This window comes from Sporothrix brasiliensis (assembly GCF_000820605.1).
Source record: "Sporothrix brasiliensis 5110 chromosome Unknown Cont21, whole genome shotgun sequence".
NCBI classification, from domain to species: Eukaryota; Fungi; Ascomycota; class Sordariomycetes; order Ophiostomatales; family Ophiostomataceae; genus Sporothrix; species Sporothrix brasiliensis.
The window spans coordinates 1,641,842-2,141,519 of NW_024467140.1; the positions used below are offsets into that span (position 1 = coordinate 1,641,842).

At 55.5% G+C, this 499,678-nt stretch overlaps 137 protein-coding genes across 137 annotated transcripts; 58 read left to right on the forward strand and 79 right to left on the reverse strand.

Moving 5' to 3' along the window:
* Nucleotides 1-3,556: 3,556 nt before the first annotated feature.
* SPBR_04821 (siderophore iron transporter) lies at nt 3,557-5,466 on the forward strand (the record flags this gene model as incomplete). The annotated part of the gene is made up of 2 exons (XM_040763098.1): nt 3,557-3,784; nt 3,889-5,466. 2 exons carry the CDS (start codon nt 3,557-3,559, stop codon nt 5,464-5,466), a joined length of 1,806 nt encoding a protein of 601 aa, XP_040615507.1.
* Nucleotides 5,467-13,195: 7,729 nt separating this feature from the next.
* Nucleotides 13,196-13,813, forward strand: SPBR_05327 (uncharacterized protein; the record flags this gene model as incomplete). Its single annotated transcript, XM_040763604.1, has 1 exon — nt 13,196-13,813. One exon carries the CDS (start codon nt 13,196-13,198, stop codon nt 13,811-13,813), a length of 618 nt encoding a protein of 205 aa, XP_040615508.1.
* Nucleotides 13,814-15,083: 1,270 nt separating this feature from the next.
* On the forward strand, nt 15,084-17,023 carry SPBR_04809 (ubiquitin carboxyl-terminal hydrolase 14; the record flags this gene model as incomplete). The annotated part of the gene is made up of 2 exons (XM_040763086.1): nt 15,084-15,138; nt 15,207-17,023. The coding sequence occupies 2 exons, from the start codon at nt 15,084-15,086 to the stop codon at nt 17,021-17,023; spliced, it is 1,872 nt and encodes a 623-aa protein (XP_040615509.1).
* A 2,445-nt stretch (nt 17,024-19,468) lies between these two features.
* Nucleotides 19,469-23,100, forward strand: SPBR_04583 (uncharacterized protein; the record flags this gene model as incomplete). Its single annotated transcript, XM_040762860.1, has 5 exons — nt 19,469-19,564; nt 19,709-19,787; nt 19,898-22,480; nt 22,556-22,846; nt 22,910-23,100. 5 exons carry the CDS (start codon nt 19,469-19,471, stop codon nt 23,098-23,100), a joined length of 3,240 nt encoding a protein of 1,079 aa, XP_040615510.1.
* A 1,232-nt stretch (nt 23,101-24,332) lies between these two features.
* Nucleotides 24,333-25,137, reverse strand: SPBR_05253 (uncharacterized protein; the record flags this gene model as incomplete). Its single annotated transcript, XM_040763530.1, has 4 exons — nt 24,333-24,341; nt 24,411-24,455; nt 24,526-24,978; nt 25,063-25,137. The coding sequence occupies 4 exons, from the start codon at nt 25,135-25,137 to the stop codon at nt 24,333-24,335; spliced, it is 582 nt and encodes a 193-aa protein (XP_040615511.1).
* Nucleotides 25,138-26,038: 901 nt separating this feature from the next.
* SPBR_04562 (5-oxoprolinase (ATP-hydrolyzing)) lies at nt 26,039-30,158 on the reverse strand (the record flags this gene model as incomplete). Its single annotated transcript, XM_040762839.1, has 3 exons — nt 26,039-27,504; nt 27,574-29,115; nt 29,171-30,158. The coding sequence occupies 3 exons, from the start codon at nt 30,156-30,158 to the stop codon at nt 26,039-26,041; spliced, it is 3,996 nt and encodes a 1,331-aa protein (XP_040615512.1).
* Nucleotides 30,159-31,452: 1,294 nt separating this feature from the next.
* SPBR_05080 (uracil-5-carboxylate decarboxylase) lies at nt 31,453-32,622 on the reverse strand (the record flags this gene model as incomplete). Its single annotated transcript, XM_040763357.1, has 1 exon — nt 31,453-32,622. One exon carries the CDS (start codon nt 32,620-32,622, stop codon nt 31,453-31,455), a length of 1,170 nt encoding a protein of 389 aa, XP_040615513.1.
* Nucleotides 32,623-33,639: 1,017 nt separating this feature from the next.
* On the forward strand, nt 33,640-34,971 carry SPBR_05012 (uncharacterized protein; the record flags this gene model as incomplete). Its single annotated transcript, XM_040763289.1, has 1 exon — nt 33,640-34,971. One exon carries the CDS (start codon nt 33,640-33,642, stop codon nt 34,969-34,971), a length of 1,332 nt encoding a protein of 443 aa, XP_040615514.1.
* A 313-nt stretch (nt 34,972-35,284) lies between these two features.
* SPBR_04947 (MFS transporter, ACS family, pantothenate transporter) lies at nt 35,285-36,822 on the reverse strand (the record flags this gene model as incomplete). Its single annotated transcript, XM_040763224.1, has 2 exons — nt 35,285-36,625; nt 36,703-36,822. The coding sequence occupies 2 exons, from the start codon at nt 36,820-36,822 to the stop codon at nt 35,285-35,287; spliced, it is 1,461 nt and encodes a 486-aa protein (XP_040615515.1).
* Nucleotides 36,823-38,596: 1,774 nt separating this feature from the next.
* SPBR_04825 (uncharacterized protein) lies at nt 38,597-40,486 on the forward strand (the record flags this gene model as incomplete). The annotated part of the gene is made up of 1 exon (XM_040763102.1): nt 38,597-40,486. One exon carries the CDS (start codon nt 38,597-38,599, stop codon nt 40,484-40,486), a length of 1,890 nt encoding a protein of 629 aa, XP_040615516.1.
* Nucleotides 40,487-41,073: 587 nt separating this feature from the next.
* Nucleotides 41,074-42,464, forward strand: SPBR_04995 (uncharacterized protein; the record flags this gene model as incomplete). Its single annotated transcript, XM_040763272.1, has 2 exons — nt 41,074-41,219; nt 41,294-42,464. The coding sequence occupies 2 exons, from the start codon at nt 41,074-41,076 to the stop codon at nt 42,462-42,464; spliced, it is 1,317 nt and encodes a 438-aa protein (XP_040615517.1).
* Nucleotides 42,465-42,602: 138 nt separating this feature from the next.
* On the reverse strand, nt 42,603-44,073 carry SPBR_04973 (uncharacterized protein; the record flags this gene model as incomplete). The annotated part of the gene is made up of 3 exons (XM_040763250.1): nt 42,603-42,680; nt 42,767-43,501; nt 43,552-44,073. The coding sequence occupies 3 exons, from the start codon at nt 44,071-44,073 to the stop codon at nt 42,603-42,605; spliced, it is 1,335 nt and encodes a 444-aa protein (XP_040615518.1).
* Nucleotides 44,074-44,811: 738 nt separating this feature from the next.
* On the reverse strand, nt 44,812-46,225 carry SPBR_04989 (uncharacterized protein; the record flags this gene model as incomplete). Its single annotated transcript, XM_040763266.1, has 2 exons — nt 44,812-46,120; nt 46,209-46,225. The coding sequence occupies 2 exons, from the start codon at nt 46,223-46,225 to the stop codon at nt 44,812-44,814; spliced, it is 1,326 nt and encodes a 441-aa protein (XP_040615519.1).
* A 381-nt stretch (nt 46,226-46,606) lies between these two features.
* Nucleotides 46,607-48,222, reverse strand: SPBR_04925 (uncharacterized protein; the record flags this gene model as incomplete). The annotated part of the gene is made up of 4 exons (XM_040763202.1): nt 46,607-46,967; nt 47,040-47,667; nt 47,724-47,901; nt 47,959-48,222. 4 exons carry the CDS (start codon nt 48,220-48,222, stop codon nt 46,607-46,609), a joined length of 1,431 nt encoding a protein of 476 aa, XP_040615520.1.
* Nucleotides 48,223-48,821: 599 nt separating this feature from the next.
* On the reverse strand, nt 48,822-49,954 carry SPBR_05107 (uncharacterized protein; the record flags this gene model as incomplete). Its single annotated transcript, XM_040763384.1, has 3 exons — nt 48,822-49,052; nt 49,087-49,459; nt 49,548-49,954. The coding sequence occupies 3 exons, from the start codon at nt 49,952-49,954 to the stop codon at nt 48,822-48,824; spliced, it is 1,011 nt and encodes a 336-aa protein (XP_040615521.1).
* Nucleotides 49,955-50,432: 478 nt separating this feature from the next.
* On the reverse strand, nt 50,433-50,758 carry SPBR_05422 (uncharacterized protein; the record flags this gene model as incomplete). The annotated part of the gene is made up of 2 exons (XM_040763698.1): nt 50,433-50,717; nt 50,750-50,758. The coding sequence occupies 2 exons, from the start codon at nt 50,756-50,758 to the stop codon at nt 50,433-50,435; spliced, it is 294 nt and encodes a 97-aa protein (XP_040615522.1).
* Nucleotides 50,759-51,945: 1,187 nt separating this feature from the next.
* SPBR_04909 (amidase) lies at nt 51,946-53,598 on the forward strand (the record flags this gene model as incomplete). Its single annotated transcript, XM_040763186.1, has 1 exon — nt 51,946-53,598. The coding sequence occupies one exon, from the start codon at nt 51,946-51,948 to the stop codon at nt 53,596-53,598; it is 1,653 nt and encodes a 550-aa protein (XP_040615523.1).
* A 302-nt stretch (nt 53,599-53,900) lies between these two features.
* On the reverse strand, nt 53,901-54,803 carry SPBR_05212 (alcohol dehydrogenase (NADP+); the record flags this gene model as incomplete). The annotated part of the gene is made up of 1 exon (XM_040763489.1): nt 53,901-54,803. One exon carries the CDS (start codon nt 54,801-54,803, stop codon nt 53,901-53,903), a length of 903 nt encoding a protein of 300 aa, XP_040615524.1.
* A 620-nt stretch (nt 54,804-55,423) lies between these two features.
* Nucleotides 55,424-56,335, reverse strand: SPBR_05205 (uncharacterized protein; the record flags this gene model as incomplete). The annotated part of the gene is made up of 1 exon (XM_040763482.1): nt 55,424-56,335. One exon carries the CDS (start codon nt 56,333-56,335, stop codon nt 55,424-55,426), a length of 912 nt encoding a protein of 303 aa, XP_040615525.1.
* A 997-nt stretch (nt 56,336-57,332) lies between these two features.
* On the forward strand, nt 57,333-58,337 carry SPBR_05160 (uncharacterized protein; the record flags this gene model as incomplete). The annotated part of the gene is made up of 1 exon (XM_040763437.1): nt 57,333-58,337. The coding sequence occupies one exon, from the start codon at nt 57,333-57,335 to the stop codon at nt 58,335-58,337; it is 1,005 nt and encodes a 334-aa protein (XP_040615526.1).
* Nucleotides 58,338-58,910: 573 nt separating this feature from the next.
* On the reverse strand, nt 58,911-60,042 carry SPBR_05108 (uncharacterized protein; the record flags this gene model as incomplete). Its single annotated transcript, XM_040763385.1, has 3 exons — nt 58,911-59,129; nt 59,323-59,799; nt 59,875-60,042. 3 exons carry the CDS (start codon nt 60,040-60,042, stop codon nt 58,911-58,913), a joined length of 864 nt encoding a protein of 287 aa, XP_040615527.1.
* A 1,123-nt stretch (nt 60,043-61,165) lies between these two features.
* SPBR_05151 (NAD dependent epimerase dehydratase family protein) lies at nt 61,166-62,191 on the reverse strand (the record flags this gene model as incomplete). The annotated part of the gene is made up of 1 exon (XM_040763428.1): nt 61,166-62,191. One exon carries the CDS (start codon nt 62,189-62,191, stop codon nt 61,166-61,168), a length of 1,026 nt encoding a protein of 341 aa, XP_040615528.1.
* Nucleotides 62,192-65,385: 3,194 nt separating this feature from the next.
* SPBR_05121 (uncharacterized protein) lies at nt 65,386-66,481 on the reverse strand (the record flags this gene model as incomplete). Its single annotated transcript, XM_040763398.1, has 2 exons — nt 65,386-65,483; nt 65,587-66,481. The coding sequence occupies 2 exons, from the start codon at nt 66,479-66,481 to the stop codon at nt 65,386-65,388; spliced, it is 993 nt and encodes a 330-aa protein (XP_040615529.1).
* Nucleotides 66,482-68,475: 1,994 nt separating this feature from the next.
* SPBR_05282 (uncharacterized protein) lies at nt 68,476-69,218 on the reverse strand (the record flags this gene model as incomplete). Its single annotated transcript, XM_040763559.1, has 2 exons — nt 68,476-68,771; nt 69,092-69,218. 2 exons carry the CDS (start codon nt 69,216-69,218, stop codon nt 68,476-68,478), a joined length of 423 nt encoding a protein of 140 aa, XP_040615530.1.
* Nucleotides 69,219-70,531: 1,313 nt separating this feature from the next.
* On the reverse strand, nt 70,532-71,282 carry SPBR_05277 (uncharacterized protein; the record flags this gene model as incomplete). Its single annotated transcript, XM_040763554.1, has 2 exons — nt 70,532-70,611; nt 70,700-71,282. 2 exons carry the CDS (start codon nt 71,280-71,282, stop codon nt 70,532-70,534), a joined length of 663 nt encoding a protein of 220 aa, XP_040615531.1.
* A 1,731-nt stretch (nt 71,283-73,013) lies between these two features.
* Nucleotides 73,014-76,457, reverse strand: SPBR_04595 (c6 zinc finger domain containing protein; the record flags this gene model as incomplete). The annotated part of the gene is made up of 1 exon (XM_040762872.1): nt 73,014-76,457. The coding sequence occupies one exon, from the start codon at nt 76,455-76,457 to the stop codon at nt 73,014-73,016; it is 3,444 nt and encodes a 1,147-aa protein (XP_040615532.1).
* Nucleotides 76,458-78,035: 1,578 nt separating this feature from the next.
* SPBR_05408 (uncharacterized protein) lies at nt 78,036-78,430 on the reverse strand (the record flags this gene model as incomplete). Its single annotated transcript, XM_040763685.1, has 2 exons — nt 78,036-78,143; nt 78,242-78,430. 2 exons carry the CDS (start codon nt 78,428-78,430, stop codon nt 78,036-78,038), a joined length of 297 nt encoding a protein of 98 aa, XP_040615533.1.
* A 675-nt stretch (nt 78,431-79,105) lies between these two features.
* Nucleotides 79,106-79,480, reverse strand: SPBR_05411 (uncharacterized protein; the record flags this gene model as incomplete). The annotated part of the gene is made up of 1 exon (XM_040763688.1): nt 79,106-79,480. One exon carries the CDS (start codon nt 79,478-79,480, stop codon nt 79,106-79,108), a length of 375 nt encoding a protein of 124 aa, XP_040615534.1.
* A 4,351-nt stretch (nt 79,481-83,831) lies between these two features.
* SPBR_04608 (uncharacterized protein) lies at nt 83,832-87,091 on the forward strand (the record flags this gene model as incomplete). Its single annotated transcript, XM_040762885.1, has 2 exons — nt 83,832-84,068; nt 84,434-87,091. 2 exons carry the CDS (start codon nt 83,832-83,834, stop codon nt 87,089-87,091), a joined length of 2,895 nt encoding a protein of 964 aa, XP_040615535.1.
* Nucleotides 87,092-87,968: 877 nt separating this feature from the next.
* SPBR_05343 (uncharacterized protein) lies at nt 87,969-88,553 on the forward strand (the record flags this gene model as incomplete). The annotated part of the gene is made up of 1 exon (XM_040763620.1): nt 87,969-88,553. One exon carries the CDS (start codon nt 87,969-87,971, stop codon nt 88,551-88,553), a length of 585 nt encoding a protein of 194 aa, XP_040615536.1.
* A 782-nt stretch (nt 88,554-89,335) lies between these two features.
* On the forward strand, nt 89,336-91,895 carry SPBR_04688 (ubiquitin carboxyl-terminal hydrolase 5/13; the record flags this gene model as incomplete). Its single annotated transcript, XM_040762965.1, has 3 exons — nt 89,336-89,363; nt 89,504-89,520; nt 89,601-91,895. The coding sequence occupies 3 exons, from the start codon at nt 89,336-89,338 to the stop codon at nt 91,893-91,895; spliced, it is 2,340 nt and encodes a 779-aa protein (XP_040615537.1).
* Nucleotides 91,896-92,325: 430 nt separating this feature from the next.
* SPBR_05191 (mitotic spindle assembly checkpoint protein MAD2) lies at nt 92,326-93,265 on the reverse strand (the record flags this gene model as incomplete). The annotated part of the gene is made up of 4 exons (XM_040763468.1): nt 92,326-92,858; nt 92,938-93,005; nt 93,082-93,107; nt 93,179-93,265. 4 exons carry the CDS (start codon nt 93,263-93,265, stop codon nt 92,326-92,328), a joined length of 714 nt encoding a protein of 237 aa, XP_040615538.1.
* A 1,172-nt stretch (nt 93,266-94,437) lies between these two features.
* Nucleotides 94,438-97,859, forward strand: SPBR_04597 (cytochrome P450; the record flags this gene model as incomplete). Its single annotated transcript, XM_040762874.1, has 2 exons — nt 94,438-95,236; nt 95,302-97,859. The coding sequence occupies 2 exons, from the start codon at nt 94,438-94,440 to the stop codon at nt 97,857-97,859; spliced, it is 3,357 nt and encodes a 1,118-aa protein (XP_040615539.1).
* Nucleotides 97,860-98,315: 456 nt separating this feature from the next.
* On the reverse strand, nt 98,316-99,578 carry SPBR_08932 (uncharacterized protein; the record flags this gene model as incomplete). The annotated part of the gene is made up of 3 exons (XM_040767058.1): nt 98,316-98,369; nt 98,441-98,948; nt 99,019-99,578. The coding sequence occupies 3 exons, from the start codon at nt 99,576-99,578 to the stop codon at nt 98,316-98,318; spliced, it is 1,122 nt and encodes a 373-aa protein (XP_040615540.1).
* A 1,150-nt stretch (nt 99,579-100,728) lies between these two features.
* Nucleotides 100,729-102,433, reverse strand: SPBR_04890 (dhhc zinc finger membrane protein; the record flags this gene model as incomplete). The annotated part of the gene is made up of 3 exons (XM_040763167.1): nt 100,729-101,489; nt 101,558-102,196; nt 102,271-102,433. The coding sequence occupies 3 exons, from the start codon at nt 102,431-102,433 to the stop codon at nt 100,729-100,731; spliced, it is 1,563 nt and encodes a 520-aa protein (XP_040615541.1).
* A 2,702-nt stretch (nt 102,434-105,135) lies between these two features.
* Nucleotides 105,136-106,082, forward strand: SPBR_08942 (uncharacterized protein; the record flags this gene model as incomplete). The annotated part of the gene is made up of 2 exons (XM_040767068.1): nt 105,136-105,192; nt 105,891-106,082. The coding sequence occupies 2 exons, from the start codon at nt 105,136-105,138 to the stop codon at nt 106,080-106,082; spliced, it is 249 nt and encodes an 82-aa protein (XP_040615542.1).
* A 172-nt stretch (nt 106,083-106,254) lies between these two features.
* SPBR_05171 (phosphoglycerate mutase) lies at nt 106,255-107,226 on the forward strand (the record flags this gene model as incomplete). Its single annotated transcript, XM_040763448.1, has 3 exons — nt 106,255-106,433; nt 106,527-107,069; nt 107,142-107,226. The coding sequence occupies 3 exons, from the start codon at nt 106,255-106,257 to the stop codon at nt 107,224-107,226; spliced, it is 807 nt and encodes a 268-aa protein (XP_040615543.1).
* An 18,849-nt stretch (nt 107,227-126,075) lies between these two features.
* SPBR_04855 (c6 zinc finger domain containing protein) lies at nt 126,076-127,870 on the forward strand (the record flags this gene model as incomplete). The annotated part of the gene is made up of 3 exons (XM_040763132.1): nt 126,076-126,750; nt 126,829-127,565; nt 127,660-127,870. 3 exons carry the CDS (start codon nt 126,076-126,078, stop codon nt 127,868-127,870), a joined length of 1,623 nt encoding a protein of 540 aa, XP_040615544.1.
* A 12,408-nt stretch (nt 127,871-140,278) lies between these two features.
* On the reverse strand, nt 140,279-140,506 carry SPBR_05442 (uncharacterized protein; the record flags this gene model as incomplete). The annotated part of the gene is made up of 1 exon (XM_040763717.1): nt 140,279-140,506. The coding sequence occupies one exon, from the start codon at nt 140,504-140,506 to the stop codon at nt 140,279-140,281; it is 228 nt and encodes a 75-aa protein (XP_040615545.1).
* Nucleotides 140,507-140,797: 291 nt separating this feature from the next.
* SPBR_05023 (transcription factor) lies at nt 140,798-142,092 on the reverse strand (the record flags this gene model as incomplete). The annotated part of the gene is made up of 4 exons (XM_040763300.1): nt 140,798-141,510; nt 141,592-141,649; nt 141,750-141,806; nt 141,919-142,092. The coding sequence occupies 4 exons, from the start codon at nt 142,090-142,092 to the stop codon at nt 140,798-140,800; spliced, it is 1,002 nt and encodes a 333-aa protein (XP_040615546.1).
* A 3,972-nt stretch (nt 142,093-146,064) lies between these two features.
* On the reverse strand, nt 146,065-148,851 carry SPBR_04663 (sister chromatid cohesion protein; the record flags this gene model as incomplete). Its single annotated transcript, XM_040762940.1, has 1 exon — nt 146,065-148,851. The coding sequence occupies one exon, from the start codon at nt 148,849-148,851 to the stop codon at nt 146,065-146,067; it is 2,787 nt and encodes a 928-aa protein (XP_040615547.1).
* A 652-nt stretch (nt 148,852-149,503) lies between these two features.
* SPBR_04634 (c6 zinc finger domain containing protein) lies at nt 149,504-152,521 on the reverse strand (the record flags this gene model as incomplete). The annotated part of the gene is made up of 1 exon (XM_040762911.1): nt 149,504-152,521. One exon carries the CDS (start codon nt 152,519-152,521, stop codon nt 149,504-149,506), a length of 3,018 nt encoding a protein of 1,005 aa, XP_040615548.1.
* A 1,931-nt stretch (nt 152,522-154,452) lies between these two features.
* Nucleotides 154,453-156,088, forward strand: SPBR_04914 (uncharacterized protein; the record flags this gene model as incomplete). The annotated part of the gene is made up of 3 exons (XM_040763191.1): nt 154,453-154,596; nt 154,663-154,746; nt 154,823-156,088. The coding sequence occupies 3 exons, from the start codon at nt 154,453-154,455 to the stop codon at nt 156,086-156,088; spliced, it is 1,494 nt and encodes a 497-aa protein (XP_040615549.1).
* A 338-nt stretch (nt 156,089-156,426) lies between these two features.
* Nucleotides 156,427-158,090, reverse strand: SPBR_04903 (benzoate 4-monooxygenase cytochrome P450; the record flags this gene model as incomplete). Its single annotated transcript, XM_040763180.1, has 3 exons — nt 156,427-157,634; nt 157,688-157,862; nt 157,929-158,090. The coding sequence occupies 3 exons, from the start codon at nt 158,088-158,090 to the stop codon at nt 156,427-156,429; spliced, it is 1,545 nt and encodes a 514-aa protein (XP_040615550.1).
* Nucleotides 158,091-161,687: 3,597 nt separating this feature from the next.
* On the forward strand, nt 161,688-162,821 carry SPBR_05105 (uncharacterized protein; the record flags this gene model as incomplete). The annotated part of the gene is made up of 1 exon (XM_040763382.1): nt 161,688-162,821. The coding sequence occupies one exon, from the start codon at nt 161,688-161,690 to the stop codon at nt 162,819-162,821; it is 1,134 nt and encodes a 377-aa protein (XP_040615551.1).
* Nucleotides 162,822-164,654: 1,833 nt separating this feature from the next.
* Nucleotides 164,655-164,897, reverse strand: SPBR_05439 (uncharacterized protein; the record flags this gene model as incomplete). Its single annotated transcript, XM_040763714.1, has 1 exon — nt 164,655-164,897. The coding sequence occupies one exon, from the start codon at nt 164,895-164,897 to the stop codon at nt 164,655-164,657; it is 243 nt and encodes an 80-aa protein (XP_040615552.1).
* A 1,069-nt stretch (nt 164,898-165,966) lies between these two features.
* Nucleotides 165,967-166,833, reverse strand: SPBR_05232 (uncharacterized protein; the record flags this gene model as incomplete). The annotated part of the gene is made up of 1 exon (XM_040763509.1): nt 165,967-166,833. The coding sequence occupies one exon, from the start codon at nt 166,831-166,833 to the stop codon at nt 165,967-165,969; it is 867 nt and encodes a 288-aa protein (XP_040615553.1).
* Nucleotides 166,834-168,286: 1,453 nt separating this feature from the next.
* SPBR_05254 (short chain dehydrogenase/reductase family oxidoreductase) lies at nt 168,287-169,087 on the forward strand (the record flags this gene model as incomplete). The annotated part of the gene is made up of 1 exon (XM_040763531.1): nt 168,287-169,087. One exon carries the CDS (start codon nt 168,287-168,289, stop codon nt 169,085-169,087), a length of 801 nt encoding a protein of 266 aa, XP_040615554.1.
* Nucleotides 169,088-169,324: 237 nt separating this feature from the next.
* On the reverse strand, nt 169,325-170,368 carry SPBR_05143 (alcohol dehydrogenase; the record flags this gene model as incomplete). Its single annotated transcript, XM_040763420.1, has 1 exon — nt 169,325-170,368. One exon carries the CDS (start codon nt 170,366-170,368, stop codon nt 169,325-169,327), a length of 1,044 nt encoding a protein of 347 aa, XP_040615555.1.
* Nucleotides 170,369-172,616: 2,248 nt separating this feature from the next.
* On the forward strand, nt 172,617-174,125 carry SPBR_04960 (aldehyde dehydrogenase (NAD+); the record flags this gene model as incomplete). Its single annotated transcript, XM_040763237.1, has 1 exon — nt 172,617-174,125. One exon carries the CDS (start codon nt 172,617-172,619, stop codon nt 174,123-174,125), a length of 1,509 nt encoding a protein of 502 aa, XP_040615556.1.
* Nucleotides 174,126-176,407: 2,282 nt separating this feature from the next.
* SPBR_04813 (cyclohexanone monooxygenase) lies at nt 176,408-178,338 on the forward strand (the record flags this gene model as incomplete). The annotated part of the gene is made up of 3 exons (XM_040763090.1): nt 176,408-176,640; nt 176,705-177,103; nt 177,180-178,338. The coding sequence occupies 3 exons, from the start codon at nt 176,408-176,410 to the stop codon at nt 178,336-178,338; spliced, it is 1,791 nt and encodes a 596-aa protein (XP_040615557.1).
* Nucleotides 178,339-180,310: 1,972 nt separating this feature from the next.
* SPBR_04790 (uncharacterized protein) lies at nt 180,311-182,326 on the forward strand (the record flags this gene model as incomplete). The annotated part of the gene is made up of 1 exon (XM_040763067.1): nt 180,311-182,326. One exon carries the CDS (start codon nt 180,311-180,313, stop codon nt 182,324-182,326), a length of 2,016 nt encoding a protein of 671 aa, XP_040615558.1.
* A 558-nt stretch (nt 182,327-182,884) lies between these two features.
* SPBR_05163 (inositol oxygenase) lies at nt 182,885-183,883 on the reverse strand (the record flags this gene model as incomplete). Its single annotated transcript, XM_040763440.1, has 1 exon — nt 182,885-183,883. The coding sequence occupies one exon, from the start codon at nt 183,881-183,883 to the stop codon at nt 182,885-182,887; it is 999 nt and encodes a 332-aa protein (XP_040615559.1).
* A 1,624-nt stretch (nt 183,884-185,507) lies between these two features.
* SPBR_04656 (uncharacterized protein) lies at nt 185,508-188,344 on the reverse strand (the record flags this gene model as incomplete). Its single annotated transcript, XM_040762933.1, has 7 exons — nt 185,508-185,653; nt 185,729-186,379; nt 186,456-186,717; nt 186,790-187,137; nt 187,192-187,460; nt 188,129-188,157; nt 188,289-188,344. 7 exons carry the CDS (start codon nt 188,342-188,344, stop codon nt 185,508-185,510), a joined length of 1,761 nt encoding a protein of 586 aa, XP_040615560.1.
* Nucleotides 188,345-191,415: 3,071 nt separating this feature from the next.
* Nucleotides 191,416-193,188, forward strand: SPBR_04862 (uncharacterized protein; the record flags this gene model as incomplete). Its single annotated transcript, XM_040763139.1, has 1 exon — nt 191,416-193,188. The coding sequence occupies one exon, from the start codon at nt 191,416-191,418 to the stop codon at nt 193,186-193,188; it is 1,773 nt and encodes a 590-aa protein (XP_040615561.1).
* A 2,147-nt stretch (nt 193,189-195,335) lies between these two features.
* SPBR_04789 (beta,beta-carotene 9\,10\-dioxygenase) lies at nt 195,336-197,359 on the reverse strand (the record flags this gene model as incomplete). Its single annotated transcript, XM_040763066.1, has 2 exons — nt 195,336-197,150; nt 197,204-197,359. The coding sequence occupies 2 exons, from the start codon at nt 197,357-197,359 to the stop codon at nt 195,336-195,338; spliced, it is 1,971 nt and encodes a 656-aa protein (XP_040615562.1).
* Nucleotides 197,360-199,747: 2,388 nt separating this feature from the next.
* On the reverse strand, nt 199,748-201,959 carry SPBR_04747 (MFS transporter; the record flags this gene model as incomplete). The annotated part of the gene is made up of 5 exons (XM_040763024.1): nt 199,748-201,054; nt 201,139-201,162; nt 201,231-201,405; nt 201,503-201,560; nt 201,622-201,959. The coding sequence occupies 5 exons, from the start codon at nt 201,957-201,959 to the stop codon at nt 199,748-199,750; spliced, it is 1,902 nt and encodes a 633-aa protein (XP_040615563.1).
* Nucleotides 201,960-203,118: 1,159 nt separating this feature from the next.
* On the reverse strand, nt 203,119-205,965 carry SPBR_04655 (uncharacterized protein; the record flags this gene model as incomplete). The annotated part of the gene is made up of 1 exon (XM_040762932.1): nt 203,119-205,965. One exon carries the CDS (start codon nt 205,963-205,965, stop codon nt 203,119-203,121), a length of 2,847 nt encoding a protein of 948 aa, XP_040615564.1.
* A 1,359-nt stretch (nt 205,966-207,324) lies between these two features.
* On the reverse strand, nt 207,325-210,486 carry SPBR_04624 (dolichyl-phosphate-mannose-protein mannosyltransferase; the record flags this gene model as incomplete). The annotated part of the gene is made up of 3 exons (XM_040762901.1): nt 207,325-209,786; nt 209,849-210,138; nt 210,236-210,486. 3 exons carry the CDS (start codon nt 210,484-210,486, stop codon nt 207,325-207,327), a joined length of 3,003 nt encoding a protein of 1,000 aa, XP_040615565.1.
* A 2,517-nt stretch (nt 210,487-213,003) lies between these two features.
* Nucleotides 213,004-216,048, reverse strand: SPBR_04632 (serine/threonineeeee-protein kinase; the record flags this gene model as incomplete). The annotated part of the gene is made up of 2 exons (XM_040762909.1): nt 213,004-215,523; nt 215,665-216,048. 2 exons carry the CDS (start codon nt 216,046-216,048, stop codon nt 213,004-213,006), a joined length of 2,904 nt encoding a protein of 967 aa, XP_040615566.1.
* Nucleotides 216,049-231,043: 14,995 nt separating this feature from the next.
* Nucleotides 231,044-232,575, reverse strand: SPBR_04950 (IMP-specific 5'-nucleotidase 1; the record flags this gene model as incomplete). Its single annotated transcript, XM_040763227.1, has 3 exons — nt 231,044-232,398; nt 232,452-232,487; nt 232,551-232,575. The coding sequence occupies 3 exons, from the start codon at nt 232,573-232,575 to the stop codon at nt 231,044-231,046; spliced, it is 1,416 nt and encodes a 471-aa protein (XP_040615567.1).
* Nucleotides 232,576-233,390: 815 nt separating this feature from the next.
* Nucleotides 233,391-235,122, reverse strand: SPBR_04880 (ubx domain containing protein; the record flags this gene model as incomplete). The annotated part of the gene is made up of 2 exons (XM_040763157.1): nt 233,391-234,911; nt 234,970-235,122. 2 exons carry the CDS (start codon nt 235,120-235,122, stop codon nt 233,391-233,393), a joined length of 1,674 nt encoding a protein of 557 aa, XP_040615568.1.
* Nucleotides 235,123-236,676: 1,554 nt separating this feature from the next.
* On the reverse strand, nt 236,677-237,283 carry SPBR_05330 (uncharacterized protein; the record flags this gene model as incomplete). The annotated part of the gene is made up of 2 exons (XM_040763607.1): nt 236,677-236,788; nt 237,138-237,283. 2 exons carry the CDS (start codon nt 237,281-237,283, stop codon nt 236,677-236,679), a joined length of 258 nt encoding a protein of 85 aa, XP_040615569.1.
* A 639-nt stretch (nt 237,284-237,922) lies between these two features.
* Nucleotides 237,923-240,561, forward strand: SPBR_04680 (uncharacterized protein; the record flags this gene model as incomplete). The annotated part of the gene is made up of 5 exons (XM_040762957.1): nt 237,923-237,942; nt 238,032-238,168; nt 238,248-239,089; nt 239,153-239,275; nt 239,386-240,561. 5 exons carry the CDS (start codon nt 237,923-237,925, stop codon nt 240,559-240,561), a joined length of 2,298 nt encoding a protein of 765 aa, XP_040615570.1.
* A 1,474-nt stretch (nt 240,562-242,035) lies between these two features.
* Nucleotides 242,036-242,822, reverse strand: SPBR_05258 (uncharacterized protein; the record flags this gene model as incomplete). Its single annotated transcript, XM_040763535.1, has 3 exons — nt 242,036-242,250; nt 242,325-242,396; nt 242,465-242,822. 3 exons carry the CDS (start codon nt 242,820-242,822, stop codon nt 242,036-242,038), a joined length of 645 nt encoding a protein of 214 aa, XP_040615571.1.
* An 809-nt stretch (nt 242,823-243,631) lies between these two features.
* SPBR_04935 (uncharacterized protein) lies at nt 243,632-245,214 on the forward strand (the record flags this gene model as incomplete). The annotated part of the gene is made up of 2 exons (XM_040763212.1): nt 243,632-243,729; nt 243,819-245,214. 2 exons carry the CDS (start codon nt 243,632-243,634, stop codon nt 245,212-245,214), a joined length of 1,494 nt encoding a protein of 497 aa, XP_040615572.1.
* A 406-nt stretch (nt 245,215-245,620) lies between these two features.
* On the reverse strand, nt 245,621-247,373 carry SPBR_04870 (2-methylcitrate dehydratase; the record flags this gene model as incomplete). The annotated part of the gene is made up of 2 exons (XM_040763147.1): nt 245,621-247,030; nt 247,104-247,373. The coding sequence occupies 2 exons, from the start codon at nt 247,371-247,373 to the stop codon at nt 245,621-245,623; spliced, it is 1,680 nt and encodes a 559-aa protein (XP_040615573.1).
* Nucleotides 247,374-248,835: 1,462 nt separating this feature from the next.
* SPBR_04959 (uncharacterized protein) lies at nt 248,836-250,347 on the forward strand (the record flags this gene model as incomplete). The annotated part of the gene is made up of 1 exon (XM_040763236.1): nt 248,836-250,347. The coding sequence occupies one exon, from the start codon at nt 248,836-248,838 to the stop codon at nt 250,345-250,347; it is 1,512 nt and encodes a 503-aa protein (XP_040615574.1).
* Nucleotides 250,348-250,571: 224 nt separating this feature from the next.
* SPBR_04661 (ribonuclease p complex subunit) lies at nt 250,572-253,400 on the reverse strand (the record flags this gene model as incomplete). The annotated part of the gene is made up of 1 exon (XM_040762938.1): nt 250,572-253,400. The coding sequence occupies one exon, from the start codon at nt 253,398-253,400 to the stop codon at nt 250,572-250,574; it is 2,829 nt and encodes a 942-aa protein (XP_040615575.1).
* Nucleotides 253,401-254,772: 1,372 nt separating this feature from the next.
* Nucleotides 254,773-255,180, forward strand: SPBR_05403 (uncharacterized protein; the record flags this gene model as incomplete). Its single annotated transcript, XM_040763680.1, has 1 exon — nt 254,773-255,180. The coding sequence occupies one exon, from the start codon at nt 254,773-254,775 to the stop codon at nt 255,178-255,180; it is 408 nt and encodes a 135-aa protein (XP_040615576.1).
* Nucleotides 255,181-255,898: 718 nt separating this feature from the next.
* On the forward strand, nt 255,899-257,059 carry SPBR_05086 (uncharacterized protein; the record flags this gene model as incomplete). The annotated part of the gene is made up of 1 exon (XM_040763363.1): nt 255,899-257,059. The coding sequence occupies one exon, from the start codon at nt 255,899-255,901 to the stop codon at nt 257,057-257,059; it is 1,161 nt and encodes a 386-aa protein (XP_040615577.1).
* Nucleotides 257,060-257,348: 289 nt separating this feature from the next.
* SPBR_05138 (uncharacterized protein) lies at nt 257,349-258,407 on the reverse strand (the record flags this gene model as incomplete). Its single annotated transcript, XM_040763415.1, has 2 exons — nt 257,349-258,094; nt 258,170-258,407. The coding sequence occupies 2 exons, from the start codon at nt 258,405-258,407 to the stop codon at nt 257,349-257,351; spliced, it is 984 nt and encodes a 327-aa protein (XP_040615578.1).
* Nucleotides 258,408-259,991: 1,584 nt separating this feature from the next.
* SPBR_04992 (uncharacterized protein) lies at nt 259,992-261,394 on the forward strand (the record flags this gene model as incomplete). The annotated part of the gene is made up of 2 exons (XM_040763269.1): nt 259,992-260,804; nt 261,023-261,394. 2 exons carry the CDS (start codon nt 259,992-259,994, stop codon nt 261,392-261,394), a joined length of 1,185 nt encoding a protein of 394 aa, XP_040615579.1.
* A 770-nt stretch (nt 261,395-262,164) lies between these two features.
* On the reverse strand, nt 262,165-265,126 carry SPBR_04642 (urea transport protein; the record flags this gene model as incomplete). The annotated part of the gene is made up of 4 exons (XM_040762919.1): nt 262,165-263,300; nt 263,371-263,715; nt 264,908-264,990; nt 265,065-265,126. The coding sequence occupies 4 exons, from the start codon at nt 265,124-265,126 to the stop codon at nt 262,165-262,167; spliced, it is 1,626 nt and encodes a 541-aa protein (XP_040615580.1).
* Nucleotides 265,127-269,786: 4,660 nt separating this feature from the next.
* SPBR_05429 (uncharacterized protein) lies at nt 269,787-270,084 on the forward strand (the record flags this gene model as incomplete). Its single annotated transcript, XM_040763705.1, has 2 exons — nt 269,787-269,929; nt 269,991-270,084. The coding sequence occupies 2 exons, from the start codon at nt 269,787-269,789 to the stop codon at nt 270,082-270,084; spliced, it is 237 nt and encodes a 78-aa protein (XP_040615581.1).
* A 1,365-nt stretch (nt 270,085-271,449) lies between these two features.
* On the reverse strand, nt 271,450-274,151 carry SPBR_04672 (uncharacterized protein; the record flags this gene model as incomplete). The annotated part of the gene is made up of 6 exons (XM_040762949.1): nt 271,450-271,586; nt 271,650-271,779; nt 271,876-272,021; nt 272,404-272,420; nt 273,233-273,546; nt 273,621-274,151. The coding sequence occupies 6 exons, from the start codon at nt 274,149-274,151 to the stop codon at nt 271,450-271,452; spliced, it is 1,275 nt and encodes a 424-aa protein (XP_040615582.1).
* Nucleotides 274,152-277,635: 3,484 nt separating this feature from the next.
* Nucleotides 277,636-279,520, forward strand: SPBR_04830 (uncharacterized protein; the record flags this gene model as incomplete). Its single annotated transcript, XM_040763107.1, has 3 exons — nt 277,636-277,802; nt 277,877-279,302; nt 279,383-279,520. 3 exons carry the CDS (start codon nt 277,636-277,638, stop codon nt 279,518-279,520), a joined length of 1,731 nt encoding a protein of 576 aa, XP_040615583.1.
* A 287-nt stretch (nt 279,521-279,807) lies between these two features.
* Nucleotides 279,808-280,660, reverse strand: SPBR_05236 (uncharacterized protein; the record flags this gene model as incomplete). Its single annotated transcript, XM_040763513.1, has 2 exons — nt 279,808-279,883; nt 280,287-280,660. 2 exons carry the CDS (start codon nt 280,658-280,660, stop codon nt 279,808-279,810), a joined length of 450 nt encoding a protein of 149 aa, XP_040615584.1.
* A 1,220-nt stretch (nt 280,661-281,880) lies between these two features.
* On the reverse strand, nt 281,881-282,873 carry SPBR_05165 (uncharacterized protein; the record flags this gene model as incomplete). The annotated part of the gene is made up of 1 exon (XM_040763442.1): nt 281,881-282,873. One exon carries the CDS (start codon nt 282,871-282,873, stop codon nt 281,881-281,883), a length of 993 nt encoding a protein of 330 aa, XP_040615585.1.
* A 7,557-nt stretch (nt 282,874-290,430) lies between these two features.
* SPBR_04594 (uncharacterized protein) lies at nt 290,431-293,883 on the reverse strand (the record flags this gene model as incomplete). Its single annotated transcript, XM_040762871.1, has 3 exons — nt 290,431-292,956; nt 293,033-293,692; nt 293,722-293,883. 3 exons carry the CDS (start codon nt 293,881-293,883, stop codon nt 290,431-290,433), a joined length of 3,348 nt encoding a protein of 1,115 aa, XP_040615586.1.
* A 698-nt stretch (nt 293,884-294,581) lies between these two features.
* Nucleotides 294,582-295,604, reverse strand: SPBR_05153 (short chain dehydrogenase reductase; the record flags this gene model as incomplete). The annotated part of the gene is made up of 3 exons (XM_040763430.1): nt 294,582-295,217; nt 295,303-295,458; nt 295,563-295,604. 3 exons carry the CDS (start codon nt 295,602-295,604, stop codon nt 294,582-294,584), a joined length of 834 nt encoding a protein of 277 aa, XP_040615587.1.
* Nucleotides 295,605-297,055: 1,451 nt separating this feature from the next.
* SPBR_04702 (uncharacterized protein) lies at nt 297,056-299,545 on the forward strand (the record flags this gene model as incomplete). Its single annotated transcript, XM_040762979.1, has 4 exons — nt 297,056-297,113; nt 297,276-297,554; nt 298,212-298,768; nt 298,877-299,545. The coding sequence occupies 4 exons, from the start codon at nt 297,056-297,058 to the stop codon at nt 299,543-299,545; spliced, it is 1,563 nt and encodes a 520-aa protein (XP_040615588.1).
* A 906-nt stretch (nt 299,546-300,451) lies between these two features.
* SPBR_04616 (uncharacterized protein) lies at nt 300,452-303,674 on the forward strand (the record flags this gene model as incomplete). Its single annotated transcript, XM_040762893.1, has 9 exons — nt 300,452-301,001; nt 301,076-301,178; nt 301,233-301,347; nt 301,403-302,703; nt 302,774-302,877; nt 302,935-303,043; nt 303,109-303,196; nt 303,263-303,519; nt 303,584-303,674. 9 exons carry the CDS (start codon nt 300,452-300,454, stop codon nt 303,672-303,674), a joined length of 2,718 nt encoding a protein of 905 aa, XP_040615589.1.
* A 572-nt stretch (nt 303,675-304,246) lies between these two features.
* Nucleotides 304,247-306,220, forward strand: SPBR_04796 (ATP-dependent RNA helicase DBP3; the record flags this gene model as incomplete). The annotated part of the gene is made up of 1 exon (XM_040763073.1): nt 304,247-306,220. One exon carries the CDS (start codon nt 304,247-304,249, stop codon nt 306,218-306,220), a length of 1,974 nt encoding a protein of 657 aa, XP_040615590.1.
* Nucleotides 306,221-306,577: 357 nt separating this feature from the next.
* SPBR_08924 (oligosaccharidyl-lipid flippase family) lies at nt 306,578-308,333 on the reverse strand (the record flags this gene model as incomplete). Its single annotated transcript, XM_040767050.1, has 2 exons — nt 306,578-307,959; nt 308,033-308,333. The coding sequence occupies 2 exons, from the start codon at nt 308,331-308,333 to the stop codon at nt 306,578-306,580; spliced, it is 1,683 nt and encodes a 560-aa protein (XP_040615591.1).
* An 855-nt stretch (nt 308,334-309,188) lies between these two features.
* Nucleotides 309,189-311,446, reverse strand: SPBR_04737 (uncharacterized protein; the record flags this gene model as incomplete). The annotated part of the gene is made up of 8 exons (XM_040763014.1): nt 309,189-309,308; nt 309,385-309,774; nt 309,864-310,341; nt 310,458-310,521; nt 310,764-310,845; nt 310,913-311,092; nt 311,203-311,273; nt 311,341-311,446. The coding sequence occupies 8 exons, from the start codon at nt 311,444-311,446 to the stop codon at nt 309,189-309,191; spliced, it is 1,491 nt and encodes a 496-aa protein (XP_040615592.1).
* Nucleotides 311,447-312,016: 570 nt separating this feature from the next.
* SPBR_04970 (fumarylacetoacetase) lies at nt 312,017-313,498 on the forward strand (the record flags this gene model as incomplete). The annotated part of the gene is made up of 3 exons (XM_040763247.1): nt 312,017-312,454; nt 312,529-312,982; nt 313,101-313,498. The coding sequence occupies 3 exons, from the start codon at nt 312,017-312,019 to the stop codon at nt 313,496-313,498; spliced, it is 1,290 nt and encodes a 429-aa protein (XP_040615593.1).
* Nucleotides 313,499-314,004: 506 nt separating this feature from the next.
* SPBR_05340 (cupin domain protein) lies at nt 314,005-314,592 on the forward strand (the record flags this gene model as incomplete). The annotated part of the gene is made up of 1 exon (XM_040763617.1): nt 314,005-314,592. One exon carries the CDS (start codon nt 314,005-314,007, stop codon nt 314,590-314,592), a length of 588 nt encoding a protein of 195 aa, XP_040615594.1.
* A 259-nt stretch (nt 314,593-314,851) lies between these two features.
* On the reverse strand, nt 314,852-316,105 carry SPBR_05040 (uncharacterized protein; the record flags this gene model as incomplete). Its single annotated transcript, XM_040763317.1, has 2 exons — nt 314,852-315,203; nt 315,270-316,105. The coding sequence occupies 2 exons, from the start codon at nt 316,103-316,105 to the stop codon at nt 314,852-314,854; spliced, it is 1,188 nt and encodes a 395-aa protein (XP_040615595.1).
* Nucleotides 316,106-316,152: 47 nt separating this feature from the next.
* On the reverse strand, nt 316,153-317,119 carry SPBR_05175 (uncharacterized protein; the record flags this gene model as incomplete). Its single annotated transcript, XM_040763452.1, has 3 exons — nt 316,153-316,493; nt 316,560-316,771; nt 316,815-317,119. 3 exons carry the CDS (start codon nt 317,117-317,119, stop codon nt 316,153-316,155), a joined length of 858 nt encoding a protein of 285 aa, XP_040615596.1.
* Nucleotides 317,120-317,975: 856 nt separating this feature from the next.
* On the forward strand, nt 317,976-319,466 carry SPBR_04967 (uncharacterized protein; the record flags this gene model as incomplete). The annotated part of the gene is made up of 1 exon (XM_040763244.1): nt 317,976-319,466. One exon carries the CDS (start codon nt 317,976-317,978, stop codon nt 319,464-319,466), a length of 1,491 nt encoding a protein of 496 aa, XP_040615597.1.
* A 432-nt stretch (nt 319,467-319,898) lies between these two features.
* SPBR_05438 (uncharacterized protein) lies at nt 319,899-320,159 on the reverse strand (the record flags this gene model as incomplete). Its single annotated transcript, XM_040763713.1, has 1 exon — nt 319,899-320,159. One exon carries the CDS (start codon nt 320,157-320,159, stop codon nt 319,899-319,901), a length of 261 nt encoding a protein of 86 aa, XP_040615598.1.
* Nucleotides 320,160-321,364: 1,205 nt separating this feature from the next.
* Nucleotides 321,365-322,465, forward strand: SPBR_05119 (uncharacterized protein; the record flags this gene model as incomplete). The annotated part of the gene is made up of 1 exon (XM_040763396.1): nt 321,365-322,465. One exon carries the CDS (start codon nt 321,365-321,367, stop codon nt 322,463-322,465), a length of 1,101 nt encoding a protein of 366 aa, XP_040615599.1.
* Nucleotides 322,466-323,623: 1,158 nt separating this feature from the next.
* Nucleotides 323,624-324,682, forward strand: SPBR_05139 (uncharacterized protein; the record flags this gene model as incomplete). The annotated part of the gene is made up of 1 exon (XM_040763416.1): nt 323,624-324,682. One exon carries the CDS (start codon nt 323,624-323,626, stop codon nt 324,680-324,682), a length of 1,059 nt encoding a protein of 352 aa, XP_040615600.1.
* Nucleotides 324,683-324,770: 88 nt separating this feature from the next.
* SPBR_04901 (diphthamide biosynthesis protein 2) lies at nt 324,771-326,450 on the reverse strand (the record flags this gene model as incomplete). The annotated part of the gene is made up of 1 exon (XM_040763178.1): nt 324,771-326,450. The coding sequence occupies one exon, from the start codon at nt 326,448-326,450 to the stop codon at nt 324,771-324,773; it is 1,680 nt and encodes a 559-aa protein (XP_040615601.1).
* A 527-nt stretch (nt 326,451-326,977) lies between these two features.
* On the reverse strand, nt 326,978-329,104 carry SPBR_04759 (major facilitator superfamily transporter monocarboxylate; the record flags this gene model as incomplete). The annotated part of the gene is made up of 1 exon (XM_040763036.1): nt 326,978-329,104. The coding sequence occupies one exon, from the start codon at nt 329,102-329,104 to the stop codon at nt 326,978-326,980; it is 2,127 nt and encodes a 708-aa protein (XP_040615602.1).
* Nucleotides 329,105-330,662: 1,558 nt separating this feature from the next.
* SPBR_05359 (complex 1 protein (LYR family) protein) lies at nt 330,663-331,209 on the reverse strand (the record flags this gene model as incomplete). The annotated part of the gene is made up of 4 exons (XM_040763636.1): nt 330,663-330,716; nt 330,799-330,855; nt 330,927-331,091; nt 331,162-331,209. The coding sequence occupies 4 exons, from the start codon at nt 331,207-331,209 to the stop codon at nt 330,663-330,665; spliced, it is 324 nt and encodes a 107-aa protein (XP_040615603.1).
* A 1,112-nt stretch (nt 331,210-332,321) lies between these two features.
* On the forward strand, nt 332,322-333,002 carry SPBR_05306 (uncharacterized protein; the record flags this gene model as incomplete). The annotated part of the gene is made up of 3 exons (XM_040763583.1): nt 332,322-332,368; nt 332,482-332,539; nt 332,616-333,002. The coding sequence occupies 3 exons, from the start codon at nt 332,322-332,324 to the stop codon at nt 333,000-333,002; spliced, it is 492 nt and encodes a 163-aa protein (XP_040615604.1).
* Nucleotides 333,003-333,272: 270 nt separating this feature from the next.
* On the reverse strand, nt 333,273-334,460 carry SPBR_05070 (uncharacterized protein; the record flags this gene model as incomplete). The annotated part of the gene is made up of 2 exons (XM_040763347.1): nt 333,273-333,887; nt 333,942-334,460. The coding sequence occupies 2 exons, from the start codon at nt 334,458-334,460 to the stop codon at nt 333,273-333,275; spliced, it is 1,134 nt and encodes a 377-aa protein (XP_040615605.1).
* A 1,454-nt stretch (nt 334,461-335,914) lies between these two features.
* On the forward strand, nt 335,915-337,369 carry SPBR_04978 (translation initiation factor 3 subunit M; the record flags this gene model as incomplete). Its single annotated transcript, XM_040763255.1, has 2 exons — nt 335,915-336,495; nt 336,577-337,369. 2 exons carry the CDS (start codon nt 335,915-335,917, stop codon nt 337,367-337,369), a joined length of 1,374 nt encoding a protein of 457 aa, XP_040615606.1.
* Nucleotides 337,370-338,047: 678 nt separating this feature from the next.
* SPBR_05112 (UMP-CMP kinase) lies at nt 338,048-339,175 on the reverse strand (the record flags this gene model as incomplete). Its single annotated transcript, XM_040763389.1, has 2 exons — nt 338,048-338,709; nt 338,818-339,175. The coding sequence occupies 2 exons, from the start codon at nt 339,173-339,175 to the stop codon at nt 338,048-338,050; spliced, it is 1,020 nt and encodes a 339-aa protein (XP_040615607.1).
* Nucleotides 339,176-340,498: 1,323 nt separating this feature from the next.
* SPBR_04916 (uncharacterized protein) lies at nt 340,499-342,132 on the reverse strand (the record flags this gene model as incomplete). The annotated part of the gene is made up of 2 exons (XM_040763193.1): nt 340,499-341,644; nt 341,740-342,132. The coding sequence occupies 2 exons, from the start codon at nt 342,130-342,132 to the stop codon at nt 340,499-340,501; spliced, it is 1,539 nt and encodes a 512-aa protein (XP_040615608.1).
* A 4,217-nt stretch (nt 342,133-346,349) lies between these two features.
* SPBR_04924 (translation initiation factor 2 subunit 3) lies at nt 346,350-347,966 on the forward strand (the record flags this gene model as incomplete). Its single annotated transcript, XM_040763201.1, has 2 exons — nt 346,350-347,869; nt 347,936-347,966. The coding sequence occupies 2 exons, from the start codon at nt 346,350-346,352 to the stop codon at nt 347,964-347,966; spliced, it is 1,551 nt and encodes a 516-aa protein (XP_040615609.1).
* Nucleotides 347,967-348,358: 392 nt separating this feature from the next.
* Nucleotides 348,359-350,182, reverse strand: SPBR_04846 (uncharacterized protein; the record flags this gene model as incomplete). The annotated part of the gene is made up of 3 exons (XM_040763123.1): nt 348,359-349,332; nt 349,601-350,005; nt 350,110-350,182. The coding sequence occupies 3 exons, from the start codon at nt 350,180-350,182 to the stop codon at nt 348,359-348,361; spliced, it is 1,452 nt and encodes a 483-aa protein (XP_040615610.1).
* An 898-nt stretch (nt 350,183-351,080) lies between these two features.
* Nucleotides 351,081-353,293, forward strand: SPBR_04746 (nuclear pore complex protein Nup62; the record flags this gene model as incomplete). The annotated part of the gene is made up of 2 exons (XM_040763023.1): nt 351,081-353,039; nt 353,105-353,293. 2 exons carry the CDS (start codon nt 351,081-351,083, stop codon nt 353,291-353,293), a joined length of 2,148 nt encoding a protein of 715 aa, XP_040615611.1.
* A 610-nt stretch (nt 353,294-353,903) lies between these two features.
* SPBR_05389 (mitochondrial ATPase inhibitor) lies at nt 353,904-354,348 on the reverse strand (the record flags this gene model as incomplete). Its single annotated transcript, XM_040763666.1, has 3 exons — nt 353,904-353,943; nt 354,018-354,149; nt 354,230-354,348. 3 exons carry the CDS (start codon nt 354,346-354,348, stop codon nt 353,904-353,906), a joined length of 291 nt encoding a protein of 96 aa, XP_040615612.1.
* Nucleotides 354,349-358,378: 4,030 nt separating this feature from the next.
* Nucleotides 358,379-359,538, forward strand: SPBR_05088 (tyrosine 3-monooxygenase/tryptophan 5-monooxygenase activation protein; the record flags this gene model as incomplete). Its single annotated transcript, XM_040763365.1, has 4 exons — nt 358,379-358,439; nt 358,617-359,165; nt 359,254-359,324; nt 359,416-359,538. The coding sequence occupies 4 exons, from the start codon at nt 358,379-358,381 to the stop codon at nt 359,536-359,538; spliced, it is 804 nt and encodes a 267-aa protein (XP_040615613.1).
* Nucleotides 359,539-360,413: 875 nt separating this feature from the next.
* Nucleotides 360,414-361,046, reverse strand: SPBR_05323 (uncharacterized protein; the record flags this gene model as incomplete). The annotated part of the gene is made up of 1 exon (XM_040763600.1): nt 360,414-361,046. One exon carries the CDS (start codon nt 361,044-361,046, stop codon nt 360,414-360,416), a length of 633 nt encoding a protein of 210 aa, XP_040615614.1.
* A 489-nt stretch (nt 361,047-361,535) lies between these two features.
* On the reverse strand, nt 361,536-364,551 carry SPBR_04635 (arsenite resistance protein Ars2; the record flags this gene model as incomplete). Its single annotated transcript, XM_040762912.1, has 3 exons — nt 361,536-362,147; nt 362,216-364,356; nt 364,446-364,551. 3 exons carry the CDS (start codon nt 364,549-364,551, stop codon nt 361,536-361,538), a joined length of 2,859 nt encoding a protein of 952 aa, XP_040615615.1.
* Nucleotides 364,552-365,820: 1,269 nt separating this feature from the next.
* SPBR_05322 (benzodiazapine receptor) lies at nt 365,821-366,460 on the forward strand (the record flags this gene model as incomplete). Its single annotated transcript, XM_040763599.1, has 2 exons — nt 365,821-365,932; nt 366,006-366,460. 2 exons carry the CDS (start codon nt 365,821-365,823, stop codon nt 366,458-366,460), a joined length of 567 nt encoding a protein of 188 aa, XP_040615616.1.
* Nucleotides 366,461-366,862: 402 nt separating this feature from the next.
* Nucleotides 366,863-367,999, reverse strand: SPBR_05102 (mitochondrial ornithine carrier protein; the record flags this gene model as incomplete). The annotated part of the gene is made up of 2 exons (XM_040763379.1): nt 366,863-367,798; nt 367,871-367,999. 2 exons carry the CDS (start codon nt 367,997-367,999, stop codon nt 366,863-366,865), a joined length of 1,065 nt encoding a protein of 354 aa, XP_040615617.1.
* Nucleotides 368,000-369,585: 1,586 nt separating this feature from the next.
* On the reverse strand, nt 369,586-371,110 carry SPBR_04954 (uncharacterized protein; the record flags this gene model as incomplete). The annotated part of the gene is made up of 2 exons (XM_040763231.1): nt 369,586-370,332; nt 370,406-371,110. 2 exons carry the CDS (start codon nt 371,108-371,110, stop codon nt 369,586-369,588), a joined length of 1,452 nt encoding a protein of 483 aa, XP_040615618.1.
* Nucleotides 371,111-372,653: 1,543 nt separating this feature from the next.
* SPBR_04779 (ATP-dependent RNA helicase DDX23/PRP28) lies at nt 372,654-374,705 on the reverse strand (the record flags this gene model as incomplete). The annotated part of the gene is made up of 1 exon (XM_040763056.1): nt 372,654-374,705. The coding sequence occupies one exon, from the start codon at nt 374,703-374,705 to the stop codon at nt 372,654-372,656; it is 2,052 nt and encodes a 683-aa protein (XP_040615619.1).
* Nucleotides 374,706-375,065: 360 nt separating this feature from the next.
* SPBR_05344 (60S ribosomal protein) lies at nt 375,066-375,642 on the forward strand (the record flags this gene model as incomplete). Its single annotated transcript, XM_040763621.1, has 2 exons — nt 375,066-375,512; nt 375,607-375,642. 2 exons carry the CDS (start codon nt 375,066-375,068, stop codon nt 375,640-375,642), a joined length of 483 nt encoding a protein of 160 aa, XP_040615620.1.
* Nucleotides 375,643-375,979: 337 nt separating this feature from the next.
* On the reverse strand, nt 375,980-377,926 carry SPBR_04805 (T-complex protein 1 subunit delta; the record flags this gene model as incomplete). Its single annotated transcript, XM_040763082.1, has 4 exons — nt 375,980-376,872; nt 376,958-377,617; nt 377,722-377,773; nt 377,876-377,926. 4 exons carry the CDS (start codon nt 377,924-377,926, stop codon nt 375,980-375,982), a joined length of 1,656 nt encoding a protein of 551 aa, XP_040615621.1.
* A 675-nt stretch (nt 377,927-378,601) lies between these two features.
* On the forward strand, nt 378,602-380,086 carry SPBR_04969 (26S proteasome regulatory subunit T1; the record flags this gene model as incomplete). The annotated part of the gene is made up of 3 exons (XM_040763246.1): nt 378,602-378,604; nt 378,676-378,767; nt 378,862-380,086. 3 exons carry the CDS (start codon nt 378,602-378,604, stop codon nt 380,084-380,086), a joined length of 1,320 nt encoding a protein of 439 aa, XP_040615622.1.
* A 718-nt stretch (nt 380,087-380,804) lies between these two features.
* SPBR_05298 (uncharacterized protein) lies at nt 380,805-381,500 on the reverse strand (the record flags this gene model as incomplete). Its single annotated transcript, XM_040763575.1, has 1 exon — nt 380,805-381,500. One exon carries the CDS (start codon nt 381,498-381,500, stop codon nt 380,805-380,807), a length of 696 nt encoding a protein of 231 aa, XP_040615623.1.
* A 1,768-nt stretch (nt 381,501-383,268) lies between these two features.
* SPBR_05230 (pre-mRNA branch site protein p14) lies at nt 383,269-384,137 on the forward strand (the record flags this gene model as incomplete). Its single annotated transcript, XM_040763507.1, has 4 exons — nt 383,269-383,312; nt 383,388-383,444; nt 383,516-383,666; nt 383,769-384,137. 4 exons carry the CDS (start codon nt 383,269-383,271, stop codon nt 384,135-384,137), a joined length of 621 nt encoding a protein of 206 aa, XP_040615624.1.
* Nucleotides 384,138-385,302: 1,165 nt separating this feature from the next.
* On the reverse strand, nt 385,303-389,362 carry SPBR_04566 (pH response protein; the record flags this gene model as incomplete). The annotated part of the gene is made up of 2 exons (XM_040762843.1): nt 385,303-388,377; nt 388,523-389,362. The coding sequence occupies 2 exons, from the start codon at nt 389,360-389,362 to the stop codon at nt 385,303-385,305; spliced, it is 3,915 nt and encodes a 1,304-aa protein (XP_040615625.1).
* Nucleotides 389,363-391,629: 2,267 nt separating this feature from the next.
* Nucleotides 391,630-393,985, reverse strand: SPBR_04715 (cell division control protein 6; the record flags this gene model as incomplete). Its single annotated transcript, XM_040762992.1, has 2 exons — nt 391,630-393,875; nt 393,937-393,985. The coding sequence occupies 2 exons, from the start codon at nt 393,983-393,985 to the stop codon at nt 391,630-391,632; spliced, it is 2,295 nt and encodes a 764-aa protein (XP_040615626.1).
* Nucleotides 393,986-394,978: 993 nt separating this feature from the next.
* On the forward strand, nt 394,979-397,656 carry SPBR_04676 (molybdenum cofactor sulfurtransferase; the record flags this gene model as incomplete). The annotated part of the gene is made up of 2 exons (XM_040762953.1): nt 394,979-395,051; nt 395,105-397,656. The coding sequence occupies 2 exons, from the start codon at nt 394,979-394,981 to the stop codon at nt 397,654-397,656; spliced, it is 2,625 nt and encodes an 874-aa protein (XP_040615627.1).
* A 616-nt stretch (nt 397,657-398,272) lies between these two features.
* On the forward strand, nt 398,273-400,228 carry SPBR_04803 (uncharacterized protein; the record flags this gene model as incomplete). Its single annotated transcript, XM_040763080.1, has 2 exons — nt 398,273-398,870; nt 398,946-400,228. 2 exons carry the CDS (start codon nt 398,273-398,275, stop codon nt 400,226-400,228), a joined length of 1,881 nt encoding a protein of 626 aa, XP_040615628.1.
* A 484-nt stretch (nt 400,229-400,712) lies between these two features.
* Nucleotides 400,713-404,542, reverse strand: SPBR_04577 (telomerase reverse transcriptase; the record flags this gene model as incomplete). Its single annotated transcript, XM_040762854.1, has 6 exons — nt 400,713-400,990; nt 401,069-401,137; nt 401,200-402,541; nt 402,622-403,205; nt 403,447-403,960; nt 404,021-404,542. The coding sequence occupies 6 exons, from the start codon at nt 404,540-404,542 to the stop codon at nt 400,713-400,715; spliced, it is 3,309 nt and encodes a 1,102-aa protein (XP_040615629.1).
* Nucleotides 404,543-408,547: 4,005 nt separating this feature from the next.
* Nucleotides 408,548-416,392, forward strand: SPBR_04532 (Rho guanyl nucleotide exchange; the record flags this gene model as incomplete). Its single annotated transcript, XM_040762809.1, has 4 exons — nt 408,548-410,320; nt 410,401-410,820; nt 410,888-416,188; nt 416,276-416,392. 4 exons carry the CDS (start codon nt 408,548-408,550, stop codon nt 416,390-416,392), a joined length of 7,611 nt encoding a protein of 2,536 aa, XP_040615630.1.
* A 3,525-nt stretch (nt 416,393-419,917) lies between these two features.
* Nucleotides 419,918-420,142, reverse strand: SPBR_05444 (uncharacterized protein; the record flags this gene model as incomplete). Its single annotated transcript, XM_040763719.1, has 1 exon — nt 419,918-420,142. One exon carries the CDS (start codon nt 420,140-420,142, stop codon nt 419,918-419,920), a length of 225 nt encoding a protein of 74 aa, XP_040615631.1.
* Nucleotides 420,143-424,639: 4,497 nt separating this feature from the next.
* SPBR_04854 (uncharacterized protein) lies at nt 424,640-426,436 on the forward strand (the record flags this gene model as incomplete). Its single annotated transcript, XM_040763131.1, has 3 exons — nt 424,640-424,983; nt 425,534-426,100; nt 426,169-426,436. The coding sequence occupies 3 exons, from the start codon at nt 424,640-424,642 to the stop codon at nt 426,434-426,436; spliced, it is 1,179 nt and encodes a 392-aa protein (XP_040615632.1).
* Nucleotides 426,437-430,856: 4,420 nt separating this feature from the next.
* Nucleotides 430,857-431,406, forward strand: SPBR_05358 (uncharacterized protein; the record flags this gene model as incomplete). The annotated part of the gene is made up of 2 exons (XM_040763635.1): nt 430,857-431,056; nt 431,145-431,406. The coding sequence occupies 2 exons, from the start codon at nt 430,857-430,859 to the stop codon at nt 431,404-431,406; spliced, it is 462 nt and encodes a 153-aa protein (XP_040615633.1).
* A 1,314-nt stretch (nt 431,407-432,720) lies between these two features.
* SPBR_08933 (uncharacterized protein) lies at nt 432,721-433,962 on the forward strand (the record flags this gene model as incomplete). Its single annotated transcript, XM_040767059.1, has 1 exon — nt 432,721-433,962. The coding sequence occupies one exon, from the start codon at nt 432,721-432,723 to the stop codon at nt 433,960-433,962; it is 1,242 nt and encodes a 413-aa protein (XP_040615634.1).
* Nucleotides 433,963-434,130: 168 nt separating this feature from the next.
* Nucleotides 434,131-435,338, reverse strand: SPBR_05062 (uroporphyrinogen decarboxylase; the record flags this gene model as incomplete). The annotated part of the gene is made up of 2 exons (XM_040763339.1): nt 434,131-435,191; nt 435,284-435,338. 2 exons carry the CDS (start codon nt 435,336-435,338, stop codon nt 434,131-434,133), a joined length of 1,116 nt encoding a protein of 371 aa, XP_040615635.1.
* An 819-nt stretch (nt 435,339-436,157) lies between these two features.
* Nucleotides 436,158-438,866, forward strand: SPBR_04671 (uncharacterized protein; the record flags this gene model as incomplete). Its single annotated transcript, XM_040762948.1, has 1 exon — nt 436,158-438,866. The coding sequence occupies one exon, from the start codon at nt 436,158-436,160 to the stop codon at nt 438,864-438,866; it is 2,709 nt and encodes a 902-aa protein (XP_040615636.1).
* Nucleotides 438,867-442,472: 3,606 nt separating this feature from the next.
* On the forward strand, nt 442,473-445,708 carry SPBR_04611 (uncharacterized protein; the record flags this gene model as incomplete). Its single annotated transcript, XM_040762888.1, has 3 exons — nt 442,473-443,204; nt 443,263-443,868; nt 443,942-445,708. The coding sequence occupies 3 exons, from the start codon at nt 442,473-442,475 to the stop codon at nt 445,706-445,708; spliced, it is 3,105 nt and encodes a 1,034-aa protein (XP_040615637.1).
* Nucleotides 445,709-446,521: 813 nt separating this feature from the next.
* Nucleotides 446,522-467,655, reverse strand: SPBR_04529 (uncharacterized protein; the record flags this gene model as incomplete). Its single annotated transcript, XM_040762806.1, has 4 exons — nt 446,522-448,126; nt 448,265-455,242; nt 455,326-467,138; nt 467,166-467,655. The coding sequence occupies 4 exons, from the start codon at nt 467,653-467,655 to the stop codon at nt 446,522-446,524; spliced, it is 20,886 nt and encodes a 6,961-aa protein (XP_040615638.1).
* A 2,875-nt stretch (nt 467,656-470,530) lies between these two features.
* SPBR_04745 (chromatin-associated protein) lies at nt 470,531-472,748 on the reverse strand (the record flags this gene model as incomplete). Its single annotated transcript, XM_040763022.1, has 6 exons — nt 470,531-471,480; nt 471,836-472,072; nt 472,137-472,191; nt 472,262-472,459; nt 472,524-472,557; nt 472,630-472,748. The coding sequence occupies 6 exons, from the start codon at nt 472,746-472,748 to the stop codon at nt 470,531-470,533; spliced, it is 1,593 nt and encodes a 530-aa protein (XP_040615639.1).
* A 5,074-nt stretch (nt 472,749-477,822) lies between these two features.
* Nucleotides 477,823-479,520, forward strand: SPBR_08925 (uncharacterized protein; the record flags this gene model as incomplete). Its single annotated transcript, XM_040767051.1, has 3 exons — nt 477,823-477,999; nt 478,416-478,435; nt 479,337-479,520. The coding sequence occupies 3 exons, from the start codon at nt 477,823-477,825 to the stop codon at nt 479,518-479,520; spliced, it is 381 nt and encodes a 126-aa protein (XP_040615640.1).
* A 931-nt stretch (nt 479,521-480,451) lies between these two features.
* SPBR_04564 (uncharacterized protein) lies at nt 480,452-484,522 on the reverse strand (the record flags this gene model as incomplete). Its single annotated transcript, XM_040762841.1, has 1 exon — nt 480,452-484,522. One exon carries the CDS (start codon nt 484,520-484,522, stop codon nt 480,452-480,454), a length of 4,071 nt encoding a protein of 1,356 aa, XP_040615641.1.
* A 7,226-nt stretch (nt 484,523-491,748) lies between these two features.
* SPBR_04651 (condensin complex subunit 2) lies at nt 491,749-494,654 on the reverse strand (the record flags this gene model as incomplete). The annotated part of the gene is made up of 2 exons (XM_040762928.1): nt 491,749-494,488; nt 494,551-494,654. The coding sequence occupies 2 exons, from the start codon at nt 494,652-494,654 to the stop codon at nt 491,749-491,751; spliced, it is 2,844 nt and encodes a 947-aa protein (XP_040615642.1).
* A 964-nt stretch (nt 494,655-495,618) lies between these two features.
* SPBR_04601 (uncharacterized protein) lies at nt 495,619-498,983 on the forward strand (the record flags this gene model as incomplete). Its single annotated transcript, XM_040762878.1, has 2 exons — nt 495,619-497,301; nt 497,808-498,983. The coding sequence occupies 2 exons, from the start codon at nt 495,619-495,621 to the stop codon at nt 498,981-498,983; spliced, it is 2,859 nt and encodes a 952-aa protein (XP_040615643.1).
* Between the last annotated feature and the right edge of the window lie 695 nt (nt 498,984-499,678).

Here is a 499,678-nt window from a genome sequence, read left to right on the forward strand (position 1 = left end):
TGCAAAACAGTGATTGCAAGTCGTTTTCCATAATTTCGTACCATGTCTGCCTCTGCCAAGTGCCCAGCAAAAATAAGGCGACGGGAGACGGAGTGCCGCGGTAACGGACGGATTGGCGGACGGGCGGACGGACAGGGCACGAGACAAGCAACTCTTGGATGCTGTACGGCGTGTCTCGGGAATTGCTTGATTTGTCTTGGACGGGTGAAGCCAAGCCTGATATTCAACGACATCGAGAGCCATGATCGACAGAATAGGCAAGAAAAAGAACAGGAAAAAGCACTCACCACAGACCGTACCGTATCCACAGCCGTGAACGGCTGTTGCTTGCTAGAGGTTCTTGTTTTCCGCACCTTCAAACCTCACATCGTCAAGAGGAGAAACTGGGGCCGGTGGAGGGCCAAGACAAACGGCTCGCGGGACACAAACGACGGGTTGTTGATGTCCGGGGAAAGGTTCGTCAACGAGCTAGTTAATGCTCCTTCCCCGTATTCCGCCTAGTAGCCTGTGGCTCTTGTCGTCAGTAGTCTGGAGATATCTGGAGTCTGGAAACAAAAGAGTCAGTAGTACGGACTTCCCGAGACTTGTCCATATATTCCCGTGGTGCGTATGGTTTTTCAGTCAGAACCCAGTCCATCTAGAATATAATCGGAGTACTCCGTATTTACTACGTCTTTACGTCCCGTGGAACGTTCAATGTCAATATCTCTTCGCATCCAGCCACTTGGATGCGGTGACAACGAGTGCATCATCTCACCGCGTCTGCTTTATGTCTCGCCTCCCTTGTTCGTCCTCGTGCCACAAGCATGTTCCCAGCCCATGGACACGGGAACCCACGTCCTTGTCCGCGCACACATTCGAGATGCAGCAGTTCCTTGTCTACCACGTTTTTTGAGCCGACAGATGTTTCCCCTTTTTCATTCCAAGACAACCGCCGCTCCCTCGCGCTAGTTGTGCAAGGAGCATGAAGAGGATGCAAAACCGAGCCGTATGTTTCCTCTCCGTTGGTGAGACGGCGTTGGTAGACAAATTGGACTCGTGGGACTTTCGGGGCGTGTGCAAGAAGGAACCTGCAGGCATACTGTGCAAGAGTCGGGGCACAGCATATGCATAACGCATGTAGTCATCTTGAATGTGATTCTTGGGAAGCGGGTGTTCGTACCCCCTCAGTTATCTTGACCAATGCGGCGTCCACCTTGTGACCAAGATTGCCGTGTTGACAAAGGCTGATTCACAGGTAACGGGTAGAACATCGCCGAGTCTTGCGTCCGTCATCGCAACCTCGACTCTGATACTTAACGCCAGTGTAGCTTAACTCCCGGACATATTCAAGACTGTGACGCTCACTTTTTGCGACAGCGGTCATGCTCGATAACGAAAACGGCCCAATACGACTTACGAATTATTACACTGGAGAATACCACTCTGGGGGTCTGGGGTCTTGCCGGAACTGCCCATACCTTTTCGCGTTGGGTGTTGTGTTTTCCACCACCTACCCACGCCGCTCTTGTTCGACGTTGCAGTGCATTCTCCAATGTTCGCCCGGTCTTTCGACACCAGGTGGAACAACAGGAAACAAACCATCTGACACCCGATTGGCGTTGTCATCACAGCCATAAGCGGCCTTGCCTTTGCCCCCACCAGGAAAGAGACGAAACTGTTACCCTTTTCTACTCGCATGTCGTTTACAGCACATGTGAATAACGTGCTCTTGAATATGCCACCTTTTGCCTGCCGTGCAGTGCCTCCCGCGTAATACGGAACTTTGTCGGGCAGGCAATGGCTGCAGGCGCAAAATACCGGCCCACCACAGAATTGCCATCCAAAGGATCTTCTCCAACACCCCCGAAACAGGCACCTCGATGAGGCAAGGAGTCGACAACACTGCCGTTGCGCGTCTCTTCGGGCTAACCTGCGAAGGAGCGACTGATGCACTAGTGATTCAGCGATTCGGCCTCTGGGGACCCTATTTCCTCGTTTCTGTGAAATTTGGATGTCCGGCCGCCTGTCAGTGAGTTGACTCGTTCACTAAGATTCAGTGACTGGTAGGCACTGGCCGCTGTGAAACGCCCCTGACGATGAACTTAACGGCCGCTTTTCTCGGCCGTGCAAAAGACGGAGAATGCTTTTCCTCCCCACAAACGCCTGAAAACAAGAGTCAAACCGAGCGTGGTGGCCCCGGATTTAACTAGTTTTAGGGGACGGCGGCACAGAGGGAAACGGGACGAGGAGCCAAGAGACGCGGGACGAGGCCTAACACACATTTGAAGAGTCAGTGGAAGTGGACATCCGTGCGAAGAAACCGGCCCCGACGGCCCCAGAGCAGCCCTAGAAGACCCTAAAGAAGCCCTAAAGCTCAGCAGTGTCCAGTCCAGTGTCTATATATATAGGCGACCGGATATAGATAAGAGGAGACAAATGTCCTGTAAGAAACCAACAGCACGCAAGAAAACAAGTCATGGGGATTGGTTTGGCAATGCTGCAGACCCAGGTGCTGTGAAGTGATACGTATGAAGATACATCGTATATTAGGAGGTCCTCTAGCAGCACAATGGGTGGCGTATTTCTTCCTGGACAGAGCCGTCAAGCTGCCGATGAACTGCCTGGATAGGAATAGGAAGGAATAAAACTGTGATAGGGGTGGCCACGGGTGTCGATGCATACCAAATCCAGAAAGAGCAACGGGATAGCACTAAAGAGGTGACGCGCTAGAGGGAGAAGGAGGGGACGCTAGAGCGACGGAAAAGACCTGCAAGGGTAGCGTTGCAGCGCCGGAGGGATAAAAGTGGAGGAGGCTCGAATGGGGTGCGAGGGGCGCTTTCGAGGCAAGAGCTAGCAAGAGGAACCCACGACCCCAAGCTCCCCTTTTTCACGCCCTCTCCGTCCCAGCTTCACCTCTGCTTTCGTTTCGCTATTTCGCTTTGCCCACGCCTGTCCCAAAGAAAGCAACCCCCAACCACAGACATTGTTGTGAGATTGGGATTACGGGATTACAGGCTGGTCCCCTGTCCGACACAGCTGCTGGAGTGTCCCCCCATGTCGCCACGAATCCACGTCCCGTCCACGTTTTTCGCGCTGGCGAGGTTTCGGCGACGGGCGACGAAAGAAGCAAAAGAACTTCGGCCAAAGAGGAACCGGGCTCGCTGAGCGGATCAATGGCCAGGCCCTGGGTGTGTCGTCCATAGCTTCGTTGACTCGGTCCTGTCTGCATATAAGACGAGGCTGATCTTTCTTCTTTTTGGATCGACATCCCTCCTTCGATTTTCGTGTTGGATTTTTCTCTCTCGTTTCTTCTTCCGTTCTTCGTTGCTCTGTTCTTTTCTTCTTTTCACTTTCTCGGCGAAACTGTGAGAGCCAGACGACCTCCAGCTTGGAAAGAGATCCCGGAAGGCCCCATTCAGGATAAGAATAAGACTCTTACTTCGAAAAGATCTTCTTCTCCCTTCCCTCTTTTTTCACCTTCCACTCTTTTGATCTTTTTTTATTTCTCGTCGTCCGACCTCTTTTAATTCGTCTTTTTCTTCTTTTCCTTCCCTGTTGTCCTCAAGCCACCATCATGAGCGACAGCGCCACCGGCGAGGCCGCCCTCGAGCATGGCGAGAAGCAGGAGTTCCACCAGGTCAACAACAACCTCAACACCGACAGCGACACCGAAGCCGTGACCGCCCGGGGCGTCGAGGCCGACAACATCCCCTCGGGCTACTGGTACTCGTACCGCTTCCTCGGAACGTTTTCAAGTATCGTGCTGCTGGCCGCCTCGCTCTTTGTGAACTTTAACCTTCCTGTGCGTGTCGTCTTCCTCGTTCTGTTTTGTTTGTCACGCAGGCCCGACTTGCCGTGCGTCCCCGGCATATTGCCCTTGTGAATTCGAGACCTCTAACCAACCAGGCCTCCGCCATCACCGTCATCAACGAAGATCTCGGCTCCTCGCCTTCGTACATCTGGATCACCGATGCCTCGACCGTCGTGACCTGCATTGGTCTGCTCATCGTCGGCCGTCTCAGTGACATTGTCGGCCGTCGGTACTTCCTCATCGGTGGCCAGGTCTTTGGCGTCGTTGGCTCGGCCATCTGCGCCAAGGCCACGTCCATCAACATGCTCATTGCCGGCGCCACCATCTACGGCGTGGCCACGACGACTCAGCTCACCTTCCCCTTTATCGTCCACGAGATCGTGCCCAACAAGCACAGGGGCATTGCCCAGGCCATCATCACCGCCCTGGTGACCCCCTTCGCCGGCTTCGGCGCCATCATCGCCCGTGAGCTCATCGAGTACAGCTCCTTCGGCTGGCGCTGGTGCTACATGATCAACGTCATCTTCAACGCCGTGACCCTCGTCCTGCTCCTCCTCTGCTACTTCCCGCCCAACCTGAACCAGCTGCACACCAAGTGGACGTGGAAGGACGAGCTCAAAAAGCTCGACTACGGCGGCATCCTCATCTTCACGGCCATGTCCGTCCTGATTCTCGTCGCTCTGAACTGGGGCGGCAGCACGTACCCCTGGACCGACGCGCACGTCCTCGCCCCCCTGATCATCGGCTGCGTGCTCGCGCCCGTCTTCGCGCTGTACGAGACCTACGTGCCGCTGACGCAGCCTATCCTGCCTGTCAAGCTGCTGAAGAACCGCGCCTACGTCGCCATTGTCATTGTCGCCTGCATTGGCCAGATGGCCTACTTTGCCCTCGCCATCCTGTGGCCCGAACAGATCTCGAACCTCTACACCACCGACAACATCACCATTGGCTGGATGTCCCTGACCTCGGGCCTGTCCCTGATTGTCGGCGAGGTCATCTTCGGCGTCCTCATGAAGCCCCTGGGCCACACGCGCATCCAGCTCATCATCTCGACGTGCACGCTCTTTGTGTTCCTGGCCGCGCTCGGCGGCACCACGCACAAGAACCAGAACTACGCCATCGTCTTCACCACCATGGCCGGCTTCTTCTCGGGCTGGCTCGACATTGTCACGTCCGTCGCCAACGGTCTGGTCAACGAGCCCGGCGACCTGGGTCTCGCCAACGGCTTCCTCGGCTCCATGAAGCAGCTCGTCGGCACCATTGCCGTCTCCATCTACGTCTCCATTCTGTCCAACCGCTTCGCCGTCAACTTCCCCAAGGACGTCAGCGAGGCCGCCCTCAACGCCGGCCTGCCCGAGTCTTCTTTGGCCGCCACGTTCGCTGCCCTCACCAACGGCACCGCGGCCGCGCTCGACGCCGTGCCGGGCATGACCCCGGCCATCGAGGCCGCCGTCGCCCAGGGCACCAAGACCGCCTGGGCCTCGACCTTCACCACCGTCTACTACTCTTCGCTGGCGTTCACCGGTGTCGCCGTCATTGCCGCCTGCTTCAGCTCCGACATTGACAAGTACATGACCAGCTACGTGTCGCGCCGTATTGCCGGCACCCAGGCCATGGACGTGCCCGCCGAGCTGACCTTTAAGAACGGCCACCTGACGGACGACGACAACTAAAGCGAAAAATCGAATTTCGGTTGGGGGTTTTCTGCTGACGTTTCACCTTGATTTATTGAGACGAACCAAAAATTGTTTTGATTTGTTATACCATTGCTATTGTTTGGCCACCACACAGCGCTGTCTATTTAATTTTTGGTCATCTTCTATTTTTTGAGAGAGCTGACATCTTTCCCTATTTCGACCAGTATATATATCATTTTGCAGAATCATTTTTCTCGAAACCTTCTTTTTTCTTGTTGAGTAAGGTTTTTATGTCTATCAAATTCGTTCAAAAGAAGTAAAACGAAAGAGACGGCCGCAGTACCTAGCCTTTAATGTCTTGTTTCCCTTCTTTTCACGGCATATAAAATTCTCCAACTATGAGATGACGGTCCTTTTTTGCGCCTTGGTGACGGACGACTCTGCTCCGGTATTGGTGCGAGAAGAAAAGGCTTCCAGGCAGACCGAGGGAAAGGAGCTACCTTCAACACCCCCGATAAGGAAAGGCACTACAACAGGATCGCGCAGAACTGGGGCCAGATGGCGATTGGGAAAAGTGGCGATAATGGAAGAGACGTAAGAAACTGAGGTCAAAACCAGAGACGAAGCACACTGGGACATGGCGACAATCGACTGTTCCGTGATCGACAAACAACGCCTGCGATGAGAAACGCTTGGCACTTTCGGGGATTGTCCGGGAGCAGTCATCTTCTCACTTGGTTTCCCTCATGTCCTCTTGAGAGCCCATTACACAATCTTCCAATCTACAACCCCCGTTTTTGGTCTCCTCACTTCGTCGCCTTTTTGTGCTGCCGTCTTCCGAATGTGCCATGCGCTGCGATAGCAACTTATGTGCCTCCCAAGTGGAGGGAGCACGCACGGGATGAAAAGTCTTACCTGCAGCAATGGCGCCGTTTTTGTAAGATACACCTGGACGTTGTACGACGGTGAGAAACCAGGCGATCGTCGCCCGGCACACCACACGTTCCTCAGTTATCCAGGCAGCCACCCCTGGGCCCCTGTTCTCGGGCCGATGACTTGTGTTTCTCAAAAGTATCGGTACTTTGGCTGCCAACGAGTAGGCCGACATACAGTGACGGCGGTGCGAGTTGCGTCTCGGAAAATGCCGAGTACGTGAGCGAAAGAAAGGATGAGAGAAACGGCGACAAACAATTCCCCGAAACATGCAACCTCCTGTAGACACGTAATTCGTATAACGGACATTTATGCCAGGCTTTAGTCCGGTCAAAGACAAGCATGTTTCACCATGTCAGCTGTCTCGAAACAAGGCATTAAAGCTCAGATCGTCGCTTCCGAAGCACAGTCAGTTGATCAAGATACATCCCAAATGGTGGCCTTCCAAGGGTGAGTTTGTTCCACAGCTCAGTGATCGCTGGCCACGTTTTGATACATATTTCTGCCGTCCCTCATTTGTGCATTATTTGCGTTTCGTCTGTTTTTTCGTGCAGATGAAACTCACCGGTCACTGTCCTGACCGGTCGAACCGGTCAGCAAAAACCGCGTGGTGAAGAGGGAAGGACAAGGCCACCACCTAGGCCATCAACCAAAACAGAGACTCGATGTGTTTTGTTGACCGGTCCTGCAAGGGTGCTCATCACATACAGAGGACTCTGTACAAAGTATGTGTGCCAGCTGTGGTTGCATGCAGCGTGCAGCGAGCAGATTCCAGCCTGCACCTCCCGCAGGATACATCCGAGCACAGACACGCTCCCACTCCAAGCGTACCGAGCCGTACACGTCCACTTTCCTGAGAGACGATACCGGACGCATCGTCGCATCATTGGTGCAAAGCATGACAGAGAAGAAAAGGCTACATTGCCTGTCCGCGAATGGTACTTCGTTCGTGCTCCCTTGGTCATTTGCAGCCTGCAGCCCATACACCCTCGTTGCGGATCACATCCGCTGAGGTGTCCCGTCTGCATTCAGAAAGATGCACTGCATCCCAAGCCCCAAGTTGCAACTAGTAATGCAACCTCGCTGAAGGAAGGGCATCAGACATAAATCGTACATGCAAACTCCATGGCGAGTATCCTCATCTCATGCGGACGGTCATCTCGCTCACCTAGCACTCAGAAGCCACAGGCTCCAAGCCATCTATTCTGCACCTTGTTGTTTCGGTCGCCATGCATATGAAGAGGTGCATCAAGCCCAACAACCTTTTGCCGCCTGCCACTGTCTCGGAGGTGGCTCGAGAGACTTGTGATACCACCACCACCGCCACCAAATCGTAAATTTTTATTATTCGCAGCTCCAACACTCACGGCGCATGTTTTGCGACATTTCATAATGCCATGTGCAGTGGCCTTTTCTCACGATAATTCCACGTTGTCAATCTTCTCTCTCTCTCTCTCTTTATATTTTTATATTACTTTCTCTTTGTCTAATCAGCTCATTTCTCTCTTCGAAATCTGGGGCCGGTCTGTCGCTAAATTTCCTTGACCTTTTCTTTAGCCATAAGCGTGCCACTAACACAGCGAAGCTCGGCTGAGCGGAGTCGTCCTTTTCCCGTCCGAGATCTGACCCAGCGGGAGGGCCAGGCCAAAAATGGACCCCATAACTTTGTTTTGTACGCCCCGAAATGCGGCCCCGCCAATAGCTTCATCTTGGTTCTTGGCTCCCATTTCCACAAACGTTCGTCTCCGGAAAAACGACAGGGTATTCGTCACTGGCTTGCTGACCAAGGAACATAAGCCGGAGAATAAATGCAGAAACACACATGAAATAATATTGAAAATGCAAAATTGAAAATCAATAAAATCAACACGACCCTGAGCAAGGGCTTTCTTGTCTCACTTGCGGAAGTGTGCACGGCGGACGATGGCCAGAAGAAGGCGCCCGAGGATCCGTGCAAAGTAAATACCCCCGCTTCGTTCAGCTGTTGTCCTCATCAGATATCTCGGCGGCGGCTGGGTAGGAAGAGAACGGGGCGCCTTATGTGCCATCATTTTATTCCCTGTTCATGAAATCCAATGGACGCCTGAGAAGTGGCCACATCCTTGTCCGTGACCACTTTTGGATGGCATTTCTCGGCAATACCAGTGTCCCAGGTGCGTGGATGGGGAGGGTAATATCACCCGCCATTTTTGGAGCTCTGATGTGATGGACTCTGTGTCGTATTTCTTGGAATGTGACGGGTTTCTGCTTATTTTGGTGGGATCGTCGATGCTCCCTCGACCGTTCCTAAAGTATTACATGGTACTTGCAAGTATGCCGCACTCTGGTAGGAGGTTGCTGATACTTTTTTTTGTTCTCATGCTCCACGAAGACGGTAAGACATTTTGCTTCACGAGAAGGCTGGAAGGCTGGCTAGGGCCCACATTAACGCACAGAACCATGTTCTGTTTCTGGCCCCATGACTGAGCTAAAATAGAGCGCGGAACGAGCGGACACCAAAGTAACGCCCCGCATCCCTTGCTTTACTTTTTTGGGCTTACTTTTGTTCCATTCCTACAGCGTACATACTCCGTGCTTTGCAATATTCCAGGGTCAAGCATACTCTGTGCAAATCAGAGAAACGAGATAAAGTCAATTCCCACCGCATTCTTCTACTTTTCAGCCTCAACTGTCCCCGTACTATGATCCCTGCATTTGCGTGCATTTGCTTCCGGAGAAAGGGCAAACCACTGGTCATGGCACAGGCTAGAAACAAAGGGCGAGATAAGAAAAGAAAGCACAAAATGTACATTTGTGTTACGTACGACGTAAGATATTAACCTGGTACGCAATTTCAGTGGAAATAATCGTTGGTTTGGAATATGCAGCCATAGGACGCCTATGCTTTCTTTTTCTGGTGGCTCGTCACACCTGGCCAATGGGAGACCATAGACACAACCAAACCAAAGGACCGTTGCTGGAACATGTCCCTGCAACTATGGTGCCATGCTCAACAAAAAGAGGGAGAGATATGGTCGAGGCTCTCGAGCGTGTTGCCAGACGATACATCGTAAAAGGAAAGCAAGAAAAATGAGAGAACGCAGCAAAGAAGCATGTGGTCGTGACAGTATCCTGCTGAGTTTCATATGCATTCTGAAGCTTGGTCGGGGGCTATTTCACGTTCACACACGGTAAAGGTTTTTACACCTCAGCTGCCTCTCCCCTCCGCCCCTATATTCGCGCGAGTTATGCCCAGGCGCTCAAAAGGCGTACTGAGAATGTTCTTGCTTGTTTATGCATGTTTCAGTGGTTCCAATATCTGTGGTAGTGAAGCGGGATTTAAATGTTGCTGCAGTCGGTTTTCAAGTGTATTTAACATGATTTCAATGTGGCTGCTTTTCCAGCAATGGGCATCCTCTACACCGTACATTAGTCCCTTACGCAGGGATAGCACTTCGCTCTTACAATTATCTTTCCACCTCGTAAAGTGTCGCATATCACCAGAGATCGTCTACTTGCATGTCCATGCGTCATGGACGACTTCTAAACTCCGTAAGCATCGGAGCTGCTCGTGGCCCTTTTGCCTCTTTTGTCCTTTCTGTGGCCCTGTTCACCGAGATGCACAGCAAGTCCACTGTATGTACATCCACACCGCATATGCATCAGACCTTTCGTGCGCCACCGCCTTCACTTCCAGCTCGCTTCTAGCTCGTGTCTCTCTGCGTGAGAAATGTACCGCATGGCTGATGTTCCTCCCTTTTATTCCACGTGCAGACAACAACGTCCTCCTTGGTCACAATAGCATGGCAGTGGATGTTGTTCAATGCCCCGCGGGAGCCAATGTCGGACAAATCCATGCTCACTCATGCCATCAACAAGCCGATGGTAGCGCCCAGATGATGTGCGTTTAACATATGAAAACGTTGTATTACCTAGGATACCACCTAAATACAACCGCTGACACGTCGTACATTAAGCAGTCCTTTCTATTCCTGACATCTCACAGGCGTTCATCCCACATAGTACAGGGTAGGACAACATACTTGCCAGGGACGGACCTCGCATCAACAGGATTGTAACTAGCCCCTAGACGTGGAAAGATGTAGCAACAGCTTCAGGACTTCGAAATCTCCCTGGCCGTGTGGAGACCGATCGGAGTGAAAATGGGGGAGATCGAGCTCGAGGATGAAAGAGAGCAGCTGAAGGGGTGAAGGCTGTATTTTTTGCGGGTCGTTTAAGTGGGTCGATGTGGGTTCCAACAACAAGGACATCGTTGTGCGCTTCAGCTCTCGGAGACAACACCGTACGACAAGCATGGAACACACTCTCTTCTCCAAACATGTATCCGCAGCCCTCGAAATATAGACAACTGCTCTTCGTTCTGCGTCGTGGCAGCACCAGAGAAATTCAGAGACGTGCAAAAATGGCCTCTCAATGTCTTACAATAAGGAGGAGACAGAAAATGCGACAGGAAAGGAACGAGTGGCCATCACAGCCCCAACAATTCCGACGGAAGGAGCTAACTAGGGCCAAGGTAAGGGGCATCTGGAGACACAAAAAAGGAAGCATATGCAAGAGGAGGCACATGGTGACGTCTTGCAGTCAGCCACGCATTTTTCTGCCTCTTTTGTGTATTTTCGCCGCCTCCTGGACCAGCTCCTCGTCCAGCCCCTGGCGGTTTGTCTGTTGTATTACATATTGCTGCTCCGTAAACGTCTTTGTACCTTCGTCTACGGCTATGGTCGTCAGCTTGCATCGCACTTGCCTCAACATCTCGTATGTCGTACTCCGTAGTTGTACATTCCGTAGTTGTACATTCCTCGTGCCTTCCTTCCTTGCTTCGTATGTGCACACACCTTCTCTTTGCATCTCCTTTGGACAACAAACTCTCCCTCACATTCTCTCCTTCGTCTTTTCTTGCCTCATTTTATATTTTCTTGCCCCCTTACCCTCCTCTGCCTCCTCTTCGACATCAAGTATTTTGTTTCTCCCTTACCTCACTCGTTCGACCCGTATAATAGGAGTCTCGCTCCTCGCCTCCCTGGCTGTTCCTCATTCCTGAATTCCAATTATCCACCTTTCTTCCATTTCCATTCTCCGTTCTCCATCACCCATCTTCCCCAACCTTGTGCCCTACAGAATACTTTCGGTCAGATCTTCTCACTTTCAACATTCGCGAGCTACCTTTAGTTCCCACCGCGATCTACGCGCCAGTCGCTTCGTCCCGCTTCTTGTTTCCGACTCTCTGCACTGCGCACTGCTCGGCCTTGTCCGCCTAGATCTGGTCTACCCATATAACTGTATCTGTCCCATCCCTCCAATGGGCCACTTCGCTTCCCCCTTGATCAACCCCCGGTTTGTGTTTGTGTACCTTTGCATTACGGCAACCGTTTCCATACTCACGAAACTCATTGTCGGACCTATCGTTGCCGTCTACATCTTCATCCATCTCTTTATATCCTTCGTCCGCCTCTGCACGCCCGATATCTCTTGGACTCGTAGCCATACGGTTTCTGAGTGGGTATGATGTCCAAGTCTCCTCATCGTTCCCAACCGGGCGCACACTTCACATCGCCTATTGAGTATGCTGCATTCACTGTCATGATATGTTGAATGTTTATACCATGAGCAAAAGCTGATACGACGCTCTTACAGTCTTACCAACGTTCAACGTCCCTCGCAACTTAAAGGCAGGACGATGGAATGCCGAACAGGCTCCCAACCGCTTTCGGTCGAGGATACGTATCTCTTGAGCCCTCAAATGAGCTCCCAGTCAAGCCCGTCATATCAGCTCTCGCAGGAGCAGGCCGACTATCAACCGAGTTACCACCTTCCGCCGACACAGTTTGCACAGCAGCAGCAGCAGCAGCAGCAGCAGCAGTATTACGACCACCTGCAACCTCAGACAATATACCCCGAGCACATTCAGCCTCAACAAATGTATTTGCAGGCTCCGGTGCCCCAGAATCCACTGCCTTCACATATCACGCAGTATCTGCCCCAAAACCAACACCAGGTCTATCCGCAACCCTATTCGCAGGAATGTACTCCTCTTCCCTTGAATCCCGACCTCCCTTCTCAAGACATGCGCTCCTCTTGTCCACCGCTCCAAACAGACCTTCCAAGCCAGCCAGGCCTAGACGATCCCGTCCAACTACCAGAAACGGAAGAAAAATGTCAAAAGACCAAATGTCGGCAACTTAGGCTTCATATTCGGCTCCTGGAAGTACAGCTCCGGCGACTAGAAAAGCAGAACACTCACCATGAACCACCGGTCCCCCTGTCAGGCCAGCAACAAACCCAGGCCCAAAAACCTCAGCACCACGACAGCAGCTCGAGCGATATCAGCACGGACGATGAAGACGACTCAGAGCAACTCAGACTAGGCATGCAGAGAGAACTCCAAGAGCACACAGCGCATATGCAGATCCAAAATCCAACACCTATCGTCTCGCCGCTGCCTACCGCAATTTCTCAGCCAGTCCTTTCGAATGTACCCACGCCGACGACCTGTGCTCCACAGCAAACGTTTGACACGCAGTATTCCTGTCAGATGTCCACACAGGCACCAGCACCGACGCATATCCCTATGGAAGCACCGGCTGCAGTACCTCCGCAAGCTTCTGGGCAGATGCCGCCAACAGCGACAGGTGCTCATATGCGAGCGTCTTCACAGTTGTCTACACAGGCTTTCACACCAGCGAATTCACCAGTACCGCCTCCGGGCCCAGTGCAAGCAAACGCGCAACAATCGCAGCGGGGACCCACGATATTGTCCACGCGTTGTTGTGTGAAAACGTGCACCGCAACGCACGTTCCTTTGTCAGACGTTTTGACAGTGGACGCAAGCGGCATGCCCATTCAAGATATCGAGGCTTTTGACTTTACGACTGTTATCTTTGAGAAATACGACAGCTTGTTCGACCGATTGGGTGTTATTGACAGGGAGATGGCAAAGCTGGGTCACCTCCTGAAAGAACGGGTTCCCATCTTCGAGCGAAAATCAAACAACACGCAGGGCCAGAGCAATAATCAGACGGCATCTGCGGCGACGTCTTCTGCACAAATTTCGCCATGGCCAGCAAGTGGTCCCGCCATGGCAACATCCATGGAGATGCCACCGCCGCCCCTGCCATCGCCAAGTCAACAGGGAGCCGCGCCGCCTGCGACCGCCGCGGACGAGCGGGTAGGGCAACTCTTCAAAAAAGCGAGGGACACGTACCTGCGCAACGTGGAGATTATGGACGCAAAAACACGCAGCAGTGCTAAGATGATGGAAGAAGACGAGGATGGGCAGGAGGAGACGACAAACTCGTATGCGTACAGGAGTTCCTTTTTGGAAATAGAGAGACGGCGCCTTGTAAAGTTCTGGACGGAGAGAATTGAGCTTCTGGATAAGCTCACCGACGTTGAGAAGGAATTGGCAGATGCGAGAGACAATGGGCTGATGCCCTGGGCGAAGGCTTCTTGATTGTACAGGCGTCACGCATGGGAGTAGGTTGGTGACAAACTGTATCGGGCGGTAATTTGTAGAGGCGCTTGGGAAACCAGGGTTCAGGTAGATATCAACGAGCGTACGGATGCGGGGACAAGGATGCCAAGAAAGGGTATGGGATGTTTGCTATTTTGATTCACTTTGTAATGTTTGTGATGTTATTTTATTTTGTGTTGTACTCTATGAAGTGACAGCAGTTTTGAAGCAATTATTTGCCACTCTGTAATAAAAACATCAATATTCAAAAAGAAAGAAGCCAAGGAGAATGAGATCCACAAAGCACCCATAAACTCAATTCATGATTCTATTGGTATTGTTGTTGACTTGGATCGTTGCCGGCCACTGTGTTGATATTAAGTGTAGAGTGCTGCTGTGGAAGGCCTTGCCATACCTACACCGTCGATACTTATGATCTAGTGCACGGTTCTAGTAAAATCAAGTACTCCTTGTCTGAGTTCCTCCAAGTCTCGTAACGGCTTCTTTATGGTCACGAGCATACGTTTGCGATGTGTACTTAGTCTCAGTGCATACTCAATGCATTGTGATTTGCTTCTCACATCCAAACACGCTCTCATGCATCACCTGTTCTTTTTGTTCAACAGACCAGTGGGACGCCGTAGCTTGGCGATAAGTATGCCTGATAAGGTGGTGGCGACGTGCCAATATCGGTGGATGTAGCCCCTCAGCAGGCGTGCCTCCCCGCCAAACAGGACCTAGTGTGGGTCTCTGATGGTAGGCCCAGCAGCCTGTTCACGTTTTTACTTGCGCCATCACCGCGGCTGCCTCTGGCTCGCTTGGATTGGAAAGCTCTCACCGCACAGCGCATTCCACGGCATTCGATCGAATCGATGTATTGCGACCACAACGCCGTTTGCCTTTTGTCGTTTGCTTGTGCCTTGAACCTTTCTCACGACGACCCCTGCCAATTGCCCAGTTGGCCCCTCGGTAAGCCCTCTCTGTGATTGGCCCCACGGCCTGTTGCATAATGACGAAAAACTGACTGTTTTGCCCTTCGTGGCGTTTCCCAGAACATTCCGCACTTGACTGCCTGTTATTCGCCGGCTCACAATTGTTGAGTCCTGCCATACCCACAGCTCGACTTTCCCAACACACTCTTCCGTTTCGCGGTGTAGACCTGCCTTCGACCTGTGCCTCTCACCAGACACCGTCCAAGTTCGCGGTCGACTTCAACCTTCCCTGCAACGTCCTCCCACACAAGCAACCGCACCTCTCCACAACACACACGATGGCCAGCATGGATGTTGACTCGGCGGCTGACGCCGCCAAAACCACCGTTCCCGGTATGCACGGCTCGGTTGCTGTCCCTCTTGTCTGTTCTCTTCTCGCTTGCTAACCTAGTCGTTTGTAGTCGTCGTTCGGCACCAAGGCAAGAAGTACGAAGTCGACGTGGACGTCTCCGAACCCGGCGCCATCTTCAAATACCAAGTGTTCAGCCTGACGGGTGTCCAGCCCGAGAACCAGAAGATCCTTATCAAGGGCAAGCAGGTCAAGGACGACACGGAGATGTCGTCACTCGGCCTCAAGCCGGCGCAGGCCATCATGGTCCTGGGCCAGCCGGGCGCCGCGCCTGTGCGCTTCGAGGCGCCCAAGGAGAAGCCCCGCTTCGTGGAGGACATTGACGGCAACGACGCGGCCCTCCACGACAACACGCCCGGCGGCCTGACCAACCTCGGCAACACCTGCTACCTCAACGCGTCCCTGCAGGCGATGCGCTCGATCCCCGAGCTGCAGGACTCGCTGGTCAACCGCTTCCAGGGCGATGCCACCAACACCTCCCCGACGCTGGCCCGCCAGCTGCGCGAAGTGTACTCCCGCATGTCCGCCTCGCACGCCTCCTACGTGCCGCAGTTCTTCCTCAACACGCTGCGCACGCTGAACCCCCGCTTCGCCGAGCGCTCGCGGACCGGCCAAGGCTATGCGCAGCAGGATGCCGAGGAGGCCTGGACGTTTATCATGGACAACCTGCGGCGGACGCTGTTTGTCAAGGACGAAGCCAAGGCGCTTCCACCGGCAAAGGAGGGCGAGGCTGCGGCAGCGACGAGCTTGGCGACGACTGTGGAGTCGGTGCCGGAGGACGGCCAGAGCGCCGGCGCCGGCGCCAGCGCCAGCAGCTCTGTGAGCACGGTCAAGCGGTACCTGGCGGGCGAGGTGGAGAAGACGCTTGTCTGCGACGACCCCGCCGGCCGCACGGAGGCCGAGTCGGCGCCCACGACCGAGACGTTCCTGACGCTGCCCTGCCACATTAGCATCTCCATCAACCACCTGCGCGACGGCCTGCTCGCGGGCCTGACGGAGAAGATTGAGAAGCACTCGGAGCTGCTCGGCCGCGACGCGACGTACACGTCGACGATGAAGATTGCGCGGCTGCCCAAGTACCTGACCGTGCACTTTGTGCGCTTCTACTGGAAGCGCGACATCCAGAAGAAGGCCAAGATCATGCGCAAGGTCACGTTCCCGCACGAGCTCGACGTCTCCGAGATGTGCACCGACGCGCTGCGCGCCAAGCTGGTGCCCGTGCGCGAGAAGGTGCGCGACGTCCGCAAGGAGCTGGAGGAGATTGACCGCACCAACAAGAAGCGGAAGCGCCGCCTGTCGATGGAAAAGAAGGCAGAGGCGGCCGCGGCCCGGTTTGGCGCCGCGCCAGGCGCCAGCAGCAGCAGCAGCGACGACAAGAACAAGGACAAGAAGAATGACAAGAAGAATGACAAGGATGACAAGAAGGAGGGTGCCGAGGGCGAGGCCGAGGATGTCGAGTACAAGACGGACGCACAAATCGACGGGGAGAAGCGGGCGTCGCTGGAGAAAGCCAAGGAGGAGCTGTACCAGCTGGTGCGCCCGCGGCTCGAGGAGGACCGCTACGCCAACCACACGGGCCTGTACGAGCTGCGCGCGGTCGTGACCCACCAGGGCGCGGGTGCCGACAGCGGCCACTACACGGCCTTTGTCAAGAAGGGCTCGATTGTGAACCCCAAGACGGGCCACAAGTCCGAGGAGGACGGCAACTGGTGGTGGTTCAACGACGACAACGTGACCGAGGTGGGCAGCGAGCGCATCGACCAGCTGGCCGGCGGCGGCGAGTCGCACTCGGCGCTGATTTTGCTGTACGGCTCGGTGCCGCTCCCGCTGCCCGAGAGCCGGGTGACGGAGCAGTTCTTTACGTCCTGAGGAGAATGTATCAAGATTGCGGCGGCGGGGGGATCGACGCGCCCTTTAAGAGCATGATAGCAACGGGCTGACGGCAGGCGCATGAATGAGACCTAGACAGGACCATGAACGGCGTAATCTTAGGAAGCATTCAAGTGAAAATACACGGGCTGTGTTACTGTGTTCGCGAACCCGTCTTTCTGTGCGCGCCGTCTCAATACCATGTTGAAGCACGTTGGCTGTGTCTTATGCATCATGCTCCAGATATCGGATAAAGACGCAAACACATGCCGTATCAACGCATGGTGCATGCATCATAACAAGCAGCGCATGTCAGCCTTGCCGTTGACGGGTGCTCTCACCATATACTTTTAGCCAAGTTTCGTAATCCATGACGACGCAGGCAAACGCAACCGCTTTCTCGGGACCGGAACGTACATCTCAGGCCCGGTATTGCCCCGTGTTCCCGCAGCACGTGGCATTTAGCATGTCGGGAACGGAAATATGCTTGGAACACGTTCTGGCCCGTGGGGGTGCACCTGTCGTTGAGTTTGGAGGCTTTCCCGTATTTGAAATGCAAAGTAATGATGTTTTCCAAAAATAAAAAAAAATTAAAAAAATTAAAAATTAAAAAAAAATAAAGATAATTTATCTTCAGGTATTTGCCGATTTTCCTTTTCTTTTTCTGTCTCTCTTCTTCTAGCTCATTTCTTCTTATCTCTTATTATTTCCATCGCACTATAGTAGCAACATAACATTGACAAAACGTTCTGCACAAGTTTCACAACTCTGCAAAGCCCTGCCATAGCCAAAAAGGCGGGAATCGATCTGCGAGCAGCTTCCGCGTGGTGCACTGCCGCCGACGGTGAGAAAGGCGCGACAGGTAATTGACTCTGCATGGATCAGAACACTGACAGAGGAAGCGCACAGGGAGTGAAACGTAACGTAGAAACGTGGGAAGAAAACGTGTTGCGCACGGAGAACAGCCAGCACAGATGTTGAACATCAACTTGGCCTGCACGTGACACATATTGCACGACACAAATCTCCACAGTCTCACTCGGAGAACACGAATAGTGTCGCCTTTCCTGTTCCCTTTCAATCATTTCGAGACAGATTGGCAATCAACATGCAACAGGGCCCTTTTTCTCAGCTCTGCATCTCAAAATAGGCCCCTAAGACCCTGGTTGCTTCCAAACAATACGTTGCCGTGGGTTTCCAACTCTTGGTGCCAGAATTCCCATAAGTATGCACGCACCGCCACAACGCCACACACCAATGGACCACACCTAATCTACGTTCTCCACGCTTGCCCAGCCTGTCCCGCAGGGCTTCACCGATCCCACTAGCCAACACGACGCAGGCCCCTGGAACCCCTCTCTCACATAGCAAGGACAGCCCCTTACTCGAGCATCTCTGCCCCGCCATTCCATATTGCTGCTGGAGTCTCACTGGACAGCAGCTGCTTGCCAGTCGTAACATGTCGCTGCCTCGTCCTGGTGGGCTGGTCCACCGCCTTCCCGATGCTCGCCTGTTTCCAATGAGCTGCGTTGGGCTGGCAAAATTTTTGCTGGCGCAAGTCCTATTTTTTCAGAGCAATTAAATTTAAAGCAAAATAAACTCGGAAAATCAATCAGCAGCTAAGATTTTCATTGCTGCTTCCCCAGGTGGTCACGTCCACCTGAGGCAGGCACGACCGCCATCGCCATAACGACACTGCACGGGAAAGAGCGACTAAGAAGATATATTTCAAGTAAAAAATAGATACAAAAGGGGCATCTGTTTCTGTCCTAAACAATCCAATCCATTTTACGTCAACTTTTGCATCAAGAATCGCATGCCATCCGCATAGAACAACAAGGGAGCCAAGACCGTGCACGCCGTCACCTCAGCAAATAGCGGTGCGTTGTGCAATTAAGACAGCGGCCAGGCCCCCCTAGAGCAAGTCCCCCACCTCCCAGCAAGGCAAACCAGCAACGACCCGCCCCAGTATTTTCACCGAATGGCTCTCCCCTAAAAAACACTGAAGCGACCACAAACAAAAAAACGCCAGGAAAACAAAAGGGTCCAACCTCGCAGCCCTCACCACGCCTGCACTCGTCGCTTGCCTGTCTCGAGTGCGTTTCCCAGTCCTCTGTCGGAGCCAGTCGAGCATTCGGTCTCCAGTCCGTGGCCCTCTGTGATTGCGACCTACAGTCGGCCCTTCTATCGACCTCGTCCTTTTGCTCTCCCTCCCGTTCGCACGCCGCCTCGACGACGCATTGGCCTCTCTATCGTACCGCTCCCGTGAGCGTCTATTCCGTTCCTTCTAACCCGTCCATACCGGGTCTCCTGTCGGCGGTCCGGCTCGCAGCTGTTTCGCACCCCTCCGTCGGCCCATTGTCCCTTCGACAACCACCTGCGCGCCCGCCGCCCTCGAGCCAACCTCCCACCAGCACGTCGCAACGCGCGACACAGCCCGCCGACATGTCGTTGGACGTTGAAAGCATCAAGAGCTGGATTGTCGCAACGCTCGACGCCGATGGCAATGTCCGCCAGTCGGCCGAGGCTCAGCTAAAGCAGGTATGTTGGCACCGGCTCCGCCATTCTGGGCTGCCCTTCGAGTTGCTTTGGTAGTGCTGCTTTGGCACCTCTGCCTTGGCATCTCGGCGGCACAAGCCCGGCTTCACTCCTCCATTCGCTGACGTTGTTCTCGTCACACTCTAGGCCGAGGCCATTGAAGGTTTCACCGGTGTCCTTCTCACCATCCTCGAAACCGAGCAAAGCCAGAATGTTCAGCTCTCTGGTACGCCTATTCCAAAAGCCCCTTCTCCCTGACTGACAAGTGCTGCACAATCGCATGCGACTCTGGACTGGTCTTGGCTTCTAACACCTGCTCTTTCCGCCCCAAAATAGCTGCCATCTACGTCAAGAACCGCGTGAACCGCGCATGGACCTTTGTCGACGTCTACCCCGACGAACGCCTCCTGACCGAAGACGAAAAGACCCAGGTCCGCAACCGCCTTCTGCCCATCTTGGGCTCCGCATCCGGCATCGTGCGCCAGCAGCTCGTGCCCCTCCTCCAGCGAATCCTGCACTGGGACTACCCAGCAAAATGGCCGACCTACATGGAGTACACAATGCAGCTGCTGTCGACCAACAACGCACAGGGCGTCCTGGCCGGCATCCAGTGCTTGCTGTCCGTGTGCAGGACATACCGCTTCAAGGCATCCGGCGGCACCAGCCGCGACGAGCTTACCAACATTGTTGAAGCTGCCTTTCCCCACCTTCTCAGTCTCTGCCAGCAGCTGCTCGAGCTCGACAGCGAGGAAGCCGGCGAGATGCTGCACTATGCCCTCAAGATCTACAAGCAGGCCGCGTGGCTCGACCTCCCACAGCGCCTCAAGACCGACAACCTCGCCTGGTGCACCGTCTTCTTGCGCACCGTCTCCAAAGACCCACCCGCCTGCTCGCTGGCCGAGGACCCGGCCGACCGCGAGAAGCACCACTGGTGGAAGGCCAAGAAGTGGGCCTACTTCAACCTCAACCGCCTGTTCATGCGCCACGGCAACACCTACTCGCTCTCTGCCGACGTCCGCGACCAGGTCGCCTTTGCCAACGAGTTTACCGCCAACGTCGCCCCCGAGATCCTCAAGGTCTACCTGCAGCAGATTGAGAAGTGGGTGGCCCGCCAGATCTGGCTCAGCCGTGTCTGTCTGTCGTACACCGTTGTCTTTCTTGAGGAGTGCATCCGGCCCAAGGAGATGTGGCCGCATCTGCAGCCGCACCTGCCCAACCTGCTCACCCACCTGCTCTTCCCCCTGCTGTGCCTGTCCGAGGAGGACATCTCCACCTTCACCGACGAGCCGGACGAGTACCTGCACCGCAAGCTCAACTTTTACGAAGAGGTGTCCTCGCCCGACGTCTCGGCCACCAACTTCCTGGTGTGCTTGACCAAGACCCGCCGCAAGCAGGTGTTTGAGATTCTCCAGTTTGTCAATAACATTGTCAACACGTACGAGCAGGCCACGCCCGAGGAGAAGAACTACGTGGCCAAGGACGGTGCCCTGCGTCTTATTGGCACCCTCGCCCCGATCCTGCTCGGCAAAAAGAGCCCCATCGCCGAGCAGGTCGAGATGTTCCTCGTGCGCTACGTCCTGCCCGACTTCTCCAGCGACAAGGGCATCCTGCGCGCCCGCGCCTGCGACACCATTGAGAAGTTCGAGGCCCTCGACTGGCGCGAGCCCGCCAACCTGTTCACTGTCTACCAGAGAATCATCGACTGCATGTCCGACAGCGAGCTGCCCGTGCGGATAACCGCAGCCCTGGCCCTGCAGCCCCTGATCCGCCACGACGCCATCCGCGACCACATGCGCGCCAACATCCCCACCATCATGAGCCAGCTGCTGAAGCTCGCCAACGAGGCCGATGTCGATGCGCTGGCAAACGTCATGGAGGACTTTGTCGAGGTGTTCTCCAAGGAGCTGACCCCCTTCGCCGTCGCTCTCAGCGAGCAGCTGCGCGAGACGTACTTGCGCATCATCCGCGAGCTGCTCGACCGCGCTAGCCGCCTGGACGACGATGCCGAGGCCAACGAGATTGTCGACGACAAGAGCATCACGGCCCTCGGTGTGCTGCAGACCATTGGCACCCTGATCCTCACCCTCGAGAACATGCCCGACGTGCTGCACCACATCGAGAGCGTCATCATGCCCGTCATCCGCGTCACGCTGCAGAACCGCCTCTACGATTTGTTCAACGAGGTCTTTGAGATTGTTGATAGCTGCACTTTCTCCGCCAAGAGCATTTCGCCCGTCATGTGGGAGGCCTTTGATCTGTTCCACGTCACCTTCAACGGCGGCGCCGAGCTCTACCTCGAGGACATGCTGCCCGCCCTCGACAACTTTGTCCAGTTTGGTGCCGAGCACCTGCGCCAGAACCGCCCGCGCATCGACGCCCTCTTCTCCATGGTCGAGGTGCTCTTTGCCGATCCCAAGGTGGGCGGCTCCGACCGTGTGTGCGCCTGCCGCCTGGCCGAGGCCATGATGGTCAGCCTGCCCGGTGCCATTGACGATGTGGTGTCGCGCTTCATCCGCCTCGCCCTTGCCGGCCTGTCAGGCGGCACCGTCGGCCCCGACGGCTCGGTTGTGCCCAGCGAGGCGTTCTTGGCGACGGGTGCCGCCACCTCCGTGCACCAGGTCAGCCCGCGCTCGTACCGCGTGCACCTGATGGAGATGATCATCAGCGCCATCTACTACAGCCCCGTGCTCGCGCTGGCGGAGCTCGAGGCCATTGGCTGGACAAACCGCTTCTTCACCATGTGGTTCGGCAACATGGACGTCTTCAGCCGCGTGCACGACAAGAAGCTGTGCATTTCGGCCATCGTGGCGCTGCTCTCGCTGCCGCCCAGCAGCATCCCTGCGAGCGTATCTGTTGGCTGGCCGCGCCTGCTCAAGGGTGTCGTTGCCATGTTCCGGACGCTGCCCAGCGCCATTAAGAGTGAGTCCACCCCGCGCTTCACTCCAACATGACATACGATGTGATTTGATTGGCTAACCTTTTTTCCCCCTGTAGATCGTGAGGAGGCACTCCAGGAGGACTTCCAGTTTGCCGGCGGTGGCGGCGACGACGAGTGGGACGACGCCGACGAGGGCTGGGTCGAGGAGGACGGCCCCGCGGACCCCACGGCCGAGACCAAGGACGAGAACACGGCGTACATTGAGTTCCTCAGCGAGGAGGCCCAGAAGATTGAGCGCCTTCGCAGCCACAACGACTCCACCGACGAGCTCGGCGAGGAGAGCTTGCTGCTCGAGTCGTCCCTCGACAAGATTGAGCCTTATCAGCTCTTCCGCAGCGCCATCACACGTATGTTTGCATCACCTACGCTTTTGTTTGGCATCTTTTTGGACGCCTGTGCTAATTAATCAGAACTCGAACGTGACCAGCCGGAGTTCTATCAGGGTCTTGTCGGCCACCTTTCGGCCGACGAGCGGACTGTCATGGAGTCTGTCTACGTCCAGGCCGACCGGGAAGCACAGGCTGCCCAGCTGCTGTTTAACGAGCAGCAGAAGCTACTTGCAGAGAACGGCGCCTCGACCGCCTCCGCCCCGCCGAGCTAGTCGAAAGCTTGTCCTCTGCGCATTCCTCACGCCTCCATTCCATCTCAACCCCCCCTGCCTCTCTCACCAACGGCCGAGCCAAGACCTTCGAACGGCAATGGTGGGCACAAAATGAACCACGTAAATATACCTGAGCATTGGACACTGGGACACTGTATATTCTGCATTGAAGTGTCCGGCCTTTTTTGTGCCCCCTTTTTGACGCGAAATGAAACAAAAAACCAAAAAAAGATACTGCACAGGAAACAAAGAAGGATAAAGGCAACAGCAAATCCCTGATTTGCCGTTTTTATTCTTTGATTCTCGCCACGTTCCCTATATTTTTTTCGAAAAAAGGGACGAAAAATAAGAGATATACTTCATACTCCCGTCATCAACCCACACCTTCTTCCCCGTTGTGTTGTCCGTCGAGTCTTGGCTTTTGGCATACCAGGTTTGCATATTGTTTTCTGTTGTTCACTGTTGGTTATTGGTGCTTTTACCTTTTTTGGTTTCTGCTGCCTTGTTGCATATTTTACTCCCCGTCGGTCACTTCACCATCCCTTGTTCTTTTTTTGTTGCTACCATCCTTCTTGCATATCCCATCCACCCTCCATATAGTATCTTTGTTTGTCATCCACACCAACCTCTACATATATATATCCATTCTTATATAGCAAGTAAGAAGAAAGAACCAGAGAATAGGGGCCAGGAAAGAGAAAAGTGACGGAAACCAGGAAAATCAAGCAAAACAAACGAAAAAAACCACAATACAATCCTCTTCTGAAAAAGATCAACTGCTTACAGCCGGCTGTTTGACGGTGCATTTTGACTGCATTGTACTGTACGTCGTAGCATAGGAGAAGTTGAAAATCCCGAGATAAAATTGTGTTGTATATACAGCTTTTTTGGTTGGTCGTATCCGCCCATCCCACCTCGTCAGTGATACGAAAGCAACGTAAGGGTATGGAGTGACATGACAACGACTAGACTTTTTGGAATTGGAGCATTGGTTTCTTTTTTCTTTCTTTTTTTTTAGCTGACAAGGCTAGAACGGAACATTGTATTTTGGAAAAGTATGAAGATAGGTAAAAGCAGGCGGAAGTCGATGCACGCGTGGTGCGGCCAAAGAAGCGTTCTATCGGTAAGCGGGAGAACGGGAGAGAGGATGAAGGTGGCGTGGAAAGCCAGGGACGGCCGCGGCTTGCCCCTGACGCTGGGCAGACGAAGAGGGCCGCAAGAAAACAAATCGTTTAATCGAACTGGACAGACAAGGGTAAGTAAGTGGCCGTACTCCATGCGTGGGCCTGTCGTGAAGAGGAAGTACGTACTGGTGTCAGGAACGACTCGGCGACGAAGCGCGCACGCGCGTTTAACTGCCACGGTCAGTCAGTAGGCGGTCCATGCAGGGATAGAAGACGAAGACAAAACGACAGGGCCACGCACAAAGAGCTTCATCTCGGAAATCTCCTTGTCGACCTCCTCCATAAACTGGATGATAAAGTCCACGAGCTTGTGCTTGAGCATCTGCTCGGTGTGGAAGTTGGTGACGAGGAACGAGATGTTGTAGCCGTCGACGGCCTTGCGCCGCAGGATAAAAAAGGACTCGGCGCGCTGCGTCAGGAAGCGCGTAAACTTGTGCACCAGGATGTGCTCAATCTCGTCGGCCTGCTTGATCTTGATGCTGACGCGCACGCTGTTGACGCTGGCCTCGATGAGCACGCGCTCGTTCTCGTTGCGCGACACGACGAGCGGCGTCAGCAGGACCTCGGGCGACGAGCCGGCCTCGATCTCGGGCACGTTGTGGCGCTCGGCGGTCTGCGAGGCAAAGTCGCCGAGGCAGAGGGCGACCGTCAGGCTGCTGCGGACGGCCTGCAGGTAGGGTCGGAGGGATTGGGACTGCGGGGGGAGGCGCGGGGACGGCCGCCTGTGTTAGTGGCCAAGCTTTCGCACAGTAAGAGACATGCGTAGTGCAGGACGGACGGGGCCGCCGAGGGACAGAATGCGTCTGGGAAGCGCCGATCGATGCCGGAGCGTCGTCGTCGTCGGCAACTTCATGTCGCGCGGGCCATCATCGCCTATTGTCACTCACCATTGTGTCGGAGGTTCAGAAACGTCGATCAGTGTTTGTAATGTAAGGAGAAGAGGGAGACGCGCGTAGAAGAGCGCGCGGCTGGGCGCTGTCCGGTCCTTTGGAGTCGGTGGTCGGGTGCGAGATGTTGCGCCGCTGGTGACGTCGTCGCTGGACAAAGAGGGGAGAGAATGCGAGGGAGCAATTGGCGGGGATCGTTGCGGGCAATAGCTACCGGGTGCTGTCCCGCAGAACCGCTCGAGAAACTGTCGTCGCCCTGTATGTCTGGGAAGCCCGTGGGTCAAGGACAGGACGGCGTCTCGTGATGCTTCGTCGTGGGAATTTTCTGGTCGTTGGAATCCCGTGTGTCCCGCGCAAGTGCGAATCTCGGGGCATTCAATGAGGCAGTCGTTCTCTGGGGCAGCTTGTGGAGGGGGCAGGCGCGGGCGGTTGCTCCAAGCCACATTCGCGCAGCAGAGTGCCCCGCTGTTGTCGAGGCTCCACTTGCGAATGACCTAACACGTGACATGATTTAGACGACGACATTGCGTTACATTCTGGAAAGTACATCACTTTTGGTACAATTTATGTGCCTGAACATGTACCATCTACTCATCGCCATCTGTCAACGACTCTCTTTTCATGGGGACAAGGGGAACATAGATGAACATCCACGAATTGCCGACACATACGACGACATCTACTGTGAAGAAAACTGACAATGTTAGCAGACACATGTTGTAGTTGCTCGCCATAAACTCTGTTCTTCTTCATAAGGTCAAGTAAGTCGACCATTTATTTATCTCGGCAACTGTGGAATAAGCAGAACAGAAAACCATTTCCTGGCACCCCAAAATAAAAAACAGAAGCCCCCCCAGTCCACCTGCTCTAGTTGCTGTTCTGCATCGACTGGAAGGCCGCCACACTGCCCGTGCCGCGCACAAACGGCGCACCACCACCGGAGACCACGCTGATACTGCCGTTGCTGTACCCGGCACCACCCGGGTCTGCAGCGTCGGCCGCATGGCCCCAGCCGCCGCCGCCGGGCGTCAAGATCACCATGCGGTCGCCCACTGCCGCCTGGATCGAGTTCTTGGGGCCCAGGTTGATGACACGGTCCTCGCCGTTGGGCATCTTCTTGATAAAGAGGTTGACGCCGACGGCGCCGGGCTGGCCGCCGCGCATGCCGTAGGGCGGGTGCACGCGGCGGTCCGAGAGGATGGCGGCCGACAGCGGCTGGCGGAACTCAATGTCGCGGACACAGCCCTCGCCGCCGCGGAAGGCGCCGGCGCCGCCACTGCCCTGGCGCAGGCTGAACTCGCGCAACAGGCAGGGGTAGCGGCGCTCAAAGATCTCGGCATCGGTGATGCGGGTGTTGGTCATGTGCACGTGCACGCCGTCGGTGCCGTGCCAGCCGGGACCCGCGCCGGCGCCGCCGGCAATGGTCTCGTAGTATCCGTAGCCGGGCGTGTACGTGCCGGTGTCGGCGTCGAGGCGGGAGCTCTTGCCGAACGTCAGGTTGTTGAGGCAGCCCTGGCTGGCCGCGCAGACGTCGAAGCAGCGCAGGATGACGTCGGTGACGCGCTGCGAGGTGACGCAGTTACCGCCGACGACCGCGGCCTCGGCGCTGGGCGACAAGATGGTGCGCGGGGGCATGATGACGTTGATGGGGGTCAGGCAGCCCTGGTTGAGCGGGATGTCCTCCTTGACCAGGCAGCGGAGCACGTAGATGATGGCCGAGTAGGTGACGGAGGTCGGGGCGTTGGTGCTGCCGTAGACCTCGGGGCCGGTGCCGGTAAAGTCAAAGTCGGCGGTGCCGGCGTCGCCGTCAATGGTGATCTTGAGCTTGATGGGGCTGCCGTCGTCCATGAACTCGGTGGCCGCCATGGGCCGGCCGCCGAAGCGCGTGAACGTCTCCTTGAGCAGCCGGCGGACGGCAATCTCGGCGTTGTCCTGGATGGCGCGCATGTAGAACAGCACCGTCTCCAAGCCGTACTCCTTGACGAGCTGCCCGATGAGGTGGATGCCCTTTTGGTTGGCGCCCGTCTGGGCGCGCAGATCCGCGAGGTTGTCGAACAGGTTGCGCGCGCCGCTGCAGCCGGGGTACTGGGCAGGGCGCACCAGCAGGTGCTCGCGCATGGCCGCTTCGTTGAAAGCGCCGCCCTCGACGAGCTTGACGGACTCAATGGCGGCGCCCTCCTGCCACAGCTCCGTGGAGTTGGGCGGCAGCGAGCCGGCCGAGATGCCACCAATGTCGGCGTGGTGGCCGCGCGAGGCAACGTAAAAGACAATCTTGCCGTTCTCGAAGAATGGCGTGATGACCGTAATGTCGGGCAAGTGCGTACCGCCGCAGACTAATCTATTAGTCGAACGACAAAATAAACAGTGGTGACTGAGGAAGGGGGTGGGGACAGGAAACCTACTTGGGTGGTTCGACACGAGGACGTCGCCCTCCTTGAGCTTGCCCTTCCAGTGCTCGTGCTGCCACAGCACGGCATACTGCATGCTGCCGAGATGCACGGGGACGTGCGGCGCGTTGGCGACGAGCTTGCCGTCCTCGGAGAAGAGGGCGCACGAAAAGTCGAGGCGCTCCTTGATGTTGGTGCTGACGCTGGTCTTCTGCAGCGTGCGGCCCATCTGCTCGGCGATGCCCATGAAGCGGTGGCCGAACACGGACAGCTGCACAGGGTCCAGGACGGGGCCACCGGCGCCAGCCGGGCCCTGCTGACGCGAGCCGGCGACGTCAATGTCCACGACGACGTGCTCGGCCAGAGCGGTCACCACTGCGTTGGGCGCAACGACAATGGTCTGCGTGTTGTCGATGATCATGGCCGGACCGGCGACCTGCTCGCCCTCCCGGAGGGAGGTCAAGAGATACACGGGGGTCTGCTGCCAGCCGAGGCCGCCCTCAAAGTAGACCGGCTTGGCCATCTGGACGGCCGAGGCCGACGCGGGTCTGCGCGCGACGCGCTCCATCTCCTGGGCGGCGACGGTGGCGCTCGCGCCGGCGCTGCTCTTGCCGACGGCGCGGATGCGCACGTCGCCGACAAAGACGTCGCGCGGCATGGTGAAGCCAAACTCCTGGCGGTGGCGCTCGATGAACGTGTCGGCAAAGGCCCAGTCGTCGTCGTCGTCGTCGGCGCCGGCCGCCTGGGGGATCATGATGAGCGTGTCGGAGCCCTCGTAGTGCATGTGCAGGAACAGCTCGTACTGGGCGCGGGTGTCGTTGACGGCGAGGCCCTGGTCGAACAGCTCGGCCTCGGCCTTGACGCGCAGCTCGGCCGCCGTGGCCTTGATCTGCGGCAGGTTGTCCTCGCTGAACACACAGGCCAGCGGCGCCTGCACGTCGGCGACAATGTCGGCGAGGGCCATGCCGTAGGCAGACAGGATGGAGCTGAAGCGGTGCAGCACGACGCGGCGGATGCCCAGGGCCGCGGCAATCGAGCAGGCGTGCTGGCCGCCGGCACCGCCAAAGACGGCCAGGTCGTGGTGGGCGGCGTCGTGGCCGCGGGCCTCCGTGAGCGTGCGGATGGGACGGCACATGCTCTCGTTGGCGACGCGCAGGAAGCCCAGGGCGACCTCCTCGGCCGTCAGCTTCGCAGTGCCCACGGGCAGGCCGCTGTTGACCTCGGCCTTCATCTCCTCGAAGAGGGTTCGCGTGACCTCGACGTCCAGCGGCTGGTCCTCGTTCTTGCCAAAGATCTTGGGGAAGTACTCGGGGACCAGGCGGCCCAGGAACAGGTTGGCGTCGGTCACGGTGAGGGGGCCGCCTTTGCGGTAGCAGGCAGGACCTGGGTGGGCACCAGCGCTCTCGGGGCCGACCTTGAAGAGGCCGTTGGACCAGAAGAGACGCGAGCCCCCGCCGGCGGCGACGGTGTTGATGTCGAGCTGGGGCGTTTGGAGAGCGATGCCGGCTGTGGTGGTCTCGAAGATGTGTTCGTACGAGCCAGCATACCGAGACACGTCTACATATGGTATTAGTATGTGTGAGGGAAAAACAAATGTCAGAAACAGACTCACCAGTCGACGTGCCGCCCATGTCGAAACCGATGATGGGCTTGGCCGACCTGGGGTCGTAGGACGTCTGCGCATAGCCGACGACGCCGCCGGCCGGACCGGAGAGAATGGCACGCAGGCCGGAGAACTTGCGGAAGCTGACGAGGCCGCCGTCGCTCTGCATAACGTCACAGCGGGTGGTGGAGGCGTCCTCGAGCTCGCCGACAAAGCCGCGGCGGAAGTTGTCGAGGTACGTCTTGATGAGCGGCGTCAGGTAGGCGTCGGCCGTGGCCGACTGGCCGCGCGGCACCATCTTGATCATGGGCTGCAGCAGCGAGCTGACGGACACGCTCATGCCCATGTCCTCGGCGATGCGGGCGACGGCCAGCTCGTGGTCCGGGAAGGTGTAGCTGTGCATGAAGCAGACACTGAGGCTGCGGAAGCCGTCGTCGTACAGCCCCTGGATGACGGTGCGCACGGCGGCGAGGTCGGGCTTGGTCATGACGCGGACGACTTCTTTGGACAGGCCGATGACGAGGGCCGGGTCGCTGGCCGGGTCGATGATCGTCTTCTCGGGGTCCTCGGTGAAGCCCTCGAGGGTGACGCGCTCGTCGATCTCGACGACCTTCTCGTAGAGGACGCCGGGCTTGGCGACGGTGAGGTCAAAGATGTCTGGGCGGGCCTGGTTGCCAATGACCAGCAGGTCGCGGAAGCCCTTGGTGATGAGCAACGCCGAGCGCTCGCCCTTGCGCTCGAGCAGGGCGTTGGTGGCGACGGTCGTGCCCATGCGGATGCTGGCGACGGCCGAGACGTCGATGGGCTGGCCGCGGGGCACGGGCTGGCCGAGGGCCTGCTCCAGGACGCGGCGGATGCCTTCTGTGGGCGCATCGGGATAGTTCTGGGGGTCGACGGACAGCAGCTTGATCACGATGTCGTCGGGACGGCCGGGCACGATTGCGTGAACGTCGGTGAACGTGCCACCACGGTCGATGGCAATCTGGATGCCTTTCATGATGGGAGGAGGAGGAAGAGTGGAATGGAGACAACGAGGGAGAATATAACACAAGAGAAGAGAAAGTCAGGACAAGGGGATAGGGTATCAAAAAGAGAATAATGTATGAAGTATGGGCAGCGGGGAAGCAGAATTCACCAAGATGTTGTCCTCAATGTGTAATATGTAAAATGTGTCCTGCATTTCCTGATTCGGCCGACTTGGATACAGTCTCTGGCTTCGTCTGCTGTGTTGTCTGTATTAATACAAACTGACAGTTGTCACCAACGGGAATCTCACACACAAACAAAGCTCCCCTCATGATGCACAGTACGACGCCCACAGAGACACCCTCCCCGCCGTCGACGTCCGATGGCAGCCCGTCGGCGAGGGTTCCCGAGCCCACTTTTCCGCGAGCTCTCCAAGCACAGGATCGAGCTGGTCGAGGAGGTTGGTGCTGCCATCACGTAATGGGGGACCTCTGAGGTCTTGGTGTCCTCGGATCTAACGATATAGCCTACGCGTATTTGGCGGCCAATCGCGTGGAAATGTTGGCCGGCCATGTCATCTTGATCGGGTGCACCTAGCCGTAGCCGCACGGCAACTTCCAAAGCCCGCGATGACACCTGTCGTGGTTGTTGTTCTCGACTCTCGTGGGACATGTTGGCGTGCTTTTGGATTGTTCTTGGTGGGCTTTGTTGGCAGATTGGCGGACCGATACTTCTAGTGCCATAAGTTGGTGGACTGCTGTGTAAGTCGCGGGAAGCAGCTAACCCGCGGCCGGATCACCAGACATTAGTGTGCCTTTCTTATTTTCTCTGATCTGACAGGTAAGTTAGTTGATTTTCTCCACAGCTGATGATTGTTTCTCCAACTCCCTCACTTGCTCAGTTTCTCTCCACGGCCTGCATGCTGCCATCCGACGAGGCATCTGGATCGACTAAGACGGCACCAGGTTGCTGTTTGACAGCTTCGGTTGGAGCATCGCCACGACAATACGCGTGATGGAGGTGTCGGTGCTCGTGGACTGAAAATGTTGTTGGAGTGAGGTTTCTGTGAGGATGACGTGGGACAGAGACAGCAGTGAAATAGTGGTCACTCAGGGGCACTTATGCGCCGCACGGCAAGAACGACAAGTCAACAACAACACAACATCACGTGTGTTTTCTCATCCGAGTCACGGAAGCAACGAGATAGCTTTATGACGTTAAACGGCAGGCATCTGCACACCGCAACACACGATACGGTAAATACACCATTGACTCTCTTTCTAAATGCACCCAGGTATCTTCCTACGCCGTCACCACTGCGTACACTACCGCAACTTGAGGACACGCACTGCATTCTCGCCCATCACCAGATCGTATCTGTCGTTGCCGTCGGCGTCTTTGGCTGCGGCCGCGTCGCCCTCGGGAAACACACCGCGCGCGGCGTCCCGGTTCAGCGTCATGGCCGGGAAGGTCTGGGCGTGGATGTCGAGCGGCGCGAAAAAGGGGTGGTCGGTGCCAAACATGACGCGGTCGACGCCGCTCGCCTCGACGGCCGCGCGCAGGCCGATCTTGTCGAAGACGACGCCGTCGAGGTAGATGTTGGTGCGCAGCGCGTGCCACAGCGTCGTGCGGCCCGCCGCCAGCTTGCCCGCGGCCGCCCACGCCTGGTCGTGCTCGATGCAGGCCTCGACGCGGCCGGCCAGAAAGGGCAGGCAGCCGCCGCTGTGGGCGACAATCACCTGGAGCGCGGGCACGGCGTCAAAGGCGCCCGACAGAAACAGGAGCGTCAGCGCGATGGTGGTCTCCATGGTGAAGCCGAGCGCCAGCGGCAGAACCTGGCCGTAGTCGCCGCCGCGGCTGCCCCACACAGGGCCCGGGAGGCCGTAGTTGGGGTGCAGGAAGATGGGCAAGCTCGCGTCGGCCAAGGCACGGTACACCGGAATCAACGTGGGGTCGTCGAGGCCGTCGCCCAGGCCGCCCGTGCCCATGACGACGCCGCGGGCCTGCGGGAGGGTGCCGAGGCGGGCAATCTCGCCGAGGATGGCAGACTCGCCGCCGCTCAGAGGGAGCGCGCCGAAAAAGAAGAGGCGGTCGGCGTGCGGCAAGCAGATCGCATTGGTGGCGTCGTTGATCTCGACGGCGACGGCGGCGGCCGTGTCGGCAGGCAAAAAGTCCAGCCAGGGATTCCCCAGAGACAGGACGGAAATGTCGATCTGGTGGTGGTCCATGAACGCGAGCTTCTCGTCGACGTCATAGTAATGCGGGTGCAAGATGCGGCCTGGCGGAACCTTGGACGCGGCTGCGGCATCGACGGCGTCGGCGCCCGTCTTGCTGGTGTTTTGCGGCGGCCGGTTACACAGACAGAGCTCGTTGGTGGGCGGAAAGGGCCGCACGTAGGGAATTTCGGAGCGCTTCTTGAGCATGTCGATGTATGCCGTCGGGTAGAGATGGGTGTGGACGTCGACGACCAGCTTGCGACCAGCACGAGCGGCCATTTTGAGGCTGTGTTGTGTTTGTGTTTGGCGAGAGGTGGGTAAGCGAGAGGTGGGCAAAGGAGTACCGTTAACGAGGCACGAGTTGGTGAGCTGGCAAGTCGAGTCTGGATGAGTTTGATACGTCGGATTGAGATTTGTTTTGTTGAACTTTGCTTGAATTCAAACGCGGAGAACGGCTGTCATGAGATCCGACTTATGGACTCCGACTTTCGAGCGGTTGAAGGTCGCAATGACGCAAGGATGGAAAGCGTTCGCAACAGAAGCAGATTCAAGAGACGAATAACACAATGACAGAAGCACAAAGACAACAGTGCGACCCTGCAGATATCGAAGGAGTTTCCCGCCGTGTTAGTTCTGCGGCATGTAAACAAGCGAGAGAAGCGGCTTGTCTGCAGCCCGGATCCACCACCACCACAGACAACTGCGACGTGCTTGCGTCTTCCGCCGATGAGTGTTACAGTTTACTTTCTGTGAATTGTCTCTTGACGTCGGGCCGAGTACTGGCCGCTCCGTTGCCGTGGGACCATGCGCATCCACAAACGCACATCCACGACAGTCCGTTTCGCATCCGCGCATCCAGCCTCCTGGCATCTGGTCGCCTCGTCTTGGAAATGAGCTGCTGAGCAAGGATATGCTGTCTTATATGAATACGTAGAGGACCGGCCAGTCTCCGAGATCACGACAGTTTGACGGCAGCAACGCGGCCACAACGAGACACGGAAGCCACCGACCCTGGATCCCTCAATTAGCAAACAAAGCATCAGAAACATAAACAACATCTTCCCGCTTTGCCGACCAGAGCTTGCGATGTCTCATTCCTGTCTTTCCTCAATCTCTGGATCTCTTCGTTCCATCTTTACCTCGTCTTCGACATCCAAAAAGTCAAAAGAATCAAACCCGTCCACGCAGCCCGCACCGTCAGCACAGAAAACTCATCCTCAGCATCTCGCCAAATCTGCTTCTCCCTCTGCAATCGACAAGCATTCCATCAACACAGCCGCCAACAGCTCGTCCAAGATGCCGCACTCGGTCTCGTCCAACGAGGATGACGCAGCTGCTGGTACTCCGTCCGCGCCGCCCTTCCACATCGCCATCATCGGCGCCGGCATTGGCGGTCTGACCTTTGCCATTGGCTGCCGCAAGAAGAATGTCTCGTACACGCTCTACGAGGCCGCGGCCAAGTACAGCACCGTCGGCGCCGGTGTCGGGCTCGGCCCCAACGCGCTCAACGCGCTGCACATGATCGACCCCCAGCTGCGCGCCATGTACAGCGACATCTCGTCGGGCAACCTGACGCCCAACAAGGACCACGTCATGATGGACGCGCTGTACGCCGAGCCCAACTTTGGCGAGGACCGCGGCTGGGTGCCGGCGCCCTTTGGCGCGTCGTCGTACGACCGCACGAGCGCCCACCGCGTGGACCTGCTCAACATCCTGACGAGCATGATCCCGCCCGAGACGGTGCGGTTCAACAAGCGGGTCAAGGCGATCGACCAGGGCGCCCCGGGGAGCAAGGTCACGGTCGTCTTTGAGGACGGCGACGTTGTCCAGGCCGACGCCGTCGTGGGCAGCGACGGCGCCAAGGGCCCGACACGCGGCTTCGTGCTGGGCGACCGCTGGCCCGACGCGGTCAAGGCCACGTACAGCGGCAAGTACGTCTACCGCGCCATCGTCCCCATGGCCGACGCCCTGCAGATCCTGGGCCACCACGCCGGCGACGCCGAGTCCTTTCTGGGCAAGGACGTCAACTTCATCACGTTCCCCATCTCGCGCGGCGCCTTCTGCAACCTGGTCGCCTTCAAGTTTACGCGCGGGCAGCCCTGGACGCACGACCAGTGGACCAAGCGCGTCACCAAGGAGCAGATGGTGGCCGATTTCGGCGTCAGCGGCGGCGGTGTCGACCCGCGCCTCGTCCGGCTGCTCGACTGGGCCGAGCCGCTGCAGTGGTCGCTGCACCACCACATGACCACGCCCAGCTACTGCAACGACCGCGTTTGTCTGCTGGGCGACGCGGCCCACGCCACGACGCCGCACCAGGCCGCGGGCGCCGGCCAGTGCGTCGAGGACGCGCTCGTGCTGTCGCACATCCTGGGCCAGCTCACGAGCGCGGCCGGCCTGGCCCGGGCGTTTGCGGTGTACGACGGCCTCCGCCGCCCCCGCGCCCAGAAGGTCGTGCGCACGAGCCAGGAGGCCGGCGAGCTGTACTCGTTCAACCACGCCGAGTGCGGCGACGACATGGACAAGATCGTCGCCAACTTCCGCCGGCGCTTCCTGTGGATCTGGGAGCACGATCTGCACGCCGACCTGGCCGCGGCGGACGAGCAGCTGAAGGCCGCATTGAGTCAATGAGTAGGTTTCGTATGTGTTGGACGATGGGAAGCCGAGAGGGAGTACGCTTCGGCGTGTGGTACATTGCTATTATTTGCTTACCATTTACATTGGGTGCATTCTATGTGCCTGCGAAGAGGTCGTCTAACCACCGCGGGCATCAACACATCTACTCACGCCGCTCGCTCCTCGCCAGACCATTATTGGATACGCCCGCGCTGAACAATTCAGAATAAATTAATGTACCAAGAGGTACGCAGAAATATACAACAAATTACATTATACACAGTACACATGATCGATCCAGACATCCTCGTCTCGTGTGCCGCCCGCTTTACAGAGCCGCCTTCTCGTTCATGTCGAGGCTCTTGGTGCGGTCGACGTCCTCGTCCACGGCCGCCTCGGTGAGGCGCCTCTTGTCGAGGCGGGCCACGACCCAGATGAGGCCGGTGACCCAGGCAATCAAGGCAATAGACACGGCAATCATGGCCCACATGCCGCGGTTGAACCAGGGCGCGTACGACGCGCCGTAAAAGATGATGCTCCACCAGGCGTTGACGGCGTTGTTGCCCAGGTTCATGCCGGCCAGCACGATGCCGCGGAAGAGCGCGTCCTCGTAGCGCATGGCGTCGTTGCACCAGGCGAAGAAGGTGGCCTGGCAGGCGTAGACGCTGCCGGCCCAGTAGTAGGCGGCAAACGTCACGGCCGACGAGTGCGACGAGAGCGGGTGGCGCGCGGCCACGAGGATCATGATGGAGGTGGCGATGCCCGTGAGGCCGATCCAGTAGCCGACGAGGTAGCGCTTGCCGCCCAGGATGTCGGTGAGCGTGGCCCAGAAGAGCGTCGAGGCGATGCCGACGGCGGGCACGCCCGACGGGTAGTTGTTGAGCTGCGACACGGTGTACTTGACGTAGGGGTGGCTCTTCATGTACAGCGACAGCAGGCCGTTGCTGCTAAAGGACTCGACCTCGCCGGCAATCGTCCACAGGCCGACAAAGCCCCACCAGTACGACGACGTCAGCACGCGCCGCGCAATCGTGAGCACCGTCTTGACCGACTTGGGCTGCGCCTCGTGCGCCTGCTCTTCGAGCGGCACGCGCTCGCGCGCCAGCCGGCGCTCGGCGTCCGTCAGGTAGAACGCGGTGGTGTTGTGCGGCGTGTCGGGGAACAGGAAGATGCCGTAGAGGGCGACGGGCACGGTCAGCAGGCCGTCAATGATAAACAGCCAGCGCCAGCCGGCGAGGCCGTGGCGGCCGTTGAGCGACTTGTAGATGCCCGTCTGGATGAAGCCGCCGATCAGGGTGCCGGCCAGGCCCGACGACGTGAAGATGCCGCTGCGCTTGCCGAGCTCGCGCTCCGTGTACCAGGCGCCGAGGATGTAGTGGGTGCCGACAAAGGTGGAGGCCTCGCAGATGCCCTGGAAGAAGCGAATGGCCATGATGGCCTGCGGCTTGTGCGCGGAGGCCGTGACCATGGTGAGGCCGCCCCAGAGCAGCATCATGGTGGGGAAGTAGAAGCGCGGCTTGATGTGGTGCAGCGCGACGTTGGAGGGCACCTGGCCAATGACGTAGCCGACGGTGAAGCAGGTGTTGATCTCGTTGAGCTGGTTGCCCACGAAACCAAGGTCCTCCTTCATGCCCGAGACGTAGGCATTGGTGAGGTTGGAGCGATCGAGCTGGCGGCGTTAGAAGCGGCCCACGATCGCAGAAGCATGGAACAGCAGAGCATCGCATCGGGACGGCTACCACTCACATAGTTGATAAAGTAGCTGAGACAGCAAAAGGTGAGGATGAAAAAGTCAATCTTCTGCACCAGCATGCGCTCGCCGGGCCGGTAGCTGTTGGAGAAGTACTCGCGAATCCTGGAAGCCATGATGGATGGCGTGCGTCAATGGCACTTGGAAAGAAGCTGAAGACGGGGGATGGAGATGGGATGAAACAGGGCTGGACAAGACACAAAATAAATAAAAAATAAAAAGACACGACCACGATGACGAGGCGCGACGATCACATCTTATGTCCCAGGACGCACAGGACAAGGCTCGAGCGATCTCCTCGCAGCTGCCGTGGCCCGGTTGGAGTTCCTTTGTCGGAAGATGGTGCCTCGTGCGTGAGGGGGCGCCTTGGCCACGGAGACGAGGAGAGATAGAAGGACGAGATGAGGCGGTCCGATGATAGCTTGCTTGGGGTCGGCGCTGTGATGTTCAGTTTTCTTTCTCAAAACGGAAAGGAAACAAAGATACCGCGACGGGGTTACAAGCAACGGAACGCGACCTGACGAACCGGGAACCCAATAGACAGGAAGCCCAAACGAAAGTGGTCCAACAAGGAGAGGGGAAACGAGGCGTGAAATGTGACTGACATGGATTTTGGGATTTTCTGGGGTTTTGGCGCCAAAGTACAGAATAGTGCGCTTTTGTTTTCATTTGCTGGGGGAGATTGGAGAAGGCCCCAGTGGCCGGCAACGGCGAATGGCAGCGCCCGATAGCTGTAATCTAGGCAAAGCGGCCAACTGACAAAAGAGTGACCGCCGATGTGGGCAGAAACTGGAATAAAGAAGCCAAAAGATATGGCTAAGCTCCTAGGCTCCTAGGCTAGGGTTGTAGCGGGTCTGGGCAGCATGGCTCTGTCCACGCGTGCGGGTGGCTAGTCTGGCTGGCTGGGCTCCACACGCACCAAAAGAGAGAGGTGCTCTTTCGCTCTTTCTCGGTCGTGTCCTTGCTAGACTTTTCGCGTACGAGGGAAGGAGGAGACGTTGATTCCCTTCCCTTTCGAGCCAAGTCGCGCGAGGCAGGCACATCGCCGGTGGGTCATCTCCAAGGGAAGCTGCGACAGGGAGCGGGCTCTAGTAGAGAAGAAGGCCAAATGCGGGGACGCCCGGCTTTTGTTGGTCTGCGAAGATACGACATCCGCCGGAGGGGAGTGTGTTTGTGTGTGTGCGACTGCAACATTGTTTGCGACCAAAGAAGTCAGACAGGTCCGCGGAACAAAAGCGTTGAGTGTGTGGGGAGGGCGAGGGCATGTTGCTCAAGACAAGACCCATGGACCCCGGCTTATCGGCGACTCTTTTTCTTTTTCTCTGTTGGGCGTAAGCAGAGTGTCACCAGCGCGCCTTCCCGCTCCCCAACCCCTGGGTCCTTCCTGCCTCCACGGTGGCGACCTGTCTGTCTTTCTTCCATCGCGCCTTCCCCGTTCTTTCTTTGTGCAACGGCTTGGCAGGTGCGGCAATATCATGTCTGCGCGGCCGAGATAGGCGGGTGCGAACTTGTGGAGATAGCGACAAGTCGGCGCTCATGACTGGACTCTGACCCCAAACAGAAACGGAGGAAACAGAAACATTGCACACGCCGTTTGGACACTCTTGAGTCAATCCCGCTCCATTACGGCTGCGGCCACACGATATTCTGGCGTTTGCAGCCCAGGCGACACGAGGCAAACTCCTGCACTACTGACCCCAGGCCCATTCTTTTCTTCCAAGTCAGCTTCTGGATTCCCACCTGTCCACGGACGTGCCCACCCATCGTTTCGACGCTTTCATTTCGCCATTTGGTGACATATTCCCCGGCTATCGTTGCCGGGCGCATTCCCGCTCGGTATTCCCATTCCCAATATCCATCCCAATATCCATCCGCATTAGGCAAGGAATCATGCCGGCCAAGCAGAGGACGTCCAGTGTCTCGACCATCCCCGGCGAGCCACCACGTCCGCGGGGCAAACCGCGTGGCCGTCGCCGTGATCGCGACTGCGTGACCTGCAAGACTCGCGGCCTCAAGTGCGACCTCAATCGCCCACAATGTCTGCCCTGCGTGCAGGCAGGGCTGGCCTGTGGCGGCTACCCGATGCGTGTCGTGTGGCTGGAGGAGCGGCAGCGGCCGACGTCCGCGGCGTCGTCCAACAAAGTGACCAAGCCGTCACGGGCATCGACATTGACGGCGCCGTCGACGCCGACACCGAAGTCGACATTACCGGCCGCAGCACGGGCAAGCAAATTGACGATTGCAGCACCAGCACCACCACCAGAACCAGCACCAACGTCAGCACCTCCCATCTCCTCCTCGCCAACCTTCAGTCTCCCCACCGCACAGCCCTCCTCGCCACAACCCAACAACATGCTCCCCATGTCGCCGGCATCGTCGACCATGTCTGCCGTCTCGTCACTGCTCATCGAAAAGACGTGGAGCGAGACCGACCAGAACAGTCTCATCATGCGCCTGGCCGCATTGTGCAACCACGTCCTGACAACAGCAGCACATGCCCTGGCTACAGGGTCCGCCGACGAGAATGTCAATGCCAACACGCACCACCATGCACACGCACGTCACGCATCCCACAGCGACGGCCAGGCCAGCATACCACATGCAGAACCGGCAACTGCCGCCGCAACAGCCTTACCCTCCACGACCATTGCCGCCTCCGCCGCATCAGCCTCAGCCTCGTCTTCCTCCTACCACACGTCTTCTCTTGCGCGGGGAACCAACCACTACCTTTCCTTACCCGAAACCACGGGCCTGCTGTCCGATCTGTGCGTCTTTATCCAGGCACGCCTCGAGGGCCGCAGCCCGGCCCCGCGCCAGCAGCCGCTCGATTCCCTGGAGATGGTCAAGTACCGCCTCGCCGCCCTCGCCCACATCAACCGTGCCATTGCCGCCGCCAACCCCTTTGCCTTTCTGGGCATTGCTACCTTTGCCGTCTTTGAGGTCTGTGACGACACGGCCTTTGGCGAGTGGCAACGCCACTTGTATGGCGCACGCCACCTGCTGGACTACCACCACTGCCGGACCCTGGCCGACCTGCACCGGCTGGCAGCCATGGTCCCGGGCCTGATGGACATTTTGGCGCGCCTGGTGTGGTTTGACGTCAGCGGTGCCGTGGTGCAGAGGGCCGTGGGTGGGCCTGTGGAGGCCGTGACCAACAGGGAGGCAGACGACGGTGTTTTGTGTCCCACGCGGCCTGGACTCATATTTGACGACTGGCACCGCCAAGTGCTCTTGGACGACGAGTTCTTTGCGACCGTTGGCGTCCCGGCCGACGCCTGCGCGCTGTATGTTGATGTCGCCAAAGGCCGTCTGGTCCGCCGCCCTGTCCAAGCGTGTCTGCGCGCTGCCGAGCAGATCCTGCGCGTGGCCGCCGACCCTGGTCTCAGCGAATGGGACCTCTCTGCCAATGTGAGCCGGTGCGCCGCCGCACTGGCTGCGCTCAGCCAGGCCCAGGCCGCACACAGAGAGATGGGGCACGAGGACGACGATGCCATGGCCGAAGACGTGTCGACGTGGGAGTCGACCACCACCGCTGCTGTTGACAAGCTGTGCGCGTCGCTTGCGGCCACACCGGCATCGTCTCGTTTCTACATTCACCTGGCTGCCGGTGCGTACGTGGGCGGCATGCAGGTGCGAACACGTGCGCACTGTGCCGTCATCAAGCAGTACTGGCTCAACTGCAACGTGTGTGGCATCTCGCGCTACCCCGGTGGCCTGGCGCTATGCGAAGATCACTGGCGCCGGATCGGGCTGCTCTGTGAGGAGGATGACGAGACATGACTAAAAAAAAAAAGGAGGATCACATCTGAACACTCGGTCTCGTACGGAACGTATGGTCTACGACGTACGAGTACGAGAGGCAAACGGGTTCACGGCGGCCGGTACCGGCCAGGATAAAATTGTTGGCGTTCTGTTTTGACTTTTGGCATGTTTTATGTTGTCATGTCGTTTCTTACGTTTTGGTTGAGCGTGATCTGGGCGTTCAATGGTTATGGTGTATTGGGATTTCGTTGCCAGCTCCACATGTTTCGTTTCCTTTTCGGTAATCTTTCTGATCACTTAATGGATGATTGTTTCTCTTTTGGATATCAGCCCAATACACAACACGAAGCCTCACCGGGAATTTCTTTTTATGGACGCGCATCTGTGCCGTTCCTACTCCATCCTGCTGTAGTTGATGAGCTCCTTGTGTTCCCTGTGCCCGCTGCCCAGGATAGCGGGGAATTGAGAATACTACAACGTCTCCCAATCGGCAACCTGTCCCCTTCTTTCTTCTCACCATTCCCTTTTTCTGTCGCATTTCTTCGTTCTTGTCGCTGCTTCTTCTCCAAGCAGACGCACACGAGCGACTCAAACGAGATTGAATGATGAAGCTGGCGCGACGTGTTGGCGAGTTCCCTCTTCCGTCGTTTTCTTTTCTGCTCCTGGTTCTGCTGCGATGGGGCCCGGCACCGGCGTTGGGCTACGCCGCCTTCGGACCGGATGACCAGTACCCGATCATACGACCCCCCGAGTATGGATCTTCTTGTGCATCTGTTGTCTTTGATATACGTGATCTGATGATTGACCTGGCCCCGTCTGCCACAGAACGCGATACCCGCCGACCGCAACACGCATGAGATGCGGGCTTCGCAAACCTACAGACTACCCTGTTGGCCTCTACCTGGGCCCGTCACGACTGTTTGTTCATCTACTCTTCACGTCATCGCAGCTCATTTCGAGATCACCGCAGAAACTGTATACTGACAGTCACAGGACCGCGTCGTATTACAATGAGGATGACCAAGCCGTCGAGACCTTGGCCTCCGTCCCGGCCTGCCCGGCATGGCGCAACTACACAGAGGACGTGGTCCGGGACCGCGGACGATGGGGCTGGGACTGCGAAGCCGACATGGCCTGTTCCAATGCCGCCGAGACAATGTTCGCCGACGCCATGGCCGCCATCATGGACGCTTCCGAGTCTGCCCTTGGCCATGCTCCCATCATCGGCTACGTCGTTCTGCCGCACAACACAACTGAGTTGACGGGCCTGTTTGACACGGTGCTGCACCACGACTTTCCCTGCTACCAGTGGGCGCGCCGCGGCGACTACGTTGAGTATGATATTATCAGGCCCGCCGAGGCGGTGCAGTATACCTACCACGATCAGATGCCCTGGGGGCAAAGTGACGACACCGGCGAGGAGGACGCCTTCGTCCTGCTGGCCAACTTGGAGCCCGGCTTTCTCGAGCTGGCCGGTGTCTGTCCCGTGGACGTAGATGTCTGCAGAACGAGCGAACTGGCCGCGCGTGCCTGGCCCGCGCTCGGCGAGGATGCCCTTTGGCCGCCGGCCACGTGGAGCAACACGACCTCCGACGACCGGGCGTCGCCCAGCGCGCGCTTTGGCCAGGCGGTACGACGTCTCGCTGATGCCGTCGCGGCCTACGTGACAGCGGCGGCCACCGAACCTGAATGCAGTGGCCACGTCCGTGGCGTCGTTGTCGCCGGTGCGGCGTCCGAGCAGGCCATGGCGGCCTTGCGGATCGCGCTGCACGACGTATTGCCGTACACCAACGACACACCGTTTTACGACACGGTCGATCCGGCGTCCGTCTTTAGCCTGGGCGCCGCCGTCCTCGGACGCAATACGCAGCTTGCGGACGAACACGCGGACTGTGACTGTATGGTGGACGAGGCGCTGCGGCGGCCGCACGGCTCTCCATCGGACGACGCGTTTCCATGCAACAGAACGATGGCGCATCTGGACGACATATACTAGACGATCTCACCAAGTAGATCAAATATATTTTGATTCCATGGTTACTCGACTGCGCCACATATCGTATCAGCAGGAACTCGAGCTGGCTGCCTCTTATCTCCCGCAGAAAGTCAATTTGACTGCACCGCGTTCCATGCTTCACAGCCTCGCTTCGAACCTGCCCCGTCCTTGGGCATCGCCAGCGTCGCGGATGGCCTTTGCCAGAGCAGAGTCAACCTGGGTACAGGAGTCAGTGAACGCGTGGGTGATAAGTGGGTATATGGGGCATGTGAGCTCGCGATCCCCCCCTGGCCGAGACTCACCTCGTAGTGGTAGATCCAGTTGTTCTTTGGGTTCCAGACAGATTCAATGCGTGCCCGGATCTCGCCATTTGGCGGCAAGTTTTGCGCGGCTACGATCTGTTCGGCCGTCCCGTAGCCGTCAAGAATGCGGTAGAGGTCGGCGTAGTGCGCTGACCGCACCCGGTCGTACAGAGACAACGCCGCGCCCAGCTTGGCGCGCGTGTCCCGGCCAGACGGATCGCCCGCACCAAACGCCCACGCCAAGGCGCCGGCGAGCGTGAACGCATCCTCGAGAGCAAACCCGGCCCCTGCGCCAAATGCACCCGACAACGGGTGGGACGCGTCGCCCACCAGGGCCACGCTGCTCCGGGCCACGACTGTCTCGAGGCGCGGGCCGGCAAAAAAGTCGTACTGCTGCACGCTCGTGACGAGCTGCAAGAGCTGCTGGACCGGGGCACAGAACTCGGCGTACTTGGCGACGAACGCGGCCACGGATGCGTCGCGGCCCCAGCTGGCGCGATAGCGTTGGTCGTCGCCTTCCGGGTCTTTGCCCTCAACGATGCGGCAGGTGATTTCAAAGGTATCCCCGCCGAGTGGGCACGTGTACACCCACTTGCTGTCGGTGCCGTGCCAGAAGATCACCTCGGGCAGCATGCCGTTGATGTCCAGGGCATCGGAGGTGCGGACGAGCGAGCGATAGGCCGTGGCGCCTGTGTAGCTTATGCGGTGTTCCGGAAAGGCAAAATCGCGGACGGGCTGGATGTAGAAATTTTGATTAGCTGTGGTTCAGGGTCATCAACACTTACGGGTGGCTCTCTCACAGATCGTAGACCGTCCGCCCCGATGAGCAGGTCCACCTCATCGGTCCAGCCGTTGTCAAAGGACAGCACAATTCGGTGCGAGGGAAGCTCCTTGATGGCCACCAGCTTGTGGCCGACACGCACGTGGCTCTGGTCCACCTCTTTCAGCAGCGCCTGTTGCAGAAGCGCACGATGGGCCCGGCAGGGCTGGTGATGCGGCGCTGTCGTTGTTGTCCCCTTCGTCTCGGCCGCGAGCACGAGGTCGCCGGTGCGGCCGTCGCGGTGTTGCGTGATGTGCCCGTTGGCCGGCCGGAAGATGTCTGACGTGCGCAGGTGCTTTGCGGCGCCGAGGTGCTCCAGCATGCGCCATGTGTTCCGCTGAATGGTGAGGCCGCTGCTGTATTCGCTGATGACGTTCTTCTTCTCGTACAGGTGCCAGTCGACGAACGGAAGCCGTGCGAGCTCAATGACGACGCCGAGGCCGGCCGGACCCCCGCCGATGACGGCCACCTTGATTTGAGGCGCCATTGCTGGCAGAGAGAGTGGGCTGTCAGGGTGCCACAGGTGGGTGCTGTTGATGACAGGTCGGCGATGGTATGAGCACACAGACAGCCGCTGGACTTCCTCGTTCATTTATTTCTCGTTTTGTAACTGGTAGATTTCTATGGGTGAGCTATCATGTCCCGCCCCCTTCTATGTTTACAAAATCACGGTAAAAGTTTCATAAAAAGAAACAATAAATAAAATGAATTAAAGCAGCCGCCGATATGACAAAGTATTACATAGCAATCGAAAGCCGACGACGGATTTTTCTTGCATACTGCTCTCGGTATGTCGACATTTAAGCTAGTGATTGCATGTGCATGAGGTGTTGCTTTCGGAACGGTGTGGTTGCTGCACCGCAGTGATAAGACGGGACAGGACGTAATTACTTACACGAGATGATGCCGGCCGGATATAGCGCCTAGGCGACCGGGAACGGGAGGCAGCAGCCGCTAGGGAAGTCAAACCCCACGTGCGAGACGCTGTAATTGTGAGAGACCCACTGTAGCAGGCATTTTCACGCCATGAAGTTATCATGAGTTTTGCATTTGGTAGAAATGGGCAAGGTCGGATGGCGAGACATTGCTCTGACATGAGTACCACGCGCAACAAGATGATATTGGATGAATGTTGTATTTTAATATGAAACCAGAGGAGGATGGTTCCCGAAAAAAACTATGAGTACGGGTAGCTCCTTACAACGGACTAGTTGGAACTGGAGCGTCAGCTATCCAAGTGCCGCATGATGGCATTTTGCACCTCGAGTTCGACATCGTGCTCCGTGAGCCAATTGCTAGAGGGATTGCGCTCCACATAGCGCCGCATCCACTCCTGTTCGTCGGCCGCCGCCGCCGAGACGTACCGCCCATCGCGGCCGTCCAGTTCCATTTGCTCCTCGACGCGGAGCAGAAACGGAAGACGGGCCTGCTCGAAAATGCGCAGCGCCTTGGCGATGTCGTACCTGTGCGCGCTCTGGCCCGTCGAAGCAGGCTGTTCGTCCGCAGCGGCCGATCGGCTGGCCGACAGCGCGCGGTACAGGGCCCAGCAGTCCCCAAATCCCATGGCCGCGCCCGCGCCGTATGCGCCGGCCGTCGGGTGTGCTGCGTCGCCGACAAACGCGATGCGGTCCGCTTGGGCCAGCTGCTGCAACCACGGGCCGGAGTCGAGCGGATATGCGTCCATGCCGTCGACCACAGCGAGGACCCGGCCGATGAGGGGGTCCCAGTCCGCGTACAGCCCGCGCAGCCGGGCCACGCCCGCCGCTCCAATCGGGTGCTCCCAGCGCAGGCCCGTCCGGTCCATGTACTCTGGCGTCTCGTCCCGGATGATCACGACGCCGTACATGCCCAGGCCCAGCGCCGAGAGAAAGACGACCTCCCCGTCTCGGCGCCATGCCGAGGAGTCGTCGTGCAGGCCTGCGATGCCCGCGACGCGCGCGGCTGGAAATATCGTTCTGTACGCCACGGCACCCTCAAAGGACACGCGGTGGTCCGGCCAGAACTGGCGTCGAATGGGCGAGTACAGACCATCGGCCGCCACGACAATGTCAAAGTCCCGGGACGTTGGCGTCGTGCCGCCGTCGGGGTTCGCGAACAGCAGCCGCACGGGGCCCCGGGCGCCGTCTTTGTCTATGTCATTCGGCGCCAGCTCCACGCCGACAACAGGCTGCCCGTACTGGATGGCGCCCGTTGGTACGTGCGACAGGAGCAGCTTCAGCAGCGGCTCTCTGTGGGTGCGCGCCTGCACGTAGTCGTCCTTGAGATGGTCGGACGAGTAGTTGCGGAGCAGCACCGCGCCTGTCCGCCAGTGCCGTGTCACATAGACGGCCCGGTCGGGCGGTCGATAGGCAATGGCACTGATTTCGGCCGGGGGGATCAGCTTGGTCAGCACCTTGAGCCCGGTGACCGTGAGACTGATCCACGCACCGGCCTCTCGCGCGCTCGGGGCTTTCTCAAAGGCTACCACCTCAGCATCCGGCAGCCGCGAGAGCGCCAGCACCGCGGCACTGCCGACCAAGCCTGCGCCCACGATTCTGCCGGGACGATTAGGACATGGACGCGAAGCAAACGAACAAACGAAACAAACGAAACAAACGAAAACAAGGATAAGAAGCAACATACCCGATGCGTAGTGGCATAATGAAGTTGACGAGCCAGTGTCAAGTCGCAGGTGCAGCAGATCTCCACATACTGGTATTTTTAAACTTTGCCAACCGGCCATTATCGGCCTAATATGCAACACAAAAACCCCTTGGACGTGCACCTGTGCCGCTCTGGTTGCGGCTTTTTCTGGGCCCCAATTATTAGCCTTGTTTATGATCCACAGTCTATGGTAGACTATCTACTTTTGCACATCGATCTTGCATCATATAATTCTCCAAGATTAGTAAACAGAAAATAAATGAGCAAAGCAATACTTCCTTATTTCCTCTGCCAACTTCGCATCTGTTCTTCTCTCCTGCCCCGTGCTATTTCCTGTGCGACTGGCAAGGCATGAACATCTTTATTTATCCTCTCGTCTAAGCCTCCGTAGCTTTCTCACTGACTACGACCGCTTCTTGCGCGCCATCGTTGCTGGAGCCATCCTCGAGCGATGCGTTGCTCCCACCGGCAGCGTCTTGGCCAATCGCTGTCAAGTCCGCGCCGTGGGACGTCTCCGTGACTTTTGTAAAGGCAACCCACGACAAACCGGGCAGCGAGAGAAAGAAGAGGGCCAGGTTGATGGCGCAGGCCCCGTCGTAGTTGAAGTCCATGGCCGACACGACAAAACCAAACGTGGACCCGACGGAGCCCAAGGAGTTGATGATGCCGGTAAGAAGGGCAGACTCGTTGACATTGTTTGTCAAGCTGCCCGTGAGCCAGTACATGTAGACTGTGCATCTATGCAAAGGAAGAGGGTCAGCGACGAAACATCCCGATAGGCGGAAAGCAGCCGATGCAGAGCACACATACAGAGGATCGGAGATGCCCCAGAGGAGAAACAGGAAGCATGGCAGGCCGTAGTGTGCTTCGACCCAGTCCAGCGTCGGTGGGTTTGTCATATAGTGATGCTGGACTGCTTGACCGATGATCCACGACGTGCCCGAGGTGACGGACACGACAAAAAAGCCGATGCGTGCGCGCGTTGTGCGGTGGAAGCGGGTCCAGTCGAGCAGCTGGCCGAACGACAGCGCCGCGATCAGGCCGCCGAGGTAGAACAGCATGGAGTTGAGCGCCCGCGTGCGCACCGTGAAGTAGGCAAAGTTGAACTGCCACTGGTACGAGAGGAACCACTGCGAATACATCATAAATGGCATCAGGCCCAGCACCGTGGGCGTTTTGACTAGCGTCCACAGGATGCGAAAGGTCCTGGCCAGCGTCGGCGCCTTTCGGAGGACCACCGGGAGATTGTCACGGCGCTGGACACGGTGCGCCGGCGAGACATTGAGGGCAAACGGAAAGCCGAGACACATGATGGTCATCAGCGCAACATACGTCGCCTCGCTGATGGACCCACGGTACGCCTTTTCTGCGTTGAGGGCCAGGCTGATGATGCCGCCGATCGACGCGCCCAGGTTCTGAAAGGAGAACTTTAAGGAGGCTGGCGCATCGTTAGACAGCGTCCATGGACTGGAATACACACGAGCATGCTCTTACCAGCGAGGCCCTTTCTGTTCTCCTCGGGGTAGCCCATGATGATCGACCCGCTGGCCACCCACAAGAAGCACGCGGACAGGCCGCAGGTCACGGCGCCAAAGAGCAGCAGCCAGGACTCTCCATAGTGGTCGACGACATAAAAGCCCGCCGCGTACGGGGCGTATCCGAAGGTGCCAATCTGACAGCATGGAATTAGTATGTAGTTCTCAAACGTAGGCAACCGCGCGCTACTCACAAACAGCGTCCACTTGGGCGTCAGATAGTTGCAGAATATGCCGACAAACGGCGACACGACGGCAAGAATGCCAAAGGCAATGGCATTGGCGGCGTTCGACGTGCCGGCGCTGGCACCACCACCGGCACCCATGCCGTTCAGCGCACCAAAGATGCCTGGGCACGTAAAGGCTGTGCAGGCCACCATGACGACGGAAAACAGAGGCGACCGATACCACGACCGCCGACGTTGCTGCCGATGCAGCTCGTGTTGGACGTCAGACATGGCGACGGTATTTATTGTCACGCCTCGTGGGACTCGTCAAAAAGTTGCGGGTGCAAAAGTTAAAAAAAAAAAAAAAAAAAAAAAAGAAAACCCCAAAACAATTGCTTTATCTCGTGTAAAATGATGATAGAAGGTCCTGTCAAATAAGCAGCGAGGTGGGCAGACGAGATAAATAACGGAGCGAGGATACAGCAATGGATCACGCCTAAAGGTTTACCATGGGCCATGTTTTCATAGTAGGGATTCTTCTGGTAATGGCCTATATTTCCGGTCTCTTCTTTTTCTTTCGTTTTGTTGTTTCAAAAAAAAAAAAAATCTTGAGGAAATAAAAATAAAACCCGTAAGTGGAGTACTACCAATGCGCAATTATACCGAAATCAAACGCAATATGCACCTAGTACGATCAACACTGACCAGCTAAGCAGAACAGGGTGCTTGAGATGCCATGGTGTTGCGAATGACGACGCATGGGAACGGTGTCCTTGTTTCGTAAGGAAAATAAATAAAATAATTAGACGTAAATATGCGGATACACAATGAGCACGCACCTGCCGGCATATGCCAAGCAGTCCACCATGTGCCCTGGTGCCGATTCCGAGTCAGTGCTCCTCGAGACATTCAAGTAACATCATCCGCGTGAGATATGAGACAATGCTGCTGCCAGCCGGCCCGGCCTGGGATGCGACGCCCCACTCGCCTCTCCACGTGGTGCTGTTGGCTCTGGGGTAGAGTGCCCGACTGCCCTGGCTTATCACCTTGCCCCTGGTTTGTCCATCAGTTGTTTTCCACCGCAGCCGTTTCCGCGACCCTCTCTCTTCGAGCTCGTTCTTCTTGCCGATTTTTGCTCGAATAATGCACACACACGCTACAGCACACCAGAGCTGCGCCCACGAGTATAATCGGTACTCCGATGAACAAAAAGTTCAGTCCCGCGCTCCGACCGGGGCTGCTGTGCTCGCCGTCGCTGCAAACGAGAGGCGGAACGGACGCGCCGGGGACCCATGTCGCGAGCTCGGCGGAACACGTCAGGATGTCTGGTGGCGTCGGTGACAGCGTACGGCGGTCGGCCGCGTTCCACGCAATGTGGTACGGGCTGTGGACGCGGACCGAGGCCGGAGCCGAAAAGCTGTACTGGTCTTTCAGGGTCTCGATTGTGACGCCCATCTGCTGCACACACATGTTGGATGCGACATTGGCCAGGCTGACAGTAAAGGGCATGTCGTTGAGCCGGTAGTCACTATTCGGTTGTTTATGATGAGTTGGCCAGATCGTATGCAAAAATAGGGCAGTAAGAAAGGGAACTGTTGTGTTCAGGGACGTCCTACCTTGCACAGCAGTACGCCGTATTGACCGTACTGTACGACGCGTACGTGACTGTGGTGCTCGTGGATCGCTGCGTTTCGGTAAAGGCGGCTACATTGTACGCCGTCCAGCCGCTCGGGCACACGGCGGGGCTGAAGAAGAAGCGGCTCTCAGGGACGACCGCACCCCAGCCGGCCGGCTGGCAGTCGGCGAAACGAAGGTTCGTTGGGTCCGACACGGTGATTCCGATTGTCGTAACCGTGTAGTTGTTCCACACGAAGCTCGACACGATGCTGGTTGTGGAGAACAAACTGTCGCAGTCGGGTGGTGCGACAAAGGGTGTTGTGAGGGAGAGGAGTGACGTGGCTGCACCCGTGGCCAAGGCCGTGGTAGTGGCCGCTGTCGTTGATGCCGGGAGAGGGGGGGACATGATGTGTTTACCATGGAACAGATGTGCACTTGATGCAGTGAGAGCGGAGCTGTTCGGGCAAGGCGCGATCAACAGGGCGTCGTGCGTTGTGAGTCCATAGTCTGTGGGATCGATGAATGTTCATGTCAGTGGCACGTTCTTCTCATTCCTTAGTTGTAGATGCCGTCCACCTGCATGCAAAGACGTCGTTTGATTGTTTTTAGCCGCCCCTAGCAGGTTGTGCGACAATCGCTACTATGGTTTCCTCTTGCCCGCATAATCTTTTTTTTGGCAAAAGCTGGGCTATGAACACCGGGTAAGATGCCATGATTCGACCAACAGACCAGGTCTGCTATATACAAGGGCTTGGTCTGCGGCACAAGCTCGCGTCAGGTGTACCCGTTATTCTGCAATTATGTGTTGCATGTTCAGAGTGAGTCGCCGTACTATCAGCCAACGCCGAATTCGCGGTGTCGAACGAGCTGGCCGGCGACCCCGACTATAAGTGCTCCGGCGCAGCCGCTTCGGACGACCTGACCGAGTGCGACGAGTCGCGAGCCGTCGTAATGGAGGGCTGCCGGAACGTGCATAATAACCCGACACCGACGAGAACGCTGCCGTCGAAATTGACCACCTCAGGGGCATCACCCGCGGTGGCCTGCCCGAAAATGGATTGGACATGCTCTGCGCAATACAGCGGCAGTGCACGCCCGACGCCCAGGCCACGGGCGACCCTGGCCTTGATCGCGTCGCTGTGCAGTCCTCGAACCCGCAGCTGGACTCTCTACTGGGACGGCGTCGATGCCGTGACCAGACGCTCGTCATCGGCCTCAACCTCTATAGGCGGAACGCAGGGCCGCGTTGGCGAAGGCCTTTTGGCGAAGGCCTTTTTTCGTTTCAGTCCGAACGAGACAAGAGGAGACCGGATGATTTGGAGCACAAGGTCCCGTCTGAAGCATTCTGTCCGTCACAGACGATGACGGAGAGCAGAACGTACTACGAAGGGACAGGCGCACCTCTCTCTGGTGATTGACTCGGATGGGAACCCCGTAGGCAGCACTCCCGCAGCCTCCGTATGGCCCACAACACCGCAACGAGCCACATGGCGACATCAAACCAGATAGCCAGCGCATTGCGGGGGACTTGTATGGCGTACTCCTTGTTCTGGAGCGAGGGGACAGACTGGGGCGAGATATGGAGATGATATTGGACCAGCGAATCAGATGGTCCTCCGTTCTGCGCAGGGGCTCATGGCTATTTTACCACGTCTACGACTGGAGCAAAAGAGACGATGCAAAAACGACAGGCGAGCCACGGTCAGCGACCCTACGATGTATGTCAAGCATATCCACAGCATCCCACGATCTGAACGAGTCCACTATACCCACATTTGTCTGATGCATTCTTCTTACGACATCGTTCAGGCTACTCCGCAGATGCCAACACGGCCACGGTCATCTTCATCAAATCCCCACGATTCCCACCACGAGCCACGCTAACGAGACGAGCGTTATCAGCAGACAATTAGTTGGTGGCGAGGCTAAGACGCAGACTGGCGACTCCACGAGTAGACTGGGAAACGGTCCAACTATCGCTTCAAAGAGGGGAACGGCACACGACTCGCCACTAGCCCGGTTTAGGAAGGGAATCTACGAAGCAGCAACACGACGGCCCGACGTCACAGCGATACCCGGAACATATCACCAGGACACAGACGAAAAGGCGAGCGACGCGAGGGACCCTCTCGGCAGCTGATCGATGGCGAGAGAGACTCTTTTGAATGTCTCCCCTTGAGTGTTTATCTTGGACGTTGGAGCATTTTGTTGGCTGCGAGAAACTCATCTTGAATTTCCTCTTTGTCTTTTATCTTTCCATCCTCTTGTTTGTTCACACCCTCGTTTTTATCCTCATGGTGTGATCCGACTCGACTCTCTCCGGTCTCATCCACCCTTTTCTGTTTACACATATATCACCCAATCAAGACATCACACATACACACACACACACACAACATGACACAAGGAAAGTCATGGGAGGCGCTGGCCGCCCAGAAGCGTGAGCAGCTGGCGGCATCGCTGCCCAAGCAGTGGCTGGTGCCGGACGAGCTGCTGCCGCCGGCGGACCAGGACGACATCACGGGCTGGCCGGCGGCGTCAGGGTGGTTCACGCCCGAGGAGCTGCGCATCACCGAGTCGACGGCGTCGGAGCTGCTGCCGCAGCTGGCGTCGGGCGCGCTGACGAGCGTGGCGGTGACGCAGGCGTTTTGCAAGCGCGCCGTGGCCGCGCAGCAGCTGCTCAACTGCCTGGCGGAGACGTGCTTCGACCGCGCGCTGGCGGCGGCGGCGGCGCGCGACGCGCACCTGGCGCGCACGGGGCAGCCGGTGGGCCCGCTGCACGGGCTGCCGGTGTCGCTCAAGGACAACATCAACGTCAAGGGCCTGGACTCGACGGTGGGCTTCGCGTCGCACGTGGGCGACCCGGCGGCCGAGGACGCGGCGCTCGTGGCCGTGCTCGAGGCGGCCGGCGCCGTGCCCTACGTCAAGACCAACGTGCCGACGGCCATGATGATTGCCGAGACGGTCAACAACGTCTTTGGCCGCACCATCAACCCGCTGCACCGCGGCGTCACGCCCGGCGGCTCCTCCGGCGGCGAGTCGGCGCTCATCACCTTTGGCGGCAGCTGCCTGGGCGTCGGCTCCGACATTGGCGGCTCGCTGCGCATCCCCGCCGCCTGCACGGGCCTCTTCACGCTGCGCGCGTCCGGCGGCCGCTTCCCCGTGCGCAACTGCCGCTCCGGCATGCCCGGCCAGGAGGCCGTCATGTCCGTCAACGGCCCGCTGGCGCGCACGCTCGACGACATCGAGGCGTACACGCGCGCCGTGCTCGGCGGCCGGCCCTGGCTGCTCGACAGCAAGTGCCTGCCCATCCCCTGGCGCGCCGCGGCCGCCGTCGACGTGCCCAAGACGCTGACCATTGGCGTGCTGTGGCACGACGGCGTCGTGCGGCCCACGCCGCCCGTCGCGCGCGCCCTGAAGCTGGCCGTTGCGCGCCTGGCCGCCGCCGGCCACACGCTGGTCGACTGGGACCCCGTGGACCAGGCCGAGGGCGCGCGGCTGCTGTCGCGCATGTTTGTCGCCGACGGCGGCAAGACCATCCAGTACGAGCTGGACCGCACGGGCGAGCCGCTGCGGCCCGAGATGGCCATGTACGGCGCCGCCACGGAGCTGGGCACCGCCGACATGTGGAAGCTGCACATGGAGCGTACCGCGTACCAGGGCAGGTACCTCGACCGCTGGAACGCGGCCGGCCTCGACGCCATCCTGTGCCCGACCATCCCGTTCAACACGGTCAAGCACGGCGCCTTTGAGCACGTCGGCTACACCGGCGTCTACAACGTGCTCGACTACGCCTGCATGTCCTTCCCCACCGGCCTGCTCGTCGACAAGGTCATTGACCAGCCCGTGGACCCGTCGAGCGCGGCGTACGCGCCGCTCAGCGAGGCGGACCAGAAGGTCGCCGCGGGCTACGACGCCGACACGATGCACGGCTTGCCCATCAGCCTGCAGCTGGTGGCGCGGCGGCTGGAGGAGGAGAAGGTCATTGGCATGTGCCGCCGCGTGCTGGCCGCCATCGCGGAGCCGACTGTCAACGGCGTGCACGCATAGCGGTTGAGGGGTTGAGGCGTGTGTCGTTGCACGTCTGTCACTCGGCCGCCATTGCATCGGTGCGGACTTTGGTTGTGTATATAGAGGAGGTCATGACGTAGATTCGAATGCAAGCACGACGTACATAGTAGACATTGTGCATGTATACCGTTTTGGTGACTTGTCTTATGAGACACGGTCCAAAGTGAAATGATTGCAGATTATATTTAACACCATATTGCGGTATCCTGCGGCACTATTTCTTTCTAAATTTTTGATCGTTTTACATTTGGACTTGACATCTTACGCCCCCCACACATAGCCTACTTCTGCTTGCCGTCCAAATCCGCAAAGTACGTGTATCCCGCATCCGAGTCGTCGTTGAAGCGCTTCTTGCGGTCCAGCCGGTCAATCTCCTGGATGTCCTCGGGGTGCAGCCGGAAGTCGCCGCCGAGGTTCTGCTTGATGCGTTCGGCCGTCTTGGACTTGGGGATCACGACGTGGCCGTGGCCAATGCCCCAGGCCAGCGCCGTCTGCGCGCTCGTCTTGTCGTACTTGGCGCCGATGCGCTTGAGCGTCGGGTCGTCGAGCAGGCGCTCGGCGTGCGCCCCGTACGTGTCGTTCTGGTTGCCAAACGGCGAGTACTGCGTGATGGTGATGCCGAGGCCGCGGTTGTAGATGGCAAAGTCGGTCTGCTGCAGCCACGGGTGCATCTCCATCTGGTGCACGGCGGGCACGACGGCCGTGTGGGCCAGCAGGCGGTCGAGCTCGGCGCGGCTGAAGTTGCAGACGCCAATGGCGCGCGTCTTGCCCTGCGGACCAACCAATTTCTCCATGGCATGGTACGTGTCGACAAAGTCGACGTCGCCCGTCTGCGTCTTGGCCCCGGGCAGCTGGGCCGCCGGCCAGTGCATGAGGTACAGATCCACATAGTCCAGCTGCAGCTTCTTGAGCGACGCGTCCAGGGCCGGCTCGACGTCCGCGGGCTTCATGTCGGCGCGCCACAGCTTCGTCGTGATGAACAGCTCCTCGCGCGGCACCTTGCTGCGCTGGATCGCACGCCCCACGGCCTCCTCGGTGCCGTAGATGGCGGCCGTGTCAATGTGGCGGTAGCCCTCCTGGAGCGCGGTCAAGACGGCCTCCTCCTGCGCGTCCTTGTCGTTCCACGTGCCCAAGCCGAGGGCCGGGATCTTGGCGCCGGTGTTGAGAGTGAAGACGGAATGCATGGTGTAGTGCGCGGTGGAATGGGAGCGGCAGTTGTTGTGGAAATGAATATAGTGCAGTGTTTAACGAATTCGAGGTTTTGTTACTTGATTGAGACAGAAGACTCAATTGAGGGACAGCAGATCGTTCTCATATATCTTGCCATATCGATGATGTCAGTCGTTTCGTATTTTCTCTGACAGCTCTAGAGCTTCCACCCGTCCAAACCGTTGTAAGTGAGTCCAGTAAATTGTGGTCCCTTTGTCTTAGCTTAGCATCGACGACGTAATCGACGGAGCGATTGGACAAACATCGCCTCCGGAAGTACCTCGATGCCAAATGCGCTAGCATCGGTCTCTAGCCGATCAGTGCATATACCAGGATGTAATCGCACTGGGCCTCCCTACGTATGAATCGTCTCCCTGTCACGGACAATACATCCCTAAACATGTCTATCAAAGCACACAACGGAGCTTAGCAATCACCAATCAACTGTGACCACAGGGACTATCCCCCGCCAAGCCCGGTAATTAGGCCCCGGTCCTGCAGCCACCTCCGGCGCCAATGCCGGGAATCGGAGGTTTCCACACGCTTTTCGGTCGCGCATTAATATAGCAGTTATGTGTACATGGTCCGCTGCCCATTATGCAGGCCCTCCGTCGTCTGCATAACCTTTCCGATACGACTCCAACTGGAGTTCGCGGTAATAGTCTCTCAACTCTGCGTCTTCCCGCTCCTGTTCGCGCCGGTTCCATTCAATCATGTATTCATTGTACTCGTCTTCATTGTCAAACTCGAGCATGTCATCCGGGGTGGACCAGATCTGCTTGGGCGGCTCGCTCTTTGTGATGTCAACCACCCATCCACGGCTGCTCAGTTGTCCTACGATGGAGTCCCTGTGCGTCTGCCAGCGATCTTTGGTAGGGTCGTTCGATTCGACTCTCGGGTCGTCGTCCCCTGAATACTCTGCCTCGTCCTCGGTGTCGTCATCTGAGTCGCAGCCGATCAGGTGTAGGTGGACTGTGACTTTGCTCAGGGACGACAACTCCTTAAGCTGTGTGTGGATGAGATCCAGACCCTGCGTGACGAGGCGCGTATCAGGGGAGAACAAATTGCTGAGCCCAAAGTCCAGCGATAGCCCGAGTGTGGTGATGCCGGGGCATGCACGTTGTAGGAAGTATATCTCATCGAGGTGCAGTATCTCTTCATAACGCCAGGAGTGGTCTGGCTGTCTGTGGCTTATTCGCATATAATTGGGGAAGTCAACGACGACGTGACGAAGCAGATGAGCTTGATTCCCAACCTGCTCAACAAACGTGACGAGACAGTTCACAAACCGATAGTGATTGTCGGAATAGAGAAGCGAGATGGCTTCACTGTGTATGCGCTTGTTGGCACGGAGGACGGTAGGGTCGAGGTGGATTCTTTCGTCTGTGCACACCCGGTCCCCTTTGACACGGTTGGATGCATCATGGAAAGTTATTGTCCCGCGGTGAACGAGCAGTTCTGAGTAGATCTGAAGCCTGATCTCGACGGGGAGATGAAAGAAATCCATTATTTCGAAGTGGGAATGACAGTGGCATGGGTAGAAAGTCGCGTAATAATCACCGACGTCTACCAGGGCTGAGTAAACGGGTTTTGAGGACGTCAAGCAGCCGAAGAAAAATGGATCCCTGTACTTATATGGCCCTCAACGTATATGGCCCGGCAGCCCTTCGCAAACGCTGCATGTGGGCAGCGTCCTGGTAAAGGTTGCATCCATAAGCTTGAAGAGCGCCACGACATTTTTTAGAACATCCAATGAAAACGCGACACGCACATTATATTGTTGGGCATCAAGTATATTAAATTGTGAGCCATTGTGCCCGGGGAGTCAAACCTAACGTCTCTGGAACCTTGTAACCAACAAGTGTTTGCAGTAGTATCGGGAAGCAAGAGAAGACACCTTTGTTAGTGGGTCCTCCGGCAGGCTGAAGTTCCAAGACGGACAAAAAGCCAGCACAACGGAAAGGTCGAGTTGTCATGTTTCGGTCAAGTGCGGTGAAAACTAACATGGCGATGATGAAGATGGCGATGGTTATGACGAAAAAGCACCTGAACTTCCTCTAAATCTGTAAAACGAAAGAAAAGAGATGAGAGGGAAAACGGTTGACTAATGACAAAGCATGTCGAAGAAATACATTGGATTCATTTTCTTCTTCTTTCTAGCTATCCCGGTCTTCACTGCATTTCTTTGCAGACGTACGGTGTGCGTCTAACAAGGTAATAGACGTCGTCTCCATGTCTTGAGCCTTCAGACTTGTTAGAGCGTAATTACGGCGCATTTATTGTGCAAGAGGTGCGAGACACTGTGCCCGTAAAGTGAATAACAAATTATCTCCGGAGCGGAATCGGTCGACTTTTATCCCCGATGTTGACGTACACCGTATAAAAGTATATAAACCGAGACAGGTCGACGATGCAAACAATTTCAACATTTGATTTAATAAGCTCAGCATTATTACTTTTTTCGTTGCGTTTTCATTGATTCGTCACTCATCACTTTTGGAAAAATGCTCTTCACACAGCACGCAGGCATTGGCGCGGCCGCCACGATCCCGGTGCCGGATGCTCAGCCGATTGTGGTCTACAGCCCTCTCATTCTCAAGACACCCAACCGCCGTGTCGACCTGCAGCTGCGTGTCACTGCGCCGGCTTCTGTGGAGAAGACCAACAATGGCAAAGGGCTTCCCATCCTCCTTTTGTCTCACGGCCACGGCCGCAGCGACTGGCTGTCGTCGCAGCAGGGCTACGCGCCGCTTGTCGAGTTTTATGCCGGCCACGGCTTTGTGGTGCTGCAGCCGACGCACCTCAGCTCCAGGGCTCTCGGCCTGGAGCTGAACGGCGACTCCATCCGCGAGCTGTTTCTCGAGTCGCGCGTCCAGGACATGTCGACCCTGCTGGACCGGCTCGACGAGATCGAGGATGCGGTGCCTTTTCTGCAGCGCGGCCAGCTCGACCGAGCACGCGTCGCCGTGGCCGGTCACTCGCTCGGCGGCATCACGGCCAGCGTGCTCCTGGGCGCCGTCAACACAGACCCGCGCGACGGGCACGTGACAAACGCTGTGGACACGCGCATCAAGGCAGGCGCCATCATTGGCGGCCCAGGCAGTGCGGGCACGAACCTGTCGGACCTCTCGGACAACGGCAAGATCATGCTGCCGCTGTACGACCCGGAATTTTCCACGATGGCGACGCCCGCCCTCGTGGCGTGGGGCGACGAGGACGTCGGTCCGCACCTGACGGTGCGCGGCGCCGACTGGCACAACGATCCCTACATGCTGGCGCCGGCGCCCAAGGTGTCGCTCACAATCAAGGGCGGCAAGCACGGGTTCGGCGGCATCAGCGGGTGGGATGCAGGGGAGACGCAGGACGGCAGTCCCGAGCGGCTGGGCGCCGTGCAGCGTCTGACGTGGGCCTATCTGTGGAGCCAGCTGTACCCGGAGGACAGGGCCTGGGCAGAGGCGAGCGCGGCGCTGCAGGGGCTGGCGGATCTGGGCAGTGTTGAGAGCAAGTAGGCGAGCAGGCGATGATGGGAAGATTGGCACAAAATTAGGACAGTCCATACTAGCTGTGCATCCGATTAGTTGTTGTGGAATCTGGCTAGTTTGCATATATTCAAATCGTTGCCTATTTCTATACACGAACGTGTGGTGCCATACACCGGCATCGTACCTATTGTTCCGTAGTGTTTTGTGAACGATTGAGGATTTCAAGCAGCCGAGGAGAAATGGGTCTCTTGTCAAAAGTCATATAAATCGAACGTCGTATTTTATATTATATTTATAAAACATCATTATGGTGTTTGTGGACAGCCCAGCCAAAGACTTAGTCAGGCACGAATCCCTCCCACTAGTCATGGATCGTGTGCCCAGACAATTTTACCTATCAGCATCTAGTAGGTAGAATCTTCCTGGGGCAAAACATGACCTCCTTGAGCTCCTTGCCCTGGGCCGGCGTGGTGGCCTTGCCATTGGCCTATAACGCCGTCGTATCGGCAGCGTCGGCCATCTCCGTCGGCAGCTAAGTCGTCTTGTGGTCCACAATCGTGGCTCTGCGGCACCCGATGATGACTTCAGGGTCATCGCGTGTCAGTGTTGGGCCGTCATGGCATGCCAGCGTTGCCAAGTACGCGTTAGCACGACCATCCCGTGCGTCCGGCGCTCGTCGACGGTCAGCATGCTGACCACGAAGTAGGCCAGGTCGTGGAAGGCGGTGCCGATATGGGCAACCTGCCAGTCCAGGAAGAGGACCTCCTTGTCGTCCCCTCTGAGAGGTGTTGCCGCTGTGCGGGTCGCCGTAAGACATACCTGTATTTAAGAGAGTGGGCTATTGCTTCTCGAAAATCCTCTCTGCTCGGATTTTCCTTTTATATGACGCCTGGTGCCAGTACATCTGATATGGATTGGTGAGGTCGGAGAGATCAAGGAGCACGCTGCTTTCCCAGTTGCGTCTAAGGGGGGCGGGCGCCATGTGAAAGCCGGCAAGGTGAAAGAAATTCACCGTTTCCTGGACCTTGGCCAGTTCATTCTCTCCTGCTTTAACGTACTCGTAGACGATGGCTATGTGCTCTGTCTCATCGCTTCCGTAGTCCACTCTCCGTGTCAGTTTGCGCTCCACGTAAACGGGCGGCGGCCGTATCGGCCCAGGCAGGTCCCTAAGCATGCTGCCGCGGAGCGAGATCCAGCCATAACATTTACGCAGGCGAGGGACCGAGGTAATGGGCCGAAGCTCCATGTCGATCTCGGCCGCGTGCTTTATCAGCATGTCCGGGTTCTGGTGCATCTCCGTTGAGAAGGATCGAACGTTGTCGACAGCATCTACCCACTCCTGGGGGTTCGCGTACACCATAACCGGCTGTCCTACGACGCTGCCCTTGTCGATTGCTGCTTCCATCATTTGTAGCAGGGCAGCATTTCGGCATTCGCGTTCGAGGGCAAAAGCGCCTTCTCCAAAGTCGGGCCTTTTCCCGTCCCAAAACTATTTATGTTTAGTATTGAAGATTAAAAAAGCCCGAAATAAGAACAAGGAAACAAAGCGAGCTGTCGTACGTACCAGCTTTAATGCAAATGGGCCCTTGTCACCAAACTTTACTTTCCAACAGTAGCCGTCCCGCCCACCACCGAGGCGTTCAAGCCAGGAGATGCTGTCAATGTCAAACGGACATTTCCGGAGCTGCGGCTTCCCTAGATCGTCGAGGTCGCAACGAGGAAGACCCACCATGACCGCGTCGTTGAGGTAAGGCCATTTGAGAGCAGCATGCTTGAGTTTTCTTTCGACGATTGTCGCCATGTATGACGGGCAGCGAGTGAGATGTCCTTCGGGGTTTCGTTGAAGTTGACAGGAAGTCATTTAGCACCTTACCATGGTCATCTGTTAATGACGAAGACAACTGTGTCGGGTAATAGGACCAGAACAAAATGTTCGCGGTCTCCGCTGTGGCTGGACTTGGGTGGCTTGGAACACGTGGGTAGCCACCTTTTCCCAGGTGTGTTTTCGCCCCTAAATGGGCAGTGCAACTCGAATCCGTCACTATTAACCTATTAGAGCACAAATCGACCTCGTTCTTCCCATAAAAGCTTGTGGCATCCTGGCGAGTAGGGACAACAAGAACCTACGAGCGCAGAAGCGGCCGGCAGATCACTTTGAAGTTTCAGCGTAACAGAACAACTCAGAGTCAACTGAATGATTTGAATGAAAGGTATGCTGATGGAAAGTGGGAGCGGCCAGAGCTATGGCTACGTAGCGGGGTAAAAAGGTATCCCACCCCAAGGCAATTCCGTGATAAATCCTGACCTATCGATGGTGCGTGAAAACCAAGCCGTTAACTGACGATAGGTGGTGCTTAGATTGTTCGTTATGTTGCGATGCAGCCTTCCGTATCTCCCTCCGCAGTGAGATAAATTCCATCCAAAAGTTGATAAAAGAGTAGGATGAAAAAGAAAAGGGCGGAAAGTAAGACGAAATTCGAAATTCACTGCCACGGACAAAGCGTCGATGTCAGAAGGAGTATGGATCACACGATACATCACATGCTCTTCACATTAAAGCTAGCAACATTCTACAGACCACAATAATCATCACCAACCAGCCCGTATTCTATGTTCGACAGCAGATTATTACACAAGCGTGTATGTTCCTATTTGAGCACCTCTCCATAGACCAAATTCAGCATACACCATAAACAAATAAACAGCATCTGTGCTTTCACATAGAGCGAGCGGCATCCACTATTGTTTAACGTTTCTATTTTCTTTTCTTGCCATTTTCTATGAGTAGCGATCGAAATACATCATCTCTGCAGGGCCTCCCTTCTTTGTCGTGTTATCGTCCCACCGTCCCTCTCTTACGCCAGGTTCTGCTCGATGAGGACGCCCACGGTGTCGAGCGGGTCGTGGAACTTCACGCCAAAGTCCCGGGTCGCCCGCGTCGTGTCCGCTGTGGCTGGGTTCGAGAACGCTCCCGGGCCCGTCAGCTTCAGCGGGAACGACGGGTACTTTTCCTTGATATAGGCCGCAAGTTCCTCCCACGTCACCCGCGGCCCGAGGTCCACCACCTCCGTCACCGTATACCGGCCCTTGCCCTCCAGCCGCTCGCTGGGCACCGTAATCGCGGCCACGTGGGTGGCCGACACATCCCGCACGTCCACCAGCGCACTCGGCACGAACGGCTCCGGCGACTGCAGCGACCCCAGATAGAGCTTGTTCACGCCGTGCGGGGCATCCGTGGCCAGTTGCGAGCGGTCGTGGCCTATGACAAAGAACGGGTGAATCGTGACAATCTCGGGAATCTTCTCGCCGTTTTTGGCAGCGGCGTCCACGTAGTCCAGCGTCGCGCGGTGCGCCAAGATCTTGGAGATTTGGTACTTTGTGAATTCGGCGTTGCCGTCGTCCGGAATGGGCGCATCCAGATCAACCTGCAGCGACCGGTTGACGCCCTCCTTCGCCTCGTAGCCGGGGCGCGACAACCAGTCGAGCGGCAACAGGGCGACCGCCGACGAGGTAATGATGACGCGCTTCACAGTCTGCGCCGCTGTCGCGGCTTCAAGAAGGGCGACCGTGCTGTTGACGGCCGGGTTGATGTAGCCCTCGTGCAGGTCCAGGCCGGGCTGGGCCAGGGGGGACGCAACGTGCACAATGTAGTCGACGCCGCCCGACAGCGCTTTCTCCAGGGCCGCCTTGTTGCTGAGGTCGGGCACCACAAGGACCTCGAGGCGGTCGCCGGCGTCGGCGTGGCGCGCCTTGGTGAGTGCAACCTGCTCCTCTTTGCGAACAGTCACACGAACGCGGTAGCCCTTGGCAAGTGCATCATGGAGCACCTCGGCGCCGATAAAGCCGGTCGTGCCGGTAATGAGGACGAAAGGAGTCGACATGGTGGGAGGATGTGGACAATTTAAAGTAGCTGCTGGAAGTAGTTGCTAGTAGTCGGTCGTCCTGGGATATAGTTATAATTGCTTGAAGACTGTTAAAGCTATGAGAATGAGAGGGCCAGACACGAACAGCAACTCGTCAGCATCGAGGACCTGCTCGTCTCTATATACGTGGTCCATTCTTGCCGCGACGAGCACGCCTTGCAGCTTTTCTAATCAAGAACAACCACACCAAATCCAATTGCCTGATTGACAATCAAATTCCATCAGCCTCTCTACAAAGAGATTACGGAACGGAGACAACATAACGTGCTTAGCGTAATCGCTCAGGTAAGGCAAATGGACTGACGCAATAGCCTATTGGATGTGTATGTGGGCGCCGTGTAAGGGCGTTGCTGCCGCTTACCAAAGCGCGTCTTTGAAGCAAACGTACGAATGTATTAGTGAACAAATTGCGCATTCCGTTCCACCAACAGCAGAAGCTCGGCGAACCCCGCTTTTTTACATTTGTCAACCTCTCTCTCGACCAACCAGAGAACACACAGACTGACAAATTCATGGGTCACCTCCCTCGCTCTCTCGAAACTTTGCCCAAAAAGGCCACACAACAGGTGGAATGACGACAAGCTGCATCCGTCTCCGTTTCCAATTTGTCGTGCCATTGGACTACGGGGTTTCGTTTACAACGTGTTCTTTTCAAGACCTGCTGTAGGCAAACGATGCGTGACGTATTACGGCGTGCACATCCATTTTTTGTCAAAATGGAAGTAAGATCGGGATGAATCATTATGTTACACATAAATAAGAATTAAAATAAAATAAAGATGGAAGTAATGATTATCAAAAGACGGCCTTCCTTATTTCCTTATTCTAAAAAACTCCAGGAATTTTACCGTCGTGGCAGAAAACAACACCTACCGGCATACACCGGACCACAATCGGCGCTAGATAACGTGGGACCTTAGCACTCTCTTTGTCTTGGTCGTGCTCTACTCTATCTGCTGCCGCTTGAGATACTGTCGCCGTTGCTTTTGACCACTTGAATCTAAGGATGTAGCTGCCATATTTAGGCTCAATTTCCCCAGCCGCTACTTTTAACATATTGATAGCTGTGTAAGCCCACTCTTCCCCCTTCCTTTCAAAACGAATCGAAGGCCATCTACATCCCACCTAGAGACGGAGAGGGGTCAGAGAGTGAGCTTCCGACTACATTTTCCAATGTTACATACCGCTTTCGATTCTGCTATACTCTCGGCCGCCATATTCTCCACAACCCTGCAGCCTGAAGACCCTCTTCCTGCTGGAGACATCTGTAGAGTCCATGCAAGTCGCATTCTGTAAATCATAAAGACCTCACTACTTCCAAAGACAAAGCTAAGTCCTGCATTTTAATAAATGAAAAACTATTGCCATACTAGCTCCGCTCGCTGCTACCAGGTGCCAATTATTGTGACACGATTGGTCCCGTGTCTGTGTGCACCGCCGTATACGCTAGCTGCATGCTTGTTCTCGCTGCCCCGCAGATAGCCGCCCGCCGTGGGCTAGTGGCCCAAGCAGTGATGATCTAGACCCATCTGATGAAATCCGTCAAGACCTCCTCACAGCATGAATTCCGTGATTGCTGTAACGGTATATATTATGGCGTCATCACTTTTCATATGCATTTCGTCTTATTACCACTTGGAACCATCCACCAGCACTTCTGTCCGCTGCTTGTTGGGCCGCTCGTGCATAACCCGTCGTTGTATTTGTGTAAACGGCCAACACGGGCCACTCCTTTTTGGTTTAGGGCGACGAGAACTTACACATCGCCTTGCTCATTTCAGCGCAGCGAGGGCCATTGCCCCAAGCGAGGATGTTCGTACGCATCTACACCCTCCGTACAAGCGAGGATGTTCGTACGCATCTGCACCCTCCGTAAATGAGACGCTCATCGACTTCATCCATGGCATATTTCTGCAGATTCCCCTCGCTGCCCTCGAGCCAAGCGATGCAAACACGGGGCGATATGGTCGTCATTGTCCACTCCGTAGACGACATTGTCTACGCCCGCGATGGCCGTGTCAGTTACCAACCATGAGAAAGCGGGACACACTGTCTGGCGCCATTGTGATCCGGTATATGCCGGTAGGTGTTGCTTTCTGCCACGACGGCAAAGTTTGGTCTAGAACGCGTCTACAGGAGGATCGTACTTTGTTTAGAGCGCCCAGAGCTCCCGCTTGTACTTGTCCATGTGGCCTCACAGAATGAGGGCCACTCTCTTTCAATGAGCAATCGACGTGACTGGTAATCGACTCAAACTGTGGTGCCAAGTTCAGCAGAAGCTGGACTCCAATGGCCTAGACTCTCCAAGTCGTTCAGAGCAGTGCACGTGGGACCCAGACAGAAGCGCATAATAAGAGCGGTGCATTGAGACGGATTGAAGGTCGTTGTTCAACAAGGGATCGTGTCGAGGCAAGCTGAGTTGGATCATAGTGCTGTGGCTGACAATTTGTCCGCGAGCACTGGGCCGCTCTCCCCAGCCTCATCTTCATCGTCTGAATCTGTATTGGCAAACCATTCATGACCCCATATGTTTCTTTCGTCTTGTGACCATCCATTCGCGCGTAGCCAGGTGAAGATGTTCCGCGTTGCGTTTTCGGATATAACCTCCTTTGACTGATCTATCTCTTTGTGGGAAATGCATTTCTCAGAGACGCCAATGCTATGGTCTTTTTTACGGCTACGTCTTTGGTCTATTTCAAAACTCACCCAAGAGGGGGGAATTCTCAGATGCGCGCGAAACTGTAGCCAAGAGATCCATTTCCCCCTAAATCGCAGCCCAGCTTCATCCCGCGTCATCCAGTTGAAACCTTGGTAATGAAGCTTGTGGTGTCTGCACTTGGCGTGGGCCCGCACTTCAAGGTCGACATCTTCTAGCTTCGTTGCACCAAATGGTTTCCATTGTACCACGGGAAGTCGCGTGTGGCCATCTGACTGGCAAAGGAACAGTATACGGCACTCATCCGCGCGGGTGATATGTGTGGTGAGCGGGCCGCAAGTGGGCAACTGAAGGAATGTCTGCGTCGTCCCCGACCACACAGCAGAATGAAGGTCGATGGGAATTTGTCCTCGGCGGGCTTCTTTGAGCAATGTCCCTTGCAAACCGAGAACTGTCGCGCCCAGCCATAAAAGCGAGACTTTGGGCGACCGGTCCATCAGCATACGGCCCAGCACAAGGGGATCGTGCCGGGCGAGACGATCGATGGCAGCCATTTCTCCTTGAAGCCAAGCAGAAACCGCATTGCAGGTGACGCTGGGCTCATAAAAGACGCTGAGCAGCATGGGGCGCACTCCTCGTGTGTGGCAACTCAGCATGATGAGTTTATCCAGGTCATGATCTCGCAAATGCCAGTCACGGCCAAGAGCGCCAGGGGTTCCGGTGTCCTGTGCGGCCGTCTGTGCGCGTGCATTCGTGTTCTCGGGCAGGGAAACAGGCAGCCGTAAGGGTTGACTCCGGCCCATAAAAGGAAACAAGAGAACGGCGGCAAGTGCAGCGTGGCTTTGGGCAAAGATGTCATGGCGATCGCAGAACTTTCGAAGAAAACGCATGGCATCCACAGAGGATGGCCCCGACGGAGAGGGGCGACGCGTCGAAGTAGCGAGGTTAGCTGCCAGCACCAATCGCTGACCGCCCTTACGATGGACGGACCAGGGGGCCACAAACGCCTCGCCATCAAACGTCATAGTAGCACGCCAGCCGTGATCTTCTGCCAAAACGGCAGACCACCACCGGGCCTCGTCGGAACTCGTCTCTCCAATATCCACAACGATGGCACCGTTTTCAGCCGGGCTCTCTTCCGGGCTGTTCTTCGCAACCATCTCCTCGTTATATGTGAGTGTACAAGGCCCAGGCATCACCTCAGCCCACCGGGCAGAGAGAATGTAGGACCACGCCAAGGCAAGGACACCGATGAAATTTCGGCTACCATAAAACCATTGTTGGTGGAGGCCGGCCGTCGATTCTTCGGTAATCAATGTGACCATGCTCTTCGACGCTACTTCGATCCGTGCTGGCAGCTGGAAGGACGGCAAGCGACGCCGGCAGCGCGACGCTGATGTGCCCCATGTCGAGTAGCCAGAAGCGTAGAGCCGCTTCTCGTTGGCAATTTTCTCGCACTTTATGCTTAAGTTCCGCGGGAAGGAGGGTTGCGTTTGGAGCACGTCTCGAAGATCCACGAAAGGAGGACTAGTTTGCTTGACGGCAGAGGCATGTAGTGCGGACCATAAGCAAAAGGCTTGGTCATACGTCATGCGGAAGTGTTCCTGGGAGATTCGGACTGCATCGCCTAGTTTTGAGTTAGTGTGTGCCCGTGGCAGGAATATCGCCTCCTATAGTTGATTGTTGCATGGTTTGCTCCTCACCCCTCATTGTGATGTGTTTATTCCGCCCGAGTAAGAAAGTAAAGATGATATGGAATGTGGCTAGGAGCGTTGCCGGTCCCTTCCGCGCAGATAAAAGTAGGCCGCGTTTTTGGGGGGGGGGGTTGATGAAGGTGTTCCACCCAGAGGCACTTAGCCTAAAGGGCTCGTTTGTGCATTGGTAGAATGCAATAATCCACGAACAAAGGGAATGAATTGAGTCGATTTGTATTGTCTTTCTTGTTGGTCTTGCGTCTGTTGGTCTTGGAGTTCTTGCCAGCTCCTCTAGGGGCAAATTCTCTACTAGAAAAGGACCCATTAACCAGCCACAGCATTCTTAACCAATGGTGCCGCTAACTTTGATTGGCCCACATTTCCTTTGAGATCATGTGGCTCCAAGCACCACGCGAGGGCAACAGCCACAAACATTAATAAAGTCAAGCCACTTTCATAATATCCGACATTTGTTAGTAATGCTAGCCTGTCAAATTGGTGTCAAAGAGGTATATGGAATTCTCATAAGTCCATAAAGCTTCATCTAGTTTTATCCCTGGGTCCGCGAGTATTATAAGGCAAAAATATGACGAACCATCTAAAGAATAAGCTCCAAGATGCGTGTGTCGAGCTCTCGATTCGCGCTTGTACTCCGTGACGGCGGATGGCGGCGCAAAACGGTCTATGAGTACCGGAAAAAGGACGACCAGCGCCGCGAGCTTCTCGCGGCCTTCTTATATTCGACGGGCGGCGGCCCGCCGCGCGGGTCTGACCTGCTGGAGCCTGCGGTATCGAAATAGTGGAACGGCCGAGCGCGGGATCTACCTGTGTGGCGGGTCTCAGATCTACCTGACCCACAGCCACAAGGTGAAGCGCTCTGCCCTTTGCAACTTGCTCGTACAAGTGTAAACTCTCTGTAAAGGGGAGTGCTCGCCTTATGTCTTTCGCTTTCAACCCGATCCAAGCAGTCCGCCCTAGGCAACCTCGCGGCTAACGTCTATGATCAAGATGTGGACAGAGAGAGTCTGGGGCTAAGCTGTTTCGTTGCAAAACTTGCGGCGCTTTGTATCGGCTTGGCGGAAAAGTCTCCCACTCATGGGAAGGGAAATATTTAATGTATTATGAAGAAGACAATAGATTTCCACCACTACCATAGGTCTACCAGCCTTCGATAATCGATATATATGATCTTAGATCGCCAAGAATCTATCATCGTTCATCCAAAAAGATCATGCTATAGCAATTGCTCGAGTCAGTACATTGGCATCAAGCAAAAGTAGAGCCAAGTATGACTCACATCTTCGTATACTTCGTTGCCAACTGATGCGCCCGAATCTCGGCAAAATTTGCATGGGCCGCGCCTTTGGGACGGTAGATGATTACCGAATTCGAAGGTAGGATCAGGACAGCGCGGTCCCGGTTTCGGCTGATCTTGGCATCTTCTAAATAGGCGCTTTACAATTTTATGCTGCGGATTCCTTGCGCAGTCAACGTGGATAATTTCGGCTGTTGTGTACGTGCACATCGTGATGTTCGGGCATCGATGATGCCTGAAATGTTTCACGAAACTTTGGGAGCCGATGGCCCCGCGCCGAGGTTTTGTCAATTCCCGCGTTGTCACGTGTTATTAGTCACGTGTTCATATGATAAAAAGACGCTGGCTTATGGAACATATTCCTCCATTCCCCTCAATTTTACAAGCCCGTTTTCACAACGAAAACTACGACATAGCTTTTATTTCATCGGATTAACCTAACACAATGCCTGAAACCACAGAGCAACAAAGGATCTCTTTGGATTTGACTAAATTAATATTTCTTACTGCCGGAAAGTCGGGAATCGTGTACGGCATAGACGATGGAAGAGTTCTCAAGCAGTACTATGACCAGATGTCAAATGACATCCTTGTGGAGCGAGAAGTCTTTGCGCGCCTCGGATCGCACGCAAACATAGTTCAATACCTGGGGGCTACCGACGGTGGGCATGCGGTTCTGGAACGCGGAACACCACTTCAAGAATTCCGCAAGCGACGAGACCCGAACATTTCGCTGGATCAAAAGTTTCATTGGGTAAAGGACGCGGCTATGGGACTGCACCACCTCCACGAAAACCGCATCTTGCACGCAGATGTTGGATGCCATAACATGGTCGTCATACACAATCATGTAAAGCTCATTGACTTCGAAGGCTGTAGCATTGACGGAAGCGAAGCAACATCCTGCTACCAATGGTTCAGCTATCGAAAAACGGAGCCGGCTATCAGTGTCAAGACTGATATTTTTGCTTACGGTTGCGCTGTGTATGAGATAATGGCCGGACAGCATCCGTACCATGAGCTGGCAACAAAGGAGAATGGGACAGACCTTGTGCGGAGTCTATATGCCGACAACCAATTCCCCGACATTACGAATCTGCCATTCGGTAGCACCATCCACTCTTGCTGGACGGAGAAATTCAGCTGTATGAGTGAAGTCCTCGCGGCGCTTGAAGCAGATTATGCTAGCTTACTATTGTCGAGAACGACAATGATAAAGACGACTGCGATGCCGCGCACGCCCCCGACGCCCCCGACGCCCCCAACGCCGACGACGAGACGTTCAAGGGCGTTGACGGGCGTGATGGACGTGACGGGCATGGCGGGCGCCCAACCGGCTCAGCCGCCCAGTGGATGCCGCCGCGTATCCCGCGGGCGATCACGACAAAATACTTCATCCGCCTCCTCCAGGACGGCGTCTCCCCTACTTTCGAGCCGCGCCCGAGGAGCCCGATGGCAGCAAAATCCGTCCATCCAGACGTACACGGTCGGGGATGACCGCTACAACGAGCGGGGGGTGTGGGCCTTCTGTCAGAAGTCCTAGGGATAATGGTATGGGTTTTCAGTTGAGAGATGATCACGAAGCAACATAGACAAAACGTAGGTAGTAGGATGTGCAAAATCCAATCCTTGCCCTTCTCCAACAAGAGGTGGCGCGGCGGATAGGCTTTAATTATTACTGACGGCATGTGGCAATGACTTCTTGAATTGGTTCAACAATCAACATCATTACTGTCGGCAGAGAAACTACACTTACCACACGTCGCAACACCGCAACGAAAACTAAGCAGGCGGTGACGGCGAGCGGCAACGACAACGGCCTCGATTTCAACGACAGGCGGCCGCGCGAGGTGATTGGCCAAACAACGTCCCTCATGTAAGAATGGCGCTCCTCTCACAAGAATCATTCTTCCAAAAGTGGCCATTCCGTCCACTTCTACAACAGTAAAGAGGGAAAAAAAAACACGTAGTGGTGTGAAATGAATTGGCTAACCAGTTGCCCGAAGCTGACTTGGTACATTACATCGGCGCCTTCTCCCGGACACGTGGTTCGCAAAGCTTTCCAGTGCACAGAAAACCAGTTCCACAAGGGTTTGTCCAGGTTGGCATCACAGTCGTCCTACTGGGGAACCCGAGACGGAAGAAAGAAATGGCGGATGAAAATTATAGTTTCCTTTTACGTGAATTTGGCAATGATGGTTATGGTCAAAATTGCGTTCATCTAATCTCCTACGACTCCGGAAAAGCGATGACTTAGATTCACTTTTGCGGACAGTTGGGCGATTTTGCCAGAGATTTGGTTCAAAAAACAGGTATGTAGGAAGGCGGCCTTGGGATTACACCTCAGCTATCTTCAGGCTTCCACCGCCCGCGATTTGAATAGTTACGAAATTTCTAGGAGAGTGTCGGATGGTGGCACATCTTTAGCTAGGTGCACGTATACCGGACACCTTTATGTACCGGCCATTTAACATAATTTCCGCCTTCACTTTTCTTTTCTTTTTCTTCTCTTCTATCCGGTGGCGAGCCGTTCCCAAGGGGATGGGCACTTAATTTCTAGTACTATGCCAAAGAGTGATTAAGAGGATTCAAAAGCAATCTGCCTCTTATGTCCATGGCACTATTTATATCATCTAATTGATATCCGCAGCCCAGTTGTTGAACGTAATTGTCGCTGGGCCGCCAGTGAATGCTTCGCTTCCAATTTGGAAGACTGAAAGGCCACAGTTGTTAGCCGTCATTTCCTTCATAATACACTGGATCTCAATTGTTCAAGGTTAGAAGATGGAGGGAAGGCTCACTGATTAGGTTCTGCTTGCTTGCCGGGTAGTTCTGGCTGGTCTGGAGATAGTTGAAAAACTGCTTTACGTCGGCACTGAAGGTACGGACGGGGCTTGCGGCAACGAAGCTGTAGACCTGCATCTGACCGTTCATGCCGACCCACAAGTCCCATGACTTGCCGGCCACTGTGACCGTCCCAGTCGACTTGCCAATTGGGTAGATGCCACCGAGACGGGCAAGCCAGATCATAAGCTCATAGTCACCGCTGCTGCGATCATGGTTCGGATCTGCGGCCGTGAAAATATCGTAGGCGACATTCGCACGTAGATCCTCCGTAGTGTAGGTCCATGATACCGAAGTCTGCATGCTGCTGATAGCGCTGACGAGCTTCCCTTTCGGAGCAATTTTGCCACAGTAGGCGTAGCTCTTGACATTGTTAGGCGCGCCTTGCCACGTCCAGGTCGTGTGAAACGACACGCTGTTGCTAGAACTGCCATCCACGTAGGTGCACTGTTGGCCTGAGGTTGCCGCCGTGTCACCCCAGAGGTTGTTGAGGCATTCATAACCACTACCAGGCTCCTCGTTAGCGCTCGACCAAACCATACTCGCATCGTTCGCGGTTGGAGGATATAACGAATTTTCTTGGTTCCATACTTTCCAGACCAGTAGTCGTATTTTTTGCACAGATTTGTTGACTGCCGCGGTTGCAGTACAGCGGATGGCACCGCGGCGGCAAGCGGAATGAGCAAAGCTAGTGTCAACTTCATTTTTTCAGTCAGTTTTGAACTTGGAGTGTTGTGTCACTGTAAGAGAAGCGTGGCCTTGTGAACTTTTTACCTTGTGAGGGAAGTGATCGGGGTTATAAGTACTTTCTCTTACTGTCACATACACGATAACAGAGAGCTGGTCTAGGTCTTAGATCTTACCATAAACCTATACAACTTATCATTATACCAGGTAAGTCGTATAGTTTTGAAAAGGAATCGCTACAGAGTACAAACAGTTTCAACGTTTTCAGTTTAGTTCCCGTGACTGGACTGTTTGTTGTTAAGTTATGGTTAATTAGGATGTAAATGAGCTAACTTAACGGCGCATTGCAGACGATCTGAAAAGCTACTAGTAAGTGATTTCATATGTAAATGGTAATGAACGTGGTCGGCTTTGTCTACATTTAACGGCTATTCTACCTGGCCCGGTTGGTTAGAATGGAGCGTTCGCTCGCGGTTTATTTCGTGCCGTACCTGGGGTATTCACACCCGTCCCGTTACTCTTCTCAGAGATAGGCATGGCTTAATTAGACCTATGCCTCAACCCGCAACAGATCGCTCTTCTCAACCGAGAGAATGGCCGAGCCGAATTTCGAACAATATACTGGGCCATTACCACCGACCTAGGCCGAAACGCCAAGGCTGACCACTACGTTAATATAAGGATATACTGGCCTATTGGGACGAACACCTACACAGGTACAGTTGGAGGAGCGACGATGCCGTCGAACCGAATCTCAATACCGAACCACTAACTGACACCTCGAATAGACAACCAAAGTTGTAGCTAGGGCCCGTAAGTACTCCGCGAAGCCCAAAACGTAACCATAAACGGGCCGCATCAGCCTAGGGCCCCCCCGCCTCTGCCATATATATAAAAATTGGGCCTCCTTTACGTAGTCCACAAAGGCGGCAGAGGTGACCCCGGATTACATAATAATATAATGTGCCAAAACCGTGGAGAAGCCCCCAGGATGGCTGCAAACTCTGGAGGACTGAATTACCGGCCGAATATAGGCCGACCGGTGACCCGGCCCGTAGTGTGGTGGCTCAACGCGAGTCTAGACTATTGACATTGCGTCCGGCGATTACAGGGGAAGCCCTCGGTTACAAAACTTCACCGTAATTTCTTGCGCTACCCGCGGCCCCTCTCGTTGCAGGAATGCGATGACTCTTTGGTAGCCTGGCTAACGAGATGTCACGGCATTGCAATCTTTCTACGGTCCTGTCTTTTGTTCGAATTCGTCGTTCATCTCGGTCATAGTAATCGTAAGCCTTCAAAAGGCTTTCTTCTTTGCAAAACTGCTCCAGTATGAACAGTAAACGCGGACGGTCTTCCGTGTGATTCGCATTTGGTAAACACGGTAACCTCATGGCGACCTCAGCTAAGGCCGCTGAGGAACACTGCGGGAAGCCCGGTATATAGGAACACGCCCCCTACCTACACAGAACACCCAGAGAAAGTAACGACCAGTCGTTACCCCTTGTTTGATATAGAACCCTACACGAGCCTCTATTGCATCTTCACTTTTGGCAAATTTTCCTTCCAGTTCGTCTCCTTCTCGGCTCACCCCATCTGTCCGCCAAATGACCCGCCGCCGCCATTCAGCAGCGACCAGTACGTCGTGTCGACGCCTTGCATGACCCAGTCGTCACTTGACCCGGTCATGTCGGGAAAGGCCGCCACGCCGCCAAATCCATAGAGGCCGTCGCTACTGGTAGGCGCACCACCTCCCTCACCATTGGGAGCACTGGTGGTAGTGTCGCCATCGTCGCTCATCGGCATGGGGTCAAAGTCGACCAGCATATCGTTGAGATCGACTGAGCCTTGATGGCTCGTTTGCTGCTGCTGCTGCTGCTGCTGTTGCTGATGTGGCTGTTGCTGACTCGGTAGATGGCTACCCCAGTCGAGCACAGGATGGCCAGCGCTTGGTGAAGAAAGGAGATCGTACGAGATGGGCACAGTGATGGCGTCGGGGCTGAATGTCGGGGCGGAGGCAACACCAAGCGAGGCACTGGTCGTTTGAGGCTGCTCAGACAACTCGTGGTGGAGCTGCAATTGCTCTTGTTGCTGCTGGTATGGGGTCTGTGGTGGCTGTGGGTAGAACGGTGACATGGACGACGTGCCCGTGGTAACGTTGGTGTGGATGTTGACCGTGCCAAAGTAAGGAACGTTGAGACGGACTGAAGACGTCCCTGCCCCTGGTGTTCCTGTTGAGCCCGCCCCGGCAGCAGCCTCGGCACCGACACCGGTGTCACCGCTATGTGAACTGGTCGTGTTGTTCCGCATATTGCCGTCGTGGCCATAGTTGTTGCTCTCCTTTGTCGTTGGCGATGTCGAGGCGTCAAAGTTGTTTTGTAGGTGTTGTGATGACAGGGCATGGCCGTTGCTGCCGCCACCGGCACCTGCATCCGCATCTGCGGCGGCAACTTCCGACTCCGACTTTTTGGCTACCAAGTCGAGAATGGGCATCAACTGCTGGATCGTCGCAGCCGACTCCCGTGATAGCTTGTCGTTGTTGACTTTGCCGAGGCGCTCCATGGACTCGCGCACCTGCTCGACCATTGCCCGGTCCTGCCGAAGTTGGGTGTCAAAGGCATCCAAGACGTTGGGGTCGGAGTCGAGGGTGGGACGGGGTCCGAGGTAACCAATGATAAGCGTCATGGCGGCGATCAGGGAGGCGTAGTCGACTTGTCGGCAGGAAAAGGCCGTGTTGACGAGCCGGCGGAAGGTGACGAAGCGCTTGAGGACGGCGCGGCTGGACTGCAGGCAGGTGGCCTTGCTATAGGCCAGGCCGCCGCTGCAGCTGCGGCTCTCGTCCATCGCCTCGTTGCGTTGTGGCGAGATGCCCACGTCATTGGGGGTATTGCCCACATTGGTAGGGATGTTGCCCATGCCGTGACCCTCACACATGCTCGTGGCAGCCGAGCTGGAGGCCGCCATCATCTTGGCGGCGGTGGCTGCTGGGTGTTCGCCGCGCAGCATGTACGGCAGATGTAGCAAAATAAGAATGCAGTGGTGGTGGATCTGCAGGACAGCGCGCGACATCTCGTTGGCAATAAAGTCGGGCCGGGAGCTGGGGTCATAGGAGGGCACCTCCCACCAGGTAGGACCAAGGTTGCGCGAGGCGGCAGCCTGGAGTTCGGCGTCGATAGCTTGGGTCACGTCATACGACTTCTCGAGGGAGATCTTGCTGTGGTTCCGTTCGATGATGCGGCCGGCCACGATCATGTGCGCCTTTTCGAGCTTCTCGACGGGCGTGTCCATGTCTTCCTCCACAGAGTTTTTCTCGCCGGGCTGCTGGGATGGCGGATAAACGTCATCATCCTGGCAACCTGCCCGCAAGCCCAGCAGAAGCGAGACGTAGCGGTCGCACGCATTGATGCGGTACCACATGGCGGCCGGGGTGGGCCGCAGACGCGCGTCAGACGTCGGGTCACAGGATTTCAGCGCGCGCGTATTGCCGCGGTCCAAGCCCATCAGCTGGGCCAGACTCATGGCGCGGCGGTAGCTCAGCCAGGCCTTGCGCAGCTGGCCGGTATTGGACTGCTGCTCGCCGAGCAGAACGAGGCACTCGAGACCCTCGACGGACCCGATGAGCTCGTCGTTGGAGGTAACAGTGTGGGTGACGACGCCGGCTATGCGATTAATGACCGCGGACAAGGACTCTTTCATCTGCAGCTTGCCTTGCAGTGCGAAGCACGGGGCCATCTGTTGCATGCACAGGGTCAATTGAAGAAGCCGCCGCGCGATGGCCGTTGGGTGCAGGCTCATGGGCGGGATCTCGCGCAGTTTCGATGCCGGTTCGCAGCGGCCTGATGCAATATCGTGCTTTGAGTGGAAGAGAGACAAAAAGTTATGTTTCGGGGAGTAAGCCGCAATCGTGTTCATGTCTTCCTGTGACGGAAAAAGCGAAACCAACATCCTGCTGAGGTGCCGGTGGCGGCGCCATTCCTCGCTGACCGGGTCGTCTGACCGTGTAGAGAGCATCGACGCGGAGGGTGCTGTCGAATCTTTTGTAGCTGCTGTGCCTGTTGTACCTCCAGTGTCGGAGGTGGCTGAACCTGAGCTGTTTGCCGATCCACGCACATCTTGGCTGGAGCTGCCTGCTGCACTTCCCTGACCACCGTTCGGAGAGTTGCCGGTGACATCCATCGAGCCAGGGCTGTGGCCTGATCCAGCCAAAATCGCATCTGTCGAGGTACCGAGCACGGCTGAGACGGCTGCAGCAGTAGCGCGTGTGTGGAGATTGGAGGAGGAAGACGGGGTACCATGGTTGTTGGGACTTGATCCGCTGCCGCTGACACCGCCGCCGCTGTTGTTGGAAAGTGAATCCTGAATGCCGAGAAGTGCGGCGACGGGTGTGTCTTCGGCTGTGGACATCTCAAGGACGTCAAGTTTACCGTAGCCCTGCTTGCCGGCAGCAGTAGGGCAAACATGGGCGACGATGTCAGTCGGATCTTTGTATACTTTGCTAACTTGCTCATACGCTGTATCAATGTAGGCATCGCACTCATTGCAGTCGTTTTCGGCATTGAAGGTCAGGCCGATGCCATCGGCAACGGACGGAGAGCCAGATGTTGAGTGGCGGTGGCTCTGATGGTCCTGAGTGTGTTGGGTCGCCTGGCCGTGGCCGGCATGAGCTGCACTCTTGTCCGGTCCCATGTGCTGGTCTGCTTGATATTGATTCTGCTGCGGCGGGGGAGGAGGCCCCGCCATGACATGTGTCATGAGCTGCTCCATCATGGTCTCGAGTCTGTCGAGCCGTTGGGCCACCTTCTTCTCCGGCACCTGCTGTGGCGGCGACGGCGTTTCGTCGGAAAACTCTTGGCTGCGGCAAGCGGATCCACGCGCCCGGCAACCGATGCAGACAGCATCATCCGGCGACGAGAACTGGCAGCGGATCTTGCGGCGCCGGCACTCCCAGCAGCTGTGGGTTCCTTTCCGCACTTTGCGGCGCCGGGCGTCCAGGACCTGCGCCTGCGTCAGGCCCATGCCTGAGAGCGACATGGTCCCGGGTGAATGCGCAACCTGCGGTGGTAGTCTTTATTCGTTAATGTTCGGTGGCGTCAGCTTTCCGTGGGCCACGGCGTCAGTCGCTCAGCGAGCCGACGGCGGATGACTGCAGAAGTTGCGGTGCCTGGATTTTCATCCGTCGTTTGTGCTTCGGCGGACGAATGGGCTTTTCCGCAGTGAGACGGGTAACTGTAGGCGCTTAAAACAGTGCGATGTCCCTGTAACACGCCGGCCGGGTTTGTCGACTTGCTTTATTTGTATTTCGTGTAGTTGTCGTTTGTTTTCTGCAACCGTTTTTTTGTTGATTGACTCTGGAATGCTGCTGATGCAAAATCCCTCTGTCCTCCAGTACGATTTCTAGCTCTTTCCTTTCCTCTCCTTTTTTTCGATTGCGTTTCTCGAAAACAAAAATTCAGGAAGGCGGTCGGCATGCATACGAATAGGAAGGAGCAGCAGGGCCCCCTGCTAATACATCGACCTGTCTAGATTATTCAGCAGCCAGCTTTTGGCCTATTTTCGGCCGACCGCGGACGACGGACGGCCAAGCAAAGAAAGCGCCCAATACGTCCCCACAATTTACGCCAAGCACTCCGTAAGACTGCCTTGTAGGGCATGGACGTGAGCGTGTGGTCGCATACGAAGTACATCGTAGGTATTCTCGTGGTGGGGAAGCTGCGTATTATCGTGTTCTTCATATTTGACACGATTTCCATTGTCCAATACCTTTGACCTGTCATGATGAGTCCTTTGAGCCTCATGTCTTAGGAGATCAATACACTGCGATCGAATGTCAGCCAGCTCCAGCTTTTCGTTACTGCTACCAGCTATCATGGGCGTCTCTGGACAAGAGCATAATATGGAAGCGGCTCTGTAGTCGTCTTCGGCATCATCAAAATATGACAAATCGAAAGCCACCAGACAGGAACGTAGACCATGCTGTCGATCTAGTTCGTATTCCCCTTCACTTTATTTTTGCCTACGCTCTACGTTCCTGTGTGGTGTGCCCCGTTTACACTAGTCTTTACACGTAGCTTACCAATAATATCAACCCCGGTGAGATGCACCTCGGTACCAAGACAACGTACACGGCCCTTAGGGAGCACGTACTGCCATCGGTGACGGCCATGTCAATGGACACACTGTCGATCTTGGTATAGAGAGGGCAGCAATGATGGCCGCCGATTATCTACTTTCTATTTCGCCGGAGGGAAGAAAAGACATCCAGAATGTCCACATCCACAATTTCGATAGATGCCAGGCCAAGCATACACCGTGTGACCTTTGGGCTGTCGCAGCCGCTCGTTGGCGCGTTCCCACTCTTTGGTTGACGGCTCAACTTGGTTACTTGGACTTGGCTTCAACTGGCCGGTCTCGTGTAAAGGGAAGGCCGTTGCATCGCGAGCACATAGGCCTCACTTCGTCACACTTCCAGTCGCGCACACACATCTCGGCCGGAAACGCCTGGTGATATTTTTGTGCACTTGTTTTCTCAAAGGGTGTGACGCAGACGACAAGCATCAAGCCGCAAAAGGCCATCGCGACGATCTAGACGTTGAATGAACACCCAGGACGTCAGTACAGAGGCGCCTCGTCTAAATTTACAAGCGCCTCAGTTCCAAGCACACCATCACTGATAAGCAGGGCGACAAAGTGGCGCAGCCATGACAGGCAGTCCTTAATCTGCAGACGGTTCGACAACGTAATACTTCGGGTCAGTGGTGTCTACCTTTAGTGTACGGAGTAAGGCCGACGCCAAAACAAAACGACATGCAACGTACCTTTTCTGTCCCAGCCGTCTGTGGCCGCAGGCTCAGACCTGGCGCCGGCACCGTCGCGGCAAGCCGCTCCAGTCCGTCGCATGGCAGGTCGCTACCCGCCGCTCTGGGAGCCGCCGCTGTGCCGTCTCCATAATCATCGGGACGTATGGCGTCCACCATGACTCGCCCGCGTTCCTGCTCCGGGCCCATCGTGCCTTGTTATACCCTTAGTACCAAGGCAGCCAACCTGACTGCTGCCAGTCGATTATGGACAAGACACGAGGACAACCAGAGCCGACTCCTCGCTCGAGGCCTTCAAGTTTATCGCTGGCAATGCCTTCGTTCCCTCCCTTTTCTTCACTCCCGCTGACCGTATGGGTTTAACCACGCCGTGGGGTGATCATGATATTGCTCGGGCAGGCCGGCGTGGGTGAAGACGATGGGCACATCATCGAGTAGCTCGCCACGGTACGGGTGTGGCGACCGGTTCCGCCACTCGTCGTGCAGGGCAGGGCCATACGCATTGGTATGATATTCGTGGAACTCGGGGACGGAGGTGAACGGTCCCTCCTCCGGGGCGCAGGAATTGACAAATATCCAGTCAAGCAGAGACCCGCCGGCGGCATTAACCGTGGCTCTCAGCCCAGTTAGAATACCACATCGACTTGACTCGAGTGGGTGTGGCAATAACAAAAAACCAACAAATCAACGGTAGACTGGTGAATAGCGTCTGTGGGAGTCGCCTCTAGGCCTCCAGGTGTCAACAAATCCATGCAGCTGCTGGCAAATTTGGCCCTTTTCGTCCTCGGAGAGGTCGTCCCAGCAATCCTCTACCGTCTTCCCTTCGAGCAGCTCCATATAGATTAAGCACTACCTGCCGTCAAATTACCAGCCGTAGACTTTGGGGACAGGCACCGTTGCTGGGTATTTCTGTACGAGGAGTAGGCATTGGGCCTCTGCCTCCGACACAAGGTAATCGAACTTGACAAAGAGGCCGAGCGGTGGAAACCTCACGGGAGGCGGCCGGTTGAGGTTGAGGTTTTTGGAACGGGCGCCGTGCTGGCGGATGCACTCTTCTCGAACGACCGTAGAAGTTGGCAAAGCGAGTCGGCTGGCTGGTTGGTCATCGCCATCCTGCGTGAAGAAGACAGAGTGGGTGAGAATGACAATCTTGCCGCGCGGCACATCTTCGGGCAACGTGATATGCATGCCATCGCATGATGGTAGCCGGGAAGCAAGGTCGACAAGGCTGCGATCCATTCGTGGGGTTATGGAGAGGAGGATGATCTGGGGAGCAATTAAGACCCGGCGGCTCATCAAAATCGTCCTCTTTCAGGGGTGTTTGGATTTTAGCGTGTAATGCAGGCGGCCATATGGTTTCTAGCGTATCAACATTGGCGGTGACCTGTAATTGCCGTTCACAGCCAGAGAGCATCTGCGGCGGTTGTGTAAGTGCTTGCATTCCAGCTAGTAGCCCCATAACACACCTGTAATCAACGCACTATAATTGGCTACCCTGCCCCGCCTACAGCTCCATCGGCCGTTATCATCACCAACTCGAACCACCTTAACAGCAACTTGCCCCCGCATCTCGACAGCGCCCGCACTCATGTCGTCATACGTCTGCCGGGCGAGATACGCTGCTTTGTCTGCTTCGGCTACCGCCAACCCTAAATCGGCCCTGCTTCCAGCCAGTGAGCGTGCCCGTAATGATACACTACTTCTTTTCGTACGTCGAAACGCGATGAAGCTGCGTTCGGCCGCCTGTGTCCGGCCGTCCGCAGATGACGTTTTCGCCGGCTTCGTCAGTTTCGTCTACTGATCGATCGCCCTTGCCAAGTAAGATACATGGCATAGGATAGTATCCGCTGATAAATCTTGCATATTTCTTTACCTGGCGTCCCCCCGTTCCTCTCCCTTCCACCCTCGTACTTCTCCTCCCCACTCTTCATCCATCTGAAGCAATTCACCATTCCGCGACACACCCCGCCTCCAGAATAGACGCCAATCTACGGTACGTGTGCCGTTTCCGTCTCTCTCTGTTCAGGTCCCCCTGGGCTCTTCCTCTCTCTCTCCTTTTACGCTTTATTGCCCGACCGGCACGACTTCTGTCCTTGTTTCCTCCTTCATGACTTGTGCCGCCCCGTATTTCCAAAGAGCATCGAACTTGACGGTCCTCCATCGTATTTGTGCGGCTCCATTGTCTCGACGAACACTGGCACCGTCATTGGCTGCACGATCCTTGCTACTACAACCTCTCCTGCTGCGACGCCCGCCCATCTCCCCCATATCCACGACAGCACGCGCCATGGCCGAGTTCAAGCTGAAAGACGTCTCGTCGCTGGCCCTCAAGGTCGGCGAGAAGAAGGAGGTCGAGGTCGAGGGCATTGACGACGCCAAGGTCCTGCTCGTCAACGCCGCCGGCACCATCCAGGCCATTGGGCCCAAATGTACGCACTACGGCGCGCCCCTCGTCAAGGGCGTCCTGACGGCCAACGGCCGCATCACCTGCCCGTGGCACGGCGCCTGCTTCAATGCCAAGACGGGCATGTAGGAAGCGCCCCCGCCCTCGACTACCTGCCGACCTTCAAGGTCGCGGAGCGCGACGGCGCCGTCTACATTACGGGCGACAAGGAGACCATCAAGGCCGGCCGCCGCAAGCCCAAGTTCAAGGCCACCGTCGCCAAGGAGGACGCCAACAAGGTCGTGGTCGTGGGCGGCGGCTCGGGCGCCATTGGCACCGTGGAGGCCCTCCGCGAAAAGGGCTTTGCCGGCAGCATCACGGTCGTCACGAACGAGGGCTACCTGCCCATTGACCGCCCCAAGCTCTCCAAGGCGCTCATCGCCGACCCGGCCAAACTGCAGCTGCGCGACGCGGCCTGGTTCGAGACGGGCGGCGTGTCCATTGTGCAGGACGAGGTCACGAGCATCGACTTCGCGGGCAAAACGGTGCAGACCAAGGGCGGTGCCGCCCTGCCGTACAGCAAGCTGGTCCTGTCCACGGGCGGCACGGCGCGCCGGCTGCCCCTGCCCGGTTTCAAGGAGCTCGGCAACATTTTCACGCTGCGCAACGTGCACGACGTCCAGAAGATTACGGGCGTGCTGGGCGCCGGCGACGGCGCCAAGAAGAAGGTCGTCATTGTCGGCTCGTCGTTTATCGGCATGGAGGTGGCCAACGCCACGGCCAAGAACCACGACGTGACGGTGATTGGCATGGAAAAGGTGCCGCTGGAGCGCGTGCTAGGCCTCGAGGTCGGCGCCGCCGCCCAGAAGGGGCTCGAGAAGAACGGCGTCCAGTTTTATCTCTCGGCGTCCGTCGACAAGGCCGAGCCGTCGGCCGCCGACCCGGCCAAGGTCGGGGCCGTGTTCCTCAAGGACGGCACCAAGCTCGAGGCCGACCTGGTGATTTTGGGCATTGGCGTCGCCCCGGCCACCGAATACCTCCGCGACAACAGCGCGGTCCACCTCGAGGCGGACGGCTCCCTCAAGACGGACGAGACGTTTTCGGTGGCCGGCCTCCAGGACGTCTACGCCCTCGGCGACATTGCCACGTTCCCCTACCACGGCCCCGGCGGCGAGGGCAAGCCGGTCCGCATCGAGCACTGGAACGTCGCCCAGAAGGCCGGCCGCATCGCCGCCGAGCACATTGTCGACCCGACGCTGTCCGGCAGCAACAGGGGACCGGGCTCCTTTTTCACGCCCGTCTTCTGGTCGGCGCTGTCGGCGCAGCTGCGCTACTGCGGCAACACGGCCGCGTCCGGGTTCGACGAGATTGTGCTGCAGGGTAGCTTCGACTCCGGCTCGTGGGCCGCGTTTTACACCAAGGGCGAGACCATCGTCGCCGTGGCTACGATGGGCAAGGACCCCGTCATGGTGCAGAGTGCCGAGCTGATGAATGTCGGCAAGATGCCCACCAAGAGCCAGCTGGTGGCCGGTGTGGATGTGCTGACCTTGGGTCCCCCGTGAACGTGTGGGGGGCGATACTAGTTGAATTGTATTACTTTGTGAATGATCTTATCGTGCTCGATATCTCGCAGATGATACTTATGACACATGTTCGATGCATTCTGTGATTATTTCTCCTTGTAACAGAGGGCTATATATGACGTTCTGGCTAGCATGTCACCAGTCTCCCCGCCAAAAGTCAACGTCTATACAACCTCAAGGCTCGCCGAGCTCTGCAGCTTGCTTTCCCTTCGTCGACCGTTCATTGAGAAGTGCAACGACTTCGGTCAATACACAAACGAACCCAAATTGCGTGCCACATCACTCGTCAACAAAAGCGTGCTTTTACGTCATTACAGCCAACTCCGTGCATCTCGAACGCGTCGTCTGCCTTCACACCCTATTCTACTTTTGACAACAGAAAAAAGCCGGTGGCTGGTGGAGGGTGTGTGTTGGTTTGGCCAACTACGTCGGCCTCCAGTCGTCGTGCGTCCACAGCCAACCAGTCTCCTGATGAGTGGATGAGGAACCTGAGCGGGGCTCGAAAGTGCCTGACGCGTGCCGTGAACGCGGACAGTTCTTCAGCCAGGCCAAGACATGGAAAAACAGAACCCACAATGCTGGACTAACACTGAAAACACGTTAACACTCAGCGCATTTTTAGCGAGTGAGCGGCCATTATTCTTCACGCTGCCCTGAAAACGTTCTAGCGCGCATTGCAAGGTCTTTAATTACTGATTTCCATTTTGTACCTGCAGGTATCTCCACGGCCAACTGCGCCTAGACAGTACCATTCCAGTACTAGTACCCATCAATCTCCCATTGGGTCCGGGCGCCATACCCGTCGTGTCTTCGATTGCCCTGCAGAGAGCCGCGATCCGGGCCTCGCCTTCCTACTTCGTACTGTCGCGATACTCCCCTGTGCTGCCTGCCCACCTTCCCTCCCACCCCTCCAACGTCGCGACGCTTTTCCGGTCCTCTTTTCCCTCAAACATAAGAAAACGACACCCTTACAATCTTTTTTGTCCGCGACGTCAGTGTCGTATCTTTCGTTGCATCTCACTCGTTTTCGAAGCGGCATCCGGCTGGTCGCAACCGGCAGACGGCATTACCCGTGCGATCTTGCGCCGTGGCCTTGCGCGCTCTCCGACCCAGACTCGGCAACGGTTTTTCTTGAGAACCTCGACAGAAACGACGACTCCAAGCCGATTTACGCTCTTCTCCTCCTCGGTCTCCTACAGCTACGGACGCAAGGACTTTCCTGATCAGACGCTTCTCGGACAGACAAAACACACCATGTGCTGGTCATCGCGGGTGCTTCTCGTCACGATCGCGAACTGACGCCTTTCGTCTTCATTCTCGTCTTTTTCGGCTTCTTGTCACCTACTTTCTACTTTTTCGTCTTTCTTTTCGGCCGTCCCACGGTTGTCCTCTGTGCCTATCCCATATACGCCGCACCACGAAACGGACATTGGTTTGAGCCTTCGCGTCTCTCATCGAGCGCAAGCCCGTCCCCGTCCAATCTTTTCACATTCCAGAGCGCTCGCCAATCTTTATCTACATTTTCGTCGTCCCCCGATCCATTGCGCCTGTCCTTCGCGATTGGCTGCCCCAGTATGCGGAGCCCCAATTTCCAAACTGCATTCCAGCCCGTCTTCCGGCAGCTATGGCAGACATGACGAGCCCGCACCCGCGGCGAGACCCTGAGAGCACGGCTGCCGGCTCTGGCCCTGTGTCTCGGTCCGGGACTTCAACACCACTTTCTCGTACCACCCAACAAGGCGCCCCCGACGGTGCGTTGCAGTGCTGCTGTGGACAGATTGGCTGCGTCTATTTGCAGCACAACTGCACGGTGCTGGAGAGCGTCGAGAATGACGTCCGTACAGCCGCCAAACTCGGTCAGGTAAGGGCTTCTCATATTTCCCACCCACGCCTCTCTTCCTCGCGCTTCTTCGCACCTCTTCGCGCCTTTTGCCTTGTGTTATTTTACACATCTTGTTTGCCCGTGGAGTTAAGCGTCTCCATCGCCATTCCTTCCATGTGTCTTCTGCCCTCGTGCCCAAGTGAAGCCATGTTTTGTCCCTCGCTACCAGGTTGCTGGAAACATGATCCGATCTCGAACGCGACCCTACCTTTGTCCTTCTCTCCTCTCTTCCTTCCTGTCCCTGGTTTCACATTTATTCTTGGCCTTCACATTTGTATTTTCTGTATTCTCCAATACATCCCCCAATCATGCACTGCGCATAACCAGCTGCTAACATACGACAGTCGCTCCTCGAACGCCACGAAGCGTACATGGCCGATGCCGAACGCGACCGTGCCGAGCTGTTCAAACGCATTGGCCAGCTTGAGATGGACAAAAAGGAGCTCGAGGCCGAAAATGCAAAGAAGATTCAAGAGAACCGGGCCCTGCTCGACCAGCTCGAGACCCTGAACACGACGGCATCGGACTCGGACACCCACATCAAGATGCTCGAGGCCTCGCTGCAGTCGTCCCAGCAAATCATCCGCCGCCTGGAGGGCGCCGCCGAGCGCGCGGAGGACATGGAACGCCACTTGGCCGTCCTCGAGGCTGAGCAGGCCACGCTCCAGAACAACCTCATCACGTCCGAGTCCGAGGCCCGATCCGCCGTCCAGCGCTGGAAGCGCGCCGAACGGGGCATCGCTGACCTGCAGTATCAGCTCGACGTGATGGAAAAAGAGTCTCGTGAAGAACAGGCACGCCACAAGGAGGTCATGGGCCGCATGGAACGCCAGCGCGCTGTCGAAAAGGAGCTGAATACGGCCGCCGGTCGCCTCAAGGGTGCCGCCGCTACGAAATCCCTGCACGATGCCAAAAGCAGCAATGGCGGCAGTGCAGTCGTTTCCCACTTTGTGCGCGACCTGCTGCAGGACAATGCGAATCTTCAGCTCGGTATGGCCGAGCTGCGCGACATGCTCATGACGTCCAACGACGAGATCCAAGCACTGCGCGACCAGCTCATGTACCACCAGCCACTAGTAGAGCACGATGCGAGCGCCGCATCCACATTGCGTGCCGAGCTGGAGACGGATGTTCTGCCCCAAAGTCCAGAGCCGTACGACGCGGGCGACAGGGGCCGGCACGATCTTCGTGATCCCAACGACGCACTAGAAGCCATTGACGCGTCGATCACGATATCCACTCCGTCCACACCACAGCCGGGGCACCATCAGCCATCATTGTCGCAGGAATTCCACATTCACCATCATCACTACCACGTCAACAGCAAGAAGGTGGACATGAAGAAACCCAAGAAGAAGCGCACTGGCCTGACGCCGACCGTCTTCACGCCGCCGTCAGCTACCTTGTCTACGCCTTCCACCCCCCTCTACCGGCCGTCTCTGCCGTCTCTGTCGGCTCTGCCATACCAGCAGGACGCCTTGTCTGCCACACCAGGCTCGAGCCCACCGACACGCCACTCCCACCACCTCAGTAGAGATTCGATTTCGACGGCCATGTCCGGCCCATCCAATCGGTGGTCCGTGTTCTCCGACCAGCCGTCCGACTTCAGCATGTCTTCGGTACCCAGCTCGCCGCGTACTGACCCGCGCAACTCTGTATTTGATCGCATGCTACTGTCGAATGCATCGATGCCCGTGTCTCCGACAACAAGTGTGGATCCACTGTCTCCGACTTGGCGCTCGTCTAGTCGCATGCCCAGCCTTGACGAAAACCAGATGGCGTGCGGATTCCCTCAACCGCTCTCTTTCTCGTCGCCGGCTCCATCGGATCAGCCAGCGCAACCGCTACCTCAGCTACCTGAACCGATCATGGAAGACGAAGAATACGCTGTCTCTGCTGAGGACCATGACGTGGCTGCCGCAGTGCATGACGAAGCGCAGTCGGACACAGGTCACAGTATCGACGACGTGCCCGACTTTGCATCGCACGCAACTGGCACTGCCGACGAATCGGCCCCGTCGGAAGCAGAAGCGACGACGCCGAAGCCGACCCAGCCTTTGTCGTTCCCAAACGACGATGACGTGGTAGAACCCGTCGAGGACGAAGACGTCCACTTTGCGCTTCCCAGCCGGCATCACCGGCCACTGCATCGTGCCGTGTCCCACGAGTCCATCATCTCCTTGCAGGGCGGCCTCGATATCCACACCCTCAAGACACGACCGAGCCAGCTCACTCTTCGTCCGCTGGGCACGGCCATGGCCGACACGGGGCTCAGCTCCATCACGGCCCGTCCTGTGATCGCCCGCGCCGGCCCAGAAACGCTGAAGAGCAACAACATGCTACGAGGCAACCTTTCTCTCGGCGTTCCGGCATCCCGCACGTCTCGCGTTGTGTCCAGCCCGGTCACGGCAGCCACCACGTCTGCCAGCGCCTCGTTGTCGACCGTATCCCAGGCAGCTGCCACCCTCTCTGGCGCTCGTAAACTGGGCAAGTATGTCGGCTGGCGGCCATGGGGTGGCGGTGGCACAACCACGACGACGGCGGCATCCGCAGCGGCACCAGCCACCCAAGTGGCCACGCTCGCGACTACAGCCGCTGCTGTAGCCACGCCGGCGATTGCGACCACGACGACGGCGATGACAATCGCCCCGACAGGGTCCGAGCCCATGCCCGGTGCGTCACAGGCGGATTCGATCGTGTCAGGCACGGGTGCGCCGGAAACGACAAGATCCGCGACGCCCATCGCGACGGCAGTAGATGTTCCCGGAAGGAACAGCAGCAGAGGCCTTTCCAGCGCCAAGAGCACGGTCCACGCAAAGAGCGCCGCCACCAAGGCCATGCACGATCTCAGTGTGCTGCGCTCGCCCGGGATCAACCAGCCAGGCGCCATCCCGGGCTTCTTTGAATACTGGGCATCCCACCAGCGCCGTGGCGTGCCCAGCAACGTGCACGCGGATGTGGTCGATGAAGAGGCCTTGCGGGAAGGTCTGCTTGGGACATAGTCTGGTCGCATCTCTTGTTTTTTTTCATTTGTTTGATTTCATCATCTACTCTTTATCGGCGTTAGTTTCCGGGCTGCAATAGTTGGAGGAGCACAGACATTCCAATTTCCTTTGTCGAATTTCCCGTTGATCCTTACCTTCATATCATTTTTTCTTCTTTTCTCCTTTGTCGACACATCATATGCATCGTGTCAGAAACTCATTTTGCATTGGATATACCCACTACTTTTCCTACAAACATTTGTATCTTCGGTGCATCACCTGGGGAGTTGTATTTGTTTTTACGGCTTATCTGCGCTTTGTATTTTACGTTTTCTGCCATTCTGCTGGTCGGTGTTTTGACCATATATGTTTGTACCATATTCGATTGAAACAGCATATCTACAACATATCTACTATCACTCGATCCAACCACGTCTCCTATTGTGTACTATTTTCGGCAATGCACGCAAAACCTCCCGCGAAAGTCTTGTTTGGCCTCAACAAGGGCGGAAATGTCTGATTGTTTCAAAACGGGACTACACATCCGCACCAAAAGTGAGTTATCACAGACATGGTCTACAACACTGACATGAAGCTCTTCACAGTGCTATGTTCTTGTGACATCTCACCAGATACCTCCAAATACCGTTATGAAATTCAACAAGAAAGGCGGTGGGGACAACATGAAGCTGGAAACATGAAACAAACTTGCTCCGAGCATTTACACCAGTCACGGATGACAAGTACCTCCAGATTGTGTCTTTCTTTTTTATTCTCATGGTATACATATAAGAGACCGTGACGCCGTCTGGGTAGATGTTCGTTAGTCTGTCTTCAGCTTCTTCATTCCATCCTCCAGCAACCAAATATCTCAATCAATACCGACTTTGTGGCCATGCCTCCTTCTCCTCTTGCTCGGAATGCTACGTTCGTTGCAAATACGATTGCAAACAAACAGGACGAGCGTTTGAATGTCGCAGACGAGAAACGCCACGAGAACGTGATACCATCCAACCTTTTCCCCACCATCCAGCCCACGCCCACTTCGACCACACTGCCTTCGTCGTCACTCGTTTATTATCCAGAGCCGCCCGCCGGAGGCCTGCTGGGCTCCGGTCCAACCGACGGCCATACGGGCGTGGTCATTGGAGTCTCCTGCGGCCTTCTGGGCGTCTGTCTGATGGCGGTGGCCTACGGCTTCACCATGCACGTCCAGCGCATGAGAAAAATTCGTGCGCGCAACACGTCTCGGACCATCCACGACACCTTCCGGCTGCAGGCCATGGGTGCCCAGCATCACCATCGGCAACAGAACGTGCAAGAGGAACTGGCCCAGCAGCGCCAGCAGGAACGGCAAGCACCCACTGCGCCATCGTCGTTCTCGCAGTGGACGCCACAGAATACACAGGGGCAACCGCGCGAGAGCGTGGAGGAGCAGCTTGATGATGCTATGGAGATGGCCCGGCACTGGAAAACATAGTCAAGACGAGCTCGCACCACTCAAGGAAGGGGGTATAGCAAGACAAGGCTGGTAAAGGTGCCGGTGTAGATAGATACTCATATAATTTGCTATGGTAGAACAACAAAGGTCGACAAGTTTTCAGCCTACAACACGTATTGTTTACAAAATCAGTGGTGTCAACAGGCGTTTTGGCAAAAAAGGCACACAGGCGCAACCGACGATCTGACATCGTCAAGAGGACAACGACTTTGCCAGACATCACAGCGTGTTTAGGCGATGATGGCGATGGCTATGGTATCCAATGTTCATACTCACACGGCTTCGACGGTTGCCATCGGAGCTAGCCTGCGAGAATCGGCAATGCGCCCTTTTGTCGATGAAACAAATGACCAGCGCCGTGTAAGACATAGACGCCTTTGCCGGAGCTCATGGTTTTGCCCCTATTTGTTTCTTTTGCCGCTGTCGCCTGGTCTGCCTGTCCTGTTTTGCCCCCAGAGCCTTGGCTAGTGACGCAGGGCCAATGGTGGAGCGGGGCTCCATGCCAGGCAGCTACGGCGGGCTAGGCTGTTGTACCATTACGTCGGTGTAGCCTGCGGCTGAGGCCAATACCCCGCGAAAGCTTGCCTTCAGCAGCCACCAGCGCTGCGCATAAAGAGCTGTGGCATTTGTTTGCTTCATTTCTTCGGAGCATTTTCCCGGTTGTACTCTTTTCCCCTTCGCAAGCACTTGTTTTCACAACACAGTACCGCAGATTGACCACGAGACCGCTTCCAGATCACTTGCTGCACCTCATCGCAGCTATGGCGTGCCCTCATCTGGCCTCGATAAGTACGGCTTGCTTGCTTCGGTCCCCGAAGTAGAGAGACTAAAGACTGAAGCTCACATTACTAACACGTTCGCCGTTGCTCGTCGTCTAGGCCTTCGACCTCCTACACCCGCTCAGTCCGTCTACCGTGAGGATTGCACAGAATGCTTTGACTCGATTGTACGTCCAGCACCGAGAATTGTGTTGTCCGCCGGGCACCCACTAACGACTTGCTAACCACCGCCCTGGTCCTCGCACAGGATGACCCCGATGGCCTTGATGTCTGCCTGCAGTGCTTCAACGGCGGCTGCACGGGCGACCGGCACCATGCCAAGATGCACAACATTGTCTGGAAGCACCCCTTGGCGCTGAACATTCGCCGGACGCGCAAGGTGGTCGTGCGCGACGAGCCGCCCCCGAAGATGTCGAAGCTCGCCATCGCCGCCGAGACCGAAGACGACCGCTACGACACGGCCGTCGCCGTCAAGTGCTTCGAATGCGACGTGGCTCTGGACAAGACCGACCCGAAACTGGCGCCCGTTGTCGACGGAATCCTCAAGGCCAACACATTCTCGCGCAAGGAAGAAGTCAAGGCCTGGGAGCAGGAGCTGGTCTCGTGCGAGCACATCCGCTCTCTGCGGCAAGAGGCAGCGCGCACGATCGCATCGCAGGACCTCGGCCACTGCTCGCTGTGCGAGCTCAACGAGAATCTGTGGCTGTGCCTGCAGTGCGGCAACCTGGGCTGCGGCCGCGCGCAGTTCGGCGGCGTCGGCGGCAACTCGCACGGCCTGGCACACGCCACTGCGTCGGGCCACGGCGTGGCCGTCAAGCTGGGCTCGATCACGCCCGAGGGCCATGCCGACGTCTACTGCTACACGTGTGACGACGAGCGCATTGACGACAAGCTCGGCGACCACCTGGCCCACTGGGGCATCGTCCTGGCCGATCGCCAGAAGACAGAGAAGAGCCTGACGGAGATGCAGATTGATCAGAACCTGCGCTGGGAGTTTACGATGACGACCGAGGACGGCAAGGAGCTGCGGCCGCTGTTTGGCAAGGGCCTGACGGGCCTCAAGAACCTCGGCAACAGCTGCTACCTGGCCAGCATCCTGCAGTGCCTGTACGATCTGCCGTCGTTCCAGAAGCGCTATGGCGCCATCAACCAGGACATGGTTGGCATTCGCGATCCGGCCGACGACCTGGAAACACAGCTGCGCAAAGTGGGGGACGGTCTGTTGTCAGGCCGCTACTCGAAGCCGGACGCCGACGCGTCCGCCAGCACAGGCGACGATGCCGTCGTGCCGCACCAGAAGGGCCTGGAGCCGGCCATGCTCAAGCATCTGGTGGGCCGCGGCCACGAAGAGTTTTCGACCATGCGGCAGCAGGACGCGTTTGAGCTTCTGCAGCACCTGGTCAAGCTCATCACGCGGTCCAAACACCCGACGCCGGCCGACGATCCGACGGTGCCGTTCCGCTTCACGCTCGAGCAGCGCCTGCAGTGCCTCAGCTGCAAGAAGGTCCGGTACACCTCGAACGAGCAAGACAGCATCTTCATCGACGTGCCGCTGGAGAAGCTGCCGGCCGGCGACGGACCGGACGCAGCGGATGCCGAGTACAAGCCCGTCACTCTCAAGGACTGCCTCGACCGCTTCACGGGCGAAGAGACGGTCGAGCTGACGTGCGCAGCCTGCGGCAGCAAGGACGGGTACACCAAGCGGTCGCTCTTCAAGACGCTGCCCGACGTCTTTGTCGTCAACGCGCGCAAGATGACGCTGGTCAACTGGGTGCCCATCAAAGTCGACGTGCCCGTGCTTGTCGACGACGCGGCGTTCCCTCTTGACGGGTACTTGTCGCCGGGACAGCAACCGGGTGAGGAGCTCCTGCCCGAGGATGCCTCGACGGGGGGCGGCGCGCCCGCGTTTGTCGCCAATCCCGAGGCGGTCGCCCAGCTCGAGGGCATGGGCTTCCCCCTCGTGCGCTGCGAGAAGGCACTCTATGCGACAGGCAACAGTGACGCCAACGCGGCGATGGAGTGGCTGTTTGGCCACATGGAGGACCCGGACATTGACGAGCCTCTTGTGATTGACGCTGGTGCTGGTGGCGGTGGCGGTGGCGGTGGCGGCTCGGGTGGCGCAACAACGGCCGATCCCGAGAAGATGGAGATGCTCGGTGCCATGGGATTTGCCGAGCCGCAGGCCAAACAGGCGCTTCGCGAGACCGGCGGTGACGTTGAGCGGGCTGTTGAGTGGCTGTTCAGCCACCCCGAAGCCACGGGCGAGGACGACTCGGCCGCTGCAGAGGCCGCTAGCTCGTCCGCCGAGCGTCCCCCGGCGGGTACCAGCGAGACGCCCGCGAACTACCAGCTGCAGAGCATTGTGTGTCACAAGGGCACGAGCATCCATGCGGGCCATTACGTCGCGTTCATCCGCAAGAAGCTGGCGGAGGACAGCGACAAGGTGTCGTGGGTGCTCTTCAACGACGAAAAGGTGGTCGAGGTTGTGGACGTAGAGGAGATGAAGAAGTTTGCCTACATTTACTTTTTCAAGCGTGTGTAGATTGTTAGGCTTTGCATAGGAGTCAGGGGAGACATGGGAGACATGGTAGACCTATGATGCGGGCGTCATGGCATATTACGATTCAACGGAAAGCATACGATGGGGCGGGCGGTGCATCACAGGGATTGGCATGGAGCACGGAGTACGACGAGAAGCAGGGCAGCGTTTTTGAGGGCTGCTCTTGCAAGTAGGGTTGTGGCAAAACGTGCCCGATATATACTAGCCATACGAGATGTATGCAGATATGCAGATATGCAGACGAACGCAAGAAACCAGAATAGACAGTGTATTCCTTTAACGATTCAAACGCCGCGTGCCTTTTGTACTACAATGTAATGAAGAGATGCCACCCAAATCCCGTGATAATATCGCCCGCATAAAGAACACAAGAGCACTCCGTAGTCGTACAGCGTTTGCCGCATCGTCTCGCCTAATCCGCCAACCGGTAGCTCACGAGGGTGTCGACGCGGTGGCTGGATGTGCTGAAACCGCGCAGCTGCACACGCTCGCCATTGACAATCTCCTTGGCGTCGCTGTCGCCCCACTCCACGGGCACCTCGCTGTCGGCGTCGGCGTAGACGAGCACGTTGAACGTGCAGTCGCCGGCCAGCTGCGGCAAGAACGTCACGGACGCCGTGATCTGGCGGAAGATGGCCGCAATCTCGGCCTGGATCTCGGCCTCGGTCTTTTCCGGTGCGCTGTCCTGCGCTGTGCCGGCGTTCTCCTTGTTCGCGGACGGCACCACCGGTGCGGTCCCGTCGGCCTTCTCGGCCTTGTCCGCCTTGGACTTCTTCTTTTTGCCGCCGAAAATCTGGACGTCAAACTGCCATCGCTCGACATGCTCGCCCGTGTCCTTGTCGGTAATGACAAGCACCAGCTTGCTGATCTGGCCGCCGACCATCCAGCGGTCGAGCTGGCCCATGATCTTTTTAATGTATGCGCGGACCTGGTCGTCGGACGAGACTGCTTCTGTCAGCACCCCAAAGCCTACACCCAACACAAGAGTCCCCCTACAACTGCAAAACTACACAACGACACCTACCCAGCATGTTCAGTCCATATTTCTTGACGGCGGTAAAGTCTTCGGCCGGGTAGACGCCGCGCTGGAACCTGTCACGCGGGGATCAGTACAAACGTCGCAGGGCTAGGCTAGGGCGGTGTCGCGTGGCCGGTTCGGGGACCGTACAGGATGGAATGGATCGAGTATTGGAACTGTACGAGTGTCAGCGACTGTCTGGCGCCTTCTCCTCTCTGTCGCGACAAGCCGCTCCCGGCAAACGTACAAACTCAGACACCAGCTTCGCACTGCCTTTCAGGGACAGCTTGTGGACCTTGGACTTGTCCTTTTCCTTTTCTGCACTGGGCGCCATGGCGGGGGTGTATGTGTTCTGCGGCCGGCCGTCGGACGGAAGGTATCCTGTCAATCACACAGTCGTCGTCGTCGTCGTCGTTGGTGTCGCTGTCCACGCCGTAGTCGTGGCCGTCAAATCGTTTTCGTCGCTTGTCATTTGTTTACTTTGGTTGCTATGCTAGGTCGTGACGCGGGGTCAATTAATGACTCGCTTAGATACATTTGTGGTATGTGCATATTCTAGGCCCACTTTACTAACTGCAACCAAAAGATGCCAGCATAGTAACCTGCTTTGTTTTATTCCGCGACTTTGTCCCACTATTGTCGGCGACTCAAAGAATAAACCTCCGCGCACTGCTCTAATAACAAGGCAACTGCTCCACGATTCGGTTCGTATGGACATCGCATCGTTTTGGCACTGACAGCACCAAACGATAACGAGTAGAGCGAGATTCGGCCAGCGACGGGAAGAGTGGGTCTTGCCGATCCACTCCGCCAATTGCAACGGAACTTACAGTGTATGTCCAAATCGGGCTTCATTGAGCGACTGCGCCTTTACAAAGCCATCCCAAAAGCAGGTCCTCGTATGGTCTTGTACAACATACGTCGCAAAACACCGGACAGCCTAGGGCAGCGTTCCGTAACGACAGCAAAGCCAGCCATAAGGAGCGGCATTTATCGTAATTGGCGCCGCCTCTTAGTGCCTGATGAAGGAACTATTGGAATGCTCTAAAAATCGTGTCTAGAAAACGGCATTGACAAGCACCGATCGACCGATCCCAGCCCGCCATGGCCCCTCTCTTCCACCTCTCTGGTCCTCTCCAACAAGAAAGCAGAATTGGGCCGAGGCCCTCTGTCGTCAGTCTATAGAGAGTTGTCCCGGCTTACGACATACAAGCGCGGTCTTCTGTTCGAGTTGTCGCCGACTGTCACTCTTGGGACCGCTATGGATGTGAGGCAGAGCCGACCGTGCATTCGTCTTTTGCCCCGTAGAAGAATGGGATACAAGGCCGAGAATATATAAAAAGCGAGGGGATTCTCGACACCACGAGGGTAATGTGTGTCTGTTGTTCCCATCTCACGCATCAATCATTGACTTGAACATTCACGGCGTCGTTCCAGGAGAGAGCGACACAGCATTCAGCATCCAACATCACTCTTGATGGACAGCTTCACAGCCCTTCCCCCGCAATGACGGAACAAATTCCTGGCCCGGCAGGCTGGCCGTTCATTGGCAACCTGCTCGACGTCCAGGGCGAGGTGCCCATTCAAGCGATCGAGCACATCGCCGACATCTACGGGCCCATCATCAAGCTGTCCCTCGCCGGCAACGAGCGTCTGTTTGTGGGCGGCTTCGACATTTTCGACGAGCTCTGCGACGAGACGCGGTTCTACAAACTGCCGCCGCCCGCCCTCACGCAAAATGCGCGGCCCGGGGCCCGGGGCCTCTTTACGTCGCCGTCCGAGAAGGACGCCGACTGGGGCCAGGCACACCGCATCCTGATGCCGGCCTTTGGGCCGCTGGCCATCCAAAACATGTTTGACGAAATGTACGACATCGCCACGCAGATGGTCATGAAGTGGGCGCGCCTCGGCCCAGAGCCGCGGGTGCTGCTCACCGACGACTTTACGCGCCTGACGCTCGACACCATCGCCCTCTGCGCCATGGACTACCGCTTCAACTCGTTCTACTCGGACACCGTGCACCCGTACGTGCAGGCCATGACCAACACGCTGGCCGCCCGCAGCCAGTCCGGCCAGATCGGCCAGAAAATCAAAATGCTGCTGCTGCCGTCGTATGCCGCCTCGCTCAAGGCCGACGTCGCCTACATGGGCACGGTGGGCCGCGATCTGGTGCAGCACCGCCGCGACAACCCGACCGACAAGAAGGACCTGCTCAACAACATGGTCCACGGCAGAGACCCCAAAACGGGCGAGTCGATGCGGGACGAGCTGATTGCAGCAAATATGCAGACGTTTCTGGTGGCCGGTGGGTCGTTCCTTCCGCTGTCCTTTCCCCATTACGTTCTTAGTTCCTTCCTCTGACTGTCGCAGGACACGAAACGACGTCGGGCCTGCTCTCGTTCGCCTTCATGTACCTCCTCCTCAACCCAGCAACCTTCTTCGCCGCACAACAGGAGGTCGACCGCGTCCTCGGCACCCGCCGCATCGAGCCTCATGTCCTCAACGAGCTGCCCTACCTCAATGCCGTGCTGCGGGAGACGCTCCGTCTGTCGCCCACGGCACCCGGCTTTGCCCGTGGCGTGCGCCCGGAAAACAAGGAGGAGCACGTCACCGTCGCCGGCGGCAAATACGAGATCCCCCGGGGCGCCCCGGTGCTCTGTCTTCTGGGCAAAATCCAGCGCGACCCCAAGGTCTGGGGCGACGACGCCGGCCAGTTCCGCCCCGAGCGCATGCTCGACGAGAACTTTGCCAAGCTGCCCAAGAACGCGTGGAAGCCCTTTGGCACGGGTCTGCGGGCGTGCATTGGCCGTGCGTTTGCGTGGCAGGAGGCGCTGCTCGTGACGGCGCTGCTGCTACAAAACTTTACCATTTCGCTGGCCGACCCCAACTACCAGATGCAGGTCCAGCAGACGCTGACCATCAAGCCGAAGAACACCTACGTGCATGTCAAGCTGCGGCAGGGCATCGACGCAACGCAGCTGCTGCAGCGTCTCACAGGACGTCCAGCCACGCCGCCCAGATCCGTCAGCGGCGCGTCGTCGGCCCAAGCGACGAACGGCATCAACGGCACCAAAGACGGAGCGGCCACAGCCGACGGCCCGACGCTGGCCATCTTGTACGGCTCCAACACAGGCACCTGCCAGTCGCTTGCGCAGTCTCTTGCTGTCGAGGCCGGCCAGCGCGGCTACAGGGCAACGGTCCACGACCTCGACTCCGCCGTCGAGCATGTCCCCAAGGGCCCCAACACGACCGCTGTGATCATCACGGCCTCGTACGAGGGCCAGCCGCCGGACAATGCCGCCCGCTTCTTTGCGTGGCTGGAGCGTGTCGAGGCCAAGGATGCCTTGGACGGCTCCCGCTTTGCCGTCTTTGGCTGTGGCCACGTCGACTGGGCCTCGACCTACCAGCGGATCCCGACACGCATCGATGCGCTGCTGGAAGAAAATGGCGCCACACGGGTGGCCGCGCGCGGCGCGTCGGATGCCTCCCAGCGCGACATGTTTGGTGATTTTGCCAAATGGGCGGACAACGTGCTGTGGAAAGCCTTGCCCAGTGCCGAGGACGCAGCCACCGCCATGGGCGACAAAAAGGTCCACATCCCCACGATGGACATGGACGTCTCGACCGAGCAGCGCGAGACACACCTGCAGCAAAAGCTCTTCTGGGCCAAGGTCACGGCCGCCCGGAGCCTTACGGCACCCGGCCAGCCCGAGAAGCGCCATATTGAGTTTCAACTGCCATCCGACATGACCTACCAGACGGGCGACTACCTCGCCGTGCTGCCGCTCAACCCGGACGACGTCGTGCGCCGCGTGATCCAACGCTTCCGCCAGCCCTGGGACGCCGTCGTCACCATCAAACGCGGTGCGCCCACAACGCTACCAACAGACACGCCCGTTGCCCTGGCCGAGCTGCTGCGCGGATACGTCGAGCTGGCACTGCCGGCAACGCGCAGAGACATCGAGGTGCTGCTCGAGCTCGCCAAGCACGGCGAAGGTGTCGATGCCCGTAACGAGGCAGAAAGACTGGGCGCCCTGCTCAGCGACCCATCCGCCTTTGGCACCACTGTGATCGAGCACCGCACCAGTCTTCTGGACTTGCTCGAGCAGAACCCCAGCGTCGGCCTGCCGCTCGCCAGTTTCTTGGCCATGCTGCCGCCCCTGCGTGCCCGTCACTACTCGATTGCCTCGTCGCCGCTGGCGAGCCCAGACTCGTGTGCCCTCTGCTACAGCGTCATTGACGAGCCTACATGGGTGGCAGATGCCAACGGCCGTGGTGCGTCCCCAGACAAGGCGGCGACGCCCCCGCGCATGTTTCGCGGTGTCACTGGCGCCTACCTCAAGTCCTTGCAGCCCGGCGACCAGGCCCTCGTCGCCGTCCGCGCCACCAACCATGTCTTCCGCCTCCCTGCCGACCCGGAAACGACCCCTCTCCTCCTGTTCTGTGCCGGCTCCGGCTTCGCGCCCTTCCGCGGCTTCTTGCAGGAACGCGCGGTCCAGATCCGCGACGGCAACCGGTCTTTAGCGCCTGCTGTCCTCTTTGTTGGCTGCCGCCGCCCGGACGCCGACCGCCTCTACGCCGACGAGGTCGACGCCTGGGCCCGCGACGGCGTCGTCGACGTGCGCTACGCCTTCTCCCAGGCGCCCACGGACCCGCGCGCCGCCGGCTGCCGCTACGTGCCCGAACGCCTGCTGCACGACAAGGATATTGTCGTCGCCCAGTGGAAGGCCGGCGCCAAGGTGTACACCTGCGGCAGCGGCCAGGTGGCCAAGGACCTGGGCGCCGCGGCGCGCAAAATGATTGTGGAGCGGGCGCGCGAGGGGGTTGTGGCAGGCGAGGAGGGGGTGGTCGGGATGACGGAAGAAGACGCAGCGGCGTGGATGCAGCAGCGCCACAACGAGAGGTTTGTGACGGATGTCTTTACCTGAGCGGTGGCGACCGGAAGGACTCTGTAAGTCGGCGCGGATTTTCGGTGGTCGCTGTCGGTTTTGTTGTATTTATTCTTTTATTTTTATAAAAAAAAATGCAAATTGCAGAATTCTTGCTGAAGTAATTAAGACAGCAAGGAAAATGAAATTAATGAGAAAATAAACAAACCACCATCGTCAAAGCGTCACAGAAACGGACACTCAGTCATGTAAACCTGGAATCAGTATCGTCAGAAACTATCAAATTCGAAAACACCGCCTTAACAGCGCAGACACTAAGCCACGTCGTAGTCTATCATAGCTCTCAGTCATGGCCGGAAGGGCGCAGCCAAAATGCATCTAGTCGACGGGATATGGAGGATGAAAAGAAAGTAGCCTTCCAGTGAGGCGCAACTAAAAAGAACAAAAACAAAACATCCCTTACTCCACTAAAATGCAATCCCTGTCTGCGCTATCCTACACACTCATCGTAAAGTCGTGCTCAATGCTGGGTGTGACGCTGGCAATGAACTGTCGTGAAAGGTTAGACAATGATTCCAAGAGAAGGGGCACCGCATCAAACAGGGGTGCCGGTCTCTTACCTTTAAAAACACCACCAGGTATTGATCTACCCGGATAGCCACCTCGCCATCGTCTAGGTCGGCCTGCACCTCTTCCCACTCGTCCGATGAGCCGGCACCGCCCGACGGCGGTGCTGCATCCGACTTGCCGCTGCTTCCGCCGCTTCCGCCGCCACCAATGTCCAGGTTCTTTGTGCCGTCGACCAGGCCCTCGAGACCGGACACGTTCCCGCCGCGCTGCCCCGCCAGCTTCTCGCGCCGCCGCTTCAGGGCACCGTCGGCCCGGTCGAGCAGCACCTTCATGACGGGCGCGTGCTTGCACGGGTGGACGCTGGCCATCTTGGTGCTGTGGGCGAAGAAGGGGAAGTCCTCGAGCGTGACCGTCTTGTCCTTGTAGTCGCCGACAATGTCGTCCATCATGAGGTGCGGCGGCAGCGGCTGGCCGCTGGGGAGGTAGCCCGACAGGTAGAGGCGCGGTGTCCGGTAGTACGGCGAGTACATAATGTACATGGTGTACGAGCGGTTGCCGCTGGCCACATGTTAGCAGGAAAGCAGGGACGTTGTACGGACACGGGGGGGGGGGTACTTTGGCAACTCACTTCTTGGGATCGGTCGGCTCCGGGATGATGGCCTCGTCGTCTTCCTCCTCCATGTCGGGGATATCGTCGTCGTCGTCGTCGTCGTCAACCTCGTCGAGCTGGTCAGACGAGCCAGCCGCGGCCTGTGACGACTTGTTCCACGCGTCGTCCTTTGGTGCATCACCACCGGCCCTGCTGCTGGCACCGCCACCGCCACCGCCGCCGGTCCGCAGCCAGCCGTCCTCGTCATCGTCGCCGTTGCCCTTGCCACCGGCGCCGCTCCCCTCCACGACATCGTCGAACCCGCTGCCGGCCGCGCTCGCAAAGGTCTCGTCCAGCCGCCGGTGGCACGGCACGTTGCGCGTCACCAGAAACTGCTTGCCTGGCGGCAGGTGGGCCGAGCGGCGGCTGGCCGGTTCGGCATCGGCCCACGACCAGGTGGGGAACTTGTAGACGAGGTAGTCACCGGCGGCCACAAACTCTTCGGGGGTGATCTCGCCAGTGTTGCGGAACGTCGACGTGTGCTTGGCCGGCGTGTAGCGGTCGCGCAGCGTGTTGACGGTGGAGTAGAGGATGTTCATCGTGGCGGTTGTCGGGGCGGCGTTGTGTGGATGGTTCGGTTTGGCCGCTCGTTCGTCAGTTCAAATGTCTGCCTGTGATGAGCGAGTTGCCGCCGCTATCGATGTCGCCCTTCTGTTGGAAGACTCGACCACTTGGAAATACAGATCTCGCTTGTCAAGTCGTTGGTGCTGATAACGAGGATTACTTGCTATGATGGCGTCGAGTTTCTATTCAAACATGCGGAAAGGAGCACAGTTATGAAGCGTCAAAAGAACAAGAAGCACGCAAAAGGCAAAAGACCAGGTGGCGATGTGGTCAAATAGACATTGAATGGCGGAAGACGGAGAAGAATGGAGAGGAGCAGGAGACAGGCCGTGAATGACAACCCTCCAGGCAGACGGGGCGGTTTGTCGGCCTGACCAGGCTGCTGGTTTCAGAGCATTTCGCCCTCCAAAGAGGCGCGCGCACCCTGTCACATGGCGGGGTTCACGGGGCACGACTGGCTAAGCTCGCCCCTAATTGCCTTACAACCCCACCTAGGCAGAGGAAACGGTAGTGAGGGCAGCTCAGATGGACCCACGCACAGCTCTTATCGGACGCCACGTGATCCGGCCTGGCGCCTGGATAACGTCATAACGTCAACAAGGCGCGAAGCCCGATGGCTTCACTCAGTGCAGTCGTCGATCACAACAATGTTTCCATATTTGCCAAGGCTGTTCGGGTAAGTTTTCAAGTTGAATATATGTTTGTATAAAGGTCGTCACTCGTCTACTATATAAATGTTACGTAATGCCTACCTAATGCCCATGATGAATGCGCCGCGATGAAAACAATAAAAGAAAAATGATAATGAGAAACAACAGTAAAAGGATCACGATCGTACCAAGGCAGTCAAAGGCTGCCGCATTCCCTCCATGAAACACAAAACGCATTGGATCTTGATGGGTATTATCATCCCTCCCCTCCCCAACCGCAACCATTATGAAGTCCGGGAACCTTCAGCTCCCGGTGCAGGAATCAAAATGCCCGCTTGCTATTCCCAACAGATCGCACCGTCACAAAAAAAGAAGCAGAAAAGTTGGAGTAAAACAGCCCCGGAAAGCAAGGCCGTAAAGCAATGTCAACGAGAGACAGTCCCATGTAGGAAGCGATGTTGCTCGCTCGCTAGTATCACATCTGGTGCATCTCCTGGCACGGTGGCAAGTCGAGAGACCTGCAGTATTGCAGAAACTTTGGGTTGATCTTGTAGTAGCTGACCGTCGAGTCATGGTTGCAGCAGGGCGAGCGGCGGAACGGCAGCAGCCACCCGAGCGGGTTGGCGCCCATGACCGACACCCAGTTGCCGCGCCAGCCCAGGTCCCACACGTGCATGCCCTTGGGCACGGGCACAATGGCAAAAGAACGGAAGGCCAGCAGATCACGGGCGTCGAGAGCATCCCGGGCCTGGCGGCGCGCTGCACGGGCTTCGCGGTTGACCTTGAATGGGTTGGGCTCGTCGGTGGGTGCGGCAGCCGCCGGTTCAGTCGGGCCCGCCGTGTTGGGCATCGCCACACCGCCTGTTTGCGGGGAATGATACGTCAGGCCGTACCTGAGCAGCTCCGGGTCTTTGGGCAGAGGATACGTGACGACATTGTAGCGCCCGACGACCGGCGCCGAGCCCTGCCGGATACGGACCGCCATCATCTTGACCCGGTCCTTCAGTTGATGGCTTTCAACGGTCGTCAGGTTGCGCATCACAAAGTTAAAGCACGTGAAAAACATGCCAAACGAAAACAGGCCGAGCACGGCGGCCAAGGCCAGCGCGGCTATGGTGCGGCCGTCCGAGCCCAGGCCGCGTTTGTTTCGCTCCGACATGGCGGCTGCACAGGTGCCGACAGTCAGTGCGCAGAGAAGCGTCGCGTAGAACGTGAACTGGATGAAGAGTTTAAATGCTGCAGGCCAGGGTTAGCGGATTGGGATATGTCGAAGCGACGCAACACGCAAGAGGGCCGACACGTACTTGTCTCGGACACAATGCCGCCCACCCAGGGGCAGAAATGGTCCATTTTGAGGACGCAACGGCCGATTTCCGAGCAGTGGTGGGCGCGGTCCGGCTTCCACGTGCCGCAGGGACTGCACCAAATGGGGCGGCCGTCCGCAGTGCACTCAAACATATCTTTCGTATAGAACGTCTCGAGTCCGGGGCTGTCCGGATCAAGCCGGGGATCGTGGACGGCTGGTGCATTGGTGTCCTCATAATTCGAACCAATACCACCATTCCGATGCGTGTGGGCACGACCAGCCTCGATGTCAACGTTGTCATTGTCGCTGCCAAGAGCCGCCGTCTTGTTGGCCAGGCCGCTCCGCCTGCCGCCAGCGGCGCCCCGCTTGCCGCCGAAACTAGCACGGAGGTCGGCCCAAGCTGCAGCCATGTCGCCGCGGGCGCGTGGCCCTCCATACGAGGCCGACGCCGCTTTGGCTTTGATGTTGTGGTAGTTGCGTGCCGATTCGGGACCCAACGCAACGACGCCAGGGTCGGTCTGAATTGTCGTAAAGAGGCGGATGTAGGTGAGCACCATCAGTGCGGCAATGACGGAGTAGGTGACGACAAGGCCGATGGCGACGTCATGCTTTTCAAAAACGTTGTAGTATTGCTTCACTGCAAGGGAATTCGCTGGGTTAGTGAACGCCATCATTCGCATGCGTACAGGAGGCAGCTCGGAAGAAACGGACTGAGGACATAGTCGGCAACCGCGTAGAGCACATAGGCAACGCTGAGGGTGAGGAAACCCGGAATGATCAGAGCCATGACGCGCACGGTCGGGTTAATACTGTGGACATGGCCGGGGCGACTGGCGCGACCGGCGCGACCGGCGCCTCGGAGGGCCGGCGCCATTGTGCTCGGTGGGTTTTCGGTTGGCGAGTTTCTTGTCAATCGGATTGCTGACTGTCGCTTTGGGGACTTCGCGGGCACGCGCGGGAAAGAAGCCGCCGAAAAGTCGCCGGCAACTCGAGATAGGCCAGGAAAGGAGATAATCAAATACGAGAGATTGAGCAGACAACAGGTAGCAAAGGAGAATCAAGGAGGGCGTTCGACTGTCGACCGTTGCGATGCGCAGGCGAGGATCGCTTTCTGGGACCGAGGTGTAGCTATGCTGCGAGATCTGTCGCCGGTGTCTCGAGCGACAGCATCGTCGTCGTCAATGAGGACGAAAAGAAGAGGCAAGGTCGGACGCGTCGCTGCCCTCTTTTATCGAGATTTCGACGAGGGGGGTGGGTTGCGCCTGCCGACTCTGCGAAAAAGTAGGCCGCGATGGGAAATGAGAAGTGCAAACGGAATTTGCGAAAGCGAGGAAAGACGGGAAGGAGCAGGCGGTCTGGGCGGCTGCTTGACTGCGCGCGGCTGCCCAAGGAGCCAAGGTCTTCTCGTTTTCGTCACTGTGCGTCGCAAAAGCGGGTCACGCTGCCCCCAAGTTCGCTAGTTCCTGGTCTGGGCTTCAACCAAGAACACTCTGCAAAAGACCACGATGTGATCTTAACGCATATGAAATCTACGGGGAGCCTCTATGGGGAGCCTATCTGATACACTCAATATGCATTTGGATGTGTGAACGACCAAGTATTTGGGTTAAGACCAGAGGAGGACCACTTGCCATCTTAGACGCTGTCACGCGGCAAGGAATCCCGAGTCCTCGCTGCTCGAGTCGAGTTGCGACCTGGGGCTGAACCTCTCAGAAGTAATTACTCTGCAGTGTTTGGCATTGTGTAACAGTTAGGCAGGAAATGGGATGGAATGGGTGCCTCCGTGTCTGGCTTAAGACCTTATGGTTGGTTGTCCTTCGAGCTAATGCATGTAGTGTCCCGAGCAAAAAGCAAACAGAAAACACGAGTGTTTGCTGGGCATGAACGACATTCGCACGGTCACATAAATCAATTAGATTTTATTACAAGACGATTAAAAAGTAAGGAGAGAGCGCTACTTACAAAGCAAAGTTCGTCGCACCGAATTCGTCGCACCGGAAAGTGTAAGGGGGCATGTCGATCTGTTTGACAGTTGTAAACAAAGAGGCTTGACGGTGCATCGCGGCCCAGTCACCACGCTTTGCCACTCCCCAACATAGCCAAAGCACGATCGTGGGCATCGAAACTGGTCCATGAGGCTGATGAGTCTCATGGGGCTCAATTTTTAGTGAGTGAAGGTGCACTTTCGAGACAGGAATAATGAGTAGTCGCCTATCCAGCTGTCTGCATATTCGCCTCTGCTCTCGTTTCTTTCTCTTCTCACTCTTTCCGCCGCTTTGGAGCTTATTGCAGACCGCTTCTTTCGAGGAAGAAGAAGGCAAGAGAGAAGCCGAGCGAGACCAGGGAGCACGTCTTTTTTGTGCCTCTGAAATGTGCCATAGAACGGGTAGATGCATTTTTGGCCCTATTCTGAACTGCAGTCCTGCCCCTGCATAACTCGGGCAAGTAAATCGATAGGAGCAGCCTGCTTAGCACTATTTTCTCTTTTCGTGTTCAGTTATTTCAGCAAAGGCCGCGGAGGCCACCGCTTCTTTTCGGTACACGTGCTCAAAACGCTATGCAGGCCACGGAGGTTTGTGAAAAAAGTGATACATGACTACATGTCGCGGAGCACACGACAATATGGTTCGCAGAATGCATTGTACCTTGTTTGCCGGCTAGCGTGTAGGACAAGTTGTGCATATTTATTTCTATTGCGGTCTGCCAGACTCGACATATATCCTCAGGCAATGACACGCATAAAGAACGGCATGAGTGTCTGAGGCTCAAAAAGTGCAAATAAACTAGTGGATGGAGACGACGGGAACAATGCTAAAGTGGAAAATGTGAGTAAATGAAAAAACTTCAGCTTGCATTGGAGCCTTTGAGGGGAAAGAAGGAAAAGAATGGGTATTGTTTCCTTCGGCCTTGTCGTCTGTGCGCCCTCGGATACGTCACAAGGCGGTCGTCGACAAGGCGTCTTGAAGGCAACGAGAAGGCACTGGAAGGAAGCGGCCAAGTTGTGCCAGACGCCTCCGGCTCCGAAATTCTTCAGCCTCTTCACTTTTGCAGACCTTATTCAGCCTTGCTTTTCGCCTTGTAGGAACAGTGTAGATTTTCCTTTCAGTCCCCCCCCCCCGCCCCGGCATCATGACATGAAGAGCAGACTGAACGCCGAGAGCTTCTCTCCGCCTTGACAAGGCCACAAGAATTCGTCACAAGGCTTTGATGAGCGGCTTCGCCGGTCTATCCGTCTGGCACGAAGGCTCCTTCTGTGCCCTGTCGACGCGCCTTTCGACACAACGAGCACGGCCGCCATCACGACATGCTGGCCAGAAAGCATTTTGTGATTATTTCTGGTCTTTTGTTGTCATAATGCAAACCCACGTACCGGGTTCGCAAAACCTGTCCGTCGTATATAAAAGTGGTATGGACATATCTCCTCCCAAAGCCAAAACCGCCGTGATAGCCAGATATTAACAGCATCACCATTTCTTGCCTCCAATTTCGGTTTTAGGCACACTCGTCAGCCGTGCTACGATTACAAGCTCAAAACTACTCAACATCAAGCAAAAGTTGCCAACTACACTGAAAATCATGGCCGTCACGGAGCTTTTCGAACTGGTCTCGTTTGCCAACTTCGTGTGGAAATGCGTGAGTGATCCCATTTTGTTCCAATTTTATGACCTCCCATTTGTATTTTGAGACATTCATTTTGAGCTTCTAACACGTCTCCGCCCATCTCAAGCACCGCTGTTGCAAAACTTGCAACCTCGCAGCCACCAATTCCTCTTGTCCCGAGTGCAGCCATGTTTGTTGCAACCAGTGCGAGAAAGAGAAGGTGGCTTAACATGGTACAGCAGCATGTATCGTGACAGAATGTGTGGATCTGGGAAATATTGGGGCGAAATGAGGAGGTTGAGGTCGTCTCATTTTTGTGCTTTTTTATGGTGTTTTAAGTACTATAGTTTACATAGATGTCAGTGAAATTCATGCATTTAACACAGCCTCCCTGTGTCTATTTGTGCGCTTTTTTATATTGATATTTACCTCAAGAAGCAAATAATATTTTGAAATAAAATTCAACAAGCCAGTATTTATGTGGAAATGTTTAACATTACATGTGTTAATAAAACTGTCTTTTAAATACCGATTACAGTTCCAAGCATAATTCAGTTCTCCAAAATAGCACAAAATAGACACCGTACTCATTTGGCTCGCATTTATGTCGATGTCTGAGTTGTGATGAGATGTCGTCGTATGAAACTCACGTGATAGCCATGACCTCGTAGGTGTGGAGATGACGGCCCCGCTGTTGGGTACCTACTTCGCTGAAGCTACCCCTCTAAAAGCCCCGCTGGAACGTCACCAAAAAGGCCGCTCCGAGCTCCGGCATATGCACTGCGCGGAAGCGATACGAGGGTCCCAGTCAGCGAGGACGGCTCCAGTTGCTGCGATCGACAGAAACGTCACTTACAGCTCTCGCTAACGTCACGGTCCACAACAGTGGCACAACAGCGGCACAGCAGCACAGCAGCACCTGAGCTCGCGTTCTTATGTCCTGGCCGGCCCATTGACTCCTCAGACTCCTTCTTCATCAGCCTTGCTACCGCGCTCGTCGTTTCTTTCCAGGTTGTCTTGAAGCTTTCTCTTTCCTTTCCATGACCTGTCGCCTCTCACCGGCTCCGTTCGCCTCTTTTCTCCTCCTCTTCCGTCATGTCGGCACCGCGCCTCTTCATCATTCGCCATGGCGAGACCGAGTGGTCCCTCAACGGCCGCCATACAGGAACCAGCGATATTCCCTTGACGGCGAATGGTGAGAAGCGGATTCGCGCGACCGGCCATGCCATGGTCGGCCGCGATCGTCTGATTGTTCCCAAGACCCTGGCACACATGTAGGCTCATTTCCCCCCTTTGGCTGCGCTCTCATCTCTCCCCTCCCCCTTCGTCCTGCCTGCATTGCCCACTAACCACTTCCTTGCGGCCAGCTACGTCTCGCCCCGCAAGCGCGCACAGCGCACGTTTGAGCTCCTCAACTTGGGTCTGAACGAACCCCTGCCATGGCAGCAGCACGGCGACATCGACGAGGCGGACAGCAGCCGGGCGTGCAACGCGCGCGTGGAGGTGACGGAGGCGGTGCGCGAGTGGGACTATGGCGAGTACGAAGGCATCACGTCCAAGGAGATCCGGGCGCAGCGGGCGGCGCAGGGCATCGAGGGCCGGTGGGACATTTGGAAGGACGGATGCCCCGGTGGCGAGTCGCCGGACGACATTACGGCGCGGCTGGACCGGCTGATTGCCGAGATTCGGGAAAAGTACCATGTGCCTGCCCTCGACGCTAAGAACTCAAAGGACCTAAAGGACCCAAAAGACCCAACGATCGACAAGAAAGAGGCTTCCGCACCAAAAGGTGACGTCCTGATTGTGGCCCACGGACACATTCTGCGGGCGCTGGCCCTGCGATGGGCGGGCGCCGCACTACAAGATGGGCCGACGTTCCTGCTCGAGGCCGGCGGCGTTGGCACGTTGAGGTGAGTGTGGTTTCTGGGCGTGCTCCAGGAGACGTGCTTGGAGGACTCTTACTGAAAATGTGACCATTGCAGCTACGAGCACAACAGCATCGACGAGCCTGCGATTCTCCTTGGCGGCGCTTTCACGGTCGGCGATGACGAGCTGGAAAAGGCCTAGGGTGCCTTTTCAACGAACACAATGGAGAGCAGGATAGACGTCTGAAAATAGACAGAGTGGGAAGATGGCCATGAACACTGCTCGTCACCGGACACTACACGGAACATTGCACGATGGGGCGCTGTGGCCGAGCCTTGACGACCAGCTTATACAAGACTATAGAATGCACTCCTCGCGAGACTCAAACGCTTCGGACATACATACTAGATCCTGACCTGAGATGCTCGGTCGCTAACAAAGGGGACAGACCTTCAGGAAGGATGCATCTACTATTCCTGAGCTTATCTGATAGAGTGGACTACGTTGCGTCTCTGCTCCAGGCTGGCCTATATTCTTGCTGTTGGCACGACTTCGGGGGGACGAAGGTCGTCGCCGCATTGGTCCCACAGAGCGTATTGCTGTTACACAGCCTTACTCAGAAAGCGCACACATATGTTGGGACAGCAACGAGCTCAATATGTTCTATTGTGAGCCGATATCAAAGAGGGACCGTAGCCGAAGGCTGGTTTGCCGCTGCGTCTGTGTGGGCACGTCCTCGTTTGCGTCTTTGCGTACAAAATTAGACTCGACGTTCGTTTGCGCTTGACGTGGCTGCCGGCCAGGACTTTGTCGGTATTGGTGCCACGTCAACTTCGGCCAGCGTGCATCGTTTGTATGTTGCACAAGAGCACACACCATCAACAGCCCATTCGTCGAGACAGTCTCGCCAAGATCTGGTTCCGGTTTTTCTCGTGAGGTCTTCGTGGACGCTGTTGAAGTCGTTGAAACGGTTGGCAGCGGCACAAACGGCAGCTCGACGCCCCTGTTGGCGCCTAGCATGTCTGCGGATGCTTTTGTTTTGCTTGGCTCCGAATTCTTTGTACGACGCTCGCGTCCAACGAAACCTCGCATCCTCACATCCTTGAATCTTTCCCCTTTTGTCTTGCCTTTCTTTATTCTATTTTTGTTTCTCACCACTGGCCTCCACCGTCCTCCACTTTCTTTATGCGACGTCGTAAGGACGGCGAACGGAGCTGCGAGCCAGCCATGGTTTGAAGGATGCGATGTAGCATGCAACTTTGCAGCCTGACACTTCATTTGCAGCGCCTTTTTCTCCTTTCACTCGTTAATACCTCGTCGTTGCAACCGCTGGCCCCCAAATGTCCACCCCCGCCCAGTGCAGTGCCCTGTCCACTCTGACAGCGGGAGGCGGAGCATTACACGCCTCCTCAATAGTTTTATTCTTTTGACTGCTCGAGTGGGTGTCACCCCCATAAAAACGGCCCATCATGCCAATGGGCCAGGGACACGAGCCACCAGGCAAACCGAGCGCTGCAGTCATGTGCCCGCGTGTATTTTATGGGACGAGAAAGAAGAACGAGGTCGAGTCTCTTCAGTGGTACGGGGGCGCCTCTATGGAGTTATTACTCTGTGCTCTGTCGTACTCTGTCTAGCCGGGGGACAATCGTGGGATGGCGCTTGTATCGATGTAATCATTGGCAGGCTCCGTACAACGGGGACATGTTTTGAAGTATGTATCTCAATGTGTTTGCGCCTTCATTGGCTTCAACAGGGTCTTGTACGTATTGGCTTGGTCGCGTATTTTGGCTTCGTTGGGAGCTGTCACAGCAATACACCGACAACTCCCTTGAGAGAGCTACACTAGTCCTGCGCCTAGCTCCGTCGTTCAGTAGATCATCCGCCCGTAGCGCGCAGCCTTTGTCAGTCTCTCCTCATTTCTGGTCGACACCCCTGACTGGCCGGTCATCGAAAGAAGAAAGCAAACAACAGGGTCGTAGAAAGTACGTCGTATTTCCTGGGACATAATGGAGAGAAATTAGAACCAAATCAAGCGAGAGCGGCTACACCAGAACAAGCAAACGACAATCACAAAGAGAGGCATTTCTGCTACTGTTCTCCGTACCCTTCATAAAACAGTGACACTTCGTACACTTTGGCTTAGTTACCTGCTTTCCTTTCAAGGTATTCTTCCCCTGTTGGACAATCCGAAAAGGAAAACAGTAATGTCCACTGAAGAATCGGCGACGAAATAAGGGATGGGCAGAAGAAGGTATTGTGAAATGGAAGCAGAAACGGAGCGACATGACCAGAAATATCGGTGTGCATACAAAGTACTCTGTACCTCTGCTGCAGACCGCTCTCCCTTTATTCTTTTCTTTGTTTGTTTCACCAAAAATATGTCGAGGAAGAGGTACTGTTACATTGCCCTTTTGCATCCCAGGTCATTTTTTAGTCTCTGTGCTTTACAGTTTCGGTCCCGTGCCGGGCCGCATCCCAGAGTCTCAATCGAGGACGGGATATTTTAGCCCCTCTTAGCCTCTCGGTTGCAAATCTACAGAGCAGCGAGGGCAGGTCGTGGCAGCATGCTGTTGGCTGCGCTGGGCCCTCGTTCGTTTCCGTCCATTTTCTCGTCGTTCTTGTCTTTCTCCGAGGTAAGCAGAGCTGCTCGACTGCCAATGGCCATGGCTCTTTGTCGCTCTTTCTTTTCCATTTTCGATTACAGCCGCGGTTACGACGAAAAAGAAAACAAGCCTGACAGCTGAATCACTTTACTGAATGCGGTTACAACTGTCCGAGGAAAAAGAAAGGAGGCGGAAAGAAAAAAGAAAGAAGAAAGCAAAAGAAAAGGGAAATCCGTCGAAACTCTCAATTACTGGCTGTTTAATGCCTGGGATTCCCTCACCACCCCTGTCCTTCAGCTCTCTTCCGCAAAGCGTGTCTCGGGGTACATGCCCGCTTGTTGGCGCCGTATTCCGTACTTTGCTTGATACTGTAGACTGCACGCAGGCAGGCAGCTCACATGCAGGTAGCATGCAGAAAGCGTAGATGACAAGTCAAGTGCAGCCCATACGGCGTAAAGAGGGGCTTGCCTCGCCCTGCATGGCAAAACGGCAAAAAATGAAAAGTATGTCATAGCCAGGCGAATAGGGATGCAAAGGACCACTGACGGGGAGCTGCGTCCGAGGCCGTGTGGCAGACTCCAAGGAAGTACGTCGTACTCTGCAAGGAATTCGAAGAAAAACAAACAGTACGGAGTTGGTATGGCGTCCACAGAATATGACAGCTCCCAACGGGGGTCCATTTCGCTCATCAAGACTGCTGGCCGCTCCACTCTGGATAGCCTCATTTTCTGTATCCTTGTCGTGTCCACTCCAGGCCGTGGGGGACCGACAATTACTACCGAGTACGTCGTACAAGGTGCACTTGATGCCTCGTACAGAAAAGGAAAGAAAACAAAGGGCATGGTAGGGGATTATTTCACGGCGCAATGTAGGACTTTCTCCATGCGGATGTTTTGTGTTCTTTCGATATCCCATTGAAATGTTCTGCCAAACAAAGGAGACGAAGCGACTGTTTGCCACTCCGCAGCTTCTCCGTGCCGCTAAATCAGAAAAGGAAGCAAGAGCAGCTCAACGTGCAGCACAATTCATGCAGGCAAGTATGCAGGTCTAGGTCTGCAGGTCTGCAGGCCTGCAGGTCTGTACGCGAGCCTGCACGCGGGTCTGTGTGGGAGGGGGGCCTAAAAACCCTGCAAGGATTGTGATGGAAGACGACCGGAGGGAGTGACACGTATGTGATGAATATGCAGAGGAGCACATGGGGACGAATGAGGACGCTCGAGGGCGCCAAACGATGTGGCCGGTTGGCGGTCAGCGATGTCGAGATGCCCGGGAGGCGCGCCATGCAGCCTGCATGCACGATGCCTGTAGAATAACGGGCAAACACAAGACCGAGGAATATGAACCAACATTTGCGTTTGCGATGCAATCCAATGGCTGCTGGAGAAGGACCATGACAAGGCAAACATAAACATGATGGCCTGGTGCGACATGACCTGCAGCTGGCCAGCGTGTTTTTCATTTGTTTGACCAAGTTGAAAAACTTGACGAGTCGCAAGATGACCGCCTGCAGGCCGGTAAAGCTGGCAAAAGTCAATACGACATCGTCTGCAATGTAGGTTGTTTTCATACACTCCGACGTACACATGCAGAGCCACTTGGCCCAGGCAGCAATTCAGGAGAAATGCAAACGGCGATACGCGCTGGAGTGTCGCTGACGGCCGACTTGCATCAAACGGCCTGGTCACTGCCAGGCCTCGCGATGTGCCTTCCCGGGTATTTCTACGACCATAGTTAGCAGTCTCGTAATGAACAGCCATAAGATCGACAATATCTGGTGGCGCGGCCAGGCCATGTCAATAACCCCCCCCCCCCCCCGACACGACGCCTTGGTCGACTATGATAGCGCCAGCCAACACATATGACAAACGACTGCCACGCTACATTGCAGCCAAATCAACGAACAACGTAATTACGGGTAACTACGACGTACACAAAGTCTGCTTGCGCTCCACAGGCGCTTTGGGTTTTAGAAGCGGGCCGGCGCAGTAGGTCGTTCGCATCTTAGCTCCGTTTGTGTAAGTCGTCGGCCGGGCTTAGTTGCCTTGTGCTTACCAGGACATCATGAGCGCGAGATGCTGTAACGCTGAAACAGACTTCATCACACGGTCTTCTCCGATCATGCCATGGAGTTTTGTATTAATAGCTCGTAATATTGCAACCCCAATCCGGCAAGAGTTGAGTGCCGAAAGTATCAAGACAGCGCAACACTAAACAAGACCAGCGCACACTCCAATCAAGTCACCACAGCCCGGTCAAACATCTCCTGTAGCCGCCATTGAAAGCGCGTTCCCAACTGAATGTTGCCGTCTTGGCCTAGTTGCCACAGGAAGGGCAGTTGCCGCTCATCCATTCAGTCTCGTATCTGTCGCGCACTGAGGTGCAGTTCGAATTGCCGCAGTTTTCAAAGTCGTCCTTGTACACGATCTTGTCGCCGCAGTCGTACTTTACCTGGGTCCAGTGCTGGGTGCACATCTTGTGGGTAATTGTATTCGTTTTTTTGGATTTAGGTGTTTTCTTTGGTTCTCTGTACCTGTCAGCGTTGTCTCTGAACGAAGGTTGATTGGTGACTGGATTCTGTAGAAAATGGAGGCAGAGTAAGGGAGAGCAATAGCACGAATTTATACCCCGTATAAACTTTACCAAAAACCATTCGGATGTTTTCTGAGCATCATAACAGTGATAAAGTATGTTTGCACTGGTCTTATGGAAGAAATGTCCGATGGCTGTTTACGTGTATCACACCCTCGTCACCCATCATGATCTGAATAACAGAACGCGTTAGCCCGACACGTAACTTGCCACTAAATGGGGCATAGCAACTGTCATATATCATCTCATAGTTTGACGTGTTCTCTGCGCTTGTTTTCTCCTCGCGTCCCTCCTGTATCCTCCAAGGCTCTGTCGTTTGGTCACACTCCAATCGAAATGTTACCGGAGAGCAGTAGTGTGCCCAACGAAAATGCCGCCCAAGCTGACCTCGTGGCTAGAGCCATACACTCAGCCCACAAAGGATTGCCTTTGAATGACTGGGCCACTTTGGTCCTCACCGCTTGTTGACGATGATGGAATAAATGCGGCAGCTGGCATCGTCGGCAAAACGCTCGCAGCGATTTGCACGGTTGCAACCCCTATGCGAAGCAATCATAGACGGACAGAAGTCTCCATAGATGGCACATGAGCAAGACAGGTTGAAAGCTACTTTGCCAGCTGCCGGCGTGAGCCAGTGCATATTGGCAAAAGGCACTCCGCCACGGACTGATACTTGCTCATATGTGTGATAGTACACGCGTCTGAAGGTCCTGCCTTCTTGACCAATCATTCTGCTGCTCTCCAGGTTGTGTCTGTTGGGCGAGACATTAAAGAGGGACAGCCAGACGGCGTGGAAGAGGCGTAAACACAAAAAGATAAACGAGAGGACTTGCACACCCCCCCCCAATGCCTGCCCAACGTCGCCCGAAGCAGGCAATAATCGACGACCAGCGCGTCACGTGAGTGAAAGTTGATGCACCCCACTTCCCGTGATTTGGCGCCCCGTCGAGACGGCCGGCGGTCGAGCGGGCGGCTTTCCCCTTTTCGCGCTCGTTTGGTGGCCCCAGGGCGGTCGAGGGTGGTTCCCTGGGGCCTTTAGTGCCCTTCTAGCGCTATCCTGCTTCTGTGGTATTGGCAGGCTCTTGGAGGTTTGGGGGATGATCCCTGGCGGACCCCCCCGGCCGCCTGTAGCGCGTGGTCTTTTAGCGTCTTTTGAGCCCTGTCCGTTGCACTCCCAGACTCCTTATTGACTCCCAGACTCCCCTTCCTGGTGAACTCCTTCACGCTCTTCCAGGCGGCTAAACGTATCTTACCGCACGGGCACACCCTCCCTCCCTTCCACCCCCTAAAATTACACCGTCATCTGGAACACATTTAGCGCCCTTTTTGTCCGCCTCGACGTCTTGGCCTGGCAATTCTTACTCAGGACAAGCAATCCTACGAAAGACTCTTCGAAACCTTTCACAAGAAAAAGCGAACCACATTTCCTTGTCGAATCCTGAACCATGTCTCCTTGAACCTGGGAAATTTGATCTCTGCTTGCCCTTTCTCTTTTCGTCTCTTGCTTCCGTGGCCTCCACACTTTCCGCCTTCACCGCCCGCCATGTTTTGTTCACCTTTTATTCTCTGCTCTGTTTTTGAATCGAACCACCTTCTCACTGCTCCTCGCAAAATCGAAATTGGTTTGTGGAGAGGTGGCCTCGTATCCTGTTGTCTCATGCAAACCCAGTAGTCCCCCCTCCTGGTATGGGGACCTTACTGTGTACGGAGTACACGTACTGCCTCGCCCTCGCTTCCTCGTTTCGTCACTCGCCCAATTCCACAGTTATTCAATCCCGCCATCCTGGCAGTCTGACGTTCTGACACCCTTCCCGCCCTTGCCTTCGCCACGCCGTTTTCGGGCGCTGTGCGCGTCGTAGTCATCGTCGTAGGTGCATCTCACCAAAGTAACCAAAACCCATTCCGTCGCTTTGGCCTATGCCGCGTCCATCCGCTGGCTCATTCTTCCCCAGGCAGCATCGGCCGCATCCTTGCCCAAGTCACGCCCGTCGCTGCACAGTAAAGTCACCTGCTGGTTTTCTGTCCCCTAAACACACCACTCACATTGGGCGGTTTCGTTCCCGTCATCCATCGTTCCCACCCTCCATGCGCCGACGAAACCCTCACTTCCCGCCTTTTATTTGTTTAGCTTTCTTTGGCAGGGCTCTCATGGCCTTCTTATTCGTTAGAGTTCCAGCATCCACCACATTCAGAGCGGCTCCATGGCACACCTCGCCTTTCTGCAGTGGCCCCTCTTTCGCCTTTTGATTTTCTCTTCTGCATTTTTCTCTCGCCTCCTTGTTTTGCCATTGGCGTTTCTGCAAGAGCCAGCCGTTGCTGCAAGCGGTGTGATGAGCGGTCACACACATCTTTCCAACACTCGAGAGGAGGGTCGGCAATGTGAGACGGGGATGTCGCGGGCCGTCGTAAACTGGCCTGTTTGTGTCTGCTTGGTATTTGCCTCCGAGTCTGGGCCAACGATGGAAAATACGTAAAAGAAAGGATAAAGCGCGGTAGCGAGGATTTCGTTGCGGTCATCCTGACGAGCACGACGGCAACTGCTGGGCGCTTCACAACCTCTCGTCTCCATGGATTCTTTTGCTCCTCTTGCTTCTTTTCCCTTCTTCTCTCCCACCTTTCGGATCAGGTGCCGCACTGCACTGCAGACAGTCAGTTGTTTGTTCTCCCGCTTGTCCTTTCAGGGACAAACCCCTGGTCACTCTTGTTGTTCGCCATGCTCACCTCCTGGACTCTGGCCCGCTCTTCAGCTTGCCATGGGCACTCATGTGATCAAAAATGGCCCCGCTTGCAGGATACCCTAAAATACCCACCCTGACGGGACGGACCTTTTTTCTCCTTTTTTTTGTTTTCTGTTCTTGGTGTCACTCCCTGGGCCTCTTCGGTGCCCGGTACGGAAAGGATCGAAAAGGAATTCGAAAGCGATTGAAAACAAAAAGAAGATGACGGCACGAGCAAACATCGCTAACAGAAACCCGCCCGCATCGTGACCAGAACTGCGAAACTGGGGGAAAGTTCCCCTGCACGACCAACTTGACCAAATTTCTGCTGTTTTGTGCCAAAATGCATCTCGGAAGTCTTAAGAAATTTGTACTGGATGGGCGAGTCTATTTCTTTTTTTTGTTTTTCTCTTCGGTTGGCTGCATGCCCTTGTCGAGTTGGATTGGGCGTGCATACCTTTTTCTGCGTCACGTACGACGGCTCGCGCTTGGCCAGTCCTCTACTGGCCTTTGACAATTCTTCTCGCCCGACCGCCTACATGAAGGGTGCAATAATGCAAGGATACATCCCATATCACATTTTCCTTTGCTGTAGTCCTTCAGTCCTTTTTGTCTATGTTGTCGGACGCCCCCTTCGTGCCGCTTCTTGGTCCAAACTTTGCCTCTGATTTGTCGCCCTGGTATTTTTCTTTCTGGCCGCAGAAACAGAAATAGACGGCGGAGACCGCGTCCTTGGATGGAACACATAGCTGCGAAACGAAGGATGCCCGCATATGCAGACAACCTCATTGGGAACGCAGTAGGCGACCACACACATGTTGCATGCCATCATGGTTGAGCAGAGATATGTACTTTTGTGGACCTCACTATCTTCAGTCGGCATATCTCCCATCTCCCAAGTCGTAGTGACGAGCTAGGTGGACAGAAGGGTGGATGGCTATTCTGTATCGGCTCGTCTGGGTAGCGCCTTACCGGCAACGGGAGTCTGGCCGCAAATACGCCGCTGCTCCATACCATAGGGGTGACGGAGCAAAGACATATTCGCACGGTTCAATGTTGCCAGTGTGGGGGAAACGGGGTGTGTAATATGTCTCCTGCTCGCGCAGTTGCTTTCTGGGGGATGCTTGTTGTGTTGCTGCAGAGGCCTTGTCAGAAGCGTTGGCAGGTGGCACGGCATGATGTGGAACCTCGCAGTTCCGTTAGGCAGGCATCTTCGTTTCCAGTGCGTGTCCGCCACGGCGGTCTTAGAAAGCTAGATACGTTGTTGTCGAAACATTGAAGGGCGGGTGTCTGTCGAACCTGAGGACTTTATGTTCGATGCTGTTGTGGTGCACTATGGACATTGCGAGCTTCGCTGACCGGTTTGGGCTCATGGATCTTTGATAACCAGTAGCCCAGAGTCCGCGTTTGGTCTTCGGAGTACGCTATGGGCATTTACTTACTGGGCTCAGGCTTTCAGTTGCGAGCTTGGGGTGGCGTTGAGACAAAAGAAAAGCAGAGCCACGAAATATTAGTATGGCTCTGTACGAGATACTAGGGTGGACCTTGACCAAATTGCCCGCACAACTTTTCATGAAGAGAAAGGGAAATCGGCAAGGGTTCCGAGAAGCAGGAATGTTGTGGCCAGCCTCAGCACCTGTTGGTCGCGCCGTTGAAGGGAGGAGAGAACGACCTCTTCTGTACCGACAGCAAAATGTATCGACATATATTTCGGTAATGAGACCTACGGAGCGCCCTAGTAGAAGTCGAAAAGAGAAGACATATTATTTCGTACTTGCGCGCCTGTCGACGATCGAGTGAAATTTGGGGGCCATTTTGCACGGGGAGGGGGGGATTCGTGAAGAAACCCTTCTGGAGGATCGCTAACCGGTTCTGGGTTCTTGACGCGGAGGAGCTGTGCAAAACACAAGTAGCCCACGGCCCTGGCCGTCGCCTGGCCTGGCCCGCTGCCCGAGACCCACTGCCCCAGGGGAGTGAAGTCTGGGCAACGCTAAGATGTTCACATTAGTTGTGGAGCGCCCATCGGTTCTGTAAGCTCGGCCTGATTCTGCACCCAAATCTAGACAAGGAACATAGACGTCCAGCTTGGAAGAGAGTAGTGCATCGTGTATGACATTCACGAACCGGTCCTGTCCTTCGTGACCGTCACGCAGGAGTGGTGAACGAGTATTCTGATGACTGGCTCTCGTTCAGCAGGCACCGCCTGTCCGACTCCTCGAATTTGACAACAAACATATATTGCAGGGCGTAGGCGCGTCGTATTGCTCATCGTCGATTGAGAATGCTTGCAGGGAATATGCTGGCAGGTTGGTCGATCCAATCTCGTTTGCTGGGTGGTTTTGTTTCGGGGACGGGCGGGCTGGTCCTTTTGCCATTGGGGTCCACGGGAGGTTGAATTTCGACCAGGAAATCTTCGCTGACCCATAAACTTGGCAGTTTGCTGGCCATCACTCCAATATGCCCAATCTGCCTAAAGTAAGTAGAAGAATCAACAGGGAAATGCCATGACAGGATTTTGTCAAACAGGGGGAGAAGAAACTTCTTGGCTGTTGGGAAGGTGTAATAGGTATGGGTCGCAATTGCCCCGTTTGGAACACAAGAAGGAATTTTATCCCGAAACAAGAAAGAGTGGCCTGGAAACTTCGAAGTCGAGGAGGGATCGCACGCCCTGCTCCTTCCTCAAATGCTCCCAACAACGACTTGCATTTTACTCAATATTCATCCAGAATGTTCCAACCCAGTAGTGTGCCACTACCTAATTAGGAAGGGTTGATTAGAGGCTTTTCTTCGCTGTTTCTAAACACGACCAACGGCAACACACGAAATCGGCGGCAGGCCTCAAGGAAACACAGGGCGGGATACCCTTCCCGTAAGTTACGGATGGAACGCCCCTCGTTCCTTCCTCGGCAAAGTCCTTCACGGTCTCCTTTCTACCATGGCTTCTTCTGTGTACGCGCTTCCTCATTTCAGCGAGTTAATTCCTCGTTTACAGCATTGTTTCCCACTATTCTCGGCGTCTTGCCAGGTCCCCTGAAAGGCTGTAAACAGAAAACAACCCACTTGTTTCTGCCCCGGGCTGTAGAGTCTCTTCCATTCCTTCTTATTTTGGACGTGTTTCGCTCTTGCCATCCCGTGTGGACTTTGAAAACACGCTCTTGTAGCAATTGTAGTGCACAGCGTGCGTCGTGCTTTCCTCCGCTGAAGGTGCTGCCAACAGTGTCATTGAAAACGAAGGAGCAGGTGGCAAAAGTCAGCCCAAGTGGAAGGAACGAAGCAAGAAATGAAACGAAGGCAATGGCAAAGACGTCACCAACATTCGAAAAGGAGGCGCACGGGACCGAAAAGAACACGCCAACGACAGATGCCATCATGTCCCACCTTTGCCATCTCAAACACAAGCAACGGCAGCACGGTAGTGCCACTTACGGCCAAATGAGGAACGTGTGCGTGGCCAGCTCACTCTCCCGTCGTTGTCCCAAAGAAATGGCCTGACCTGCCCGGCCCGTCGTCCATCTCTTCGTGTCGAGCCGTCCGCTGTTTCGCGTTGAGCCCGCCCTGAAAATCCGAGCAAATAACAGCCAGGGACGTCAACCGGCGAGCACGAAACAAAACACAACACGCACACGCACAGGCACACCCACACACACGCGGGACCGCATGCATCTTTTAATGATAGGCTGCAAATGGCTAAAGAAGCACGCGCGGACAGGAGAGTGCGACAACCAAAATCAATCCAACTTGTTGCCTGCATATTGTGCGTGCATTTCTGCGAGTGACTTCACCGCAACGGGGGCGAAGACGACAGAACACACAGTAGAGAGAGCCAATACCTGTTAATATCGTGCCGCTGTATCTGCTCGGGCTTTCCAGGCACAATCAGCCATCACTTCCCTTGCGTCGCTGCCGCTGCAAACGTTTGCACGGCCTGCATATAGCAGAAACACTCGCTGGAGTGCCATCTTTTTGTTTGTTTAGGTCCAAACCCATGCGAATATGGCGTTGTTTGCCAACTTTCGGTTCAAGAACCAGGATGGCAAACGGGATTCGCCACAGCTCTCCACGCAATCTGCACTCGATTACCGCAATCACCAGGCCCGCGCCCATCCGCCTCTTCACCGCTCCCGCAATCTCTGCCGCAGGGGCAAAAAAGGGACGGCACGAGATTGCTGACCCATCCCGCGCATCTCTGTCCCTTTTGGGCGTCCTCCGTCGAAGAGAGCAAGGAACATCCGTGCGACAATGGCCAGGACATTGCAAAGCTTCCAACGTGTCTGCGCGCCGATTACTGCATGTCGGTGTCATGGCGACCGAGCCACAAGAGGAAAGCGACGTCAGGGAGGAGGCAAGAGTCAAGAAAATGGGCCCTCTGGGCAGGCAGAAGGCAGGGACAAGAGGATAAACTCTCCGATCTCCCGGCGCTGGTCCCTCTTTTCGTCTCTAGGGGCCCTGTTCGGCAGCCAATGGACTGGACTGGACGTCCCGTGCCGCAGGAGCCACGGACGACGGTTTTGTATCCTGCAGAAAACAAGACGGGAGAGGTTAGGCTTTGCAGCACAGGCCAGGCAAGGGCCATGTCCAACCTGCAACCAAGTGCGATGGCAACTAAGCCTGAACGAGCTCGCCCACGGGGACTCGACCAGCGGGCACTTGACTGTCCTCGCAGGCTTCGCCTTCCGCCCTGGATCGTGTGGTCCTGCCATCGTGCCCAGCGTTCCCGATTGAGACCGACCGCTCGGTCCCGGCAGATAGCCCGTCCTTTGGGCGCGCAGCCTCGCATTCTAACGTACATGCTCCCACCGCTTTGCTCGGTCTCCTTCTCGTTGGTGGGCTGACGGCTTGACTGTCACTCGGCCGTCGCAAACCGCTCCACGTCTGCAAGCAAGGGCGTTTTGATGGCCACTGGCCCCAATGTTGACGGCTTGGAGCAGGTTGTGAGCCTTGTCCCGTTCGGTCTGTTGCCGTTGTCATTCTCCCCTTCTTGCATCCTGTCATTGTGACTTTGCATCCACGCACCGATCCACCTTTGTACCTTGTCGTCTTCACGTATGGAACTTTCTGGGTCTCTACTTCAGCTCGCCAGGCATTATGGGTGGGCTATATACAATAAATAGAGAGCTACACCTGTTCACTGCTATGACTCCGTTCCTGCATTGGCCCGCTGTTTCCGGTGGGTTCCCGCGGTCCCAGCCGTCGCGACACAAAGAAACACAAGACATCAGAGCCCACTAAACAAAGAGAGACATGCCACGAAGCCACGAAACATTGGCGACACAGAAAGCGCACAAAGAGGGGGACGCCAAAAGGAAGACAACCCGAAACAGGTGGCCACAAACAACTCGCCGTCTTTGTCGCGTGGGTGACAAGCATAAACCGGACCAAGTACAAACTCTCGTTTGTCTCATTTATGACGGCATGCTGACCTGTCTAAACAAGAGGCCCAGCTTGGTGTTATTCATCCGCTGTGAGCACGAGGCACAACCACAATAGTTACGACCGTCAGCTGTTTTTGATCCTCTTTGCTGCGTAACATAAGCAAACGTCAATTGTACGTACGCGATTTCTGATTCTCCTTGACCCACCAAGGAACGACGGGATAGCGTAGAAGTGAGAAAAGAAGACCGGCTGCCCATCGAATCTGACCTACTGGGCAGGCTAAAAGTACGTGAGGATCTAGTCAAGTAAAATGCTTGGCGAAGAAAAGTGCCTGCGGCCCATCATGCGACCATATAAATCAATTGGGGACCTGCTCGCGCGCCGGCGTCCTTTTGGGTGCCGCCGTGGTGGGGGAAAATCTGGCAGACGGTGTGCGATGATCAGGCGGGATTAGGCGGCGGATTGGTGGATTGGGTGTCAGATGTGTGGACATCTGGGTGGGCGAGCGAGAGGAGGCATTTGGCGTCTCTGGCCTGTGACTGGTAGACAGGCAGGTTGCTGCGTGTCGCCGCCTGCCCACTCTTTTTCCGTGACCGGCGTTGTGTCCTCAGAGCAAACAAAGGGCGATTACGAAAGCTGGATGCCCAGCGACCTCTCACTCTTTGAAGCGTTGTGCTGTGTGGGACTGGAAGAATGGACGTTTGGGCTCGCACGGGCAACATACGGCAGAACTCTGGACGGACAATGGAGGTAGCAGAGACAGGGCGCGGACAAAAGTAACGCGAAGTATCGTCCGTCGCCGTTCGTGTCCGAGCAGTAATTACGGCGTTATGCAGCACAAACGGCTTCCTGCAGACAAAAAATGCAAACGGCAACCCCAGGACAGAGGAGGACGACAGAGGGGAGCAGACATATGTCTTTTACTACCCGGCTCTGTGCAGCGAGCGCACCCACACATGCCGGACTGAGACAGTGGCACAAAACTGCAAACGCAGCAATCATCGGCACCAGTGGACAGTATGAGCAGAGTCGCTGGCAAGATGCACGCATATTAGGGCCTAATCTGGCAAAAATATCTCACAATGCCGTCTCTGTGGGCTGTCATAGGGCGGAGGTTCCTCAGAAACACAACAAGGGCGTCTCACAGAACGGCGAGAGACCACGGTCCAGACTGGGCACCAATACAGGCAAACCTCCCCGTACTCGTTGGCTGTTTCTACGAATTACATGACGGGGCTTCTTCCTATTCGTACAAAAGCAGCAGCGCGGGTAGCCCTGGGCACTCCCGTCTCTTTCCCTCCACCTGGAGATGTATTCGTTCCCTCTGGTCCCTCCCTTCCATCCCTTCTGGACTCTGAGGCCTCGTGTCCTGTGTAAGCATGCTGACGCAAACTGTAAGATACGATGCCTCTCAGTAGCAAACCTCTGTGGCCCTGCATGGCGTCACCAGAAGGGGGGAGAAAGCAATGAAAAAAATACAAACCAAACAGATCAAAAGCCAATAACCCACAACATATGGTGCCGTTGGCTAATCATCTGCCGTGCACTGATGCACAACCAAACATCCCATTTGCGTTTCTCCTTGCCGTTCTGCGCAGCGGGCCTATCCTCTTCCCTTTTCCCCTTTGAGAAGTGTTTGCCAGAAAGTCAGCGTTCCTGGGTGTTGACCAGCTGTTTCCTTACTTTTTCAGGGAAATGGAGCGAGTTTGGCTGGGCTAGGCCTCATCTGGCAGTTAGGCCTACCCCAGGGGGGCGTGCCGCTCCTTTGTCCCACGCCCCCCCCCCCACCAGATCGCACCCCTGTGTCACTTATCCCCTTCTCTGGCCGGTTGTCGTCTGCGTCAGGCAGTCCTCTGTTTTCCCTCTCCATTCGTTCGCTGGTTTGCCCTCGCGCATCCGTTTCTGCTCGGTTCTGGAATAAACTGGCGAAGCATGTGTTTTCTATTTTGTTTCTTGATTTCCATGATGCTGTCAAGCAGAAACACGAGCAGAAAACATTGGCCACGGAGGGATCTCCGTTTGTAGACGTCGTGGCCTCTGGTGCTTTGCAAGCTTTCCAATTCACAAATTGGCCTTTTCTTCTGTTTGCCTTTTTCGAGCCCCCCCCCCCCTCCCCTTGCCTTACCCGAGGATTGCTCACTCCCAATTCTTTCTCGCCATATTCAGGCTTTTACACACTCTACTTCGTACCTTCGGTCCACGCCCACAGACACCCCACCCCATGCCCCCCTGTCACCCCGACTCTCCCTCGCTGCCGTTCCCAGTCTTGTGCTCGTCAATGATCCAGGGCCCAGCAAAAGCGCGCCGTAGCGACCCGTTTGTGCCAGCGGAATCCTTGGCGGTCGCCAGTGGGTGCAGAGGTGCAGAACAAGGAAAGAAAAAAAGCAAGACACCCACACCCATGCCGTCTTTGGGAGTGGGAGAAAACAAGACGAAAGACATGGGGAGGGTGACAGGTTCAAAAATCCTAATAAGAAGCCCCGGATCCCACCTCTCATCGATCAATTCCACTTCTTTCAACCTCTTGGTCTGTTTTGCCCTTCTGTTCGCTGACAACGCACATCTACTTTTTGGCTTGACGACGCCGCTGCGACGAAAGAACGAGGTCAGAAGACGACAAAGGCAACAAAGGTGCGTTTCCCGCCATGTGAGTTGTTGTGCTTTTGGTTTTGTGCGTTTTGCTGTTTTCGGTTTCTTCCGTGTCTCGCTTTCCTGTCTGCCATTCGCTCTTATCTCATCCCATTTGTGGCCTACATTCATCGACACGCAAAACACAGTCATGATCTTGATAGTGCACAAAGGTTCACGGCCTCTTTCATTCATTGCTTGCCCATCTGCCCATCTAATCACATTCGTTGTATCTGTTTCCCCCTCCCCCGTCCCATTCCGAGTTCTTTCACAACACTCGGTTTTCTTTGTCCTCTCTTGAACCCCACTTGTCGTCACTGCGAGACCCGTTACCACGAAGAAAGCCACCTCCAGATCAGTCCACAAGACCTCCAGGCCCAGCGCCCGAACGGACGACCAAGGGAAAACGCCAGGCTAGAATTAGCCGAGACCTACCCACCGGCTTGCGCGGGAGTGACGGGCAGCAGCGGCGAACGTCTTCTTTTCTTTATTATGTCTCGACGGCCTGCAGGCTAAGTACTGGGAACAGAAGGGATCGGATTGAGCACTAAAGTTAGTGGGAGGTGAAAGTAGCGGTAACCTCGGACGATGTGGCTTGGATAAGGGTAGCACAAGATGGTGTGCCCCAGATTTGGGAAGCTTGGACAGTCGAGGTACGGTCAAAACGGTAGCAACTGAGGCAGCGGCAGCAGCAGGTTACCTGCCATTGCGGCACCAGCAATCCGTCGTGGACAGCAGCGCACGGCACAGACCCCAGTTCGTGTGGCCTCAACGACATGGTGAGACGGCGAGTTTGCAGTGGAATTTGAAATTACCACAATTCTCGCCTATCCTACGGCGAGGCAGCTCAACGTGCATATGTCGCTTTGAAACAAGACATGGCAAAATACATTGTATGAACAAATGGCCTATCCCACCAACATGCTCGCACGCCATCGCCTTTCGCCACGGCCATGAACTATTTTGCTTTTGCCCCAGCTGATTCTCGACGGATTCTGCCGCCGTCGCCGGTCTGCTGTTGCCACTGGCCTTGTCAACCGCTGTGTGTTTTTGGCGAGGAGAGAATGCGATGGAAAGAGGAGAATAGAAAGCGGCGGAGGTGTACTGTTGTCGTCGACGCCCTCTGCGAAGACAGTCGAACGCAACCTCTCCGAGCTTGTCTTTTCGACTGAAACCGCCTTGCTTCCCATCGTACGGCACGAGACATGAACGGACCATTGCACAAAGGCGCGGTTGCACACCCGCCTGACACATGCTGGTCTGGCAGCTGTTGTCTCACCATGACATGGCTGTTGCAAGGTCCAGGGCAAGTGCCGCTGGGTACACAAAGGGACAGGAACGAGACTACACCACATGACACAACACGACAGACACAGCAGACACACGAGGCGACCAGTGCCGCTGCGAAAGGACCACGGCCCTACAAGCCAAAGCTCGTCGCCGGCCTTATTTTGTGGCCATGGAGCCTGGGCATTCCGGGCGATTAGGCCGCGTGAAAAGGGAGAACAAAGACGGACGACATCCCAGTCCCAAAAAAATAGTCAGCAACCAAGTGGGGGGGCAGAACAAAGAACAAGAAGGGCCAAGTGCCACCGTCTGCGGCTTCTGGCTTCGTTTCACTGTGGACTGCGGCTTGCGGGCAACGGCTGGCGGGCAGGCGGGCAGGCGGGCTGCGGCGTGCGGCGTGCGGCAGCAGACAGTAGGCCCTGTTGCAGCCCATCCTTACCCGCCCGCCCTGTCATGAGTTCCTTCCGTCCTCGACTAGGCGCACACGCCGTTTTTTTAGCAGTGTCCTTCACCACTACACATCGCCTGCGGAAGGCGCTACTGGCATTGGCCCTGCGCTGGCGTCCGCTGCACATCACGCACCACAAGGTACTTTGCCCAGTAGCGGCGGCGAGCCTGCGTTGGCTTGAGAGGCGATGCGCAGAATAGCGAAAGGAAAGGCGCGTGTGGACGCGGAGCGGTCCATGTACCTGGGGCCGCACCTAGTTCGCTGACCCTGAGTGTGCATGGGCCCGTACTGTATACTTTGTTACCACACTTTTACCCTTTACCCACCAAGCCAGCAAGCCAGCAAGCCAGCAAGCCAGCAAGCCAGCAAATCCCCCCAGTGCAGCCAAGCCGGGCCTGCCCTGTCATTTGGTCGCGCCTTCCCTCCCCTTGTCCCATTCCCCCTGTTCGCGCCCAGCCCAGCGCAACATAGGCAGTGCCCGCCGACCACCCTCCCATCGCTCCTGCCAACACTACCACACCACACCTTACCACCCATCACACATCATATGGCAGCCCGCTAAACCGCCCCTCCCCCTCGCTCACTAGCATGCTGGCGTAGCGCATACAGACGGTAAACGAGTCCTCTCTAGAACGAGCCGCATTATAATACAGCAGACCGCCCCCCGTCCTCTTTCCTGGGACCCCCTTTGCTCTCCTTCGCTCCTTCTCTCCTTCTCTCCTTCCCTCCCCGAACTCTCTTGTGGCCCTGACTCTCCCCTCACTCCTTCTCTTTTTTACCCTTTTCACCCCTCGCTCCTGCCTCAGCTTTCCCATCGTGCCTTCCTATTTCTCTTTTTTTTTTCTTTTGCTTTGAGCTGGACTATTTCTTCGCGTCTCTTCAAAACAAGGAACCTTTTTTATCTCATCTCCCGTTATTTTTGCGGTCTTCCCTTCTTCCCTGCCATCCACCCAACGGCATCTACCCGCCTCCCCATCTCTTCCGTATTGCTTCTTAGTCTTTTGTACAAGTCTTCTTTTTTTCGACGGTCCTCTGCGAGTGTGCTTTGTCCTGGCCTATCGTTACTAACATTCGACCCAACCGAGTCAGCTTTCAACGAGGAACAGTTTTGTTGCCACCCTCCTTTCACTTTTGACCGTTTGTTTTGTTCTCTCTCCCCTTGACCTTGTCATCACCTTTTTTTCTTCAATTCCGCCTACGTCGTTATCCTTACCGGGACATCACCTGTTGGACGTTGGGTCTCGGCCGCCTATTTACGAAGTACATCACCACCTTCTTCCTCTTCAGTCGTTCTCATAAGTCCTCTCCCTTTCACCTACATCTCGCCCCTTTGTGCTCCACTGCTTGGTTTGCCAAACTGGCGCCCATCACAGAGTTCCGGTCACACCAACACTATCCTCCCAATATGGCGGATGAGGGGCGGCCCAAGCCGGCCCAGAATCCCGCAGGTCGCGAGGTCGGCATCATCAAGTCCGAGGAGGAGGACGACGATCGTCACCACCGCCCACAGCCGCTCCAGCTCGGCGGCGACAATAATACCAGCAACAGCAACAGCAACAATGGCACCAACAACGGGAGCCAAAATGACAACAGAGGCGGCGGCGGCGGCGGCGGTAGTGGTAGCGCGGTAACTCTGCCATCGTTTAGGGAAGCTTATGGCACCTATGCCCGTTACGAACCTCCGCGCCCGCCGCACCATGACCCAGCCGGCCGTCCCATGCCAGGCCCGCCCCGGCCGTACGGCGAGGACCCGAACCAGCATCGCCTTCCTGGTCCCCCTGGACCCCCTGGCCTCCCGGGTCCACATGGCCCGCCCGGCCCTCCCGGGCCTCCCGGCCCTCCCAGTCAGCACGGCGGCCCCCCGGATCCTTACGCTTCTCGCATGCACCCGCACCCCGAGCAGGGATACCGCGACAGCTATCCCTACGGCGCCCCGTATCACCCGTACCAAGACCACCCTCCCCCTCCGCATGGCCAGTACTGGCCTCAGCAGCAAATGCCGCAGTACCAGAATGGTCCGCCTGAGACTGCGCCACGCCAGCGCACTTCTATTGCGTGCAAGTATTGCCGTAAACGCAAGGTTCGTGTTTTGCGTCTATTCTACTACTTTGTCTGGCACCTGTTCCGTATGACTTCTCTACTAACACTACGCAATCAGATTCGCTGCAGCGGCTATCAGAATACCCCTGATGGCAAATGCACGAACTGCAAGAAGACGGGCAACGACTGTGTGTTTCAGCCTGTCTCCTCGACAACCTCTACAGCCTTTGTACCAGTGTCTGCTATCCAGGGTGGCGTGCCTCCTGGCACCCCGCTGTACGGCGCTTTTGGCCAGCCACTTGGCCCCAATGGGGGACGTGGCCCCAACGGTCCTCCCGGCAGCGGCCCTCCTCCCAGTGCTGGCCCGATGAATGGGCCCGGAGGCCACCCTGGCTACGGCCCGACTTCTCCCGGCGCTGGTGGTTTCTACCAGCAGCAGCCTCATGGCCCCCCGCATATGGATCGTGGACCCCCGTATGGACCTCCGCACCCGTCGTCTCAAGCTCCTCCTCCGCCCGGTCGCCAGTTGCCGCTTCCGTACCCTCAGCACCAGCAGCCTGCCGGCTACCCCAGTGAAGACCCGCAGCGCGCTCGCAAGCGGACCCGCGAAGAAGAGGAAGCCGAATTCCCGAACCGTTTGCCGCCACCGCCTCCCTACGGCAACTACCCGCCCGCCAGTCACGAAATGGGCTACTATCGCGGACCAGAGGACGCCCGTCGTTCCCCGCCCTCGATGAATGGTTCTGCCTCTGGACCCGGCTCCGCTGTCTCCCCCTCGACTAGTGCTCCCCGTGGCTACGGGACGCCTGCACCTCCGGTACTTCCGCCACCCCCTATGTCCTCTGTGGGTACCGAGTACGCGATACCTGCAATTCCTACCGCATTTACGGTATAGACGAGCAGCGCAGTTGAGGACCTGATTTGCTAACATTTTTTTTTCAATTGGCAGCAGTACCAGCGCCCGTAGCAACGGTAGTGTTTCGGGTACCACCGCCACACCACCTACGGAACACCGTGGATCCAGATCGCCAAGTGGTGAAGCGGATGACAAGTCTAAATTTCCGGCGTCTGGCTACTACGCGTTCACTTTTCAAGCCAACAACGTGCGCGAGCCAAAGGCTGGCGGGGACATTGACAACTCCATGCTGAGGCGATTTTGAAGCGACTGCAGCCGGTCTAATTCGCTTGCTGAATCACGACTCGCCCATTTTCACTTCTACTTTGTTTCTTTTCGAAGCTCTTTTTTCTCTCTCTTTTTTTCCTACTTCACCCAAGAGGTTTTCCTTGATGTGCGACAGCGTCCAAGGAAGGTTAGGCTACTTTAGTGACCGGATTCTATCCCAGACTGGCTCCGGGTTGTGCAGCCGGCATTCGACAGTATTCAACCTTTTTTTTTCCGCTGTCGCACCTTTTGCCCCACCCTTTCTCCTTTCTCCCCCTTTCAACTCTTCTAGATGGCTTGCAGCGATGCTCGGCCCTGCCACGCGTTTGTTTCTCAAGTTTCTTTTTCGTTTCTTTCCTTTTGTCGGTTCGGGTTCGATAACCCTGGAAAAATAAGAAGTCTAGCCTCACGGCATTACGAAATGACTGCAATTGTCTCTTTGTCCCTTTTCTCTCTTACAATTATAGCATCAAAGCTACCCCCCGCAAACATGCCCTGTCACATTTGTTTCTTGCCTTGTTTCTACGCATCCCCCCCAAAATTATCATGTATTGTTTACCCTTCATGTCGCCTCATCATCCATTTCAATTATTTCATACTCGATGTTTAATTTGCTTTCATTCCAATTTTATTTTACTTATTTCGTTTGGTCTCGTTATTTATTCTACCTGGGTGCGTTGGCTGGAAGGGCTCTCGAAGGAAAGGAACTTGGGTGGCACTGCTACTGGCCACTATGGGATAGTGGTCAAGGAAGAAAGGGAAATTTTCAAAAATTCAAAACGGGCTTACATAGGGACACCCCGACAGTCGCGCGAGCGAACAGTTACGACCGTGTCCTCTATTTAGACTAATCTGAATTTACCATGTTCTGACCTCGATGCCTCCAGTTTCGCTTCTCGCATTGTGGTGTTCTATATTGTCCGGGCACCAAGAAGGCCAAAATCAACGGCCATACGCATGGTCACCGGCAGCCAACTATTTTCGTTCATAGGCCATTCTTTGTCTGGTCTCTCTCCCTCAAGGTGAAGTTTGTACCACGTGCGTGGTAGGGTACGAGAAATGTGAGGCTCTCGTCAGATGCCGGAGTAGAATCGAGTCGAATTTTCTTTTTTTTTCTTTCTTTTTTCCAAGGCACGCCAGAGTTCTGCCCGCCATGATCGAGTTGGTCCACTTTGTCGTTTGCACTTTGTTCACGGAGAGAAAGAAGGGGGGAAATGGGATCAAGGTTTCTTTGGGTTTTCGCTGCCCTTCATTTTGGATTGTCGGTTTTGTCTCCTTTCAAGAGAGAGGGGCCGTGCTTTTGGATTTTAGTGCGCCTAGTTCGTAGCGGCAAGGGGCGAGGCGACCTGCAGACGGGGTGCAATACGGAAAGGGAAGGGTTCGGAAGGGAAGTGGGACTGCCCTTGTAGACTTCTTGTGGGGCAACGAAGGGAGAGAGGGGCCCAGAAACCGCGCTGGTAATAAGCGCCAAATAGACTGCTAGCTCTTTTTTTTTTTTTTTTTTTTTGTGTGTGCTGGAGGGGGGAAACTACGACACCATTTGGTTTTAGGGCTGTTTAGTGCAGTTTCGTCTCTGATGTGATGTCCAGGAAAGAGCGCTCCGTGAGGTGGGAGGAACGAGGTAATAATTACAGTGCAATACGACAAACATATGCGTTGGTTGGCATGCCATTAAATAGGTCCAAAAACAAAGGGAAAGCCCAATAACAACCATTGGATGGGGTGATCCGGCGCAGAACAGAGGACGGGAAAAGTACTGCTGTAGAACTGTGTCACAACATCAGAAGAGAGGATATTGGCCGGGTGGCAAATGCCAGTCCTCGGGGATGGTTGGACGACCATTTTTGTTGTGAGTAGTAAGGGTGCCGTCAGCCGGACTTGCGCTGGGCTAGCCGAATGGCGAGAGGTAATACGTGATGAAACTCGGCTCAGCGCTCAGCGACGGCTCAGCGGCTGCTCCGCTGAGGCCGGACGTGTGATGAAGTTGGATTGACGATGCGATGGATGGTGTATATGTCGGCTTGATATTGGGACGACTGGGTAGGAGGGTACGTCAGTTGGGAAAATGGCAACTGGGTGAATAAGAAAAGATCGGTTTAGGTACGCATTAAATGCATGACAAGAAAAGATAAGAGCGATAGAGACACTTGAAGAGCATACTACCAATCAATCAATACGAGAAAGCCAAGTAAACGCAATGCTGTCAAAGAGGCGTCCGATATCTGTGAATCCGGTTAGCATCTGGCGACAGTCAGCCAAAGGGACGAGAGCCAGTGATATGTACGACATAGCGCTGCCTGCAAGTCATTCCCGCGCCGCTTCAGCGTGCTCCTTAGCCTGTGGCAGGATCGGAGATGTGCCGCTCGACTCCTGTCTGCCAAAGGGCGACTGTTTACAGCAAACATCTGATTTTTTTGGTCTGTTTTTTTTCTGTTGGCCATCGATTTTTTATTCTCCTTCCCATCCCCACCACCACATGTCGTCTTTCAAGTGATGGATCAGCATACAGGCAAATTCTGTTTTGGGCAACTCGCATGTGAGACACTCAAAGGGAAAAAGTGGCACGTTGTCTGACAGGCTTTGTCTTTCCCATGCCCGCTGGGCTGGCCCTTTTCGTTCGTGGCCATGAGCGGGTGGCTCACAACGCCTCTTGCGTGTCTGCGTGTCTACGTGTCTGCGTGTCTTGCATGCCTCGTTGTGTTGAGACAACGTCCTGTCCTTTTGTCGATGTGCCTGCATGAGTCTTCAGCCTATTCTGTACCCCTCTTCCCGTCCCGACGAAGGCGCCGCTTGTGCCATTATTTGCCACCCGTTCACAAACTACCCTTTAACGAGTTTGACTTTTTGCCCGGGTGACCTCACAAGAAGCCCACCCATTGACCAAACAGAAGCTGTGGAACAATCTTTCTCATCTCACCCGCATCCCCGGGGTTGTGATGAGAGTGACACATACGCGCTCGCACACACGCAATAAAAACTGGAAAAGCCGTTGCCCGAAACCCGTATGCGAGATCGCTCGCTATTTTTCAGTCCGCGCTCCGCCATGAAGCTCGAAGCAGTGGCAAGAATCAAAAAAAAAGAAAAAAAAAGAAAAAAAAAGAAAAAAAAAAGAAAAAGAAAAGAAAAAAAGACCAAATCGTACAGTCCACGCGGAATGGGGCGCATCTCTCCAAGCCTGTCCGTGGTAAGCACGACAGAGGACCAAAAAAGGCAGTTCGAGGTGAGAGATGCCGGCTACACGCGCTGATTGGCTGCCCACCAAGTTGGCTACGAGAAACCAACGAACCGCACCAATTGGCACCGAATGCTAGCCTCGGGGCCTCTTGGGGCCAACCAGGTGAGCCAGAGCCACCCTGAGAAAGATGCCCAGGTCCATAAAAACCAGGAAACAAAAAAGGGGGGACAGGGTCTTCTTCGAACGGAGTAGGAGGTCCTGTTCTCGGGGACGGCAAAAAGGGACAAAAAAAACTAAACGAAGAAGACAGGGATGAGGTCTAAGCGTGAGGAAAAAGAAAAAGAAAAAAGAAAGGTAAAAAGGTAAAAACTGCCGTTGTTTGGGGAAAGGAACGGAACACGAGCATGCATTGGTAGGAGGGTGTATGTATCAGAAAGCAGGGCAAAAGGATAACTGCCAGTCCAAGGTTTGGTGTGCAAGGGGAACTTGTACGACGGAACCAAGAGGTCGACGCCACATTATGGACCACAGGACCGTTCGATAAAGGCAAAAGGGCATTTCGAACAGGCCAGCGCATCAGACAAGAACGTCAACACCGCCGTACACTCCTTGAGGTGACTTCTTGCAATGTTCTGCCTTAGTGGGTGCCAGAATTGTGTTGGTCATTCGGAAGGATATCCCGTATGTCAATCCATGCTGGTTTTCCAACAGCACGCTCGGTTGTATGAGCGTAAAGGGATCCGCTTGGTGGACTCGACTCAAGAAAAACTGGAAGATGCCGTCGGCATTGTTGCCTGGACCTGGGTTCTCGTGTTTCGAGGAAATTTTCGAACAAAGAAAGACGGCCAGGATTCTGGATTATGGACGCTGGCAGGGATATGGCATGTTCGAAGGGTGCGCCAGGATGGAGTCTTCGTTGATGTGCATTCTGTACTCGTCCACCGTGACTACACTGAACGGACAGCATCGTTTCTTGGTCAGACTCCGCAGCTGCGCAGGCTGCATGCATCGTACATATGCATCGTACATACGACGTATATGTAAAAGGCAAACACGAATTCCTGCAGTCGACAATCGACATACTGTCGGCGGACATGCGCCATTTTGCGGCTACCCGCATGGAATTCGTGGCAAGCTCTCATGATCTCCTCACTTGTCCCCGCCGTATACTGTACGGAACGTTTTCTTCAAGTGAATTTAGATGGCCAGACCCTCGCCCACGCCGTATTTGTCCACTTTCATCGTTCGTCGGCCGCCCTGGCGTACGTTTGTGCGTTTGCGTGAACGCCAACGCTTCACCCGAACAGGTGTTGCGCTGGCCACAGGACCTCTTTCCACAGCGTGATGAGCAAGACTTATACTCCGTCGCGGAAACCAGATGCTTTTGTCAACGTTGGTACTGCTGCAGCAAGCCGAGCAAGGGGAGGGCGGAGAGACTTCAGTGCTCTTGGGAAGGGAGAATGTCTACCCCCTTTCCATTGTCGTTTGGCGGCCGTCATTCACAGTTTCCCAAAACGTCACGGCTCCCTGTCGGCTCCCCGCTTTGACAAAGCCTACTGACAATAGCCTGCCTTTCTTGCGCGGGTTCTCTTTGTTCTCGGGCGGCTGGTGCGGGTGCTAGTTTCGAAGCTTGTCACTCCGTGTCCTCCGTGCAGTGGCGCCCGAGCAGAAAAGGAAACGGCGCAAAGGGCACTAAAACAAGAACGAGCCGCAAAAGGACCACAGGGACAGGATGAAGCAAGAAAAAGCAGACTCCAGTAGACACTAGAAACAAAGAAACAAAGGACAGAGGGAGAAAACAACGCACCAAGTGGCTCCCGCCCAAAGGGACCCCAGGCCCGATTCCAAGGGTTGGTCCTCGCTCCCTCGCTCCGTCGCTCACTCTTTCTGTCCCTACGCCTAGCCCGCTGACCATGCCCGCTCGCCGCGCGCCGGAAGGACACCCGCAGCGGCCCTTGGGCGGGAGCTGCGCAGCGCCGAGCGGAAGCATCCCTCGACCAGTGTCACCGGACGGGAACTTGGTGGGACACTGGCGTATTGACGGAGCGGCGCGGCATGGATCATTACCCCTATTCACCTCTGGTGCCATTCAAGGTGAAAACGTTAAGCAAACTCGGCAAAATTTTGTTCCTCTCATAGGGGGCTGCCAACCCAAATATCCGAAAAGAACAACGGTTCAAAGGGCCAGCTTGATCAAGTCAAGTTTGTGCTCCGTCACCCGAGCCTGAGCGGTGGGCAGCGGTAACAGCACCTCCAAGCGATCCCTCCCACCGTCACAGAGACCACATAGCGCCGTCAGCGAGAGCGCATATGGGAAGAGTGAGGGCCCAAAGACTGTGCGAAGTCTGTTGGAAGCCACTGGCGTTTGGAGCTATGCTGAGCCGAGTTCACCGGCGTACAGTTCGGCGATCCGCTTGTGCTTGGTCTGTTCTCCGTTGTGGGCAGACCATTCTCGAGCCCTGTTCCCTGTCTGTATTTCCGTATTCCACCGTGCTCCGTAGCGGGTTGGAAAGAGAAAGAATCATTAGAAAATTGTGAGCGAACAAGGAAATAAGGGAGGAATGGGCAAACTCACTTAGGGGCTTGACAAAAATAGGGGCGTCTTCCAGTGAGATGAGGCAGTAGAAAAGTTCCTCTGCTCCGGATCCAGCACTGTGCATCTCGGCGGCCGCCCCAAGGGTGATTTCCACGCACAAGACGTCCCGATGCTCCCGTCATTCGTCCTCTTGTAGCACTCACATCTCTCTGCCAGCACATAGTTTTGCCAGTTACCCATGTTGTAGCCTCCACTGCTACTCTGTATTGAGGTAGGGTGCTCCCCGTGTCTGGTTTTCATGCTGAATTGGGTTGCTGCCGTGTCAAAAGCCTGCTATAGTTGCATCGAGTCGACAGTCTGTAAATTACCAGCTCATAATGCGGTGGGCGATAATCACGCGGCCAAGGCAAGTCACTGGAGGTGACAGTGACCGCCAATATTTGATCATCGCCCGCCCTGCACGGCAAGGCTTCAGCTGACGAAGGCACCTTCGATACCCTGCTGGTCACGGCAAGAAGATAAATGCCCCTTTGCTTGTCGCATCACAGGATGAGTGACCGTTTGACGAGACCTCGTCAAGCCTCTCTTCGGGCACCATGATCAACGGCGGCGTCGACTTGATCTGTCGAGGCCCTTCTGCTGTGATTCCCACACCCTCCCCCCATCATGACACATTTTATTTGTCGATAGTCACCTCGCTTGTCGATAGTCTCATCGCTTGTCGTGCACAAGCACCAACAGACAACCCGACCAAGCCTATCAGCTTCACTTCTCCTTCCCGCCTCTGCCAGCCAACTCGTTATCAGGCGAGACGCCGGTGCAACGTCCTCTTCCCTGTGTACATTAGTAGCTTCAGAGTAAACGGTCCATGTTGCAGTGCAGGGAAGATGGCAGTGCTGCATTGCAGGAAACCTGCACGGTCGAATTGGGTATGAAACGGGCGACTTGCATGCTCTGCGAGTCCTTTCCTGCCCTTTGCATCGAATCCCACCTAATCCAAATCCATTGTCTCCTGCCAGTGCAATGTGAACGTGCTTGCCTCGTCACTTACACGCCGTTGCTTGGCTAGACCGGACTTGTCTGCTTTGGACTTTGTCTGCAATGTAGTCGGCCAGGCGGTCAAGCCCTCACTGCTCTCCGTAAAAGTAACCCGTCGTTTTGGGGGTTTGTTTTCCTTCTGGCTCCCAAGGACATCGCTTTTCGTATCTCGTACCCTGTTCCCTGTCACCGCTCATTTTGATCCAACCGTCTGTAATTTGGCTCACCGTCGTAATTTAGCTCACCGTCCCTTGCCTCGCGATCCTGCATCTTCCTCTCAAAAGCGGCATTGTCCAGGTCACATGTTCGAAAACTCATGCGAGTAAGACCAACAGCCCTAGTGTCTGTGCGACGGGAAGGGGACCGTCCGCCGCGAGCAACTCTGTCATCCCTGAACCGTCTCTCCACTTGGTTTTCAGGTGGTCCATAAGGGATCTTTTCTCTTGCCGGAAAGATACGAGTCCAAGCCTCCATTGTGTGATGGGCAGGGGCGTGTAAAATAATCAAATTTCGACGGCGCGAATAGATATCCCAATTCGTATTCGTGGCGTACCATAGAAACGAAAGCTGCCAAAAACATCATTGACGAGGTAGGCATGGGACCTTGTCTACCCCATCGCAATTCCACCGAGAACCGCTGTCTGTGATGGGATGGAGCCTTAAGCGAGGCCTGGGCATTGGAGGTGACAGGTTCTTGTTCGCTGCAAGAACACCTGTCGATGTGTTAGTGGTCAACGACTGGGCTCATGCTAGCTTTCCGCTCACTTCCGCTCAGAGTGTGAAGGGCACCGGTTCTCAAGCAGACCACTACGTATTCGCAACATCATGCATATCAAATGCAGCCAGCGGCACCAGAATGGAAACCATAGGTGCTGGTTTTGTGAACTTACTGTACAACTCGCGTCCTTCCACACAAACTGCCCCGGTTTCTCAGTCTAGTACCTCTCACGCGTTGACCAACCCGCCAGGCGAATACAACATCACCAGACACCATGCCGAGTCTCCTTCCCCGCTAGGTGTCGAGACCGCCTGGTGACCTTGAAACAGTCATGTTGTATTGTACCCGGTTCGTTGTCTGAAATTGACTGCGAAGCATTCATGCATTCTTTGATTCTATGGCGGCCGGGTATTTACCGTCAGCGTCAGTTGATCGGATCGACGACACTGTTCGTTTATTGCCATCTGCCAGTCGCCATTTTAGAGCCGAAGGCCCCGATTAAGCGCTGCAGTCCGGTGCTTCATGTTTTCAATCCCGCCCGGCAAACCTAATATAGCTTGCCAAGCCCGTGGACAAAGTCGCCGTTAGAAGAGGCTCGGCCCTTTTTGTTAGTGGCCAGGGGACACTAAATCAAACTGACCTTCTAGAGCTTAAACGCGTCGAAAGGTTCGATGCCACACGTATCATGGCAAAAGTTTTCCCGGGGTATACCAGCACTGTTGTTAACGCACTTCGCTTAGTCCAGCAAGTTAGTATTGGTAAAGCTGTGCCTACCATGTCTAGTCGCGGCTGGCCAAGGGATCGATTTCAATTTGAAAACGACGTGAGCAACCCAAGTGGACCACGGTAAATTGACCAGCCCTAGGGCGTGGGAGAATCTGCCGTAAAACACAAAGTTAGCATATCGCAGACATCAACACAAACATTTTGCCGCGGTGAGTAGTATTGGGATACAAGACAAACCACATTGATTCCAATGTTAATAAAGCGCGTCGGGCAGTCTTTCGACACGGAAATCTCGAGTGGTCAGTCACAATGCTGGAGCCGCCTGCTCGTGTCAGCTTTTGGATCTTCTGCCCTCTTTATGCTGGTCGGCGTCGGGGAAACTGCCAATGCATAGACCTTCCTCTAAAGTAGACGGTACTTGCAAAACTTGTGGAGATGTATCTCGCAGTCAATATGAACAATTGTGCCGCAATTTGGTCATCGGATATGTATTAAGGGCTGTCACCCTGTAGGATCTCTAAGTCGCTGGCTGTCGGTGGTGGTTCTGTGGGACAGCCGGTAACGCAGACGTCCAAGAGGCTCACATCCGTTTCGGAGCCAATCGTCTTCGGTATTGCCGGATTGCGAAATCTCAGATCAAAAGAAAGGAGAAACCGCCAAGTGTGGAAAAGGGAGTGCGGAAACATCTGTAACGACTTTGATGCCAGGTTTGGAAAGAGCATCGACGTAAACAAATAACAGACGGACTGGGAAGGCGCGTTCGAGGGCCACAACAACTGGGGAAAGAGCAAACTTGTCCATATCTCGAAGAGGACCATACGACCCCATATGTATCTCTTGACGGAAGGTACGGCCACACGGCCGATCTCGCCTGAGCTGTGACCATACAAGCACAGCACCATCATGTGTCCCCAGGCACAATAATGCGCAAGCAGTACAGGCACCAAGCCACCGCATGAATGTCTTGAGTCTCCTGTTCCATGGAAGAGAAAGAAATTGGCAGACGACACGGACCCCTCCCGCACGAGTGTTGCCACCAAAGCAGTGTAGTGCTCTATCCTGAGATCATGTTCACCGTAGCCATAGTAGTGCAGGCCGTCCTCATGCATCCACGACGCTAGCTCCTTCTATACGGTTGGAAGAAAGGATAAACAGCGTCCGCATCCCTTTCATGTTCTTCTAGAAAGCTCTTGGTGACTCCATGGACATACTCATCTCATCGTATCGTCGCCGAGGAGAGCCAGTGCGAGCTGGTTGGTGCATCTTCAGAGCTGTGCTGGCTTCACAGTTGCATATGGGACCGATTGATACATGGCTTGAACTACAAGCAGTACAGCTGAACTGGATGGGCACATCATGGCACGAAAAGTGGTGCTTGGGCCTTGGGTAGAAGATAAGAGGAATTCGGTCATTTGCCCTGTTGTAGGATACTATGCAGTATAAAAGAGACAATAACCCAGAAACGAGCCGTAGACACGGACCAGATGAACGTGGGCCACAACGACATGTCCAAGACATGCAAAGACAAAACAACACATGTCCGGGCGTGAAACAGATCAATAACAGAGACAACAGAGGACCGCTAAATAACACGATGCCCATGAAGAAGATTTAAAACAAAAGCCTGCAAGCATCCAAAACTCCAGCACAACAATACGAAAGCATAAACAGAAAATCAAAATGCCAAACGAGAGACAATTACGTTGTCGTTTTGTACCTTTGCGCTATCTCCCTCCACTGCCATTGGTTTTTGCGTTGGTTGCGACTTGTCTGTTTGGGGTCGAGAGCAAATGACTGGATGAAGCAAATCAAGGGCAAGCCATAGAGTGCGTCAGGAAAGTCAAGCACTACCCGGGATGCGCCCGCCCGTCAGTCCTTGCGTCGGGTACACAGAACGGCTGGCATAGGCCAAACGTATGAGTTGGATGTGGGATGTTCTAAACACGCGGTGTTAGTATCCTGAGCGAAGACGGCGTACAACTTTTGACTACTGTTCCGTGGCGGCGAAGGCAATTCAAGACACAGTCGTAGGAGGTAGTTGTAGTCGCATACCTCGCCTTGCAATCCTAGGGTAGAGGTCCGGTAGAACCCCCCCCCCCCCACCCCTCACAGAAACACTGTTAAAGAAACCTGCAAAAAACATACCGTAATACAAGAAATGAGCATCGAAGTGCGGAGCCAGAACGCGCCAAGCAGAGGCAAGAAAGATAAAGAGGCAGAAGGTCACGTCACGGGGTATCAGCTGCAAAACTATAATGCACAAAGGTGCAGAAATGTTGCCCACTCCAGTCCAAAATTTTAGGGTTTTTTTTTTTTTTTTTTTTTTTTTTTTTTTTTGGTCGCTTTGCATTCGAAATCAAATCAAATAAAAGACCTTGTTGCGTAGGGCAGGCACGCATCGAGTGCGCCCAGTCGTATCGTAACCAATTCCAAAGCAAAAGGGTGGCTGCTCCCTGGGTTCGAACTGCGTAGAGTTCTGTCGGGCTGAACCCGAGATCATGCATAACGTTGACAGTGCGGGAAGTAAGCTTTGCAGACTGGTCGTCTGGCAGTCCCTGGAGCAAACGAAGTATGACGCGCAACAAGACAATGGGAGCACATGTGCATTGAATGGGTTCAGATAGAAGTACAGCTCTGTCGAAGAAATATGTCAGCATAAAGACAAGGTATGCAAGCAGCTGGGGAGGGGGGGCCTCGCTATCGATTCATACCATTTAAAACGACGAAGAGAGTAACGATTGCCACCGAGACCCTAACATGTTGACCAAAAATAAACAACCGTGAAAAAAATGGACAGGAGGTATGTGCCGGCATTAAATAGGGTTTTTTGAGAGAGGGTCCAGAGACGCTTCGTCTTCCCCGCAGTAAACAGTTGTGACTGCCAGACAGTTGAAAGCCTTCAAACAGATGATAATTAGACCAGGCTCGAAAATCTTCGCCACAGTCAGGTTCCTGGGCCATCCCGGACGGGCTTGTCCAATTTGTCCCATTCGTCGTTTCATTCAAGCACCTTCGAAATTGTTCGAGATGTTTCCAAATTGTCGCGGGTCCAGAAAGAAAATAGTCATTCCGCTATGCACGGCTGAGCACGAACGCAATATTCTGCGGTGTGTAAGAAAATCATTCACAGCCCAGTGTTTGATTCATTCGTCCGTTTCAAAAAGGGAACATGCTGTACAGATAATCAAAGCCCAGTCCATAGATCCATAAAGAGAAAATGAAATTATATGTTGCTTGTTGATCCAGGGTCCAGTGGGAATAGATGTCATCAGATGCACGCGTCCCCGAGTGGTCACTTCTTGATGTCCTCAAGAATATGGTTTCGAGATGTTACAAAGTCCAGGTTGATTGCTGAGACAGGAGCTGGAATGGGAAGAGGGACTTCCATTTGAAGATGTTTGACCACAAATGGTGCTGTCAAGCACAAGTCCGTTAAGTCGATTGGTACTTGAGCCAGCATGGCAATGGTCCAGAAAGGGTTGAAGCCGGGCCAAGGAGAGACAATGAGACCAAAGACTGTAGAGGAAAGACGAGACATGAAAAGACGGTAAGACGATACCCTTACAACCACTGCCTTCGGGTGAAGGCTGAGAAATTTGATTTGTCTTCAATCATGTAAGATTGAGCATTCTTGAGCAAAAATGAGTACACAGACTGAGAATCAGCATCGTGCAAGGTCCAGCTGTCAATAAACGCCAGTCCAAAAATGGTCCAGGGAGGAGTATGTAGGACAGGTGATCTCGTCGCATTGAAATGATCCGTGGCCAGAGGTGTCCAGATTAGAGTAGGGAAGTCCAAGTCCAGTGGTGTCGAGTGGTTTAGATAGATCGAAGGCGGTGCCAACGAGTCCAGAAAAGGAAAAAAAAAAAAAAAAAAGAAGAAAGAAAAAAGAAAAAAAAGGACAGAGCGTAAACAACAGAAAATGTAAACAAGTGACAAAGCCATGGCTTGGCCATGTAAGCGTTGCAAAATAAAACAGAGTCGTAGCGTGGCGTGAAGCAGGAACGAGAAGAATTGGTTTGAGGCAGACTCAAATGGGTCAAGGAACGAGAGAGCGACCAAAGTTGAGAGACGCAAGAAAAGCAGCAAACGAATCAGGAACTCTAGCAGAATCGTAACCAAATCAGGAGCGCCAGAGCGCCTCTACCAACCAAAAGGGAATCAAACGCCTTCCATGAGCAGAGGAAAAGAATGCGATATCGAGATCAGTCTTTTAGTTTTTGTTGCGGATGAAGTTCGAGTTGAGGGTGAGAGGAACCCAGGGCGTACGGTCATCTCCGGCCATATAGGTGGTGAGGGGCGGCACTGCCCGACTTTGGTGGGGGACCATTCCGGTTGGGAGGTGTGGCATCGCGCTCACGCTCGCGTTCACGTTCGCCGGGCCGTTCAGGGCGATCGCGGTGATCTGAGCGCTCGCTCGCGGCGCGTTGTTCCCGGCCATGGCGAGGAGCAGCTTGTTGTGGTCCACTATTGGTGATTGGAAATTGAGCCTGACTATTCGATGCAACGGATCCAGAGCGAGCAGGGGAAGAGGGATGGGGAGGCCGGGGAGGGAGGGTAGAGAGGGCGGGTTCTTCATACTGTTGGGCGTGGGGCGGCTGCGGTGACACATCATGAGCAGGGCTGTATCCAGTGTTTGCGTTGGGAGCTGAAGCTGTGCGTGAGTATGTAGACTGGAACCTTTTGCCTATTAAAGCAATACCACACAAACACCTGGTTCGGTTGAAAAGAATCACCTACCTCGTCCGTAGCCACCGTCGATAGGCTGGCCATACGCAGCGGCGTGACTTGCTGGTGGCGGCGGCGCCGAGTATCCGCCGTAGCCACCACCAGTGCCGGGTGCGCCGCTGCCGTACGAGCCGCGGCTGCTGTTGCCTTGGTTTCCGAACCCGCCAGGGCCACTGGGCGGGGAGTTGCGTCGTGCGGGGGCCAAGGGGGCATCCGTCATCTGCATGTCCATGGAGTAGGCATCCCGGTTGGACACTACGGCGTAGTGTGCGCCACTTGCGTAGCCGTCCTGGCCGTGTGGTTGCGGGTGGGCGGCGCCCCCGATAGGTCCGCCGTAGTTGCCGCCAATACCGCCAAGGCCGCCGACCTGAGGAGGCGGGCCACCGTATCTCGGATCCTGGGGAGATTGTTGCTGCGAAGGGTACTGTGTCTGGGGTGGTAGTCCGCCCTGCGCGTATGGAGCGTTGTTGTAACCGCCGTGTCCTCCAGGCGGGCCATAGGAGCCCGGGCCTGGTCCTCCTGGTCCAGAGGCGCTGTATCCTGGTGCCTCGCTGCCTGGATAGCGAGGGCCGCTGTCGTAGTTGCCGGCAGAGTTGCCGCCATAGGAAGACTGCAAGCCGCCGTACGGGGCGCCTCCGCCGTTACCACCTCCGACAGGAATATTGACGTTGCCGCCGCGCTGCGGGCCGTCTCTAATCTGGGAGTCCTGGTATTTGACTGAAGGGGAGTTAGGGTTATGTACGCGATCGTGGAGCCGGTCTCGATGAGAATAAGCTAGTGTACCTGCGCCAGACTGACTCTTCCGCCTCTCTGCGTCCCAGCGCGCAGAGTCGGTCTTGAGATCGGCGATCATAGCCTGTCGACGGAGGGGTTTGGTTAGACGATTGGGTGAAATGAGGGATGCGGAGCGTAAGCGCCGTTGGCAGGATGCACGTAGAGAGGGACGGAAGACGTACGGATGTCAAGTTACGATATGCGGTGATGAAGTAGCCCTGGATGACACGGCCACTATCCTATCGATGGGGAAGATATGGTCAGCATACTTGGATCCCATCACAGACACAGCATTTCCTGTGATGTTCAACCGCGAGTTCAGCGGTGAACGCCATGCACACGCCGACTCACATTTGTGTGTGTGCCCGGGCGGACAAGGGCATCGTTGCCCAAGTACCGACAGATGTCGGCCGTGATGACTTCACGGTCAATGCCGTCGCGGGGAACAAAATACTCGTTTTGCCGTGGTGGCGCATTGTTGCTCGGTGGGTAGCTTGCGCCGGCGCCTCGTCCGCGGTTTGCCATTTTTATTGTTGGGAGAAGATCACGATTCCAGAAAAGGCGAGAAACAGAAGCCAGAGCAAAGATCGCAAGAGGCGGTCCGAGAGAGGAAACGAAAAGCGAGGAGAAAAGTAACAATACAAATCGCCCAGATACAAGACAAAACAAAAGTAACGACAAACGACAAAAGGTGGAATACGATCTCGATAGAAGAAGCAAAACGGCTGCAAGACTTTAAATCGGAGGGGGGGAGGAAGCGAATTCGACGGAAAAGAAAGAAAGAAAAGGGAACAGGAATAGCGTAATGGGTAGGCCCGAACTGAAAGACAACCAGGCAGGGCAGCACGATTGGCGGGGGTGCGCGGTCGCAGGGGAAAATTTGGCAAGGAAACAAGGCGGGAAGAGGGTGGCCTGGGATTGGGCCTGATGCTGGTAAAATGAGGTGGCACCGGTGGGTCTCGTCTGGGCTCTTCGCAGGACGGAGCAAATAACAGCACGGCTGAGCAGTGTGTCGTTGCTTCTTGCTCGGTTCCCAGATAGAGTTTTAGTCGTTTCCGTGGTATATCGCAGCCAGCAAGGCGCAGTGAATGTGAATCAATCGGACGACGTCGTTACAGTTTCTGTCCGAATGGTAAGGAGATTGGATGTGCAAGGTATGATTGTTCTCGTGTCGTTAGGTGGACGCCACATCAACTAATTTTGTGCCAATTGCAATTGGCAGCCCGTGATCTGGGAAGATTGGGCAGTGATGCAGGCCCGTTCTAGTCAGGCCTTGACTTGCTTTTTGGCGACCTCTCCGTGGCGAAACAAGTCTTGTTTTTGGCCGCCTTCGGGGGTTGTCACTGCACAATCTCTCCAATAGAAACCGCTGGAAGCGCTGGACGCGCTGAAAGCAGAGCCTGCAGGTCGGGCCGCTTCAATGAGAGGTGATCCGTTTTCAAGATGTTGGGCGGGAAGGCTTGGACGATTTGATAGGATCGGGCACGCAGCAAGGGAATTCGCACGAAAAAGGGTGACCCAACGAGCAGCAAAACAAGCCCCTGGCAGCCAATGACGGTTGCAGGCCACGAAAACGCCAGCTCCGGAGGGCGTCGCGTGGGTGTTGCGTGGGACGCTCTGGTTGGTTGCGAGAACAGACAAAAGTGGACTGTAGAGTAATACGGAGACCTGCGAGAGGCCCAGCCAGTGGTTTTCCGATAAAGTTGCGGTGGTGGGACGGTCCAGGAGGAAGACATAAAGCTGGACGGTTGGACTGAAGTTGACTTGAGCTGCGACAAAAGAGCCAATATGTGGTGATAGTAAAAGGCAAAAAAGGGAGGGAAGCCAAAAAGGGGGATTGTTTACAACGTGGAGGGAGAAGGTGCAAAGCTCCTTTCTGGGTCGAAAGGAGCGATCGGTCGCAAGATGGGACGACGTCGCTTCCCAACGAGGGAGGACAAAGACACCGACGACGGAAAGAGGCAAAGAGGGAAAGCGCAAAGGCCAGTCTGCTGCCCCCTGTACTTGTAGAAGCTGCTACAGGGCCTAGTGGGGAAGGTAGCCTGGCCTTATGGGCCTGGTGCGTATGTGAAACGGCAGCCAAAAAGGCTGACCGAGCTAAAGTGGAAGGTAGCGATCCTTTGACAGTCGTGGCTATTCCAGCCGTACCATTGGCCAGAGCAGCAGGGATGGTGTGGCGGTGACACTGGCTACGAATTACAAAGAAAGTACGAATTACGAAGTAAAGCAGCATTTGAAAACAAGACAACATGCATTGTAAAGTACACTGCCACCAGTGCATAGAAGCACAAGCTGACCGACAGATCAAAGAGCACAACTCCAAGACACGCTGCCCCAAAAGGCTGGCTGCAGGTTGCACTGGGGCACACAGAAGAGGCGAAAAAAAGGACAGACGTGGCTCGCTTTTTCTTGTTTTTTTGTTGTTTTGTCACCGCTGACATCCTGCGGCGCCTGGGCGCCTATCAGACACCCCTGCTTTCCTATGGGCTGCCCAAGCTCTGCATTCAATCCAACTCAGTGCAGTGAAACAGGCAAGGAAGAGACGCACCGAAGAGGCGAGTAACGGACAGTGGGAGGCAGCGACGAGTCTAAATAGCTGTCTTGTGCATCCGATTTCAGCACAAAACAACGCATCTGACTCGAGTGCGGCAGTGTTTGTTTTATACGAACGGTTCTCGGTCTGGCCGCCCTGCTTTCCAAATCCGCCACAGTGATGTGTCTCTGTCCTGTTCGTCCAGTATTGCTACCTGCCAGCCGTTTTGGCGCAGGCGGCTCTTTCCACTTGCCGCTTCCTAGCTGCCTTCTGACAGCCGGTATCCACCAGAACGTGTGGCAAAAAGGAGCCCTACACGCCCACACGCCCTGACGCCCTATTGTGTTTGCTATCATCTTGGGCATGGGATGTAAACTATCTTACGAGTACGTCGGTCCAGTTTATACTGTCGGTGGAGCGTGCATGATGGGGCCTCGAAACGGGGTCCCAATAGGCCAAGACAAAATATCACATAGTCTTGGAATCCGAAGAGAGCGTGTCAGGTGTCCATCTGCACATCTCTCGAAACAATGGGCAGCCCGACGGGTCTCGTTTTCTGTCATGTCTGCCCGGTAGCATCCAAATTCGTTGGGTTGGGCCGCAAAGGTTGGGCCGCAAAACGATTGCAGTCAAGCAATGTAATAATATGCAGCCATTGACTAGCCGTTTACAGTATATTCATATTCACAGTGTAAATACTGTATTTACACAGTCATATTCAAACCCTTCTTCGTAGTTATGCCCCCCTTTTGTTCCCTTTTTATTCTTTGCTCTTTCCATTGATGAACAATACGAGCCTCCGGGCCGAGAGTTTTCGAGGTCGGTTGGCCCTCGCGCAAGTCGAGAGTCCCGACCGAACCATATTTGTCGAGGTCGGTATGCCTACATGCATTGTCTCCTCTTTGTTGACTCGGCATGCCGACAGTACTCATCCATACTTTTCGTTTGCTTTGGCATCGGCATGCCGGTCTCCTGCTTCTCATGGTCTCACGGATATCAGCGTTTTGACTAGGACGGCAAACAGAGATGGTTTGCCTTTCGTCCAAGTCGACGGGCCGAGTTATCTTGCTTGGCATGCCGAGAATTCGATTCGTATTGAAGTCGGCAAGCCGATAGTCTAGACTAATCTGGCAGTTGGCTTGCCGAGGTACCCTTTGCTGAAAGGTTTTGACTTGCAATGAAGGCTACAAGCCGATGTCTCGACGATTCTAGTAGTCGGCTTGCCGAGTTATGTTGCTTCTTTTGGGGCCAGCAAGCCGATTTTCATGACTCTTTTGGAAGTCGGCTTGCCGAGGTACGCCTACTTGTCGATGTCGGCTTGCCGAAAGGTTCGACTTTTGTAGAGGTCGGCCGGCAAGGAGACTGTCCTGGCTGTTCTGAAAGTCAACGTGCCACTCTATCCCTTTCTCATTGATATCGGCATGCCGACATTGGTCGTTTTCTTCATCTCGGCTTGCCGAGAAATTTGGTTGTTTTTCCTCGACGTCGGCATGCCGATACTCTCCAATTTGTCGTCGAGGTCGGCACGCCAGTGTCGTCTCTGTAGGTCGGCATGCCGACAAAACTAGAAATGTCGGGATCTGCAAAGTTGGACTCGGCTCAGAAAGGCAGATAAAGGAAAAGAAAAAGTCAACTCCAAAAGGGCCGGCCCGAGAGCTGGCACCAAATAGAGATACCAGGTGCCGACCAGTGCGTACATGTCCAGAGTACGTCGTACTGATGGCACCAATTGGTCACGACAAGGACGACGGTATGCATAGCTCACTGCATGCGTGCCTGACATGCAGTACTCTTCATATTTTGCACACCGCTCAATCGTTTTGTTTTCTTGCTGTGCATTTCCTTCTGCTTGTATTTGTGTCTGTCGACATGGACTTTGCCGACTTTGCCCGGCAGTTCTTCCGTTATCGTTCAGTTTCCACTTTCATGTTTGTCTGTTTTTCTCGTCTCCTTCGTCTCTTCCTTTATCCAGTCTCGAGATCCTTGGCAAAGTGCCAGTCTTGGTGCACCTGCAGGTCGTCTGGATGGTCCAATGCAGCTCCACAGCGCTGGCAGGTCAATGGTCTTGGGCTCGCATCCGACGCTGACGCTCCGTTTCTGTCGTCGCCGTTGTTGCCATTATTGCCGCCATTGTCCTTTTTGGTCGGCGATCGCGCTTGGTTTTGAAAAAAAGACGAGATGGAGTTGGCCGGAGTCGTCGGCGTCCCGCGTTTGACAGGTCCCCGCCGACGTGTGGCGGTTGTTGGTGCTGTTGTCGCTGCTGTTGTCGCTGCTCCCGCCGCTTGTGTCGTTGTCGTCGTCGCCGTCTCTCGTGCGTGCAGCGCGCGGGCGACGTGCCAGTCGTCATGCTCCTGCAGCAGGACGGCCGATGGAAACGACGTGCTGCACTGGCCGCATGCAAATGGGCCGCTGCTCGTGTCGTGTCCGTTTCCATGACCAGTTCTCGGCGCACCGTCGGTTTTGGGCTGGAAGAAAGTGGATACACTCGATGGTCCTGCGTCTGCGGCCGCGTTACTTCGTCGGGCGCTGCTGGACGACGTGGCTCGCGGCCGTTCGTCAATGTTGTTCGTACGCTCTGCTCTCCCTTGCTTTCCCTGCTTGCCTTGTTTGCCGTGTTTGTCACTCGCTGTGTACTGCCTCGCGTCCCCTGCTTTGGACAGCAGAGGCAGGGATGCCGTCTCTGCTGCGTCGCGTTCCGTCCGCCGTCGTTTGACCAGCGGCTCATCAAGGGCGTCAAGAGCATCAATGGCGTCGAGGTCCCGAAGATTGCTATCTACATCGTCTTTGTCTTGATCGTCTTTGTCTTGATCGTCTTTGTCTTGATCGTCTTTGTCTTGATCGTCTTCTTGATCGTCTTTGTCTTGATTGTCTTCTCCACCAGCACAATCATCGTTATGGCTCGCTGTTGTCCCGGGTGCGGCCGTTTTCTGGAAAAACGACTCGATGCTCTTGTTGTTCTTGACTGGCTCATCAAAGCCGTCCATGCTAATGGCAAGATGGGCACACGGCCACAGCTCGCCGGCGCGCTGCGCCTGCTCGAGCAGCTGCGTGCTGAGCCTGAGCATTTTCTCTTCGTCGAGGGGCGTGCCGTCGCGCGGGATCCGGGTCTGCCGCGAGCGCCAGTGGTGGCCATGTCTGGCGTCCCCGTAGTGCAGACGAATGGTCTGCGGAAGGCGTAGCCGCTGGACGTGCTGTTGGTGTGCAGTCGTATGGGTTGCGGGGGTAGGGGCAGGGGGAGGGGGAGGGCTGCCGCCGTGCCCACTTGGCTCGTCCTTTCCATCGCCGCCGCCAGCCCCCTGTGCGCTGACCGTCACGGCGGCCAGCAGCGCCAGGGACAGCTTCTCGTCCAGCAGGCGGCACTTGAGCTCGGCGGCGAAGACGCGCAGCCAGCGCAGGGCCTGGTCCATGGTCGTGAGCGGGGGTTGTAGCGACTTGGCCGAAATAATCGACTTGATGTCGGTGCGCGCCGAGACCTCGCTCGTGTCGATGCCGTGGACCATGCTGTGGATGTGAAACCCGGCCTCCTGGTCGTTGAGCTTGGCCTGCATCTGCGCGACGGAGAGCGTGCGCAGCTCGGCAATCGACTCGGTGTCAAAGGCAGCGACGACACGGGCGCCCATTTTGCCGCCGAGGCCGCGCAGCTTGGTGACGGACGTGAGCCCGTCCAGAAAGGCCGCGACGGCGCGGGGCCGCAGGACGGTCTGCTTGTCGGGCTTGTGCTGGCTGGAGCCGAGCTTGCTGAGCATCTTGTTGGAGGCAATGCCGGCCGAGCAGCGGAACTGCAGCTTGTCGTAGAGGGTCTGGCGCACGGCGCGGACAATGCGGGCGCCCTCGAGCATGACCACATCGTCCCAGTCGACGACCTCATCGTTGTGGTTGGTGCTGTCGCCGGCCTCGTCCGCGTCGTTGCCAACCTGGCCGTTTCTGTCCTTTCTGTCCTTTTTGTCCTTTTCGTCAATGACGTCGCTGCCCGTGGCCGCCCAGTCGAGATCGGCTTCGGTCACGGGCGGCAGAGGAAGCAGCGCGCCTGGCTGGTCATGGTGGTGTTTGCGGTAGTCGGCGAGCACGTCCGGATAGAGCCGGTGCACGAGCAGCTCGTGCACGTAGGACGACAGATCGACAAAGACCTCGTCGATACCAGCCTTTTCGAGCTTGCAGCCCTGGGCACCAGCACCGGCACCGGGCAGGCTCTCCTTGATGGTGGCCAGGATCTCGCGCGAGCGGATGCGGTAGGGCTCGAGCGAGACCTTGTGGTGGGCCATGTCTTTGTAGGCGTCGTCGTGGTACGCCCACTCGGTCAAGCCCTCTTTCCAGGTGGGCACATGCTGCAGGACGAGGTCCGGGCAGAGGCGCTTGGCCTCGGCGGCGCTGATCATGCGGCTGATGCCAAAGGCGCGGGCCGGGTAGTTGACGGCGATGATGCTGCGCCATTGCTGGACGACGAGCGGCGTGTCGTCGGCGGTGCCGAGGCGGCGCATCTCGCACTGCGCGTAGTAGGCGTCGAGGTCGATGTGGGCGATGACGCGAAGGGGGCAGGCCGGTGCGGCCGCGGCGAGGTCGGCGAGCTGGCGGTAGGTGAAGCGAGAGGTCTGCTTCGTGAGAGCTGTCCCTGCGGCAGTGTCGTTTCCGTTGTGGGAGGCCAGAGCGATGCGGTCACCATCGTGGACGTCAAGGCGAGAGGAGTCCACCGTCGCGTCGTCTGGACGAGGCGAGGCTGGCGTCTGCGCCGGCGACGGTCCGGGCGGAGACATGGGGAGTCGAGGGGGAGAGGCAATACATAGGTGATGCTGGTGCAGATGGGGTCAATGGCCAAAGAGCAGGAAGTTGTCTCAATGCATATGTCGAAAAGACGTGCTTTGAGGTTGGCGCTCTCTGGTGACGGTAGGCGCGTTACTGAGACCCTCCCCGCGTTTTTTAGGCGGGCTTTCAGTGGGGTTATACCGCGCCGTCCCGTGACACCTCTAAATGAAGACTTCCACTGGCATACGGACGAAGACATTGCGTCGCTTTCTCGTGGCATCTGCGACGTATTGTCGAATTGGATAAAGAAAGGTAAGTAGTATTTCGTCGAATTTATGCGAATTTAAAATCGTATTAGTTTTTTTTAAAAAAATATACATATATATATATATGTACAATCACTCAAAAAGCAATTTCTTTTCAATTGTCAGTTGTAATGGTTAGGAAATAGCATTGACAATCTTTAATCATTACAGCCAGATATAATGTCATCAAATTGGATACATATCTACATTCTCTCCCTCTATGCTACATAACCATATCCCGTTACAAGTGGCCCAATATCCAATTCTTGCCGCATCCCATTATTGATCAGTTCAAGAACTCTCAAGTCGCACTGAAGCCATAGAACGCCATAACACCGACACACGCAACATATATTGCTTACGCTCCCCAGGAGCGGGAGTCGACGCCCAATAACAAATCACTAATGCCCTCCCAGTGCATCTCGTGCCACAAGCCGGTCTCGGTCGCGGCATCGGCGGCCGCCTGGAAGGGTCCGTAGTCGTCCGTGGCGGCGCCGTCGAGCAGGGCTGTGGTGGCAGCCGTGGCAGCCGCTGTGCTCCCGTCGGCGTGCGAGAAGAACGTGGCGGTGCTGTCGGCGGCGGCGGGCAGGTCCAGGGGCATACCCATGGTGTCGAGCGTGTTGATGGTGTTGACCGTGTCCATGGTGTCGACGGCGTCCATGGCGTCCATGGCGTCCATGGGATGGTGGCGCGACGAGGTGGCAATCATCATCAACTGGCGACTGGCGTAGTCGGCGTCGCCAGCCAAGGACAGTGGTTGGGACAGGAGGGCGGACTGGGTGTAGCGCATGTTGTGGTTGGGGTTGTGGTTGTGGTTGTTGCTGCTGCTGTTGTTGTTGTTGCTGTTGATACGGCCACTGCGGCGGTTGTGGGAGCTGCTGTGGCGGTCAGTGTGCTGTGACCGCGTCGTTTGCCGTGGCCGATGCCGCGTGCTGCGTCGATTGTACGCTCTGTAATCGCTTTCGTGTTCGTCGTAGACGGGCCGCGGGACTTCTTCGACGTCATTGTCCGACGTGTTGCCGACGCCGCCGCTGTTGCTGTCAGGCGAGGGTGTCATAAGAGGAGGGTTCGGCAGTGCGTCGCCCGTGGCAGACTCGTCGGGGTGTCCCTGTTCCGTGGGAACACGGCCATCCCCGTTGGCGGAGCCCCTCTGTCTGGCAAAGTAGCTGGCCATGGCGTCGAGCTCACCCACAACGGTCAGCCAGCGGCGCATGGTGCCGGGGACGACGGGGTTAGCGAGGTGCTTGGCGGCGAGAGTCTTGCAGCGACCGAGCAGTTGGCGGAGGTCCGATGCCGTTGGTGGCGGTGTAGTCGAGGTAGTCGTCGATGCCGTCTCTTTTGTTTGACGCGCCGTCGGCTGGCTGCCCTCTGCCTCCTCACAAACAAACGCCAACACGACGATCAACACCGACGAATACAAATAGTACACATCCATCCAGGTCAGGGCATTGAAACAACCCACGGCATCGAGTTGCAGCAGCAAATCGCACGACAGGCGCCCTGCCTGTACACACACATCAGCCATGACACGGACGGGCTCGGCTAGCGGCACACGCTTGGATGCAGCGGCAAAGCGCGCCAGCAGGGCATGCCGCGACACGAGGGCGGAGACGTGGCTGTACTGGACGTGCAGAAGCAAGAGTGGCCGCTGGAAGGAGGGGGGCATGGCACCGATGAGGTCGGCCGAGAGGTGGCGCGGCAAGGTGGATTGCCAGCGGTCGAGGTCGTGCAGGAGGCCAGCCGCGGGCGACAAGGGGCCGAGTTGGACGCGAGGGTGGCGGTTCTTCTTGTCCCTCCCACAATCGGCACCCTCCGGCGGCAGGCTGCGGCAAGCCGCGCCCAGCAAGGTGACGAGGCGGTTGGACCACACGACATACTCGGGCGGGTTGTGGGCGCCCATGCCGAGGATGGTCTCGCGGGGCGCGCCAGCCAGCAAGTGTTTTGTGCAGTCAATGGCGCTGGGCCGGTCGTGGGACGAGACCTGCAGCTGCTCGAACGCATAGAGCGTCCACCAGACGCGCTTGCGCAGCTCGCGGGTGACGGGGGTGGCTGTGTTTGTGGCAGTGGCAGTGGGCGATGCCGCTGCTGCCGATGCATGCTCGGCCGGCTCGACGACGTCGTCGCGGTGCAGGCCAATGGCAAACCCGATACGCACAGCGGCGCCCGTCAGCGTCCAGCAAACGTCACGGGAGTTGTTGTTGTGCAGGTGGAGGGCGGTGAGCATGAGGGCCTGGACAGAGGCCATGCTGGAGGTGAACAAGACTTTGGGCAGGAGAGCTTGGGCCTGGTGCCACCAGCGGGTCTCCTGGAGGTAGTGCAGCTCGACGGTCGGGGATGGGGCTGCAGATGCCGATTCCGGCATGGCCTCTGGCATGGATGTGGCGACGGACGTGGGCGCCACCAGCCGCCAGGCAAGCATCAAAACGCACAACAGCGTACAGACCCAGGCCTGGTCGGTCTCGTGTGGATGGCGGGACCAGGCGCCCAGCTGCTCCAGAAAGGTGGCCTCGTGCAGGACGGGGAAATCGCTGTTGACGCGATCGAAAAAGGTGCGCACAAGCAGCTGCGTGACGGCCCAGCGTTCAGCGGGAGGATGGCCGGGCAGCAGGTCGGCGAGAGATTGTGGGAAGCACACCATGAGGGCATCGACACCAGGGTAGCTGCGATGACCCAAACTGGCGCGCCGGTTGTCGTCGGCCGGGTTGGGCCCGAAGAGCAGCATGCGGCCGGGTGTGCCGGCGCTGCTCGAGGGCGAGCCGGCGCTGCTCAGATGGTCGTCGCGGCCGATCCAGGTCTCGAGAGCATCGCGGAGGCGCACCTGGAAGAAGAAGGAGCTCGCCTGGCCGATGTACTGGCCCTGGCCCTGCAGGTCGAGCACGAGCATCTCGTTGTCCCGTTTGGCCTTGACGAGGATGGAAGAGGCAGCAGATGTGCAAGAGGGGTCGGCTACGGCGTCGTTGTCGGTGTCGTCGTCGGCGGGCGCCTGTCCACTCTCAGCACGCTGCGAGTGCGCGTTTATATTTGTGTTTGTGTTTGCGTGTGGACTGGTTAACGCCACCCCGGGAAAGAGAGGTACACCCAGACTGCGCGTCAGCTCCCTCAGGCCGTCCGTGCCGGTGAGGTCGGCGTCGGGCACAAAATGCTTGACGAGCCCCTCGAGCAGCACCAGCCGCTCGGTGTGGGCCTCGACGCTGCCGTACAGACGCTGCTTGCGCGGCTTGGTGACGAGACAGTTGTAGCCATACTTGGCGCAGTGGGCGCACTTGTCCTTCCCGGGCAGCATGCCGCACTTTTGTTTGCGCGACTTGCAGCGGTCACAGCTCTTTTCGGTGCGCTGCCGCAGCTCCTGTGGCACACGCCTGCTTTTTGGGGCCATGGCGGGGAGGGAAGGGGGACGGGGCTCCTGTCGAAGACAATGTTGGGAGAGGAGAAGAAGTGATGCTGTGCTGCTGAGATGCTTTGATGCTGTGATGCTGTGATGTCGTGATGTCCTGATGTCGGCGTCATCCACAATTTACACGTCACAGGTTCGTCCAAACGGGGTGGATACAGCTGGGAGCCGCAAAACCTGCCAAAGACTGCCGTCAGAGGGTCTCAGGGGGTCCCCCGGAATGACAAGCAGAGCGTGAGAGCAGCAAGTAGCAGACAAGGGAGAAGGGAGAGCAGTCAAGAAGGGTTCCTCAAACGACGGATCGTTTGTGAGTTTCCAGTGCCCAATATTTCGACCACTCGGACTTGACATTGTTCCCTATCTCTGGTCTGGGCCGGGATGGCATCTCGTGGCCAACATTGTGGCTGGAGGGTCCGTGGAGATGGAGTGAAGACGCATTGTCATGGTTGGTGGTTGTCGAGAGACAAAGGAGCGACGTTATGGTAGTTACAGAGTAATACTTGAAAGACAACAAAGAACGCCAAAGACCGGAAAGAGAAAATCTGGGGGCGGCAAGCATGCAACCCGCGATCCATCCCAGAGAGGGCAAGAACGAGTCTGGTACGTAGCGTGGGAATAACGATGGAAGCACCAGCGGTTGGTCGAGCCTGGGGCTGAAAGGCCAAGGACGGGCTAACAGGCGAAGTAGGAGGAGATGAGGCTAGCCTGCCTGCCAGGTTCCAGGGCCTTGTAGCTGTCTGACGGCACAACGAGCTTGCCAAAGCGCTGTCTGGCAGGTGAACTGTCTACTGTAAACCTGCTACAGCCCGAAGTTACAGTGGGAAGGCTGTTAGTAGCAGGCAAGTCCATGGCAGCAAAGTCGACGCAGCTTCGGGGCAGGAGCAAGGAGGAAGAACACAAAATAAGAGGAGAGCGAGAGAGAGAGAACGTGAAGATAATCAACTGGAACGACATGTAAATGGTCTCCACCAAAGACAATGTCCACAGTCACAGTCCGAGGACCTCGTTTGATTTTAGTCTCCGTTGCGTCGACGTCGATGTCCATGGCTTTATCTCTGCCTGCAGGCATCGTCTTTATTTTCTTTATTTTTATCTTTTCTTCGTCTTCGTCTTCTTTCAGATTTGTTCTTCATCCTTCCACCGTACCTTTTATCTCGTCCCACGTCTCCAGAGGCTTGCCGTCAAGGCATGCCAAAGCCGCCGGAAGCTTATCAGTGGAGGTTATGGTCGTCCATGCTACTTGGTAGTCGTCCCCGGACGATACTCCTCGCTCCTCATTGCGGTTTAAATGCAGACCGCCACCGTTGCGTCGTCCCAGTTTCCCATCTCCCCTCCCCGGCGCCAAGACGAGCGATAGCTATACAGCCAGACGGGCCAAGCTGGATTGGGTTTGTGGGGGGCTTCGAATGCGTTTGACTGTTATTGAGTCGTATTGTCGAGTCGCGTCGAGTCGAGTCATGTAAGTGGGCGTCTTGCATCCTCTTCTTGCACCCATGCATACCCCATAGTCTGTGCTTGTCTTCCTCCCTCGACGATGTTATGCATCTTCGGAACCGTGAGAAGCCTGCGGTATGAGCGCTACCCGGTCCGCTATCAGAGCTGCAGAGTGTACAGTACATGCTGGCCTGCCACGTACGGAGATACAGGATCTCTATCACTGTTGCCTCGTGATATCTGTCGGCTGTCATACAGTTGATGTGGCTGCGACCGCGGAACGGCGAGGATATAACATGGACATGCACTCCTGCCGTCCAATTTATTGGGTTGATGTGCGTCTGTTGTTCTGACGGCCATCAAGTGACTCTCTCTATTGATTGTTGTCGCTCCTCTTTCTTCTGTCATTTATCTTCTTTTGCTGTCTTGTGTTAACCCCCCTCCCCCCCCCCCTCTCCTCGTTTACCTCCACCCCAACCGCCATGGACACCAAACACGGCGTCGCTGTCGACGCGGTGGGCCGCCACCCGCCGTCGTCGGACAAGACAGACGGCCCGCCGCTCAAGTGCAACAAGCACGGCATCGCGCTCGTGCCCCAGCCGAGCGACGACCCCGAGGATCCTCTGGTAAGCACGCAATCCAATCGACAACGGCGAGGAACAAGATCAACATGCTGACGCCCCACGATGCAGAACTGGAGCTTTGCCAAAAAGCACGCCGCCATGTTCATCCTGGCCCTCGAGTCGCTGCTCGTCAAGTTCTCGGCCACATTGATTGTCAGTTGTCGGGCCACCCATCGTCCAGCTTCCCATTTGCACAACTCCCTTTCTCACTCTGCTGCATCTGCTGTAGGCCCCCGGCGCCCATTCGCTGGCCGCCCAGTTCCATACCGCCGCCTCCAAGGCCACCTACATCGGCTCGGCCCCGTCCATCCTCTACGCCATCGCCCCCTTCTTCTGGATCCCCCTGAGCCACCGCGTCGGCCGCCGTCCTGTGCTGCTCGCGAGCCAGGTCATTGCCCTCGTCGCCGCCATTGGCGTCGCCCGCAGCGGGTCGTACGCCCAGGCCCTGGGCTGCCGCATGGTCATGGGCTTCGGCGGCAGCGCCGGCCTGTGCATCGGCCCCGCCGCCATCTCGGACATGTTCTTTTTGCACGAAAAGGGCTCCCGCATGGGCGTCAATTCCATCCTGCTGGTCGTGGCGCCGTACGTCGGCGGCGTGGCCGGCGGCGCCATCCAGCAGAACCCCACGCTGGGCTGGCGCTGGTCCATGTACGTGTCGGCCATCACCTACGCCGTGCAGCTGACGGGCCAGTTTTGTCTGGTGCCCGAGACGATTTACGAGCGCGGCGGTCACCGCCACCACCCCCACAGCGTGGCGCGCCGTTTCGGGTTCCGCACGCCGACCAACCCGACGGGCGAGTCGTGGCTGCAGACGTTCCGCCGCCCCTACGCCATGTTCGTCTACCCGGCCGTCGTGGTCCCGTCGTTCTGGGTGTCGACGGCCGTCATGACCGAGGTCGCCAACACGGCCGGCTTCACCCTCAACTTCGGCATCACCAGCCGCTTCCACTTCACCACCGCCCAGGTCGGCTACTGCTTCCTCTCCGGCCTCATCGGCGCCTTTTCCGGCGAGCTGCTCGCCGGCCCCCTGTGCGACCTGCTGGTCAGGCGCGCGCTCAAAAAGGAACACGGCTGGCGCGCCGAGACGCTGCTGGTCCTCAGCGTCACCGGCCTCGTCACCATCGTCGCCGGCCTCCTGGTGTACGGCATCCAGCTGCAGGGCAGCGCCCCCGGCGACTGGGCGTCGCCCCTGGCCGGCATGATCCTCTTCGTCTTTGGCCAGGAAATCATCGTCACCGTCGTCATGACGTACATGACCGACTGCTACCCGGACCAGGCCGCCGAGGTCGCCATTGTCTTCCAGTTCTTTTTCAATCTCATGTGCTTCCACCCGCCCTTTTACACGCCCGGCTGGATCGCCTCGGCCGGCGCCCGCACGCCCTACATCGTCTACGCCGTCATCCCGCTGGCGCTGTTCCCGCTGCTGATGGGGCCCTTTATCTGGAAGGGGGAGCAGATCCGCAGCAAAGGGCCTCTCTTCCGGCTGTCCAAGTAGGTTGGAGTGGGTGGCGATGCGGTGGATGCATCGGTTCTATTGCCTCTATTATGGAACTTTGAATGTATTCCTCCTATTTACTACGCTTGAGCTTCTCAATCTGACTTTTTCATTGTTCTTCATTGTACATGTTTCACGTCATCTTGTTCAGATCCAGATCCAGGCCTTTTTGTGGCCGCCTGTTTTTGATATTCCTCCACCGCTGCTTCCACTTCCATTCTCCGTCTCCTCATGACCTTTTGTAATGACGCCGAGTGCTATGTCGTGGCCTGTCTTCGCATCGTCATTCTCCGCAGGTCCTCATGTCTCTCCCTCCCGTTCACACTCGCTCACGCGTCTCAGCGCTTCACCGGCGTCAGCTTGGTCCACAGGGGCGGCTTGTTCCACGTGTTGAAGGCCTTGACGTGCTTGAGGTCGCCCGCAATGTCCCAGATGTCGACGGCCGCGCTCTTGTCCGCGCGCTCGAGGTCAAAGTGCCACAGCAGGTTGGCCAGGATCAGGCGCAGCTCCAGGAACGTCAGGTGCCGGCCGATGCAGCCGCGCGGGCCCAGCGAGAAGGGCTGGCTGGCGTCCTTGTTCTCGTTGGCAAACGCCGGGTTGAACCAGCGCTCGGGGATGAACTCGTCGGGGCGCTGGAAGTTGCGCGGCGAGTGCGTGGCCGCCCACGAGTACACCGACACCGTCGTCCCGCCCGGCAGCATCTCGCCGGCCACGGTGTCGCCGCCCTCGGGCACCGTGCGGGTCAGCCCCGTGGGGATGGGCGGGAAGATGCGCAGGGCCTCGTCGATGCAGGCGTTCATGTACGCGCACTCCTGCAGGTCGGTAAAGTTCATCTTCTCGGCCGTCGGGAAGCGCGTGCGGATCTCGTCCGTCAGGCGCTTGTACGCGTGCGGCGTGCGCATCAGCCACATGGTCAGGCCCGCCAGCAGCGACGCCGTCGTCTCGGAGCCGGCGACGATAAACAGCGCGCTGTTGAGGATGATCTCGTCCTGGCGGACGCCGCCCTTCTCGTTGGCACGCAGAATGTAGTACAGGAAGTCGTGGTGCTCGCGGCGGAGGCCCTCCTCGATGCGCTTGAGGCACTTCTCCTTGCTGAGCTCCAGGTGCTCGAAGCGCTTGCGGCGCAGGTCGCTGGGAATCAGGCGCACGAGGAACGTCTGCACGAGACTGCCGGTGGTGGCCATGCGGCGGGTCGCCTGCTCAAAGGCGCCGGCCTTGATCGTCTGCGTGATGAGCGAGACCCAGGCGTGGAAGACGCCGTCGCGCAGGCAGCCGAAGGGCTCGCCAAAGGCCATGTCGCCGATAATGTCAAAGGTGGTGAAGTTGAACCAGTCGCACATGTTGATGCGCTCGCCCGACTTGCTGAACGGCGTGAGCTTTTCGATGAACAGGTCCACGTAGCCGCGTATGATGCTCTCCTGCTCGAGCAGCGCCTTTTGGCTGAAGGCGTGCGCGAGAGTGCGGCGCTGGCGGCTGTGGTTGGTGTCGTCGGCCATCGTGAGCGTCGTTGAGCCGGGGATGTCCTGGACGGAGCCGACATGGATGGCTATGTTGTTAGCGGGAACAAAATTAAAAGGGAAAGGGACACAGATGACGTACGATCCTTGTGGAACTGTGGGTGGCCTTGGCGATGGCCGTAGATGTCGCGCCAGGCCTCGGGTTCGATAAAGGACAGCTCGTTGGGCATCAGACGCAGGATCGGGCCATACTTGAGATGCAGCTGGTGCACGTCAAAAGGCCACCGGCCGCGGAAGAGACCATAGATGGAGTAGATCTGGGCTGGTCAGTCGAAGCTCTCCCGGTGTTTCCAGGTATCAAATCAAATGGGGAGACGACGCACAGGGGAAATCTTGGCCAGAAAGGGGCCGGGGAAACGCGACAGCGGGTGGAAAAAGAGGTTGTAGATGATGGTCCACAGCGTGTAGAGCGAGATGACGGCCACCAGACCCAGGCTGGCCACGCCCAGGTACTGCGGGATGAGCTCGAAAGGAATGGCACCCATGATGGGCTGTCGTTTGTGCGGATTCTGCTATGTCTGGTCGTCCTGCGTATGGCTGTGTGCTGTAAATATACGCCGAAGTTTGGTATCGTGATATTGGTGTTTCAACTGGTCGTGATAGTAAGCGCCCTCGACACTGGCCGAAGATGAAGGAAATGGGAGAGAAATAAAAAAGAAAAGAAAGCAAACAACTGTAAAAGACCCAAGACAGACGAGATAGAAACAGACAGATGACAGGCAGCCCCGTCTTTTATTCTTTTTATGTTCTCCTCTTCGGAACCCTGCGCACAATCGTGTCTTTATGTCCTTCTTACACGCCGACCTATGGTGGCCGTCTCCTTTTTCGGCCTGTATCTTTGCCTTCCCGGCTGACAAACATCCCATGGGGCCTGTTGCCCATCTTTAGCCCATATCTGACCATCTCGTTCCTTGGAGATACCTCACAGACAGTGCTAGGCGTGCCGGAGCTACTCAGTAAGGTTACCTGTCGTAACTCGTCGTGGCTTGTCCCTCTCTCGACGTCCCTTTCTCTCTCCACAGATGCAGTCGACAAAACTCCACTTACTCGTCTGCACACCCTCCAAAAGACATCGGGACAGTACGTTAGGTTGCGGACTAGCGGCCGGTGAGCGTCATAAAAGCGTCAACAAGAAACAAGACGAACATGAACTGTCAAGTTGGCCCAGAAAAAAGTGTCACAGCACCCCAAATATTGCCAGAAAGTGGAGGCTGGACCGCATAGCGTTCCATATCCCACTGCACAATTTGAGGTCAGGGGCACCACTGGCGCCCAGCACTTTGCCAAAACGCTGCGGGGCCGGTGCTGAGGAAACCAACCTCATTGGTAGATGGGAAATCGTTACCCTCGTCCCCCATCCACTGAATGTCATGTAAGTGCGCCCGCTTCTTCATACATCCTGCCAAACACAACGAACAACCAAAGGGGCGGTATTATTGAAAATCTCTGTGACCCTTTTTGGGTGTCAGGGTGTGAGATAAAATTACTTCCACCGCCTTGTTCCTTTTGTCGTTTTACTGTGTGCATTCAACGTGGCCCTCGGTCGATCTCTTGTATCTCATTTGTTGCATGAAGACGGCGTGCTTGGCCGTAAATGAACATCGTAATCCCCATCTAATTGGCAACCTGGACGGCCGGAGATGGTCTTGGACGGCTTTGGAGATCCGGAGAATCTATCTGCGAGGCTGTTGTCAACTCCATATTTTTTTGTCCCCGAGACCTTTTTTTGTTATCTCAGACACAAGTTCTTGCAGGGGTGTGAGTACATTTTCCACACATCTTGCTTTTGTATCAGGTCTCGATGTCTAGTATTTCATCTCGATGAGATACCTTCGGGACATCTGTTGCCTCATTTCGAACTTCTTGCTTTGTCTGCTGCAGAGGCAGAACATCACCGCGAGATGCTCTTCCGCTACTGATTCATTGTTCCCGTCTGACATGGGCTGAGATACTTATTTGTATGATTCTTCCTTCGACCAGTACCTTGCTGAGCAGGTCCTTGTTTGTTCTTGCTTGTACCTCGTTGTCCCACTGCGGTTGTCAGGCTGTCACCTGCAAACATTCGGCTTCTGTCAACTTTTCTTCTATCCCTCACTCTCTTTGTCTATTACACAAAGCAGTCAGCTTGATCTTTCGTCTGCACTCATCTAGTAGGTGATCCGTGAGGTTGCGCCCGGACGGAGGATAGGCAAGTCTTCAGCTGTGTCAAAGCATTTTGAATCGCTTAACTGGATAACGAGCTGTTAAAAATATGATGCTTTTGTACTAAAAAAAAGCAGATGAGGTCAGATAAAAACTCACCACCTATGAATTGCCCCAACTTGCGTGTTTGTTAGTCCGGTTTTTGTTTTCCGTGCTCTGCTCTAACGCTCCTTGAATTGGAGATTGCCGTCCGATTGACGGCGGCTGTGACTGTATTACATTGAACATACCGGGGGGAAGAACAAGCTCCGCTCAGTAAACAGGCAATTGCGCTGAACGGCGGACCCGGAAGGGAATGAGAAAGACGCCACGTCCGTTACAAGTAACGCGCTCTTCAAGGTGCGGCGACCCAGCCATTAGGAGCTATGTTCTAAATCGAACCAAGCCTGCGTCTATCATGGCCTCCAACGATGGATAGTCCGATTTTGCTCTTTTTATTCTGGCTTGATTCGTTTTGTGTATGTTTGGCAGTCGTTCGCTGCGGGCGGAGAATCTCTCGTCTGGCTCGTGGGGTTTCTCCGACCTGGCCAAGGATACTCCGGAATACTGGACAAAAGACACACAACAAGCACCCGTAACGGTGCAGCTAAGTCCCTTTACCCACTCCAAGCACTGCATTAGTGTCATCATTGGGGGGTGTGCTGACACTTATTTTGTAGTGAGGAGACACCGGAGGTTGAAGGATTGTCACCTAGGAGGCAGACCAGGTAAGATACAATCGAGACATACTTAACAATTTGGGAAAAAATGAAAGCGAGGGCTCCATTAACGCTTTCCGTGCGGTATCTGACACGGCAGTGTTCCGACCTTGCGAGCGGCCGTCCGAGACTCCGGTCGTGGCTGTTGATAGAGATATGGCTGAGAGGATGTGGCGGTGCTTGTACAAATGGTCTTGTCGCGTTTTTGGTTTTCCACCAACTTTTTCAACCTCTTCGACTGTTTTATTTTATTTTACTTTTCGAAACGTCGTCATTATTTGTCGGTAGATGCATGTGTAGAGCGTGGAAAAGTGAGGTTTGATCGTCGCACCAGAATTTGCCATGAAAGTTGTCCGCGTTCGAAATATGAAATCCTCTTGGGTCCAAGACATGAAACCGTTCGTGGCAAAATTGGTAACAACGGAAACATGTTCTTTGTGGATAGAAATACAAAGAGGAGCAGTGAGTACAACATACCTTACTCGCTCTTTACGATAACAGCCCTTCTATCTGTAGGAACAAACGCTCGGGTGCGGGCTCGTGCGCGGCAGAGGTGCGAGACAGAATGTCGAACATGCCCAGCCCCTCCGGCTGATCGTGACATGAGACGAGCATCAAAACTGGGGTCAAGTGGCAATAATCTGGAGGACACAATTAAACTTTGATGTTCTGTTCCCATCTGCCCTCGACGACTCTCTGCGTTGTTCATCTCCTCCCAACACCGAAACATGTAAGCTGGCGATGCGGCTTTCTTCCTTCCCATTTTACCTCGTTGTCGATCACCCGGGTAAACAAAAGGTTGTGTAGGAGATGTCGAGACCGTAGGAGCCCGTCGCCAGTGTCCATGTCGAAGTCGGGACGTGGGTTTTGTAGTTGACGACTCAAAAGCCCCCTGGGCGGAAGGCTGAATGGGAAAATGGAAAGTCTCCGACGAAGATGATATTCTCAGGACGATGCTGGGTACGGGGTGCTTCGAAAATGCAAATCTTGGGACTCAGCATACTCAAGCGATGTTCTGCTGTGGGCTGAATTTCTTTTGTTCGCCGCAAGTCCGTCATTATCAGTCCCTTTTCTTTTCACCTCAAGTCGACGTCGTTTTGCTGTGTATCGCTTTACACGAGAAACAATAAGCCATGCTTCAACAGTTACGGTCCTGACGAGAAACAGCAAACACGTACCAATATGAAGTCAATATCAAGGTCTCTGGCGACTTATCGCCTTCTATCCCTCCTCGTCCTGTCAGGCCTGGTGCCTGGCATCACTGCACAGTGTTTCAACCTCGATGGCTCATCAGTGACCGATCCGGGCGTCGTTCCGTGCCTTCAGAGCGGCGCGAACAGCAACAGCGCCAGCATGTGCTGCAATCTCGGTCGTCAACCAAGTCGAGTCAAAGAACGACAAGCCACCAATGGTGACGACAGCGCACTCACCGAAAATGCGTCCGGTCAACAGCAGCTTGAGTTCACCGGGCCCGACATCTGCCTCGCCAACGGTCTCTGCCAACTGCAACTCGCCGACGCGCAGACGGGCCGTGCGGTCACGCCTGCACTGTTCAGCCGGGATTCGTGCACGCAACCAGACTGGTCTGGAGGCTGTCTCCGCGATGTTTGCTCCTCGGTCACGGGCGACAACGCGGCCATAACCTCGTGCGGGGGCTCCAACCAGACGACGCAGTGGTGCTGTGGATCGGCTGGCTCGTCCACGACGGCCAACTGCTGTGCCAACTGGCCGAACCACCCCAATGCGGTTCAGGTGCCCGCATTGTTTGGGGCGTCTTCTTCCTCCTCACCGTCTTCAGGCGGCTCGGCCGACCTTCCACGTGTTGGCCAATCCGGGCCCTTTACCTCGGTGTCTGTTTCCGTCGGCTTTGGCGGCGTTGTGACCCTCGTGACAGTGACCGTTAATGGCGCAAGCCAGGGGCCCACGGGGTCGACGCTTGCACCATCGGCCACGACTGTCGGGTCCGTCGTCTCGCGGCCAGCAACAAACACGCCGGCGTCGACCCAGGCCACCGTATCGAGCAATCTGAGTTTGATTGGGACGGCTCTCGGTGCTGAAGCGTCAAGAACCGGCAGCAGCGATACGAGCGACAACGGCGAGGCTGCGCTTGTGACCGACGCCTCGGGGCTCAGCACGCAGGAAGTGGCGGGCATCGTGGCTGGACTCGTGGTCCTCGTTGTTATTCTCGTCAGCGTCGGATGTTTCATGGCCGAAAATATGTACAAGAAGCGGCAGCAGCGGTACCGAGCGCGCCAGCTGGACGCGGCGATGAAGCAATCTGCCTTTCCGCTAGCGAAGTCGAGGCCTTTGATGTAAAGGGGAGCATGCGCCGGATGGGACATTTATGAAAAGAAGAGAAAAAGAAAAGGCAAAAATACAGGGAGAGGGGACATAGGGAAATGAGACGAGACGCAGGCGTTGTGGTTTGTTTACATTATAGCGTGGCGTGGTACTGCGAAATCAGGAAATTAGGAAGGAACGACTGGACAATACCACGAGAGGGAAGGAGCGACGATGCCGCTTGGGGTTTTCGCAGCAAGTGCAGCCATTGTACTGCAAAGCTACATTTGTTTTCAAATTATGTTATTATAATATTCCGTGCTGCAGAACTCGTTTCTTGTATTTTATTCACTATTGCTCTTACATTTCTTTTTTTTTTTTTTTTTTTTTTTTTTTTTTTACTAAGCTCGCTCTTGAAAGCGACGAGGTATCGGGGCAGCAAATGGACGAAAAAAATACAAAATAAACCCCAACTTTTTAAAATGACAAACTGTTTTAGCAACGACACTTTCATGGCCAGGGCGCGCGCACGGTGCTGGAGCGGGGAGATCTCGAGACCCCAAGTGGACGCGAAGATGAAGATGTAGATGCACAAGCGATGTTGGCCTTTTGGGCGTTGAGTATGGTACTACGAGAGGTATTCGAAGCCAATAAAACAAATGTTTGTAAAAGAGTTGATTCAAGGCTCTTTGCTCTCGTAAAACACAGAAGGCTCGACGATTGTTGAGGTCCATACTCATTTAATGGAAAAACGACAGTAGTAGCCAGATACATCGTACACTTTAGAACATATTTATTTACATGTAAACAGCGTTGACTTTTTGAATATTTGATGAACAGGGAGAGTCGGGCCTGCATGACTCTTACCATAAGGAGACGGGCGCATAGAGTGGAGGCATAGAGAGAGACTACAAGCATTTTCAAAAGCCTATTCCAATAACCTGCAACTACTATGTTTTGAGTACGATGTAAATGTATTACTGACTGTATTACAGAATACAAGTCGAGCATAGAACAACATCATCGTTTAGAGCCGCTCATGACTATGACGTCATATCACGAGTTTTGCGCGGCTGCCCTGTAACGAGCCTTACCGTGCCACTCCACAGCGTGCTATGACCTGTATTTCTACCTAGCACCAATCGCACAGCTACCATCTTTTGGTAGCGTTAGGGGTGACCATAGAAGACAGGCGCCACTATTGTCCGCCCAACTCACATCACCAGAGCATCAATCACGAGAACATCTATAACGAGAGAAACGAGCGAGGAAACTGACTCGAACTTAGCAAAGTTTATTGACGAGAGCGAATAAAGTGTATCTGTCGATAAAACTGTATTTCTAGTTCTATATGCAAGTCGGCGGCACGCGCTCTGCAGCCTGGCCGTGACACATGCAGAATGTAACCCAAGCAAAAGAAGCAAAATGTAAAAAGCAAAAGCAAAAAGCAAAAAGGCGGTCAGCGCCTGCGTTTCGTATGCATGCGTATTCTCCCTGGCTTCCCGTGCCCAAATCGAAAAAGTCATATTGAAAAAAAAAAAGTAAAACTCTTTTTTGTGTGTTTCTGTAATTTCTCGGGTCGCTGGTTGCGCAGCCACGAGTGGCGGTGTGATGTGTTTCCGCGAGTTGTAGGGTATCGAGAATGTCGTGTTCCGCTGTGTCGTGATAATGATGAAGGAAATGAAAAAGATGTCCCAAATGCCGTATACGCCGTTGTCGTTATTCCATGTGCATGCGTTGGATGGTCAACGCTCGCGGTGATGTTCGCAAGGATGCCCGCGAGATGTCGTTGGCGATATAGTAGTAATAGTCCATCGTCTGTGAGCGACTCTCGCGTCGACGCTTCGCGTCTCTCGCGCGACTCGTCCTTTAGTCAAAGCCCATCGCGTACGACATCTTCTCTTCTCGCCGGCGCTTTGTTGCGCGATCGTTCGCGCCGTCCAGGTGTGCCTTGACGGTCAAGCACGCCGCGCACTTTTGTGCCTTGTTGTCCTTGCCGACGCGGCCGAGATCCATGGCGCCGCAGTACTTGTGGGGGACCATGTCGGTCCAGTTGGGAGGTGTCTGGGGGTTGGTGCCACCGCTCTGGCGGGCCTTGAAGCTGCGGGCCATTGCGAGGTGGTGAGGTCGTGTGGTGGTGAAGGTTGTAAGAAGGTGTCTGTCGTGACTCGATCGAGCGAGGTGGCTGAGATCGTAACAGTTGTTTGTTGGCAAGTGTAGTAGATGCAAGTTGAAGTCTTGTGGGATGTATGGAGAAGATGAAAAGAGTTGAGAGTGGATGATGTATTTATAGGGTGCTGGGGTTTTGTATTCGTGCTTTCTTGTTTTCATTCGCGTCAGAAAAGAAAGCGAAAGAATGAAAATCTCGGTTTTGGATTTTTTTAGGCTCGGACGCCAGAAAACAGGGCGGCGCAGTGCCCGTCTGACAAATATGGGGCTTGGATGCGGGACAGCGTGGCAGGGCCACGGGGAGTCACGAAAGGCTACAATCTGGGGTACATTTGGTGGGCTTTGTTCTTGGCGCTTTGTTTTTCTTTGCTTTTGGCTAGTGCCTGGGGTTTCCGAGACCTAACGGGCAGGCTGTGACGGTCCAATGGCAGTGACGCATCCGGCATCGGGGTACTCCGATTCGCTGAAATTTGTTCGCCTTGGAAGAAAGACGAAGAGAGGGAGAGGGCGGTGGCCTCGGCCACATTGGTTAGAACGAAAGCGTCTCGAGTGCCTTCGAGAAACGCCTTTGTTCCTCGGCGCCTCATTGGGCCTTGCATGTGGCTGAGGCGACGAAAACGAAGGAAACTGGAATAAGGCGGACTCGGCGGTTCCTCGCCTACGAAAAGGACTCGGCTGGTTATGTGATTACCAAAGCGGTTGTGCTGAGAGCCTGAGGACGATGGATTTCGAGATCGAGGACGCCAAAGTGACCCCTGTTACCCCGGATTTACAGGAGCCCACTTGGACAACTACGGGGGCCGCTTGAGGCAAACAATTCTGGTCTAGCGCACTGCGGCAGTGGGCCACGATGCTGGGGGTTCCTTACATCGTCGGTGTAAATGTGTTGAAATTCTATGTCTTTGCTTTCGTCGCACTCTATGTCCCCAAACAAATTCGACTCGGCCCGCTCGTCGCTTGTCCCTGACGTCCTTGGTCTTGATCGACGTCGCGTGCCACTCCTTCGTCTCCCTTACAACTCCTCCTTTCCACCAAACGAAGCCGCACCCGCGGCCTGCAACGTCTGCGCCTTGATGGTAAAGGTCATGTTGCGCTGGTTCTTGTCGCGGTCCGGCGCCGTGTGCTGCGTCGTCCACGCAATGACGCCGCCGTCCTTGGGCTTGGGGTTGTAGTGGTCGAGGTCGAGCAGCTGCTTCCGGCAGGCGTCGTCGCCCGCCGCCTCGGCCGCGACCCACAGCGGCAGGATGTCGTACAGCGCCCCGGGCGCAAAGACCACGATGCGCTTGGCGTCGAGCGGTCGCAGCACGGCCGCCTTGGCGGCCGTCTTGGGGGGCGCGACGGTCTTGGTGATCTTCGTCTGGCCCTCGGCGCGCTCAAACACGGCAAACAGGTTCTTGCGGCCCGCCAAGGCCTTGCCTTGCTCGTCGTCGTCTTCGTCGTCATTGTCGTCTCTGTCTTTGTCTCCGTCACCGCCTCCCTTCTCGTACCGCTCGCCTGCCTCGATCCATTCCCGCACAATGACCGGCACGTCGGCATAGTCCATCTGCAGCAGCGGGCGGTCGTACATGTGCGGGTCCAGTCCGTCCCAGCCGCCCGGGTAGGGCCGGCCGCTAAAAAACGTCTTGAGGGCGTCGCCGTAGTTCCACAGGCCCTTGGGCGGGTGCTCATAGAGGTCGTGCAGCAAAAATTCGCTGGCGCGAAACGACTTCTCTACGGTGCATGCAGCCGTCAGCTTGTTGGCGAGGCGGTGGTCGTGGAAGGGATCGGCCCAGACAAAGTTGTCGGTTTTGGTGACCTCGCCCTTGGGCGGCGGGTTGTGCGCGCCGAATGCAGCGACAGCAGCGGCCCAGGAGACGAAGGTGGCCACAGAGAACGTCATCGTGATGGGATGGGGATGTCGACGACAATGATTATGGGGATAATGGAGGGAAAAAGAACAGGCGAACTCGTCAATTGGTCAAGGGACGTCAATTGAGCGATGACATGAAGCCAGTCCGCGTTTTGATTTCGTCGCCTCGTCTACGCCGTGCTCGTTTCTTTTATTCATTTCGTCTCCCCTATTTCCTCTGCATTTGCTGTGCTGTCCTCATCGGAACGTCCCTCCGCGGTTCTGCTTTCCGCATTCGACGTTTTGTGTCCAGCCTTTGGTGCTGCCGCAGTCGCTGAGCGGATCTATATTAAAGAACCACTTTATGTGCCGACGAATCTCGACTCTTGCATAACTTACAGATCCACCAGAGCCGCATATTCAGTCTCATACGACCTACAATTATTGCCAGAAAGCTGTGTCACAGGATTTGTCACAAGATCTGTCACCTGATTCACTCTCAACCTTCTCTTCCCGTTTTCGTCCTTCCAGCCTTGTTGAATTCGAAGCTCTCTCACAATAGACAACCTGACCAAATCCGCTTCAATGTAGTCATCTCGTCTCTTGCCTTGCGCCCTCTGTCGTTCTGCCACCGGGGAGGCCATTCACGTATTGTTCAGAAACTCTGTATGACTCCGTAGTAGTAGAGATTTACAAACTGCACACGGCTTGCCTGGGCCAAGTGGGCATACAATCCCGGGAATTGCATTTTTACCGACCTTGGTCCGTACCTCGTAATGCAGTATCGTGTTAGCGCCTTGTCTGGGGCTCACCTCTTCACATCGGGTCAGCACTGCACTCCGCGAAATCACATCCGAAGAGGCTTGAAGCATGCGTGGGGAGTGTGGGTTGGAGAAACCACTAAAAGCAGACTACAGAGACTGTGGCACCTACCGAGGGCCTAACGTTGCCTAAGAGGCCTAAAGAGGAGCCTGGGGCACTTGGGCACTTGGGCACTGGCGGCACTTGCTCTCGCGCTTAAGAGTCAGGGACTCAGCTTCGTCCCTAACTGTCGAGCTCAGCCCGCCATCTCCGAGGCACTCGTGCTCTTCCCCACCTTAGCAGGATGGTCGGAGACGGAAAGAGGGGATGCGGACAGTGTTCAAGGTCGTTCCGTGCTTTCAGAGCTTTTCAGGCTTGGAGACAGGCACGATGGTACAGATCGGGCACAAAGACGGCCGAATGTGGATGACTGCTTCGTAGGGGCTGTGAACAGGCTGTATTTACACGGTGACGGCGTGCGCGGTTGGGGAACACTGAAAAAGGGGAACGAAGATGGGGATGGAGCTACAAGATGAACAAGTTGCTGGACTAGACAGATATGTTTGCGAAGGACTCGTAGAGTATTCTAGATCTCCAACTCGCCAGATACAGTCAGTAGCATCGCAACCTGCTTTGTCTCTTTTTTTTTTTTTTTTTTTTTCTCTTTGGTTTATCTTTTTCCATACAAACCCCAACCACCGCAATGGCCGGCCTCGTTCAGGGAACCGCCTTCATCACCGGTGCTGCGTCTGGTATCGGTCAATACACGGCCCTCGCGTTTGCCCGCTACGGCATCACCAACCTGGCGCTGGCCGACATCAACCTCGAGGCCTTGGAGACGACCAGCAAGCAGCTCCAGGCGCAGTTCCCCAAGGTCAACGTCCTCCGCCTGCAGGTCGACGTCCAGAGCGGCGAGCAGGTCAAGGCCACCGTGGCCGCCGTCGTCGCGCGGTTTGGCCGCCTCGACATTGCCGTCAACAACGCGGGCATTGGCGGCTCCGGCAAGCCGACCCACGAGGTCGACGAGGAGGAGTGGCGCCGGGTCATCAACATCGACCTGGACGGCGTGTGGCGCTGCCAGAAGGAGGAGCTGGCCGTGATGGTCAGCCAGGAGGACCGCGGCCCCCGCGACGGGCGCGGCCGCATCATCAACACGGCGTCCATGTACGGCATCGTGGCGCCCGGCAGTCGCATGGCGCAGACGGCGTACGCGGCGGCCAAGCACGGCGTGGTCGGCCTGACCAAGGGCGACGGCAACACGTACGGCCCGCACAACATCCGCGTCAACTGCATCTGCCCGGGCTACGTCGAGACGCCGCTGCTGCTGCGCACCATGAGCACCAACCCGGACTCGCCGCTGGGCATCGACATTGCGCGCACGCCGCTCAAGCGCATGTGCGCCATGGAGGAGATTGCTGATGCCATTGTGTTCCTGGCCTCGCGCATGAGCAGCTTCATGCAGGGCGCGGCGCTGATTTCGGATGGCGGCTTCACCACGCAGTAGACACCACTTGTTCACAGACGGAGGAGTGGTGGGAGACGGAGAAGACACGCAAACAAGTTTTGTGTGTATTTCATGAGAGGCCATGTTACAGTCAATGACGATATGAAAATAACAACATGATGATGAAAGAGCGGTTATCCAGTAGGATGTATAAATTCGCTTATAGCTATGAACAGATTCAGCACCGCTATGTACTTTGACACGTATTTTAGTAAGTAGTTGTCGTCTCCCGCGAGCCTACTCGAACACAACCGCCGTCCGCATGGTGTTGCGGCCCTCCATCATCTCCTGCACCATGCCCTCCAGCTTGTCCAGGCCGCCGCGCACGTCCACCACGGGGCGGATGTTGTGCTTGGCCGAGAACGCAATCGCCTTGGGGATCCGCTGCGGGATGCCCGTGCTGTCGGCCTTGATCTTGTACACGCCGAGCACCAGCTCCATCGCCGTCACCGCCAGCGGCTGGGGGGCAATGCCCACGACCATGAGCGTGCCGCCGATGCGCAGCACCTGGGGCGCGCTCGTAAACGCCGGCTGCACGTTGGTGTACACGGCCGCGTAGTGGGCGCCGCCGCGCGTCAGCGCCTTGATCTCGTCGATGTAGTGCGGGTTCGTGCGCGAGTTGAACGTGACCTCGGCGCCCTGCTTGCGCGTCTCCGCGAGGTTGGCGTCCGCGACGTCGATGCCGATGACGCGCAGGCCCATGGCCTTGGCGTACTGCGTGGCCAGCTGGCCCAGGCCGCCGCAGCCGACCACGGCCAGCCACTCGCCGGCCGCGGCCGCGCACGAGTCGACCGAGTTGAAGGCCGTGATGCCCGCGCAGAACATGGCCGACGCCGTGCGCAGGTCCCACGCCGCCTCGTCCAGCACAATGCCGTTGTGGTAGTCGACGACGGCGTACTCGGCGAAGAAGCCGTCCGCGTTGAAGCCCTGGATTCTGGCCGTGCCCAGCTGGCAGTGCGCGTTGTGCACCATGCAGCCCTCGCACTCGAAGCAGCAGTCGACAAAGTAGCCGAAGCCGACGGCGTCGCCCGTCTGGAAGCCCTTGCCCTCGGCCGACGGGTGGAACGACACAATGTGGCCGACGCCCTCGTGGCCAATCGTCACCGGATAGTCGCAGGCGGCGCGTTCCATGTTCATGAGGTCGCTGTGGCACAGCGACGCGCTCTTGATCTTGACCAGGAACTGGTTGGGGCCGGGCGTCGGCACCGGCACCTCGTTGACCACCACCTTGTTCAGCTTTGGGTCCCACTGGCCCGCCTGCATGGTCTTGGGAAGGGCCATTGTTAGAGATAGCGGGTGGTGAAGGCAGGGGGTGGGTATGTTGGATGTGAAGAAGGATGCAAGCGTAAGTATAACGAGAAGGAAAATATTGAGAACCTGTCTGACCCTTTGATGCCGGCGCGCTTGGAGGGGAAGCTATATAAAGGGTAGGAGACGACGAGGACGGAGACGTCTACCAGGCAGCATCACCTTCAAGGTCGGTTGACGTTCCCAAATACGCGAGTCAGCTATCTTAGCAGCTTGGGGTCTGGTCACTCTTTTCCCTAGTTGTGTTTTGCTTCGTCACCCCTCCTCCCGCACTCGTCTCCAAGGGGTATTTGGCTCTGCGTACCCGCAGCCGTGTAAACACGTCCCGGAGCCACTTGGAGTGTGGAGGAGAAACTGCTCTGGACAAACGTCCCAACGAGACTACCAGGTACTTAGCCCTGCGATACGTACAGCCCTCCTCTATACACCAAATAATCAGAGTGTTTCGGTACCTCTCCGCATTGTCGGATCCCCTATTCCTGTTCCTTGATCGCGGGGGTCGACTGTGGCAGGAGCAACTGCTCTTGGCTTGCACGCTTTACAGGAAGAGCGCGATGGGTCCGCGAACAGTATATGTCTGTCACAACTTGCTGTGTACTCCTTACGAGTCTATAGTTGGAGTACTTTCTCGTCACTATCATGTTTATTTTCTTATCTTGTCTTCTGTTAAAGTCACACGTTCTCCTTCACCAGTATCCCTTTCCAGTTTGCGAGTCAAGATGTCTTTGTTGGTCTCATTGGTGCCGTTCGCCTCAAACTTTCCAATCAACTAACTCTGTTTCGTCTGTCTCCGTATTTTCTGTGTCTGGAGTTGTAGGAATTATGTGGGTGCTGTACGAGTCATTGTTGCTCTTGCTTCTGGCTGTCACCATCGGTCAGCCCCTAATGTCTGGATGCGCACGAACACAATGAAGAAAGAATAATAAGGCGAGTGACAGTAGCTATGTGTCCTAGGCTGTATTCTGCGATAATGTCGTCACAATATGAGGCGGAATGTGTTTCGTCGTGTCGCTGTTGACAAAAACGACTTACAATCTCGAAATTGCCATTTTCGACCCCTACCCTCATCGTCTTGTGAACTACCCTTGACCCTTTTGCTTTACTGGACCGCCGTTTCGGACCTCCTCAAGTCAATTTACCAACAGATTTAGACAACCTTGTCTCTCGATTTCAACACTTGCCCGACAGTCATTCACTGCTGGTTGCTGATTACCCCGAACACTCGACACACTATTACGCCCCTACGATGGTGGCCCAACGGATATTGATTTCCACCTGGCCTGAATGATTCACTTTGTCCCCTTGTTTCCTCGTTCGTTTTCCGTGGTGGCCCTCTCCACTCACCCCTTTTTTCACGCTTTTCCACTCGCGTCCTTTGAATGGCACCTCATCCTCCATTCTCCAACTCCCTCGATTTTCCTTCTGGACACGTTCATTTACTCCCTTCTGGCGGCATCGTCCTTAACCAGGAGTTTTTGTAGTCCTTTGTGTCTGCTTCCCAGCTATAGAGACCGTTCCATGCTCCCCTCGTACACCTCCGCTCGTTTCCTCTCTGCTCTTCCTTTTCCGTGCCTTCCATGCCAACAGCATTACTGGCCTTGACCTTTATTCCCGACGTGAATGGGCACACGGTTCAATGGCAGGTTACTCCGTACATCGAACGCCGTGTCCAGGGCACGGCTAGCAGCAAACAAAAGCTCGCACCCTCACGTACTCCGTACACATGATGCATGTCCCAGGCACAAGGAACTGCTCCGTACTGGGCGTAAAGAACGTATTACGGCCATTGTTGCCCGTCCAGACCGCGCACCGTTCGTCCTTCACCTCACAGTCCTTCCAACGATGATGCAGTGCTCCCCCCTGGACTGCACCCTGTGCTAGGCTTGGGGGACACGATTACCGCCTCGTCTCGGTTAGCGTTTGGCGATTGCGGGCAGGTGTGAGAGACGGAATAAAATAAATAAATCTTCGGCGTTAACGACGCTTGCTCAGTATGAAGCTGTGTTGACGTACCTTTGTACTCAATTTGACCTTCTCTTCAGACTGCATTACAATTTCTTGCTTATCCTCTATTTTGTGTTCTTTGTTCATTATTATCTATTTATCTATTCTCCAACCTTTTTCACTTTTCTGTTTCCACAACCACGATACCCTTGTGTACTTATACACCCTCTACAACGTATACCCACCTCTCCTCAACAACCCCCCCTCCACACACAAAATGAGCCTCGGACCCAGCCTCAAGATCCCCACGGAGGTCAAGACCTTTGAGACCAAGTACGGCAAGAACAACCTGCCCAAGAAGCTGTTCATCAACAACGAGTACGTCGAGTCCAAAAACGCCAAGAAGCTCGAGCTCTACAACCCCAAGAACGGCGAGCTTGTGGCCAACGATGTCTCTCTGGCCGGCGAGGAGGACGTCGAGGCGGCCGTGGCCGCTGCCGAGGCTGCGTTCCCGGCCTGGCGCAAGGTGGCGCCCCGCGAGCGCCGCGACATGATGCTCAAGCTCGCGGACCTGCTCGAGGCCAACGGGCTGGCGCTGGCGGAGCTGACGCGGCTGACGCTGGGCGCGCCGTTTGGCGCGTTCGGGTCGTTTGAGATCAACCTGTGCGCCGAGGCGCTGCGCTACTTTGCGGGCTGGATCGACAAGTTTGCCGGCGAGACGTACCCGCAGGACGACGGGTTCCTCAAGATTGTGCGCAACGAGCCGCTGGGCGTGACGGCCGGCATCATCCCCTGGAACGGCCCCATTGGCAACGTCGGCATGAAGGCCGGCCCCGCCCTGGCCACGGGCAACTGCTTCATCCTCAAGCCCTCGGAGAAGACGCCGTTTGCGGCGCTCGCCCTCGGCGACATGATCCGCGCCGCCGGCTTCCCGCCCGGCGTCTTCCAGATCCTCACCGGCGACGGCGCGACGGGCGCGCTGCTGGCGTCGCACATGAAGGTGCGCAAGATTAGCTTCACGGGCTCGACCGCCACGGGCCGCAAGATCCAAGAGATGGCGGCCCGGTCGAACCTCAAGCGCGTGACCCTCGAGCTCGGCGGCAAGAGCCCGGCCGTCGTCTTTGACGACGCCAACCTCGACAACGCCATCACCTGGTGCGCCAACGGCATCACCGCCAACACGGGCCAGGTCTGCTTCGCGGCGTCGCGCGTCTACGTCCAGGCGGGCATCTACGACCAGTTTGTCGCCGGCTACAAGAAGGCCATGGAGGACAAGATGCGCGGCGTCGGCGACCCGGACGCCGAGCAGACCATCATCGGCCCCCTCGTCGACAAGCTCCAGTTCGACCGCGTCTCGGGCTTTTTGCAGCGCGGCAAGGCCCAGGGCACGCTGCTGGTCGGCGGCAGCGTCCTCGACGGCAAGGGCTACTACGTGCAGCCGACGGTGTTTGAGAACGTCGGCGACGACGCCGAGATTTTGCGCAGCGAGATCTTCGGCCCCGTCGCCGTGCTCAACAAGTTCACGACCGAGGAGGAGATTGTCGCCAAGGCCAACGACACCAACTACGGCCTGATGGCCGGCGTCTTTACGCAGGACATCAACCGCGCCATGCGCCTGTCGGCCGAGATCGACAGCGGCATGGTCGGCGTCAACTGCGTGTCCATGTGCTTCCTGAACGCGCCGTTTGGCGGCACCAAGGAGAGCGGCGTCGGCCGCGAGAACGCCATCAATGCCCTGCGCATGTTCACCGACACCAAGACGGTGTTTGTCAACCTGACTTACTAAGGCGGGTGCGGCCACCACAATCCCCTGAGACGAAATCCCCAGAGACAATAGGCAGCTGAAAGGCCTGTGTCCACTGTACATAGCTTCATGAAAAGACACGAAAATACGAATAAACAAATTGTTAGCCCTGGCCACTCTTACCGCGTGTATTGCAATGTCTTTCTTGCTTTTTTGATTGCTTCCCGTTTGCCACTGACTCGTCTTTCCGCTGCGATTCAGTTGCCAGACCTGGCTTGGTGTAGCAGCGTGCTGACGTGCAGGCAGCCTCTCCACAGCCCAGCCGCGTGGTGTCGTGCCTTCCCTGTGCCTCTGACACGGCGCGGTAATGAATCATTCCCGTATCAGCGACCCGCAAGTCCGTCGTCTGGACGGCTACGATGATATTGTCTGTCTGGCAAGAGCGACTCGTCAATTGTACGGAGGGAAACAGCTGGCCATATCTCAAAACAAAAGACCGCATTATGCCACTTCTCAAGGGCTCAACCGTTCACGTATCCGATATTCCAAAGTTCTCTTGGAGCTGCAGCTGTCCACTCACACTTGCCTTACGGCGGCAGAGCTTTCCCGGCACGTTCTTGTTGTGACCTGCTGCTTCCCACCTTTTTATTTTCATCGTTTCTCCCCCTTTCCTCCGCTGACCGCAATGCGACAATGCATTTTGTTCTCAGCATCCACTAACACCACTAATACCCACTAACACGTCCACAAACACCGCTAACTCCACAGCTCCACTACCCCCAGACGAAGCAACCACAACGACAAGTTAGCGCCAAACAGTCCCTGTCACGCATGGCCAACCAGCGTTGACAAAACGCCAATAGCGGAGTCGACTGCATGCAGCAACACCTCGCGAGCTCGCTTTCTTGGTTCCTCCACACTCGTCTTGTGCAAAGACGGCCGCATGAGCTCATGTCATGACTCGTCGATGGAATGTGCGAGTTTCGCACTCTCCTCTCACTGTTTGTGTATTCCAGCCCCTAACCCACAGCGCCCATTCCTCACCGTCGTGTCCAGCGCAGCCTGGAAAATTGCCCAGAGCCCATTATTTGTTCTTCTCGTTTGGTCCTTTATGATGGCCGAGAACTTCAAGACTTATGTATTCCGTACGCTCTCGTCTGTGGGACTGGCCCTTTCCCCTCCCCTCAGAGCTTGCCAGCTAGCCAGCTAACGAGGATGCCGCGCTTCTTCGGCTGGAGTCGTGGGGCAACCCAGCTTTCCTTGTCCTCAGAGGTTCATCTTCGCCGTCGTCACTGTTCCCATTCTTGGCTCTTGACTCGTCAGCCGGTTCAACTTGCTGCTCTGCACCGACATCCCGGTCTCCGTCCCCGAAAACCCCATAGTGCCTTCCAGCTACTGTCACGCTAGGCTCTTCTGTATGCAGCTCATTGTCCCTTGTGCCGTGATCTCCGTTGTGAACATTGCCTCTTCTTGTGCGTACGGGATTCAGCTCAGGCGACTCTAGGCTCCGAGACCTCTTGATCCCCAGCCTTTCGAGACCTCCAACATCTCTAATTACGTCGGAAATTTTGCTTGTTCTTGAAAGCTGGCAACCAGCACTAGCTGTCCCATCTTCTTTGTTTAAGACTGAGCTCATACTCCGACCCTGTCACGCTGTACCCATCTATCGACCCTGAAATCCTGTATGTTGATCAGTAAACGCCAACATCATCTGTAAAGTACCCTGATGCCATTCCCTGATGCCATTCCCCGATGCCATTCTCTCCACAACGACTGCGGAGAACAAAACAGCCGCATCAACGATCACCGCTGTGTGCTCCGAAGATGTGCTCCGAAGATGTGCTCCGAAGATGTGCTCCGAAGATCCCCTGGCGTACAACCCGAGTCGGCGGGGAGACAACGGCTGGGACATTCAACTGTTTGTTAAAGTAGAATCAAGTTTCCCAGACTAATCCAGCACGATACATGTGCTGCAAAAATTGAAGAAATAGGCATAGAACAGCCACACACAGAAAACTCTAGTGCCATATCGTTTCTTTTCATTCACGAGTTATGGTACATTTCCCCAACCAGAACAAGGGTCGGGTCTCGTAACCCGAGCTTTGCCCAAACCGGCCTGGTCATTGTGAGTGCGTTTGTCTCGAGTACAAAGTGCTTTACGTGCCCTCCCTGTTTTGTTTGTGAACAGTATTTATTTTCTTTTTCATCGATACCCTTTTTTATTTATTTTCTTTTTCTACAGATTCTCGTCCTACTTCTCTTCCTTGATCCATTGTCTTCCGCTTTTTCCTTCTCCTCACCCATCTCCCTCCCGCTCTCACACAATGGCCAGCAGCGTGACACCGGCCGGCAACTCGCCGCAGGCCCGCGATGCTGCCCGCCGTCTCGAGGCGCCCATCCACTCGGAGCGCCACATCCGTGTCATCTGCGTCGGTGCCGGTGCCTCGGGTCTGTTGTTTGCCTACAAGATGCGGAAGCATTTTACCAACTTCAGCCTGACCATCTACGAGAAGAACCCTGCCGTCGCCGGCACATGGTTTGAGAACCGATATCCTGGGTAGGTGTCTGCGGAGTCGAAGTAACATACCCGCAGTGGGACATGTCTATTAACGCCCAACCAGCTGCGCCTGCGATGTTCCCTCGCACAACTACACGTGGTCGTTTGAGCCCAAGCTCGACTGGCCGGCCGTCTACCCGCCCGCCAAGGACATCTTTGACTACTTTGAGGGCTTTGCCACCAAGTACGATCTGCGCCAGTACGTCAAGCTGCAGCACCAGGTGATTGGCGCGTACTGGGACACCCAGAAGGGCGGCTACGACGTCAAGATTAAGGACAACGCGAACGGCGTCGTGGTCAGCGACCACTGCGACATCCTCATCAATGCCTCCGGCATCCTCAACAACTGGCGCTGGCCCGCCATCCCCGGCCTGGACAAGTACAAGGGCACGCTGCTGCACACGGCCAACTGGGACCCCAACACCGTTCTGGACGGCAAGCACGTCGGCCTGATAGGTAATGGGTGAGTGTCATTGGCGTTCTACTCCTTTTTTTTTGTGTCACCACCGTTCGTCTCGCTAACATAACTCCCCCATCAGGTCCTCCGGCATTCAGGTCCTGCCTGCCATCCGCGAAAAGTGCAGCAAGGTCACCACCTTCATCCGCGAACCGACGTGGGTGTCGCCCGTCCAGGGCCTCGAGCAGCACATCTACTCGCCCGAGGAGCGCGCCGAGTTTGCCAACAAGCCGGGCGCGCTGCTCAAGTACCGCAAGGAGATTGAGACGGGCCTCAACGGCCAGTACGGCATCTTCCTCAAAAAGTCCAAGATCAACGAGGACACGCGCGCGTACATGATTGCGCAGATGAAGGAGAAGCTCAACAACGACGCTTTGGCCGAGAAGCTCATCCCCGACTGGTCGGTCGGCTGCCGGCGCCTGACGCCGGGCGTCAACTACCTCGAGTCGCTGACCAAGGCCAACGTCGAGGTCGTGTACGGCGAGATCCGCGCCGTCACCGAAAAGGGCTGCCTCTGCGACAACGGCCAGGAGTACCCGGTGGACGTGCTGATCTGCGCCACGGGCTTCGACACCTCGTTCCGCCCCCGCTTCCCCGTCATCACGCCGACGGGCGACAACTTGCAGGACACGTGGGCCGTGGACCCGGCGTCGTACTTTGGCGTCGCGGCCGCGGGCGTGCCCAACTACCTCGTGTTCCTGGGGCCCAACTGCCCCATTGGCAACGGTCCCGTGCTGTCGGCCATTGAGGCGCAGGCCGACTGGATGTGCCAGCTCATCGACCGCTTCCAGACGACCAACATGGCCACGTTTGCGCCCTCGGCGCAGTCCGTGCGCGACTTTGTCGAGTTCAAGGAGTACTACATGCGCCGCACCGTCTGGGCCGACCCCTGCCGCTCGTGGTACAAGCAGCGCCCCGACGGGCCCATCACGGCTCTCTGGCCCGGCAGCACCCTGCACTACATCGAGGCCGTCAAGGAGCTGCGCTTCGACGACTTTGACATTACCTATGCCGGCAACCGCTTCGCCTGGCTCGGCAACGGCTACTCGCAGACCGAGCTCGACGCCACCGCCGACTGGGCCTACTACATCCGCGAGGCGGACGACGGCGCGCCGCTGTCGACGGCCGGCAAGCGCAAGCTGCTGACCAAGAGCGGCACCATCCAGAGCCGCAACGCGGTGTCATGGAGCAGTGGCGGCGGCGAGGGCCAGAGCGACCGTCCGCGCGAGCTGCGTTTGTAAGCTGTGCCGGTGGAAACTGAGAGCAGTTGAAACTTGGGGGAATGCGAGAAGAGACCTACTCTGCATGCCATCCGTTGGCGAGTGTATTCCACAACTGTACATACTCTGCATTCGACGTTACTTGCCTATGACGTCTTTCTTTGCGTTTGTATATGCTTTCCTTGCGTTATTTCGTTGCATTATTAGTTGCTTGCTTTGTTCGTCTGGCTTCTTCCGTTTTCTCTTTGACCCTTTGCAACACGAGTTAGATTCACATCCTGTACATATTAGACACAAAGCACATTAACTTAACAAATGTCAAACAACGTCCAGTCCACTGACCTGTGATTGGTCACCGTCCACACTCTGACTTTGGGTCAACCCAAGGCCCAAGACCCGTCATAAATGGAGTCGAGTCGACGTGGTGCAATCCGAGTGGTGTTTTGTAGGAAGGCGGCAGCGCACAGAAAGCCCGCCCAAGCTGTCTCACGATCGTGCCTGATGCCAGGAAAGTTTGGTCCTCGCCACCGATGTGCTGTTTACTGAGTCAAAAGAGATCAGGTTGGGTTTGCAAAGAGACGGGACAGCGGGAGAGACGCGATTGGTAGCATAATGTGACAAGACAACCTGGCAGTGGAAAGTGGGCACTTTGTTTGTGTGCCTGCCCAATTTGGATCAGGCCCAGAGAGGAAGGGACGCACGCGCAACGAGAATCGCTCTTTCTCGACTGAGACAGCACTACGACAACATCGTTCGCTCCTTCTTCGTCCAGTCTATTTGACAACGCAACACAATTTTTGCCAGTTTCCAGGTACGGAGTATATTCTATAATTTCTGTACAGTGCGATAACATATACAATGCAGAGTACAAGGAGGACGAGTCTGGCTATTCTCGCACAATTTATTCTGTCAATAGTCCCAAACACAAAAGCAAGAGGCACAAAGCAGACCGCCTTACACACCTAACGCCAGACAATATCCTCTCTCCTCCAACCCATTCGCGGTGGGTCGACTCTGGACCTATCCTAATGGCCGAATTTGGCAGATTAGGCAAGAAAACACAAGTGCTGTGAGAGAGGGAAGGAGAGATGGAGGGAGTGTCGTCGTCGTGGGCCGGGAATGGCGAAGAGGGCTGCCACGTCGACCTCGACCCGTGGAGTCAACAAACGATCCAAGCCACCAATGCAATCGGGAAGACTCAGGAAGGACAGATGATTACAGCCATCGAGCATCAACAGACACTCTGGTACAGGCTGCAATCTGCGCTCTGAAACTAATCCTGCTGACTGTTCCGACTCCATCGCTAACCACCCTCCATTCGACCTCCCCCATCAGCCTGCTCGACACAATTAGGCTACCGGAACGGACCAGAAGGCCAAGGGATCCATTCAAGTCTCCATCGAGGCATTCGACCGTTGGGCACACCCGCTGTGGCCCAAGAGATGCCAACCAGGCGGCAAACACTGTTTGTCATCGTGCCTACAGCGACAAACATCTCGAGGACGACGAAACAGGGCGGACGAGTTGAGTCAATACGAGTGTGAGCTTGTTTTGTTGTCTCTCTTCGGCCAGCTTTATGACCGCACGTGTCGACCAGGTGGACAATGCAAAGAAACGAGACTCATACACAATTGTCGAGTGACCACTCGATCGATCATGCTGATTGGCCGGCTCTACCGTCTCATCAAGCAGCGACATCGCCGATGAAAAGAAACCACAGACTGAGACGCCTCACTTTCGTCCGTCACGCATCGAGTGGCATGACTCCTTACACTTTGGGCATCATAATTGCGCGTCCGATAATATAAAAGACCCTCCGCCCACAGTTGTCAGACGGCCGCTCTATTCATACAAAGGCAAACAAGTCAACATTCCTCATCAACATTGAGCAGACTCCGATCTGCTCTCTTTGCCCGTTTGCATCTCAGGCGGTTTCCTTTTCCTTTATTCACACAATTTACACACTGCATAGGGTCCCTTTCTACCCCCCATAATGGTTGCGGACATCGGACCCAATGCCGACCCGACAGACGTCGTCGACGGCCTCGTCGGCGCCATCAAGACCATCGCCGCCGACCCCAACTACAACCTGCTGGCCAACATCTTCAGCGAAGTGCTGCACCTGCGCGCCAAGAATGCCGAGCTCGTCAGCACCAACCGCAACGTCTTTGAGCAGTACTGGGACTTTCGGCGCGAGCTGGAGGACGGCCAGGCCCGCCTCGAGGCTGCCAAGTCGCTTGTCGAGGCCGACCTTGCCGGCAAAGCTCAGGAGCTGACACTCATGACCGAGGCGCGCGACAAGCTCGACACCACCCTCCAGACCACCGCCGCGGAGCTGGCCGACACCACAGGTGCCAAAGACCAACTCGAGGCCGACCTGGCTACGGCCAACACGGAACTCGACTCGCTCAAGACATTCAAAGCATCGCTTGAGAACGAGCTCAGCCAAGTAACGGCCAAACTCGAGGAGCAGAAACACCTGTCAGACGTGGCCGCCCAAGAAAATGCAGCGCTCCAAGTATCCCTTGCCCAACGCGAGACAGAACTCGAAAAGACAAAATCCGACCTCGGAGCCACCAATAGCAGCCTGCAGGAGCTCACCAAGGAGCGCGACAGCCTCAAGGAGAGCCTATGCCACACCGAGGCCGATCTTGTAGGCAAGACAGCGCGTCTGGCCGCGCTCGACAGCTACCGCGTCGTTCTCCGCAACCAGCCCGAAGACGTGTACGTCACCATCCTCGACACGATCTGGACACGCCTGTTCCACTTGGTCGAAGAGCACTTCCGCCAGGACCTCGAGGACAAGGTGCTCAGCGACCCCTCCTGCTGGAAGAACCTGCGCACCGCCGAAGCCCTCAAGGGCCCGACACAGGTCCCCTTGCCCCAGTCCAACTCGCCCGTCGCCAAGGCCATGCGCATCGCCGCTGTCCTGTCCATTCTCTCGCGCACCCTCCACAAGCACATCTTCCGCCCCGTTTACCTCATCGACGACGACGCCGAGCTGACGCGTGTGCTGCATGGCGTCGAGTTTCAGAGCCCGGAACGCGAAGAGCACATCCGCGCCACGCTGCTCGCCACGTTGCCGGACGTGCAGCGCCACAGCGCCAAGGCCCGCGTGCAGCACGTCGTCCGCGAGGTCTCTTGGGTCGTCCAGCACCTGCTCGGCGCCCTGCCGTACGACGCGTTCTGTAGCGGCCTCGGCAGCGCCTGCGCGCTCGCGTGCACCGAGTGGCAAAAGATTCAGACGGCGCGCATGAAGATTGAGCCGTACTTTGGCCCGCCGTACGACGAGTTCGACTGGCAGGCGCTGCCGCTGCCCGAGTTCGAGGGCCGCACGGGCTCACCGCAGACGGGGAGTGGTGCCAGCAGCGCGCGTGGTGGGTCGCCTGCGCAGGCCGAGGACACGCCCGTCGTTACGATCGAGAGCGACGAAGCGGCCGCGGTTGAGCTGGACGGCACGGCCGTCGGTGCCGATGCCGATACCACCACCGAGGGTAATGCCCCTGCTGGTGAGGGTGCACCACCGACGGCGGAAGACAAGGCCGAGGGTGAGCCTGCTGAGGGCAACACGGATGCCGGCGACAACGCCGACGCCGACGCCGCCGCCGATGACACCGCCGTTGCGAATTCCTCCGACAATGACACAGCCATTGCCGACGACGAAGACGACGACGACGACGAGATGGATCCGTCCGACATTCTACTGGTCGTCTGGCCCAGCATGGCCGTCGTCGAGAACGGCGACCACCAGCCCATCACCCAGGGACTGGTCGTCACCAAAGCCCAGGCCGCACTCGCTTTCCAGGAGGTCTACGCCGCTCGCAACACCGGCAACGGCGCGGGCCTCAACAGCAAGCGCGCCCGCACCATGTCCATCCCCTCGTCCATGCCTAAGCCGACCGTGGCCAACAGCCGTGACGCCCTATCTGCCGGCAACAGCCCGCTCCCCAAAAAGGCTTTTTTAGCCGTGGCCAGTGGTGGCGAGGAGGCCGTGTCGTCCGCTGGGTGAGCAGCATCCTATCGGCGTCTGCCTCTGCCTCTGCCTCTGCCTTTACGTGATCGCGGTCGCCACCACAGCGGACATGATTGCTGTCTGTCCTATCACTACATCTCTTTCTAGTTTTCCTTTGTGATCATCACTCGGTACCTGGTTTCCTTTGTTTCGGGTTATGTATGGGGCTGCCTTGGATATGGTGTGCATTGCCTGGTGTTCGTCTGTGGTTTGTCAAATTTCGATTTAAATTGTACTCATATTACCGTAGTTTAATGATATAATTATATGAGAATGCATTTGTCTGGAGAAATATTATGTTTCTTTCAAATAAAAAACGTTTTATTCTTCAAAAGTAAATAAACTCAACTGGGAAAATAATAATAAATCAAAAACAAAAAAAGCTATTGTTTGCGTATAAATCAATCAGAAGCAACTCTAGGCAATATATGAAACGCCATCTCATGCAGAACCATGCTCAACACAACCAGTGACATACTTTTTCCATCACAGCAGCAGTCTATTCCAATAGTTTCCTCCAGTTGTCATGCAATCCTACCTTCTCCAAGTTTCTGTCTACCACAGAATCACCTTTTGCGGGAAGAACTCGTCAATCAGCTCCAGGTAGTACGGCTTCAGGTCCTCGACGCTCGGCACGTCGTCGCTCTTGCTGTAGAGGTCGTACGGGTTGAACGCCTGGACCGCCTCCAGCATGGCGTGGTCCTTGGCGCACATGAGCTGGCGGTACGCGCCCTCCTTGTGCCACGGGTAGAAGGAGTGGTAGCGGATCATGGCCAGGCTCTCGGCCGGCAGCAGGCTCTGCTCCTTGACGACGTGGTACAGGTACTCGTCGTGGCCCCACGAGAGCATGACGTTGTCGAGGCCGCAGCCCGGCGAGTAGATGCCAAACTCGGTGCTGTAGACGGGGTGGGCGGCGTCCGGGTTGGCGGCAAACGAGTCCGCGTAGATGATGCGCTCGCGGTCAAAGGCGCAGCCCACGGGGAAGGTGTCGCCGACGACGTCCCACTGGCCCTCGGCGTCGTAAAAGTAGAGCAGCTTGCCGAGGTCGTGGATGAGGCCGGTGAGCTGCATCCAGCGGGGCTTGCCGTCGCGGCGGATGGCCTCGGCGCTCTGCAGCAGGTGCTGGATCTGGCTCAGCTCCGTGTCCGGGTCGGACGCGTCAATGAGCGTGTTGAGCTTCTCCATGGCCTCCCAGATGGTCATCGCCTCGCGCGTCCGCGAGGCGGCGTGGTAGCGGGCGCGTGCCTTGAGGTTGTAGGCGACGGTCTGCTTCTCGTGCTGCTCGCGGTAAAAGGCCTTGACGCGGTCGCAGGCGTCGTCGTACTGGCGGAACTGGGTCTTGTCCTTGTCCTGGTCAAACACGGACTCCTCGTTGTAGGCAGGTTTCTGGGTTGTGCTTGTGTTTGTCTTTGCCTTTGTGGCGGTGCGTTCGTCCTTCAACACGTTGACCTCGTCGATGGCATCGGAAATGTCCTCGAGGGCCCGGCCGGACTTGGCGGCGCTGACGAACGGGACGCTGACGTCCTTGTCGTCGTAGATGGCAGCGGGAGCCATTGTGCAATGTGTTTACAAAGATGAAGGGTATGGTTGGAAGGAAATAAGAACAACGTTGCCAAGGACGATCAAGAAGAGGATGAAGGACGAGGAAAGTAGAGGAGAGAAAGAGCGAAAAGGAACACTCTGGGAAAGAATAAATATCCCGGATTGGCCTTGCTCTGGTTGAGGGCTCTGTCCAATGCTGCACGAGAAGGGAGAAAAGGCAACGAAAGAAAGGCCACGTCCGCTTGAGAATCGTGCCACGGGCCGCAGGAAGGATACAAGACCGGTCTGAAAAAGGAAATATCTATGACAGAAGCGGGAGTACTGCAAAGGAGTTGAAGAAGGAACGGAAATAGACAAGGGATCTGGAATAAGAAAAGAGACAAGAAAATAGAAAGACGAGGGAGCAAAAGACAGGAAGCGGGAGAGAACATAGCAGACGTAAGAGATTCGAAATCAAGACGCGGGTTTCCGCAGTAAGAGAAGGGAAACGGACCCTGCAAGGGTAGGAAATTTCCTGTTATGGACACGACTAACACAGTCTTTTTGATTCTCTCTTTACTCATTCCTGGCTTGGTCAGACGGGGGGCGTGTGTGTACAACCCCAGAATGGTCATAGCTGCCGAACTGACCGCATTATGCGGATCAGCACCGGCACCAGAACCGGCCCGGAAGGACACCATTGGGGGGCGGACGACCGTGAAGAACGGTTGATGATTTCATGGGCCCCGGTTTTCACGCTGCTTCTTGTTTCGTTTTGCCGCTATTCTGGGCCGGCAAGTAAGCAAGTCCTGGACGAGAGTATTTCGCCTATTTCGTCCGAAACAGATGGTCTTGGGCGCAACTGCGAGCAAGAGAAGAAACAGTCAGATCCATACGGCCCACCATCGTTACAGGGTTAATGCTCACTTTGCCAAAGCTAAGGCACGTTTTTTCGTTTATGTTATTTTCTTTTCTTCTCATTATGGTCATCTGTAACGCAAAAGTGAATTTGGTAGAAGCCCCTTCGAAAAAGACGCTAAAGAGACCGCGGGAGATGACAGGGAAGAGAGGGGGGGGGCGTGCATGTTTTTGCCCTCGGTGATGACGTGCAACTTGGTGATCGGTCTTGACACGCGGCGGATTTCACCTGCTTTTCTGGTGGGCTGGCGTCCTTTTACGATAGTGCAAAGTTAGCTTCCGCTCGGGGCATCCTTTGGTGTCACTAGCAGGCCGGGCTCGGAATTTGCATCTGGAAGCGGACAGCGTACTGCAAAAATGTCCACTGGGACTTGATCCTCTCATGGAAAGAAGTAAAAATCCGCGACAGCGGGTCCGTTGGAGTCCCATTAAAGAATAAAAGAATAAGAAAATACTTCGTAAGAGCCACAAAACGCCAGCACCACGAGACCACAAAATCGACTCCATTTTGTGGTCTCCATATGTCAAAGTCCATTTCTATGTCGTATCCCGTTTCCGTTTCCTTTTCAGTTACCACTGACCCATGCTTTATCCCGTGTCTATTATCCCATCGAAACGACAGAATGCAGAAGCCCCTTAACGCCCCGTGCCAATTGTGTCTCGTGCTCGCCATTCCATAATCTATTGCCGTGTTTTCTTCCTTTGTTTTTGTTACTATAGTTTGTGTTTCACCGCTGGTTCAGGTCATTTGACTCGTGTCCCAGCCCCACGACCGCATCAGCTGCTGTTGGACAACTTCAGTCGGCCGGGCATGGTCTTTTTCTGTGCGTCGCAGCATGTCGAGAAGGGCTTCTTGGTCTCTTCGGTCATGGAAGCGGTCGCCGACTAAAAACATATCAGCAAGGTTAGCCGTGAGTAGGACGGATGTAGCGTCACAGAGAGGAGAAGGTAAGAACGTACAGGCTGTGATGGCCATGCAAGCTGTGAACATGCCGGGTGGCGTCCATTGGTTGCCTAGACCGATGCCACAGACTTCACGCACCAGCGCGCAAACACGGTCGTTAACGTTTTTGGCGGCCTCGAGGCGCTGACGGCCGATACGCGGAATCTTGGGGTCGAAGCTGACGAGGAACAGCTCGGCCAGGATGTGGTGCTGCAGGCCCGTGACGTGCCAGCTCGAGTGGTGCCAGATCTCGGGGAATGCATCGCCAGGCCCGCGCTCCTTGAAGTAGGTGGGTGTAAACGAGTCCGGCAGCCGCGCCGACCACTGCTTGTTCCAGCTGCTCAGCTCATCCCAGGAAAATCGCGGCGACAAGGTGGATACCGTCTCACCGAAGCAAAAGTTGAGCACATCGACGCAGTGGATCACCGCACGGTTGGCCCAGTCATGATCTTCAGCTGGACTAAGGCCACGTGCATTGTCGGCGAGAGACAGCACGAGCGGTGCCTTGACGGGCTGCTGGTTGATGGTCGCAGTATAAATCTCCTGGCGCAGCCCGACCCAGAAAGCAGCGGCACTGAGCGTGTTCGGCACTATTTTGTGGCCATGCCCGTGGACGAATGCGTGGATGCCTAGGAGATAGCCCTGAGAGTCAAAACCCGAATGTTTGACTTGTTAGGTTAGTAGAAGAACGGCAAACGGGACGGTACAGAGACTACGGTCCACACCAACGGAGGGTTGACATACACTCCATCTCCTCCCAAACGCGAAGGATGATTGTGGCAGCAAACAGATTCTCGTCGGCAGCTGTGTCCTCGTGGCTTAGCATAGGAATGAGGACATTGAGGCATTCCTGGTGGTAGCGGTCCGAGGCATAGCGGTCAAAGTTGCCGATATGGGCAAGGTGCTTGGAAGAGAGGGCCAGGATGGCGTTCAAGAGAACGGTGCACGTCGCTGCACGCTTGGGAACAATGGTGCCGAACTGCTGCGCCGGCTCACAAAGGTCGAGCTACAGAATGAGTCAGTGGCTGTCTCAGAGGTGACAGAAAGACAAACGCTGTTTTCTGACCCGTAAACATACCCAGATCGCTAGATTCTGTACGAAATGGCGAAGAAGAATAGCCTGCTGCTTGTCTTGCAGCGGAAATACAGACTTCTCCGTGTATATGTTGGGATGGGCCGCACGGTCCGCGGCTGTCAACGTCAGAGGCGGGTGGATCGGTGGCACTAACTCGTCATGTACAATAAACCGGTCCGTTGGAGACCGCGGTGAGCCACCACTCGCGGATCGACGGTGATGATGTGACACGTGTTGTGGAGAGGCCTGCGAAGTGGATTGTGCCGTGCTACGCATTTCTTGCCGTGCAGAAACAAAAGTGTACGTCTCGGTAGGGCCAAACGAGAGAGGGGGTGGCGGCTGTCGACTCTGCTGTGAAGTCTGTTGTGAAGTCTGCCGAGCAGCTTGTTGAGAAGCTGCTCTCACCCGCCGCAGCGATTGTCTACGTCCATTCGTCAGGGGAACACGAGGCCGTGACGAGGCGGTCGTTGAGCGTGTTGTGCTGCGAGACACCTCTTCCGGAGAGTCTGGGCTGTGTGATTCATCTGGCGGTGAGGGATTTTGCGTACATGCGGCAAGTCGAGTGGCTTGCGGCCGCCGAGGGGGTGGAGGAGGAGGAGCAGGCGGCTCCTCGTCGTCGTCCTCATCACTGTAGAACTCGGCATCACCAGTGACGCCATCTGCAACAAAGTCGACTGTATAATGGGTGGATAAATTTGTTAGTTTCTACTTCGTACTGGGAGGGCGTTCCTCTCATAGAGTGCTTACGACGTCTTGGTATCCTGACCCATTGCTGCCGTCGGGTGAATGGACCTGTTTAGGACGAGAAAGACGACTCTTGTCAGCCTCGTGGAACAATTCGAGTATCCTGGTTAACTGGTCATTGGTGCGTACCTGATTTGACTCGAAACTTGTATCCTCGCGTGCAGGCCTTTGACGTCGCTGCGCACCGACCACAAGCAGGGAGAGCACGATCACCTGCATGAACTCGTCAGTAATCGAAGAACCATGTCTGACATCGGACAAATCCAGAGATATTTGGTTGGAAGAAGGAGTTTATCCCGTGTGTATTTGACGGTGAGCAGGGATGTGAAAAGGAACCGATCTAGCGAGAGTCGCCCGCTTGGTTATGTGGGGAGTGAAGGTCACGTAAGGAGAAGGATGACGAAGGGAAAGAGAGTCAGGCACAGTCGGCCTCTGTTGGTGTGGGGTTGGGCTGGGTGGGAGAATGAGACCAAAAAGTCTTGGTATGAACGAGACTGGCGAGGCAAGCAAAAAATCGGACAGGATGGCAACAGAGAGCACGGGTGCAAATTGCTTAAGAAGGCAGTGAGGGCCTCCGGAAAGTGACGTATTTGCTTACACTTGAGATGCTGTTCACGACAGGACTCGCTGTGGAAAGTCAGTAGAGCGTTCGATAGAGCATTTTGGAGTGCAGTCGATGTCGATGGCGTCAAAAAATGGAACAGGGAGCCAAAGCTGATGTGGGGAAGACAGGCTGTGACGATGCTGGAGAAACTTACCAACCAAAGGGTGCTGTCAGAGGAGGCTCGGACGGCAGAGAGGTATGCGAAGGCATCGCTCACGCATGGGAGGCCGTGTGCGTAGTGTAGAAAAGTACCGTCGAGGGTTGGCAAAGAGGCGAGATTTGGGTGGAAGAGGAAATGTTGCAGAATAAAAGCCAGAACAGTAAAAAAATGCCGACAGGCGAGAGGGCGGAACAGCGAGATTAAAAGGGAAAAAATCCGCGAAGAGCGTCTAGACGCGGGAGGCTAGGCTTGGTTCGAGCGCCAGAGCTAGCAAAGAACGCATGGAAGCTTTTCATGGAAAAGATGCTCTATGCCCAAAGAAAAGAAGAGGACATGGGTGGCATATGGGACACTAACGAATGGAGAACATGCTGAGAAGCAAAAGTCTGAAAGAATGTTCAAGCAGACGAGAAGAAACGGGAGATACAGAGAACCGGCAACGGAATACGGCGAGATTTATGGAGTGCAGAAAGGGAGAAATTGTGACAAAAAAAAAAAAAAAAGACAATGAGTTCAACAGCGTGACAACGCACCGATGATGCACTATGCTGGCTATGTGGCATAGGGTGTCAAGGTGAGTGAATCATAACTGAGATCAACATGAAGGGAGAGGGAGGGATGGAGGCCCGTCAGACTGAGATGGTGACGCCGATGTTGGAAATCGAGCAAATTGTCGAATTGCAGGGATTTTTGATTTGTGGGCAAACGGCTGATATGGGGACGACACGAAGTATGGAGTAGAGCAGAAAGAAAAAGTCAAACAGGCAGTCTCCGATTGGGTCTCCGGGACACAAACGAGAACGCAAAGATCCGGGTGTGTCTGGGGAAGCAGAGGACAGGGAATACGTAAGAGGAAAAGAAAGTTTGTGAGAGCATGGAAAGGTGATGCATGGCAAACGAAGAGAGGACGGACAAGAGAAGAGGAGCAATGTGGGTGGAGTCGGGCCAGAGATGCAGGGTGGGGGCCAGGGGCTCCAGTGCGCCTTCCTCGTCTAACTGCAGTGACTTCGTTCACGTCCGGGAGTCATGACGAGCTGCGATGCTGGTAGAAGGAACATGATGACCTAGAACGAGAGAGGAAGGGACGAGCTGCCTATGCTGGGTCGTAACTGCTTGTCAGGGCGATTTTGCTTAGTGCGGCAGGTACGACAACCAGAGATACACTAGCGTAGGAAGCTCTCGATGTGAACGACGAGGGCAGGTGCAGCTCGCCCTCTCGACTTCCCCTCAAGCACCTCGTTGTCGAGAGTATCGTCGGGGGGCGGCGGTTGTGACTCTTGACCATGCCGCGCTGGCATCTTGTCGCGCAGACATCAGGACTCGTGCGTCCACAGGTTTCACAGGCATTGCTAGATCTCCGGCCGTACCATGTCGTTGAGGCGAGTCTGGGGTGTTGGCGACCATGCTCAACGCGCCGTGAGGAAGAGGCGCCTGCCGTTTATGGAGTATTTATACTGCAGCACGGCGAGGAGTCAAGAAGGCAGGAGCGAACAGAGCCTTGGAAGGCGCGTCACGCCTCGGTAGCCGCGCCTTGTCATGGACGACGAGGTTAAGTAGACGTAGGACCAACACAACAAAGTCAGCCATTCCCCGTCACGTTTGCCAGTGACACCATCATGAGTCGGGAAGAGACACCCCCGAGGCAGTGATGGACTCTCTTTGGCACTGCGGGCACCCCTGGCGCTCGTACTTTCATTCTGCCTCTGTTGCGAGAGGGCGTTTGGACGCATGTACGATATCGACGCAAATGAAGCAGCATTGCCAGCTTCGATTGCCAGTCTCCTTACGACCGCATCCCTTTGACTCTCTCATCACTACTTTGCTTTTGTGTTGTCTCCACGCCTTACCAAGTCGCTTAGCATCACAGCCGAGACGTCGTCTGGCTCGCTCCCTATAGTCGCCAACCATGGCGACTATCGTCGTCCACTCGACACTGCCCACCTTCAGATGCCGTTGCTTGCGCCAGTTTGATGCCGCTAGGCAGTGCACCGGCCAATCACGGCGATGCAAATGTTTTGTTGGCGGGTCGAGGATAGATGGTGCACCGGCGAAGGTTCGGGCATTTCCCTTGCTGGATCTTGCTTCGGCTTTGGTCAATTTTTTCACTTTCTCTGTGTTGGGTGCCATGCTCTGTGAAGGAGCGGACTGCCTTTTTGCGCCTAGTGGCAACAGAGCAGCCTTGGCGTCGCTGTACCTTGGCTGACTTAACGATGTACTTGATCTGCTATTTGCCGGGTTCTAAGTGCGTTCGCGGCATTTGTTGTGACTTCTCAACGGGTTAGTTGTGACCGTTCTGTTTCCAGTTTTTTCGATTGTCTAACGCCACCGGGGGCTTCTTCGCGATGAACAATGGCAAGAAAAAAATGGAGACGAAATGAAAACGAAAAAAGAACGACAAAAAGAATGGAAAAAAAAAAAATTAAGGGGAAACTCGCAAAAACTGGAGACCAAATCGCACGCCCCCGTCGTTGTCAAAGGACGAGGCAATTCTCGCGAGTTTTCACCTTTTTCAAACATCTCCATCCCATCTTTCTTTGCAAGCCCATTCAGACACCAAGCGAACTGTTTCGCCTTGCGGCTACACCCTCCCCTGCCCCGACCCTCTCCCTTCCCGGCCTCGTTCTTCTCTAGTCTTGGTTGCTTTTGGTCTCCTCAATCTTTGGTTTCTCCGCATTGTCACATTTTGACTTGCGGGACATCGCACAAGGAACACAGGGTGGCACTGGAGGGACCAAACCCCAGGTGCGGTCACAAGGACAAGCGACGATCGTTACTCCATCTCCTCAACGTACGGGGAGGTCCAAAGTGCGGAGTAAACAGCGGGTGCATGTTGTCTTACGCTACACCACCCAGAATCGTTTTCTTTTTTGTCTCCGTAACGGAGTGACCGTGTTGTCGAGGCCTTGGACGTGGTGATATTTAATTCATACTTGAGCTTATCGGTGCCCACACTTGCTCCTCCGTTCTCTACCGCGATCTTCACAATCTGTCTCACGCAGCTCCTCCTTGGACGGTACTTCCTTTGTGTGCTTTTACGCGCAATCCGCGTCTTTGTCTTCTCGTCTCCCCATTTTCCTCCACTCTACTATTCCGTGTCCCACGCAGTCGACCATCCACAAACATGTCCCACATACCGGAGACCGGCGCGTCGGCCGCCGCCCCGGCCGAGCCCACCAAGGAAGACATCATGGCCGCTGACGGCTTGGCGCAGGAGGACCAGGACATGGCGGACACCAAGGCGGCCAACACGGTCGTCGGGTTCGCCAAGTCGGCGGCCGAGACGGAGCAAAAGATGACCCTGCTCGAGGGTATCCGGCTGTACCCCAAGGCGATTGCGTGGAGCATGCTCATCAGCACGTGCATTATCATGGAGGGCTACGACGTGTGCCTGATCAACAACTTTTACGCGTTCGACCAGTTCAACCGCAAGTACGGCACGCTGCTGCCCGACGGCACGTACCAGGTCTCGGCGGCCTGGCAGAGCGGCCTGAGCAACGGCGCCAACTGCGGCGAGCTGATCGGCCTGCTGCTCAACGGCTGGATCTCGGAGCGCTTTGGCTACCGCTACACGGTCATTGGCTGTCTCGTGCTCGTCACGGCCTGGATCTCCATCTTCTTCACGGCCAAGAACACGGCGGCGCTGCTCGTGGCCGAGATCCTGTGCGGCATCCCCTGGGGCGTGTTCCAGACGCTGACCATTACGTATGCGTCCGAAGTGTGCCCCGTGGCGCTGCGCGGCCACTTGACGACGTACGTCAACGCGTGCTGGGGCATCGGGCAGCTGATTGGCATCGGCGTGATCATGGGCGTGCTGGACCGCACGGACCAGTGGGCGTACCGCCTGCCGTACGCGCTGCAGTGGATGTGGCCGGTGCCGCTGATGGTGGCCATCTTCTTCGCGCCCGAGTCGCCCTGGTGGCTGGTGCGCCGCGGCCGCATCGAGGACGCCAAGCGGGCGCTGCTGCGGCTGACGTCCAAAAAGGTGCGCGAGGGCCGCCAGGCGGGCGGCGACCCGACCAACCCGGACGCCGAGCGCTTCGACCCGGACGCCACGATTGCCATGATGGTGCACACGACGGCGCTCGAGGCCAACGCGACCAAGGGCGCCAGCTACCTCGACTGCTTCCGCGGCCACGACCTGCGCCGCACCGAGATCGTCTGCATGGTGTGGGCCATCCAGAACCTGAGCGGCAATTCCTTTTCCAACTACTCGACGTACTTCCTCGAGCAGGCCGGCCTGACGTCGCGCAAGGCCTACGGCTTCGCGCTCGGCCAGTACGCGTTCAATGTCGTGGGCGTCATTGGCGCCTGGTTCTTGATGTCCTGGGGCATCGGCCGCCGCTCGCTCTACCTCTACGGTCTCTGCGGCCTCTGCACGATGCTGTTCATCATGGGCTTCCTGGGTCTGGTGCCCGCGTCCCACCGCGACCAGAGCTCCATCGCCACCGGCAGCATCATGCTCGGCTGGGCGCTCTGCTACCAGCTGTCCGTCGGCACCGTCTGCTATTCGCTCGTCGCCGAGATCTCCACCCGCCGCCTGCAGATCAAGACGGTCGTCCTCGGCCGCGTCCTCTACATCATCGTCGGCATCGTCTGCGGCGTCCTGACGCCCTACATGCTCAACCCGAGCGCGTGGAACTGGCAAAACTATGCCGGCTTCTTCTGGGCGGGCATCTGCTTCCTCTGCATCATCTACACCTACTTCCGCGTGCCCGAGCCGACGGGCCGCTCGTTTGCCGAGCTCGACGTGCTCTTTGAGCAGGGCGTCAGCGCCCGCAAGTTTGCCACCACCGAGGTCGACGTCTTCTCGCGCAGCATGAACGTCGACGTCCTGCGCAACTACAAGGAGCAGACCGTCGACCACGTTGAGCGGCGGTCAGCGGCAGAGGCCTAAGGAAAGAGGGGGGTAGTCACACCGAGGAACGCGGGTGGAGGACAGCTGCACCACAAAGGGAAGGGGCCACCAGGCCACACTGGCCATGAACTAGGAAAGAGCGCGCTGCCAAGACCCAGATAGGGAAGGACGTAGGAGGGCCAGATCACTAATACCACAACGCAGAACAGTTGGATCTCGACGAGGAAGGAGCGATTGGTGTCTGTCTTTGTTTTGACGTTTTCGGGTGCAAGTGCCAGTTCTCATACTGTGCAATGCCCTCGCCTGTACATATCTCCTATATATTAATGCATACGAATACACACGATCATATACACTCCCTTTGCACAAGACACACCCCTGCCTCAATAGAGTGGCATGCTGGCATGAAGGTCGACAGTCAATGAGGTGGCATCGCATCGCCGATTGACGGAATGTTGTGTAGCGTCTGCGTTGAATGAAAGCCATCAATGGAAGCCCAGTGTGCAGCTGTCAGTAACTGCAACCATAGCTCACACAATGCCATGATGTACTGTGCCACTGTGCTCCAGCCACCAGTCGCCTGGTGAGCCTAGAAAAGGAAAACAACAGTCGTTGGCTCATCCACGTGTTGCCCCTCTACTTTTCCTGACCTTTGATTCAGTCTTTAAAAACATTTTCACACTTTTCTCTTCACTTTTCTTCCTTCTCTTCTTCTCTTCTTCTCTTCTTCTCTTCTTCTCTTCATCTCCTCTACCTGATATCCAACGCCTCGACTGGTCACCCTCACGGCTCTCATATTTCTTCTTGGCCGCATTCAACCTTCCAAAGTGATGGTCAACACTGACACGAACTTGTTTCTTCCGTCTCTCGTAGGCTGAATGGACTTGTGTCGTCGTTTGACGAACGCGCACAGACGGTTTCCACTCTATGGTTCCAGCCTCGCCGCTTTGGGACGCGCCTACCCATCCATCACAGATGGATCCCGTGGGCTGTATGGTAAGCGTTGTTGACAGCGAACGTCTTTTCGTCTTTTGCATTTTGTATCGACGCCTCGCAATCGCTTCCCATCGTGCACAAATACGTGGCTGACCGACTCCAACATCCATAGACCCAAAAGTATGCAGTCCCCAGTGTCCCGCCGATCCGATGGGGGCCGGCGGGCCGGTCTTCTGTTTCCGACCCCCGTCGGATGGGCTTGCGTCACTTTGAAGTACACGGCAGAGGTCGGTTCCTTGCCCAGAGGTAAAACAGTCTGTCTCGTCTGTGTTGCCAAAACGGGCTCTCGAAGCTGACAAAGTAGTCTCGGGTTTCCACCGTTATGGAACCGCCCGCCGCGAAGAAAGATATGATGAGAGAGAGATGTCACGGTTGGTATCGATGACCGGACAATGTGACGGTGGCGACTTTTTGATCAGAGCTATAGATTGGAGACGCAAAAGGTCAAGATGTCAGACCGTCGCATCTCTCTCTCATCATATCTTTCCTTTTACTACTTTCGTTACTACTTGCATCTCTTCGCAGGCAAAGCGGCGCCGCCACGTCCGTGGTCGCTCTCGTCCGGACGAGCAGAACGATATTATATTCCTTTATGCGGCTCATGAAACGGGTCCAGAATCCAGGCTCCAGGGATGTGGTACGGTCGGCGATCGACCACGTCCCTGGAGCCTGGATTCTGGTGCCCAGGCCGCGGCATCCAAATGGCCCTCCAAGCCAAAGGCCGAGTTTTATGAGGAGAGAAGGGGAGGTGGAGGGGGAGGGGGAGTGCCGTCACCTACTGCAAGTAGCATGCGGCGTGTGAGACGTGTCTCGCGGTATGGGCCACCTCCTTGTGGTGGTGGCCTGGTGGTCTTCAGAAAGGCATCAGGCATCCAGCGTCGAACACGTGTCGATGAGGAGCGTGGAGGCTGGATGGAAGTGACTTGCAAAATGTGTGGGGTTACTCCGTAGAAAGCTATTGTTTTCCATGTGCTTTCCCCTGTCGAAGCAGCCCATTATGTACAATAGAATACAACGCATGTTTCCATTACCATCTGTGTGTTGCCTCCAAGGCACTACTGTATACAACTTCGCCACGCTCAATTTGGTATCTCCTAACGTCAATCGTAGACTCATAATACATTGTTACCTCCGTCACATTTCTCTCTCGTCATCTCGCTTCGCCGCCCCGTCGCTCTCTTGTCATCCCTTCATGCCTTGGCGTGCGCGCCGTGAAAGCCAAAGCCAATGGCAAAGCCCACCTCGGCGCGCCCCGTCTCGGTCATGGTGCGCGCATCCAGACACAGCAGGTAGCTCTTGCTGGCCGTGCCGTCCAGCACCACCGACAGCAGGACGCCGTCGTCCTCGCCAGTGCCGTCGTCTGTGGCATCCGGGTTGCCGATAAAGACAGCCTCGCCCGGCGTGTGGCCCAGAGGCGCGTGCCACAGCAGCGCCGCCCGGGTCTCGGTGTCCGTCTTGCACAGCGCGTCCGCCAGAGTCGAGCGGCCCTGGCTGGCGACGCTGTAGACAAACCGGTGGCGGCGCGTGGCATACTTTGGGTTGATGGTGGGGAGCTCGCCAGCATGCGGGCCGGCAATGGCCCAGTCTTGTGAGGCGGCTGTTACGGAGACGGCAGTACTGCCCGACGACGACGACGACAATGACGACGACGACGGCAACTTTAGACGATACCGTGACAGCGAGGGGATAATGCTGGCAACACGGACGGGGTCGTTGTAAAAGTCGGCAGCGGCATTGTTGCGGTTGAGAAGCACGTCGTAGTAGAGGGCGTGGATGATGTCGGACGTGGGATAGTCAATCACGTCGCACACGACGCAGTTGGTCTCCTCGTCCTCAAAGGTGTTCACGCTGTGGAAGAAGAAGCCGGCCGGACTGTCAAACTCGGCCACCACGCCCTTGCCGTCGGGCCGCCGGTCGACCACGATCCAGCGTGTCTTGTTGGCCGCGCTAAACGGCTCCAGACCGTCCAGGATGTTGCGCTCCCACAGTATCTTGAGGCCGTTCTGCGCGACATGCGTGCAGGGGATGCAGAGCACGACGTAGTGGGCGGTCAAGAAGAAGGAGTGGATGTACGCCGGTCTGGCGCCGCTGGCGTAGCTTTTGCTGCCGCTGCCACCCACCGACGTCGACCCAGGCGCACTGGCAGGCCCGTGGCGGCAGCGGATGGTCGCGAGAATGTCTGTCTTGCCGGTGGCCTGGGACACGCGAAAGACGCGGTAGGTGGGCGTGGGGCCCAGGTCCAGATTGAAGTTGAAAAAGTCGCCCGTGACGGGGTCGCGCTGGGCGTGCGCGGACGACATGGCGCCCTTGAGGTCCGGGTGCAGCGTCTCCTGGTTGGCGACGCCAATGGGCTCGAGCGTCTCCGGGTCGACGCGGCGCATGATGTTGGCGTCGGTGGTGATCCAGACGGAGTCGGGCAGGTTGGCACTGCGGTGGCCCGCGGCGGGTGGTGCGGCGAGACGCTGGACGTCGCCCTCCTTGGCGGCTTCGGCCGACGGCACGACAGCCATCGACCGCCGGTCGGCAGCCTTGGCCGCAGCAGGACGGTCGGCCTGCAGGCCCGGCACGTCGAGGTGCACGACGACATTGACATTCTCCGAGTCCTTCAAGCGCGTGTTGCGGCGCAGAGCAGCAGCCTTGAAGGTCGACATGAACTTGCCGAGCAGGCCGATGCAGGGGTCGGCGCGCTGGGCGAACGTGAATATTTTGGCAGCGCCCTGTTCCTGCATGAGACGCATGCGGGCCTCGGACTGGCGCCGGGAGGAGTAGAAGACGGACACCGTCCCCAGCGCTGCCTCGTCAGGCACAATCTCAAACCGATGGGTGTGGGCCAGGCCGTCGAACCAGTGGCTGATGTAGTGCGTGCCTTTGGGTGTGCCCTCGACCTTCATCATGCCCGGTCCGGTGCGGTACAAACTGCCGGCGGCATAGGCGGGAATGGTCCCGACGACGGGGATCTCGATGGGGCCTCGTTCTTCGCGGAGGCCGTCAAACTGCACTGTTAGCTGTGAACCAGCGACGACATTGTCGTGGCAAGAATGACCGAAAGAGCACATACCCCCGCCTCATTGGGCCAGTCTGTAAAGGCATGGTCTTGGACACGCTTGAGGGTCTCGGCATGGTCCGTCTTTTCGTCGGCGACTGTGCGGTAGCCCGGCAGCGGTGGCGGCAGGACAACAGCCTTGGCCGGCAAGGCGACTGGTACGGAGCCCATGGGTGGTGGATGAGGCGAAAGTCGGCGCAATACAGCAGGGCCTCTGAAGAGACGTTGCACGTACGAGGTATGTCGTGCACTTGTGACTGAGACGTGTTTTGGTGATGCAATGCGGGTTCAGATGCAGATGCACGTCTCGCGGAGAAAAGGAGAAATAGAGAATAGGAGAAAAGGGGGGATGGTGAAGACGATATATATTAAAGGGAGGGAGTAGAGTACCAAGGAGGAAGGTGCAACGGTCAGAGTAGAAGAATGAATAGGGGTCAGAAACGAGCAACAGGTCTAAACAAATCAAGAAGGTATGAGGCTTGTTTGTGCTGCAATACTGTGAGACAAATCGATGCAGCCCGGTCTGGGGGGCCTGCCGTATTTATATTCGGATGAGGACAATACGTAAAAGACAGATGGTGAGAAAAGAAGAAGTGAACAAATGTAGAGGACGAGAAAAATAACAATAATACATTCCCCAGCGCCACGGTGGCACCAGTGCATACAGCTACATCCCAGCTGACGCTTGTGTGGGAAGAAATAAAAGAAAGCCCCTCGAACGTACAGCTGCGGAAAGCGTGGCATAAAATGGCCGGTTTGCTGGCCGTGTAAGGCTGCAGTTGAGCAGTTGAGCTAGATGGAAAGAGTATGTATCACGAAAAGGACACCCGAGACGGACATAAACAAATCTCGGAGGGATTTCCAAACTGCAAAAGGAGTCACGAGAAAGCAAAGCTTCGACAGAAACGGGCGACAGATCGCCGGAAACATGGAGTCATGAATTGGGCCGACCGTCCCGGTATGGGAGAACTTGGAGATGTTGCAAACACGGACAATAGACTGGATGGTGATGCTATCAAACCAACGATGGCCTGTCCGTGATGCTAAAATGGGACGGATGGTGGATAAGCCCAGCAGGCCGCCGCCGACAGCCAAGGATGCGGTTCAGACTGGCTATTCGTTTATTGCTGTTGCAAGCAACGGCCCTGTGATAACCGCCAAGGCTATGCTTGTCGTCGTCTTCGTCGTCTTCGTCGTCGTTATCGGTTTCCTTCTTACCAACGACAAGCGAATGCGAGGCGGGGACGGAGACGGGTGAAAGACCAATGCCATTGCAAAACGAAGGATGAGGAACGAAGGATGGAGACAGAGACTAACCAGAGCGGGGGGAAAGTAGGACATGGGGAGGAGGACGGCCATTGAGAATACCCGATGCGGTGTGCCTACACAGTAGTCAATATGGGAAAGGGTAGATGAAGCCATGGCCACACGAAGCAGCTTCAGCAGGGATCACACATTGCTCGTCGTTTGCCTCGATCGCCGCCGGGACCGTCGTCTTTCACACGTTCACGCTGTATCCTTCTGCCACCCTCACCCTCGTCCGCGCGCTCTCCACTTTATGCAGGTGCTCGCCTGTGTTGCCCGTTTCGAGTAATCGTCCCAGATTGGACGCCCTCTCTTTCTTCTGGTTCTGGGGCTGGGGCCATCCATCTTCGTCCCCACACCGTCTCGAGACGACTTGGCAGAGGGTGCCTGGAAAGGGAGACTGCCATTCCTCCATGGCGACCAGGATCAGCGCCCGAAATCCATCAGCAACGGCCGCTAACCAGTAGTTAACCAGTAGTGCATGGCTCCTATTCGCCCGTTCGCTTGTGTTAAGCGATGGTGCTTGGAGATGCTCTTTCTGTTCCTTTTTTACTTTCTTTTTCTTCTCGTCCTCGGTCTGGTTCGTCGAAGCCCTTTGCTGTTCGTTTGGTTCCGACGCACGACGTCGATCATCACAAGTCTCCATGTGCTGTGGAATACGACAGCAGTTTACTTCCTACCTTTTCGCTTTCGTCTTTCGTACTTCAACAGTACGGAGAATGACATATTCAGAGCCCAGTCGATTGGTAGCTGCCTGGTAACGACGTCTTTTCTTAGCAATCCTGCCAAGCACATGGCCGAGCCTATCGCATTCTTCCATTCACGAATTACGATTACGTTGACGATGAATTCAACAGCGACGAGCCGCGACTGCTCCCTTCAAGACTGTTCTGACAGATGCGACCCTGCTGCCTTGGACGGTAAAAATAGACGACAAGTGTGCATACAAAAATAAACTCAAAGCAAACGTATAAGCTTTGAATTCGTCGGTGAATAAATGCCGTGATATGGATTACAGTTTTTAACTTTTTTAAAAGTAGAATCCTTAAAATGCTCAGAAATAGAATTAATGTTCAATGAGACAGCTACCAATGGTCAAGCAAAGCAAGAAACGCTCCTATCATGTGCCGGTTGCATTGAATAGTAATCAACTGTATATGGGAACAAACACAAAATAGCGAGGGGCTATGATAACAAAAAAAGAATTAAACATTCAGTCAACTTTTGGCTACTACACAGCATCACACCCTCTCGTCACACCCTGTCTTCGCCCTTGATGTCTCGCGCCGCCTCGGACGCGTCCTCGGCCAAGCCCTCAACGTTGTCGTCGGCCGCCTTTGCAGCCACCTCGACATCCGTCTTGGCTGCTGATGCCTCGGCGCGGGCTGTTGTCGACGGGCCCTTTTTGACCCGAATGTCTTTCCAGCCGAGACCGAACGTCGCGAAAAAGGCCAGCACAGACAGCGCAGTGGCAAAGTAAAAGACGCGGTTGACGCTGTTGGCGTAGGCCAGGATGACACCGGGGACGCTGGCGGCGGGCACGACGGACCGGAAAGCCGTGGCACCGGCGGCAATAACGACCTCCGGGTCGACGCCAGGCGCGTGCTGCTGCAGCTGTGACTGGAGGCTGTTGTCAAAGACGGTGTTGGCGATGGTCAGGAGGACGGCGCCGCCGACGTTTTGGCCGAAACTCAAGAGGCCGACGGCGACGCTAATCTGGTTGGGCTGGACGGCGTGCTGGATGGCGAGAATTGGTGCCTGAAACACCATGCCGCGGCCGCCGCCGGCCAAGACCTGGAACCCGATCCAGTGGCCTGTCGGCGTGGTGGGCGAGAGGGTCGACAGCAGCCCCGTGCCGATGCTGTTGATGGTGGTGCCGGCGAAGGCCCAGGGCAGGTAGTAGCCCATTTTGCTGATGGCGGTGCTGGAGGCGACGGCGAAGAACAGCTGGCTCAGGATGCTGGGCAGGATGTTGACGCCGCTCGTGACCGGCGAAGCGTCGCGGGCGGTCTGAAAGTAGATGGCAATAAAGAAGGCGTTCATAATGATGGTGCCCATCAGCGCGAAGCTCGCCAAGGAGCCCGAGTAGACGGTGCGCTCGCGCGCAATGGGCGTGGGGATGAGGGCGGCCTCGCCGTTGCGGTTGGGGATGTCGTCGGAGCCCAGCCAGTGGCTCATCCGGTAGTTCCAGGCGCCCCAGACGAGGGCCGTGACGCCGGCGCCAACAAACAGGCCGATAATGACCGACGAGTTCCAGGGGTGCGCGACCGTGCCGCCCCACTGCAGAGCGAGAAGAAGCTGGATGGTGGCGCCGGAGAAGACGAAGAAGCCGACGAGGTCCATGCGGTGCAAGAGCACGAGGCGCAGCTGGCGCCTGATGGTCTCCTTGCTCTGGCCGCGCCATGGCATCTTTTCCGTCTGCTCTGGGATGTGGATGAGAAGAATGAGCGTGGCCACGACGGCGCCGACTGGCAGGTTGACGTAGAAGCACCATCTCCATGTGGCGAGTTCCGTGAAAACGCCGCCAAGGAGCGGTCCGGCCACGACACCGAGCTGAGCGACTATGTGTGTGTGTAGGTGTGAGAGGCGACGGACTAGTTATGAGAGGAGAGACGAGGGAGAGAGAAAAGGACTTGGACACTCACCACCTAGAACGATGCCCGTCAAGACTGGAAATGAACGTTAGTTGGGTACAAAAACAGGGACAGCAGAGGACAAAAAGGACAGCGTGACTTACGCGCTCTGCGGGCCAAAGGCGCCAGGCCGGCCAAGATGGTCAGGGTGCCGTTCTGAAGACCGGCTCCGCCCAGGCCGGCCACCGCCCGGCCGATGATCAGCATCGTCGACGACTGGGCCACGCCGCAGATGAGCGAGCCGAGTTCAAAGATGCCAAAGTAGATGAGGAAGGCCCACTGCGCAGCGTTAGAACTGAAACAAACAGAACCGGACAAAAGAGGTGACAAGAGGACTAGGGCACGGGCTCGTAAACAGGCTCGAAATCGGGCTCACCTTGGTCTTAAAGTACGTGTAGATTTTGCCAGACAGGGGCTGCATCGGAGCGCTGCCCCTTTTGTTAGACGACAGACAGCCAGACGAAGAAACGCATACGGGGGACAGGCGAGACTCACCAGGCCAACTGGTAGGCGGCACCGTACCAGCCCACGTCGTTGAGCGAGTGGAACTCGTTGGTGATGCGCGGGATCGCCGTTGCCACAATGGACATGTCGAGCATCATGACAAAAAAGGCCAGCGACAGGGCCAGGACGACCAGCCACAGCTGGACGCCGGTGACATACTTGGGCTCGGGGTTGGAGCCCTGTGTAGTTGACGGCGCGAGTGCGGCGGGTACTTCCTGTCCATCGGGCACAAAATGGCGGTCCTTCTTTTCGTCCGCCGTGGTGGCAGCGACAGCATCGCCCTCTGTCGACAGCGTCGGCGTGGCCGTCCGCTCGTCCGTGTCCGTCATGACGGGATGTGGGAAAAGCAGAAATCAAATGCAGTCGAAAAGGAGTAAAATAGTGTTGAACGCCGATTGACCTAGTTGCTCTTTGGTCGTCTTTGGTCGTTTCTTTTTGTTTTTGAATTTGTTTTGGCTGTAGGATTGTCTCCTTTTTTCCGGTCGGTGTTGGATCGTGGCTTAGACAGGCGACGGCGTAAACAACAACAGGACAAGACGCACGAAACGATGCCTACAAGCCGCGCTCTCTTATATCAGGCTCTATTGCGTTTTGCTCGAAAATGATGTTACTTTCTTCCTGGATCTTTCCAGTTTATTTCTAAGCAAAATCGGCAACGGGATTGGGATGCGATACCCGTTGTCTTTCCTATTGTTATATGGCAGGAGCGACGATCCGAAAAAAGAAAGAACGGCAACAGACGAAGCCCACCATCAGGAAGAGAGCAAGAGTGCACTCGAACTGTATTGCTCCAGGGACCATGCGTCGTATAGTGTCAGTGGTGCCTTCCATGGTTGGTTTGGTGTGCACAGTCCTTCCTTCCTACGCCCTTATCGTACGCCTGCCGTATTGCAAAGGGCGCGGCCTGCTTCGGGGTCTGAACTCCGACCGTTCCCATCGTTGTCTGCCACTTTCCTTCCCCTGAACCTCTGAACCCCGGTCTAATTCCGCGACCAATACCCACCTACAAATACAGAACAATCCAAACACACGCTGGCCACTAACACGCACAGCAACATCACCAATACAAGGGCTGTGGCACAATTCGCTGCAGATGCCTTTCAAAGGTATAAAGCCGCCGTGGGCTGTAACATCTATGTGTCGCTTATACAAAAGGACACAATTTAACAACGTAACAACAGTTCAACGTAGGTCACACACAGCCCTGCTAGCAACTGACTGGTCCCCAGTTCTACAGAGTGTAGAGACGATTGTGCGCTGCACCGAGACGTCCACAAGGGGACTGTTTTTTGTCAGAGTTTATGTTGCCTGACCATTTTGATACTTTTGACCCATCTATGCCGTATGCTCGCTCTGTTATGCTATTACCCTTTTTGTCCATTATCCGACATTGCATGCCCATACCGTTTCCATGTCCCATGCTCCTGTATTCCGTAAGCATCGCCCCTCACATAGTACACCTCCTGCTTTCATTATCACGCTCCGGCCCTACAACTGCGCCTGCGGCATGCTGTCCACGAAGAGGTCCCATAGCATGTAGTCCTCGGGAATGCCCATCGCGGCCGACAGGTCCGTGAAGAACACATCGTTGGACGCCATCAACAGCGGATCCTGCGTGGGCTCGCCCATGGCCATGTCGGTGGCCGAAGGCGCTGGGGCCGCGGCAACCGACGACAGCGGCCACGCCGTGCCGTCGGCCGACGGCGGCGGCGGCGCGTCCAGTGTCATGGGCCCGGCGGCGGCGGCGGCGGCGGGCATTGTCATGCCGGGTACCGCAGCTGGTACTGCGGTACCATGGGCCTGCTGGGCCTGCTGAGTCTGCTGTGCCTGCTCCCGGGCCTGGTCCGGCCGGTCACCCACAATGACGGCTGCCGCCGCGGCTGCCGCGGCCGCCTTGGACTTGTCCAAGTGGTCCGGCCGGCCCATGTCCGACGCCCACAGCTCGCGCACCGAGGTAAGCATCGTGGCCGCTCGGTTGAAGACGTCGTAGGACTCCATGCCTGTAACGGTCGAGGAAGGACCGACACGCGGCGCGTCACGCAGCTTGGCAATGAACCCGTCGAGCATGTCGAGGACGTGCAGGCGGTCGCGCACGGCTGCGCGGTCCCAGTTGGGCTCGTCCATCACCGACAATCCATACAGCAAGACGACGCAGTGCGTAAAGTGCGCAAAGAAGGCAAACGGCAAGGCCGCGTACGAGCCACTGGTGATTTGGCGGAAGAAGGACCAGAAGGCGGCCACGGACTCGACACAGCGCTCCAGCGCGGCTACCCGGGCAACGTTGACAGTCGACGGCAACACACTTGCAGCGCTCGCAGCGCTCGCAGCACTCGGCGCCTTTTCCTTGTCGGCCTGCAACGGCTGCGTGGCCGGTTTGGAGCGCGCGCGCAGCGAGACAACGGCAATGGTCGCCATCGACGCGACCGGCGCCACGACGGGTAGCACGACACCCGCGCTCACCATCATCTCCGACGCCAGCAGTGCATCCTGCACGCCCTCGTAGTGCCGCGCCTCGGGCGGGATGTTTTCGCGGATCTCGTTGATCTTGGCCCGCACCACGCGCGCCACATACGCCGGCAGCAAGCCGCAGTCAGGCCCCGTCGTCCGGTGGGCATCGCTAGTTGGGTCCAGGAAGTAGTTTGGGTCGTTGGTCTGCCACTCGCCCATGTGGATGTGGTCGGCGACGCGCTGCAGACGCACCTGCGTGACCAGCACGTGGTCGAGGGGCGTCTCTGCTTGGGCCTCGAGCTCGTACAGGTGCTCTTCCAGGCGCGGCGTCCAGCGCAGCGGCTCACATCGCTTGAGCGCAATCGAAAACTTGGAGGTCAGCACGTAGCATGATAGTGCCGCGCGCCGCTCGTCGAGCAGCGGCGGCACGGGCGGCGGGTCGTCGGCCGCGAGAGACTGTTGGTAGTGGTCGCGCACCAGCCGCGCAATGAGCGACTTGCAGGGGCTGGCTTGCTTGTGCAGCCCCAGATCGTACACCAGGGACACGGCCAGCTGCGACATGACCGACAGCGTGGGCCGGTCGCGCTTCGATGTATAGTGCACCCATGTCATGAACGCCAGCAGGCCCTGCAGCAAGTCGAGGCTCTTGTCGCTCTCAAACACGATGCGGTGCGCAAACAGCGCGCGCAGGTGGGTGCTGCGGCCGAGTTGGGTGTGCGTCGGCACGCGCTGGCACGTAATCGACAGGATGGCGAGCCACAGTACAGGCCGTGTCCGCCGGAGCTGCGCTGCCGTCAGATCGGGCGACAGGTGCACAAACGGGAAGTAGGGAAGCATGGTTGTGCGGAACGTGACAAGGCTCTGTTCGGCCTCGGCGGCGGTCGGCTCGAGGGAGGCGTCGAGATTGAGGGTGTCTCGCGCCGGGAGGCTCCCGTCGTCCTCCTTTGCGTTGGTAGGTATCTCGCGTGGCCGCGCTGCGTCGTTAAAACAGCCAAAGCTCCACCCAATTGTATGTGAGCCCGTTGTCGGATGGGCCTGTGCCTCTGCCTGTGACTGTGGCTGCTGCTGTGGCCGTTGTGGTTGTTGTGATAGTGGTGCCTGTCGGCTGTCCTCTGGTAGGGTCCTCTTCTGCTGCTGGTATCCGCGAGTAGACGTTGTTGACGACGCCGAGGACTCGGGCGTGCGTGGCAAATGCCCCCCTGCACACTTGGCAGCGAGAGTGCTGCATGTCCGATCTTCATATGACGCGTCTCCGCCGTGAATCGAAACGGACGACGCCCTTGTCTCTGTCGTTGGTGCAGTCGACGACGACGGGCCGCCCTGCAGCGCGGGGGGCCTGCCTTGGTGTCGTGGCACGATGCCTGCGCCAAAGTCTGGTCCACCGGCACCCAACGGCCGGAACTCGTCGGGTTCTGTGGACGGAATGCCGCTAGGTATCGTGTAGACGCGCCTTGGTTCCGCAGAAGCTGCGCCGCTGTTCTGATTGCTGGTGCTGTAGGCGATGCTCTCGGGGCTGGCTTGGCTGCCTTCCACGCTCTGGACGCTGCCTCTCCGGGCACTGGCGTCGGCGGCCGCTTTGGCACGGCTGCTGTTCTGTGCGGTCAGCAGGGACACAAGCCCGTCCAGTTTCTGCTCCAGCTGTGCCGTGCGCGACAGCGTCGACGACGACGACCGTTTGGCCGCCCCCGACGAGGCCGCCTTGCGCCGCACGGGAATCGACGGCCGGCAGTCCTTTTTCAGTCGGTGGCAGCGTTCACAGTCAGAGCTGTCGGTGCGGTAGATGCAGCGGCACTTGGCCCGCGAGCAGTTGGCACAGGCACGGCCGTACGGGGCCGGGATTCCGGGGGGCGTGATAATGTCGGCCGCCATGGCCAGCGACACCTCCATCAAGGTGTATGAAGCTATCGGCACTGCCACACAACGCAGTCTACCCAATGCCGCACAATGTTTTGCTTCGGCTCCGGGCCCGTGTCGTGCAATTTTTTTTCTTTTCTTTTTCAGATGTGTATTGGTGTATTGTACCACTAAGACGGTGACGTGCGGGACCTGCCAATCCCGGACTGCTCAGTGTGATCGGGATACAGGGACGAGTGAAGTGGAAGAACATCAACAAGAGGTAAAAAGGAGATCGGACACGACTATTGTGAAGGGAAACCCGAACCAGAAAGGAGCAAATGGGAGAGCTTTACACATAAGAAGCACACCCAACAAAAAAGGAAAGAACGATTTTGGCTGCTGCAGTCTGTTACACGGGAACGGGAGCTGTCATTCTGTTAAGGAGTTGGAATGCCGTCGGGATTGGTAAAACCCGTTCATGCACATTCCGACCGACGCTAGGTCGTAAGCTTTGGTAAGCAGCGTTACGTGAGACTGTTGGTGGGTGGCATTCGCTGGAATATGGCACCGGTCTGACACAGTGGGCCAACATAACGCGACGTAAGGCTGTCGAACGGGATTCAGAGTCAGGCTGAGAAAAGCTGTGCAATAGTGGAAGAAACGTTGGGATGCCACCAACAATTTAATTGCTTCGCGTGTTCATATAGGCAGGGCTCAGTGAACTGCCCGTGTCCCAGTTCGGCCTCGCCAAACCTGATTGAATAGCCGGCGTACGGAGTAGACATTGGCAATATAATGGATGACAAACAAAGCCTATGATGTTCGGACACTTTTCATGGAACAAGAAGCGTGAACATAGTTTATGCCTTGTTATTTCTGATTCTAGCGGAAACGAGAAGCCCAAACAGAAAGAAGCCGAGATACGGAGCAGAATAGGGCCCATGCAAGAATGCAAAAAAATTAGACATTTCCAAAAACCCTATACGACCTACCAAGTTTTAAAGAATAAAAGCAGAGCGTATTGCGTTTCTTTTAGAGCCCCATTTTCTTCGACGCTGCCTTTCCCTTTTCTCTTTTTCCCCGTTGCGTTTCCGCCCAGCTTAGTTTTGAAGCCAAGGACGCTCATTCGTCCCGTCTCCGCTGCTTCATCGTATCCATGGTGTTATACATAAGAAAAAAAAGGAAACAAAACCATAGAAATGACATGAGAAAATAAATAAATAATGATAGTGAGGAGTGTTCCGTGACGTAGGTTCAGGCTTCGATACGTGGGCGACGTGCGTCGGGTGGTAAGGAAGAAAGCCCGACACTGTTCTCAAGGATTATTAATGGGACGGTGAAAGAGTGAAAGAGTGAGAAAGTAGGTGAGAAGACGAGACATGAGACATGAGACGGAGGACACTTTCAAAATTACTCCTCCGCGGCCGGCGCCGCCGCCGGCGCCGCCTCAGCCTCCTCCGCCTCGCGGCGCTGCGTGGCCTCGCTGCCCTCGCTGGCCGGCTTGGCGCGGGTCTGGTCCTTCTCACGCTCGCCCTCCACGCTGGGGTCGGCGCTCTGGGGCAGGGCGTCGTCGGCGACCAGGCTCTGCTTGGTCGACTGGTCCACGCCCTCCACGTCCGGGTGCGGCGGGGCCACCGGCGCGCTCTCGTCCAGAATCTCGTTGCCGGCCTCGTCGACCAGGCGCGTGCGCGTCTCGTAGCGCGTCTTAAACTCGACTTTGCCGCGCAGCGCCTCGACCTGCTCGGGGTCCAGGATGTTGCCGTCCTGGTCGCGGTACTCGACGCGCTCGTCGCGCGACAGGATCCGCTGGTTCTGGTTTCCATCCTGGGCGAGCGCAACGGGTGGCGCCGGAGGCTCGGTGTGGAGCGGCTCCGGCTCCGCCACCGACTGCTGCTGCTCCTGCTGCACCTCTTGCGGCTTGTCCTCCTCGGGCTGTTGCTGCTGCTGCTGCTGCTGCTGCTGCTGGGCCTGCTCAATGGGGATCTGGCCGTGCTCGCCGCCCGCTATCGGAATGTCAGCAATCGGGGCCGGCTGCTCGTCAACAGGAGCCGCGCCGGGGGACGTGGGCACGGCCGCAACCGAAGGCATGTTAAACTGCTCGTATTCCTGGTACGAGTCGAGGAAGGTGTTGCAATCCCAGTCCCAGCTGCTGAACAACTGCACACGCTTGCACTCCGACTTGGTCCAGGTGTTGCCGTAGGCCAGGGGCGCATACAACGTAAAGACAACGGTCGCGACGGCCAGGATGGTCATGGCACCGGCCTTGCCGATGAGCGGGTTGCTCTTGACGCGGAAGACGCCGAAACGGGCCGTGGCAAAGTCGTACACCTGGCAGAAGGCCATAATGGCAAAGAACAGGGCCGGGAAGTAGTGGTGCAGGAACAGCTGGCGCTCCATCAGGTAGAAGGGGAAGTAGTGGAACGCCCAGCCCAGGACGGACGTGCCAATTTCGTAATCGAAGCGCTTGAATGTGGCGTTGTTGTAGTCGCCGCAGCTGCGCTGCCAGCGGAGGACGGCGATGCCCTTGAACAGGACGTAGACGACAATGGCGGCCGTGGAGGACCACCAGACAAAGGGGTTGCCAATGAGGTAGATCTGGCGGTGCTGCTTGCCCCAGAAGTTGATGCCACGGCGCAGGATGGGCCAGGCGCTCGGGCGCGAGTCGTAGGCGTGCGACTCCACCAGGCCGGCGTTGGTCTTCCACATGACCTGCTGGAGCTCGAGGAACTTGCCGAAGAAGCCCGGGCGCCGGTAGTTGACCTTTTCGGCGTCGGCGCCCAGCAGGGGGTGCTCGTTCGATTCCACGTACCACACGCTGTTGGGAAGGCTGCCGCCACGCGCGCACGTCACCTCCTGCTGTTCCGAGGCCCAGTCGGGGAGCTTGACCTTGTGAGAGAAGAGGACGCAGCCCGTCATGACGTGGACGAGGCGGAACTTGGTCTCGATGGTGCGGACACGCTCCTTGGCGAGCGCGCCGTCGGACTGCTTCTTGACAATCTCGACACGGAAGTAGTCGTTGGCGTCACCGTCAAAACCCTCGTAGCCGTAGGCGGAGACCTCGTTCTGCCAATCGGCCTCGGTGACCGGCGGGCGCACGTCGTGCGAGTGCAGGCGGCGGGACGTCGAGGGGTGGAACAGGCGGAGGACAGTGCCGTCGACGATGTAGGGCAGCTCGCCGCTCTCGGGGAGCTTGTTCCAGGCATCGGTGCCGTTGATGGGCTCGCCGGCCGAATCGAGGGGCTGGGTCTGGTTCTCGAGCAGCCACGCGTTGTTGTGGTCCTTGTGGGGATACAGGGTGACCTGCTGCTGCTTGCTGCCCGTCGGGTACATAAGCGGGTGGGAGTGCAGGTAGCCGCCCTGGGTGTTGACGTGGCGGATGGTGACGGAGCTGCCGAGCAGCACGTCGACGGGGACGTCCTGCATGGCCTTGGAGTTGAGGGTGGCCTGGAACTCGGAGCTCATGAAGCCGTCGCCGTCACCGGGGTTGACCAGGCACAAGAAGTGGATGCCGAACATGCCCATGTAGAAGGTGGCCGGGACGATGATGAGGCAGAAGACACGGGCCATAAAGTGCTTGGAGAAGACGCGCACAGTGACGGTTTTGGTGTCACCGAGCAGCACCCACAGCTGGATCAGCGTCAGGGAGCCGACCCAGGCAATGGTGAAGAGGCCGACCCACTTGATGCTGACAGTAATGCCGAGGCCGAGGCCGGTGGTGAAGAGCCAGAACCACCAGCTGGGGGTGAAGGCCTTGGACGGGCCCTGCTCATGCTGGTTGGAGAAGGCAGTGAAGGCCAGGGCGGTGAAAGCGGTCGCGGCGATGAGGGGAGAGTCGAGCAGGATCAGGCGAGCCTGGGTCAGAAGGCCATTCTCTGCGTATTGTTAGTACAAACTCGACCAAACAGAGGGACAGCGGTGGGGAGGGCAAGCATACCAAAGATGATCAGGCCGGCACCCATCAGAGCGGTAGAGGTGCGGCAGTTGGCGGCCTTGAGGGTCAGGTACATGGTGGGCACGAGGAGGATACCGCAGATGGCAGGGAACAGGCGCATTGCGACGTAGGGAACGCCGGGCTCGAGGTAGTCCTTGCCAATCTCCTTGAAGTCGAACTCGCCGTCGAAGCCGGCCAGGAAGCCGGTCAGCGCAATGAGCATCTTGGCCAGGGGCGGGTGAACATCCATAAAGAAGCGGCCCTTGATGTACTTGGACGCGAAACCACCGAAACTAGAAGGGGGGGGAAAAAACTGTCAGTGACACTTCGGACAAGACCAAAGACAACAGCGAGATGACGAGACAACGCGCCGCGGGGGACGTGACGTACTGGACCTCGTCAAAGACGACGCTGGTGGGCTGGTAGATGCGGAACAGGCGCACAATGGCGGCCAGGATGGTGACGCCAATGAGGATCTGGAAGTCGGAGCCGGGCAGCAGAAAGACGTCGTTGTCCTTGACACCATCGGACGAGTAGTCGTCCGGGCGGATGACAGCAGCGTCCTTTTTGGATTTGGGCTTGCCCGAAGGCGGCGGCGACGCCCGTGCCGATGGCGAGCGTGCAGCACCGGAGCGACCCATGGTGATGGGATCTGGACGGGAGAGGAAGGGGGGAGTATCGAGTCGATGACAATTGGGGTTGCGCAACACGAGTTTTTGTCGAAATCGTTCAGGTGCTCGTCATTGGAAGCCGCAAAAGGATGTCGTCCACGAGGGTCCAAATGGCTGTGATCGACAGGTACGGAGATCCGGGGGAAAAGGACGAGAGCCTGAGGATTGTCGTTTTGAGGCGGATAAAAACGACAGTCGATTGGAGCAAGGATAAAGCGAGGAGGAGGGAGATGACGGGGAGGTGACGAAAGGACGCAAAAATTAAAAAAGAAGGCCTGAAAGAGTGGAAGAAGAGTAACGAGAATGTATAAACGACACCTGGTAGAAGAGAAGAAAAGAGAACACTCGAAAGGGATGCTGACGGCAAAAGACGAAGCCCCGGGTGGTGGTGGTCGACTCTGGCTTTCACGAGAGGGATGCTCAAGAAAGGAGACAAGAGATGGGGAGAGACGAGAAAGGGGTGCAGTAGAAAACACGCGTTGTCCAGCCGTTTTCGTGTGCTACGGCGTTAGTTTGGCGCAGCGCTTTCCCCCCATTTGCCTGTGGTCACAGCTGGGACCTGGTTTCCTCCGCCTTTAGACTTTTGCTGAAGTGGCCTCTTTACCAAACGGGCGAGAAAAGCGGGTCCTTCCAATGCTATGCAGGGAGCCGCGCTGCCATTGGAAGCGAGCGAGCTGGCGTCGCCTTTTGGGGATGCAAAAGTGGGTCCGTACCCCTTACGCTTGTGAAGATGCCCGACATGGGCGACAAAGGGCATAAGGTCAATAAAGAGGCACGAACTGTCATGAGAATTGGCATGAAGAAAAGAGCCACAGACCGCCCCTTTGGGTGCAAGCACTTGGGGAACAAGCGACCGAGCGAGGGGAGGCTTCGATGCAGAGCAGGTACGACCAGCAACTGGAGATAGTTCCTTTCTGTGCGGAGGATAGTCAAAAGTACCCCGTGCCGTACCGTCCCACAATTCTCGTCTAGTACGGAATACGTGAATACGAGGGACAGAGCCACCTTGACAGCCGAATGTGGCACAAATGCGCAGCCATAGACGAATTCGCAAAGTCAGACCTGACAAGCGATTTAGGTTGGCACGAGTACGTTTCCTGTGTTTCATGACACAGCGTCGCCGGTGGGGATTTCATATGGTTCTTGGTCATGGACTCATCATGGAGCCACTGCCAGATCGTTCGCAGGTCGACGAGGACGAACTTGGAATGCGTTTGGCTTATTGCTGCCCCCCAGGAAGCTTACTTTACAGCCCTCTCGGCGCCATTCTTATCCCAAGGAAGGAAACTTACCTGCGTTTACGTTCCCTTGTGGCGCCAAGATCCAGTCAGGGGCAAAACGCTATTAGTGAAGGGGGCTGTTCTTCACTCTGGCATGTCTAGGGCCAAAGAAATAAGGTGAGCGGAACTGGTCTACCAAAGTGCACACCTTTCAGCTTCAAAGAAAAAAGCAAAAGCAATAAATACCAATGCGGGTAGCCGTCTTTTAGTTTCTGTGCCGTAAACCCCAACATGTTCACAGTAGGGTGTATTGGGTACGTCAGAATATTTTTGTAACCTCTACAAACGGCGTAATTGCCTTCACTCTTGCGGATTTGATATAAAAGAGTCAACGTGTGTTAACAAAGTATTTGTGAAGCGTAAAGTAACGTAATAGCAAGAGGGTCGGCAGGCTATATAGCGAAAAGAACATTTGAATATAAAAACATGAAAGCAAGTGAGCCTCCATATTGTGTTAAAATGCTCCCCGTTCCCTCTGTTCGATGACACGAGGGGTGAATGCACACGCACGCGATTATGCAGTTGGTCAACTCATCGGGTTGAGTATACCAGTAGACAGAGGAAAAAGACAGGTTTGTGTGAACAAAAGGAAGATCAAAGAAAATTCAAAGAAAATTGAAAGGGAAATCAAATAGAAATCCAAACCAGAACCACATGACTCTGGGCGACAAAGACTGGCAGGTGGTCTGTCAATCCACAAAGGCCAAGGGTTAGGAAAGTGAAAAACGCCAAAAAAACGCCGTCCGTCATGAGGAGAACAAAATGGTGTATTGTCTCTGTGTGCAGCAGCCCAAAAAACGCCGAGCCATATGCAGCAGGAATAAGCGATCGAATCAAAACAAAAGAAAAAAGGACAGAACAAAACCAAATCGAGGCAAAGCCATGGAAAAGAAGGTGGAAGCAGAAGCACAAACAACGCCCCCAACGGCCATCAGACCGGCGTGCTGCACCTGTCATGTGTACGACAAGAATCGAGAGCTGGTGGCGGCGGGTGCGCGCTTTGCTTTGTCCACGTTCCTTATCCCCCCTCCTCTTCCCGTCTTCCACTCTTCGTGCAACCGCAACAGGAAAGAAACATAATCCCCTCCACGGCTCTCAACCCCCAACTCTATTATGTTCATCTTCGAAAATATCAGCCATTATATAAAGGCATCACGTGTGTCTGTGTTCTTCAACAGCTGCGGTTCGAATCGTATCGCGTCGCTCACTAGGGGACGCGGACAATTGCGTGGCTGTGGGTCTTAGGTGGCAGGTGGTTATGGCAGAAAACCTTCTGGCCGCCAATGTTTGTCGTGCTGCGCTTCGAGGCATCGATGCCGCCGCGCACGTTGCCCGTCGTTACCGCAGGCGCCATGGGGTCCTCGTAAGACTCCGGCTGGCAGCACTCGATGGCGCGGATCCAACGCAGGTTGGCAATCTGCTCGATAGTGGGACGCCGGCTCGGGTCTGGATTCAGCATCTGAATAAGAACACGACGCAAAAGCGGGGGATTCACACAAATGTCGAGCGCCGACACGGCAGGGTAGCTGCCCTCAACCAGGCTGTTGGGGTTGCCGTCCGTGATTGGCGTACCATCCACAGTAGGACGGGAGCTCGTCAATGCAGTGGGGACAGGGGCAGCACCATTCTGGGCCGCATGCGCTGCGGCAGCAGCGGAAGCCACCTGCTGGATCGACAGCTGCGATACGGTCTCCGTCAGGTCGGCGCCACCATCAGCAGGGGTCGAGGCAGGGCTGGCAGGAGCGCCAGTTGCAGTTGCAGACTGCTCGGCAGCAACCTTGTCTGCATGCTCCTTCTCCGCAGCGAGGCGACCGGGCAGGTGGTTCCGGTTGTACTTCTCCCAGCCGCGCAGCAGAGACTGGTACTGCGGATTGGCCTGCCCGGGCACCAAGCGGGCCTCGGTCCAAAGCGGACCGCCGAAAATGAGGTTCAGCATGACGATAGCAGCTGCCCACACGTCGAGCTTGCGGGGGTCGTAGGGGACCGTGCCTTCCAGGACCTCAGGCGAGATGTACGGCAGACTGCCGCAGATGCCGGGCTTGCAAAGGCGGACCGTCTTGTCGGTGTTGCGGCCACAGCGGCCACCGGCCTCGCGCAGACCAGGGTGCATGCCCGAAAATATGTCGGACGCACCAAAGTCGGTGATCTTAAGCTTGCTGTTGTTGGTGATGAGCAGGTTCTCCAGCTTGATGTCGCGGTGGGCAACGCCGTGCTGGTGCAGGTAGTTGAGGCCCTGGATGAGCTGCTTGAACAGGCAGACACGGTCCTTCTCGCGCTCAGGCGTGGTGAGGTACTTCTTCTCAACCAGGCTGTACAGGTCGCCCTCCTGGCAGTACTCCATGACGTGGTTCCAGCGGCCGTGGTCTGTGCACAGACGAATAGTCTCGACGATGTTGGGGTGGTGCAGGCTCTTGGCGATGCTATACTCGCTCTTGACCTTCTTCTCGTACTCCTCGGGGGTCTCGCTGGACGACTTGCCACGAAACTCCTTGACGGCATAGAGCTCGTCGGGGAAGCCCTTGCGGAACATGAGGGTAACCTTGGACGTGGCGCCCTTGCCAATATGGCGGCGGTGGCGGCCCAGCATGTGCTGGTAGTCGAACTCACTGTGCAGGTCAACAACATCCACGGTGAAGTCATCCGGCAGGCTCAAACTCATACGGCGAGCCTTAAGACCAGTACCGGCTTCAGCGGGCATGGCCCAGGGCTGACTAGCGTTTCCAATAACCCGCTTCTCGGTGCCGTGGTCGAAGCTGCTAGCCCGGCGCCGGTACTCGGTGCGAGCCTTTGTCTTGGGCTTGTTCTTGCGGCTGCCGAGGGGGGCGTTGCCGCCCGTCACGATGTGGATGGCACTCTGGAAGTTGATGCCAGTGGTCGACGCACGCTGGCGGTGCTTCTTGCTATCGTTTTGCAAAAAGTCGTCCTGCGTGGGCATGCGGCTGTCGTTTTGGCTAGTACGCGGCTCATTTCCGGGGTCGACGGCGGTTGTCGCCGTGGTGCTGTCCGTTGATACGCCGTGTCTGGCACCGGCAACCATTTCCAGAGGAGGCGAGTTGGGCGAAGGAGGCGTATTGGCGAGTGACCGGTGCATAGACCAGCGGCGCGCGGGGACCTTTCGAGGGGTGCCGTTGATGGCCATTTCGATAAGGCTAGACTCTGAAGTCACGTTGTTGAGCTCGGGTGAGCCGACAGACGACGTCTTTTCGGGCTTGTCAATCTTGTCCGCCTTGTCCGCCTTCTCGGACGTGCTGCGGCGGAAGAAACTCGACATTGTGCGTTTGAAGCTACTTGTCGATGTCCGAGATTGGCGACGGGTTAGTGGAGCACCCTGGGCGGTGTCGGTACTGGGAGAGGTGTGCCCAGCAGTTGTGCTGCTAGACTGAGTGTTGGGGACAGAAGTGGGAGGCCCGATCAAAAACGAGCCGTTAACGGCAGTTGACGGACGGGCTGAAGTGGGAGACTCCGGGAGCAGGCCAGCAGTGCGAGAAAGCTCAATTTGCTGGTCTAGGCCGGTCGTGGTGAGAGGTGGTGGGGCGTGTCTTGCCGGCGTCGACACAGGCGTGTTGCTTTTGACGTTGGAAAAGAGGCTGCCGTTGGCGTTTGGTGAAGTGGACAAATCGGCACCGTCAGACGTGTTGCTCAACGTCCGCCGGTGGCGTGGGTGCCGTTGAGCGTGATTCCGGTAGTCCTGGTTCGAGTGAGGCAGCTTGCTTTGTTGGGATTCGTTCTGAACAACGGGGTGAGAAGTGGGAGGAAGACCGAGCGTATGGGAGACGGCAACGGGTCCCGTCTCTGTTTTGGGAAGAGGAATGGTCTCCGGCTGGGACTCGACCGAATGAAATCCTTCACGGGACTCACGACCGCTTACAGGTGTAACTGGTTCGTTGGGCGTGTCGTAATCGGTCTCATCGTCTTCCTCAATAATAGTGTCATGCACGGCTACAACTTCCACAACGGAATAAGGGCGGTCCGGCGAGTGCGGCGAAGAGGAAAGAGATTGAAGAATGGTTTGGGGAAGAGACGAAGAGCCAGCCGGCACATCGATGGGTTTGTAAGTAGTTTGCTGAATCGGTGTTGGATCGTGATGCGGGATATTGACAGTAGGCGAGGAGAGCTTGTCAGAGACTTGACGCTGCAATTGGCTATCCGTGGTTTGAAGAGCACTTTGGCAGGGAATAGACTGGAGGTGGCTCGGACGCTCAAACGAATACGGTCGCGGTGGCTCGCTATCAGTATCGTCGCTTTCTGCCATATGTGTGAGTAAAATAAGGCAAGACAGGGGTGGTAGAAAGCGGGATGGCGGGAAGGGAGAGTCAGAAAAAAAAGAGAGGCAAAGGTGAGGAGAGAACAATATAAATTTGAAGATGGTGGAAGGGGGCAACGCGGTCTACACAGAGAGGGGAAATAACAAAACAAAACTTTAAATTTAAAATAGGAAAGAGCGAAGGGCAGCAAGGAGAGCAAGAACGAAAAGGCCGTAAGGGGAAAGAGACAAAACGGGACTAAGAATGATGGATGACAAAAGCACAGAAAAGGCGCAAAAGGGCAGCTGACAGTGTTCCCCAAAAATATACCAGGACGGAGAGACGGGGGAAAATTAAGATTCACCGAAGAACGTACCTAAAAGCGATGCTGATTGGGCGGTGGAGTGCATTACAGGAGATGCGACGGCCATTGTATAGAGGCGTATGGGGAAAGAAGGTGGGAAACGGAGGTTGGCAATGAGCGAAGGAGCGAGTGGCCTAGTGTTTGTTGTATTAGGTGATGCAATGCTGACGGTAGGAGCTGGCCGGCAGACGTAAGGTTCTTCCAGTAAGGTTCTGGAAGGAGCGAAGAAAAAACGGGCTGGGCTGTCACAGCGGCTTGTTTTTAGTGGCGGCAGAACGGACAACAAGGGCAGAAAGGGTAAGGGGGGGTGGTGGCGAATCGAGGGTCAACCCAAATGAAAACGACGAGGGCAGGAGCTTGGCGGTTCTGTCCTTGAACTGTTCGATTATCAAATTGTTCGACTACTCGATTCGACAGTTTCGTTTTCGTTTGGCGAGAGGCAACTAGACTACCGAAACAAAAGGGCACCCATTTGCGGATGTTTGTTCGTCTGAATTTTGGTCTAGGGTACGGAATGCGTTGTTTGGTTCGAAGACTATTGTTTCGGCGAGCGGAGAGGAGGTGCGAAACGGCGACGAGAACGACGAGGGCCGAAAATAGTAAGACACCTCGTCGTGGGAGATCGGTTGCGCTGATCTGGTAAAGAGGGGAGAGAGAAGAGCCGCTATAGAGTCAGAATTGGGAGACTGCGGTTGCAAAGCGTGTTAGTTGATTTGGACGCTTAGGAGCATGTGTGGTGGTGGCGTTAATGGTGGTCCTCGCGCTCATCGCAGCCAAGTGCCTTTGTGTCTTAGTAGGGAAAGCTGCGTGCCAGAAACAGCGCACGCGGTGAGATTGGGGACAGTTGACTGGCCGTCGTATTTGACTTGGATTTAGTGTTGGGGCCAAGATGGAGAAGGGGAGGGAAAACGGCACGACGCAACGTGTGAGAAGACGGTGACATGCGACGGAGGGGAGTGGTTCCAAAAATTGTTCCAATAAGTGTTCCAAGAAATGTTCCAAGAAATGTTCCAGGGCAATGGACACTGTGAGCGTGGCGAAATTGCTAGGGCCAGTCCTGAGGCTTTGGCGGGTATTTCGGTCTCGGTGTTTTCCTGGCTTTTCTTGGTTGTGTGTAGTTGGTTGTGCCGGTGTTTTTTTGGTGTGCTTAGGAAGGGAGCAGTCCGGTTGACGGAGATAAACTGGCTCCGCGGAAAAGCCGTACTGGGAGATGTTTGAGGCGTGCAAAAAAGAGAGAAGTGAAAAGACGAGAATGAGAAAAGAGTAAAAATAAGAGACAGACTGAATCTTGAGGTTCAAGTTATAAACAGGTAAGAGTGACGGGCAGTTGTTGTGGACGGGGGGATTATATAAAAAGCATAACGAGGGAAGTTGGCCTTTCCACTTGGAGACTTGAAGAACGAAACAGGGGCAGGCCAGACTCTCTTATAGAACCTGCCAAGAAAAGAGAATGGAAGACAACGACCAAGGTCAACAATTGCAAAGCAACGCAATGGCGATGGTCATGTTTCGTACGCTCATGCTTCGTGCGTTTTGTTCCAACGCAATGGGTAGTGCAGGCGGAGACAGTTCTGGGGACGTCCCTTCACTTGGCATCTGGGAGACTGTCGTCCGTATGGGCGGGGAGAGGATGATAGGCGAGGCGTAGCTCCTTGGCTTTGACTTGTCGTCTGGGACGTCGTCGTAATTTAGGATTGTGGTTGTCATTGTGAATGTGGTTGTGCCAGAGGACGTGGACATCAAAGAATGCGTTGGGCGATGGCTTGGATGAGACCGAGAAACGAGAAACGAGACACGAGACAAGAGACAAGAGACAAGAGACAAGAGACAAAGAGACAAAAGATGGTGATCATAAGGAGCAGCAGCCTTGGCATGGGCGTACGTACCTGGTGGGCCACCGGAAATTTGTACGATGAGCAAGGTGTACAGATATGGAGATGTAAGGATATTGGGATATGAAGATGTAGCTGACGGCGGTTCGACAAGAGGGCGGCGGCTGCTTCGAGGAAACAGAAAGTTTTATTTATTTTGTCGAGAACGAAAAGACACGGTCAAGATTGCAGTCGTCGAGAAGGTGCGATGGGAGCTGGTCCAAAAGGGCGATTGAGCGACGGCCGCCAAGAGAGCAGGGCGACTTACACGGTGGGGTGTGTATTTCGAGGTCGACAAGAATGGTGAAGAGTGTCGGGGGGCAGTGTCGACGTGGAATTGACGATGAGATAAGAGAAGAAAAGGAGAGAAGAAAACAAGACAAAAAATCAGGGGAAAGAGGAAGAGAAGCAAGATCTCTCTCCAAATTAAGAAACAATGGGAAAGCGAGGATTAAGATGGGGCAGGCGCCTTCCAAAACGAGAGATTTATTTTTTTAAAAGTCGCCTACGAAATAGCCCAAATGCACATGTTGCTCGTGTGGGCAGGCGCGGGCGGCCAAGACGGGTCTCTCTACGAAGGCGGTCGCGCCTGCAATAGGAAGCGAAAAAAGGGTCCGATGGTGCGCGTACACGCACAAGGAAGGAACACCGACAGAACGATCGGGCGACAGAATTACGGCACAAAGTAAGTATCCAAGTATTCCCCAATGCTCCACGAAGCGGAGACGGGCCACAGAGGCAAAAAGGCAGAGGCAGATTAGTCGATTGGCAGATTGGCAGGTTGGTGGAGAGCCGAGAAAGGCGAAACTAAAACGCGGTATTTTTGAGCCTTTACTTGATGTCGAACGGTGTTTGGGGTTGTAACCTCCCAGGCGTTGTCCCCGTTTGGCAGGAGAATGGCTATGCAAAGGGGTCCAGTGACTCTGACCCTCTACAAGTACGATGACCCAGAGTACAGAAGTAATAATACGATGCATTGCACAGACGACGCCTTCACGTCAGGTACCGACAAACGCTTGGTTTTGAGGACCTGCGTCAAACAGTGAAGATACATCGTCTGCTTGTATTGCATTCTTTGGGGATTTTGTGGCGTCTGCTTCCACGGTGTGTAGGAGCAAGTGGGTTGCGGCGCTCACATGGATGATGAGGAGGGAAAAAGACGCCGGGCGCCTGGACAAGGAAGGGCGCAAAGCCTCTCTCACTGGCTGCTTTGCTTGGGCGGGACCTGCTGAAAGAAGCAAAAACTGGAGAAAACTGGACGCGGTGCAGAGGACGGTGGAGACACCTGCAGAGTGAGAAAACGAGAAGAAACGCCGATGCGATACGACCAGGAAACGAGACAGACGAGACGGGCAAAACGCGAGAGGAAACTCGGGACACTGCCATATGCCAGACCGCGGAGGTAGTGAGAACACTAAAAATAACGTAAAAGCAACGTCCAGCCGAAACAACAACCAGCAACATACTCAAACATGCTCCGTAATTCCCTTCCGAGGTGGCCGTGTTGCACAATGTCTACGATGTCCATGACGATGCAAGCTTGAGCAACAAAAGTGCCGGGAACTGTGGTCACTGTTGTTGTTCTCGCTGTTCTCAAGTGCCCTCTGCCCACAGGATCGCCGTAGTTGTGCACACTTTGGTGCTTTTGCTGCAAGCAATGGCGGATGGCGGCAACTGCGCACAGCACAACGCTCAGCCGCTGGCTCGGGATCGTTGACGAGCCGGCGCACAGCTGACGCACTTTTGCAACAGGAAGATGAGGCACAGCGAGGCAGAAGACATGGCGGTGTCGTTGTCGTGCCGTGTGTGCACAAGGGGAGAAGGACAGAAGGGCATACGAATAAGCGTCCGGGCGTTACGTCGTACGTTGGTGGGATCCTCAGTACAAACGGCAAAGTACTCCGTACTCCGTAGTATGGCGCCGTAATGACTCGGGGAATCGTGCGAGGACTTGCCCTCTCTGGACCAGAAAGGCAGGACAGGGGCCCCGTTCTTGCGTTCTTTTTGCGGGGCGCCTACCCATCCCATGCATTGTGCGGGGCTGGCAAGAGCAGCTGGAAGAGAAGGAACGGCTTACGCAAAGGCAGTAGGTAAGAATTGAGTCGATCTGCAGCAGAGATAGGCGCTTCCAGTTGTTATTTCCCGTTGCGCGTCTTATTTCTCTTTTTGTTGTGTCTGAATGTTGTAATTTTAGCCACAGCCAGTCGAGTCCCAGTCTCGCAGTCTCCAGTCTCACTGGAATTTGACCCTTTTCCGATGTCGTTTCAGGTCCATCGTCCGCCGTGCCGAGTGCTCATCTTATTTGGCTGAATCTGCAGCAATCTGAATCCAGAGTCAACAAACGCGAACAGCCCGCCGAACACGCTGAGTCGCTCTTTGTATGACAGAACGGAGTAGCTCCTTTAGTATTCGCTGGTGTCGGGCAATGTCCTAGGCGCTACACGGCCAGGTAGTGTTTTTTTTTTTTTAAAAAAAATTAAAAAAAATAAAAAAAAAAAAAAAAAAAAAAATAAACTAGTATATAGTTGTATCTTGGCCTTGTATTCCACAGATGATCAAATCTCGGTACACGTTTATAATGAGGAAGAGGCGACTTTGGGAGCACTACGTTAAAGGACAAGTGTATTAACATGCTGGAGAAAGGCCGAAAGGACCAGACAAAGGAGACAGGTCAACAAATTGCCGTATCAGACGATCTCAACGACCAACAAAATCTCGACGTTTTGGACAAACTTCTGTTCCAAAGTATCTCATTGGCTGCCACGGGAAGACGGCATTCCCTTCTACGCAGTGTTCCTCTTGTAACGTCCCTTTTTTCCACTCCCACGCGCGTTTTCTACGTCAGAGTTTGGGCTCAGGGAACCAGGTCACCCTCCGTTCGGCGGAGAAAAGCGGGATACCTCCTGACAGCGTCGGCATTCTCCACTTTTTGCTCGCGGCCTCGCTCTTTTGGCCCTCGCCTGGCTTTCTTGGTGAGTGACAGCCTATGACGTCTCACATCCCGACTCTAGAGAAACGCTCGCATTTTAACCGCCGCCTCCGTTTTTGATTTGTGGCATTACTGCCACCCATCGGGACCGTATTCCTCTTCGTCCTCATTTCGGCCCTAAAAGGACATACAGTAATGCCTCGTCAGCGCTGGACCACACTTTGGTGCCAGCGCCTACCTCGATCAGTAAGATAAAAAGACAAGCTCGGTTACCGGCCCAAGGGCCACGAGGGCGACACAAACCGCAGGCGCAGTTGACGCTGGTTATTTTAAGTCCCAAGCCGCAACGGTCTATGCCAGGCTCGACTCCATGACTCTCGACTCTCGACTCTCGACTCTCATTCATCCCATTTCCCAAGAAGCTTGGCTATGGGATCGATCTGGGCCATCCCGTGCTGGCCTTCCACTCCCCTCGTCTTCGTCTTCTAGCCCGTGTTCTTTTCTTGACGACAGAACTACCCCTCCTCATGTCTGTCCCTTTCTTCCATCCATGCTGTGCTAGTGCCGGAGAACTTCACGCTCTCCCCCAAAACTTTGGAACATTCCCCGACATGCTCCCCTCTGTTTGGCTGAGTGTGCCCCGATGCGGCACATGGGGTGTGTCTGGTGATGCGACTGACGTGCAGCGTGCAGGATCGTCGGTGCCGGAAGGACTTTTTGGTTGTCGATGAGGCCTGTCTTCGTACAGCATTCATTGTTCCCAGACAATGCATGTGCGCAAACCACATGTGATTTTGAACGATACTTTCCTGGTCAACCTGCTGCCAACTGGAATGTCGAAACTTAGAAGAATCACCGTTTCATGGGACTACAACCCCCAAAGTGGCGGCGGGCAAGGAAGCAAGACTGGCGTCGCCAGCCCACTTAGAATTACTGGTTATCTGTCTCAAATCTGTACCGTTTTCCCCGAATTTTCCCGTTCGTGGGGAACTAATTACCAGTTTTGACTCGTGGTGAGGAATTGCGTACCTGTTTTTGAATGCCGCCTTTTTTCTTTCCTTGGGGTGGGGGTTCTGTTGATGCTCCACTGGATGAGCGGCATCGTACTCCGATCAGACAGTCTAAACTCTTCGTGTCTCCCACCGACAACAATCCCCATGGGAATGAGTGTGGTAAGCGATATACAACAGCATCACTCTGTATGTTGTACAAACACCCAGAAAGTTGCCTGGCAAAGAGAAGTTGTACGAACTCAACGGAGTAAGATGCTCGTACATTGCGGCGACGTACGAAGTTCAAGTTGTTTCTTGCACGGGAAGGGAGCAGCCGATAGGGCGATCATTTTTCGGCGGCTTGTGCTAGGGCTTCGGTCTCACTCCAAGGTCCAAGGTCACTGCCACTCCCACTCTTAGCCCTCACTCTCACTCCTCACTTGTACGCACCAGGCCACGTATTACAAAGTGTTTCGCTTTTCTCGTACCGTCATTCAAGGGCTTTGGCGTACACAAATAACACCGTAGAACTCTTGGACCTTGAAGGAGGCCCAAAACAAGACTGCACATCCACGACGGCCTCGTTGATCTCGCCTGCCAGCAAGCACCGCCAAGAGATATGAGAATGGGGCTTGTAAACTGTCCGCGGTCACTGTTCGTATTCTTCTCTCTTACACCGATTGCGTTGCTCATTTCGCAGCTCTCTCTTTTTTGTGCACGGCGTACACCGTCCGCCAAGCGTCCGAAGGCCACTTGTATTAGTCCGTGTGCAACTATTCTACTACATGTCGTTCATCCTTCTTTTTTGGTACTGATTTTGTTCTGAAATCGATGCCGATCCTCGTTGGCTGCGCCCACCGGTTGAAATAAGCAGCCAAGACTTAACTCGAGCAAAGAACAAATAAAGAAACAGGCTTGGCCAGGCCCTTGCAAAACAAAGTAATCATTAAGAAAATGACCGAGGCTTGGCAACAGGAAGACAACAGATGAATCCACCCCCCAAACAGGTCCAGGTCAAAAGTGGCCTGTCTTCTGATTGTGTATATGCTCGTAGGGATATAATCCTTTCTCTATACAGCGCAGTCCTGCACTTTTACCACTTGTTCCTGGCTGTACACAGCCAAGCAATCTGGGGGAACCTGCAAAGTCGGCCCAAGTTTTGATAAAATAGCAATATAAAAAAGAACGAAAAGAGGAACGACAGCGGTCTTTGGGCAGCACATATGAAAACAAAAGAAGCCGAAAGAAGGAAAAGCAGAACACCACGCCCACCAAAAAGACCAAAAAAAAAAACACAGAGCCAAGAATTGCCCAGCCCAGAAATAGGGTGTGCTGGTGACACGTCGTAAAGCAGGCCAAGAAAAAGGGAAGCGACAGGAAGCGACAGGTGACGAGTAATACTCTTGCGACGAACTCGACGGCTGCGAGAACGACTGCAATTCGTCCGTTTAGGGGCGGACGGTCGATGCGCCGCCCGCAAAACAAGAACACAAATATAACTAAAATAGCAAGAAATAAAGGATGCCGAGAGACAGCCAAGACGTTCACAACAGGAAGGGGCGATGGCGTTGGCAATGGCGATGACGATGTGCGCCCGTTTGGAAGGGCTGTACCTGCCGAGACTTCTGGGCATTCCCGTCTGTGTTCATTGATCGTGCCTTCCCTGCAGGTGCAGAATATATGTGCAATGGGACAAGCAGCGTTCTTGCCTGTCTTGGATGTTGCTCTTTTTCTGGGCGTTTTCTTGGCTGTGTTGCCTTTTTGGTATTGTTCCCGTTTCCGGATTCTTGCCTCATTTCTGCCCCTTTTTTCCTCTTCGCCAGTCTTCGCCAGCAATGTCCGTCCTTCTCCCTCTATCGGTCGCTCTATCTACTCCCAAATCTGTATCTCTGTGTCTACGTTTTTGCAAATGCAAACCCTCGATCGACGTTGTTATCGTCGGTGTTCGTCGACAGATATGCATTTGCCCGACAACTCGCGACCGAAGCATAACACAGCTGCGACTTTCCCCTCCCCTCATTTCTTCTTTTCTTCTTTTCCACTGCGACACAACGGGAATAGAACGACCGGCCAGGGAGTCCATCCTGTTGGGGTCCAGATCCAGGTACGATACCGAAAACCATTCGCCCAATAGCGTCAAGCCATGCAACGTTTAATCCATGTTGGTCATCGGAGTACATACCCCGATTCTCGACTGAATAAGCTGGCGCTTTCGTCGTGTACATTCAATAGTCTGCGAAAGACAGAAAACAGGCGCGGTATACGAGCTCAGACGGCAGACCTCGCTGCTGGTGGCGGGATCGGTGATTTGCATCCCACCCTCTCTCCTGCAGCCGTCCCAGAACATCAAACTGCATGAGTCGTTCTGCGAATTTTCTTGTTCTCTGGTTGCCGGCCACCTCCCTCGTGAATGCTCTTTTGACTTACCGTTGCCGTACGGTCACCGCTTTTCGAGTTTCTCCACACGCGGCCGGGCTGATATGGATATTTGCTTCTAATATTGGTATTTCCACCAGTGACACTTTCTCGCATTGGCCACCCCAGACTCGCCCAGGGGAACCTCTTGAGTGACAGTTCTCTCGCCGGTGATCTTGACGATGCGAATTTTGCTTGCTAACCCACATATTCTTCCAGCATTGTCCCCCATTCGTCTGCACTTGCAACTCCACCTGCTGTGTTGTCTGCAACCAGCCCGTACCCTGCACTTTTTGTCCTGCATCATCTATGCAGCGCCTACCAGCTCCGGTAACGCCCACTTTCAATGCACCACACAACATAGCGTACAGTGGGGGGGATTAAATGGGGACACAAAACAACGAAACCTCCAGAGGCAAGACGGGATACTGGAACAATGCCATGCAGGCTAGGAAAGCGATCACTGCCTCGTGCCGATGACCGAGTCCTGGAAGAGGAAAGCAACCGCAGGGATGCAGGACCAACGCATCCAACCCGACTTTGAAATTGGGAAACTCGATGCGTCCATTTCCTACTTCCAGCCCTCTTGAGACATCCGACAGTCAGCCATTGCAGCAAACAATGAGCCCGATTTAACTGCTCTGATACCCAACATGACCTGCAAATGTGTCCACATGACCAATTTGAGGATGACATCCGCTCCGGGCTTTCTTTTCCTTTCGATTCTTTTCCTTCTTGCCCGTGTATTTGCCATTCATGATTGTTGCAAGTGCGCACGAACAAACAAAAACAAGGAGACTATGAAAGCGAAGAAAAACGTAGCTTTGCCAATTGCCAAGCCTTGAATGTCGTTGCGACTGTGCTCGGTGTTAGTCGTTAGTCGACAAAGTACCGGGATATCGAAGTTTGCCACCCGTTTTGCGATTTGTTCCAATCGTCCAGTTCCCCCAACTTCCTTTCCAGGCCCAGACCGTTGTCGAGTCTCCGCGGAGCAAGAATATGCCCGGAGTTCAGTTACAAGTTCGCTCGCCAGAATCCCAGATTAAGCACTAACTCTCTCCCACGGCATGCAAAACGGAAGCGAGGCGCCGGTCGAAAGTCGGGATCGGGCTCGACATTTGAGGAGAATGGCAGAATTGCCTCCCAAGAACTCCGGAAGCTCTCCGTCCTAGTTTGTTGACTTGAATTTTCTAGTAAAAACGCGCTGATCGCTTCAAGCCCACCCGTCGGCTCGTCATATTTCTTGGCTTTTGCTTTTGTAATTATTTCATATATGACTTTATTGGCATCGAACGACAAAATACCGTCCTGGCCAAATATCTTGATGTTGGACCAAGCGACCGTGAGCTAACCATCCATTATCAGGTTGTCCTTGGATTTTCCTCACCTAGGCTCTGAAAGTGTAAATTGATCAACACGGTCAGTGCCCTGCCGTCATTGTCACAGTCCAAGGTCGACAGTTAAAGACCAAATCCTCCGTCTGCCCCTCCCTCCGGTCCCGTTCCGGTCGACCCTTGCGTGCGCGGCCGCTTCATGTCGTGATCGGTGTATCGTGTCGTTGTTTTGACGAAATCGTCCTGCAGTGCCCTGTCTCGTGTTCGTCTGCTACAGTTTCTCGAGTTTCGGTGCTATGGCCCCCAACAGAATAGGGGATCCATCTATGAAACTCTATAGTGTGGGCTGTCATCATCAGTCGACGAAACCGAACAGCCTCGTCCAGCTGACCCTGTTTACGTTATGTCGTCAGCATCCCGCGTGGAAGTGGGAGCAATTACAACTATGCCTGCTTCCACGTCTGCGTCTGCGGCCGTTTCGACGGCCTATGCCGGAGTGATGTGGCGGTGAGTACCGGTTCGGAGCGCGGGGGGTGGGTGAAGAGGGTGGCCGTCTACGGAAATTTTGCCTTGTCTGAAGACAAAAGCGGCATCTTCTCTCGAAACCGGTCAACGATGATTTTCAGCCCCCAAATCAAACCCTGGCTGCAGCAGCAACAGCAATGCGTGCGACAGCCACATCCTACGCCGAAAGCAGCACCCGGTCGTGTGTCTGGTGTCGTGTGCCGTCTTTGTGCTTTGTGTACTTTGGGCAGAAGTACATTCGATATCCCTGTCTTTTCGTTTTAAACCCACCCTCTGCAGTCGTCGCATCGACCACACCGACAGCAAATCAAGAGAAAAAAAAACGAGTGCAGAGTGTTGTGCGACGTCGATTTTTTATTTTTATTTTTATTTTTTTTTTTTTTTCACCTGCAGACTCAATCACCATGCATCACAATCCCGCTTTATGCAAGCCACCCCCAAGCTCTTCACCCCCAGTCTGACTGCGTCTGTATTCCACATCCTACATGCGCGTCTATTCTGTTTTATTTGTCGTTTTCTTCTCTTTTCGTCACGTACATCGTCCGCGTGATCATCTGCCGATTTTCGTTCGTCCCCATCCATTTCACGGTGACGTGATCTGCCAGCTTGCTTCATTTTTTGGCTCCTCCACTTTCCCGTAGCTTCCGTGAGTACCGCTTGGCAAGAGTCTCCGACTCCGTCACCGATTAGTTCTTCATCCGGGATCTACACGGCGTCCAAGAACAACAAGAAAATTCGCACAGCTCACGGCTTCAAAAGCCTGCGTCATGCATACAACGATTCCCGCAGCCGGAGGCGGGGAAGTCGCAAAAACGGGATAAAAAAGGTGGAGGCCAGTAAATCGCGCAACGGAATATGCATAAACAGTGGAAGGAGGTGAGAGTGTGAGAGCGCGTTGTTTGTTGGTCCAAAAAAAAGTCCTCTCGTGCCACCCTTGATCTTTTGAGCCACTTCTTCTGGCCAATTCTCTCGTCGCTCTCGTACTGTGCATCGACGAGTTGACTAATAGTATTCAAGTTATGTCTTGCTATAGCTGTGCAATTGATTTGTTCTTTTGCCTTTGTTTCTCCTTCTGGTCTCAAACTGAATACACAAAATCCTGCAGCTGACAATTCGTCTCCCGTAGCAGCCGTTTCGGTCGTCTAGCGTTTCGCTGCTCGTTCCCCCTCATCTAACAATATCTCGGAACAAATCCGGAGTTGGCTCAGGTAATAGTCGATCCCGTCGTCCGTTTATGCCGTGGAGTGCAGTCCAACCGGTCGTCCTGTTCTATGCTCTACCTTTGTTTTTACGTTCTGTATTTCCTCGTATGGGATGGATAGGGGAAATGCTACTCTCTCTTGCCGGTCTTTGATGTGTATTCCTTCTTGACACGCAAGGTTTCTCTTCACAGACAGGAATGTATAGGGGAGAACTACCATACCATGGCTATTAGAGCAGTCAATATGCGTTCACCGCCTCGCTACTTTGTCTCTGATTTTGAAACCAAAAAGTGACCGGTCTGGGAATTGCCTACTGTGGTTGCAATAAGGCATAAGCAACAGGACTCGGCCGGGCCTGACATGAGGATGAGGCTCAGCGATTGTCAGCGTGTAAGTCAAGGTGGCAACAAGGCAGGCTAGGCATTAAAACAAACCATGCATGGATCCACCGGCCCGATAGAAGGGCAGCCTGGTCTTCTTCTGTTTTTTTTTTTTTTTCTTTCTTAATTTACAAAAACAAAAATAAACAAAATAGCAACAAAACATTTTAGTCGTTGGGCTCTCCATTTTCTTCTTCGAGGAATTTTTAATTGCCGCTCGGGTAGGATGGTAATGATGATATTCTCGACATTATGCGGCGTATTCGTGGAAATTGGAAAGAGGGAAGAACCCCGAATGTACATCTAACCTTAATAAAATAATTATGTGCTGGTAGGGAAACATGCAAGGGCATACTGACGAGATGATGGGAGAGTGAGAGGAGTGTAGAACAAGGGACCGAAGCTCAATTAACCTTCTATCCGTTTCTGCGACGTCGTGTTTCTCATTATTTACGTACTGGCTGTTCTCACCGTTCATCCCATCGTCTTACACCGCCACAGCCTTAGCAGCAGAGCCGCATCCAGGCTTCCCCTGAGCGGACCAGCTCAACACCTCGACCGCAAGACAAACCGCCGGGTCCTGAAAATGCACTTTACGCGTCCCCTTGGTTCCCCTGTAATATCGTCGTCATCATTGTTTGTTTCTGGGACGCCTCGACCACTTCTTACATCGTTTCTTTATGATCTTTGGCATGTTGCCATGGGGAAGAAATCAAACATGAATGTCTACTGATCAGGAGAAACACGTGTTGCATGATCCATCATTGCCACTGCGGACTGGTCCGCTATTTTCTGTGAATCTCGAATTCTAGTTTTGGTATACACTAAGGCACATGATTTTTCGAGGCCGGGAAATCATGCGTACTCTAATATAAGGCTGGCCTGGAGTGGTTGGCATCATTGGAATTCTACTTCCCGGCATGGCCGCTACATGTCTGCACTTAGCCACACATATTTAGCGTTCCCGGGGCATCTTTAAAGCAGTCTTAGCCCAGTAAATATGTTTTTCGCTTTCATCGTGTAAATCCATAGAGATCTATGAGAAACCATGTAATGTTGTTGACCCGGCGCTTTTTATAGGGGCATCGATGCCCTGATTTCTGCAGAATTCCTGGGACGGTGTGATATACTCACGCCATGCGTGCACTTCAAATCTGATCATGAAGCTTGCTAAGCCCCTTCTTAGCACATTGTCTCTCATACTGGGGCGAGTGACGACAACATCCTTGTCTGCCCTGACTTTCACCGAGTGGGCAGAGGTCTGTCCTTTGAGCGAGCCTCCATAGGCCGTTGAACATGGACGAAACAGCACGGGTGATCGTACGATGCTATGATGTGTTGCGGAGCTCGGCCAGTTTTGCGTGCGATTGTTTCCGTTGGCCTCCTGTGGCGAAGGAGAACGACATGCCCGACCTCGTCCTCTTTCAAGTATAGGTGATTCATAATACAAAATCGGGCACTAATGCTTCTGGAGAAGGCAAAAGGCGTCCGAAACAATTTTCCAGAAACATTTGTCCTTAATCTGTCAATATTATTAGATTTCTGCTTCCTTTAATGTCTTTGATACCATATGTTCCTTTCAATCAGAAATTGGTGAGATTGGGGGCAAAATCAGGGGTACGTAAATATACAGAAGTAGCACAGGAAAAAAGTAAGGCTGCCATTCTTGTTTTGTTTTATGTTTTACAATAAGAACACAGGAGAAATCAAAGGGAAGAAAGGGGGAGGTGCCTAGAAAGACTCAAATATCGCCACGGATACTAAATTCAGAAGACAAATCACAACCCGTCAAGCAAAGCGTATTGTGCCCATAAAAGAAACTGTAGATGCCAAAATAGCATGTATACGTTTCATGTTGCCCGATTTGTGATGAGAGGCCTCTTATCCAAATCGTGACGATGAATCACGTCCTGAGAACGGCCTTCTTCGTGCCACGGTCTCCTTGCGGGTTCTCACTCATTGATGCCTTTTCACCGGGCTGCCTTTGACATGGCTCTCAAAGAGCACTGTATGGGTGCTGCTGGATTGCCAGAGTGTGACAACGTGTGGCAAGGTGCGGACAACGTAAGGCGGAAGTCGTAGATGGATCGCATCTTGAGCATATATAAATGCCCAGACAGCCAGACTTGATGAGATACGACAAGACTCATTCCTCGTCCACATCCGTTCCAAACACATCCTCTCTCACCCTAACCTCGAACTCAAAACCTACAATCGACTTTGTCAGAACACACGAGACGCAGGTCGTCTTTCCTACATCTTTCACCACCACTCCCATCAGCCATGGCCAACGACGACCGCCCGATCTCCCAGCCTCCAACTCCGGAAGACACGGGTACGACGAGCCGGGACGACTCCATGTCGGAGTACTATTGCTGTCATTGCAAGGATGACAAGAAGGAAACGGTGGTCAACAAAGACGAAGATTGCAGTGTCTGCGACAAAAAACAATGCGAAGACTGTGAGCCAATTTAATTTTCAAATACTCAAACGATGAACGGCCACGGGGTAGGAATAACTATCGAAAGGTGGAAGTCTGGGCAGTATGGATATATTTTCCTGCCTTGCGTCCCGGGGACGCCTTTGGTTTTATTTGTTTGGATTTGTCTTGCTTTTCTTGTTCTGCTTGCCCTTCACTTTCATGTCTGGTCGTTTGACATTGTTCTACACACACCTGTTGTGTCACTGGTTCCTGTATTATTTTTTGTACTTATTTTCTTTTGTCTTGCTCACCAAGTGTAAGATATGTGGAGAAGTGTGCGAGGAATAAAATCTTTCATTTAGCATTAGAATAGTTACAATCAATAATAACATAGAGGACGAGATTACGCTGGTCGTGTCTTTGACTTTATTTTTAAATTTTGTTGTCAAAAATATAAAACTGAAACATAAATTAGATCCCGGTGTTGCGTAAAATAGAATTTGATCGTTGCCTTTTACAGTAATATTCTGTTGGAATTCTATCTAATGCTACGACTCACGAGACGCCCGCTACCCAATCAGCTCTAGCAGCTCATCGAGAAGTGCCTCAGTCTCGAGCGGATTGGCCACCCAGGCCGTTGTTGCCGCACGCCGGGCGCGGAAATCGTTGGCACCCGCACTGAGGAACTGGTCCCCGACATGCAGCGTCGTGCCAGGACGGGCCACGGCCTCAGGTTGCAGCTCAGGCGGTGGCAGCGAGCCCGGCATGCCGGGTTTGCCCAGGAACAACAGCGCGTGCTGGCAGATGAGCACGCCCCAGCTCTTGTCGCCAATGTCGACAAAGACGTCACGGCCGCCGTTGAAGGCACAAAAGGGCACGCGCCCTGCGCGACCGGCGGGGCTGACCTCGAGCCGTTTTTGGACAGTCAGCACAATTTCTTCGAGGCTCTCGCGGGCAATCTGGATCAGGTCGTTGGGATGCTGGCTGTTTTTGCGCGGCAGCGGGATCATGCCGACAGCGCGGGCTTTGCGCAGTATCTGGGCCGGCAGCTGCATGCGGTCGACGCAAGCACGCAGCGTGGTCTCGGCGAGGTCGAGCAGCTGGGTGAGGTCGTCGGTGGGCCACTGCTTCATGGCGTCGGGCATCCAGTCGGCCGGGTCGACGGGCGCCAGACGGGCGTTTGGAGGGGCGGTGGCGCTGTAGGAGAAGACAAAGCTGGCCTCGCCGCCGACAACCAGTAGGCTGTGCTTTTGTGCGTCCGAGAGCTCGGTGGAGGTATGCACGGCGTCAAGCAGGCCGTGCAGGCGCTCATAGTACTTCTCGGCGGCGTCGTAGCCGGCCGCCGTGACGATGCCGACCTTGATGTTGCGGCGCAGCAGAGCCATGATGCGCGGAATGATGGGGCTGTCTGGCTCGAGGTTCTGCCCGTCGGCGTAGAGCGTGAGATCACCATCAAACGTCACCAGCTGCAGCGAGTCAGCACTGCGCGCAACGACGGCGCCGTTGCGGCCGTGTCTTGTGCCGTTGGCCGAGGTAGCCGTCAGGGCCATCAGCTGCGCCGTGTTGAGGGTCAGCCGCACGTCGTTAAATGACGGTGGCACGAGCCGCCGCGACGAGATGTGCCGCCGCGCATCCTGGTACATGAACGCCGCCTCCAGTGGCAAGGCTGTAAAAAAGGGCCCTGCTGTTGGCACGAGCATCTGCAGTCGTGACGGTCGTGGCGATTGTTTGGGTGTCTCGAGCGACTGCAAGTCCTGCAGCAGGCGGTGCTCGTCGATCATGGCCTCGATGTCTCGCATGATCTCGGCATAGCGGCGGCGGACCTCAGCAGTGTTGGAGGCAAAGACTTCATCGTCATCCTCAAAATCGCCGGCCGGCTGGGAAAAGAGGACAAAAGGGCTGATGAGGAGGCCCTTTACCCATTCTACGAGCTGTGAGTTGGATGGCCAGGGATGAAGGGATAAGGAGCTCTCCTACCGATTAGCTGGTCCCGACGATGGGATTTGAGGGCGTCTGGAAGAGCGTTAGACTACGAGCAAGCTTAATCGGTTCGGAGCTGTCTCATGGGGTTCTCACACTCGACACGATATTTGCTGGTCATTGTCGATCAAGAAATGAAAACTGAGCTGGGTGGAGGACGAAAGAGGAGACCTATGGCGGAGTCGTCAAGTATTCACGGTATTTATACACGGGTTCTCTATTCGATAAAAATGAAACAAGAAACAAGGCAGGCCTCGCTGCAGGTAGGGGCGTTGGCAATGTAGGTCTGAGTTCAGTGGACAGTGAAGGAGGTCATGCGTCCAGTGTCGTAGACGTTCGGTGTGAGATTGTGTCTGGATTGAGTCAGGCGCGAGCTGTGTCTAGCTAAGCGCGCCGCGGGGAAGGGGCGAGCCAGGACTACTTGCCCGCTCGCTGCAGCGTTCACCGTTCCAGACCGCAGAAGTCTTTATTTACAGGCGGCCGCTTTGAGACTAGTTTGTTGCCATCCACAATGACAGCGAAGAACGAAGGAAAGAGCGACGCTGCAACCGAATCATAAAACTGCAAGCATCCTGAGTCGCACCTGCCGTCCCATGCTTTGGTTGGGCGACGACGACCTGATAGGACGGAGATACGGCCGTTCGACAGGCGGTGGCGGTGGGGGCAAGCACGACAGTAGAAAGTCTCGTGACGCAAGTGCGGTGAGACAGGGTGAAGTCGAAGTATCCAATTGCATTGTGATGATTATCCGGCGATACTTTTGAAATGATCCATTGGCCAATTGACATCACAATGGCAATGTCCAAGAAAACTTCGATATAAAAAAACAGTTGTAGAGAATGGTACGATGAGGATGGCCTTGTCTGCCTAGTAGTTGTTGATTCGTATTACTCGTCTCCATGTATATAATCCCCTCCTTTGCCAATGGTCTCCCTTTTAATCTGCACCTGCATCGCTGTCCTCGCCCTCCTCGGACTCTTCAACCTCCTCCACGACCAAACTGGCCGACTTGCCAATCGCCTCCAGCAGTGTCTTGGACTCGGACGGTTCGTGCAGCTCGCGCGGCATCATGGACGCAATCCGGAACTTGTACACATGCGTATAGCCGGCGGGCTTTGTGGCCTTTTCGCTGATGACCCCGTCTTCCGTGTCGCCGTCCGCCTCCTCGTCGCTCACTTCCTTGCTGTTGCACTCCACGAAAGCGTACAGGTCCTCGACTGTCGCGTCGGCCGCAAAACTGCGGCGCAGGCGCTCGCCGCCGCGGGACTCGGGCAGCTTGATGGCCACACGCACAACGTTGGCCGTGCCGGCCGCCGGTTCCGGGGCCAGGGTGGTCGCGCGCCATGCGCGCCACTGTCTGCCCAGCTGTGCCTGCCGCGCCGCTTCGGCCTCACGGTCGCGCGCCTGCTGCTCGGCTTCTTGCCGCTGCCGCTCTGCCTCCTGTCGCTGCCGCGCGCGCTCACGGTCAATGGCCAGCGACCGCTCGTAGGCGTTGTCCTGCTCGATCCGAATGTTGCGCGTGGTCTCGTTGGCGACGCGAACCGCGCGCACGGCCGCCAGGTCATCGGCGTACTTGGCCGTGGTGAGCCGCAGCTGTTCGAGGAGATACCCCGCCGACACAGGGCCCACGACGCGCTTGACCGTGCCCATGCGCGTGCTGCCGCCTTCCTTGGGCGTGACACAGATCATGGCCATAAACGGGAACTTGGTGACGCGGTGTTCAATCGACACCTGGTACGCCTCCGGGTCGCGCACGCTGCCGCCCCACAACATAATGTTGTTTGCCGGGTTGTTGACGAACTCGACCACGTCCGGGTGCAGCAGTGTGTCGCGTGCGTAGCTCTTGGTGTCGTCATGCTCGGGCGCCAGCAACACCATCATGAGGTATTTAGGTTCCGTCTTGGCCTTGTCGTACGCCTGTGTATAGCCCATTTCGACAAACGGCAGCGCCTCGGAGCCCGTGGCCTCGGCAAATTCGCGCTTGAAGCGGGACGCCGCGTCCCGCGGGTTGAGCTGCCGCCGCGGTGCTGCCCGAGCGCCGCTGGCCATGCGTCGGAAGGCGCCCAGCCCCGGCACGAGGCCCAGAATGTACTGCACGGCGCTCCAAAGGCCGGCCAAGAGCCGGTAGCCCAGGTTAAAGGGTGACAGAATAAGGGCCATGAAGAACGACGGCCGCACGACGGGTGCGGGGGGATGCACAACAATCCGCCGAGCCACGTCGGTCCGCTCGGCCGCCATCCGCCGGTTTTGCTCGGCGGCGTAGCGGGCCTGCTCAAAGACATTGTGGACCGGCGGGCCGGCGGCCGCGTCGAAGCCGCTCAACGGGTCGCCAAGGTCGATAAGGCGCTGCGGCTGGTTGTTGGCTGGTCGTGGCGGTCCGGGCTGTGGTGGCGGGGGAAGGTTGTTGAGGTCGGGCACGGAATCGTCTTCGCCGTCAAAGAACTTGCTAACAGCGACCTGTACATGTTAGACATAGCGAGCAACTCACATCATGTACGAACACTAGAGAGCTCACCGTAACACTCCATCCGGATCGCCTCAAGAAGGCGACCGATGTCTCGGCGTCTTGCGTCGTGAGGACACCAAACTGCCGCACAGCTTCTTCTTGCTCTGCTGTCAGCGGTGGGTCGGCCGCATGGGGCGCCGCGCTGGGCCCCGGGGTAGCCATCGTGTGCTGTGTGTGACGTTGCTGTGTGCTGGCCGTGCTCGTGCACACAAGGCCACACTGGCGATCGTTGAGAGTCAACGAGGTGTCCCGGTTTCGCGGATAACCGGATACGACGGAACAAACTGGTCGAGCGAAAAGGCAACGATTCCGGTTTCGAGTCTGTCGAGATACGAGTCGAGAGAAAGACGAGGAAGGCTGTGTTAAATGCAAACAAGCAAAGGACGTCGTCGGAACTCCTTGGCAGGTTGGTGGGCAGAGCTGGTCGTTGACAGTACAGAGCCACGGGCCGGTCGTGTGTCGAGGAAACGGAGCGTGCGGCGTATAGTAGCGTACGTCGAGGACGAAGGATGAAGCTGAAAGGATGCGAGGATATGGCTGTTGGCAGAAATGGGAAGCCTCCAATGACTTATGCAGTCTCCTCCATGCTTGCTTCGTTTGACTGCATGCTGTCTACTTGCCAGTGGACACGGAGAATCGCAGTAGTCACGGTTGACGCTGGCCACACTAAACCTGTTTGGGCATTAAAAATATAGCGCCAGAATGCCGCAGAAAGGCCAGATGGCCATGGGTGGGGCCTCCCAACGGCGAACCAAGAACGGCGGGCGCTCCTGATTGGCCGAATCAAGACGAAGCTTGGACCCACCTGCCATGACGAACACCATCAAAAAAGGTAGCTGTGCATGCCTGCAATTGTGGTAGGCTGACGAGGCTGCAGCAATGCACCACTTTGCACCGTTCAAAGGGGGATGAGGGGATTGACAGATGAAATACAACGTAATGGTGCCCGAAATGCCCCTATACAGAGGGCAAATTATTAGTTAGAAGTAAACCTACGACGTACAGGCAAGCAGTCTATCTGTGCCCATGCTGAAATGTGCCGCTCCTTTATTCTGACAAGTATCTTGGTTCGGGTCGGTTGCACTTCTGCAAGTCATACAACTCCAAGTTACTCTGCACTTTCGGGGGCTACGGGCAAATGGCATGCACTCTGTACTCTGTAGGCAAAAGCCCAAGTCCTGGCATTCATCAAGTGACGAGAGAGGGAAGACAAAGGGATGCTGAGGCCGCCAGCCTCATAAACCGTATAGTCAGCCGGAAGACGGTTGCTTTTTGACATTACGGCAACCATTCTCGCTCCTTTCATCGGCGGCCAGCTGCCTTGTCGTCCATCGCTTTGCAGACCACCTCTCACTGGGCTCAAAGGGCGTCTTGAAGGCTGCCAGGTGCATGTAGGAGCAGAGGGGCCTCCCCCGACAGCACTACGTACACCAAGTGAATAAAACAATCTTCGTGTTCGTTGCTCTTGTTGCGGTGTTCATTCGGGCACTCGCTCCTGGTCAAAAAAGCGCGCATGTTTCTTCCACCTCCTCTTTCCTCGTCGACCAGCCCAAACCCATGAATGGTCCATCCAAATTTCGTTTGTTGCACGACATCTTGGCGAGACAGGCCGACCACCTCCGCCTTGCCTGCTTCGAGGGTCGAGGGCGTATCAATGCGGGCCACTGCAGCTCTTCCGTGTTCGAGTCTCATCATACATCACGATTTCAGTCTCGTTTATTCATGCACCGTGGCCATTCGTGTTGTTTGGTCCTTCTTGTTGATGTGATGTTCGAGCTGGAAAGCGAAAAGCGCAGTCTGTTTCCAGTTAGCTTCAAAGGTGGCCAGGCTGATGGGACAGGGGAAGCGAACAAGCAGCGTGACGCTGTGCGTTAGTGAGGTACAGGCATTTCCACAGGCGTAGCTCGTTCTTTCAAGTACTGACTTACTGACCAACCCTGCATTTCTGTCAGCGGGGTAACGGCGCTACCAAGGAGCTCACAGTGTTTGCTCCCAGACGGACCTTGGCGCCTGCATTCCAACTTTGGGGAGGAATGACCCACGTTCTTCCGCTCCGCGCATCGCTCGCCGTCCTAGCAGCCTTCCCTAGTCACCAAAGAAAGACGACCAAGACAACAACCTCGTCGAACCTTCAACCTCTCACGCCCCGCAATCGGCAGCGTCTTCTTCTCCTCTACCTTGCACCGTCAACGCGCTTCGACGACGATTCATCCTCGCGATTCTCCGTTGCCAGCCAGCCCGACCGTCTGCTCAATTTCGCCCGGCGCGTCCATCCCCGCTGCGTCAATTCGTCACTCGCCCGTAAATTAGAACCGTGGATCATCGGAACGACAATACGAGCGCGTCGTCCCTTTTCACTTGTGCTGCAAAACGCGTTGCTCAACATCACCTTTCGTCTTTTATCGCACAAGACGCGCGAGCCAGACATCTCTAGGCACCACCATTATCGTTATCTCACCCCTCTCGCCGAATACAACCCAGCCGACGCTCGTTGCATCGCGACGTAAATACTGATTTCGCAATGGATGCTGGTGTTTGGAGTGTCCGGGTATGTGATCCAGCGAGCCATTCTTTACAACGCAGGGGCCTCGCAACCCTTGCAATCCTTCATGCGCCTGACACATAGTTGCCCGCGTCATACATTGCACCTTTGTTAACAGCCACGTTCCAACCGCAGAGCCTCTAAACGAGACCTCGGCCATTGCGTATCCGTGCATCGACAGATCATTCTAGGTCGGTGATTTCGGATCAAAAACACGTCGGTTGATGGTAATAGTACGCGAGTCGCTGTTTGCTGTGTTTATTTCCTGTCATGGCCTCCCACGTGGCAGCTTGTGACGCATTTGCTGACATTGCCATGTGTTGCACTCTAGAACAACCGAATCCGAACATAATATTGGATGTTCCTTGCGACCTCATAACTACCTTGCATCTTTATCATGTTTTTGGCTGAACCGAAAACATGGCAGCACCCAAAGACATGTACGGGACAACAGACCGACCCCCTGTTTGCGTCACATGTCTGTGTCCTCATTCCAATCCACACTGGTTGCTAACACAGTCCGTGACAGAGCATCCTCAAAGAAGGGCCTCAATGGCGACTCTCCCGTTTTTACTCCCGGTTCTGCAAACTCTCCGCTCCGAAAGTCTTCGGTTCTACCTCTCCAAGCGGCCAATGCGGCTCCGTTCACACCCCTAGGCACCAGCGGTATGTGTTCTCGGCCATGACCCTCGAGGCCCTTGCCCTGCCCTCCCGTCCTATATACTAACAAAGAGCCTTGCTACAGTCGTGTCGGCTAGTAACGCGTCGTCCTCGGCCTCGCCCCGCGAACAGCTTCGGGATCTTGTTGGCAGCAAAGAGGCTGGCCCGGCCATCCCGCGAGCCGACGCGTCGTCCTTTAACCTGGCATCCGTCCGCGAATTTGTTCCACGCACCTCAGATCAGTCGTCCGGATTCAACGCTGGCTCGGCGAGAGAATTTCAGCCAAGGGGGGACCGCTCGCCCTTCAACGTCGCCAAGGCCGTCGAGTTTCGCCCGCAATCGCAGACCGTCCCGCCTTCCACCACACCTACCTCTACGTCCTCTATCCCGAGCCAGGCGTTGCCTTCACCTCAGCCACCTCAGCCCTCTCTTATTTCCCAGCAATCTCAACAAGCTTCTCTAACGGCTCAACAGCAGCAACAACAGCACCAGGTGCCTGCCCAGGGGTCACACTACAACCTGTCCAATGGCCCGTCTCAACAGTCTCACGTCTCGATTCCCACCGGACCCTCGCGAGCCCCCACCCACGACAACTCTGACCATATCAACCGGGCAGGATTAGGTGGTATGGGCAACATAGGCGGCATGGGCAATATGGGTGCCATGAACAACATGGCCGCCATGGGTGGTATGGCCGGCCTAGGTGGTATTGGCTCCTTAGGTTTCGGAATGCCACCAGGAAGCGATGTTCAACTCGGACAGGGCGGTAACGTTTTTGACTCCTACAACGTTGCTTCCCAGGGTGCCTCCGGGGGTGCAATCACGACATCTCCATACAATCCCTATGCGGCTACCAGCCAGCAGCCGGGCAGAGAGGGTGCCGCGTATTACCAGGGACAAGCTCCCTTTGCTGCCCAACACCAGCCCGTACGTTGTCAATTCCATTTTCTGCCTGGTTTTGGTTGTTGATTTCTTACTAACTCTGTCCAGCCCGGTGAACACCTCTACTTCCCTCAGGGCCCCCACCGCCAAGACCTTCTTCCGCGTCAACGCACTATTCATGAGTTCTTCCTGCCCGAAAAGCTTCGCCAAGACTTCCACATGAAGTCCAGGGTTGGAAACCAAGCAACGGTTACTTGTACGTACACTCACAATTTTACGCTTTCTCTGCGTAGGATCGGCTGAACTGACACCACGTAATGATAGTGTCCATCAATGTCGAGAGCTACCACTCGCTCACAGCACTTGACACCAATAGCCATAAGGTCGCTGGCTCGTTCGGCCGCATCACTTGGCTCTACAAGGCTGTGGCAAGCAAAAACGGAAAGCATTATTGTTTGCGGCGCGTGGAAAACTTCCGTGTGAGCAATGAAAACGCTCTGAGGACAGCACGCGAGTGGCGTCGCGTCAGCAGTGGAAATGTCGTCACTGTGCACGAGGCGTTCACGACGCGTGCCTTTGGAGACAGTTCAGTCGTGTTTGCTATGGACTACTTCCCCCTATCTGTGACGCTCATGCAGTATCACTTCCCAACGTACGGTCAGACACGCCCCCGCGGCAATGTCACGATTCAGGAAACGGTCCTGTGGGGATATTTCGTGCAGATTGCCAACGCCCTAAGCGCCATCCACAGCGCCGGTCTGGCCGCTCGCAGTATCGACCTCACCAAGATCATCCGGACGGGTAAGAACCGCATCCGCTTGAGTGGCTGTGCCGTGCAGGACGTCATCAACTATGACCCGTCCCGCCGCGTGATCGATCTGCAGCAGGAGGACTTCATCCACTTTGGCGAGGTGATGGTGTCTCTCGCCACCTACACGCCACCAAATGAGCTGAAGAAGCCGCTTTCGCATCTGGATCCGCTGCCCGAGATTTATTCGCATGATTTCAAGGCCGCCGTCAAGTGGCTGCTGACGCCTGCCGCCAGCACGACTGCGGGTCCAAAGACGATCGACTCACTTCTCACCGGCATCGCACCGCAAGTGACTCGCTTCTTCGACATGTCTCTGCAGGAAAACGACGGCCTATACAGCCTCACGTCCAGAGAAGTGGAGAATGGCCGCATTGCGCGTTTGATGATGAAGCTAGGCACAATCAACGAACGCGAAAACTACCAGCGGGATGCGTCCTGGGCCGAGCACGGACCCCGCTACCCTCTCAAGCTCTTCCGCGATTACGTCTTCCACCAGGTGGATGAGTCCGGCCGGCCCGTTGTCGATGCTTGGCACATGATCTCGTGCCTCAACAAGCTGGACGCCGGCTCGAACGAGGTGGTACGGCTCTCGAGCCGTGACGGAAGAACCAATTTGTTCGTCACGTACAAGGAGCTGAACAAGATGGTCCAGCGTTCATTTAATGATCTTATTCGTCCAACTGGTCCGCTTCGGCGCCACAACTAGAAGTCACCTGTACACGAGCAAATGGCGTCTGTCGAGGACAACATTGTCCTACCACCACCTGAACGCCAGCGAAACGCACCGTCACCCTCCGGAGCCGTCATGCCAGAGCCATCCTTGTCTAATGTGCAATGTGGACCTCAATACGCCGACGGTTTTGCACATCGCCAGTCCATCGGCCGGGACTTCCTACGGCTACGCTACGAAACTGCAATGGCTCGAAATGCGCCCGGTACTCTGCATCGTCGCCTAGTTTCTTTCCAACCGGGCCCTGCGTCGTCTAGAATGGAACCAGACCAGCGTACTATCGACTCTATCATTGACCAATCTACACCCACCGGCGTCCACAAACGCACCGGTCATGTACCAGCGAATTTCCCGCCATCTATTCCAGCGGTTGGATTCGACAACGACCAGCCCATATTTCGTCATACCCACCAGGGTTTCCCTGTGGTTTCATCTCAATACCCGATGAAGTCCCACCTGAATCCTCAATCTCATCGCTCTGTCTCCCAGGGATTCTGGCCATATCGCAGCCTGGGGTCAGGTCAAGGCCTTGACGAATACAGGCGCTGAAACGTCAAACCCCGATTTTGGCAGATGCGTCTTCTTAGTCCATCCTTCGCCCGATAATCTAGCCTCCACTATCCTCGCGAGCCTCGTTTTTATTTTACACCGTTTCCGCTCCTGAAGTGGTTATACACAACAATTTCACCGGGCCTTTCAAACTGTTCGAAGTCTCGCAAGGGACGGACACTTGCGGCCTAAAGCGTTGATTTATCTTCTCCTTCCTATTGGTTTCACAGTTATCCCCTTTATCCCTGGAGCTGCGGCTTGGGAGGCAGATGAGCGTTTCGTTTGCAAGAGCGTTTCATCTTGAACTACGGCAGTCCCATCTGCACAGGCAAAGTATTATTTTGTCCTGGCTGATTACTGTTTTACATTACCCTGACCCCCAAATCTGGTTCCCGTTGCTTCTCTTTATTTGCGATTTGTTGCTTGTCGTCGATGTTGCTTGTTAATAACTGCTTAGCTGCAGAGGAGCGCTTGTTGTATTGGTTGCTCGTTTTGCACAACAGAGAACCAAAGCGTTGTTACAATGTATCGAGACTTCTTATGAGGAGTTCAGCATATTTACTTGTACTTTCCATAAAATTGGAAGGCAGTCTTAGCAACGCGATAGACACCAAAAAAAAATATAAAAAACGAAATTCAATTACAAAAGTCTCCAACGGATGTGATCACGGAACACAAGACCAGATAAGTAATTATTGTAGCTTAACTTCCATCCCAGCCAAGTAGGGGCATCTTTTTGGTTTCCTTTTCATTTCTCAAAGCTCTTTTTTCTTTCCATTGATTTTGGTATGCGATGCAGTTTTTGTTCATACAAAGAGGCCATTTATAATTGTGGTATTTCCTGCTCCGTGCGCCGTTCGTATGTCCCCACGTCTTTACAATCCCCAGGCCTGCCATCGCATCAATCTGATTCCTCCTCATCCGCCTTGGGCGTGTACTGGTATGCCGGCGTAATTTTACTCGCCGGGGTCCCCTCCGGTGCACCGCCCTCGGCCGACTCGGCAGCAGCAAGATATGGGTTGCTTATGCTTTCGCTGCCGTCGACGGGATGCAACGTCGTGATGTGTGTACCGCGGATCACGGCCAGGCCCAGCGAGCGGGACTTGATCTCACCTTCTGCGTCTAACGAGAGGGGATATTGTCAGCAGCGCATTCTTTTACGTGAGTGATGGACAAAGGGGGCAACGTACTGCGCATCTTCTCCTGGGCGTCGTCGAGCACCATGTTGAGCAACGGGTCATATCCCTTGAGCGTACCGGACACTGCAAATGCGCTATTAGCAACAGTGAACCTCCATCACGGCATGGTCACCCGACCGCCAACAACGTACCCTCGCGACCGCCATTGAACTTGACGTAGATCTCCCGGTCCATGTACTGGCCAAGATCCAGGATGTTCTCCTTCTTGGGCGCCGCTTCCCGGTCGCCAGAGCCGCCGTAGCCACCCCGCGAGAACCCACCACCACGGCCGCCCTCACCGCCAGCACCACCGCGGCCGCCGCCGCGCTGGAACCCGCCGCCCCGGTCGCCGCCACCACGGTTGCCGCCACGGGGGTAATTTCCACGTGCACCGCCTGCACCGCCGCGCCCGCGGTACTCGCCGCTGCCGCCGCGTCCGCCGCCGCCGCTGTTGTTACCACCACCTCCTCTGGAGGCCGGGCTGTACCGGCCGCGGAATGGTGTCGACATGGCAGGGAGCTGTGTCGTGTGCTGTAGTGTGGGAAACAGAGAGAGGGGAATGCGATGCGAGAGAACAGCTGGTGTGTCCTCGTCGTGCGCAAATTGGTGAACCGAATCAACAAAAGCTTGAATTGCGCTCGCGTCTTCAGGTTTGCACGCCCAGTGAGAACGTGAGATCGTCTTTGTGCCGTAGGGCGGGTTGCTGTCGAGTCGCTGGAGGTTGAGGGCAGACGTGAGAAAGGAAGCTTTGGCACGTCCAAGATAAAAATGGGTCGCAAAAATGGTGGCGCTATGAGCGATGCGCGCCTCCAACCAAGACAACGTCGAGAAAACAAACAGAAAACTGCCTACTATACTCTAGAGATCGAAATTATTAGTTTGTTTCTCTAAAATCCCTTGAATGTCTTCACAATTATCAACAGTGCGTAGGTACTGGCAGCTCTCTTCGAAGCTCCTGTCGGTTGTACCCCGGTAGATGCATATATTCATCTAGTCACGTGAAAGCGCTCCACTAGTCTTAGTTTGTTGCTGGGGGAATTAGATGGCTCCTAACTTTTTTTCGTTGGTGAAGGAAACGCGACCCGACGACAGAAGCTCGCGGCGGAAGCTCACCCTTTTCCAAGCACTTATTCACATACGACTTTTTGCATTACTCGCCTCACGAAACTGCTTCGCATCGCCGTCACGAATAGTTCAACGCGCATATCTGCATTTCTGCATTTCTGCCTTTCTCGATTTTAATTTCGTCTCGACGAGCTTTGCATTGTTTTGTTCCGTATCGGCAGCTCCTCTGCCGCCTCTCCGTCCCAACTACCAACATGGCGCCGTTGGTGCTTCACAACGTGCCCGACGACGAGCTGTACATAGGGGCAGATGGCGTGACGCGGCCATTTGCTGTGGTCGGCGCAGCGGATGAGTACGTCGAGGGACTTCTGAAAGTTCTAGACAGCAGAAGCCCTGTGATGATCCAATCGCTAACCGTGATTTTTTATTTGAAATGTACAGGCGACGATCGGCACGGTTACGGCGACAAGCAACAGCCACACACGGGTCATTCGGCCGGGCACGGTCACGACCACGAGCAGGGTCGGTTGGCCCCGGCGGCGCGCGTGTCAAGCAGCAGCAAAGCAAACCGGCAGTAACGACCACTTCGACAATGGCCGACATGATGTTTGGATCATGGAAACGGGAACAGGAACAGCTCCTGCAGCATCACCACTCGCCCCAGGATGGGCCCGACTCACAAGATGGCCACACAGACGACCACCTCGATGTGCACAGCGGACGCAGTGGCAACGCATCTTCGGCATCAGGACGCAAAGTGAGCAGCGGCAGCAGTGCGGCCCCAGCGAACCCCGACGACAACCGAGATGATCAGCAACAAGAAGCAGCGTACCAAAAGCCTCAGAATCAGCCCACCGAAGTCATCCTGCGCGGCTATCGCTCCGCCGACTATCAGTACGCGGCGCTGCACCACTACGAGCAGATCGCCGGTCGCATCTGCGAAGACTACCCGCGCGACCCACCCATTGGCAGCCGGCGATATCGGTCGAGCCTCCGCGACGGCGCTGCTCGCAGCGCGGCCACGTTGGCGTCCAACGGCCGGTCAGCCTTGACACCCGCGGAGCGGCAGGCTGTGATGCGTGCTGCCAGCGGGCAGCACTGGGTCAAGGTGACGTTTGAGTCGGCACAAGCGGCCGATGCGGCCCTGTATGCGTCGCCACAGCGGATTCTGGGCCATCTGGTGACGGCCGAGCTGTACCGAGGCGTGCCTTTGTCGGCGGCCGAGGACGTGGCGATACAAGACCCGGATGCACTGGACGAGTACGAGCGGGCCGCGCACGGCGGCTCTCGCGGCGGTCAGGGCAACGACCACGGCTTTGGTCGGTATTCAGTGACATCGTCACATACGGTGGATTCGGGCACGGTGACGCACGACGACCCCTTTGGAGCTGAATCACGGTCGTCGGCTACCGGCTCCTCCTCCGCTACGATGACTGGGTCCGCCCTCCGACGCCAGGCATGGCCTGCTTCGGAAGACGGCGCGCGGGTGGACCTGGACAATGCTGCCGCCGCAACGCCACCGGAACAGCAGGAGCAGGCCGCGGCAACCGCAGCCGACAACGAGTTCTGCCAGCGGATCCCAACCGCACGCCGGGCGACACTCAAAGCACCCGAGTTGGCCCTGCTGCCGACCGAGTCGACGATGCGGCGGTTTGTCAAGCGACTGCCGCTGCTGCACCGGCTGACGGGCACAATCATTGGCAACCAGGTGCCGCGGCGCGAGAACGGACTGTTCGACTGGGAGAAGGCGAGTCTGTACTGGAAACTGATCTGGTGGCTCGACTACCTGTTCCTGCTGTTTGCAGGCGAGATTCTCGACGCGAATAGGGACGAGTAAGGAATGGACTTGGTGTGGGAGGGCACCAGCACGTTTTGCTTTTTTGTACGGGAATGTGCCAGATACATTATAGGGCGAAAGGCGTGCAGTGATGGAAGTTTAGCCATTCAATGTGGGGACACATGTTGTTCAAGTTTTTGGGGGCTTTTATTCACCTGTTTTTACTTGGTTTGTTGAGCTACATTTTATTTAATTGATGACGAATTGACGGCCAAAAAAGGATGCACATGTATCATTTAATTCATTTATATTTACTTTCCAGGAGAAGCAGAAAGAACAACAAAAATCGAAAATAAGCAAAAAAATACGAGTGTTTTTTTCTTTTCGCTTTTAAATAGCCCGGAAACTCGCAAGTTTCAATCTATCCCATGCCACCAAATTTTAAATCTGTACTTTAATCTGTCGCTTAGTTGTTCTCCTTGACAAACTTGCTGTCCTTGACGGTGTACAGGCTCAGGTACTCGTCAATGGGCATGCTGTCAACGCGGCTACCGTCGGTGCTCAGCTTGACAAGCTCCTCCACGCGCTCGGCGCTGAAGTGGGGCGACAGGTGGCGCTTGAACTTGGCCAGGATGACGGGCTTGGCCTCCTCGCGGCGCAGGGGGTGGCCCAGGGGCGCCTCGACAACGACCTCGGGCAAGACGGTGCCGTCGTTGAGCTCGACGGTCAGGGCGTTGGAGATGGTGCGCTTGTCGGCGTCGTGGTAGTCGGCGGTGAACTTGGGGTCCTCGACGCAGGTAATCTTCTTGCGCAGAGCGTCCAGCTCGGGGCTGGTGGCGGCCTCGGAGCCGTCGAGGTAGTCGTTGGCCGTCAGGCGGCCGTACTGCAGCATGACGGCGCTCATGTACTGGACGCAGTGGTCGCGGTCGGCAAAGTTGTTGAGCTGGGCGAACTGCTTGTCGATGATGCGGATGCAGGCCTCGTGGGTGCGGCAGGTGACGGCCTTGATGTCGGCCGAGGACTTGCCGGCGGCCTTGAGCTGGTGGAAGATCTTCTCCGAGGCCTCGACGGCGGTCTGGGCGTGGAACTCGGCGGGGTACGAGACCTTGAACAGGACGTTCTCCATGACGTAGCTGCCGTAGGGGCGGTTGAACGCAAACGGCTTGCCCTTGAACAGGACGTCGTAGAAGCCCCAGACCTTGGCAGACAGGACGGTGGGGATGCCCTTCTCGCCCTGCTTGACGCGCAGGACGTTGGTCACGGCGCGCTGGCAGGCGTCGCCGGCGGCCCACGACTTGCGGGACATGGTGTTGGGCGAGTGGCGGTAGGTGCGCAGGGACTGGCCGTCGACAAACGCCTGCGAGACGGAGGCGGCAATGCCTTCCTTGTCAAGGCCGAGCATGTCGGCGACGACGGCGGCGGAGGCGACCTTGACGAGCAGGACGTGGTCGAGGCCGACCTTGTTGAAGGAGTTGAGGATGGCCAGGTTGCCCTGGATCTCGTGGGCCTTGGTGGCGTAGGCCAGGACGTCACGCACGGTGATGATGCGGCCGCCGGCTAGCTTCTTGGCGGTGCCGCTCTTGTTGGTGCGGTTGATCCAGTCGGCGACGGCCAGGATGGCGCCCAGGTTGTCCGAGGGGTGGCCCCACTCGGCCGCCAGCCAGCAGTCGTTGTAGTCGAGCCAGCGGATCATGGCGCCAATGTTGAAGGCGCCGTTGATGGGGTCCAGCTCGTAGTGGGTGCCGGGCACGCGCACGCCGTTGGGGACGGTGGTGCCGTCGACGACGGGGCCGAGCATCTTGGTGCACTCGGGGAACTGCAGGGCCTCAAGGCCGCAGCCGAGGGTGTCCAGAAGGATCCATCGGGCGGTGTCGAGCTGGTGGGTGTCTGTGTTAGTTCTGGGCAACGCCGACCGAGAAAGACGCAACGCCGTTCGGGGCAAGACTTACAGCAAGCTCCGAGGTAATGGGCTTGGTCACGTACTCGGCAATGTCGTCGACCTCCTTGTCGTAGGCCATGTTGGAGTTGGTGATCGGGGCCGAGGAGTAGGAGCGGCGGCCAGCAAGCTGGAAGCTGGACTGTCTGGGGGCGGGGGCAAAGGCAGAGGCCGAGGAGGCGGGCGTCGACTGCAGCAGCGCAGACGAGAGGACGGCGACAGAGCGAGTCTGGGGCCGCAGCACGCGGGAAGCAATGCGGAGGCTGCGCGTGGCAGAAGACATGGCTGTGAGCGAGATGTGTGAGGATGCGCGATGGGCGATGCGGGCAGAAACGGAGACGGAGGACAGAGGGAGAGGGAGGGCGGGAAGGGGGGTGGGAGAAGAGAAGATGTGGAGGCTCACTCTATAAAGCAACGAGGAATCGTCCGGAGAATAGGGGAGAGAGACGCGGGGCGAGAAAAGCGCGAATGTCGTCTGTGTGGTGTTTCTTTTTTATGTTTCGTTTGGCCTTCGTTTTGTTTTTCGTATTTTTTGCTCTTGGTTTTCAGTGAATGGCAAACGGCCGACCTCGGGTCTTGGGGTTAGTTGCAAAGACCACAGTCCTCTCTGACAATGGCAATGCCCAATTGAGACGGGCAAAATCCTAGCTTCCTCGGCTGGAGCTCTGCGTGGTCGACGTGGAGCGTGTTTATGACAGACACTAAAGAGACCAAAACGAGGCCAAAGTCAGAATGTAGTGGCGGTTCCCATCTGGTGGCGCGTTGTAAGTCCCATGTGCCTTCCCCAGCACACAGCACGACGGGGCCACCCCACCAAAAATTTGCAGCTCCCCATTCGTGGGCCCGGGAAATGCTTTACCGTGGCAAGCCGAGATGGCGCAGAAAAGGGCCCACCGCCCGGTAGCATCTCGGCTGGCCACCGCCTGTAAGCGTCTCCTTCCCCAACAGTCCATAACAACCCTGAGAACGACGGCGTGGGCTTTTTGCGGAAGGTGCTGTGTGGCCAGCGTGCCGGACTCTGCGGAAAAGCAGGTGCCACCCGCGACTACTGTTTGAGTGCATGAGTATTTCGTATATGAGTGCATAGCGTCTCTGTATTCATGCGGCGTCTGCTGCCCAGCTCCGGTCTGCCGTCGGCCGAGACGTTGCTGCCGACTCGGTCGGTGCCGACTCGTCTACGGCTGCCGATACTCGCTCTGCTGATTCGCATTTGCTCTTCCTCTGGACGTTTGTCTACATATATAAAAGAATTTCGGTTTCACAGGTTTCCGCTTTCAATTCTTTTTCGGTTTACTTTGACATGTGACGTAGCGTCACTTTCTGTCTTTTCACCCAGCTGTGTCGCAGCAAACGGTTGTCTGTTGTTTACATTGCTCATGCGCCGTATCTTATCCTGTAGATATCTCTCTCGTGTCTGTGAATATTGTCCTGCGTGAGAGCCGTTGTCCCTTGGCGGCTCCTTGCCTCGCCAGTGGCACGTCCGAAGCATGTGCCTCTCCCAACCCATCGCGCTTTCCAGAAGGGTTAGTTATCTTGACCCCACTACTCCGCCTGATTGGCCAATTCGGTCTTGCCTGACAACACTGAGGGGCTAAGAGAAGCTCCTTCCCGAACATGGGCAGAGGCGTTCTGCAATCTACATTGCCAGCTGCCACTAGCTGCTTCCATCAGTTTTCGGTGCTATTTGCTTAATAGCTCCAAATTCGCTCCATTCATATCAGTTCTTGTGTTCCCGGGGTTTCATCATGCGGCTGCTTGCTGGTCTGCTGGTTTGGACAAGCGCAGCCTTGTGCACTGTGGCGTCGGCCTCAGCATCGTCGTGGTCGTCGTCGCCGCCGCCACAGTACCACACTCTGCCGCCGCTGCGTGAACAGGCGGCCATCCAAAATGCGTGGACGGCCGAGCGCAAGACGATCGTGCCGGACCTGCTGCGCAAGCATGGCGTCGACGCGTGGCTCATGAGCCAGCGCGAGTATGCCGAGGACACCGTCTTCTGGTCGCTCAAGGCAGCCGCGCAGTTCTCCGCCCGCCGCCGCACGACCTACCTGTACCTTCTGGGCAATGACTCGGCCATCCGCGCGGCGGCACCGACCGCGCGGACGCAGGTCCTCGTCAGTGCGGCCTCGAGCCGCACGGCCACCGAGCTTGTCTGGATCGACAACACGCCGGCGCTGTGGGCCGAGCTGCGCGCTGTCCTGGCCGCGGCCGACCCGGCACGCATCGCCATCAATGCCGCCGAGGAGCTGGCGTTCAGCTCGGGCATGCACGCCGGCGAGCTGGCGGCCGTGAAGCGCGGCCTGGGCGACACGTGGTCGGCGCGGCTTGTGGACGACGTGCCCCTCGTGGCCATTGAGTTCGTGGCCACCATGGTGCCCGGCCGCCTGGCATGGTACCGGCGGCTGCAGGAGACGGCGTGGGCGGTGATTGCGGACGCGTTCAGCGCGCGTGTCGTGACACCGGGAACGACGACGACGACCGACGTCGAATGGTGGATGCGGGACCGGCTGCAGGCGCAAAACATGTCGACGTGGTTCCACCCGACGGTGTCTGTGCTCGGGGCCGGGGACAGCGCGTCTGCGGCGCCGTCCGCGAACAGGGCGGGCTCAGACTCGGCATTCATGGCAACAGACAGTGCTGCGCCGACGACGATCCAGTACGGCGACATGCTGCACGTCGACTTTGGCATCACGGCCTTGGGCCTCAACACGGACACGCAGCACCTGGGGTACGTCGTGCCGCCGGTGGGCCACCCGCTGCGTGCAGCCCTGCACGACGGAGACGACCTGGTCCCGGCCGGGCTCCGCAAGGGCCTGGCGGCGGGCAACCGCCTGCAGGACCTTCTGCGCGAGCACATGGGCCGCTCGGTCGGCCGCTCGGGTGACGCCATCCTGCGCGACTGCCGCGCCGTGATGGACCGCAACGGCTGGGAGGGCAAGCTGTACTCGCACCCGATTGGCGACTGGGGCCACGCGGCGGGCGCGTTGATTGGCATGACGAACCTGCAGGACGGCGTGCCGGTGCTCGGCGAGCTGCCGCTGCTGGCCAACATGTACTACAGCGTCGAGCTGATGGCCGAGGTGTTTGTCGACGAGCTCAACGCGACGGTGCAGTTCCCGCTCGAGGAGGACGTCTACTGGGACGCCGAGACGGGCGCCTTTGAGTGGGTGTACGGCCGTCAGGAGCACTTCCACCTAGTCCTGCCCGAGGGCGAGGAGGCTGCGGCCACCCAGCAGGCGGCTGGCCAGGGTGAGCTGTAATGAAATCACCTTTGACGTAACATTAAACATATGACGTACGTACGAGACCTGCATATAGTCGTTTATATGCCTTGACTTGAATGGCTATGCCCGTGTTTGTATATGTATACAATTTTGCACCAAACAATCGCTTGCATTCGACAGGATCATTATCATAAGGTATTGTTCTCCTTTATCCGCGTCCGCACCCCAACTCTCTGTTACCACAGAGATTGTTAGCCGCATCAGTTGCTGATCGGCGTCCAGCGTGCCAAGTGGCCAACCCGCTCGCCCGCGTTGCGCACAATACACAGCCGTGCGTCTCGGCCGATGGGCACGCGGCGACCGGGTGTCGCCGGTTGTTCTGCAGTGTCTGCGCCGTCGGCCGCCAATATGGCCTCCATCAACTTGGGCGCGCTGACGTGCCCAATGCCCGCACCCTTGGACGTCAGGAAGCGGAGCGCGCCGCTGGTGAGGAAGCCCATCAGGTCGTGACGGCCAGGGATGGGCAGGTGCAGGTCGTCTGCCGATACAGCAGACGGCCGCGGGTACGGGAGTTGTGTGTCCAGCAAGGACTGGGCCAGCAGCTTCTTGCGCGTCGTGATGTCGGCGTCGGCAGGCATGCGCTGCGGCATGGGCGGGCGTCTGAGCTGGTCGCTTTGGTGGCCCTTGGTCGACTTCGCGGCGGCCAAGGCAAGCCACTGAGCCCGGTGGTGGTGACTGTCGGAGGGGAGGCGGTAGATGCGGGCCCGCGCGTCCGGGACGCCGCCCTTGAGCAGCTCGACGTAAATCGTCATCAGCTGGTAGGGCGTGCGCCAGACGACCGGCTGTTGCAGCCGTGCGGTCTGGACGGCGTCGCGGACGTCGTTCCAGGTGGCATGCTGCAGGAGGCGCACAATGGGCGGCGGCGCTGCGCTCTGTGGCTGAAGCGCCTGGAACTGGACGGATTCCTGGAGGCGTGGCTCGCCGACGTCCATCACGGTGTCTTCCGCGAGGATCGTGTCGGCACCACCGGCGTCGCCGTTGCTACCGTTGCTACCGTTGCTACCGTTGCTGCCATTGCCATCCTCCTCGGCAAGCGTAGCCGGTACCGTGTCCACGCCAAACAAAAACTCCCAGTCGCACGCATACCCCGAGCCCAGCTCGCCCTTCGTCCCGTTGCCCAGATCGACGGCCGCCCACTGCGTGCGCTTCGCCGTCGGCTTGTCCTTCCACATCTTCTCCTGCCGCCGGCGGCTCTGCAGCTCCCAGTCCCAGCCCGTGGGCGTGCCCGGGAAATCCGCAGGGAACCAGGGCCGGCCGCGCTCCAGGGCCATGTGGTGCTCCTCTTCAAGCCCCGCAGGCATGGGCTGCTGGCCGCTGCTCATGCGCTGCCGGTGCAGGCGCTGCCAGATGCTGGGAATGCAGGCGCGGGGCGCAATGATGGTCCACGTGCAGCTGGCCGTGCCGCTTTTTCTCGACGCATGAGGATCGGCCGACGCCGGGACCGACGAGGCACCGTCGGCGGCGGCCACGATGACGGGGATCGGGCGGCACTCGGGGTTGCTGTCCAGGAGCAGGTGCTCGTTCGTGGACAGCTTGCCGCGGCGTTTGTCGAGGGTGGCCTGGGCCACCAGCTTTGTCGAGTTGTGGCGGGCCTTGCTGTCAAAGAGACCAGAGGGCTGCCGTTCCACGTCGTTCGACGGCCAGTCCTGCAAGATGTGGTACAGGTTCCGGCCGGGCCCCTGGCCCCGCGAGTTGCCCTGTACACTGTGTGCCGTCTTTGGCTCGTCCAGCCGCGGGTCTTGGATGTTGAATGCGAGCATGGCGCCACTGGCCGAGGCCAGAGCCGTGGTGTCGATGCTGCGCAGTTTCAGAAACTCTCTGCCTTGCGGCTCCATAGGTGACGTCCTGGTCTCGTAGGGGTAGAGTGTGGCAGCCAGCATCTCGGCGGCGCCGCTGCCCGTCAGATCGATGCTGCCGATTTCTAAGCGGAAGTCGCGGACAACAACCGACAGTTGTTTGCGGGCAATCTCGTTGTTGAGAGTCGTCCACACGTGGGAGAAGAGGGTGGGGTGCAGGCGCAAGAAGGCGCACCGCTCGGTCTCGTCGTTTGTCGGGTGTGCGTGAGAACCCGTGTCGACAGCTGTTGTCGCCGTCGTCGTCGGGTTGTAGAAGAGAGTCATGGCGCCGCAGTTGCCTGGGCCACTCAGCTCAAAGCCTTGGCTGGAGACGTTCTGCTGTTGCTGTTGGTAGGAGAAAGACCTCGGCAGCTTCACGTCCACACACGACATTCCGCTCCGCAGAGAGGGCGAGAGGAGATGCGGCTCGACGACAATGGCGAGTGCCTCGTCGAGCTGCTTGGATGGTCCGCACAGTTCGATGGTCGGCTTGTAGCTCGTGTCCCAGCAAGTGCACATGCCCGGTTTGAGGCCGGCAGCACGCAGCGACATGCGGTAGGTCTTGTTGGCGGGGGTCCGCACGAGCGTCGTGTTCCACAAAAAGCCCGGGTTGTCCATCTGTGCGCGCTTCGCCTGCCAGCGATGTGTCGGCAGCCTGAGGTTCTTGATGGCGATCGGTGGGTGGGGGCAAGCCAACACCGCCGCTTCGTCTTTGTCGTGTTCGGCGCCCTCCTCCTCCTCCTCCTCTTCCGCTACATCGTTCGCATCATCACCGCCTCCTCCTCCCGCCCCCCGCGCCAGCTTCTTTTCCTGCTGAAGCTTGATCCGCTTCTTCGTGTTCTCGTGCACCCACGCGCTGGCTGGCCATGCTTTCTTACGCTTGGCCAGCCCCGAAGCGACCGTCGGTGTGTTGTCGGCCGCGTGGGCCCGACGCGCCTGTTGCCGCAGCCGTCGTGGCACGCGCCGCGCATTGTGGCTGGCCGTCCGGCGGCGCATGTCGCGCGGGACGCGCTGATATGCCTTTTCGACCCGGTCATCGCGTCGGTGTTTGATCGTGCTGTGCAGGTCGCCAATCTCCTGTTCGAGGGCGCTGATGAACCCTGTAAGATCAAGCGAGTCGGCAGGCTCTTTGCGTGCCGGAGCGGTAGTCCCTGCGCCAGCACGGCCGTGGCCGTGGCCCATCTTGGGCGCCATCGGCGAGGAAGAAACGCTTCGGCTGCCGCTGATATTAACGCTGTTGGTAGCCCATGAAAAGAGGATGCACTATGTAAATGTCGCTGCCGGGCGTAGTATCCGAAAGTATAGAGCAGTATGCCGTCCAAGGAGTGTAGAGATGTCCTTGAGACGCTGCGCGGGTGCCGCTTGAGCTGTTGTCGTTTTTAACGTTTTTTATCACAGCGCAATGGCCAAAAAAAAATACACGCGCCGCTCCTATTAAACTTCGCGTCTCCACTCTCCGACGTCACTGTGTGACACGCCCCGCTCCAGGGCTTTTAAACGGCCATTAACTAGTGCCAGCACTCATCACTCTCATGAATGTCGGCCACATCTGGAATGGCAATGATGCCAGGATGATATCTATCTCGAATTCTTGGACGACATGGTTGCCGTCTGTTTTGTGCAGGCGTTTACATTTCACCGTAGAAACGCGAAAATTAAAACGCACGTGACGCCTTCATGATCGACAAGAATGGATATATCTGGCATTAAGGGAGAATTACGAAACTTATCCCAGTGACGGTTCAGTTGGCGATTACCCGTCGACCATTCTTACCAGACGGAATGTACACTATTATGTGCAAATAGTGTTTCGGTGCTACTAGGATCCTAATTTTGAGGGTGAATGTTGTATTATATAGCTTATATTAGACTGTTCATTTTCGTGTTTTGTAAAAAGTAAACAAGAAAAGGTAACAACCGAATAAGCATAGAAAACGTACATAGGAGAACCGACTTTGGCTATTATTTATATGCATCAGATTTGTTTCCCTAATCACACCCCATGGCTCGCACTATGGTGTTCCTGTTTGGTATGACGCTCACCCACCCTTTGCCAATGTCGTGATCGCCTAGGCCATTTCTAGGCCGATGCCGTGCTGCAGGCTGTGCCCTTGCATCTGACAAATGGATGGCTGCAAACGCCGGACGGACGCAACGTCCAGTGAACTACGGTGTACGCGCAGAAAGCAAACTGGACGAACTGCACAATCGTCCTTTGTTTGAGATTTGTTCAAGTACGGAGTATACGGGACCCCGGATGCGAGGGAAATCTTGTGCCCCAAGGTCGCGTGCTGCTTTATAATTACAAACAGAGCCCGCTGTGGAATCGTATACCTGCAGACAACCTCATGCATTCGGTGCACCCGCACAAGCTCGTTGTGTAGACGTGCGCAACGGGTCTGTACGATACGGCCTGTACGTTACCCTCTCTCTTTTATTTCCTTATTTTGGCATCACTTCATTTCTCTCAATATATGTTTCTCTTCATGCTGTATGATTCTCTTTGCCAAACTCTGCCAACCGCCAATACGGCAATGTCCTAGGCCCAACACACCCAGAGACCGACATGGACGTTGACGAAGCGATGGACGACACTGTCGAGGAAATCATCGACGAAGAGCGCCTCAATGCCATCGAGGACTTCCGCCGCCAAGCCATTCTCGAATGGCGCAACTCGGTACAGAAGGCAACCGGCCGCGGGGCCAAACAGACCCAAAGGAGCAAATGGTCCAAGAAGTCGCAGTACGACATCCGGTCGTCGTTTTCGTCCTCGACCTTGTCGTCCTCACAACTGCCACCGCCAGACTACGAGGCGTCCTGGCGCTCCAAACTTGCCATCTGGCCGTGGCTGCTGCGCGCCTCGCATTCCTGCGGCAGCACCCTCGTCGCATTCACAAAGTCCACGCTGGCCGTGGAGAACGGCAATTACCGGGACTCCTTTAATGGTGAGCTGGCGCTACGTGCTACAAAATAGTAGGGGACCTTTTGGCTCACAATCATAGCGCTCGGCGTCGACAATGTTGAATACCAGTGGCAGACTTGGGACCTGGCACTTAATAGGCGTTCATATGACCCGACTGCGACAGTTTAATCTTTTAGACGGAATGTTTTGTCATGTTCACTCATCGACTGTGTCATATTACTGTTTGTGACTCTGACACAGTTGCATTATTCGGGATGAGGAAACTCTGCCGGGGACATGTTTTGAGACTGTACGACGTATAACAGTTCAAATGACAAAAGAGAAAATAAGTGACTTCTTACTATTCAAACTAAACGCATTTACCAGACAATATCGATGGTTCACTTTGTCGTGACCATTGCCTTTTGTCAACGTACGCGACCGTCATCATCACGTGACCATCAACGTCATAAGGGCAAAGCATGACCATCACCAAAAAATGGCGGTCAGTTGCGGCACGAAATCGCCTCCAGCCTCGTCGTGAACCTTTCCCGCCTTCATGCTTCATTGGCTCGGGCTGCTCTTGCTTTGTGTTCTAAGTCGGTCTTGGGTGTGTTTTGGGCCCGCTTTCCTTTCCGGAGCACTTCCTGCCCTCTCATTTCACCCATTGGCGTTTGCTTCGGTTGATTCTCTCCTCTAACCAAAACCGAAAACGACCGCTTGCATATGTTCATCAAACAGCCAGTGACTTAGACCACAACCCCCCCGGTCTCCCTTCCCAGCCGCAGCCATGGACGACGACCTCGACATGGAAGCGTACAAGCTGCTGATTGACCCGACACCACCTACCGCGCGCGACAGTCGGCCTGCGTCCAAGATGAAGCCCAACACGCGCTTTCTCAGCCACATTGTTCGGGAGGCCAAGTCACACAATGCCGCTCTTCTTGCGCGCGAGGCGGCAGATGCGCAGAGGCGGCTAAAGCGTCTGGACCGAAAAGGTGGCAGAGAAGACAATAGCAGCAGTGACAATGAGTGGAGAAAACGGCGGAGGCACGGAACCGACGACTCAGCACGTGATGACGACCGGCGCCGGAGACGGAGACGGCGTGGGGATGGTGATGCCGGTCGAGACGATAGAGAACGGGATGGTGAGCGTCGCGACACGCACAGCAGCAATCACCGGCACCGCAGAAGTCATCACCATGACAGCAGCAGAGAGGACCGGGAGCGGGATCGTGAGAAGATGGACAGAGACCGGCATAGCAAGAGCAGGCGCCACCGCGATACTGAGGACGGGCATGCCGAAATGGCCCACGACTCCTCCAACCACAAGCACCGAAGAGAACGAAGCAAGAGTCCTCGTCTGCGCAGCCGCCGGCGGTCTGCGTCTCCACGGCCATCGAAACACAACCATGACCATCGTGACCGGGATCGGTCTCCCTACGACAGTAGCGACCGAGACCAGAGTGACTACAGCTCGGATCCCTTGGACGATTTTGTGGGTCCGCAACCGGCCTCGTCCTTGGACCATCTCAAAGACGACAGAAACGACGCCGGCATCCGCATCCGGGGCCGCGGGGTTCATTCTGCTGTGACACGAGGTTTTGCTGCTAGCAGCATGGACCGGCATTTTGCTGCCAACTACGACCCCTCGAAGGATGTGGAGCACCCGCTACCGGCGTCACCGCCAAAGGTTGCTCCTCGGCCCGCAAGCATCGTGACGGAGGACGCAGAGGCCGAGATGCAGAAGGACCGCAAGCAGCTCCTGCGTGATAACACAGAGAGGTTGAAAGCCGCTGGGTTTACGGACAGGGAGATTGCCATAATGTCGCGGGGCGGTCGGCGGCGCCTCGACAGCTCGCCGTGGGCCAAAAAGGGCGAAGCACGGGAATGGGACCGCGACAAAGTGGCTGGCCAAGAAGGGCCGGCGAAGCCTGCGTGGGCTCGCTAGATTTCTCACGTTCAGTTAGGATCATATATGCATAAGCGGCATATTATGGAGTTTTTATTGCAATATTCTATAGCGACTATGGCTTTGGTGAACAAGCGTTAAGTTCCATTTTCATAAATCATCTTATAAGCAAATATTGCGTTTGCATTGTATGTACAAGCTGGCGGCTGCTATGCAAGAGGGGATCGTCTTTTGTTAACATCACCCCCACGTTCGTCTTTTTCGTCCTTCACTTTCACTCTCATCCTCAACCATCGTCGTACAGACACACACGCACCCATACTTTACTTTACCGGTGTGTCACGCCACCCAGCGAGGTTATGCCGTCCTTGGACGCGTTCGCCACCAGATCGTTCTCCTGCAGCCACGACTCAGGCGTCGTTTCCTGGATGAACCCAAAAATGCGCCAGTCAGCCGTCTTCCACGTCTGCCGGTCCAGCATCGCCACCAGAATCACGTTCTCCTTGACGTCCTTCTCAACGACACGCGGTGCTGATGGCGGGTTCGTCGCCGCCGCCGCCGCCGCCGTCTTCTTCCGCATGCGGATGGTGCCCTGCGCCCTCGCCACATCGTCCATCGTCCACGTGAACCGCTGCCGGCTGCGGATCGTCACGACGACCTGTCGAATGTACATGGGCATGGCGCCCGGGACCATGACAATCTTGTTGCTGACCAACTTGGGCTTGCCCTTGTACGACAGCAGCTCCCACTGGCAGCGCTGGCCCCGTGGGCGGCGCGAGATGAGCCCCGTAATCTCGTCGAGGTGGCTCGTTGTCAGCAGGCGGCGCAGCGTCGCGGTGTCGCCAGCGGCCGTGGCCTCGAGCATCTGGTAGTGCATGTTCTTGGCCATGGGCGCGATGGCCTTCTTGTTGGGCTTGAAGACGGCGCCTTTGAAAAAGCTCGGCTTGCTCTGCAGGCGAATGGAGAGCTCGGCAAAGTAGTCGGAGACGCGGGATTTGAGGCCCCACCAGAACAGTTTGGCAAAGACGGTCGGCTGGGACAGGTATTGGCCCATGGGGGGAGGAACAAAGGTTTCTGGACGGTGAGGTTAGACGTTCGCTTCGTCGAGCTAAACCCATAAAGCAGGTGAACTTCAGGGACAGAACGTACGAGGAATGCGGAAGGAGATCAAAGCAGACGGCCGGCTATCTTTCATCCGCGCCACATGCACTGCCGGAGAAACGTCGCCCTCGCCCTGCGCCCGCATCCGTTTTACATGTGCTAACCGCCGCTGCGTCAGTTGTGTGGGCTGCGGCGCACCTTGCCGGAGGCTGACCTGTGATGGGACGAAGAAGAAGGGCGCCGGAGCTCGCGATAGCAGAAGCGGCTGTCGGAGAACGGCGGCCATGTTGGAGAGCTGTGATCCTGCCCGTTGCGCTGAGAGAAAGGGGAAAATATTGTCCCGATCAAAAGTCGAGGCGATTCGAGTCGCTCTGCGCTCTCCAGGCTCGAATGTTGGAAACCGACCGGGCGCAATTAAGTGCTCGGTCGTTGCGTATTGTCGGTGGAAAGACCCTTACTCGGGTATTCTTGTGCGGGCTGTCGCGACGAGTGAATGTGAGGACAAAGATCGAAAATGGAAGAGCCCGCTTGACATCGAATTCTGGCGATCTTTTTTTTACTGCGTATCAATTGTAGAGAGAGCTATTGCCTTTTTGGGACTAGCTCGAATATTGACCGACTCAGGTACTTATCAACTCCGCTAAATGCACAGCTAGCACCGATCAGACGGCGTGCTTTAGGCGATATCATGTGAAGGCGCAATCAAAATACATGGCAAGAATTAGTGTGTTTAGTTGTTTTCTCAGGACATCGCTGGACGCACAGTTGATATCACAAAACCTCTTGACACAACTTCATAAAGACACAAACAGGTCAAACAGAAACTGGTCTGAATAATCTGCTCAGTCAGTACTTCCTGGTGAGCCATATATAGTGTCTTAGCTATGGCATGGAAGGAAATTCATGTCTACTTGTGTGACACGATACCTCAATCTCACCAAACGCCACATTCTGCATGGCTGTCGCCTTACCGCCGCAGGAACGAAATAAACAAACAATATTATACGCGCCATAGTACACGGAGATATAAAGTCAGTATTTCTGGAGAAGTAATTGGTGAATTGAATCGTGAACATTTACAATCTCAACTTCCACATTTAAAAAGACGCCACGTGACGCGAATCTGCTTAGTCACTCACGCATCCCTTGGCACGGTGCTTTGGCAGCATTGACGTCGCAGCCCATTAGCAATTGCTGTAGCCAAGCTGGTCCCCCTGTTTAATTGAACGCACACACTTCCGCCCACCCTGTTGCGTGCTCTACTACGACATACACAAGTCGATGAGAAGGACCGCGGTCTTTTATCTCTCGTCTTCGCTCCGCTCACCTCCCTCGCCGATCTGGCAACTACCCAACACCGTTCGTGCCACGTCAGACATCGCGAACTCCGATCCATTCTCGTCCCATCTTTGTCGATCCCCTCCGTCCTCAACTGCAGGCCTTGGCACAACATATATCCTGCCTCAGCTGGCACCTACAGGCCGTCTGTGTATCGGGAACTATCGACAACACCCCAGGAACATTATAGAAGCGTTGTCGAAGCTGCCCTCCTGGTCTCCCGTTGCAGCGGCAGATAAAAAGCCTAGCTGCCCTTGCGCACTCGCGCCCGCAATTTAGGCACGGGACGGCACAGCTTTCTGTCACCTCTCGTACGCTGAATAGAGGCATATACCGGAGGAGAGAGAGGGAGCTACGAAGAGAGGACACTTGGCTGTCCCTCTTCTCCCGTCTCCCTCCTTTTTGATCTGGCTTTATAGCTCTCTCCTGTTCCGAAATTGCACCAACGGTCTCGCTCACGCGACCACCGCCTTTGCCTCCTCACCTGCTCCCATCCGCTCCTCTCCGACTCGCACCCTCCTCCGACGACGACATGTTCCCTCCTCCCACCTCACAATTCCCTCCATATTCCTCGACCTCCTCCGCCAACTCGACATCAGCCTCTCTCCCGGTCTCCGCATCAGCACCGGCAAACCCCGGCCCAACGTACCGTAAGACGGTCCGCTTCCAGACGACGCACGATGCGACCAAGAGCATAAACAAGCAAGGTCCCAGCGGCAACGTCCCTGGGTCCAGTTTGCCACCGGCAGGCGCAGGAGCTCGCGTTTCGAATGGATATCACGCCTCCGCCACATCATCCCCTCCCCTCGCGGCAGTAGGAAGCGCTTTACCTAGCAACGGCAACGGCAACGGAACCGCAAACCACCAAACGAGCTATAATACCAACCACAACAACAATGGCGGCGGCGGCGGCACGCTAGGGAGCGGCCCACCAAGCTACGACGGCGGCGATTTCGACCGCGGTTCTAGCAGCAGCGGCGGCGGCGGCGACGGACAGGTTGCACGGCCGTCCCTGCTACAACCACGCGTTGCTGTTGTGCTTGGTCTGCCGAGCCTGTGGCACCTGCCGCTGTTTGCCTGCCGCTCACTCTCCGTATGTCCGGCCATCTGGTGGAGCCTGGGCATCTTTATTCGGCTGCTGGCGCAGCTACACGCACTGGCCGTGGCGCGCGGTGTCTTTGGCGAGGTTGACCCAAGCAGCGGCAGTGCCGGGGGTGGCTTTGGGAGCAGTGTGCCCGGCGTTGATGCGATTGCAGCCGGTTTGGGGAACCTGCCGGACCGTGGTGCTGGGCTGTCGCTCGAGAGCCGGCTGAAGCTGACGGAGACGGCGCTGGCTATGATCTGGGTATGTCCTACGCTCTACGCTCTTGATGTGTACTGTACACCCATCCCTCTTTGCCTCTGTACTGACATGGGCTAGTGTGGCGCCTCTGCGTACTTGTCTTTTTTCTTTACCGACTGCCTCATGTCGAGATGGTAAGAAGAGACTCGCTTGATCCCCAGCTCTGTTTTTGCCGTCCTCCTAATCTAACATGCACAAGGCTCTTGAACTACACCCCGCAGGCGACCATTGTCCGCCTGCTCGCCATCAACGCGCTGAACGGCTACCTCACGTCGTGGGTGATCTACCTCATGGGCAGCGGCGGTGACTCGCGCCTGCTGCTGCCTGCCTGGGTCGCCATTGCCGCCATCCTGACCGGCCTCTACCACGGCACGCAGCGCAAGATTAACATTCGCAAGGAGACGTCCATTTCCATCAGCGTCTTCTCCGGCGCCAGCTTCATCAGCATGGTCTCGCTACTGGCGCAGCTCTATTGGGACCGGCCCGAGTACGTGGACGTGCCGGTCGTGGCGCTGACACGGCGCGTGTGTACCGAGGCGGCACGCATCGCTGGCAACCTGTTTGATATTGGCAACATCACAATGGATCTTTGAATCTTTGAATGCCTCGTTGTTTCGTTTGTTTTATCGCCCGGAGCTCTAAGGCGTTCAGTGTCATTTCTCGCTTCTTTTCCTTTTTCGCCTACGCGCGGCGTCTCATATTGTTGTGCTCACTGTTTTCCTGCGCCATTGTATACGCGTATCATCGACCATGTTTGGCCGACACTTACTTCCTTGTTTTACGTATATACCATTCCATTCTTGCCTTATTTATATTGGATATCGTCGAGTTGTCATTTTGCACTGCGGGTTGAAACTATTTGAGAGGTCGTCATTGAGTGAGATATCCGGTTTAGTGCACTGGCGTGTCAGTGGAAGACATCGACAATGAGCAAAACTCTAGCCTTTTTCGCCGTTTTCGTGTATTAAACGTTCCACCACCATAATAGCTATGAATGACTATGCAATTGCCTCATGTAATACCAAAGAATATGCAGTGGTCGTACCATGAATCCAGTCGTTCTTGCTAGCATACAATTTGGTATACAAAAATTATGTCTGGATCTCCCGCGGTGTGGAATATCCAGGTGTTGAGTTGTAAGTTGTTGAAAACGTCCAACTCGTCCTTTTCCAAAAAAAATAGCCATCTCAACACCTTCAAGATGAAATACGTCCTGTCCTTGAAGACGACTGAGGACGACCTAGAAAGGCAACAAAAGGCGCGGGGGAGAGGACTGCCAAACTTGGATCCGTGGCTTCCCAGTTTGTCGTATATCTCCCTACTCTGTCACTGCCAGCCATCCTGTTGCCTTTCGGGTCTCTCTCTAAAAGTCTTTGGGGCCTTTGCGACCCGACGTTTCTTCGTAAGCGTCAATGCTGGGACCAGATGCGCCGGTGTAGGTGCCGGCGGGAACAGTGGTGACGGTGTTGCCGGCATCAGCACCAAGGTCGCTGCTGCTAGCATGGGCGCCAATCTCGTGGGCGCGCGGGTTGATTGGCTGGAAGGGGCGGCCCTGGGTGCGGGCACGGAAGAACTCAAAGGCCATGCGCAGAACGAACGATCCGCAGCCGAAGAGGATGCCACCAATTGGCGCAGCCACAAAGGCGCCAAAGGCACCCCAGTCGCCCTCGTACAAACCCTGCTCGAGCAGAAGCAGCTGGGCGCCCGTCAAGGCGTCGCCGTAGTAGATGGTACCGAAGATGAAAACGGTCAGCAGGCCGCCGAGACCACCGACGATGACATCGGTGCCGTTCCATAGGGAGAAGCGATCCCAAAGGCCAAAAATAAGCACAGGGATGGTCGAGGCAGACACCAGGTCGGAAATGAGGTAGATCTGCAGGATGCTAGGGGTCTTGAGAGCCAGAACGACGACAGGCACGATAATCAGGACCACACCAGCGCGGATGTACATAGGGCCAAGGCGGTTGCGGAAGATGTCGTTGGAGGCAGACGAGACCATGGCGCTCTGAAGTGAGTCAAACGCCGCCGTGGACAGGCTGACGGACATGACGAGGACGATGCCAACGACCCAGCTGGGTAGTTCAGCCAGAAGCAGGAAAAAGGCGACACTGCTGTCGGCATCCGCAGGATCGACACCCTCGCCAGGGTATGCGCCAGACCAGACCGCAACGAGGCCGCCAACACCAACCAGAGTGAGGATGATCAGGCTGGCAAAAGCCGCCAACGAGACGCCGATCCAGAGGTCTTTGTCCGTACGCGAGGCGAAGGTGCGCAGCCAGAAGTTGGACAGGAAGAAGTCGTTGGTCAGGATAGCAATGGGCAAAATATACAGCAGCTGCCAGCCAAGCAGGTTGGCTTCGAGCAGGCCGGAGTCAATCACATCCTGGTGACTTATGTGGGTCTTCGCGCCGACAGTAATGGACGCAATGATGATGAGGCCGAGGACCAAAGCGCCCTGGACGTTGTCCGTAAGAAACGAGATGCGGAAACCGCCGACAGCTGCACAAGTCCGTCAGCAACGCGACCATATTCGATCAAATTCTGAGTCCACCGAATCGACACAACATACCTGTGTAGATGGTCGTTACAACTACTTCCACAATGACAACCGGAAGGCCATCAAGGCCGGTCAACGCAGTGACCACCTGGCCAATGGCCGACAGCTCAGCCACCATGTAGAGGAAGAGCGTGGCCAGAGTCAGGAAACCGAGGAAGATGGCGGCAGGGAGACCATACCGTTGGCGCGTCCATTCGGTCAGGACGAAGCCGTCGGGGCACTTGCGGCGGATGGCCGGGCCGAGCGCGGCGAAGACGAACAGCGGCAGGGCTGACGACAGGGCGTAGACGAGGACGCCCTGAAGACCCGAGATAACAGCCAGCTGGGGGTACGAGAACAGAATACCGGAACCGAGGGCTACCTAGTCAGCGATCTGAAATGGGGGAAGGGCAGGAGTGGTTGTTAAAATGCCGTGGCAAGAGGGCATAGGGGCAGAGGGGCAGAAAAGGGCAACTCTTGGAGGAGTGGTGCAGGAGAGGTGACGGATTGAGGCAGGGGAGAGTGAAGCGAGACGGGTCAAGGGGAGGGAGAATTTGGAAGAGCGGCAGCACTTTCCCCACGCAAGTATTATCTTGATCGAGTAATTACGGTACAGTCTCAGCTTCGTCACATCATTGGAGAGAGGCAAGGAGAGATCGAGGTATCAGGGGACGCCACGAGTGTCACATTGCAATAATGCGACAAGCTTATGTCTTCGGCCCCGTATCCTCTCGCTCTCGTTTCCTCTCTCCTTTGCATGGACTCAGCGCCCGTAGTGAGCCGCAGTCCTCTCTTGGCTGACCTGAAGCCAGGCTCCCGCCATGTCCCGGCAAATCTAGACAGGTGGGATCCGACTTCAAGGCAGACGAGAGGAACAGAGAACACGGTGTGAGCGTAACGCTAAACGAACCTGGTACTTGACGATATCTGGGTAGTTGGGTGGCGAATGGCCGGGACAGCACCGCGGTCTCTGCATGCCATGTTCCAGGCTGCAGAAAGGAGAGCATCCGCTGTGTCGAGAGGGCCGATATAGGTCTTCAACGGCCTCCGTTTCACGGGAGGCCAAAGTCGAACCATATAGAAGCCGCTCGAAGTCATGCGAGGTACCGGCCGTGACGGTGTAGCCTGCATGGAAGACCTGTCCCTGCCTGCTGATGCGTCGTCGCATCTTGTCCGGTGGCGGAGATCTGCCTTTTCGTGGAATCGATAAAAGACTGCTGCCGCCGCTCTTCAAATGCCCCATCTCTTGCATTGGTCGCCAGCGGTGGATTTGGCCACCGATGTCTCAACATGCTTTGTGTCTTTGGTCCTGGTTGGGTCCCATGCCCTCTTCATTCATGTGAAGAGAGGACGACCTCCTTTCAAAAACTCACCAGAGGCGATAAAGTTCAAGGCAAGCGGCAGAGCTGTTTTCCATAAGATCCAGACAAGGCACGCAACAAGCGCAGGCAGGTCAGTGGTTAGTCAAGTGTTCAGCCGGCAAGAAGACGCAAACTGCCGGCCTAGTGGAGCACGAAAGCAGAAGCGAAAAGAGCAGCGCGTGGAGGAAGTCTCTGAGAGAGCAAAGTACCGGTCTGCGTTCTGTTGCCGGCCAGCAGATCGCTGTTCTTGGTCTGCTTGCGCAGGCGCCACGCGATGCCGGTGCCGAGCACTCTGTCGGTGTCACGTTAGTGGCGGTGCTCTACGTATCTGTCCGTGTCCTTGTCAAGGATCCCGTGAAATCTCACAGAAAAGCGCCATATGTCAGGTAGATGATGGCATTGGAAGCCTGAAATGACGGCTGTCCCATTGTTTGTGGCGGTTGGTCTTCAGATTCGCGTTGGATCGAGCTGGTGAAAGTCGCGTGTCGATGCGGCTGAAATGACGCTCTAGAACAAATAGCCTAGGCAGATGAGATGATGCAGAAAAGAGAATGGTGCTGTGCAAATGAAGAGGGACGATGAGTTGCGCTGTTTATTATACCACATTGAAAAGTTTGCGTCGCCTGGGAGCTGAACCCATTTCTCCTACAACCTCAGTTTTTACTCGCTGTTTCCTACTTTTTCGCGCTCTTTCCGCTGTTGGCGCGTGTGTCGGTGCATGCACCCGCCGTAAGTCGGCAGGTGCTTAGGGCCTGGGCAATGTGGCCAGCCGGTAATAGACGTCGAAAGCCGCAGGCTACGGCCCGAAAGGGGAAGGTGCGCAGGGGACACCCCAGCAAATTCACCAGTTCTGCTCCGGAATTAGGACGTCTTCCAGTGCAGGATGGGGGCAACATGGTCCGGTTAATCAGACTTCTGTAATGACAGTGTTATTCTCCGTAATTTTGTTACAGAAAATTTGCATCCTGGGGATGGCTTCAACAGGCGCCACAGAACGCATTGATGGACGGGCCCGGGAAGCAGCGTTTTGGAGCTCTTTCCACGAATGGCAGTTGTGACAGCTCTGTCAGCTCTGTTGTGTGAAGAATGCTCTGCAAATTTATGTGCTCATACAGTTGCATCGTCCCGCCCCCACGACTCCTCCAGGAGCTCGGTGAGATTTTGCGACTCCTCCAATTTCCTTTCTCCGAGGAGCCTCATCGAGTTTCATTTTATGACTCGCGACATCCTATCTCGGAGAAGGTAAAGCGTTGCAGTAGTGTGGGGGCGCCACTTCCTGTCTGAGCAGAACGAAGAGCAAAGTTGGCTTTCAGGGCAAGAGCATCGTGCTTTGCGTCTCATTCGCCCACAGTAGTTGCGATGTGTATGGAATATGTTATGAGTTGTCAGCCAGGGTCGCATCGGTCTTGCACCGACGAGAACGTTCACGGCCGTGCCTCATGTTATTTGAAGCCCCAACACGAGAAAGCTCTTCATGATTTGCAGCAAAAGCAGCCTTGTCATTTCTACTTTCTCTCTCCAGTGATGTGACTTTCTCCTTCTCATTGTTGATGTCAACGGCAGGCCTACAGGGTAGTATTTGATCGTGCCTTCCCTCGGTCATATCTTGTTGATCGTGTTGGCCGTGTTTACTTGTGCCTGGTCGCGCTTACCTTCTCGTGCGATATTTGGCCTCGTCTGCCTTACCTGCGCTTGCTTGCCGCGACCCCGTGTGTACATCGGTTGCACTTGCCCGTTCTGTCGCGGCTATTGTCTGGCCGAGTCTGCCTTGTTTGTGCTGTGCTTACGCGTTTATCCATATTCTCGTGGCTCACATCGTCCCGCGCTTGTTCGGCACCACAACATCACCGGCGCCTGTGTCCATCTGCCGATGCACACAGGTGTCATCGACGATCCTTCCAACGGCAGGCCTCCTATCTGTTTTATTGTTCCCATGCAACGCGCTTGTTGGGTTGCATCTACCACGCTGGCGCTTGATCGCTTGATCGCGCTTGTCTTCGACTTGTTTGGCCAACACCTTCAAAAGATCCCCAGGACCATCGCCATGTCAAATGGCGGGTCCCATGTTCCGGCATCGCCGTACGACCGGTACGGTGCAGCATCGTTCGCGGCTAACGGGCGGTCGAAAACAGCCACAGAACAGGGCTTCGAAACGGCCCTTGAGCCATGCAAATGGCACTGCAAACCAAAATCCAGCCTTGCGGTGAGACCATCGTTTAATTCCCTGCATGCGCAGCCCGTAATTACTGTGGCTGAGCAGAGTGCAGTCTCACAGCCACCCCTGCCCAAACCCCAGTATCCGGAACACCGCCCTCTACGACTTTTTCTGGCGGATGGCGACCTGCTTGGGGCTCTATGGGGGCCGTGCCCTTTCCGTGGTCCATGCGCTGCATTTTCGTGCATGTCGCGGGACTGAGGTCGGTGCAAGAGTTGACGCTACCACTACCAATACGAGAAAAGACCTCGCTCCCAGACGAGAGCGACATGAAGGCTCTCGACCGAGATCCGTCGTCGGGTTGTGGGTGATATGATGCAAGGTGATCCTCTCTGCCCTATGGAGGCTCTGCGCCAACCGACGCCTTTGGCAAGCGGGAACATTCCGACGACAAGGCGCGGCTATTTTGAACGACATGCCAAGTCGGGCGGTATGATGCGGTGCGCACGTACATGTAGATACACTGTTTGCCATGGTCCATGGAGTGTTTGCACTTTCGGCCGCTCTATGGAGTACCACAGGTTCTTCTGAGTCGCCTGTGGTGCATACGAGCACCTGCTCTTGCCGAGTTGTTTTATTTCTCTATATCGGCTCCATCCCCACACACCCCGTTTGCTTCAGTTCCTGAACAGGAAAGCTTCAGCTACCATGTCGACACACTGACCGCCGAGGACAAGGACAGCCGCCATGACCTTGCCGAAGAAGCGCGTTAATCGCGAGTTGAGCGATGCAACGATGAGTTGCGGATCTGCATGTCCATGTTTGCAAAACGGGCCCCATCATGAACACAAACGTTCTTGGTCCAATCACCCCATGTCCAAGCTACGACGTACAAAGAGCCGAGAGGCCGATGCAACATGTCCTTCCCGGTGAATACGGAATTCTGCAGGGAGCAGAGCAGCAGAGGCCAAAACCTCGAACATGGATCACGTCCGCAGCCACCCGTCAAGCGGAAGGCCCAAGCTCAAAGCTTAGCCCGCGAGCAACTACCAATTTGGGGGCCAGAACGACCGTGAGATCTTGTCCAAAACGGGGTTGGGGAGGAGAAGGAGAAGTTTGGGCCGTTTTGCCGCTACGTATTTTCGCCGATACGATGAATACGACAACGATGCGAACCAAACAAACAGCGTCAAAACCACCTACCAAATTCGAACTCTGCGAAGCATTCAGGCACACTGAGCTCCAAAGCCCAGGCTAGGATTGGTCCATGGACCGCAAACTGACCTCTCCATCAACCCAGTCACCCTTTTGATCGTCCGCCCCTGGCAAGGAGGCTCAAGCTCCCACTGCGCAGCAATTATGGAGACTTTTGGAAGCTCGTCCGCGGAATAAACGGACTTTTCGGGGGGCTCCTCCACGGACTACACGGACTTTTTCCGACGACACATTGCAATAAACAAATTCCAAATTTCTCGACATGGGTTGTGAGGCTACTTTGCCTGTCGCCGTCCTTGCGGCCCCTCTTTGCCCACCATATCTCGATGTGGTTCGGACGAAATTGTCTGGTACCCGTATTTTTGCAGACCTCAACCCAGGTTTCGCTCGAAAAAGTTGAACGGCAGAGACATATTCGGAACAAAACATCATACCCCCTGTATTTCTTTTGTCACGTTTAGACAAAATGTCGTATACGGGGGTAAGGTACGTGGAGTATCTACTAGTGTAAACCGAGCTCTCCTGCTAGATGCAGTTGGTCTGTCTCTTTCTGTTTGAATCTTCTCTGGTGCTTGCCATTGACGCCCTTTGGAACGAGATGACGGAGCATTCGGTCACAAAAGGCCGAGATACAATCGAGAGGGTACACCGTATTTCGCTTTAGTTTTTGTTAAGGATAACCTTTGGTGATTATTTGTTCGTGGTAATGTACTGACTCCTGTCTTAAAATACCTATTTCTTTCTTCTGTCTCTGGGTTTCACTCTTCTATCCAATGCCCTTCAAATTTATTACCGGTCTTCTTCAAGACCTTCATGCGCGCTGCGTCTCTCTGTTCTTCCCATTTTTATGCGCGCTTCTAAAAATACAGGGATCACGAAAAAAGCTACCCCTTCCCCCCCCCCTCGAAGCTACCCCAGAAAAATAACCACCCTGCAAGGCTATCCCATCGGAGTCGCCGACCTCACGTTTCCTTGACTACATCTCTACGTCTTTACTCAATTATTGTTTTCGTTAACTTTGATATCTCTCTCATATTATTTTCTGCTTGCTACTTTGTTTTATTTGTTTTATTTTCTGCCTTGCAGCAAATATCTTCACCATTCACTTTCCTACTTCCTCTTATTGGAATACACCGACCTCCCCTTGTCACCTCGTCTCCATCGTGTTGGCCCTCTTCCTACATCCCGCTCTCACGTCCAACGTCCCACTTCAACGACGACTGACAAGGATCCTTGGACAGATCTCGACGTGTGAGAGGGTCTGTGTCTGATCAAGAATTCAGCCTAGGCAAACCAGGCCAGGAAAGTTTGATACAACGCAATACCACATCCTGAATAAACAATTGCAAACCAGAAACGTCTTTGTACACTCACACAACTTTTACATCTATCCATCTCGGCCTTCAACTTCATCCTCTGGCCAATCCTTCCCGGACGAAGCAGAGAAACATAAAATCCTATAAACATCCCGTATTCCTTCACGATCAGAAATAGACAAGATGAGCTCTGTACTGCCTCCTCCGCCTCATCCCTCAACTACTACAACAACAACATCATCATCATCATCCTTGTCGTTATCGTCAGCATCATTGCCGCTGTCCTCATCCAGGTCCTCTTCGACCTCGCCGCCGTCGAAACCATTGGCTTCGTTGCCAAGTCCGTTGCGGTCGTCATCTGCGTCACCTTCTTCGTCAGACTCGACGCCAAACACTACCACAATGAGCTCCCTCGACAAGGGCCGGCTGCAGCAGGAGATGTCCACCCTGCCTCTGTCAACCATCTCGACATCCATTGCGGCCTCATCGACCTCCACGGCGGCCGCAGCAAGCTCAACCAACACCGTCAGCTACACGCTGTCATCGTAAGTCATTTGTGGTCTGCGTTGGCCCAAGCCTGTATGGACATCAACACTGACTCTTTAGGTCCACGTCGACGTCCAACCCGGGCTTTCTCGGCGGGGTAATCACCGATGCCGTCAACGAGGTCCTCTCGTCGACTACCAACTACACATCTTGATGTACAGATGGCTCGAAATACAAAGTGCCGGCATTGATACAAAATATCACGTCGGGCACGAGATCGTTACGTTTTATGATATTGCTTTATTTTTCTTCGTTGTTTGATTTCTTTCTACTCTTTTGCTATTTTCTCTCTCACATATTTTTCGTACCGTTTTTTTCTTTCGATTTTTTTTTTTTTTTTTACTTTTCTTTTTTTCTTTCCTTCCTCTCATTTCATTTTTCTGTTTCTTTTTCTTCTTCGTTCTTTTTTCTGTCATTTTCTTCTATTTCCCTTCTATTTTCTTTTCTACTATATCTCTTTGTCATTTCTTAAGGATGTACATGATTCTTTATTTCGTATATTTTCTTTTCTTTCCTTTTACCTTTCGTCGTTTGTTTCTCTGACCATTTCTTGACCTTCTATTCTTTACACACTCTTTTCTTACTCTGCTTCTACCACTCGACCCTGGTTTATTGGCTTCCTCCCTCCCATAGCCTTTTGATTACGCAGCTTGGATTTATTTCAGATAGCCAGAGTTATATAGGTGTTACACCTGTGTCGGTCAATACCAATCTTACGAGACATAACATTCGATGCAACTTTTATGTGAACGCAAATTTATGTGAACGCAAAAACTGAATGAACAGGATCCGCCATATTTGCTAGATTTCAACACGGGCAGATCAGGTAGTGATTCTGGTTTAATTAATATAACCGTCCCAAATGTTGATAGTTAGCAGCGGTTACGAGACGTAGGCAATGATACCAGTTAAGAGCCTGCATTTTTTTTTTTAAATGTCTTCAATTTGTTTTTGTTGGTTTCCTGGCAAGCCAGGCAAAACAGAAAAGCTCAAACACCACCAATAGAGCGAACACACATTTGAAAGCGGTGCCCTTCGTCAATGCTGTCTTTCCTGAGCTTTCATGTCCATTTTTTATTTGTTCCTTCCTGAAGTCGAAAGTATGCGCCCGTTTCCTCCCATCCTTTGAAAAATCACAGCCGCCCGCACCCCGTTGCTATTCTCCGGAGGGTCCTCAAACATTGGTGAGAGACGGCCCCACCTCAATTTTGAAATATAAAATTTTTGCTTTGGTCGAAAACTGTGTCCAGCTGTGGTGGCTTTTCGCGACTTAGCGGTCGGCGGGTGTCCATTGTGCGCAAGTTCAAAGGGGAGGGAGTTGGCTGGCATTGTCGACACGGTGGTTCGTAAAAAAGATTGTAGTTTTTGTCGCCTCCCCGAAAAAGCAGCTGTTCCGCCAGCACCTCTCTACTCCTCCCATGATTTGTGTTTTCACCCCGCCCGGATTTTATTCGTTCAAAGACCGAAAATGGAAACAGCAAACGGATAAAAAGAAAGAAGAACGAGCAAAGACAACGATTTAAGCACGGACTGCCCGGGACGCGGCCGGTGCGCCGACCCGGAAACCGTTCTTGAACCGCCGGGCAACACCGCTCAGGAAGCGAGTGCGGCCAGTGCCGGTGGTCTTTCTCCGCTTAGCCTTCTCGGACCAGTTGTCTGTGGGTGGGTTAGCGACGGAGGAACAGCAACGTGTGATCGGTAGAGAATCGAGGTACGTACACTTCCGGACCTTGGCGGCAGGGTAGCCGCACGTGGAGCACTCGTGCTTCTGGACGTGCATGGAGCGGCGACCGCAACGACGGCACAGAGTGTGCGTCTTGTTGTGGCGCTTACCGAAACTGGAGGTACCCTTGGCTGCGAGTTTGTTAGTATTCTGCTGTCTCGTTTTCTCTTCTTTTGGTATGGCTGTCCTCCACGCTATCGTAGCCCAACAGCCGTGTCCAACTGTGTCCTCTCTCTCGTTGTCTGATGTCGGTTCTGTCGTCGGCATGTGTAACGTCCCGTTGGCGAAATGTTCGGTGATCGTGTCGGTGACGTATTCTCCCGGGCTGGACGCGTCGTCGTCGTCTTTGTCATCGTCGGTGTCCCCATCTTGTGTTGGTCGTCAAAGTGCCTGGCAACGTCTCCATTCAACGCGGGAATCACAATGACAACCTGGACGAAAATTTCGATTATAAAGCACTGTCGCTCGTCGGCTGGCCGTCCTTCCTCATCCTACACCATGCGCATGTCGTCGTTCGTCGTCACAGACCCAGCGGCTTCAAGCACGCGGCAATATCGATTTGCTCCATCCGAGCCGGGAACACCGAAACCGAAACTGTTGAGTGGAACAAATCGAAGGTTCGCGATTGGGACGGGCGACAGAAATCGAAACAGATACATAATCGAGAGGCTTTGTGGACACGTCCGAGTTTTGACGATGGCGATGGCGATGCGAGTGTTCGAAAGGGCAAAAAGGGCAAAAAACACGTACTCATTTTGATGGATTGTCTGCGTGACGGTCAGTCAGAGGTTCAACATGCAGTCGAGGCGACAGGAAAATGGTTGTCGTCGTCGAGTATGGTATTTTCTCGTTCGTTCTGCGAAATAAAACGCACCTTTAGGACAAATTGATGGGTGTGGTTGTCGATGATGTGAAGTTGGAAAAGGTAAACCGAGGAGGGGGAATGACAGCTGAGAGAATCGTCACGCCCTTAATTTTTTGCCTATGCAGTGTAGGCCGACAAAGAATTTTTCTTGCGCTGCGGCTTTCTCACATTGGGGGCACCATACAGAATACTAAGGAGACATGAAGAGAGTGGACCGCTAAAGTAAGCCCCCACTTAAAATACTGGGCGGGCTCTTTTCACAGCAAAAAAGTCAGGGCACGGCTCCACTGTGCAGAAAATAGGGCAAATACCGGATTATCCTTGATTCCGGAGAAACTTAACGCTTACATCACGTTATGCATCATGACGTGTCACGTGCCTCTAAATCAGTTACAGAAATCGCTTCATACGATCAAGTCGGCCACATACATTGACAAAGTATGAAGTTTGTCATGAAAACGTGAATGGTATCGTGTAAGGTGTATGGTGCTTCACGGGCGTCAACTTCAAAGCACGACGTCCGTATAATGCGATTCCCATTGGTCATGGAGGTGAATGTAATGAAATGCAAATTGGTATCTTGGTAATGACAAATCGCTACAATAAAACGTCCTCAACTATCCGTATCCTGGTTTCCAGAGTTCAAACGCCAACAGAGCCGGGAGGCCAACAATGCTGCTTGTATTTTCCCTGTTTTTCCATGACGCCCGTCACCGGAATGGACGGCCCAGGATCTCAATTTTGACGTTGCTGCTACTGCCGACCGTGGCATTGTGGTCCTCGTCCGTCGGTCCTCCCTCGTCGCCGCCGAGATCGACCTCGTAGCCCATGCGGTACACAATGGATACGCGGCCGTCCTTGCCGGTGCCGGTCAAGCCGTCGCTGGGACGGACGGTGACGGCCATTTGGGAGTTTAGGTTGAGGGAGCAGACGGCCGAGGCGGTCGCGTCGGCCGTGCTGTCGGTAACAGGGAAGTGGATGGGGTGGGCGAATTCGACCACCATGGAGACCATGGCATTGTGGTAAAGCTGGGCTGTCAGAGCAAAGGCCTCTTCATTACACAGTCGAGGGTAGTACACAAAGAGATACAAAGAGAACCTACATATGTCGCGCTGTCAATGGCGAGCAGCCACTTCGCGACGCGCACGTCGTCGTCGTCACTGGACAGCATCATGCCCATCTCCGGGTTGTCAAGCAGCAGCACGGTGCGCTCAAACTTTTCGCGCATCTCGTGTGCCAAGTCCTGGACGACTTCGAGGGAGGCGTCAAAGGTCAGAGACGGCGGGGTGGGCGGGGTGGTGTTGTGATCGGTGACCAGCGGCAGGAACTGGTTGCCGACAAAATGGATGTGGCCCTGCTCGAGGTGCCATGCGAGGTCGATGTCGAAGGGGGCGAGGTGGTCGGCATAGTAGCTGAAGTTGTGTTTGAAGGAGTAGATGACGATGCCAATATCGCTTTTGCCGGTCTCCGGGTTGATGGTGCAGTGGCGCAACCAGTCGCCGAGCAGGCGGATGGTGAGCCAGCCGCAGCCGACGCCGTCGATGCCGTGGATCGTGAGGAGCTTGGCGTCCTTTGCGGCGTTGAAGGCGGTCTGGAGGCCGTCGGGGACGACACCTTCGCGATCTTCTGACATCGTGGCTGTCAAACGTGGTTGGCAGAGCGGTTTGGCGGGAGGATGGAATGAAAAAGTATGCGTCAAGAACGACCAGGGATGACAAACTAGGAAAAACGTAAATAGGCGAGACGAATCGACAAGTAGAAAATCCCTCCCAAAAAAAGAGACTAAGCTGGAGCCCAAGGAAATTGATCGGCTAAGAGTTGTACTGAGGAGAAGAGGATATTTGAGATTGGAGAGAGACGGCGATGATAGACGCCACACGTGGGGTTTGAAGAAGAAGAAAATACGCGAAAGTAATAAAGAGGTCTAGGAGGCACACGAGGCAGAAACAGAGATGAGGTACGGAGGTAACGGAGTCGACGGATAACAAGTGGGATCAAAGCGGAGAAGCGGTGTGAGATGGACGTGGTTGGGTTGGATTGGCGATGGACAGCGAATCCTTTCCAGGTCTGCTCTGAAACTCAAGTGAGGGAGATGAGAAGACGCATGGGAGAGTACGGAGCAGAAGACCAGAAGACCAGAAGAGCAGAAAAGCAGAAAAATAAATCAACGAGAGAAAAACAGACGACAAGACGCCATAGATGGGCGGAGAAATCGTTGAGCTCTTATACTTTCCAGGAATCAATTGCTCCGTACGGGATCCTCGTCTAGGACGGACGTCTTGGCTGGTGCAGGAGTGTTTCGTCGGGGAGAGCGGGAATCGAAAGCGGAATGGTAAGATTGTGAAAAAGCGGCGAGGGAGGTTGCAATCACAATTGTACTGAGTAAGTTTTGTCGCAGAAGACGACAAAGTCACAAGAAGGTATCAAACGGAAAAGGAAGGTACAGAGGAGGTCGCACAGATACACATTCTTGGCAGGCAGGCAGGGCAATTGACAACTCGACGACAGGGAAGGAGCTTCTTCGGTTTGAAGGGTGGCCGTTGAGGTCAAGAGAAGCAACGGCAGGAACGACTGAGCGCAAGAAAAAAGAGGATTTCTGGCGACGAGCGGACGGCAAGAGGGGTGGGGCCGCACTCCAATATTGGAGTGGCCCATACCGTTTGGGGCATCGCCTGTATTTCGCCAGCGGCTACCCATCCATTGATTTACAAGGCGGCTATGTCGTACTCCGTCCAGGGACAGCAGTCTGAGAGGACGTGACATTTGAGCTTGTGGAAAATGGAATACAATGCAATTGGTCTTTACAACTGTATGTTTGCCATTTATCGACCGACGTCAAAAGGTCAAGAACACGACATCCGGAGAAGACGAGAGCTTGGACAGCACGTCTTTCTCGAGGAAGAGAAAGACAAACGTGACGGCGCATTGAAAAATGGCAGAGACGATTTTCATAGCTCTTTGGAGCTCGTTCTGGCGTCGCAGTCCAGCACCCCGGCCAGCTGAAATCAACGCGCCACAGGAATTGCCTGTTGGTTGCTTTGTCCACCCCCAGGCTAAATCGACCATTTTGGTCGACGTGCCGCGAACCTTGTACAGGGATGGTGGGGAAGAAGCAAGTTTTATTAGATCCTGGAGGGGAGTGAAACAAAAGAGAAGAGGACGGGACGAGGACGGGCGGGAGCATGAGAAGAGGGGAGTATCAATTAACAAACAGCTGAAAGGACAAATAGAAGCCCGAATACGATTTACGAGAGGAATCGTATGAAGAGAAACGAGGAGGAGAGGAAGAGGAAAGAGGGGAAGTAAGACTCGTGACAGGGAGAATGCTGGTCAGACGGGATCCGACGGATGCTAATTTCGACGTCGAAAGCGAGCTGATTGCGGCGCCCGAGAGAACAAATTTTATCAGTGAATATAAGAATCGAGATATGAAGTAGTCACGATGTGCACCTGCACAGGTATAGGAGAACGGAACCACCCGCGGCAGTACGTCCCAATCTTCCGGGGGAAAACCAGAAAATTCCTTTTGGCAGAGCGCAAAGTGTCGGCCGAGCCCACACTAAAATCATGGCGGGCGATGATACTCTGCCAGCCGGATTTGTGGAATATTAACTTTGGTGGTTTTTCAATATTATTTCGTGATTTGCTCTCTCTTGGTTTGAGGGGAGCAAAGCCAAGCAGGGTCGCTGCCTTCCGGAGGCGTCTTTGTGCCCTCGTGCGCCTTTCGTACAGAGTGATGGGTGCCATGCAAAAGATTGCCCATGCCCGTGGGAATTTGTACGTTGTACCAAATCGGCCATGTTTGTACATGTCTCAGATCAGCGTTTGTAAGTAGACACGTATCGTAGCAAAGCCTGTTCGCTCTAAAGCGTTTCGTCAGTGGTTTGCTATTGATCTACAACTTCATTTGCCGTCGGATTGCTGGCTAGTTCTCCTCGGAGGCGATACGCCCTCGTCACATTTCATTTTACTCCCGATTGCTACTTTGCCTCGAAACAGATGTCCAATGCGGTGTGATGAGATTGAGTGTTTGCTCCACGAGACTCAATTTGCAGCTTGTCTTGATGTTTCCGTGTGATGAGATCAAGGACTGTGGGGATTGCATCGTGTACGACGCCTGTTTTGCCTTTGTGCTTTTGTGATCTGCACTTGTCTATGTACCCCAGTAGGACACAATCGCTCAACAAGGCTCGTGACAACCTGGGCAGAGCTAGTAATTCTGGCTTGCTGCGGATCACCGACCGGTGCCGTAGGATCATTCAGGGGACGGGGAGACCGGATCGACTGCAGGAATCGGTAGAGCACTGGGATAAGTTTGAATGTGTTCTTGGGGCTACGTTTGGTGAGGTATTTTACATGAACGCTGTGCATAAAATGCACATACGAAATCGCAAATGTTTACGTAAAGGTAGAGTTCGTCACAGAGACGGTTAACAATACGAATGGCGCACTTGTACGTTGCAAATTTGACCGAGAATGCCCTACCGTGCGAGATGGGAGGGAGAGGGAGGGCCACACAAAAGAAGTTGGGGCCAGCATTTACGGTATCGATCTGCTGTAGGGTCTTTGGCGATAAAGTATTTCTACAAAGCTTGACTAACAATAGAGCATCACTACCTTTACATTCGCAGCCGACGTCGCAGGTAAACTCTACGGTTGTGAGATATGGTTCTTGAATAAGGAGAATCATGTACAATCTCCGCTGTCGAAAGTCAACAATGGAATCGTGCATTTAGTGCACTCCCACGGTCTTGTGCTCTGCCGTATCGAAAACACTTGAATCGTTAGCCATGCCCAAGCACAATATACCTTATTCCTGTGACTGAAATGGAAATCATGGCAACAATATCTGATAACTCTCCACATCCCGTGGCTGATTCAACCACGACCCGCAAAAGTCGCCTTGTGTCGGCTAAACTGTCACGATACCCCATGCCTATATCGCCTCGCCGAAGTATGCCTACTTATTTAATTTTTAAACGACTTCCTGTGGCCCCTTCAAAGATGCGGCTGTCTGAGAGGAAATATGTGCATGACGAAAATGTAGAACGGCTCTCTCTGCCTCGCCTTGCCAAGGCACAGATGTGTGATGTGCACATCGACGGCCACGGATCACGATGAAAATAAGCAAGCATAATATTGTGGCCGTCCTTTTGGGAATAAGGTCGACTGTCGAGGCTGCCATTGTGCCAGTTACCGGCATTCACACTGGGATCAACCCAGAGCGGGGGACATTTCCGCCACGACTTCGCATCCAAGACTTGCAAACCAGTGGACCCCAATGGTAAGGGGGCATGAATAGGTTTAAGAATCACAGTTGCGTGTTTAGGACCACCACCACCACAGCTAACATGATAGGGACCTCTACGTCCATGCCATGGTGGCGTGGAAGAGCATACCAGAGGACAACGAGCTGTCCTATTTTGGGTTGTCAGGCATCCATGGCCGGCCGTATGTGGCTTGGAACGGCGTCGAGCAAGTCGAGGGTGCGCCCTTGACGGGCTACTGCACGCACAACGAGGTGCTATTTGCCATCTGGCACCGACCAATGGTGGCTGTCTTTGAACAAATCCTGGCGCAGCATATCCAGGCCGTGGCTGCTCTCTACAACGCCACGCCAACCATCGCCGAAACGTACCGCCATGCCGCCGATACCTGGCGCCATCCGTACTGGGACTGGGCCCTCGACAAGGCGCTGCCAGACGCCGTCGTGACGCCCAATGTGACAATCCGCGCGCCTCCCGATGGACGCACCACGGCGACACTGGCCAACCCGCTGCGCTACTACCGCTTCCATCAGTTCCCCCTCAACGCCACGCTCTTCCCGGCCGACGACGACTACCACCTGGCGTCGTTTCCAACGACGCTGCGCTGCCCCGACCCGTTCAACAACTTTACCAGCAACCCGGGCATGGCCAGCGCCAACATTGCGGGCATCGACTTGGCCGGCCAGGTGTACAACATTTACACCCGTGTCGCCGACTTTGGCAGCATGAGCTCGACGGCCTGCGACAGCACGTCTTTTGAGCAGGAGCACAACGAAGTGCACGTGGCTGTGGGCGGCATCCATCCCATGGGCCACTTTGCGCACTTGGGCTACAGCGGCTTTGATCCGCTGTTCATGATGCACCACGCGGCGATTGACCGGCACGTCGCGCTGTGGCAGACGGTACACGCCAATGCGTCCATGTTCGGCCCGCAGGAAGACTACCAGACGCAGACGGGGCAGTTTGCCACGGCACCGGGCACCAACATCACCGCGGATAGTCCTCTCAAACCGTTTTATGCGTCGGCCAACGGAACGTTCCACACGCCCAATTCGGCGCGGGATATTGCGACGTTTGGGTACTCGTACCCGGAACTGCTGACGGCGCAGTTAACTGCCCAAATAAATAGCATAAATGGCAGCCGATCCGTAAATGCGAGCTCCCGGACGAAACTCCGTCAAGCCGTCACCGCCGAAATCAACCGACTTTATGCGCCGAAAACCGTGTCAACGACGAAACGACGTCTATCCTGGTCGCGTGCGGTGGCGTCAACGCCACAGACGGTCTATTTTGTCCGTATCGCCATCGAGAAGGCAGGCCTTGCATTGCCTGCCGCCGTCAATGTATTCCTCGGTACGACACTGGCCGGCAGACTACTTCTCCTGGCGAGTCCACCAACTGGCCGCGTCCATGGCGAGATCGGCCTCGAAAACGCCTTGCAGATCAGTTCGAGCCAGGACAGTGATGTGGCCGTGGAGGACGTTCTTCGTCAACGGTTCCGCTGGGAGGTCGTCACTGTAAGTTGCAGCATACATTCGTTGAAGGTCAATGCATTTGTTCAACTGACAACCTGAAGCTCTCTGGAAACCCTGTCCAGCTTAGTGAGACACACAGTGTGACTATCCAGGTCCGCGAAGAGACTGTTCACCTGCCACAGAGCATAAAAGAGTTTCCCATTTACACAAATGTGCGCATTCTACATGGCCTTGGGACAGAGAAAACGACCGAGAAATGAGCGAGGAAGGCAAAAAAAAATGCCTGCAAAATGATAAACGTCCAATCGTGGACCGTCAGCTCAAGTCAGGGGACATGAAGGTGGAAAGGAAATAAAATTCATAGGAATAGCCATGGACATGTGAAGAGATAGCAGGCACAAGAAGGAAAGTTAAAAAACCCCATTAAGCCCAAAAGGAACCCAGAAAAAAAATAGCATAGTGAATACACGCAATAGAACAGCATTGTCCCACTGAACGGGACAGCAGCGGAATGCAGACGCGGCTTTATTACCCGCATAGGAAGATGTCAGAGGGCATCCCTTTTTCGGTGGTTGTCGACGCCGACCTTCGCCGTCGCCCGTTTGTTGCCTTCCTCATTGGCGCTAGAAGCCAGGGGACATTCAATAAAACAGTACTAATGCGAGACAACAATAAAAAGAAACAGACGGGAGTTGAAGCCAGTAAAACGAAGAAACCAAACGAAACGCTGCACATTCCAAAACGCAGGGCGGTGAACAATGAAGAATCAGACGGACAAGGAGAGCGGTGGCTGGCGGGCATATGCCGTACGATCGTCCCAAAAGAGTAAACGAGGCGTGGCACTCACTCCCACTGCATCACTTCCCTTCCGAGAAACAGCAGCCGCCATTGGATGAGAAGCAGCAGCCGTCGCTGTCAGAAAAACAGCAGCCGTCGCTGTCAGAAAAACAGCAGCCGTCCGTATCTGAAAAGCAACAGCCACCCGACGACGAGAAGCAGCAACCATTCGTTGTTGAAAAACAGCACCCGCCCGTTTCGGAAAAGCAGCAGCCCGGGTCGTATGACGGGTCCACTGTGCTCTTGCGGACGCCGGTCGAGCGCTTGCAAGTCCGAGATCCATCGCTCGACGTGCTGCTCATGGGGTCGGATGATCTGTAGCCCGAGGAAGCAGACGACGATGTTGTCGGCCGTGGTTCGGTCCGCGGCTGGACGGCGGCAACGGCGGCATGCGCACCCGCACGCACATCATCACCAACGCCGTCCATCGAGTGACGGGGCGTCTGCGAAAGCGCCGCGAGAGGGATGCCTTGCGCTGTCAGGACGGCTGAGACCGCCGCCGCCGCTTTGCTGTCGGCATCTTCCTCGAGCTGGTAGGGCGGGGGCGGTTCGTTGTGTTCCATTGCCCGTGGGTGGTAGTGGGGAAAGGTTAAGAGTTCGGTTCGTTTGCAAGGCGTATCAATAGTCACAATTGCTGTGTATTTGCGATCCGCGATTCGATTGTGATGTTTCTTTTTTCATTTGAAGGAAACTTCCAAAGATTCCCAATGGATCAGACGCTCTTTCCCTCTCTTCTTCTCTTTCGTCCGATGCCTTTGTTCCTTTAACTCGCACCTTCCCCAAATCTTGATTCCAGGTGGCCTTTAAACGGCTGCCTAATAACAGGGCTGGCACCTGCTGCGGCTAACAGCCGAGAACGCCAAACTGTGTCGTCAGCACTGCCCCAGACTAGCATTGTCACGTGTTGCAGGTTAGACAATATCTCATGCACAGCCAAATTCTGAAGACAAACATAGAGACCGATCTTCTGGAAAGGTGTAGATATACCCGTCGTTTGGATTTGGCTGTGATTTTTGGGAGCATCAATAATGAAAAACGTATCTGATAATTGTTTTTATTAAAGGAAATCAGTCAAGTTGAATATACATTATTTGTTTTATTGTACGCCAACTTATGCAGGTGCATTTTATTATTGTATGCATTTGGAAAACTATTCAAAATATATCGTTGTTACAGAGTCTCGACGTATGGGACTCGTGCAACAGTCTCTTCCTTGCTCCAACACGTTTATAAAAAGAAAAATCTTACACTTCGAGGGGCATTCTAGGCGAAAATGGCGATGTTCTAGGACACATGCAATCAGACAAACAATCAAGAGACCTTGTTATGCGTTGTCCAATTACATGGCCATACACTGAATTCATCACTCACTTTACATCAATCTCAAGGTTCTTTGGTGGCCGAAGGCTAACGGACAACCCCTGCCTTTGTGGGGTGTCGATCAGGTTCTTGTTTGCACTGTTCAATGTCAATCTAGTGCCACTCTGGCGATGCAAGCCGAGAAGCGCTGACAAGTTACAAACATTGAAACAATAAAATGGTATTTTGCTGTGCCGCCTAGAAAAAAGAAAGTCACGGTAGGTGATCATCGATTGACAAAATGAACAACCCCACAAGAAAAAAATATTAATGACGTGAAAAGATGACAAAGGCTACATTATCCCTTGATCGTCCAAGAAGACAAAGCCAAGGATGAGAACCTCAAATCATCAAAACGTCATAAGAACGGTTCAAAAATAAAAGACATCAAAAACACCACGTAAGTCGCGTAAACATGTGATTCTCATAGCCAAAGAGCGCCGACCAAAAACAGAAGGGAGCCAACGCCGAGAGATGCAACCGTCTTGATGCCGGAGCTTACGACTACCACCGACGGCGAAGGGCGAGGAATAGACGTCGTGTGGTTTCCTGCACCAGAGCCTGAGCCTGGGCCAGAGCTTGAGCTTGAGCCTGAGCCTGAGCCAGAGCCGGAGCCAGAACTAGAGCCAGAACCAGACTCGGAGCCAGAGTGTGCGTTGGCGTTGGCGTTGGCCGAAGCAGACGAGCTAGAGCCGCCCGAGCCACCACCATTGGCATTGGCATTAGCGTTAGCATTGGCGTTGGCAGACGCGGAGCTGGATGAGCCTGAACCACCAGAGCCAGCGTTGGCATTGGCGTTGGCATTGGCATTGGCCGAAGCAGAGCCAGAGGAGCCACCACCGTTAGCACTGGCCCCAGCGCCAGCATTGGCAGAAGCACCCGAGCCAGAACCAGAGCCAGAGCCGGGGCTAGAGCCGGAGCTAGAGCCGGAGCCAGACGACCAGCCAGGGCCGGACGACGCACCAGACCAGGCCCAGGCGTTGGCGCCCGCTGAAGCCCAGGCACCTGCCGTGGCATACGCATTACCGGGGCACGTAATTGTGGCGGTCACGGGCTGCTTGCCGCACTCGGTGCAGGTGGTGACGGTCACAGTGAAGCCCGAGGGGATCTCGCCAGCCGTGCACGTGCAGGGCGCGGCGTCGCAGGTCTTGGTGATGGTGTAGGTCTTTTCCGTGACGCCCGTAGAGCAGAGGGCCTCGTATACGGTTGTGTACACGTAAACAGTGGGCTGCGGGACCGTGGTGATGCGTGAAGGCGACGAGCATGGCAGCGTCACAGTGATGGGCGCCAGCGTGGTGGTCAGGACACAGCTTTCTGGGTACTGGGCAGCGGCAGCGCCGCGAGCAGCGACCTGATGGTCAACAAGGGCCGATGCCACGGCCAGCATGGACAGGAAGGTAACTTGTGCGGCCTTCATGGTGAAAAGAGTGATGGGAAATAAAATATATTATAAAAAATATGTGATAAGAAAGGAAGGAGAAATAAAAAGAAGTAGCGAGGGACTGTATTGGATAGAGACCCCTCGATTGTCTTCCAAATATGGTACTCGTAAAAAGTGACGATGAATCAACAAAAGGTAAAGAGTGTATAACGGTTCGTAATAATAAAAAGAGTGACGACAGAAAGAAAGGACGAACCTGTGCTTCTCACTTGAGGCCAGTAATGGTCGATGTGTGTCTGGATGCTGTCTGAAGGAACTGAAAAACCAAGAGAGCAGCGTCACCAGAATCTATATATACAATGCATCATTGTGAGCAACGATAGCTTCGTTTCACAACCGTCATAGAGAACAAGGTGTCCTACTAGTAAAAATGGGCGTTCATTAGAGACAGACACAAGATGAGGCTAGCTGGTTGACGGAGAGAGCCCGGTCCCATTCCCGTCGGAGATACTCATTGCTACTGAGTAGCCTGTTGTCCTACGCGTTTTGATCGGAAAAAGAAAACAAACAGAAGCCGCCGAGAACGTTAAAAATGGTTATAAACAAAAGACGAAAATTAATGAAAATATGTGCAGAAAATATTCGTGGCCATGGCAATGAGGAGGAGTATGGGCGGGCCAAGTGGAATGGAGAGGGTGTCGATATCAAAGCGAGACTGTTCGCCATGAATGCGACATGGGTCTGGATCCGGGTCTGGATCCGAGAGGCTAAGTCTAGCTATGATCATGAGAAACGGCTAGGCCAGAGGCGTGAGCGCACCAGGAAAGAAAATAATATCTTGGACACATTCTTGTAGTCAAAGAAATGATTAAACCTGCATCTTACAAGCAAAAGAAAAGATGGCGCTAGATAGGGGAGAGGAGAAAGAACTAACTGAAAGCATTCTATAGGATGTAAATATCGGAATGAGACAGCAATAGTCCACGTAAGTAAGTTTCGTATCAAGCAAAAAGAAAAATGGGAAGCGGACGAGGAGGCACATCGTACCTCTGGTACCACAATTCCTTAATTGGCTAGTACACGACAAATGAACACATCAACCAACGGAGGACCTCAAGCGTGGCGTATCCACGGAATTTTCCGGACGGTCAAGTCGGCATCGAGAGGCTGGTGTATAGCTATATTTATCACAGGTGAAAGCGGTTGCTGGTCAAGGACACGAGGAAGAAGATAGGGCTACAGGGGAGGTCAGAGATCTAACCACTAGGGGCATCACGAAGCGAGAATACAGGAGAAGAAGGAACTGGACAAGGGAAAGGAGGAATGGTCAACAAAAGAATGAAAGGAAGATGGAACAACGAGACTCAGGTATGTCCTACATGTTATATCGCTGCCTGAACCAATCGTGATAATATAAATCTCCGAAGGGATACTGAAGAGAATGGAACGGGCACTCTGAAAGTGCTGATGAGAGTCCGGTGACCCAGGGCCATGAATGCTAAAGAAGAAAATAACAAGTACGCCGGAAATGACCATCTCAGACAAGGGCACTTTGTTGTGCCAGAAACAGCGAGCTGGAAGGACCTGACAGCGTCATATCTGCTTTCTGCAGAGCGAGTGAAGTGGCCTTGGGGTGGCAAACGGGAATTGAGGAGACCAAGCTAGCTGAATGGGCAGGGGCAGGGGAGGGGGCGCGTGGAAAGTTTATGCAGTGGGTGCAGTGTGTGCAAGACGGCGGAGGGGAGTAAAGCCAGTGAGCATAAAAGGATAGTGACAGGAAAAACAGAGAAATAACCCGTTAAGATGATGTTCTCCAAATTCGCGTGGAACGGAGAAGTAGACAAGATGTACATAAAATGCCGCACAAAGGAATAGCTTTCTCTATGCAAGCTATAGCTCACGATACAGGCGGCGTGCTGGGAATTTGATGTGCGTGGCTGTGTTGAAGGGGTGTGCAGTGAAGGTCGTATTCCCGAACGGAGCGCGGAAATGGAAAAGAAGCATGAAGGGTCATAGATGGGGCAAGAAAATGATGTCTCAGAGAGGAGGTACGCTTGGGGTTTATGTCAAATAGCTGTACCTAGGTAGGAGGACAGTAAAGAATGAGAAGAAGAAAAAGACGAAAAACACCAGGTGAGGGATGAACAAAGAGAGGATACAATAAACAAAAGGATGTCTGAAGAGCGGCTGGTGGAATCTAAGATACAAATTTCCCGAGCGAGGGGGCAGCTGGAGGCACATTGTGTAGATTAGTGGGCGGTCTAGGCCGGTCTCGTACACAACGCGGCAATGCTTGGTGGATGAGACTCTTGGTGGAGGAGACTCGGCTAGAAACGACCGTCAGCGAATATGGCAGCCCAAAAAAGAATCAGCTGGTCGAAGACAGGTGGAGAGGCGAGGGACACGAAGATTTCCTGCCAAGGCAGGCCATTACCGTTTTGCGTATCATCTTTCTGGCCCCTTTCGGCGTAGAATGCCGCAAAGGTGATTCAAACGTGGGGACTTTATGTAAGTAAGTGCGGCCTCCTTTGTTGACAAGTTGTCCGGCATAAACAGGGCCGTAATGTGTTGAAGATAAATGCATCGACCTCAGCTGCAACGGCCGTGACGAAAGTGGCCTTGACAGCCGTAGCTTCAGGCGATATGCTCATTGAAGATGTACTTTGGCCGATCCAAGATCTTCCCCTTGCTGAAGCAAACGATGCAGATAAAGTTATTACTTTTCGGGACCGACAAAGGGCTCGGCATGTCGTAGAGCTCTGGTGCGGCACAAAGATTGTTACACAGCGTGGACGGGTAAGGCTTCCATTTTGGCTCTAACGTGTCAGACTAGTGAAAACCGAATAGGGGGAAAAGGTTCCTACATACAAGCAAGCATTCCAGAGAGAAGGAAATATCGCCTTGGTGGAGGAAGTTGGACAATAAGACGTGACTTAACGTCCTGAACAAGGGAGCAAACGCGTGGGTGCAAGGGAGAGTCTCTTGTTTTTTTGTTTCATTGTTCTGTTCTTGTTCCTTTTTCTTTCGTTTCTTTTTCTGTCGGGTCTAGAATTCGTCGGCCAGCTGCCTCTGTTTGCACAGTTGAAACATAGTCTCAGCTGCCCTATCATCAAGTATCTGATTAAACCCTCCCCAGCTCGCCAGACGAGGCAACATCTTCACGACAATTTGTCGATTGACACAAACGATCAAGGCACCGTAATGCTCGAAACATTCCAGTTAGATAACAATGATGCTCAAGATTTACACTACCCTACGGTAGTGAACAATCATGTTGGATTGGAAGGGCATATGGGCTACTGTGCGCTCAACATGCTGGTATGATTACGGTGAGCGGAGTTGGTATCGTGCGGAGAGAAGTAGTAGTTGTGAATAAAAAATGGTAATTTTAAGAAATCCCGTTGTATTAAAAGAACGCTTGTAAATATCCGACTGGGGAGACTGGGGATACTGGACAAGTGTAATATGTACGGGAAACGAAGGATATGAATGAACAAAGGAGAGTCAAGGGCTGTCTCGAAATAGTGCTTTTCAAATAAGCAATAGACAGAAAGGAGAAAAATATAAAACTGTGGCCGCCAAAGTGGAAGAAAGCGTAAACAAACTCCTTAGAGCGGGGAAACAGTGCCGAGAAACATTTCCCGACTAGAAAGCCAATAGCTCCCGAAGACAGCGCCAAAAACAGCAACGGTCGTGTGCTAGTGAGACAGATCTGCAACACTAACCCGACTTACACGACTAACACGGCAATGTACCAATGAGGAAGAGCAAAAGAGAAAGGGAGGACGTAGAACTGAGCTACGTTTCAGATAAAAAAGAAATGTCGTGCAGTTTTAGTCGAAAAGAAACTGAGGGGAGGAAACATATAGAGAAAAGCCAAGAACGAAGAAATCAATAGACTCAGTAGCCAGCGCGAATACTCAAGAGCAAAAGAAAGCAGAGGCGAATTCAAAGACAACCAAACCAAGCCTTGAAAAGATTACGAATGGTTAAGCAGAGAACATTGCACAACCATAGGATACGCCTGCGCTTCTCGGGGGTAGGGCATGCCTAGAGTGAGTTTTCGAATAAAGAAACAACAGCAACAGACAGATCTGGGACAAAACGCAGAAGTGTCTTTTATGATGCTCGCAATGAGTCTCAGATGTGGACATGTCAGTACAGATGCACGCCAAAGTTGTGACATAGGAAGTGCAAGGCGAAACAAGTGCATAACTTCTTTGAGATCCCGTCCAGCTTTCGACTGCAGAATAAAGTGCCTCATACCAGGCCACTCCAGGCCTTTCTACGGTGGTGGACGTAAAGCACGGCTGTGTGTGTCATCAAGAACGGCCCCAAACGCGAGACCAAGTTGGGACGAGCTATCCACATCACCAAAAGTTATGCGAAGCGCGCATGTGTCTCTGGAGATAACATGTATGAAAGTACCACCAGGTTGAGTGATTGCCTTTCCAGTACAAAATTCCGTAACCTGGGCTGAGTTCCATGAACTACCTAGCTAGATCTCTCTCTGCCAGGGTCCAATTGCAAAGTCCGTCCATATAAACAAAGAAGACGCCTTTGCGATATCCGAGCAGGTGCTTCACCAGAGATGGGGGGGAGGGGGCAAAATAAACAAAACCATCAAAGCAACACCAATCACGCAGCCGGTCATCCGCGTCCAATCGTGACGAGAATCTAGGAGAACCGTGAAGAATGAGCAAGACCGACTAAGTCAAGCAGTGGGAACCCGGATGCCGGATGAAGCATAAAGAAACACATATGCACTCGGAATTCTGGACAGACATTCTGAACGACTACACGGGAGGAAGGGGGGTGAATCCAGGTCAAAACGAATTCGGTGGTCTTTTATTCTTCAGTGGCGACCTGATACGGGGTTGTCTCACTACAGTTGGAGCTGTCCTCGGTATCTCTCCAGGTGTTTGATGTGTTTTACCATATTATTTCGTAAACAACTGCATTCTTCAATGCGCTGGGTGTCCCTTTTATGTTATTTTTACTATTTCCTAACAGTCTATTACATTGTACTTTACTTGTTTTTAATATGTGTTCTGTATATTGTCAGGTGATTTTAATTTATTTTTGATTGTGAATCGTTTATTTTTGTTTGGTTTATTTTGATTAGTTAATTATGATTTGTTAATTTTCAAATATTGTAAAAGTACTTTTTTCTTCATTATACTGTATTACTTTTGTCGTTGTTTCAGTTTTCTTCTTTGCTGACAATTTGGACAGAACCTAAAGTACTGCCACGATGACGCCAGATACAGATGACGGTGATGTTTACTCGAAATTGAAATCACGTTGTCTACAAGCGACCAAGACGCTTTTTGTCCCAAGCATGTTATCAGACATGCGTTTTGGTTTTAGGCAATAAGTTTGGCGTCCCTTTTCGCATATTTCGTGAGCCCTTTTCTTTCACCCTTTTCATATTTTGCCTTGAGAATGCACGACACAGTTTTTCTTCTTTTTCTTCTATTTCTCACGATACCCCTTCCTTCGCTACTGTATATTTGGAGGGTGTGCGTGTTAACTAGGGATACACTCAGATGTTTTCCGACGTCATTCCTTTTTCGTATAAGTCAAAGTTGACTTCACACCATCCAAGCATCCCTGTAAGACCACGCTTTGGCACGGTTCCACCCGCCAAATATGAGACAACTGTCAGTCTGCCCTGGGCCGGATCGTATGAGGTGAGTGGTTTTCTGTATTGTTGAGCTGGCACTTTTGCTAGTACAATGTTGTATGTTTCTTGCCTTTTCGCCTTTACTGGTCTGCTTTCACTTCTCATTGCGCCTCTCGGCCGCACCTCTACGCTTCTTGGCTGAGGCTGTCTAGCACAGCGGTCACATAAGATTGCACAATGAACCGTCAGAGACACTGACGCGGGGCGCACCGAGGAAAGAAGACACTTGAACAGGAAACAAACGAGTAACAAATGGCAGAGACCTTTTGTTCGTCAGGGCTCGTTTCTGCACCGGAGGGAAAACCAAATGACGCAGTTCCGGCCATCCAGGCTTGGTATCTGATTCTTAAATGTGTTACTTTGTTTGCGGCTGTTTGTCTCCTTGCCTTTTTGTTCTGTTTCTTTCTAATGTTTTCTTTGCTGTTATTTTCTTCTTATATCCCCTCTTGGTTGGTTCGCATATCTCCGGCTGGTGCACTCCACTCTCGTCTCAGCGTAACTTCACGCTGCCTGGGCAGCCAGGAACAAGACAAAAAAAAGAAAGCAGTCTAAGAAAAAATGCTTCCTCTAAGTTGTACTCTGTAGATAGTTTGATTCGCCGAACTTAGACCGGCCCACGAAACCACTTCACGAGCCATGAATGCTCGCAGATTGCACAACGAGAAAAAACCCCTCCATTTCTTCATGTCACCATCCAACACTGGCGCATCCCTTCTTCTCTTGCCTACACTCCCATTTTTGTTACACACCCCTTATGTTCATTCCCTTCGCTTTGTTTCTGCCAAGAGTGGCTAGGGGAGCCTCAAACATACGCATCCCAAAGACGCCCTTTGCGTGTTTCTCGTCTCCTCGTCTTCCTCCTGACTCGGCCTCCTCAACGAAAAGTAAACAGATCTCCGACAGAGAGCCAGTGCCATGCCCTGTCGAGTCGTTGATCCCTGTGGCCGGGGCAGCGCAGCCCATATCGACGAGCGCCCAGAGGACAGTACTCTCAAATCGCACACAATACGGCGGGAGGCCCTTGCACGAAACCTGCTCCCGCAAGTCGACAAGATATATATTCTCATGCCTCGCCGACTTCACTGCCTATACGGACAGACCTTTGAAGCATCGGAAAGACATCAATTCTCGACAACACTGACGGTCGACCTCCGCGGCGTTTCGCTTCTGTTTTTCTTTAATTATTTGCCCTTCTAAAGAGCAGTCTGATTTGCAGCTGCCGAGTCCTTCTTTCACAAACTTGACTAACTTCACATTCATCACATTCATTCATTTTGTCATCATTTCCTGTACCCATAAATTGAAATTCTCTTTACGATTTTGCGTCTTACGTCGCTCTGTATCTTTAACCCTCCGTTCTTCTGTTACATTTGCCCACCATGCGCCTCTCAGTCGCCCGGGGCTTCCTGGCAGCCGCCGGTCTAATGGCAGGCGGCGCCGTGGCCACTCCGTACCCTCAGGTCGTGCCGGAGTTCTTCAGGCGTGCCATGGACAAGTGTCCTGCTGTTGTCACTGTCCAGCCAATCGAAATCATTGGCCAGACGCCCGTGATTGTCGACGTTTTCATTCCAGCAAACACTGTCATCATCATCAACGAGATCACCATTCAGATCACCAACGCTCCTACGCAGGTGTCCACCACAATCACGTCGACCGTCACCACCACCAGCACGGTCACGACGTAAGTTTGCGTCTCATGCGAAGTGTCTTTATCTGCCTGCCTTTCATCATAACTCATGCTGACCGAATAGTGGCCCCGGCGAGTTCACTGGTCCTTACACGACCATCACTGGCCAGTGGACCGGCACCACTCCCATCACCGTTTCCATCCCGCCTGGCAGCGGTGACCACACAGGCACTGTTATTATTGAGGTGCCCGAGACCACCACGCCCGCCTTCACGGGTCCTTACACAACCATTACGGGACAGTGGACTGGCAGCACGCCGGTCACTTTGACAGTCCCGCCTGGTCCTGGTGACTCTACTGGCACTGTCATCATCGACACCCCCAAGCCCACCGCTTCTACTGCCAGCTCTAGTGGCCCAGCTTCCAACTCGGCTTCCAACTCGGCTTCCAACTCGGCTTCCAACTCAGGTAGTTCTTCCAGCCTGTCTTCGGACGTTTCGTCAGCTGCCTCGTCGTCTGCCTCATCGTCTGCTCTGTCGTCTGCCTCGTCGTCAGGATCGTCGTCGGCATTGTCCGTTGCCTCGTCGTCTGCCTCGTCGTCAGCATCGTCCGCTACGTCGTCTAGTGCATCGTCCGCTGCCTCGTCGGCTGCCTCGTCATCATCTGTCTCGTCGTCTGCTCTGTCGTATGCCTCGTCGTCAGCATCGTCAGCTGCCTCGTCTAGTGCATCGTCGGCTGCCTCGTCGTCTGCTTCGTCGTCTGCTTCGTCGTCTGCTTCGTCGTCTGCTTCGTCGTCAGGATCGTCGTCGGCATTGTCCGTTGCCTCGTCGTCTGCTTCGTCGTCTGCTTCGTCGTCTGCTTCATCGTCTGCTTCATCTGTCGCTTCATCCGCTGTCTCGTCGTCTGCCACGTCGTCTGCCACGTCGTCTGCTTCGTCGACTGCTTCGTCGTCGGCATCGTCCGTTGCCTCGTCGTCTGCGTCGTCGGCTGCCTCGTCATCTGCTTCGTCGGCTGCCTCGTCGTCGGCTGCCTCGTCGTCGGCATCGTCCATTGCCTCATCTTCTGCTTCATCGTCTGCTTCATCGTCTGCCTCATCCGCCGTCTCGTCTAGTGCATCGTCTAGTGCATCGTCCTCTGCGTCGTCTAGTGTCTCGTCCGTTGCCTCGTCGTCTGCGTCGTCGTCTGCCTCATCCGTTGCTTCATCCGCTACCTCGTCTGGAGTATCGTCTGCTGCTTCATCTAGTGCCTCGTCGGCCGCCTCGTCTGCCTCCAGCGCTACTTCGTCTGCTTCCAGCGCTGCGTCGAGCGGCTCGTCAACCGCATCGTCGGCAGCCTCGTCTGGTACTTCGTCTGCTTCCAGTGTTGCTTCCAGTGCTTCCTCCAGTGTCGCTTCAAGCGGCTCGTCGGCCGTTTCGTCTGCATCCAGTGCTTCTTCCAGTGCTCCTTCTAGTGCTTCTTCGTCTGTCTCTAGTTCTGTCTCCAGTGCTTCTTCGTCTGTCTCTAGTTCTGTCTCCAGTGCTTCTTCGTCAGCCGCTTCTTCGAGTGCCTCGTCTGCCTCCAGCGCTTCATCCAGTGCGTCTTCTAGCGCTGCTTCTTCCAGCGCTGTATCTTCCAGTGCTGCTTCTTCTAGTGCCGCTTCTTCGAGTGCTGCTTCTTCGAGTGCTGCTTCTTCGAGTGCTTCTTCGAGTGCTTCTTCGAGTGCTTCTTTTAGTGTTTCTTCCAGCGCTTCTTCTTCCAGCGCTGCTTCTTCCAGCGCTGCTTCATCCAGCGCTGCTTCTTCCAGCGCTACTTCTTCCAGTGCTACTTCTTCCAGTGCTGTTTCTTCGAGTGCTTCTTCCAGTGTTGTTTCTTCCAGCGTTGCATCTTCCAGTGCTGTTTCTTCGAGTGCTTCTTCGAGTGCTTCTTTTAGTGTTTCTTCCAGTGCTGCTTCTTCCAGCGCTGCATCTTCCAGTGCTGTTTCTTCGAGTGCTTCTTCCAGTACTGCTTCTTCCAGTACTGCTTCTTCCAGTGCTGCTTCTTCCAGCGCTGCATCTTCCAGTGCTGCTTCTTCGAGTGCTGCTTCTTCGAGTGCTTCTTCGAGTGCTTCTTCGAGTGCTTCTTTTAGTGCTTCTTCCAGTGCTACTTCTTCGAGTGCCGCTTCTTTTAGTGTTGCTTCTTCCAGTGCTGCTTCTTCCAGCGCTGCATCTTCCAGTGCTGCTTCTTCTAGTGCCGCTTCTTCGAGTGCTGCTTCTTCGAGTGCTGCTTCTTCCAGCGCTGCATCTTCCAGCGCTGCTTCTTCCAGCGCTGCTTCTTCCAGCGCTGCTTCATCCAGCGCTGCTTCTTCCAGCGCTACTTCTTCCAGTACTGCTTCTTCCAGTACTGCTCCTTCCAGTGCTGCTTCTTCCAGCGCTGCATCTTCCAGTGCTGCTTCTTCGAGTGCTGCTTCTTCGAGTGCTTCTTCGAGTGCTTCTTCGAGTGCTTCTTCGAGTGCTTCTTCGAGTGCTTCTTCGAGTGCTTCTTCCAGTGCTACTTCTTCGAGTGCCGCTTCTTTTAGTGTTGCTTCTTCCAGTGCTGCTTCATCAAGTGCTTCTTCCAGTGCTGCTTCATCCAGTGCTTCTTCCAGTGCTGCTTCATCCAGTGCTTCTTCTAGCGCTTCGTCTGCTTCTAGTGCTTCTCCTGGAGGCAGCAGCTCATCTCCGTCCGTCTCCAGCACGTCGTCTGTCCCGTCTTCATCTTCTGCAGCCTCGTCTAGCGCAGGGTCTTCGAGCGCCCCCAGCTCCGTGTCCGCCACCCCGTCGTCAGCATCGTCTGCAGCATCGGCGTCGGCCTGCTACACCACCGTCACTGTGTCTGCCCCGGCTGCATCGGCTTGTGTCACGGGTCTGCCGGCGACGTGCGAGGACCTCGCCCTCTACAACGACCTTGCCCTTATTGACCCTGCTGCGGTCTGTCTCGCGTCTCTCGGTGTGTACGGCACCGGCAGCGCCCTTACGTGCTTGACGACGGATCTGACCCCCATTTCGCTGGGCACCGATGTGGTGAACTGTCTCAACAACGCCTTCGCGGGCAAGTGCATCGACTCGCTGCCCGCTCCTTGTGTTGCCCTCGAGAACGAGTCTGGCATCCCACTTATCGCCGATTCCGCTGTTTGCTTGGCCGAGCTGGGTCCGTTCGCCATTGGAGCCGTTGCGCAGTGCTTGGTCACGACGGGCATCGACGGCAATACCCAGGGCTACACCATCGTGGCCTGCTTGTACGATGCGCTGCAACTGAACCCCCCCACGACCCCGACGGTAACCGCGATCCCGATCGACTGCCCGGCTCCGTCTTCCTCGGCCACGCCCGGCTGCAGTGTCGACCTGCCTGAACACTGCAAGGAACTGGCGGGCACCACCGGCGTCGCTCTTGAAGTGGACGCTCTGCTCTGTACGGCCGACCTGGGCGTCTACGCCGTGGGCAACGTCGCCGAATGTCTCGCGACGAATGTCATCACGACGGCGGTCAATGGCGATTCGATTATCACGTGTTTGGTCGATGCCCTCGAACAATCGTGCCCGGCGACGCTGCCCTCGGCCTGTCTGAAGCTGCAGACCGATGTTGGCCTGCCGTCGTTGCTGGTGGACATTCCGCTGTGTGTTGTCGCATTGGGACCGTATGCCGCTGGCGACGCGTTGGTGTGCTTGTCGACGACTGGTCTCAGCAACGGCGCGCTGGGTTCGACCATCGTCACCTGCTTGGACAGCGCTCTGCACATTATTTAGTGAGATAGTGAGAAACGGCAGTTGGCTAGTGAGTTTGATGTTTACAAGGCTGGTTTTGGGGGGATTCCGTGGCGGGAAGGCGCCTTTGGTAAGTGGAGCAGGAGCGCCCCAGAACTTCCCATTAACCAGAATCATGACTCCTTTTTAGTTTTTGTACTTTACCTGATGTACTGGACCGGTTGTTATATTTTTTTACTTTGTGTTCTTCTTCTTCTCTGTCTTACAGCACCCTATCCGTCTAATTTTATGTGGGACGCGGGTTTAATGTCGTTGGAAATGCAACGTTCTTTTTTTATTTCGGTTGGGTGCTATGAGACACTGCAATTGTAGCTGATTGGCGCTGAGAAGTATCGAGTCACTCATTCTCTTCGTCAGCAGCCGTTACAGTCACGCAACAGTTCGTAAATCTTCCCCAAAGTTAAGTTCTCACTTCCGCTCATAGATTTCTGTGTCCTTTCCTGTCGTCCAATTCGCCCAGTGGCTGTCAGTCTTTCTAAAGAAATATACATTTGTTTTTACTCTTTCCCACGTGGCGCCCACCGAATGTTTCTAGTCGCTCAGCCGGAGCAGAAATTGTACTATTTGTATGTTTGTATTGGAAGTACTGTTGCTGGACACCGTGCTGATGCAATATCCCGAATTCAGCGCAAAGGTCCAGCGACAAGTCCTTGGCTAGCCAATCCCGTTTCATTTAAAGCCACTCCTGCGTGCCGTGGTGCGAAACCATCTTACCGCCCTCCTTTGCAATGGTGGCGTCCCCAATAACTTTGATCACGGCTTGCGCCGACTGCGTGGGCGTCAGCATCACAGGCTCCCAGTGCGGCGCGTACGCCTTGAACAGGCCGACAATGCGCCCCATGGCCTCGTTCTTGTTCGCCACATCTGCCTCGGTGAGAGGCTTGTTCGGGTCCGTGGCAAACTCCGTGTCGACCAAGCCGGGCGAGATGGCAAAGACCAGGACACCCTTTGGCTTGTACTCGAGGTGGAACTTGGCGACGGCCATGTTGAGAGCCGCCTTGCTGATGGCGTAGGGGCTCTGCATGTCCATGCCGGACTGGAGGATAAAGTCAATGTCGCCGGCGCCCGAGGAGACGACGACAATCTTCTTGAGCGTGCTCTTCTCGACGAGGGGCGCGAAGAAAGCAACCGACTCGATGGTGCCGACGACGTTGATGCGGAACGTCAGGTCCATGTTCTTCTCAAACAGCTCTGGGTCCGAGGTGACTTCGTCCGTCAGAAAGCGGTTGACAGGGATGCCAATGGCAGCATTGGCAATGAAGACGTCGACCGCGCCGCCGGTGATGGCCGCCGTCTCAGCAGCGGCAGTCTATGAAGAAAACCAATCGACTTAGTACAGTTTATGAGTGCAAAGGGTGGCCAACGATATTTCGACACGTATGCCAGCAACATACCTCGAGCGATTTCCGGTTGGCCAGGTCGGCATAGACGGTATGAATGTTGGCGCCCGGGATCTCAGCGGCAAACTTGGCCTTGGAAGCCTCGACGTTGCGTACAAGGCCGACGACGGTGTTGTTCTTATCGGCTGCAAGCTCCTTGACCAGACCAAACTGTTTGAATAGAACAAATTGTATTAGCTGACCATGCTGGCATATGACGCTGGCATATGACTCCTTTCCAAACCACCAAGGTGAGCTTCGTCGTGTCCACATACTCCGATGCCACGAGAAGCGCCGACAACCACGTAAGAAGGCATGATTGGTGTGGTGTTTTGGGCAGATCGGGAAGTGATTTGTTGGCTGGATGGCTGTATGAACGAAGATAGGGTCAAGTAGAGTCAACGGCGTGATAAATGGAGAACAGTGAGACTATCAAGATTTGAAATTTTACAGTATAAAACAGGGTGTTGATGATATCGATGATGTCGATAACCTCCCAACTCTTCGTCTCGCGAGGAATCGTCCCCCTTTATATCACGACTTTGACCCTTTGATTTCTTTGACTCCTCCATATTGACAGCAGTTTTCTCCCTCGGGTGCCAATGAAAGTTGATTATTGGCCGCAAATTCCGTCTTTTGTTGGACCGCCGTTGTAAATTCCGTGTACGACTGGCTGCGAGTCCCGTCTATGACAAATGCCGCCGTTTGTAACCAGGGCACCAACCGCGTTCGTGAAGCACAACGTATCTTGGCGATGTCGGTTGCCACGACAGTTAGCGAGCGTTGATAGCTAGCGCTATTGCAAGGCAAACGTCAAAAATCTACGGCATATTGCCCTATGTTGCTAATTTCTAGCAGTTTCTTCGAGCTCGCTCAGAGTTGCCATGTTTCTCGGAATGGCTTTCCAAAGAGGGACTGAACACTTCGCCTTTGCACCGCTGCAGGGATTCTATGCTGGGAGCCACGCCAGCCGCACATGATTTGGCAGTTCTCAATAACACCGACCCGGCGTGCGTCCTTGTAGAATCACCCAATAAGTCTCCGCGACTTGTTTCCTTTTTTTCTTTCTCGTTTGTCAGCATATTGACGTAAGGTTGATACCACAAAATTGTCGGGCAAACTTGGCCTGCAATGGTCTGGATCGATCCGGTTCCACCGTCGATTGGAGTCAGATTCTTATCTACTCATAGGGCTGTGAGAACGTTGCTGCACATGCTGCAGTCCGTTTCCTCCGTAGTAGATGTGGCCCATTGGGGGCTTGCGGAGAATTGACAACCCGTTCGCACTGCTCCGCTTTTTTTAATCGGTTCTGACTCGCTCGCTCAGACTTGCCAAACTTCCATTTTGGGGAAGCGGGCCATGCTAGATCGGCCGGTCGTTCCTGCCCTGTCAAAAAGAATGGCGCCCCACTTGGTCAAGGCCGAATGAGTGTTTGTCAGCTTGATGCCGAGAGCTTCATTCTCTTTGAATGGCAAGGACGATGGAGGGCACACGACAGAACAGGAAGGCAACACAAGAAACACCATAACCTCATACAGAAAACAACATTCGGAAGGCTGGCCGGTGTCACAAAATTGGAAACATCACAATACCAAGCACCCCAAACCGTCACATACAAGAGACTGGAGCAACCTGGAACATAAAGAGTGAAGCACATCGTGTAGATGTACCAAAAAAACCGGATGTTCCATTCTCAGAAACACCATTGCAAATCGTACTACGCAGGCACAACCTTACCAACGCGACTGCGCAAAGCATATCTGGACCAATGTCGGCACAAAGGACTCGAAAGACTGCAGAGGCTCTGCGTTGCTCGACATGTAAAGGTATGTAACTCGTCTCGGACATGAATTATCCTCTGAAATAAAAGGCGCACCTTGCCAGGATCGGACGCGGAGGAGCACGTCAGCCGAAGTTGTTCCCACCTTCTGAAGGAGCGTGAAGCTAATCGAGGCAAATCGCGACTGCTCCGCATGCACATTCTCTAGAACGCAAAATCAAGTGTGATGGAACGCGGCCCGTCTGTCACAACTGCCAAAAGGCGCATCGGGAGTGCCGCGCAGGCCATGCCTTTGAGTTGTCGTGGCCCAAGCCAAAATCAAGGCGGGCTCTAGAGGGCCCCAAGGACGACAGAAACTACCTGATGGCGCAAAGCCGGATGCACTCTCGCTTCCGTCACAAAGGCGGCAACAGCTACTACTTTGTCAATGTGATTTCCGAGCAGGTCGCCGCACACCATCTGCTCCCGTACGTATCGACCAGTCAAGGTATGTGGTATCTTTGTGACTAAATATGGGACGATGAGCTCAGGGTTGTGTGCTGTTTATACTGCGTTTGCTGTGCTTGTTGGTTGGCAATGTCTACGTCGTTTGCCAGCTGCGCGGACTCGGCGTTCTTTGGAGTCTTGGCGGGCAACTTTGAGCGAGCACGGCTTTGATCGTCGTGGTCGTCCACCGCCACCCCTTTACTAATTTCGCCCATCTTTCATCGTTGATGTAGGCACACGATCGATCTTGTTCGAGCGCGCGTATGCAGAAGATCCGTACCTGGCTCTTTTGCCCAACAAAGCGCCATCTCTATACGCCGACTTCGAACGGCTCCAATCGGATGGGTCGGGCCTTATGTCTTACTGTATGTGACGAAGAACCGAGTTCTAGACAGTTACACAAGGGCGACGTTCTACTCGTTTTCGTTTGGAACCACAACACGTCCCCTTTCCTACCTCCCTCTCTACACAGCCCAGTCACGTCAATTCTCCGTCAAGCCTCACACTCCCACCGAACGTCGTTTCGGCTTCCTGCCCTGTCCCTGACCTATCTGTCCCCCTTTTCACTGCAATCCCACATATTGCACATCTATCTACAAAAGGTGTATCTTTTACTCACGTGAATATCTTGTCTGACCCAATTTGCTATGTCGTTTAGTCTACCACGAAGCTTCCAACTCCTTGCCCCAGCTCGACAATGAGCCGCAGCAGTTCCGAGACCTTCTGCTGCGGATGTCTCTATACGACAACACAGCCTCCTCCAAAGCGGTTCTTTACTCTCTCTTCTGTCTGTCTGCACTGAGGCGCTATGGAAATGTCCAAGAATGCGCTCATTTCAAGGTCTTGGCACTCCAGTCGCTTCAGCAGGCCGCCAAAACCGAGGGCATCGGCGCGGCTCGCATCCTGCAACACATGGCCGCCGGCCTACTCCTGTGCCGGGCCGAGATCAGCCTGGGCGACGACTCGAGCGTCTTCTGGGCCCTGTACATCTGCAGTCTTCGAACAGTCTGCAGCCACTCCCTCAATGAGAAATTCAAAAGAGGGGAAGTCATTGACGGCGACGCCACCATTCTCTACCGATACCTACATTACCACGACATCTTAGCCCAGTTTAGCGTGAGCCATTGGCAACGGCCATCGGACATGGTGCATAAACTGAGCATGACCTTCAAAGGCGAGACCGTGGAATTCAAATGTACCAATCATTTTGACCGTGTAAGTTTGCACACGCAGCGAGAAATAGACAGACTTGGTCTGCTGGCACTCGCGGTAAACCGGGCATATAGGGGCGTTCACATTGCTGATAAAAAGACACATCTTCAGTTCTACTATTGTGGCTGGGGCGATTATCTCCAGTACGAAATCCATATTCTGTCCTTGGTTCTCAAGGCCTCGAAAGAGGCACAATTAGACCTCGCAGTCCATCCCGGCCCAAGCCGCGCCGAAAATATCAACCGCCTCGAAGCGGACATCAACGAGTTCCTGAAAAATAGCAAGTTGGCGTGTGCTGATATTAGCTCCGTCGACGAAAAAGACCCAGCTGCGGCGGCGGACGCCGGATTGAGGCTACAGCGCTATCTCTTCATGGCGTCCACTTGGATCTATTTTCAGCGGACGTGCCGCCATCTGACCGGCCCGTCGGCGGCGGTGGATGCGTTGTTTGACGAGATCTTTGCCATGAGCTGCGACATGCAACGCCTCGACGTCCGCATCACGCCCTTTTCTCTGTTTTTGATCGGCGCCGAAGCCAACACAGACGCCCGTCGCCGGGCCGTCCTGGACGTTATTCACAGCCGGCCCGAACTCATGCCCGTTGCATCCAAGGCGCTGGAACTGCGCGGCGACAAGTCGACGCCGTCGTACGTTGATTGCCTCGTCGCTGCGGTGTGGGCGCAAGACGACCTCCATGACGACTCCGACGGCTACCTCGATTACGTGACCAAGATGCAATACGTGATTTCGGCCAGGGCAGTCCTTCCCGCTCTTGTGTAAGGCATCGTGTTTGCCTAGGCAATGTCGACAAGGGCTCTTTTTGGCAGGACCGTAAGAATGGGGCCCTCAGGTCTGTGTGGTCATGAAAATAAATTGGCTTCAACGCGGCCAAATGCGCTATGTTTGGTGTGCCTCGATATTAAGCCGCACGTGCGAATGTGGCACGCGTCTGGTCATATGTTGCTGCTTGGCCTCCGGCTTCCCGTCTGCTGCCCTCCCTTTCGTCTCAAACCAGAAGGTCTCCAAAGTCTGGCTCGCATGTCGAGGCCTTTCATATATTTCACATTTTCGCTCCGACTGCCGTTAGTAGAACGAGACAACAGTTTACTTACTGCGCAGGCCTTGAGGTTCCAACGCTCATGATTCAGTGTCACCGTCGTATTTTGAGCAATCTCTGTCCAGTACATTCATTTGAATCTACCTCACATTTACTTTTGGCAATGGTCTTTTCCACATTTGCATTTCCGACGTTCGTCGTTTGATGTCTCGCTGGTCATATCTCCTCCAGTTGTCTGATCTCAAAGTGGCAGGTGAATTTGTCGATTGTAACGTCCCAAAGAAGAAAGACGACAATCTCACTCTATTTACGGTGGCTATCGCCGTGCCTCACAATCTACAAAACACGACGTCTTGGCATGTCGAGACATCGTCCTCTGAAGGCTCATCCTAGTTCATGGATGTGAAAGATGAAGAAACACAATGTGCGTCATCACCCAATCTATCACCATGAAAGACGCTCTCGTGGCATAAATATCGGGTCTTGGCTGCCCATGTTGGGATGTATTTTGGTTCTTCTCAACAAGCCAGCTTGCCTTGGTGCTTTGCTTCAATCGTGAATTGTATCTGATTTTCTCCCAACATTGGAGCGGTACATTTTGATGTGCCAGCCCACCACATTGCCCCATTATGCATCTCACAAGCCTCGTTCTCGCACTCTCGGTCAGCTTCGCGAGTGTCTATGGCCTCGCACATGACCAAGTGCCGGTTCCGTCCATCAACGCTACGGTTGCCGCGCCCAAGCGCTACATCATCGAGTTTGCCGATGCGGCCAACCACCAGGCAGTTGTCAACGCCCTTTCGGCCCGTGACGGCACCCGCGTGCTGAAGACGTTCGCGTCTGATGTCTTCTCGGGCGTGAGCGTGGAGTCGACGGTGGACAACATTGACACGCTGCGAGCCCTCGCGTCGGCTGGCGTCTCGCGCGTCTGGTCGTCGAACCGCATCAAGCTTGACCACACCGTCCCGACGCAGTCGTTTTCCAGCGATGCGTCCGCCAGTAACTACTCGGTGCACAGCTGGACGGGCGTTGACAAGGTGCACGCGGCCGGCTACTTTGGCAAGGGCGCCGTTGTGGCCATTGTCGATACGGGCACACAGTACACACATCCTGCACTCGGCGGCGGCTTTGGTCCTGGATTCAAGGTTGCTGGCGGCTACGATTTCGTCGGCAATGGAAGTATGTTAAAAGGCCAGCGTTGACGTCGCCTGATCTTGCGTTTCCTCGTTTACTGACACACGCCTTGTTATCAGACTGGCCGGTTGATGGTAGCGCCAAGCAGCCCGACAACGACCCAATGGACCAGATTGGCCATGGCACCCATGTCGCTGGCATTGTTGCCGGAAAGAGTGATCAGTAAGGCGTTTCTGACCACGTACGTCCAACTTTACAGTTCTAATGTGTTGCTAGATTTGTCGGTGTTGCACCTGATGCGACCCTTCTCTCTTTCAAGGTCTTTGGCCAGCAAGACGGGACCGACGAGGACACGCTGATCGAGGCCTTCCTCGCTGCGTACGAGGCCGACGTAAGAGGACCCAGCATGCATACCCTACAATGGTACATTGTCACTAACACGACAGGCCGATATCATTACTTGCTCTGTTGGTGGTGCCGGGGGCTGGTCCACGGATGCGTGGGCCACGGTCGCGTCCCGCATCGTCGAGCAGGGTGTCATTGTCACCATTGCAGCTGGGAACAATGGGTTTGAGGGACCGTTCTTCGGAAGCAATGGCGCCGCCGGCGACTATGTTCTGGCCGTGGCGTCGAGCGAGGCCTCCACTGTCGTCGCGCCGCCGTTTTATGCCACGTTCAACCTCAATGGCCTCTCCAACACAACCGAGGTCGCCTACTATCCCGGCTTGGACGTCTTCCCTGCGTCGGTCAAGGGCTGGCCGATTGTGCCGTTGTCGCTGAACAAGACTGTCGACGACGATGCCTGTTCGTCGCTTCCGTCAACAACGCAAAACCTGTCGGCCGTGATCCCTCTGGTGCGCCGTGGCGGCTGTGACTTCATTGTCAAGCAGATCAATCTCGAGGAATTTGGTGCGCAGTTCATTCTCTTCTACCAGGACGATGAGCCGCTGGCCTCGCCCTTTTCGTTTTTCGATACGTCGCTCCTGGGGCTGATTGAGAAGGCGGCCGGCGAGGCCATCATCGACACTGTTCTCGCCGGCGGCAATGTGACGGCCGACTTCTCGCTTGACCCCAACAACAACTATGTCGGCATGTTCAACGCGGCGGGCGGGCGTCCCAACGACTTTACCAGTTTTGGCAGCACGTACGACCTGAAGCAGAAGCCCGAGGTCGCGGCTCCCGGTGGGGACATCTTTAGCACCTACCCGACCAACGGCTATGCGGTGCTGTCCGGCACCTCCATGGCCACGCCGTACATTGCCGGCATTGCCGCGCTGTATGTGGGTCGCTTTGGCGGACGCAAGACGCACGGCAGCGGCTTTGCCAAAGAGCTGGCCATGCGCATCATTTCGTCGGGCGGCGCGCTGCCCTGGATTGACGGCAGCACGGACGCCGACTACGGCTTCTGGGCGCCGACGACGCAGGTCGGCGCCGGGCTGGTCGACGCAAACAAGGTGCTCACCTACAACACCAGTCTGTCGTATGCCAAGTTTGCACTCAACGACACGCACCACTTTGAGCGCTACCACAAGGTGGACATTACCAACCACGGCGACAAGCCCGTGACGTACAAGTTCCAGCTGCAGGACGCGGGCGGCTTCGAGGCGTGGCAGCCGTTTGACGAGAACCTGTACGGCACGCCGCGGCCCAAGGTGCTCAACGAGCTGACGCCCATCAAGATTGCCCCCAAGGTGTCGTTTCCCGGAGGCACGTTTACCGTGAAGCCGGGCGAGACCAAGCAGGCACAGTGCGTGTTTTGTTCCTTTTTTCATGCTTACATGAATGAGACAAGTGTTAACCAGTGGGCATACAAACAGGTTCAATTTTGATTATCCCACCGGCTTCTCCAACATACCCGTGTACAGCGGCAAGATTTTGATTCTTGGCAGCAACGGCGAACAGCTCGCTGTCCCATACTTTGGTCAGTCTCCAATTTCAATCAGTGTGTGTGTTTTGTATCCAATGCTAACATGTGTAGGCATCGCTTCGAGCATTGAAAAGGACCTGCAGAAGCAATTTCAACAGGGCTACCCGTTTGGCGAGTCGGGTGTCGACTATCCTTTCCCGACGTTTGACAATCACAGCGTGTAGGTGAACGTTGCGTTAGTAGCTAACCATACGATTCGTCCAAGCCTGCTAATCGGCCCTTTAGGTTCACCTTCGACCTGGGCACTCGCGTCCAAGACTTTCCCAAGATTGTTGCTCGTACCCAATGGGGTGTAAAGGAGCTTCGCTGGGATGTACGGCGCCCCGCTTGATCCCTTTGCTAAATTGTATGATTGCATCTATGTAGCTAATTGTTCTAGATCTTCGACGATGCATGGACCGAGCGCGACTGGAAATACCCGCCGGTGGTCGGCCAGGATGGCTATGTCGGCTCGGTGGCGTACTACGCGCACTCGGGAGAGGTCAGCGTCTTCAATCCCGGCTTTGACAACGCAAGCGACACCATTTCGTTCCCGCTCAGCGACATCTACCGCAGCTCCGTCGACGTCTACGACACCGAGTACTGGTGGCTGGGCGGACTGGCCAACGGCTCTCAGATTTCCAATGGAAACTATACGTAAGTTCCCTTGGCATCTCCCTCGTAGACACAACCACTCTGCACGATACTGACTGCGCCACAGCCTCCGCTTTGCCGTTCTCGCTCCGTTTGGCAACCAAGCGCACAGCGACAATTGGGACGTCTTGACGCACAAGTTCTCCGTTTCTAAATAGGCCAGGTTTGTAGCCTACTGTCATCCATCATTTTGGGCGATGCTCCGGATTTGTTTGTACTTTTTGTGCTTGGAAACTGTCACTTTCTACATTCCAATCTCGTATCAGCCCGTTCGCTTCATATCAAGGCCATATCAAGGCCAATATGCGAACCGCAGATTAGTTTCGCCAGTTTGGTCGTACGCTCGTGTATTTGTGCCTTCCATTATTCGTCAAGTGCCAATATAACTATAATATAGAGTACTTCCAGAACCGAGCTGCTCAATATAATTTCCAAAGATGAGAGTGTTGTCGTCGAGAGGACTTACATTAAGTATGACTAAGCAAGACCCTTAATTTTGTCCCTGGTGCCGAGTGTCAGGTCCAGCTTATCGGTCCCTTATCGCGCCCAACTAAGCGGCAGAATTTTTTTTCCGCCTTTTTTTTTCTTCGTTCACCCAAGTGCCTGTTCTAGCGCCATTGCCATCTATCTACTGTTGGCGTTTCTCTTACCGATGCACCTTTTTCAAACGTCGGACCCAACCAACACATTTCCTACCCACTCTCTTCTCCTGTCTTCCAACACGCACACCATGTCGATCAAAAAGCACCGCCCCGTCGACGAGGAAGACGTCGACACTCCGGCGGCGCCTCTCGCCAAGAAGGCCCGAGTCGGGGCCAACGGCGATGCTGCCAATGGCGACGAGGCCGAGCGCAGGCGGCTGAAGAAGGAAAAGAAGGACAAGAAGAGGAAGGAAAAGAAGGAAAAGCGCGAGAAGGAGGGCAAAGAGGGCAAGGAGGGCAAGGAGGGCAAGGAGGGCAAGGAGGGCAAGGAGGGCAAGGAGGGCAAGGAGGGCAAGGAGGGCAAGGAGGGCAAGGAGGGCAAGGAGGGCAAGGACGACCAGGAGGCCAAGAAGGAGAAGAAAGACAAGAAGAAGGACAAGAAGGAGAAGAAGCTGAAAGAGAAGGGGGAGGCAACCGAAGGGACCGCCGAGTCGACAACTGCGACCAACGGCGCCCCCTCCTCGTCCGGCCCCTACACACAGACGGCTGCCCTGACGGCCGTGCCCGAGGCCGATGTCCAGGCGTATCTCAAGAAGGAGCAGGTCGCCGTGTACGACCCGCTCGTCAGCAAGACGGCGCCCACGTCAGAGCGTCTGCGGCCCATCCTCGAGTTTAGCCAGCTGCCCGCGACCGCCCTCACCAAGAAGGGCCCCTTTGCCGCCTACAAGAACCCCACGCCCATCCAGGCCGCCTCGTGGCCCTACACGCTCGGCGGCCGCGACCTTGTCGGCATCGCCGAGACCGGTTCCGGCAAGACCATGGCGTTTGCGCTGCCCTGCGTGGAGGCGCTGCGCAGCCTGCCCAAGCCGGCGGCCGTCGAGGCCAAGAAGCTGCCGAACCGCTCCAAGCTCAACAACAAGTGGGACGCCCGCGGCAACCTGGCGCAGGCGCTCGCCGTGATTGTGTCGCCGACGCGCGAGCTGGCCATGCAGACGCACCAGGCCATCGAGCCGCTGGCGGCGCTCGCGGGGCTGACGGCGGTCTGTCTGTACGGCGGTGCCAGCAAGGACGAGCAGCGCGTGCTGCTGCGCCAGGAGGGCGGCGTCGACATTGTCGTGGCCACGCCGGGCCGCCTCAAGGACTTTATCAACGACGAGGCCGTGTCGCTGGCGCACGTGCAGTTTGCTGTGCTCGACGAGGCGGACCGCATGCTGGACACGGGCTTCGAGGAGGACATCAAGTTCATCCTGGGCCAGTGCCCCGAGCGCGCCGCGCGCCAGACGCTCATGTTCACGGCGACGTGGCCGACGAGCGTGCGCGGCCTGGCCGACGGGTTCATGAAGGACCCCGTCAAGATCACGGTCGGCAGCCGGACGCGCGCGGGCGCGCTTGATGGCGAGGACGGCGCCGAGGGCGGCGACGGCCCGCGCGACCGCAACAACACGGGCGCCGTGGAGCTGCAGGCGAACGCGCGCATCACGCAGACCGTCGAGGTCATAGACCAGCGCGAGAAGGAGCGCCGCTGCCTCAACATCATCAAGCAGGAGCAGCGCGGCAAGGCCAAGAACGACCGCATCCTGGTCTTCTGCCTGTACAAGAAGGAGGCCGTGCGCGTCGAGAATTTCCTGCAGGGCCAGGGCGTGCGCGTGTGCAGCATCCACGGCGACCTGCGCCAGGAGCAGCGGACACGCAGCCTGGAGGCGTTCAAGGCCGGCACGACGCCCGTGCTGGTGGCCACGGACGTGGCCGCGCGCGGTCTCGACATCCCCGAGGTCAAGCTGGTCATCAACGTGACGTTTCCGCTGACCATTGAAGACTACGTGCACCGCATTGGCCGGACAGGCCGCGCAGGCAAGGACGGCCGTGCCATTACCTTTTTCACGGAGCACGACAAGACACACTCGGGCTCGCTGATCAACGTGCTCAAGGGCTCCAACCAGGAGGTGCCGGAGGACCTGCTCAAGTTCGGCACGACGGTCAAGAAGAAGACGCACGGCACGTACGGCGCCTTCTTCAAGGACGTGGACATGAGCCAAAAAGGCACCAAGATCACGTTTGATTAAAAGGACGTGGTGTTGTGTTTGAAACAAAAAATGTATCTGTTTTGGCTTAATTTTGGCGCAATTTTGGTTCAAATTTGGCGGCATCTATCTCAGCGCTTCATATCCCGCATTGGGTCCGTCTCTCAATACGACGGCGGATTGCCGCCACGCACAAAGCTATAGCATTGGCGGAAAAACCGCCGTTCAAAGAAGCCTCTGGTGGTGAAACAGCAAAAGTCAGCGAGAGCTCCATTTATTTTTTAAGAAGTCATTTTATATAGACGCGCGTATGCTTTATGCTTGGAAAGGCGTTTTTGGTCTGGGTTCATGGAATATATGCATTTCATACACGAAAAACACAATGAGCACGTATAAAACTTACACTGTGAGGAGAAATGGGACGGCCAAGACGGCAATCTTGACAAGCTGTGTAATCTGAGCGACGGGCCCTGTGGACATCGGGGCCGGCACAAACCGCCGGACAGCCGTGCTCGTGACCACGGCTGCCAGCACGGCGAAGGGGTGCGGCATGAGCGAGGACGTGGCGTCGCCGAAAAACGAGATACCACGTGCCGCAAAGTACCGTCGAATAAATACAAGACACCAGACGATGCGGCACGCCATGTTGATGCCGTTGGCCGCGACCAGGCCGACAGCACCGCCGTCGAGCACGCGCAGACAGATGTAGCCAGCGGCCGCGAACACGGCCGAGAAGCCGCCCATCCACACCGATTGGCGGTAGACCTGGGCTTCGGTTGCGACCGATGCCACAAAAGCTTCTGCGACGCCATTGATGGCCAGCAGCGGAATGTACCACACGTAGGCCGCGAGAGTAGCGGCGGCGCCCGAGTTGGCCCAGCGCGGGCCGGTGACAAGCCCCAGGAAGGGCGCTGCAGCGGCGGGACCAATGGCCGTCACGACAAGGGAGAAGAGCAGGTAGAGCTTAAGCAGGGTCTGGAGGTCGCGGGCCGCCCTCTCCGTGGGCGCGTTCTTACTTGTCTCCTTGTTGTGCTCCTTGTCGTCCTCAGCCAACAAGCGAGAAAAGTAGCTGCGGCTGCTCTCTTCAATGGGCTGGAACAGCAGCCGCGCGGCCAGGCCGCCGTAGTTGTTGGCCAAGGCATAGACGCCCTGGGTCGTGGTGGTCGACAGCACACTGACTAGGAACGTGTCGCCCTGCGTCAGCATGTGTTTGACAATGCTCTGGACGGACATGCTGGAGGCCAGGTGGAGGGTCGGCCGGTCAAAGAGCTGGAGAGCGTACGGGCCGGCCAGGCGGCGGGGAAAGAGCGAGAAGCCGTCGCGCCGCGCCAGGGATGCGCCGTGCCAAGCGTACACCGCCAGCAGGCCGACCCCGTAGGCCAGTTGGCCGAGCGCAAAGGGCAGGACGCCGAGATCGATGCCACGTCCGGCAGTGCCCCTGCCGTCGCCCAAACGCGTGGCCAGCACGGCAGCGCCCAAGGTCGTTGCACAGCGTAGCACGGTGGCAACCGATTCGGCGGCGGCCCGCGCACCAAACTGCAGTCTCAACTGCAAGACGACAAAAGCCGGCTCCGACAGCAGCTCAATGGCGGACGCAAAGGCGTAGAGGTACAGGCTAGGAACGAGAAACGGCGTGGTCTCTGCAAGCGACCGTGCCGGGTGGTCGTGCTCGTGATCATTGTGGACGTTGCCGTCCTCGTCTGTCGTCTTGTGAATCGATGCCAAGTAGAGCCAGCCGAGCAGCAGGGCGACAAGCGATCCCAGCAAAATGGAGACATAGGCTAGATTGACGGCACTCTGGGAGGAGGCGGACGACGGCGACGCAGAGGAATGCTTGTCCTCATCCCTGGAGACACCCCCCCTTGGAGGCGTTCTCCTTGGGGCTCTTGGCGCCCTCTTGAGGCTGCTCCCGCCCGCCCTGGCGTTGAATGGCTACACGCAAACTCTCGCGTGCAAAGAAGAGCACGCTCAGGTAGTAAACCTCGAGCTGTGTGGCCACGCCGAGCAGCTGTGCCGTCAAGAAGCGGAGCAGCAGCTGGTTGGCGATGAAAGTAGCCGCGCGGGATGCGACCTGCAGTGCAATAAGCAGCGACGCACCGCGGACGGCCGACGGGGCTGTAGGAGCTGAAGCCGGGGGCGGTTGTTTGTCCGCCATGGCCGGTTGTGTGACTGGTTGTGTCAAAAGGTGAAAGAGTGAGCACACGCTGATGACGATCAAAACGCGCCACGTTACGTTTCAGGGGCGCGTCGTTTGTCGTAGTTTATTGGCGAGGCAGGCGGGATGAACACAGCGAGGCAAGAACGACCGGTCATTTTACGGGCCTCTTTTAGTGGGGCTATTCTGGTGTAAGTTGGCAGCGACAGTGAACCCAATTTGCTCGTGGAAGCCAATTCGACCTACCCAAAAGAATTATCATTTTGCGCCTTGTCATGCCATACAATCACCATCAGCAACTTTCTTCTTACGGCCTTGGTTCCAACGCTTTTATGTGACCGTGTGTGCCGCTGTCCAGGGGCCCCTTTTTAACCTCTTCGGGCGACAGTTTTTAGGCCCTTGAAAACCCCCGCTAGTTACATACGTTAAAGACATCCTTTGATTTCTCGAAGTATTAACCGCCGAGTAGAAAACAGAATTAGAAAATAGACAGAAAATAGACAGAAAACAGAAATGTGCGAAACAGAGAATAGACAGTAGAAAACAGACTTAAAAGAAGTACCGTAGAATATTTTACGTATAGTTAGACGACCGACCATCTGCGGCGATAAAGACGTTAACTGGCAAGTTCTAACGTCTTAATACGACTCAACCGCCGAGTTGGTCAGCGACAGTTTCTCTCCCTCTACGTAAAAAGTCCAGGATCGCACCAATAAACGCCAAGGTAAATCTAACGGAGGGGAAGACTAACGGGAGCTTTAAAAGGCTTCTTAACCCAGTCCTAATATAGATAATGAGAAATATAAAGAAACATATATAAATGGATTAAACATACTATTAGTATTTTTTCAGAAATCAACTCTCTTCTTCCGTTACGCTCTTCAACGTCCAGTTCCTCAGCCTCTCACCATATATACACATGGGAATGCCCGTCAGCAGCAAAACAACCTCAATCAGCAGCATATATCCGGCAGTCTATTTAATCTCATTAGTATACAACACTTGCTTGACTTGACAAAATGGGGTGGATAGGGGAAGAGGAAAAAATTACCGCCACATAGCCGTCGCGTGAGATCCACGAGGCCTCGCCGAAGCTGAGCGCAAAGGCAAACGTGTTCTTGAAAGCCGTCATGCCCGTCAACGTTTCACCAGCCAGCGGCCGGTAGCAGTCAACAACGTAGGTGATGGCAACGGTGGGAACGAGGCAGAGTACACAGTAAGAGATACCCCATCCAACGACGGGGACAGACCAGTGAAGCTGGTTCTGCAGTCCGGCGCCCCAGAGCATCAAGCCGATAGGACCAATAATGAATCCCAGAACGAGGAAATAAAGTCGCTTCTCCGGCCTGAAGTAGCCCTGCTGTTTACGGGAGATATAAGCAACAAAGTAGTCCGACGCAGGACCACCCACAAGGCAGCCAATGGTTCCTCCGATAAAGGCCTAGACAAGTCAATTAGCCTTTCTTTTTGCTTTCTTTTTGCTTTCTTTTTGCTTTCCTTCTTTTTCACCTGTTCAACCCGCTGACATACCGCAATGTTCAGGTTCCCGACGCCGAGGTCGCTGAAGCCATAGATCTCAGGAAAGGCTGTGGCGTCGACCGTTTGCTCAATGACAACCCAGCCGAGGATGACTCCATATAAAAGTGAGGACCAGATCACGGCGGGGTAGTACATGACCTTGATAGGCCACCAAAAGTGCGTGAGCAAAGATGTTTTGTGGTCATACCAGCCCCAAGCCTTTAACCCGTGAGCCCACGTGGCCAAAGCGCTCCGTGGTGCTGCCACTTCCACCGCTGTGCCATGGTCGGAGACGGAGACGGCCTCAAGACCCAGCTCTGACTCTGCCGGGCGGTCAAAGTTGGTCTCTGCCAAAAAGAACAGAACCATCAAAAACGAAATGCCGGTGAGGATGGTGTGCAGGCCAAGTCCCCAGCGCCAGTTGTTCGTGTAGTGGACAGTAATGCCGGCAAAAATGCCGCCAAAGGCTGCGCCGATTGCAATCGCCATTCTAATCTGGGTATTAGACAACTTTCTGGCACGATATATGACAGACGGTGTGTGATACGACAAGAACTGATAGCCAATAAAATAAAGGGGCGCCGTACAGTCCGAAGCTGAACTCACGAGTAAATGCCAACCATAGTTCCGCGTTCATGAAGAAAGTAGACATCAGCAATCTGAAAAGCAACTACGTGTTAGCAGTCTGATTGCCAAAAAAATAAAAAATAAAAATAAAAAATAAAAAAGAAATAAATCTGACAATAGCGGGGCCCAAGGCCTCTGATGAGCTTGCTCCAAAACCTTGCAGAATCCGAGCTGCGAGTAGAGAATTGTACGACTTTGCAGTGGTCGACCAGATGGCTAGTAAATATTCTGTTAGTCTGACATTGTCACAACTGCTATTGCGGCCCAAGCATGTGTTCTACTCACACGTTGCGAGAAAGAGTGCTACTGAAATAATGGTCGTTGGGCGCTTGCCAAATTTCAGGCACAGCGGAATCCAGAAGAGGTTCTATCCGAGGTCAGTCGATTACTCAATTTTGCACTCAACACCCATCCAAAAAGAAAACAAAGCTTACCCCTACGCCCAGAGTCAGAATTTGCGAGGTGATCAGATAGCTGGCCTGGCTCAGCGAGATGTCAAATTCCTCGATGATGCGGGTCAAGCCGGGGGTAACAGTGCCGATGCTAAAGTTGGAGAGGAAAACAACACTGGAGATGGCGACAAATGCTAGATGACGACGCGATGCACTCCACGACTGGAACAGTCAACGACAGTTAGCGAAAAAGAAAAAAAAAAAAAAAAAAAAAAAAAAAAAAAAAAAAAGAATAAAAAGAGGCTAAATCATGGGCTTTCGGGCACACTTACCAGCGGATCACGAGGGTCGTTTGTGGGACGCGGAATACGCGCACGCTCGATCACATGGCCATCAGCATCCTCTGGAAGAAAAGGCTGTGTTAGCATAGACTTTATTTTTGTATAAGACTCTCGGAGACCGTGACTTACCAATGTACAAGTGTGCCGCTCCAATCTGGCCGGCCACATGACGCATAGAGGGTTTGTGATACTCGGAATGCTCTGTGAGCTGCTTGTTGTTCACAGCATCTGCCATGGCTGCTTGTTCGCTTGTCTGCCTGACTTGCACAAAAAAAGAGAAAGAAAAAAACGGCGAGATGACAGCAGATATATAGACCACAAAATAAAATAACAAGAAACAATAAAAAAGAAAAAAGAAAAGCAGACAGGCACGCAGTAACATCTTACCGCTTAGCCAATACACCGGGTCTGCTTCCCCGCATACCCTAGGCTTGTTTCCCCGGGTCGAACCACGCGCCCAGACCACAGCGGGGAATGGGTAAGAAGATTTCACCGAACACTTTTCACCGAACACTTTTCACCGAGCCCGGAGTCGGCAAATTCAGACTAGCGTCGGCAATGTCAAAGTTGTAAACGGAATGAACAGTGGCACCCGGGGCCTGGGTACGCAGTTACCGATGCAATATACGAGTGCAACGAGACGAGATTATTCTTCCGTATTTGGAGAAACTGATACATCTATTTAAGACAGCTGGATATACAGTGCGGACTGAAGGTAAATCATAATCGTGAATGGAATTATCAAACGACGAGAATCTCAAGGCAGTCCTCAACAAAACCAATAAATCAATCAAAACAACTCGACATGGCTTCTTGGGTGGATGTGCCGGAAGGCTGCGACTTTTCCTTGGTGAACCTTCCATATGGTATTTTCAGCCTCAAAAACACCAGCAGCAGCAAGAACGGCGGCCTGAGACGCATCTGCACCGCGATTGGGGACTGCGTTCTCGACCTCAAGGGCCTTGCCCAGGAGGGACTTCTGGCCAGCCTCGGCTTTGATGTCACCACGCTGGAGGCCGAGACACTGAACGCATATGCCGCTCTCGGACGCGCCGTCCACCGCCGCGTGCGTGAGTTTTTGCAGGACCTCCTCCGGGCTGACACCGTCCTGGGCGAGCATCTGCGCGACCACGGTGACCGCCGCCAGCGGCTGCTCGTGCCTCTGGCCGACGTAACACTGCACTTGCCCATGGATGTGCGCAATTATACAGACTTTTTCGTCGGCATCCACCACGCTCGAGCCGTAGGATTCTTTCTTTTCGATCTGACTCGATCTGGTTATTTTTTTGCTCTGACATTTTCTGTTCTGAAACCTAGGGTGGCCGCATTTTCCGGCTCAGTTCGGCGCTGACGCCCAACTACGAGCACATCCCACTGGCGTATACCGGCCGGGCGAGCTCGGTCGTGGTGTCTGGAACATCCTTCCACCGTCCCAACGGGCAGTACCTGGTCGACGGCAAGCCCGTGTTTGGGCCGTCACAAAGAGTCGACTTTGAGGTCGAGTTTGGCGCGTTGATCGCCCAAGGAAACGCGCTCGGCGAGCCTGTCAGCGTACGGGAGGCCGAGGACCATATTTTTGGCTTCGTGATGCTCAACGACTGGTCGTCACGCGATATCCAGCGCTGGGAGTCGCAGCCACTGGGGCCACTCAACGGCAAGAATTTCTGCTCGACCATATCGCCATGGGTGGTCACGCCGGAAGCCCTCGAGCCCTACAAGACGGAACCTGTGCTGACAAACAACCCGGTCCTGCCTTACCTTGACGAGAACAGTGACAAAACTGTCTACGATATTCCCATTGATGCTTTACTTATCAGCATGTCTCTCCACCTTCCCCTTCTCCTCGGCTTCCAACATTCATCAGGCATCTTGTTCTAACGGTGCAGCAGACCAAGGAGAGCGCTACCACGTGTCCACGTGCAACACGCGCAACGTCATTTTCTCGTTTGCGCAGATGATCGCCCACCTGACCGCTGGTGGCTGCCCGATGCAGACAGGCGATTTGATCGGCAGCGGCACGCTGTCTGGCACCTCGCTTGCGGAGGCGGGCTGTCTGCTCGAAGCCACGGAGGATGGGCAGAACCCAATCGTGGCCTATGCAATTAATGACACCGCGGAAAAGGGTCAACCGTCCGAAAAGTCCATTCAGCGCCTGTATCTGGAGGATGGGGACGAGGTGGTCTTCCATGTCGGTGTGGATGCACCGCAAAAGGCCGATGCCAGGGGCATCTCCGGCAGAGTGGGCTTTGGTGCATGCAGGGGTACAGTTTTACCGGCGCGGAAGTAAGGTAGATCGGGTTCAAGGAAACGGTACAGAGCTTGTGATCGGATTTACGAGGGAAGAGAGAAATAACTTTAGAAATTGGAGTCAACATTTGAAATCAAAACACCTGTTTTGATTTGTTATATTGGAGAAACAGCCCCACATTTCGGCCGTCTTTGATGGAGATGCCGGGTGTATAGCGGTCGGGAATGTATTGCTTTGCTTCTTGCACAGGGTTCCCCGATCGTTGCGGTAAAGTGTCTCATGACGCTATTTCGACTTCACCAATAGGTCGGGAAAGGAAATACGCCAAGTATGCTGCCTCACGTTCACGGATGATCGCATTCCGGATAGATCGAGCACCCTTGATCAAGATGGTGTTGAGGACTATTTAACTATACTGTTTTCAGTCTCTTCCCCAACATCCTTGGCACCATCATCTGCTGGATCTTCTCTATAGCTAAGAACTACGTCTTCTGTTTCATTCATCATTTTGTCTTATTCTTTTTCGGGGTCCCTGTCCGTCCAAGATGACCGCCCCAGACATCACCAACGCCAATGGCTCCGCTGACACGTCGCCACTCCCAGTCATCCGCCAGCTTGTGACCACGCACGATCAGGCCACCGGCAAGGCCGTTCTCGCCTCGGGGCGTGACGCTGTGTGGCGCAACCACCGCGATGGCGAGGCATTCATGACCGAGCCCTTTAGCACCGCCCAGTTCCCGGCCGATCTCAACGACGACGCCGATATACGCTCGCACGAGGCGTTTGTGGCCGGAGGCAAAAGCAGAACGACAAGTCTCGTCCGCGAGGGCGGGACCGTGTGCCGCGTGGTCGATCTCTGCCCGGGCAACGTGCCGGCAATGCACCGCACGCGGAGCCTCGACTATGGCGTCGTGCTCGAGGGTACGGTCGAGCTGATCCTCGACTCGGGCGAGGTGCACACGATGCGGCGCGGCGACGTCGCCGTGCAGCGCGCTACCATGCACGCGTGGCGCAACGCCAGCGACACGGAGTGGGCGCGTATGCTGTTTGTGTTGCAGGACTGCCTGCCGGTCCAGATCGGGGGCGCTGAGCTTATCGATGATGTTAACTCGGTGGCGATGCCGAGCAGGTAGTTTTTTTCTCTTTTTTTCTTTCCTTTTTAGAAGATGATGACTCAAAAAGGCAGTAGATAGATTATCTCATTGAATAAATATCAACTTCTTAAAAGGATCGTCTGCCCAACACTGACAAGCAGTAGACATTTTAAGCGGTAGATATTTTTATTCTTGTTGTTGAAAGAGGGAGGAACAAAAAATCGACACAAAACCTTCCAATATGACACCGAGAATGGATATAACGACACTGCTCGTACAGCTAACATCCCGTATTATATTACATGGGAGGACTACGGAAGAGCATTTCGGACTCGATCTGCTGAAGCCACGTGTTGAACGACGCCAGCTGCTGCGACGAGATCATGCCATTCTGCGCCTGGACAAAGTCAAAGCCATCGTTGGGGCTAGATGGCATGAAAAACTCGAGGCTAGTATCAAATCGGGGAGGCGATAGATCAAGTCCAGCTGCTTTCATGCCACCGTTGCCGCCGCCGTTGCCTCCATAGCCGTCCGGGCCGCCAAAGGTGCTCGCAACGGTGGTCACGGTAGAATTTGACAGCTCGTCTATGAGAGATGATACAGCACCTGTTTTTTGGTGCAGCGACCAGTTAGCATAGTTGATAACAAATCTGGAGAGAGACAACAGAGACAAGAGAGACAAGAAAGACCTCTTACCGTCGGCAGGGGGCACGGACGAGGGCCTGCTGCGGCTACTGAGCCCCAGGTCGGTGATCTCGGCATCGGTGCGTTCGACATAGCTGCCTGTCGACTGCCAGATGATCTCGCTGTAGCTCATGATGGACTTGGCCGCGCGGTCGGTGCCGTTCCAGCTTACGTCCAGCATGGACGGGTCCATGAACTTGGGCTCGTCGTTGAGGCGAGGCGGTTTACGCGAGAGGGTCTTGTACAGCGTCCACGAGTTGATGCCGAGCAGAGAGACATACTTCCAGTGCTTGCCCATCTGCTGAATCATGCGCAGGTTCACAAGGACATTGGAGCGTGCGCGGGTCTGCACGTCCTGGTTCGAGCACCAAAAAAAGGGGATCTGCACAGCGCAGGCCGAGTAGGCCGCAAAACTAACGAAGCCTGGGATGCGGTCGGGGTCGATGTTGTAGTGGCGCTGCGAGAGTTGAATCAGCTGCGACACGGCCTGCGCGTGCTCAAAGGCGAGCTGCGCCGAGACGTGGCGCGAATACAACGACAGGTGCGAATGCGACGACGATGCGGCGGTGGTAGCACTACTGCCGGACCGGTACGAGAACAACGGCACAATTGACGAGTGCAGGATACAAATGCTCTGGTGGTACATGACGCACAGGAGAAGCCGCAGAGGGAGTGGCGACTGCTGGGGTTTTGATGAAGGCGCGTCCCTGTCTACATCTTGCGTTCTGGTCTCACCAGCAAGGGGCAGCTCCAGGGGCAGCTCCAGGGGCAGCTTGAGGCTGTCGGGGACGTTGGACCACCATTGAGACAGCGACTCGTGGAGGGAATCCAGCGTTGCCAACGTGGGCACGTCGGTCTTTTTGACCATGTCGGATATTTTGTTCCTGTCATTGTGAGCCGCAAAAGTCTCAAGGTCTATGTTCTCCTCCTCCTTCTCTGTCGCGTCTTGACGTACCAAAGAGTAAGGCCACGGACCAGCTCTGCAAAGACACTACCGTCTCCCTTTTTATCCAGGTCCTTCATGCCGGATGCAAAAAAAGCATCAGCGCATGGCAATGGGACCTTGGCAAAGGCGGTCGAGTAGTTGCCAGTCGAAAACTCAACGCGGGAGCCAAAGTTCATGGACAAGTAGGAGGACCAGAAGCGTCGACGACTCATCTCGACAGCCAGCATGGCCGGCTGAGCCTCGTCACGAGCAGCGTCATCGCGAGCAGCCGACGTGATGTTGAGGTTGTATGAGATGAGGATAGCATTCCCTGGCGGTCAGCAGTTAGCGGCCAGAAAGAGTGCAATGCAATGAGAGGAGACAGAAACGAAAGTACACTTCAAGAGGTAGCATCGGCGCCATTCGCCGACAGAGTACCAGTAGAGCGAGAGGTTGATAAATGTGACAATGTTCTCCTCACTAGGGTCAACCAGTTCGGCAAAAACAAGACTCCCGGCGCGGGTGGCCCATTCGTGGCCGAAGCCCGGCTTGACCAGGGAGTAGTTGCCGGACTCGTCTTTGTAGAATCTTTTTTTCGTCAGCGGATGTCTATATGGTGAGTCAAAAACATTTCCTGGACACCAGAACCGACTTGGATGCGCAGGCACAGACACTCAGCAGCACGTGAGGCGTCACGGTGCCGGCACGCAGGCTGTGGACAAAGGTGTCCTTGTGCAGCAGCAGGCTGGCATTGTACATGTGCGTAAAGTAGATCTCAACCAGCTCCCAAAGCAGCGTCTGAGGCACGCCACAGTACGCGCCTAGATCGGCCACCGAGTTGGAACTGGATATCAAAGATGAAGATGACTGTGGCGGCGGTGGTTCCGGCGGCCGAAGATCAGGCTGGCTGTGAATGTCCGACGGGCTAGTTCTGTTGTCTGGCCTGTTGTTTGGCATGTTGTCTGGCCTGCTGTCTGGTCTGTTCTCCGGCTGGTGAAGATCTAGTCTTTTGCTTGGGGGCTTGCCATACGAGCATGTTCGCCCGAGACGACTGCACCGAAGACAGCTGGGTGGACCACCTACGCACCGAATCTGGAGAGCCAGCTCTTGTCAGTCTATCTCAGTCGATCGGGTCTCTTTGTCGATCGGGTCTCTTTCTCCGCATGGTTCGCGGGACTCAAATCCGGAGAAGAGTGCGGCAAACTGGGGTGAAGTTGAGGGAAATGGTGAAGGCCCGGGAATTGAGGGAAACGGGAAACGGGAAACGCGAGACGGGAAACGCGAGACTGAAAACGGGAAACGGCACCTTTTGCGTATTACACTTATCGCAAGCACGACGCGGCCGGCCCATGGGCCTTTCTTTCGCGGGCTTCTGCGATTTCTGCGGCATTGTATCGTATAATCGGAGCTGGCAGTCAAAGGCGAATGTATCTTAGTAGCAAGGTTGATTTCAAAGGAGCAGACGCCGAAGCTATTTTATTGACGCTTCCCCGGATCGGTCGGCTTCTCCGCACAACCCGCGGCAAAGTCCAGCCAGACTCGGCAAAGTAGCATCCGCACCATGCTCGACTCCTCTCACCTCCGCATGCTGGAACAAAGCTTATACCCCACCCCAACGTGTGGAAGCTTTCCACAAACTAACTTCGTAGGATTTGCTGCTATATAAGACGCTGTGTATTGTCTGTGCTTTGTCTTGCTGGATAATGGCATCCCGGCAACCCAAGACAGGCAGCCCAAGACGAACACATTCCAACACTCCCAGTTCTCTTACAGATTGACGAAGAACGAAAATAAATAAAAAAACACGAACAAGATGTCGCGCAGCTGGATGTTCCGTAATGCTACGGTACTCTCCGTAGACGAGACCATCGGCACCGTGCCCAACTGCGACGTGTACGTCGAGGACGGTGTCATCAAGGAGGTTGGCCCCAAACTGGAACTGCCACCGTCAGGCAAGGCCGACGTGGAGGTCATTGACGCGACCAACGCGATCCTGTCGCCGGGCTTCGTCGACACGCACCACCACATGTGGCAGACGCAGCTGCGGACCATCACGGGCGACTTCACGCTGACCGACTACGTGGTCAATATTCGCAACCGCTACGGGTCGACCTACACGCCCGACGACGTGTTCCTGGGCAACCTGTGTGGCGCGCTCGAGTCGCTGGACAGCGGCATCACCTGCGTGCTCGACCACTCGCACATTATGAACTCGCCCGCGCACTCGGACGCGGCAGTCGAGGGCCTCAAGGCGTCACGCATCCGCGGATGTTTCTGTTATGGCCTGTACGTCAACCCGGCGCCATCGGATCCAGCGACCAGCAAGGGCACGCAGCGTGCCGAGCAGACGGCCGAGGAAGAAAAGGCCGAGGGCAAGTGGCGCTACAATGACGCTGCCCGCCTGCGCAAAACGGCCTTTTCGCCCAGCAACGCGCACACGGACCTGCTGCGTTTCGGCTTTGCTCCGACCGAGGTCGAGCGCGCGCCGCTGGAGCAGTCCGTCGACGAGCTGCTGTACGGGCGGTCGCTGGGCGCGGCGCTCATCACGGCGCACGTGGCGATGGGCACGTACGACACGGGCAGCCACATTGTGCGTGGGCTGGCGGAGCGCAACCTGCTGGGCCCGGACCTGGTCTTTAGCCACGGCACCTGCCTGGCACCCGACGAGATCCAGGCCATCAGCCAGGCCGGCTCCAGTATCTCGTCGACGCCCGACACGGAGCTGCAGATGGGCATGGGCCGGCCCATTGCCATCGCCGCCGAGGCCCAGGGCTGCACCACCAGCCTCGGCGTCGACATTGTGTCCAACAGCCCCGGCGACATGTTTGTGCAGATGCGTCTGCTGCTGCAGAGCCAGCGCTACGCCAACGACGGCGACCTGCCACCGGCACCCACCAAGATGACGGTGACCTGCGCCGAGGTGCTGCGAATCGCCACGCTGGGCGGCGCCAAGGCCATGGGCGTGGGCGAGGTCACGGGCTCCATCACCCCGGGCAAGAAAGCCGACCTGCTGCTGACCCGCTGCGACTCGCTGCGCATGACCCCCGTGCACCAGCCCGAGGTCGCCCTCGTGCTGTACGCCAACTCGTCCGACATTGACTCAGTCTTTGTCGACGGCGTGCGCGTCAAGAAGGACGGCAAAATCTTGCCCGCCTCAGGCCGGGCCGAGCTGGACTGGCCGGTGCTGCGCGAGCGGCTGCGCGCCTCGGCGGCCGGCATCATGGAGCGGTCGAACCTTATCCCGCTGCACGAGAATGACAGTAATGTACACGCATACTATAAACTCGGGGCAGTGAGCAAGTAGTATCGCGGCAGCCAGGAAGAGAGTGTAGAAGAAAAAGTTTGATACGTACTGAAGTACTTACTTTTCTATTATTCCACTTAGTAGACCTATCGAAATATTGGCCAATAGAGTGTTAATTATGAAAGAGAAGAGAAGAAGCCAGAGAAACCCCCCCCCCCCTTCCCCCAGAGGGACTCACGCAAGGAATCTAGATGACTAAGCCAAGCGGTATTATGGCCTGGATTCAACAAGACCATGTGGGTCACGTGTAAACCGTCGAGATCCGTGGAGCGTGGAGCTGCTTGTTTACCGCATTTCAACGCTCCTTTCGCTAAATTTAGCCTCATATTTATGCTGATTGCAGCACTCTCTCAACACAACGACATCTTTACGTCTGACAAAGCCTCAGGACTGGCCTTCTGACATCCGACCATGCATTTCTACGAGTTATCTCTATTCAATGGCCAGTAAATCCTGAAACACGGACACTTCTTCAACGCGGCGTGCCTCATCTACAGCCTCGGCGATATTGACAAGGCGCTCTGCGCTGGCCTTTGTGCTCGGCGTTGTAGCACTGGCAGGCACATCGGCGGTGTTTCTCGTGAGTCCAGCCGATCTGCGTCCGAGGACGGTGCATCGGAGGGCATCTGAAGCGGATCGTGACCCGGCAGCACCCCTCCAGTTCCACAGTGACGGGTCATTCCAGCTCTCCATCTTTGAAGATCTACACTTTGGTGAAAGTGAGTTGGCGATGACTCCACTTCTCGAAAATTGATCACGTACTGACCACGTACGATGCCTGGGAGCATTGGGGCCCGCAACAGGACCTCAACTCGGTCCGGGTGATGGAGTCTGTGCTGGACGCCGAGCAGCCCCGACCTCGTTGTTCTCAACGGCGATCTTATCACTGGTGAGAACACCTTTCGTGAGAACAGCACAGCATACCTGGACCAGATTGTTGCTCCCATAATAGAAAAAATACGTGGAGGCATACCGCCCTTTTCTCAACCAATTGTGCCGCCCAGCTCCCTCTGTTGTGCTGCCTAATCCCCCCCCCCCCCCACGGAACTCAGCACAGCCAATAGAATAAGCCGTCGAACCGTGACAACATAATGAATGAGTGGCGGCATACAGAGAGCGTGTGGTCAACCCCGGCGACACCGCGGGCCTTGGTTCCAGCGCGTTTTATATGACCATGTGTGCCGCTGTCTAGGGCCCTTTTTAAGCCTCTTCAGGCGACAGCTTTTAGACCCTTGAAAACCCCAGCCAGTTCCATACGTTAAAGACTCGTGTTGTGATTTGTCGAAGTATTAACCGCCGCGCAGAAAACATAAACAGAAAATAAACAGAAAACAAAAGGGCAAACAGAGAACAGAGAGCAGAAAACAGGTTCGAAAAAGAAGTACCGTAGAATATATCTTACAGCAGGACGACAGAGTACCTGCGTCGATAAATACGTTGAAAGATTGGCGTCGCAGCTGCCTGGGGCGTCGTGGTAGCTGTAAGCCCACCACTAATTCGTACAGACTGACTAATTGAGGGAATTGTACGCTAAAATATGTCGCACTGTATTTTTACGGTGGAAACTTCACTAAATAAGTAACTATGCGTTAGAAGAGCGGGTAACTTCCTAGGCCTCAGTGAAATGTACCGTGCGCCACTTTCTGACTCACACGTTAAACCCACAGACAGAGGGTGCTCCGTCTTTGTTAACCAATCGTCACAATTGTTGGGCCGCACCTGTTTTGCTGCCTGACCATTGTCCTTCAACCAACTCGCTCTTGCATCGCTGTTTCCATCATTCTTCCTGACATCTCTCCTTAGGTTCTTCTTTTGACATTCATCCCCCTTTCCTCTTTCTCAAGTTTCCCACCAGCACTTCTCTTCACCGATCGACCCCTTCCGTGATACCCTTTAAAATGACGACCCTTGAGGGACCATACCTCCCTTTCGATGAATACAGACGCTATCGCACGACCCAGGATGAACAAATTGCCGCCGAATTCCGCTCGGTCCACGAGCGCATTGATGGCGTCGACAGCAAACTAGAAGCATTCAAGGAAGAAACGAGGGCCGAATTCGCAGCACTTCGACAGGCCGCGGCGGAGCAACAGCGCTTAACTGCACGGTTGCGTAACCAGCTGCTGAGCAACCCGACGCTCGCTATCGAGCCCATCGCTATCTTTGACGAGACTCGTGGTGTGGTGCAGCCGGATATGAACCTCTTCCCACGACACGCCAAAGAATTCTACGCGCTCCGCAACCCACAAGACGGGCGCCAGCATGCCAAGCTTTCATACCTTGTCTCATTTTACGACGTAGCCTTGCCGGAGGCGATGGGGCCGTCGTCTTCTGACGAGGATTCGTCAGGTAATGAAGAAAGCCAGTCTTCGAGCGAAGCAACGGGCGGCGGCGACGACGACGACGACAACGACGTCGACAACATCTTCAAGGACCGGAATTATCTCGCTGTGCACATGCTAGAGACGATTCTCGGCCTGTCGGAAGACAACTTCATAACGTTCATGGAGCGAGCCGAAAAACGGGCAGCACGGGCGGCGGCGTCCGCAATAAAACGGGCGCAAGATACACTGCCTCTCGGAGCACCTACACGCACCCGACCATTTGTACAAGCGTCGCAGCCCTACCTTTTGGCTACCACCAGTTCCCAAGCACTCCGGCCGCAGCTCATACCGCCGTTGACGGTCAGCCAAATCATGGACGGTTATGCAAATGAGAAGTCTCCAAACCCCGACAGCCAGGACGGCAATCGTTCTAATGCCAAGTTAAGCTGGAGGATCGGGTCACCGCCGGGTCTCCAACAGACATCGGAGGGAGCGGCGGGTAGTCGTAGTAGCCACGGCGGTGGTTCACAACCGTCCCAGCTGCTATCCCGGCCCAAGCAGCCGTCGATCCCAGACGGGCAGAAAGAGGGCACTCCGTCAGAGCCTGGCGACTCGGGCAGCCCGACAAACCCGCATTCCAAGACGCCAAGCTCGTCCCGTTACCGGAAGAAATAGTCGACGCCCGATTATGTTATAACGTGGCGTAATACCAGGCTCCCGTAAAGGGGTTTTACGTGTAACACTGGAGTAGACTTAAAACGGGTTGTAAGACAGCGATATGACTTAATAGTGTTATCGGCGGATTAGTTGTTGGGTCGGTGACGACTAGCGAATATCCCTTTGTTATACTTTTGTTTTTGAGAATATGATCCTTTTGGCGGCTCTTTTTGTTGAGAAAACAAGACATAAATGGGCTTTTTAAGCGTGACAGTGGTGATAATTGTCGTGGTGTCAAAGAGTTGGCTCTGCTTTAGTTCGGTCATGTCCTTCGATTTTTTTTATATCTATGATTAATGAGAATATAAAAGCCTCGATATATAACAACGTGGTGAAAATGGTGTGCCTTTATTTGAAACAGGGCATCGCTTTTGTTTCCTCATCTTACTCGTTTATTTTCGTCTCTCAACCGGCACGCTGCCAACGTCATTGAATTTCCTTAATTCAGATGATTATTTCTAAGATTTTCAATGCCCAATTCCCACCGAAAAGAGGCACACAGATTCCATATCTCGATATGGTCTCGTCGAAGGGACTCGTAGCCTAATAAGTGTCCCAGCCGTTGAATAAACCAATAAAGTATTGAAGGATTGTGATTTCAACCTGTTACTTCATTCCTTCATTTTCGTCTCACCGCGGCTGAATCGCTTCCCCCACATTCGCGAGATTCGCCCGAATAAAACAACATATGCCAGCCAGTCGGCTGAAAGACGAGTATATTTTCCCAACTCGACGAGGTTAAGCTTGTTCGTCTCGGCTTATATGTCTCGGCAGTGGAAGAAAAGACAAAGTAAACTATGACGGTTTCAAGGTCAACTAGACTGCTGGCCAGGAACGACTACGGTATTTTTATGAACTGACTCCATCTTTCACAAGAATGCACGCCTTGGCAAAAGGCAGACTACAGCCGTGTATGTATTATGCGTGGGCAATATATATGCCAACAAAAGTATAAGCGAGCCCAGGAACCGGTGCCGAATCGCCGGTCACGCTCGCGGCAATGCCAACTCTTGTCTTTCCTGTTTTCCTCTTATATTGGCCTGTACCCCGTAGACAAAATATGAGGCACAATGGACAAGAAACACCAGGCCATCAACGCACAGTGCTGCCCCAAAAATGTCGTCTAAGCTCATCTTGCTCGCCGCGATGGCGGCAGGGCTGGTCTGCGCCCAAACGCCGTCTCCCTCGTCCCGGCCATACAAGCCGATCGTGCTCGAGAGCTCCGGAGGCTTCGCCGTCGGTGGCACCGTGCTGACAAACCCACAGCGGGCCAATTCCACGCTCTCCTGCGACCACGGCTACCTCGAGTACTTCCTGCCCTGGACCCGCCGCGCCACCAGCATCGTAATGTGGCACAGCTCCAGCACGCAGGTCTGGCAAAACCGCTGGGACGGCGGCGAGGGCTACAAGGACATGTTCTTGCGCCGCGACTACCCCGTGTACCTGTGGGACGGCCCCCGCGTCGGCCGGGCCAACTATGGCTGCGAAACGACCACGTACCGCCCCGGGTACCGCGACCAGGGCAACTTTGTGGCGTGGAACTTTGGCCCGTCGTACCCCAACTGGTACAACGACACGCAATTCCCGCGGGACGATCCAGAAGCATGGAATCAGGCCGTGCGCGCGCGCTATGACGAGATGGACACCGAGTCCAATGTGTACCTACAGGCGAATGCAGCAGCCGTAGCGGCGGACTCGGGACGGGCAGGTCACGATATTGTGTACCTGACCAACTCGGCCGGCGGGCTGCGCGCGCTCGTGACGGCGACGATTGCCAACGGCACCAACATCCGCGGCATTGTGGCATACGAGTGCATCGGCAGCATCTTTCCCAACGACACGGAGGTGCTGACCACGCTGGGCATCACGCCCAGCCCGGGTGGCTTCGGGCCGTTTGTCGTGCCGGTCGACGAGTTCCGCAAGCTGGCGAAGCTCACGGCGGTGCAGTTTGTGTGGGGCGACCACCGCGAGGTGACATGGCCCTCCGTCCAGCAGTCGCAGCAGATGGCCGACCTGATCAACAGCTACGGCGGCAATGCGGAGGTGCTGATGCTCGGCCGGGACGTCGGGCTTCACGGAAGTTCGCACATTGCCTTTGCCGACATGGACAACGACAAGGTGGCCGCGATGCTGGACGACTATCTGGCGCGAAACAAGCTCGACAGCTATGCCTGACAGGTGGGGAAGGGGCGTGTGTATATAAAACTAGTTGTATGAGGAGGCCGACAGATAAAGGAAGTCGAAAATGTATGTCGTTCGCTGCTTATGTCCGCGGCTGTGCCTCTTCGCCAACAGTGTAGCCTCGTGCAATGCCGCTGCGGCCTTCTTCGACAGCCGTGCTCGCCACAACGTCCTCGTCGTCAAACTCGGTGCCGAGGCCCTGCCAAGTACGCTGCGACCGAAGGAATTCTGCGCCGGGGCTGGCAACACCGTTGATTGTCGCGAGTTCTCCGGCCTTGGAGCGAAGCGCCAGTGCACCGCCATTGGGGTTCTGGGACGAGCTTGCTATGGTACTTCGGTCTCCGTTTGCGACACTCTTGGCGTTGGGACCCCGGTTGCGCATAGGCCGGCTTGTCGTAATCAGCCGGCCGGTACGTAGGTCGAATTGCGGCACCTCGGAGTCTTCCTCGTCGGAAACGGCCCCGTTCCCCGCAGTCGTGTCGGTTGGTGCAGCTGCGTCAGCCGCTGGTTCGCCGTTGGTCTCGTCCTCTGGTACGGTCGTCAGCGCCTCCAGGCCGCCCCACCACTTGTGGCCCCATATGCGCTCATCGTCACTCATCAGTGCCATCTCCAGCTCAAAGGGCGTCACCACAGGCTGGTAGAAACCGGCATCGTCCTCAACCAGACTGCTCTCCCAGCAGCCGACAACGACCCAGCCCTCAATCTCGGCAAAGTTCGCCAGCTTGACGGGGTTGAGCTTGCCGACAACAATGAGGTAGCTCTTTTTCCCAGCGTCGGCAATGCGCTTGCGGATGGCGTCAACAGCCTTTAGGTAGTTGTTGACCGAGAGCGTGTTGACAAGGATGCCAATGACGCCCGCCGTCGCCATTGTCAGCACCTTGGCGTAGCGGCGGCCGAGCAAGCCCATGGTCCGGGGCGCCAGGAGGGATCCGGCGGCCGAGTTGTCGGTATCGGTGGTCGCGTAAATGTAAAAGGTCTTGACGCGGGCGGCAAGGGCCAGAAGCAGCGATGTCGGCGGCTGTGCAATGTGAAAGACTGCGTACTCGTGCAGATCAACGTCCTCGTCTTTGACCTCGGCACCGTCCTCGGCTCCAACAATCGTCCGATTCGGAATGCTGCCCAACGGACGGTGCACCACCTTGGTGGCCAGCACGTTCTTGTAACCTAGGCTGCGCAGCCGATCGGCTACAGGCGCCACATGGTCTTGGTAGGTCACGTCGGCCATAATGACCACGTTTTGTGTCCTTTCACTGTCGTCACCTTCTTGAGGGGCACCCAGCTCCTTGGCAAACGACTGCACGACGGCGTCCTCGTCCAGCGCGTGCTGCGTAAAGACATAGATGACCGGTAGCCGCGACGTCGGCGACAGGCACGAGCGGCCGTAGTGCACAACCACGTCGGCATCGGCATGCTCGGCCGCCACCTCGTCGACACAGCAGGCACTGTATGACGTGTCCGCCAGAATGTACACCTTCTCGCTGGCCGCGACGCCGCTTTCGATCTCGACGGCCGTCGCCGTCAGCTCCTCGCGCAGCAGCTTCACAACTCGTGGACTGTCGCCCAGCATGGCATCCGGAAACTGCAGCGCTACACACTTTCGGTTCCCGGCACGGATCTCCCGGGCCGTCCGAGCAACCTCGTAGACCGCACGCAGCTCGTCATCGCTGCGGCGTGGCGTCTCTTCGACCGAAACAGGCTCGACCTGGTCGAAAAGGTTCTCGGCCGGAGTCGACAGCACGGGGGCTGCTTTAAGCTCGGCCATTATTTGTGTAGTCGTTGATGTTGTTTGATGTTTTGGGAAGAAAATATCAGCACCTGTCCATATTTGTTTGTTTGGTGGCGGCTTTAATGCTTTGTCTAACGTCAGCTCTTTTTTCTTTTTTCTTTCTTTTTTTTTTTTCTTATGTCACTGTCACGGTAGCGGGGCACTAAACTTTAGTCATGAATCCCGCTGAAAGTAGCTGGTGGACAGCATTCACAGCCGCTAATTGGCCGTCCTTTAGTGGACTGCGAGCGTGTCAGGCAGGAAACTGAACTCATTGCCTCTTACTTTGTAGTGGCTTTTTTCATGTGTTTTATGTCAGTCTTATAATTTTAATATTTATCTAACATTAATCTCCCTATCTTCTTCTTATAGGTCCAAAGTACATATATCCAATCTATATTTAACAACAGTCGACACGAACGCCTCGCACCTTCCGTGACCATAAGTTGCGTTATTGGTTCCTGCCTCAAAGAGCCACGGATATGTCTTTCCTCTAATGTTTAATAATCCGTCACAAGAAGCTCTTAAAATTTGGACTTGGGACTCCAGCCGACAGCCATGATGCGCGCCGTCATGTAGCACACCAGCGCCACCATGTACGACACGCCTGAAAAGATAATCAGGGCCATCCAACGGTTGTCCGAGATGCCGTCGCCCAGGATCGCACCGCCAATGGGCACACTGCTCAGCGTGCCAAAGCTAGCCACCATCATGGCCGTCGAGTAGAAGCGCCCGTACTGGCTCGGGTCGCACAGCTGGCCCAGGCACACAGCAATCAGGCCCAGGTTGCTGCCACTGGCAAAGCCAAAGAGCACGGCAAAGGTGATCAACGTCGCGCGCGAATTGGCCGCCGGCAGCCAGAGGCCCAAGACAACAGCGGACGACAGGCCAATGGTGACGATGATGATGTTAAAGCGGCCGAACTTGTCGGCCAGCAGACCCGGTACGAAGCGGCCAAGAACGGAGCCGGCGTTGAGAAAAGCGAGCAGCGTGTACGCCTGGTCGGTGTTTTCCCGGTGGGCGGTGGCGTACGACACAATAAAGGTCAGCGGCACAAAGATGCCCCACTCCATGAAGAAGATGCCCAGGGTGGCGGCGGCATAGCTGCGGTCGCGGAAGATGGTCAAGTCGGGCCACACAGACGGAACCGTGTGGCGACGGCTGGCACGGGTGGCAGTGCTGGTGACACGGCTCAGGCCACTGCGTCCGGAAACGCCCGTGCGCACAGACGTCGCTGTGCCGTCATTTGCGGCCGACGCGTCGACGACCGAGACGTCGGGAATGGCTTCGGGCGCAGCGCCGTCCTCGGGCTCGCAGTCGTTGACACCGGGCAAGGGCAGGCGCGTGCGCAGCCACAGGTTGGCCGGGACCGAGAGGCCGAGCAGGATGAAGCCGAGGATGCGCGTGCTCCAAGCAAAGCCGACGCGGGGCAGAAGCTGCTGCAGCAGGATCGGGAAGACGATGCCGCCGATGCCGCCGGCCGTGGAGGCGACGCCCGTGGCGAGGCCGCGGCGCACATTGAAAAAGTGCGCAATGCAGGCATACGCGGGCGTGTTGAGCAGGGCGCCGCCGAGGCCGCCGAGCACGGAGTAGCAGAGCAGGATCTGGTAGTACTCCTCGCACAGCCCCAGCAGCATGGTGCTGGCAACCACCAAGACGCTGCCAAAGGCGACAAGGTAGCGCGGGCCATAGCGATCAAAGACGGGGCCGACCTGGATCCCAATGAAGAAGACAATGAACAGGTACAGGCTGAAGACCCAGCCAATCTCCGAAGCCGTGTAGTCGGCCAGCTGGTGGGTGGAGAACCACGATTCGAAGACGGCGGCCGTGTTGATGATTCCAAAGACGGACAGCATGGCACAGAATGAGCCAGCAACGACGAGCCAGGCCTGAACGCCACCCTCGGGGAAGGTGATGTGCGGCGGCGTATGATCAGCTGTGCGGGAGACCGGCGACGAAGACGAGGGCGACGCCGACGACGAAGAACGGGGAGAAGGGTACGACAATGGAGTCCGGTTGGCAGCCGTCGCGCCGGCCTGCTCCATCTCGGGAGTGGCATCAACGTTGCCGGTGCGCACAAGCCGGAGGGGCTCGGGCTTGCTGACGCCTGTGGTTTGACCAACCTCGGCCATCGATCCGACTATGGACACAGACGACGCCGAAGCTGACGACGGCGAGCTGGCGGGGACGGCCGTGGCGGTGACAGAATGGCGTCCCCGCTTGCTTGCAAACTTGGCAGCGCCGGCCATGAGGCTCTCTTTGTTGTTGTCGCTGTCGTCATAACCACCGTTGTTTTTCTCGGCGACCTTTTCGGAGGTGTTTGCACCCGGACCGGCACCTCCAATAGTCGAACCTGTGCCAAAGCTGGACCAGGGGTCCGGGAGGTACGCGTGGTGGTGGCCGCTGGCTATGCCACTGCTGCCAAGCGTGAAGCACTCAAGAGAGGCAGCGTTGTTGCGGCTGCCTTCCCGGCCTGGCGTCGTAGGCGCCGCGCCGGACGGAGAGGCCGCGCCGGATCGGTTGTTGGACGCAGTGGCAGTTGTGGGACGCACCTCGGACGTAGGCGATGCACTCGTGGTGTTGTTGTTGCCGGCGATGGTCGTCGGTTGGTAGTTTAAGCAGCTGTCCTCTGCATTGAGGTGCGCAGTCATTCGCAATTGTGATTGCACAATAAAAGGGGGAAATAGGTTTGGTATAATATTATCAAGATAGGGTTTATCTGGTATCTGGGATATTTCGTTTTTGTTTTTGTTTTCTTGTCTTTTTTCCTTTTTGTTTCTAGATTCCTTGCTGTCTAGCCATAGGTATATCTAACGTCTGTTTTGCTGTTTTGAATAATCCCAGTCCGAATAGTATGATCACAAAGTCAAAAAAGCAAAAGAAATTTTTCGACAACGCAAAAACAAAACACAAGAATACGAAAGGCGAAATCAACCAACGAATTTTTTTTTCCGGGTTGCCAGCCAGTTTAAGTACACTTGCGGCGACGGTGCTCTTGGCTCTGTGGAGAAGAGGAGCAGAGGCGGCGGCAATCCACGGCGCAGGGTGCCGTCGATTTAGTCTATTCTATGCTCTTGCCTAGTCCACTCCGCCATTTAACAAAGCACGCGAGGCGAAGACTGAAGCCAGAGGACGCTAGTAACAAGGTACATATATCCGATGCAACGTCGGAGGGCGCCTTAGATCCGGCTTCGCCAACTGTGACTGTCGTCCAGATGGTTCGTTTCCGTAAGTGTTCTTCAGTCATTCACACCGCTCGATGGGCAGATCCATTTCTTATCCGATGCATGTGCTGTCATCTAGAGATGACGCTGCGCTTGTACTTTGGATATTTATGCACTTTTTCTTATCGGGCATTACTGAATTTTTACATTTTGTTACTTTTGAATTTTATGTTTTCTTCCATGATTTCTTTCATTTCGAACTGTATGATCTGTAACAGTTGAATGAGATCAGTAGCCATCGAGCCAGAGCCGATGACGTCTTCAGTGCTGTAAATGATCGAAGAGAGAGTGGCACTTTGCCAGTTGGCTCGCAGAATGGCGTAGAAGGACGCAAGTCGGATAGTCTATTCGCTGGTTCGAGGCGTGATGGATGCCAAGGCTGCATGAGCTTCGGCCGGCTCCGGTGCAAGACGCTGCCAAAAATACAGCCACATGCGGCCGATCTAACCAAAATGCTTCAGTCCAACACATGCCATGCACAAATATCCAGGCAGAAGCTATAATCCCTGTCGGATTCTATTTTTCAAAAAGTGTTAGAGCACAGTGTTTGGACACTTGGTATACGGATAGGAAAGGTTGTCGTTTCTAGAGTGGCAAGTGGGAAATGAGATTCGTCAAGTATGCTATAAAATCAAAACCACCGGAGAGAAGATGCTTATTCTCAACTCCCCAGTTTGTGACGCCACCCGTTTCCAGGGCACCGGCGCGATCGTCCCCATTTTGTGTTTGTATTTTTCTCCCGCCCAAAGCCAAACTCCAGCCCAACAATATGCGCTTACCAGCTTCCTCGTCAAAGTATCGTATCGTACATCCTACCTTCGGTTCCACGCCCATTCGCTTTTTATGTTTAAAATAATGCGTAGAATTAACATAGACCAAGCCTTTTTCTGTCCTGCGTCTTCCGCGGAGAGAGTCGGGGTATATCTAGGGTGTTTGTTGTCGTTCGTCTCGTCGTCATAACCAGTGCTGTCGAGATATGCCACATTCATTCCGGTCCCCGCTCCCGGATCAGGCCGCCGTGCTCGCCTTTTTGCCGGCCCTAAAATAACGATCAGTATTCGTATTACAATCTGGGCGTCTTTCCGCCGATTAGTCTGTTTGAAGACGGGTGATTCTCTTACCGTCGTCTCCACCACCAACCGGTCCGTCTGATAGTACTGGCCCATTGTTGATTGGCGCTGTGCCGTTAGCATGTATTCTGGTGTTTCTCACTGTTTCCCTTCTCGCCGTCTCTGTGTCATCCACTGACCTTCATCATCTGCAGGTCCTTCAGGCCCTGTTGGACAAGGAGCTGGACGCGGCGCGGGTCCGTCTCGGCCTTGTGGTCGCGAAAGGCATCGCGGGTGCGGCGCAGAGCGTATTCGCGGAAATTGTAGGCCGGGAACTGCTGCGCCTGGCGAAGGAGCTGGCGATACTGAAGAAGAGCGTTAGCAGGCTGTTCCGGGTGGAACATGAGCCCGGGGGCAAAGAGAGTCCCAACATACCAGGGACAGAACCTGTAGGCTCTCAGCAGTTGCGGGCGCGAGAGACATAGTTATGATATAAAGGGGGCGATGAGGTCGGAGAGAGCGGACGGTTGAGAGTCGAGAGTCGGCAACAGGTTGTGTGATTTTGATATCGCCCGAAATCGGCAGCAAGAGAGCTCGGAGGGTACGAGTAGGATCGTCGGACGATGACGCAGATGAAAGACACCCGATATGAACAGGAAGAAAGGTGACCGAGAGCTGTCAGAACCGGGCAAAGGAGAATAAAGAAACGAGCGTCGCTGTTTCGGGCGTTGATTTTGGATGGTGAACAAAATGTTCGGCGTTTAGTTGTAATATTTTCTTCCGCTGCTTGCGGTAGGTTTTGGGGCGCTTTTGAGTGGCGGGGGCGGAATTGTGTCGCTGGCAATACCCGCTGTAGACGGCTGCCACGGCCCCACTAGAACGACGAAAGAAACGCAGTTGAGCACTGTAAGAAAAGCGGACTTTACTCCATTGGAAGCTTGACTTTCAAACGTGACGTATCTCCGAGCTACGCTTGGGACCGAAGATTCACGATTCCCCTCATTGCTGTTGGAGGCATAGCAATCGTAATACATTGGATCACGTACTGATTTATTCATTATTTTATGGACATTTTTACAGAACTCCCCTCATTCCACATCTACCAATTGGCCATGATTCACGCTCAATGTAAAAGCTCACGTTTGATTCATTTGACGGGCGGTCACATGACCACCTGAAGCAGGGGTGATCTGATTGGCTAGATGCTGCGACGGCTGTCAATCGCGACTTTTCTTCTTTGCCGAGACTGCTAAACAGCTCTCGCACCCGGCAGCTTTATGACGACCTATGATCCGACTACGTACCAGGAACGCACCACCTGTTATTTGTACGTACGGCGCCACACACCTGCATCTACAGACCATCCAATTGGGCCGACCCCAATTCCATCTCGAACCGAAGCGCATCCCGCTAACCAGAAATTTCCAGGAGAACGCGGCCAACGAAAAAGTCGCTCTCTGTACTTTGCGCCCCGAAACCCGCCGATCGACCGAGATCTTGCAGACAACAGGACTGGGACTTTGCCAGCGTTGTCATTGTCTCTCTGCTGCCCTCTCTCTCTTCCTCCTTCCAACATACTCTCCCAATCCGACACAATGGGCTCCAGCGCTTCGAAGCCGAACACGCCTCACGTGTGGAAAGGGTACGAGCTTCCCAGGGAATGCTACGCAATGCGCTCTCGCTGCCACTCGGGTCGCTGCCAGACCTCTCGCTTATGTCGTTCTTCCACGGCTGACTCTTCTTCCGTTCCAACAGCTCCAGCGCCCCGGCCATCTCCCAAGACATGATCGACAGCTTGCAGTCAAGTACAGAGGTGAGAACAGAACATTGCACTCGTATACTTTCATCACTCTTACTCTTACTAACAGTCGCCATTCTCCCATCCCCAGACCGACGTGACGCGTGCCCAGACTCTCGAGCTCCATATCCAGGCCCGCGTGACCGACGAGCTGCGCCGTCTGCAGGCCGAACAGCTGGCCAAGCTCAAGGGCCTCGAGCAGGCCATTGACGACGAGACCGCTGCGTCCACCCCCAGCGACTCGACAACATCTGCCTCGGTCAGCAAAGAGATTGCCGGCCTGCGGGCGCGTCTGGAGGCGCGGCAGCGCGACGTGGCCCGCCCGCTGCCAGAGCCCGTGGAAGCGGCGCGCAGCGAGGTGATCCGGTGTCTGCGGGAGCACGACCGGCGGCCGCTGGATTGCTACCGCGAGGTGGCGGCGTTCAAGGAAGAGGTGCGGAAGCTGGAGGCGACGTGGGTGGACCGTGTTGTGTCGTAGGGGCTGTGTCGGGTACAGCAGGAACCGACGATAAGGCCGGTCGGCATGTAGTCGTTGCGCCGTGGCATCCATTGGTAGCCATCGTTTTGGAAGGAGGGAGAATAAACAAAGCATAGAATGGGCGAAGGGCCTGTGGGACGTGTCATAATACATAGCTGTACGATATATATCCCGAGCCTTTTGCAGGTGTACATATAGAAATAATCATTGGTATTCGTAATTTCTTTTTTTTTTTCATTTTTTTTTTTTTTCACTTGACCTTTGCTCTGCTCAAGTTAGGACGGTGCTATCATAGGAGTCCTCTCCTAATGAGTCTTCCGTACCGTCTGTTTGCCCGTCTGTTTGCGCCGATTCTGCCTCCTGCTCTTTCAGGGCAGCCTGTCGCCGCAGTCCTTCTTCCTTTTTGCGTAGCCGCCGTGTCTCTGCGTCTTCCCAGTTCTCATCCCTCTTTTTTAATGCCGCCGTTCCTGTCCTCGCGGCCAACTCTTCTCTTTCCTCTTTCTGAATTGCCTCCACCAAAGCGGCCTGGAACCGCTCCGTCCGTGTCCGGTTGACCGCAAACCGCTCGTCGGCCACGCGTGCCAGCCGGGCTAAATAATTCGGCGTCACAATGCAGTGAGCAGATTCAGATTTCTCGTGTGTTGCCTTGTCGGATCGACAAATACCAATTACCGAGGCCAATGCCAGGCCCATGGACCTCACAGCGACAATGGGCATCGACGGGTTGTCGTCCTCCTCCTCGCCGGCTCCGACAGGACTCTTCCCTGCCAGTGGAAGAGGTTGTGGGACAATGCTGACGGCGCCGCTCTCACGGAACCCTGCTGCCGATGCGCAGCGTAGGAGCAGCTGGGCATGCTCAAGAGAAGCCGTTAAGACATGGAGGATCTGAGACAAGATTAGAATTGGCTCTACATTGAGCGATCCGAAGGCTGAACGTACCATTGGCTCAAACTTGAAGTGCACAAGACGCTCCTCATCCTGCCCAACATCGTCCTGGACAGTGTTTTCGTCTACCCGTACTGCTGCCTCATTTATCTCCAGCCCAAATACGTTGGCCCAGTCCGTGCCGCTGTAGTTGCTGTGTTGTGGTGGGCTTGTGCTGTCTGCAGCGACGCCATTCACCAACGGATCGTGCGAGACAAACAGCCACTTGCCTCCGCCGCCCTTTCCGCCCGCTGACGCGATTGTGGATGCCGGCGCCGTCGTGGCTGGTGCCGTTCGCTCATCCACAGGTAGTGCTGCTCCCTTCCGGCCCTCAAGAAAAACAGCCACGCGGCCGGCACAACTACTCGTCGTTACAAAACCGTCCAGCTTATTAATCTCATCGATCAATGGCCGAATACCCTCATCAATGGCTCCCTTAGGCGATGCATCGGTGTAGTCGTCGTCGGGCCGTCCGAGGAGCTCGAGGATGGCAGCCTTGCGCGTAGTGAAACGCGCCGGGCAAGGAGGAAGCATGGCCGCTGCCTTTTTGTGAAAGATGGTCAATATGGATTTTAAGGTTGTGAAATTTTGAGAGCTTGGATAATGTTTTGCGGCGAGTAGTTTGAGATATTGGACATGAAATTCTCAATAATACAATCACGTGATTAGGTAGTGAAAGTGAAGATGTCTTGCCCGTCAACGTGTTTGAATAAATAAGACAATTCAGTCTGCAAAATAGGCTGTTCATGTAATAAACGATAATACATATCTGTGAACCCGGGTGTGAATCATTGCGAGGTATTACATGTCATCATATCACCAATGGCTGGAAAACAAAATTGAAGTCCGCTCTCCAAGTAGCAACATCAAAACCGCTACTTATCAGACATGTTTTGCTTATGCATCTATTTATGCCGAAACGAAACATAATGCATTCTACTTTTGTGATTGCTCTGAAGGCCGTCAGAGAACCTTTCTTTTATAACAGTGAGATATAAGGTTGTGTTGTCTCAGGCCTAATGCCAATGGTCCTGTCCAGGTTGATGGCACAGTCCCAGTCCAGCGACGAGTAGCAAAGAGACAATAAATAGAAATAGCTACAAAACACCCTGGGCTCGTCTCGCTTCAAACTGGCTGTTTCTTTGAATATTATCGAAGTCGTCGTATTGCGTCTCAAGAACAAATAAAGAGCACATGACATATCACGCGTCAACTACAGCTCCTGGCTGCAGGAGGGGCAGGAACCCCCCACCAAGGCTTCTGGGTTGGAAAATTCGAATTCTGCCACTCGAAGGCCCTGACCGCCTCTGCCAACCAGCGCCAGAACACGCCAAAATACAGGAATAGGGCACACGTGACAGCCCACAGCAAGCCATACCAACAACAATGTGTGTGTTTTCTAGCAAAATAAAGTGGAGGGGTATTGTGCGGGCGAATAGGACGGCCGGACTGGCAAAAAAATCACCACAGGGGAGGGAAAATTCACATTGAACCACCACCCAAAACGTTGAGCCCCGTTGTCCCCGTCCACCACCCCGTCGCCAACGATACACCAGCAGCGCTACGACTGCATTCTTTTCCACGCTATTCGCCGTTTTTACCACCCTTTCGACATACCCCCATCGTCCATGTCTTCGCCGTCTACAGATCTGTAGGAGAGAGAAGCACGTCGCGCCCGACAACGGATCCAAGATAACGCCAGTGACGGAGATCTCTTTGGGCTCGAAATCGAATCGCAAGCCGTCTCCCTGAACAGTACGCCCCGGATCGAAATTGTAAACGGTATCGTCCGTTTACCGTGGGTACACGACGAACCTTCTGAGCCCACCTCGCCAGTGCCGCCCACAAACGGTTTCCACCACCTTCAGCCGTCACCGTCACCGTCCCCCTGGTCATCGCCAGCACCGGTGCCTCTACCCTCGCCGGTACCCTCGCCATATCAGCCGACGTTGCACTCCCCCTCACCCCTACGTTTGCCGTCGCCCAGTATGGCTGCCCCGACTACAACTTCGGCTCCCGCCACCCCGATCCGCCCGCGCCTCGTCTTCGTCGACGGCACGTTCGGCGAGCTCGTCCAGGAGCTGGCCGACTACCTGCAGATCAGCGAGTCCATTGCTGCGCTCGTCGCCAAGAACAAGAACGAGGAGGCCCTCGCGGCCGTCGTCGAGGCGTCGAGCGCGCTCAACGCGGCGCCTGAGAAGGACTTCACCGGCACCTACAACCTGCTGATCCACCTCGCCATCAACGAGTCCAAGGACCCTAGCCCGTACCTGCGCACGATCTGCCAGAACCTCAGCAAGCCCGTGACCGGCTCGCCCGTCAACGGCGTGGGCCTGGCCCTCAACGCCCTGCAGGCCGTCTTCAACCTGCTGGCGCCCAACAACGCCTTGCGCTACAATGTCTTCATGACCATCCTGCGCTTTGTGCGCACGCACGGCCTGTACGACAACATCCGGTCGACGCTGCCGCAGCTGCCCTCGTGGCTGGTGGACTGGGACGTCAGCGAGGAGGCGCAGCGCAAGCTGTATCTGGAGATTGTGGCCTTTGCCGCTGAGCAAGGCGAGGCTGAGTATGTTGTCCCCTCCGCCATTCCTTCCGCACGGTGTTCATGTACCTGGCTGTTTCGAATATGCAAAGCTGACAAAACTAGGGAATCCTACCAGCACCTGCTCAAGGTGCTGCGGACATTTGACGCCTCGGACGACAGCGAGGTCAAGTCGGAGGAGGCCGAGCAGCTGTCTGTGCGCGCCGTCCGCACCGCCCTGGTGTCCAACACGCACTACGACTTTCAGGATCTGCGCGCGCTCCCCACCGTGCAGGCGCTGGCCGACTCCGACAAGAACGCCGTCTACGCGCAGCTGCTCGACATCTTCGCCGAGCAGGACCTCGAGGACTACCACGACTTTTGCGAGGAGCACGAGGGCTGGGTGGAGGCGCAGAACCTGGACGGCGACAAGCTGCAGCGCAAGATGCGCCTCCTGACGTTTACGAGCTTGGCGGCCAGCACGCAGAGCCGCCAGATCGAGTACGCCCGCATCGCCAAGGCGCTGCAGGTGCCTGTCGAGGACGTCGAGGTGTGGGCCATTGACGTGATCCGTGCCGGGCTCGTCGAGGGCAAGCTGTCGCAGCAGCAGCAGGTGTTCTTGGTGCACCGCACCACGTACCGCGTGTTTGGCGAGAAGCAGTGGCGCGAGCTGGGCACGCGCATTGACCAGTGGCGCGGCAGCCTGAGCAGCGTCCTGACGGTGCTGCGGCGGCAGCAGGCCGAGGTCGAAGCGGCCAAGGAGCGCGAGGCCCAGGAGCTGGAGCGCAAGCTGGCCAACGCCAACCTCGAGGGCGGCAGCAGCCACCAGGGCGGTGGTGGTCGTGGCCGTGGCGGCGCACGGCAGTACAACAACCGCCAGCAACAACAACGCCCGCCGCGCAACGACAACGACGACTAACAAATTACAACAAAAAAGGTGTTTTAAGGAATAATATTGTCTTCTCGTCTATTTTTTCTAATTTTCTTTTGTTGTCGTCAGTGACGTCCGATTCGTGTCCTGTGTTGCTATGTCTTTGTGCGTTCATGGTTTATTCATAATTTTGCGTTTCTTGTTGTTTCTTTCCACCTCTCTATCTTCTCGTATTCGCTCCGTCTTTTTCAGTCTTTTCCCGAGATAGAAAAAAGTATGGTCTTTTGTTCGTGCATTAAAAGGAGAAAGGGGGCATAAGCTGCGCGGCCGCGGAAGAACAGGACATGGAAACGAACGGTTTTTACCAGTATGAGTTGATACATGTTTATGACGGCACATGTTTTATTGCATGGTCTACGGGTCAACCAAAAAGGGGAAGGGGGTCTTGATAAAAATCTACAACAATAGAAACAAAGGTTATTAAAAATTGATAAAACAAATGAAATATGTAAGAATATGGGAACAGTGCTGGACCTGATATCCGCTTCAGTCCGTCTACCCCGATACGTATGCCTTCTTTCTAGTTTTTCTTTTTCTTTTGCAATACCGCCCAAGCAAAATAATCAAATTGGAAAGGGAATGTAGGAATCTAAAGAATAGGGGAATGCCCGCCCGCATGGCACACCGCTCTTTGCGGGCGCCCAGTCTTCAGTGTATGTCACCATTTTACAGGGACAAGCGTGAGCCCAGCTCCTTCTGGGTGGCCGCAAAGACAGCGTCGGGTGTCGACGTGGCGTCAATCTTGACCACGCGGCCCTCCTTTTCGTAGGCGTCCACGACGGGCATGCTCGTCTCCACAAACGTCCGGAAACGCTTGCGGATCGACGCGGCGTTGTCGTCCGCACGGCCCGACGTCTTGCCGCGCTCCATCAGGCGGCGCTCCAGCTCCGACTCGGGGCAGTCGTAGAACAGCACCAGCTTGGCCTGGCAGACCGCCTCCTCAAAGGCCACGGCCTGGTCCATCTTGCGCGGGAAGCCGTCAATCAAAAACTTGTGCTCCTTGCCCTTCTTCGTGTCAATGGTCTCCTGCATGGCATTCTCGAGCAGCTTGACCGTGACCTCGAGCGGGACAATGGCGCCGTCGCGGATGCAGTCGCGGATCAGCTGGCCAAACTGGGAACCCGGACGGTCCTGCTCGGCGCGCAGGAGGTCACCAGCGGACAGGTGGGTGAAGCCGTAGGCCTTGACGAGACGGGCGCACTGGGTGCCCTTGCCAGCACCGGGGCCGCCGAGGACAAAGACGACGGACACGTCATCGGTCGAGAAGGTGGGCTTGGGGGGGCCGCCGCCAAGGCCCTTGCCGGTCGATGTCTTATCTGTCATCTTGCCTGTGCGGGCGGGGTTCGAATTAGACCGAGTGCTTCAACACGCTTCCATGGGGCTTGCAAAGAGCGGAAAGGCGGATAGGAAGGGGTGGGGGGAGGGAAGATACGCACTGTTGTTGCGCTGTTGCACGAGGAGCATGTAACCACCGGAGCCGAGGGCGATGACGACGAGGAAAGGCCAGAACTTGATGTTGCTAGGCTTCGGTGGCGGCGGTGGCGGGGGCGGCGGAGGCGGCGGAGGCGGGGGGGTGCCGCTGTTCTTGCTGCTGTCAGAACCGTCCGAGTAGAAGCGACGCGCAACCAGCGGGCGCAGAGCAGGGCGAGCCAAGGAAATCGAGGCAGAGGTGGTGGTTGGCGCGCGGCACGTTGAGGCGCGACTGGCTGTCGCAGCACGTGGCAGAGCATTCGCTGCTGCTGCTGCTGCCGTCAGCGGCCGGCGCAGAAGTGCGCGCGGAAACAGGGAGGCCATTATTCAAGGAGTAAAAGAGGGGTTTGTCGGCTGCGTGGACTGCGGCGGCTCCTTGGACGGCAATTGACGTTGGAAAGCCGGGTAGGTGTGATTGTTCGACGAAAAAAAGCTGCCTGCTTTCGACGGCAGCTTTTGGCTCTGGCTTCTTTTTTTCTGCCGTCTCCTTTTTTTGGCCTGTTTGCTGATAAGCTTCAGACGCCAGAGCTCTAACTTCAGGAGGAGCCAGGCCCACCGCCCTGGTATTACGTTGTAATTAACAGCTCCTGCCTCGTGTGCTTCGTGATAATTATGCTACTGTCCATCAGCTGCGTGATCGTTGTAGTATGAAGGGTTTACATTGGCATTTCCTGGCATTGATACCGTCTTCGACTTGTGGACTTATTGCTTTGGTTTCACCGGCCTCGAAAACAAGCTTTGTCCCAACTAGGGGGCATCGAGTCGACGCGTTCTCACGTGAAATGGTTAAGGACTGTGGACTGGACTGGTCAGGACCTCCGCTAATAGCATGTAATTATAGGGCACGTCTGAGCTCCATCGACCCCTGAACTAAAAACACAGCTAAAACGGAATTACAACCAACAGCAGCTACGACCTATTTATTCGATTTCATTTGTTGACTTTGGCACCCTTCTTCTCTCCTCCTGTCATGGGTTATTTCCGGGCATTGAGACGTAGCCGCCCGGCATGGTCGGTCTCCGTTGTCACAAACCCACGAGGCCGCAGATGTGCTGGCCGACTTACAACGCACATTTCATAACACGTAACGACCAAGAACAGACCGGCGGGTCGATACAAATGTGGTTGGGTGGCGGCCAGGAAGGCAACCCAGCCGTTCTCATGGCAGTTTCGAGGTTATGGCATCCGACTGAGACTTCACCCTTGTTCATGATCACTCTGCATCATCGGGACGGGGAGTATGTTATGTTGGAATTGTATTTGAGCAAAAAGTATCAGAAATGTTCCTGCTTGCATTAATTGGAATAGTCGTCGATCTTTACAAAAACCTAAACTTGTCGCTTACTTGTCTCTCGTACACGTTCACACCCCGGAAACAACAATAGAAAAACGCCGCAGTGGTATAATATCGCCCCTTGGCTTGTACCTGCTGTACAGACGAGACCAGTACAAATAAAGGGAGCCAAATCAAGATCAATAGCGAGAAAAGAAACATAAGAAAGGGGGAACCAAAGATAGAAAAAGGAGCAGCTTGTGCTAATAAAAGGAGTAATAATAACGGAGAGAGTGAATAAGAAGAAGTAGAGTGTGCAAAATCAAAAAAGGTCTTTTTCGCGTGTTTTGTGTCGTATTTATTTGTTTTCTTTTTTAGTACCTTGGGCTCTTGAGGGCAGCGCCGGCGTACGCTCCGGGGATCGGCACGGCTGCGTACTGCACCTCACCAGGAGCCACAGGTGCGTGCCGGTTGACGTTCTCTGCGTTCCCTGGTGGCGGCGTCGGTGACGCCCGGGACGACATGGACGAGCTCGACCGTGATGAGTTGGAGGAGTACGACCGCGATGGCCGAGGAGCGGGCATGGGCGCAGGTGCGCTGAACCCCACGCCGTTCATCTTGGGGGTGGCTGAGGGCGCCTTTTGCGGCGGTGCCTGCAGCTTGAAGGATGTGCCTGACGGAGACGAACCCGCCGACAGGCCAGACCGGGCAGCGAAAGCCGACTTGGGCTCGACCAGGTTACGGCCGCCGGGTGTGAAAGGTATGGCGTCTTCCTCTTCGACGTCGCCGAGCGAGCGGTAGGCCTGTGGCGGGAAGCGTGGCGACAAGGCGTACTGCGAGAAGGACGGGGACTTGGGGCCAAAGCCAGGCGTGTTGGGGGCCGACTGTGTGCGCAGCTGGGCGAGGTACAGATCGGAGCGGGCCTTGTCGCGCATGTCCATGGACTTGTGAAGCTTGCGCTTCGAGTAGTAGCGGTAGAAGACGACGCTGTAGAGCGTGATGCTAATGACCTCGACGACGATTTCGATGATGATGCAGATCAACGACCAGCTCTGCAGGCGACAGACGAGGGCGTAATCAACCTTTTCCGAGAACACTTGCGAGCGCTGGTTCTGAACGCAAGACCAGCCCCACATGTCCTGATTGTTGCTGTTGTTGCGCGAGAACTGGAGGACACCGGCGGCGGCAGCCCACATGCCCAAGCTGACAATGAACCAGCCGACAGCGAAGAGTGTGTAGTAGACAGAGACCTTCTCAGCGCGGCGGTGGCCACCACGGCAGTAACCAATAAAGACAATGACCGAGATAGTCAGGGAGACAATAGAGGCGCCGAGCACGACCTTCTGCGGCCACGACTTGGTGTTGGTGGCCCACGGCGGGAAGTTGCTTTGTGTCGGGAGACTTCTCGTGGCGTTGAAAATGGAGAAGGAGGCCGAGAGCATGGACAGAACGATCAAACTGCAGCTGAAGTTGACACCACGGAGGGCAAACTTTGCCATCCGGACACGCGTTTTGATTTTCTAGTTGGACAGTCAGTACGTAAAATTCCTTGAGCATGTCTATAGTTTTGGGGGGGGGGGGGGGGGGGGGGCCAGAGTAAGGTCGCAAAACGTACCAGGTCGCGAGCTTGCTCCTTGTCAGTCAAAGACTCTTGTTTTTCCAAGATTTGCTCTTCCCGGAACGTCGGGCTCAGGGGATTGTCAAAGCGGCGGCCAGGCGTTCCTGGCACCTTCATGGCGCTCTTGAGGGGTGACCGGGGTGCCATGGGAACGTCGTCGTCTGCGCCCTTTCCAATGTATCCAAAGCCGACGAAGCCGGGCTGGGAGCTGTTGTCGTCCTTCTCGGGATCGGCAAAGGGCGACTTTCCGTGGACGGGCGAGTGAACGGTCGTGGCCTCGGCGAAGCGTGGCGTCCGCGGTTGTTTGAGAGACTCGGTGGAAGAGCCACTGGAAGAAGGCCGGGAGCTCAGTTTGAGCGCCGACGGCCGCTTCCTCTCATCGGAGAACATGATGAGACTGGACTTGTTGTGTAAGTAGGTTTGTGCTTTCTTGTAAGATCGACTCTGAGTATGTGTTGCAAGAGGAACAGATATGAACGAAGAGAAATGTGACGTTGTAGCCGACAATACAGAGGGGAGAAAGGTGCACCTCTCGTATTATGCGAACAGGTTGTGGATGAGAGCAAACACAGTTTGGTCAAAGCACAGGTTATATAAAATGAGAAATGAGAAATTCCAACAGAGACCAGCTGACGAAGGAAAGGAGAAAAGAAAAAGAGATCAAATCGTCTCCAACCAGCTGGGAGGGCAGGCTATTATGAATTATGTTGCCGCCCAGTCCCTCGACATAGGATGGTAAGCAGGACGGAGGGGACGAAGAGAGCGACGTTGGCTAGTGTGGCGGGTAGTAAAACGGGAGGGGGGAAAAGGTGGAGGAAAGCTGTCGTACATACTTTTTGCCAACGTGCGACCAGGGTAGATGGTGTATTGTATTAGTGAATTTTCGAAAAGTCGTCGTTGCGAAGCTGATAGGGCGCAGCCGTCCTGAGCTTGCCAATGAGAATCAGTCGTGATCTTGACGGATTTAGACGCCCGCTCTCTGAAGCAGGTCTTGTATGCAGTGGCGCCAGATCGAGGTCGTGGGCGTCTACAAAGTGGCCAGTGTGGCCTGGCCGGCGCGAGGAGAGATGAGAGGGAGTATGTGAATGGATCCTGATCTCCGTTGTGTTTGTCTGAGATGTTCCAATCTTGTGCAAAGAGGGAAAATGGCCAAAGAAAATCTACAAGGAAAAATGACGCAAAGGTTTAAAATACGGGGGGGAGGGAGTAAAGTATTATGGATTTCGAAAAAGGAAACGAAAGGCGGGCGAGGTAGAAAACAAAAGGAAACACGAAAAGGAAGAAACAACCGTTTCTCAAGCAGGAATCTCTGCCATAAACGGCTTCTGGCAATGTCCTCCATCAATGTGAAGGACGGGCTTCCATCTTGCACCCAATCGACTCGCACATGGAGCCCGTCAGTGCGCATGCGTGAGAAGGGGAAAGACGGGACCATACAACCTGTTTCTCTAAGTGTATTGTCTCAATCGCCCGCCAGCCCCATGCACCAGAGAGGAACGGGAGGTGCAGGCATCGTTCTCGAAGAGTTTGCAGCAAGAAACATACAGAGCCTTTGCAGAACACACTCGCATGGTGCAGGGTGATATTGGGGGTGATACGTGCTCGCAAGGGTCTTGGCGCCCGCCATAGTTCTCTTGACTTTTGTCTTGCCCATTTGCTGCGGAGCCAGGCACGTCTCGTGTTTGACGAGGCGGTAGGGGAAAAGTCTGCACCCTCCTGGCCAGCCAATATCGAACATCTCGATACCACGGCCACTTCTCTGTCAGTTTCCAGCTTAGGGAAGCCAAAAACAAAAAAGTTAACAGAAACCGAGATGATGTTCCACTCGCTGAAGTCGAACAACACCGCGCAAATTCGAGCGGGAAGAAGAGGACGGTGATGTGCGGTCGGTAGGTGGACAAGGGATGTGGGGCACGATGAAGGTCGGCGGCCAATGCAGCATTGTGGTTGGGCGAGCCGTGAACTAACCCCCGGCCCTACCCTTATTCGCTATTGCTTCTTTGGTCGCATTATCTTGCCGTTGCAGGGATCCACACATCCCAGCTTCGATCTCGACGTTCTGATAGGTGTGCCGTGCATAGCAAGGGACCGGAAGTAGAAAGGTGACAGCCAATGAGCCGTGCAGTTGATGTGACGAGCACCCAGCCATCGTGCAGCGTGGGCGGCAAGTCGCAACGGAGTTGGCCAGTGCGAGCCATGTCTGCTCTTCTCTGGTCTCCATTTGTCTCCATTGTTCCTCCATTCGTTCATCAAGGCCTATTCTGGTCAGTTTCTTGCTCAATGCTGAGTTTTCGTCACGCCGCCTCTTCGCGCCGCTTGTCGACGCAACGAATGTTCCGGGCCTGAGACGGGCCGCATTAGTGCTAGTGACGACAATATGAGCGAACACGAGCGATTGACGCTCTGCAAGAGGGCTCAGTGTCAAGTGCTTCCTGTATTGCAATAGCAGGATTGTTTGTTGTCGTCTGATGCTCACAAGTGTGCTTGCAAATGTTGTACTCGAGTCAGAGTCCCTCGAAATCCGCATCCCCCCTCCCATTGTGAGTCTTTTTTTAGTCCTGCCAACCTCCCTCGCGTCACCAAGGGTGTGATGGCCGATGCGCTCAGTCCTCCGGCGGCGACTTCTTGGGTTCAGCTATGTGGGAAGGTGGTTGGTCTGGTCAACTCAGGGCCCAATCACCTAATAGATCATCCTATCCGGTACTCCGTATTGCCTCTCAGTGTTCCTGTGGCTGTTGTGTTGCCCAGCTCTGTCTCGTCAGTGGCGTGAAGGTTGTGCATCGGCTTGTCGAATCAATCCTATGTAGGATTGCGACGTGTGAATTGTGCCGGCGGAAAGAGATAAAACAGGTGACATCCAGCGCCAGATAGATTACACCAAAAGTGCCCGTTGGAGGGTGCGCCTGGTGTCTGGTTCGCCGACGGGTGATCAGAGGATGGGATGTCCCGCCTCTAGAAAGTGAGAATAGGCCGCGTGCGATATGATCCTCCTGTTCGAGAGCTGTTGAGTCGGCGGTCAACCGGAGATGGATAAAAGTGTTTTCTGTTTCTGGGCGGTCACTTTGGAAGAATGTTGCCGGGGCGAGGCAACGGGAAAGCGCGTAGATGTGCGCACAAGCGTTGCAAATGCTCTTGTTCGCCCCTTCCCCTTCTGTCGATTCTCTCTCTAATTATTCACTGTCGCTCCTGCCGTCAAGCCGATATCAAAGCGCTTACAGGAACCCGGCACGGCAGGCGCATCCCAGCGCGCACACGCTGTCTTGCATTGCTGTTCCCGTGTCGTCTTGCTGTACCCCTTTTGGACGCGTTAAGAGCGATGGAAAGTGCGTTCCAGGCTATCTATCTTCCCGTCCAACATTTGTGTGATTCGCGATCCTCACGACCACTTACACCGTAACCACTGCACTGTTCTTTACACACAGACTGTGGCATTTATTTTTAGCCTTTGCTGTGCGCACGAACCTCAAATGCACTAATTATCACTTTACGGGACCTAAGCTAGCACGGTGTCACAAAGCGGGCGAGCTCAGGATCGCCACTCATATTTGACTTAACTGCATTTTTTACAACATGGAAACGGTAAAGAGCTTGTTGAGTTAGTACACCTGATCTTTCTTTTGAGCGACATTGTTCTTTCCTTCCATGGATCGGAACGAAGAATCTTGTTTCATAAGGTCAAAAATGCTGCAGCTAACCTTCCATCACCCACCCGTCTCTCGTTTATTCTTCTTTTTTGGTCGTCATACATGCTGCCGTCATTGTCTGATCATATTTTCATATTCTTGCCTCGAAACTCTCAATATCTATTCTAAGAGAGTTATGATCCGCAACTTCTGTTCTATTTGCCTTTCAGAGATCAAGTCACGCGTAATTAGTCAGTATATTTAGTCAAAATTAGAACTCAAGAAGCTCGTCAGCAAAAGAACTCGTGCCGGCTTAACATACATTGTGCAAACACGACAATACGTTTTAAACGTTAAAGTAAGTCGCAACATATAATAAAGCCTACGAATATTATGTTTCTTATACCAATCAAAGTCACGTGTCTCAGTATAACAAGCAAATCGGTTATTCTCGATGCCCGTGACTTATGAAACAATTCATCGTAAAAACAAAAGCCAAGGAGAATTGCAAGGAAACGTCAGAAGCCGGTGTTCGACATGAAAACAGAATTCGCCATTGTCCATCGTCAACATTGTTGGAAGCTTCCATTCCTTCGCTGTCCCATTGCCACAGCCAAGTCTTATCTTATCAGGCTCTAAGAGGACTAGCGTCGAGTCACATCTCGCCGTCCGCCAAACCCCACCATCTTCGCGCTGCGCACGAATTTTTAACCTTGCTATGGGCGAAAAAATAAAACACGGCTAACGAACTATCACGACGACCCCCTCATATCCACGTAGCCTCGCCTGCCCACTGGTCTGGACAACATATTCGCGATTTCCGGTACGTGCAGCTGTCCCACTTCTGGTTTCTCATTTTGAAATACCTTGTCTGAGCCCTTTTCCTAACATATCCCTCCAGCCCTATAGAACTGTATACTCCCCTCGTACGTCAATTCGACATCACCTCCCTCGCGTCACACGATATCACATTGAACCGCGAACATGGCGTCCAACGGCGACAAATACGACCCCGAGGTGGAGTCGGACTCCGACTCGGGCCCCGGCTCCCCCGCCCTTGATCCTCAGGATGCGTCCGACAACGAGATCGACGAGAAGCCCCTCAAGTCGGCCCTGAAGAAGTCGCACGCCCCCGTCCCCGACCCGACCGTCGCCAAGCCGTACCTGCCACCACAGACCGACCCCAAGGACCTAGACGTCAGCACTCTATCTCCCCTGACGCCCGAGATCATTGCACGGCAGGCCACCGTCAACGTCGGCACCATCGGCCATGTGGCGCACGGCAAGTCGACCGTGGTCAAGGCGATTTCGGGTGTGCAGACCATTCGTTTCAAGAACGAGCTGATCCGCAACATTACCATCAAGCTGGGCTACGCAAACGCCAAGATCTACAAGTGCGACAACCAGGAGTGCCCGCGGCCAACGTGCTACCGCAGCTACAAGAGCGACAAGGAGGTTGACCCGCCGTGCGAGCGCGAGGGCTGCTCCGGCACCTACCGCCTGCTGCGCCACGTGTCGTTTGTCGATTGCCCCGGTCACGATATTCTGATGAGCACCATGTTGTCGGGCGCCGCCGTCATGGACGCCGCCCTGCTGCTGATTGCCGGCAACGAAGCCTGCCCGCAGCCCCAGACGTCGGAGCATCTGGCTGCCATCCAGATCATGAAGCTCGACAAGGTCATTATCCTGCAGAACAAGGTCGATCTGATGCGCGAGGAGACGGCCCAGCAGCACCACGAGTCGATCCTCAAGTTCATCCGCGGCACCGTCGCCGCCAAGTCGCCCATTGTGCCCATCTCCGCCCAGCTCAAGATCAACATTGACGCCGTGCTGGACAACCTCGTCAACAACATCCCCGTCCCACCGCGTGATTTCACCATGGACCCGCAGATGATTGTCATCCGCTCGTTCGATGTCAACAAGCCCGGTTCCGAGGTCGACGACCTCAAGGGCGGTGTCGCCGGTGGCAGCATCCTGCACGGCGTGCTCAAGCTCGGCGACGAGATTGAAATCCGTCCCGGTCTGGTCACCCGTGACGATGCCGGCAACCTCAACTGCACGCCCATCTTCAGCCGCATCGTGTCTCTCAACTCCGAGTCCAACGACCTCAAGTACGCCGTGCCTGGTGGCCTGATTGGTGTCGGTACCCACATTGACCCCACGCTGTGCCGTGCGGATCGTCTTGTCGGCTTCGTGCTGGGTCTCAAGGGTCGCCTGCCCGACATCTACAGCGAGATCGAGGTCAACTTCTACCTGCTGCGGCGGCTGCTCGGTGTGCGGACGGCCGATGGCAAGCAGGCCAAGGTGGAGAAGCTGTCGAAGAACGAGGCCATCATGGTCAACATTGGCTCGACATCGACCGGTGCCAAGGTGGCGGCCATCAAGAACGACGCCGCCAAGCTGGTTCTGACGAGCCCGACGTGCACAAACATCGGCGAGAAGGTTGCGCTGTCCCGGCGTATCGACAAGCACTGGCGTCTGATTGGCTGGGCGACCATCACTGCGTACGTATTCATTCTCCTCTTTCCCTCTTGTTGTCCCTTCTATGCAGACATGCTAACACATCACAGTGGTGTCGTTCTGGAGCCGACAATGCCGTAAGGAAGTCGTTGGGCCAAGGAAATTAAAAAGCGGTAGATTGGACAGTGCATAGGGAATTAACGCAAAATAAAACGAAGCAAACATATAGTAGAAGAGCAGCGCAAAAAAGCGTTGCTATTGGGATACTTTGCTGCTGAGCGACAGGAGGTACAGCGATGTCAACGACTGTTCGTCTCTTTTCCTAGCTCGTGTAGATGATATGCATATGAATGTTATTTGACACCAAATTACGGCAAGCTTGAGACTTTAAGGCGTACGGTTGACCAAATAGTGATATACAGTACTCGTAGTATCCTTGTATTAATGTGGTGTATCGCTCGCTCAAAATATATATCCAGGATCATATCAGACTTTTCATGTCAAAAGGAATCCTATTTTTCGGCCACTCTCTCTCACTTGCGCGTCTTCCGGGCGTGTGCAACCAGGCTCTCTATCACGCCCTCAAACGCTTCGCGGTCGCCAATCTTCTCGTCGGTCCGCTTCGTCCAGTACTCTAGCACCTCATTAGCAGCCACCTCCAATGACGCCAGCCGCTGTGCATGTGCCCTGAGCTCGTCGTCTGTCATCCCGTCCAGAGCCTCGTCCGTCGTCCTGCACAGTTGCTGACCAGCCACAAGATCCAAATCGGGTGGCGGTGGTGGCCCTTTCCGCTTACGCGAGGACGACGAGGGCTTTCCTTGCGAGTCGACACTCGAATTGGACCCGTTGGCTCCCGGCTGCTTCAGCCTTGCCACGCTGTTGTTAGCAGCCGCGGAAGACCCGTCTTTGGCGCCAGTGTTCGACCGACTGTCGGACGATGTACGCGGTGAGTCGGTGCGGCGGACAGAAAGCGACGGCAGTATGAGCTTCTTTTGTTTGGAAGCAGGCAAAATCTCGTCTAGGTCGACGGGCACGCCCAGGCTAACCAAAAAGAGGCGCCGGATGCGGCTTCGGATCCAGTCCGGCGGCTGCAACGGTGGTGGGGCCACAAGCTGTGACCAGAGAGACGCGCTTCGTGGCGTCAAGAAAATCGAGTTGCTCAGTTGTGGCGGGGTGGGGAGGGCGTCGTCTGGTTGGAAGAGACCGTTCAAGTAGGGAGCGGTGGTCTTAAGGATGTCGTCTGCATCGAGCTCCTCAAAGTCGGGAATGGGAAACGGTAATGCTGGTGGTGCAGATTGCGCAGGCTGTGCTGGAGCTTGCTTTGGTAGTGGTGGTGCTGCTGCTGCTGGAGGCGGTTCTTGAAAGCCGTCATCAAATTCTCCAAAGTCCTCGTCGTCCCCACCGCCCTCTTCAAATTCGTCAAAGTCATCGCCAAAACCATCGTCTTCGCCTTTGTCCCCACCATCCTCTTCGGCGTCCTCCGCAGCGTCTGCTGCAGCCGCTGTACCTGTACTACGCGGCTCTTGGGGAGAACTAGAGTCTGAGCTGTTCAAAGCTGGAGATGATATTGGTGCTTCAACTACGGTAAATAAAAACTGTCAATAAAAAAACGACGGCCACACAAGAAATAGAGCATTGCAGGAAAGCGTGAGTGTGAGAAACGAGAAACAGGCACTGGGGAAACGAAAACGAACGAGCAGGGAAAGTAGGGGGGCGTCGGCAACAGGAAACAGTGAGACACAAAAAGGAACCCAAAGTCCTCTAGGCATTCGTACCAGTATTGCCAGCGAAGTTCAGCGTTCCGTCCGCCTTCACGACCAAGTCCGGCACGGGATCAGACTCGTGCTTCTTCCCGTCGGCCGTCTTGGCACCGTCACCGTCGGCCGTCTCCTCCACCAACGTCGTGGGAATGGGCTTGCCGCCGGGCGTGCTTGGGCGATCCGGCAGGTGTGTAGTAGCAGAGCCGTCGCTTGCGCCGCCATCTGCATCAGCAATCATGGCGATCTCGTCAGGCTCAGCGTCCCCCTCCCGTAGGCGGTAGGCATCGGTGCCAGGAACCTCGCCATACGAGGGCTCGTCGCTGACCTTCTCGACCCGCGTCCGTGGTATAGGCGAGGCCCGCGACGACTCGGCGGGAAGCGAGTGGGCATCGGAGAAGTGGTCGTCGGACTCGGAATCTGCTGTGTTTTGTGGTTCTGTCAGCGGGATGTTCGCTGCTTTTCTGTGTGCATCTCATCTTTCCCCTCTATCCCCTCTATCCCCTCCTCTATACATGCCAACGTACTCAGATCATGAGCCCCTGGATCCTCCGTATGGGTGCGCTCCGGAGGCGACAGACTGTTTCGTCGGCTGGACATGATGTGTATGTGCTCGGTAGGCGAAGAAAAGGGGCTGACACGGGCGGCGATGGTGCCTGAGAGAAGAGCCAGGCGAAGATGCGCAGGTAGCGAAATGGAGGGTCTAGATGGGTCGACCACCAGCCAGAGAGGCGCGGGGTTGCACCAAATTAAGTCACGGCCTTCTGTGCAATGACTAGATATGCGGTATAACCGGCAGGGTTGCTTATATCGACAAATGGGCGGTAGGACTGTGTCATACAATGGAAACCGATTTGCGAGACGGTCGGATCGAGCTCGACAGTCTGTGGGAGTGGCAGCTACAGAGAGAGTCGCGGTGCCTGAGGTGGTCTGGCCCCTCTAGGCATAGCGCACTAGTTAGGTAAGCGGTCTGGCAAACAGAAAAAGCGGGGCCCTCCTTGCAACAGGCAGTAGTTGACTGTGGCCCTGGCGCCGTTCCTTCCCCCTGTGCGCGACTGGGCCTTCTTAGCAGGGAGCTTTGTTGTCGCGTTAAATCGTTTTTTATTTTCCTATTTTTTGGTGTTCATGTCCCAAAAGCTCTCGCAGCGGCGACCAACCTCCAACATCTCAAACACCATTCACCAGGAGAGCTCGAAATCATTTACTTGGGACTCCTTTGATCGACAAGACTATCAACAACAAGGTGTTCCCATCCTGGTTGGATAGAGCTCGTAACCGTTCCTCGACATCGACGCGCGATTCTACCAAAACCTTGGGGGTATTTTTGACAGCTTCGGTTCAAGCTTTCAGTCTCTTCAGCATCATCCCGATACCTCTTCCAGCACGCCTCAAAAGCCCCGTGAAGGAATAGTTTGGGACAGAGACGGTGACCGATCGCCCATTTACGATAATTGCCCATCGAGGAACGAACGATAAGCTACCTTCTACATCCCCAACCATGTCCTTCAGTTTCGGCGGGACTTCGGCGGCGGGCGGCTCGTCGACGCCCGCTACGACGGCGCCATCACTGTTCGGTGCTTCTGGGGCGGGCACCACGAGCGGCACCCCTTCGTTCTCTTTTGGTAGTGCCGGAACCAGTGCTGCCCCCGCGGCATCCTCACAGCCTGCTACGTCTGGCGGCGGTCTCTTCGGCGGCGCTGCTTCGACAGCAAAGCCAGCTACCGGCACATCGCTGTTTGGTGGTACTTCAACTGGTGGCGGAGGTCTGTTTGGCTCAACACCCACTGCTGGCTCCACGACGCCCAGCTCGGGTGGTCTCTTTGGCGGAGGTGCCGCAGCAGCAAAGCCTGCCACGACCGGCCTGAGCTTTGGCTCTGCTACGCCGGCTACAGCTGGCACCGCTGCACCCAAGAGTCTTTTCGGTGCCACGCCTGCTACCAGTGCTCCATCGGGCACGACAACGCCGAGCTTTGGTGGCTTTGGCACTGCAGCCTCCTCCGCGCCGGCAGCCGCTGGTACAACTGCTACTACAACTGCAGGCGGCCGGGGCGGCGGCCTGTTTTCTGGAGCCGGCTCTGCTACACCTGCGAAGCCCTTATTTAGCGGACTGGGGTCGACCACCCCCGCCGGGGCACCGCCAGTTTCAACAAAGCCTGCATCTACTTCACTGTTTGGTAGCACGTCCGCGGCGCCTGCGGCTGCTGCTGGAACTACTAGCGCCCCTTCGGGTGGCTTGTTTGGTGGCGCTGCCACATCCCAGGCCGCAAAGCCCAGCAGCTTGTTCCCTGCTACAACGAGCACTGCACAGCCAGCCACGACCACATCCGCGACAACTCCCTCGCTCTTCGGCGCCAAGCCGGCCGCTGCGTCGACCACCCCGGCTACCACGGCTAGCACGGGCGGTTCTCTGTTTGGTGCTGCTGCACCTGCAACCACAACTGCCGCTGCGCCGTCTGGTGGTCTGTTTGGTGGTGGTACGACATCGACCCCTGCCACCACTTCCGCTCCTGCCGCTGCCGGTGGCCTCTTTGGCGGTGGCTCTGCCACGGCCACGACCACTACGGCTCCTGCAGCCGGTGGTCTGTTTGGCCTCGGCGGCGGTACCTCTACTGCTACAGCAACCCCCACCACTACTTCAACAGCTGCGCCAGCTGCCTCGACGCCCTCGCCGTTTGGCGCTAAGCCAGCTGCCACACCTGCCACTACAACTGCTCCTGCCGCGGCGTCTGGCGGGCTGTTTGGCGGCGGCGCGACTGCTACAACCACTCCGGCATCGACTACTGCTCCTGCTGCCGCGGCTACGGCCGGCGGTGGTCTCTTCGGCGCAAAGCCGGACGCTTCTACCGCTGCACCCGCCGCTGCTTCAACTACGACGACTGCGCCTGCGACTGCGACCGTCACTACCGCGACAACCTCTGCCGCTACCGGCGCTGCCGCATCCACTCCATCAACCACAGCCCTTGGTAGCTCCACCACGGGACCTACCTCACAGCTGGCACGGTTAAAGAACCGCACCATGGACGAAATTATTGGTCGCTGGGCGACTGACCTGGACAAGTACCAAAAAGAGTTCCAGGGCCAGGCGTCGCGCGTCAAGGAATGGGACCAGAAGCTCGTGGAGAACGGCGAGAAAATTCAAAAGTTGTACCTCGAGACATACGAGGCAGAGCGTGCCAGCAACGAGATTGACCGGCAGCTGCAGTCGGTGGAGAGCCAGCAGGACGAGCTAGCGGCATGGCTGGACCGGTACGAGCGCGAGGCCGAGGAGCTGCTCAGCCGGCAGAGCGGGCCAGGCGAGCAGCTCACGGGCCCTGACCAGGAGCGCGAGCGGACGTACAAGCTGGCGGAGCGGCTGATTGACCGCATGGACGAAATGAGCAAGGACATGACCAAGATGATCAAGGAGATCAACGACATTTCGGGTAGCCTGAGCAAGACGGGCAAGACGGACGATCCTGTGAGTGTTCCATTTATTTTTTGGCAAACGTGTCAGAACCTACAAATATGCTAACAACTCGCCAGCTGAGCCAAATCGTACGGGTGCTCAACGGCCACTTGAGCCAGCTGCAGTGGATCGACACCAATGCAGCGGCCCTGCAGGCCAAGGTCGCGGCGGCCAAGAAGACAGAGGCCAACCTCGGCGGGTCGCACAGCGGACTGGAGAACGACGTAGCCGAGAGCTTCTACCGCTCGTACATGGCCCGGCGGTAAAGCCGATAATTGAAAGTAAGATGCGTGTGGAGAAACATCGGGAGGAAAGAAAGCATGGAATTGCAAAATTAGTGGCCTGCCTACGTTTCGTTGGATTGGCGGCCTTGTTTATGTACGCGGATCACGGTTGATATTTTTGTTCACTTTTTTTCGTTTTGTTTTGCATTTGGTACAATTCTTGAGTCTTGATGAGTTTACTGTACAATATGTCCAGGTGGATGGATAGTAGTGCGCAAAATACGGTAGATTTTCTTGATTTTACACTTGTGGCTTACGATGTTGACAGTTTGATGCCGCACTTTTAAAACAGGATTTCACGAAAACAGGTAGACAACGCAATTGAAGGGAAACAACGTGAGCTGAGTGGTTGTCTTTTTGGCGACGGAATAGACCCCAATGGTCTCCCATTTTGTTATGTGTTCCTGTATGTACTCGACGGCTCCTCTTCGACACCAGTGATTCCTTTCACAAAATCCTCGTTGCTCTGGCGCCCCGCAAATCCAACTCCAGAATTCCGGCTTCCAAAGCCCGTTGTTTTGTGCTACAATCGAGGCTACGTCGTGTCGTGCGCCGCCATCATCAGATCCGAAATTTCTGTAAGTTTGAATACTTAGTTCTTCTCGCCGCCCTGCTCACGGGTGAGCTCGTCGCTGTTGGCAGAGTTAGCAAATTGAGCCCGACAACAAAACACCCACGCCTCACGCCAGGTCATCCTTCGACGTACATGTGCTGGGCGAGCTGGTCCAGGTGGGCCTGCTGCTCCTTGAGCTTCTGTCTCAGCTGCAGGAGCTTCTCCTTCTCACGCTGGCGGATGGCATAGTCTTCGGCGGCCTTCTCGCGGCGGGTGAAGGCATCGCTAGTACGGTGTTAGCTGTCTCTCGTTCTCTCTCCCTCTCTCTCTCTCTCTCTCTCTCCTCAGCATATGGAGCAGCTTACGCAGTAGGGCGCGGTGCGCCGGTGTCGCCCTCGCCCATGCGAATGGCGCTGGTGGCAAAGGTCCGGGCAGTGGTGCGCAGAGTCGCCGGGCGGCCAGCAGCGGTGAATTGGCGAAGCATTTTAGTAGAGGTAGGCGGGCGTGGGTGAGGTTGCTGTGCGTTGGTGGTAATCGAGAGGGAAAAGAGGGAGGTTTGTGGAGAGAGAAAGGATTGAGGAGGGAGTCCGTCAAGTAAATAGGCCGGAAGCAAAGAAAACCACGCGTGATTGGATATGCGGCTTGGACTGGGTTTGTGGCGGCGGGACCAAAGTGCAAACGCAAGACCACAAAGCAGAGCGGGAGGGGTGGTGTGAGTTAGGTGCAAGCTGGTGAAGACACAGCGCACCATGGGCCCATTGTCCACTGTGAGACTCCTCGCCTAAAGCACCCCACTTTCTGGGCCTGGCCGGGCTAGGACCAGGCCACAACCGCCAGAAACGTCACAACTTAGCAGGCAAAGCAGCTTGGAGCTCGAAGCTCCGTCATCCGCCGAGGTGCGCTGATTGGACAACGGGGCCATGAGGCGATCACGGCAAGATCGGATTAGACGACGATGTAGATGACGATAGATGAAATTCTTGAGCATTCCAGTTATATCCATGGTAAATTCTACAGCGTCTTATAACCAGCATCGAAGCTCGTAACGGACATAGAAACTATGCTACTGTGTCCATCATTGTCCCTTGCGATTTGTCACGTGATACTTTTGACCAAGGCACTCACCGTTCGCCCATGGCATGATGCCGTTGGCCAGGTTATCCGTTTGACTACTCTGAGGCCGTCTCTACGTCGTAGATTGCAGTAAAAATATGCTCTCTAGATGTGCAGCAAGGACAACTTCGATAGCAATATCCTGTGCGATCAACAGTGGCATAAGCCCAATAAGTCAGGTACCTAGTCAGGCCCTACAGTTGAAAGCGAAACGAGTCGGGCACGTAGGCACGTGGTTTGGCCGAACACATTGCGAACGGGATACTATGCAAAAAGAAGCTCCTGGAATGTGTCGTCTAGTGGCTGGCCCACAGGGTCCAGCTGGCAAGGAAAAAGACTTTGGTGCAAAACTGTTTTCAGACAGCACAGCTGATGGTAAGATAAAAGTACAGCTAAAGGTACCGGAGTAAGATTATAATGGTGTTGTGTTCTCGAGTGCCAGATGGCCGCAAACAACCAGCGTGGCCATCTGCAAAACGAAAGCTGCATGCCCCAATCAGTTATCTGAAATAACCCGACGGTGCAATGCATGCACGAGAACGTCATCAGGCCAACCGGCAGTTACCGCGAAAAGAACATAATTCAACTGCTTGCTGTTCCTGGTAAAGTTTGATGGCAGCTTCACTAACAGCGGCTCGATTTCGTCTTCTGATATGTGTGTGCACGCCATCGGAAAGCATTATCGAGCCTACTTTTGTATTTTGCTCATTTCTCGTAGTCTTCACCATCTCCTAAATAACAACAAAGCGATCGCAATAGGTCATATAAATAGCCTGACTCGCTGGTTAATCAGAGGGAGAGTGGGAAATGAGGGAGTCAAGGCGATTCCCGTTTGAGCGTGGGCAGACTTGGTTTATGATGCTAAGAACCCCCAGACATCGACACATCCTCTCAACACCAAGGATACGCAGGTTAGTTTCAAGAGGGAAACAAATCAAGTGACGTTATCTTCATGGCATGTGCGTTGCGGGTTTGCCTTCAGCCCCCTCTTTCCTGTTCCTGTTTCTCTCTGTTTCCTTGGTCGTCGTTCGCTCTTGCCTCGTTTTGTATATGCCAACACAGCCACACCAATCTGCCCATGCCAAAACCCACCTGGGAGAGAAGCACCCCTCACCTCCCTTCCCTTTCGAACGAGACACACGGCGGCAAGCCGACAACACGGGCCAGCTGCGCAGGCGCGTTTTCTGTCACGTGAAACGAAGCCCATCCACGAACGATTGGCATTCATTCTCGTTCTCGTCACAATGGGAGTGCTCTGGAGAATCAATTGGGTGGAGACAGGGCTGCACTGCTCCCTGATTGCTTGCTAATGTGTCCAGTATCCGAACTTTCTGTTCCTGCCGGTGTTTCTGTGGCAGGAATGGAAGGCGCTGATGACAGGTCGCCCTGGTTGCAAAGTTGAGGCGTGCGGCGCTTTCGAACCAGGGCCAGGCCAGGAGGAAGGAGCAACTGGCCGGAAACGGGGGATGCTTTCTCACGAGAAATGCAAAGCCAATACATCCAAACACACGAAGATGCAGTGTACGACAATACGACGCTTTGCAAAATTGCATTCTACTCTAAGGGATCAAATGTGCGGTGTGAAAATGGTCGAGATCCGGGGCTAAAAGTCCCACGCGCCCTGGCTTTAACAGTCGGTACCCGAACTCCCATGGTCCCTTCACCTTCAGCTTTGTATCGGTGCAGCACATTACTGCGACCGGGAGCCCCTGTCATTCCAACGAAACAGCTCACTGAAAAGTGCACTGAGGCATTGCACTGGATAGGCCGTTCCTGTTCGCTCCTGCCCTTGTTGCCCGTTCCCTGCCATCTCCCACGCCCCTCCTGCCTCCCTTCCGGCCTGCTAGAGCACCCCCCTCCTACCCCCCTTGACGCCGCATTTTCTTGATTCCTTCCTTCCCAGTCTGGCTCCCTTTCACCAACAAATCGCGTCAACCAAAACAGACAGCAACACCACTCCCAAATTCTCCAAATTTCCTGCCTCAAACGCATTTTTGCCTTCTTTTACACTTGTTTCTTCTTCCCTAATTATCTTCCCAACCATTCAACCATCGACCACCACTCCAACACCACCCACAACTAACACCATCTTCGATACCCTTCACCGTCTTACATTTCCCCTTCTCTTCAAGGTACGTATCAGCCCTACAGGAATTCACACAATGCTTCTTTCTGTCTTGCAGAGTCAATTTCGTCACAATCCATCATAACTCACGACGACGAAGCCCATGTTCGTCGTCCGCTGCCCCTTACCCATGCCCTCTCTTGCCTCGCCAAACTATATGCTTCCATGCCTGTTCCTCTGCCCATTCCCCGCGATTGCCCGCAGGCGACGAGACAAGCGCAACATGCAACAGCACAGCGTTGCGCCCAATCTACCGCGAGACCATAGAGACCGGCGAACCACCGTGACCGTTCGCATCGACCGGCCCCTCCTCCATCATGCTCATGCTCGCCCTCGTCCGGCACGCCACATCCTCAATTGGCCGCCGCTCGTTCCCGCTTCCTCTGCTCGCACAGCGGTTGCAGACAAGGACAAAAGAGACCAGTGAGCGGGATGCCGAAGCCGGTAGCTTGTCCAGCTGCGCCTAGCTCTCTAGCTTGTTTGTCTGTTCCAGCTTGCGCGTCTATTTCGTCTGCGATTAAACAAAATCGATCGGACGAAGCGCAATAGGGCATTTTGCACACGGATCACGGCCTCGCGTTGCGCTGTGTGCAGATGCAGCGCGGGCTTAATACTCGGTTGGTTTGGTCGCGGGTTGTCCTGCGCTGTTGGTTGGCCTTGCCAGCGTTGCTGCTTGTCCACCTGTCCACCTGTCCACCTTAGCGCCACATTTGCGCGGACCCCACCGAATCGGCCAGATGAGAGAGGAGCGGGGAGAGCCTCCTTTTTTTCACTCACTGCCGCCTGGCCCTCTTTTTGCTCGCCTTGTTCCACCTGACCTCTCCTTCCAATCTGCCCTTACTGTTCACTCCGCCTCCTAACTCCTTTCCTTCGCATCCTCTCACCTCGCTCAACAATCTACCTTCTGCATATCGTCAACACCGCAACAAACACCAACACCACCTTCTTTTCCTGTCTAGTGCAGTATTTCTTTCCAGCAATCCGTGTCTATCGATATCTCCATCAACCTGTTCGTCTCTCTCGTCTTAATATGTGACCGCTTTGCAATTTCCTTCTGCCTACACTTCCCCCCTCCTATCACCTTTGATTCACCTGTTGTGTTCTGTTCCTCTCTTCTCCTGGCGCAGATGGATGCTGCAACAGTTGAAGATTTGTTTTGCGTTGCCAGTTTTCCGCGGTTCAAGTTTTGAGCATCGCATTTGCGCCTCCTGCATCTTGCGAACAGTTTCTTGGTGTCATCGTGCTAACACACAGTTTCAGTCACATTACCGCCACAATGGGTCACGAAGATGCTGTCTACCTCGCCAAGCTCGCTGAGCAGGCTGAGCGCTACGAGGGTACGTCATTACTATACGACTGCTATAGAACGGCTTCTTGAATTTGGGGAAACAATGGAGATGCTCGAGGTAGAGCGCAAAGGGACAGCTCAGCGTCTGCTTCGGCCTGATTCAAGCCGGATCAAACTATACCAATCGAACACGCCTGCTAACGCGCCGCTTTTTGCCTCTCTGCAGAGATGGTCGACAACATGAAGATTGTCGCCTCCAAGGACCAGGACCTGACCGTTGAGGAGCGCAACCTGCTGTCCGTCGCCTACAAGAACGTTATCGGTGCCCGCCGTGCGTCGTGGAGAATCGTCACTTCCATTGAGCAGAAGGAGGAATCCAAGGGCAACTCTTCCCAGGTCACCCTTATCAAGGAGTACCGCCAGAAGATCGAGGAGGAGCTTGCCGGTATCTGCGACGACATCCTCAAGGTTCTCGACGACCACCTGATCCCCTCTGCCAAGACCGGCGAGTCCAAGGTCTTCTACCACAAGATGAAGGGCGACTACCACCGCTACCTGGCCGAGTTCGCCATCGGCGACAGACGCAAGGACTCTGCCGACAAGTCGCTCGAGGCCTACAAGGCCGCCACCGAGGTCGCCCAGACCGAGCTGCCGCCTACCCACCCCATCCGCCTTGGTCTTGCGCTGAACTTCTCCGTCTTCTACTACGAGATCCTCAATGCCCCCGACCAGGCCTGCCACCTGGCCAAGCAGGCCTTCGACGATGCGATTGCCGGTGCGTATTTTTCTGTCATTGCATGACCCAGCGTTGCCGGGTCCAAATTTGCCAAGAATCAAAACCCGCTAACCCCGCCATTTAATAGAGCTCGACACATTGAGCGAGGAGAGCTACAAGGACTCGACTCTCATCATGCAGCTGCTGCGCGACAACCTTGTAAGGACTTTTCAGATCCGTGACCCCTCATTAATCAGCACCATTGTACGAATACGAACAATCTACTAATCTATTTTCACCCTAACTGCAGACCCTCTGGACGTCTTCCGAGGCAGAGCCCGCTGCTGCCCCCGCCGAGGCCGCCGCCGCCACCCAGGAAGAGCCCAAGGCTGCCGAGGCGGCCCCGGCCGCGGAGGAGCCCAAGGCCGAGTAAACCAAAAATGGACGCAATCGTGTACTTTCCTTTCTTGGGTTGCTTTTTCTCGCCCGGTTCTCGGTTGATCTTTTGATTGTTGAATTTGCGGCGGATTCTGGCTGGTGTCTTCGGAGTGTGTGTGCACAAAGGAAAGAAGGAAGGGATTTTCGTCTTTTTCACTGAAAAACGGAAAGAAAAAAAACTACACAAGGAATTGTGCATGATTTCATATGCTGTGCGAGTCACAATATTTTCCCTTCCTTCGAGCCCTCCCCCCCCCCTCTCCCCCCCCTGTCTTACAAAATTCCCCCAAACCAAACTTTTTTCACGACTTTTATCTCGGTCTTCTTTTTTGTACTTGTTTTCCCAATCTCATTTTTTGAGGTCGACAAGAAAAAGATCAAGAGGCGAAGAAAAAAAAAAAACTTGCAAAAAAAAGATTAATTTTCCAATATATCAAAGAATTCCCATTGTGGTGATATCTCTCAAACCCGCTCCCAGTCTCTTGTGTGTAGTTTCAGTCCCATTATGTTGCCATTTTTCTTATAAGTAACTGTACGTATCGCTGGTCTTCAAGCTGTGTTTCTCGTGGCTACAAATTAAACGGTTCGTCCTGTGTTCATACGACAAAAACAGTCAGGTATTTTAAAGTGTATTTGAGAAAAGGCTCTGGAATACACTATGAACCAGGGTGCGTTCAAACGTACAAACGGTTGGCATAGAATCTCTTCAAACACGATTGGTATTAATTCGTATTTCGACAGTTGCGGCCTGTGGACGCTCGGTCCATGCAAGCCATAAATATTCCGACCGCTCCCGTAATACATATATGCATGGCTAAAGGACAATACGCTGCACTTTTGTTTTTGGCTGTGACTGTCAAGGCTGCTGGATCAAGCTTCCTCCGCCACGTCGTCATCGTCGTCCTCGCCCCCATCTGGCGCCACAGCAAAGTGTACACACAGCCACAGACTGCAGTCCTGGCACCCTACGAGGAGCTCGCCGGCTGGTATTGTCGTCGTGGCCTCTCCGCCCACGAGCAGCTCCTCCATCGCCTCCGCGTCCAGCTCTTCCTCCAGATCCTGCTCACTAAACGCGTACCCTCGCGGGTTGCCGCACCGGCAAGCCCGGTACCATGTCTGCGTGGCCTCGTCATACGGCAGCTCGTCGAGGTCGACAATCTCGAGCCCCGTAGCGGTTGGCTCGAGGGCGGCCGAGGCGCTCTCCAGCGCCCCGCCGCCGGGGGGTGCCGTTCCACCCGCGCTGTCCCCACCCAGGGCAATGTAGGCGGCCTTAATGTCGTCGACGGTAAAGGCAGACGCAGGCTGGGTGCCTGTGCGCATCTGCTTGTCCGGGTGGTGCTGTAGAAGGGCGCGGCGGTAGGCGCGGCGCACCAGAGCAGCACGAGTTGCGTGGTCCGCCGGCGATGAAGAAGAACCTGCATCCGGGGAAGCATTCGTCGTTGATGTGAACCACGAGGGGTCCAGGCCGAGAACGAGCCATGGCGTCTTTCGTGGGTCGGCCATGATTGGAGGGTTGGAGTGGGTGTGAAATAAATGCTAAGGTGTTGTTACCAGAAACAAGCAAAAGCTCGAAGCATTAAAAATAGTTCGGTTACTGAATAAATTATATATAAAAAAAAACTTGTAAATTGTGAGCTATGCGTAGAATTTGCCGAGAAATATGAAAATATTAACTGCACTCAGTGAACTCACAGAAGGCCTAAGTAAAAGACTTGTATTTTTGTAGTCTCCGAGCATCATCACGGAAAATTTTAGTATTGAGGCAAAATGACTAAGCAACACCAACACGAACAAAACACCACACTGCAAAATATCACCATGACGTTCTGCACCCAAATATGTTTTCCGACGTCCCCAAACTAGTTTGGATATTTTCATTCGCGTTTTGCTGTATAACAATTCTTACACTCAAACAAAGGTTCCCTTTGAAACGTCCAATCCTTTTCCATGCCCTGTTCTCTCTCCGTCACCTCTGATAATCTCTTAACTGTTCTAGTAGTTCAGCTCACCACCGGCGCCGTTGCCAGCCTGATCCAAGTCGTCGTAGCTCTTGATTGTCCGGCCCTGGATCGCCTCACGCGGGCCGACAGCGGAGCCACCACCAGCACCGTCCCAGCGTCCAGGCAGGCCGACAGCGCCGCCGACAGCGAATCCACCAGGACCACCACCTCCATTGCGCCCGCCACGACCGCCACCTCCACCGTGCATCGGGGACCCGCCGGTGATACCACTGTCAGGGTTCCAGCGCATGGGCCGACGGTCGTAGGGGCCCGTCCGGTTGTTGTTGTGCCGAGTCCCGCCACTCCGGCGGATGGGTCCGGGTCCCCCAGGGCTGCCACCTACGGGGCTTTGCCAACTACCTGGCACCTGCATAGCAACTGGGTTGAACATGTTAAAACCGCTGTTGCCGCCAGGACCAGGGAAGCCTGGCATGGGCGGCAGGCCGCCAGCCGCGCTGAGGTTGTAGTTGTGCAGGTTGAAGCCACGAGGTGTGCCCGTAGGTGTCTGTCCTGCCCCCGCCGAAAAGTGCCCATTAGAGCTGGCGTCTGTTCGGGACGGTGCGATGTGCGCCGGATCGGCCGCGTAGGCATTCACCAATTCAAGCTGAAAAGGCAAGGTTAGTACGGAGAATATAAACGCAGTAATCAGAGAGAATAGACAGGGTTGCTCACATCGGCTTTCAACGCTTCATACCACTCGCTGTGGCGCTTCTCGACGTGCTTCCGCCAAAAGTGTTCCTCCTTAAACAGCTTCGTGCATTCGGGAAGTTTGCATCGATACTTGTGCTCATCCTCCTGCTTGACGTGGTTGGCGAGCTCGTCGTTCAAGGCGTCGTCCAGAGGCTTACCGCCGAACTTGCGTAGGTCAGTCGATTCGGGGTCCAGCACTTGACTGATCTTCTCCTCAAATGTCTTGACCCAGTTAAAGGCGCGCAGTAGCTGTTGCTCAGCCTTTGGTAAGCTGGCGCGGCCCTTGCCACCGCTGCCCTTATCACCACCAGCGCCGCCCCGGCCACCCTCGTCAGGCAGTTCACCCTCCTCAGCATCTGCCGATGACGAGGGATCGTGGCGCTTGACCGGGAACGGCTCCCCGTGTGCAGAAGCCCGTGCCACCTCCAGGGCCGCCGGGGTCAACGAGCTCCGCGGCCGGCGCAGATGTCCTCCCGGGCACTTCCGCGTCAGCTCATGCACGGAGTCGCTCTCAAACACGCAGAAGAAGCAGAAGTTGAAGACACGCCGCAGGTACTCAATCAGCAGATCAAGCTGCTTCTTCTGGCCGAGCACATACTCGTCATCGACATCGTCTACGACAACACCATCTTCCAGCTCCTCGCCATCTTCTTCTTCCTCATCTTCCTCACCGTCTTCGATGTCGTCCATCTCGTCATCACCGCCAACCTCAAAATCCAGGTTCACATCCATGTCGACACGACGGCTCTTCTGGGCCTTTCTCTTCTTGGCTGCAGCAGGCCGAGTGCTAGGAACATGGACAGGCTGGAGTCGGCCTGTGTGGCGAAGCTCCTCGACCTTTTCCTCGACCTTGAACACACCATTAAAAGTCGAGTCAACATCGGCTTCGAACTTGGCCACAAGGCGCTGGACGAGATGCAGATCTCTGTCGATGCGTTCCGGTGCCGAGAAGAGGTCCCACAACGCCTTCTTTCGGAAATTTGTCGGCGGGTTATGTACGCCCACGTGGCATGTAAAGTCGCCACGGACCTCGTCCTTGACTGTCTTACTGTTGACGGCCTCGAGCGCCCGCTCGGCAACGGGAACGGTCGCGGGATTCTCTATGTCCACGTTCCCATCCTCATCTTGGACAGGAAAGCCGCCCTCGGGACCTGGGTTAAGCATAATCCATCCGATGCGGTGGTAACGTTTTCCAGGATTGGGGTCACTCAACGAGAGCCAGCGGTAGCCACCCTCGCCTTCACCGAGATGCTCACGGCAGAAGTTCTCCAGGTTTTGGCGGCTGACAGTCGGCGCTATCGTCTTGATCAACAACGTCGGCGCAGTCAGAGATTCGTCCCGAATATCGGCGGCAGCCACTGCCGGGACCAAATCGCCCACTCCCAGAACATCGTTGGCCGCAGCCTCACCCTCTTCCTTTTCAACCGCAGCGGCGACGGCAAGAGTATCGCTCTTCGACACGCCCTCGAGGGTGAACTCGTCGAAAAGGCCTGTTTCAAGATCTTGTTCCCACTGCGAATAAAAGGTCTTGCGGACCTCTGCGAGCTGTTGCCGTAACGGGTCGCGGACGGCCGGGACGTAGCGCTCAATAAACCACTGCTCGTCCTTATGTTGCTTGACAAAAGCCGTGGCCATCTTGCCCTGCACTTCTTCTTTGTAGGCGTCGTAGGCAGCCTGGATCTTGGCCTTCTCCTCCTGGGCCTCCTTAGGGCCTCGGGGCTGGCGTTCTCGCTCCGGCCGGCGTCCTGTTCTTTGTGCCTCATTTTCTTCCTTGATCTTTTCGTTTGTGCGCCACCATTCTCCAAAGAAAGAGAAGCCGACCTGGTATGGCAGGGTGAGGGGATCCGGCATGGGGTTGGTCAAGGCCGGGCGCGGTGGCTGCTGATGTAATGGAGGAGTCAGTGTGGTGATGCCGCCGCTAGACGTCGCCAAGTGCAATGGCTGGCCAGGAACGTAACGGTCGATGTTGGCGGGCGGTGAGTTGATGCGACGGCGGTCGTCCCGGTCACGATCCCGGCCACCTCCATTCCCATATTCGTCTCTCACTCGCGAACGAGGCTCGTAGCGATCAACGGCGGTCGGCGACCGTGAACGCGCTGGACGGCGATTCCGCTCGGGTTGTCCTACACATTCAGAGAACAGTCAGTACTGCCCGCAACGTAGGTGCAATATGTCTGCTTCTGGTTCACCACAGAAAAGGGGTAATAGGTACCTGGAGACCGGCCACGGTAGAATGGGTCACGATCGTCTTTGCGCCCGTCGTTCCATGATCTATCCGGCGGTGACCGCATTGAGTCTGCTCTGAAGTAAGAGTCCATCGCTGCGACGGCGGGCTACAGGTGTGAAAGCTATAGGCGACATGATGGCGGTTAGAGATAGGATCGGTAAAGGGTATGTATGAGCTAGATTTGAAAAGAAGAATAAGAGAAGATTGAAATTGGAAGGAAACGAAGACAAGAGATGGAACAGAGACGGCCTTGAGAAAAGGCGGAAGTAGGAGAAAAGGTACGGGACCGAGCACGGCAGGCCGGGCGGAGAATACGTGAATAAAAGAAAGAGAGGCTAGAGAAAAGGACGAAGAGAACGACGATGGGAGGAGAAAAACGACATATGACGAGGGAGGCAGGGAACGGACGAAGAAGAGAAAGACGAGAGAAAACGAACAATTTTCTGATTGAATTCTTGGGGATAAATCAAAGAAGAAGCAGAGACCAAAGGTTCAAAGGGCGACAATGGTCTCCTGGCGATGTAGTCGGCAGCCTAGCTCGTCTTGACATTCACGAGGGCCTGGATGTTGTGATGGTTGTGGGTGTGAGAACGACAGCGACGGAGAGAGGAAGCCAGAAAGTCAAGACATGAGCAACAAAGGGACGAGAGTTGGAACGTCGCGCCGCGATTGAGCAGCATTCTGGGGGCAGGAGCGCTGGGAGGAACGGGGCAAAGGGGCTAATGCACAGCGCTAGTCTATTTTGGTACTATTAAGGTGCAAGCATGCCCGCTGATTGGCTTAAATTGAGCCTAGCGGAATCACGTGAGGCTGAAACCCAAAAAAATAGGACACGACGGCGGTAAAAGTCGAGACAGGGCGCGTGCGCAAAACACACTAACGGCAAGCTGCAGCTGGAGCTGGAGCTCTTGCGATGAACATTGTAGGCTTGGAAATTCTGAAGTCTCATGATGTCAATGAGGAGCATCGATGAGGAGCACAGGTGACGTAATATTAAAACTTCAAAATGGTCATTACTATGTCTCTCTATCTGTTTGTTGAAGCGGGGAAGTTGCGATTCGTGTGCATTTGCTGGTAGCCGGGAACTTGACTTATTGGGAAAGATCGCGGAACAACGCGCGAAGACGGAAGGAGCAAGCGGCTCATGAAATCGGATGAAATGGCTCCACGTGACGTAATGAGGAGACTTGTAATAAGCCGCTCTCGAACTTCTCCGATTCGATTTTGTTACCATCAATAACGAACTGATTGCTGCTTTCTTTCGCTGCCCAGTTCTTTTACTTCATTGCTTTGCGCCTTTTCTATTCTTTCTTCGTTGACGAACTCCTCGCATCCCCGAGCTGCACTGGAAAGCATCAGCATGACGTCCTTCCTCTACCACTTCGCCCTCCCCGAGGATGTCTTCGCCAGTCCGGCAGCTTCCATTCTGCTGCCCATTGCCCTCGGCACAGCCGTTGGCTACAGCACGCGGCGTAGGCAACCACTGTCGATTGTACAAGACAAGCAAGTATTTGAAACTAACCGAGCCTCTTACACGTATCTTAGCCAAAGAAAACGACCCTGAAGTCCATGCTCTGAAGCAACCGCCCTTCAGGCCTCCCCCGCGCATCTTTGGACCCGTCTGGACGCTCCTGTACGGCACGATGGGCTATGCAGCGCATCTCGCCATCGGACAAACAACTACAGGACTGGACATCTCCGGACATACAAAGGCTGTCAGTGCCGGCTTATACACACTGCAGCTCGGCCTTAACCTTGCGTGGATGCCACTCTTCTTTTCGTTGAAGCGGCCGGTTGAGGCGACGGTGGACGTGGTGGCACTGCTCGGTATCAACGGCTATTTGACGGCGTTGTGGCTGGACAATGTGAGCACTGAGACGGCCGGATGGCTGATGGTGCCTTACGTGTCCTGGCTGGCGTTTGCGACTTATCTGAGCGCGGGCACGGGCTACCTGAACGGCTGGTCGTTCGGATCGTCCAAGGCGACGAAGAAGGAGTAAGTACGGGGTAATCGATGATTGACCTCGTGTTTTCCCCCATTACAGATGTGTCGCCAACGTATGCGTGGTTTCATATTATTGTCAAATAGTATTCCACCTAGCGGTTCTCACTTAAATATGATCATATTGTAAAACACCCGTGCATATTTATGCGACGAGCACGACCTTGTTGGGATATGAAAGAAATCAACTATATGTTACCATGCAATCCAAATGCGGAGCAAAAAACGTCCAAAATAAGAGAACAAAACGCCGACAGCCTTCTATCAGCTTTTATATGACAAAAGAAAGTATAAACGTAACAAGGAAAAGAAAGCAGCTGTCCCTTCATGCAGTCCAAGGAAAGAAATTTATGTTCAAGTATGTGCTACAGTTTTGTAGGGCAATATGTGCAATGTTCCGCTATGCCAGCGGGATATATGTCTTAAGGCCGTCAAAGACCATGAATATGAAGGCCGAGCTCGGGGCTGACCGGACCACGGTGATACCACAGCCCCGGTAGAAGCCACGAATGCCTGCCTGTCTGTAGAGCGCCTTGGCCTCGCCAAAAAAGGTCCGCGGCACCATCGAAGAGCTGCCCAGAGGGGACGTCTGCATGCGAGATTTGACAGTATCGGCCGGAAAGAAGAGGAAATTGTACGACATGCCAGCCGAGGCACCGGCCATGGCCTGTTGCCAGAGCGGAAGCGGGTCAGTGGCGACCGACGCGAGGGTAGCAGGGGTCGAATCGGCCTTGGCCTTTGCCGAGCGGATGTTGTACTCGCGAAGCAGCTTCGACGTTGTCTCCTTGCTGCCGAACCAGGACGCACAGCCACCGGCCTCGCGGATCAACGTGCCCACCTGACCATGCCAGAAACCCGCAAGGCCGCCGTACCGGTAGACGTCGCGGATGACAGAAAGCGGGTTCCGGTTGACCGTCTTGGCCGTGCCCGTGGCAGAGCCGGCGGCCGAAGGAAGAGAGTCGGCCGGCACCTGAATCTTGCACTTGACGAGTTCGACGGGGGTCAAGATGAACGAGGTGAAAACACCGGAGAAGGCACCCGTGAACCATAGAGCAGGGAGAGACAAGGGTGCGTCGCGCGGGGAAAGACCCGCCCAGACAAGCGAGGCGCGACCAAGACGCTCAAACATGAACAAGCTGCTGGTCTCGAGGGCAGCTCCAACAAGTGGAGCGCTGATTCCCCGGTACATGCCAATAACTCCGTCTGTACGAATAGACTGGCGGAAGCAGTCGAGAGGGCCCGTGTAACGAAGCGGAAGGTGATCGGGCTGCGACTGGAGACGGACCTTGACGGTATCGAAAGGATACTCAATGTACTTGCCGACAATTCCAGCAAGCTGTAAGGAGTGGAGACGTCAGCATACATCAAGACGAACAAGTATGAGATGAGAAGAGAAGATTATGCATACAGATCCGTATAAAATGTCTTCGGTTGCCTCGAGGGCAGCAGCCCGAGGCTTCACCGGAGAAGTGGTTGGAGCAGCCTCTGTCGCCACGAGAACATGGTGGCCGGGGGTTGTGGTATCTGCAGCAGCCATGGTGATTGTTGATGCGTATGTGACCGAGTGTATAGGAAAGGCGGGAGGCAAGATATCGATGATCGATGATCGAAGGAAAGAACACGATATGGGAGACGTAAAATTAATCGACGACGAGAAGAAAATTACTGTCGAATTGCTTCTTATGCTCTCTCAAAGTTCACAACAAGATGAGCATCCCCCGCCGCGAGGGGCGGGTGAGCCCCCTTGGGGGCTGGACAGGCAGCTGTTGGTAGTTGATGCGTGGATGGGCAGCTGTCCAGCAAGACGAAACCACGTATATGCCTGGCGTCCTGTTGGTGACCTGGCCGGCCTTTGCCCTGCTTGCGTTACGGCGTTGCGTGCTACCGGGGACTGATCACTCCCACTTCCGTCGCTAGGAAGTAGGAGGAGCTGGAAATGTTGGCAGTAGGTACAGGAAGGTGTCTGCAAGTGGCCGGGGAAGAACTGCTGTTGGTTCGAGGTAGCACGCAGAGGGTTTCTGCTGCTCTTGTCGAAAGGGCCGATGTTACGGAGAGGGGGAGAAGTTGTCGAAGTGAAGGCCGGACGAGGGTGAGGGGTGAGTGAGACGAAACCAAGACGGAGGTGAGGATGTGCCGAACGAGAAGTAACCGGGACTGGAGCGAAATAAAAGGCGATGCGATGAAAGTTGAAATGGAAATAAGGTGAAGGAGTGAATAATTGCAAACGGTCCTTTCCGCCAATAGAACAATACTCAAGTATATACAGACAAGGAAGGAGCGGAATAAAAGAGGGGAGAGAGAGGAAGAAGGGGTGATGTAGAAAGAGGCACGTAAAAGAAAAAAAGACCAAATTGTTTGTTGCCGCGCTTGCGCCCGTCGACGTCGTTCAAGATCTAATCAGAAAAAAGTTTTAGTTGCGGTATGGTCGCAGTCGGCTCTGCTAACAGCAAAACTGTGAAGATGGTCATAGGGCCGAGACCGGGCTGTAAGTATTTTGAGGCGTAAATTAGGCACAGAGGTACAGGCAAAGAGGCTGGCGGCAAGGGACTTTCTGCGCTAGAGCCGATAACGCAGATAGCTGCTTGAGACTTTGCCAAACGGCAGCGTTTACCCCCTTGTCACTTTCCAGTGGGGGTTTTTGGAGGGGCACGTTAGAGTCGCCGTGGACATCACGAACATACGATACAAGCAGCACCATGTGCCGACCTTTTTACTTCGAGATCGATGGCCGTATTATGAAAACCAAGCACTGAACAATTGAGGGAAATGTATATTGTCTGCTGTAGTTTTGGGTCCCCAAGGAAGTATATACGTTGATTAATATATACAAAAGTGACAGGGTTATAACAAAGGAAAGAAAAGATGACAGAAAAAAAAACAGACTTAAGGAGGCCGACTAGGAAGGAATGATGCCTCCAATGTAGTTACTAAATGGCATGCAATGGGCAAGGGAGAGAAAGTAAAAGACAAATGAGTGAGCGAAACGCCGTCAGACTAATGAAAACACCAATATACATTGAAATGAAACACAAGAGCTCGCTTGACCATGCAGAGTGGGAAAAGAAAAGAAAAAATCAACGCAAGGAACAAGGACTGTAGCCGAGATGAAGGCTTCTGGAAAGGCTACATCGCCTTGGGAATAGGTGCGTTCGACGCGCGTTGGCTAGAGCTGCTGCCGATTATTGTCGGGCTATCGCCATCGACTGCCGGGTCATACTCCGGATCAGAAACAACAGTAGCCGTAACAGCACGTGCCTTTTTGCTCGACTTGGTTGTCCGAGACGTACCATTGCGTGACGGCACCAGGAGGCTGTCCGCACGCTTGCGTGACGTCACTTCGTCAGCCTGCCGCCGTCCGCCTTCGAGGCTGTTGCTGCTGTCGGTGTTGCTGCCTGTGTAGACGTCGTCATCCGAGTCACCGCCGTCGGTGTCAGAGCCCTCATCGTCGGCGCTATCCGACAAGTGGTCGTATAGACCGACACGGTCGGGGCCCGAACCAGAATCTGTCGCCGTTGTTTGGTCCTTGATGAAGCTGTCGATTATGTAGTACTGCAGGGCGTTCATAATGAGCGGGAACAGCATCATGACAAAGATGATCTGCAGCTGTTCGTTGCCGTCCGTCCAACCCAGCGCCCAGTCGCCAACGTGGGAGATCCATGGCATAACGATGAAGATAATAAGCACGCAGATTTTCATGCCAAACAGGCCGCAGAAGTATAGAATGCTCTGTTTCAACCACCACCACGCGTTGGGCGGCCGGCCGTAGTTACCCGACTGGATGGACTCGGGTGGCTGGCCCAGTGGTGTGTACGAAACAAGGGCTGTGACGAGGCGAAGGAGAAAGATGAGAATGGGGATGCCGAGAGTCGTCTGGTGTGTGGTTAGCTACGAATGGGGCATAGAACTAGGATATATATATATAAACGTGAAATCCACAACTTACATCAATGGCGAGGTTGAGGAGGTAAAAGGAACACGGGTTTGGCGTGTACGGCACGCTGCCACTGTCGTCGTCTCGCCGCAGGAGCATCGCCGCAGTGGATACAACGCCAGGTGTCACTTTGATAGAGAAGCGGCCCGACGTAAGCAACGACATGAAGACGTTGGCCATGTGCACCAGCACGGACCCGAACACCTGCTTTGACGCGTCAAAGAACCAGATCTTCAGCGGCCGCTGCGGCCGCTCGCGCCAGCGCTTGTACACGAGGGACATAAGCGCCAGTCCACCCAGGCCAAGTTGAACAAAAATTGCAAAGGGTCCCATGAGCCGGCAGTCGCCAGAGCCGTCCGACTGGCCAGGGCCCTTCTCACTGCCTTCCTTCTGGGCCGCACTGCTGTCTGGAGCCGTAGGTTGTGGCGGCGATGCCGCTGATGGTGTCGTGGTCACTTGGACGACCGTGACGCCATTGCCGTTACCCCCGGGTGACGTCGGTACTGGAGGAAGACCTGCCGCAGCGGCAACGGTCTGGATTGTAAACGGCCCATCGGCGGCAGTATCGGCTGGCGGGCGGTTTTCAACGGGAGGAAGGCCTTGTGGTGGAGGTGCTGGCGGAGGGAGCATCAGGTCGTTGACCTTTGTCGGGACAGGGAGAGGTATCGGCGCACGCTGCGCCAGATGGTCAGCAAAGGCCGGCCCTAGCGCAGCCATCGGAAAGTTATGACGTGCAGAGAAGCCGGAGCGGCTATGTGGTGATGCTGACGGGGCGCAGATGAAGGCGGCGTTGGTGATGGCAGTGGGCTGATGTAGTCAGGATAAGGCTGACGTTTGGATCGCTCTTCGCGCGGTGTGAGACAGTGGCTGCGAGGCTGCGCAGATTCGTGGAACGGTAGGACGAAACGAAGCCGGAGAACAAAACCGAGGAGAAAGGAATCGTACAGGAGAGAAGTAGACGTGACGTTTGATGTTTTGCGCGAGTAAGGAAACGACTGTAGGCAGACGACGGCAAAACGCGAGGTGACGTCGAGTAGTCCGGCGTAGAACAAGGAAGGGGGAAATGCTCCCCAATCGCGCTAACAGGGGGCTGATGGACTGGACAGAGCTCAAACGAATCAGGCGGATGTACGACGCATATGACAAAAGAAGGAGCGAAAACAAAGAAAGACGAGAAAGGTGACGAGGCAAGTAAAATAAACGACGCTGAAGTGGGCGAGTGAAGCCGTAAAGGCAACCTTAATATTAAATGAGCTAAGGGGAAGCGAACGAGGAGCGGCGAAAGGGGCGATGGGGCTGGAGAAGAGGGTCAGGAGCAGCTGTCTCAGAATACGGCTTCGTGAGCTGGACGTTTCGACCTTGTTGGCGAGGCTCGGCGTGATCGCACGAACTACAAAAATCGTAAAGACAAAAAATATGAAAGAAGTTGAGTACGTGGAAGAAAGGCACGGGAACGAAGTTGCCTCCGTTGAGGAGGAAGGCACGGGACGAACACTGTAATCCGGATTGTTCTCTGTGATGGGGAGGTTTGTAGCCTAATTTAGAAGGGGCGAAATGGGAAGGCGGGCCAGACCTCACAGGGGAAGGCGCGATGGGTTCCAGGAGAAAACGGGGATGATAGACCTGGTTGTGAGGTGTCTAGAACATGGCCCAATTGGGGTCTTCACTATCTCCTCCTGGCGCGGCTTATTACGTCACGTGTTGCAACCAAGTCACAACTGCCGACCTCAGACTCAGACCAACGAGACCACAAGATCCGGCATCCATCGCAACACCCGATCACAGTCCTTTGTAAACGTACTGAACCTCGGAGAAGAAGACACAGCTGCAAGTCTCTACCTCCTCATTCCCCTCACCTTTCTTGCTGCTTTTTTCACTCAATTTTCAGTATCTGGACAGTAGTTAAAATTTTAATTACGATAGTCGTGCGATAAAGTGAATACTGACTCGTGGAATACAACTACTTTCCTGGCGCGTCTTGACGCGACCAGAGATTTTATATGAAATTACGCGACAATTGTGACTACGTAGTTTTTAAACTGCGTTATTTCATCTATATTTCTTTATTCAAAATACGACGATATTATCGGTACTTACACGGAGCCAAAATCGTAAGAAGACGCCTATGCCATGCTCGCGTTAGCTTTGTGTACTAGTCGTCGCAATAGTCGGCAATAGAAGCCGGAGATGAAGAATAAAACTCCCTTGTGACCATGCAAAGTTTAAATCAATTCCAACAAAAAGCCCCTTTTCCCCCCTGTTACTGGTTGCGGAAGCCGTTGCTCTTGCCGCCGCCGCCAAAATCGTTGCCGCCTTTGCCGGCCTTGTTTGGCTTCTGCTGCGCGGCCTCGTTCCGCCGAAGCTCCTCCGGCACCTTGGAAATGGAGCTCTTGGAAATCATCTGCTTGAGATCGTACAGAACGTCGTTGTCTTCGCTTCCCAGGAACGTAATCGCCACACCACTCTTGCCGGCACGACCAGTACGACCAATACGATGCGTGTACTGTTCGATGCTCGTTGCCATGTTGAAGTTGATGACAAGCGACACGTCCGCGACGTCGATACCACGACCGGCCAAGTCCGTGGCCACCAGCACGTCTGCCTGGCCGGTGCGGACCTTTTCGAGCGCCAGCTCACGCTGTTCCTGCGTTTTGCTGCCATGTAGGGTAACAGGGTTCCGACCGGCCGCGCGCACGTCTCGCGCCACCATCTCGCAGTTTCGCTTGATATTGACAAAGACAATGATGGGAGGCTTGTACTGGGTCGAGTGCATGAGCTCCTTGAGCCGCTCTTTGCGCCGGTCTTCACCAGCAATGAACTCGACGCGCTGCTCGACCGTGTCGACCGCCTCGCCGGCGTTACCAATGGTAACAATGGCCGGCCGCCGCAGGTACCGCTTGGCAATCTTCTCCACAATCGGGGGCATCGTGGCCGTGTACATCATCGTCTGGCGGTAGCGCGTCCGCTCCCCGAGGAAACGCGTCATGGCCTTGGCATCTTCGGCGTCGTCTGTGTCGGGCTTGATGTTTGCCGTCGGCATCGCATCCAGGATCTTGTTCAGCGGCTCTTCGAAACCGAGGTCGATCATGCGGTCGGCTTCGTCCATGATCACGTAACAACACTGCGACAGGACAAGCAGGCGGCGCTCGATACAATCGACAAGACGGCCGGGCGTGGCCACAATAATCTCGGCACCATTGCTGAGCGCGAACGCCTGTTCCTCCAGCGAGTGGCCGCCGACAATACTGACGACTTTGTAGCCGAATGGCGTTGCGAACTTGTGCGCCTCGGTCTCGATCTGCTGGGCCAATTCACGCGTTGGCGCCAGGATGAGCGCGTAGGGACCATCGTTTTTGGAGAAATCATCGAGAGGAGGCAGCTTTTGGATGTAGACGAGCAGTGGAAGGAGGAACGCTGCGGTTTTGCCGGAACCAGTCACGGCGATACCGATGAGATCGCGGCCTTGCAGGGCAATCGGGATGGCCGCACGCTGGATAGGAGACGGCTCATGATACCCAACGCTCTCAACAACATCCAGCAGCCGGGAGGGAAGCGCCGATTCGCGCCACTTCCGCATGGGGTCCGGAATCGAGCCGCCCTTGGTCGAGATGCTGAAGTCCTCCTTGAAGATGCGCCAGTCGCGCTCGCGCATCTCACTCAGCGGCTTTTCAGACCAGTGCTTCATTTTATGCAGGGGCTTGTCGCGCTGCTCGAGCCCTTGGTAGTAAGCGTCCATGATGGCCCGGGCGCGCTCCTTGCCGTGGACCGGGTCGGCCTTCTCGACGGCGTCCGCCTTCATCATCTCCTGAAGCTCCCATTCTGGTTCCTGCGAAAACATGTGGAAGCTGTTTGTCGTCGTCAGGCGGGCCTCAAATGGTTTGCGACGCGCCAGCTCGGCTTCGTCGTCCGCCAGATGCTGTGCTGTGCGCGTGTCTTCCGAATCGTCCCAGCCAAAGTTAAACTCATTTACGCGCCGCCGCCGCTTGTTCCTCGGTACGAATGTGCTTTTTGTTCTGTCAGGTCCGTAGTGCTTCAGCCGCAGCTGGTCGTACTGTTCCTGCTCCACGGCAGAGCGCCGGAGGTCGCCATCGTCTTCCCGTGTGTGCTTCTTCGATTTTCGGTCAAAATCGCCTCGCCGTAATGCTTCCCGGACTTCAGCAGCCTTTCGCGCCTCGCGCTCCTTTTTTGCCCGTAGCTCCTCGGCTTCGCGCTGCTCTTCTTGTTTCTTTTTTTGTTCGCGCTGTGCTTCTCGCTCTGCTTTCGAGAGGTTCGTGAGCTTGAGCTTCGGGAGAACAAACGTGTCGATCCCCATGGTAGCAAATAGTGGTTCGCAGGCGTCGCGGTTGGCAAGAATATGATGTAAGCGTATTGTTGGAGTATGTCGACTGAAAATTGAAATGTTGTTCGGAGTTGTTCGTTTGTAGGATGCTGTTCTAACGAAAGAGCTGTGGCGTCGGTTCCATACATAGACCCACTTATTAACATCTATCTGGCCAATAATGTGAGACACATTCAGCTCCGCTGTCTGCAGTCAAGGGACGTATGATCACGTGTTGTTTGCCGGTTGGGCCCACCTCCAATGGACTTTTCTCAAGCTCTGAACACCACCAATTTTTGGACTGCTTCGACCTCACGTGTGGAACGACGACAATCGACGACGGCACCCGCAAACATGGCGTCACAATCACCGGCACAATACATCCAGCTGGCCAAGACGCTCCCGCCGCGTCTGCTGCGGTTCCTGGCCCGGTACCCTCCGGCGGCAATCCAGGGCGCAGGAGCGAATCCTACCGGCTACCAGCAGGAGACACCGAACCCCTTCAAGGCGACCAAACACCCTGTGACGGGCCAGTGGCATGACCCCGTCTACTCCTTGCGGCGGCAGGCAGACCTTATCAAGATGGCGCGCGATCATGGTGTGGCGGAGCTGATGCCGGAGTCGGAGAAGAACCCGGAGACCAAGCTGCGGAAGCGGGTCGAGTTCGGTCTGCGGGTCAAGGGTACTGGTGTTGGCCAGTCGGTCAAGGGCCACATCTTTGAGCGTCGCATGATCGCCAAGATGGACGAGCGGAGAAACGCCATGCTGAACATGCCCAAGCTCATCCGCGAGTGGAAGCGGGTAGGTTGCACCTCAGTTTTTTTGTTTTTGTCTCTTTGTCTCTTTCGCCTTGTCATCTTTCATACCAATATGTCACCACTAACGCTCTATCTAGGTTGGCCGCAAGAACTGGGTTCGGTACCCAAGCTGATCGTGGCAATATGCCTACTCGTTACGACCTTTCTTCTTTCATATACCTCCTACGAATTTCTGTACAAAAGCCTTATCCTCGAGCCATTCTGTATATCTAGATGTCTGAATATATATACGTTCCCAACGATCAAATGCGCCCTGCAAAATTGACCGTCACTCAACAAAATTGTAGCAGATGTGGTTTTATTTTAATGTTTGATAACCATTGTACAAAACCGTATTATTTCATGAATATTTTGTTTGTAGTCTTCGTGCATGACGTGGTCTATATTTTTTAACCTCACTGCCCGGTCTTTTTTCTTTTCTTCGTTCCAACTATATTGTACAGCCATCCCTTATCTGCTCAGGGCAATGTCGTCTATCCGCAGAATCATCTTGACAGTCTCGGCCGCCAGCTCAATCGAGCTCGTGCTCACCAACAAGGGCTGCAGAACGTTCTCCTTGGCAATGTTGGTGTTGACACCGCCCGACTTGATGCTGACACCCGCGTTCACCTCGCCCTTCTCGTGACGGTGCCGCAGGTCGGTGACAACCTTGATAGGGTTCAGGCCGGCGTTCTCTGCCAGCGTCGTCGGAATCACCTCAAGCGACTCTGCAAACGCCTTCCAGCAGATGGCCTCCGTGCCCGTCAGCGCACGCGCTTGTTTGCTCAGCTGGGCGGCAATTTCAATCTCCGGTGCCCCACCACCGGCAATCAGCGCCTTCTTCTTGACCAGGCACCGCACCACGCACAGAGCGTCGTGCAGAGACCGCTCCGCCTCGTCGAGAATGAGGCTGTTGGCACCACGCACCACAACCGACACGGTGCGGCCTGTGATGCCAGCGGCGGCAGCAGCCGAACCGCTGGCCGACGCAGAGGACGACGACGAGCCCGACACCAAGCTATTGGCCGTGCCGGTGATCTTGACGAGACGCGAGCCTGACGACGTGACCTCCTCAACCAGGTCGGCGCTGCCCAGCTTGTCCTCAGCGAACGAGTCGATGTCGGCAATGGGCTTGCAGCCGGTAGACTTGCAGATAAACTCGACCTCGTCGCGCTCAATGTCCTTGATGGCAAGGATGCCAAGCTTGGCCAGGAAGTGCAGGGAGAGCTCGTTAACAGCGTCACGCAAAATGGACTTCTGGATCAAAAGGACGTTGCACTTGGCCTTCTTGATCTTCTTGACCATATTCAGTAGGTACAAGCGCTCCTCCTTGACGATCTTGTCCATCTGGCGGTAGTCGTTGACTGCGATTGTGTTTTCCATCTACTCTGTTAGCAAAAGGTTCCATAAATGCGATGGGCCAAGGTCTGGCAAGAGTATGAGAGGGACTTGCATCTGGCTTGGGGGGCGACAGCTGGAATTGAACCAGGGCAATCTTGGCCTTCTCGATGCGGGTGGGGCCGCCGGCGTTCTTGAGCACGGGCTGCGTCAGGACGAGGCCATCGACCAGTTCGCTGTCCTCAATTGTGCCGCCGACCTTCTTGACGACACGGATGTTGCGCAGGTCAACGTTGTCGGCCGTCTTAAGGTCGATCGTCTTGGTGACGGCGTTGACGGCCATGGGACCGAGCAAGTTGGCGTACTGGGACACAATCTTCGACGACAGCGACGTGTTGGCGGCCTGCAGCAGCGCAGATGTGTCGGTCAGGGCCACGGGCTGCGACATGCCGTGCAGGATCTTGACAGCGGCCGCGGCCGCGCGCTGGAAAGACTCGGAGATGACAGAGGGGTGGATGCCCTTGGACAGCAGGCGGTCGGCGGCGCCGAGCAGGCTGCCGCAGATAACCACAACGGACGTCGTGCCGTCACCAGCCTCCACATCCTGTGCGTGCGACAGCTGGACCAGCATCTTCGCGGTGGGGTGCAGTACGGCCATGCTCTTGAGCATGGTGCTGCCGTCGTTGGTGATGATGGTTTCGCCCTTGCCGCTGCGAATCATCTTGTCCATGCCGCGAGGGCCGAGGGAGGTACGGATAGCATCGGCGACAGCTAAATCGTGGGAGGAAGAAACATCAGGTCAGCATTGATCCTGCTCGGTCAAGGTAACTGCCGCGAACGTCAAATAGGGGCAACCTGTCGCGGGGACGACATACCTCGTGCGGCGACGATGTTGGCCGAGCGCACAGCCAGCGGCTTCTCCTTGTCCTATACATATAGGTTAGCGGACAGCTACTAGACGTGTTGTGCACACCAGAATGGTATCTGGGATTGCGCCGGGGCCGATTGTCGAAAAGGGGCCAGACTCACGCGAAAAGCAGCGTTTGATGGGCCTCCGCCCGACGGAGCCACTGCTGCCATGGTTTATATGCGACGGGTGTGTGCGTTGCAGGATGCAGTAGTTTATGTCGAATGCGAAGATACCGTTGTAGAAGGTAAAAGTCGTGGAAATGCGAAACGTGAATGGTGGCAGCGAGTTAAGGGTTGTCGTCGCTTTGTAAACGCTGGTGCCTCGAAGCTTTTCTCTGCTTCTCCAAGCTTCCCTCATTCACCGTTTGGTGGGGCGCGAAAGGCACAAAAAAACTTGTGGTGTCCTAAGGGGGGTTAACGGCAGTTATCGCCTAATTGCATACTTACTGTTCAGGGGTGGTGCGCTAATGGTAAATTAGGACTAGCGCCAATGCCGCGTAGTTGCGGATTCTACTGGAAACGGGCGGCAGAGCTCCCCAAGGCAGGCACGGATTACGCTGTTTGAGCAAGAGCGAATCGCCGCTGGCAACGCCTCAACTCGCTGCTTTCCGCGTTTGGCTTCCTTGGAGCACGTTCGCCAAACTTCATCATTACCAATACCAATTTACCACCAGAACGCCCCAACACTTCTTGACGACCTGGCCATCGATCCGCTGGAAACCGACACTGTTGTTTTCAAAGACGAAAATCCATCGAAACGACTTTGTTTACTGAAGCTCAGCGCACCGTGAACACTCAACACACCTTCCCTCCTGCAACGAGTATCGCCATTGCGCATCCGCCAAGATGGTGAGTCTGCTCTCTGACGACCCGATTAGCTTTGCATACGCCTTGTACAGACCCGCTAATACCACGTTCAGCCTTCCGCAACCGGCAGGGACTGGGAGAAATACCAGAAGAAGTTTGCGGACGACGAGATCGAGGAGAAGAAGATTGCACCGTTGACAGATGAGTAAGTCCCGCAGCTAATCTACACAAAAAGAAGCAGAATATAGAATCGTCGGGAAGGGTTGGAGGTAGCAGATGCTAACGCGTGGCTTGTCTAGGGATATCCAGGTCCTCAAGACCTACGGAGCCGCCCCTTATGGCGCGGCACTCAAGAAGCTCGAGCAGCAAATAAAGGAGAAGCAGCAGAGTGTGGACGAGAAGATTGGCGTCAAAGAGTCTGACACGGGTCTTGCCCCGCCACATCTGTGGGATGTCGCCGCAGACCGGCAACGCATGTCTGAAGAGCAGCCGCTCCAGGTGGCCCGCTGCACGAAGATTATTGCGGATGAGCTCGACGACTCCAAGAGCAAGTACGTGATCAACGTCAAGCAGATCGCCAAGTTTGTCGTTCAGCTCGGCGAGCGTGTTGCCCCCACCGACATTGAGGAGGGCATGCGCGTCGGTGTCGACCGCAACAAGTACCAGATCCTGCTGCCATTGCCACCCAAGATCGACGCCAGCGTGACCATGATGACGGTCGAGGAGAAGCCCGATGTGACCTACGGTGATGTCGGTGGCTGCAAGGAGCAGGTCGAGAAACTGCGCGAGGTCGTCGAGATGCCGCTGCTGTCGCCCGAGCGGTTCGTCGATCTGGGTATTGACCCGCCCAAGGGTGCACTGCTGTACGGCCCGCCCGGTACAGGCAAGACACTTTGTGCGCGTGCTGTGGCCAACCGTACGGATGCCACATTCATCCGCGTCATTGGCAGTGAGCTTGTGCAGAAGTACGTTGGCGAAGGCGCGCGCATGGTGCGTGAGCTGTTTGAGATGGCACGGACAAAGAAGGCCTGCATTATCTTCTTTGACGAAATCGACGCCATCGGCGGTGCCCGTTTCGATGACGGTGCAGGTGGTGACAACGAGGTGCAGCGCACGATGCTGGAGCTGATTACGCAGCTGGACGGTTTCGATGCACGTGGCAACATCAAGGTCATGTTCGCGACGAACCGTCCATCCACACTGGACCCTGCGCTGATGCGTCCGGGCCGTATCGACCGCAAGATTGAGTTCTCTCTGCCCGACCTCGAGGGCCGCGCCAACATCCTGCGGATTCACGCCAAGAGCATGTCGGTGGAGCGGGACATCCGGTGGGAGCTGATTTCGCGGTTGTGCCCCAATGCGACGGGTGCTGAGCTGCGCAGTGTGTGCACGGAGGCTGGTATGTTTGCCATCCGTGCCCGACGGAAGGTTGCATCAGAGAAGGACTTTTTGAGTGCGGTGGACAAGGTCATCAAGGCGAACCTCAAGTTCAACTCGACGGCATCATACATGCAGTACAACTAAAGAAGGGAAACGTATGGGGAGTTGTGGATACCATTACATTCTGCCATTCTTTGCCCTTGTTTCGTGTGTGTCTATTTTTTTATATCCGCGTAGAATATGTATGAGTATAGAATCATTACGGAGTCTATTTTTGCGTTTTAACATTAACTTTGTGACTGAGAAAGAAGACTATCAAATCACCGGTTTTATACTGATCTGGTGATGGGTAACACTACAAAAAGCAATCCGTTCGCGGTGTGGCAGAATGTAGGATGCGTGCTGCTAATGCTATTTTGAATAAACCAAAATGCATTGAGAGGGATGGTGCCCTATGTTAAGCGATATATACATTGGAAGCAAAGCCTGCGACCCCTTTCAGTGAGCCCTGGATATCGTGACTTATGCGTGTGCCGCGGAAGAAACAAACGAAGCAAATAGATACCATGCCGCACCAATTAAAGATAATAAAAACAAGGCTAGCTGGCAGGCATGAATGGTCATGACATTAAAAACAACCAGAAGCAGCCGTACTCCATCAATGCCCTAATGTGCTTGCAACGCCGTTTTTGACCCGCGTAAAAAATATGAAAATAGTGAGAAACCCTAGGCACACGAATCATTGTGGTGGAAATGAATGGCCCAGGCAAAAGACAAGAGGCTTCCATTAGCCATTAGTGCCTCTTGTTACATTGTCCCCTTCCCCTTCGATGCTTTGCGATGCCATTCGCAAAATCGTCATTTATTCTCCGGCCACAGCCACGCAGCCGAGGCAAACCACGTCGCCATCCTCGCCGCGTTCCACGCAGCACCGACTGCAGACCATCCGGCGATGGCCATGGCTGGTTGTAGACCAAGGCTGTAGCAGTTTTTGGGATGGAGGCGTCGACTCTGTCGGGGTTTCGTTCTCCGTCCAACTGAGACATTCTCGGAGACACACGAAACACGTTCTCTGGCCACAGCCCTCGCAGTTGGCGAGCGAGTCCAAGTCGACCTTCCGCCGCGGCCTACGGTGGCAGATGTGGCACGGCGCTGTTGTCGACTGCGCAGGGAGGGTATGGTGGTGTGACAACGGCGATTCACGGCCGGCTCTCGCAGGTGATGATATTGACAATGGCCGGCCGTCGTCGACACTGCTGTTGCTCAAGCAAAGCCTTTTGCTTCCGAGAGGGATAATCTTTCGTTGTGAAGGGGACGAGTGGTTGCGAGTGTAGGTAGCTGTCGTTCCTGCGGTAGGTGTGTTGCGTTGATCCACGCGGTCGTGGTCGGTACCGTGCACGAAGATGGTGACGACGTCGTTTCCGCCGCCGACACTGCCGCCGCTGGCCCTGCAGCTGTCATCCCACCGCCGTTTCTTAGCGAGGACGGAGATGCCATGTGCAGTACCGCTGTTGTTCCGGCCGTCAGCCTCGGGGCCTTCCTGAGCCACCGACGGCATCCCAGCGACTTTGATCGAGAGATTCACAGGATGGGGACGTGAGGAAGTATATTGGACGCGATGCGAGCGTCGGTCTCGGTTGAAAATAGAAAAAACAGCGCAGCCAATGACGACTCGAATGCTTTCTTGACGCAGTCGGAGTCACGGTGCTGTTTTGCTGGTCGCGGTTGGCTGTTGTTGCGGTGGTCGAGGTTGTCGATGTGGTCGAAGAATCCAGGGTCAAAGACAGCATGAGGTTGTGAAGGCGGTCGGAGGCAAGAAAGGCTTGGCTTGATTTCTTGGATAGCACTTCCATTCATCCACCCATTGGCCCTCTCTGAGCCATTGCCCTAGGTTACAGGCGAGGTTACAGGGGAAGAGTGCCAGAAGGGGTCGCTAGGGCGGCCAAGAGGCGTGAAACAACCGCCAGGGCTTCGGGAGGCTGGGGACCTGTTATGCCCGTTAATGTCCAATGATTTCCTAGCATTGCCGTGTTTGGTTGGTCCAGCACGTCGGGGGAGTTTTGTTTGGTGCGTCTAGTGGGCCTGACATGAACGCGACAGCAACATTCAGTGATTCATAAGGCCTGGTGTGGTTTCGCCATTTCAAGCCCAGAGTCGTCGGTCGGAGTTATCGCTCCAGCGCTGTCGCCGCCTGTAATCCGCGGCACTAAGGCCGAGTTCAGCGACGTGGTCAAGGCCGTCGAGGCTTGTCTCGTCGACTTTGCGGGGGCGAAGAGCGCCGTATCCACCGAAGCCGACCGAAGGAACGCTCCTGCGCTGCAGATAAACTGCTGCCCTAGGCCAGTCAGAAACTAACTCCGCTTGAGTAGCAGCGCATGACGCGGTCTGATTGGCCGAGTTAATCACGTGGGAGAGCTGGAGACAGTGCGCGTTAAGGAGAGACAGGCGTTCGAGCTCAACTAGCACAGTGCGACTCGTGTCGCCTTTTCGCCTTTTCCTGCCAGCATTTTCCAACTTTTGCGCATTCTGAACTGGAAACGCCTCTGAGCCACATCCACACTTCAATTTTGTGCAAAGATAAGTTGGTGCACTGTGCTCACTGTGCGCCCCCTCCAGTGGCTCTTTCCCTAAATCTCGTCTGATGCCCACGAGCCGCAAAAACCTTGCTTGTTCTTCGTCTTTTCCACAGCTTGCAATCAGTCTTCCCGTGCCCAACTCCGCTGTTCGTCGCTCATCCCTTCCCTCAACAATCCCTACCACGTCGGCTTGAGAATCGCTTCGACACCTCGACTTTGATTTCGGATTTCAACACGATCTTGTTTTGCATCGTCCAAAGCATTTGTCTTTTATCGCGCCCAACGACCGGTCATCCGCGCCGCACGCCCCCGTCCCCCTACCCACCACCGCCGACAAGAACGAGTTTTCGTGATCCTTTCCGAATTCAATATCGTGAATTGCAGCAACCGGCCATCAAGATATGAGTCGCGCAGGCAAACTTGCCCCGGAGGTTAACCGGTAAGTGTTCTTGGTCATTTGAACGCCTGTGTACCTTTGCGGCCCTTTCGTGTTTTGTTTCCTATCCGGGGCTTCGTCATCACAGTCCGTCACAAGCCTCGCATTCGGCTTGTAAGATGCTGCCTGACCCGTATCAAAATCCATCCGTCTGCCGTCGAACATCAAGACCGCATCCGTTCTTTTGTCTATTGCACGCCTCGGTCGAGCGATACTGTCTCTGTTTTGTTAGCCTGGCATCTGCGTTTAGGCCCCCGCGCCGTTTCTCATCATGGTCACACTTTTTGGTTGTCGATCTTCGTGCTAACCACGTCATGGCGTTTCTCTCGAACAGAGCTTTATTCGTAAAGAATCTAAGGTATGTCGTCTATCCTCTTGCTGCGCATGCGACGACGAATCTGTGGCTGGACCTTCTCGCTAACCGCCCTTCTAGCTACAACGTTACTCCCGAGGAGCTCTTTGAGCTCTTTGGCAAGTTTGGCGCCATTCGGTACGTGATCCATTACCAGGTTTTCCTGTTCTTTCCCCTCCCTCCTTCGGACAACATCTAACACATCCCAGCCAAGTGCGTCAGGGCATTGCCAACAACACAAAGGGCACTGCCTTTGTCGTCTATGAAGACGTCATGGACGCAAAGCAGGCTTGCGACAAGCTAAACGGCTTCAACTTCCAAAACCGTTACCTTGTCGTCCTCTACCACCAGCCCGACAAGGTGGCCAAGTCAAAAGAGGACCTCGAGGCCCGCAAGGAGAATTTAGCTCGGCTCAAGAAACAGCACGGCATCGATTGACGATTAGACGGGCCTGTGGACCAGCGCCTGCAGACGGCAACCAACAAAATCTCGTTGTCTCGACCCACTGCAGGCCCGTCTCCTTACTCTCCCCCCGCGCGGCCGTCGTCCTCGTCTAAGACGCCGGCCTCGCCGTCTCCGACAAAGACACCCTCGAAGCTTCGCGCCAAGCTGTCGCCGTCGACGCCGTCCAAGTCCTCGCCGGCTCGCCTGGTGACGTTCACGCCGCCCGTTACGACGACCTCAGCATCGGCCACGACCGTCGTGTCAACTGCAAACGTGTCGTCTTCCTCCCCCCGAAGCAGCGGCAAGCCGAGCCTTGCAGACCAGACGCGCAATGCCATGCCGCATTTTGTCCGCAAGCTCCTGCCTACCGTGACCGAGTGCGCCTAGAGCAGCGGATTGGCCCTTCCCTGGGACCTCTGCCTAGCCGTGTTTCACTCGTTCGGATGTGCCTTTATCGACTAAGAACAATCTCAATCGTCGACGCTATGACAGATTATTCGGCACATTTGTGGGAGGACGGGAGGTCTCCCCGCCTGGCGCAACAAACCGGGACCAATAGATACCGACCGTTGCAGTCATGTTACGAGATTGCATTGTGTATTTCGTTGTCCCGTTTTGTTGGCCTTTGTCTTTGACTCGCACCGCTCAGTAGTGCATTCGCCTTTTCTATATCCAGGGCGACATCCATCTTTTTATTATTCAAATTTGCGCCATCTCCACTTTCGTTTCTGCGTTGCATTTCCTTCAAACTTCCTAACGACTCTTTTATTTACTGCGTCTTGCGCCGGGACGGTTATTTATTCATTTATTCTTCAGTTGGTTCTGTTCTATCACTTGTACCATGTTACGGTTATTTCTCCCTTACGATTTCCATCTCATTGCTTAATGTTCGACTTTGATGCATTGGGAAGGCAGGCGAATTGGGAGGAAGGAAAGGCGTTTTACCAGTCCAACTCTTGACCCTTTTTGCTCTGGCCGGGAAAGGAGACAATTCATATTTTGTGTGATTGGCTCTCAAGTTGTTGGAGGTGTTGAGAATCGGCAAATGGCATGCACGATCCACCTCCAGGGGAAACAAAAATCAGATTGTGTTTGCTTTTCTTTTTCAATTATTCTGAGACACAATATCTGCACTTTTCGCTCCTCGTTTGCTAAGAACAGACGAGCTGCGGTACTGGGCGCTCCTCATTTTTATTCCATCTAGGTTTTTTCTTGGTGCGACTGTAACGGGCCACCTCCATAGGATTGACAGGAAATGAAGGCGAAGAAGGACGCACCGAATAGGCTTCCTGGGTTTCAAGACTTATTGGTTTTCCAACGTTCTTTGTGATCTGCTTCATATCATTGTCATTTATGTCTGGTACAAATGTCTTGTCCAAGCCCTCGTTTCTCGTATATCAAAGTAAGATGATTTGTGTAAATGGTATCTATGAATCGTACAATGTGTATATACTTCCCCCTATGTTTTCTCCAATGTGGCTTAAAATTGCCACACCCCAATTCCAAGATCTTTGCAGAGGTTATTATATTCTCTCTTCGAAACGTTCCCGGTTCACCGTTCATACCGTGGCAACGGCTCTGCATGTTCGTTTCCACCGCTAGTTCCATGGACGGCTTCTGGACCACTCCCGGGCCCGTATGTATAGTGCCGGCCATAGCGTTCTTCATCCGTGGTACCCTCTGCTGGAGCATCAACATCCTCGGCAAGAGGGGCGCTGGGAGCATCATCCACAGCACTAGGGCTCACAATATCATCACCCAGAAGAGCATCGGCAGGAGGTGCAGATGGTGCCATTGCAGAAGACACAGGCGGGGCTGAAGGCCCAGCAACTGGCGGCGCAGAAGGAAACGACGACGAGCCGCTTGCGGGACGAAGATGTAAGTAAGCAGGACTGTGATCGTACTGCTGATAATGGCCATCTTCCTCTTCGATAACTGGTGCAGATGGCGCCGACGGCGCCGATGGGTCAGCGGCTGTGGCACGAGCTCCGTTGAAGCTTGGCACCCGGGCACCGGCACTGCTGCTTGGACCAGCCGCGTACATTCTTGTCGTCCTGCCGACACGGCTGTTGTTGCTGCTCGATCTGACGTCCTCGTAGTCTTCTGGGAAAGAAGGAGGTGCACTGGCTTCGGCCAGCAACCGCCGCCGCTCTAGCTCTTGCTTGTCCTCGGTTGGTGGCTGTGCCGGACCAGGGCGGGAGTCGGCGTCGAACGGGGGCGCAAATGGACCGTATGTGGTCAACTCATCGAGCGTTGGGGCCGTGGGCACGGACGGTGCATGGCGGCCGGCACTTCTGCTGCCCTCTCCATTGTCTACTGGCGCTGATGATCCTGGAGCCTCACCAGGATGGCTGGGCAGGAGCCGCTGCTCGGCACGGCGGACTCGTTCCTTCTCTGATATGTTGGGGTCACGCTCAGCAGCAAGCATCTCAGCCGTCGGCACGTATTGCGGTGCTTGTGACGATTGCCCGGGATCGATATACGGAGGGCGGGGCGGTGCAGTAGCAGACGGCGAGCCTGGTTCGTCATAGTAGTCATAGTTGTGCCCATGGCGAGGATGATTGTGGTAGTTGCTGTTGTTGTAGTCGTGCTGTTGGTGGTACTGGTAATGCGGATAATGCTGCTGCTCATAGTAAGGTTCGTTAGGAGGGCCTGGTGGCGCAGTTGATGGCCCTGCAGAGGTACCACCTGATGCTGTCCCGTTCGCCGGCCAGCTCGGGTATGGAGGTTGCTGAGGCTGCTGGTATGGACCTTTACGGTCTTCTGGGTACCAGTCAGGTGGGTGGTGTGAGACATATGGTAATGGCTGTTGTTGCTGCTGCAAAAGGATTTGCTGTGGGTCTGGCTGCTGCTGGACATCCAGAGACAGTGCGGTTCCTTTAAGGCCACGGCCGCGTTGCCGGCTCGTATCTGTCGTACCGACGACGACCTCAAAGGCAACAAAGATCACGCCCTTTTGTCGCCGTAGCTGGTCCGTATCGATCATGTTGCTGCCGCCGCTCCAGAGAGCCGATGTAGGCGCCAGCATGGGCTTGCCATCATAAGGGTTGCTGCTGTTGCTGACCAAATTGGGGCCGGTAGGGCCGACGCCAGACTGTAGCAGGCCAGCCAACTTTCCTCCCAAGTCGACAATGACCTCAAGCTGGTACTTGAAGCTGATCATGTCACCCGGAACACCCTTGATGGTGGCAAAGGCATCCTCGGGCATACGGACAGATGCAGTCACGCTTGACTGCAGAGTGCGTGGGTCAATGATCAGTGGGCTGAAGGACTGCGAGAGATCTTTGCGAAATACGCTGCAGGTACCCGCAGACATAAGAGACAGGCCGCCAAGACCAGTCTTGGACTTGGGATAGTAGTTGTCGTGCTTGGCAGCCCCGTTCCCGCCGCCACTTTTCTTGTCCTTGCTGCTCTTGTGGTTATGTTCTTTGTCTTTTTTTCGGTCGTTCACCTGTTTTTCTTTCTCTTTCGCCTCTCGCTCCAATTGTTTCCGTTGCTTCCGACCTTTTGGTTCGGCTTGCTCGTCATCCAGATCGGGATGCGGCTGCGAGCCGGCGTCTGTGTTGCTATTTAGCAGAACGCCATTGCTGCCTGCGCCTTCGCCGCTGGGCTCTTCGTCCTCTTCAGCGATGCTCGTCCCCGCAGAAGGGAACATGAATTCTGGCGGTGCCGAGTCGATCCGGCCCTGGCGGTAAAGGGTGACAACCACGCCGTGCAAGCTCTTGATGCGCTTCACATGCTGCACTGAGACTTTCACGCTGACGACCTCGCCGGGCAGGCAGCCGCCTTTGAGCAAGTCGATTGTGGCCGTAATCGTTCGGTCGTCGACAACACCACTCACGGTAGTGGTAGAAACAGACGACGCGGGCACAGGGTGTGAGCGGTAGCCATTTCCAGAAGTGCTGTTTCCGTTGTTGCTGCCGGCGGCCGGGTTTGTGATGGTCGACGAGGATGTGTTCGTTCCAGTGGTTGATGCCACTGATTGTCCAGCCATGCTTGCTGGAGCGTGTGAGCTTGCTGGACTCGATAGGCGGATGACGTTGCTTCCAGCACCAGCACCAGCCCCAGAAACGGCTCCAGAACCTAGACCAGAACCAGGTCCTGCTCCGGAGCCAGATCCTGAGCCAGATCCCGAGCCAGATCCTGCGCCGCCAACTGTTCCTGCAATACCACTGCTTCTACTGCGGCCTTCGCTCCCTCCACTGGTCACACTGTCAACGCTGACTTCGCTACGGATGTCCGTTGGCGCGGGACTTCGAGGTTGTGACGTTCGTGACGTCCGGCTTTGGGCTTCAGCGTAGCCGTCATGCTCGTTGTCTTCGGTTTGTATAGTTCCGTGGGTACTATCTCGCGCCGACCCACGGTCAGAAAGCGCAGCAGTATCGTGCCGGTCGGTGCTGCCGCTGCCCGACGCAAAGGAAATTGTGGACATGGCGCCTGGAGCGCCGGCTGAGCCTGCTGGTATGACTGATGTGGGACCGCTTCCTGGCGGCGGTTGGGTCACAACAACGATTTTGCGTTTCTTGGACCGCTTGGATATGGGCTCGAGGGAGATTGTGCGCGGCCGTGGCTTCGGTACTGTGCCGATGTCGACTGGGTCAACGAGATAGACCCTCCGATCACAAGACTGGGTGGGTGCAACCGTGGTCGGACGAGTCAGGGTAGCGGTAATGACATAGCATATGGAGCCACGCTCAAACTAGAAGCAGAAACGACACAGTTAGTTAGATATCGACACCGTAGTGGACGAAAGCCAATGACGCGAGACTCACATCGATACTACTAGGCAGCCGGCGCGAGGGAAAGATGAGGTCGAACTCGAACTCGTAGTTGCCGGGCTCTAACCGGCCGGTGCCACTCAGGACCATCTCATCGCGGAAGAGAAGGGCATGGCCGTTGCCCAGGTAGGAGGAGGACGAAGAGGAGGAGGAGGATTTCGATGCCAGTAGACGCGACGAGGACGAGGAGTCGGTGGCGGTATCGTTGGGCAACGTTGCCGTGGCAGCCGAGTTGGGGTCCTTGAAGACACGCACGAGGCCACGCAGCGACACGGTCAAGTGGGTGATGCGAACTGGCTTGACGACAGCCAGTACGACTGCGCCTAGGACATGATCGCCGGCGCCATACTTGCGATGCGGCTCGGCAGGACGGATGTGGAAGTCGGCGATGGTGCGGGCGGGCGCATGGAACGGGAGGGAGAAGCGGGAGAAGAAGGAGCGTCGGCGCGGCGGTGTCGCCGTGGAGGAGGCGGGAGATGTATGTTGTGGCTGTCGTTGACGTTCCGAGCTTCGCTGGCTTCGTCGATCGTGATCAAGGTCCTCTTCTTGTCCACGGTCTCGTAGGCTTCCTCGCAAAGATGTCGGTGACGAGGATCTCAAGCCTGCAGCAGCTGGAGCCGGAGGCCCATCAGGCCTTCGCGCTGGTGGCAAAGACGGGTCTATTGTTAACGCAGACGCCGCTGCTGTGACTGCAGGTTCCGTCCCCCTGCCGGCCACGTTGGCTGCCCCCGTCGTCGCCGGAGACTCGGACACCACTGCTCCAGCCGCACCCTCGGCACCGGGCGGGGCTGCGGCAGCGGTCGGCGGCGGCGGCGGCGAGCTGGAGTCGCTCATGGGGTGTTGGCGGGGGACCCGCGGTCCGCCGTGCGCTGTGGCGGCTGCTGGTGGAAGTCGTTGTCGATGGCGTGGCGTTGCTGTTGGTGTCGGATAGGTTCCGGGTGTAGAAAAAGGTGCCCGTGGTCCTTCTTCTTGTATCGGCCCGGGGTGCTCTTGCCTTGTCTCTTGGGTTTGGTTGTTCGCTCTTTCCCTCTGTCTTCCGTATCTTGTGTATCTAAGCCGCAACAGTCGGTTGATGTCGCGTGGGAATGCCAAGAAAGGGCGCAAAGAGGGCAGAGGCGGGAATGCGGTTGCGACGACTTTATCTTAGGGGCCTTTCGAGCCCTCTATTTTTGCTGGTGCTGGCTGGCTAAGACGCGGAACCCTGTCTCGGGATCTGGGGCAAAACTCGCAAAAGAATAGGCCACGCAATGCTTGCCTCGTATGGGGCACTTTCGGTAGTGGGGAAGGCTATCTGAGGAAGGAGCCAGGGGTGCACATGCATTTTTAGATCACTTCTCGGGGGGGTGTTGGGGCAGACTATTGGTGGGGCCGTTTTGGTAGGCTGTTCCTCACCTGGAATCACCCTTGACCAAGCGGGAAGGAGAGTGAAAAGGGGAGGTGCGCAGCGTACGTCGTAAACAGATTAGAAAATGGAGACAGACAAAACGAGAAAAACAACTTTAGGAAGGAGACAAAGTGGCCCAGGAGCTCAACAACCTATCACGGGAAGGTGGGACCGTATCGACGAGAACGGGCTCTAGTGGAAGGAAGCACTGGTGGACACTGAACTCGGTAGATACTCACTCCGAGGCAATGTCCTCGAACCTCTTCATTTTGTGAGACTATCGTCGCGAGTTATTTGCACTTGGCATACATCGGAGTATTATGTGGCCCTGCGTCACCTCAGAAGCAACAAAGCTCCAGGTAGTCTGTTGTCGTCTCGGTGCTGCCAACCACAGCTTGCCAACACACCACAGGTTTCCTGTGCCTAGATTCACTATTCACTGCCAGGCACCATCGTCGCGTTCGTCATTTTCTTTCCATTATCTGCTTCTGTACTTCCGTCGTCCTTTTGTCATTGAACCACGTCCGTCGTGCCTCCGTTCACTAGTCAATTGCTTTATTCTCAAACGGGGTTCTCCGTCACTCACTCCGCCTACGATCACACCTGATTGATTGGCAGCACTGGCCCGTGCAGGGTCGAACAACGGCGACGAGGGCAAATGTGCACAGAGGGGGCACACGGAAACCGGCACAAATACAGGATTAAAATCCGAACGGTCCAGCCATATCTCGGTTACGTGCTATTTGCGGTGCACCTCGATGCAGACAGCTGCTCAGTCTGGGCGTTTTGTTTACTTGGTTTGCGCCGATGGGAGGGTTGAAACAACCAAATAAAGGAACAAGTTCGCCGTAAGGCTGTTGCGAAGCGAGATAATTATCTTGGCATCTGGGAACATCGCCAATAAATACGTTGTACATCGGCCCTTTGAGTTTCGAGGGCCAAGAAATGACCTCCAGCTGTCATTATCAATCTGCCCGAGGTCACATCGTCATCTCTCGTCACCATCGTATCTCTGTTTCCCTTTTACTCCGTACATTCTAATTTCTCGCATCGTCCCCCTGTCTCATTCCCCATTTCTGCACCCTCGCATTGCTTGTTCTGGCTTCCCATGCCACCCTATTGGCCTTTCGCGGCCTTGGCAAGTAGCCCGTTTGATGTCCGTCTCACCCCCTTTCCTTCCATCTTTTGTTCTAGATTCTGTGCGCTTCGCTGAATTCAATCAAGTCTCGTCTTGTCTCCCAGCAGAGATAGCAACTTCTGGAGCTTGCACCACTCGTTCAATTGCCTCACTGCAGACACTTGATCAAGCTTTCTGCCCTTTCAGCCAATTTTTAGGTTATTATTCCTCTCCCGTCTTTGCTTCCCGTCTGGCTAAGCTGGGTTGGCCATCCTTGGCACAGTTTCCGGGTTGGAGAAACTAGTTCTGACAGCTTGGCGGCGTTCGCAAAGTATGTAAGTGCAAGGCATTCGTGTTTGTTTATTGTTTGCGGCTGCTGTTTCCACTGTCATCGTTTCCTATCACTTAAACACTTGTTGCCTAACCCTTCGTAACGAATGCGAGCCCCCTGCCCACAACCAAAAAAAACTGATAATTCACACCAAAAAAACGCCAAGATGCTGCCATGCTTCCTTTTGTAGACTGCGCCCATGAAAAGGGAAAAGAAAAACGCACAGAGAGAATAAAATGTACAATGAAATGCTTGCCAAATACAAAACTTCAGTCGAGCGCCTCGCCGCTGAGAATACTCTGCAAAATATCGGCGCCGGCTCCATCCAGCGCTTGCCGCAGCTCCTTTTCGCCAACACAGCTGGCAACGCGCTTCTCATCACCAGCCACACCAGTAACACCCGAACTGCCACCGCCCATCATGCTGTTGCTGACAGCGCCACCGGGCCGTCGGCCTCGCCGACCACTCCCACTGCCGGGCGCCGACTGAAGCACTGCAAAGGATCCGTTGCGGCCGTCGACGGCAGTCACCAGCGACAGGGTCTCTAAGCTGCCGACAACCTCACGGAATTCGGAGCTTGAGAGCGGGTGCAGGACAGCGTCGCGCTTGCACATGAGGTTGTATGTCGCATACAGCTTCTTGATGGTCGGCGCTGCCGTACCTGCCGCACCACCGCCCGGCGCCTGGAGCCGGCTGGGTGTGGGCGCCTTGACGAGCTTCTTGACGCCGCTGGACGGCTGCAGCGACGTGTTTGTCTGTGCAGCGGCTTGTGTAGCTGCGTATGCCTCGCGGCTCCACTTTTCAAACGCCATCAGGGCACACAGTGCCGCCTTTTGTTGCAGGTTGAGGCCCTTAAGCCGCTGCTGGGCGCCGTTGCCGAAGGCGGATGCGGTGACCTTGTTGAGGTGGCCAATGGACACGCGGGGCGCGTTTTCAATGGTCAGGTTCTGGGCGGCCCACGACGCCCACGACGACCGCTTTGGAACTGTGCGAGATGACGCTGCCGAGGCAGGAGGCGACGAGGCCAAGTTCATGTTCTCGGCCAGGGGCTGCTTCTTCGTAGGTGTCGTCAGCACGTTCGATGTGGTTGCGTTACACGCATCACGTGCGTCGTTGAGGTACTTTTCGCGGGCTTCGGACTCGACTAGGTCTAGTGCTCGACGCAAGATCTCAAAGGCCTTGCGTAGGTCACCGGTTTGGCTGGCCACCTTGCGTGAGCAGAGCTCAATGGCGGCAGGGTGAAAAAAGGGAAGGAAGTTGGTGGGAGCAGGGGCGGAAGCAGATGCTTCTGGCACAGAAGGAAGAGTCGTCTGGAGGACAGTTTTAAGTCGGGTCGTAATGATGTTCTTGATTTGCGGTGCGGTATAGGGCAAAAATGGAAGCAGCTCGGGCTGTAGGTTGCGCGACTTGAGACGGGGGAGAAAGCGGTCTGTCAAATCGAGGGCATTGGCAATGCCAACTAGCACCAGGCGCGACGTCTTGAGCATGGACCACTCCATTACCCGGTACAAGCTCTCGAGGTCGAGGGTCAGGATGTGATCGATCTCGTCAAGAACAACTAGGTAGGTGCTTGGGGATCCGGCCGCCTTGGCGGAAGCAGCCTTTTTGCTCGCCTTGGGCAGAAACATAGCCTGAAGCGCATTCACGGCATTCGTTTCTGTCAAGTCCACACCCATAGCTTCAGCAGCCTGCTCGTCGCTATTATTTTCGTCATCCTCGCTGCCGGTACCCAGCACTAGTAACCGAAGAAGTGTGCTGTAGAGGTCGTTGGACGATCGAATGCTCATACAGTTGACGTAAGCCTTGCGTACAGAGCCAGACTGTTCGGTGCAGACCTGCTCCGTCATCTCGTTTACCATGGCACTCTTGCCAGTACCAGGCGGTCCGCTGACGTACAGGCACCCACAATCACTCTTGAATGTCGCGGCGTCGCTTCCACAGTTGGCACTCAGGAACGTCCGCAGCCGCGCGCGCTCATCGTCGCGGCCAACAAGAGAGCCTGCCGCCATGCCCGAGCTTCGCGCAAACAGCTGCCGCGCTACGTGGTAGACTGTCTGAACGCTCCCAGACGGTGTCCGTGGTGTTGTGGGTGTCGTATCACCACCGAGACCTTCACTTGGTTTTGAAAAAAGGCCGTGCGGTGTGGTACGCCGAGAGAGTCTGCCTGCGGACATAACACGGTGGCGCGGTGTGCTAGGCGTGACAGGTGTCGCAGGCGTCGTCGCTGTTGTGGAGCGGCTGGCACTGATGGTGCCGAGGCCATCCCGATAACGAGGTGTAGATGGGGTAAGTGGAACACCAGCGACGGACACGGCACGTTTTGTGGGTGAAGTCTTAGTCGGCGAGACGAGTGTACTGTTGGTCGAGATAGCCCGTCGTACCTTTGGGGTGGCATCGGCATCTGCGGCGAGAGCATCCTCGAATGTGACTGCGTTGGGATCCTGGTTTTCATCGTTGACCACGAAGCTGCGGGTACTGCGTCTCACGCGCTTCAGAGAAAGACTGGCGTCTGCGTCTGTAGTGTGAGTAGAGGGACAAAAGACTTGAAAGAAGCTATGGTTTTGCGATGTTCATACCTTCTACGTCCGAAGCTCTGCTCCGCTTTCCGAGCGAGAAAGCAACCATGTTTGTTGTGTGTGGTGAGGAAAGAGCAAAGGAGGAAGTGTTTAGAGAAAGGGGTAACGCAATGGTAAGAACAGCGATGTGATATGCAAACAACGGAAAGAACGATGGATAGATGCGTAGATGCTCGCAAAGAAAAGAATAGAAAGTCGCAAGAATGGACAAAATGGAAGTAACAGGGAATGAAAGTCAAACGTGGAAAGCACGAAGGAAAGTTCAAGATGGCGGCCAAGGGAGGTACAAGATTTAATGAGGAAGCGCGCGCCAAATAGAGGAACCACTTTACGCGAAGAAGGCGCGACTGACTTACCCCTGCCATTCCTGGACGCGTTGGCGGTTTTACGCGTACGTGGGAGGATTGACCCCAGACCCGCCCAGCCGCCGTGGCGCGTGCTTGCACACCAGCCACAGATACACTGTGCGGGCGCCTATCGTGCTATTCGTATGTCGTACAGTGGGCTTTAATGGCGGACGACATGGCTCAGCTCGCCCGACGAGTTTGGTGGACTTCGCCCAACTCCGGGGCCCTTTACACCACCTGGAGACTCAGTTAGCGCTAAATTGGCCGTTACCCTTCACATTCCCCGCCCTATTCGACCAACATAATGTAGTCCGTTCTGGTCCTCCCCGTATCAGCTGCCAATAATTATGGACGACAAAGACGTACTGGTCGGCGAGAGGCGAAAGAGGAGGCAAAACCATAGCTCTTTCCCTCCCCGTAATGCGACGGAATCAGGCGGTCTGGGGAAGAACGTGCTTTTCTGCGATCTGGGAAGGAGGTCACTTGCACGACGATAAAGGGCCCCGATAAAGCAGCTTTCTCTCTCTTCTTTCTTGATCTTTCGTTCTTGGAACCACCGCGGTTTATCATTCATCATTCCGTGTCTGTCTCATACCTCCGCCGTACTGATAGGCGTTCATAAGCCCTTCTCGTTCTGGGACACGGCCATCCCCAAAACAGAAAACTATCCGGTTTGCACATATCATCGGATTGCGATGGCGGCCAAGCGTGCAACGTACAACAGCTCTGTTGAGGCGTTCCGCGAGCATGAATTTCCAATGCTCAAAGGTGAGTGTGCCTGCTATCGTGTCTATCTTTCGGCCGACTCCTAACTCTGCCAGACAGCATCTACCTGGACCATGCCGGCACTACGCTCTACAGCCGCTCGTTGGTTGATCGGTTCGCTGCCGATATGATGGCCAACTTATTAGGCAATCCGCACGCAGCCTCGGCGTCCTCCCAAGCTGCCGGACACATGATTGAGGACATCCGAATAAGGACACTACAGTTCTTTGGCGCCGACCCGGCCGAGTTTGATCTCATTTTCGTAGCCAACGCAACGGCCGGCGCCAAGCTAGTTGCAGAAGCCTTTCGCGCTCTTCCGGGCGGTTTTTCGTACGCGTACCACCAGGCGTGCCACACGAGCCTGGTGGGTGTGCGTGAAGAGGCCGATAAAGCTGTCTGTCTGCCGTCGGGCGAGGTGGAAGCATGGGCAGCCGGTGAGACCCACGACATCGCCATGAACGGCAATAACACTCTCTTTGCCTACCCAGCACAGTCCAACATGGATGGACGCCGATTTCCGTTATCGTGGTCACATCGTCTACGAAATCAGAATCAGACACTTGATCCTGACGACATAGAGCGGGACGAAGGAAAAAACAACGTCTGGACACTACTCGATGCAGCCGCCTATGCTGCAACCTCACCACTCGACCTGAGTGACGTGCACACAGCACCCGACTTCACTATCATCAGCTTCTACAAGATCTTTGGCTTCCCAGACTTGGGAGGACTTATTGTACGCCGACCCGCCGACCATCTTTTCGATTCTCGGCGCTATTTTGGTGGCGGCACCGTCGACATGGTCGTCTGCTCGTCAAAGGAACAGTGGCATGCCACAAAGGGCAGTGTGGGTCAGGGTGGCAGCAGAGGCTATGCTTTACACGACCGACTCGAAGATGGGACGCTGCCAGTACACAATATCTTCGCTTTGGCTGCCGCGCTGGAGACACACGCGACGCTCTTTGGGTCGATGGCACAAGTAGCATCACATACCCGTTACCTTGCCGACCGCCTCTACACAGGGTTAGCCGCCATGCGCCACGGAAATGGGATGCCCTTGTGCCACATATATTCTCCGGAAAAAGAAGAGGCTGGCGCCGTGGTGGCATTCAACCTGCAAAACGCGCTAGGTGCATGGGTCAGCCTCGGCGAGTTCGATAAGTTGGTGTCATTGAAAAAGATCCATCTCCGCACGGGCAGCGTCTGCAACCCGGGAGGCGTCGCAGCAGCCTTGGGCCTGGAGCCCTGGGAGATGCGGCGCAACTTTTCGCGCGGAATGCGGTGCGGTTCCGACGAAGGTGGCGACGATATTGTGTCGGGCAAGCCAACTGGGATCATCCGAGTGAGCTTGGGGGCCATGAGTACAGCTGGGGATGTAGACGGATTTCTGGCATTTCTCGACGAATTTTACCGAGACAACACAATGGGGGTGGAACAAACCACACCACCCAATGCAGCCGCAAACACAACCCCAAGCATAGGCAGTCTCTTCGTCGCCAAAATCAGTGTATACCCGATTAAAAGCTGCGGCGCGTTCGACGTTCCACAGGGCACGCGTTGGGCGGTGCGGCCTGAAGGTCTTGCGTGGGACCGGGAGTGGTGCCTTGTTCACCGAGGCACGCGGCGGGCACTGAGCCAGAAGCAGCACCCGAAGATGGCGCTCCTGCGACCAGTCGTGGATTTTGACCGGGGTGTGCTCCGGGTCTCGTTTGCTGGGAAAGACGAGAAATGGCGCCATTCGGAGGTGTCCGTGCCGCTCTCCAATAATCCGGCCATGTTTGCGCCAACAGTGACAACATCACGGTCGTCGCGTGTCTGTGGGGAGGAGATCGCCGCACAAGTATACACGTCGGAGGAAGTGAGCAGCTTCTTCTCTCGGGCGCTAGGCGTCCCATGTTTACTGGCGCGTTTCCCTCCTGGCGGCCAGGGGACGAGTATGCGACACTCCAAAGCGCACCTGCAAAAACACCAGCACCAGGGACTAGGAGATCTGCCATCTCCCCCAGACTCGGATTCTGAGAGGGACGGCCTTCGCAGCCGCGGAGGATCCAGTACAGCAAGTCGAATCGGCGATAGAAGCGAAGATGACACCAGCAGAAACTCGCTGGCCGGCCGCCAGCAGCAACGCATTCTCTTGTCCAACGAGAGTCCTATCCTTGCTATACATATGGCCAGCCTGCGCGAGCTAAACGCAGCCGTTCGGCTGTACAGCAAAGACGGCAACAATGCTCCAAGCGTGCCCGCCTCCGTCTTCCGCGCCAACATTGTTCTTGACAGCCGCCTGGGAGAAGAGCAGAAACCGTATGCCGAAGATGGCTGGTCACGGCTACGGATCGGCCAGCAGCCCTTCAAAATGTTGGGCTCCTGCCGCCGCTGCCACATGGTTTGCATCAACCAGGAGACGGGCGCCAAGAACGAGGAGCCGTTTGTGACTCTCACCAAGACACGGCGGTTCGACGGTAAAGTGTTTTTTGGTACACACATGGGCCACGACCCAGATAGAGCGGCGACCGGCAATGAGGGTGGGGAGAACGGGATGGTTACGTCGAAAACTCCTGAAAAACAGTACCCGACTATCATGGTTGGCGACTGTGTTAGTGTTGAGTGAAAAAAGAATATGGGTATTACAAGATTACGTCGTAGATGATATAGTTGGATGTTTTTAAGATATTTTCAATACGAAAACAAATCACCTAAGTAAATAAATAACAGTGCTTCATTATTTCATTGCTGTTAATATGTGATATTATTATCATTTCGTCTCTATGAAAAATTTCACCTGCACGGTCAATTTGAACAAAAAAAATTACTTTTTTTATTTTATATAAAAAAAAGGCAAGATTTTGCGAGTCAAACCCGGCTTCTGGACGATCCCTTTTAATTTGGCAATGTTACACCTCGCTTCGCTCGTCGTGTCATTTCGCCTTGTGATTCCAAGTTGTCGCCCCAATTCCTACATTGATCTCCTTTAATTCCACGACGTCTGCCCCGTGAACTGCCCTTTCTTCCCTGTCGACCCTGTCGCGCCTTCCCCACGCTCCGTATAAGCTCGCATTGGGCCAATAGGAAGGAGCTACCCACCCTTACTTTCCAAGATGATCAGCCTCACATAGACGATACATCCTTTCCCCCCTTTCTCCTTTTCTGTAGTTTTGTTTTGGTTGTTGATGTCTGTATTTTCTTCGTTTCGCCTGCACCCTCCTGAGCTAACTCAATTGCCCGCCATGGACGCCATCACGCTGGCAGATTACCAGCGCGGCGTGCTGCGGAACGCGTTCCGCTCTGCTATGGCTCGTGGCGAGGCGCGGCCGCTTATGTTGGTGGCTTGTGCCGTGCCCGCTATCATTGTGCCAGCCACGTTCCTGGCGGTGGCAGGTCGACACCGGGCGCTCCGACCTCTTCGGTATGCGGTAGCCGTTGCCCTGCTTGCCTACAATGCTCACCAACTTTCACCGCTCTGGAACGGCCCCAGTTGGGCCCGCACATCGAGCTTAAACTTTGCGTCTGCTTATGGCGCCGGGTTGGTTTTCGGATGGGGCACACTGTGGGCATTGGTGGTGCTTGTTTGGACCAATCCATGGGACGGCGAGCGGGTGGCTAGGCGGCGGAAGATACTGCCGGCCGGAACAAAGGAAAGAGAGGCAGACGTTGTCAATATTGACACATTGAACATCCAAAACGCCGACAACGCACCGGACGAGGACATTGCTCGCAGTCTACGCCTGGGCCACGAATACTACTGGCAGTCATTCCCAGCCCACGCCTCCTTTTTTGCTCGCTTTGACTGGGCTATAGACCTGTGCCTGGCTTGGAGGGGTATTGGTGGGTTAAACGACAGCAGGTTTCAGCTCTTTTTTGTGATTTGGTATTTCTAATGCTAACGTCTCTGCTGCACAGGATGGAGCTGGGGCAAGACAGTTGTGCCGAATTTTGCACCGCCCATACGGCCACACACAAATGAGCTGGTCCGCTTATCGTCCTTGCTAGAGGGGACCAAACATGGCTACCGCCGTCAGCGAACACGGGCCGGGTTCTACCGGGCCCGTATAACTACTATTTTGAGCAGTTATCTGGTGCTCGACATCTGCGCTGTGCTCATGACTCATGACCCGTACTTTGTTGTTGGTCCACCGCCCTCACGCAACAAACCGTGGTCGGAGCAGATTGACCAGTTTCCGACTCCAGTCATGGGCGCGGTTTGGACACCACCGCCTTCGCCTGCTCTTATGGCCATGCCTGCCTACCTCGAGTTCCTCTATCGCCACCCTCACCTGCTCGCACTGCACAGAAGCCTGCTGGGGTTGGTCGGTATGGTGGCTGCTCTGCAATTTGTCCTGAGCCTTGATCAATTTGTACGAGTATCGCTAGGTACTCTCATCTCAGGCAAGAACTCAATCTCTACGGTGTCAACCGCAGCTCAGCTCTGGAACTACCCGTCCATATTCGGAAGTGTGTCCCAAGTGCTGGACCACGGTCTCGCTGGATTCTGGGGTAGCACGTGGCACCAGACATTCCGATGGGCCTTTATGGCGCCGACTCTATGGCTCGTCAACCGGGGAATCTTGCCGAAGGGTAAGGCAGTGTGCGGCAAGGCCACGGAGATCAAGAACATGGCCAACGGCACCAACGGCACTGCCAAGGCAAATGGTGCCAACGGTCACATCTCCAAGAGAAGCATGCCCCAAGAGAAGGCACACCTGCCCGCCATCACCCGTCTCACCGGCCTCGTCATTGCGTTCGGTCAGTCTGCTATCTTGCATGCCGCCGCGAGTGAAACTGCACTGCCCACGCACACCCTCTGGTGGGGGCCCACACTTTTTTTTGTCCTGTCAGGAGTTGGTGTCGTTGTGCAGGGCATCGTCCTCCCGTCTGCTGTCATGAAGCGGCTTCCGCGCCGCGCCCGCCAGGTTGCCAACTTGCTCTTCACTCTCGGGTGGCTGCACGCTACAATATGGCTGTTCCTTGATGACACATCACGTTGTGGTTTGTGGTTGTTTGAGCCAGTACCATTCTCGCCCACTCGTTACCTGATATGCCTTGTGCAAGGAGCCGAAACGTCCTCAATCATCAGCCCAGCAGGCAACAATCGGGCAGGCCTGTCTGCTTGGCGCTGGTACAGCGACGACCTCGCGTATTGGCACACGGGCAAGCGTTGGTGGGAGACCGGGCTGGCCATTTAACCTTTCATTCCTGTTGCCTTATGGTCACCGGAATCGTTCGTCATGGAGGTTGGACCTATTTTGTCTTCTTGCTCTTTCTTTGTGCTCTGGATACCACAGGTGGTTTTAGTACGACAACCCATGTCGCATTTGCCACTTTCAAGGTATAGATGAGACCTGTCCCAACAACTAAGATCCTAAAATAGAATTAGATAGAAGGCGCATTGTTGGTGGAATATTATGAGAAACAAAAGATATCATTATTCGTCAACTCATTGTCCATCATTTTGCTATATTTGACAGTCTGAACTCCTTTGGCAGAGGTGCCCGTCCATTTTCCTGCAGCTGCTGCATGGCGTCGCGTATATACGCGAGTACGTCTTTGTATCCTGTCTGCTTCTTCCCGAGAACGACCATAAATGCATGTAGCAGCAAGCTGAAAAATGTTAGTTATAACATAGACCACATGTCCTCGTTTCCGCTTGCTGTTTATTCTTAAAACGTACTATCGTAGGTGTGGCTTGGACACGTCAAACTTGTATTCGGGCCACTGCTGTGCACGCGTCTTGCTGTTGAGGAGGCCAAAGGCCATTTGGCCGACTTCCTCCATGGTGCGGATGGTCAGCTGCGCGCTGGGTCGCTTGGTCTTGGGCATGCGTCGCGCATACGCCCACATCTTTCCGGCCGTCTCGGCGAAGGCGCTGTGGAGGTTGCGTAGTGTCGTCCGCCGCGAGTTGAACGACGTATCGAAAAACATATGGTGAGATTGGATTTGGAAGCAGTCTAGGACGCCGGTGTTAGTATGGAAAGAGCATGGAAGACGGAAGAGAGTCACAAACGGAGCATGGACACACGACATACTGAGAATTCTGCGCTGGAACTGGTAGCCTGGGGATCGCGTGTGCTCGATGGTGATCGAGTTGAAGAGGTCTGGGCTTGTTAGCAAGTGTTTGTTCACATTTTGTGCTTTCTAGCCAAGGCATGCCTCATACCCTGTGGCTTCGACTCGCGGTCTTTGGCCAGATCGAGTGTCGAACAGTGAATGGTTGTGCCGCAGTACGGGAACGGTAGCCCCGGAGCAAGCCGTGGCACGGGCTTGCCACCGATCTCCAGATGGAAATTGACCAGGATTTTGCTCGGGTTGACCGTAACACCGTACCTGGGGTGGCCGCGCTGCATCACTTCGACGAACCGTGCTGCTTTGGACCGGTCGACGGTGATTAGAAGAAAATCGTCAATCAGCCGTAGCAGGAGACAGTCCTCGTTGCTACTGTCAGCCGGCCCCAAGAAGCCCAGCTCCTTCTCCTCCAGGTCGGCATAGAAATAGCTGCATAGAGCCGCTGATAAGACGGATCCCTGCGGGATGCCTTCTTTCTGCCGATAAAACTTCTTGCCGATTTTGACAATGTTCTGGTGAATGTGTGTCACCGCCAGCCTGGCCAACGACTCGGCATCGCGTGTCTTGCGGAAAGCGCTGTCCACAAACACGGTATTGCACTTGTTCAGTGCAATCGAGCCCTGCACGGCGTCATGGAAGCCAGACATGTCATCACTCGGCCGGGCCATCGTTTTCCAAGTCGTGCGAGGGCCCACGTTCTTTCTCGAAGTGGCAGGGGCGCTCAAGACATCATTGTATTCTGTCGCCGAGATCTCAACATGCTTCTCCATGTGGTATGCTGCGTGTTCCGGAACTGACAAGAGCAATTTTATCATGGCCTCCTGTGGAATGGTGTCAAAAGCTGCCTTGACGTCAACCTTGGCAAAATAAAAGATCTTTTTGTCTTTGGCGTGCATGCGCTGCTTAAAGTCTTTTAGTCGCGAGTACATCCCCCTTGTCGACAGCATGCCTGATCGGAGACGCTCGGGGTGCTCCTTCATTTCGAGCTTGAGCATGGCCGCCACTGGCCGCAGGACTGCATTGATGCTGGCCGCTGGGCCCGAGCCTCCTTTCTTCGGGACACAATGACTCAGATTGGTAATGGCACGAACAGTCATGTTCTTGGGCAGGAGCCGCAGCTTGCCGAAACCAAGATCACGGGCACTGGCCATAAGCGCCGTATTTTTTGCGTGGACTCTTTCAAGGCGGCCGGCCTTGATCGCTGCCATGGCCGGCAGCGATATGCGTCGCCAGACATCGTGGCGAAAGTAGAAGAGCTGGTTTCGGTGCACGTTGGACTCGGTCACGTAAAAGTTGGTCGCGAGGAGGGGGATGAGCAGCAACTCGAAGAGAAAGTAGAGGAACTCGGAGAAGATCTCTTGTCGTTTATCTAGATCGGTCTTGCTTAGCTTGCAGTACTTGAGTTTCGGTGGTGCCAGCCACGGAAGCTCTGCAATCTACAACGAAAGTTTCTGTTAGAAGCCGGGAAGAAGAAACGTGAAGGAAAGGTGAAGCGCGAGATATACTGTCACCGTACTTTGAATCCTTGCAGCAGGGAATGGAAATTGAGCTTTTCATAGCGCTGCAGTCGCACGAACAAGTCGAGTTTCTTTAAAAATATAGCTTTATTGTGAACTTGGACCTCCCCCAGGCCCCAGAAGTCATCTGGGACAATCTTTAGAAAAACTGCCTGGCAAAAAGCAGAGACCTGCCGCACCGGTGTAGCCAACTGCACCAGCGGAACCGGGCTGAGGGGTTTGGATGCTTTCGTCCCGGGTCTGTCGTCTTCGCCCGTCTGTTGTGGATATGGTTCCTTTTTGTCTGCAAGCTTCTCCGACGATTCGGTGCTGCCTGAAGGGGCAGTGACTCGAATGTCTCCTGCCGGAGTTGAGCCTTGGCTTCGGTCCGGACAGTAATACTGGAGAAGCGCAGCATAGGAACATTTTCGATGAAGCGTTTGCATCTTCTCCACGAGACCCAAAAGCGTTCCACGCAACCGCTTAGGAGTCGGCACCTGGAAATTATATTCCTGAAGTTTTTCTTCTCCGAATTTGGCCACGATCTCTTCTTCCCGTGCAAAAACGTGGTGCAGTGACCGGGGCAATTTCCCGCCATCGGTAGCTGATGTGAAGATATTTTGAAGTCCAAATTGTTTTGGGAATATATGCATCACCGTGCGTATCGTTCTCGCCTTGTTGACAGAGGCAAGAAAATGACCACGGGGAGATTCTTCAGGGAGTTTGGAAAGTTTTGGGAACTGGTCAAGGATATCTTTGTTTCGTGAGCTGTGGGAAAGAAGACAAAAAAAAGGTATAGAGGGAGAGCAACGTACGTCTATTTTGTAATCCGAAACGGACCTTACGTGCCTTCGAAAGACTGGGCGTGGTATACAGCATGCGGGTTCTCGAGAGCGTGATGTCGGAAGGCTGCTTGGTTTTGGTTGCAGTTGTTTTCGTCGGTGGACACGCACCGGCCGTCTCCGTACTGGAGATGGTCTCGAACAGCGGCTTGCCGGTAAGCTGGACATAGTTTCCGTTACCGGCATCCACCGGTAGGAAAACCGAGCAATCCAAAAGAAGATCCGTCATGATCTTCTCGGCCGACGCGCCCAGAATGGCAAGAAGCTGCGGCCACGGCGCCTCCTTCAGTGTCTGCGCGTTCTGGGGATTCCTAGCGGCGTAGACACCTGGGATGGTATACGTTGGCAGGGATATCACGTTGGCATCGGCAATCTGCTGATGCAAGTCCCAAACGGGCGGCCGCTGGCCTCGCTGAAAGCCATGACAGATGACGTTGTCCGGGAAGCTACTGTAGCCCTTGGACCCGCCGGTTTTCTTGCTTCGTTCGAAGAGAAGCCAAACAACAAAGTCGACAATCTGCCAGATTAGAGATTGGCTCTGAAACAGGCAGAGCATAGACTGGCAGGGGACACGCACCTCGGACTGGGGAGCGAAAGCACCCTCGGCAGCGTTCGAGACCGTCACATACGACTCGTCGGCGCCCTTGGTTTGGGAAAACGTCATGCGTAGTCTCGCCCGCTCGCCGTCGTCAAGGACTGGCCCGCTGCTAAAGCCATCACCATTGGTGCCACTGGCGCAGGCCACGAGCGTCGAATCGAGCACATGGCTCAGAAGTTTCTCAACTTCGGTGGCGTTTTCCTGCTTGCCAACTGCGGACAACTTTTTGCGGCGGAGTCGCGATGTCGCAGGCAGCCGTGTCAAGAGATATGCCCGAAGCGTGTCGACTCGTGCAAAGTACCGGGCCAGGAGATCTTCTTTGACGGATCGATCTCGGCCAGGAGCGCGGGCCACTGCTTCTTCTCGCGGTTTTCGTTGCGGCTCTGCGGAGTCTCGTTGCACCTTTGCATTCGGCTTTGCCCCCCCCTTCGTCTTTGCTCGTTTCTGCGAGCGGCCATCGGACGTATTCTTGGTCTTTGGCCTCTTTCTTTTGTTGGCCATGATGCGAAGCTGGCCCTGCCAAAGCGGTGACCTGTGTCTCGTCCGGGTCTCGATATGTCAATGCGGGCCAGTATCAACGTCCCGTCTCTATCATTCTGCCCTCTCCTATTTCCAACCGACTTTGGGCATAGGCGTCCGCGACAGCTCCATGGCCTATGTAACTCGGGATGGAATCCAGCACGCTGAGGGGAAAGGCAGAGAAGATTGCGATGGCAAGGAGATGAAATTGCAGGAGAACACAGAAGCATTCCTGGCAAATCAAGGCGGGGGTTGCACAAAAGTGGTCAAATTGCACGTTTGGAAAATGGCGTTGAGCTACGTCGTACTTTCGCAGTGTGTTACAGGCAAGATCGAATGCAATATTCTGTTGACACTACTGGTCCCGTGATTTCCATCCGTCGGCTGTTGTTGACCTTGTAATTACAGAGAAGGTTTTGTTTATTGGCCTGGGCCATTTGGTCTAATTTACACCTGTTCCAGTTCCTCCTCGGAGCATTCTTTTCTCCCCTGTCGGACTTCGGGTCCTGTCTGCTTCTTCTCTTGTGGCATTTGTGCTCGCTGCGCCTGCTTTGATCGAGAATGCCAGTACGGCATACATCGTACGACGCAATGGCACAGCGTTCATGAAACAGTGTGTTGGTGTTTGTCAGGACCTTTTCTTTGATACGCGCGTCCAGGCGCGTCAGTGGGATTTGGTGGAGAACGTCGCGTTCCTTCTTTTCTGGGTTGGTGAGCCGCCAAGCTTGACGACGGTGGTTCGTGGTCAGACAAAAAGCGGCAGGAGCGATAGTGCTACCGAAGCGCTACAGGAAAGAACGGATGAGAAAATTGGGAGGGGAGGGAAGATCCACATGCCTCTTTTCGAGCAAGACATAATAGACGCAGAAGGCACGTTGAACACACGACGTAAGCACACGAGATAAGGAGGGGGCCTATACGGTGTAATGCTTGCGGAAGACGGCAGTGCGTTCCGGGGGATAGGTCTTGCTATGACGATGGTGAACGGGCCTACTTTTCTGTTTCTTCTCCGTCGATGTGTTCAGAGGCCGCAGACCACAAAATCGGCCAACAGCGGGTGGTGAAAGCGCCTACGGCAAGGCTACGTCGGCAATTTACTAGGTGAATCTGACTTTGGAGCCGATCCCATATGAATATGAAAACACGATATCGGACAGGCACCAAAAGAAATGCACAACAAAGAGACGCACTTGGGGGTTGGCCTGACTGAGCAACACACCAACGGCAGCGGTTCCAGGGGGGCCCGCACGCCAGGGACGCAAGGGACGAATGGCCTAAGAGAAAACAAGACAATGCCCCTGGATTGCGATGATCCTGTGGCTGCAAGCTCGGACAGAGGTGGCCTGCGCTGGTCGAACGTGTTGGTGCGGCAGAGTGGGCTAGCGCTTTGGATGTGCCTTCCCGTTGGTGGATGCACAATCTAATGGCGAGTGTGTGAGTGTTGCGATTGCGTGTGAGTGGATGGGCCGCTCTGCACAGGACGGAGTTGCAGATGTGACAAGGATTGAGTTTAGGTCAGTGAGCCGAGGACCATTCTTGTTTCTTTCACAAAGGAAGGCATATTTGGGACAGAATGACGGGGACCCTGTGAACACGGGACAGCACCATGAATTACGAGGAAAAGCTAGGTCTTCAAGCGAAATACTCTGCATAGATACGAACCTACAGAATGGATAAAAAGGAAGCGAGCAGCTCTTGGAGTGGATAAATGCCTGTACGACTGTGCCAGCGAAGACAGGTCGGTGGGCGGATGGACGTGCCAACAAACCACCAGGATCCAGGATGCATCTCCAACGACAACGTAACGCAGTGCAATTGGCGAGGGGGTGTGGGGTGGATGGCCAGGTCGCAGCGTTGGGCAGGCGCGACGGGTCAGATTTTGTTGTCGGTGCGCAGTAGTGCCAGTCGGCAGCGGCCGTTGAATAAAAGGAAAGTGCGACCGGTATGTGGGAGAGCTATGTACGGTGACAAGAAGGGATCGAGAAATTCGAGGAGAGAGTGTGTGAACCTGGTCACAGTACGGAGGACGGAGTACGGAATACATACTTTCGTTGTGATGAATGTGGCTCAAAATGCGACTTGTTGTGACCAACCGGATGCTCTACGGATCGTCGACAAGGCTCAACAAGAGAAAGATGGAAAGTAACCGCCTCCATACAGCCACGTTCGACTTGGGCAGGGAAGGGGCAGGGGCCACCGCATGCGTGTGGTACCGTCCTTGGGACAAGGAAAGAAGTAAGAACAGCAAAGAAAAGATGGAGCACCCAGTCGGACATAGAGTGCTTTTTGGATGCAGGGAGCCGTGGGGGGAAAATGCACAGGCGAGTGGCTCAGAAGCAGCACTCCGCGGACCGATATTCTGTATCTTACGACAGCCACGAATGAAGCATGCAGGACGGGGGTGTCCAGGGCAGCTGCAGCACCAGTATTGGACGTGTGGACAAGCGGCCGACACGGATTAGCCGCATGCAGCGGATGTGTCGATCAATACTGGCCAGTCGATTCATCCAGAACCGTGATCGACGGGGCACAAGAGGGCGAGAAGGCTTTCAGGTTTGTAGGCTTGGTGGTGAAGATTGAAGGGCTGTGAGAGCAGGACGGAGTGACTGGTGGAGGACGACAGGATGAAATGGGGAATGCGAAGCGAGGGAATAGACGAGATTGGAGGGAGTATAGGAGAGACGAAGGTGCGACTCCAGCGACTGTGTGGGCTGTTATCAAAAATGAAAGATCCGACGGCATCACAGCGACGCTCGTATGACCAAAACATAGCGCCGGCAGCACGTCGTAAGCCGTAATGCTTGCTATCCAAGGTCGCGCACTCCAATCTGGCAATCAACGAGGAGCCGATACGAAAACGCCCAGATGCGATACGACTGAAAGTACCAGCCGTGGAGGACGTTTGCCGTTCAAGCCTCACGAGCGTGCAGGTGAACAGAGGAGCCGCCACAGCGAGGGACGAGTTCTCTGGCTGCATTAGGAAAAGCAGAAATAGAAACGCAGGGTATTCTGTACTGCGGGCCAAGGAGAGGGACAGCGCCCTGCATGTTAAGATACAGCCAGTAAAGGTACGCCAAGTTGGCCAGCGAGCTTTGGGAAACGGAGCACAACGGCCACCATCGCAGGCCAACATCTTCCCAACCAGGGAAAACACTCTTTCTAGTCATTCTCCCTCTGGAAAGGTAACCTTGGGTCCGTCGTACACTGGACTGGCCCTGGTCGCTCGTTCGTTCCTCCGCCGTTCCTCCACTCCTTCAACCGCACCACCCCGGCCTCTCAGACAAACCACCCCAGCCATCCAGGCCATCCAGCCCGAACCCTCTTTTGACAGGCCTCGACCCCCTGAGGGTCTGTTGGACTAGCGTCGAAAAGGATTTGCTGGACTGATGCAGTTGCTGGACACATTGGAATGCCTGTGTGAGCATGTGGCATTTTTGCTTTTGCGTTTCCTCTCGAATATTTTGGCCTAATGACGCCGATGCTGCGACGGGCTCGCACTCTTGCACTCTACCTCTGAAATACGAAGCACTGAGCCGCCATCTGCCTTCCAGCGATTCCGCGTCACAAATCCGTGGGTATCATCCATACGATACGCACGAGGCCCCGTGTTAGCGTGCTTTTTCTACTTCGTAGGTTGTTTTGGCTGCAAACCCCGTCCCATAGGCGCCAGCCTGTACCTATCCCGCGAACGATCGCCCCTTCCCCAAATCGCTGGTTGTCGCTGCACAGCGCCTGCCCTCCCCCCGAGAGAGACACGCGCTTTTGCATAAGCCAGGCCAACCCACCCGTTCTGACTGCATCCTGCACCCGCCTTTCCAAGACAGAGCATCCCGTCGCCTCCTGTTTTCTCTGTCTCCCCCCTTCCTCGTGTCCTCGTGTTTCTCCTCGTCCACCCCCTTTCCCCCCCCCAATCGCTCGCCGAGCAGGCATAGCCAACCACGACCGTTTGCCCCAACCGGCCGCGAAAGCCTAAATGTCCAGCCTGTCATGGACGGCGGCCACCGAGACGAGGACGATCCCCTCGATCCTCCCAACCGCCTCGACCGCCTCGACTTGTTCGACCGACTGGACCAGCTGGACCGCATGAACAACGCAGCCCGTCCCAGCAACACCCACCTCGACAGCCACAGCCTTCTGCCACAGCCTCCGTCTGACCGCCTCGCCGCGAACCTCAGCAAGCAAACACTGGCCTCACCCTCCCCGCGTGAGCATCACCACATCCAGCAACAGCATCTCCATCACAACCACCACGCGCACGCCCTCCAGCCCTCGCTGCTGCCGTCCTTCGATGTCCCGCCTCCACCACCACCACCACCGCCGCCCCTGCCGCCCCTGTCGTCGTCATCGTCCCATCCGCTTGTCGCGTCCAATGCCGGCGTAGACACCGCGCAGTACTCGGCCGAACCCTCTTCTCAGCCCTTTCCCCCATTTCCCGCCCACGACGACGCCCGCAGCGACTTGCTCGACGACCCTGGCGACTTTTATCGCTCTTACACCGACAGCAGCCTTCGGGGACACCAGCAAGACGACCAGGACACGGCCGTGGCGTTCACGGCCGCTGACCTCATGGCACCAGAGACACCTGTCTCTCGACCAGCACCGCTCGCACCGTCCCACAACACCTCTCCCAATGGCGTAACCATCAAGCAGATGCACGAGTCACAGCAGACACAGCAATTACCGCAGCGGTCCCGGCCACCGCCGTCGCTCGCCAACCGCACAAATGCAATTCGGTCTGGTCGTTCCGTCTCGACTCCTGTCGGCAGCAACGGCGCCAACCCGACCACCAACCGGCCGGGTTATGGACCGTCCGCCTCGTCGTCCACCAGCGTCAAGGACTTGAAGAAGCGCTTCGACCAGATCAACACCGGCCCGTCAGCCTCCGCCACAGCCGCATCATCGTCTGCATCGTCTTCGACGCGGTTAAAACCGACGACACGGACCGGCCTCGCTCCCCCCTCAACAGCGTCTCGATCTCGGGCGACTACAGCCGGCAGCAACCGGGGTCCGTCACCGACCGCCACGACGCGAGCCAAGACGCCGACGAACCGCAGCCACGCCCCGCCGCCGGTGAGCAGTCCGAACTCTTTTGCCAGCCGCATCGCCAAGCCGCGAGCCGGTGCCCCAGGAACACTTCCCACCTCTGTCAACGAACAAGCGTCCAAGTCCACGCCTCATCTGACGGCGCCCCTCGCATCACCGCGGGTAAACCGGACGGCACCGCCACCGGCCCCGCCGCCTGTATCACGAGCGAATGGCCTATTGTTTGGAGAGATCCTGCCCGAATACAATAATTTGTTAACCACTGGATACGGCATCGACGCAGCAGTCCGGCCACGGCGAACGTCCGAGTCCGTCCTGCACGACCCACCACGGATCTTCACGCGCTCACGGTCTGAGATGGACCAGGATGCCGAGGCCGTTTCACCTACAGATTGGTATCGTAGCGCGACCTCTCCACGATCTCTGGGCGACCAAGGTCCAGGCACCCAAGGAGATGCCTCGTTCCAAAACCAAGCTCCACCGGAGCGCACGGCAGCACCATCGCGCAGTCCGACAGGACACATTCGGGCGCACAGCGATCTCGCCGGGGCAAAGCCGACGTATCACCACCACCACCATAAAAATCAACAAAGCGGACAGACCAACGCTTTGGCTGTTCTGCCGCCTCCGCCCCCGTCCTCTAACCCTCCGCCTTCGCGCCTCGCCACTCAGAACAAGAACCCTACTACCACCCGTCCGCCTACCTCCATGTCCGACGTGCCGCAGTCGCCAACGTCCCCCACCTCGCGCCTTCCCATCTCCGTCAGGAAACTGTCTGAAGCTTCCAACCGCTCCAGTCCATCGTCGACACGCTCCAACTCCCCCGCATCTGCAGCTGGACGCCGCTCTGCTGCGGCCAGCAGAGTCCCACGTCAGCAGCACTCGCATGGCCCCCCACCATCCACAGCGAGTGCGAAGACACCAACAAAACGTGCAGCAACCCCAACATCGACAACCGCCTCGCGGGCCAAGGCCGCAACGACGCCCACCTCGACCTCGTCGCGCAGGCCCCCACCGTCCCAAATCGCAACCTCTGGCAATGGCCGTCTCAGCGCCTATATTGCGGCGCCGCCACCAAAGCTTTCTCCACCCCTCCGCAGCTCACGACCAAGGCAACCTGTCTCATCCGCAAACGCTCCAGCCTCTGCGTCACGCCTGGGTCGGACATCAGCAGCATCCTCCTCCTCGTCCACCACCGCCGAACGAAGTCGGATGCCGTACGCTGGCAGCACCCGCTCGTCAGCCGCAAAACAAGATGAAAGTCGAACTGCCAATCGCCGAAAGATCGACGTCGGCCCTATCGACTTCGCCCAGCGCCGCGAGACGATCCGTCTCAAATATAGCAAGTCCATTCGAGAAACGGAGGCCTCGGCGGCCCGACAGGCTGCGGCAGACAGACGAAAAAAGGAGCTCGAGGCTGCTGCCAAAGCCAAGGCACTGGCCGAAGCTGCTGTACGCGCGCAGTCCGAGGTCAGCAGGCGCGCCATGGCTGCCTCAGCGGCCACATTGTCCTCCAAGTCGTCAGCATCATCCCTGTCGGCCTCGTCCAATGCGGCCGCTAGCACCACGACCTCGTCGGCGGCTGCCGCTGCCGCTGTCGCACGGTCCCATAGTGTCCGGTCGTCGACCGCCTCCATTGCTGCCAATGCGGCGGTATTGGCAGCGGCGTCGTCATCGTCCCCAACGGCCTCCAGATTCCCGGGCACGTCAACGCCACCCCCTTCATCCCCCACTGCTGCCACTGCTGCCAGTGCAGCAGCAGCAGCTTCGGCAGCAGTCTCTACACCGCCCCGCAACAGTCCCCGCCAAAGCCCACTGCATAGTCCGGGAGTGCGACGCACTGTGAGCGTGCGGAAAAGCGCCGTCGAGCTACCGTCTCTGGCCATCTCGACCTCCATCCCGGAATTGCGGCCGGCCCCAAGTCGCCGGGTTCCCAGAGAGAATGACTCACCGACACTGGGCATTCCAGGGACATTTCCCGGTGGCGTGTATTCCCCGCCCCGAAAGGATGCCCGAGACGAACCGCCGCCATCCGCGATTTCTCTCAACTCAGCCATCACGGAGTTCGACAATGAGCCGCAAACAGATCCTCCGCGGCAAGATACTGCCAGCGGCCTGCAGCATGCTGGAACTGAACCGCAGCCGCAACCCGGTTACCTTAGTTATGGCAACGCAAAAGTTGAGTATCGCTCGCCTTTTGACTTGCCTACACCAGACGATCAGACCGCCCACACATCTCATCATTCAACCCCTCAGAAGCTGCACAGACAAGGGGACGACACGTACAGGTCCCCAAAGTCCTCGTACATGTATCCCTTTGAAGATGAGGGGGCTGATGATGTAACACCTATGGCAAACAACATCTCAACCGAACAACCAAAAGATGCCGATATGTCGCCTTTTGATCGTTTCATTCCTGGCTCATACCGCCAGGACAGCTACGAAAGCAGGCCTTATACGCCTCCTCAAGATCGCGATGCTTCGCAGGAAGCTACCCAGCTGGCCACATCGTTGCACCAAAGCCCCGTGCGAGTACATGAGCTTCGCCGAAGCGCCTCTGGCTACCACATGGCGGAACCGACAAGCGAACACGATGTACCAATCCACATCGGAACCGCCGTCACTGAGACACCGGACGAGACAGTACGGGAAGACGTTGCCATCGGCTTTGCGCTCACATCGTCAGTGCCTACAGCAAACGTGGAAGAAGATTCTGAGCCGACAATGCCGAGTCGGAACATCGAGCCAGAGTATGAGGTGCAGCCTTACCAGCCAGATAAGGTGCAGACAACGACAACTGTCACCATACTTGGTCGCGAGACCGACATTCCCAGCCGGCGCCCGCCCTTGTCACGACTCAATAGTTCATCTAGCCGCCTGGACCTGCCGAATGACTCTGACTATGGAAATCCCGAGGGTTTCTACGCTGTGCCGACCTTGAAAGACAACATCGCGGCATTGCGTGGATCCGCATTTGCTTCATCTGATATTTCAGACGAACCCCAGCGGTCAGCCAGCGAGCCACAGCGCACACCGGACACGTCAAATAGTCTCAACTTGCCTTCGCTCATGTCCCCTGCAAACCGGTCCAGCCAACAATCTGGCTGGACAGATTTCTCGATCGAAAGCGAGGATGCCCGCGCGTTCCTTGCCGCCCGGGACTCGGCGGCGTTGTCGAACAGTACGGAGGTGATCAACAGTAGCCACGATATCGATGGCGGCTCTCCCATTCGTACCCGTGCAGTGCCGCCCTCGATATTGCAAAACCAGCAGAGCCAGCAAAACCAGCAAAGCGAGCAAAACGAGCAGCGTCTGCGACCGCGCCACCGTCGGAATCCGTACGAGTTTGATTCCAGGCCCGCTTCGGTTCTCGAAGGCGAGCAGGAGCAAAATGAACGGGATGAGAACATCGACCCGTACGAAGAGGAATCGCCTGATGGCCCGGGAGCTTCGCCAGCCGACGAGCCTACATCGACCATGCTCCCGGAGCTGGATACGGGGACCAACTTTTTCGTCCCTTATTTGTCGGATGACAAGGTTGCGCACCAACATATTCCCGTGCTTCCCGACCACGACCCGCCGCCAATTCCCGTGTCCGTCGATGGGCGAGATTCGTTCACCGAAAACAGTGTTCGCCCGAGCTCGTCCAGTGCGTACTATGATTCCTCGCGCCCAAACAGCTTTGCTCTTGGTATGCGCGACGACCATGACGGCCAAGATTCGTTCACGTTTGGCGGGAATGGCAGTGCGGACGACTCCATGTATACGTCGCCCCCACCAACCATGACAATGCAGTCGTCTGCCCAAGCATCCCTTGATCTCCCACGGCAGTCGATTAGCGGCGCGACACTTATTGACAGCGAGCGGCCTAGTGGGCTTGACGGTACTGGTGATGCCTACGAAGGCGATGCTCCTTTCAAACGTACAGGCGGCAGCCCCAAGAAGACCACACCCAGCAAAGAACAGTCGCGTCTTGTCCAGCGCCAAATGGTCATTCGTGAGCTGATTGATACCGAGGCCGTTTTCGTGCGCGACATGAACATTGTCGAGGAAATTTACAAGGGCACGGCCGAAGCATGCCCGCAGCTCGATGCCAAGACGGTCAAGCTCATTTTCCGCAATACGGACGAGATTATTGCTTTCCACACAGCGTTTCTGGTCCAGCTGAAAGACGCCGTGTCCACGGTGTATGCTCCAAAGGGTGGCCGGCGCACATCCCCCCCACCTCGAGAAGACTCCATTTTGTCCGAATCGGACACCCTGAACTCAACGTCGGCAACCTCCGCGGCCGAGACGACCGGCTCGTCCTCGACCACAGCAGCTGCCTCGTCGGCAACGACTGGAACAGTTGCTGAAGACGCCCGGGATCGCCAGACGTCTCTCGGACCTGTTTTCCGCAAGAACATTGACCAAATGCGTGTCACCCACGAGGCCTTCTTGCGAAGCAGCGACAACGCGGCGAAGCGCCTCATCCAGATCCAGGAAGACCCGACTGTCAAGCTTTGGCTCACGGAGTGTAATGAGGTGGCACAGGATCTGACCGCCGCCTGGAACCTCGACTCGCTGCTGATCAAGCCCATGCAACGCATCACCAAATATCCGAACCTGATCAGCCAGCTGCTCCAGTACACGCCCGAAGATCACCCCGACCGTGGCCCGCTCATCTCCGCGCGCACCGTTCTTGAGAACTCGATCCTCGAAATTAACAAAACCAAGAAGAATTTTGAGCTGGTTGGCCAGATTGTCGGCCGCAAACGCAAGGACTCGGACGTGCGTGCTGGTTTTGCCCGGGCGTTTGGCAAGCGCGTTGACAAGCTGCAAGTGTCCAGCAACCGGCCGCCCGAGGACCAAGTGTATACCAAGCTCAACGAGAAGTTTGGCGACGACTACCTTCGTCTGCAGGTAGTCCTTCGCGACGTGGAGTTCTACACCCGCCAGGTCTCGGCATACGTGCACGAATTCTTACAGCTTTTATCGGCCATGGAACTGGTTATGCGCCTGCAGCCATCGCCGTACCCAGAGCTGGAGAGCAAGTGGGCCCGCTTCAATGTGTCTATGCGTGACATGGAAAAGGTGGCCCTGGATCAGCATCTGGCGCAGGTCCGAAAGCACGTCATTGAGCCGTTTGAGCTGGTCATCAAGTGCTACGGCAATCCGAGTCTCGCAATGAAGAAACGTGCAAAGCGGCGTCTCGACTACGAACGGGCAGCACAGCTCAAGAAAAGCGGGAAGAAGGTCGACAAGCAGCTCGCCGAGCTCGTGGAGCAGTATGAAGCCCTCAACGAGGCGCTCAAGAAGGAGCTGCCCATGCTGTCTGCCAACACAGAAAAGATTGGCAACATCTGCCTGGGCAACTTTGTCAACATCCAGGTTCGGTGGTTTGCCATCTGGAAAGAAAAGGTCAAGGTTGTGCTGGAAGACCAGCAGAACGTGCCGGAGGTGGTTGACATTATGAGCACGTTTGCGCGCGACTTCCACGACATGGAAGACCACATCAAGCAAAGCTTGACAATCCTGACCAAGGGCGCGGGCGGCGGCAGCGGCGGCAGCAGCGGCAGCGCTGGCCGTGCTGATGACAGCCAAAGCAGCCCCACTCCTGGTGGCACGAGCATGCTTCGGACGCGCTCTGGCCGACCGATGGATCTGTCTCCCCGCGGGCGCGGCGAGTCTGTGAACAGCGACAGCGCACCCACGCTTCCAGCCCCCGACTTTGGCGGACGTGCCAGCGGCCCCTTTGCGTTCTCGCCCACGACGACGTCGGCGCCGAACCTGGCCGGACACGCGGCATCCACATCGATAGCAACGGCTGCAGGACTACCGAGTCCGCACCAGTACTACTACCGCGGCGACTACTACAGCGGCCTCAACCTGAATGACAACCATGCTCGCAGCGGTGGCTCTGGCTCGCCTGGTATGCCGGCCGAGTCATCGTCGTCGACACGGTCGCTTGGTGGCTATGCTGGCGGTAGCAGCGTTTCGGTATCGGGGTCTGGACGGCCCAGCACCGGTCGCAGCTATGACTCGTCCGGCAACACCGCGCCGCGCCCGAGTGTCGACTCGCTTAACAACAACCATGGCCTGCCGACCGCTGGCCAATCGAGCATGGCAGCGGCCCTTCAGGCTAGCAAGCGCGACTCGGGATCCACGTACAACTCCAGCAACCAGTACCCGCCGGGCAGTACGGTTGGTGGCGACACCAGCAGTATGACGGGCAGCGGTGACCGCCGCTTCTCGGGCCTATTCCACTCGGCGATGCCCATGGATGACATCCCGGCACCGACCGCGACCTCTGTGCCAGGCGCTGGCAGTCACCACCACCACCATCACCATCACCACCACCAGCGCAACCACCACCATGGTGGCGCCGGTGGCCACCTGATGGCAGATGATGCCAGCCGATTGTCGTCACGCGCACCTTCGCGGGAACGGGCCGGGACGACGTCCTCGAACGCCTCGTCGTCGACAACGGGCGCCGGCCACAGCAGCGGATACAATGTGCTCTGGCTCGCGGCGTCTCTGTTCGAGTTCAATATTGAGACAAAGCACGAAGCAGGGTACCCGTACCTGACGTACCAAGCAGGCGAGGTAATTGAGGCCCCCCTCCCCCCATGAACCCCGCAACCCATTGTGATGCGATACCTGACTCCAACATATTACTGACAACGCGTTTAGATCTTTGATGTTATTGCCGAAAAGGGCGAGCTGTGGCTGGCCAAGAATCAGGACGACCCGTCCGAGCTTGTGGGCTGGATCTGGTCGAAGCACTTTGCCAAGCTGGCCGACTCGTAGAGCGAGCATGCGGCAGCAGGTGTACAATGATGGTGACACCATTGTGTCGACTCTGTACTGTATGAGATTCTTTTTATTTTGGACTGCCGGTTTCCGTTTTTGAGGAGAACACATAGCCACATCTCTGTTTGGAATCACAGCGTTTTTTTTTTTTTCTTGATTCTCTCTTTCATACTTTTCTTTTGCAATGACAGACGAAGGGATGAACAGGGGACTGTTCGCATCAGATAAGACGGACAAGGCGAACCGGGATGGAATGGAGGGGGAAAAAAGCAAGGGCCAGGGTAATAAAAAGAACAGGAGTTTTCTTTGTTTATTTCTATTTTGTGTTGACTACCTTTTCTCTCCTTCATCTGCTCCAATCTTGACTGTTGACTTGGACAGTGCCTTGTTGTTTTTCGGAACCAGCGGGCGTTGGCTGCCTCCTATTTTTACATTTTGCATTTCCTATTTCCCATTTTCCGCTTTCGTTTTAGCCTTCTAGTCTACCCTTTAGCTGTATGGCATCATTAGAATTCACATCCCGACTGTCACCGGTTCGCAGTACCTCTTGTTTTCTCTCGAAGCCGCTTGACCATGTTCTGTACTGGCTTGCCCAACGTCTTCTGTATAACCTTTACCCCCTATTCTTATGCTTGCCTTTCTCCAGCGTTGATACTGTTTTATTCCTTAGCACACAACTTAATTGCATGTTGTATAATCTTTGCACACTCGTGTCTTTCCAACTTTTTTGTTTTCTTCACTGATTTAGCCTCGTGCCGTCCCTCTGCAGAGACTGTACACAAAACATGCCGTGGACAGTACGAAACCCCATTCATACATCCCAGTGACCCGGAAGCCATCTTATTGTTGAGCAGACATGGGAGGGCTGGCAATATTTTATTCGCCAGAAGCAATATACAATATACTGGCGACATGTGGAGCGACGCCCGTAGAGCCAGCGACATCTCAAAAAGCGCCCGAAACCCGGATCGCTGCATGTTTCGCGGCACGAAAAGTTATGGTGCACAACATTTTATGGAGCGGCATCCCATCCATATCTTTTGTGTCGCTCTTGACTTGTTCATGTCGTGTCCTGTGCGACTTGATTATGCATGCCAGCTGTCACCTCTTAGTGTTGCCTCAGAGCAAAATATGAAAAAGGGTGTGTGGCTGTTCTCTTGCATGTCTGATGTAACAAGCCACCCGCCATACTTTTCTTTTTGGCCTCGTCATGTTTTTAACTGCCCCTTCCACGGTGGTACTACGGCATGAGCCACAGCGAGATTAGCAAGGAGAGAAGCCGAGTGACCGGGGGTTGGATAATAATAATAAAAAACAATGCGAGTGTGACATTGACAGAGACGGCAAGACGTCGTATTTTATTTATTTTTATTTTACTTCTTTCCGCGCGGAGGAAGCAAAATAGTACAACGTACGGCGTATGTACACACTTGATAACATCTCCCACCTCCCTTCGAAAGCGATGACAGGGGGAGGGACTGGGAGGTTTTGTAGCATCCGCCCCAGGAAAGAGATTACAGTGATGTAACCAGGCGCTATGGTCATTTCCCTCCCCGCCCACATTTTCTGTCGATAAAGGTTTCCATTCCTTGCTCGGCGGCTCGATTCTGCGGAGGCATAAAAAATGCTCCGAATATAATTAGGCTCGGCATTTGACCCTGTGATAGACCCCCTTGGTCATTTAAACTTCTTTCTGTAAATGCACCGTAATGGCTCCTCAAATGAAGAGACACTACCGTCTTCTAGTGCATCCTGTCCTTTCAGCTTTTTGTGATATGAGAGTCAGCGGCGGCGCAACGAAGACAAAGCTGAGCTGTAGAAAAACTAGCTGTAAGTGTGAGGAATTGCGCACGTATGGTAGAGGGAGTAATACGACGCCGGGGACGGATACAACGAACATCAAGATTGCCATGTTGACAGTGGTTCTGGGTCATCTGGAGACGCAAGAGATGAACTTCGAACTCTCTATTACAACGGGTTATTGGTTTCCCTGGAACTGGGTGTCAATAAAATCCTGGAAGATACCACCGTCGGGCTGCACCGGTGTGCTTAGACGGTGAATCCCGCTTAGACACCGTTCCTCCGTTTCTAGAGTCCTCCATCGTTCCACGGTCGTTTACTTTGCGGCTCTAGATCGACACACGCCAGACGCATGAGAGAAGCGTACGAGAGGTGAACATGAACGAAGAAGAGACAAATAAGGGAAAGAAAGGAAAAGCAGAGGTATGCATCTGATACAGGATGATTGACGACAATGCAGTCGCCATACTGACACCGCACGGACACTCCCTGTCAGCCAGCAGGCCGGAAAGAATCGAGGAGAGAAAGAAGTATTCTGGAACGTGACGCTCAGACTCGGCGAACGCGGATGTGCATAACGATGTGCACTGGGATGGTGTCTGGCGAGGAAACTGCCTGTGGGTTCAACGGTAGAAGGAGGTAAAACATACACAATAGAAGAAAAAGAAAAAAAGAAGAAGGGGAAGAGGACAGGAAAAGAGGGGCTGGCGGATATGCAAGAGAAGACGAGAGAAAACTTCCCTCTCATCCCGATTTGGACGCATCGAAAGATGCGTTGTCCGCGAAGCACGTCGCACGCACAGCATGCACAGACGGAACCCCTTGAAACCATGAGCTCGCCAACCTGGGTCCGGGTAGATCGGCAGTCGCAGGTAGCCCACCAGCGGTGTCATTTGTCAACGTCTCTTCGTCGTCTGTTGTTTTCTTTCATCTCGTTGGCTTGTCACATCCGTCGTCTTTTCCTTTCCATTTTCTTTCTTGTCTCACTCTGGCGCATCTCCTGATCATCCATCCACCAAGGCGTTCCCACAGCTCCCGCGGCTGGGAAGGTTGTGCAACTCTGGCGAAGAAAAATGGTGGGAAAAGAAGACAATGCCGCGAAGTCTGGTCGAAAATAGCACAAAAACTGCAAATTAATCAATCTCGTTTCCGTTCAGCCAATGGCACAGCGAGGCTCATCCTTTTCCCTGGCACCTGGGCCGTCCCAAAGCCAGGTCTGTGGCGTGTGTGTCTGTGTGTCTGGATGCCCCATGACCAAGCTCCAGATACGATGCAATATTGTTCGTGGGGTTCTTTCTCGTTCTTTCTCCTCGAAATCTTCATTTCGAGCTCTGCGCCTGCTCGTATTCTCTATATCGACCATGTGCTCATCCCAATCATACTCGACAACGTCTGTCGATATTTGACCCAACAATGAAAAAGAAAAGGACCTTGCCGGCGCACCTTTTCATGTATTCTTGGACGTCTCGTCAATGCATATCGAGGACGACGTACGTTCCACGCCAAGCCGCGATTAAATCGTTTCAACGCGATTGACAATGTTTGGTGGCAACCGTCGGTCTGTCGTTTCTTATTCATCCCCATACTCGTCTGATTTCTGGATGTCAGGCTGCCCCTTTTCTCGAGACTCATCTGGAGTTCGCTTGCCTGGGATTTGGAATCTCTCTCTGTCCCTCTTTTCCTGGAAGCTCCTGGATCGACACCGATGTCTGGTCTCATCTGTTATCTGCCGCCGCCAATTGTGCTGATGTCTGTCCCAGGTTTTCCAAGGATCTCCAGGCCTCCCGCGTTGGTCTCTTCCGTTCTCCTTCGGTTGTTGCCAGTGCCACCTGTCATGCCTTCGATCGGCCTCGACAGCTGCTGTGCCGCGACGGTGGTGTTGCCTGATCTCCCTATGCTATTGCGTTGTACGCCTGTTAAGACATCGGTGGCGATGACGAGTGCCATGCGTAGCTTGGAAGCACTCCGTACCGAGCATGAAGCCACGGAGTGCGGAGTATATTCCGTTTAAAGACATCGAGAACGCGCCGCGTACATAGTTTGATGTCAGCCGCCAATTTATGGCTGACCATGGTTGCCCTTTTAGGCAGTCCATTGCCGTACCATCCTTTTGCTTGTTTTCACTTTGCCCTTTTTTCTCTTTTCATTGTTTCGTTCGCACTTGCCTGCGGAGCAATCGTTGAACCGAGCAAAGGCAATTGAATTTGGCAGCGGCACATTGACCGGAAAGAACTACTGGTCGCTGCCATTTGGTGTATTTTACCTTCACACCCAGTAGGATGCAACCGCGCTATTTCTGGCACTCGTCCCTTCCCAATCCAGCAGCTTGGGAAGGGATAGATGCCGTCTGTGGCACAGCACATGTATCTTACAGCGCACGCCACACTCACAGCGCAGGCACACGGAAGGGGCGAGGGGCCAGAACAAAGGCACGGCAGTCGCACCTTCTGGGAAACTTGCGAGTAGACCCCTCCAACCTCGCTTAAAAAAAGGCCCCAATGCCTAAACGCCTACATGCTTTCACGTCCTAACGCTCCAACGCCGTCGTTAACCCGTATATCCCTTGCGTCAAGGTTGGCGGAGGGTTTCCACGCCCCTATGGTATGGCACCTTCTTTGCCCTGCCCCCAAAACCCTTCAGCAGCTAGCGCTTGCCGTATTGGGCTAAACGCTAGATGACTAGCTGAGCCCGCCTATTGGTTTCCCACCGCACCGGAGCCAACAGGCACAGGGACAGAAGGGGCGCCGGGCAGGCAGGAGCCAAGGCCTATTGGCGCTTTTGCTGACAGCATTTCCCCAATTCCGTCTCAATGCTCCTGGCTCCTTCTTACTTTGAATAGGAGCCAGTATGCAGGGAGAGACGTCTGCGTTTCATTGTTTATTCTTGGTTAAAATTCTTCAACGAAGATGCTGGGCAAATCTTGGCTCCCAACTTTACTGCTTGACACGTCGAGGTCTGCCTCTGTCTCACATCCTCTTTTCCTAAAAAAGTATCCGCCCGTGCACTCTCGCTACGGAGCAGGCGTTTTCGCCCAAGAGCCACTGTGGAGAGCAATCCTCGCGCAAGGTAGCAACTTAATCCTCTTTTGGGCGGGTTCTTGCAGTGCATTAATACTAGCACGGCGCATTCTCTTTCCCGTTTTGAACTGACACAGACAGACGGGACCACAGAAGCCCACCACTACCGATGACCTATCTCCATACACTGAGCTTATGGCACCCCGTCAGTGCTGCACAGCATACTTCGTAGCCGTAGCTTCCTAATTCGTGCAGGTGCCCTGTCTCTCGAGATCTGATTTCTACTCTAAGATTACTTCGTATGTTAATATTGCTGGCTAGGCCGCACATGCTGTGCCCCTTCTTGGGTCCTTCTAGTTCTGGACATACTTTATCCTCCTCCGACTTCTCCAACACTCGTTCCCTTTGGAATAAGCACACGTCGTAGCTTGTTTCTCCGCCACTACCCAATTTCTGGGTCTTCAGACCGTTTGCTAGCGAGTCGATGTCCCTCTCCCCCCAAGCCATCACCCCCTGACACTTGTTCCGTTTGTAGTCCCACCTCTATCCGTCCTCTGTAACCCACCCTTACATGGTCTCCTCGCGGCGCCTCCCAATTCATAACACTAAAACACCAGAAACACCTAGCTGGCGGGCGATACGACATGTCCAAGACACTTTGAGATACAGTGACCTCATGGTCCCCAAGTAATTGCTCCGTGCAGTGGTCCGCGCGAGTTCATAAGTCACCAAATACAGTTCAGCTTCCCACGCCACAGCACAGACAGACATACTGCCAACTGTCCCCTACCTATCACAGCAAATAAATACAAGAGACAGGAAGCTTCCGCGTGCCGTGACGAGTGCTAGTTCCCTGAGAGCAAGTGCTGGCCAGCCCCCTGGCCAAGGCATTTCGCAACAGCCACTTGACACAATACAAATGCCCTCGTAGTCGAACATAATATGTCGTAAATGGATAAGTTACCAACACCCACGCGTAAATCCATACGGGAAACCCGAGTCCATTTCCCATTGACTTGCCACCTGCTACCATGCTACCTGCACACCTCTAGGGAAAGAGGCTGGGATGCTTTCTTTCTTCTTGCCTGTGTCCTTTAGGTTTTGACTATGTCTCCTCAGGGCCTTTTAGCTCTCTTTCGTTTTTTAGTGTGTTTATCAACGCCGTTCTCTGTCCTCCAAGAACCGCTAGCTCATCTCCTCGCTCGTTCCAGGTTCTGGCTTTTTTCCTTGTTCGCATGTGGCCGTCGTATTTCTACTATTTTGTCTGGCAGCTCCTCCCCACATGCGGATTGCTTCCCCCCCAAAGCAGAGAAACAAGCCTCTTTTCTCAACTGTCAAACTTACCTTTCCATCCCATCTCCCTGTTTCGCCTCCTCGCTCCTTCCTCGCTCCCATCCACAGTCTTGTTGTTCTTAACGGGGAGCCTTCCGTCTCTTCTCCCACTTGACCTTCACCACCTTCTCCCACCTTCAACACCTTTTTCATCCGCATCGACGACTGCTCCCCTCGTCGTATCATCAGCTCCACGACCGCCGACTTGTCCCTCTTCTCCATTCGTCCCTCGCGCCTGTTTGAGAACTGCGGCCCAGTCTGCAGCTGTGCCCCTGTCCCCTGCAACCGGCCCCCCTTCCTCTCTGCACCCCTGTTCTTCCTCCGACTTCTGAATTTGGCTCCTCGTCTTTCGTCTTTCGTCTGACTGCATGTTTGCGACTTTGCTCTCAATGTCGCATTTACGACATACCCTTGCAGATCAGACCAAGCACTCATAAATAAAGCCTGAACCTGTACCTCGCCTTACTTTCAGGACTTTTTTATACCTTTTTTTATTATTATTTTTATTTTCTCGCTTTGCTGTCACACTTTCTTTGCTCTCAGTCAAATGTGCTCTGCTTGTGGATAGGCATTGCTTAATTTAGAAGACAAAAACAGACACACTTGGCTGTCGCGTTGCTGCTCCAGCTCCCGACGTAATTACGTCTCGACAACTTCAGCTCGACAGGCACGACATCCGACCAAGCCTACGAAATACAATTCCACGGCTTACGACGTTCAAGGCGCGCATCGGCCAGCTCCTTGTCCCTGGTTTTGCTGTCTCGCACTCTTCTTATTTCCCCTTCTCTTTTTCGGCTGGTGGGTCTACCTAGCCCCCCTGGCTGGCTGCCGTGATCTTCTGTCAACCGTCTGCTCCGCTCTTTTGGCTCTCCCACCGCCAGCCTTTTGGGTCCTGCTCTTTTTTCTTCAGCGCGGCTCCACGCAAACGCAACACACAGACACATCCCACACCTCCTTTGCGCGGCGAGCCAGACACGCCCCCTCCACCCCCTCCTCTCTGCAACCCGCCGTTCAATATCCGTCATCCGCGCGACCAACCACGCAAGACACATGCATACACTCACAAACACAAACGGCTGACAAAAAGGCAACAATAACGGCGCTCTTGTTACTGCAACGTGAGCTCGAGAAAAGTAGCAAAGCGGCCAAGCTATTGTAAACAAAAGGCTCTGGTGTGCCGCCTCTCTGGACCTGGATCGTCTCTCCAACACTTATTACGCCTTTCTTCTCCCTGTCCTTGTTATTCTTCGGCCTCGAGCACAAGCATCTTCCCACATTTACTCTGACAACGGTACGCAAGGATATATATATATATATATATATATACACGGTCTGCGGTCTGCCTCTATCTTTTCGGTACGTGCTTTTCTCTCTCTCATCTCCCCCTCTTCCTTCATTTGCTTCTGGTTTTGTCCCCTCTCACCCTCTCTTCTTCATTTAAACAATTCCACACGCGACACAAGGACAGTTGAGACGACTGAGCTGACACCACGTGAAGGTCATTTCGGCCCTCGCAACCGCCTCCCACCGCCTTGTCCAGCATCTCATTACTGTACTCTAAGTTAGCCTATCACCTCCGCAATTGGCAGAAGCTTGCTTACCTTGGCCTGTCCAACGCACTGGATACAGTAAGGTCATTTCACTCGACACCACCGACACATCGCACGCAAACGAACGCTCGTGTTTCTTTGTTCTCCCGTTTGGCGTGTTGGAGACCACCGTCAAGCTGTAGCTATTTTGACTCCACGAACAACAAACACTGGCACTTTGTGAAAGTCGGCTTCCGAACAGAAACAAAGCACGGGCGTCGGGAACATCGTGCGAAGTCGGCCCTCCTTTTCTTCAATATCGCTTTCGCCCACTATCGTGACCTGCTGTCGCCAACGCCGCCGCCTCTTTTGTGACACCGGCGCTGCTAGAACAAATCCACACATTTGATTTAACCTTATCTTTTGGAGTGGGCAGTATGAACACACATATATACTCGCAGCAATCCCAACAACCGCCAGCCATGCAGCAGGACATGCACAACCAACTGCCTGCCCTCGGCCATCAGAGTTATCAACAGTCGCACCAGTCGACACACCTGCCCACCATGAGTCTCCCTCCGCCGCACGGTTACGCGGACCAATACCAACACCCGTCGCACGCGCAACATCCCCAGCATCCTCAGCATCCTCAGCATCCCCAGCACTCTCAGCACCCGTCGCATACTCAGCATCCGTCGCATCCGCAGCACCCTCAGCATGCCTCGCAACACTCACAGCACTCTCAACATGGCCAACATTCGCAGCATGCCCCACTACCAACGTCGCTCCCTCCTGTTGACCCGGGCCGTTCGTCGCCCACGCCCGCCTTGGAACCACCAAAGCCCACGCCAGAACAGGAGGCGGCCACGCGGAAAGCTCTTGAGCCCACGGTTGGCAGCGAGGGAACCCGGTCCTACAGGTGCTAATTACCCTCCCCCTTCCTTCATGCTCCGGCTCCCGCGCTCCTTGCGAAGCATGAGACAAACCGAGCTCAGCGTTTTGTATTTTTTTTTTTTTTGTGGCTTCATGATACTAACGCCGAGATGCACTGGTAGACTCGATGTTGTGCAACAACCGAAACGTGCCCGAATGTGTGGTTTCGGCGACAAGGTACGACCAGGCAAACCCAACCCAGCATTCCCTTGCCTCTAGCTGTTACAAATCTGTGTCTCTTTTGACGGCGTCTTACAGCATTTCCTTGTTTGCAAGATGTGTCCGTCGGGGGTTTGGAATGCGTGCTGCCATTTTCCGTTTCCTCACTTTACTAACCCCTCTTATTTGCTTTGTAGGACCGACGACCCATTACCCCTCCGCCTTGCGTGCGTATCGTTGTCACAGACCTGGCTACCGGCAAGGAGGTGGATTGCAAGTACGTGGCAGAAATTTGTCCCACGTCTCACAGACGGAAGGGTACCCAAATTCCTGTGCAGAATGTATTGCTAATCGGTAACCCCTCACAGTGAAATCGAGCACACAATGTTTGTGCTGAATGTCGATTTGTGGTCAGAAGATGCACTCAAGGAGGTCAACCTGGTGCGACATACGACCACCACGCCTTCCATTTCATCTACGACCCCTGCCTCGTACGAGCAGGTGGAGAACACCCCAACCTACTCGCCATTAATACAGTCCGACTCGCGTGGATCGGGCTATGGATCGAGCATGTATGGCCAGTCGAGCGCGAATCCGTACGGTCAGCAGTTGGCGTACTCTCAAGTCGCTCCTCCGTACATGCACCAATCCAATGGCTACGGCCAGTCGGGCCAATACGGCGGCTATCACGGAGGCGATTATGGCATGCAACTCTCTTCGCAGGCTCCGGGTTACGGCCCTCCGCGAGTCTTCGGTGGACCCGGTGACATGATGACGCAGCGCCTGATCCAGGGCAACCAGCCGCAGGGCATGTTCACCCGGAATTTAATCGGCAGCTTGGCCGCTAGTGCGTTCCGGCTCCAGGACCCTGCCGACAAGATTGGCATCTGGTTTGTCCTCCAGGATCTTAGTGTTCGTACTGAGGGCAACTTCCGGTAAGCACACTATCGCTCACTGCAATGATCGAAACCCATACGGTTATTCTGCATACTGACATTGACAGCCTGCGCTTTTCGTTTGTTAACGTCGGACCACTGGGCGGATCTCCCACTGGAACACCTGGTGGTCAACATGTCAACATCGGCAAGGCGCCTGTCCTGGCATCTTGCTTCAGTGACGTATTCACGGTCTACTCCGCCAAGAAGTTCCCGGGCGTGTGCGAGAGCACGGTGCTGAGCAAGACGTTTGCGACACAAGGAATCAAGATCCCCATCCGGAAAGAAGGCATCGGCAAGAACGGCCGCGGCGATGACGACGACGACTACGAGTGAAGATGCCAAACAACAACGTGGACGCCGTCTGTCGATCCCACCAAACTGTGACTTGGGTGGTGTCGTTAGCCGCTTTTTTGTCTCTATCCATCGTTTTCTCATTCTTTTGGCCCACAACTGCATCCCACAACTGCATCACTATACCTTGGTACCGTATCCATTGACGGCATCACCGATAGTGACAAAACCGTACCGACAACGTCTTCCATAACAAATAACATATTTCAGCTTCTTCCGGTTGTGCGTCATACTGTCTCTAACACGCCAGGGATGACAGCAAGACCAGACCCTATGGCACAGTCGCCGAACACGAAAACGGGCGCGAACGCCTAGGCAACTTTTGCGAACCAGCTTTTTGGTAGAGTAAAAATAAGACTTGAGGATGACGGAGCGAATTCCGCAGCCAATACGAACCAACAGAACCACTAAGACGACGTCTCGGACGGGCCCCTTATTTGGTACTAGCGAAGCGAGGACCAACGTTCTGGAGGCGAACTTTATTCAACGCACCTTTCTCTTTCATTCCCTTTGGTCTGTGTCCTCTGGTCAAATTATCCCTTGGTTCCGAGCATCTGGTTTGTCCCTCTGGATGCTGCCTATGTTTTTTGTCTGCCCACCAACAGCAGCAATGGTCTTGGTCGCGGCAATACGGTGTATCCAGTTTTGCGTGCAACCCCTGAGGGAAGCCAGGTTCTATTGAATAGGTGTGCATGGGTTATTTCATTTCGTTACGTTTTTGTGATATCTTTTGAATTTTTGAATTTTTTTGGATGGCTTTTCTATGCGGTTGGGTGTCTATCTTGCTTAAGAGAATGTTTTGGTATACCATGTCTACAGGTTGTATTACATTGTTTAGACTGGCGGCGTGGAATTCTTCGGCGGCTGTCTCATTAGCTTCGCCATATATACAGTGCAGAGGTTTTCACAATACATTTCGCGATACCTTTATGAATTGAACAGCCCCCCCCCATACTACTTTGCTGTGCGCGCGGCCTTGACCGAAACACCGGCGGTCGTGTGACGCAAAAGTTACGTCCGAGTGGATTGGGAACTAACAGGTTCTGCGTTTGCCTGCCGCTGGCCAATGTTCTTTCTTCCGTCTCCCTCGTTCATCCATTGTCCGGGAGCAAGGGATATGCTTTCTCGATTGAACCAATGGAGATTCCGTACATCGTACAAAGGATCCGAGATCCGAGAATCAGGACGCAAGTGAAAACGTGGTGTCTCAGTCTTTGACGCACCCAAAACGGGCTTTCCGGTAACAGAAAGTGTCTTCCTTTCATTCGCTGTCTCTCCCTGGCCTCGAGGACCCGGGGCTTTGGTTCTTGGGAAACAGGCTGCTGATTGAGATACTCTCTCCCTCGAAACGAGAAAACAAGTGCCGCCAAATGCTAACATGATGTACCAAGGCCTCCGACGTGGGAAGCATATCCCTCGCTTCTGCTTGCCTCTTTGAAATGCCAGTTTGTTTTTTACTATAACATATATTTGACAGCGGTTACATCATCAGCAGAGCTACAAGCTCGTATTTCCCAATCCGGATAGGTCGACTGCACGACTCAACAGCTCGCCAGCAGAGCTTTGCCGACAGCTTTGGCGTATTCCACTGGACGAGCACGACACTGATTCTCGAGCAAAAGCTCAGCGAATAAAGAGGAGAGCTGTGAGGAAGCCAGCAAGACCCTATCAGTAAGTCTAGCTCGGTTTGACAAGCCCTCAGCCGCATCAACTTTTCCATCGTGCATTTTTGGCCTTGCAAGAGGAGGTACCTGGGTGCCTCCCCGTCGCTTGGCCCTGGAAAAGCTACGGCAGCCTGGATTTTCTTGTCTGAGTTTGGGAAAGCTCTCCTTTGCCCGACAAACAAGTACCATCACCCATCACCACACCTGCAAACATCTCTGACCTCTGACATCCAATGGTGTGCACAGCCCTGTAGCAAGTGACGACACCCTTTCCTCCTCTGCAGGCCGCACTTAAAAAACCATGCAGCAGCTGATCCTGGGAAAGCTTTCTTTCCCGAGAAGGCAACAGAAAAATGGCAAACCAAGAGCTCTCTTGCATTGATTGGGGTAGGAAGGCCAAGGCGCTGGCTCGGGCCACAACGTTGGCGTCAAACTACCCCAGGTGCTTCAAATGTCTGCTGTCGTGATTGAGGTCCCTGGTTTTGGACCCCGGCTTGTTCTCCATCGACCTTCATTTCGCCTTTATGTTCTCGAGGGTGGGGTGTGAGATTTCGTCCTCTTGTCTTTCCTGCAACTTTACTTAATATAATAGTTTATTTATATATTTTCTTTTTATATATTTATATTCCTCGTACGTTAGGCTATACGTAAGGCAATCGAGGGGCACCCGCACCACGAGCCAAGCTTACACGTTCGCAATCAGGGTGACGCTCGTAGGGCGAAGAGGCAGAAAATAAAAGGGCTATTTAAGTCGTGGGGGATCCATTGGGTGTGCTTGGCCCTGGTACTTTGAACTTGAGCAAGATGCAGTTTGCGTAGTCCCGAAGTCTGAGGAAAACAAAACTACAGCACCTTTCTAAACATTTGCATGAATTGTATACGATAAGTTGCTATACCGAGCCATCGTCACATTGTTTTCATTTCTTGTAAGAAAATATACGGTCAAACGACACCCAATTGGGAGGCGTCTGTCTCTCGTCACCGCATGTTTACAATGCAAGGCGTAATCTGCAGTCGTAAAGCACATATAAACTCTGGAATAATTTACAATGACATGCAAAGAATCGTGGCTGGTCGGTGCTTCCGTAGAAGCAAAAATCGTACAAGCATCTCATATGGATTCCAATTTTCCTGAATATGTGAATCTTTACAGATGTTCCTTTTTTCCCATTTCAGTATGTCAGTCCCGTGGACATAGGCCCACAAGCAGGACATGTCTTCACAACTAGCCTGCCCGCCTGCTTCCTACATGTGAAGGTTGCGCAAGCTTTCGTAGCCATGATGTGGAATTGAGTTCCGTGATAATTGAGTTCCGTGATGTTGTCCAGTCGCGGCGGAAGGCGCCATCAGCCGCGCAAATGAGGCGAAGAGCGACTAACGCAAGGCAAGTAGGGAGGACGGCGTCGCATGGCGACGACGATATGCCCAGTAGCCAGAAACACGCTCTGCTCGCTCGTCTCCTGGCCACACACAACAGAAAGCCCAGGCATGCCGAGCACGTCCAGCTCGCGTAGCTCTGGTGGCATCCAAACGTGTAGGCGTGACCTGTTCTGGGAGCACTAAGGTGCTAGCCCAGGTCTTGTCTTTGACCATTTGATCTTGTGCCTTTTTGCAACTTTCATTTTGGGTGTAAGTGCGTATGGCAACAGAATTGCGCGTTTCTTCGCCTATGGACCGACGGACCAATTGTGCACTAAAAACCGACGTCGTGTAAAATAGTACCAAAAGACCCCCTAAAACGGATTTTCATTACGTTTTAATTTACCAATTCCCGTTCTGCCACCTTTCTGCATTTTCAGTCGCATCCTGGCCCATTCAGCCCAGACCGTCCCTTTTCTATGGCAAAGCTCGTCCGCACTGATAATTCCTGGAATGCACCCTGTCAAAGAGCAGCGCCGCTGGGCAAATGTGAAGGTCAGGATCAAAGAAGGGTGAACAGTGAACACCGTAAACCACTGCCTCAGAATGCCTCAGCCATATTTTCAGCTCTCAGAAGGCATGCCATTCTCGTTGTTTTTTTGGGGGGTAGGACGATGCCACCATGTTCAGCAGGTGCGCCCAGCAAGACCTTTCTTGGCCCCTTTCGCTATGAGAGCGCAAAGACCGCAATGGCTGAGAACGATCTGGCGTGCGCACAGCAGAGACTGTCGACAGCTTGCATCGCAAACGCACATCCCCTGTGGAGTCGATTGAACGGCCTGGGACAGAAAAAAAACTTTTTTTGCCTTCCGTGTGATCAATTCTGCCCAAGAACTGTGTGTGCCGTAGTGGTTTTTTCCCAGCACTCCATCCCCTGGAACGGCCATTCTTTCCCTGGAGCGCAGGTGACGTGACGTCCCACAAGGCCCAGGCCAAGGCCACGTTCCCCTCACTCTCCCCTGTCCAGTCGTGTTAGACGCCCCTGGTTACCCTTCTTAGGGGCAACGCATTGCGCAGCCTCGTTTCTCTTTGCCTTTGTACCGTCGCTCCCCTCCTTTGGAAGTTTTTCTTTTCCGCCATCGTGACCAAAACAAAACAGCAAAGCGCACTGTCCACCTCCTGCTCAGCATAAAGAGCTGACCGTCCCGTCCCCTTTGCTTCGAATCGACACTCGTCCCTTCACGCCATTCAACTCAACAAAGCCATAACAGCTCACTCGAGTTCAGCTCACGTTCTCCCACACTCATTCCCACTCTCTCCCGTACTTTTCTCCTCTTCCACTACCTCCCCTACCGCCACCACAGCCAGACAACGTCAAAATGACTGGCCATCTTGCTTCGTATGGCCGCGGCGGCGCCGGCAACATGGCTGACAGCACCAAGTCCCCCAAGCTGCAGCCCAAGGACCTCGAGACCCCCGTTTTGCGGACGTCCGTCGTGACCACCGGTCGTGGCGGAACCGGCAACATGGCCAAGAACACCGACCCGAAAGAGACGCGCGCCCGCCAGGACGTGGAACCGTACGTGCATCCACCCCACCCGTCTTTGCGTCTCAAGGCAACATCACGCGTGTCCACTAACCTCTCCTAGTGTCGTTCGTCGTCACAGCAGTGGCGCAACCCACGCTGGCCGTGGCGGTGCCGGCAACGTCTTCAAGGCCGGCTCGGCGGACGCGGAGGCCGCTGCCGGGGCCTCCGCTGGCTCGGCCGTCCCCGACGATGCCCACCCGACATCGTCCGCCTCGTCTGCCACCTTGCGCAGCAGCAACGACACCAACGGCAAGAAGCCCCGGTCACCCACCCAGCGGCCCGAGCAACCCGAGAAGAGCCTGGCCACCAAGGGCAAGGAGTGGCTGCTGGGCAAGAAGTAGACGGTGTCCGCTGTCTCTTTTTCTTGCATTCTCGTCTTGTTTTTCTGCGCGCGTATGCGCGCGTGCATACGCTCAAAAAAGGAGGTCGATCATCGGGCTGTTGGGATTTGGTCGCTGTGTAGCATCATCATGGCCTGGCGTTTTCGTTTTCGTTTTCGTTTTCTTTCTTTTCTAACTTTGTTTCTGGTCGTTTCCGTACATGCTCAGCGAAGCATGTTTTCGCGTTTCTGTTTTGTCTTGTCTTCATTGTCTTTGGCGCATTCCGCATAAATGGTTGGCGCTTTCTCTAGTATGGTGATTTGTCGATTTTTCATGTCTTTTATTATTACCCCATGCAAACATGATGTATTTCTAGGTTTTGGACAACGGTTTGTCGGATAGCGCCCGTCGTCTTTTTGAGAGTCACTGACCGTATCGCACGCCTTACCTATATTTGTCAACCAGTCAGTTTATGGCACATTTCTCTCACGTCTGCTTTTCTCGTGTCTCTTACAACGTATTCGTTTTTCTGTCGTTTGTCCTGTTTCACTCAATTCCAGCTGCACACTGGGATGTTGTTCCAAGTAAGTATCACGGCGGAACAGAATGAGCGGTGAAAGATAGAGATTAGACGAGCAGATGTCACATTGGAGCCTGAGAGATAACAGATCGCAACGAAACGCTCCGTCCTGCATGCATATCTGCATCTTGAATTGCCATATCGATAACGAAAGATAGAGAGGGACGGACAGCACCAGATACATGCAACCATCAGTGTGGAGAGTTTTGAAGGGGACAACGCACATTGGGGAAAACGACTAGGATGGCAACCTGCTTCCTGTCTTGTCCAAAAGCGCAAAACAACAAAGGACAAGCTTTGCTTCTGTCCTGCCTGTTGTTTTACCACCAAAGCATGCCGGTCGTCCTCTTTCGCTGATCTTACCGGCGGCCGTGCATACGGCGTTAATAGTTACACTTGCACCGTCACTGTGAGGCCTGGCATACAATGTGACTCACAGCTAGAGCCATCGTAAATCGGCTCTGGCTTCGAAACCACCACATGAATTGGAGTGAGCACAATTTCGCAATCCCCACGTCGAATTGCGGGCGCAAAGATTGATTTATAAAAATCCCCGTTCAGGTAGTCAGGTACCGGCCGTGTTATTTTCAGGAAGAGACCAAAGAAGGCCTATCAACACGGACCCCAACAGACGTGCCTTGGCTTGACTCTGACACGACGGTCAACATACGGGATATTCTGGTTCGACGAGCTAGTACAGGATACATGGATTGGGTTGCTACCAAGTGCAGTCAGTCCTTCTGCCCACCGCAGATATGGTTATCGAGGAGATCCCCGTGAAGCCAACGCAGGCGCAGTTGCGCCTTCTTCGCGCCCACCTGCCCTACTCGCTGCAGGTCCTCCGTCGCCTGCAGGTTGCCGCCGGCGCCTTTGACGGCATCAACTCGAATGGTTTGTCGGGCAGTGGCACTTCCGAGTATGCCCGCGTCCTATTTGCCTACGACGGGGCCCAGGTGCCGCCGGAGGCGGAAGACGACGCCGTCCACACGCCCTTTGCGGCTGCCTTTGTGGACCTTTCCAAGGCCCGGGAGACGGCTACCTGGATCTATGCGTCCGACCAAGACCAGTCGCTTCCCGCTGGCGCGGACCTGTATGCCGCCGACAACGACCAGCCCGCGTCCTGGGTCGTCGACCGCGGCGCCGAGCTTGTGTCCGCGTGGTCGCCCGCGCGCCGTGCCCGCAGCCGCCGTCTCGTGCTGGCCCTACTTCGTCGCATCCGCGCCATTGCCCAAGACGTTGCACCCGCTCTGGCGGTCCGTTTTCCTGGTCGCTTTGGTACGGAGGGCACAGCCGCGGACGTTGTCAAGAACGTCAAAGCCAACATCCATGATGGCATCCGCTACCTTTTGCAGAGCCCGGGCAACGCGGCTGACGATCCCGACCGCACTGCCATCGTCTTGACGTATTTTGACGCCTTCGACAAGTGGCTCTTCCGCTTCGAGGATGTGCCAGTGTTGTCGCAACCGGAGGACACGGAGCTTGTGACGGGTATCCACGAGGACGTGGCGGACGGCCCGGACGGCGCCCGCGCTTCCTTGTCCTGGGATAGGGTGCGATCCCATGATGATGCTTCCCTTGTCATCAGCCGCACGTCCATTCCGCGTACCGTGCATACACTGCTAGGCGTGCCCAGTGTCGCACTGCGAGAAAAGGCTGCGACCAAAGGACAGGACGGCACCCTCCAAGCTTGGGCCTTTGTGGGCGTGGACGGCTCGCTGTGGACATTGCATACGGAACCCAAGTACCGGGGCCGCGGCCTGGCCAAGACCCTGGCGGCACGGTTGCTGCGGCAGTACTGCGGCGTGTTTAATGCCACAGTCGACGGACAATCAGGAAATGGCATCGCTGACGACGCAAAGGGTGACGGCTGGTGTGCCGCTGATGTCAGTGCCAAGAACCGGCAGAGCCAGGCAGTGTGTCGGCGACTCGGAGGAAAGCGGGCCTGGGCGACGTCATGGATCGTGGTCAGTTATGATAGCTTGGGAGATGATGGATGAATGACGTGCCGATATGACTAGACTAGAAACAGAATAATACACTTTGTTCTTTTTTTTCTAGAGTCAAGATACCCAACATTTTGTAGAAACACATAAGCCGAAACCCATGTACTTGTTGCACTTTTTTTTTGCCTTTACTCCTTTCTTTTTGATTTCCGGCCAACTGCTTTACAGCTTCGTCTGCCGGTGGATCTCCTCCAGGAAGAACTTGAGGGTGTCTGGCTTGACAAACGGCGTGATGCCGTGGCCCAGGTTCACAATCCACCCAGACTGCCGCTTCTTCCACTCAAAGCCCTCCACCATCTCCTTCACAGTCTGCGTGATCCCCTCCTCCGTACCGTACAGTATGCCAGGGTCTGCGTTGCCCTGCAGCACCACCTTGCGGTCGCCACGCGTGGCCACCGCCGCCGCCGGGTCGTGCTGCCAGTCCAGACCGACCACGTCGTAGCCCAGCGTCTCCTTGTTGCAGCACGCGTCCAGCGCGTACCACGCGCCCTTGGGGAACAGGATCATCGGCACGCGCTCCAGTCCCAGCGCGGCAAGCCGCTTCGGCAGCTGCTCCACAATGTACGCCAGGCTCGGCTGCGTGAACTCGCGGAACGCCGCCGGCGACAGCTCGCCCGCCCACGAGTCAAACACCTGCACCAGCTGCGCGCCCGCCTGCACCTGCCGCGCCAGGTACTCTACGCACACCTCGGCGATCTTGTGCAGCAGCGCCTTGGTCTCCTTGGGGTAGCGGTACAGCCACGTCTTGCTCTGCACAAACAGCTTCGTGCCGCCGCCCTCGACCATGTAGCACAGCAGCGTCCACGGTGCGCCGCAGAAGCCGATCAGCGGCACGCGGCCCTGCAGCTTGGTGCGCGTCAATGTGATCGCCTTGTACACGTAGTCCAGCTCCTCGACCGCCGCCAGCGTGTCCTTGGCCACGACCGTCTCGTACTGCCCGTCGTCGGGCGACACCAGCGGCTGCGGGAAGTGCGGGCCCTTCTTGTCGACCATCTCGACGACCATGCCAAGCGCCTGCGGAATGACCAGAATGTCCGAAAAGATAATGGCCGCATCCAGGAGCCCGGCGAACCGCTCCACCGGCTGCAGCGTGATGGTCGATGCCACCTCGGGGCTGCGGCAGCACTCGAAGAAGTCGCGGTCGCCCTTGGCCTCGTGGTACTCGGGCAGGTAGCGGCCGGCCTGGCGCATGATCCAGATCGGGGGCCGCTCGACCTTTTCGCCTACAGTTTGCAACGCATTGTTAGCCCGTGGTCCGTGTTCAATTGGGCATTCTATTCTGTCCATATGGTTGCCATCCCCTTCCAATGCCTACCCTTGGCGGCCCGGATGATCAGGTCGTTCTTCATCGGCGCGAAATCGTGACCCATAGTTGCAGTGATGTGTAGAGAGATGGCCAGCCGTGCGTTGCTGGGAATGGAGGTGTGATTGATGGCGAGATGATTATGCACAGCGTTGATGTGGCCCTGTCGATTTATTGTCTCTCGTTTTTCCGTCCGCGGCAGCCGAGTTTTGCATCTGGTCTTATTCTCTGTCTGGAGCCACAGTTCAAGTCCCGCGTCTCGGCCGTGCCTTCCTCTCTGATTAAGACACGAGAAAAGCTTCTGAAAAGCTCCTGCCCCACCATCTCGGCTTGCCGAGAATCGTATTTTACAGTGGGCGACGGGCCTGGGTCGGCCTTTCCCCAGGACGGGTAAAAGCGCGATAAGGTAGAGCGACATGGTGGCTGCAGATCGGTGACAGTACAGTATGAATTGGCTCTTCACGCACGGGTTATGCACACTGTACACTGCAAAGGGAAGTGGCAGTGGTATTCAATCCTCGGTTTCTGGTTGGACGGACAGGCTGAAGAGGCCCCACCCCAACTGCCCGCAAAAAACGAGCACACAATATCCACACCAAATCGAAGCTCAGGAACAGCATTCAACATCGACGACCGGCACACGACGAAAGGTTCTCCGCCGCCACCAATTGACCGGCGGGATTAGGAACTCGGGTTCTGGCAAATCTTGACCTCGGTGGTGCGAATACCGACCCCGACCTCGTATCCCTCGCCCTACGTTACCATGCGACGATATTGAGGCCCGAATTCTGAAAACAAATTAAACCGCGACCTTCGGCCACATCTTCTTGCGGCCTTCCCTTTCCCCGTCTCGGGAAGGCCGTCACTCTCGTCCTCTTTGCCTCCGATGGCTCCACAGCCAGCGTCGAGGTGCTGCCGCGCTGTCCGTAGCCACCTCACAAGCTCTCCCGGCGCATCCACTTCTGCCGCCGCCCTCGACGGCATCTGGATCACCGACTTGGTTCTGGCCCGCGCATTTTCCCACTACTGTCGCATCGCCGCACCGCCTACCTCTACGACGCCCACTCGACGCTTTGCTAGCAATGTCCCGGGACCGCTCGAAAGCCGCCGCCGCCTTGGGAAGCGCCAGATGACCGACCAGCTCAGCTCGCAGCTGTCGCTTGGCCCCGGTGGACCTCTTCTGCCAGCATGGGGACTGCCGAATGCGCCAGATTTGCGGGAATGGACATGGTCGCCACCACGGAGGGCAGAGGAGCTGTCAGAACAAAACGTGGTGTCATCACGGCAAGTCCAAGACAACAGCAGCCGCGGACGCCGTCGGGAAAGCAGCACGTCAGTCTTTCCTGCATGGCTTGCAGGCTTCGGCGGTGAGCAGCCCGTGTCTGAAGCAGCATCGCCGGCAGAGTCAATCGAGCCAATGCAACGGAGCATGGCCGCCCAGCTCATGTTCACAAAAGTGCACACCTGGCGCGAGTCCATCCCCACTCTATCGGATCAGGACTTTAGTCGCCAGTTAGACGATATATGCAGGGATTTCCGGTCACACCTGGCCCTTGCCGCTATGACCGTCGACGAGTCTCGTGAAGCAGTTGGTCTGATTTGGAAGGGACTGAGCGATAAGGAAGGAGAGCATGCGCTTCAAACAAATGCGTCAAAGCTGTATTCTGCCGTGCTGGAGGGCATTCGTGCATGTCGTCTTCTCACGGCGAGCGACTATGGTGTTACTTTCTGGCGCGACCTCTATGTCTACGTCTCACAGCTGTTGCCCAACAGCAGCAGCACAGACAGCCGTAGGAACAGAAGTCCACGGGTGATGACAATGGCACTCGAGACACTGTTGGCCACACCACCTCAGTTTCTCACGAGCGTGGCGGATCTTCTCCCGCCGCATCTGTGCGCCGTTTTTGTCGACCAGAATCTGGCCACAAGTACGCTCACGGAAACAAGGAATGCGGCAGAAGAATCGTCCCATATCCTCACGCGAGCCAAGACGCAGGAGATTGCCGACGCCCTTGAGCACATTGACGTTGGTCAGCATGGCAAGTTCATCGATGCGACCACCAATCTACTGGTCGCGGCCTCTTTGCCTTCGAGCAACAGCGGCCCGCCCGACGCCAAGATCTCCATGACGAATCACACCATTACGACCTCTTCCTCCACCATTTCGGGTTGGCTGCTCACCCTGGCACACATGCCCAGTGTGCGGCAAGACTGCCTCTTCAAGACCATGTCGCAGCTGCAGTCGTCGGCGTCACAGGCTCAAGCTGAGACAACACAGGTGGCCACGACAGCACAGACGACACAAACAACACAGGACGCACAAGAAGAACCAAGGATACCAATACTCGCGGCCACAGAAACCGAAACACAGATAGCAACTGCTGCCAGCAACAACGCGTGGCACATGCGCAGCGCACACCTCGGCCATGTCGACCTGTGTGAGCTCTTGCTCGCCCAGTGGATCAGCCGAGGCTACGTCACGCAGCAGGTGCGGCGCTCGTTTGAGCAGACCATGGCGGCGCTGGCCTTGCAGGACGTGAACGCAGCGTACAGCCACCCCTGTGCGCTGGCGGCGCTCGCGCTGGCCGTGTTCTGGCCCAAGCACAGCCGCGGCCAGTGCGTGGCCCTGTACGTGAGCCTCTTGCGGGGCCTGCGCGAGAAGCTGGGCCGTGAGGCACCGGACGTGCTCGTCGAGTCGTTGAACGCGCTGCTGGCGCACATGCAGTCGGCCCAGTCCTCAGATTCTTCACAATGCTCTGTGCAAGCTGGGCTCCCCACGTTCCCACCGAACACGTTTTACGAGTCACTGGCTTGGGCTGCTGGTGACCTCGAGACGGCGATACAACTGCACGGGATGTATACGAGCACCATCCCCCTGCAAACGCCCCCGCCAGCCCAACCCTTTTGGAACATTGGTTTTTGGGACAAGTTTGCCAATGATCTGGGCACGGCTCTCGATGCTGGCAAACTGTCGCCGGGCCAGGTGTCCCATGCGCTCGACCTACTGCCCCGCAGCAAAGGCACACCCGTCTCCCATGCGATGAACGCAAGCCAAGACCCCGCGAAATTATCAAAGTCGAAGCCAAAATCGAAACCGAAATCGAATGTGACGTACAAGCCTGCCAAGGAGCTGGGAGCGGCTACAGTCGGCCTCATCGAAAAGCTTGCTATGCATTTTGCTCTAGCGCCGAACCTGGTACCCCGGCGCGCGCTCCGTGGCGTCGAGCTGTGCTGGGCAATTCTTGCCTCGAACACAAGCAAGGCGGAGAAGGCAAGGCTGCAGGGCATGAAACATTCTCTACCGCTCCCCGTCTCCATGCCGGCCCCGTCCCTGCCCCTGGCCTCGCCTACTATTCTCCGCGCTCTTTTCCACCTGGTCACCCGCGACCTCGACGATGCCATGCCTGGCCGGACAAGCCGTCTGAGGTGGTTCCTTGCCATTGTTGCGCGAGAGCGCGGTGTGAAGGCAGCGGCGGAGTGCGAGCGGGCTCTAGTCCGCTGGCGCGGTGCTGTCAAGGAGCACCATAAACGGGAAGCCATGCGGATTCGCCGTGGAGACTGGCAAATTGACAGTGGAGAGAGCGTGGAGATATAAGCTCGGCGTGTCGCGAAGACGAAATCTTATTTCCAAACAAATAATCAAAACCTCAAAAGGAGCTACAAATTAAATATACATATATCCACATTCAAACGACTAAAATATGCACTCGTTGACGTAACAACCCACGCCTCCTAATTTTATCGTTTTGCACTGGCAATGGCACGCAAAAGCCGTCTCTACATACGAACAAGTCCATTGTACTGACGATAATTTTACTGACGATTGTCCACACTAAGCACGGGTGAAGAGTACGACAAAGTGTATAGTTGCAGGTCGTGTCGCTTATTTTGCTCGGTTTCCCTTCTATGTCTGTCACACAGCATTTGTCTGACCATTTGACTGGATCTGTCCTAGCTTTCCTCTTCTTTTTCTCCTGCTCTCAAGGGAAATGTAGCGTGGTGTAGAATTCGGCGTCGTACAAAGTCAAACTGGCCTCTTTTGTCTCTTTCCCCTCCGCGATTCAGTCACGAATATCTCTTCATAACCCTGTCCTCGTTTTCTGGTGTCTGCTGTACTTTTGCAGCAATGATGTCGCCTCAGAACAATCGATCTCGATACCATGACCGGATCTCATGTCCTTGCCATCTCGCTAGTACCACGAGTAATATATTTTGACAGCCGTGCTACAACCATCCTCACCGCCAGCCGGCGCTGACTTGCATCACGTCCTGCAGCCAGCCGCCGTCTCGTCTTTCTATCTCTCCGTATTCCCTGATCCCGTTCCCGTCTCTCCCGTATCTTGATCACGATGCACAGAGTGTATTTTTTGCCCCTGTCCACCGACATACTTCGCTAGTGATTGGTCCACCTGTGATTTTTTTTTTCTGGATTTTTCTGTTGCATCTCTTTTAAACGTCAATGATATCTCTAGACGAATCTGCAGTACATTTCAATGCTGATACCATAATTCATATTGAATTCGACAGCTTTGTGAAGATGAATCAAAACCATAATTATATACAGCGTTCAGGGATATTCCTGGTTGTCTTGTTAAATCTTTGCTCTTGTAGCGAGACGCAACCGTTCCCCACAGTGAAGCCCCCCACAGGTAAAAAAGCCATGCGGCCGCCTCTCGGGAACTTGCTTTCGGCAGTCTCGAGAAGCGAGCGGGCGAGACGTCTGGCAAGGTGACCAAAAAGGGCTAAGGCAAGCAGAGAAGACACTGCAAGGCAATTGTGTTGCCGAACAACGACTCTTATAGTGTGCTACGTTCTTGGCCGTTATTTCTCCTCCCACGTCTTCATGTTTGTCGGTGTGCTTCTCCATTTTTAATTCATCTTCAAACAAGGTAACTTTCCTCTTCCTCAGTACGTATTTCTCTCGCTTCATGTGGCCAACCGTGTGTCGTTTACCCGACAACAGAAGCGATGAGCACCTTTTCACTCTCAGCTGGCCGCAATCTCCGAGGCCTTTGTTCATCGAACCTCTGGTGCCCTCTCAGTCCATCGTGTCTTTGCCTTTCGGGGGCTGGACTCGTCCTTCCCCGGAACCTCCGTCGTGTCTTTCCAGACTGGCTTTGGCTGTACGTATCTGGCCATTTCTTGTTTTTTGTCAGTGCTTCTCCTTCCCTTCCTTCCTTGTGGGTTTCTGCATTTTACTTCCATTTTCGTCCCATCACAGCGACGCACAAGCCGTTACACCCGCTCGCCACAAAAGTCTCGCCGTTGGGAACCTCAAGAGTGGACAGGGAGACGGGTAGTTGTGACTCCGTTCTCTGATGGATAACGTATCTTCTCATATTCGGGTTAAGCGTTTTGTACCGCGTATGTATCTCCTTTTCCCTTTCCTTGTATTTTCTTTCTTCGACTCGAAGCCAAACCCACTCGGTTTGTTGACCTGGGTGGCGCGGGACTTTGACGGGTGTACGACATACGAAACCAGTGAACAGGCGGACGGCAGAGGAGTGACAGAAGAACGAAACTCTTGCACAAGAAACTTTGTGTTCTGCCCCCCCGCCACATACTTGATTTTGTGTTTTCGATCAGCTGTTCCTGCTCTGGTATACTTCGTTCTTCCTTACATCGTTCCGATAGACATTGTCTGCTGCTCCTCGGAACTCTCCTTTCCGTCTCTGCCCTTCCTCTTTCGATCAATTTTTTCACATTCCCAGTATCGGCGGGTCGTGTGTGAGACATGAGCACGAATGGTGCGCATATTTTGTGCTCCGATTTCATTTCTGCCTTTCCGTCTTCTGATTTTGTGTGAACGTACACCTGTATGTACCGCGCGGCTCCACGACCTGTACACTACATGCCATATGCTGCAGCAGGGCGAACGCTTCCTGCTCATATGTGCGATCGGCTCCGCGTGCAGGTTGTCGAGACCTTGGTGGCCCATTGGGGTAGTTGGGGACGACAAGGGGCAGTGCTGATTGTGTTCGTATCCCTCTTGTATCTCTCTTGGATGTGTACCAGCGCTTTGTTGAAACTTCTGCTAGATGTACGTCGTACACAGGTTGTACAGGGTATGCACTGTATATGTATGGAGAGCCTAGGAGGTGAAATGGCCTTGTAGCCAACAGGAAAAGTGCTAGTGGAATGTTTGGAAGGTGTAATCCGAATTAGGAAAGAGAGAAAGTAAAAAAGGAAAGAGAGAGAGACATAACGGCCCACCGAAAAAGGGACAGGAAAGCGCGTATACAACTTCGGCTTCGGCTTAACCGCCTCCCCTATTTGTCAGATACGCCTTTTCTTTTTCTCGCTACGGAGTTCCCATGGTTACACACACCACGTCCTTGTTGAGGTCCCGAGGAAAGAGGGGGTGAGAGCGTGAGTTGTGAATGGTGGAAGGAGCGAGGGAGGGAAGGACCAACGTGCAAAAGAAGGTCAAAATGCCCGGATAGGTAGGTGTTGAAAGAAGTGAAAGGGCAAGAGGCAATGAAATTTGCTTCCCAATGGAAGCAAGAGCGAAGGACCCAGAAGCTGTACAGGGAAAGAGCAAGACACAAAACAGAAGAACAGAAAACAAACAAAAGCCACGGGCTGGCTCGGTCCTTCCTTCTCATGTATTTATTATTTTGTCTCAACTACCACGTTTCTTGCCAGCATGCCCTGTGGAGGCCTTGCTACCCCCGTCATTCTCCGTGGCGCCTTCCCCTTGCCCTTTTATGTCCACAGTCAGATTTCGTATTGCACAACTTTTCTTTCTCTCCCTATCCCTGCATCTTATTTTTCGAGATACCAAAGGCATCGCGATACACACTCGATTACTGGAAACGCTGTTCTTACTTCTCTATTACGGCAAGATTGTCTCGAACAAGATTCTCTTTCTGCAACCAACCTCCCGTTGTCCGTCGACGGAGCCTTGAAGCCTCGGTTGACGCGGCGTGGTGATTTGTACAAACAGATCAATCCCTTGGATCGCGAGACTACCAAGGATTCAAAAGAGCAAAACACGTACTGAGGACGTGGCTAGGTCGTTGGTCTGATACTTTTGACTTGCAATTTGGCTTTCTTGGCTCCTCTTGATCAGTGCAGGGGTGAAAGAATCGAGATAAAGCTCGCAGTTCAATTCCTTACAACAACGACGACAACAACAACCCCCAGCCTCATCACCCAGGACTCCGGTTACAAGATGGAATCACATCGAACTTACTCGGCAATGAGGCCACCTTCGGAGCAAATGACTTTGCCAGACAGCTCATCGTTTCCACCTCCAGCAACCAAGATCCCAGAACGACACCGCCCTCCACCATTGCAGCAGGTGCCGCAGCAGCCTCTTCCTGGCTTCAAGGTCCACCATGCCGATAGCCCGCAGGAGGTGTCAATAGCGTGCGAGAAAATGTTTGACGAGAAGCCGCTTGTTTCTAGCGGACGGGATTTTTTGACCGGCAGCGGCGACGTCAAACCGCACGATGACAAGCCCGTCAAGCGTAGGATGCGCGGCATTACATCGTGTCTCGAGTGCCGGCGTCGAAAGATGAAGTGCGGTCGAACCCAGCCCTGCGACCACTGCCACAAGTCCGGCCGCGTCTGCATCTATCTTGGCGACCGCCTGGATCCCGACAGCCAGGGAAAGATCACGGAGATCAAGGAAAAAGTCAGCTCACTCGAACTTCAGTTGCAAAAATCAGTGGTCCACCAGCGCATCGGCGGCGGCCTTTTAGGATCCGATGTGCCGGCGTATTCATTGGACCCAGCCGAAACTGGGCTTGAGATCAGCCACATGGTCACCTCGGACTTGATCTATGACCACGGCGACGAAAACAGCATGGACGAAGACGACGACGAAGACGAGGCAACCAACGACATGATCGACCTCGGGTTCAAGGTCGGTCGCATGCGCATGACCGAGCGCATTGGTGGTCTGAATCGCCCACGCCTAGCTGAAGAGGTAAGAGTGACCAAGTTGAGGGGGTATTCATAGACCGGGCGCATTCTAAATCCTGTAGATCAACGTGGCTCTTGCGAGCAAACCAGGGACTTTTGGCTTCAACCTCAACCGGGTCGGCTCTCAGAGGCATACGTCAAGTGTGTCGCAGCCAAAAGCATCCACGCAAGACGGCTTCAATGGCGACTATGGAGACGAGGGCAACAACATGAGCGATTCACCGCCAATTCCAGACTTCTTACGGCCTTCGAACGATTACATCCCGCCATCTAGCGGTGCTCTCTTTGGCCATCTCACAGCCGTACCCGCGGTGCAGAACCTGCTGCCGTCGTCATGGATCTGTGACTTCTTGAAGAACACATATTTTACGAATGTGCATCCCATTGCATCGTGCCTGCATCAGCCCACTTTCGAGCAGCAGTTTAGCGAATTTCTGCTACTTGTGGGCCGCGGACGCCAGCCTCGCCGACCACGTCAGGCTCTGGTCCTCGCCGTACTCTTTTCCGGTGTGGTTGCCGCTGATGAACAGGCAATCGCCGTCCAGTTCAACGTCAGAAAAATAGATCTAGTCGGCATCGTCAAGTATGGCGTCGAAGCCTCGCTGGGCATGGCCAACCTCCTTCGCACCACCAGTGTCGAGGCGATGCAAGCCTTTGTTATTTACCTTGTACGTGCTGCATTATACACATTATGCTAGCTACCGTTTTTCGTGCGTCCCGTTGTCTGACACTGGATCTTAGGTTGCACTTTGCCGCGACGAGGTCTCGCGGTCGCACTCGATCATGGTTGGAGCCGCCATTCGAATGGCTGAGTGTATGGCCCTACACCGTGACGGCAGCGCTTTTGGCCTGACGCCCCTGGAAACGCATGTTCGCCGTCTGATTTGGCACCAGCTTTGCTTTTTGGATATTCGCACCTGCGAGGCTCAGGGTCCACGGCCGACAATCCATCGCGAGGATTACGACACATTCTTGCCTTACAATTGCGATGACGACGACTTGACTCTCGAAGCAGACATGGTGCCGTTCACTTCAAAGCAGAGCTGGGCGTCGTCGTTCCTTGCTGTGTTGCGGTTTGAGGTCAACGAGATGATGCGCATCATTTGGATCGATCGTTTTAAGCTCGAGCGGCGCAAATCAAACCTCACGATCGTGATGGCCAAAATTGACAAATTCTGCCACCGTCTCAACCAAAAGTACGAAGGTTACCTCGACGACGCCACCCCTATTAAGCGCTACACAAAGCTGGTCAAAGAGCTCTTCATTTGTCGCATGCATGTCATGGTCCTCCACCCATACCACTCCAATACAAGCAACCCCCTCTCCGAGCGCCTTCACTCGTCTCTGATTCAGAGCGGTATTCGCATCATCGAAATTGGTATTGAGCTGGAAACTAATCCGGAGTACGCCCAGTGGCGCTGGTATCTTGGTGCCTTTATGCAGTACCAGATTGCCCTGCTACTCACCACCGAAGCATTCCATGGCCAGTCGGTCAGCGAATCCGACCGCATTAGCAGATGTCTTGACTATGTTTTTGACACGGATCCCTCACAGGGGCTCCATGAAAAGGCTCAGGGCATTCTTTATGAAGTCATGCAAAAGAGTGCTACCTACTGCGAGTTTCGCAAATTACGTGCGCCGACATCTACAAAGCAAGCAGTTCCTCAGGCTCAGCTGGCTCAGCATACCACCAAAGTGGCGAATGGAGGGATGTCGATGCCAGGTATTCCACCACACCGTATGGCTACGGAGCCGAACCGGAATATGCCAGATATCGGGATGGTCAAAAATGAGATCTTCTCGCCTGGTATTACCAATCTGTTGCAGTTCTCCACGAGTGGAACGTCCAGCATGATTACGGGAACAATACCTTCAATGCCATTCCAACTACCCACACAACAGTACCAATCACTGGGTAATGGTAATCCGTACCATCAGCACAATAACCACCACAACCAGCTGCAACCACAACCACAACCACAACAACGGCCGCAGTCGCAGCTGCAGTTGCAGCATAAACAACACCAAAAGCAGCAGCAAAGATACCAGACAGCTACAAATGACCAGGAGTCCATTCCGCGGACACTGGCACCACCGGACACTGTGGGCCGTATTGCCACCGAGCAGACATCCGAGCTCAACCTACCGGGGCAACCTATGGCACCAACTGCCCCATATGCTCCAAGCAGTAACAACATGGTTTTTTCCGGTGTAGCCAACGGCGAGGCGCTGTGGGGTCACCCACAAGTGGTTAATGCCGACAGCCCCGAGGCTTTTGGCGGCGAGTGGTCCGCAACAAATGCGATGCAACAGCAACAGACACAGCCTCTTCAGCAGCAGCCATCATCTTCTCAACAACAGCAGCCGCAGCACATAAATCTGGGACGCCACCAGTATCCCTACACGACGACTGCTGGTCTTGGCCGGTTCCAAGAGCAGGAGGGAAACTTGCTGGACAGCATCAGCTGGGTAGGTAATTCTGCCAAGGCAGCTTCTTTGAAGCTATGAATGCTAACAATCCACTAGGACGATCTCAATTCGATGCTTCCTAAAAAATGATAGACTAGCTAGGTAGGCAAAGGAAACAATATGTGTGTCATTTGTCCAGAGTATTCATATTGCAGATATTAGGTACGACCGATGATTGGCAACCTACGTAAAGGTCATATTATTTACAATCAAAATCGAAGAGTTGGCTGTTTAGTTTTCAAGGCACGAGGTGGGCAAGATATATAGAATACCGTAGAGCACTTGGACAATCACTTAAGAGTTACGTTCGAACTTTGTTTTGGAAACAAGTCAATGTTATAAAATCTTTGTTGTTGTCCAGAGACCCGAAACCATATGATCGAACGAGCAAAATTGCAAGGCAATAAGTCACGCAACGAACTATCACGAGATAAGAAAGGGGCACATTCAGGTGAGAAAAACATGGCCGTATAAATTATACACTGTAAAATGGTTGACAAAAAGAAAAGGTCATCGTCATCAGAGGTCATAAAGTAGACCGAAGAAAGGAAATAAAAAAGCAGAGTGAGATGTAGTCTGAAACCAGATTGCAAATGCGAAAGGCAGATCAAAAAGAAATAAAGGACGCAGAGACAGAAAACAGAAAACAGAGAACAGAAACTAGAAAGCTGAAACAATGCAAAGCTGAAAACAAAGTAAGACCAGAAGCAAAAGCCACAACGAATAAAAAACCAGACGAAAACCAGATGAAAAATGAAAACCGAAACCCGTGTCCTGTTATATGATGGTAGTTCGCACACATCCCATGTCCATTTCGTTTTTAGTCCCTCCTCCCTCATTTTTTTATTTCCCCTAAATCCCACCCTCAATGTACTGGGCCTCGGCAATCGAGCCCGCATCCGTCATGCTGATCGTGCTCCGGTTGTCCGGGCGGCCTCCCTGGTGGGGTTGCGATGGCTGGTGAGCAGCGGACAGCAGGCTGACACCGCCGGCGTCCGAGCTCGGCGTCATCATGCGTCGCTTGCTGGCCGGCTGGTCAACGATGCTCGGGGCCGTGCCGGCCCGGGATGCCGAGCGCCGCGGAAGAGGCGCGGCGACCAGCACCTGGGCCGGACAGACGACGATCTCGTCGTCCCCCTGGCCCGCGTCGTCGCCCTTTTTGACGACGAGCGGGAACAGGACAATGCGCACGGGCGTACCGGCCGTTTCGTCGGCCCCCTCTCCTCCTCCTCCTCGCCCGTCGCGTTCGGTCATCAGCTCCGGGTTAAACGCGACGGTCTCGACCAGCTCGCCGTTGCCGTCGTACTCGGGCTGCAGAGGCGGCAGCATCATGTACTCGGCGCGCTGGCAGCGCATTTCAATGGAGAGATCCACAGCCTCGCGGATGACGCGGCGGAGCTGGGTCTCGATCTGTTCCTCCTTGTTGGTGGGCGGGGGCAGGATCGCGCTCAAGGTCTGCAGGATGGCCTGGACGACGGCCTCGGTGTCCTGGTCGCGCTGCTCGCGGAAGGACGGCTGGCGCATCAGCAGCGTCAGGGTGACGGCACGCCACTGGCGGACGGCGGAGATGGGACCGACGTCGAGCAGGGTCTTCTCGAGCGACTTGATCTTTTGGCGCTGCTCGCGGTCCATGCCAAACAGGTAGCGCGTAAAGACAAACTCCCACACCATGTACATGGTCATGGCCATGAAGACGTCCCGGCGGTGGACGCGGTCTCGGAGGTAGTCGTCGACGTCCGAGCCGTCGAGCACGGCATTGTCAAGGCGGTCCACCGTCTTTTCGTCGTTGATTTCGGCCGTCAGTCGGCAGGCGCGCAAGTCGGAAAACTTGCTAAAGCGCAAGACCCACTGCTGGACGTGGGTGCACAGCTGCTGGCAGCGGCGGTCAAAGTAGTCGACGTCTTGAATGCGCAGCAGGTCGGCGCCGTCGGCAGGCATGGACGCCAGAATCTTGGCCTGCATGGCACGGATCTCGTCTTGGGCCGCCTGCAGCTGGGCTTTGAGTGCCGCGATTTCGGCATCCTTGTCATCGAGCTGCTTCTTGGTGGTCTCGAGGTGTTCGTTGCGTTCGCTGGCAGCGCTGGCGAGATCGCGTGTTGCTTGTGCGTGGTCGGTCTCGAGCTGCCGGAAGCGTTCGTTGTGCTGCATCGCCGACGAGTTGATGGCCGAATTGAGGCCCTCGTTGACCTCGGTGAGGCGCTTGACTTCCTTTTGGAAGAAATCGAGCGACCGTTTGAGGGCATCGATTTGGCTGTCGCGCTCGGCGAGCGAGCTGGCCGCTTTGCTGGAGGACGATTGCTCGGCTTGTGATCGTGCTTCGGCGAGCATCCGGTTCTCGGCCATCAACTGCTCGACACGGTTCTCCAGCTCCATCACCTGCATGCTTTGTCGGCGGCGCATGCTGTGTGGCCGGGTCGGCGACCGCGGCGAGCCGATGCGGCCCTCGCCATAGCCATCCTGAGGGCGTTAGTTGGATGCGACATGGGGAAAGTGGTGGGAATTGATGAAATGCGAAAGTAAACACGGAAACAAGGCGATGAGGGGGGAGGGGGTCACAAAGGGCAATGAGGGGAGGAGACGAAACAGTGAACTCACATATACGTCGGTCATGCCGCCCTTGTCGCGTACACGGCCTTCATTGGCAACTGGAATGCTTGCAGTCGTGCCAGAAAGGTCTTTGCTGGAGGAGCCTTCGTCGCGTGTCGTCGACGTGGAAGCGGTGGCGTGTTGCTTGTTGGTGTTGTTGTCGGGCGGTAACGGCCCCAGCGCGCTAGCGCCCGCGGCAGTAGCAGTGGCAGCAGCTGCGCCGGCGAGGGCAGCGGGCGAGGCAAAAAGGTCAGTCTGGCTTCGGTTGCTGAGCGACCTAAGACCGCCGCTCATTCGTCGGTCAATGCGCCTCAAGGGTGGGGTTGATGAGTAAGCGGCGCGATTGATGCCTGGGCTTTCAGGCCGCCGCAAATTGAGTGGGTCCGGTGTCCTGCGCCGCACTAGACTCGTATTGGACGCGGAACGGCGCGGCGCCTGTTGCGGCAGCATGGCGCCAGACACAGAGCCCGCGTCGGATGGCATGGGCGACGACATGAGGCGCCGTTCGCGGTCGCGGCTCGCAGCGTGGGTGTTGTCGGAGACGCTGCGCATGCCGGGCAGGCCAGGCTCGGTCGATCCTGGTCGGGAACGAACCGCCGGCAGAATGCCTGCGGCCAGTCCGGCGTCCTTGTAGCTCGTGGATCGCTTGTCGTCGCTGCTGTGTCGCACCGCTGGCAGCGACTCGGGGCTTCTCTGTAGGTCGGCAGCGGTGTTGCTGCTGGTGCTCCCGCCGTGATGGCCCGACCAGTCGCGGAGGTGCACGCCGCTGTCACGCAGCTGGGTGTCGTCGCTGAGACGACTCTTGGGTGCAGCTGGCGCGGTGGGTAGGGCGTGGGCGTTGTCCTCGGCAAAGCCGCTGTCACGGTTGGCGTCGGGCGTGGCAGCCCTGTGCTGGTGCTCTGCCGGGCGACGTGGCTGGCTGCGCGAGGGCGTCGTGTCGAGATCGCGACCATGGTAGTGCCGCCCGTGATCCCTACCGTCCTCGTCTTCGTAGGTCTCTTCGAGAACAGGCGCGAGAATGCTCGAAGCGGACCGTCTCAGATCACCACCGCTGGCATGGTGTACCACGTGCGAAACCGACTTGCCGGCCATGCTTCCCATGCTTCCGAGGAGGGCGGCGCCGGCGACACCGGCGACACCTGCCGCCTCGGGCAAGATGGAAGGCGAGTGTGAGAGCCCACGGCTGGGTGTGTTGTAGTCGTAATCGTGGTGGCCGCCCTTGTCCGTAGAAGGCCTCTTTTCCGGCTCGGGTGTCCATTCGCGCGAGGCGCGAGGCGACTCGAGCACAGGCCGCCGCAACAGATCCTCCTGGCGGGGCGTTGGCTCGCGGGAATCCTCGAGCAATGCGTCGGGAATGTCGATGCCACGGCTCGTGTCAGTTCCGGCAGCAGCAGCGGCAGCAGCAGCAGCATTGGCGGCGGCCACCATGGGCAGCGGGTTGGTCTTGAGCTTGTCCGAGTCGCGACGGCCGAGAACCGGGCTCTCGAGGTCGTCGTTTTTGTCGCTGCTGACGCCCCGTGCAGACTGGAGCTCGGTGCCACCTTGGCTGCCATTCTCGTCAAAGGAGGTGTCCGTCAATTTGCTCAAAATGGCGTCCGGAACAACCCGCTCCTCGTTCGTTTCCTCCCCTTTTGTCTCCTCCTGCTCTCTTGGGTAAATGTCGTCCATCGTCTCATCATCACGGCCCGCCCGCTCTTGTGCAAAGAAGCCGGGCATCTCATCCCCGTCGGCCGTCGCCTCTCGCGGACTGTCGCCCATGACCTCTTCGTGCACCTTGGGATCCTTGCTCTCCCATAGGGCGGCATCGTCAAAAATGTCATCACCGTCGGACCGCCTGTCCACAATCTTCTTCTTTCCCCCTTTCTTCTTCTTGCTTGCCTTCTCAGGCTTGGGTGAAACGACTGTTAGCACTTTCACCTTGTCCGGCTTCACCTCGGTCACCTCGCTCTTCACTTCCACCTCCCTGTCCTTCCCCTTACCCTTGCTCTTTTTCTTTGGCGATTTAAGTTTCATCGACACGTCTCCTCCTCCGCGACCACGCTCATCGCGCTCATCGCGCTCCTCTCTGTCGTCTCTGACGTCGTACATGATGTCACTGTCGCTCAACACGGCGTCTTCTGCAAAGTGGCCAGGGTCATTGTCGGCGGCCAGCGGCGTAAGGACCGCTTGCACCTTGGTCTTCTTCTTGTCGGGTTGGGCGTCGTCGCTCGACTCCTTCTCAAAAGGCGGGTCGTGCGGCAGTGACACCTTGCGGTCGCGCTCTTGGCCCAGGGCGAGCTCGGCAAAGGACGGCCCAGCACTGCCCGAAGGCGGCGAAGGCAACGTGGCGGTCGGGCTGAAACTCTGCATCGGGAGCAGCTTCGGGACGTGGCCGGCCCGCTCAAAGACGTCCGAGTCGGCGCGTGTCATCAGGCCCCAGACAGGCACTGTGGGCGACGACGGCGACGACAGACGGTCGGCCTTGTCGAACATGCCGGTCAGAGCAGGGTTGATGGAGAGCTTGTCCAGGACTGGCTCGTCGAGGGCCGCTTTGTCACTGTCCAACTGCACGTCCTTTGTATTTGCGGCTGGTTCCCTGTCAGGCGTCTCGGGGCGCTTCCGGGACCGCGGGGATACAGACGGCGACGGCGTCCGTCGCCGCGGCAGCTCATACTCCTTGGCAGGGAGAAGGTCTGTGTCTTCGCTACCTCTGTGCAGATGCTCCGCTGCGAAACCGACGGCGGCAATGCCAGCAGCGGCAGTGGCTGCTGTGGCGAGAGAGCTGTCCCTGGTAGGCTCACTGGCGGACTCGGTGTGCTGTTCAGGCAGAAGCGACCGGGCGCCTTCTGTCAAGTCCATGTACGATTGGAGCGTACCGCGCTGCTTCTTGCCCTTCTTGCCCTTCTTAGTCATAGGCGCAAAGTCGTCTTTGGCAGCGGCCTCCGCGATAGGTTCTGTGACAGCCGGCTCCATATTCATCGGCTCGGCAGCCTCGACGGTGTCGGGTGTGTCAACAGAAGAAGGTTCGGTGGCTGGGACGGGACTCTCGTCAAACTGGCTGACGTCCACGACCTGTCTTCCCTTCTTCCCTTTCTTGCTCTTGGCAGGAGCCGGAGCAGACCAGTCCTCCTCGGGGAGAGCTTCGGGGACGACGTCTGGGCCAGCCTCACGAGCAGTCTCAGGGAGATCCATAGGCTCCTCCACGATGGTGTCGAGGCCCTCTGGCTCCTCGAAGCCGCGGGCATCATCAACGACTTCCTCCGCTATGGCATCGTCGGCAAATGTGGCAGGTTCGACAAGAGGCTCAGAATCGAGGGGCTGCTCCGGCTCGTCGTCCCAGGTTGGAAGCGACTTCTTCTTTTTCTTGCCTTTCTTGGACTTGCGCGCGACCGGAGCAAAGCTGTCGTCTTCTTCGGCGACTGGAGGGGGAGCATCGGCCGTGGGCTCCTCACTGACAACCTCAGACTCGCGTGTCGTTTCGGCTGTGGGCTCGACAGTCTCCTCGACAATGGGATTGACTGGTTCAACAATCAGCTCGCTCACCGGCTCAACGACCTCGGCAGACTCGGTCCCTTCCTGGGGCTCGTCCTCAAAAGCAGCCCAGGTCGGTGCCTTCTTAGACTTCTTGTCCTTCTTCTCCTTTTTTTCCTTCTTCTCCTTCTTGGTCTTGCGCGAAACAGGGGCAAAGGCATCGTCTTCCTGTGCTGGCTCAGCCGCAGGCTCGGCAGCTGGGAAGGAAGACTCGGTGGCCATGTCGTGAGACAGGGAGCTGTGCGGTTCTTCGTCAATCGGCGCGATCTTTCTCGTTTGTTCTTGCTCGGCACTTGGAACAACCTCGGAGGGCACAATCTCTTCGCTAGGGGCGTCGACCTTGGCAGCTTCCTCCTCGACCTCGTCAGCCCAGGAGGCGGACTGCGCCGTCTTCTTGGCTGCTTTCTTTTCCTTTTTGGAGAGCTTGCGCGAGACAGGGGCAAAGTCAAGGGCATCGTCAACAGGTGGCTCAGTGATGTCTTGTGACGCCGTCTGCGCATCATCATATGCCGTCGCTGTCTCCACGTCCCGAGCCACCCCTCGTTCTTGGGCAGGCTCGGTGACCTCTTGGAGAGACTCGGGAACATCGTCAGCGGCAGCCACCTCTTCTGCTGTCGGCGTTGTTTCAGCGGCTGCTTCAGATGGAACGTCTTCATCCCATGCAGAGAGATGAGCCTTCTTCTTCTTCTTATCTTTCTTCGATATTTTGCCCGAAGAGACAGGCGCAAAGTCGTCTTTGGCAGACTCCGTCGTCTCTGTGGTGGCGGCCATACCTGCGGCGGCAAGGCCTGCAGCAACAATGGCAGCGGCTGCAGCGCTCGACCCGGCCTCGGTTTCAGGCTCAACCTCCTTGGGGGTTTCCGGCACGGACTCGGCAGGCTTCTCTTCCCAGTCGTCGTCCCAGGCCAGCTTCGCCTTTTTCTTGGAGGACTTCTTGTCCTTCTTGTCTTTTTTGTCCTTCTTGGACTTTTTGGTCACCTGCGCAAAGTCGTCCTCGGCGGGCGCAGCAGTGGGGTCGGCAGCTGGTTCGGCGACAGGTTCGACGACAGGTTCGACGACAAGTTCGGAAGCAGGCTCCACAGCGGTCTCGATGTCAGGTGCTGACGGCGAATCAACCTCAGCAGCTCTCTTGCTTAGCTGAAGTGGCTCATCGGCGACAGGAAGAACGTCGACTGGGGCGGGCTCAGGAGCAGCGTCCGCCTCGATTTGGCGGTCAGCGGCCACCTCTTCAACGACATCATCGGTCGTAGCAGGTTCTTCAACGTCAGCCCACGATTGTTGCTGTGCCTTCTTCTTGGACCGCTTCTCCTTCTTGGAAGATTTCTTGACAGGAGAAAAGTCGTCCACCGGCTTCTCGTCGGACTGGGTCGCGGGCTCGTCGACAATGTCAGCGCTGTCAAGAGATGTAGTCTCGGGCTGGTCGGCTGCCTTAGATACAGCCTCAGATACAGCCTCGAATGTCGGCTCTGGGATGGCGTCAATGGCGGGCTCAACTGGAGGCTCGACAACCGGCTCAGACACAGACGCCGGAGCAGCCTCGGCCGGAACATCATCATCCCACGAAGCGAGCAGGGTCTTCTTCTTTTTGCCCTTCTTCGACTGCTTGCGAGAGACGGACACGAAATCGAGAGGCTGTTCCAGCTGTTCTTGAGCAGGCGTCTCTTGAGACGTCTCGTCGGCTGCTGCGGGCACAAACTCGTCAAGTTCGCGACGCTGCTCATGTTCTTGATCGGCAGCAGCCGTAACAGCGGGCTCAACGGGCTCAGCGGGCTCAACGAGCGCAACGGGCTCGGCATCTTCGGCAGGCTCCACCAATTTGCCAGCCTCTTCGACTACCTCCGTGACCGACTCGGTAGCCGACGGCTCAGGAGTACGTTCAATATCGGTCCAGGCCTGAGCCTTCTTCTTGCTCTTCTTGTCATTCTTCGACTTGCGGGACACAGGAGCAAAGTCGAGAGGCTCCTCGGCAGATTGTTTGGCCGGTTCGCTGTCAATTTCAGCAATATCTGCTGTGGACTCAGAGATAGCCTTATCCGTGGGTTGCGATATTTCACGGTCGGCAGAAACCTTCGGCTCTTGCTCTTGGGGAGCTTCTGCAGCTGGCTCTATCACAGACTCAATGACCGGCTCCGGCGGCGTAGCAGTGGCCGACTCCGGCGTCTCCTCAGCGTCTGTCCACGCCTGCGACTTTTTCTTTTTCTTGTCCTTCTTTGACTTCTTGCCTGGAACCGGGGCAACATCAAGAGGCTCGTCGTCGGCCTTAGCGGCGGGGATCGCAGCGTGCACGTCAGTGGCTTCGGTCACCTCGCGGTCCAGAGAAGCCTCAGCCTCGGGCGGAGCCTCTGCGGAAACGTCTGTGACCGGATCGGTCGGCTCAGCTGGCTCAGGGACATTGTCGGGAGCGGATTGAGCTTCTGCTGTCTCTGCAAGTGGCTCCGGCGCCTCTTCAAAGTCAGTCCACGCCTGCGACTCCTTCTTTTTCTTTTCCTTCTTTGACTTTTTGCTAGAGACGGGAGCAAAGTCAAGCGGTTCTGCGGCGGGTTCCTTAGCAAGCTCTGCAGATGTGGCGTCCACGGTGACAGGCGGAACAGTAGACGCTTCAGGTGCCTCGATGACTTCGCGGTCAATAGAGACCTCTGGAACTGCTTCGGGAACAAGGTCCCCAGAAACGGGCTCTTCCGGAACGTTTACAGAAGGGTCCAGAGGCTCGACGGGCTCGACGGGTTCAGAAACGGCTTCAGCGGCAGGCTCAACAGCAGGTTCAGCTGCTGGGCCAGATGTCTCAACGGTCAGATCCGGAGTCTCCTCAAAATCAGTCCAAGCCTGCGCCTTCTTCTTCGACTTCTTGTCTTTTTTGGCTTTCTTGCCAGAGACAGGGGCAACGTCAAGAGAGTCATCAACAGCCTCCTTGACGGGCTGGGGCGCAGGCTCTGTGATGGTTTCGACAATCTCACGTTCGGCAGATGGTTCGCGCTCGGCCGCTCCGATCTCGAGATCTGCGGTCTCCGTAGGTTCAGGAACAGGTTCCTCGACAGGCTCTTGGATAGGCTCTTGGATAGGCTCAGTCGAAGACTCGACGGACTCAACAGGGGCATCGGCTGGAGGCTGAGGAGTATCGTCAAAGTCAGACCATGTCGACGACTTCTTCTTTTTTTTCTTGTCCTTTTTCTCCTTCTTGGATTCCTCGCGAGAGATGGGCGGGACGTCGTCGACGGAGTCAGCAGCAGTGGGCTCAGTCTGCTCGGGCTGCTCAGACGAGGGCTCTGTTGCGGTCTCGACGGCAGCGACTTCAAGCGGCTCGACGTCGGCAGCTGTCGTAGTGGTTGGCTGGACACTGTCGACAGTGTCAACAGCGTCAACAGTATCAACAGTCGGCTCTGCCTCCGCAAGCGGCTCGCTGACATTGTCAGGCTCAGGTGCAAGCTCGGCTGTTTGCTCAGGCTCTGGAGTAGGCGTCTCCTCAGCATCTGTCCAAGCCTGGGCAGCTTTTTTCTTTTGTCCTTTTTCTTTTCTTTCTTTGACTTGTTCGAAACAGGCGCAAAATCAAGCGGCTTGCCAACAGGCTCAGCGGGTTGTTGTGAAGGCGTCTCGTCTGCTGGAGCCAAGGCTTCAGCAACAGGCTCGACAGGTTCGACAGGTTCGACAGACTCGGCAGAGTCGACAGGGACTGGCTCAACGGAGTCCACAGGAACGGTGGCCTCTGCCTCGGTGGGCTGGACGGCTACAGGTTCGACGGCAGCTGGCTCAGCGGCTTCAGTCTCAGCAGGCGTGGCCGTCCCAGTTGCAGGTTCGGATGCTGGTGATGCGGACTCCTCGACATCAGCCCAAGCCTGAACCTGAACCTTCTTCTTTTTCTTGTCCTTTTTTGCCTTCTTCGTGACAGGAGCAAAATCAAAAGACTCGACAGGGTCGCTCACTAGCTGAGGCGCGGAATCTTCTGTCGGCTCTGCTACATCTCGGCCGGCAATGATCTCCGGGACTGTGTCAACAGGCTCCGTTGGTTCGACAGGAACAGCAGCTTCAGAAGCCTCCGTAGTCTCGGCAGGCTCAGGACGGAGGACACCCTCGACGGGAGCGGCAGAGTCAGCCGCTGGTTCAAGCGTCTCGGCAGGCTCAGGAGGCGCGGGCGTCTCCTCAAAGTCGGCCCAAGCCTTTGCTTTCTTTTTCTTCTTGTTCTTGTCCTTCTTTGACTTTTTGCCAGACACGGGCGCCAAGTCAACCGGCTCGTCAGCGAGAGGCTCGTCATGGGTATTGGCAGGCGTCTCAGCGACGGGTGCAGGGGCGGCCTCGATGACCGTATCAGCAATGTGTTCGGTCGTAGGCTCAACGGCGCGCTCGGCCGAAGGATCAAGAGCGGCGGCAGAATCGTCGACGGGAGTCTCTATACTTGACGGTTTCTCAACAATCGACTTTTCAGTGACAGCCTCAGTGACAGCTTCGGGTGTCGGCTTGGTCACCGGCTCAGTGTCCGGCTCGGTAACAGGAGGCTCGCCCACAAACTCTGTCTCGGGAAGAGCCTCGGGTTGCTCGAAAGAAGCATCAGAAGGCTCCGGCGGCACGTCTGTTGTCTCGGTTGCCTCATCCGCATCGCCCCAGGCCATCTGCTTCTTCTTCTTGGCTGCCTTCTTGTCTTTCTTGGACTGCTTGCGGGTGTGTGCGGGAGCAAAGACATCTTCTTCGGGCTTCTCCGCGTCTTGAGCTTCGGCGACCTCAGCAGGAAGCTCGTCTGTGGGCAAGTCTCTGGGAGTGGACTCCGGCTCGGTGGTGGTGACAGTGTCGTCTGGTATAGCCGGTACTGTTTCAGGCACTGGTTCCTCGGTCTTGTCGGCAGCGACAACGTCTGCTGGTGTGTCCTCGGGCGCCTCTTCTGGTGTCTGAGCCTCGGGAGCGTCCCAGTCGGACAGCACGGCCGAGCCCTTGCGGTTCTTCTTGCCCTTCTTGGCTTTCTTGAGAGACGGGGCCGACGCGGCCCAAACGTCGTCCTGCTCTGCGGCCTCGGGCGTGGCAGGAGACGCTGTCTCCGCCGGCAAGTCTTCAGCGGCAGGAACCTCGGGCTCGGGCTCGGGCTTGGTCTGGGGTATGGTCTCGGGCTCGACCACATCACGCGATGTCGATACAAGCGCCTCGTCGAGGTCGGGTTGAAACGAGACGGACTTGCGACCCTTCTTGCCCTTTGCCTTTTTGAGGCCGATGGAAGCGTCGACGGTGTTGTCAGCGTCGTCGGCAACGGGAGGTGCTTCGACCACGGACGGCTCCTCCTCAACCACAGGTGCAGGAGAAGACACAGGCTCCCTTTCGACAGGCAGAATAGACTCCTCCTCGGCAAGCAGGGCAGAGTTCTCGACAGGTAGCGCCGCCGGCTCTTCAGGCGTGGGACCATCAACATCAAAGCCAGTATCTTTCTTCCCCTTGCGCTTCTTGGACTTTTTGAGGCTGACAGAGTAGGGCCCACCAGCGTCGGTGGTAGAGAGAGCAGGTTCGGCGGGCGCCTCCTCACTGGCAGGCGTGTCCTCGACGACGGGTTCCACGGGAAGAGTGTCGCGGCTCTGATCGTCTGGCTGCTCTCCAGTCGCCGTGGGAGCAGGCGTCTCTTCTGTTGCCGCTTCGACAGGGGTCTCAGCAGGCGCCTCGACAGGAACCTCGACAGGTACTGCGATAGGAGTGTCCTCCTCTTCCTCGGGAGTATCATCTGTGCTGCCCCAGGAGAACCAAGACCTAGACTTCTTCACCCTCTTTGCCTTTTTGATCGTGGGAGCAGCTATCCGCTCCGGCTCGGAAGGTGTTGGGGCGGAAGCAGAAATATCCTCAGCAGCAATCTCTTTGGATGTTTCGGGCTGCACTGGTGTTTCGACCGGAAGCGCTACCAGAGGCTCTTCAGCAGGCTCGACTGGCTCGACTGGCTCGACTGGCTCGACTGGCTCGACTGGCTCGACAGGCGCCTCTGCAGGTACCTCAGTCAGCTCAGTCGCGGGCTCAACCTCCGGCTCGGTTGCTGGCTCGGTTGCCGCCTCTGCTGCCGGCTGCGTTGTTGGCTCGCCCAATGCAAAGGTCACGTGCGAGTCCTTGCGCTTCTTCTTCTTGTCCTTGTCTTGTTTCTTGAGTCCGCCGCCGGATGCGAGGTCGTCGGTGGTGGGCTCTGTGGCAACGGGTGCGCCGGACAAAGGATCGGTGGGAGCAGACTCCGCCTCGGGCTCGACGGCACGGTCGGTCGCAACAATGTCGGGTTGGCTGGCGACAACGGACTCGTCTGTCTCTGCCACGACCGGGCCAGTCTCAGATGGAGCAACCTCAGCTGCCTTGCCCTTCTTTCCCTTTTTGCCCTTTTTGGACTTCTTGGTGGTCATCGCAGACCACTCGTCGTTGTCATCTACAGCTGTTGGCGTTGCATCCGATGTGGTCGTCGTGGTCAAGTCAGTGCTGCCGACGTCAAGGTCAGCTGCTGCAGGGCTGTCGCCAGTTTCTCGGACGTCTTGTGGTTGTTGGCATTCTTCGACAGGTGCGTCGACGGGCGAGGCAGTTTGCGTGTCGTCGCGGTTCTTGTCCTCGCGGCGGTCGGCGTCCACGACGACGGCCTCTGTCTCTGTCGCAGGCTGTTCAACCGAGCGGACCGCCTCAGTGGTGCTGTTGTCGTCCGCTGCGGCCTCTTCTGTGCCGACTGCACCGGCTGTACCTGCACCGACTGCACCGACAGCAGCGGCAGCGAGAGCAGCGGCAGCCACTTTGCGCTGCTGCTTCTTGGAGAGCTTCTTGGCCTGGCCCGAGCTTCGGCGGGTGCTTTCGTCGCCGACGCCGGCATTGTCCATCGTGTCGGACGTGACGGCTGCTGTGTCCATGTCTTGTTGACGAGGTTGCTCTTCCAAGCTGCGGTCCGAAGCAGGCCCCGGGGTCGCTTCAGGAGCGGTCTCTTGGATAGAGGTTGGAGAGTCTGAGCCATCTCTGCCTGCCTGGGCAGGCTCTCGCGTGAGAACGGTGGCGCCGGCATCGCCAGAGCTTGCATGCAGGGTCGGTTCCACGTCGTGCCGGGTTTTGCTGGATTTGCTGTTGTTGCTGTTGTTGCTGTCGTCGTCTCCGCTGCGGGCGTTTTCGGCCTTGCTCGTGTCGTCAGACAGCTCCTTGGAAGTGGCCTCAACCGTCTCCTCAGTGGGCCGGCCCGCCGCGTCCTGATTGGACGGCCCGCCGATAGAAGACCCCGCTGGATCCTGTTGGCGGTTGTCATTGGTCACAGCCGAGGCGAGGGGAGCCGTGTCGCTGTCAGGCAGCAAGGCCTTGTCGGCTACGACGTCGCCAGGGGTCGTTTCCGTGTTGTCAAGAGCGTCGTTGTTGTCGTTGTCGCTGTCGTCGAATGTCCGCTCACCGCCGCCAGTCAGGCTGGGCGCCTCCACTTGGTGTTGGTTCTTGCTGCTCGTGTGGGGCTCAGCGCGGATACTGCCATGCAACCAAGTGGGCTCTTTGGCGGAGTCGTCCAAGTCGCTCGTCTCCGGCTCGTGCGCCTTGTCCTCGCCCTTGTTCATCGTCAACAGCTCGGCCGCCGCTAGCACTGCTGTGGCTCCGGCTGTGGCAGCAACTGCCGTTGGAAGAATTGAAGCTGAACCTGAACCTGAACCTGAACCTGCACCTGAACCTGAACCCGACATGTCGCGGTCAGAATCCGCGGGCGAGTCGTCGACCGACTTGGCCTGTCCCTTGTTCTTCTTGTTGGCCTTTTTTGTCTTGGTCCAGGACGCCCTGGAAAAGTCGTCGTCGGGCACCGCAGCAGCCGCTGTCTGCTCTACATCAGCCGCTGGCGTGGGGGGCTGCTCAGCCTCCACCTGGGTGACGGCCATCTCGTCGGCTTCGGTAAAGTCAGCCGGCGTCGTGGCGGCTTGGCTCTGGCTCTGGCTCTGGCTCTGGCTCAGGCTCTTGCACTTTTTGCCCTTCTTCTTGCGGTCCTTTTTTGAAACAGGTGCAAAGTCGTCGACGACCTCCTCGGGAACGGCCTCTGGCTCTTCAACCAACGCCGTCTCCGTCTCCGTCTCCGTCTCCGTGACCGTCGGCTGCGGGCTGGGGTCGCGGGGCGAGACGTTTGCGCTGTCGTCCACGTTCAGGACGTCCGGCTCAGCCCGGCTGCCCTTCTTGTTCTTCTTGGCCTTCTTCTGCTTCTTGTACGCGCTGGGGCTGGCCGTGTACGCTGGCTCTTCAAAGACGGGCTTGTCCTCAGCAGGCGTCTCCTCGAGAGCAGGCTCGACGCTGGGGAAAAGGATGTCACGGCGCGCGTCCTTGTCGACACCGACAGCAGCAGCACCAGCAGCAGCAGGTTCGTCGTAGACGACATCGTCAAAGAAGCGGTCGAGGTCAGTACCGCTGGTCACAGTGTCGGGGTGCGATGTGCTGGCCACCTCCTTGACAGGCTCGTCCGCCGGCTCAGGAACCGCCCCGGGCTTTTTGTCCTCGCTGAAGCCGCGACGGACAAACGACGAAAAGACGGAGCCGAGACGCGAGGCAAAGCCGCCCGTCAGCGTCGAGGCAGGTGTGGCAGGAGCAGAGACGGCCGTCTGGTCTGCCACTGCTTCTCTGGTCAAGTCCGCCTCATCCGCCTCGACCTCCTTCGCCTTGCCCTTGCCCTTGCCCTTGTCCTTGTCCTCGTTTGTAGACGTAGACGTAGATGTAGGCGTAGCATCCTCCACGGCGGCCAGGACGTCGCTGCGTAGAATATCCATGGACGGACGTGTAGACTGCGACCTAGGTGGCGGCGTCGTCGAGACTGCCGGGATGTCTGCCATGGCATCCTCCTCGGTGCGTTCCTTGTCCGGGCTTGCGTTTGTCGACTTGGAACCCGCGGTGGCCTGCGCAGCTGCAGCACCAGCCTGTGCGGCGGTGAACGCGTCCAGCTCCATAGCGAGTGCGTTGGGACTCGGCAGGCTTCGGCGGTTCTGCGCGTGCGCATTCTTGTCATTGTTGGCCATGGAGGCACGCGCCAGCGCTTCACGCAGCGGGGATGCCTCGCCGCCGCCAACGCCCATGCCCATGCCCATACCCATACCGGTGCCGACACCAACACCGGCCAGACCACCCGTGACGAAGCCGCGGCGGATGGGCGTGGACAGGGCGCTGGGATTGCTGCTACTGCCCTGGCTTTGGTTTGTCGATGGGGCACCAGCTGTATTAGCCTCTGCGTCCGACAACTGGCTGCTCGACCGGTGGTGCTGCTGCATCAACAGCTTGAGGGGCTTGAGATCGCGCGTGCTGTCCCACGACTGCGGCCGCGAGGCGCGCTTGGTCGGCGTGGAGAAAAAGTCCAGCACGGCCTGTGCCTCGCGGGAGCTGGGCGTGCCCGCTGCCACAGGCGAGCCAGAGGCCAAGGGAGAGCCGTCCGTCGTGTTGGCAGGACCATAGGACGTCGAGGGGACAGTCGTCGAAACAGGATCTGTCGCGTCGCCGGCTGCAGTCGTAGGCGACGGCATGGCCGACTGGGACATGGCCGACGGCTGGGTTGGCTGCGCCTGCTGCGCCTGCTGCGACGCGCCAGACGGCAGCGGCTGCTTGTACATGCGAGGGCTGCCGGCAATCGCAGACGGCGAGCCCGAGCGCTGCATCAGCCATTGGATGGGCACGGCTGTCGGACTGGCCGTGGACGACTTGACCTTGATGGGTGTCTCGGAGCGCCGGCGCTGGGCGGCGGCCAGGGCCATCTGCTGCTCGCGGAGGTGGCTCTCGCGCTCCTGCTCGGGCGGCGTCTCGGGCCGGCTGTCGGGCAGGTCAGGGAACTCAAAGTCGGAGTCGAGTTCGGATATGACACTCTTGGGCGATCCCGGCTCGCTGGGCTGCGGCGGCAGGGGCAGCAGGTCGCCGAAATGAGGGTCGATCGCCGGCCGGATCTGGCGCGCGACAATCTCTGGGTCGATGACAGGCTCCGAGTGCGCCGCCGAAGGGGCTGCCGATGCCGCGTCGGAGGGTGCACGCGAACGGTGGCCGGGCGTGGCAAGGCCGTCGAGGAGGTCTGTGTGCGGGGCCAACTGTTCTTGTTCGTTTTCTTGCTGTTGCGATTCGTGCTGTTGTGAATCGTCTTGTTGCAACTCGCGTTGCTGCTGTTCGTCCTGTGGCCGCTCCGGGACCACAGCATCGTCCTCCGTTTCCATCCCACGAGGGTGGTCGGCGGCAGGCTCCTTCTCGTCGGAAGAAGCGTCGGCGACTTTTGTGCGGGAAGGCCCGGCGGCGCTAGCAATGGCCGCCACGGCTGCTCCCGCAAGTCCGACACCCGCGCCAAGGGTGCCGGCATTAGCTAAAAAAGACTGCTTGTCGGTGTCCTGCGAGGACGTGGTCGTTGTAGCAGTTTTGCCCTTGCCGGCCTTGCCCTTTTTGCTCTTCTTGCCCTTTTTGCCAGTTTCCACCTCGCCCGTCTGGCCCGTCTCGCCCGTCTCGCCCGTCTCAACCGTTCGCTCACGGTCTCGATCTCGATCTCGATCCGGCGGTGGACTGGGATCGTCTTCGTCCCAGACAGACTTGGCAGGGGCCGTGGAGACAGTATGCGTGTAGCTGTCGTTCGGGTCGGCGTCAACATCGACGGCCGTCGTCTCGCTGGCTTCGGACCGCGACAGACTGCCGGACAGCGCGTCGTCGTCCTCGGCGGCCTTCTTTTGCTTGCGCTTGTCCTTTTTGGATTGTTTGCGGGACTTTGTGAACGTGGACGACCATTCGTCGTTGTCGTCCTTTGGGGCGTCGACATCGGCAGCGTTGGCAGCGTTGGCATTGTCGTCATTGTCGGCGATGGTCGTGTCGGCGCGCTCGATGGGTTCAGAGACGACAGGCCCAAGAACAGGCTCAGGAACAACATCGGACAGCACAGACACGTCCCGGCCGCGGTCCTCTTCCTCGGCATAGGACGACACCTTCTTGTTCTTCCTGTTCTTGCCCTGTTTCTTTGTAGGCGTGTAGGCAGCCCAGTCGTCGACGGCAGGAGTGGGAGCAGAAGCGGCAGCGCGAGTCTCCTCTTCCATTCTCGTCTTCTCTTTCTCACGCTCGCTCTCGCGCTGGCGCTCAAGCTCCCGCTCACGCTCTTCTGCCCGCTCTTCTTCACGCTCTCGCTGCAGCTCCCGCTGCTTGGCCTTTTTGCTACGGTGGCCAGTGCGCACAGTCACGGGGGCCGCGTCGCCGAGCGCCGTCTCGGAGACGATTTCGCGCGACGACGACGAGCCGGCGCCCGAGTCGTCCGAGTCGTGGCCGCGTTCGCGACTCTGACGCGGTGGCGACGACCGCTGCCAGTAGCTCGGATCCTGGACGACAATGTTGTCGTCAAACCCGGACGCAGGCATGCCGGCAGACACGATGGCGGCGAACTCGAGGTCGTCGCCAAAGGCGCCCTGTTGCGTGGACTTGTTCTTGGCGCTGAAATAGTGGTCAGGGCTTTGACTTTGATTTTCCCTGCGCCTTTGGCTTGGACGGTCGCGGGCGGCGGCGGAGCGATCGGAGACAGCCTGACGAGGACTCGGGGGCGGAGAGGCCGAGACCGGTTCTGCAGCAGTGACCTTGTCGTCGATGGGGATGCCACTGCCGTCACGACGCGGGCGCAGAGGGAGCTCCTCTTCAGCTACCTCTTTGCCCTGGCCGTTTTTTGACTGGCTGTCGCTGTTCTTGTTGTTCTCCTTGTCGTCGTCCTCGGGAAATTCACCGGCCATGTGTTCGACCGTCTTTTCGGGCTTGCTGTCCTTGGCATGGACGTCCTTGTCCTTGGCGTTCTTGTCCTTTACAGGCTCCTCCTTGTCGGCATTCTTGGAGGACGTGTCAGACGCCACAGATCCGGCAGATGCAGCGGCAGCACCAGCTGCCGTGCCGGTCACAGCACCAATAATAGCGGCCCAGCCCGACTTGCGGAGGGGCGCCGTGCTAGTTCGCTTGGCGTTGGGGAAGCGAGACTGGGTGACCGGGACAGGCGATCCGTCCGACTTTTCTGTAGGCTTGGCCTCGCTCGCCTTGTCGACGGAGTCTGCCTTTACCTCTCTGTCCTTGGGCCCTGCGTAGGTGGGCGGCGGCGGCGGCTTCGGCGGAGCAACGTCGTCGTCAAAGTCGTCGGGGGGGCCGACGGTGATAATTTCGGGCTCGACAGTGACAATGTTGGCGTCCATGTCGACAGGATCAGTCGTCGGCTTCGTCCCGCCCGTCCCGCCGGTCACGCCGGACACACCGCGGCTTCGGTTCTTGCGCGCCTCCTCTTCTTCCACGTGCTCGGCGGCACGCTCGAGTCTCTGGACCTGCTTCTCGGGCGTCGGCGACGGCACAGGGGTGGGCATGACGAGGTTGAGCAGCGGGCGTTCGCGCTCGCAGGACGGGTCGCGCGAGATAAAGACAGGCATGGTCATGGACCGACCGCGGCTGCGGCTGCGGTTGCGACCATGTTCGTCACCCGCCTCGTACGAGCCGTGCACGGCCTTGCGGCGGTCCTCGGCGCGCAAGAGGTACTTGTCGAGCTCGTTGGGGTAGATTTTGTTGTCGATGCGGACGTCGGCGTTGGGCTCGGCGTACTTGTTCTTCTCGTGGCGGCGCTCCATCTCGGGCGGCGTGACAATGCGGACGACGGGCGGCTCGTCGCTGTTGCTGCGGGACACGGTGCCGCGCGAGTCCTTGCCCGAGCCGCGGCTGCTTGAGCGGTCGTTGGCATCGCCACGCTTGTCGTTCTTGTCGTTCTTGTCGTTCTTCTCATGCTGGTCATGCTCGTCGTTCTCGTCACGCCGGTCGTGCTGGTCGTCGACGTTGTCCCGGCTGTAGCTGTTGCTGCGGCTCATGTACTTTTCAACGACCGACTCCGACGGCGAGGCACTGCGCGAACGGATCTCGTCCTCGGCAATGCGGCGGGCCATGGCCGTCTTGCGGTAGTAGCGGTCGGCGTCGTCGCGGATGTCGCGGTCGGTGCGCCCTTGTTCGTCGCGCGGTTCGCGGCGGCCGGACGTGCGGCCGCGCGGCGGCTCGTTCCTGTACTGGCTCTCCTCGCGCATGATGACGGCCTCGGCGGCGGTCACGGCGGACTTGTCAATGGGCGCGGTGGAGTGGTTGGTGCGTTCCAGGATAGCCTCGGCCTCGTGCTGCTCGCGCTCGAGGCTGCCGCTGCGGCGCTGCTGCTCGCGGTCGCGCCGGGCGCGTTCGATGGTACGCTCGCTCTCGCGGCGCACAAGAGACTCGCGCTGGCGCTCAAGCTCGCGCTCGCGGTCCCGCTGCGCACCGGGCGATATGGCGGGCGTGGATGGGCCAGGTGGGCCAGCCGCTGCCGACGAAGGTGGCGGCGCCTTCTTGACGGGCGTGGCCGGCTCATCCATGGTGGCCCATGACGGGCCGTCGTCGACCGTGACGATGGCGGGCGTCAGGGGGCGCATGACGGGTGTGTTGCCGTACACCGGCGTGGGGAAGGCGTCGGTGGCCACCTGGTACTGGAACGGGTCGACGGCCGGCTTGTCGTCGGCCTTGGTTACCGCGCGCTCTCGCTCGTCGAGCTTGTGCTTCTCGGCAAGCAGGGCATATGCGGCGGTGGACATGGACATGGCAGACGCGCCCGCGACAGTCTTGTCATCGGATCGCGGCGCTGCGCCAGCCGCCTCTCGCTTCAGGCGCTCAGCCTCATCCTGGGCGCGGTAGTAGCGTTCGGCACGGCGGAAGCGCTCGTCCAACGTTTCCTTGCGGCGTTCAGCACGGCGGTCGGAACGACGGGCGTCGTAGTCGTCGTTTTTGCGATCGCGGTCGCGGTCATCACGACGGTCGTCACGACGGTCGTCACGACGGCCATCCGTGCGGTCTTTGCGGTCATCCTTGCGGACGATATCGGCCAAGACGGCGCCGGCAACGCCGCCGACAGCCGCCGCCACCAGAGGCGAGGAAGTGCGCTCCTGCTTGCGTTCATTGTAACGAGAGTCGGTTGTGCTGGGCTCGTCTTGGCGACGGTCATAACGATCACGGCGGTCACGGTCACGGTCACGGTCACGGCGGTCCCCCGCACGTTCGCGTTCGCGTTCGCGTTCGCGCTCACGTTCATATTCCCGCTCCCGCTCCCGCTCCTTCTCCCGCTGGCGATTCCGGACCTCCGACGCCATAATGACGTCGTCGTCAAACACGCGGCTGCTAACCGGGGTCACGGGTTTGGGCGTTTTGATTTCCACGGGGCCTTGGGGCTGCTGCTGACGACGGCGCGGCGTCGTGGGCGCTGCGTTGGCGGTGCGCGAGTCGGACTGGCTGGGCGGCCGGATGTCCGAGGCAATCACGCCTGCCGGGCCCGAAGGGACAGGACGCCCGTCAAACCCGCAGGGGCTGGTGACGTGGCCGCGCAGCGAGTTTTGCGGGCCAAAGAGGGACGGGTCGACAATGGAGGACTGGCGACGGCCCGCGTGCGAAGGGTGAGCATTGTTGTAGCGGTTGTTAGCGGGCGACGAGTGCGCCGAGTCACGTCCGGCGCCATGACGGCCAGAAACAGCAGCTCCGGCGAGAGCGGCACCAGCTGCCACGCCCAGAGCAGCAGCGCCTACACCCCCTGCCGTGTGCGAGGCCGTACGCGACGCTGACGGGCGGGTCTGCTTTGGCGGCAGGTGGTGGCTCGAGCCATAGGCCAGGCCCGAGTCGCCGTCGCTGCTGCTCGCAAAGGAGTCGTCGTCCGAGTGGCCGTCTTCGGAGGCAGACTCCCACTCGGAGTCGTCGGGCGACGACGGGAGGTCATCATGACCGTGGTTGGGGCGCGAAAGGGCGGCGCCGCGCCCACCGCTAAAGTCGTCGCGGCTGCCACCCTGGGAATGGCGCTGCTGGCGGAAGCGCTGCAAGGCGACCGAGGCGGCGGCCATCTGGGTGGGGGCGCGGCGGCCGACACGGGCCAGGTCGCGGCGGTTCTCGTCGTGGGCCAGCTGGGCAAGCTCGCGGCCGATGCGCAGAATCTCTTCGTCGTCGCCGGTACCGCGTTGCGGACGCGACGAAGACGAGTGGTCGCCGCCATAGGCCAGATGGTCCGTCACAGCCGCAACACCAGCAACACCGGCAGCAGCAGCAGCAGCAGCAGCAGCCACGCCAGCTCCATGGCTGTGGCCATGGTTTTGGCTAGGCCACTGGTCGTAGCTTTGACTGTGGCTGGCGGCGGCGACCGTCTCGTCACGCGCCAGCTGCACGCGCGAGCGCGAAATGTAACCGCGGCCGTAAAAGAGGCCGTCGTCGACGGACGAGGAGCTGGAGTTGCTGAAACGCAAGAATCGCTTCTTCGTCTTGCGGTGGCCCGACGACGCCCGGTGCTGCTGGCGCGTCGGCGACCGTCCAGACGTGCTGCTGCGTCGCCGGAAAAAGGATATGATGCCGTTAACGTGCGACCGCGGCGCCGAGATGTTGAGCAGCGAGTCGGACGTCGACGACGTCGACGAGCCGCCCGACGATGCCGAACCTACGCGGTGGTGGCGGCGCGGATCACGGTCGCGGACGTTGTGCGTGGGTGTGTACGGTTGCTGTTGTTGGCTGTGTTGACTTTGTTGACTGTGTTGACTGTTTTGTTGATACAGATGGGACGCGGCCGCAATGCCTGTGGCTGCGGCGGCGCCCAAACCTATACCGGGTGCTGCACTCGAAATAGGCCCTGTCGGACGGAACGCCGCAGGGTCGACAAAAGTGTTGCTCGTGTCGTAGTAGCTGGCAGCCTCGCCTCGCGAGCGTGAAGGTGAGGCCACATGTGGGATGGTTGTGACGGGTGCCTTTCCGGATGTTGTCGTCGCGGCCGCGGTCGCCGCGTGGTGTGAGGAGCGTGACGAGCGGTGACGGCCGCCCGACCGGGTCGACTCGCCGGCGCGTGAGTAGGTATCTCCGCCGTCTGACGCGCCGTCCGCGGACAAAGACCGGGACCGGCGCCGTTCCTTGCGGCGTCGCCGCGCGCTTTCCGGGCTGCGGCGACGGCCTTCGAGCGGCATGGCGGTGGCTGTCTTGAAACTAAATTCCAGTTCAGGGTCAGGGTGCACCGTCTGCACCGTTTTGCTGGCGCGGACAGCGGCTGCTGCCGTCGAGCGACTGGAATGCAAGACGGGAAGGGAGATTCGGGATGAGTGGGCTAGTCGATCAGTCGGGTATTCTTTCGGGTGGTGAGGAATGGAGAGTTAAAGTGTGTGGTATCGACGACGTCGAAAGTCAAAGCTCGATATCCGATGCTCGATACTCGAGTGCAATCGCAACAAATCGAGTCAGCCTTAACAAAGGTCTGTTATCGTGTAGTCGTATTGGGGGGGTCGACGTGGCGGTGGTGGGAAAGAAGCAAAGTCGGGATGAAAATAATACACCAAAACACCAGCAGACAATAACAAAAGCCTGAGTGCCGATGGGTACAGTGGACGTTTTGCCTGCAACATAAAATTAGGCGGCTTCCTGGCAGTGGGATCAAAGAGGAAAAATCATAACAAACCAAAACAAAAGAAAACGGAACCCACTCTGACTTGCGAAGTACTCCTCCACATGGGTGAGGGAAAACGGGTCAGGCCTCCAGGGTTCCACAATGATGTGGTTCTGGTGTGTGCGGTAGCCGAGAGGCAAAGGCAAAAAGGGCAGAGAGAGCGAGGAAGAGGGTGACGGCAGGAAATCGAGGAAAATCAAAAGAAAAGCGGTGGCTGGGAAATCGAGAGCAGGGGTGGGCGGTCGAGGAAAGAGGGTGTCGTGGGCGCTCGGGGAAGGAGCTGGACAGCTGAGCTGGGCTGGGCCAAGCTGGCTCGCTGGCTGGGGTCAAGCTGGCTCGGCAGGCCTCAATGACGACTCACGGCTCCCGACTCCACACACACTGAAATCAACATACATGATTCGTACGAAATACTGCCGCTGTGTCTCGACAAATCACATGCCTCCACCCGTGTTGACGGCCGATGCCTTTTTGCTACCACTTGCAGGATGGCGTGCATTGCATTTACGAAAGAACAATGGCAAGAAGCGCGGAGGCAATGATGTAGGATCTGGCATATCAGGTACAGGCATTCTTCAACTGCGTTTTGTTCAGAGTTTTTCTCTTCGCAAGCAGATCCAGCACAACTCCAAAATTAGCCAGGGGCGGAAGGATGGAAAGCTGAAGCTACGACGCAAAGCTACCCAGAAAAGAGCTCCAGAAAAGAGGTCCAGAAAGTGCACAGGGCACGCACCCCCGAGGCTGACGAAACAGCCGGGGGTGGTTGGCGGCAGAAACGAAGTTCGGAATGGCGCCTGTCGGCCACTGTCCACTGTAACGTCGAGCCGTAGGGCAGGATTCAATACTATTCGTAAGATAGTTTTTGCGGCTCTGCTACCACGCAAAAGAGAATTTAACGTCCAGGAAAACACATCAACAATGCTACAGACCACGGACACGTCGAGAAACAAACGCGCCAAATTCACCCTAACAACAATACAAAGGCAAAGAGACACGCGCTAGGTCTGGGAACAGCCGCCAAATGGTCACCAAATGCTGTCCAAACTGCCCGTCGTCGGACGACTAGTTCGCTGTTAGTTCACTATTGGTCGTGTTGTGGTGCCTCTTGTTTTGGCCGGCGTCTGGAGTTTGTTTACATTGAAGTGCTTGGAGTGGAGCGACAACACCGCCCCTAGCGCCAAAACAGACGCACTTTCGGCTGGGGTCGATTCCCTTGGATGCTGGAGTGACGCGTGACGTCCAGGTGGGGCCGCCTCACTTTTGTCTCCAAACTGCTTGTTCTCTTTGTCCTGCATTCCCTGTCCAGCAGGTTCGTCCGCGAGGGAGGCTATCAATCTGCCAGAGCCGTTGACGATTGGCATCTTGAAGAGCAGCCTCATCATCATCGCGAAATAGGTGTCACCAATGGTCTGGAATGGTGGGAAGTGACAGACAGAAAGGCGAAATGCAAACTGCAGTTCGTATGATTTTAATTGTTAGAATGGAAGAACGGCATCGAGAGTTATCGAGTTCTCGTATGTTGGTTTATATTAGGCCAGTATTCCAGTATTGATTTTCTTCATTATAAGTGTTATGAATAAAATTAGTAATTGATTTTATAACATGTTCATGACGAGTAAAATAATATTACCTTTTTTTCTTTACAAAAATAAATAAGAATCGAAATTAAAAAGACCTGCGTTTAATTTATTTACGAGAAAACATTTCTTCATAAAAATACTTATCAAAGAGATATTTGGATTTATGTTTTATTTCTATATGTCGTGTCAACTGCGAATCTTCGCGTTGTCACGTATTTGATTTTGACTGTCTAGACACGCATAATATGTGTAGGAATGTAATCTACTGGGGCGAGCAGCTGGTGCCCATCCTTGTTTTGCATGTTCGAGGCCATGCAAAGTGATCCCTATCCCTTCCCTAGATGAACATGAAAAATGCCGTGTGCTCATGTACAATGCACATGATGGTTGCCCTATGCCCTGTGCCCCCTTTCCTTGCGTTGACCCAATCCGATGGCCGTAGATGACGAGAAAAACAATGAACCTAGATGCACCACTCCCCGTTCCATTTTTTGCCTGTTATCTGTTACATATGACCAGAAGCGCGTGAAAGTGAAAAAAAAAAATAAAAAAAAATCGAGAAAAGACTAAAAAGAAAAGGAGTCGAAGGACGGAAACAACGAGTAGTGAAACAAAATCAAGACAGAAACCCCGTTTTGTCTTGGAAACGGCCGTTCGTGAAAACCGAGAAAAGAAAAGCAAATGAAAGTGTGTCGTTCGTACCGACAATTCGAAACAAGAAGTAAAGAAAAGGGGCTTTAGACATGAGACGGAAGAAAAACGTGAAAGCCGTTCTTTACGACCGGTAGTACTGAGAACTGGCCGGCTGCCGGGATATGTTATCTACAGCGAGGTCTTGTCTACCGGTCCATGCTCCGTCGGTAACTTCGCTTGCAGGTAGTTCCACGATGTTAGAGATGGCGGCCTCAAAGGATGCTGCCAGCTGGATTGCGAATACGGCTGGGCACGATAGGACGACGCAGATGATTTGTGTGGCGACGTCGGCGAGAGGGTCTTGCTGGTATCTGAGAGCAGGGTGTGGATTGGCATCGAGCTTTCGAGTGGTGTGCGCGGGTAGCTGCCACTTCTGTTGCTGCTGGCTGTCGAGTACGACGAAGTGCCTGATCCATTGCTAACGTTGCTTGCGCTGCTGGCACTGCTGCTGCTGACCATCATGTGGTTGCTGTGCGGAGCCATGCCGGGGCTGTTGCTTCCAGTATCCGGTCTTGGTCCCGACATTGAGCCAATGGTTGTTGGCGAGTGCGAGTGTCTATTATCGTGGAACATACGTGACAGAGAAGGCAGGCCCATATGGGCGCTGCCACCGCTCTCACTGCGTCGGATTGCCGTCGATTGGCCATGGCTTGGCGGGAGCACCGTTGCGGTATGAGCGTGAGGACTCCGGCTGGCTGGGCGCGACGAGGGCGAGCGGTACGAGTGAGCATCGTGGCTGTGAGCGTCGTCGTTCTTTCGGTGGCTGAGAGGCGTCGGGGAGTGCATCAGTCCAGGCGAGGGCGAGGCCGAGTATTGACAGTCAGAACCAGAGGCAGTGGATCTAATGTGGCGTTTTCCACTGGCGTGGTGGCTGTCGATGTCGCGGGAACTTTCGCTACCGTACTGGGAGCCGTGGTCATTCAATCCCTCGCTGTTACGCTTGATGTGGCGTTCATGTAGGCTGCGGCCGTGGTCAGGGTGGTGTTGCGCTGTGGGAGGAGACGCAAATCTACCGTCGAGCATGGGCGTGTTCGTGGTGCTGAAATCAGCGAGCTTGATCCGCTTGAATGCATTGTTGTCTAAACCAGGGAAAACAGGGCACACGGTGTTAGATATATGTAATCAGAAATGGAGAAAGCAAGCAGGAAAAGTTAAGCAGGCAAGCTATTATAAAACAACAACAGAAAGTATTCTTGGTAGAGGCCAAGGAGAGGGGAAACAGAGCAGACTGCATCCATCTGTGCCTCCTCTCGCAGTAAGACAACAAATAGTATTCCATTTCAAAATAGAATGGGTATTTTTTGCTGAATCAAAATGCTGCGAGAAAACAACCAATCCCTAGCTTTTCTGTTTATTTTTCTGCTTCTCGCTTTTCCTTTTTGGTTCCTTTTCAAGATCGATGCATATCGGTAGCAGGGAAGAAGTAAGACACACCTTGGGTCTGATTGCCGCCATGCTTGGCCTTGAAATCCTGCAGGTACACCATGTACTGCTTGTATTCGTCGGTCTTCTTGTACTCGGCCAAGTCTTGGTTGTACTTGCCCTTGGCGAGTTGAGCTTGCGTCTCAAAGGGCTCACGCTCGGCCGCAGTCAGACCCTGCCAGTTTTCGCCGACATGCTTGGCGATTTCCGTAAACGATAGGTTCTTGCCCTTCAGATCCTCTCTTATTTCTGTCGAAGTGTGTTAGTAACCGCACCTCTTTCGACGAGGACATATATGTGATGGTCAACGCACTGTTCGAAAAGAGTACGTAGGCGGACGGCGGACGTTCTGGTGCGTTCTCGTCTGGCTATTTCTCCTGTTAGTAAGTGGTCACACAATGGATATGGACATGGTATTTTGTGACCATGGATACGCACTTTAGGGTGTCTCCGGTACTTCCGCTTTGCGAGGACACCGGGGACTGCACCACGGCTGTCGAGATTGAAGTTTGAAGGCGCCTCTTGCTTCGTTGTGGAGTCTGTTCTTGATGAGTCTTCTCCGGGCGTGCGAGTGGGTGAAACAAGAGAGACGTCCTGGGCGACACCGCGATAGTTTGCAATCCGCCGTTGTAGTTTCTGGAACAAAGCAATCGTTAGTTGGCCGACGATAGCAGAGCAAACACAGAAAAGTCGTTCTTACCCGGCGGTGGCCAAGCTTGACTCCAAGGGCGTCCCTGTAAGAATGTGAAGATTAGTGCGCTGTCGATACGATAAAGACAGCCAACGGCGAAGGAGAGAAACCATACAGATCGGACTCTGTGATGTCGAGAAGCGTCTCCCAGGAGTCAAAGCCTTGGTCTACAAACGCGTCGTAGTACTGTGTTAATTGGAGCTCTTCAAGCTCGTCTTCTAAGCGTTGTGACATGTTGGCCTCGGCTTTTGCGCCCGCTGCGGTCGTCAATCTTCTATCCAGGTCTCTGTGACCATGGAAAGCGGTAGATTTCGTCCTCAGACGGGGTTGGAAAGAAAAAAAAAAGAGGAAGTAACTGGCGCCGCTCCGAGGATGGGCTACAAAGTCATGGGATGTCAGCAAAGTCCGATCCGCGCACGAAAGATTCAAAGAGCCAAAAGACAAAATAAGGCACACCGGGACGGGCAGGAGAACACAGGAGGAGAGGAAGAATGGAAGGGATTGGAAGGCGATCAAGACGAGAGGTTAGAGAGAACGATGGACGAAGAGGGTGAGGGAGGGGGGCAGATTCTGAATATAGGGCTCTAGATATTCCAGAGCCAAGAACGACAGCAATGCCAGTCCTCACATAGCCAGTTGCCGCCGGGGAATATTTAGCGGGCACAAATAGATCCGTGGAAGCGATTGAATGGGAGTTTCGATAGAGTTCGACTTGACTGTGTCTGCGTGTGGCTGTTGACATTGACCAGATGGTAATGGTGAGCAATAGAGGTTGGAAATTGAGGTAGTGTGAACGCTGGGGGTAGAATAAAGTAAAGTAATCTACTTCACCGAAGCAGGACGGTGGAGCGTGCAGATATTGGAAAAACAGAAAGCGAGCAAGGCAGAAGTGGACGGAAATGTCGAGAAGATGGAGCACGACACACTGAAAACGAAAGAAACTCGTCTCTCCCAATGGAGGTCAAGGAAATGGTACCAGCTCGGGAGGATACCGGCGTCTTGGGATGAAGCGTTCTGCTCTAAATTTTGACAAAGAACGGCCCTTGCTTGACCAAACAAAAGGGTGGAAGCAACGAGCCATGATGCCGACGTCCCGAGATGCATGCAATGGTGGCCGCCCCGGGCGAGGACTGGAGTGGAGGCAGAAACAGAGTACGATGAAAACGGCGAACTTACGTTTGGAAATCAACTTCGCTTGGGAGCCGCCCCTGGGATGTGTGAAGGCACGGAGAAGAAGATTGGCGACGTTGTGCGCTTGCTGGTGAGGAGGAGCAGTGCTGGATGCCTCTCTAGGCCAGGGATATGGAGTTGGCGATGTTGGTAGAAGCGGGCGTGTGGAAAGCAGAGCGTTGCGCAGTCGGCTTAATGTGAGCCAGAGATGAGCGAGTGGTGAAGTAGAGAAGGGTGACGATCAGAGGGAGCGAGAAAGAGAATGTCGTCGACCGAGAAATGGCTCAGCGTGTCGTTAAAGTACAGAAATCGATTTCCGCCAAAGATGTAGAAGAATGAATGTGTTAGAAAATGGCACGAGAATGACTGGTAAGGAACGAGAGACCTTTTTGGGGCCAGCCAGCGGAGGAAGTAGAAAGGTGGTGGTGGATGGTGTAAGTGGCAGGAGCGGGTCAGAGCAGAGCGAATTTAGGAAAGAGGCAGCACAACACTATGGGGCCCTCCTTCCCGCTATTGACGTTGTCCAGAGAATGCACACCACCATGGTGGACCGAACAGGGAGCCCCTCTTACTGTCATACGCGGCTAACAGGGACACAACAATGGGACAAACTCAATAGCACCAGGTCAATACGTGAAATTTTCCACAATATAAGAATGCGAGGACTGGCTACGGCGAGGTCTGTAAAATGCAAAGTTGCGAGAGGACAGACCAGAAAGCGCACATCGAAAAGCTCCAAAGCAGGAAAGAGCAGACGGACGAGGCCTGTCCTGTTCTTTCTTGATCTAAGCATTTTGCCCAAAGATGAAGGAGAGGGAAGGAACACGACAGTCGTCCCGAAGGCAGGAGCAATGACCAAGGGCCGAGAGACTGACGAGGCAAGCAGAAACAAAACTAGCCTCACCCTTGACGTGACGGATCGTCGAGTTGGGACGGCGAGCGTGGGCCACAAATGGGAGAGGCAGTCTGGACGCTGATGCTTTATGCTCGCCAGGAACAGGGACAAAGCCACTGTTGTGAGCAAGACGGTCGGATGCGGAGTGCAGCAAGGGAAGGAACGACCGTGACATTGTGGATACTAAAAGGTACTTCTTTCCTTGAGAGAGTACATCGTACATATCCCAGAACGGGAAACAAAGTGTGAGAAAAAAGACCAGAATGGAAGCTGCAGCATCTCTACAGAGTACGTCGTAACGTGTTTGGCAGTTTGGTCTCGTCTTTTCTCGTTCACAGAGGGCGCCAAGAACAAGAAAGAAACAAAAGGCAGGGGGGAAGCAATGTGTAACAAGTTCTCTGTACTCCACAGAGCGATCCTGTCTAACGGCACGACAGAACAGGCCTGGTGAAATCTCGGCAAGAGAAGAGAAGAACGAAAACAGCAAGCGACACAAATATTCCGTACAGAAGTACAGAATGGGAAAAAGCATAATCGAGCAAAAGACATGGAGACTTGGGACCCAAGAAACACCAGGGGGGAGGGGTGAGGCCTGCAAGTGTGGGAGCTTCAGAAAAAAACGTACGATTTCGAAGCGTCGATGGGGTCAGATCAGCCAATCAAAACGCACTAGACGGGGGTTTTGCGCCGCAAGTGTAGTCGCGAAAAAGAGAAACAGGAGCCTGGGGATGGAAAAGAAGGATCGAGGCCGATCACCATTACTTTATCGTCTCAGTTTTGCAGGTGCCTCTCAGCATTTTGTGCCTCGTTGCGAGTTCGGGGAGCAAGGCTAGAGTCTACGATGGAGAAGAGCGATGCTGTTGTATATTATTGCAGGGCCAGCACAACTGCCGGAATTCGGGGCAATGGTAACAAAAGAGACACACGCCAGGGCAGCCAGGGCAGAGGCAGGGTGAGTGGGTAACAAGCAAGCTGGTGAGATTCATAGTCGACGCCGGACTGGTCAAAGAAAGAGGCGGAGAAACAGCCCGAGCCAACGATTTTGCATTGGAATCGAAAAGACGTCAATGGCCGACGCGCTGGAAGGTGATTTGGGTGCCGACTGCAATTGGCTGGATGGGCGGCGACAAGTTGACACCTAACGGATTGTTTCAACAGGCAGGCAGCCACAAGTGTAACTGTCCATTAAATCGACATTGGCAAGACAGGCGAACGACGTATCGTGCAGCATGTCAGACTGACTCGTGTAGGTTGTCAAAATTGTGGACGGACACAAGCTCGGCTGTAAATTGATACACTTGTATTGGATTTATCATATATTTTCTTTAGGCTCGCCCTCCGCGAAAGAGAACAGGTTTAGCAAGTAACTTGCGAAGCATTCCTGGGAAAAATAGAAAAATAGTTGAACCAAAGGCACGACGTCGAAAGGTAGTAGTCCTCATGTCACCAGCTGAAGATTTCCAACTCCAAGGGCAGCAGAGCAAAAAGTACACTTATGACATGATGGCTGGCCTTTTTTTGCAGCCATGGACGTTAACCATCATCTGGAACAAAATGACAGGGGGGAGGGGTGTATCTTCATCCGGCACAGTGTGGTGGGAGGTGGCACGAAAAGTACAAAATCCCATGTCTGGAGATGAGAATTGCAGGAAAATGCCACGCCTTGGCAGTTGGAAAACATGCGATTCTGCCGAGAATCCGACCTGAGTACGGATTGCACCGTACACAGGGGAAGAGGAAAAACTGGACGGGGGGCCAGGCCCGGCGATCTCGGTATGCATCTCGCGAGACGTTTCCGAATCACTCTCCCACTTCGTTCGGGATGTATAGCGTATATGTGTGGACCATACAAAAAGTACTTGCACCCGTACGAAAAGATGAACACGCTCTTTACTCTGTACGTGTCTTTTCCCGTCTTTTCCTGCCCTTTCTTCGCTTCTGTGGTTTTGGCGTTGGTGCTGTTAAATTCCATTGATTTATTTTTCGTATTAACTTTCCGTTTTTCGCAAAAAAAAACGGAAAAGAAAGAAAGAAAGTCCCTGTCGCGCGTGGATGAACCACTCTGCAGAAATCGTACGATTTGGGCTCAGGCATGTTTCCCCCTTTCCTCATCGTGGCCCACCCCCACTTCCCTTTTCGTATTCATACGCCCCCTAAAGCCAGGCACAATAAACTTGCTGGCTGGTTGTCCTTAATTACACGCCCCCTTGCTATCCCATCGTCCTGGCTTAATACCAGGCCTTATTTGCTTTTTCTTCCAGGGGTGCCTGTGCACCAGACATGGAAGAAATAAATAGCATACGAAAGAGGCTTCAGCGAAATGCGTACGCGTGCTTTTATTGTGCCGTTGACCCTGTGCGCTAGGGCAGGAGCGAACGGCATGCATCTAGGCGACATTGGCTTCTCGATCTCGTGGAATCTTACTTGATCTCGGTTGCAAATCACAGGATGAACGGCAAGGACAGTAAGTAGTATGTCGGTGGCCCTGCCTCCTTCATGACTGCTGCTCTGTACTCCTTATGACTCTGTTCGGCGCATCGAACACAGATAAAGTACACTTTGTGACATGTGTACGCCGTACTAAGGAGGCTCGTCTTGGTGACTGTCAAGCTTTCCCGGCCTTTAAACAAGGTTTCCCCCCTTCGCCATATTGGCTTCAAGCTTTTCTCACGGGTGTAACTTTGTCAATTTGTGGCCCAGCCTGCCTTGCTTCGTGGCCCCGCCACCCTCGTCATATTTCATATTTCGACTTCATGTTCCGAATATTTCATATCGAGATATCCTCTCCCAGTTTCGGTTGTTGATATGGGGCTTTCCATCCTTCATGGGGCACGTACTCTTATACACACTGCTTTCCCGGCGTTTCCCATGCTTCTGATGCATCCCTCGCGGTGGTAGAATTTCGTCAGCGTTTCTTTTCATTCTTCGACGTGTACATCACGAGGTATTTCAGCCGTGTCAATTGCACCGTGCAAGTAGGTCTGCACACTATATCGTTCTGTGGACTCCAACGGGCTTGCCGTACAAAAGTGTCCAGCCAATCATATAGCTAGGCCTTCTGACAGCAATATTCCAACATTGGCGGGTGAACATCAAAATATCAAGTTGAAGATCGCCTCTTCGCGTCCACCACGGAAGAGGAAGACATATGACGGAACACGGGCATACAGAACAGACAATAGTTGCTCAACACCGGCAGCCGCAGATAGAAGGAGAAAGAGAAAGCGAATAACGCCCTGCGCCATGGCCACCGACGACGCCGACAAGGCGGCCGACGGCCAGCAGCAGCAAGAGCACAATGCTGATCAACAGCACGCTCGCCTGGCAGCAGATGCCGCTCCATCCACAACATCATCGTCGCTGCCGCCCGACGACCAACCTCCTACCTCAGTGGCTGCGCAAAGGGCGGGCCTAGCACAGGTCAGCTGATTCCATGCCCTCTTCCTCCCATATGCCTTTTGTAACCCACTTGCACTTTGCTTCCTCAATTTCATTGCTTGTTTTTTTCCATCTTTGTCTCTTCACTACCTCTGTGCTGTGTTGACTCGTCTTGCCTATGTCGTCACCCTGATACCCTCGCATCTGCCCCGGAATCCTGCTTCGCTTCCAGATGCCCATGGTTATTACGTGTCCAATGCCCTGTCCCCCTCCCTCGCAACTTTCTCCATCAACTCCAATAAGCTCTTTGTTTTATTACGTTACCCTGTCCGTGCTTCTTATGTTGCCAGTTGAGCCCTACCGGCAGCCTTTCTACCTTCCCTTTCCTATGCCACCGAGCCTTGGTATCTCAAACTCATCTTACCTCTACATTGACTAATTTCTGCTGTTCCTTGCAGGCCCTAGAAGAACTGTCCAGGTAAGGAAAATACGCTTCAGAGTGGTTCGATTTTGGGACGTTTCTACTCATTTTTGTTCTGAATGGTGACCCTCTCCAAAAGTACCTGCTCTACACTTGCATTTTTGTCGTCCATTGCATTGAATTCCCTCATTCCTGCCTTTGACCCTTTACGCCCCCGTCAACCGATCTAGCTCCTTGGGCGAAGACACCCAAAGCTCTCACGAGCCGTCCTCCGCCTTCGAGGGTCCTTTTGCAAGGCCGAATTCCTCGAGTTTTGCGTGTTTTGCGTGCTTTGCGTGTTTTGCGAGTCTCGTGCCAGGGACATTTTTGCTTTCGGCCGTTTTCACAATCCCAATGGAGAATCTCCAAGGTACCTTTTTGACAACCCCACGTCATATTGCCAGTGCGTCTTTTTTCCCCAGGATCCGAACAGCAATCCCGTGACCCGCTTCGAGGACCATCATCCAAGGGTCTGGTGTCATGATGGGGCCATCACCTCGATTCGCTCCAAGAACTACTTTGCGGATCCTACCCCGTTTGTGCCAATGTTTTTCTATTGTTCTTGACGTTCCTCAAAAGTCGACCCATGTCCTTGGGCCCGGTCATGGACCTATCTCTCGCATGTGCTAAAGTGGCAAACGAGGCGTAGCCAAGACCTCGAAGCAGGAACCAGCTTCTGCCACATTTTGGGTCGCTCTGACAGGGGCCGCGGCAGCCTTTTGATCATCTTTTGGCTGCGCAAGATATTTCGGGTTCAGACCGTTTGCATCTGGGCAAGCAAGTGGCGGCCATGCTTGGTCGTGCCCGTTGGAGCTCATATTAGCTCGAGGGATGGGGCATCGAACCCACGACCAAGAGAAGGTAAACACGTGGAGAGGAGAAATGCAAGAGACAGAAACTAACATGATGCACACTATAGAGGAGAACGAGCCGCTGACAAGCTCGAGCGTGAGCTCCAAGCCTTCGAGGCCAAGCTAGAAGAGCTACTGTCGTCCATGGGCATGTCCGAAGAGGACCTGGACGCGACTAGGGACGACGAGCAAGAACAAGGTAGAGAGGCAGCCGGAGGGCGAGACACTGCATCACAAGAGGGCAAGAAATAATCGGGTTGAGCAAACTGGAGAGTATTGAGAGACACAGGACAGGTCTACATGTTTGATCTTGGTGGCTCTCGCCGGGTTGCTTTTATTAACACGCATAGATTTGGATTGGATCGGGCATCATTGATACACGTGGCACATAATTTTTTTTACATCAACACGGACCGTAGAGTGAGTGGTTTGCAGGAAGCTCTTTGGGTGCCTTCCGCTTAACTTGTCCCCTCGAAATGCAATGGTTCACACGTATGGCTACGTTTCTTTCCATACATTTGTAACGATTCGCGTAGTATACAATCAAAACAGTGAAATAAATTTGAAAAACCATCGCGGGGCCAATGGCTGTTTGGCACATATTATACGTCGTAGAGAGGAAATAAAACAAAGAGGACATAACATGAGATACGGGACGCAGAGATTTAAATCTCAACAGCATGAAAAACGTCAAGAAATAAAAAAGACAAACAATATCGTAAACGCCAAAATATGATGCGATCATGTCTCGCTTCCCTTAAGTCTCCAGAGGGTAGAGTAGATAATAAAGACGTTAGTCTTTATTTCCTCGTTCCCCTTCTCTCCCCTCCACATGATGGAAAGAAGCACGCTTCAACAAGAAATATGAAGCCCAGAAATACCGATAGCCCAGAATCAACGTGAGTATGTCACCCAACGGTCACCAAGGGGTGCCAGATGAAAAGCCATAAAAGACAAAAATAGAAAGATGAGTTGTTTGTAGAGAACACGCCGTGGAGAGGTAGTTTAGTTGAGAACATCGTAGGTAAACCGTTGCATGTAAACTCCTCTCGGTGGAAGCTTATTAGCTACTATGCGCGCGAAGAAGCTGCCAAAAAAAAGGAAATGTTAGCATATCTCGGTTGTTTTGAGAACACAAGACAGAGGGAGGAAGAAGGGAAACAAGTGGAGGTCCTTGTCCCTATCATCTGCTTGCCCTTGAAATGGTCTCGGCTTGGCTTTGTGCATCCTTACCGTGCTGCGCATTGTGCACGTCCGCGGCGGCGGTCGCGGCGGCGGCGGCCATGGAGGCATTTGCGGCATCGGTCACGGTGGTGGCGCGGTTGATTTGCGGGCGGAGGGACAGAGCCGAGGGCGAAGCCGCGGTGCTGGGGGACGACGCAGCGGTGGCTGCATTGGAGCCGCCCTTCTGGTCGGACTGCCGCGCCAGCTCGCGCTCGCGGTTTTTCTCGAGCAGCGCGCCACCGAGGGTCGCGCACTTGAGGATGGTCTCAATGAGATGGTTCTGCTGCAGCGGCTTGGACAGATACTCGTCCATCTGGGCTTGAATACACTTCTCGCGATCGCCCATCATAGCATGGGCGGTGAGGGCGATGATGGGTGTGCGCTGGGTGCCGCCCAGGTTGCGTTCGTATTCGCGAATCTTGCTGGTGGCCTCGAAGCCGCCCATGATGGGCATCTGCACGTCCATCAGGATGACGTCAAAGTTGCGGCGCTTGACGGCCTCCACAGCCTCCTCGCCGTTGCCGACGACGGTGACTACGTGGTGGTACTTCTCCAGGATCTTGACCGCAAGGCGTTGGTTGACCGTGTTGTCCTCGGCCAGTAGAATCTCAAACGACTTGGTGTTGTCCGCCAGCGAAGGCGTGGCACGGTTCTCCAGGGCCGGCACCATACCGTTGGCAAGGTCGATGAGCTTGCAGGGCGTGGTCATGAACGACGTCACGCCCAGCTCAATGCAAGACTTGAGGCTGACGTGCACGACGGGCGCGAGGAGCACGATGGGCACATATTCAAACTTATTGATGGATTGCAGCCGGCGCGCAGTCTCGAGCGAGTCGACAACGATAATGACGTCCTTGGGTGGCGAGCCCTTGGCGCGCGCTTGGGCCAGCGAAGGATTGCGCTCCGAGTCGACAACAACGGGCACGAGGCCCAGCGTGCCGAGCATGGTGACGATTTGGTCGCTGACAGGGTTGAGGCCCTTGTCAATGAACAGGACTTGGTGGCCACGGTACGGGTTGAGCTGCTTGTGGATGAGCGCGACATCGTTCTCGGCGAGGCGCACCACGCACGTGAAGTAGAACGAGCTGCCCTTGCCGTACTCGCTCTTGACCCACACGTCACCGCCCATGAGGCTGACGAGGCGCTTGGAAATGGAAAGACCAAGACCCGTGCCGCCGAACTTGCGCGTCATGGAGCCGTCGGCCTGCTGGAATGTGTCGAAAATCAGGTCCAGCTTGTCGGCCGGGATGCCGATGCCCGTGTCGGAGACGACAAACTCAATGGCGTATTCATCGACGTTGCAGTGGACCTGGCTGGCCTTGCGGATGGTGAGGCTGACCTCGCCGCGTTCGGTGAACTTGATGGCGTTGCCGACCAGGTTCAGGATGATCTGGCGGAGACGGAAGGAGTCGCCAACAACATGGTCGGGCACAGAGCTGTCGACGTGGAAGGTGAGGTCCAGGAACTTCTCGTTGGCCTTGACGGCGAGCGTCTTGAGGGCGTTGAAGACGGTGCCGCGCAGCGTGTACGGGATCTCCTCAATGACCATACGGCGGGCCTCGATCTTGGACAGATCCAGAATGTCGTCAATGATCGTCAGTAAGCTGTTTGCGAGGTTGTTGACAATGTTGAGCATTTCGCGCTGGTACTGCGTCAGGTCGGTGTCGAGCGTCAGCTGCGTCATGCCGATAATGCCGTTCATGGGCGTTCGGATCTCGTGGGACATGTTGGCGAGGAACTCGGACTTGGTCTTGTTGGCCAGCTCGGCCGCCTCACGAGCCTGCGTGTTGCGCTGAATACCATCGCGGAGGTTGTACACCATCTGGTTGATCTTCTTCTTCAGCTCGTCCATTTCGCCCGACGCCTCCACCTCGACGAGTTTCGTAAAGTCGCCGTCTGTCGCGGCGTTGGTGATGTCGCCAAAGGCGCGCACCTGGGCCGTCAAGTTGTTGGCCATGGTATTGACGTCCGTCGTGATTTCCTTCCAGCGGCCCTTGAGGCCAGCAATGTCGGCTTGACCACCCATGATGCCGTCCACACCCACGTCCTTGGCCACGCGCTGCACTTCGTTGCAGAAGACGGACAGCCGGTCAACCATGTTGTTGATGGTTTCCTTGAGAATCAAGATCTCGCCCTTGGCCTCGACGTCGATCTTGCGCGACATGTCACCGTTGGCGATGGCCTGCGTCACGTTGGAGATGTTGCGCACCTGGGACGTCAGGTTGGACGCCATGGTGTTCACGTTTTCGGTGAGGTCCTTCCACTTGCCCTCCACGTTGTCGACTTGCGCCTGGCCGCCGAGCGTACCGTCCGTGCCGACTTCACGCGCCACCTTGCTGACCTCAAAGGCGAACGTGCCAAGACGGTCCACCATGGTGTTGATGGTGTTTTTGAGATCCAGGATTTCGCCGCGCACCTCTACGCCGATCTTCTTCGTGAGGTCGCCCTTGGCTACGGCTGTTGTGACCTTGGCGATCTCGCGCACTTGCGTTGTCAGGTTCATAGCCATGCCGTTGACATTCTCGGTCAGATCGCGCCACGTGCCCTCGACATCGTGGACCGTGGCCTGGCCGCCAAGGCGACCTTCGGTACCGACCTCGCGGGCGATCTTGGTGACCTCGCGCGCGAATTGCTGGAGCTGGTCGACCATGGAGTTGATCGTTTTCTTGAGCTCGAAGATCTCGCCGCGGCACTCGGCCTGCACCTTCTGTGTCAGGTCACCCTTGGCGACCGCTGTTGTGACTTTGATAATATCACGCACTTGAGTAGTCAAGTTGTTTGCCATGGCGTTGACGTTCACGGTAAGTTCGTTCCACATGCCCTTCACACCCTCCACGTCTGCTTGGCCTCCGAGCATGCCCTCGGTACCGACATCGCGGGCGACGCGGGTCACTTCGGACGCGAACGTCCGGAGCTGGTCCACCATGGTGTTGATGGTTTGTTGCAGTTGCAGGATCTCACCGCGCGCCGGGCGCTCAATCTTCTTGGTGAGATCACCGAACGCGACAGCCGTGGTCACAGACGCGATTTCGCGCACCTGGTCCGTCAGGTTCTGGGCCATGATGTTGACGTTGTCGGTCAGCTCCTTCCAGGTGCCGTCGACGCCCTGGATTTGAGCCTGGCCGCCGAGTATACCTTCGGTACCGACTTCACGGGCCACACGGGACACTTCGCTGGAGAAGACTTGCAGCTGGTCCATCATCGTGTTGATGGTGCGCTTGAACGTGGTGATTTCGGGGTCCATTTCCACGGTGTTCATGCGGACCTTCTTGGACAGGTCACCGCGCGCGACGGCCGTGACGATCTCACCGATCTCGCGGAGCGCCTTCTGGAAGGCCTCGTTGGCCTTCTGGTGCTTCCACAACTCCCGCTCCAACGTGGCGACGCGTTGCTGCTCAAGAAGCTGCAGCGTGCGCTCCTGCAGGCTCTTCTGCTCCAAAAGCTGTGCATTGACGCCAGCCAGCTCCTGGCGCTGCGTGTCGAGAAGCTTGGATTGGTCGTCGACGTGCTCGCGCAGACCAGCGAGGGCCTCATCCGTCAGTGGTCCAGTGGGCGGGGTTAGGTGATCTTCGCTGAAGCTGCCGTGCGCGTTGTCCGAGGCCGACATCGTCTGGGCCATGCGCGACGCAACAGACGCGACCGGGGGCATGGTCGTCGCAATGGTGCTGCTGCTCTTGCTGGCAGTAGCGCTTGCCGTAGACGAAGGCGTATGGCCGTCATCGCCAAAAAGCGAATCGGCCGCCTCGTTGGGCGTGTCGGGGAACGCAGAGCTAGAAAAGACCGATCCGTTTGTATTGCAGATGGCCCGGGACTCGAGCTCGTGTATCCGGCGAATCAAAGACGATATCTCTGATTCCAGGTACTTTTTCGCAGCCGAGTCCTGGCCGGGAAGGTGGACATGGTCGGCCGCGTTGCGCGATGCAACGATAGTCGCAGTGGAATCGGTCGAGACGGCAAGCGGCGTGATGAAGGCCGCGACAGCCGCATAGAGAGTATCGTCGTCGGCCATCGTCGTCGGTACAACAGTCATTGTTGAAAGAGGGTAAACGGAGGTGAAAAGGGTCGACAGCTGACGCGCTACGTGTGGAAGCTTTCGCCTTGACTCGGGAAACACGACCCGACGGAGAAAGCAAGTGTCTTGGAGCGCGTCAAAGTAGCACTTTTGTGACGTTTGTGGTTCTCAATACGTGTCCGTTTGTTGCGTGGCGATCCCCCAAACGGGGAGAAGTCGCCCTTTGGGTCGTGACAACGCGCTCAATGTTTCGTGGTTGCGATGAGCGGAAAAGGCGGCAAAAAGGGTCGCTTTGGGGCGAGAGGAGAGAGGCAACAAAAAGGGGACTCTTAACCTGACAGCGGATGCTGCTTGACGTATTTCGTCGCCAGTTGGTGATGGTGATGATACAGTTCGATCCGCTGTAAAGGAAACTCGATAAGAAACTTAAAAAGGAGCCGGGAAAGGGGAGAAAGGACAAGAGGGGGATGGATACGAGAAATGAAAATGCTGAATGTGAGAAAAAAAAGGTAGGGATTGCTGAGAACGAGGCGAGCAGGTTGGTGGAGAGGGATGGTGGGAAAAAGGCAGATGGTAGCGGGAGACTTGCGTGTCACCAGCAATTCTTAGGCTCGTTACCGCTGCCAAGGCTGGATGGACGTCAATACAGGTAGCTAAATGAGATGGGAAAGTGTATTTACGACGAAGTAACTCGTACAAAGTAGGGGGCGGTCAACGAAGAAGGGACCAGGAGAGGCGCCAGAATGGCGAAAAGAGGGGGCACTGGTCGATAGGGTGGGGGAAAGTGGATGCTTTCAGGGTTGATGGGCAGAGGCTCCAGGGGGAGGGAAAAGGGATTGGTAGGGAGAGACGGTGGAAGCTGGCGGCAGATAGTGGGAGCCGTCGGGAGAGCCAGTGGCGATGGGCAAGAAGAACAGGGCCTCAGGACTAAAGTAGGTCTCGTCAGGCGTGTCACGTAACCAAGGGAAGGCTGAGAGGCCGCCTCGCATACGCTACCTACCTCGTCCATTCGCTATTTAACACAGGCCGTATGTGTCGCTAGTAATAAGTCTTCTTGCGTGTGACAAGGCCGGAGGCTGCTTCGACGCTCGCTGAGGATACAGGAGAAAAGAAGGGCGAACAAGTTGTGTTCTAGATCTGTGTGCGACACAACAGTTTCATTGGAATCTGAAGACCCGGAAAGGAGCCAGGCGATTGAAGGCGATAGTGATCGCCGGGAGCATGTTACGCCAGGGAGACAGAGCCTCTGAAGGGTAGACGGACTCCAAGTCGCACTCGAGATTAGGGGATTCTGGTGAGAAACGGCACCGTTGCAGCTGGGAGGTGCCACAGAGAAAACAAGGGGCTGTCGTGTTGGGTGGAGAAGAAGGAGACGGGTTGATGGCCCCAAGAGTGGGCTTCTTGAGGGGAACGTGACTGTGGATAGATTGAAAAGAACGGCGGCGGAAATACGGCGTGCGACTTGTGCAGACCGTTTTGTTGCAATAGTGACGGCTTGTTCGGTGGGCGCGCAGAGCCCTGCCCTCTTGTTCTCCGTCCTTGGCGACGGCTTGTGTTTTTTGAGGAATGGAAAAAGTGTCATCACGGCGCTGAAGAGGAAAAAGTAAGAACCGCCGAGGAAGCGAACCAAGTCCCGCGCATCTGGTTTTGAGGGCAAGAGCAGCTCTCGACTCGACGGGAAGGTGCTGCCCGAGACCTGATCTCGGAGGGGAAGGAAGCACAGGTACATTTGGTACGTTTACACCGGAATGAAGGCGCGATGGGCGGGTAAGAGCAAACGAATGAGACTCGAGGGCTGGCTTCACCGTTTTTGGGACATACGTAATTACGTCGTATCTCTGCAAGGACAGCAGGGCGAACCTTTCGACCTGCAGCTTCTACTCTTTTTCTGCGAGACATGCGGGCGGTGGAAGGCTGCTCACTGCAGGCAAAGCGGATGGAAGGAGCGGGGGAGGACTACATTGAGGAGAGAATGAGTGCAGCAGTGTGTGGAAGGGGACGGATGAGGATAGCTGCAGCTGCATCAGCCAGGTAAGCTCGTAAGGTAGCGAGGGTAGGACCTGTGGCTATCACGAGGTCGTTTCTGCCTGCAGTGCAACAAGCGTCGTGGAAAGCCTCTTGCATCTTCGTTGCCTCCCGCTCTCATTCCCGCCACCTAATCATCGCATTCCCTTTTTCTCTCGTCCGATCGTCAGGGTCTGGTCGACTGAGTACATTCGTTTAGTTTGAAACGGAGGCGCAGACAAGCTGACCTCGTTTGATAGTCTGCACAACTGCTATCTACGGGAGAGTTGGACCAATACGGCAGGGAACAAACCGAAACGATGGTGATTGCAAAGCTGGGATCACGGCCACGGCTGGCTGCGATCGACTTGTTCCGGCCATGGCCAAGTCACAACATACATCGGAGCGCATTGCGATGGTCCGCAGTCAGAGGCCAAAGTGCCAAAGTACCGCTACTGATGTCACCAGCATGTGGAATGACAAACTCCTATGAAAACGTGCCGCAGCCACTTTCACTTTAATTTCTGATTATGTATCTGCAACCCGCCCGGCCAGCCTCACTTCACTCCCTTATTCACTCTGTCACTGTCCCTTTCGCCAATTCATTTTTGTTTGCCCACCCACCTGCCGAGCCATGGCGGGCCCAATTCAACCCATTGACGTCATTAGTGGGTCAGTCTCGAAAGACATAGGTCTTATTTTAGCCTTCTCCCCTTTCGCTGATGTCCTTATGAATTTCTCATGGCTTTCGCGAAAGGACATCAACCGTTCTGTCGGCGGAAACAAAGGCAAATGTGGCATAATCAACGAAGACGCCACGGCTCTACGAAGGAGGAACAAAAAGGTCAACGAAAGGCTGGTGGGAGCAAAATGGCGGTGCGCAACAAAGGAGATGGCGACGTTTTCATGCACAGTGCCGACTATATAATCGCACTTGCGCCCATGGCCACCCTAAAATATAGGCGTTGAACACGCGCATGCTGTTTGGGTATTATTTTTATCGGCATATTTTTGCGCATCGCTCAACAGCAGAATTAAAAAGACCTTATGCGCGCCTCGTATTTTGCTGCAGAGTGCGACGTATATACAGTGTCCGTACCCTACTCTCTGCGGAGTAAATACGACGTACGGTGAAAGGAAGGATGAGCTAGTGCTCTGGTTTCCTTTTCTATATTTGAATGGCGTCGGTCCCGTTTTCTCTGGTCTGGTTGAACTTGCCTCGTTGGTTCGTTCTTCATCACTCGCTTCTCACTCTCCTGTGCTCGCCCTTTCTGTTCTTTGTTTCGCATCGCAGCAGGAGGCAACTGACCAATCCCGCGTGATCGTGTCAGACAACACTTGTCCTGGTTAAGACTAGGGTAGACACCGGGACCACTTTTTCTCCCTCTTTCCTTTTGTCGATTTGTTCCTCGTAATATGTTCGTCGTACCAGGTACAAATAGACTCACAATCAGACGCGGCAAGAATAGCACTATCACCATCTTTCCAAGGTACCACCTACAATATATTACCAGTGAGGTACATATCCGACACACAACGGCTTCCGGCGCCCATGCCCGCTCCAGAAAAGCAAGACCCAGAGAACCAGGGACAAGAGACAAGGGTCGCTCCTACCAGCAACCAGTGATCATATGTCAGGGGTGCTTTAATGCCCTTAACCAGCAGTAAAACACGGCCATTGGTGACTTGTTCCGCACTCGACATCTGTCACCAAGAAAAAGAAGTTTCCCCCCTCCACACTTGAACCACCTCTCTGAATTCTCAACTTGTGCAGCAGAGCAGTTACACGGACTCGGGGACTGTTGTCAATTTCTTCCTTCGTTTATTATGACTCTGACACGGTTGGCCCGTCCTCTAAATTGTGGCAAAGCGTCTTCCTGTTAACGGCCGCAGTTGGACGCCACACGCGTCCGAAACGATGCACTCTATGTCGTATTGCCCCGTCCGCTCCCGTTGCCTTCAGAGGACGTGGCCAGCGAGGCAGGCCAAGCAAGTCCTCTGAAGGATGCATCCTTGCATCGAAATGCAGCGCAGAAGATCGACAAATGGCTTTCACGCCGCCTTATTTTCCGTTTGACACATGCCCTTTCTTACCTGCGGGCTAACCATTCCGCGTACGATAACTGCGTATGGGTTGCAGGCCTACGAGGCGAGCCAGTTTGATGAAGCCTTGCTGGTCGGCAGCTGATATTGGATGCGACCTGATGACATGAGGCAACTTGTCCATCTAAACTCGTTTAAAAGCCTAGAAACAGAACTTGAAAACGTGTGTTGTATGGAGGTAGTGGCCATCGCCGTACGACTATGCCCGGGTCCCGCCGTCGGGATTTTCGACCGAAATATGTCCCAACACACAAAATCCGGCTGCCGCGTGTGCGGCACTATCTGCAATCCGACGGAGGAGACATCGGCGTCGACAAAAGGGAAACGGGCGCACCAATCCACATGCCAGATACATAAGGCCATTTCCGTCGTCCATTCAGGAGCATTAACGTGACTTGTGGCCTGATCAGGTCTTGACGGTGCTGCAATTCCCGTTAAGCAGACAACTGTATTTACACACGTTCTGCATGCCGCTCAACTGCAGAGATCAGCCCTTGGACGGGGCCTTTGCCTTGGTCCGAAGACCCTGCTTTTGGACTTGGCTTACAGTCAACATAGACCGAAAACCCACATCCCTTTGACGATCCCAATTGCATCCCACGACGACCCCGGAAAACGGGACACAGGCGGCAGGGAGAAAGGGAGTATTGGGATACTAGAAACAACGAAACGGCCAAGTATCATACGACGTAACAACAGCATTTAGTATTTAGCAGAGCAACAAGAGCCAGCCGTTGAATTTGGCGTCCACAGGTGGCGTACATATTGCATCGTAGTTTGTGAAGATCCAAAACGGGACCCTGAAAAAGTGTATGAAGTCCCAATACTCCCGGAGACTCCGTCCTCTGGCTTTAGCTCGTCTGGCTACCCAAAAAGGCAAGTGGGCTCTGTGAGCGAGAAACAGAGGAAGACATTGCAAATGGCATGGCGTCTGCGCATCGCACATGTGAGCATTCTACCTTGTAGAACAAAGCGCATTCCTGCCGCCTTGGAAGAGCAGCAGATGCGGAAAAAGCACCGCAACTGGATACTTGGCTGCTTGAGGAGGGTCGACATAAGGAGCAGGGGCTAGTCGACGTCAGGATGCTGCCTCCCGCCGATCAGCCTCCTTCAATTTGGGAAACTTGGAGCGTGGCCAGGTTTTCGCTTGTTTCATCATGTCCCGGTAGAGGGGATGTCTGAACGGTGATTAACACAAGGGGCAAAACAACTACCGACGAGGGCGCGTTTGTTTCGACTTGTGAGCCAGCAGCACACGCACGTTCATTGAGATGTTCAGATCTACGTCTGCCCCTAATCGATCGAGTAATGGCTCACATGAGAACATGAGGGGATAGGAGAATAAGAGAACAACAGCGCAATAAAGCGAGACCGCACCGTACCCGCCTGGACCTGATGTACGACGTAGTACTGGGAATCTGGAGAGCGACTCGCTAGCATTGAGGTAGACCTGACAACAACAGCGTTGAGTGTCTAGACCTCTACGACATCGTAGCATTTCGCCAACCCCAAGGTAGGCAAAGCATTCAACAAAGACGAACCTAGCGATACCCTACCAGTTCATGCTTGATGTTGTGCTGCCTTGTCTGACACTGCCTGACTGCGCATATTTATTTGCCTCCTGCATTCTGGACTTTGCCTTACAGCAACCTACAAGACACCAGTGCCAAATTGGATGTTAATATAAAAAGCAGGCATAGAGCAGAAAGAGACGTGATTGTGTGATTACTCCCCCCATGCTTTGTAAATAGCGAGGCAAAATTTATGACATATCGCCTTTATCGTAAATGGGTTACCGTGTTGGCGAGAGTTTGTCCTACAAGAAAAACCTGCAGTTGTCAAGAAGCGGAAGCTACTTCGGAGGCTTTATGCAACGTGAGAATTGCTCGAACAGTCTCTCCATGTATACAAAGCAGAAGATCGAATCGCTGTTTAGGAACGGGCGGTGGTGTTACAATTACATATTCCTCTACTCCGTATCATGAGACCGGATGCACAAAGCTAAGCCGCCATGGTAAAGCCGTTCTTCTGGCAACTGAAATGAGCCTTCAATGGCGTGCTACCAATCTTCAAACTGTCCGGTCGTCAACCGAATAATACCATCGGACGACTGAGTATTAGTAGTTGCCAACGTTACGTTTTGCTGAAGGGCCGCCGCTTCTGTACTTCTGTTTCTTTCCGCCATCACCATGGATCACGGACTTCTTGGCCGGTTTACCTGGTACGTAATATCGAGCAGCACGAAGCAGCATATCTCATACGTGGTTGAGCAGGCTTCTTCCTGGTTGCGTGGCGCAACGCTTAAATTGACCAGGTACTCTCCCAACACAAAACGCAACGAGCTGGATTCCAAGACACAGCAATTATTCGCTGCACCCAGCTTATAGGCTCACACGGTAATGCAGAGGCAGAGGAACCGCAAACAATAGTGCAACAACCACTCCAAGATCCCGTCTCCCTCTGCGTCCACATAAGACGTCCTTTCAACCTCCTCGTCCAACCACACCACACCTCTTACGGTTCTCTGTTGTCATTGCGGTCTCGACGAGCGCGAGGGTAAATAACGTGTACGACATGTCATGCATTACACTCGGGAAATATCCATGGCCACGAGGAACTTGCCGGGTATCCCGATTTGCAAAATGTGCGGCCTCAGCTCGTTTGGAGAAGATGACGGGACACGACATTGTAATAATTTCCGCTGTGAGACTGAACACTCTTGTGTCTGCTGAGGGAAAAAAAATACTACATTGCCATATCCCTGTGATTGGCTTGTGCGACCGAGGCAAACAAACTCCTACATGGGTTTCCTACGTTTCTTCATGGGTTATGAGGCGCGCTGCGCCAACATGGTATACATGAAGAAATGTCCACAAGGTTGTGATATACCACGGTCGGCTAAACATGCCTGAATCGATGGCTTGATGGCTGCGGGTGCTGCGCTTACAATTTCAATTTCAAAAGCAGCTGCACAGGAACAAACAATCACTTGTATGGTAATGGATCAAGAACGTGATATGCGTTACAAGAGAGAAACATGCAGTGCGAAACTCATTAGTCAAAAAAGTATGAAGCAAAAGATGCCCGCGTTCCAAGAAAGACAAATTGCAAGAATGAAATCCAGAACCCGGTCATCGCTACTCCGCTGTAATCTCCGCCGTCCAGTCCTTGCGGATGTCCAGATCCGTCAGAGACTCCGTCTTGTTGATTAGCAGGCCCTTTTCGTTGGCCAGATGCAACAGGCTGATAAAGCAGTAACTCGTCGAGATGTCGTCCATCATCGACTTGGAGTACACTGACTGCAACCCATTCATCACGTCCGTGAACTTGAGCATCTTGTCCTCTTCGGACTGCGCCGGTGTTTCCTCGGACGCAGCCAGTTGCTCATCGATGCTGGCAGTCCCTGCTTCTGCAGGCGGCGGTGTCAACAGACGCGACGCTGCCACGCCCTTGTCGAAGGACATGCCCTTCCACAGCTCTTCCTTCAGCCTCCGCACGTCCACGCGCTTGGCCACACGTGCATACTGCACGTACTCGGGACGCACCCGCCGGCTCGACGTCACCAGCGTCGTGCCAAAGGCAAGGTCAGCCGGGTTGGTAACCGTCAAACCACCGAAGCCCGTTGTGAAGCCTTGCGTGAACCCGAGCCCTTGGGTAAACCCTTGTGTCATGCCCGCGTCCATGCCACCACCCAGGCCAGCACCATCGACAGGACTGAAGTGTTCGCGGGCGTCGGCAAACTCCTCACCGTCCATATCGTCGTCATCGTCGCCTCCAGCAAATGGCAGGCCGTCGTCTGCGAAGAAGTTGGCATCGTAGTCGCCGTGTGGCTCGCCATCGGACCCGCCATTTGCGCCGTCTTCGACCGTTGGTCGCAGCGGGTCCTTTTGTGATGCCCAGAAGGCCTCGTTCATCTCGCCTTCGGGCACGTCCGGCTGCTGTTGTTGCTGCAGTTGGCTGAACAAACTGCCGGCACCGAAGCCGCCAAACTGCATGCGTCGCCGGCTCAGTCGGGCCTTGGGCTTGAGGAAGAGCGACAGCAGCTGCTTGCTATGGAAGTGCTTGTCATCAGGAAGCAGGTTGCGCGACTTGGCCTTCCAGTCCTTCTTGGGCAGTGTGATGGCCGTGTTGCTGGACGCCTGCGTGTACAGAAGTTCTGCCATGACGTTGTCGAGCGGTGCCTCAAAGTCAATCGCAAACGGCTCCTTCTCCTTGCGTGGCTTCGCCGCAGAGGCTGGTTTGTTGACGTCCTTGATCTTGCGGATACGCCAATGCTCGGCGCTCACCCAGTTCTTGCGAAGTGCTTGGTCAAAGTAGCTGAGGATGTTGTCGTGCAGCTTGTCGGGCTGCTGCGAGGAGTGGGCCATAGCGATGGTGAAATCGTCCGTCTCGCCACCATTGCCACCCGGTCCACCAAGCAACAGCAGATCGTCGCCGACATCACCATCTGCATTGTAAACACGCATTTGCGGTTCTAACCGGGCCTCGCGCGCCCAGGCCTCACCACCTTCGCCGAAATTTACATCGCCGCCCAGGTCGAAGCCGCCGAGAGCATCCGTGTCGTCAAAGCCAAGCGGGTTGTCCTCGTCAATAAACATTGCCGATTTGTCGCCGTCCGCGTTGTCCTCGCCATTGTTCTCGGGGCCACGCAAGAAGGGAATGTCCAGGGAGCCGGATGGGTTGCCGAGGTCGAACGTCTTGAGCGATGGGCAAACATCGAGCTCTTCCAGGCGGTGCAGCTCAGGGAAGAAGCGATGTCCCAGGGAGGCGACATCAATCGGAACGTCCTGGTCGTCGACATCCTCCTCGATAAACGAGTCGGGCTCGGCCTCCAAGTTGTCGTCGTCAATGTCGTCGTCGTCCGCCTCTTCGCCCTCCTCCTCCTCACCCTCCTCACTCTGCTTCTTGCCTTTCTTGCCGTCTTTCTTGCGTGTCTTGGCGATATCGTTAGCGTCATCGCTGCTATCAAACACAATACGGCCCTGGCCGTCGATCATGAGGTGGTTGAGGAGGAGGCCCTTGGCGCCGCCCTCGTCGAAGTCCGCGGAGGCTTTCTTGAAGAGTGGGTCAACAGCAAACTCAAGCTCGAGCTTCTTGAGCTGCAGCGACGCAAACGAGGGGGCGAGCGTAGCCTCAGACCGCTGCTTCTTCTTGGGCTTCTTCTTGGGATTGCCGTCTTCGTCCAACTCGTCTTCGTCTTCGCTCTCCTCGCCGTCGCCTGCACCAGCGCCGCCCTTCTTTTTGCTCTCGCGGCTGTCCGCTAGGCCACTGAGCAGCTTTCCCGTCTCGGTTGCCACACTGTCAACACGGCTCGTGTAGATCTTGACGCACCCGTCGAGCGTGCAGCTGGCCTTTTGGAAGTTGACGCCGTCGCCCTCTTTGAGGAGGGACATGTCGTGGAAGTAGTCGATGAGCGCAAAGTTCCATGAGTTGGTCGCGTTGATCTTGTTGTCTGTGGCCATCTTCATCCACTCTTCAAAGTTGGCGAGGATCGGTACCCGCTTCATAGGCGTCACCACCGCACCACCGACCACCACGCGGTCGTCGTCTTCGTCGTCGTCGTCGCCAGCACGGCCACCGAGAATGGCCCGGTTGCCCGATGCAGCGGCCGCAGCGGCAACGGCGTCTCGGCTGTTGATACCACCGGCGCCCAGGCTCTGGCGCTTGCGACCACGCGGGGTCCGGTCGCCCAACGGTGTGCGCGGGCTGCCACTGGAGCTGGGCGATGCATTTTCGAGGTCGTCGAGGCGTATGTTGCTCACTTTGCGGGTAGTTGGTGTGGCGGCTGCCTTGAGCTGGTTGATCTGAGCTTCGTGCAGCGCCTGTCGCGACTGCAGGCGCGCGGCCTTTTCCTGCGCATCATCGTTGAGAGGGATCCTGTCGGTCAGTGTTTGGTTCCTTTTTTTGTCCGTTCCATCTCTCCCAAGACCGCGACGTACTTCACCGGCGAGTTCTTGAAAGGCGACTGCGAGAGCGACCCCGACGCCGACCTGCTGTTGCTTCTTGTGCTGTTTGCACGCGGTGCCTGCGCGACACGAGGCATGCTGCACAGTGGCCGTGTTCCGTCGTCTCTTTTTCTGTTTTCGTTGATTCGTTCTACTGCAGATTCTGCTCGCGCGGCAGGCGTCGATGCAATGTCGTCGTGATTGTCACACGCAAGGTTCTCCGCGTCGCGCTGTGTTTGCGTTGGGCGCTTTTGCGAGATTGGGGGGCTGATTGTTTCGATGTTTTTCGTGTTTTCGCCTATTCCAGTCAAAAGTAAACAAAGTCACGTGAACCTATGTGGCACGGAAACTGCAATCGAATGTACAGTGATAATTTAATGCACTGTATATTAGCACTATGCGGGGTCATTCTACACGCTAGTCTTGGATTGGCCCCCTTCGTGTTCTATTTGCGCTGCTTTACTAGCGAAAGTGGGCGCTGTACTCCGTCATACGACGTTGAGTAGGTTTCGGTACTGAGTACTGCGTATTATGCGTGGGACAGGCGCATTACCATGTATCTGAGACCTTTATCCTGAGCTGTATCTTGACCTGGGTACCTACCAAACTATTTTGCAGCAGGCATGGGTTTTGAAAGTGGTGACGAGGCGCTGCATCGCAGAGCTGCACCTTCCTTTCCCGGCTTTCGCAACTGTGCCGAGCGTGCTTGCCTTCGGGGACTTTCGTCCTTTCTTGCTGTGAGCCTCGTGTGCGCACACTGTCGACAACAATTGCTCCTTTACGACACACATTTCAGAGCTATCCGCATATTTTGACGCCTCCGAAGCGTTTTACTAATCGCTGGGCATCCTCACGAATTGCGACACTGGCCGTACATCAACGACTGACTTCACAACACGTGCCTTTCGTACTACTACTTTCCGGCCCGCTGGGCCTTGTCCACTGTTTCTCCCCGGTTCATTTCGACCTATCCGACCATCAATCACCTCGTACGGGCCGCTTTACCTCCTCCGACCACTCGCCAGATGATGGCCTCAAGACAAACTGCCCTTTGTCTGTGAGATGACGTCTCTTCCGACGACCCCCCGGCGGCGGCGGGCGCGGTTCCGGACTCGGCCGTTCTATATCTCGACCGGCCTGATCCTTGCTCTTGTTGCATTTCACACGTTCATGCCAGGAGTGATCGGCCCCTCGAAACTCGACAACAGCATCAGTCTCGTGCGCCGTGATGATGGCAACGCCACCGAGGATCTCGAGTGTCGCCTCGTGCACCAAGCTGCCGACCAGTGCGCATTCGTGCTGGCAAACTGCGAAGATGAAGCGGCTGGTTTGATACCGTACATTACTTTCTACTATTGCTCCATGCAGCACGTCCAGCCGTTGGCTTTCACCATCCTTGTCATCTGGCTTGGCCTCCTCTTCACGACCATTGGCATTGCCGCGAGCGACTTCTTCAGCGTCAACCTCAGCACAATCTCCACTATACTGGGCCTCAGCGAGAGTTTGGCGGGCGTGACGTTCCTGGCCTTTGGCAATGGATCGCCGGACGTCTTCAGCACGTTTGCTGCCATGGGCTCTAACAGCGGAAGCATGGCCGTGGGCGAGCTGATTGGCGCGGCTGGCTTTATCACAGGCGTGGTCGCCGGGTCGATGGCGCTCGTGCGCGAGTTCAAGGTCAGCCGCCGCACGTTTGTGCGCGACATTGCATTTTTCATCATGTCGGTGGCGTTTTCCATGGTCTTCCTCGCCGACGGCAAGCTCATGCTGTGGGAGTGCTGTGTCATGATCGGCTTCTACTTGTTCTATGTGTTGACCGTCGTGGGTTGGCACTGGGTATCGACACGGCGCAAGCGGCAGCGGGCACGCGAGGCAGCCTCGCGTGGCCACTATTACGGTGCCACGATTGGCACTGCTGGTCAGAGCGGTGCTGGCGACGATGACCTAGCCCCTTATCATGATGACGACAACCGGAGTCGGCCCAATGCCATCGCAAACGCTCAAGACGGGCTCCCTATCGACCCCCATGACGAACCAGAGCCAGACGACACGGCGCCTGTAGGCCGCCGCGAGCGGCCGCCACCTGATATTTCCGCCTTGGAACGCGGCCCACGGATTGAAGTCGACAGTGTCGACAACCCTGGAGAGGCAGACCTGGCCTTCAACATGGAAGCTCAAGCTGACCAGATCAGCGAAGAAGAGCAGGACAGGCGGAACCGCCATATCACGGCTGAAATGACCAGCAGCATGCGTGTCAGCCGGCCAGCTGGACGCCGGAGAACCACGACAACCACCCCCATTCGGCCTAGCCTGCTCGGTGCCCTCGAGTTTCGGTCTGTCTTGGCGTCGCTTCAGCGTTCGGGAACGATGCACCTGGACCCCATCGACCGGCGGCGAATGACCAGCCAACACCGGCCAAGCCTCTCCCGGGGCCACTCCGTGTCTGTTCTCAACGGTACCAGTACCCTAGATGGGCACAGTCGCGAAGACGATATGAGCCGTAGCTCTCTGCTCCCCCAAGATGCATACCGGCGAGGGTCCACTGGAGCTCGCGATCGAGCCTGGTCGTCCGGCAACAGGCCCTTTAGCTGGACGGATAGCAGCCACCAGCTCGGCCCACCATTGCTCCGCTTCACAGATGCGGGGGATACAGTACACGAGGAGGATGCTGCTGCCGCGGCTGCATCCAGCCTGGGGCCATCTCCATTGGGTGGCAGTGAAGCGACATCTGGCCTGGCATCACCTGAAGTGGCTGCCACTCTATCCCCTTCCGACAGTCGTTCTGCCTCCCCAGCATCGATCCCAACCGCTTCCGTACCCCATCAGCATCCTTCCCGCCTACCTCCCGGTGGCGCACTCCGCCTCGACATCCCTTCCTCTCCCCACCATAGCGCGCGGCTCTCACCCCATTCGTCGCCAGCGCTCTCTCCTTTCCCAGGTTACACGGAATCACCAATGCCGTTCTCCGCCCTCCCTCCCTCCCGGCAGTCAAGCCTGCCGCTATCACAACGTGGCGATCTTCCAGCCGACGATGGGTCGAGCTTTCCAGGCCTCGATGACAGCGCCTACACCAAGCCCATAAAATGGTGGCCATACAATATCCTCCCCCTCCCCAACTGATCAGCAGAACTCTCTTTCCATCCCTCGTCGACTGGCGGGAGAAGACGATTTGGGATAAGTTTGTTAGCCTTATCTCGGCCCCGTCTGTGTTGTTGCTGGTCGTGACACTGCCCGTTGTGGAAGTAGATGCACAGAATGGCGATGATGAGGACGAGGACGAGGACGAAGACATTGATAGCGAGTATGCACTTCACGAGACGTTGGAAGCCGATGGTGCGAACGCTTCCCGTGAACCGCTTATGAACGGCCATCGCGTTTCAGTCGGTGCCGCGTCTACACCTACTTTGAATGTCACCAGGCCGGAGACGGAATGGCAGCGCTACCGACGGAGCACCCTGACCAACCGGCCCCTGCAGTCGCCGGTGGTCCGGACCATCCAGGCCGAGCATGGTGTCGACGCTAGTAACATCTCGTCGACCGCGGTGTCGATGGCATCGGCCGCTAGCAGCAGCGCTCCTCCTCCGGAGCATGTCCCGGCTATCCCCACGACACTATCCAACCCGCCAGCCAAATCATCAGAACCTGCTATTCTCGGCAGCGAGCTTCGTCAAGCTGAGGCCGAAGCTGTGGCGGCGGGCTGGAACCGTTGGCTGGTGACCGTGCAGTTGTTTGCAGGCCCACTGTTCACAGCATTCATCGTCTGGGCCAACATATCCGAAGACCTGGAAAACCCGTGGCGAAGCCTCTTGTTTATGATCGTAGGGTCGCTTGGAGCATCTTCCCTGATGCTGGTGGTGCTGTTGGCCGTGACGTCGGCTACACGGCGGCCCAAGTACCACTCTCTGCTGTGCTTCCTCGGGTTTATTATTAGTGTGGCCTGGATCTCGACGGTGGCCGGCGAAGTGGTCGGTGTGCTCAAGGCCTTTGGTGTCATTGTAGGCATCTCCGAGGCCATCTTGGGCTTGACCATCTTCGCCGTCGGCAACTCGCTCGGCGATCTGGTGGCCGACATTACGGTTGCGCGGCTCGGCTACCCAGTCATGGCGCTGTCTGCCTGCTTTGGCGGCCCGATGCTCAACATCCTGCTCGGCGTCGGCGTCGGTGGCGCCTGGATGACCATCAAGGCGGCCAAAGCCCACCGGGACCGGCACCCGGACCAGCCGCTGCATTACAAGCCGTACATCATCCAGGTCGGCAGTTCACTGATGGTCTCCGCCGTCACGGTGCTGATTACGCTTTTCGTTTTACTAGTAGCGGTGCCCGCCAACCGGTGGGTGATGAGCCGCAAGATCGGCCTGGCACTGATTGGCCTGTGGACTGTGAGCACAATCGTGAATGTGGTCCTCGAGGTCACCGGGGCGTGGCGATAGAGCCCGGTGACGAGACGAAGGGGGAGCCTAGCAGCGGGTTGAGCGCCGGTCTTCTTTGAGATTCCGGAACTTCGACAAGCGCCTTGCCAGTGCTGACCGGTTGCCCAAACTTGGCCCCCAGGAACATCATACTATATTTTTGGATACCTGTTAATGGCTCCGAGGGAACAATGTTTTGGACAATCGACAGACGGATTAGACAGGACGAGGAGCGCTGGGTGTCCCGTCTATGCATTATACAACCCACAGTTTTTTGTTATTTTATAACTTTCTTCGTTAGCATTTTTAACTTATGCCTAGCTTCTTTCTTTTGACTGATTCCTATTTTCTACGTTGGAAACAAACTGTGTTGACTTTCAGAACTCCTCGGCTCATTTCCGCTTCGTCGGTCCCTCGTTGCTACTTTCGCCCACACTAACCCACGTCTCTTCAACGGGCTACACAAGAATCGCCGGCAATAGTTCCCGTCACGACTAGGCCACATGACGACGCCCTGACGACTAGATAAGGGGAAACGGTGCGATGCCGATCTGCAATCTAACACTCCCAGGACCAAGCACGTTTGAGAAAGGAGGAAAGGACGCAGTGCTTATTCTCAGCAGGCTGCTGCTGCGGACAAAATATTGACCTTTTTGCTGAGCATCGCAAGGTCTTACTGTTGAGAAACGAACAAATTGCTTTCTGTTTTCTTTTCT